General features: G+C 41.1%; 6 protein-coding genes, 1 long non-coding RNA gene, 2 other non-coding genes and 1 pseudogene across 27 annotated transcripts; 5 read left to right on the forward strand and 5 right to left on the reverse strand.

The window, feature by feature from the left end:
* Positions 1 to 44,876: 44,876 nt before the first annotated feature.
* LOC123286201 (small nucleolar RNA SNORA4) lies at positions 44,877 to 45,011 on the reverse strand. The gene has a single exon (XR_006528470.1). It is a non-coding gene; the product is annotated as a small nucleolar RNA SNORA4 (small nucleolar RNA).
* A 650-nt stretch (positions 45,012 to 45,661) lies between these two features.
* On the reverse strand, positions 45,662 to 45,839 carry LOC123286158 (small nucleolar RNA SNORA81). The gene has a single exon (XR_006528432.1). It is a non-coding gene; the product is annotated as a small nucleolar RNA SNORA81 (small nucleolar RNA).
* Positions 45,840 to 65,911: 20,072 nt separating this feature from the next.
* MCF2L2 (MCF.2 cell line derived transforming sequence-like 2) lies at positions 65,912 to 296,096 on the forward strand. 12 transcript variants are annotated; one of them, XM_070509354.1, is made up of 29 exons: positions 65,912 to 66,517; positions 101,371 to 101,454; positions 113,883 to 113,997; positions 122,407 to 122,471; positions 141,242 to 141,332; positions 143,709 to 143,828; positions 154,004 to 154,120; positions 158,590 to 158,739; positions 168,364 to 168,488; positions 169,658 to 169,772; positions 170,246 to 170,365; positions 178,386 to 178,577; positions 180,239 to 180,430; positions 189,966 to 190,143; positions 195,113 to 195,204; positions 213,405 to 213,490; positions 249,765 to 249,831; positions 250,879 to 250,994; positions 252,148 to 252,217; positions 256,436 to 256,528; positions 257,203 to 257,295; positions 260,886 to 260,957; positions 263,065 to 263,190; positions 270,332 to 270,547; positions 271,452 to 271,544; positions 271,717 to 271,795; positions 289,766 to 289,810; positions 293,110 to 293,198; positions 293,582 to 294,352. In XM_070509354.1, exons 4-29 carry the CDS (start codon positions 122,434 to 122,436, stop codon positions 293,693 to 293,695), a joined length of 2,889 nt encoding a protein of 962 aa, XP_070365455.1. In that variant the 5' UTR covers positions 65,912 to 66,517; positions 101,371 to 101,454; positions 113,883 to 113,997; positions 122,407 to 122,433; the 3' UTR covers positions 293,696 to 294,352. The 12 variants fall into 12 exon arrangements, with proteins under 12 accessions (XP_070365455.1, XP_044627078.2, XP_070365457.1 ...); XM_044771144.2 differs by lacking the exon at positions 65,912 to 66,517 and adding an exon at positions 90,566 to 90,721; XM_044771143.2 differs by lacking the exon at positions 122,407 to 122,471 and having other exon boundaries at positions 65,964 to 66,517.
* LOC106834542 (large ribosomal subunit protein eL21-like) lies at positions 165,533 to 166,018 on the forward strand. The gene has a single exon (XM_044771157.2). The coding sequence runs from the start codon at positions 165,596 to 165,598 to the stop codon at positions 166,016 to 166,018; it is 423 nt and encodes a 140-aa protein (XP_044627092.1). The 5' UTR covers positions 165,533 to 165,595.
* LOC123286142 (E3 ubiquitin-protein ligase RNF115 pseudogene) lies at positions 186,514 to 187,224 on the reverse strand (annotated as a pseudogene).
* B3GNT5 (UDP-GlcNAc:betaGal beta-1,3-N-acetylglucosaminyltransferase 5) lies at positions 217,835 to 235,481 on the reverse strand. Of its 4 annotated transcripts, XR_011503266.1 has the most exons (4): positions 235,075 to 235,412; positions 234,313 to 234,916; positions 231,110 to 231,215; positions 217,835 to 221,741 (listed from the first exon to the last, which is right to left on the reverse strand). XR_011503266.1 is itself a non-coding variant. In XM_014846229.3 (3 exons), exon 3 carries the CDS (start codon positions 221,427 to 221,429, stop codon positions 220,287 to 220,289), a length of 1,143 nt encoding a protein of 380 aa, XP_014701715.1. In that variant the 5' UTR covers positions 221,430 to 221,741; positions 231,110 to 231,215; positions 235,075 to 235,481; the 3' UTR covers positions 217,835 to 220,286. The 4 variants fall into 4 exon arrangements, 3 of the variants coding, with proteins under 3 accessions (XP_014701715.1, XP_044627083.1, XP_044627084.1); XM_014846229.3 differs by lacking the exon at positions 234,313 to 234,916 and having other exon boundaries at positions 235,075 to 235,481; XM_044771148.2 differs by lacking the exon at positions 235,075 to 235,412 and having other exon boundaries at positions 234,313 to 234,450.
* On the reverse strand, positions 278,410 to 293,317 carry LOC139045252 (uncharacterized). Its single transcript, XR_011503267.1, has 3 exons — positions 293,096 to 293,317; positions 286,829 to 286,997; positions 278,410 to 279,719 (listed from the first exon to the last, which is right to left on the reverse strand). It is a non-coding gene; the product is annotated as an uncharacterized lncRNA (long non-coding RNA).
* Positions 296,097 to 305,427: 9,331 nt separating the features above from the next.
* Positions 305,428 to 338,684, forward strand: LAMP3 (lysosomal associated membrane protein 3). 3 transcript variants are annotated; one of them, XM_014846236.3, is made up of 6 exons: positions 305,428 to 305,697; positions 312,110 to 312,867; positions 313,606 to 313,734; positions 322,685 to 322,742; positions 326,696 to 326,866; positions 338,215 to 338,684. In XM_014846236.3, the coding sequence occupies exons 1-6, from the start codon at positions 305,649 to 305,651 to the stop codon at positions 338,346 to 338,348; spliced, it is 1,299 nt and encodes a 432-aa protein (XP_014701722.2). In that variant the 5' UTR covers positions 305,428 to 305,648; the 3' UTR covers positions 338,349 to 338,684. The 3 variants fall into 3 exon arrangements, with proteins under 3 accessions (XP_014701722.2, XP_014701721.2, XP_044627082.1); XM_014846235.3 differs by lacking the exon at positions 338,215 to 338,684 and adding an exon at positions 329,710 to 330,776; XM_044771147.2 differs by lacking the exon at positions 338,215 to 338,684 and adding an exon at positions 327,488 to 327,844.
* A 13,455-nt stretch (positions 338,685 to 352,139) lies between these two features.
* Positions 352,140 to 410,069, forward strand: MCCC1 (methylcrotonyl-CoA carboxylase subunit 1). The gene is made up of 19 exons (XM_014846237.3): positions 352,140 to 352,373; positions 355,849 to 355,895; positions 357,466 to 357,602; positions 361,011 to 361,106; positions 370,463 to 370,584; positions 371,008 to 371,155; positions 371,243 to 371,364; positions 377,032 to 377,143; positions 378,412 to 378,493; positions 387,167 to 387,294; positions 390,871 to 391,054; positions 393,217 to 393,326; positions 394,841 to 395,057; positions 396,572 to 396,658; positions 402,184 to 402,233; positions 405,120 to 405,257; positions 406,515 to 406,622; positions 408,830 to 408,901; positions 409,713 to 410,069. The coding sequence occupies exons 1-19, from the start codon at positions 352,285 to 352,287 to the stop codon at positions 409,839 to 409,841; spliced, it is 2,178 nt and encodes a 725-aa protein (XP_014701723.3). The 5' UTR covers positions 352,140 to 352,284; the 3' UTR covers positions 409,842 to 410,069.
* A 23,438-nt stretch (positions 410,070 to 433,507) lies between these two features.
* Positions 433,508 to 466,122, forward strand: DCUN1D1 (defective in cullin neddylation 1 domain containing 1). 3 transcript variants are annotated; one of them, XM_070509349.1, is made up of 7 exons: positions 433,508 to 433,669; positions 445,408 to 445,624; positions 446,843 to 447,011; positions 449,297 to 449,427; positions 461,383 to 461,465; positions 461,702 to 461,798; positions 463,360 to 466,122. In XM_070509349.1, exons 2-7 carry the CDS (start codon positions 445,450 to 445,452, stop codon positions 463,437 to 463,439), a joined length of 735 nt encoding a protein of 244 aa, XP_070365450.1. In that variant the 5' UTR covers positions 433,508 to 433,669; positions 445,408 to 445,449; the 3' UTR covers positions 463,440 to 466,122. The 3 variants fall into 3 exon arrangements, with proteins under 3 accessions (XP_070365450.1, XP_044627075.1, XP_070365448.1); XM_044771140.2 differs by lacking the exon at positions 433,508 to 433,669 and adding an exon at positions 433,761 to 433,995; XM_070509347.1 differs by lacking the exon at positions 433,508 to 433,669 and adding an exon at positions 440,944 to 441,026.
* Positions 466,123 to 511,988: the final 45,866 nt, after the last annotated feature.

A 511,988-nucleotide genomic window follows, 5' to 3' on the forward strand; every position in this document is an offset into this window, starting at 1 on the left:
GGGTGGACAGAGCAGCCCTGGCTGGGAGGAAGAGGATGAGGTAGGAGGAGGAGGAGGTCAGGTTCTAAGGACACAGGTCTGGAAAATGATGTCAGGGGTCTTGGACTTGGTGAGCATGACTCCATTCTCAAGAAGGATAGAGGAGAATAAGGAACAGGGATTCTAGGAAAGCGGGTCCAGGAGAGAACCCACTTTGCAGAAGTGAAGCACAGGTTGGAGCAGGACTAGCAGTCAGACCCATTTGCTGAGAGGCCTCTGAGCTGCTTGGCCAGGTCCCCTATCTTACGGGACCTGAGGAGAACGAGGCCCAGAGGCTCTGATGGGACAGAAGCTGTAGGAGGTTCAGGGATCTCCCTTGACAAGGCTGGTCTGAACCGGGCAGGGAGCTAAGCTCACCCAAACTCCAACAGATCAAAGTTCTCTTCTTAGCTTTCATCGCATTCTACTCTCAATGACTTCAGGAAACGCGTGCGCGTGCGTGGGCGCACAGACACACACACGCACACACACGCACAACACAGCCCTTGAACCCAAAGCAAACTATGCTCTCAGGAAAATGCAAGTATCATTTGCTTATAGCTGTGAAAGTGCAGCTTTGCTGTTTATAAAAGTCCTTGAGGTACTGTTGTTGTTTACTTAGCCTATTTCATTTTGAAAAAGAAAAAGTACTCAACAGAATTTTCCAAATGGGTAAACATCACTGGAATTTCTTATATAAAGTCCTAACTTGGGGTTGCAAAATCACTTTTTCCCTTAATATCTGACCTGAGTGTTGTATTAGATTTCATAATTTGAAGAGGCAACCTTCATGGAAATTCACAAATATGGATCAGATCTTCATGTTTATAGGTGAAAATAGTCAACGTTTAGTTAACCAAATCCTTTAAGCATTTTGGTTACATGAGGTTGTATTTTTTTGTTTAAGTGATCAAACTAAGGATATTGTTCATAGGTAAAAATACAAATAAAATTTTTATTTATTCAATAAAATATGTGTGGAATTGGTTAGAATATGTTGTACACATCACCAAGTGAATTTTTTTTTGCTTGTTTTGGTTGATATGAGTAAGCGGTTTCTGAATAGAAGTTAATTTAGGAGGTGGAAATTTAAAACATATCAGTTGGTTCAAGAGGGTTTAGATAAAAATTACAGGACAAGATTAATCAGATTTGGTTTATAGAATGGCAAAAAGTAGACAGCTTTTCCCTCCCTAATGCCTCATTACCTCCCTGAGCAAGCTTTTACCAACCCGTTTGCCAACTGTGTGACTCATTCTGCCTGGCCTTATGCCTCCAACTGGAGGCTGCCTTCCAGGTTTCAGATGTCTGGCCTGACCTCTCAGCCCTGCGTCAACCAACCAACGTCACCGTGTTGTCTCTGAGGCACTAAGGGATCTGTCCTTCTCAACGTGGGCACGCGAAACTTGGGATATGAGACAGAGCGCTGGGGTTCTCACTCTGGAAAACTCGTCCTCAGTTCAGTTTGTTTTGGTTTATGATGCAAAGGTCCTTTGCAATTGGAAAGGGAAACTTGAGGCTTTGAAGAAATGGGGGGTTACGTGAGTAGCTTTAGCCCATTCCTCTTGAGCCTCCCTAGAGACAGAGGTTCTTGCTCCTCTGCCTTAGGGATTCTGGGTGGGAAATCTTCGGAAGCACAGCCCCCGTCCCACAGCCCTGTGGGGGAGTGCTCTGGAGTTAAGTCTGGGTCATAGAGCTGACAGCCAGTGCACCAGCTGTGAGTCAAAATGGGGTTTTGACCTTGACTTCACTTCCCTCCTGGATCTAGGTGGTAACCTGATGCCTGGGCAGCTTGGCGGGGGACCTGGCACCTGTCCAGCTTTCCTTGGCTCCTCCCCCTGCTCCTGGTGCTCTCTGCTGGCGTGTGGCATCCCCCAGACCAGCCTCGTTTTCACCAGAAAGGCAGCCTTTACGTGGGATCTCAGTTCTGCCCCACCTCCCGTGGGCCCAGGCCTCATTTTCTGTTCCTGCATGCTGTCACAATTCAAGACCCTTGGGGCTGGGGACTAATTCTGGTGAGGCCCCTCTCTTCCTCCCCCCGCCCCAAGCTGCCCAGCTTCAGCCTGCCTGCTTATTCATCCTTCACTCTGGTTTTCACGTCCATGTTTGTTTCTAGCACCTGGGGATTTTCCTTTTCTTCTTGCATGCTCAGATGTCTCTTCTGTTATTGATTCCTGCGTGACAGGCTACCTGACATTCATGCCCATCCCATCTCTGATCATCTGCCTGGCTCCCTGACCTGATGCCTCCCCTTGGGTCCACCAAAATAGAAATCTCATTACCCTCTTTTTCTAGCTACCCCAGCACCACAGTGTGAAACTCCCAGTGGGGACAGAGAGCTGGATCTCATAGTCCCAACTCTTGTCCCTGTAAGGAGAGTCCTGTACTGACTGTTCACTTAATTTCCCAAAGGACATCACAGAGCAGGCTGGAACGGTTAGGTAAGACTTGGCAAATAGGAATAAGTACAGGAATAAGGAATAAGGAATAAGCTTAGGGAATAAGCACAGAAAGGAACAATGCTCTGGATAATGAGGATGACAAGATTCAGTGATCCCCAAGAAACAGCGTTTGTCCTTAGGAGGGAGTGTGTGTGTGTATGTTTACATGCCGTCAAAGATAAACAAAGCCAGACATTAGTTAAAGTGATGAAAACACATTTTATTCAGTAACTACTGAGACTAGGGGAAGGAGCTGAGCCCCATTCTGATTTGTGCAGAGCTGACTGGGTGCTTTAAAGGGAGACTGAGGGAGCAGGGGGGGCTCCTGTGGAGTCAGGGAAGTGGGAAATTACGAAGGGTTGGTCAGTGTAATGGTGATTAGACCAGCTGTGTCTGCTAGAAGGCAACCATCCAAGTTAGGATTCTGTCCTCCCACAGGGACTGGAGACAGAGGCTCTGTCCTTCCTAGGATTACATTTCAAAGGAGTGGCTCTCAGGTCCTTGAGAAAGACACTCCTGGGCTGTAAGAGATACATACATATATATCTCAAAGGGACGGAGGAAGATTCCCTTTTTAGTAAATGCTCTAAGAAAGGGAGGCCTATCCTCAGGTCTTGACTAAAGCAAATGGTACATTCTTTTGACAGCCTTGAGCTTTTCTAGACAGAAACTCAAAAGGGGGCTGGCCCATCCTAGGGATGTGGCCTTGGGGTGCTGGAAGCCACGCTAGGGTTGGTCCAGTCTTTTAGTGCAGGGGTTTGAGTGGAGAGTTCCTGCAAAAAAGTTTTGCAGTTCTCAGTGCCCCAGGTATATTTACTTTATGAAACAGATACAGTTAAAGAAACAGGTGTGCCCACCATTTGCACCGCTGCTGGGGATATTTTTAAAAGAGAACTGGCCAGGCCAGCCCTGGTGGCCTAGCAGTTAAGTTTGGCACACTCTTCTTCAGTGGCCTGGGTTTTGTTTCTCGGTGCAGACCTACACCACTCATCTGTGGCCATCCTGTCACTGTGGTTCATATACAAAAAAAAGAGGAATATTGGCAGCATATGTTAGCTCAGGGTGAATCTTCCTCAGCAAAAAAAAAGAGAGCAAGAGAGAGAGAAGTGATCATTTTCTATAATCCCCACTGTAAGACCAGAAGTGTCAATACCTCTCCTTCTAGAATATTCTGAAGATAACTAAAGAGAAAAATAATGCTAAAACTTCCTTCAACTTACATGAGCCAGAGCAGTGCTCTCAAACTTTTCTGACTATGCCCCATAGTTTCAAAGTGCAAACATTCTCAATATTTTCTATCCTACTACATGTATATATATATATATATATATATATATATATATATATATATATTTTTTTTTTTTCCTGAGGAAGATTTGCCCTGAGCTAACATCTGTGCCAATCTTCCTCTATTTTTTAGTATGTGGGCCACCAGGACAGCATGGCCACTAACAGAGTGGTGTAGGTCCGTGCCCAGGAGCTCAACTTGGGCTGCCAAAGCAGAGCACACAGAACTTAATCACTAGACCACTGGGGTTGGCCTCATATTTTTTCTTAAAATGTTGTTTGCAATCCACTAAATTAATTTCATCACCCGCCAATGAGTCACATGTCACAACCCACAACTGAAACACACAAGACTGGAGGGTGCAGAGCTGGACAAAGACAGGGCAGGGGTGAGGGGAGAGGGGGTTGGTAAACCCTTGGGTTAACACTTACAGCAGAAACCAGAGGGCAAAATCTAACTGCACAAAGAAACCAATGAGTCTGATCTTAGATAGACAGAAAGTTGTTGGTGAAATTTTGTTCTTTCACAATAAAAATATAGTAATAGAGTGACGTCAGCATCACGGTGGAGTGAACCTGCCCAGGATTCTCTCCCCTCCAACATACAATGAAAAGGGACATTCATACTCCAACAGAAGACATCCTAAAACAGCACAAAAAATGTCAGAGAGACCCACGCAGTGATATGGTAGAGGGCAGAGGGGCTGGAGCCACCCTCAGGAGAGGAGGAATGGGGTAAGGAGTGGGGTAAACTTTGCTCCCTCCCCTAAACACTGCGATCCATGACCACGGAAGGCCTCCAAGAGGGGAGGAACAGGGGAGGGGACGTTAGTTTGCAGGAACATCAAGGACACCTGAGGGCCTGTGCAGTCTAGAGGGAAGACCTCTACTGGGGTGAGAACTTTTGCGAGGGCTAACCTCATCAAGCCAACACCCCAGGAGAGCAGATAACGAGAGCAGAGTGAGAAAGCCCTGAGAGCATGCAGGAGAAAGTTCCCCTCCACCCACCCACCCCATGCCTGCTCCACCACCTGGGATCTTGGCTGAAGGCAGAGGGCTCAGAATACATGGCTCATGACCCCCATCCAGTGATGATAGGCTGTAACTGAAACCAAATAATATCAGGATGTGTAAGAACAGAGCCACCCTCTCTAGCAATATCAAACATTATATCAAATCCCCAGACCAGAGAGAAAATGACAAGTACCCAGAATTCAGTCCTGAGGACACAGAAATATGTAATCTAAATGACAATGAATTCAAAATAGCTATCATCAAAAAACTCAATGAGTTAAAAAAGAATGTAGAGAAACAATTCAACGAGTTCAGGAGGTACTTCACAAAAGAGATTGAAACTATAAAGAAGAATCAATCAGAAATATAGAGATGAAATGCACAATGGAAGAGATAAAACAAAATACAGATTCCCTGAACACCTGAGTGGAGGAGTGTATCAGCATAATCGAAGATAGACATGTTGATATGCCCCAGACAGAGGAGGAGAGAGAACTAAGATCAAAAAGAAGTGAAGAAAGTCTCCGAGAAATATTCGACTTAGTTAGGAAATGCAACATAAGAACTCTAGGTATTCAAGAAGGAGACAAGAAGAAGAATGGAGCAGAAAGCATGTTCAAAGAAATAATAGCAGAAAACTTCCCAAACCTGGGGAAAGAGATGGAAATCCATGTGGAAGAGACTTCCAGATATCCTACATATGTCAATGTAAAAAGACCTACTGCAAGGCATATAGTAGTAAAACTGGCAAAAACAAATGACAAAGAAAGAATACTCAGGGCAGCAAGACAGGATATAATAACCTACAGAGGAACCCATATCAGGCTTTCAGTGGATTTCTCTGCAGAAACCTTACAAGCTAGGAGAGAATAGGATGAATATTCAAATCTTTGAAGGACAAAAATGTTCAGCCAAGAATACTCTATCCAAGAAAAATAGCCTTCAGATATGACGGGGAAATAAAAACTTTCTCAGACAAACAAAAGCTAAGGGAGTTTGTAGCCATAAGAAACCGCCCCCGCCTCCCCCCCCCGCCACAATAAATCCTCAAGAAGGCCCTCACACCAGAAGGTAAAAAAGGGAGAAAGGGGTTACAAAGTGCAAAGTAAGGAGATAAATAGGTAGACGGAATCAGAATAGGATAGCAAATACTCAATTACAGCATTAAAGGTAAAGGGCAGGAAAACACCAAAAACAAAGATAATCTTGTCATTTTAACCACAAATTCACAACACAAGGTGGAATAAGATGTGAGAAAAATAATTTAGGAGGGGAGGAGGAAAGAGACTGAATCAGTTTAGACTAAGGAAATAAGAGTCCATCAGAAAATGGACTATCTTATACACAAGATACTGAATACAAACCTCATGGTAACCACTAAACAAAAAAGCAGAACAGAGACAATAAATAAGGAGAAAACAAAGAAACACATCATAAAAAACTACATGATTCAATGGGTAGACCAAAACACATAGGATGAGAAATGAAGGAAATGCAGGTGAACCAGAAACCGAGTGATAAAATGATAGCATTAAGCCCTCATATATCGATAATCACCCTAAATGTAAATGGATTAAATTCTCCAATAAAAAGACACAGAGTGGCAAGATGGATTAAAGAACAAGAACCAACAATATACTGCCTCCAGGAAACATCTCAGCTCCACTGACAAAACAGGCTCAGAGTGAAGGGATGGACACTACTCCAAGTTAATGGCAAACAAAAGAAAGCAGGTGTCGTAATACTTATATCATACAAAGTAGTCTTCAAGATAAGACAGATAAAGAGAGACAAAGAGGGGCAGCATATAATGATCAAAGGGACACTCCATCAAGAAGAAATAACACTGAAAATATCTATGCACCCAACACAGGAGCTCCAAAGTTCATAAATCAACTATTAACAAACCTACAAGAAGATATTAATAATAACACAATAATAGTAGAGGACCTCAACACCCCACTCACATCAATGGATAGATCATCCAGACAGAAAATCAACAAGGAAACAGTGGAATTAAATTAAAAGCTAAACCAGTTGGATTTAATAGACATATATAGAACATGCCATCCAAAAACAGCAGCATACACATTCTTCTCAAGTGTGCACAGAATATTCTCAAGGATAGACTATATGTTGGGAAACAAGGCAAGCCTCTATAAATTTAAGAAGATTGAAATAATAGCAAGCATCTTTCCCAATCACAATGGTATAAAGCTAGAAATTACTTACAAGAAGAAAGCTGAGAAAGGGACAAAGATGTGGAGACTAAATAACATGCTACTGAACAAGCAATGGATCATTGAAGAAATTCAGGGAGAAATCAAAAAATATCTGGAGACAAATGAAAATGATAAAATACCATACCAACTCATATGGGATGCAGCAAAAGCTGTATTAAGAGGGAAATTCACCGCAATACAGGCACACCTTAACAAACAAGAAAAATCCCAAATAAGCAATCTCAAATTACACCTAACTGAATTAGAAAAAGAAGAACAAACAAAGCCCAAGGTCAGCAGAAGGAGAGAAATAATAAAAATCAGAGCAGAAATAAATGCTATGGAAACAAAAAAGGCAGTAGAAAGGATCAATGAAACAAAGAGCTGGTTCTTTGAGAAGATAAATAAAATTGACAAACCCCTAGCTAGACTTACAAAGAAAAAAAGAGAGAAAGCTCAGATAAACAAAAGTAGAAATGAAAGAGGAGAAATAACAAAGGACAACACAGAAATACAACGGATTATAAGAGAACACTATGAAAAACTATATGCCAACAAAATGGACAATCTAGAGGAAATGGATAAATTCTCAGACTCTTACAAACTCCCAAAGCTGAATCAAGAAGAAACAGAGAATCTGAATAGACCAATCACAAAGAAAAAGATTGAAACAGTAATCGAAATCATCTCAAAGAATAAAAGCCCAGGACCAGATGGCTTCCCTGGGGAATTCTACCAAACTTTCAGAGAGGATTTAATACCTATCCTTCTCAAGCTATTCCAAAAAGTTAGGGAAGATGGAACACTTCCTAACACATTCTACGAGGCCAACATCACTCTGATACCAAAGTCTGGCAAAGACAACACAAAAAAGGAAAACTACAGGCCAGTATTGCTGATGATCACAGACGCAAAAATCCTCAACAAAATATAGGCAACTCGAATACAGCAATACATCAAAAGGATCATACATCATGATCAAGTGGGATTTATACCAGGGACACAGGGATGGTTCAACATCTGTGAATTAATCAATGTGATACACCATATCAACAAATTGAGGAATAAAAACCACATGATCATCTCAATAGATGCAGAGAAAGCATTTGACAAGGTCCAATAGCCATTTAGGATAACAACTCTTAACAAAATGGGGATAGAAGGAAATTATCTCAATATAATAAAGGCCATATATGACAAACCCACAGCCAACATCATACTCAACAGGCAAAAAGTGAACCCCATCCCTCCGAGAACAGGAACAAGACAAGGATGCCCACTCTCACCACTCTTATTCAACATAGTACTGGAGGTTTTGGACAGAGCAATTAGGCAAGAGGAAGGAATAAAAGGAATCCAAACAGGGAGTGAAGAAGGGAAACTCTTGCTGTTTGCAGACGACATCATCTTATATATAGAAAACCATAAAGAATCCGTCAGAAAACTACTAGAAATAATTAACAACTACAGTAAAGTTGCAGGGTACAAAATCAACTTACAAAAGTCAGTTGCTTTTCTGTAGTCTAATAATGAACTTACAGAAAGAGAACTCTAGAATACAATTCCATTTACAATCATAACAAAAAGAGTAACGTACCTAGTAATAAATTTAACTAGGGAGGTGAAGGACTTATACAATGAAAACTATGACATTATTGAAAGAAATAGATAATGACATAAAGAGATGGAAAGAGATCCCATGCACATGGATTGGAAGAATACACATAGTTAAAATGTCCATACTACTCAAAGCAATCTACAGATTCAATGCAATCCCCATCAGAATCCCAATGACGTTCTTCACAGAAATTAGAGCAAAGAATCCTAAAATTCATGTAGAGCAACCAAAGACCCTGAATTGCTAAGGCAATCCTGAGAAAAAAGAACAAAGCTGGAGGTATCACAATCCCTGACTTTGAAACGTGTTACAAAGCCATAGTGATCAAAACAGCATGGTACTGGTACAAAAACAGGCCCACACATCAATGGAACAGAACCGAAAGCCCAGAAATAAAACCACACATATATGGACAGCTGATGTCCAACAAAGGTGCCAAGAACATCCAATAGAGAAAAGACAGTCTGTTCAATAAACGATGTTGGGAAAACTGGACAACCACATGCAAAAGAATGAAAGTAGACCATTATCTCATGCCATACACAAAAATAAACTCAAAATAGATCAAAGACTTGAAGATAAGTCCTGAAACCATAAAACTCCTAGAAGATAATAAAGGCAATACACTCTTTGACATCGAACTGAAAAGGATCTTTTCGAATATCATATCTTCTCAGACAAGGGAAACCAAAGAAAAACTAAACAAGTAGGAGTTCATCAGACTAAAGAGCTTCTGCAAGGCAGAAGAAACTAGGATCAAAACAAAGAGACAAGACACCAACTGGGAGAAAATATCTGCAAATCATGTATCCAATAAGGGGTTAATCTCCATAATATATGAGGAACTCACACAGCTGAACAATAAAAAAAACAAACTGACCAATCGAAAAATGGGCAGAGGATATGAGCAGACATTTTTCCAAAGATATACAGATGGCCAATAAACACATGAAAAGGTGTTGAACATCACTAATCATCAGGGAAATGCAAATTAAAATTACACTAAGATACCACCTGACACCTGTTCAATGGCTATAATCACTAAGACTAAAATTAACAAATGTTGGAGAGGGCTGGAGAAAAGGGAACCCTCATACACTGCTGGTAGGAAGGCAAACTGGTGTAGCCACTATGGAAAACAGTATGGAGATTCCTCAAAAAACTAAAAATAGGACTACCATATGACCCAGCTATCCCACTACTGGGTATCTACCCAAACAACTTGAAATCAACAATCCAAAGTAACATAGGTACCCCGATGTTCATTGCAACACCATTCACAATAGCCGAGACATGGAAACAATCCAAGTGCCCATCGACAGATGACTGGATGAGGAAGATGTGGTATATATATACAATGGAATACGACTCAGCCATAAAAAAAGACAAAATCGTCCCATTTGCACCAACATGGATGGACCTGGAGGGAATTATGCTGAGTGAAATAAGCCAGATAGAGAAAGACAAATACCAGATGATTTCTCTCATATGTGGAATATAAACGAACACATGGACAAAAAAACAGTTCATTGGTTACCAGGAGAATGGGGGTGGGGAGATGCACAGAGGGTGAAAGGGAGCACTTATGTGGTGACAGACAAGAAATAATGTACAACTGAAATCTCACATTGATGTAAACTATTATGTACTCAATAAAAAAAAATCATAATAGGAGCATGTATTGAGTAATTTCCCAGGAACATGGGACAGAGCCAAAAGTAGTCAAAGAGACTAGGACAATGACAAAACTAGTCTGGGTGGAAACACTGGGGTTTTTAGTTATCAAAGTGCATCCTGGTAGAATGCTGCATTCCCAGAAAAAGTCACTGTAGAAACCTGGAGGGAAACAACATATTAGATTCTGTTCCGGCTCAGTCATACATAGACATTAGTGCAGGGAGCCACAGGGCGAGTCTGTGTAAAACACAGCAAGAAATATTTATTGAGCATCTACTGTGTCGCAGGCACAATTCTAGGTACAAGGGTTCCACGTCCACGAACCAAACCAAGGCCCTGCTCTCTTGAGCTAACATTCCAGTAGAGAGACAGGCAACAGCAATCAAGTATATACTATAATGTCAAGTAGCGGCAATTGCTAGAAAAGAAGTGAAGCAGGGTAAGGGGAATGCACGCTACTTTCAATAGGGTGAGCAGATGCCCTTTCTAAGAAAGAGACAGTTAAGAAGAAACTTGAGTGATGGGAAAGTGTGAGACCTGAGAATATCTGGGGGGAGCATGTTCCAGGCAGAGTGAACAGCCTATGCAAAGGGCTGGAGGCTGGAGGCTCAGTGTGTTAAAGGAACACTAAAAAGGTCTTGGTAGCTGGAGTAAATTCAGAGCAATGGTAGGGAGTCTTAAGGCCACTGTAAGCACTTTGAGTGTAATCCGAGTGAGATGATAGAGCATAAGACAAGTTCAGAAATGATAAGGAGTCACAGATGTTACACACCCAAGCTTGTGGCTTACAAATTCAAGTCTGCTGCATTCACAGTGGTGACTAATAGCTAGGAACTGTTGAACCCACCAAACATCGAGGTCTCTCTCCAAATCCTTGGTCTTTCTGATCCTGCCCTGTGCACCCACGTCATGGTGGGCTGGGGCTGGCTCTCCCAACTGCCTAGTCAAACAGGCCAGGGGAGTTTGAGGAAAGTTCTCAAATAATGAAGCTCTATCGATCATTCCTGCATAATGGAAACAGCAGAGTTCAGATACATGGGCGTTCCGTTGACAATGAGACCATCAGTGTTGATGTTGGTGGAGTGGTACAAGGGGGATGAAAGCCAGAACTTTTAAAGTCAGTGACCTCCAGGAAGCCTATCTGATTTTTGAAAATCTCTTATGGGTAGACCAAAATAATGTGGCCTAAGATTCAGCACAATAGAAAACAAACTAATAAAATTCCTTAGTGGTTAAGTGCAAACCAACAAACCATTTAAAAAATCTATGTAGAATGCATGGCAATTCAGATGCAAACTAGAAATTCAGTGCTAAAGGTGTTATTTCCAGGTGATTTTAGAGAATGCATCTTCCTGGGAGGTGGTTGGACTCCTCAGTAGGAACTGAGGCTGGAGACAAGGTGGGTTAGACTAGGCTGCAGCCTTGTCACTCACCCTCCCTGACTCCATAGGAGGGTATCACGGGGGCTGGGTTGTCTGTTAGTCTTTGTATTACAGCACGTTGCACGGAGCTGGGCACACAGTGAACACTCAAAGAATGTTACTACTTCATCACCTGCCAGGAATAACGTTGGGGAGGTGGTTCTGAGAAGCTGCCACCCCAGTAATTACCACCACCATTACTGATCACCTCCTGGACCCTTCACACACATCAGAGGTTGAATGATGAAAACCATAGATATCGTCAACTGAAATAAAGAGTCTGAGTAAAGGTTAAGAGAAGTTTATCCAAATAATCAGTGAGGGACTTGAGTCCCAGCAAACAGTCCAACAGAATATTCTGAGGAACTGCTCTGAGTTCTACAGATTTGAATGCAGTTTGTATTCTTTTTTTTTTTTTGAGGAAGATTACCCCTGAGCTAACATCTGCTGCCAAGTCTCTCTCTCTCTTTTTTTTTTTTGTTGCTGAGGAAGATTGGCTCTGAGCTAACATCTCTGCCCATCTTCCTCTATGTTATAGGTGGGATGTCTGCCACAGCATGGATTGATAAGTGGTGCTCCATGCCCAGGATCCAAACTGGTGAACCCTGGCCCCCAAAGCAGAGTGCTCAATTTTAATTGCTATGCCACCAGTCTGGCCCCAGTATATGCTTTTTATTAACAAAGTAGTGTATGTGCAGAAAAAGAGCTTACACCTCTAATATTTATATACTTTAAAGATAACATAAACAAGAGCCTTTTGGTTATACATCAAACAAGGCTTGTAATGTTGGTGCTATCATTGCCCAACCCAAAATCATGAAAATTTACTATGTTTTCATCTAAAAGCGTTATAGTCTTTGCTCTCATGTTTAGGTCTATGATCCATTTTGAGTTAATTTTTATGTGTAGTGTGAGATGCCAGACCAAATTCATCCTTTGCGTGTCTCAGCACTATTTGGTAAAAGACTATCTTTTCCCCCCACTAAACTGTCTTGGCAAGGAATAAAGAAAGAAAGTCATCCAGATTCGAAAGGAAGAATTAAAATGATTTTTATTTGCAGATGACATGATCATCTATGTAGATAATCTGAGGGACTCTAACAAAAAGTAGAAAACAGAATAACAACAAAACTTTTAGAACTAGTAAGTTCACAGGAAACATCAATATACGAAAAGATCAATTGTATTTCTATAAACTAACAATGAAATGGATATAAAAACCAGTATCACCAGCTGTATTCTCCTGGAAATCTGATAAAGTTAGTACGTCAGCTACACAATGACCCTGCACTTGCATGAGTCGTTCCTTAAGTTTCACATCCTGGGCTCCTAGCTCACTTCACCCTACTTCTGGCTCCAATTCCAAGCCCCAGGATGTGAGGTGTGGTCACTTTAAAACACATCGACAAATTCTTTAATGCTTTTCCTTTTTAAAGGTGGAGCCTGGGGCTGGCCTGGTGGTGCAGCAGTTAAGTGCGCATGCTCTGCTTTGGCGGCTCGGGGTTCGCCGGTTTGGATGCCGGATGTGGACATGGCACGTCTTGGCAAGCTATTGCTGTGGTAGGTGTCCCACATATAAAGTAGAGGAAGATGGGCATGGACGTGAGCTCAGGGCCAGTCTTCCTCAGCAAAAAGAGGAGGATTGGCAGTAGATGTTAGCTCAGGGCTAATCTTCCTCAAAAAACAAAACAAAACAAAAGAGCCTTTAAAGGTGGAGGCTAGTTCCCCTCTCTTTGATCAAGGCTAGACTTAGTGACTCATGTATAATGAATAGAATCTGGCAGAAATGATGTACATCTGAGACTACGTCATAAAAAGCATTGGGTTCTCTTCCTTTCTTTCTCTTGGATCACACGCTCTGGGGGAAGCCAACCGCCATGTTGTGAGGACACTCGCGCATCCCTCTAGAATGGAGGCTTCCTGACTGGAGTCATCTGACTGAGCTGTCTTGGAGGTGACCCTCCAGTCCTCAGCCTTCAGATAACCAAAGCCCAAGCCAACAGCTTCAGTGGAATCTCCTGAGAGACCCTGAGCCAGAACCAGCTAGCTGAGCTGCCCCTCAGAAACTACGAGATAATAAATGTTTGTTGTTTTAAGTTACTAAGGTTTGGGGAATTTGTTACACAGCAAAATATTACTAATGTATGGGGTGAGGAGTGGAGGGAGGGGGAGAAATGGCTCAGGGAGCTGCCTCCCACCGCCCTCCTCCAGATGTGATGCGGGGTCTCCGCGGTCACCCCCGAGAGATGCCTCTTTAGGGTGGTCATCCCACCCGGGCCCCTTCCTCCCGGGGCAGTGAGGACGGAGCGGTGGAGGTCCTGCCGAAAGGCCATGAGGGAGGGAGGGAGAAGCACGCCCTTGACCACCCCCCACATGAACGGAAGGGCCGCGTCCCAGGGTCTGCCACCTCAGTGCCCCAGACAACGCGGGTGCCAGGGACCCCATAGCCACCGTGGGGAGGCTGGAGGTAGGCCAGGCCCTGAGGTCTCTGTCAGCGATAGGACACCCCCAGCCTGGGGTGGGCAAGGCTGGGAGGCAACACGGGATCTGAGAGACCTGACAGCATGGTCCAGCCACTCCGCAGGGTAGGTGGCACCCGGGTAAATTGATGACCTGGTGCTGCCGCTTCTCCCTTCTCTCCTGTGGGCCCTGCAGGAGCAGGAGGGGACATCAGCCCCACACAGGGCTGGCACAGAGGGGCTCTCACGTGCTTGGCGTGTTGACCGCATTATTTCAGGGTCATCTGGGTCGTTCCCTGCCTCTAGGTAAGGATTTGCCTGGGCTGGAAAGAGGAGTGATGCTCCCAGTGCTGCCAAGACCCAGATGCCACCTCCCTGCTGGGGACAGTCAGCACCACCTCCGACAAAGAAGAGAAGGACTTTGGAGAGTAACAGGGCCAGCACTGCCGCCTCCTTGGCCTTGGTACCACAGGGAGGGGTGGGGGACGCCCGGGGCCCCACAGGCCTCCATTTCAGTGTAGAGCAGGGCTTCCACTCTCCTTAGAGAGCAGCCACAGGAGGTGCAAAGTTTACATCCCAACACCGTGGACACACATAAACACATTTATAAAATTAAAGCAAAAGTTTATGGAACAATATTCCCTTACAATGTGTGATGTTCTCATCTATTCTATTCTATTGTGTTCTGTACTGTTCTTTTCTATTCTGGGAGACAGAGCAGGAGAGGGCTGTGGGAGGTGCTGGCGTCACCCACAGTCTCCTCACAACAAGACCCCCGGAGGGAGCGTTTCCTCTGAGACAAACTGCATCTGCTCTGGGTGTGCCCTCACGTGTCTCCCCCATGAGCCCTGGGTTCTTGGCAGCAGAGACGATATCCTATTCAGCCGATGTCCCCCATGGCTCCTGGAAGAAACCCGGAAGTCTCAGAACCCGCAAACCTTGGAGAACATTCCTCAGTCGAAGCCCCTGGTTTTGTAGGGGAGAAAAGTGCAGCTCACGGGCTGCTTTTTGCTGTATCTTTATCATTTATGTACTTACTCCCTTCCTCCTGGATTCACTGGCCATGGGGTCTGTGGTACTAAGAGTCTTTGGGGCTAAGTCTTCAGCGTATGGAAGTAGCAGCACTGAGGGGCCCCCAGAATCTCAGGCCCAGGGTCTGGGGGGGGTCACAGGCACGTGAGTGAATAAATGAGAGGCCCATTGCCTGGTGGTAGGAGCAGGGGCTTTGGAGTCAGCCAGAACTGAGTGCAATTCTGACTTTGTTACTTACTCACTAGCTGTGTGATCTCGGGTAAGCCACTTAACCTCTCTGAGCATCAGTTTTCTTATCTCTAAAACAGGGTTAATACTACCTACTTTGTAAGATTGGTATGAGGATCAGCAAAAATGTATGTAATGTAGAGTGCCGGGGAACTCAAACACAGCCTGTGCTATGATTACTATTAAGAGTAATTACAGCGCTAACCAGAGGGTCTCAGAACACTCTGGATACATCAGATATGCTGCTATTACTTAGTTTTGGAGGAGATCGGGCTGCCATTGTTTTCATACTAGACAGAAAGGAAATCGTCATAAACACCAGGGGCAGGAAGCAGGTTATGTTTGTCGTGAACAGCTTTAGTAATAAAGGAAAGGAAAAACACACACAGACACACACATACACACACATAACCAAACCAAGAACACAGGCCCTTGCTAAGGATTCCACCTGGTCGCAAAGAGCAGCTGCATTCTTAGAAAATGAACGGAATGATCAGGGCCCAGCCAGTGTCCAGCAGTGTGTTGAGAAGACACAGCCCTGGTCTCCCTCAGTCCACACGCCACAATAAACACCATTTGCTGGTGGAGAAGGACCAGATAAATGGGAACAGCGGGCCGTGAAAGGTCATGCTGATGAGACCTGGGGGGCATTCTCTCCCCTCTCGACTTGTGCTTCATCACTATACAATTTAGGAAATTTAGTTTGGGGCTTAGTGGTTAAATACTAGTACTGTCGTTTTGCTTTAACTAATTGAATGACATCTCTTAACTACTGAATCTCATAGGGAATTTAAGTTATCCTGATTAGAAAACACATCTTTGGGGGAATTACAGACTTTGAAAACAAAATCACGGCTGGATCAATTACTTTGCTCTAAATTTGGCTTTTCCCTTGCTGACCGCTAGATGGCGGGATGGGACCGCGCTAGATCCGCTGGTTCAGACAGGTTTAAAGTGAGGAAACTGTATTTTTGTTTTGGTTCCATCTAATTTTTTTTTCCCTTTCCAAAAAGAAAAGTCAACAAACTATGCATAACTTTTTAAGGGCTCTGTATAGCACATAAATGGAGGGACGCCATTTCCCTGTCTGAAGGCCTGAACCCGGGTGTTACCCTTTCATCTTGGAGGAACGAACAGTGGATGGTACCAATTAGTAAGGAGCGGAAGCTTACGCTAACCAAGGTGCGGTGCTAAAGCCTACACCGGGTTCACTCCGCACGGGTCGCTTCCATTTTGTTTAAAACTCACTCTCACTTTGTTGCATGAACAATTTGTGGGTAAGAGCTCTGATAGAATTTCAAATGAGACCACATCGGCCAAATGAAGAATCTGGCTGAGGAGAGTATCTAGTGAAGCTGGCCTCCAGAAAGAGGCCTATTTTGGGTGCCAAGGTTTTCATTCCTGGCGGTGACAGCTAATGTGACAGAGCCGTATATTTCTTGCACAAAGAAGCAGGAAACATCTGGATAGATGAATTAGCACAAAGCCTGGTCCAGAAATGAAAAGCAGAAGCTGTGGGACAGAGGAGCCCATGATTACAATCGCCAGAAGCAAGGGAGGGGGTCCTTCCATTCCAGCCTGATCAAGTACCCAAATAAGTCAGCCCCCGGCTCCTTTATTCAGCGTCTACCAGGTGCCAGGCACGGGGGTATCCTCGTTTACTCCTCACAACGACCCTTTGACATTAGGTGTTGCGAGGGTGGGAGGATGCACAAGGCAATTCCAGTGAGTCATTAAGGTTGTTTATTCAGCCTTATCTCTGCAGCCAACCTTCTGCTCTGGGAAGTGGAGACAAACAGAAATATCAGCGGTGGTCCTTGCTTCTACAGAACTTGCAATAAAAATACTTCCATTGCTGAATTAAACAAACTAGCCCCTGGAAAGAAAAATAGTTTTTTCAGCCTGAGTAGTCACTCTTCAGAGCTTGTTTGTGACCAATCAGGATCTAAATGGAATCCAAATGCATTTCTATAACGCGTTGGATTCAGTAGAGAAAAGCCTTTGACACACGGAGAGCAGTCAACCTCATCCCGGTTGAGATTCGTGAAACCGGTCTCTAAAAGTGTTTTCCCTGTGATTGAGCTAAGTCATATGAACTACTGAGCACACACAACTGGGACAAAAATAAAGTGTCACACAGGAATTTTCCCAAGGTGTTTTATGTATGAATTCACTCACTCAGGTTCAACCTCATCCTATTACAAAACTGGGTTAAATTTGGACTTCATAATTTAAAAATATAAGTCAGTTCATGGCATTTCTCTGCTCAAAACCCCACATACCTTACCACTTCCCTGAAACCACAGTTCTCGCAAAGGCCTGCAGAGCCTACGTTGTCTGGGTCTGTAATATTTCTCTCTGACCTCATCTGGTTTCTTCCTTGCTTTTTCTTTTTTTCCTTTTGTTTCTAACACATCATTTCTACAACTAAGAAAAGATTGCTCTTTGCAGCTCCCCAAATTCCCCCAGCTCTTTCTGTTTTCTACATCAGGAGTCAGAGCATAACAGCCTGTGTGGACCAAATGCCTGATCTGGTACAGCCCACGAGCAAAGAATGGTGTTTACATTTTTTTTTTTTTTAAAGATTTTATTTTTTCCTTTTTCTCCCCAAAGCCACCCGGTACATAGTTGTGTATTCTTCGTTGTGGGTTCTTCTAGTTGTGGCATGTGGGACGCTGCCTCAGCGTGGTCTGATGAGCAGTGCCATGTCCGCACCCAGGATTCGAACCAACGAAACACTGGGCCGCCTGCAGCGGAGCGCGCGAACTTAACCACTCGGCCACGGGGCCAGCCCCCTGGTGTTTACATTTTTAAATGGTTGAAAAAAGTCAGAAGAATACTGTCTCATGACTGAAAATTATATGAAATTCAAATTTCAGTGTCAGTAAATCAAATTTTATAGAAACACAGCCGAGGCCATTTCAGAGGGTCCCCCCCTCACATTCTCGGCACAGAGGGGCTGTCAATACTGCTCTTTAAGACATTGTTTGTTACATGTCTTGAGTTTTTGCACTCGTTAAAACCTGAATATTCTATAGGAACTGTAAAAGAAGCCCTCTGCTAAGACGCACATTTCATTCCAACCTGGGGGTCGGTCTTATGTTAAGGTGACCACCGTTTCCTCCGAGGGGTCCTCGGTGTGGTCTCTCTTAGAATATATGAGCAATAAAAATTACATTTGTTATAGGTTACATAAAGTACAAAGTAGAAAGAGGAAATATTACTCATTCGTAATCCTACCACTAATAACCTTGGTGGGGTAGCCACGTTAGAGATATTTGGTAATATTTACTTCTAGTCCTTTATATACACATTTACGCGTACATTATTATTTCTTAGCTTGATTTTGAATTCTCGTTAAATTTGTGTGTGTGTGTGAGAGGAAGATTGGCCCTGAGCTAACATCTGTTGCCAATCTTCCTCTTTTTGCTTGAGGAAGACTGTCGTGGAACTAACATCTGTGCCAGTATTCCTCTATTTTGTATGTAAGACGCTGCCACACCATGGCTGGATGAGTGGTGTGTGGGTCCCTGCCCAGGATCTGAACCCGCAAACCCCAGGCTGCCTAAGCAGAGTGTGTAAATGTAACCACCACACCACCAGGCTGGCCCCCTAAAAATTAAATTTTAAAGGTAATTTTGAAGTGAGGCTTTATAGTAGAGTGAGAAATAATGTTTTCTCCCAGATAAAAATATTTAACGAGAGGCTGGCCTGGTGGCGTAGTGGTTAAGTTTGCATACTCTACTTTGGTGGCCCAGGGTTCATGGGTTTGGACCCCGGGCTCGGACCTACACACAGCTCATCAAGCCACTTACAAAAAAGAGGAAGATTGGCACAGATTTTAGCTCAGGGACAATCTTCCTCACCAAAAATAATAACAATAATAATTTTTTTAGTATAAATGATAGAATATATACTTATAAAATTTAGACAATAGAGGTTATGAACAAGGAAAATGAAATTTTCATAAATCTCGTCCATAGACAAGCACCATTAATAGCTGGTTATATATAAATTGTAATATTTGACATCCAGTACCTTAGACAAACCTCCTTCTAGGTCACATGGGTCTTCTTCCAAATCTTAAGGAGATGCAAATTCCAGCAGACTCTGCATTTACCCAGGAGCCTTGTTGAAAATCAAAAAGTAGAATGCCAAGTAAATCTACTATGAAAACAATCTCCAGCCACTGCTAAACAGACTGAGAATATGGGCAAATTTGTCTCTTTCTCCTGCGTGAGAGGGAGATAATTCACAACACATACAGCACAGAGGTTTTTTCCTGCATGTGTAGAATCATACTGTACATATTATTTTACAGCCTGCTCTTCCGCACTCAACAATAGATCATGAACAGTTTCCCATGTCACGTCATCATAATTCTTCTAAAACATGTTTTTTAATAGTTGTAGAAGATTCCATCCCAAAGATAAACCCACAATTGAGTTAACCTCCTCTACTGATGAATATTCAGGTTGTTTGTAAATTTTTGCTATTCTAATAACCATAAGCATCTTTGGGCATTATTTCCAAATATTTACCGCCAGTGGACTTGCTTGGTTAAGCTACAAGGGTTCTGATGCCTCTTCTGAGAACCCTTAGAGCAAGGTCGAATCCGCCCCTTCGTCTACATAGGGTATTGTCATTGAACAAAAAAGCTTTGTCCATTGAATAAACAAACAATTCTATCTCATTGTTGTTATGACTTGAATTTCTTTGATAAGTAAAGAGATTGAACTTATTTGCCTATGTTTATTAGCCATTTCGACTTCTTTTGTGAACTGCCTTTATCTTTTATTTATTAATCTGCAACAGCTCATTATGCATGGAGGATACTAACCTTTTGTTATAGATGATGCAAATATTTTCCTCAGTTTTTCATTTGTCTCAATTTTTTTATGGTGTATTCTGTCCTTGTCTCTCCCTGTTTTTATTCTTAGAAAGAGAGCCCCACAACATTCCCTTCTAAATCATGAGGCAAGCAGCCCAGCAGTCTGGGTTTCTAATCCCTACACACTACAGCCCTCCGCGTAGGGTAGAGAACTCAGCCAGTGTGTCACCATCACTCATATGGGAAACATTCGAGCCTTCAGAACCTGATGCGCCCAAAGCCAGCGTTGTGAAGACCCCAACTTAGGTCCTGCTCCCTCCTCATTGGGCCCAGTGGTTGGACTTCATGACAGGAAAGATGGGACATGAGGAATATGGGGCCCTAAGTGAGTGCTGTATCGAAACATGCTCACAGGTGCCACCCCCGGCATCACGTGGGCCAGCATCCTCATTCCCACACTGGCGTGATGTCTCCATGTGTAAAACAAAGGCTACGGGTCACGGGAAGCTTCCTGGGGGTGAGCACTGAGCGAGCTCTCTACGTGCGTTACTCACTTGCTCCTCACAGCAATCCTGTGGACGAGGTTCTGTCACCCTCATTTTACATGCAAGGAAACCGAGGCCTACGGGGTCCAGTAGCCCCACCACTGGCAGTGGCATAGCCGGTCCCCCTGAGGCTGGGGCTGCTGACAGGTGAAAGCAAATAGATGGAACAGGGTAAACCATGCAAACAGCATAAAAACAGCTGACATGACTATTTACATCGTATAAAATAAACTTCAAGACAAGGAATATTATGGCAATAAACAAGAAAAATAAAAGGCATACAGGTGGAAAGGAAGAAGTAAAATCATCTTTATTCACAAACACGATCATCTGTATGTAAAATCCTAAGGAATCTACAAAAAAGGCACGAGACCTGATAAGCAAGTTTCAGAATACAAGGTCAGTTTACAAAAATAAATCGTATACCAGCAAGGAACACTTTAAAATGGAGTAGAAAAAGTTCAATTTACAATTATATCATAAGCATAAAATGTTTAGGGATATATTTATCAAAATATCTGCAAGACCTGCTCACTGAAAACTATAAAGTACTATTGAGAAAAAATGATAAAAAAGCTAAATAAATGGAAACATATATCATGTTCATATATTGGAAGACTCATTATTAAGCTAGAAATTGTCACCTTGATCTATGGATTTAATGAAATCCTGATTGAAATCCCAGGAGACTCTTTTTGATAGACATTGACCAGTTGATGCTAAAATTTATATGGAAATGCAAAGGACTTAGAACAGCTGAAACAATTTTTTTTTTTGAGGAAGATTAGCCCTGAACTAACTGCTGACAATCCTCCTCTTTTTGCTGAGGAAGACTGGCCCTGAGCTAACATCCGTGCCCATCTTCCTCTTCTTTATATGTGGGATGCCTACCACAGCATGGTGTGCCAAGTGGTGCCATGTCCTCACCCGGGATTCGCACTGGCAAACCCTGGGCTGCCAAAGCAGAACTTGCAAACTTAACCACTGCACCACTGGGCCAGCCCCATCTCTGGCATTTCTTGTAATGCTGGTTTCTTGGTGATAAACTCCTTCAGTTTTTGCTTATCTGGAAAATTCTTCATCTGTCCTTCCACTCTGAATAACCTTTGCTGGGTAGGGCATTCTTGGCTGTAGGTTTTTTTCCTTTTAGCACTTTAAATATATTGTACCACTCTCTTCTAGCCTGAAAGGTTTCTGCTGAGAAGTCAACTGATAGCCTTATGGGGTTTCCTTTGTATGTCACTTGTTGCCTTTTTCTTGCAGCTTTTAGGATTCTCTCTTTATCTTTAATTCTTGACATTTTAATTATATTGTGTCTTGGTGTGGGCCCCTTTGGGTTTATCTTGTGTGGTGTTCTCTGTGCTTCCTGTACCTGGCTGTCTGTTTCCTTCCTTAGGTTAGGAAAGTTTTTGGCTATTATTTCTTCAAATAGATTTTCTGCCCCTTTATCTCTCTCTTCTCCTTCTGGGACACCTATAGTATGGATGTTAGTGCACTTGATGTTGTCCCAGAGCTCCCTTAGACTGTCCTCATTGTTTTTCATTCTTTTTTCTTTTATCTGTTAAGCTTGGGTGATTTCCTCTAGTCTTTCGTCCAGCTTGCTCATCTGTTCTTCTGTATAATCTGTTCTGCTTTTGAGTCCCTGTAGTGGATTTTTCATTTCCATTATTGTATTCTTTGTTTCTGATTGGTTCTTTTTTATATTTTCCAATACTTTGTTGAAGTTCTCAGTGAGCTCATCCATTCTTCTCCCAAGATCAGTGAGCAGCTTATGACTATTAGTTTGTAATTTTTGTCAGGTAGATTGTTTATCTCTGTTTTGTTTAGTTCTTTTTCTGAGGATTTGTCCCGTTCTCTTATTTGGAATGTATTCCTTTGTCTCCTCATCTTGCCTCTTTCTCTGCTTATATGTATGTATTCAGTAGATCAGCTACATCTCCTGCTCTTAGAGAGGTGGTCTTATGTAAGAGATGCCTCACAAGGCCCAGTAGTGTGCTTCCCTCTCGTCACCATTTCCAAATGTTCCAGGAGTGTCCCCTGTGTGGGCTATGTATGTCCTTCTGTTATGGCAGGGTTGCTCTTGCTACAGGTGCATGAGGAGGCTAGGCTGTCCCCCTGGCCAGCTAGTTGTAATACTCGGCTATGTGTGGCTGCTATGGTCCCTTCAGTCACTTTACTGGGCGTGGGGAGCCCCAGCACAGTTGGCTACAAGTTCTAATAGTACATTCCTGTTGCGGTTTTTCTGTTAAGTTAGTAGGCCCCCAGTGTGGCTGGGTGCTAGACTCAGGGGCTTACAATTGCTGTAAGGCTGCAAGGCTATTGTCAGCTCTCTCAGGTCTTCAGCTGAGTGGGACTGGCCCCAGGCATGGGAGCATCCAGTTGTTTCAGGCTTTGGAAGGTGGGGCCAATCCCCTGTGTGGTTGTTTGAGAAGCACGAGTCTGCTGCAGCTGACAAGCCCCACTGTCTGCAGGCCCACATACCCCATGCGCATGCCCTGAACCACTGAAGCAGACCCAGTTGCCCCACTGCAGAAGCCCCACACACTCCACCAACCCCTCATGCATGCTCTGCCCTGCAGAGGTAGACCCAGTTGCCCCATTGCAGAGATGCCAGGCGCTCGCCTATGCAGGCCCACAAGTTGCCCAAGGGCTTGCGGTTGGGTGGGGCCCATCCCTAGGGTGGGCTGCCTGCCCTGGCTGAGCTGGATTAAATTAGTGCTCGACAGCATGGAGCAGACCTCTGCACTAACAGACCAGGGAAAGAACTCCAATGGCGTCTGCCAGTGTCGGTGTCAGCATGCCTGTACTAGCTCATCAAGCCATGCTGTGGAGGCATCCCACATAGAAGAACTAGAAGGACTTACAACTAGGATATACTACTATACACTGGGGCTTTGGGGAGAAGAAAAAGGGGGAGATTGACAACAGATGTTAGCTCAGGGCCAATCTTCCTTATCAAAAAATTTTATATATATATATCCTAAAATTCTAAGCAGACTTATATCTGCCTTTTGGAATTGATTTTAGTGGAATTTGAACTACATATGTAGTTCCTCCACAAAGCAGGCAATAAGCACTTAGTAATGATTAAATATTAAGAAAAGGGAAATAATTATATTTTATTTGCCTCTTAAATAGCACTACCAAACTTAAGGGCAAAATTTCTAACACAAATGATTGCATCTGGACCAGGCACGCAGGCCCCGCGTCATAGTCAATAACTATTTTCTGAACATCTCCATGAGCTGCAATTTTCTTCTTTTCCTCTCTATTACCCCATCACAGGATCCAAATTGTTTTCCTCAGTTTAGGTAGCTGTGGCAAGGCTGTGCCAATTGTTTTTTGGTGTTTTTTTTTTTCTTAATTTCTTTTTCTTTTTTTTCCTCCTCTATTTTTTATTGAGGTTATGATAGTTTACAACCTTGTGAAATTTCAGTTGTACATTATTACTTGTCAGTCATATTGTAGGTGGTGCCAACTGTCTTTTAAAACACAGGTATGAATCAGACAGCATTCAAGATCGTCCCTGCAGAGGGCCGGCCCGGTAGCACAGCGGTTAAGTTTGCACCTTCCACTTCTCTGTAGCCTGGCGTTCACCGGTTTGGATCCCGGGTGCGGACATGGCACTGCTTGGCAAAAGGCCATGCTGTGGTAGGCGTCTCACTTATAAAGTAGAGGAAGATGGGCACGGATGTTAGCTCAGGGCCAGTCTTCCTCAGCAAAAAGAGGAGAATTGGCAGTAGTTAGCTTAAAGCTAATCTTCCTCAAAAAAAGTAAAAAAAGATTGTCCCTACACAAATGTCACTCAGTCACTCAATTTGGAGAAGCCTCCTGAGTAGGAGAGAAGGAGGTGGAGTTAGAGGCGGCCCCTGGGGACTTGCACAGAATGCTGTATGCCCTGGAGTGTGCAGTGTGGGTCTGATCTGCAGGGTGGGAGGGGAGAAAAATGCTGAGGGACACTGTCAGGGAGTGGACCGGGACACTGTCACAGGGCTGTCTGAGCAGTTGCAACATGGAGAGAAGACCTGTGCCAGCCTCACTCCCACCCCGAATCCTCTCCCCCAACACCCTCCCCCGAGTAAGGCCCACCCTGTCCACAGCACAGCTCTACTGGACCAAGGAGGGACCCAGCAAGCAGGGCCTGCCTCTCCAGGACTGTCCCTGCCCCCGAGGGCCCCTGCTGAGGGGTGGACGGGCACATAAGAGACACCCTTATGTGCTGATGTGGAAAGAGATGACCAGTTAAGGAGGGCCTCCCCTGTGCAAAGGAGAAGAGAAAGGGACAGAACAGCTTCTGGGAATGGCCTGCGGTGAGTGCCTCTCTCTGCTGTCAGTGCCCTCATCTCCCAGTTCTGCGTGTAGCAGTTTGGTTGCATCCAACTGCCGAGGTCCTGGAATGAGCGAGGATGCCGGACGGTGCCAAACCACAGGAGCAGGAGCGAGAGCGTAGGAAAGGGCTGGTGTGCCTCCAGTGTCAGCTTTGGGGCCGTCCTGGCATCAAGGGAGAAGCACACTGGGGCCATTGTACTGCGGATGAGGCTTCTGGGAACGAAAATTTGAACATTTGATGAATGTGGGAAGCTTTCAGCAAAAATTCAATTTTCCCAGCTGTTAATATGTATTCCCTCTGTGCAAGGCATTGAGGGGGGTTCTCCAAGGGAACTGGAGACGAGCAGGATGTGGTCTCCACTTTCAAGAGGTCTGAGGACTCTCAAAAGAGTAGGGGAAACAGATCCACAGACAATTTATACAGCGACAAAATGACACCGACTGTTATTGACATGTAACACCCAGGGCTGGGTCCACTGGTGAGGACGAGGAGGATTCTGGCCTTTGGGGCATTTAAGGCCCATCCATTCACTGGTTCATAAGCACGTATTTGGATATTCCATTTCGGACATGCTGGCTTAAGACTGATGTGACACATTTAAGTGAAGACATTCAAGTTTGGAGCTCAGAATCTAGACTAGAAATATAATCAGGGTCTAAAGGCAATGGGTGAGATCACCAAGGAGCAGGTGTGGTGAGAAAAGAACAGCTAAAGGAAGTGCGTGGGTGGGAGGGGCTGGCAGGCAGTAAAGGGGGAGGAGGCAGCCGAGGAGCTGTGGCATTACGTTAACGGGAGATGCTGTACTCACAGAAAATGCATCTCCAGAGATGTGATACAGCAGGTCGTTTTAGAGCGATGATGCTGGGATGCAGCAGGAAGACCGCCCCTGCCACTGAGTGAGAGGAGCTTTCTGCAGCCCGTGGGCATGAGATGACGGCCGTCCACCCAGCCCGTGAGGACTGCCTGAGCCACGCTCAGCACTTCACACACGTTATTGTCACTGTATTCAGTGCTCACTGCACCCTTCCAGGCGGGAATTACCGTGGGGCGCAGAGAGGCTGGGTCACTGCCCAGATCATGTGGCCAGCAGGAGGCTGGGCCAGGATTCCACCCCATCTCTCTAGCAGCCTGGGGCTTGCATGAAGGTTCACTGATTTCAGAACACATAGCTGTGGTGTGTCTGAAATCACAGGACAGGGCCTGTGCAGGGTCTGTGAGGAGATGTCCTAGTGGACAGAATCCAGAAAGAGCAAATTAAGCTGAACAGCCAAGCCTGGCACCATGTCGACTTGCTTCCATTGTGTTAGCTATTAAGTCAGTCAGTTACCACATCTTGTTTCATGATTACTCCTGCGTTCTCTTGCTTTTGGGTTTTGATCAGCTCCTTCCACAGTTAATAGAAACTCACCTTCCCATTGAATTTTTCCTATGACTCCGCTTCTCCCCTGTTCTTCCTCTGCCTTATCCATCCCTTCCAATTCTGACACGCAAATCACAACACTTCTCATTTTTCAAGCCCATCATCTTGATGTCACAATATTCTTTTTCTAATAGTTTCTGTAGCTCTCTTTTGGCCTGCAAATCAAATTCGTGCCTTCCTTCTTTTAAAACAGCTACTATCTTGTCCACTATCTTCATTTCGGTCACGTCACCATCATCACTATTCTCTGTGTTTATTTCCAACCTATTTCAAAATCTTCATGTATTTTCTCCCAATAAAAGAAACAGTGTTTTTTTCTGAGCCATAAAACCTACTGCTCTTTTCTCCTCCTTCCAGTGCTTTCTTGGGGAGCCAGTCTGCTCCAGGAAGTCCTCTCAGATGGGCCAAGGGGCTCCTGGACCGCTGCCCCCTTCGCTGTGTGGTATGAGCATGTGTGGGCACCCGGGCAGGCATTCTGGGCCTGGAATCATCTCATCTCTCATGTACACCCTCTCCCCTCCTCCCACCAAAAGCCACGCATCCTCTTACCAATCCCTTGACTTATCTTGAGGGTGTTCATTCATGTGGTGTGTTTATCTGTTTGTAAGATTATGTGAAATGTTGAATTTGTTTGTGTGTATCAGTCTACAGATTTAGGGGTGGGGGTGTGGTCCTACATGTTTTTTTGAGTGCAAGTCTGACGTGGGGACCTAGGAGGGCATTGTTCAGCTTGAACCCGAAAGGGATATAACCTCGTGTGAACATTTGCAGATATATACAGTATCTACCAGAACACCTGCTTCTGCTCAGGGTTTATCACTGGAGATGCTACAGCAAGGGAGCTAACGTGATTTGTTCTCTGCTAACAATGAATCAGCTTATTTATGGATTAATGTCAGTGGCTTTGTAACAAATTACAGACTATCAATTATTACTCTCTGTGGTTTGATGGGCAAACAGCATTTAATACTCTGAGGAAAAAAACTATATTTTGCACTGGGACCAAATAATATGAGTACTGAGCCAGGCCCCTGTGTGGGATCTACAGAAAGAATGGAAGGATTGAGAAAATATGATGCAGTGCTTAAAGAAAGCAATCACAGATTTAAAAAGTTTTCATTTTGCTTTCTAATAACTGAAGAACAGCTTTCCCCGGGTTGGGCCGGGAGAGAGAGAGAGAGAGAATTCTCCTGATAGGTCAGCAAATAAGTTTATCTAGATAAATTTTCCCTTAAGACATACTTGCTGATTATGGTATTTTATCCTTTTATCTCCTCTCCTCTCCATGCTCTCCCTCTCTCTCTCTCCATACCATTATGCCTGATAGCAACATTTACCACTTCAGACTCCCTTCCCCATCTCTAGAAAGGACAGCTGTACCAGGGCCAGAGCCAGGGAGCAAGGGCAGATGAGGAGCTCAAAGTCAGGGTCTGGAACCGTTCCACTTCTGAGCTGCCACAGGGACTGGAATTTATGGAGGTTACATGGTTAACCCCATGTCTTGGTGCTTCCGTTTCTTCGTCTGCAAAATGGGGAGATCATTTCTCCCTCACAGGTTGTTGTGATGCTTAAAGAGTTGCTGTACATGTAAAGCATTCAGAACAGAGCCTGCTGCAAAGTAAACAAACCCTGTGTTAGTAACTGTTGCCAGAGTCGGCAAAAGGAGAAGCTTGTTTCTTAAGTAGGCAAGAACACAACTGACAAGAATTGTATTTAAAAGAGCAAGCCGCCCTGTCAACCCAAACAACCCAAACAACTCCAGACGAACACAGAGGGCCAAGCTGAGAAGAGCAAGTGTTTGATCTCTGAGACCCATTTTGTCTTTCAGCCTTTTTGTTTGTTTCAAACTCTGTACAATCACACTGGTTACTGGGAATTTTTAACGACTTTTAGCATAACTCCTTTAAAATGTAATAATACTCTGTAACTGCTGTGCCACCAGGTTCCTTAGTAAAGACTCAGGGCTTGTCGTTGCTTATTTGTTCATTCGGCATTTCCCTGCCTTTCTTTTTCCGTACCAGTGAAGAAACATCTACCCCCGTGGTTAACTTGGGAAGAAAGGTAAAACTTAGTTTCTGTAGGTGGGGATCTTGCTGCTGAACTCACAGAGAAGGTCTCAAGTGGCCAACAGCAAGAAATGGTGACATAACCCAAGTTTCCCCTCTGCCCACATCCATGCTAAAAAGTTGGAATTTCAATCTTTGGACTAACAGTGACTCAAGAACTAACTCTGTCTAAATGCATTCTTTGTGGAGGGCTAACTCCAGTGGCCCCTAATCTTTGCCCATGGCCTGAGCTGAGGTTCCATAGCTCAAGTCACAGCCACAACACACAGGAAGACAGCTATTGAGAACTGTGTCTTTTGTAGAGGAGTCAAACAAATTGAATGCCCTCAAATCTGAATTAATAACTGACGTAACAACTGAGAGAATACATAATTTTCCACACACAAAATGTGGGTTATAAATTCAAACTTCAGAGTGTTCCCTTCCTTCTTAGGCAGGTAGGATAAGCGATTACCATTAAACAGTAGCCATTATGCTTCTCAGCACCAGTTGCTCCAATGGGTTTACTGAGAAAAATCTACAAAGTTGGAATTACAAGTTTTCCAGTAAATTCTGGGTGATTCGTGATTCCTTTTAACATGCCCATTTGGTTCCTGGACTGGTTTAAGCAGGGACAAATTTGTTCAATGAGGAGTTGTCGGGCCTGGGCCTTCCTTGCTCAGCAGAAACCCCCAGGCCCATTGCAACCATGTGTCCTTCTGGCTCCCATCTGGGCAGGCAGCCCAGCGCCCGGGATTTGTAATGATCTGGGCCTGGCCAGCCCGGATCCTCCCTTATCCCATATGAAGAACATCACGTCTTATGGGGACACAAAGCCCCTCCACGTGAGCTACTGTTCCTGGGAATGCTGGTCGTACGAAATGATGCAGGGTTGGTGAGCCGAGGAGTCGAAAGAAAGATTTCTTAGACTCTCAAGATCTGGCAGTAGTGCTCTTTTATTTAGAGAATAGTGTGGAATAGCATGGGGACAGGACCCATGGGCAGTCAGAGCTTCTGCTGCCACCGCTTCTGCTGCCCCCGCTGGCATGGGGACAGGGCCCATGGGCAGGCAGAGCAGCTGCTGCTGCCCCCGCTGGCATGGGGACAGGACCCATGGGCAGGCAGAGCTGGTGCGTGGGGACAGGACCCACGGGCGGTCAGAGCTCCAGCTGCTGCTGCATGGGGACAGGACCCACGGGCAGTCAGAGCTCCTGCTGCTGCTGCATGGGGACAGGACCCATGGGCAGTCAGAGCTCCTGCTGCTACCCCGAGTTGAGGGTTAGGGCTAATTTTATAAGGCATGGATACGTGACTTATTTTTACTGGAGAAAAGAAAAGATGATGTAAAAAGTCATTAAATGATTTCAGTGCAGATGGGGTCTGGTTATTGTGCGGTCATATAACTTTAGATACGAATCTGGCCATATAGATCGGCATGTAGGTGAGGATGCCCTGGGCTTCTCTCCCTGGGGCGGTCCTAATCCATACCATAAAAAAAGTCCACTGGGTCGTGTAGTTTGGCATGTAGGCCAGGTCACCTTGGGCTTCTCTAGCTGGGGTAGCCTTAATCCACATCACCAAGGATAGCCCTTGGTAAGAATGCAGCCTTTGTTCCTCTGCTTACTGGCCCTGAGCTAACATCCGTGTCCATCTTCCTCTACTCCACATGTGGGACGTCTACTGCAGCATGGCTTGCCAAGGGGTGCCATGTCTGCACCTGGGATCCGAACCGGCGAACCCTGGGCTGCCAAAGTGGAACATGCGCACTTAACCGCTGCACCACCAGGCCAGCCCCTTTATCTTTCCTTTTTTTTTTTTTGCCATCCCTGGACAAAAGCCAAGAATTGCCCCATCATGGGACCTGAAAGAGTAAAAGTAAAAGGTATGAAGTAGTAAAACCGATTCTGACTGTGGCTTCCTGGAGGATCCTCATCAATTTATGTTCAGAGCTGTAAATCCGCCACGTTCGTCTTGAATACTGATAACTCATGGGGTATTTGGAATATCAGATTGATTCTTTAGTGAGAACACCAGTCTTACTTCCTAATTAATATGACACTGTTCAGACTGAATAAGAGACCTAAAATTTGAGTGAGCTTCCATAGAGACAATATAGAGACATTCAGAGGGCAGGTTTCATTACAACATTTCATTTCCCCAACAAGGAGGCATCTGGAGTCAGAACGGAATGATTAAACGACTTAGTTTTTTTCTGATAGTCATATAATATCTCCTAACTGTAGTCCTCCAGTCTTCCCTTTGGAGTGCGTTACCTCCTTTATGGAACTGCGGGGTTCGCTTCGTTTTGGTGATGATCCAAAGGTGAGGTGATCACTTTACAGTTGGGGAGAAGTTTGTTTGGATCCTCCTACTGGTGGTTTCTTCAAATTGCAGGGCTCCACTCTAATGGTTCATGGAATCCATTTAGTGGGTTACCACCAGAATTTTTTTTTAAGTGAAATATGTACTGCATACAGTAAGTGTAAATGTTTCTTGGTGAAACTTTTTCATTATGGATATATGAATGCAGAATCAAGAAACTTCCAGGCAGAATCATTCAGCACCAGTGGGCTACAGTCAGCAGGATGGGATGAGGGGAGAGACGTAGGGTTGAGTAAGTGTTACCAAAAGTTCCGTCTCTGATCCCAATGCCAATCCAAATAATGAGAACAGAGTCTTGGGAGAAAAAGGAAAGCTTTACTTGCCCGGCAGAGGGAGCAAAGCAAGGGCTAGTGCCCCCAAAACTGCTTGCTCCCCATTAAGAAATGGGTAGGGGTTTTTATTTGGCATTTTAGGTGGGGGAGGGGAGCTGTGGCCTTCTTGATCAGCATTTTCCCGTTGGCCTGTGTCTGGGGCTGCTTCCAGCAGAGGAGACTAAGGATTTCTCAGGTGAGTGTCCTGGGCTGTTTATCTCCATGGTGGAGGTAGACTCTGGCGTCAGGAAGCCCAGGAGTGGGGCCTGGGAAGCTGTGGTTTCTTGATACTCTCTGGACATTAGTTTCTCTGTAAAAGAACTTTGAGGTCCCGGGATTAGCTACAACTTTAGAGGGAGCCCAGTTTGAGGCCTTCTGGGCTTTAACAATTTGTAACTTCTATTTGGTTGTAAAGCTCAGGGAGTTGGAGGTTAAAATAAACAAATATTTACATATGAGTGTAACTAAAGGCCTGGGAACTGGGAATGTAGGTTTTTAGTTTTAATCTCATACATGCCAGGTTCACTGTAGGAGAACCAAGATCAGGGCCGATATTAACTAAGATCCGGTAACATAAGTGCAGGGCTGGATCCTGTCTCTATTTAAAATTTTGATATTTTGTTCATCATGGGGTTTTTTGCATTAGTTTTGATTTTTAAAAAGTATTGCATTAAAATATTATTTATTTTTCTTACTGTGCTTTTTGGCGCCCCTTAAATTTTGTGCCCCAGATGAGTGCCTCCCTTGCCTCTCCTAGCCCTGGCTCCCACAGTCAGTGAGCTTGTAGAGGGAATGGACAGGGTTGGTGAGCGTGAGAATCTGTGAAGAGGAGGCACAGTGGGGCTGAGAAGGTGACGATGTGTCTGATGTCTTCTCCTTTCTCTCGGAGGCAGGAGGTGAAGTCATCAGCTAACAGTGAGGAGGACAAGCCCTGGGAAGTGGTGGGGGAAGGAGCAGGGCTGGTGAAGAGACTGGGAGAGGGCAGACTGTACAAAGGTTAACATTTATAGCTGACGGTTGCTATGCCTTTGAGGTAGTGCGTGATTTTGGTTTGTTATAGAAACAAAGGGGATTTATGACTGCAGTTTGTACCTCAAACAAAAATGGACCCCAAATAGCAGAACTTCTATAGACACGGTTATTATCTCAGCAAATAGCTATTATTAAAACTGAAGGACATAGTATAAAGAACTCAGATGAGGTTCGGGGCAATAAACTGGTTGATAAATATACTAAACTAGCAGCCTCCTCTCCAACCACTCAACAAATTCAAGCAGTTTCCAAGCCTTGGGATTATGCTCCTGGGTCCTACTTTGAGGCTCCAGACTGCTAGTGAATTATTCATCCTTCCTTGGGGGAGACAACTTCTTTATGATACCTCCCAAAGAAGTAATAAAGGAGATCCACATGGCCAAATAGCCTCAGAATTAGAGAGAATTGGATGGGAAAAAGTCAGATGTTTAATCCATTCTGATGGACTCTGGAATCACCCAGATGGTCGCTTTCTATCGCCCCAGGCATTGTTCATGGTTTACACAGTATGACTCAGCATGGAAAGGACAAAATGCAGGATATGTTAAACGATGGTTTGGACTCTAGCTTTAATTCGGATCAAGTGATTGCCACTTGCCTCATCTGCGGAAACATAACCCTGGAAAAGTGGTGAAAGTGGGTCACGGGAGGGAAATGGCTCCACCTGGATCCTTCCTTCACTGGCAAATAAACTATTCAACTACCAAAGGCACAAGGCCACCGATATGTATGTATTCACTCTTATTTGTATGTTTTCTAAATGGTTGGAGGCTATCCCCTGCCAAAACGCCTCAACATCAGTCACCAAAGCTTTGCCAACACAAACCTTGCTCACTTGAAGTATCCCCTCTTCTGTTTCTAATGGCAGAGGATCGAATTTCATTGGCAAGATTAGAAAGGAGATTGAAAGGGCAACACACATTAGTCAAGTCTCCCTTGTCCTTACCATCCTCAATCATCAGGCAGTATAGAAAGAGCCAAGGGCATCCTTAAGTCCTGACTGGCTAAAATATCTGAAGAATTGGAGCCACCATGGCCACGGGTGTTACCCATCACTCTTATGACTCTCAGATCCTCCACCCTACCCGCTCGTAAACTGTCTCCCTTTGAAATTATTGCTGGAGGACCCATGAGAATGCCCTACCTATCCTGGCTAACTGCAGATTCTGATTTCACACAGTCTGACATCCTCAGAGACTCTCAGGGATTAATTAAATACACACAGTCTTATAATCAACAAGTCTAGGCCATCTTTCCCTGTGAACTTCCTTGTTGGTCTTTACACAATTTGCAAGTAGGAGATCTGATATTTTGGAAACGTCACCATCAGATAACAAAACTTGAACCCAGATAGAAAGGACCTTTTAATGTTTTGCTCATTGTTAACACTGCTGTCAAATTACAGAGTGTTCAACCTTGGGTCCATGTCTCATAGCTGAAAAGATAACATGAACTATTCAGATTGGAAGAGCACTTCCCCTGGAGATCTCAAATTGAGGCTAAATATTCTACTACTCTTAAATCCCCCACAACATCCTGTCTCCATTTCCAATGACTCCTCCTTCTTGCCCTGAATACATCCCAGCCTTCCACTATGACCCCCTATTTCCTCCTTACCCCTTAGTCCTGCACTCTCCTGTTGGTATCATAACTCCTTCATTCTTGGCTCACCAAGTAGCCAATGAGACTAAGCAAAGTAATTGGGGGGTTTGCTCTCATCCCCTACTCAGTCCTAAAACTACCATTTTCTTAATATTCATCCCCCTTACACCCTTAGATATGGTCCTGACAAGAAACGTCATATTCTCATGACCAAATGAGTCCCATCACCCTGTGGGACACAGTAAATGCTCCATGTCCTTATGGCAAGATGTATTCTATTTTCGTGAAGAAGGCTAGCCTTAGACTGCTTCCTGGCATCTCAAGAGGGCACTTGTGAAGAGTATGTCTTCAATGCTATGTATTTGTAAATGACAGTCAAGAGGAAATTTATCAAGAAATAGTTGCCGGGGAGGCTCACACTGAGAAGCAGATTATGTAGTTTACATCCCTCCAGAAAATATTGGTTTGACTCTCTTTTTAAATGGTTTTCTCCACTTGCTGGATGGCTTAGCAGACACCTTAAGGGACTTGGCTTCTTCATATTAATCCTAATGGTCATATTTTTGTCTCTTAAGTGCATCTCCCCCTTGTGAGGCAGTTGTGCCACTGCCGCCAATGCTACTGAACCTCCTTGGTCATCTCACCTGCCACTTTGACTCTTCCTGGATTGCACAGTGGTTAGAAGCAATGGCTGCACTTTGCTCAGGGATCTCACATGATAAATAATAGTTGTCAGATGAGAAAGAGATTTGATCTTTCTCTCAAGAAAGAGGAGGGACTGAGAGCTACAAAAGAACTCTAGCACACAACAACTCCGTCCAGACACCAAGAGACTGGACCAACTCTAGCATGGCTTCTGGCAGTCTAAGGCTGCACCCCCTGGGATGACCCAACCACCCTTTGAGTTCCTGTCTGAAAAATTCAAATAAATAGAATTTATTGTCTGCTCTAGCTAACACCTGAAGATAGGCCCCTGACCTCCCTCCTTTAGAGCATTTACTGAAAAAGGCTTACAATTATAAATCATTTCTCCATCCCTCTGAGATATATATGTATGTATCTATCTCCTACAGCCCAGGAGTGTCTTTCTCAAGGACCTGAGAGCCACTCCTTTGAAATGTAATCGTAAGAAGGACAGAGCCTCTGTCTCCAGTCCCTGTGGGAGGGTAGAATCCTAACCTCATGGTTGCCAGCTGGCAGACACAGCTGGCCTAATGACATTTACAGTGACCCACTCTAACCCACTTTTTGTAATTTCTCACTTCCCTGACTCTACTTGAGCCCCAGCTCACTCCCCTCCCCTCCTCCCTCATTCTCCCTTTAAACTACCCAGTCAGCTCTGCACAAATTGGAATGGGGCTCAGCTCTTTCTCCTACTGTCAGTAGTTAACTGCATAAAATCTGAGTGTTTTTTTTGTGAGGAAGATTAGCCCTGAGCTAACATCTGCTGCCAATCCTCTTCTTGTTGCTGAGGAAGACTGGCCCTGAGCTAACATCCATGCCCATCTTCCTCTACTTTATATGTGGGATGCCTGCCACAGCATGGCTTGATAAGCAGTGAGTAGGTCCGCACCTAGGATCTGAACTGGTGAACCCTGGACTGTGGAAGCTGAACATGCAACCTTAACTGCTGCACCACCGGGCCAGCCCCCTTAAAAATCTGTTTTCACTGTTTTAACTAATGTTCAACTTTATCTTTCACTCCTGCAACAAAGATTGCTGCTCTTCCTGTGACCACCTAAAATCCTGTTGATCGTAGGCTCTTCTGAAATCCTCTGAGTCGTCCATCCATCACTGATCTCTGCTCCTGGGGACACTCCTATTGGGCTGGCCGTTGGTGTTGCCCAAGTCAGCACTGACACACTATCTGTAGCTGACTATGATGTGCTGATTTTTTTCTGTGATTTAGTCTTGATTCCAACTGATTGTCTCCAATACCTTGAGACTGAAGACACTATTACTTCATTATCTTCCTTTGTGCCTAGTATAAGTACTTACACAGAAAGTACTCAAATACTTACAGGATGAATTGAAATACTGGAAACTGTGGTAGTTTAACTGTAAACTCAAATGCAGACCTTGTCATCTTAATGACAATTTCAACAAATATGGTTGGTTTTAATATATTTTAGGATCACAAATGTATACTCAACAAAGAAACGAGTTATCACAGAGATGAGGTAGAATAAATGAGAGGTGACTGCAGGTAAACTAGCTTTGTTCAGAAAAGGTTGGGCTGGCCTGGTGGCTCAGTGGTTAAGCACGCACGTTCCACTTTGGGTGGCCTGGGGTTCACCAGTTCGGATCCCAGGTGCGGACATGGCAATGCTTGGCAAGCCATGCTGTGGTAGGCGTCCCACATATAAAGTAGAGGAAGATGGGCATGAATGTTAGCTGAGGGCCAGTCTTCCTCAGCAAAAAAAGAGGATTGGCAGCAGATGTTAGCTCAGGGCTAATCTTGCTCAAAAAAAATTAAAAGAAAAGGTTAAAGAACTCCTATTACTGCACGAAATTGGGGTTCATTTGCCCAATGCGTATAAACAAGCCGATTAATTATGGTATCAGCCTTTGGAAAAAGAGATCAGCTTTATTCTGTGAGATCGATCTGAAGGGAGAACAGGGGGTGTGTGTCCTCAGACCTGTCTCCCTGATTCAGGATTTGGGGCGAAATTTAAGAGGTTAGGGAAAACAGGCTGACACACGGAAATGCTGGTGAGACAGATTTGGATTGGTGGGGTTCAAGCATTTATGGTAAGGTTCTAAACATTTATGATAGGGTTCTAAACATTTTTGATGAGATGGGGAAAGAATTTTAACACCAGATCTTCCTGAATGAGAAACCTCTCGTGTCTGATAAAAGCCTGCGCAGGCGGCCCAGTGTTTCATTGGTTCAAATCCTGGGTGCAGACATGGCACTGCTCATCAAGCCATGCTGAGGCAGCGTCCCACATGCCACAACTAGAAGGACCCGTAACAAAGAATATACAACTATGTACCAGGGGGCTTTGGGGAGAAAAAGGAAAAAAATAAAATCTTTTAAAAAAAAAAAAAAAGCCTGACTTTCAAGTCCCGTTGGGTCCTTGGGTCCCGTGGGAAGGAAGCCCTTTGGCTCCACAGTCATTTCACGTCAAGATTTCTTCTTTTGCTCATGCCCTGGCTACGGGAGCTTTAGCGGATTTTCTGAAAGGCAATACTTAGTCACTCTGTTGATAAGAGATGGGGTCAGGTGAACTGGTCCTGGAGGGCCCGCGGTTACACTCTCCTCCAGAAATATTTTTTGGACAGTTTTGAAGTACAGCTCCAAGACTCGGGGTGGGGGGGGGGGCGGGCGGAGTCTACCACTTGCTTCCCAATATTCGTTTACACTCCTATCCTATTCTTTGTCCTCTGACCACTCTTGAAGCCAGATACCTGAGGGGTACTGTAGATATTAAACCAATTTGCTGTTTTTCCTGTTTAACTTGAGGGGTGATTCAGGGATCTCGAGGATTTGTGAGCTTGTTTTCCAGAGGATCTGTGGGCTTCTTTTGCAGAAGAAAGAGAATGCCTTCAGGGAGGTTGGGATCCTCGAAGGGCCTGGCTGGTCCTCAGCAGCTGGTGAAGCCCAGAAGTCAGATCGCCCAGGGGCTTATTGGGAGTGACCCCTTTGTTTTCCTGAAGCTCCTCCTGCCAAGTCCCTTAGCTCTATAAAATCCCTCTGCTTTCTGTTCTTGGGGAGGCGGATGTGAGCGAACCCAGGCTCCCACCTACTCGTTTTTGCTAATTCGAATAAAACTTTCTCCATCTCCAAGCACCCATGTCTCAGTGTTTGTTCTGCTGTACGTTAGGCACACGAACTTGAGATTTAGAGGTTCAATATCACTCCCCCCTTTTAGAAAAGGTTATGAATCTGTCTTCAGTCCAAACACAGGCAAACCTAAGCTATATTCCACATAACTATATTTTTCTCTAAGCAGTTGTTCGTCCTGTTCTCTCCTATAGTCTTTCTTGATTCCTATTTTCAGCAGGCTCTGAAGTTATCTGTAATTTTTTTCCCCCCTCAGTAACAGGACATTGATATTTGCCCCCAATTTGCAGATTAAATCACCAAATCAGAGTGCAGTGAGGAGTGCCTGAGGTTACACAATAAATCTGGTCCCAAACAGGGGTGACCCTGGAATTCCCAGCCTGTTGGTTGGTCACTGACCCGCACTGTGCTGCGGGCGCACAAAGGAAGCTGCATCCCCAGCATTCTGTGGTGGACGTTGCTGAGCTTCACATGCGTTATTGGGATCCTTTGCTTCCTGTAAGGCCCAGCATTTTCTTTCTCCAGGTTGGGCAGGCCTGTGGCTTCTCCCCAGTCCCCTCCCCTGCACTTTGAATACGGAAGCTGGAAGATGTGCTTCAGAGAAGCTCTAGGAGGCTGTGCAAACCAGAGGACTGAGCGTCAATGCCACGTGCCTGGTCTCCATCAGCAAAGCCAGAGCTGGGGCAACATTGTTTAGTTGTAATTAATGAATTTACATTGTGGAGCTGCTTTTGCTTTTGGATGGGAAAGGCTGCCTATGACTATGTTCAATTTGGAGGAGCTCAGGTATTCTTTTGTTATAAAAGAGAAGCTGAGTAACATAAAAGAGTCGTTGAACTTTTCTCACTCTTTCATCAGATCAGTACTAGCAGTGGAGTTCAGTCATGACGGACGTAAACAGTGGCTAAACAGTTCAAGTGGCTGTGGATGGGACTTTTGGTTTTGAAACTTCCTACCTACACTGAACTGAGGGTGACCAACTGTTTCGATCTGCCTGGGACTGTTCAGTTAGCACTGAAAGTCCTGCACCCCAGGAAACCCCGTCTCCAGTACACAAAAATTCCCAGTCTAAAGCAATGACTGCTGAAGGTTGGGGAAAAACTATGCATCCATGTGGCAGCCCTCCCAAATTGGCCCAAAAGCAACACTGTTTTTGGTGTGGAATGGATGCAGCACAGATTGTCTGTCTTCCAGGGCTGTTGTTGCTTTTCTCTTTGTTTGCTCCTGGCTGCTGCTGTTGGCAATCATAATTTGCAGCTCACAATAATCTATTATCCCTTCGTGCATTACTCTAAGTGACGCAACTGAAGTGTACAACCTAAGTGTGTTCTGTCAGTGTTGACAGGTGTTTGACTTGGCTGTTGACTAACTGTTGTGCTTTGTGTCAAGATGATGCCAGTTTAATTTCAACACTGTGACTATTTTGACCATATTACTGCACAAAGAGAAGGATTTGCTTGCTGCAAGACAAAAACCAATTCTCAAGAGGCAAGATGGTGGCAGAGAAAGGGCATTTTATTACCTTGCTAGCAAGAGGGAAGATGACCGACTAATGTCCAAAAGAACCATCTTAAGCGGGGGAACAGAATCTTGAAGCAGTCATATGGGCCAGTGGGTTATGGGTGAGGGGGTTAGGAATGTTGACCCAGGAATCGCCACACCAGATCTTTCAGTTTTCATTGATGATGGCTATCAGCATACTCTCTGTTCAGGGGTCATCACATTCACATTCACATTACTAAGGAATGAAGTTATTGTCTTTGTAGGGAAAGGAAATCAGGGTAGATGCCATCCCTACATCTCATTCTTTAGGATCTCCTTTTGGATGTTTACTTACTAAGACAGTGATGACTTTTAATTGATCTGATACTTTCAAGGACTCTAGCATTTGTCTTACTTGTCATAGCAGCAGTTCTATAATGAGGAAAGTGGCCAGCATCGGTACCAGGACAGAGAAAGGACAGGGGGCTGCTCTCCCCTAGAAATTCATTACCATATTCTCTTCTAGGTGATACCAATTGAAACAACTGGTGGAATATTCACTGTCTGTCAGAGTGGTTCTTCTAACAAATTATAAGCTGTGGTCAAGACAAAGATTGCTAAATAAACTGTGAGTGGGGAAAAACAAGGATCATACCCAATGTCAATCCCCCTGTAATAGGACCTATTATAGCAACTCCATGTTAGTGTTATGGAAACAGAACTTTACTGATTGTTTATTAACACAGAAAACCTTGCTGTTAAGTAGCTACTTTGCATATACCAGTAAACGTTTGCCATATCAGAAGAGGGAAAATCTTACATTCTAGTACATCTTTTTCTCAAAGCAGTTAATGCTTAGCAGATGGTGCTGAAGAACGTGTGCAATTGATCAGTCTTTGTGCGACTGACAAGCAGCAGCTAACCTGGAAGTATTAAACCTCTCTATGAAAAGGCATGTTTGTTGTATCCTTTGTGTAGAATTTTGTAACTGAATAAAATATTTACTATAAAATGCTATTTTACCTTCTTCCTTTGAAAATATGGAATTATGGCAAGAAGTACAAATCTTTAACAAATAAGGATCAAACAACTTTAAAGAAAATGTACATTATTTTAATTTATTGAACATTCAATATGCAATATGGCAATTTTTCTGGGATTTAACCCTAGGATATGCTTGCTGCTGGTGCTTAGCAAAAGACTCCACTTCACACTTACCACTAATGAAATGCTTCACTGAATAAAAACGAAATACTGAACAAAATAAGTTTAAATATTTTCTTAAAAAAATCATTTTAAAGTTCATTCTGTTCAGTCTAACGACTAACACAATAGGAGAAAATACACTAGTTTAATCTAATTGGCTGATTTTATACAGCATATATCTTTCAGTCCACAAGTATATAATTGAATGATAGAGAACACTCAATATAACCATTTTTACAGAACTAGGAAATACATTTCTAAGAAAGATTTACAACCCCATTTTTCATACCCAATGCAACAGTGTAATTCTAGAGAGGATAATGCCAATGACTCCTCCCGTGAGTCGTGACTGAAGTCCCTTTGCTATCAAAATCTGTATTTCTGATCCGTTATTAGCATTGAGACAAGATTCAAATATTCCCAAAGAAAGAAGCACAATGCACGTTGTGATCGCCTATTCAGCAACAGCGAGCACTGCAGTCAAACTATCTCATCCCAGGAATTAAATAAGGTCAGCCACATTCATTGGCATTTCCTCCACTGTAGTATTGTAGAAAGTCTCAATGTCATGAAGAATCCTCTGTCTTCTTCAATGTTTATGGACATAGCTTTCCTTCTAAATTGATTCCTGCTGCCAATTCTGAACAAAAGAAAAATTATTAATCAGAATCTTACTTATCAAATGCTACATGAACTACTAACAGTTTGAGCTACTTGTTAACCTTCAGTGGCTGTTTATTTGTCAAGATTATACATAGAGTGCTTCTTATGGGAGCACCAGATGCTAATCATGATATCCACAGAAAATGACAAGATTTCTTTTGTTGTTGGTGCAAAAGGATTCATCTGGCTGCAGAATCAGATTCTATCAGGCACGTTGAGCATTATTATTTATAAAGCAGATGACAGTATTGTGCTTGTGGTAGTGAAATTAAAGTCCACACCAAAGTGGGCCAAGAGCAGGTGTCAGCCTGGGACAGATGTAAACACCAGGGACAAAACACAAACAACAGCTATGGAATCCATGTCGACATATTCTTGGAGCTACAACTGCAAATATAAACTCCGGAATGTTAACTATTGTTTGGGACCACGCTATCAATAGCTACTAGCCACACGTGGCTATTTAAATTTAAATTAATTAAAATTAAATAAAATAGGAATTTCGGTTTCTCAGTTGCATTAACCACATTTCAAGAGTCACATGTGGTCTGTCACCACTGTGTCAGGCAGCACATGTTACAGAACATTTCCATCCCTGCAGAGAGTTCTATTAGATAGATTTGGTCCAGGACTCAAAAGCTTTTCCAGTGTTGGGGGGAAACTTCCAAAAATTTGTTATGGTAACCCATATTTATCACTGCTTTCTGCTCAGTTCACCTCATACACTGTAACACAAATGACTGAGATAAGTTTACCCCCTTAACTCTCTACCAAAACAGGTAATACAATGAATCAAAAAATGTCTTGGCTGAAGCAATCTTGAGAAAGAAGAACAAAGCTGGAGGTGTCATGCTCCCTGATTTTAAACTATACTATAAAGCTACAGTAATCAAAACAGTATGGTCTGGGCATGAAAACAGACACACAGATCAATGGAACAGAATAGAGAACCCAGAAATAAACCCATGCATATGTGGTCAATTAATCTACAACAAAGGAGGCAGGAATAGACAATGGAGAAAAGACAGTCTCTTTAATAAATGGTTTTTGGAAAACTGGACAGCTACATGCAAAAGAATGAAACTGGACCACTATATTACCCACAACTTAATATCAAAAAAACAAACCACCCAAGTAAAAAATGGGCAGATGATTTGAATAGACATTTTTCCAAAGAAGATATACAGATGGCTAACAAGCACATAAAAAGATGCTCAACATCACTAATCATGAAGGAAATGCAATTAAAACAATGAGGGGCCAGCCCAGTGGTACAGTGGTTAAGTTCGCATGTTCCACTTCGGCGGCCCGGGGTTTGCTGGTTTGGATTCTGGGTGCGAACCTACACACAGCTTGTCAAGCCATGCTGTGGCAGGAGTCCCACATATAAAGTAGAGGAAGATGGGCATGGACGTTACCTCAGGGCCAGTCTTCCTCAGCAAAAAGAGGAGGATTGGCAGCAGATGTTAGCTCAGGGCTAATCTTCCTGAAAAAAAAAAAAAACCCACAATGAGATATCACCTCACACCTGTCAGAATGGCTATTATCAAAAAGACAAGATGGTGGGAATGCAAACTGGTGCAGCCACTATGGAAAACAGTATGGAGATTTCTCAAAAAATTAAAAATAGAAATACCATATGACCCAGCCATCCCACTACTGGGTATCTATTCAAAGAGCTTGAAGTCAGCAATTCCAAAAGTCCCATGCACCCCTATGTTCACTGCAGCATTATTTACAATAGCCAAGATGTGGAAGCAACCTAAGTGCCCATCAACTGATGAGTGGATAAAGAAGATACAGTATATATATACAATGGAATACTACTCAGCCATAAAAAAGAAGAAAATCGCCCCATTCACAACACCATGGATGGACCTTGAGGGAATTATGTTAAGTGAAATAAGCCAGATAGAGAAGGACAATCTCTGTATGACTCCACTCATATGAGGAATTTAAACATGTGGACAAAGAGAACAGATTAGTGGCAACCAGGGGAAAGAGGGGGTGGGGGGCGGGGACAAAGGGTGAAGGGGTGCACCTACAACATGAATGACAGATAGTAATGTACAACTGAGATTTCACAAGATTGTAAACTATCATTAACTCAATAAAAATTAACTTAAAAAATACATTTGTATAACAGCAAAAAAAAAAAAAAAAAAAAAGACAAGAAATAACAAGTGTTGGCAAGGATGCAGAGGAAAGGGAACCCTGTACACTGTTGGTGGGAATGTAAACTAGTGCAGTCACTAGGAAAAACAGTATGGGGGTTCCTCAAAAAATTAAAAATAGAACTACTATACGATCCAGCTCTTCCACTTCTGGTGTTTATCTGAAGATAATGAAAACACTAATTCAAAGGGATATATGCACCCCTACGTTTATGCAGCATTATCTACAATAACCAAGATATGGAAGCAACCTAGGCATCCATCAATAGATGAAGGGATAAAGAAGATGTGGTACATATACACAATAGAATATTACTCAACCATAAAACAATGAAATCTTGCTGTTGGCAAAAACATGATGGATCTAGAGGGTATTATAAGTGAAATAAGTCAGACAGAGAAAGAAAAATACCATATGATTACACTTATATATGGAATCTAAAAAACAAAACAAATGAACAAACAAAGCAAAGCAGAAATAGACATACAGATACAGGAAACAAACTGGTGGTTACCAGAAGGGGGTAGGGTTGGGGCAGGGTGCAAAATAAGTAAAGGAGATTAAGAGGCACAAACTTCCAGTAATAAAATAAGTAAGTCATGGGGATGTAATACACAGCATAGGGAATACAGTCAATAACATTGTAATAACTCTGTATGGTGACAGACGATAACTAGACTTCTTGTGATCATTTCATAATGTATATAAATATTGAATCACTATGATGTACACTTGAAATTAATAGGATATTGTATGTCAATTATACTTCAATAAAATAAATATAAAAAGAGAAAAAGAACAGAAACAAAAAAAATTGGTAAAATTGACTTGACATTAAAACACATGAAACTTTTGTTAAAAAAAAACGTCTTGGCTGGAACAATTTAAAACATCAAATAACCAAGACAAGAGAAAAACAAATATGGAAATACTGACTTGCTTTTTATCCAAACAATATTCTGTTTCACTTACAAATCTATGTCCTAACAGGCCAATGCCATTTCTGAGCACCACTTTGTCATCTATTCTTATCAACTACTATATTTTTTTTAACAGTTATTTTTACTTTAGTAGGAAGACATAATGCAATTATTTAGTGCTAAAACCACTATACCTAAGCCAGAGTCAGCATAAATTGCTACCAGAAAATGCTGAGAAAATCACAATTAGAGAGGAATCACCAAGAAAGCACAAGATATGAGCAACATAACTTAAAAAAAGCCTCGTGTGTAAGCTAAACCAGATCTAACAGCATTATTGATTTTTTCCTTTGACTAACAACTGTATAAAGTCCAAAATCTGGGCTACATTTCTCATTTGCTTTCCCACTGTGTTCTGATCAACCCTGAATCTTCCCACGTACAATTTAAATACATCTTATCACGTTACTACATTTTCTGATTCATTTACCTGATTTTCAAGGTTGGCTGACAAAATCATACTTGAAAAGCAATACATGAATTTATTTCACTGGAATAAAAGCAAGTAATTCAATGAAGATGACAAATATTCAATTGAGAATATAGTTTTCACAGGTAGTGGGCAGATCACAGTTTATAATATAGATACTAGTTGTACATGACAAACACGAGACTGAGATATGATAGTGTCTATTCAAATTCTGATTCAAAAAGCATTGCCGCCCATTTTTCTAGGCCACAAAATAGTAATGAACTGCACATAAAGAGTAAAGCTCACTATGGAGTGTGGTCTTCACTCCCCCACAGAACTTGAGTTGACAAAGATGACTAAAAATCTTCCCCTCAAAACCAATTTTCAGTAGATAAATATTGTAATTAAAGAAGGAATTGAAATGCCAGTAAGTCAGTAGTAATTAAAATGTGGTTTGTCCCCTACCTGAACTCCCTCTTGATAACGTCTCTTTCTTTCTGTCACCACCTGCAAAACATTAACACGCCTTAATTTTCAGGAGTCATTGGTGAAGTCAGTGTTTAAGTAGGTAAACATGTATGAGACCATGCATCCCTGGCTGCTACAGCACCGTGGCCAACAGGGCTGAAGGGTAACAGTTTTATTTTGAGCAGGCGCCAAGGACAATGCGGCACTTCACAGCTGCATTGTAAGCAGATCCTGCGTCGGTTTATTAAGAAAATAATTAGATATTAACAGGGTCTTAATTAAGCAATACTAGGGAAGAGCAGCTCTTAACCACATCAGAAACTGGAATTCCCAGCAGCCATTTTCTCAGAAGCCAGTGTGCCTGTTGCCTTGTCTTCTGAAAAAGAACAGCTTGCACACTGGCTGGTGTCCCACATATCACAAAGAACATACAATTTCCTTCCTAAAGTATCTCAGAGAGGAAAACGTTAATTCATATCAGAGTCGGAATAAAAAGCCATTTGATTTCTGTCATCTCTACCATTGGAAGACACCAGTTAGAAGTTCATTCTATTAATTCTGCCTAAATACAGATATTATTGTACCAAATCTTAGAATGAAGTAGCCCGCACTTCAGAAAGAGGTTCATCTCAGTTTTTCTACTACCTGGGAGAGTTGCTTCTCTTCTTGTGTTTACTCTGCTAGCTTTATTACAAAGACTAAGATATGATAGAGTTTCTGCAATTTCAGCTCAGAGCCTAAATAAGAAGGTTAAAAAAAAAATCCTGGCTACAATTTTTATGTATATCAATTAGAAAAACATTACCCTCTTTCAAAATTCTTATAAAATATTGACACTTTCAAGGGTCAATTCTTCCTTCTCCACTTCAATTTGAAATGGATCTCTCATGAACTTTTTGACCACTTCCAACATATCTGTTGACGTTGAGGCAGAAAGCAACACAACCTTAAAAAAGAGACAATGACTAATTATGTTGACACATCAATCAAGCAGATCTAACAGTTTTATAATAACACTTAGAGAAGTAATGTTTGAGACCAAGCGTCCCTGTCTTGCTATAGAATTGAGCTAGACAGAGATTGTAGGAAACAATTGCTTTCAGCAGGGGCAAGGACAATATAGCACTGCACAGCTATACTGTAACAATCAACCTTAACCTGCCAGCTATAGGAAATCATGTGCACACCTCAGTCCTTGTATTTAATTTCTGGTAAATCTCATAGATTTCACCTTTAATCCCTTGGTTCAACATTTTTATCTGCTTCAAAAGCAAGCATCTTGATCCGTTTTGGAAAGCAAAAAATGTCTTACTTAAGTGTGCGTCGCGCATAGAGACTTCCTTCCAAAGACTACAGATGGAAGGGGACGGGGGAAGAGGAACTTTACATGGGGAAACCTGACAAACGCCATCTCTAGCCAGGTGATCAAGGTCAACATTAACAGTCATGACCTTTGCTATAATGAGATGAAAATGGCACTTTATCTCTGTGGTCTTCCTCCTAAAAAACCCATAACCCTAGTCTAATCTTAAAAAAGTTCTTAAGAAAAGCTCCAATACAAAGGCATTCTACTAAATTTCTAACCAATACTCTTCAAAACTGTCAAGGTCATCAAAAATAAGGAAAATGTGAGAAAGTGTCATAGCCAAGAGGAACTTAAGGAGACACGACAATTAAATGTGATGGAGCATCCTGAGTGGGATCTTGGAACAGAAAAAGGACATTAAGTAAAAACTAAGGAAAGGAGAACAGATTCTGAACTTTAGTTCATAATAACATATTGGTGTTGGTTTGTTAATTTTAACAAATATACCATACTAATGTAAGATGTTAATACGGGAAACTGGGTACAAGGTACCTGGGAACTCTCTTAACCATCTTGTCAATTTTTCCGTAAATCTAAAACTATTGTAAAAAATAAAGTCTCTTAAGGAAAAGTCAGTATTACTCTAGATATTCATGCATGGCAATTGGCTTAAACAATTAGGCTAATTATTTTCCCTCCCGTACCCCAAATATCACTGGTTTAAAAATGTCCTAGGAAAAATCTGGTAATACTTACAAAGATATACTTATTTAACATATCAAATATCTTCCCTGGAGTACCAATAACTGTACATGCTGTGTCCGTCTGCATTTTTTGCATTTCATTTTGAATGTCAATTCCACAACGCAGGAATGAAAAGCTGCTCCCATATAGTTCTCAAGCGCCAGAATGATCTTTTGGATCTAAAAATCAAAAGCTTAAATTATGATGATGTAGAAAAATACAGCCTCCATCAAACAACTTCTGAAGCACATGGCTAAATGGTGAACTCTTCATTTAATTTAAAATTCCAGTCTGCAAACAGCTTCTATGCAGCACAACACAGAATCACTTCCAAGCTTACAATGCAGACTAATCAAACTGTTTCACGATAAAATCCCTCAGAGCATCTCATTTTTAATTAGGTTTTTGTGCCTTTACAAACTTGGGATCCTCAGTTTCCTTGAGATACCAGCTAGATAATTAAAGAACCAAAACAAACATTTCCTACATTATTTTTCTGTGTTTACGATGTGTAAGCAGACATGTAAACAACCTCTGCATTTACAGCTCCAAGGCAAATCGTTCTGCTGTGTATTCACTGATTATGATCCACTTTAAAATTAAACCCTTCCAATAGGGAACTGTGACACACAGCCTTGATTTAGTAAAGCCTACAACTTTGTTAAGAAAAGCTTTCTTTCATAGCTAATAGAGCAGTGTGAGCTTTGAAAACAGATAGTATGCAAGAGAGGCATCACAAATGACAAAGATTCCCGACTACTCACACATCACTGTGGTTTTCATGTTACAAAACTGCATTTAACCTTAACACTAAGACAAAGGGCATGGGTCCTGTCTACCCTCAAAAAGGAAAGCTTCAGTTTCTCAATCTGTTGAGATATAATCCTGCAAATTATATCTGCAAACCTCCGTCCTGTTTAATTTGAAACAAACACTCTATGTGTGCATGGACAGTAATTAGAAAGAAGGTTTTGAATGGACCACTTTATACTAAGCGCTAAGCTGTTCTTCACTTTTGTAGAACCACAAGCATCTGGGAATTTCTGTCTTCCTAGAGGCAGCCCTCAACCCATGACTGATCGTGGAGATGTAAACACACCCGCTTCCTGGCTCTCTGGTAAGGACCACCCCAAGGGTCGTCTGCACTGATTTTAAAGTCCTTCTGCGGGATTGAGCCACCTCCAGGGAACAGGCTTGTGAGCGTACCTTGCACAGCCTCCTGAAATAATGCACAGAGAACACAGCATCGCTTATGTGGTATTTCTTCCATAAACGCATAGCCTGAATCTGTTTATGAAGAAGCAACAGGAAAAAACAAATCAAGGAATATTCTACAAAGAAACTGGCTGACATCCCTATGACTGTCACCATCCTCTACTGATGTGATTTTAATACCAAGTAGAGCTCTCTATTATGGATGCACTTGGGAAGATCAAAAATAACTTCATCATTTAACCTTATTAAAGTCATGAAAGAGATGGACAGAGGAATTGTTCCAGAATGAGGGAGACCAAAGAGACAAGGCAACTAAATCCAACATGTCAGCCTGGATTAGATTGTAGACCAGCAAAAAAACCATTTGTCTTTTTTTGGTAAAATGTACGTTAGTTGGACAACTGGCAAAATCTGAATAAGGTTTACAGGTTAGATAATAATATTGCATCAAAGTTAATTTCTTGATTTTGATAATTGTACTATGCTGTAAGAGAGTGCCCTTATTTCTAGAAAATACACACTGAAATACTTAGGGGTAAAGAGGCATAATGTCAGTAATTTACTGCCAAATGATTCAGAAAAATATTATGTGAGTATGTGCATGCTTGTGTATATATAGAAAAAATAAATGTGGTATAAATATTAACATCTGAGGAATCTAGGTAAAGAATATTGGAATTCTTTGTGCACTTCTGTAACTTTTCTATAAGTCCAACATAATCTCAAATTAAAAATTATTTAAAAATTCAAAATAAGAACATCAAGCCTACTAACATTTATAACTTACAGAAGAGAAACAAGAGGTCTGAAACTGATAACTTTGTTTTCTTTGTTCTGCACGGTGTTTTAAATCTGAATTAGATGCTTTCTCAGGACATTTCACATGAAAATCCAAATTTCCAGCTTCACTTGAAAAATCAGAAGATTCTTAACCCTAACCCTCATCCTCTGGGGGCATGAACCAACAAGCAGGTGCCCACTTTAGATGGCATATGCATTGCACGTCACAGAATCTCACCTTTCCCCATTTTTCCTACACCTGGCCTTTCTCACTCCCTTATGTTACTTGGCCAGCCCCTTGTAATATTTGAGTGTGAGGGCTCTGATCTATCCAGGAGCGCCAGCTCAGCTAACTTTAAGTAATTTAGTCTGAAGCTCATACCTATGACAATTACTAATTTTAAAAAAAATACGAAAGTAAGAGCAAAAAGTTTGTTCAGGCCCAAGAATCCCTTGTGGGAAATATGTAGATGTGTTTTCATTTACTATAAGAAGATAAAAGAAAGAGGACACAATAAGCCCGCAATGAGAATTTACTCAATGATTTTGTGGAAATTAACAAACTTAAGTATAAAAGAGACAAATAGATTAGATTTTTTTTTCCTTTTGCTCCAAAAGTCAAAATTAGCCTGAGTAAAAATTATGAGGGACATTTGAGAGAACACATATTTTTGGCTCAATTTAGTGGCAAGAACTTTCTAACGGAGGGCTGACTGAAACTGTAGTAAGCTACTTCATGAGGTAACGGATTTCCAGCTTCTTGAGGTGTTAGGAAGAGGCTGGGCAACAATGTAGTGGGGGTGCCAAGGGGTGGGGTGGGAAGGCAATACATGTATGCGGCAGCCAGGATGAATCCCCGTCATGGTCCCTCCTCTGCTCAGATCTATGACACTAGGAGGTGCCGAGGTCTCTAGGCAGACAAACATTCAATCACAGATGGTGAAGAGGAAATAATTCAACAATAAGTCATGGGAACTCAAGGGCATCTGCGTCTGCAGGGCATGGTTTAGGAAAAACCATGGGCTGGCCAGCCAGGGGCCCCCACAGCAGAGGTCTGTCTCTAGTCCCAGTGTCCAAGGAAGCTGAGGCAGGTACTGAAGACCGAGCAAGGGGAACCATGAGGAGGAGCAAGCAGAATAAACTGGAAGGGATCAGCACAGGGCGCAGGAAGACCTAGTGTATGGGTGAAAGAAACCCATTTCTACGATGCTAGGGGAAAAATTAAGTTCTATTTAGCCTTTATGGGTGCATCCACGATGTGTGGAAAGCCCTACTTATTCATAAAACGCATCAGCAGAAAATGATGTCAAAGACAGAAAAGCAGGTTTCAGTGAGGTTTCAAAAAAGCTTGATAATCAGAGGAAAGAGAAAAACATCTGTACCTTGTGTCATGTCTGAACTTTGAAAGCACTGGTTCCAGCTTTCTCCTTGGGGATGAGACCCAGAGCTGCCTGGTAGGAAACTTCTCTGGCTGAGGCCCTCAGAAGGGAAATTGATCATCGTGATGCTGAAAGATATGTGTAGGCTCATTTCCAGCCTCAAACTCTGGGTGGCCTGACAGGCAGGGCAAGAAGTTCATGTGGTGTGCAGTCTGACAATCTAGGAAGAAGAGGCACAACACAGTCCCTAACGAATGGGAACATACCATTCTCAGGAAAAATGCTCACAGGGCAGATGATCTACTAAACTGCTACGGACTTGAGGACTCAAAGGTGAATTACAACATGACGCGGAGGTCAGAGCAGTGGGGCGGAAACATCTGACCGGCTCATGTTAGAAGAGCACCGAGTGCTAAGTCACGAGAAACAAGCCTCTTGTCACTTGTCACTCAGAACACTCCCACAAATCAGAAAGACTTTACACAGCAGGCAGGATTGCTACACTGGGAGGGGACTGGATTAGACGACCTCAAAGGAGCTTCTTTCCAAATTTAAGATTTTGAATTTTACACCCTGAGGTACAGGATACGGAATGTACAGGATAATCCAAGGCTACCCCAACAAATAGGACCAAGTAACACCAGCTACATCAACCTGAAACAGATGCATTTATTTATTTGATAACCAGGGAGAAAGGACTTTCTAGGTACTAGACACTGCAGGACACAGCAGGGGAACAAAAAGAGGCCCTGCCCTCACAGAGCTTACCTTCTAGTGAGGGAGGGAGACAGTAAACAAGTAAATCAAAAATGTCATGTCAAGTGCTATAAAGAAAAATAAATCTGGCTACAGGAATGGAGAACAATGGGTTCTATTTCAAATGAGCAGCCAGGGAAGGATTCCCTGATCTGGTGACAACTGAGTAGTGAGGGAGGGAGCTCTACTTGAGGTTCAATTGCTGGATGTGGAAAGTAACAATAATAATAATAATAATAATAAATTTAAATAGATCTCTCTTTAAAACTCCCTTACTAGAAATTTCCAAAAAACTCAGGATTATATTTTTATGTATCAAATCTAAGAAGATAAAGGGAAAAGCTGATGGTACACATTTCCTCAAGAAATGCTGGGGCCGGCCCTGGTGATTAAGTTCAGTGCGCTCTGCTTCAGCAGTCCAGGTTCGGTTCCCAGGTGGGGACCTATACTGCTCTGTTAGCAGCCATGCTGTGCTGGTGGCTCACATACTAAAAAACAGAGGAAGATTAGCACAGATGTTAGCTCAGGGCAAATCTTCCTCAGAAAAAAAAAGAGAAAGAAATGTTCATTTCAGCAACTGTCACCATATCACAGATTAATGGTTCTGCATTATTTCCATGAATTCTAGATCTTACTCAGCATAATTATGTATCTTTGTCACTTATATATACAATTAATTTTATGACCACATGTGCATTTTAGAAATACGCCAATATGAAAACTTTCAATGATTCTCATAAATTGAAGCTCATAAATTTAACAACTTAAAAGAAATGGATCAATTCCTTGAAAACTATCAACTACGAAAAATAAACTAATATGAAATAGATAATCTAAATAGTTCTACAACCATTAAAAAAATGAACTTGTAACTAAAAAGCTCCCGAAAAGGAAATCTTCAGGCCTAGATGCTTTCACTGAAGAAGTCTACCAAACACTTAAAGAATTAACATCAATTTTATACAATCTCTTCCAGAAAAGAAAACACTTCCCAACTCATTTTATGAGGCCAGTATTACCCTGGCACCAAATACACACAAAGACAGTACAAAGAAAAGAAAACTAGAGACCAGTATCTCTCAACAAGTGTTGGTAAGGATGTGGAGAAACTGGAACCCTCTTACATTGCTGATGAGAATGTAAAATAGTGCAGCCACTTTGGAAAACAGTTTGTCAGTTCCCTCAAAAAATTAAACATAGAGTTACCACATGACGGGCAATTCCATTCTCAACATACACCTAAAAAAACTGAAACCATATGCCCACACAAAAAACTTGTAAACAAGTGTTCATGGAAGTTACTCATTATGGCCAAAGATGAAAACACAACCCAAATGTCCATCAACTGAGAAATGGATAAACAAAATGTAGTATATCCATACAATGGAATATTATTCAGCCATAAAAAGGAATGAAATACTCATACATGCTACACTGTGGATAAACCTTGAAAACATTATGCCAAGTGAAAGAAGCCTGGCAAAAGGGCCATGAAGTGTCCAGAATAGGCAAATCCATTGAGACAGAAAGTAGATTAGTGGTTACCAGAGGCAGAGGGAGGGGGAAAATGGAGAATGACTGCTAATGGGTATGAGGTTTCTTCCTGGGGTGATGAAAATGTTCTGGAATTAGACAGTGATGATGTTTGAGCCTTGTGAATATAGTGAAAACCATTAAATTGTGCATTTTAGGTAACTTTTATGGTATGTGAATTATATCTCAATAAAAACCAATTTTTTAAAAAAGAAGAACTAGGAAGAGCACTTAAGAGGCTAAAGGTATTTGACCAGGCAAGAGATGATGGTGGTTTTGACTTAAGGGTGCAGTGGAGTTGGGCAGAAAGAAGTAATCAGATTAAAAAATGTGCAGGCAATAGAATTAACAGCACTAGGTGATTGCTCAGATGTGGATGGAACAAGATGTGGAGAGGGAAAGAGAGATGTTCATAGACTCCCAAATTTCTGGCATTAACTTTATGTGCAATGATGTTATAATCTATTGAATTATGACAGTCTGCAGGAAAAGCAAGATTAGTACAGGATTGTGAGTTCAATTTCAAACACATTGAGTTTGGGGTACGTATACACACCAAGGGAAGGTGTTGAGTAGGCAATTGAATACACATGTATGATGCTCAGAAGAAAATCTGAGTTAGAGATAGAAATTTGGGGGTTTTCAAAAAAGCTGTAGGAGTAGATGAGATTCAGAGTGTATGGTGAGAAGATCTCACTTCTAACATGAAGTGTTGAGGAAATCCAACATCTAAGGATCTGGTAATCCAGCAAGAGACTGAGAAAGAGAGGAGAGAAGAGTGAAAACCAGACTTACTTATAAGGGGCTGTGAGAACCAAGAGTAGAACTTATTTCTAAAAGGAGGGAGTGGAGTGATCTCTGGAAGAGGCTGGCAATCTTCTTCTGTAAAGGGCCAGACAGTAAATACTTTAGGCTTTCCAGGCTATATAGTTTCTGTCACATATGGTCTTTGTTTTTCTTTTATAACTCTTTAAAAATGTAAAACCCATTCTTAACTCACAGGCCATATAAAAGCATGCTGAAGCTGGATTTGCTCTAGTTTGCCCCAATACTGGTCTACACTTAGTCTAGTTAGTCCACATGCTCTAGTTTGCCCCAATACAGGTCTACAGTGTTAAATATTGGTAAGAAGTCAAGAGTCAGTCCATTGGATTTAGGGAGAAGGAATTTACTGGCGACTTTTGCAGGAACAGTTTGAGTAGAGGGGTGAGGACAGAAGCACAAGAGTGGGGTGAGAAGAGAATGGGAAGTAAAGAAATAGAAACTGCAGGGCAAACAATTTTAAAAAATTATAAATGGGAGATATAAAAAGATTATAAATGGGAGAAGAAAGAGAGTGTTAGGTAGGGGAAGAGTGGGGACTTACAACTGTCCCCCAAAGAAGGGAGGGACCACAGCATACTTAAACGCTGGTGGGAAGGATTTAGTAAAGAGGGAGTGGTTAACCATGCAGGTGACACGAGGGATAACTGATGGCAGTGATCCCTGAGATGGTGAGAGGGGAAGGATCCAGAGCACAGGCAAAGGGACTAGACTTTGATGGAAGTTGGATGGATGCAGATGAAGGAGGGTGCGCAGATTTGCTGGCAGGACGCTCAGAAGCTCAGGTATTCTATTTTCTCAATAACACTGAGATCATTTGCTGAGAATGGCTTGTAAGAGATGTTAGAGGTTTGAAAAGAGTGAAGAGGATTTGAAACAGCAGTTGTATAAAATGGAAAGTATGAGGTGGCCAGGGAAACAACGGGCCCGCTGTGCAGTGCTGAAAGCCCGGGCGAAGCTGACTACCATCAACTTATTTTAGTACCAAATCTTCCCAGTGCGCAAGTTTCTCCAGCTCTTCCAGGAGGCTGCTGCAGGCACAAAGAAGACAAACAGCTGGATTCGTCCATGGTGGCAGTTCTCTCCGGTGGATAATATCTAGTATTAATTGATAGCATTTATAAACCTCAGGGGTGGGGGAGTAAGTTTTTGTTAGTTCTGATTTTATAAATAAACCAAGGTATGCTAAGTGACTTGTTTACGATCACTCGGGTAATAAACAGTAGTTGCTTCATAATTCCACATTCCTTTCTAGGTGGTGGAAAACTTTTATAAGTTTTTTGGAGAAAAACTGGGAAAAGTTCCCAACAGGAATTTTAGAGAATAGTCTGTAAGTAAAATACTTTAACATTGTAAACACTAAGAAAATAAAACATTATACAAAGAAATACAAAACTCCTACAAGGCTTGACCTTTGATTTTTAAAACATACTAAGTCTACCTTACTATAAATAGCCACTGACTGTAAACCCATTTTCTGGCTTTACCCATCACCACATACTCATATTCTCTCCTTTCGTGGCTGGTAATGTTTCTTCTGTTTAAAACACAATGAAAATGAAAATCATATAAAATCATATATGGGGAGCAATGAATGAGACTAATATATAAATATTTTAGGGGCCAGCGCCATGACTGAGTGGTTAAGTTCGTGGGCTCCGCTTCGGCGGCCCAGGGTTTTGCCAGTTCAGATCCTGGGCACGGACATGGCACTGCTTATCAGGTCATGTTGAGGCGGTGTCCCATATAGCACAACCAGAGGCACTCAGAACTAGAATATACAACTATGTATCATGGAGCTTTGGGGAGAAGAAAAAAAAAAAAAAAAGAAATAATGGAAGGGCCAGAGGGTATAGAGCCTTAGAGGTAACTATAAGGACTTGGATTTAAGAAAAAACAATTTTATTATATAAGCCCAGCTTGCAGATATTTGATTTAGTAAAATTGATATACTACAGTCTAAAATACTTGCTTTATTATTGAACAGTATATTTCTTTTCACTGAAATTCATGATATGCATAATATGCACAATATTGTTCACTGCTTGGCTTTTTTCAACTTAAAATAAAAATTAAAAATTAATTACAGAATGACTTCTGCCAAAGATTCATACTTACTAAAGGCCAAATTATAATGACTAATAATAGCTAAAATTAATTACTTTTGATTCCCAGGCACTTGACAAGGATTTAATACAACAATCCCCTATGAAACGGATACAATTATTATCATCTCTATTTTAAAGAAGAGGGAACTGAGGCCCAGAGGGATTATGTAACTTGCCTACTGTCATCAAAGTGGTAGGACTAGGCTTTGAACCCAGGTGTGTCTCATTCCAGAATTTGGGCTCTTAACCTCTGTGCACTATATTGCCTTAATCTCCACCTTCACAGGGCTGTACAGATCTGTTGCAGTACATATGAATACAATCTTGTCCACTGTGATCACAGCTAAATGATATGCCATTGTGTGTTCATATACAAAATATACTTTCATCATCACAGAGTATATCAACATTCCTTGACAGTTTAAGTACAATTATTTCTTCCCCATAATATTAAGTAAATGCCATAGTGGAGAACTTCAATATAAACTAACTCTCCAGCCCTCTGAAAGATAAACTTGCTTTTGCTAACTAGATTCATTCCAACAATGAGAAAGAATTCCCCAGGAATCTTTCTTTGAATTGCACACTTGAGGCACAGCAGAACTGAATGGGCTTTTCAGGCCTCGGGATCCCATTATTTACTAGTTGCATAACCTTGGGCAAGCCCCTTTGGGTTTCTTTCCAACACGGATTACAAGCAGGCTCCCCACACAGGGAGCGAGCGCTGTGAAAGCACACTGCAAATGGTTAGGCGTACAAACGTTATTCGTGCCTAGGGTTGTGAGACAAAAAACAGGGCATCCAGTTAAATTTCAGGCAAATAATAATGACTTATATTTAAATTTTACTTTATATTGGGGACATATTTGTACTAAAAATTACTTGTTTATCTGAAATTTAACTAGCGTCCTGCATTTTTATTCCTAAATCTCGCAACTGTATTCTTGCCCCCAGGGCGAGGGGAGCAGGGAGTGAGGCAGGCCCAACTCCACTCTCCCCCCGCCCCCTAAATGCGGAAACCGAGGCAAACGGCGGGCTTGAGGGTGAACGTAGGAAGGAGGAAGAGAGGGAAGGGCCGGGTGCAGGAGGAGGTGGGAATGAGAACAGAATCCCGTCAAGCAGATGCTTTCCTCGGGTCCTCGTCCTCCCCCTCGACCCTCGGTCCCTCGGTCCCTCCGCACCTCTCACTGCTCAGGCGGGCCCAACCCCTGCCCCGGGCAGGAACGCCCCCGCCCCTCCACCCACCGTTACCTCAGCGGCAGCGGCGGCTCGGGACACGTTCCCACCGGTTCCTCTCAGTCGCCACCAGCATGACCGCAACCGCAGAGGCCGCCGCCACGTCTCCAGGCCCCGGCTGCTTATTGATGTGCAGCTGCGTCTCAGGCGTCACCCAAATCATCCCTCCGTTCCGTACGGGAGTCTCTTGTCCTCCTCTGGCCACCGTCCAGGTCAGAACAAAGAATGGGCCAATCCAAGCGAGGAATTCGGGAAGGGGCGTCACCGCTAAGACCAATCAAAGAACAGAGCAGGGCGTAATGGCGGCGATTGGCCAATCGGGCCGCGTGCCCGCGGGCGGTGTGGCCCCTGCTTCCTCCGCCCTTGGGTTCCGAGCTAAGAGGGAGGGGGGTCTGCCCCGTCCTCAGCCTCCTTAGGCCCGTTGAGTGCCGGCCGGATCGATGTCTCCTCCCATGGTCCGTGGGTTTTTTCCTCTCTCGCAGGTTCCAGGAGTAAGAACGGTCCATGACCTTAATCTTTAAAGCCTCTGAGGGGAAGAGGGGAGGGGAGCTGTCTTGAAATATAAAGGGGTGTGGGATAAGAAGAACATGAAATATTACAATGTTTTCAAGAATGTGAAAAACGTATTAAAAAAAGTATTCTCTTAATCGTCTCGAAACCAAAATACAGAATTTTTAAAGACAATTTTTAATATAATGCTATTTAAAAAAATTGAGATTATAATTGACGTATAACATTGTGCAAGTTTAAGGTGTACAACGGGTTGATTTGATACATTCGATCGATACATATTGCACTATGATCACGACCATAGCATTAGCTAACACTGCCATAGCGTTGCATAATTATCATTTCTTTTTTGTGATAAGAACATTTAAGATCTAGTCTCTTAGCAACTTCGAAGTATATAATACAGTATTGTTGACTATAATCACTATGCTGTGCATTACATCTCCAGAACTTACTCATCTTCTAGTTGCAAGTTTGTAGACTTTAGTTTTTTACAACAGTTTTAGGTTCACAGCAAAATTGAGAAAATACAGAGATTCCCCGTATACTTTCTGCCCCTACACACACATAGCCTCCCCCATTATCAACATCCCCCACCAAAGTGGTACATTTGGTACAATTGATAATCTGTATTGACACATCATAATCACTGAAAGTCCATAGTTTACATTAGAGTTCACTGTTGGTGTACTTTTATGAGTTTGGACAAATTTATAATGACATGTCCACCATTATATTATAAAGAGTAGTTTTACTGCCCATTTTAAAAATCAGCTTGTTTGTTTTCTTACTGTTGAGTTATAAGAGTTCTTTGTATACTTTAGGTAATATTCGTTTATCAGATATGTCTTTTATAAATATTTTCTCCCAGTCTTTAGCTTCTCTTTTTATTTTTTTTTGTAGTGTCTTTTGCACCACAGAAAATCTTAATTTTAATGAAATCCAGCTTATCAATTCTTTCTTTCATGGACTGTGCCTTTGGTGTTGTATCTAAAAAGTCTTCACCAAACATTGATTTCCTCATATATTATCTTCTAGGAGTTTAATAGTTTTGAGTTTTACATTTATGTCTGTGATCCATTTTGAGTGAATTTTTGTGACGGGGGTAAAGTCTGTGTCTAGATTCATTATTTGGCATGTGGATGTCCAGTTGTTCTAGCACCATTGGTTCAAAAGACTATCCTTGCTCCATTGTATTGCCTTTGCTCCTTTGTCAAAGATCGGTTAACTGTATTTATGTGGGTCTATTTCTGGATTCTATATTCTGGTCCATTGATCTGTTTGTCTATTCATTTGCCAATACCACACTGTCTTCATTACTCTAGCTTCATAGTGAAGTCTTGAAGTCAGGTCGTGTCATTCTAACCAACTTTGTTTCTCTCCTTCAATTTTATGTTTGTCAGCTATTCTGGGTCCTTAGTCTCTCCATATAAACTTCAGAATCAATTTTTCATATCCACAAAATAACTTGCTGGAATTTTGATGGGGACTGCATTGAATCTATTGATCAAGTTAGGACCTGGGACAGCTCCTGGAGGTAAAACTTACAAAAGTGTCCTCCCCTCCCCATGACTGGGTCTCCTTGGAGTTTTTCTCTCTCAGACTTTCCTACACTGAGCCTCCAGCAATTCATCAATTCCAGTTCAGGTTTCCTTATCCCAGCACTAGTTCCTGCAGCGGCTGCTGCTGGTGGGTTTCTGTAAGTTGTGATTCTCTCTATTTGCCTGTTGGTATTTCCAATTTTGGGGTAGGGTTTGCCCTGTGACCTCACGTCTCTTATGGACTAAGAGTGGTTGATTTTTCAGTTTGTTCATCCTATTACTTGTTGTTAGGATGGAGTGGCTTCCAAGCTTCCTTCATGCTGAACTGGAAAAAAGTCCCAGAATATTTTAAAAATAAAAATAGTTAAAGCACTGCATATTAGTGTCTGTAGGATACTAGAAATCAATGCTCAAAAGAAAATACAAAGTAAAAGTAAATTAAATTTCCAATTAAAATTTCTAATTTTTTAATTAGAAAAAAATTAAAGTAATCCCAAGGACAGTAGAAGGAAGGAATTAGAAAGGATAAAAGAAGCAATTCATAAATTAGAAAATAGAAATGGGAATATTAATAAATATAAGATTTAGAAAAAGCACCAATAGAATAGATAGCTGGCTCTGCTATGCAAGAAACGGGCTGGCCCCGTGGCCGAGTGGTTAAGTTTGCATGCTCTGCTTCAGTGGCCTAGGGTTTCACCAGTTCAGATCCTGAACACAGACATGGCACCGCTCATCAGGCCATGCTGTGGCAGTGACCCACATAACACAAGCAGAAGGACCCACAACTAGAATATATACAACCATGTATTGGGGGGCTTTGGGGAGAAGAAAAAGAGATTGGCAACAGATGTTAGCTCAGGAGCCGATCTTTAAAAAAAAAAAAGAAAGAAGGAAACAGAGAGGAAGCACGAAGTACAAAATAAGGGGAAGTAACCACAGACACAGAAAAAATTAATAAAGTTGTATGGAATTACGTAACCCTATGCAATACATTTGAAAATCTGGATGAAATGGATGAAATTCCAAGAAAATATAATTTATCAAAACATCCCAGGAGCAATGACTTGTAGTTACACCACCAAAACCATGATCCATGAAACAAAAAATTGATAAATTCTTCTTCATTAAAATTAAAAACTTCTGTTCTGCAAAAGACATTGTTAAGAGGATGAAAAGACGAGCCACAGACTGGGAGAAAATATCTGCAAATCATGTATCGACAAAGCACTTATGTCCAAAATATATAAAGAACTCTTAAAATTCAACAATAAGAAAACAAACCACCTAATTTAAAAGCGGGCAGACACTTTACCAAAGAAGATATAGAGACAAGTGTACAAAGAGTTGCTCACCATCATATGTCATTAGGTAATTGCAAATTTAAACTACTATGAGATATCGCTATATACCTATTAGAATAGCCAAAATCCAAAACACTGACAATACCAAATGCTGGTTAGGATGTGGAGCAATAAGAACTCTCATTTACTGCTAGTGAGAATGTGAATGGTTTTACAAGCCAGTTTGTAGTTTCTTACAAAGGTAAACATAGTCTTACCACACAGTCCAGCAACTGCATTCATAGGTATCTACCCAAATGACTTGAAAATTCACACCCACAGAAACATCTGTGCACGAATGTTTACAGCAGCTTTATCCACAATTGCTCCCAACTGAAAACAACCAGATGTCCTTCAGTAAGTGAATGGATAAACAAACTGTGGTACCACCATACAATGGAATATTAGGAATATTATTCAGTGAAAAGAATAAATGAGTTATCAAGCCATAAAAAGACATAGAGGAACCTTAAATGCATATTGCTAAGTGAAAGTGGCCCGTATGAAAATGCTATATACTGTATGATTCCAATGATATGACATTCTGGAAGAGGCAAAACTCGAGAGACAGTAAAAACATCAGTAGTTGTTCCAAGTTTGAGGGGAGGAGAGGATGAATAAATGGAGCGTAGGGGATTTTTAAGGCAGTGAAACTATTCTTTTTTTAATTTTATTTATTTATTTATTTTGAGGAAAATTAGCCCTGAGCTAACATCCGCCACCAATCCTCTTTTTGCTGAGGGAGACTGGCCCTGAGCTAACATCCGTGCCCACCCTCCTCCACTTTACATGCGGGACGCCTGCCACAGCAATGGCCCGGTAAGGGGTGCCATGTCTGCACCCAGATCTGAACCAGCAAACCCCAGGCCGCCGAAGCAGAACGTGCCAACTTAACCACTGCTCCACCGGGCTGGCCCCCAAGGGAGTGAAACTATTCTATATGATACTGTAATGGTGGATATATCCATGACATTATGCATTAATCAAAACCTACAGAACTGTACAAAGAGTGAACCTTCATGTAAAATACAGACTTTAGTTAATAATAATGTATCCATATTGGCTCATCAATTGTAACACACGTATGACAGTAATGCAAGATGCTAATAACAGGAGAAACTGTTTTGAGGGAGAGTGAGTATATGGGAATTCTCTGTACTTTCTGGTCAGTTTTTCTGCAAGCCTAAAACTGCTCTAAAAAATAGTCTATTACTGAAACTAATATATCAAATAAATTTTTAAAATCCCAAATGGTTTTGCCTGGAGCTGGTAGAATTATGATCAATTCTCCATCCTTCTTTTTTCCTACCTCTTCTTTACAGTTTCCTGTACTTTGCTAGTATGTTCTGCAAAGAAAATGCATTATTTTGGCAATAGACTAAAACTGAGAAAGAACGTAGGGGCCTGCCTCATGGCCAATGGTTAAGTTGGCGCATTCCAATTCGGCCGCCTGGGGTTTCCCCAGTTTGGATCCTGGGTGTGGACATGGCACCACCCATCAAGCCATGCTGAGGCGGAGTCCCACATAGCACAACTAGAAGAACCTACAACTAGAATATACAACTATGTAGTGGGGGGCTTTGGGAGAAGAAGGAAAAAAAAAAGATTGGCAACAGATGTGAGCTCAGGTGCCAATCTTAAAAAAAACTTACAAAAAAACAAAAGAAAGAACATATAAGAGGGAGGAGAGTGGAAGTGCAGGGGTAGAGGCAAGTGTGCTGTCCGCCCCCATGTGTGTCCACCTGCACACTCACATGCAGCCCTCTGCCAGGGGAGCAGCTGGTTTCAGGAAAAAGATGACAGTGAATGACCGTCAGGATGCTGTGAGCTCAGGTCACTTTTTCACTTCTTGGGTTCACCTATCCAATCAGCTGTGCAGTAGGTGGTATGTGATGTGACCCCCTTAGACAAGGATCCCAGTCCGGTCCTTCACATTAGAACAGCTAGGCTCCCAACTCAGAGGGGGTTATCCTACCAGGTGGCACTGGGAGAAAAACGCACCATCATGATGCTGAGGCAGGTCTAGCACCTCTGTAAAATGAGAGGCTTTGACTGAGGGACGTTCTCTCATTCTGGGCTTTGCCCGGGAGCTGTGGGGCTTACAGAAGTGAACAAGGTTTTCTCTGCCAAGTAGCCAAAGTCCAATAGGGAAGACAGTGAAGGCAGAGTGGGATGCTTAAGAAGAGGCCCTTTAGAGAGACATTATCTCGAGGCCTTTGTGGTGACCCCTGCCACCTCCCACAGTGCACCTCTACCTACTTTATCCTCTATCTCCTGTCACCTTCTTCCCCCCTTTCCTTTTCTCCATCATCACTTCCTCTTCTCTTTCTCCTTCTACTGTGCCTTAGCACACTGCTTTTCAAAATGCTGGCAGCAACTGCTTAGTGGGTCATAAAATCAATTCAGTAGCTCCAAACAATCATTCTAAACAACGTTTTATTATGAAAAGAATTTTAAACATGCAGAAAAGAGAACAGTAAAATAACCCATATACCACCTTGATTTAATAATTTTTAATGTTTCCCAATATTTATCTCATTTATTCTCTTTGCTAAGGTAGTTTAAATTACAGACAATGATGTTTCATCCCTAAAAACTGAAGTATAAATCTCTAAGAAGATAAGCACATTTTCCTACATAACTATAATATCATACTTTCCAAACCCAAATTTCCCAAATTTGGACCATTGTTTTAAAAAAATGAAACAGAAGTAAAATATTTCAGGGCTTCACATGTAGTAAGGGAAAAAATTGTTCTGTACAACTTTTGTTTTAATTATGCATCTGTATGTCTACTGTGTCATGATGTAAAATTTATAACATACTGTGGTTTGCAGTCTCAGAAGTTTGAAGAGCTCTGCTCTAGGCCAGTGGTACTCAAAGTGTGGTCCCAGGACCAGCAGCATCAGTATTCCTCGGGACTTGTTATAAATGCAAGTTCTCAGGCCTCATCCCACACTATCTAATCAGAATCTCTAGAGGCGGAAACCAGGAATCTGTATTAAAAAAGAATCACCTGTATTTCCAGGTGATTGTGCTAGTTTGAGAACCACTGATTCAGACTAAACTGGGTGGCCCCAGGGGGGCCCCAGGCATCCCTCACCCTCACCTGTGGCACCCAAGCAGGTCCTTTGTCGTTCTCTTCATTGTCAGAGGCAGTGCAGACAGTCCACCAACATGGAGGTGGAATCTACCTTGGCAGTCTTGGGGGATGATTTTTCTTTCCAAGGTCATGCAAATCCTTACCTGAAGGCAGAGCATGGTCTAGATTCATAAAATTAGTAATACACAGTTTGATCTTGGTAGCAGCAGCATCTGTAAAATGAGACCAAAGTCTTTAAAGGGTTATGGTGAGGCTTAAATGGTGTTTGTGAAATGCCTACCATCATACCAGGCACAGAACAGTTACTTAGTCCATGGTGGTGGCAGCTGCTGTACTTGATGATACTGCCTATCACAACTCTGGGCAAGTAACTGATCTTCAATAGACATGACTGATCGGTAATTAATTCATTAGAGAGGGAGGCGGTCTATTCTGGCTTGTTCCTTGATTTTGCCATATATCAGAGCAATGCGATTTGTCAGAGACAGGAAATAGATCATAATTAGGAAGGAGAAAAGAAGATAAGGATGGGAAGGGGGAGGAGAGGAAGGGGAGATGACAGGAAGCATGTTCATATTCATGAGCAATGGAGACAATGACAGTTTTCTTGGAGGGACAAGGAGGTATGGGCTATTGATCACTATGTGGTCATTTCTTCTTAGTTACATTACAGGATTTCAGAACTGGAAAAGGGAATACTAGATCACAGACCCACCCCACCTTGGCCCAGGGGAAACAGTCGAGGCCCTGGCAAAACACGTGTTAGAGAGATAGGGGCAGAACTGGTTTCTGAGGACCAGCACTGCCTGCTACATCTTGCCATAAATTCAGCCAATTCATCTCCATGGAAACCTCTGAAGATGGTGAAGGTACAGACGGGGGAAAGGAGAGAGGGCTGAGTATGATTTCTTTCCTTTCTGTCCCTTTCATACTCTCCCTCATTCCTCTTCATCAGCTTCTCCTGCCTCCTCTTCCCTTTCCCTTCTTTTCCTGATTCTCACCCATAAGGACCTGGCCTAAACCAGGAAGCTGAGGTGACTGGATCTGCAAAGTCCAGAAACCCCCACACCGGCAGTCTCCTTAGCAATGTGCTGGTTTCTAGTGACCCAAACTCACAACTGGCTCTGACTGGGCACCAGGGTTCTGACTACCACCAACAGGAAACACCTCGTTTGGTTCCTCCATGGAATAGAATAGCCAGAAACCACCACGGAAACACAATCCAAAGCCCTCTCACTCCTTTGGATCTTTAACCCTTTTCTGAATCTCTTGCAAGAGGTTACTATGAAAATGGTTGCTTTGCTTGTGCAGGCAGAGTGCAAAGTGACCAAACCTCACAGGAGGGAGGGACTTCCGCACAAATCTCACGTCGCAGGTGGACTAACATCATCTGTTGCCCACAGCCCACAATTATTACACAAAGCATTTTTAAACGTCCCCAAGCCCCTGGGATGAGTGGCTACTACTAGAAATTGGATCCAGGGTGTTTGGGCTTTGGCTTTTTACATGCCAGAAGAGGAAAGCTGAGCTTCCTGTCATTGGCAAAGGGTGGTCCCGGCACTTTCGGATATTCAGGGCCCCCCCCGTTGTAGAATGGACTGAGGACAACCTGAGCAGATTCGCGTTTGCTCAGGCTTTTCCCGCGGAGCTCTGCTGAACCGGGTTAGTCTTTTGCTGCCTGTCACCTAACGAGGCCGCGGGAGCGTCTACCGCCCGAGAGCTGCTCGGAGAAGACGCTCCTGGGGCTGAGGGGGAGGAGGGCCCGCACCCGGGCTGTGCCAGAGCCTTTCCAGGAGGGAGCACTGGCGCGCCTGACAGTCGGCCGACGGAGCGGCGGCGCACGGGAGTGGCTGCACAAAGGAAAAGGCCCACCCGGTGGAGACCGGAGTGCGCACAAGCGTGCCCAGCCCTGGCCGTGCACAGCCCGCGCTCCCGGCTCCAAGTGCCGGTGTGTCCACTGGACGCTGGTAACTGCGTGAGACAACCCCTAAGGGGGGCAAACCAACTCCAACGGCCCCCATCCCTCCCCAACAGCTTCCCCCATCTCCCCCCCCCCCGCCCCCCCCGGTCCGGAGTCAGGATTTAGGGGCGAGCAGCAGGGCCTCACCTAGCCCTCCGTTCCTGGCTCTGGCTGGATGGCAGTACGTCTCCCAGTCAGCCCCTTCTCGCCTCAGCTTCTCCGCAGACACCACTGGGAAGAACGAGCGCTGGGCGTTCAGAAGCCCGGTGCTGGCCGGAGCGACTAAGCTGATGTCTCCCCTCTGTTCCAAAGACAGATCGAGAGCCGCCTCCACTCCGGGGGCCGGAGCACCAACTCCCCGGCCGGGGAAGGCGCGCAGCTTGCCAACCCGAAAACGGGCGACGCTCCCGCGCTTGCGCGCTCCCCCGGAGCCCCCGGCACCGCCCGGAGGCGGGGAGAGGTGGGTGTGGAGGCGGGAGGCGCAGGGCGAGGGGTGGGCGGCGCCGAGGAGCCCCTGCTGCCACGCGCCTCCGCGCCTCCGCACCTCCGCCCTGTGCGCAGGCAGGCTCCGCGCTCCCCCTGCGCTGGGGCCGAGCATCCTTCATCCTGACGCTCGCAGCCGCGCGCCGGAGACCCACCGCCCAGGACCCCAAATCCAGAAGCCCGTGCGCTCCCTTGGCTGGAGAAGCCCGTACTGCAAGATTGGGGCCACTTGGTTTTCTCACCTCCAGAACTGCCATTTCCCTCTCTCTCAAAGCCAGACGTTACGTTGGGAAAGCTTAATCGACTTAATCTTTAAATTAATCCCCTGCAGGGCGTGGCTGGCGTCCTCTAGGCGAGCGGCCCAGGAGAGTTGGCCCTGGCTGGGAGTGACTCTCGTTTTGTGCTTGAAGAGAGCGAGGAAGAATGTGAGGGCAGAACATCCTTGGGAGAAGATGCCTTTTAAAAATCATGCGTAACAGCAGTTGAAACGATTTTGTGTTGCTTTGTTTTGTTTATACTGAGTGGTTTTTCGGTGAAATGCTATTTTGATTAAAAGAAGAAATGGCCCCCCAGGAGCTCACCCGGCGCCTGGCCACAGTGATCACTCACGTCGGTAAATGAAGCTTTCTTTTTTTCTCTTGCGTTTTATTAATTGAGGGTGGGGACATAGTCTCTAGGGCCTCGTGTCCCCCCCTACCCTCACCCGCAGCCCAAGGGCAGCGCCCTTCCCTGCTTCTCTGCCTCAAGATGCTGCTTGGGGCGGCCAGTGACAGGCATCCCTGGGGCGCGGCGCTCTCGACCTTGGGGTCTCCCATGTCTGGCGGGGCTGGGGCGGCCTTGGGGCAGGTGCCACCCCCAGGCAGTTGCCAAGTCTGTTGAGCCTGAAATCGAGGGCTACTGGGCTGTTACGATCCGTCACCCACTCTGACCGCGGGCGAGGGTGGGGAGTGGTGTCGTGGTTTACACGACAAAGGAGAGGGGACGTGACGAAAGAATGTCGGTGTTTTGCCGCGGGACCTGCTACTGCCAGACCCCTGGAGGCTTATTCACAAGGTAGCTGGTGAAATGCAGGCTACATTTAGGGGACCACTTCTCAGGCTGGCTCCCAGGCCTGTTAGAAATACTGCGAGGTGTCGGCACATCTCTCTGAACCACAGTGGGAAACCTCTAGAAGCCCCAGAAGACTGAGCAATGTTAATCCTCTCTCATGAGTTAAAAAAGGGAAGCAAAATATTTATGCTTTGCTCCTGAAATAAGGGTTGTGGTGAAAAGATAGGCCCTATTTAGTAAAGAGAACATTGAGACAGTGGCGAGTTAATTCCTTCTTAGCATTTTCTTCCTCCACCTGTTCCCTGGACCTCCGCAGGTAAACGACACGTTCTGGTGTAGAGCATTTGGATGTAGATGACTAGAATTATCAGGATAATTGTCTGTTGCTCAAGTCACTTTGAGACCCTTAATGCAAATTAGTTTTTATCAATAAAGTCAGGAAGTTTTTACCTCAAAGTTCCACTCATTTGTTAAAATTGCCTTCTTGGTATCTGTATGTTAAATATTGCTTCAATTAGCGAGCCCTCATGGCTCTTGGAGCACCCTAGTGCATTGTGTTTAGTGCAATAATGATATGTATCTCGATTGATATACATGTGGGGATATACTTTGTGAAGATGATTTATATGGGAAGGCCTGGTTTTCATGATTCAGTTGAAAAAAAATGTTTCTGGTGCCAAACGTGGCCACTGACCTGGTATGTCTTTAAGATGAAAGGTCAGTAAAATCCTACCAGGGAAGGCTGAATGTGAAATATTGCTGAAGGCAGGATGACATTGAACAGAATTTGGAGTTTGAAATATATTGAATGCTGAAATGATTGTGCTAAATACCGCCCATGCATGAAGTTGTGATCTGGAGAAAGAGCAGCGGACGGGTATGACCGTCCGCATTTGAATCCTTCCCTGGACAAGTCATTCAACCTCAAGCTGAGAAATGGGAATTTTAGTAATCCTTCCGCACCTGGCTCAAAGGCTGTTTGTAAGATAATGTGGGTAAAAACAGCGTCTAAACTGTGGTTGGGTTGTTGGTCCTCTCCCTGCCACTAAAGATCTTGGGCAGACCTCTCAGGGTGAAGCGTCCCATCTGTTAAGTCAGGAGATGGATGTGGATGACTATTAGGGTCCCTCCTGTTTTTCTCTGGATGTAGGGTCTTCTCGAAGATCTGGTAGGCAGTATTCCTTGGCTGCCTGTGACCCAGGCTGTGATAGTTTCTTGCCCACCTTGCTGCTTCTCTCCTGTAGTCAGCTCCAGCATGCAGGATACCAGTGTGAGCTTGTAATTTCTGCTCTCAGAGAACTTCTAATGACCTCTGGCATTTGTGTACGTACTGTCTCCTGTGTACTCTCTCAAACCTATGAAATAGGTGGGGTGTACATTATCATCCCCATCTTACAAACGAAGGAATTGAGACTTAGGAAGTTCATCTTTCAAGATTTCAGGGGCAACAAGTGGCAGGCTTGGGACCAGAAGGCAGCTCTTCATTCCTTCTGTGGGGGCATCTCATTGAGGGGGTCTCTAACCCTGCAACAGCCCTGCCTTTGTGGAGAGTTGCGTTGATTAGCCAGTGGAGCTTCTGCTAGGGTGGGTTGGCTCTGCATTTGACTGTTCTTTTCCGGCCTTTGCTTGGCGAGCAGCCTCTGAGGGGTGTGATCATGAGTTGGGGAAGGGTTGAGCAGTGCTTGAAGCAAGATGGTGGGTTAGACATCCCTCTGGTCCTCTTCTAGCCACTCATCTGGGTTGCAACATTGTGCTTCCATATTCACTCTGCCACCTCTGTCCCTCAGCCAGTTCCTCCTCCAGCTGGGGTTTCTGCTCTTTCTTTCCACAGTCCCTTAGATTTGACAATTCAGTTCTGGGGCCTGTTGATCCAGTTCCTGAAATATCTCAAGGGTGAGTCTCCTCCTGTCCACTGCCACCTGCCTGTGACCTGCTTCAGGACCTCATTTCCTTCTGACTGACCATTGGGCAAGCCTCCTGCCTCCGCTGTGTTTGTATCTAAGCTACACTAGGAATAATAAAACAACAACAACACAGCACTCGTGTATTCTAGAAGCTTTCATAATACCCTCACACAGTCATTCTCTGTAGCCTGGAGTACCAGCTCTTCACTATTTGGCTCCCTTCTAGTCTTATCTCCTGGTGCTTGATATTTCTCCACCTTTGGTTGGTTAACTTGGGCTATTCAGTTCTTCAGTTTTGTCCCACTGTATTTTCCAACTCTGTTCCCCACTCCATTGTGCTTCTTTTTTTCCTCCACCTGGAATGCCCCCTTAGTATATTTCTCCTTAAATAGTACACACCTTTCAAGCCCAGTTCAATGACTCCTCCGCCAGGGGGCTTTCCTCATCCTACCAGCGGGACATAATGACTCCTGCTTCTGAATTCTAAAGTAGGTTTTGTTCTACTCACATCGTGCTTCTCGTACTCTCCTTCATATTATGGTTAGTTGGTTATTCGTGTTCTCATCTTCTCTCTGCTCCTAGACTCTTCATTACTTATTCGTGTGTCCAGGCAGTTACCTAACGCAGGGCCTCCATCTAAGGAGACGCAGAATAAATATTTGCTGAATAAATGAGTGATTTGTTGTGCCTTGGAATGGACCTTGAGTATTGAGTAATGCCAGGCGGTGTTTACACAGACAGCTCTGAAGTATTTGTGGATAACTCTTTGACTCTCAGACACCATTTTTCAAGTAAACATTAGGCCCTTCAAATATTCATATGTTGTGGTTCACTGTGGGGACTTCCTTCTTTGGATTTTATTAGTTTGTCAGGGACCCTCATAAAATATGCAATTCACATGTGAACAGTGTCCAGATATGTTTTTACCATGCAGGACACAAGTAGGACCATCCTCTCCCCTTTGTTCTGGACTATAGTCACATTGGTTTGATCACAAAATTTGAATCAGAAAAGAGTTGTTTGACTTTCCCCACCCCATCCCTTTCGAATCTTGAATCCTCTCTATAGTAACTTTTGCTATACTGCTATTTATATGCAGCTGTGCTGCCTGAATAAACATGGATGTTCTACTAATGCATCTCAGATTGCTCTAGGATTTTGATTGACAGGGCACATATGGCTCACACGGGGCTTCCAGTCAGTGGAAACCCTTAGTCATCCAGCTGGTTGGGGTCAGTAATCCCCCCACAGGTTTCACATTTCCAGTCCAGCTCACTGTCCATCTTGTCATCTCATATTAGAAGTAATTATTTTGATTTTACTTTATCATTGTTCTAAAATAGCTTCATATGTTTGACTATGCTTGACGAAACTGTGAAGCAGAAGGTAATATCCTTTGAGACATTCCTTGTATACTTATGCATTGCTTAATGATGGGGACGTGTTCTGAGAAATGCATCATTAGCCGATTTCATCATTGTGCGAATATGACAGAGTGTACTTACACAACTCTAGATGGTATAGCCTATTATACACCTGCACTTTATGATATAGCCTATTGCTTCTCGGCTACGAACCTGTACAGCATGTTACTTTACTGAATACTGTAGGCAATTGTAACACAATGTTACCATTTGTATATGTATTTGTATATGTAAACATAGAAAAGGTACAGTAAAAATATGGTATAAAAGATAAAAAACGGTACACCTGTATAGGACACTTACCATGAATGGAGCTAGCAGGGCTGGAAGTTGCTCTGGGTGAGTCAGTGAGTGAGTGGTGAGTGAATGTGAGGGCCTAGGGCATTACTGTACACTGCTGTAGACTTCATCAACACTGTACACTTAGGCTACACTAAATTTATTAAAAAGTATTTTTTTATTCAGTGACAAATTAACCTTAGCTTACTGTAACTTTTTTACTTTATAAACTATTTTTTTAACTTTTTGACTCCTTTGTAATAACGCTTAGCTTAAAACATAGACACATTGTACAGCTGTACAAAAATATTTTCTTTCTTTACATCCTTATTCTATAAGCTTTTTTCTATTAAAATTTTTTTTTTTTACTTTTTAAAGTTTTATCTTAAAAACTAAGACACAAACACACACGTTAGCCTAGACCTACACAGGGTCAGGATCATCAACATCACTGTCTTCTACTTCCATATCTTATCCTACTGGAAGGCCTTCAGGGGCAATAACACACGTGGAGCTGTCATCTCCTATGGTAATAATAACTTCTGGAATACCTCCCGAAGGACTTCCCAGAGGCTCTTCTTGAGGAGATGTCACTCTTTTTGGAAATATGTCTGTGGTGGTTTGCTTGGTTTGTTTCTTTTTTTTCATCATAGATTTGATTGTAAGCAGATAAATGCACCATGAACATTCCTTTCTATTAATGGAAACCTTTTGGTGTTGGGGCCCATGTTTTCAAACTTTTTAAAGAGCTTGTTGGGGTCTGCAAAAGCTTCTGCTAAACCCTTCACTGTGAATTTTCTTAGGGGTTCTTCCTCTTTTTCTTCTCCTGAAGTTGCCTTTTTTCTTGCCTCTTCTTCAGCTACGCATTCCTGTTCCAGTTCCAACAATTCCTCATTAGTCAGTCCCTCAGAAGCCACCTCTAGGAGCTCCTCAATGTCCTCCTCATCCACACTCAGGTTAAAGCTATTTGCCTTCTCAGCCACAGCTCTGTTGATTTTTACAACCTCCTCATCCTTGACAAATCCTTTGAAGTCATAGACGAACCTCTTAAGTGTCTTCTTCCAGATGCCATTCATATACTGCTTGGTGACATCACCCCAAGCCCAAGCAAGGTTCTTTTTCTTCTTTCTCCCCAAAACCCCAGTACATAGTTGTATATCCTGGTTGTAGGTCATTCTAATTCTTCTGTGTGGGATGCCACTCAGCATGGCTTGATGAGTGGTAGGTCGGTGCCCAGGATCTGAACTGGTGAACCCTGGGCTGCTAAGCGGAGCATGCAAATTTAACCACTCGGCCACAGGGCGGCCCCCCAAGCATGGTTCTTGATGCTGTTGTAGATGTTGCGTTTCTTCCAGAATTGCATCAGTGTGTTCTCAGTGTCTTCCTCAGTTGCAGCAATAGCCTGGGCAAAGGTCCTTCTCAGGTAGTAGGCCTTAAAAGCTGCTTTAACTCCTTGATCCAATGGTTGGATCAGAGAGGTAGTGTTTGGAGGGAGAAACACCACTTTGATATTGGGATGAAGGTCACCAATAAAAGGAGGATGTCCAGGAGTATTATCAACAATAAGCAAAATCTTGAAAGTTATGTTATTCTCTGAACAGCCCTTCTCCATTTCACTGGCAAAGCAATTCAAGAGGGCAGCTTGGAAGAGGAGCTGGGTCCTCCATGACCTCTTATTGCTCCTGTAGTACACTGGCAGTGTGTGCTTCTTGATTTGCTTGAAGGCCCTGGGTTCTCACTGTGTCAGATCACAAAGGGTTTCAATGTGTAGCCTGCAACATTGCCTCCAAGGAAGACTGTTACCCTGTCCTTGAAAGCCTTGAAAGCCTTCAAACCTGGCGTTGACTTGGGCTGTTATGGATGAAAATCCTTTCAGGCTTTTATTTCCAGAATAGGGAGGTTTCATCCACAGTGAATATTTGTTCTGGCAAGTAATTTTCCTCCACAATTGGCTTATCTAGAGTTTCCAAATGTTCTGCCTGCACATCAACACTTGCAGACTCACCACTTACTTTAACATTATGTAATGAATAATAGTTCTTGAGTCGTTTAAACCACCCAGAGCTGGTGGTGAATTCAACATCATAGTCAGGTTCAGCCTTTTCTTTCAACATTGTGAGCAAACTTTTTGCTTTGGCCGTGACCATCATGGTGCTGAGAGGACTACGCTTCTGTGTCTGGTCTTCAGTCTAGGTGATTAGAAGTTTCTCCATGTCTGATATTGGCCCTTCTCGAATTTTTCTTAGTCTCATTGCCTTCAATGAAGCAGATCCTTTAACAGCTTCTGTCACTTTGTTTTGTTCTTCAAGAATGTAGCTATGGTGGAATGGGCCATGCCTGACTGGTGAGCAGTAACCATCACTGATTTTTCACCTTCGTAGTCCTTAATCACTTTTAATTTTGTTTTCAAGTCACTCACTTGATGAGGCGTCTTACCGACAACATCAGCAGTCGATTCTGTATGCTTAGGGGCCATGATTAACAAAACATGAGATTAAATCAAGCACAAGAGAAAATGATACAATCAAAAGACCCGGTAAACACAAGATGTATCAGGCTGCTGCTCGTGTAACACGGCATACTGTTTACCGTAAACTTTTTTTATAAGTAGAAAGAGTACACTCTAAAATAATGAAGAAAAGTATAGTATAGTAAATACATAAACCAGTAACATAGCCGTTTATTATCATTATCGGATATTACATAGTGTACATAATTGTGTGTGCTATCCTTTTATACACTGGCAGTGCAGTAGGTTTGTTTACACCAGCATCACCACAAACACGTGAATAATGCTTTGTGCTACGATGTTAGGACGACTATGACATCACTACAGCTGTGATGTCACTAGGCAATAGGGATTTTCCAGCTCCATTATAATTTTATGGGACTACCATCATATATGGGCCCCATCATTGACCGACATGATTGTTATGCAGCACATGACGGTACAAAGTATACACGGGTGGACAAACTACAGGTGCCCAGAATGTTTGAGCGTGTTGGTCCTGCCTGGCCTAGAAGAGTTACTTCTGGATTTCTTTGTCCAGTTATCTGATCCCAGATCTTATTTAGCCCAGGTTTTGGTTTGTGTATCTGTTTTTTGTTTGTTTGTTTGTTTGTTTTTTATCCATTATCAGATCAGTTTAAATTCATTTTAGCCCTTTCCTCTTTCTGTGCTCAAGGAGGCGAGAACTAATTCAATCACTGAGGGGAAAGAGGTCTTTCTGCCTGTTCCCAACTGAAGACTAACCACGTTTACTGAGGGCCTCCGGAGCTGGGGACTGGAGCTGGGGACTGGACCAGGTGCTGGGGATGGGGTGTGAAGGAGCAGCCATGACCCGTGACCCATGACTGTGACCTGTGAGGGCCCAGAACCTGACCACCTCCACTGCTGCAGCCGCAGCGCCCTATGCCACTCCTCAGGTGTACTGGGGGCTTGGAGGAATGAAAGGCGTCCTCCTTACAGTCTAACGAGGGAGGCAGAAGTTAAGCTGTAAACTCCAGGAGGAAAATTTTAGGCAGTCAACCATCACCACAGATTCCTCCCTCACTTCGTTGGCCTTCTGTCTCGTGGTCTCCCTGGACTCTCTGCTGCTCTGTCTTAGGCATTTGCGGCCTCGCTTTTTGCACTTGGTTGGTTCAGGTGTGAAACTCAACTCTTTTCTTCAATATCTTAAAACTCATGTACACAGAATATTAGACGGTTCAAGAGATTCTGGAGATGGGAGAGGAGACATTTATTGTCTAGAGGCTATCCACTTAGAACAAAGAGGCAACTGCTAAGCAAAAGAAGAGTGTTTATTTGGGGTCTTAGAATTGCAATTCCGGGAATGTGGGTTCTGGCAGCAAGTGGAAAATTGTCCCCCTGAAGAATGAAAGTCAGGGGTTTTTATTAGCAAAAAGGAGAGCTTAGAACAATTACCTCAATTGTTTGTTAAGAATTATGATGGGAGGGTAAATTTATGTTCTAGTTCATTGGCTTACTCAAGGACGTCTTGTTGTTACCAGAAAACAGTATATTTTTGCCCAGTCTTCCAGAAAGTCCTTTCTCAGCAAATAACTCCCTTTTGGCAAGCCAGCAAAGTCAGCACAGTTTCATATTTATAACAAGATGGAGTCCAGAATACAAAATGGAGTCACTGCTGACAGCTTGCTTCACAAAACACAGACACTTTGAGATGGAGCTGGAGGCATCAAATTTTTAAAATGTCCTCTGGCTGCCCAGCTTCTGGGGGTTTCACAGGCCGTTCCCTTCACCATTTCACTGGCTCCTTTCGTCCTCTATGGCTCCCTTCTCTGTCCTGTGTTTTTCTTCCCCAGTGGTGAGGAAGATCTGGTACAGAACCTGGACTAGAAAGATGGACCTCATGAACTCCCCACCCACACGTCTCCACTTTTTCTTCCGTTTTGTTTTCATTACAATATGTATCCTTCTAGCAACCAAAAGAGCTTTGCTTAATGAGGAAAATTCCCCCAGGCTGTGAAATGGAGTTTAGACCTTGACATATGGTGCAGGAATGAGAAGGAAAATTCCACTGTTCAGACCTGCTTTGCCCTTCAGGTGTGGTGTGAGCATTTTCTCCCTCAGCGCCTTGGGGAAATGAAAAGATTTTAAAGAGAAAGATGATGTTCGTCATTTCTAATGGCTTTGTGGTATAAGCTAAAAAAGAAGCAGAAGAAATGAAAGGGAAATGAACATTAGGTGGTATCTTATAAGGTCTTTAAAGCTCTGTTTATAAAAATAACACATGCTCTGTGTTTAAGGTTTGGAAGAGTTGGTATTAAGATGTCAATTCTCCCCAAATTGATCTATAAGTTGAACACAACTCCAGTCATAGGTCTACCAAGTTTTTTTTTGGTAGAAATCAACCAGCTGTTTCTAAAGTTTATCATCAGCTGAAAGGTAATATCAGGCAAGATAATAGGCAAAATGAATTATTATAGCCAAAATCTTCTGAAAAAGAACAAAGTTGGAGGGCTCACGCTACCTAATTTCAAGGCTTACTATAAAGCAAAGTACAGTCATCTGTCGCTTAATGATGGGGATATGTTCTGAGAAATTTGTTGTTAGGCAGTTTCATTGTTGTGTGAACATCATAGACTGCACTTACACAGACCTAGATAGTATAGCCTACTACACACCTACTCTATATGGTACTAGTCTTATGGGACCACCGTTGTAATTGCGGTCTGTCTTTGACTGAAGCATTGTGATGTGGCTCATGACTGTAATCAGGACAGTGTGGTATTGGCGAAAGGATAGACACATAGACCAATGGAACAGAATAGAGAATCCAGAAATAGTCCCACCAAATATGGCCAGCTGATTTTTGACAAAAGAGTGAAGGCAATTCAGTAGTGAAAAGTGTAAAGGTAATTTCAACAAAAGGTACTGGAACAATTGGACATCTATGTACAAAAAAATGAACTTGGACCTATACCTCACCCCGTATATAAAAATTAACTCAAAGTGGATCATGGACTGAAATGTAAAACCTAATTAGAAATCTGTTAGAAAACATAGGAGAAAATCTTTGTGACCTTGGTTCGACAAAGAGTTCTTAAGTCGACACCAAAAGTATGATACATAAAAGAAAAATTTGATAAATTGGACTTCATCAAAATTAAAAATATTTGCTCTGCAAAAGACACTGTTAAGAGAATGAAAAGACAACCAACTGGGTAAAAGAAACTTGTGAATCACGTATCTGACAAAGGACTCCTATCCAGAATACATAAAGAACTCTCAAACTCAACAATAAATAAAAAACAAACAACCCAATTTAAAAATGGGAAAAAAAATTGAATGGATGCTTTACCAAAGAAGATATACAGCGGCTGGCCCCATGGTCGAGTGGTTGAGTTTGCGCACTCTGTTTCACCAGCCCAGGGTTTCGCCGGTTCGGATCCTGGGTGCAGACATGGCACTGCTCATCAAGCCACGCTGAGGTGGCATCCCACATGCCATATCTAGAAGGACCCACAGCTAAAAATATGCAACTATATACTGGGGGGCTTTGGGGAGACAAAGGAAAAAATAAAATCTTCAAAAACAAAGAAGATATACACATGGAAAATAAGCACATGAAAATAGGCTCAACATCAGAAGTCATCAGGGAAATTGCACACTATTAAAGTGGTTAAAAAATGATAATACCAAGTCAAGGCGAGGGTGAGAAGGGTCTAGATCTCTTACACACTGTTGGTGGGAATGTAAAATGGTACAGCCCACTTTGGAAAACAGTTGACAGTCTCTTATAAAGGTAAACATACACTTACTATACACCCCAAGAGAAATGAAAACTTATGGTCACACAAATATCTGTATGTGAATGTTTATGGCAGCTTTATTCTTAATCACTAAAAACTGGTGACAACCCAGATGTCCCTCACCTGGGGAATGGATAAACAATTTATGGCACAACTGTGCAATGCAATATTCAACACTAAAAAGAAATGAATTATTGGTATCCATGACAATGTGAAGAAGTCTGAAATGCATTATGCTAAGAGAAAGATGCCAGACTCAAAAGGTACACAGTAAACAATTTCATTTCTATGACTTTCGGAAAAGGTAAAACTGTAGGATGGAGTGTTTGCCGGGGGTAAGGGATGGGGAGGAGGTGGTTTGGCTACAAAGTGGTGATGGAACTCTGCTGTATCCTGATGGTGGTGATGGTTAAACGACTCCATACATTTGTCAAAACTCATAGAACTGTACACCAAAAAGAGTGAATTATTCTGTATATCAGTTTAAAAACAAATTTAAAAAAGCATTACCCAACAAAAAAATACAGAAAAAAATACATACTCTTTGTCCAATATTTGGAAAAGACAGAAAAATACAAAGAAGAAAGGCTACAATGCCTTCTCCTAGTTATAATCACACTTATCCTTTGAGCATATGGACTTCTAATTTTTTACCTTTGGCATTTTTTTTCCCCTGAGGAAGATTTGCTGTGAACTAACATCTGTGCCAATCTTCCTCTATTTTGTATGTGGGTCACTGCCACAGTGGAGCCCCGATGGGTGGTGTAGGTCCACACCCAGGAACCAAACCTGGGCCGCTGAAGCACAGCACGCTGAACTTAACCTCTAGGCCACAGGGCTGGCTCCTCCTTTGGCATTTTTACGTAGATAAAATGATTTGATCTATCTCACTTTTTATATATCATACATATTACATATATAATTATATGTTATATTCTGCTTTTTTAAACTATACTATAAATGAAACTATATTATAAACAATTCCATATATTATAAAACATCTCTGTAGAAAAGATTTTAATAGATTTGTCATCATTCACTGTTTGTACCATAATTTGTTTAGATATTGCCCTAATGTTGGTCACATAGATTGTTTTCAGTTTCTCAGCGTTAGTTTTTTAAAAGTACAAGGAGCATCTTTGTTCAGAAATCTTTGTACATTTTTCTAATTGTTTCTTAAGGATAGAGTTCTAGGAAATGTTGTTATTGGATCAAAGAGTATGAGTAATAAGTTTTAAAATACGTTTTGGTCAAATTGCCTTCTGAGAAATAGATACCATTTTAGTGGCCCATCAACAGAGTGTGTGTGTGTGGGGGGGGGGGGGGGTTCTTGATTTCACCAGATCTCTTTGTAACCGTTTGTAATCATCTGCTTCCTCGTGTGTCAAATGAGGGTAATGACACACTTACCTCATAGGGTTTTGAAGTGATGCATGTTAAGTGCATGGCATAATACCTGCAACGTTGTTACCTCTCTTTGGTGATATTATTTGAACTTTTGCTTGTTTGATAGATAAAAGAGGCATTGTATTCGTTTTAACTGAATTGAAAAAATTACTAGTGAACTAGAATAATTTTTTATGTTTATTTGCTCTTTGGATTTTTGCTCCGTGACTGGTTCATGAGTATTTTGGGACCAAGATATTTTTGTGTAGGTTTTTTCCGTGTTAAATATATTGAGCCTTTGTTAAGTTTATAGCAGATGTTTTTTATTTTCCAGTTTGCTGTTTATTTTATAATTTTGCTTTTGATATATAAAGGTTTTAAGATTTTATGTAGTCAAATTGATAGATCTTTTATTTTGTGATTTCTTCTATTGCTTTTATGTCTTTCCTCAAGTAAAGGGCAAGTCATCAGTTTTATTCTAGTATTTTTTAGTAGCTTTATTTATTTATTTTTTCACATTTGATTTTAAATCTCTATGTGTTTTTGTCGGTGATATGAGGTGAGACTAAATTTTCTATGCGTTTATTAAATATTCCTTCATTAATTGGTGATGCCTCCTTTTTTACATATTAAGTTATTTTAGAATTTATAGACTGCTTCTGGCTCTTTCTGTTTATTCTTTTGACTGTTTATTTTTTGTATCAGTTCTACATAGATTGAATTATTGTTGCTACATAATATCTTTAAGTATCTTTTAGGAGAAATTTCCTTTTTTCAGTCAATTATTTTTTTAAAAACATTTCCTTAACTCTTTTAGCCTTTTTAATTCTTCCAAATAAACTGTATAATTATTCTGTTAATCCTCCTGGTCCCAACAAATTTACTGTAATTTTGGATAGAATTCTATTACAATTATAACTTAATCTGGGAAGAGCTGACATTTTAAGAACTAAAAAAAAAATTTTCCCTCTAGAAATATATCTCATTCAAATATTTTGTATTTCACAATGAAGTGGGTGGGTTTTTTTTTTCATATAGCTCTCACACATTCCTTTTTAAGGTTATTCTTTGGCAACTTGTGTTTTTGTTGCTGTTGTGAATATAACCTTTTTTTTTTCCTTTTTAAAGATTGGGACCTGAGCTAACAACTCTTGCCAATCTTTTTTTTTCCTTCTTCTTCCCAAAGCCCCCCAGTACATAGTTGTATATTCCAGTTGTGGGTCCTTCTAGTTGTGGCATGTGGGACGCTGCCTCAGCGTGGCCTGACGAGCTGTGCCATGTCCACGCCAGCATCCGAACCAGCGAAACCCTGGGCCGCCGAAGCAGGGTGCGTGAACTTAACCACTCGGCCATGGGGTCAGCCCCTCTTTTTTCTTTTTGATCTGTCTTTTCACTAGTTATTGCTGGAGTATTAGATAGTCATTTTGGGTTAGTTACTTTATAACTTACTATTTTATAGAGATAGTAAGCCTAATAGTTTTACTGTTGATTTTCTTGTGGTTTTATTTCTTTAACACATAGGCGCCCAGTCAATATTTGTTAAATAATAACTGATAATCATGTCATCTCTAAATAGTGATAACTCCCTCAGGCCCTTTGTTTCCTGTCATTTTACCTTTTATTTCCACTTCCTGTTTTTGTGTTAGTCAGAAAGTCCAAAACAATGCTAAATTTATAAGAGGTATTATTAAAAAGAGTTGTGTGTTTAACTTTGAGTTCATATTACACGGAGGGTTTTATACTTGTTTCTGCTCAAGGACTCTGTTTTATTAATATTTTTATTTTTATTTATTTTTTTTGAGGTAACAGTGATTTATAACGTTGTATGAATTTTAGGTGTACGTCATTATATTTTGCCTTCTGTGTAGACTACATTGTGTTCCCCACCAAAAGTCTAGTTGCCATCACTATACACATATGCCTTTACCCCTCTTGCCCTCTCCCTACACCCTTCCTCTCTAGTAACCATCAACCTGTTCTCTGTAACTATGTTTTTGTTTATCTTCCACGTATGAGTAAAATCATGCAGTATTTGTCTTTCTCCATTTGATTTATTTTGCTTAGCATAATATCTTCAAGGTCCATCCATGTTGTCACAAATGGCAAGATTTCGTCTTTTTTATGGCTGAGTAGTATTCCGTTGTGTATATATATATATATATATATATATATATATATATATACCACATCTTCTTTAGCCATTCATTTATTGATGGGCACCAAGGTTGCCTCCATATCTTGGCTATTGTAAATAATGCTGCAATGAATGTAGGGATGCATATATCTCTTTGAATTAGTGTTTTCATTTTCTTTGGGTAAATACCCAAAAGTGGAATAGCTGGATTGTATGGTAGTTCTATTTTTAATTTTTTATTGAGTTAATGATAGGTTACAATCTTGTGAAATTTCCATTGTACATTATTATCTGTCAGTCGTATTGTAGGTGCACCTCTTCACCCTTTGTGCCCACCCCCACCCACCCTTTCCCCTAGTAGCCACTAATCTGTTCTCTTTGTCCACATGTTTAAATTCCTCATATGAGTGGAGGCATACAGAGATTGTCCTTCTCTATCTGGCTTATTTCACTTAACATAATTCCCTCAAGGTCCATCCATGTTGTTACAAATGGGACGATTTTGTTCTTTTTTGTGGCTGAGTAGTATTCCATTGTATGTATACCACATCTTCTTTATCCAATCATCTGTTAGGCATTAGGTTGCTTCCATGTCTTGGCTATTGTAAATAATGCTGCAATAAACATTGGGGTGCATGGGACTTTTGGAATTGCTGACTTCAAGCTCTCTGGATAGAAACCTAGTAGTGGAATAGCTGGATCATATGGTAGTTCTATTTTTAATTTTTTGAGGAATCTCCGTACTGTTTTCCATAGTGGCTGTACCAGTTTGCATTCCCACCAGCAGTGTATGAGGGTTTCTTTTTCTCCACAACCTCTCCAACATTTGTTACTATTTGTTTTAGTTATTTTTGTCATTCTAATGGGTGTAAGGTGATATCTTAGTGTAGTTTTGATTTGCATTTCCCTGATGATCAGCGATGATGAACATCTTTTCATGTGCCTATTGGCCATCCGTATATCTTCTTTGGAGAAATGTCTGGTCTTGTCTCCTGCCCATTTTTTGATCGGGTTGTTTAATTTTTTGTTGTTGAGTTGTGTGAGTTCTTTATATATTATGGAATTAAGCCTTTGTCAGATGTATTACTTACAAATATTTTTTTCCCAGTTAGTGGGTTGTTTTTTTGTTTCAATCCTGTTTTCCCTTGCCTTGAAGAAGCTCTTTAGTCTGATGAAGTCCCATTTGTTTATTCTTTCTATTGTTTCCCTTGTCTGAGAAGACATGGTGTCTGAAAAGATCCTTTTAATGCTGATGTCAAAGAGTGTACTGCCTACATTTTCTTCTAGAAACCTTATGGTTTCACGTCTCAGCTTTAGGTCTGTGATCCATTTTAAGTTTATTTTGGTGAATGGTGAAAAAGAATGGTCAATTTTCATTCTTTTACATGTGGCTTTCCAGTTTTCCCAGCACCATTTGTTGAAAAGACTTTCTTTTCTCCATTGTAGGCCCTCAGCTCCTTTGTCAAAGATTAGCTGTCCATAGATGTGTGGTTTTATTTCTGGGCTTTCACTTCTGTTCCATTGATCTATGCACCTGTTTTTGTACCAGTACCATGCTGTTTTGATTGCTGTAGCTTTGTAGTATGTTTTGAAGTCAGGGATTGTGATGTCTCCAGCTGTGTTCTTTTTTCTCAGGATTGCTTTAGCAATTCAGGGTCTTTTGTTGCCCCATGTGAATTTTAGGATTCTTTGTTCTATTTCTGTAAAGAATGTCATTGGGATTCTGATTGGGATGGCGTTGAATCTGTAGATTGCTTTAGGTAGAATGGACATGTTAACTATGTTTATTCTTCCAATCCATGTACATGGAATGTCTGTCCATCTCTTTATGTCGTCATCCATTTCTTTCAGACAAGCCTTGTAATTTTCATTGTATAGGTCTTTTAATTCCTTAGTTAAATTCACCCCAAGATATTTTATTCTTTGTGTTGTGATTGTGAATGGTATTGTGTCTTGAGTTCTTTTTCTGTTAGTTTGTTATTAGAGTATAGAAATGCTACTGATTTATGTAAATTGATTTTATACCCTGCAACTTTGCTGTAGTTGTTGATTACTTCTAAAAGTCTTCCAATGGATTCTTTAGGGTTTTCTATACATAAGATCATGTCATCTGCAAACAGCAAGAGTTTCACTTCTTCCCCCCATTTGGATTCCTTTTATTCCTTTTTCTTGCCTGATTTCTCTGGCCAGGACCTCCAGTACTATGTTAAATAAGAGTGGTGATAGAGGGCATCCTTGTCTTGTTCCTGTTCTCAGGGGGATGGTGCTCAGTTTTTGCCCATTGAGTATGATGTTGGCTGTGGGTTTGTCATATATGGCCTTTATTATGTTGAGGTAGACCCTTCTATCCCCATTTTGTTAAGAGTTTTTATCATAAATGGCTGTTGGATCTTGTCAAATGCTTTCTCTGCATCTATTGAGATGATCATGTGGTTTTTATTCCTCAGTTTGTTGATGTGGTGTATCACGTTGATTGATTTGCGGATGTTGAACCATCCCTGTGTCCCTGGTATGAATCCCACTTGATCATGATGTATGATCCTTTTGATGAATTGCTGTATTCTGGTTGCCTATATTTTGTTGAGAATTTTTGCATCTATGTTCATCAGCGATATTGGCCTGTAGTTCTCCTTTCTCTTGCTGTCCTTGTCAGGTTTTGGTATCAGCGTGATGTTGGCCTCATAGAATGTGCCAGGAAGTGTTCCATCCTCCCTAATTTTTTTGGAATAGCTTGAAAAGGATAGGTATTAAATCCTCTCTGAAAGTTTGGTAGAATTCCCCAGGAAAGCCATCTGGTCCTGGGCTTTTATTCTTTGGGATGCTTTTGATGGCTGTTTCAATCTCTTTCCTTGTAATTGGTCTGTTCAAATTGTCTGCTTCTTCTTGAGTGAGCTTTGGGAGATTGTAGGAGTCCAAGAATTTATCCATTTCCTCTAGGTTATCCATTTTGCTGGCATATAGTTTTTTGTAGTATTCTCTTATAATCCGTTGTATTCTTTGGAGTCTGTTGTTATTTCTCCTCTTTCATTTCTGATTTTGTTTATTTGAGCTTTCTCTCTTTTTTTCTTTGTAAGGCTGACTAGGGGTTTGTCAATTTTATTTATCTTCTCAAAGAACCAGCTCTTTGTTTCATTGATCCTTTCTACTGCCTTTTTGTTTTAATAGCATTTATTTCTGCTCTGATTTTTATTATTTCTCTCCTTCTGCTGACTTTGGGCTTTGTTTGTTCTTCTTCCTCTAATTCCGTTAGGTGTAGTTTGCGATTGCTGATTTGGGATTTTTCTTGTTTGTTAAGGTGTGCCTGAATTGCGATGAATTTTCCTCTTAATACAGCTTTTGCTGCATCCCATATGAGTTGGTATGGCATGTTATCATTTTCATTTGTCTCCAGGTATTGTTTGATTTCTTAATTTCTTCAGTGATCCATTGCTTGTTCAATAGCATATGGTTTAGTCTCCACATCCTTGTGCCTTTCTCAACTTTTTTCTTGTGATTAATTTCTAGCTTTATAGCATTATGATCAGAAAAGATGCTTGTTATTATTTCAATTTTTAAAAATTTGTAGAGGCTTGCATTGTTTCCTCACATATGGTCTACCCTTGAGAATATTCCATACACGCTTGAGAAGAGTGTATATTCTGCTGGTTTTGGATGAAGTGTTCTATATATGCCTATTAAGTCCAACTATTTTAGCTTTTCGTTTAGCTCCACTGTTTCTTTGTTGATTTTCTGTCTGGATGATCTGTCCATTGATGTGAGTGGGTTGTTGAGGTCCCCTACTATTATTGTGTTATTTTTGATATCTTTTAGGTTTGTTAATAGTTGCTTTATGAATTTTGGTGCTCTTGTGTTGGGTGCATAGATATTTATAAGCATTATTTCTTCTTGATGAAGTGTCCCTTTGATCATTATATATTGGCCCTCTATATCTCTCTTTACCTGCCTTATCTTGAAGTCTGTTTTGTCTGATATAAGTATTGCGACACCTGCTTTCTTTTGTTTGCTATTAGCTTGGAGTATTGTCTTCCACCCCTTCACTCTGAGCCTGTGTTTGTCCTTGGAGCTGAGGTGTGTTTCCTGGAGGCAACAAATTGTTGGATCTTGTTCTTTAATCCATTTTGCCACTCTGTGTCTTCTTATTGGAGAGTTCGATCCGTTTACATTGAGGGTGAGTATTGATGCATGAGGGCTTAATGCTGTCATTCTGTCACTTGTTTTCTGGTTTTCCTGAGTTTCCTTTGTTTCTCATCCTGTGTGTTTTAGCCTCCCCATTGACTTCTGCAATTTCTTATGCTGGGTTTCTTAGATTTTTCCTTATTTATGCTTTGTGTCTCTGTTCTGTTTTTTAGTTTAGTGGCTACCCTGAAGTTTGTATTCAGAATCTTGTGTATAACATATTCCATTTTCTGGTGGTCTCTTACTTCCTTAGGCTAGACTGTTTCAGTCCCTTTCCTCCTCCCCTCCTAAATTATTATTTTTATCTCTTATTCCAACTCATGTTGTGAGTTTGTGGTTAGAGTGATAAGATTGTCTTTGCTTTGGTGATTTCCTTCCCTTTATCCTAATGCTATAGTTGAATATTTGCTATCCTATTCAGATTCTATCTATTTGTCTCCCTACTCTGTGTTTTGTGACCCCTTACTCCCTTTTTTTCTTTTTTCAGGTGTGAGAACCTTCTTGAGGATTTCTTGTAGTGGAGGACTTTTGGTTACAAATTCCCTTAATTTTTGTTTGTCTGGAAAATATTTAATTTCTCCCTCATGTCTGAAGGATATTCTTGCTGGATAGAGTATTCTTGGCTGAAGACTTTTATCCTTTAAAGTTTTGAATATGTCACTCCAATCTCTCCTAGCTTGTGAGGTTTCTGTAGAGAAATCCACTGAAAGTGTGATGGGGGTTCCTTTGTAGGTTATTTTCTTCTGCCTTGCTGCCCTGAGTATTCTTTCTTTGTCCTTCATTTTTGCCATTTTTACTACTATGTGCCTTGCAGTAGGTCTTTTTACATTGACAAATCTAGGAGATCTGAAAGCTTCCTCCACACAAATTTCTCTCTCAATCCCTAGATTTGGGAAGTTCTCTTCTATTGTTTCGTTGAGCACCCCTTCTGCTCCATTTTCCTTTTCACGCCCTCAGGAATTCCGATGATTCTTAAGTTGCATTTTCTCATTGAGTCAGCTATTTCTCTGAGATTTTCTTCAGTTTTTTAAATTCTTAGTTCTCTTTCTTCCTCGGTCTGGAGCCATTCAGCCTGTCTATCTTCAATTATGCTAATTTTCTCCTCTATGGTGTCTACACGGGCATTCAGAGAATCTGTATTCTGTTTCATCTGATCCATTGTGTTTTTCACCTCTAGTATTTCTAATTTATTCTTCTTTATGATTTCAATCTCTTTTGTGAAATAACTCCAGAACTCATTGACTTGTTTCTCTATACTTCCCTTTACCTCATTGAATATTTTGAGGATAGCTATTTTGAACTCATCTTCACTTAGTTTACCCATTTCCAAGCCCTCAGGACCTACTTCTGTATTTTTATTGTTTTCCTTTTGGACTGGAGCTTTTATAAATTGCTGGATGGTAGAGGAGTGGCTTTTGTGCATGATGCCATTATTCGGCTGCAGTTACAGCCTGTCGCCACTAGATGGGGGTCGAGAGCCTTGGTTCTGAGCCCTCTGCCTTCAGCCTCAATGGCCGGGCGCAGCGTAGTTTGGGGGAGGAGGGGCGCTTTCACTCACGCCAACCTGGATTTGGGTCAGTTCTCACTTTCTGGTCTCCTGGTGCCCTGGCTTGCTGGGGTTCCCCCACAAGAAAGCTTTCCCCCATTAGAGGGTTTCCACTGCAGGTGATGGGAGTCCTGGACGATCCCCGGTCTCGCAGCCCTCCCCCGCTCCTTCTGCACCCTCAGCAGCGATCCCAGTCTCTAGGGGAGGGAGCCAAGTTCTCTCCTACCCCGTTTCAGCTCCTCCGAGGGCAGCTCCAGCCTCTCCACCTTCCGTCGTTTGGCTGCTGTGGTTCTCTGACGATTTCTGTTACTAGGATTTTTTTTTTTTGGTTGGAAAGCAGTTGCTCTTTTTAGTTGTAATTTGGAGAGGAGAGAGTCCTGGGTGAGCTCATGCTGCCATGTTGCTGACATCACTCTATTTTTAATTTTTTGAGGAACCTCCACAGTGTTTTTCATAGCAGCTGCACCAATTTACATTACCACCAGCAGTGTATGAGGGTTCCCTTTTTTCCACATCCTCGCCAACACTTATTTTTTGTCTTTTTGATAATAGCTGTTCTGACAGGTGTGAGGTGATATCTCATTGCAGTTTTCATTTGCATTTCCCTGCTAATTAGTGATGTTGAACATCCTTTCATGTGCCTCTTGGCCATTTGTGTATCTTCTTTGGAAAAGTGTCTGGTCAGATCATCTGCCCATTTTTCAATTGGATTTTTTGTTGTTGTTGAAATGTGTGAGTTCTCTATATATTTTGAATATTAACCGTTTATCAGATATATGATTTGCAAATATTGTCTCTCAATGGGTAGGTTGTCTTTTCATTTGTTGACGGTTTCCTTTGCTGTGCAAAAGCTTTTTGGTTTGATGTAGTCTCATTCATTAACTTTTTCTCTGGTTTCCCTTGCCTGAGTAGACATGGTATTCAAAAAGATCCTGCTAAGACCAATGTCAAATCATGCTGTCTGTGGTTTCCAGGAGTTTTATGGTTTCAAGCTGTCTGTTTTAAAAGCCACATTTTAATATCATTTTTAGTATTAGCTCAACTGAAATAATTTGAAAAAACCAATCATAATGCCCAAGTTATTTTGCATTGTCTAGGGATTTCATTCCGTGTGTGCATGTTACATGCACTGAAGGCAATAGGAAGACTGTCTTATCTCATTTGTATATTGCACTCAGTTTACACTAACCTTTGGGTGTAACTTTTAATTATGAAAATTTTAAGACATCACAAAAATAGAATAGTCCTACAAACCTTACTCATCACTCAGCTTCAAAACCATCTACATTTTGCCATAGTAGTCAATAAATTTTATAAAAGTCAGGCAATATTCCAAAAATATTATTGAGGAGCATGTTGGAAAGCTAGGTATATGGAGTGAATAACCCAGAAAAAATAATTTTTTAAAATCTTTATTAGTACATTTTTAGTTTATTAATGAAAGTAATCCATGCTGTTTGTATATATTGCAAATAGTACAGAAGGGTGTGAAGTTAAAAGTCCGTCTCTCTGTTCCCATGAACTCCAGTCCTACTCCCCCAGGGGAACCACATAGCCATTTAGCACACTTCCTGGAAGGGTTCCTCCACGTGGATGTAATCGCATGTGGCAAGCCCCTCCTCCCTGACCCAAAGAGAATGAGGTGTTCCTGCTCCCCTGTGAGAGGAGATCAGGGAGATGAGTAGGTCTGTAGTCATTGGGCCCCTGTGGTCAACTGGTGGGAGTGTGGTAGCCCCCACAGCTCCACCACCAGGAGGCCTGTTACACCCTTCACCCCCAGGGCATCTCTGGGGGAAAGTCAGTTTAGTCTCCTCAGCAAATATATCTGGCCATTCGAGTGTTGATTTTTTTTTTTTTTCAAAAGAAAACAAAGTCTTGACTATATAAGGAAAAAAATATCCTTCCATGTTTAATATGACAGTGATCTTACTTCTGAAAAATAGTAACCCAGATGCTCTCATGCTATGGATGATTCAAATCCTTCTTGAGCTTGTAGCTTCTCATTCTCCATTTTGCATTGACATCTATGGGCAGGTGGGTGGCTTCAGTTCCTTCTGCTACACAGATACAAAACATATGCAACTTTCTTTTCTTAACTGGAGTGAATCTAAAAGTGCTAAGAAAGCTTCTTTTCTTTTCTTTCCTACCTGTAATGGTGGTTTCTTGGAGGGAAGATGGAGAACACATTCATCTCCATTGCCACTGAGATAGAAATAATCAGCTCTTTTCTAAGGAGAGTTACCTAGGACCCAGTTATTTTAGAATCTATTGTTAAACATAAAGAAAATACAGTCTTTTACTGGATATTTGATCTTGGTCAAATGATCAAGGTCAGTGCACGGAATGTAAGCTTTATAAGAGCTGTACAGTTTGTTCATATAATAGATTCAAATGTGATAAAATTTCTAAGATTTTAGAGTCTGCCTCTCCCTAGAGTTCTGTAAGCTGCAAAAAGATATAATTACGGTGGTCCCTGGGTGTGTGCAGTTGCATGCACACCGCCATTGTGGGTTTACGTTTTTAGCAAAGATAGCTCGTGTTCATAGGTGCTGTGATGCCAGCCAAGGATTCATGGCTGTTCATATCTGAATGAAAGGGTGAAGAAGTTAGTGTTTAGCAAGATAAAGAGCCTCCACATGGGGGTGGTGGGAATGCAAACTGGTACAACCATTTTGGAGGGCTATTTGGATATATATAATAAGCTGCTGTTTGAAAACTGCTTTATTTGCTGCCTTGTTTTAGAAGACTTTCAGACTTGGCATTTATTGGAGTCAGCACATTCACAATACCTAATGGTAGAGAGAAAAAGAGCTTTCATAAGTTTTAGAGTCTCAAATTATATTAAGTTTCTTCTCCTTAATTTAAGTGTTTTCTTAAAGTACTTCACGTGCAGTTAACACTAATAAAGAACTGGCTCAGAGGATTACTCAACAGAGCAGCCTCTAATGTTAGAAGACCTTCTAGTATAACCAATTTGGGAAAAGGTTTGGCAGATTCCTATAAATTAAGTAAACACCTCTCCTTTGACCCAGCAATACCCTCCTAGTTTTTTATCTAGGAGAAATGCAAACGTATGTCCACACACAGACTTTTACATGAATGTTGATAGCAACTTTATTCATAATAGATAGCCCAAACTGGAAAAAGCCTAAGTGTCTTTCAGCAGGAGAATGGACAAACCAACTGTGACCATCCGTACGATGGGATACAACTCAGTATTAAAAATGAATGAACCACTGATACATACAACATGGCTGATCTCAAAAGCATTATCCTGAGAGAAAGATGCTAGACACAAAAGAGTACATACTGTATGATTACATTATATAAAGTTTTTAAATAGACAAAACTAGTCTCTATTAAAAAATCACAACAGGGGTTGACTGGGAAGCGACATGAAGGTAGTTTCTGTAGCTGGAAATGGTCTATATCTTAAGAGGGGTATGGGTTATGTGGATGTATCCGTTTGTCAAAACTCAATAAAATGTATACATAAGATCTGAATATTTCAGTATATGTAAATTTTACCCTCTCCCTAAAAATGAACAGTTAATTTTTCTTTTTATAGAAAAGGTCTTCCAGTTTCTCCTTGGCCAATTGCAAGCCTTACTCTGAAATTTTAGCTTGAGTAATACACATAAAAATTAAAAGTTTGTGTACGAGACTTATTATTTATTTATCAGATATTTCACATTGTGCCCTCCCTTTAAGCCTTGGAGTATAGCATTAATAAATGAAAACGTTAAGCATGGAGAACAAAAATAAAATACATTATGAAAAAGCAGTCTCTCTCTGAGTGTACCACCCTCTGTGCACAGCACAGTTCTGAAAGGTGAGCTCGCTTTTCCCCAACTGGTGGTAACTGGGCTCTGGGTCAGATGATGACGAGCAAAGAACATCCTTCCTGTTAGAACCCTGATGTTGTACTTGCACCTGATCTTTAGAACAGGTTCAGGAGACACTCCACGTCCTACCTCAGGATGTGAACCTTTACCGTTTGCTGTGCCAAGCCACACTGCCTGCCTAGATAGTGACTTCTTTTGGCTGCCGTGTTAAGTCTCTGAATTTTATTCCTCGGTGACCTGGAGAGGTTGGAAGAGTGGGAGGGAAGAATTGTGGCCTGAAATAAATTTTCTGAGGAGCGTCCTTTAAAAACTTTATCCCTATCTATTATTTTATTTTAAATATGCAGTGGCCTGATGAATGACTCATGTTCTGATTCCTCTAAAAAAGAAAAAACATTCTGATTCTCTAAGATTTCCCTCTCTACCCTGACATCCTCATCTCTAGTTTCCCCTTTGTTTCCGAATGAGAAACTCCAGTAATCTGTTGGGCCTGTAATTCTGTGAGCACTTACCAATCCAAAGGCTAAACTCTCAGCAATGAGATGACCTTGAGTGAACTTCAGAGAGATTAGCCAGGAGAAAGGATTAAACACATTTATGTGAGTACAGTGCTGAGAGGAACAGAGAGAGAACAAAGTGGCACTGTTTCTGGAATCCAATGGCCTCCTGGTGTAAGAAGTGTGGGCAGCGAGACCCTGCAGACTTACCTTACACCTCCGTGCGGATCACGGAGGCAGAGATGAGGGCTTACCACCGTTTCCTAGGAAGTGTCGTCAAGCTAGAGTGTATGGCAAAAAAAGGTACTGTGAGTGCAATGACGCCTTTCCTTTATGTGTATTTGTTATTCACCCTTATTCTCAGTGGAATAATGGTTTAACTAACAAATTTTACATCAAAAAAACTAACTTTGCAATACTGCCTCAAATTTGCTAAGGAGTTTAAAAAGGACTTTTTTAAAAAGCAGTAATCAGCTATTAATATTGTACATGGTCACTTATTGAAAAATTTATATTAAAAAGAGATGGCATAATATTCTGAAAAAATCAGGGTTTAAGATGCAATGTGTAAGTGTGAACCATTTAAAAAGCATATATGTGTATACATACATGTATATGTACTGACTATTATACACCAAGAGATAACTATTTAATTTGGGGTAAAGGAATGATAAAGGAGTTTTATTTTTCTTGTTTTTGTTTAGTTGTATTTTTTAGTTTTTAAAGATGACCAACATACATTGCTCTTGTAAAATGAAAATAAGAATCCAGATTATGAAATTCATGTTCCTGAAGGATAATGTTGAGCCTGAAGAAAAACGTTAAATCTGAAATGTTAAGACTTCATGTTAGACACATGAGCTGATAGACTGGTGGATTAAGAGTAGAAGAAAAGAAAAACACCTCCCTTCAGTGGGCTGGGTGAGAGGGAACAGCATTTCTAAGTATACCTTACAGTGCCTGGAAGCCAGTGAGACACATGCTCTAAGAGCTGAAGCAACTGCTTATTTCCAAGACTACATCTTTTATGGATGGACTTATTGATATACTCTCCCCCCCCTTTTTGTGGCCTTGAAAATGTTTATAATACGTTTATTCCCTTTGGATCACAAGCTAGAAAAGGTGATTAAATAAAATGTCTCTGTCTCTCCCATTACTCTTTATTTATACTTGGAAACTATTTCTTCAAGAGAGGGGAATTATTGAATAGACAAATGTGCTTTTAAAATAATTTCATCGTTGTTGCGGTATACTTTCTGGTTGAGACATGATTCATGCTTATACTATATTCTATACCATATACTTATATAGTATAAAATACATATACCATGTTATCAAAGGCAAGGGCTGCCCTGTGCTTGCCACTTAAGAAAGAACAACTTGTTAATCAGATTTTGCTTTCCGTTCTTAAAACACGTGGGTGTTCGCCTGTGCATGCACACGGATCAATACAGGGCTTGAATTCGGGTGGAAATTATTGCCCTAGTTCTACTAAAGTTAAATCATCAGAGCTTTACAGTTTTGTTAATAGTGAGGAGAGGAAGTAATTTGAAAGAAGAATATGAAGAATTTGTGAATCCTAAACTCACAGCATTACATATACTATTGTTGATTTTCTTTTTTTCTCACTATAAAAGGTTATGAAACGTTCGCCTACTTGCTTTGGCTGTCAATCGTTTTATTCTATCTGTGACTCGAGACAGCAACGAAAGTTGGAGTATCTTAATGCAAGTTTTAGGACTGTCTCAATGGCCTTTCTGACATTACTGCAATCTTACATTCAAGGGGTGCTGTCAGTTGACTTCTTGGTATAACAGTGATTTCTTGGGATTAAGGGCATGAAACTCAAGAGATGACACACTGATTGAAGTGTGTGTTGATCAAGATCCGTATTTTACTTAATTATTGGGGGTCAGGAAGAGGCAGCAGTTGGAGGTTTGCTTTTCCAGCATAGCACAGCATCCAGTTTTGAGCACCTAGTAAGTGATCAGTAAAATAGTAGTACTGGTCCACACACCAGCCCTCTAAGGCGATGTTATTATTATCCATTCCCATTTTGCAGAGGGAGAACCTTAAGATGGAGGGGCTGGTTAGTGGCCGAACTGGGATGCACGTCCGCTAGTTTTCCTTCTGCTTCCCTGGTACCTGAAGGAATGAATAAATGGAGAGAGGAAGGAAGCAGTGTTTGGCCAGTCTCCAGGGCTTTTTCTTAAACAAAAATAAAATTGTTTATCCATCATTTTGCTAAAATGTCTAAAATCCTACCATTTTTGATTCCTTTATGTTAAGATGTTTTTTCTCTAAGTAGCTTTAGAAAAAAATGAAAGTGTAGACACTCTTGCAAGAATGCCACGTTCAGTGATCATTAGTCACATCAAGTCTTCTCATCTCTTCATGTTAGACCATATTATATTGCTTTACCCAAGACCCTGGGTCTGGCTAATAGACTTGACTGAATTGGGGGCTGGGAGTGGGCTGAGGAAGAGGAGGGTACGGGCATTAAGGGGCCCAAACTGAGCAGTGGGGTAGGGCTTCAGGTGCGCTGGAAGGAGAGGTAAGCAGGTTCTTAAGTCAGAGTTGGCTTGTTTCCCAGGGTGCTGACCCCAAAGTCAGCACAGAAGGAAATTTTAGGCCAAAAGTTACACTATCCGGGCCTCAGTTTTGAGAATACTTTGAATACATACAGATGATAATTTTTATTGAATGATGAGAGAAGCAGATTAGTGGACAACACAAATAAAAGCCTTTTTTTTCCTGAGCTGCATTTTCATAAGCAACAGGAAAGGACCAAGATACTCTAAGGCCTTGGAATCAGCGTGTGGTTGCTTCTGTGCTGAGTCAGCAGCATCAGGAGAGCTTGTTAGAAATGCCCCACCCCAAGCCCACTGAATCTGCAGTTGCATTGTAAAACCCAGGTGATTTATGTAGCCTGGGTAATGTGGGAAGCACTGCCCTGTGGCCATATTGATTAAAATGCATGTGGGGGGGGGGCGGGGGGGAGGGGCCAGCTAGTGGCACAGCAGTTAAGTGTGCAGGTTCTGCTTCGTTGGCCTGGGGTTTGCCGGTTCAGATCTGGGGTGTGCACATGGCACCGCTTGGCAAGCCATGCTGTGGTAGGCGTCCCACATATAAAGCAGAGGAAGATGGGCACGGATGTTAGCTCAGGGCCAGTCTTCCTCAGCAAATAGAGGAGGATTGGCAGCAGATGTTAGCTCAGGGCTAATCTTCCTCAAAAAAAAAAAAAAAATGCAGGTGGGGACACTGAAATCTAGTGCTGAAACAGGAGAGCCTTGCAGAAGGGGAGGATTAGGTATTTTCACAGGTTTTCTTAATTTCCTCCAGGGCCTTGATTGCTTTTTATTCAGAATGCCCCGGGTAGCAGGGCTGGTTTTCCCTCTCCTGGAGACAGGAACGGCTACAGGAGAGCCTCATCTCCAGCTACTGTTGCTAAGGAAAGTCTTTGCATGGAAACTTCCATCTCTGCAGTGCTTGTCTCATGTGAGGGTACAGTGTGAAATGTCAGCAGAAATTAAGACGCTTTAAAAAAAATGTATCAAATTTGTCTGCAATGGAAAAAGAAAAGGGAGCAAAGGGATTTGGACAAGTATTCCAAAACAGAAACATGTATGCCTGGTAGTATGCTGTCCATCCTCCAAGCACTTTTAAACAGGCCTTTGCACAGCCAGGGGCAAGAGTACAAATGGAGGCCCACACGCCACAGTTCAATAAAATACATTCTATCTTCCTACCTTGACAAACATACCCTCATAGGAACAAAATTAAAATATGTATAAAACTATGGTTTTTATACGACTAAAAATCAGAAAATATCAAAGATGACTAAATTGAATTATTGCACATGTCTGAGTGTTGTGTTGATGGGCCAATGAAATTGGGGTGAGTAATGAAGATATACGTAATCCATAATGTGTCCAGTATTTTTGCCGTAAGCTGTTTACTATAGCGGTCTCAGCCGTGCAGCTCATTGGCCATAGGCAGTTTTGCTGTAAAAGATAAAATAACTGGTTGACAGGTTTGGTTTCATTTGGTTACAAGTGGTTTTCATAATGAAACATGAAAAATCAATCACAAAATTAAAAAGGCTGAAAAATGAAAATACAAAATATTTGCATACAAATATTTGAATATTTAAATGTATGTAGACTCATGGCAATACTGTCAAAGAGATGATTTTATTCTGTGGATTGTTACCTAAGCACATGTCTTCCAAATCTTTCATTCATAGTGTTATACTTTTTTATTTTGCTTGTTGATTTATCTCCTTGTCTGGCATCACATTTTCTTCTTTTTTTTTGCTAAAATGTTTTCGTTCATTAAGAGAGGTTATAATTTCATCCAAATATTAGGATGCATATTTGTAACCAAATGAAACCAAATAAAAAGCATATGAGCCAAATGAAACCCAGTGAAAACCATTTGAAACCAAATGAAACCGTAATGAAACTAAAACTGTCAGTCAACGACTTATTTTTATCTTTTACAGAAAATTGCCTTCACAGCCAATTAGTTGTGTGTTGAAAATGGTTGTGGTGAAAATGCTTGTGGTGAAACTGCTTGTGGCAAAGATGCTTACAGCGAAAATACCTGGAATCAATCCATGAGTCATTTGTTAATCCGTAAAATATTTTTTCTTGCCTTCATGTCAGCAAAAGCACTATGTTATGAGATTTTCACATGATTTGAGCTCTGTTGAGAGCAGGGATCTAAAGCAAATGTGATCTAAGTAAAATGTGATTGTGTTCAACGAGTTCAAAATTTCAATATATTTGTATTGTGAATTGGAAGAAAAAGAAAAGTAAGAACATTGATGCTTGGTGGTACTGGACATTTCATTATATAAGAATCTACAGCATTCCTGCCATGTGAGAGGAAGGATTTGACCAGTTCATTCCTGTGTCTTTTCTCTTACCAAGCACTCCCGCTGCTCACATCCTCGCGGCTCCAGTACTCCCAGCGCTCCGAAGCAGCGTCTGCCCCTGGTATCAGCAGTGGCACAGCCCACAAACCGTCATAGCCTTGGGATGCAGTCGCCTTTTCTTTTGATGATATACACCAAAGATGTGGAGCAGCATCTCCCTGGGGCCCCGAGGGCATTAAGAGAATAGAGGTGTAGGGCTGCAGTGTGCCCTGCCAGCGCTGAGTTCTGGATCATGAGTGACAGCGGCACCCATGTGGTCTTGAATATGTATATTTATGGGAGGGAAGGTTGTGATATTGGAGCTCTCAGAAGTGCGAGGCCTGGAGCAGGGGTCACAAGGGAACTTTCTGGGGTGATGGAAATGGTCCCTGTCTTGATCTGTTTGATGGTTCCATCAGTGTATACATTTGTCAAAATTCATCAAACTGTACACTTAAGATTTGTGTGTTGTACTGCATGTAAATTATGCTTCAATAAAGTCCTGTTAGCATAAACAATAAAGGGTACCAGAGCATACTTTTCTCTGTGTAAACTAAAGGAGGTAACTACAGGTGATTCTATCACTCTGACATAACTGTTTCACACGTTCTTTTCTCATATGCCTACACACACGTGCACAAACACACCACGTGCTTTCTTCTTGCTTTGTTTTTAAACCTGGTTGCAATCCCACCATACGTATGATTTTTCTGACCTTGATATTATATCTTAAGTCTTTTTCTGTGGACATGGTCTTCATAATTATGTGATTGCTTCCATTTTTTTTTCACTCTTATGAATAATATTCCGGTCTACATTTTTATGTATAAAGTTTTTGTTTTATTATTTCCTTGGGATAAATTTCCAGATACAGGATGAATGGCTAAAAGATTATGAAGATTTTAATGAGTCTGTGTTGAAGCTCCGTATTGCGATGGTTAAGACATTGGGCTTTGGGGTTCAGAACAAGCTGGGTTCAAATTCTGGCTCTGCTTGACCTTGGAAGAGCTACTGCGAGTCTAGTTCAATTATCTCCCTTGGAGTTGTCTTGAGGGTTAAATGAGATGATGTACATGTAGAAGGGTTTGGTATGTAACCTACACAATAATCACTGGGTAAAATATTGTGAAACTACTTTTCTAAAAGGATGCTACCAGCTTCGCTCCCTGAGGTTCTGCAGAAGTATTAGTTCTCCAACATAACCCCAGCATTGTGTGTTAGAATCTGTTATTTTCTATATGAAATGGGATAGTCTATTGCTGTTTTAATAGCCTTATTTGACTACTAGGAAGTTGTACATTTTTCAGTTTTCTTGATTTAAAGAAATCGTCTAAATTTCTCCTTTAAAAACTTCTTCTGTCTGCTTTTCAAATGCCTTTTATTCATTGTCAATTTATGGACAAGACTTCAATACTACGTCTTATGGTTCAGATCAAGCATCACTGTAGGACAGGACCCAGTAGAAGAAGGGAAAGTGGGTTTATGTTATTTCTGATTTGGCCAGTACGAAAGAGAAGTGAAACACAGCGTGACCCCATAGAGTGGCTTTTTCTACCAGCCCAACAACTAATTTCTCAGAGCCTCTGGTCACAGGTGGTTTTTCTCAGCAGTCAAATGTGGTCTAGTTGTGGGGGTGGGAGAGCGGGGTGGGCTGGAGGTGGTTCCTTTTAGTGCTAGGTGCGTTCCTTTACTGTCATTATCTACATAAGTACATGAGTTAATCTGTAAAGTGCCTTGTTAGTGCTTGCCCACAGCTCTCCTCAGTGTTATTAACAGAGAGGCATGCTGTACTGTGGCTGAGTGGCGATCCTGGTCCCATTCGTACTTTGGCTAACTGGCAGACCCTTCCGTTCTTTCTGCCCAGCAGATTCTCTGGGTAGTGGGTAGAGTAGTAATGCTGCAGGGTCTGTCAAACTTGGGGCTGCCTTCCCTCTCTGGTCCAGACCATACCCTTTTTTCCTTAACCAATGTATTGATTTTATAATTTGGTTCTTTTTTTCTCAGATGATACTTGAGTCTTTTAAATTCCAGTGTGAGCAAAATTTCAGAAGAGCAAGAGCCGGGGGCTAAGCGTTTCACTGCTCCTTATTCCTTAGCAGTTGCAACACTCAGACAGCAGCCAGCTGTTATCAGCGCTGCTTCCTGCCCTCTGCTCTGAGGAGGATGGCTGCGAGCAGTAGGTCTGCCCCAGCACCCGCCCTGCGCTCTCAGACTGGAGAGTGGACAACGCAGAGGTGTTGCTTGCTGCCTACAGCTGAATTCCCACAGGATGTACTGGGCTGTTAATCCATCACCTAGAAGGCTGTGTTGTGGCCTTTGACGCCTTCTGCATTTCTGGAACTGTGGGTCTGGGGTAACAGACAATCACACATCTGTATACTTCTCAGGGCTAGAAAAGGGATGAATTTTCCCCTAATCTATTTGTAACTTTGTCCAGGATAGACATTGTGTTGAAATCGAATTATCACTTCCTTTTGCCTTGTGTAGGTGACAAAGAGAAAGTTTTTCCCTAATCCATACACATCAAAAATAGCAAGCAGCAAAAATAGCAACAGGACCGGGGGGCCAGGCAGAGTATAGCAGGCACCACCACCTTGGTGGGTTGTCATGGGTTATGCCCAGCTGTTCCTGGAGAAGGAAACAAGTGAGGACACTGAGGCCCAGAGTGGTGCCCCGGTCACCCAGCTGGAAGTTGGCAGAAACGGCACTTCACTCGCAGGGCTGTCTGGATCGGAGGCAGGCTCTTTCCCACTGCACTCCCTCCCCACTCCATCTACAGAGGAGTGGGTAGCAGGGGCTGCCAGCAGCAGGGCTGGTCTTTGTGTCTCTTCTGGTACTGAGTATGAATGTTGGGGCTGAACTGAGCATGCCCTATCCCAACAGACCCACAGCGTCAGGCATCACTAAAAGCTGAGAGTATCTGAGGTCCTTTCCATGCTCTCGGTAAACGCTGAGTCCGAGAAACTCTCATGATCTGTTGCATCCGGACCAGGATGGGTCACGTGACTCCTCTGTTGGGAGGACTTCAAGGATTACCACATCAGTCTCTGGCTGGGGACCAAGCTCTCTCAGCAAAACCTGGACCACAGGCAGATCAGCTCATTCTAATTCTAGAAAAATCAAATCATAAATTTTATTTCTGTTCATTTGGTAACCATAGGAGGTAGGTGAGAAAGATCTCTGTTGGAAGGCTGGGCAAACAGATTCTCATGATGAGAGACACTAGTCAGCCTCTGAGGTGTGGTAGATGCCGCTGCTCCTCAAGGCTGAGGGTCTGCGAACTCCATCACGTATGGCTGAGCTTTCTCCTCTTAGATCAGGTGATCCGGGCCTGACCCAGGCTCCACACTTAAACTGTCGGAATCTCTCTGGGTCTTCACTTCTTCATTTAGAAAAAGACAGGGCAGAGAGATGGTTGGCTTAACTCATTTCTGTTGTCCCTTTCAGCTCTTACCTCTTTACTAATTTAAAATGTTTAATTCAAAGCACACCTCAAATAATGAGATACAATAATAATAAATTGCATCTTATGATCTTGGTTTTTCTCTGGAGTCATTGTCTTTTTAATATGCCCCCTCAGGAATGAAAAAATAATAATGCTGCTCTGTTTTTGAGTATGCCTCTTTCCCAGACCACTGGGAGATTGTGTTCTGAAAAACTCTTCAATTACATGAATTCTGTTTCTGCTGAAATTCTCTATATTGTTGTCCACTTGTAATTTACAGTTTATCATGGAAAATTTGAAATATATGCAATAGAATTGTATAATGAGCTCCCATGGACCCATAAACCAGCTTCAACAATCATGCACGTTTTGTCAATTTGCTTTCATCTCCCACCTTCCCTGACATTTTTGGCAGAGGGGAGTGCTGGAGTATTTTTTTTTTTAAGATTTTTAAAAAATTTTTTTCCTTTTTCTCCCCAAAGCCCCCCGGTACATAGTTGTATATTCTTCGTTGTGGGTCCTTCTAGTTGTGGCATGTGGGACGCTGCCTCAGCGTGGTTTGATGAGAGGTGCCATGTCCGCGCCCAGGATTCGAACCAACGAAACACTGGGCAGCCTGCAGTGGAGCGCGTGAACTTAACCACTCAGTCACGGGGCCAGCCCCAGTGCTGGAGTGTTTTTAAGGAGATCTCAGACTTCATATCATTTTACTGTTAAATACTTTGTGTATCTAACAGAGAAGGCCCTCTCTTTTTGTGAAATATAACTACAATGCCATCATTGCATCCACAAAATTGACAGTGATGCAGGAGTTCTTTGAAGTTTTAGTGAATTCAGAGTGGAAGAGGTGCTGCGGTGGGTTTACCCCCTTTCCTCCAGGAAAAGTGGTAGGATTCATTCAGAAGGGTCTTGGGGTTTAAGCTGGCACTTGCCACACCCCTGACAAGACTCTCAGGAAGCAAATCTGAGAAAAGCCTATCCAGAGCAATGGGTATAACTAGCATTAACTGAGCACCTACTGTGTACATCTCCATACGCATCACTTCCTTTAACCTTCACCCCAAAGCTGGGAAGTAGAAACCAAGGCTCTTGGAGGAGCTTCCCAAATATTACCTTCTGCTTCGTCAACATCAGAATATCATAACATTACCTCAACTCTATACAGAATCGATAGGAGATTCCTATTTATCGTCAATGTACAAGGCTATTTGGCTCGTGCCTTAATCCAGATGTTTGCTGTGAAAGTGTAACCTGTTCATTCTGTGAGATTCCTGGTAAAACAGTTAAATGAGGATAATATCTTAGGCAGAGAGAGCGTGAAAATGCCCAGGCTCTTCCAGCACAGGCTAAGGGGTTCCACCCAGTGTCCCCCTCTCTCTAATCCCCTCTCCCCAAATGGGTAGAAGGCAAATCTTAGGGTTTATAAATCATCTGTTAGGGTTAGAGGACATTTGTAGGTTTGTGCTTCAAAGATTTGAATTTTTGCCTTGGAAACCCATAGTCTTTTACTCAGTAAGGAGCATCTTTAATTGGCAAAATGCAGAAGTGCCTCCTTAAACATGCTTGGCAGTGCGAAGAGGCCCCTTGAAGTATTCTGGAAGGAAAAGAAAAAAGGAATGGAGGTGACAAAGAAGGGAGGCAAAAAGGAAAGAAGAGGGGGGGAGGAGGGAAACAAAAATCGAAGAACCTTCATAAATCCCAGGTTGATTTTATGATCCAGCTTGACATGAACTCTGGTAACTTATGTTGTTTGTGTTTAAAATGTCCTTCTGCAGACCCAAAGGAGTAGGCAGATACCTAAATACCTGCCTTGGTAATGAGACCATCTGGCAGGTTTACTGTGAAGCTATTGAAGCTGAAACTTCAGGACCCCTTCCTTGCACTGATCCCTCCCCAAAACCTTGGGAGAGACTCTAGAATGGGTTCCTGTGCTCGTGTGTATAAGCTTAAGATTGTTACCTGCTACAAACATAGGTTCTTTACCCGCCACACAAGAGGGGCCAAATAAAAACTGGAATGCCAGGCTTATGGCAAGGAAAGGGTTTTAATTTTGGGTGATGTCAGCTAGGAGACAAGAGTGAGCCCTCAAATTCGTCTCGTCTCCCTGAAAGGTGGGAGGCCGGGAGTTTTGAAGGTTGCAAGGAATGTCTCTGTTTGTAGGGAGGGGAGGGAGTTTGTGGCCTTGCTGGAGCTTTCCCACCAGCCTGCGTTTGGCCTTGGGAGGCTGCTTACAGAGAGGAGGATGATAAGGGCATTTGCAGGTGCTTGTCCTTGACCATTTGTCTGCATGGTGGATAGTAGATTCTGGAGCCAGGAAGCCAGGGAGTAAGCAGGGAATGAGTGCTTTGGTTTTAACCCCATATATGCTGGGTTTAATGTAGGGGAGCTGATATCAGGGCCAGTATCAAAACCACACAAAACCCGCATCCTCCCTGCATCTCAGGAATCGAGTTCTCAAGAGAATAATGTGCCCATAACCGTGTCTTGATAAGTCCCCGATTTCTCCAGTAGTGGCGCTTCCCTTCCTTCCTTTTGCTTTCTCTTTGTAATTTGCAAGGATTTAACCTGATTTCTATTTCATTTGTGCAGATGAAATTATGCAGCAGGAAATCAGGCCTTTGGTGGCAGTGGATATAATTGAACAACTTCACAGACAGTTCGCCATTCTTTCAGGTAAGGGGAAAGCTCATTTGCGTTTCCAGAGTTTTGTCGGGGGTGGGGGGGGGGGTCCTGCTGGGAGGGCCCAGTCTCTTGAATCTTGATGAACATTGTACTCAAGTCTCAGCCCTTAGCCTCACCCAGGATTAGAATGAATTTAGGATGAGCCAGCTGTAGGGATCTCATAGATGTCATTCCTTTTGCTGTTGGGTGTAAGTTGATCTTTCTGAAGGGAATACATTTCTTTGAGCTTGTAAAGAACAGACCTGAAAAGATTTTGAGAAAGGAAAAAGAAAAAACTACTGACAACAGCTGCCATAATGATGTTCTTCCAATGTTTGTGTTGGATATTCTTCCAAGATCCAACCATGAGAAAGTCTTATCAAGAAATCAAGAAAGTCTTGGTTTTGAGGGTTCATGAGCATTGCTGAGGTTATTTGTTCTCTGAGTGATTTGTCTTTTACTCTTAGCTCTTCAGGACCTAATTTTAATACGTTGATTTCCATTAAGCATTTGACTGGGGATAAAGAGAAACTAATATTAAAAGGCTAGAAATGTTCTGACCCGAGGCACAACCCCGAAAAGTTGTCATTATGAGAATACTATTCTTTCTTACTCACTTAGCCAATGGGGATGTGACTGAAACTGAGAGTACACACCAAACCTTGAATTATAGTTAGACCAAACTTGCAAGTGTGAGACGGTGAGATTAGATGTCCTTAGCACATTTTGCAGAGAAATAAGGTGACAAGTCACTCTCCTTGTCTTTTATATCTATTCTGAGAAAAAGCAACAAAGCCACCTTAGTTATATGACGTAGAATATATAATTGGTATGAATTTTACTCTACAACATGGGATGTTAAAAAAGTCACATTTCTTTCCTTTCTCTACATCATATTTAATCTGCTCCAAACTCCTCATCCTACTGAATTTGAGGGAAATGCAATCTCCATTATTGGGATACCTCTTCCCATCCTAGAGTTGTATACCAGGTGGGGACATCTTACACAATCCAGAATATTCTGGAGAATTGTCTGGTCTTTCCTCCATGTGGGTCACCGAGTGGTCACTAAAAGCTTCCTAAGTGCAGGATCCTTGCTTTTCTTATTTCTGCCTGTGTTTCCAGTGCTTAGAACAGAGACTGGAACATAAAGGTTTTCCGTGCAAAATTATCCAAGATAGGTGCTCTGGTGGTTTGTCTTGTGAGGCCAGTGGACTCCCTGCCCCCATGTCCCCAGCGTAAGCACCACAGTCCTGGCGGGAGTGCCTAACCAGCCTTCTAAAAGTGCAATCTCATGGCTTCCCACAGTGAGCCTAGGAGTGTGCAAAACAAAAGGCAGGATGGGGACTGTCCTCCAGGTTTCTGGCACCTGCTGCTGTGGCCCTGTAACACAGAGGCCCCAAGGCCAGCATGCACCATGGTCTGTAATGGATGACGTGGTGGGGCAGAGTGGATTCCCCCAGCCTTACACCGAAACCTGAAAGCCTGTGTATGATTCTGGCCTGTATAATTACACAATGGCCCATCTGGGGAGGAAGTCCAGTGGCTGATTAATTTATACATTTAATTATCCAAAGTTACCTCTTTTGAGTATTATTGGGGTGTTTATTTCTCTTCTTATTTCTTAGAGGCAGTCTAGGAAAAACACAAACTGGTCCCAGACAGCTCCAGATATGGATTTAGATCCTGACTAGCCGTATCGCCTTAGTCTGTTTCCTCCTCTAAATCTTGGTTTCCTCATTTGAATAATGAATGGGATGGTTGTAATTTTGAGAATGAAATGACAGTGTATGAAAAATGCTTAGGGAGCCAGCCCAGTGGCATAGTGGTTAAGTTTGTGTACTATGCTTTGCCAGCCTGGGGTTCACTGGTTTGGATCCCAGACGCAGACCTCTGCACTGCTTATGAAGCCATGCTGTGGCAGGCATCCCACATATAAAGTAGAGGAAGATGGGCATGGTTGTTAGCTCAGGGCCAGTCTTCCTCAGCAAAAAGAGGAGGATTGGCGGCAGATGTTAGCTCAGGGCTAATCTTCCTCAAATGAATGAATAAATGAATGAATGAATAAAGCAAGCAAGCAAGCTTAGTGTTGCAACTGCCAAATAAATGTTTGACTCTTTTTCCTGATATATTTTAATCCCTCAAAAATGTTTCTTTTAGGGTTATACTACAGAAGATGGTTTTCGGTGTGATATAGTCTTTAGTTTTTATCAGGAACCGAAGCCATGCTCACAGTGAATGTGGGGTATAATGCCACAATTAAGTCAGGAATAGAGATCGTTGTCACTCTTTCATGTGACATAGAACTGTGAAAACTCACACTGGACCCAGAGGAGGGCTCTGCTTTAGGAAAAGCACTCTGACTGTGGCAAAGACAGTCCTTTTGTTTCTGAGCTGCTTTTGTCACCTTGTGGCCTCAAGTTTGCCCTTCTTGTGAGAGAGAAGTGTGGGTCAGCTGTGGTAGCATTTGTGCCACGACGAGGCTGGAAGAGTACCAGTAGCGAGGAGGTTCTCTGAGTCGGCACTGTTTTGGAACTAGCAAAGCTGCTTTTTGCCTTTCCCTGTGCTTCTTTACCTGGCAGAGGCAGCAACTGTCAGCCACGAGGCCATCGTAGGTGCCCATATAGTTGTAGTTGTAAAGCAGAAATCTCTGCGATGAGGTCTTTTCCTGTTGCAGTGGCAGCCCTGCTCTGGCCTCTGCTCTGAGTCACGGCAGTTTTCTTCTTCCTGATTCAGGCCAGCAGGGTGAAGATGTTCCAGCTGCAGACTTTTCTACAGATTCCACTGAGCTCTGGAAAGAGCCAGAGGCCCCATCCATGAGGAACTCTGTGAAGGAAAGAATGGCTCCTGTTCCCAATGAGGTGCAGTTGCCTGGCCTCTGGGGCTCTGTGAGTGTGCCCCCAAGGCTGGGGGAGAGCAGGGCTCCTTGCATGAAGGCTCACCCAGGTTTGTGGCCAGATGGGCTGAAGCCTCCGGATGGTGAAGCCCGTGAGTAGGAGGCCACCAGCAGGAAGTGGGTAGTAACTGGGACTGGGCCCTCTGGTGACTTTGACCTGGGAAGACAGCCTGTATGTTCCCAGTGAACTTGGGGTATTTCTAAGTTCAGTGATTAGCTAGGAAACAAGAGAATATAAACAGCTTAGTGTAGTAGAAACACTCTAGGCTTTGGACTGAGACAATTCTGGGCTCACATTCCAACACAATTAGTAGGGTTCTCTGACCCTCAGGTTTCTCACCTGTAAAGTGGGTTGTTAAAGGAAAGTGCCTAGCATGGTATCTGGCTGCAAGACAACTTAGCCTATAGGACTTATTTGTTTGTTTTTTTAAACTGCAGAACAAATGGTCAGGAGGTAGAAATTCCTGTGTTGGATCAGTGGCTCAAGAACATTAAGGCTGACATCTTTGTGATTCTCTTGCTGTTTCTCTTGTTTTTTAAAGTCTTGATTCCAAGATGGCTGCTGCAGCTCCAGACATCAAGTCTGTCTCCAAAGCAAGAAGGAAAAGGAACAATGCTATCTGCTTCTGTTCCTTTTGCCAGGAAAGCAAAAATTTTCCCAGAAGTTCTTAGCAGACTTCTGCTTATGTCTCATTCCAGAACTATGACGTGCAGCCATTCCTAGCAGCAAGGGAGTCTGAGAAGGCAAGCATTTACCTTTTTCTGCCATAGTAGAAGGTCATCAGAGAAGAGCAGGTTGGGAATAAGTTAGTGATTTATCAGTGTCTGCCATAATGCCTTTCCTTTAATTATGAGAAATTATCCTTTTTTATTTTTCTTTTAATGGTTATTTTCTCCCTGGGAATCATTGTGTCTGAATTTCTCTCTCCCTCTCTCTTTCTCTTCTCTATCTCCCTCTCCCCCATCTTTGTCTCTCTCATAACACCTTTAATCCCCTTAGAAATAATTAATAATGAAGGAATAAAATGCTCTTAGGCTCTGGAATCCTCAGTCTTTCCCCACATACACACACCAGTGGAGCCCAGGGTTGGTAAATGTGGAATTCCCAGGGGCAAGTGGGAAGTTCTCACCTGAAACAATGGAGACTGTAAAACCAAGGAAGAGGGCAGAGTCAAAACTCATATCTAAATTGGAGATGGAGGAAGGGAATTTAAGGCTCATGCTCTCGCTTCCTCACATGGCTGCCTTGTGAGTAAACCCTCTCTCTGCTGCAATCTTGTCGTCTCGGTGTTTGGCTTTCTGGGCAGCAGGCAAAAACGAACCTGCTTTGGTAACAAAGGGCTGGCCCAGTGGTGTAGCAGTTAAGTTTGCATGCTCTGCATGGGTGGCCCCAAGGTTCACCATCCCAGATCTTGGACGAAGACCTACGCACCACTTGTCAAGCCATGCTGTGGTAGGCGTCCCACATATAAAGTAGAGGAATAAGGGCACAGATGTTAGCTCAGGGCCAATCTTCCTCAAAAAAAAAAATGTTGTTTGAAATTTTCCTCTTTTTACACTTAAATAGCAAGTATTAACATTTTCAACTAGAAAGCACTGAGTTGTAACATAATGACTGTCTATTTGTAACATAATAACCAAGGTCATTAACCCAAATCTTTGTTTCCCTTTTGAGCTGCTGTCTCAACAGGAATGGTTTTCTTAAAAGACCCAAAACATTTAAAACATTGGCAATCAATGTTTTTCTTTTGGAAATTCCTGAGGTTTTTAAAAAATTAATATAAGGGCTCATAAGTTTCTATAAACCAAATAGCACAAGAGCGCTCAAAGAATTTAAGAAACCTTGTAATCTGATTCATGAAATTTCTCCTCCCAAGTGTGACAGCTGTCTGCCTGGCCTCAATGATCCCAGAGTGCACACATGATAGCAGGTGGTACGGCCCAGCTGAAAGGCTGCCGTCACAGGCCTGAGGACGCCCCTTGAGGGAGGGTGTGGAGAGTTCCAAGCACGGTAGTCCCCATTTTAACACAGAACCCACGGAAGGGATGCCTTCTTCAGCCAGAGGACAGACTGAAAGCAAGCTCAGGAAATGACAGTGATTGTCGCTTTTCTCCTGAAAAGCCACGAAGACTGAAAGCTCACGTGACAAAACTCAAGAGTTAAAACGGTCTCCCAGAGGCCTGCTGGGAATTAGAAAAAGTCGCAAGATATGGTAATTGGGTCACCCTTGGTTCACAAGAATAAACCTAGGGATGCAGGATGAGTGCAGCTCAGTCAGCACTGGGAGAATCATCCACAGGCCGGGACCCCACAATACCAAACCTGCGCACAAAAGGGCAACTTTTGGTTCAGAGTCCAGCAACACTGTCCCCAGCAAAAAAAAAAAAAAAAAAAAAAAAAAGAAAGAAAAAAATAAATTGGAGATGGAGCTAGTACCTTGGTACCTGGGAAGCGAGAACCGTTGCCAGAAGTTCTAGAGCGGACCTGTTTAATAAAAATATAGGGGACCCACATATGTACTTTTAAATTTTGTAGTAACCATATTAAAAAAAAAAGGAACATATGAGATTAATTTTAATAATATATTTTATTTAACCCAATATATCTAAAATATTATTATAACATGTCATCAATATTCAAAATTATTGATGAGAAATTTTCCATTATTTTTTGTTTTAAGTCTTCCAAATCGAGTCTATATTTCGTACTTACAGCACAGCTCAATTTGGGCTGGTCCCATTCCTGGTGCTCAACAGACACGTGTCTGCTGGTTCTGGTATTGGTCAGTGCAGACTACAGAAGTGGTTTTCAATCATGTCGGACTAAATGCCTTCTTTTTATTTTTTAATTTTTTTACTTATTTTATTTTATTCCGATTAATTTATTTGGATTCTAATGGTTTATAACACTGTGTAATTTCGGGTGTACATTACTGTTTATCAATTTCTGAATACACTTCATTGTGCTCACCTCCGTAGTCTAATTTTTATCCATCACCGTGTATATGTGCCCCTTTATCCCTTTTGCCCACCCTCTCGAGCCCCTTCCCCTCTGGTAACCACTAATCTGTTCTCTTTATCCATGTGTTTATCTTCCACAGATGAGTGAAATCATGCAGTATTTGTCTTTCTCTGGTTATTTCACTTAACATCATATCCTCAAGGTCCATCCATGTTGCAAATGAGACAATTTTGTATTTTTTTATGAAATGCCTTCTTTTTACAACAAATGATTTGTATTGCCCCCATTTATGGATACTATAACCTGTTAGTTAGGGTGGGCTACACAACTGTGAAATACGGACTTGAAAGTGTACGGTGGCTCAAACGAACACTCTAGAAATTTAGTTCTTACTCTTGGAACAGTCCAGCACATATGTTCCTGGTCAGCAGGCGACTTTTCTTCATGTGAAAGTTCAGGAATGAAGGCTCCGTTCACTTTTAGACTCTTTATTACAATTATTCCTTTTGTGGCCTTCTTATTATCTGCATCTGGAAAACTGACAGAGAAGGAGAGCATACTGCTTCCTAAGAGCCTCGGCTCAGTGACGGCGCACTCCACATTCCACTGACTTGAACCTGGCTCAGTTACATGGATACGCTTAACAGCAAGGGAAGCTGGGAAATGTAGTTTAGCTGTGTGCCCAGGAAGAGGGTGAACAGCCATCCCCTACTTGCACATACACTTAGAACAATAAAATAAAAGGAGGAATAAAAGAAAGGTAAGCATAGTAAAATACTGTGCATTTCATTAATATGTATTCCAATATGTGTTTCTAGCGTTGTTGTTAGTGCCGTCAGTCAACTCCCTAGTGACCTTGTGTACAGCAAGGAGGAACCCTGCCTAGTCTTTTTTGCACCATCCTCTCACTTTCTGGCTCTATACCAGACAATGCTCTGCTGCTATTTATAGCCAATTTTTTTGGAAGTGGACGGCCAGGTCCTTCTTCTAGTCTGTCTTGGTTTGGGAGCTCCACTGACACCTGTCCACCATGGGTGACACTGCCTGTATTTGAAATACTGGTGACATTGCTTTCTGCATCACAGCAACATGCAGCCGCCACAGTGTGGCAACCAACAGATGGATGGGTGATGTGGTTCCCTGACCAAAAATGAACCCAGGCTGCGGTGGTAAGAGTGCCGAATCTATTTTTTTATTTTTATTTTTTAATTTTTATTTTTTTCGGATGTACATTATATTTCAAATTCTGGATACATTACATCATGTTCACCACTCAACACTAATTATAGTGTATCCCCTCACATGTGACCCTAATCACCCCTTTTGCCCTCCCCCCTCCCCCCTTCCCCAATGGTAACCACCAGTCCAATCTCCAATGCTATGTGTTTTTCTTTTTTTGTCGTTTTTATCTTCTACTTATGAGTGAGATCATATGGTATTTGACTTTCTCCCTCTGACTTATTTCACTCAGCATAATACCCTCAAGGTCCATCCATGTTGTCACAAATGGCTGGATTTCGTCATTTCTTATGGCTGAGTAGTAGTCCATCGTGTATAAATACCACATCTTCTTTATCCATTCGTCCCTTGATGGGCACCAAGGTTGCTTCCAAGTCTTGGCTATTGTGTATAATGCCACAATGAACATAGGGGTGCAAGTATCTTTATGCCTTTCTGTTTTCAAGATCTTTGGATAAATACCCAGCAGTGGAATAGCTGGATCATATGGTAGATCTATCGTTAATTTTCTGAGGATACTTCATACTGCTTTCCATAGTGGCTGCACCAGTTTGCACTGCCACCAGCAGTGAACAAGGGTTGCCTTGTTTCCACACCCTCTCCAACATTTGTTGTTTCCTGTCTTGTTAATTATAGCCATTCTGACTGGAGTGAGGTGATACCTCATTGTAGTTTTGATTTGCATTTCTGTGATAGCTAATGATGTTGAGCATCTTTTCATACGCCTGTTGGCCATCTGTATATCTTCTTTGGAGAAATCTCTGTTCAGATCTTTTGCCCATTTTCTAATTGGATTGTTGGTTTTTTTGTTGTTGAGCTGTATGAGTTCTTTGTATATTTTGGATATTAACCCCTTATCTGATATGTGGTTTGCAAATATCTTCTCCCAGTTGTTAGGTTGTCTTTTCGTTTTGTTGATGGTTTCCTTTGCTGTGCAGAAACTTTTTAGTTTGATGTAGTCCCATCTGTTCATTTTTTCTTTAGTTTCCCTTGCCCAGTCAGATGTGGGACTTGAAAATATGCTGCTCAGACCAATGTCATAGAGCGTACTGCCTATGTTTTCTTCTAGAAGTCTCATGGTATCGGGTCTTATATTCAAGTCTTTAATCCATTTTGAGTTGATTTTTGTGCATGGTGTAAGGGAATGGTCTACTTTCATTCTTTTGCATGTGGCTGTCCAGTTTTCCCAACACCATTTATTGAAGAGACTCTTCTTTTTCCATCGTATGCTCTTGGCTCCCTTGTCGAATATTAGCTGTCCATAAACGTGTGGGTTTACTTCTGGGCTCTCAATTTTGTTCCATTGATCTGTGTGTCTGTTTTTGTGCCAGTACCATGCTGTTTTGGTTACTATGGCTTTGTAGTATAATTTGAAATCGGGGAGTGTGATACCTCCAGCTTTGTTCTTTTTTCTCAGGCATCCTTTGGCTATTTGGGGTCTTTTGTTGTTCCATATAAATTTTAGGATTCTTTGTTCTATTTCTGTAAAGAACGTTGTTGGAACTTTGATAGGGATTGCGTTGAATCTACAGATTGCTTTAAGAAGTATGGACATTTTAACAACGTTAATTCTTCCAATCCAAGAGCACGGAATATCTTTCCATTTCTTTGTGTCTTCTTCGATTTCTTTCAACAATGTTTTACAGTTTTTGGTGTACAGATCTTTCACCTCTTTCATTAAGTTTATTCCTAGGTATTTTATTCTTTTTGTTGCAATTGTAAATGGGATTGTATTCTTAATTTCTCTTTCTGCTACTTCGTTGTTAGTGTATAGAAATGCAACGGATTTTTGTACATTGATTTTGTATCCTGCAACTTGACTGTATTCCTTTATTATTTCTCAGAGTTTTTTAGTGGACTCTTTAGGGTTTTCTAGATATAAAATCATGTCATCTGCAAAGAGTGACAGTTTCACTTCTTCTTTTCCAATGTGGATCCCTTTTATTTCTTTTTCTTGCCTGATTGCTCTGGCTAGGACTTCCAATACTATGTTAAATAAAATACTATGGGCATCCTTGTCTGGTTCCTGTTCTTAGAGGGATAGCTTTCAGTTTTTCTCCATTGAGAATGATATTTGCTGTGGCTTTGTCATATATGGCCTTTATTATGTTGAGGTATTTTCTTTCTATACCCAATTTATTTAGAGTTTTTATCATAAATGGATGCTATATCTTGTCAAATGCTTTCTCTGCATCTATTGAGATGATCATGTGATTTTTATTCTTCATTTTGTTAATGTGGTGTATCATGTTGATAGATTTGTGGATGTTGAGCCATCCCTGCATCCCCGGAATGAAACCCACTTGATCATGATGTATGATCTTTTTAATGTATTGTTGTATAAGAGTGCTGAATCTTAACCACTAGACTGCCAGGGCTGGCTATGTCTAGCTACACTGGAAGAAATAATGAAATCATCAGGTGCTTGTCTCTGTACGAGACGTCATCATGAATGTCACAGGTGCAGTTGCTGTGGTATGGTATAGGGGATCAGACACCTGGAGTGGCCTTACTATAGTGATTTCCTGAAATAGTAAATAATCACTGATGAAGTTCTGAACAAAGTAAAGTATTTTCTTCCCTTAATTTGTAGGGTAGTTGCATTCCCAGAAAATTCGGTATATGTTAAAACCGTTTAAAAATACTTTATGATTTATGACAACATAGATGGACCTTCAGGGTGTTATGCTAAGTGAAATAAGTCAGACAGAGAAAGACAAATACTGTATGATCTTACTTATATGTGGAATCTAAAAAATCTTTAACTCATACAAACAGAAAATGGACTGGTGGTTGCCAGAGGCAAGGGGTAAGGGGTGGTGAAATGGGTGAAGGGGATCAAAAGGTACAAGCTTCCAGTTATAAGATAAATAAGTCATGGAGATCTAATGCACAGCATGGTGACTATAATTAACAATACTATATTGTATATTTGAAAGTTGCTAACAGAATAGATCTTAAAAGTTCTCACCACAAGAAAAAAAGTTCTGTAACTATGTGAGCTAATGGATGTTAACTAAACTTATTGTGGTGATCATTTCTCAATATATACATGTATCAGATCATTATGTTATACACCTTAAACTAATACAATGTTATATGTCAATGATATCTCAATAAAACTGGAAAAAATAAAAAAATACTTTATGATTATATGTAAAACAAAATCTAGGATTGGTTCACTATAAATTTTTCACTTATACTGAGTCTCTGGTAAGATGTTGGGAAGTCACATAGGATCTGGGACAATTCTTTATTATGTCGGACATTTAGTATCCCAGGCACTGAGGTTTTCCCAGCTAAAATAAGTTCTTTGGGGGAAGAGAAAGAGAAAATATACACTGGAAGGCAAATAGCAGTAGCTGCCTCACTCTCTCTCCCTTTGTTGGTCTTCACCATCTTCCTTTAGGGTTTCCCAGCATTCCAAATTCTCTGTGATGAAAGTCTTCAGGCAGCCGACACCCAGACCCTCATGAGAATAGTCTTATCTACCCCAAGCACTCATTAGTGTTTTCCTCAGTAGAGCTAGTTATCTTCCATTTGATGAAAAGTTAAAAATTATACTAGGAGGAGTGAGGTTTATTTTATTTAAGTCATCATTTTACTTAGTCCCAATAGTTTCCGTTTCCTTTATCTTCCTTGAATGGGACTTCCGCACAGTCTTTCTTCCTTCCTTTTGCATTTCCATGATTCCTCGCAAGGTGGCACTGGATGCCTGTTGTGGGTTGTCATGGCTGTAGGTAGACCCAGCTTTGTTTCCCTGGTTCTTTTGCCTCTTAAGACTAATATTCAACAGCAGATGCTGTCCCCACTTAACCTCAGGGGCCTCTCTGGTGTTCAGTGCTGGTGGTAATATACAAGAAAACCCCACCTACCTTTCTCCATTTAGGTGTGAATCGCTTTAATTTGTAATTAGTGATAATAGGTAAAATCATTAAATATATAATCATATCCTAATGAATATCTTAGGGTGTTTTGGTTCCTGGAAATGTTTTAGCCGTTCTGTTGGCAAATCTTGGTTATACAATTAGTGCAGTGTTATAATGCATCTAAATTTAACCTTACTAGAGATGCAAATTCTCTTAAGTCACATTTCTCTGAAACTTCTTATGGTTGTGGAACTACAAAGAGGAAGAATATTAGGCGAAAGCTAATAATATCCTGATCTAAATTATTTTCAGTCAACATGACGAGGTAGCTCAAATTTCCTTGTCAAAGTTTGACAAACATCTAATCTGCGGGTATCTTTTTTTAAAATTTAAAATAATGTACAGGATTAATAAAGAGGCACTTCCTGGAGAGGAATGACTGGTCAGGCAGATAAATCTTACACGTTTTCATTCCATGGTGATTGGTCTCTTAGAGCCTGACTCACATTAAGAATACTCACAAGAGTCACGTGTAGAAAAACCACAGTGCTCACTTGTCCTTTACATGATACAGATACTCATGTTTCCCTTGAAACAAATTCACATGGAACGTCAGAGCCTAAGCAGAAGATACTTATCAGGCCTGGACCCAGAGCAGCAGAATGGGTTGGATGATCGTAATGGGGGTGTCATCAGATAGACTGGCGACATGGACTGGATCCTTGTGGTGGTGGGCCAGGACCCTCCCTCCTTACAATGGCATTGGCGGTACACTGCCTGCCTTTGTTTCTGAGTCTCCCTTTTCTGTAGTTTCTTCATTGATCCCACACCCTCATTAATCACGCAGTCTTCATTAAGCCACACCCTGCACCCATGCCTCTTTCTTTAGATGTATGAAATACTCTCAATCATTTGTAGCTGGTCTTCACTGGGGCGCCATTGTTCTTAAAGCAGTTTCCCTCCATGGGCAGAACCCTGGAAGGTTCTGTATGTGTGAGGAGACTCTATTTAGGTTAAGCATCTTGCCTAAATCATGTAGAAATTAAGTGGCAGAGCAGGATTTGAACCAGGCTGTCTGATTTTAGAGCTACCTCTCTTCACCACCATGCTATTTTATCTTTGATATTTACTGACTCCAAAAATAAAGAGTGATATTACATATCTGCGTTGGCATTATTTACCATTCTACCTATGCTAAAATGATTAAGTCAATATTACCTCTTATACAGAAACTATCTTGAAAGGATTCAAAAATTGAATTCTCGCAACAACACTGAGCAAGCATGTAGCAGAATAGAGATTTGTTTAAAATAGCTCAGTGTCAACTTTCCCATATTCTAGTCTGAAATAATATGGCTAGAAAAGGGGAGGCCAATAAGTATCTCCTGACTTGATGTTAGTCAAAGTCTCTTACCTGCAGAGGTGTGACATGAACATAATTTCCTAATGTCTTGACCACTCATTTTTGTTGCAGGAGGCCGAGGGAAAGACGGAGCCCCTATCATCACTTTTCCAGAGTTTGTGGGGTTCAAACACATCCCAGATGAGGACTTCCTGAATGTCATGACCTACCTGACTAGCATCCCCAGGTGAGCTGAGCACAGTGTTCTGCTGCCTTCCTAGTCTTTGGCTTTATTCCGCATTTCCCATGTGGCAGGGCTGGGTTGAGATAGAATCTTCCGTGAGCACAGCTGACACTAGTATGTAACTTGGCCAGTTTCTCTTATCCATCAGTCACAGACAAGGGATGTGGAAAGAGAACAGAAAACAATGATAAATGAGTTTCAGTTTTGACTATGGTGTGCACATAGAAGCTGCTTAATAAACATTGTTGAGTGAATGAAAAATTGATTGAACAGCTCATGCTGCCTTTGTCCCTTGATGTTCTTGGCTCTAGATGATTAAGGTGATTCTGGCTTCCTGGGGCCTATTGTCTGGGACACATGGCCCGTGCTCAAGGAGCTCAAGCCATGTCAGGAGTTATTTAATTTATTTAATTTATTTAATTTATAGGGATTTAGGGGCAGAGTTTGTAATTGTCATTGTCATTTGGAGAAACTAAAGCACAGAGAAAGGAAACTAAAAGGCAGGGAATAAAGACCATGCTCATATCAAGACCACGACAGAGATGCTTTTAAGTATCTGCTATGTCCACCCTCTCCAACCCAGGTCTCCCATCTTTGTGCCACTTCAGTCAGTAAATCCCCAGACCTCCAATGTCTGCTCTCCTGCAGAGCAGACTCGGCCGGGGAAGGCCCCACTCTCCACGCGTTTGGCTTATATCATCTCTTCCTTATCTGCTGTGTGGTTAAGAATTGACACAACAGTCATGTATGTATGTGTGTGTGCTGTTTGCTTGCTTTCCATCTGCCTTCTATGATTTGGAGGTAAACACCAGCTTGGAGATTGAAAGGCCACCTGCAGTGTGATCCCACCTGTGGAGATTAGGAAGTTAGTACTTTGCTTTAACCAAACCCACCTTAAGAGATTTTTTGCTTTTGTTTTTTTGCCCTTCCTACTTCTTTGGGGAAGGCTATGGATTTATTTAATTTTTTTTTTTTTTTTGAGGAAGATTAGCCCTGAGCTAACTACTGCCAATCCTTCTCTTTTTGCTGAGGAAGACTGGCCCTGAGCTAACATCCATGCCCATCTTCCTCTATTTTATACGTGGGATGCCTACTACAGCATGGGTTTTGCCAAGCCGTGCCGTGTCCGCACCCGGGATCCAAACCAGCGAACCCCGGGCCACGGAGAAGTATGCGAACTTAACCGCTGCGCCACCAGGCCGGCCCCTGGATTTATCTTGATTGCGTTTCTTCTTGAAAGTTCAGTATTTCAATTATATTACCAATTCCCTCCCTGTCCTCCTCCCATCCCCGCATCTGGTGTGCATCATGCAGACGCGTGAGGATTTGGGCTTTGTTGGAGGAAGGATTCTGTACGTCTCTGGGCTTTGACCCTGCGGTTCTCTCTAGAGGAGCACCTTTCCCACCCTCTGGGCCTGGCTAACTCCTACACAGTCATCAGTGCCCAGTCTGATCTCATTTACTCCCTGACCCTACTTCTGCTCTTACAGACTCTTTTATTTTTTATTTCCACAGAACCCCAAGCTTACCCCTTATAACACCATGGTTGATGGAAATTAATCCTGCCTCTCCCATTAGACTATGAGCTACTCAGAGCAGGGGACAATGCTTTTTTTCTTTTTGTTTTTTCCTTAGCCCTAGCACAGTAGGTTCTCAAGAAGTGATGTTGGTAGAATTTCCAGTTCTGATATGATTCATTTCAATCAAAAGGTATTTGTTCTAGAGTGAGAAGGGGGACCCTGGCAGAGACGGGGGACCCCTCCCTCACTCCTGCCTTGACCTCTCTGGGTTGTAGGGAGTTGAACTTGGTCTCCCTCTTTGACTCAGTTGGATTCCAAGGCAATGACGCATCAGTTTAGCAACTTCTGCTTCCGTGGGGAACAGCAATGAAGAGGGTGAGCAGGGAGGTTGGCAAAGGGTGGGTATGCCCCTGCCATTCTCATTCTATTTGTTTTAAACTCACTAATTTTCTCATTCTACTTAACCCCCCGGATGCAGTCATATGCTGAGTAAAATGAGTGATTTTCATCGTATGCTTGCAGGCTTTTACGAGTCGCACTGAGGACGGTACATCAAGTGTCACTTGAACCAGGGTGGAGGGAAGCAGTGAGGGGTAGAAACGCGTGTCTCACAGATGTAGAAGACAAGACGAAACAAGGGGCTGCTGTCTGTTTTGGCCTGATGTCTTTTTTCTGCTCTGTGTTCCTTGTATAATTTCTTGTAAACTAGGGCGTATTTGAGTTTCCTAGAATGCTGTTTGTCTCTTGAGAAAGAGTAGCCATTTGACCAGTTACCCCCCTTCCTCTTTCTGGCGTTTCCTCATTCCCACTCGCTGCCCTACCCCTTATTTCTTTCAACATAAGACAGAGACAGTGGGTAAGAGGGCCTGAAAGGGGAATTTGACCTGAACTTTGCTGTGCAGTTTCTATTCCAGGTTCCAAAGAGTCAAACCACCTTTGTCCCTTTTATGATTCATATTTATCAAAATTTGCATTGTCCTAAATGTTACAGTAGTCACCAGGCATTAGAGCCCTTCCCAGGTTGCGAAATGTTTTATAGGCAATTGGCAGAGGGCTCATGACATAGAGCAAGGAAGAATTGATGCAGTGGAAGAGGAGAATGGCCAGATACTCAGAGCAGGGAAAGGATGTCTGTGCCTGAAGTTAGTAACACCTCTCGTTGTGGCTGGGTTGGGCTAGCGCAGGACGGCTTGCCACAGGAGCTCATTTTTTGCCGGATGTTTGCTGAGTGCCATCAGTGAGTGGGGTGCTGTCAGGTGCTATAAAGGACCAAAAAGGCCATAAGACAATGTCTCAGACCTCAGAAAACTTACCACATGACTCTGTTGTCATGACATTTTGTGAAATGTGCAAAGTACTATAGGAGCTGAGAAGAGAAAAAAGTCACTTCGGACAGGAAAACCAGGGAAAGCTTCAGGAATGAAGTGGCCTTGAAGGATGGGTAAAATTTGCACAGGTAGATATGGAGAAGGACATTCCAGAGAGAGAACAGGATGGTATTTAAGAGTTTTGGACACAGCCCAAACCTGGACTGAAATCCAGATTGGACTGCTCACCAGCTGTGTGATCTGCGGTAAACGACCTGCCTTCTATTTTGAGCCCCTGTGGATTTTGAAGTTTTCAATGGAGCCTGTTTGGGGAATTACAGACTGTCCAGGTTGACCAGAACAGAGTGAGACTCCTTTTCAGATAGTAGTGAGAAATGAGAGCTGGGAAGACAGCTGGGAACACACTCGGCAAGGCCTTTTCCACCAAGTTGAGGAGTTCAGGCGTGGTGAGTGGGAAGACGCCGGTGGAGGTTCGGAGAATGCCGACCGGACTAACTTGGCAGTGGTGTGCAGGATGGATCAGAGGGAGAGGGAGAAAGGAGGCAGAGAGATGAATTAGGGGCTTCTACACTGAAGTAGGTACCAGGAGAAGAGGGAGGGAGCTAGTGTGATGGCAGGAGGACCTGGTAGAAGGGGATGGCCAGGAAAGACAGACATTGGGGACTGATGGGGGTGGGGGAGGAATGAGAGTGAGAAACTAGTGATGGCGGTCAGCTTTGGGAATCGTATTCACCCTAGGACCTTGTTGCTCTTGCACGTCTGAGCACGTGGAATTGAGAACTCATTTTGGTTTTGATTATTTCGTCTTGTTTTATTTTGCTACTTTTTTTGGCTCTCCCTTACCAAAATCAGGCTAGTTCAATGGTTCCGATTCTTTGCTTACATTAGGATCACGTGGGGAGTTTTTAAAAAATCCTGATGCCCAGATCATAACTCAGACCTATTAAACCAGAGTTTCTGGGGGTGGAACCTGGGCTTCAGTAGTGCTGCAAGCGCCCTGGTGGTTCCAACGTGCAGCCCCGGGTGAGGATCGCTGTGCTAGGAGCGGACCGGGAGGAGCTGCGGTGGAAGGGAGCAGGCATTTGAGACGCGTGGGGAAGAAAATGTGGAATTAGACTTAGCTTTCAGATAAGATGAGGTGGTGGGGGATATGGTGAAGTTGAAAGACTGAGGGAGAACTGTACCCAAATCTTTTACTTTTGCTTTCACAGTTCTGTATGTCTTCTCTTTAAATACAATATAAGCCAAAAATGCTATTTCCTGAGTTTCCCAGACTCTGGGATTTCTTTGTGAATTATATGTATTACTGAACTATTGAATTAGGAATCTTCCCATGTGGATCTCATGGTATTAAAATATTTGTCAATATGTTGTTACCACATCACTTACATTTCCAATAACAACGAGGGCCTATTTTAGCCTATCAGGTGTATCATCTAATATATAAATTAGACTACTAAGAGTTTTCACAATTCATCTTATAAGAATAGCAGAATAATCCTAGGGGTCAATTTCTCAAAGGTATTAGTTATGCAGGATATTGTCTTTTAAAACGTGTCTCCTGTGGCTACAGATTGTAGCCAAGTGATTCCAAAAGGCATTAGTAAAACATTCTGAATCATTGTTTTTCCCCAAATCAGTATTTGTATCACTAAGCATGAATTTTTATTAGTCTATTCCTCTATTCAGTTTCTTTGTTTTACTCACAGTTCTGAGTTCATTATTAGAAAGGGATTGGAGAAAGTACTTTTATTAGATGGTGCAAGAGTTGAATTTCATAGCAGTGGTGGATCTGACAATTGTTTACTATTTGTAAAGGTCCTTTTCTGTAATGAATCTGTTGAGAGGCCTATGTAAGTTCAAAGAATTCTCCTATGTCTGTTTTCCTCCCATGAAGCCTGATAGTCTTGGAGATGAGTCGTATCCTCTTTTGTAATATGCTGTCTGATAGAATGCTGTTTGATATTTGTACTTCAGGAAGGCAGGAGAGAAGGACAGTGTTACTATTTGGCCTGTGTATTAAAATGAGGCTTGCTCTTTCATATTGAAAGACTGAATGAGCTTATAACAACTTGTCAACTTTAGAGACCAGCCTCATCAGAGAAGTGATTTCAACCTGGTCCTCTTACCATTATGAAGGCAATGGAAAACCACCTGTTTTTAGTTGGCTTTGAATAGTATTAATGGAAAAGTACCACTTTGATCAAGTAGCTAGGGTAGGGGTGTGTTATTTCCTGCACTGGCTATGGAATTGCCCCCTGGAGTCAAGGAGATGGAGTCATTCATTTGACTTAGAAGGATAGAGGTCCAGAGCCGGGAGTCTAGTTGGGCTGCTGCATTGCCCAAGGTGGGTAGATTTGCTTCAGAGCCCTTAGGAAGGATGCCTTGAGAGGCCAGACCTTCGGCACCACCTATGGCTCAAAATCAGAAAGCACTGTATAGGTTTATTATGAATAAATGGTGACACTGGCAAATAAGTTGCATATGCCAAGAGGATTGAGTGAACTATACTAGAGGGCAGACAAAAAATTTAATATGCCAGATTTCTTTCCTTCTATGTGTAAGAGCTAGGGGCCTGACATTATTTCTCCCCAGTAGAATGACCTAGTGTGTAGATAATGGCTTTTCTTTGCTATTTGCTTAGGTGCTTGCTTTAGAATACCTCTACTCCATCCTGCCTGTGTGTCATCTGTCAGATAGGAGCCCACTTTCCCTTTTCTGATGTGTTCAGTTTAGGTTTCTTTTGACATTCAAAGCACAGCCTCCTAAATTTATGGGTGCCAATTGTTGTAAAGATCTGGAATGTGGTCTACTCAGTGATATTGTCAATTATAAAAAAGATAATTGCCACAATCCATAAAAAGCAGGTTCCTCTCCTATTTATTATATGATGTGGGTTGTTTTGGAGATGAGGTGGTCTGAAGAATTGAGGTGAAATTGGAAAAGATATTGAGTGTAGTATTAGCTTTAAAGTGTGAATGTTGCTTTTTAAGAAATCAAGCTTTGGATGGAGCGCAGGAAACTCAACATGCCCTCCACCAGTTATTACGTGGTCATAAAAGTTTCCTAAGACTCTGTGAGCCAGAGAAGGTGTTGACTTTTTACTATTTGTTTTATTCCATTATTTTATACTATTTACTTATTTACTAATTGTTACATGACTTTTTACTATTTATTACTTACTATTTTAAGGGGTCCTGAGAATGAAGGGGGGGGGCAGGATTCAAGGTTAGTCCACAATACCTTATTAAAGGACTATAGGCATCAGCACAAACACCTTTCTGATTGAATAATCTTTACAACTTGACTGGGATAATAAACCTTGCATTAAATTTAGTGATGGTGTGCACTTGGTATTATCAGTCAGAATATTCTGAGTTAAAGGTCATCAAACTTTTTCTGTAACAAAGCAAATATTTTAGGTTTGGCAGGCCATATGGTCTCCTCCTCAACTATTGAACTCTGCTGTTGTAGCTCAAAAGCAACCATGGACAATACATAACAAATGAGTGTGGCTGTGTTCCAATAAAACTTTATTGACAAAATGGGAGTGCAGCGGATTTGGCACATGGACTGTACTTTGTTGGCCCCTGGTGTAGCTTGGTGGTTCTCAGACATTAGCATGCATCAGAATCATTTGGGGAACTTGTTAAAACACAGATTGCTGGCCCCACTCCAGAGTTTCTGATTCAGTATTTTGGGTGGGGCTCAATAATTTTCATTTCTAACAAGTTACAGGAGATGCTGATGCTGCCAGTCTGAAGACCACACCTTTAGAACTATCTGCACGGGCCGGCCCTGTAGCTGAGAGGTTAAGTCTGTGCCCTCTGCTTTGGCAGCCAGGGTTCGTCAGTTTGGATCCTGGATGTGGACCTACATACGGCTCACCAAGCCATGCTGTGGCTGCATCCCACACAGAAAAACTAGAAAGACTTACAGCTTGAACATACAGCTATGTACTGGGGCTTTGGGGAGGGAAAACAAAGAGAAGAGGAAGATTGGCAACAGATGTTAACTTGGGGCCAATCTTCCTCAGCCCCCCAAAAAACAAACAAAAAAAAGCATTAAAAAAAAAGATCTGAATATTAAAAAAAAGAAAAGAACTATCCATGTTTACAGAGTTGGATATTAAGCCAGGTAGAAGAAGGAACTTGTGTAAATTCCCATAGCTGGTGAAGGGCTAAGCTTAGGACTTAGATTTTCTGGCTCCTGGCTCAGTGCTACTTCCATCACCTCAATGTGGTAGTTATCTCCATGATACTAACCTGTGTATTTATGTCTGTGTTGATTGATTTATCAACTTTAGACAGTATCTTGTGATTCCTCAACATGAAAAATGTTTTTCATACTAATGATGCTTTCCCTCTCCTTGCTCCCTTTCACCCCTTAATTTTTGCTAGTTACATTATTAATTTTAGACCATGTAATAGTTACCATCATACATTTAAACAGCATACTTCTGTCTGGTGATCTAGCAACTGTAGAAAATACCTGTTGAGGGGGCAGGCCCCGTGGCCAAGCGGTTAAGTTTGCATGCTCCGTTCAGTGACCCAGAGTTTCCCTGGGTTAGGATCCTGGGTGCAGTCCTAGCACCTCTCATCAAGCCATGCTGTGGCGGCACCCCACATAGCAGCACTGGAAGGACCTGCAACTAGGATATACAACTGTGTACTGGGGGGCTTTAGAGAGAAGAAGACGAGGAAAAAAAATTGACAACAGATGTTAGCTCAGGGCCAATCTTTTAAGAAAAAAGAAAAAATATCTGTCAATTTTCTACTATATATTTCCATCTTTCTTTACTCTCTCCCATCCTTCAATTTCTACCTGTATACCACTTCCTTTCCATTGCTAAGATGTTTAATATGTTTTACTTTTTTTCTCTATGTGGGTTTTTTTCTTTGACTATAGGTTGATTCTAAATCATAGAAATCAGTAAAATGCATTTGTATATGTAATATGATTAAACCTCTGGGGTGAGAGATATAATCCTATGTCATTAAACCTGTGTCACTAAAGGAGAATGCCACAAATGTTAAGGTTAAATGAGTTCTCTTTTCGCACGCTCCCTCAGTTGCTCAAAATCATGCCACAATTTCATTCCTTTCAGACTCAGACAATGACTTCTTATATATCTTTCCCTCTGGCATTTCTAGTTGCCTTTCTTTTTTTCTTGTGTATACAGTCGCATATATCTTCATTGCATTAATAATATCTTATAGATTCTTTATCATAGAATTTTTGTAATGCATACATTTTCTTCTTGAAGACATACTTCTGAGGCCCTCTGACCTGCTCATAATTCAGGGTGGCTACTGCAAGCTCTCAACCTGGGGTTGCTTTTTATTGTATCTCTGGGAAGATCATCCACTTCCTCTTTTTTGGATTTCATTTTCAAAAATGAAAAAATTTCAAGTTATTTCTTTTTCAGAAAGAGTTTATGGTAAGGGAATCTTACAAGATCTTGAAGGTCAGAAAATGGCTGCATTTTGTCCTCACACTTGATTGGCAGCTTGTCTGGGTATGGCATTTTTAATGTAGAGTAACATTGATCCATTGATTTCTAGCATCCAGTGTTACTGATAACAAGGCTGATGCTGCCCATGAAGATCCCAGTCTCATTCCTTCCTAGGTAAGCTGTTTCTCTCTCACCATAGGAAGCTACTGGGGTTTTTTCTTTATGTTTTGCAGGTTTGAAATTTCAGACCTTTTTCTTTCATTCTGCTGGGCCTTTGAACTGAAGATTCAAGTCTCTCTTAGGCCTAGAATTTTCTTTCTGTTATTTCTTTGCTTATTTCTTCCCTCCAATTCTGTTTTCTGCTTCTGGAACTCAAATTAGAGGGATATTTCATTTCCTGAGTCTCTCTTCTGTGGCTAACTTTTCTCTCATATTTTTCATCTCTTTATTACTTTACATTTTAAATAAACAAACATATTTATAGACGTATGTATTTCTGAATTGGCTGTTCATATCTTTGCTCTTTTTTCCATAGAGTTTTCTGTCTTTATTTTCTTCTCAATTTTGAAGAATTCTTTATGGATTCCAGATATTAGCTCTTTATCTGTGATGTGTGTTGTGTATATTTTCTCTCACTTTTTCCTCTGTCCTTTGACTTTGCTTAGGATGTTTTTTGCCATGCCAAATTTCTATGTCATCAAACGTATCTGTGTTTCTTTTATTGCTTCTGGATTTTGGGTCATTTGTCAGAAAACTTTCCTATAGCTAGGTGATAGAGGAATTCATCCATGCTTTCTTGGAATATAGTATGATTTTATTTTTTCAGTTAACTCTGATGCCCATGGTGTTTATTTTTGTGTGTGGTATAATGTATAGATCTAAGTTTATATTTTCCCAAATGGCTGTTCAGTTATCCTGACAGCATTAATTTTAAAAGTTCATCTTTGCCTCAGTGATTTGAGAATTAATTGGTCTATCTATTCATAAGTGAGTAAAACATTATTTTAACTCTAAAGGATTTAAGTATGTCTAATATCTGGTAGAGTTAATATGCCCTCCCCTCCTGGCCCCTTAAGCTTTACTTACTTTTGCATGTTTTCCTAACTGTTGTTTATTGTTTTCTTTCTGTGTCTTGCTCTACAAAAAAGAGGTTGTTGGTCTTCTCATTGGGACTGTGTTAAATTTATAATTTAACTTAGGGAAAAGTGACATCTTTGTGGTGTTGAAAACATCCTATCGAGAAGAAGAAAAGTCTTTCCACTTGTTAAAATCTACTTTTGTATCTTTCAGGAGTGTTTACAATTTTCCTGACATAGTTTTGTACATTTATTACTGAGTTTATTCCTAAATATTTTATCTTTTGTTGCTGTTTTAAATGGGATCTCTCTACCATTATATCCTTTAACTGGTAATTTTATTTTTATACTGTATTAGGTTTAGGTGTCAATGTCATACTTGTTTCATAAATAGTGTTTTGAAATTTTCTTTCATTTTTTAAGCTCTGAAACAATTTTTATGGCATTGGGACTTTATGGCCGTTGATGATTTGAATTCCTCTGTGAATCTGGGCCTTGATAACTTCCTCTGTTTCCTCTGTGAAAATTGGTCTGTTTAAGCTTTTATCTCTAAGGAGATCACTTTTGGTAAACTGTATTTTCCTAAGAAATTATCTATTTATGCCTTGCTTGTAAAGCTTGTTTCTATAGAGGTACACAAAGTAGTTTCTTAGAAATTTAAAATTTCTTATGTTTCAGTGGTTATTTTCCCTTTGCTATTTCTTAGTTTGTATACTTGGGCTTTGTCTCCCTTTTTCTCTTAAGTTAGCTGGTGGCTTATTTATTTTGTTAATTAAAAAAATGGATTCTGATTGATTAAATTAGATCTATTGCTTTCCTCCTCTCTACCTTATTCCTTCTGCCTTTATCTTTAATATCTTCTTCTTTGTGCTTGCTTTTGGTTTGCCTTATTTTCTCTCATTCTTTTGAGTTGAAATTAAATTTATTTTCATTCTTTCATTTTATTGATATAAATGTTTAAGGTTATAAATTTTCTCTGATCACTGCTTTAAATGTATCCCATGAAATCTGATATGTAGTATTTTCATTATCACTATATTTTAGAAATTCTCTAATTATATTTTATATTTCTCTCTTCCTGAAGAGTTGTTTAACAGAAGGTTTTTAAATTTTCAGATGTTTTCTTTGTGACCCTTTATCTTGACCAATTTTTGTGGATGTTCCATGTGTGCTTGAGAAGAAGATGAATCCTCTATTATCAGATATATATATCTATATATGCACTATTCAGTACACAGTCTTTAGATCTTCCATATTGATTATGTGGTTTACGTCTTCTATAACCTTATCGATACCTTGTCTATTTGTTCTGTCTTGTAGTGAAAGTGGTGTATTAAAATCTCCTATGTAAAATATATTTCTATCTGTCTCCTTGTATTTCTATCCTGTCTCCTTATTATTAGGGTATTTGGAGCATAGATATTTATAACTATTATATCTTCATTGTGAACTGTGACTTGTAGCATTAAAAAGTTTTCCTTAGTGACGTCACATCATGGCGGAGGGAGTTTTCCCTGTAATCTCTCCCCTCCAACCTACAATGAGAAGGACATTCATACTCCAACAGAGGACATTCAAACACAGCACGAGAAACGTTGGAGAGACCCATGCAGCCATACGAGGGAAAGCAGAGAGGCTGGAGCCCCCCTCAGAGGAGGTGGAATGGGGTAAGAGAAAACTTGGCACCCTCCCCCAAAGACTGCGGCCCAGGACCACGAGAGGCCTCTGACAGGGAAGAGATAGGAGAGGGGACATTTGTTTGCAGGAGCATCAAGGATCCCAAGTGCCCTTGCAGCCTAGAGAGTAGCCCTCTACTGGGGTGAAAGCTTTTGTAGTGGATGACCTTATCAAGCCAACACCCCAGGAGAGCAGATAGCGAGAGAAGAGTGAGAAAATCCTGAGAGCATGCAGGAGAAAGAGCCCCTCCCCCACCTGCCCAGCACGGCTCCAGTGCCTGGGATCTTGGCTGAAGGCAGAGGGCTCAGAATATGTAGCTCTTGACCACACCCACTGGTGATGGGCGGTAACTGTGACCAAATAACACCAGGATGTGAAAAAACAAAGTCAGTCTCTCTAGCAATACCAAACATTATATTAGATCTCCAGACCAGAGAGAAAATGACATTTACCCAGAAATCAGTCCTGGGGACACACAAATATGTAATCTAAATGAGAATTCAAAATAGCTATCATCAAAAAACTCAATGAGTTAAAAGAGAACATAGAGAAATAATTCAATGAGTTCAGGAGCTACTTCATGAAAGAGATTGAAGCTATAAAGAAGAATCAATCAGAAATATTGGAGATGAGGGGCCAGCCCAATGGCTGAGTGGTTAAGTTTGCGTGCTCTGCTTCAGTGGCCCGAAGTTTGGCCAGTTCAGATCCTGGGCACGGACATGGCACCACTCATTAGGCCATGCTGAGGCAGCGTCCCACATAGCACAACCAGAGGCACTCACAACTAGAATATACAACTATGTACTGGGGGGCTTTGGGGATAAGAAAAAAAAGAAGATTGGCAACAGTTGTTAGCTCAGGTGCCAATCTTTAAAAAAAAGAAATATTAGAGATGAAAGACACAGTGGAAGAAACAAACCAAAATATGGATTCCATGAATGCCCAAGAGGACATCATAGAGGAGCGTATCAGCATAATCAAAGGCAGACATGTTGAAATGCTCCAGATAGAGGAGGAGAGAGAACTAAGACTAGAAAGAAATGAAGAAAGCCTCTGAGAAATATCCGACTCAATTAGGAAATGCAACAAAAGAATTATAGGTATTCAAGAAGGAGAAGAGAAAGAGAATGGAGCAGAAAACTTCTTCAAAGAAATAATATCAGAGAACTTCCCAAACCTAGGGAAGAAGATGGAAATCCATGTGGAAGAGGCTACCAGATCTCCTAAATATGTCAGTGTAAAGAGACCTACTGCAAGGCATATAAACTGACAAAAGTGAATGGTAAAGAAAGAATACGAAGGGGAGCAAGGTGGAAGAAAATAACCTACAAAGGAACCCATCAGGCTTTCAGCAGATTTATCTGCAGAAAGCTTACAGGCTAGGAGAGACTAGAATGGCATATTCAAATCTTTGAAAGACAAATTTTCAGCCAAGAATACTCTATCCAGCAAAGATATCCTTCAGATATGATGGAGAAATAAAAACTTCCTCAGACAAACATAAGCTAAGGGGGTTCGTAGCCACAAGACACCCCCCTACAAGAAATCCTCAAGAAGGCCCTCATATCTGAAAAAAGAAAGGGAGAAAGGGGTTACAAAGCACGGAGTAAGAAGATGAATAGGTAGACAGAATCAGAGCAAGATAGTAAATACTCAAGTATAATATTAAAGACAAAGGAAGGAAAACACCAAAAACAAAGGTAATCTTGTTATTTTAACCACAAACTCATAACATAAGATGGAATAAGATGTGAGAAAAACAACTTAGGAGGGGAGGAGGAAAGGGACTGAATCGGTTTAGTCTAAGGAAAGAAGAGGCCATCAGAAGAGGGACTGTCTTATCCATGAGATTGTGAATACAAACCTCATGGTAACCACTAAACAAAAAAGTAGAACAGAGACACAAATAATAAATAAGGAGAAAACAAAGAAACACAACATAAAAAACTACATAACTTGACTGGTAGACCAAAATACACAGGACGAGAAACAAAGGAAATGCAGAAGAACCAGAAACTGAGTGATAAAATGGCAGCATTAAGCCCTCATATATCGATAATCACCCTAAACGTAAATAGATTGAATTCTCCAATAAAAAGACACCGAGTGGCAAGATGGATTAAAGAACAAGAACCAACAATATGCTGCCTCCAGGAAACATCTCAGCTCCAATGACAAACACAGGCTCAGAGTGAATTCAGGGATGGAAAATGATACTCCAAGCTAATGGCAAACAAAAGAAAGCAGGTGTCACAATATTTATATCAGACAAAGTAGACTTCAAGAAAAGACAGGTAAAGAGAGACAAAGAGGGGCAGTATATAATGATCAAAGGGACACTCCATCAAGAAGAAAGAACACTGAAAATATCTGTGCACCCAACACAGGAGCTCCAAAGTTCATAAAGCAACTATTAACAAACCTAAAAGAAGATATTAATAATGACACAATAATAGTAGAGGACCTCAACACCCCACTCACATCAATGGATAGATCATCCAGACAGAAAATCAACAAGGAAACAGTGGAATTAAATGAAAAGCTAAACCAGTTGGACTTAATAGACATATATAGAACATTCCATCCAAAAACAGCAGCATACACATTCTTCTCAAGTGCACGTGGAACATTCTCAAGGATAGACCATATGTTGGGAAACAAGGCAAGCTTCTATAAATTTAAGATTGGAATCATAATAAGCATCTTTCCCAGTCACAATGCTATAAAGCTAGAAATTAATTACAAAAAGAAAGCTTAGAAAGGGACAAAGATGTGGAGACTAAACAACATGCTATTGAACAAGCAATGGATCACTGAAGAAATTAAAGGAGAAATCAAAAAAGATCTGGAGACAAATGAAAATGATAACATACCATACCAACTCATATGGGATGCAGCAAAAGCTGTATTAAGAGGGAAATTCATCGCAATACAGACATACCTTAACAAACAAGAAAAATCCCAAAGAAATAATCCCAAACTACACCTAACTGAATTAAAAAAGAAGAACAAACAAAGCCCAAAGTCAGCAGAAGGAGAGAAATAATAAAAATCAGAGCAGAAATAAATGCTATGGAAACAAAAAAGGCAGTAGAAAGGATCAATGAAACAAAGAGCTGGTTCTTCAAGAAGATAAATAAAATTGACAAACCCCTAGCCAGACTTACAAAGAAAAAAAGAGAGAAAGCTCAGATAAACAAAAGTAGAAATGAAAGAGGAGAAATAACAAAGGACAACACAGAAATACAACGGATTATAAGAGAACACTGTGAAAAACTATATGCTAACAAAATGGACAATCTAGAGGAAATGGATAAATTCTTAGACTCTTACAACCTCCCAAAGCTGAATCAAGAAGAAACAGAGAATCTGAATAGACCAATCACAAGGAAAGAGATTGAAACAGTAATCAAAAGCATCCCAAAGAATAAAAGCCCAAGACCAGACAGCTTCTCTGGGAAATTCTACCAAACTTTCAGAGAGGATTTAATACCTATCCTTCTCAAGTCATTCCAGAAAACTAGGGAAGATGGAACACTTCATAACACATTCTACGAGGCCAACATCACTCTGATATCAAAGCCCAACAAAGAAAATACAAAAAAAAAAGGAAAACTATAGGCCAATATCACTGGTAAACTTCGATGCAAAAATCCTCAACAAAATTTTGCCAACCTGAATACAGCCATATATCAAAAGGATTATACATCATGATCAAGTGGGATTTATACCAGGGACACAGGGATGGTTCAACATCCACAAATCAATCAATGTGATACATACACCACAATGTTGGGGAGGGCAATCCACTTTACTCTACCAGTTCAAATGCTAATCTCTTCTGGAAACATCTTCATAGGCACACCTAGAAATAATGTTTAACCAGATATCTGGACATCCATGATCCAGTCAAGTTGACACATGAAAATTAACTGTCATATTCCAGCTCTCTGCAAAGGCTTGTAGCAGGAGCTCAAGAAATAGCTCTGCTAGATATTGGTGTGTTTTTGTTTTTTTTTTTAAATCTGTTTACAAGTAATTTGAGGTTTGTAGCGTTCTCTGTCTTCTACTTATGCTCAAGACATGGGATTCGTGTAGCTCAGCTTTTATTCTTTTCGTTGATCTGTATAGTTTTTAGAGGATATGTAAATATTCCAATTTTGCTCAGTGACCCAGAAGTCCCTCTCTTTATCATTTGTGATAAACTTTTAATTTCAGATTACTAATTTTGTCAACAGCCATGTCTGTTCTTTTTTGTAAACTCATAAATTTTTAGATTTTGTCATTGTCTTAGTTCTACTCTAACAAAGTACCATAGACTGGGTGGCTTATAAACAACAGAAATTTATTTCTCACAGTTCGAGAGGCTGGAAGTCTGACATCAGGGTGCCGGTGTGGTCAGGTTCTAGTGCGAAACCTCTCCCAGGTGGCAGACTACCAACCTGTATCCTCGCATGGTGGGAAGAGGGTGAAAGAGCTCTGTGGAGTTTCTTTTATAAGAGCCCTAATCCCATTCCTGAGGGTTCCACCCTCATGACCTGATAACCTCCCCAAAGCCCCACTTCCTAATATCATTGCTTGGGGGTTAGGATTTCAATATAAGAATTTTGGGAGGACACAAACATTCAGGCCATCACAGGCATCACTCATTCTTTCACTGCTTCCTTTTCATAACAGGCTGTTTTTGTATTATGGATGCAGTATCCTTTCAAGAGTCTGAGATTACTAACTAGAAAATATATAAAAGTTCTTTTCTGTTTCTTTCATTATTTCTGTTTCCAGGCTGGTTGTTCTGTTTGTTCACCTCAATCTTTCTCTTTGATGCTTTGGTTTTATTCATTTCAGAAGGCCTTTGGTTACCTTTTCATATTTATGAATGAGGGTTATATTGTTAGTATGATTATCTGGCTTGTGTTTCCTTTGCATTTGGGTCAGTCTGTTTAACCAAAGTCCTTGCCCTTGAATGGGAGGAGAATGAGGCCGTCTGACTCTGCAACAGCGGGTAGATCCTGTAAACAGATTTCCCTTTAGTCTGCTAGACTAAGGAGTAGGCAGGACTTTATTTTTCACAGTAGAGGATTTTGCCCTGGAGGCATAGTTTTTTAGTTAATTTACTTCTAGAAAGACCTCCTTTCATAGTCCTCCTTTTGTAGTCTTCTCTTCTGAGGGCTGGAGTTTCTTCAAGGTCTGCTCTGCCTTCTCCCCAGCTTCAAAACTCATAGGCTCTCTCTAAGCCAATTTAATTTGTAAAGGAAGGCACTCTCACTCCTACAGATGGGGGGACAATTGCTACACCCAGCTGCTCTCTGTTCACAACTGCCTAAGCGACTCCAATGTTGGTCCATACACTGGACATCACCTGGAAGCTTGTTAGTTTTGGGGAGGAAGAAATTTCCTCTACCATTCTAGGTACTTCTGGCTGCCCTAAGAATAAAACTGACGTGTCACAGATTAACGTAAGAAAAATCCAATTTAATTTCATACGTATGAGGGTTCCACGAGAATATGGGGGGCTCAAGGACAAATTGGGCAGTTGAGGCTTATATGCCAACTCCAGCTAGGAAGAATAGGATAGTGGTTTGGGACTTCAAAGGGAGGAAGGCCATTCACATGGAGATGAAAAAGCAAGTGTTTGGTAAACAAATGTTTGCTGGGCTGTTCAGAGACAATGTGACACAGAGCAGACTCTGATCTCCACCACCGTACCTAGCCCATATTCTTTGTAGATCCCTCTGGTGATAGCTCCATTCTGGGAAAAGGCCCTTTATCTAAATTCTTTTAGGCAATTAAAGGGGAGTTAACAAGAAAACTTCCCAGAGTCTTCTGTTTTAAAAATAATCAGCCTAAATTAATCCCTCCCAAAGAGACAGATTTTGAGGTGGCAGATTTTGCTCCCCAACATGAGAAATGCAGAACCTGGGGCCTTATGCCAGGCTTCTTGAATCGGAATTGGTGTTTTAACGAGATCCTCGGGTGATTGATGAGGACATTCAAATTTGAGATGCATTATTGTATGTGACTCTGTAGTTAATTACTCTGCCTCTCCTGTTCTCTGTCCCCACCTGCTTCGAGACTGAGAGTGTTTTGGAGGGCCACTAAGGAGCCCTCGAGTGTTTTTTCCCCTCTGTTTTCAGCATCATTCGAATGAGGAATTCATTCATAGCCACAATCCCAAAAAGATCTGATCCTTTTCTAGTGACATTATCTATCTTTGCTTCCCCCAAAGGATCCCCTGGTTTTTTCCGTTTTTAAATATTTAATGTATATTCTAGAAATGAGCATCATTTAAAGAAAGTTGTGGTGGGGTGTTTTTGTGGAGGGGATGGGGTCCATAAGACCATCTAGAAGCATTTTATGCCGATACTTTAAACAACTGCATTTTATTTTATGTCTGTATGTACAATAAAAAAAAAAAACCCAGGAATGTAATTTATTCATATATTTACTCATTCGTGATGGGTTTTCAGGCTTACAGATACGTTATTGTTCATCATACCTGTTTCTCTTCCCATTAAGATAAATGGTCGGGGGAATGGAATTTGACACGTGGAAGCTATAAAGGAGGGACTATTTGAATTTAGGGCAAGGCCGCCTTATTCTATGAGCAGCCTGGCAGAGAATTACATTGGCTTAGAGGCAAGAGATCCCATTATTCAATGTGTCTACGGGAGCTGGATGGGCATCTTGCATGGATGTACAAGGGGATTCCTTCATTGTCAAGGGGCTGAACTAAGTCATTGACCTGTTCCTTTCTCCTATAAAGGGGAAGTATTGCCTATTCTGTGAATGAGTAGAGTTGATTCCTAAAGTTTTAAGCCTACTATAACTCTAGATTTTTTGCTCATAAAAAATCTAAGGGGTGGGGGGGCCTGCCCGGTGGCATAGTGGTTAAGTTTTCGCACTCTGCTTTGGTGGCCCAGGGTTCACAGGTTCGGATCCTTGGCTTGGACCTAGTACCGCTCGGCAAGCCACACTGTGGCGGCATCCCACATAAAATAGAGGAAGGTTGGCACAGATGTTAGCTCAGGGCCAATCTTCCTCACAAAACAAACAAACAAGCAAAACCCAAGAACATTTGGTTTTTTAAAAAATCTTTAAAATTTGTAAAGAAATTATAGAAAAATTTAAACATATGCAAATTCAGAAGACTCATATAATAAACATCTAAGTTTCTAAGACCCAACTTCAACAATTATCAATTCATGGACAATTGTGTTTCATTTGTAGCTCTACCCACATTCTCTCCTACCATTATCTTGAAGCAGATATTGTATCATTTCATCTGTAAATGTTTCAGTATGTATTTCTAGAAGACAGATTCTTGGCCAGCCCCGGTGGCCTGGTGCTCAAGTTCAGCGCACTCTGCTTCAGAGGCCTGGGTTCAGTTTCCAGGCATGAACCTACGCCACTCATCTGTCAGTGGCCATTCTGTGGTGGCAGCTCACATACAAAAAGAGGAAGATTAGCAACAAATCTTAGCTCAGGGTGAATCTTCCTCAGCAAAAAAAAAAAAAAAAAAAAAAAAGAGAGAGAGAGAGACTCCTTCTATAACATAATAATACCATTATCACATTGTGCAATATACCTTAATATCACCAAATAATGCAGTTTTTAAATTTCTCCAATTATCTTTTTTTATTTTATCTTTTTTTCTTTGTTTGTTTGAATCAGGATCCACAAAGGGGAGAGGGGTGCATTGCCATTGGTTGTTCTATAGATTCTCCGTCCTTCTCTCACCCAAGAACCATTGCTGTTCCTCAGAGCACTGTTCTTTGCTGGCTTTTCTGTGCAGCAGGAGCACATCTGGTTCTCCTCATTGGTTTGGGCAAGGAATTGCCATTATCATCAAGGAGAACACTGGAGTCACAGCCTTCAGTCCATTCTAAATAAAGACTTTAATTTTCCTACAGAAAAAATGGGAAGCAACTTTCCACTCTGGATGAAACATCAAAGAATATATCAAAAGGTAAGGTAAGGTGAGGTTTTAGGTTTGAGAAGAGAAGGAAGATATGAGGAAGATTCTGAAGTATTCAAGAGATTAAATTGTCCCCTATGTATTCCATCCTTAATTTGAGATTACCTTATAATGTCTTCCAAACTCTATAAAAATTATCAACTGAATTTGTAGGAATACCTCTGTGGTCTCTAGGGACTTGAAGTCACTTTATAGAATTAGAGAGTCATTGAATGTTAAAGTTGGAAGAAGTGTTTAAGATGAGCTTGTGCCAGCCCACCATTTTGCACATGAGGATGTCAAGACAATGCTGTAAGACTGGAAAACATTATGAAATCTTTACTTCTGAATTAGAAGAATTTTTTTTTTCTTTTGAGGAAGATTAGCCCTGAGCTAACTACTGCCAATCCTCCTCTTTTTGCTGAGGAAGACTGGCCCTGAGCTAACATCCATGCCCATCTTCCTCTACTTTATATGTGGGACACCAACCACAGCATGGCTTGCCAAGCGGTGCCATGTCCGCACCTGGGATCTGAACGGTGAACCCTGGGCCACTGAGAAGTGGAATGTGCAAACTTAACCGCTGCACTACCAGGCCGGCCCTGAAGAATATTTTTTTTAAAAAAACAAAAAGCATAGGCTAATCATTCTTACTTCTATACCAGGAACAACTTTGAGCACTATCATTCAGAAGGCAATTCCTAAGACTACTTAAGATCAAAGTGTAACAGTCAACAAACATAAATAGTCCTAAAAAGTAGTTTGATTTCCTCCAGTAAGAAGCCCCATAGGCAGTATGCCAGAGAAAGTTGTATTAGAGCTTGGAATTAGACATTTGAATTTGGGTTGCCAACTATCCCGGTTTTCCTGAGACCGCCCATGTTTTAGCACTGAAAGTGTTAGCGCCGAAAGAGAGTTCTTCTACCTGCCACAGGACAAGCCAACAGTCAAGAGGCAAGGTGGTAGGGGAGAAAGGGCATTTATTAAGCAATAAGCTGGCAAATCAGAAGATGAGGGGACTAACATCCAAAAGAGCCATCTTACAGAGCAAAGACAACAGGCCAGTTATATAGGGACTGGTCTCCGGGTAGGGCAGACATCTGATCTTAGTTCCTGATAGTCTTTGTTGTATTAGATATGCATCAGAGACCAGAGCAAGGCCCTATACCCTGATTTACTTTAACAATAATAAGAACAAAATCTTTAATATGTATAGTAAAGATTACTGTTTACGTGAGTGGCCCTAACAACACTCCTGTGCCCAGGAAACTACTCAGGCCTGGACAAACTGGGATGGTTGGTCACCCTATGTTTGACTCAGTTCTTATAGCAATCCAGCAAAATTTCAGTTAACCAAAATATTTTCTATACCTAGGTTACCGAAAAAGGTAAATCATAGGAAAGTATATTAGCATGAGAGCCTAAGTGAGAAAGTAAATGCCACATCCACCACAGAACTGCTGTGGTATTTTGTGGTCAGAACACATCTTACACTTACATATTTATATTTAGTCATATTCTAAATGACAGGTTTGACTCATCAAAAATTCAATTCTGTTTGTTATGGAAGAGTTACTAAGATTGGAAAATGTGGGAATATAGTGTTAAAATATCTTCCAGACCAAGAGAGTATGGATTTTGTGTCATGAGCATTGGTCTCAGAGTCTGACCACTTCAACTGAATCTTAACTCTGCACATAGTGTGTGACTTTGGGCAAGTAATTATTATTTTTTAAACATCTCTGAGGATTCGTTTCCTCATCTATAAAGTGGAAATATTATCACCAACCTGGTTGTGAGGATTTTATTAAATAACATTTATGCAGGTGTCTAGCACATCATAGGACCTTGAAAAGAACAATAGAGATCAAAAAGAACAATAGTGTTAAGAGAACGATAGAGATTAAAACAGCCAAGTGTTACTTAAAGAAATACATGGTTCAGAAACTCCATTTCCTGTGCATTTGGTTTAGTTGAGGTTTTGACCCTTCTGTTGAACCAGATAGAATGGACCCCCACCCCCAGTTGTTGATATTACTGCACATTGTTTAGAATATGTACTTTATGGGAAGTATATTCAAAATCATTGTTGTGATTCATTATCTCTTCTTCCTGAACTGTGGCCTGTACACAATTGTGTCAGGAGACACAGCCCTTTATGTATACAGGTATTTTCCCAGCAGGTCCCACTCTGTTTACCCAGATGCTCTGGTCTTGGAGCATGGATGGAGCTAACAAGAGCCTTGCTGTGAGGGGCATTTGCCCTCAGTGTGGCTGGGGAGGCCATATATGCTGGCAGCTGCTTATTTCGTAGATCAAAGAACAGCCTGTGTTTATGTACTATATGCTATATTCCTCTCCCGGCTCCACCTTGTTTAAGAGCCCCAGATGCTCCCTTAGAACATTCTCCACTGATTATTTGGTTTAAAGAAACAAGAAAAGAAAACACTAGTAACAGCAACATATGCAAAATAAAACTGCCGCAAGGTACAAGTATATCTGCTGTGAGAAAAAATTGAAGGGGAGCCATGGGATGGGGTTTTTAAAGGCATGAACATCAGTATCAGAGAGCTGAGACTGAAATCCAGTTTTGCTAGTGTGATATCAAGCAAGTTATTTTATTTCTATCAGCCTTTGTTTCTTTATCTGTAAAATGGAGATAACATCATCTTTCCTAAGATTGTGAGATAAAAAATAAATATGCCTGACAAACGATAGGAACTCAATACATAGTAGCTATTGTTATCTAAAATTATCATTGTTGTTATTAAAGTCCGTTTGCTTCTGCTGTACTACGGAACTGTTTTGCTCATTCTTGTATCCTCTTTGATCAGCCTCACGTGTATTGGGCACTCCATAAGTATGGATATTTGTTTTTAAATTTTATAATATTTTTCCTTTTTCACAATTTGAATTTACTTAATTGTTTGGGTTTTTAAACTGAGTTATAATTTACATATAGTAATGTATACAAATCTCAACTATATAGCTTGATGAACGTTTGTTTACCTGTTTATATACCATGTAACAACCACCCAGATCAGAGTAAAGAACATTTCTGCAAAGGTTCCCTTTTGCTTCTTTTCCATCAATATCTGCACCCCTACTCTCTCATTTCTTTACCTCCCTCCACCAAAGAAACCACCATTTTGACTTTTATCACTATTGATTAGAAAAATTGCAAAATACTTGCAATCTAAACAGCCACCTCTAAATAATCCATAGACTAAAGAAGAAATCACAAAGGAAATTAGAAAACATTTTTAGCTGAACAATAACAAAAACAATATATCAACATTTATGCGAAGTAGCTACAGCAGTGTTTAGGAGGAAATTGTAGATTTAAATACTTGTATTAAAAGAGAGAAAACGTTTTAAATCAATCATCTAACATTCCACCTTAAGAAGTTAAAAAAAGAGAATGGCAATTAAACCTGAAGGAAATTATAAACAAAAAAAAGAGAAATGAATCAGAAAATGGAAGAATAATTGAGTTGCAATTTAATTCCTCAGTGATCAGAAATACACCCTGTATGATTGCAGTTCTTTAAAATTTGTTGAGATTTACTCTATGGCCTAGGGTAATGGACTGTTTTGATAAATGTCCCATGTGCATTTGAAAGGAATGTGTGTTCTGCAGTTCTTGGATGTTGAATCTTCCAAGTCAGGTCTGTATCCTTAGTGATTTTTTGGCTGCTTGTTCTATCAGTTACTAGGAGAGAAGTGTTAAAATCTCTAACTTTGATTGAGGATTTATCTATTTTTCTTTTAGTTCTGTCACTTTTTGATTAATGTATTTTGAAGCAATGTTACTGCATACGTACACGTTTAGGATAGTTATGTCTTCCTGATAAACTGACCCTCTTGTCTTTATAAATCATTTATCTCTGGCAATGCTCCTTGTCTTGAACACTACTTTTTCTAGTATTAATATAGCCACACTGGCTTTCTTATGATTAGTGATTGGATGGTATATGCTTTACTGTCCTTTTTCTTTCAATCTATCTCTGTCCTTATGGTTAAAGTGTAATCACTGTCTCTTGTAATCAGTGTTTTCACTCTGACACTATTTTCCTTTTAAGTGGAGTAGTGTAGGGGTGGCTTTGTGGCCAAGTGGTTAAGTTCATGCACTCTGCTGCGGCAGCCCAGGGTTTTGCCAGTTCGAATCCTGGGTGCTGACATGGTACTGCTCATCAGGCCATGCTGAGGTGGCATCCCACATGCCACAACTAGAAGGACCCACAACTCAAAATACACAACTATATACTGGGGGGCTTTGGGGAGAAAAAAGGAAAAATAAAATCTTTAAAAGAAAAGACAAGAATCTTGTATGTAAGATAGTCCATTTTCTGATGGCCTCTTATTTCCTTAGTCTAAACTGATTCAGTCCCTTTCCTCCTCCCCTCCTAAGTTATTTTTCTCATGTCTTATTTCAACTTGTGTTATGACTTTGTGGTTAAAGTGTCAAGATTGTCTTGGTTTCTGGTGTTGTCTTTCCCTTTAGCCTAATGCTGTAGTTGAATGTTTGCTATCCCATTCTGATTCTGTCTACCTATTTGTCTCCTTACTTTGTGTTTTGTGACCCCTTTTGCCCTTTTTTTCTTTTTTCGGGTATGAGGGCCTTCTTGGGGATTTATTGTAGTGGGGGGGGTCTCATGGCTACGAAGTGCCTTAGCTTTTGTTTGTCTAGGAAAGATTTAACTTCTCCTTCATATCTGAAGGATATTTTTGTTGTATACAATATTCTTGGCTGAAGATTTTTATGTTTTAAAATTTTGAATATGTCATTCCATTCTCTCCTAGCTTGTAAGGTTTCTGCAGAGAAATCTGCTGAAAATCTGATAGGAGTTCCTTTGTAGGTTATTTTCTTCTGCCTTGCTGCCCTTAGTATTCTTTCTTTGTCATTCATTTTTGCCAGTTTTACTACTATATGCCTTGCAGTAGGTCTTTTTACATTAACAAATCTAGGAGATCTGGAAGTTTCCTCCACACATATTTCCCTCTCATTCCCTAGATTCTCTGATATTATTTCTTTGAATGTGCTTTCTTCTCCATTCTCTTTCTCTTTACCTTCTTGAATACCTATAATTCTTATGTTACATTTCTTCATTGAGTCAGATATTTCTCAGAGACTTTCTTCATTTCTTTTTAGTCTTAGTTCTCTCTCGTCCTCTGTCTGGAGCATTTCAACATGTCTATCTTCGATTATGCTAATTCATTCCTCTATGATGTCCACACAAGCATTCAGGGAATCCATATTTTGTTTTATCTCTTCCATTGTGTCTTTCATCTCTAATATTTCTGATTGATTCTTCTTAATAGTTTCAATCTCTTTTGTGAAGTAACTCCTGAACTCATTGAATTCTCTATAATCTCTTTTACCTAATTGAGTTTTTTGATGATAGCTATTTTGATTTAATTGTTTAGTTTACATATTTCTGTGTCCTCAGGATTGAGTTCTGGGTGCTTGTTGTTTTCTCTCTAGTCTGGAGATTTGATGAATTGCTTCATGGTAGAAGGACGGGTCTTTCCCATTCTGATATTATTTGGTTGTAGTTACAGCCTATCGCTACTGGGTGGGGGTTGAAAGCCACATGTTTTGAGCCCTCTGCCTTCAGCCAAGATGGCGCCATCTGGGTTGGGGGGTGGCGCTTTCTCCTGCGTGCAGTCCCAGGTTTCCTGATCAGCTCTCGCTATCTGGTCTCCTGGAGTCTTGGCTTGATCAGGCCACACCACGCAAAAGCTTTCGCCCTGTTAGAGGGCTTCCCTCTAGGCTGCTAGGGCCTTAGGGAGTCCTTGGTGATCCCACAGATATGCGACCCCTCTCCCACTCCTTCCCTCTCAGAGCCTCCCATGGCAGTGACTGCAGTCTTTAGGAGAGGGAGCAAAATTCTCTCTTACCATGTTCCAGCTCCTCCGAGGGGGGCTCCAGCCTCTCCAACCTCCGTCATGTGGCTGCGTGTCTCTGCAAGGTTTTTGTGCTTTTAGGATATTTTCTTTTGGAATATGGTTGCTCCGTTTTGTTGTATGTTGGAGGGGAGAGAGTCCTGGGCAAGTTCACTCTGCCATGATGCTGATGTCACTCCTCTTTGCATTTCTATTAATTTTTAACTTTATGCTGGATATCATAGATGATATTTTGTAGAGGCTTATCTACTTACAAACAGTATTAAGTTTTGATCTGACAGGCAGTTAAATTACTGGTAGAGTGCCTTGCTCTTTTTGAGGCCTGGTTTTAGATTTTCTTAGGGCAAGTCCATTTCCATTTTGTCCTTCATCCTAGAGTGTAGCCTTAATCCTATAACAAGTCCTATGGTGTTTCATTTATCCTAGAGCATGGCCTTTCCACCTAAGTATAGAGTTTCACCTGAATGCCCAGGGTATTCATCAAAGTCTGTCTATTCTGGCTGGGCCAAAACACCAGTTGTCTCTCCCCAGAATGAGGCAAGCTTCATAATTTCTCATTAGTTATCACATGTGTAGCCACTTGGAGTAGGTCAGCCTCTTGGAGTCTCACCCAAAATTGTGGGGCCCAGGAGTTAGCTAAGCCTTAAAAGGGAATTTCCATGAGGACTGTCTGAGGCTTCCCTTCTTGACAGCCACTCCGCTCAAATCCTGGCCACTTTTGCATTTATAATCTCCAATCTCTTCCTCTTCTACCCAGTCAGGTCACCCCTCCTTGCACTGTGGCCTGGTCTGGAAAATGTCCCCAGTGAGAGACCCTGGGTCATTGTGGAACTAGGATAATGGGTTGGCCCAGTATTGCTTACTTCACATCAGCTACTTATGCTTTCATGAAAAGTTTTCTTAGAACTTGTCTTATTCACTTACAGACACTTTTTATGGTAAAGCTCACCTTTTACCTAATATTAAAGAATTATTCAAGTTTACTATAAGCCAACTACTTTTTATGTACTTGTTCTCCTTTAATCTCCATGAAAAGCGCATAAGAAATCATCATAATAATACTTATACAGTGTTACCAAGTGCCAGCACTTTTCTGAGGAATTTATACATCTGTACCATACATACTCACTTAATCCTCACACCAACCCCGTAGATATGTACTAGTTTTAAAAAATTTTATTTATTTATTTATTTTTTGAGGAAGATTGGCCCTGAGCTAACAACCATGCCTATCTTCCTCTACTTTGTTTGTGGGACACCTGCCACAGCGTGGTTTGCTAAGTGGTGCATTCCTCTTCCTGGGGTCTGAACCAGTGAATCCTGGGGCCACTGAAGCAGAGCGCAGGAACTGAACCACTGCACCACCAGGCAGGCCCTCACTGTGTACTATTATTGTTCCTACTTTACAGATGAGGAGTCTCAGAAACTATAGAGGCTGAGTAAATTTTGCCCTAAAATACACAATATATAAATGGTAGAGTACAGGTTTCAAACCTAGGCAGACTGGCTTCAGAATTTGTGCTTTTAGCCACTTCGCTATTGGTGGTATTGTTCTCATTTTACAGATAAGGAAACTGAGCTCTAGAGAGTTAGGTGGTCTCCCCAGTATCTCAGTGCCGGAAAGTGGCAGCACTATTTGAACTAGATTCCAAAGCCTTTGCTCTTTCCTTTATACCATTCCTCCCAAAGAGAGAGAGAAAAAAATATTTTCCCTTTTAGGGCGTTAGTTTAAAAGAATTTGGGGAGAATTTTGTGGGGACTTAAAGGGAACTTAACAGCTTCCTTTTGTTCTTAATGAAGATGGTATCTTCTTGTGCATATGGTTTGTTGGCTGTTTATACTAGGCACTGAAAGGGGGTTGTTTTTCCATGGACATATTATTTCTGAACACTTCTAGGACTCACTCCTAGAGAAGCATATTGATAGCTCCAAGAATGTTAGTCTTCAGGGTGGATAGATGGCAGAGCTCAACCTTGAGGTCCTCTGCCTGCACTGGGATGTGTGATGCTCAACTGATGTGTGCATCTTCCTTTAGGTTTGAGCATGTGTGCTCCTTGGGTGTTTCATACATTTGCCAGCCATAAACACAGCCCTTGAGAGGATATGAGACACCAGATATTTCTGTTTTGTTAAGGCTACCAGGCTGAGATGAGGAGAAGAAGTTGGTTCCTTTGTTAGGAAAGTCAGACCCAGTTATTCCCTTGTGCCGTGCAGCGTGTTTACTCGTGAGCCTGGAGTGCCACAGAGGCTCAGAATGTGTTCTGCTGAGGGAGCCACCCAGAACCCATGTGTCTCACCTGGCCTCTGATCCTGACCACCCTTTTTTGCAGTGTGGAGGCTGCCAGCATCGGATTCATCATTGTTATCGACAGACGAAGGGACAAGTGGAGCTCCGTGAAAGCATCTTTGACACGAATAGCTGTAAATATTTCTTTTTCTCCTATTATTATAAAAGTAATTTAAATAGTCTAATCAATCATTTCATATCAGAGTCATGGGGAAAAGGCAAATATTTTATGCCAAATTTTGGGGAGGTCTTTCTAGCAGAGGCTGTTGTGTCACGTCCCTATCTGCTCTGCCACCTGAAGGTCATTGCAGACAATTCCTGAGTGTGTCAAAGGCTTCCTGAGTCTCCCTACATTATTGACCTCTCTGGTCACTGAAGAGGGGCAGGTAGAGAGTGCTGGGAAGTTAATGTCCCAGGAGTGACCTGCAACTATTGAGTTGTGGGAGTTGGTGGATAAATACCCCAGCTTCCACACCCCTCAGTGGGACAATTCTGAGCTATGTTCCACACAGCATCCCAGAGAGTCTCAGCCCTTCTTGCCTACATCAGTCCTCTCTCCTTAGTACATTGGCTTTCTAGCCTTCACTATCTCAGCCTCCCTCCCACCTCCATTCCCTCTCTGTGTTTCCTGGAAATACCTCCTCCATAAACTCTTTATATCCAAATCCTTGTCTTAGGGTTTGCTTTGGGGGTCACCCAATGTAAGACAGTCATTTCAGTATGCAAATTATTTTTTCACATATTAGAAGGACACTGGCAAACCAGACAAAATGATATGCTATGTGCTTGCTTTTGACATTAGGTTATCCAAACAATCTTGGATGGGTTTCCTTTTCCATCTACTTGTTCTGATTTTGATCCCTGTGTGTTGCCTTTCAGCAAGTAGATGTATCCTTTCTCTGCAGGGACCTCAAACTGGGGATCCCAGCCACATGGGCGGGCAGAGACACCTCAGGGCTGGCCACACCAGCATTTCCACCAAAGCACAGGCTCCCTGGGGCAGTTGGCACTGGCTGAAGAGGATGGGATATGGTGGGGTGGTAATGCGTGTGGAGGCTGCGATGGGAAAGAGACATTTAAAGCCTCGCTTGTGCCTACTTACAGAGGCAGTCACACATACAGACATGCACACACACAGAGTCTCTCTCCAATCATTTTAGAGCCTCAGCCAGATACACAAATAGTGTCTCAGCTCACATGTCCTGTCATAGCATAACAAAATGCGAAGTTCTTCTGTTTAGGAGCTTGCATTTCAAAGATGGGGGAAGCGAAGACTCCTTCCCTTTGTGCATGGATTGTTTTGTCCCTTTGCTTTAGTTTTGGTTACAGGATTTATTTTTCAGATGACTGCCATGACAGTTGATGCCCTGAGGGTTTAGACACTTGACAATGCCCATGACTATTTCAGAGGACTGGCCTCTGGAGAATTATGGTTTCCCAGGCTCCATAGACAATAGTTGAATAATTTTGATGCCTGAGCCTAATTTGTCCAAGAATTATGTTGATCACTTCATGCATAAAAGATACTGTAGTTTGGGCATCTCAAAACTTGGCTACCAATCAGAATCTCTTCATGTGCTTGTCGAAAATACAGAAACGTGGACTTCATCCCAGTCTTAATAAATCAGAATATTTCACAGCAAAGACAAGATTATTTTTTTTAGCAAGCACATCAGGAAGTTGCTTTTGGGAACCATGGGAAGAATGGAAAGCCATGAGCAATGGGAGACTTGGATTCCCAACTTTGCCACTAAGTTGTTATATGAATCTACTTATCTCATTTCTCAGGACCTTATCTCAAGATGAGGGTCATGCTTCCTGAAAGCAACCTGGCAATAATATGCATCAAGAACCCTTAAAATACTAAGTCTTTGACAGTAATTCTTTTAGGAAGCTATTCTAAGAAAGTGTTCTAAAACGTGGAGAAAGATGTTTATTTCAGTGTTACTTATAATAGTAAAAATATGGAAAAACCTAAGTCACTAGCAATAAGGGGTTGGTAAAATAAATTGTGCACCCATGAAAAATAATAATTCCAAAGAATTTTAAATTTTAAATCATAAAAGCTCATGGTATAATATTAAGTGAAGAAGCAGGTTACAAAATATTTATATAGTATGAATTTAACCATGATAAAGATATTTAATCAGAGAAAATAGCCTGTAAGTAATTAGATTGAAATATTAAAAATGGCTATGAGATTATGGGTGATTTTCTTTTTCTAATGTGTACTTTTATTATTAGTTTCTCAATTTTTCTATAGAGAGTATGAATTATTTTTATAATCAGTAACATTTTTTGTTTGTTTAGTTTTTTTGTTTGGTTTGGTTTTTAAGGAGGAGTTTGAGTTTTCTGACCTCTGGGATCTCTTTCAGCTCTGAAATTGTATGAAATATATTCTAATTCTTTGGCATCCATGGTGTCCACTTTAGCTTTGTCATCTGTGATCTTGGGCAAGAGGAGACCAATGGATGTGACGTTTGCCCTGACGCTTTTTGTGATCCTTCTAGGTAGCATTTCCAGGAAACTTGCAGCTCATATTCATCCTTCGTCCATCTTGCTTTCTCCAGAGGACTTTCACTGACATTGGCATCAAATACTATCGAGATGAATTTAAAATGAAAGTGCCGGTAAGCGTGACCTTTCATCTTGTCTCCGTTTGGTTAGGGCATGTATAGAAGATGGCATTTGAGCTGGGTTTCTAAGGATGATAGGACTCCAGAGGTAGAGAGGAAGAGGAGGGCATCTGGGCAGAGGGAATAGCATGTGTAAGGACATGGAAGCAGGAAATACACACTTTATGTGAGGTCCATGGGGAAGCCTGATTCTTGTTGGAGTACATATGGGATAATCTTTTGGAAGAAAAGGTAGGAAACATGAAACAGCTCTTTAAGGATAAGGATAAAGGGTCTGGATTTTATTCAGGGCAATGGAGATCCAGTGAAGGTTTTGAGTTGGGGAGTGACTTGGATAAAGTGGTACTAGAGTTATATAATTCTGAAGGTGGTGTCCAAGACTGTAGAAAGAGATTGAAGGAGGAAGAGAAATTGTAATGGCACAGATGAAAGAAAATAAGGATCTAAAATAGGAGGGTGACACAAATATAAGCAACAGTAGAGTAAAAATAAAAACAAACACTGTGATACTCATAACAAATTAAAGCGATAAAATTAAAAATTTTACCTATAACTTTGACAGAGATGTGGGGGAAACAGGCACTTTCATACTTTGCTGAATAGGAATGAAGTTGGTAGTGATCAATGTGAAGGACTAATTGGCAGTATTTATCAAAAATTAAAATGTACACACTCTTTGACCTTCCTGTAAAAATTATTCTACAGATACTGCCTCACACGTGCACAAAGCTGCATATACAGTGATATTCATTGCCAAATTGTTTGTAATAATAAATGATTGGCAACAACTCAATGTCCAATGAGAGGGGACTGGTTAAATAAACTATGGTCTACCCAATCAATGAAATACTTTGCAGCCATCAAAAGTGGTAAGGTATCGTACAGCCACAATGGAAACAGTTGGCAGTTTCTCATAAAGTTAAACATACACCTACCATCCAAGAGAAATGAAAACACATGTCCACAAAAAGCCTTATACAAGAATGTCCATCAAGAGGTGACTGGATAAAGAAATTGTGGCATATTCATATAATGGGATAACATTAAGCAATAAAAAGGAGTAAAGTACTGATGTGTGCAACAACATGGACACACGTCAAAAATATTCTCTTGAAAGAAAGAAGCTAGATACTAAAGAGCATATTCTCTGCGATTCTTTTTATATAAAGTTCGAGAAGAGTCAAAACTAAGCTATGATAGAAAATTAAAACAGTGGCTGCTGTTGGTGTGAGGGGTAGTGAGATCGACTGGAAGGGAACTTTCTGAGGAGATGTTCTATCTCTTGATTCAATGGTGTTACATGTGTATATATTTGTAAAAATGAATCGAACTATACTTTTAAAATCTGTACATTCTATTGATGTAAATTATATCTGAATTGAAAAATGAAAAACAAAAATAAATGATAAATCTATCGTGATATAGAAAAGTTTCTAATATGTATTTTGGTTTTATTTTTTCTTTAGTTGAAAATAATTTCATACTCAGAAAAATTCAAAGAATAAGAATAGTACAGGGGGCCGGCCCCATGGCCGAGTGTTTGAGTTTGTGCTCTCCGCTTCGGCGGCCCAGGGTTTCATCGGTTCGAAACCTGGGTGTGGACGTGGCACCGCTCATCAAGCCATGCTGAGGCGGCATCCCACATGCCACAACTAGAAGGACCCACAACTAAAAATACACAACTATGTACTGGGGGGCTTTGGGGAGAAAAAGGAAAAATAAAATCTTAAAAAAAAGAGAATAGTACAAAGAACATTCCATGCCCTTTACCCAGATTCATTCACTTATTGTCAATATTTTACCTTCATTTGCTTCTCTCTATACATTATCATACACCTCTATAGATGTATGCAATTCTTCCTCTCTATTATATATTATAATATGTGTATTTATCTCTCTATATAGTATATATATGTTACATATGTATAATATGTATTATGTATATATAGTGTACGTTACATATATATAATATGTATTACATCTATATATATATAGAAAGAGATAAATATACATATAGAAATACACGTATTCTACGTATACATAATAGATGTCTGTGCGTACGTACAGGATCCAGTCTAGGATCAGATAGTGCATTTAGTTGTCATATCTCTTTAGTTTCTAATCTAAAACATTTCCACAGCCTTTCTTTGTCTTTTATGACATTAGTATTTTTGAATAATATAGTCCCTTAAAAAAAAACACCACCTCATTTGGGGCTTGTGTGATGGTTTCTTAGGGTTCAATTTGGGTTATGCATTCCCAGCTGGAATATACTTAAGTGATGTCATTTCCTTCTCAGGGTGTCACATGTGGAGACACACCATGTTCATCTGCCCCTCATTGGTGATGTTAATTGTGGTCCTCTGATCAAGGCATTGTCCAATTTCTCAAATGTATTATAATGTTTTCCCTTGCAGGGAAATCTTTGGAGAGATACTTGAAGACCATACAAATATCCTGCTCCTCAAAAATGTCTCTTTGTATTTAATATCCATTGATAATTCTTGCCTGGAACAACCTTTATTGTGTTGGTTGCAAAATAATGATTTTCCAACTCCAACACTCTCTCAGCATTTGCTAAACAGAAGTTGGTATTCTACTATAAACTAGAATGTTCTTCTCTCCTATTTATTTATTTGTCTGTTATTATTTTTTCAATGGTTTTTAATTCATTACTGTTCTTAATTATTTTGATGCCCAAATTGTCCCAGATTTGGCCAGTTGGAGCCCCTTTAAGCCGGCTCCTATGTCCCTGTGACTTTTTTTTTTTTTCAGTGCTTCCTTACTTTCTGGCCTAATATGATGTTTCAGGCTCATCTCATACGCACCCTAATCCAGCCCTGTAGGTAGCTATTTCTCTGAGGAGCCCTGATTACTTTGGGTGGTGAATTAGACCAGGATCTGGATGCTAGGTGTGCTGTTCCCACTTAGGCATCTTTACCTCTAGCCCCTTTCAGCAAAGTCTGTGTATATATCTATATATACACATACACATGCGCATTGGTAATTATATATGCACACCTTATGTACACATATATACATACCTAGACGTATGTGTATACTCTATATGAGCATATGTTTTTATTCTAGAAATCATAGAGTTCATACTGATACCTTAAATTTTAGGCCATAAAAGATACATTTTTTTAGACCATCTAAGATAGGGTTTTTTTTTTTTTTTTTGAGGAAGATTAGCCCTGAGCTAACATCTGCTGGCAATCCTCCTCTTTTTGTTGAGGAAGACTGGCCCTGAGCTAACATCCATGCCCATCTTCCTCCACTTTATATGTGGGACCCCTACCACAACATGGTTTGCCAAGCGGTGCCTTGTCCACACCCGGGATCCGAACTGGTGGACCCCAGGCCGCCGAAGCGGAACGTGCGAATTTAACCGCTGCACCACTGGGCCGGCCCCTAAGATAATATTTTTAAGTGGGGATAAAAGCAAGGGGGAATAGTAAATACAGTATTTTCCCACTGGAATAAAATAGGAGGGGAATATATGTGATTGTATGTGCCTGGATCACCTCAGGAGGGATATATAAGATATGCCAGAAACTGGTTGGAGTGCTTGCCTCCTGGCTAGAACTGGAGCCTGGAGGTAGTGGTGAGAGGAAGACTATTTTTCTATTTAGAAAGACTCTTTTTCTGTTTGAATTTATTATCACCTACATATATTATGTGTTCAAAAGAAACCAAAAACCCCACTTTAATGGAAATTGCTCTGAGAAAATATTTAACCCATCTCAGTAGAACCTGATCATCTCAGACAAGGGATTTTTCTATTTCCTTTTTCACTGTTACTTTCCCTCTTTTGGTTCCATTTTATATTAATAGATTTCTTAAAATACTTTCTCCCAAAACTTTGGGTATTAACCAGACTCAAAATGAATTTCCCATTCTATTTTAAATACTTGTTTTAAAATATTTGCATGTTTAAGGGAAATGTGAACCGGGTGTTTCGTATTCTGTTTTCCTGACTCGATTAACAGTTAATCTTGGGGAAGAGATGTTGACTTCCAGGAAGTTAATGATCTTGCCTTAAACCTTATAAGCTTTCTTCCCTTTCAGAGAGGAAGACTAGTCAGTTGCTTCTTGTTATCAAAAAGGTTTGGAGTTTGAACTGAGCATTTGGCCCAACGTCGTACGTATTCCCCTGGTTGTGTATAAAACACATCTCTCCAGGTGAGAATATGTATGCGGATACACATGGGATTTATGCCCTGCTTTCGCGTGGTGCATTTTTACTAAGGAGAGAATGAATGTCTACTTTGTCTTGATACTATGTCTTTAGTTGCTGCTATTTGTGGTAGTGTATGTTGACTCCTTACTCATCATACTTTTCATTTTAAACTTAAAATCAGCTTGTTAAAAAGCTGTCAGTCAACCAACCTATGGGCAAATTTAGTAGGGCATTTCGTAAGGCAAAAACTTTATCCTGTAAGCTACTGTTTCACCTTACGAAGAAGACCGCACTCCCCTCGTAGCTCTGACGTGCCACAGAATTCAGCGTGCGAAGTTACCAAGCTTCAAACTTCAAAATATATTTTGCCTTTTAAATGACAGTTCAAACTGTTGGTTTGTCTCCTTGAATTTGTTTTAAAAACGTGGTTGTGATATTAGCACTTTACTCTGTAGCTCCCTGTCTTCTCATTATATCTCCCTGCTCATTTCTAATTAGATAATAGTTCTATTTTCATGGTTTCAGGGGAAAAGCAGTTTATTCTGCATGACTCATAAGAATGTGGTGGGGTGGGGACAGCCCTGTGGCCGAGTGGTTAAGTTTGGGCGCTCTGCTGTGGCGGCCCAGGGTTTCCCCGGTTCGGATCCTGGGCGTGGACATGGCACCGCTCGTCAGGCCACGTTGAGGCAGCGTCCCACATGCCACAACTAGGAGGACCTGAAACTAGGATATACAACTATGTACGGGGGGGATTTGGGGAGATAAAGCAGAGGAAAAAAAAAAGATTAGCAACAGTTCTTAGCTCAGGTGCCAATCTTTAAAAAAAAAAGGGAAAAAAAAAGAATGAGGTGGACCAAGGACGTTATTGTAGTGGAGTCACTTAGCCTTGCCGTAGCTTTCCCCAAGGAGGGGGGTACTTTGATATAGCAAAGAGTTTCTGAGTGCCTCTTGCTGGTACTTATCTATTCTGGAACAGCTGTCTTCAGAGCTGCCTCACAAAATTGTTAGGTGAAGTGGCTAAGGCACTGGGGCAAAAATCCCTAAAGAGGCTATGCAAATTAAGTTCTTAAAATGGAATCTGTGACAAATATAGGAAATGCTTCTTTCATCATTAAAAGATCATATATCACCTTGAAAGAACAGCTTTAAGCAACTAGAGATAAGAACATAAATGTATACTGAAAAGGAAAAAAATATGACATTGTTAATCTATAGCAGCTGTTCTAAGAATGTGCATGTCGGACATGGTGTGGTAGAGTCAGCGCTGCCACAGGAGGGAATGAGAACGAGGCTTGGAAGGAAGAAGTTTATTATACTCACGGGTCCCAGGTTGGGTGGGGGCCCAGGGGAAGCATGAGGTTTTGGCCCGGAGGCAGGAGCAGGAGGATAAAAGCCTGGGCCAGAGCCTTTGTTGAGGTTTCCACAGGAAAAGTGAACCAGGGCAGGGTAAAAAGTTTAGGCTTGGCTAATTTGAATAATTCCACTGGCTTTGGGTGTGTGGGGGTTGTCGTTAGTTGCCTGGTAACTGACCCTGGGATGATTTAGCACAGGATCAAGGCTGGCTTGCTGTGTGAGAGTGAGATCAGAATGGAGTGGAGGAATATGGGTTTGACATTGGATGGTTTGCATATCAAACAAGTGCTCCCTTTTTTTTTTTTTTTTAAATCTCTAAATCCTTTCTTTGTCTCTAGCCCTGGGAGGAACAGTCTCTCCCCAGTCAGTGAGGCCACAAATGCCAGCGAGGAGGAATATAGAAAATAAGAAAATATAGTTAATATAATTGGCCCCGTCATGAAAGGATGCCCAATAGACAAATCCAGAATTTGTGAAAACACAGAACGACTATTTTAAGGCCAGGTTTACATGTTCGGAGTGTCCTGTGAGTTTGATGAGCAAAATCATTGTGCTTTTCCCTTTCTTATGTAGAATTTTAAAACTTTTTTCTTTTTCCTCTTGACGCTGTAAAGATTAAAAGAAGAAAAAAATTTTATGGTGGAGCTGCCTCTCCTTCATTTTTTAATTTACATGCAGTAAAATTCACTCTTTTGGTGTACAGGTGTATGAGTTTTGACAAATGCATGGTGTTATTTAAGCACCACTACAGTGAAGATACAGAATAGTTCCATCACCCCCTAAAATTTCCTCATGCTGCCCTTTTTTTTTTGAGGAAGATCAGCCCTGAGCTAACTACTGCCAATCCTCCTCTTTTTGCTGAGGAAGCCTGGCCCTGAGCTAACATCCGTGCCCATCTTCCTCTACTTTATATATGGGACGCCTACCACAGCATGACGTGCCTAGTGGTGCCATGTCCACATCCGGGCTCCCAACCAGCGAACCCCTGGCCGCCAAAACGGAACGTGCAAACTTAACTGCTGCGCCACTGGGCCAGCCCCTCATGCTGCTCCTTTGTAGTCAACCTCTCTCCCCAGCCCTAACCCCTGGCATCCCTATAGTTTTGCCATTTCCAGAGAGTCGTATAAGTGGAATCATAAACTAAATAGCCTTTTGAGTCTGCCTTCTGTCACTTAGCATAAAACATTTGGATTTCATCCATGTTGTTGTATGTGTCAATCGTTCTTTCTTTTTATTGCTGAATATTATTCCACGTTACAGATGTACCAGAGTGTATTTATCCATTCATCAGTGAAGGACATCTGAGTTTTCTAGTTTTTAGTGATTAAAAATAAATCTGCTATAAACATTCACATACGTTCTTATAAACAGTCGCATAGTTTTCTTGTGGGCCATATGGTAAGTACGTGTTTAACTTTATGAGAAACTGCCAAACGGTTTTGCAGAGTGGCTCTGTTACTTTGCATTCCCACCAGCAATGTATGAGAGTTCCAGCTGCTTCCATATTCTTGGCTCTCTTGGAATGGTCAGTTTTCTTTTTTAGCCATTCTTGTATGTATGTTGTGGTATCTCACTATGTTTTTAACTTGCAGTTCACTACTAACTAATGAGAATGAACCTCTTTTCTTGTCCTTATTTTCCATCTGTATATCTTCTTTGGTGAAGCATCTGTTCAAATCTTTGTCCATTTTTAGTAGTATTATTTGTTTTCTTATTGTCGAGATTTCGGTTTTTGTTTTTGTTTTTTTTTTTTGGAGGAAGATTAGCTCTGAGCTAACATTTGCTGCCAATCCTCCTGGTTTTGCTGAGGAAGAGTGGCCCTGAGCTAACACCCATGCCCGTCTTCCTCTACTTTATATGTGGGATGCGTGCCACAGCATGGCTTGACAAGCGATGTGTAGGTCCACACCAGGGATCCAAACAGGCGAACCCCGGGCCACTGCAGCAGAATGTGCAAATTTAACCGCCGAGCCACTGGGCTGGCCCCTTATTGTTGAGATTTGAGAGTTCTTTATATATTCTGGATATGAGTCCATTGCCAGATACGTGATTTGTAAATATTTTCTCCTAGTTTGCAGGTTGTCTCTTCATTCTCCTAACTGTCTTTTGCAGAGCAAATGTTTTACATTTGGGTGAAATCTAGTTTTTCAGTTTTTCTTTTACGAGTTATGCTTTTGGTGTTGTATCTCAAAATTCTTTGCCTAACCCAAAAACTTTTCTCCTAAGATTTTTCTCTTATATTTTCTTCTCTAAGTTTTATGTTTTATATTTAGATCTGGGATCCATTTTGAGTTAATTTTGGGATAAATGTGAGGTCAAGTTTCCTTTTTTTGCATATGGATCCCCAGTTGTTTCAGCACCATTTGTTGAAAATGGAATGATTTCTGCATTGAATTGACTTTACACTTTTGTCAAAAGTCAGATTAGCATTTGCCAGGGTTCGGGTGAAAAGTACATGGGAGCTCTCTGTACTATCTTTGTGATTTCCTGTGTATCTATAATTACTTCAAAATAAAAAGTTAAAGAAATCAGTTGACCATATTTGTGTGAGTCTATTTCAGGACTCTCCATTCTATTCCATTGATCTATTTGTCTATCCTTTGTTATTACCACTCTTTTGATTCCTGTAGCTTATAATAAGTCTTAATCAGGTGTGTGAATCGTCCGACTTTATTCTTTTTCAAAATTATTTTATCTATTATATGTACTTAGCATTTCCATTTGAATTTTCGAATCAGCTTGTCAGTTTCTATAAAAACTGCTCGGATTTTGATTAGGATTACTTCGAATCTACAAATCAATGCTTAATAGTATTGAGTCTTCTATCTTCCTTTTATTTCTGATGTTCACTTTTAGCTTTCAGTGTAAAATTTCTCTAGATCCCCTAAAGCCAATGATGAGCAAGCAGAGTCCGGATAAGAGTGGGAGCAGACACCTCTGTCTCCTGTTCAGTTAAGTCGAACAGAAGACATGCAGCCTGGCAGGAGAGGTTGCACAGCTCCAGGCTGTGGGGCAGACTTACTTCTGCCTAACACAAAGTTGCACATTGGTATTTTTTTAAAAAAAAGATGAAAATGTTACCGTAGCAACTAATGTTCTGAGAAGCAAAATATATTTTTAACTTGATAATTTCTTATCCGTCCTATATAATTTCTAATTTTAGAAAGACTAAAAATCTTTTTGAAACTCCCAAGAGTGGTTTAAAATTTTTAGGAGAGAAAGGCATAGTTGGATTCAGGGTTTTTTTCTTTCTCTCATGTTATGAAAATAATTTTTAAAATTCCCAAACTCCTTTTTCAGAAGGGAAGGAGAAAAGCCTGGGGCCTGACGAGGTTAATGTAGTGATATGTAGTAATGAAATCCCACTAGACCTAAGTTCTTTGAAGACAGGGCCTGTCCTGCTTACCATTTTATTTCTCAGAGCCAGGCGTTCATTAGAAGTTCAGTACATATTTGTTGAATGAGTAAATCAATTTTCTTTTCACCTATAGACTATGAGCCCTAACTTATATGTTTTTCATTCCAAAGTGGGCTTGTCACTTGACTAGTACTATATAATAATAGAATAAAGCCTATATTCTTATGTCCTCTGACCAAGAATCAATTTTCAAAATCATACAAGGAGTGAAGAAATACAAGGTCATTAGTTAAAAGCTTTAAGGAGGGGGCCGGCCCCGTGGCTGAGTGGTTAAGTTTGTACTCTCCGCTTCAGTGGCCCAGGGTTTCGCCGGTTTGAATCCTGGGCGCTGTGCTGGGCACGAACATGGCACCACTCGTCAGGCCACACTGAGGCGGCATCCCACATGCCACAACTAGAAGGACCCACAACTAAAAATATACAACTCTGTACAGGGGGGCTTTGGGGAGAAAAAGGAAATAAATAAAATCTTTAAAAAAAAAAAAGCTTCAAGGGGAATGGGTTTGAGAGAGAGGAGTGAGGAGTCCTTGCTCCTGGTTAGAGGTGAGTAGGGGGTGTGACGTTGTCCCTGGGACAGACAGCCAGGACCACGCCCTGGTAGGGCCACTGCAGAGGAGTGGAAAGGTGCAATTTGGAATGTGTCATCTCCTTCTAGATGGGTGAGTGTTCATTCATCAGCATGGGTGTGTTCACCTGCAGGAATGTTTGTTATAAAAACCCACTCCCTATTACCTCCAAATCTCCTCTGTGCAAGATAAAGTGGGGGCGCATCAACATTCTTCGTGGGAGGTCCATCAGTGTAGGGAATCTTTTCAATACATACTCCTCAGTGGGTCTGCATATTCTAATTTTATTTTTGTATTCACCAGCCCACCCTTTACTGGGCTCCTCATCACAGATTTCTAGGTCTCAGTGCAACACTTGATTTTGGTGGCTAAAGAGTATACCTTAGCCTGGGAACTTTTGACAAAAATTCACCTCAAGTAGGCGCTGACTTCTAGGTGGCTTAGAACTCCGTGACCCAAGTCACCTTTGTCACAGGCTGTTCAACACTTCCTCAAGGTGGGGAAATTGAAAGGGCTTAAAGGTTTCTCTGCTGAATGGAGTAACCATTTGGGGGTATAAATGCCGGATCAGGCAAAGCTGGAGTCCTGTTTAAATGACAGTGGAATGCAGATGAGCTACTGCTCCCTTACCTGTTTTTCTCTCTTATAGATCGTTATGTTGAACTCTGTCTCTGACCTTCATGGCTACATTGAGAGAAGCCAGCTGACAGAGGACTTAGGGGGAACCTTGGAATATCGCCACAGTCAGTGGATGAATCATCGAACCGTCAGTACCAACTTATGTGCCCTTTTCAATGGCTCTTGTTTTCCAGTAGACAGGGGAGTTAAAAGATCAACTATTGAGTGGTCATTTCCGTGACTGCCTACCATCAGGAAGGTTGGGTTTTCTAAGCCATAGGCTGGGGAGTAATAGGGTGGGAGGTAAAGCATGGGGTGCCTCCTGCTGACTACCTTCCCCTCACCTCATCTTCTGGCACGGGTGCTTTGGGAGACTTGACTTAGAGTGCCCCTGGGCAATTTTCAGGGTACCAACACCCCGCTATACCTCAGAGAAATAAATTCACTTGATCTGGGGTGGGTCTCAGACAGTAGTGTTTCACAAAATTCCCCAGATGACTCTAATGTACAGACACCAAGTCAGAAGACGCTGCATTTAAATATTGTGGCCATTACTTGCTGTCTGACCTTGGATGAGGAACTAAACCTCTCTGAGCTTGTTCCCTCTCCTGTTAAAATGGGACTGACCCAGTTGTTCTCAGCTGGGGACAGTTTTACTCGCCAGAGGACATTTGTAAATGTCTTTTGGACAGACATTTTTTGTAGTCATAATGTGAAGGGAGGAGTGTTAGTGGCATCCAGTGGGTAGAAGCCAGGGATGCTGCTGAACATCTTATAAGGCACAAGACAGCCCCTACAACAAACAACTATCTGGCCCAAAATGTCAATAGTGCCAATGATGAGAAACCTTGGACTAACAAAAGCTACCTAGAAGTTTGATGTGGGGAATAAGTGATATAATGTCTGTAAAAGCACCTGATATATAGTATTCTGCTTTTTCCTCCTTACTCATATTCGTGGTTATTATGCTAAACTAGAAGGGTCAGTAATATGGAGGAAAAAGTGAGATTGAAACTCATCAAATAGTAAGCGTTTCTCTGTAAAGTTGTCATTCCCCTTTCCCTGCTCTCCCAGCCCCTATGCCCTTGAAAAGATTGGGTTTTCTGAGCAAGATCAGGAGCCCCCTTCACCACCCTGATGACAACTTGTGGTGTCAGCATCCCTCTCTGTATCTGGTCACCTTGGAAACATGTTGGCCAACATTTACCACTGAACCCCTGAGCTACATTTAATTAGGTAGGAGAATTCACCCTGTTTTAGAGTGTAATTTTTATGATTATTTTTTTAAAAGAAAATTTAGGAATTAAAAAAATAGATTTCTAGCAACACAATGCATTTATTTCAAACCTACAGATTCTAATTCCTCCCTCACTTTTTTATACGCCATGTAGTTCCAAGGAAGGAACATCCCTTCCCAAAACCTAGAGGAAGGCCCATGACTTGAGCAAGAACCCTTTAACCTTCTTATCAGTTTGACCACAATAATGGTGATTCTGAGAGAATATTAGGAAGAAAAAAAGGAATGGTGAAGTTCTTCACAAACTTATAATTCTAAATAAGCCTAAATATAAAAGAGATGGAGGGAAGCTGATGCAGAATGTCATACATGAGTGTGATGAGGGTTGTCCCAGGTGGCAGTTTCATTAGATCATATAAGATGTGGAACCTGAGTGCCTCTAGGTTTTATTTCTTCACTTGCTAGATTTTCATTACATTACTTTAATAATCAAAAAAATGTATTATCCCTTCAGCCTTAATGGGCTAGTGAGCTCTCCCCTTTGATCTGATTTTTCTACCAATCCTTTATTTTATTATATTGGTCATGTTTTTCAAGTTGCTTCAGACCTTTTTGAAATAACACAAATTTGCAACAGTTAAAAAAACAATGCATCTTGGCATCAAAGATCTTAGTTTTCTAAGATCTTAGAGAGGTAAACAAGACTGAATTTGTGAAGACTGATTATTTTAAAGATATGGCATGAACAGACAAGCACACACATCCCCCCAGGCCTCATGTGTATTGGTGGTTTCTGTTTGTGTATGTGTTAAACATAGCGAACTTTAAAAAATACCATTTATTGAAACATGGGAGGTATTCTTTACATGCCTGTTGTGTGTTTTATATATATATTTTATACACACATATATAATTAGAAATATAATAATATAATATATATACACATATACATATTATTTTATATCTTATGAATACATAGATGCCCCCCTTTTTTGGTAACAGTGTGCTTTCAGGGTGTCAGATCTTTGAGACTCGTAAAAGGTTAGAACTGAAAAGAACCTCAAAGATCATTTATTTCAATCACCTTATTTTACAGATAAGGAAACTGACCTTCAGAGTAAAGAGGTGACTTATCTAAGGTCATATGATCAAGTAGTGGCAGAACCAAGACTAAAGCCAAGCTCTTTTCATCATCCTATCAGGGTCAGGTCCTCTGTGCCATTTCCAAGGTGATTATTCTCTAGTCAGACATAGAGAATCAAGTTAAATTGTTCATAGGATCCTCCACAGGAAACCTCTTGCTTTCCTCTGTTTCTGGGATGACATCTGCAGGCCTCACAGCTGATTCTCTTAGCTATTACTATTATTGCTGTTATTATTACACTTGTAAGATACTCTGCTGTGCCCAAGATCTGTTCACATTTGTTATTCCTTCGATCCTCAAAAAAACCCTGCAAAAACAGAGCAAGCATTATTCCTTTGTTTCAAACGAAGACACTGGGACTCAAAGGCAAAACATGGCTCACCCAAGATCACACAGTTAGAGAGGATCAGAATCTGGACTCTAATTCAAATCTCCAACTCTCAAGGCCAAGGTCTTTTGTTGATCTAGGTTGAAATCTAGTTTTGTTAAATCTGGTTTTGACTGACAAGAGGTGGTGTAGCTTCGTGCTTAAGAGTGCCAGTCCTAGAGCCAAATTACCTAGGTTCAATTCCAGTTCAGGCACTTATTTTGTGTATGACTTTGGGGTAATTACTTAACATCGATATGCCTCAGCTTCCTCATCTATAGATGTGGGTTGGTGATAAGAATAATGCTTAATTGAGATGCATTACAAGAGATGGTGCATATAAAGCAAAATACTTAATAATCTCATATTTTCCTATTAAAATTCCCCAGATAAATTGGATTTTTTATATGTTATTCATCATAAGCTATTATTGAATGCAGTTGAAAGAGTATTTTATACAGATGTTAGATTATGTGAAAGTAATTACATTTTAATGTACTTGAAAGAAAGATTTTCATACCAGTTAGTCTTTGTCTGACTTTCCAGGCCAAAAGTACTATGATGTTCAAGGTTGTGTCTGTATAAATACTTGTGCTGATAGGGGAGATTCCACCTACAGCAATACTTCAAGTACGAAAATGGTTGACGGAGAGAAAACTTTGGGTTCAGACAATATGAGGGGATGTGCCATGATCCAGAAGCCTTATCATTTCAACCTCAGCCTTGGCCTCTGGCATAGGGAGGGCCATCTCAGATCTGGCACATCCTATATGATGTGGGTTTGGGGTTACAGAAATATTTTTGGATGATATAGGAACAGAAGTAACTTTTTCCTAAATGAAAATTAGGTTGGGTCTCTTTGTTCCTACCATTCACCCAGTCAGCAGCGGTTTATGGGCCACTTACTGTGTGACAGGCACAAGACCATGCCCCGGGGGAACAGAGATAAATGTGGCATTGTGTTTACCCTTCAGGGGCAAAATTATCTAAGAAGCAGAGGGAATTGGGTGTGGCAATGCCAGTCGGCTGAGTGGAATGATTTGTGGGACTCTGAGAAGCCACTCATCTTCAACTAACTCTTCTGATGGTCAGTGTTACTTTTCCAAGGTTAGGCAATGTATTTCTTAAAGCACTGTGCTAAAATGCGGGTATCTCACCTGCAAAGTCAATCACCCACTAGCAGATAGTCATTTAATGGCAAAGTAGAGTCCTTAGTGGAAGGGACACAGGACAAATACATTTTTATAAAGGAGAAGTGAGAGGAAGAGGTTGCCAACCCCTACCCACATGTTACAGAAGTGACTCTCCTGAAGGTCGTTAGTGACCTAATCGCTACATCCATCTTTTCCCTTGATGTCGTATCCTCTCAGAAGCATTTGACAAGCCTGTCAGAGGGTCAGGCAGCCAGGCTGTGTGAGAGGGGAGGGGCCAGGATACAGGGCAGCGCAGGGGCTAGAAGAGGAGGAAAGGTTTATTAGAGGGAAGGGTGGCTGGTCCTGCCCTTTTCAGCATATCACCTAGTGGAAATCCTGAGTCAGATTTAATGTTAAGTATTCTTGGGGTAATGAACAGAGCCCTGAACTAGAAGCACCTGACTTTGGTTGAATCCTTCCTTCTTTACGGCCCAAGTTGTATGATCTTGGGCAATTCACTTGACTTGTTGGAGCTTCTATTCCTTCTTTTATAAAATAGAGATAAAATACTTCCCACTCCAGATTATTGAGATGATAGACAAGCGTATAGCACAGAGTACAATGTGTGGTCCATTGCGGGTGCTGAGGAAGAGGTAGTTGGTTCTCCTGTCCTGTTGAGAGAGCATATTGGTGAATGTTTATCTCTTCACATTGTTATGATTGTCTGACCTTCCAGGCCATTGAAAACTTTGCCTTGACATTGAAGACCACTGCCCAGATGCTCCAGACCTTTGGGGACTGCCTGGCCATGACAGAGCTGCCCAGAGATGTGCCATCCACTGAAGACCTTCTCATGTCCCACAGCAGGCAGCGGGACAGGCTGCAGGTGAGTGACCTCTCAGAGGCCAACCTCTGTGCCAGCAGATGGTCAGCCTCCTGGAGAGTCTGGGAGCAGAATTAAAAATTAAGCCATCTTTTTCCCTCTTCTCCAGTGACTTGGCAGCCAGTGATAAATCTTCAACCTTCTGGATAGGCAGTATGTGAAGAGAAAAATCTCTTAAAGACTGAGTGATGCGTGTAAAAGGATTGCAAATGAGACATGTGAGAAGCAGGGAGTTTCCTGCCAAAGGGAAACTTGCTCCAGCTCTATGCTGGTGAGATGAGGTGTGTGAGCATCCTTTCTGGGGCTCCTGTGACCTGCTCAGGACAGAGCAAGATATAATGGGCTGAAATTGCAGTGGGGGGATGTGGGGGGCGAGGATGGGAGTCGGCTTTTGAAACATAAGCTTTCCTGCGGCTGTTGTGAAGTTTTGAGGCAGACTAATAAGCTGACTTATTGCTTCACTTTCTCAGGGATGTGTCTTTTTATTTGGGGACTAGTTTGGCAAAGGGAACTGTGAAAGGTGCTCTGAACTGGGTTTAAGGAGACGCACCTATTAAATGATTCATAAAAGCACGTCAGAACCCGCTGAGAAGGGAGCTTGACAGGTTCTTTCAGGTCGTGCAGTAGGGGAAGTCTTCCTGGGAATTACGGGATGGATGTCAGCCCCTTTCTGCCTTCAGAAGCACAAACAGACCCAATCCATTATTTCACAGCAGACCAGAACCCAGTAGGGCAGCAAACCGAGGATTAGAAAGTTGATGGATCTTAGCATTACATGTATCCTTGCTGCACTTAGCTTGAGAAAAGCTAAACTCTTTTATCTGTGACCCAAGATTTGCAAAAACGCTTTACTAGGTGGTTGATTTGTTCATTTATTCAACATTTATTGATTACCCACCACTACATGCCAGGAACACGAACAAAAAAACACGAACTCAAGGAACACGTGGTTTAGTTAGGGGGGTCTCAGAGTCTAGGGAGCACTATTAAATTCTCTCTTTAAGAAGCTTGATAGCTAGAAAAAGTTCAAAATGTATTCAGGATTACTCTGAGTAATCAAACGATCTGGTTTGAAGCTGTGAAAGTCTGAAAATAGCCTGGAAATTTTCCCTGGAAATGCCACTGAGAAGCTTGACCTTTCTCTTTGCCAAATATGTGGGCCAAGTTCACTTCCCATGATTCCTGGAAGAGCCAGCGCGGGGTGCAGAAGGCTGGGTCTGGGGTGCCCCTGCGAAGTCTGCTAGAAAAGGGTTGGTAGTCGCAGGTGACAGGTCTGTGGGGCAGTCAGTACAGGGGCGTGAGGTTGAGGATGCTGAGTGAGGCAGGAAGGTGCTGCGCACAGGGCTCCAGGCCTGGGCTCTTGAGCAAAGGTGTTCTCTGCCTTGTTCCAAGAAGGATTTGGAAAGGTTGCAGAGCAGAAGCACCGAAACGACAATGTGGTCAATCAGGGAGGTCTCTGGGGAAAAGGCAAAACATTTTGGATTTTAGACAAGGACATGTATCTGAGGGGTGAAAACCACAGGTCCTGCTGTATGTGGCGTGAGGGTTCCCGGGAAAGGCAGATGAGTGGGTGTTGCATCATTTCTACACAGGCAGAGAGTTCCTCAGCAGGAAAGAACCAGTCTCCAAGAGGAGTAAGATCATTTTCTTGTGCATGATGACCAGCTGTTCTCGGAATTAAAACGTGTAACTCTGCGCAAAGGAGGCTAAAACTTCACTCAGATTATGTAGAGCGATAATTTGTAGATCCACATAGTTTGCAGCATTGTCTGACATTTATAAGAAATAACCATATACTCTAATTATCACATCTCAGTTTGGTTAAACGCCCATATCTAAGCAGTAAGACAAGTGAAAGGAATTTGGGAGGCTCTATTTAATTAGCCTTTTAGTAAGTAAGTAAAATGCAATGTCTTACATAAACTAAATTTTTATGCTTGCATTTATATTCCACACTGCCCTAAAACCATGGAGAAATGCCTATAATTATCTTAAGATGAAATTCTCAAAAGAGTTTAATTTGTCCAAGCATTTACCTTGATTAAGAATATTAAGTGAATTTGAGGGCCCGCCCGGTGGTGCAGCGGTTAAGTTTGCATGTTCAGCTTCTCAGCAGCCCGGGGTTCGCCAGTTCAGATCCTGGGTGCGGACATGTCACTGCTTGGCATGCCATGCTGTGGTAGGCGTCCCACATATAAAGTAGAGGAAGATGGGCACGGATGTCAGCTCAGGGCCAGCCTTCCTCAGCAAAAAGAGGAGGATTGGCAGCAGTTAGCTCGGGCTAATCTTCCTCCAAAAAAAGAATATTAAGTGAATTTGGATTAAAAATATAATTATTTTGTCTTTATTTTACCAAGTGATAGTAATATCCTTTAAAAGACAATATAGAGGGTTTCTTAAAGCCTTTTGTGATTACTAATTATTGGTCTAATGCAAATTTGATTTGTTTCTTATCTTGTAAATTAGAAGCAAAAATACCCAAATCATTAGAGTTATATTTTTTCTTTTTCTCATCCAAAAACACTTTAAAGAAAAAAGGAATACTGTTTAAAGTTTTATTGATAACTTAGTAGTTTTTGTAGTTATTTATACAAATTTTATTTTATTCTTATTAGAGTGTTTTACCTACTATAATCAAAGGTTTGTCAATGGATAAGAGGCATCAACTGCAAAAGAAGCAAAAAGTTTATTTAAGGTCTCAAGACTTGCAATTTGGGAGACACACATTTGAGTAGAAACTCAAATATGCTCCAAGGAAGGCAAAGGAGACAGGGTTTATAAAGGCAAAAAAAGGGGGCCAGCCCTGTGGCTGACTGGTTAAGTTCGATGCTCTGCTTCGGTGGCCCAGGCATTTGCCGGTTTGGATCCTGGGCGCTGACGTGGCACCGCTCATCAAGCCATGCTGAGGTGGCGTCCCACATGCCACAACTAGAAGGACCCACAGCTGAAATATACAACTATGTACTGGGGGGGATTTAGGGAGAAAAAGCAATTAAAAATAAAAGATTGGCAACAGTTGTTAGCTCAGGTGCCAATCTTAAAAAAAAAAACTTTTAAAAAAAGGCAAAAAAAGATAAATTACGTAGGTTGTTTTGCAAGATTTGTGATTGGTGCCGGCAACACCGTTACTTCTTGGCTATACATGATTGGTTGCGAAGGCCATCTCTAAGGCAGAAAGTTCTTATCTATGAGAGTAAGCATATTTCTTGAAAGAAGGTCAGGATGACAGCAGGGAAGCACAGTCAAAGGTTACATTCTCTCTGGGTAGAGACATGCATAAGCCCCACTTCCCTAAAATGGCCTCCCAGCTCCATTTTAGAAGCCTCGACATGTGTTACTCCATTTTGTTACGGTCATCTACCAGTTCTATAACTAATTGAATCATTTTTTTTTTTTTCCATTTTGAAAGCACCTTTTCCAAGTGAAAACCAGTATAAGATTCATCCTCAGAACAATGAGCTTTTAAATCTATTAAAATATTTGTACGTTACTGCATATGATTTATGGCGTTCTTCCATCAGGAGAGACTTTGTCTAAACAGCACAGCATTAAGAGATTTGGCTTGATTTCTTGTTTTTCTCTCTCCTGGGGATCTTTGAGAACCCTTATTTTAGATCCACGTGAGCACCTAGTTGCCTCTACAGTCAACCAATCAAAATAGGAGAATTTTTATGGCCTCATTTGCTAATTCTGTATGGAGTTATTACTTCTTCAAAATTATCTTCAAAAAGAATCCCTTCTCTTTTGGCCACCCTGGTATTTCAAACCAGTCTGTTTACAAAGAAAAAAATCTCAGGGCATTCATAGCAGAAGAATCATATCAAAGTCTCAAGCAAACTTATGACGTTTAAGAACGCTCTTCTCTAGAAACAAATTCCTTCCCCTAGGGTCAAGCCACAGGTTGGCTCTTAATCCATGTTTATAGTCAGAGTGCTCCCAATTTCAGTATTGTTATTTTCTGTCCACTCAGATTGGCAGTACTTGGGCTTCATGCTAAGATTGAAATCTTATTTTCTCTGTGGGTTCACTGCACCACGTGAGGGACAGAAAAGAGGGTCCTTTACACACCCTTCTCTGGGAGAGGCTAAGATCTCCCGAGGCAAGCACACACAACTCAGCACATTCACCTCATCCCCGTGTGTGCTTTTCACACATGGACGAAGAGTTAGAGCACACACTCAGAGCATGTGCACACAGGTACCCCAAGCTCTTCTGTAAACTGGATCCTTCTCCAAGGAGAGCTCTCATTTCCTAAGGAAAGGCAACTTGGACTGGCGACAGACCAGCTCTCAGTTTACAAGCAGTATGGTGGCACTCACCCCGCTGCCACCACGATGCTGTCTGCACAAAGGGGAAGCTCGCTGACACACCCATGAACTTATACAGACTTTCCCAGAAGCAGGTCCCTGAGTTCCTCCTCCAGCCTGAGTGCTGGCAGTGAAAGAAGGAAATACTCAAAATGACTAAGGGTATTTTCCTTCCCTGGGAACTGAAACTGCTTAAGATCCTTGGGCCATGGGACAACTGGGTATCCACATGGAAAAAAAGGAAATTGAAGGCTCACCTCACGCCATATAGAAAAATTAACTCAAAATTGATCAAAGAACTAAATGTAAATTCTAAAACTGTGAAACTCTTAGAAGAAAATGTAGATATAAATCTTCATGACCTTAGATTAGGCAATGATTTCTTAGATATGACACCAAAAGCACAAGCACCTAAAGAAAAAATAAGTAAATCGGACATCATCAAAATTAAAAACTTCTATGCTTCAACAGACAATACCAAGAAAGTGAAAAGGCAACACACAGAATGGAAGAAAGTATTTGCAGTCATAGATCTGATAAGCATCTAGTATCCAGAATATATAAACAATTCTTACAACCCAACCATAAAAAGACAAGTAACCCAATTAAAAAAATGGGCAAAAGGTTTGAATAGACATACCTCCAAAGAAGATATATATGTGACTATTAAAATATGAAGTTATGTGCAACATCATTAGTCTTTAGGGAAATGAAAATCAAAACCACAATGAAATACCCGCTGGAGTGGCTATAATCAAAAAATGATGGATAATAACAAGTGCTGGTGAGGATGTAAAAAATTGGAACCCTCATACATTGCTGGTGGGAATGTAAACTGTTTGGCAGGTCCTCAAAAGGCTAAAAGTAAAGTTACCATTATGACCCAGCAGTTTTACTCCTAGGTAGATGCACAAGAGAACTGAAAACATATGTTTCACACAAAAACTTATATATGAGTCTTTATGACAGCATTATTCGTAACACCCACAAAATGGAAACAACCCACATGCTTATCAACTGATGAAAAGATAAACAAATGTGCTGCATCGTTACAATGAGATATTTTCAGCCACAGAGAGGAATGAAGTACTGATTCATGCCACTACATGGATGAACCTTGAAAACATTATGCAGAGTGAAAGCAGCAGACACAAAAAGCCGTGTATTACATGATTCCGTTTATATGAAATGTCGAGAATAGGCAAATCTATAGAAAAAGGAGGTAGACTAGTAGTTGGCAGGGCGTAGGAAGACAGAGAAATGGAGGTGATGAAAATGTTCTGGAAAAAAGCATGGTAGTGTACACTTTAAAAGTTTGAGTTTTCTGGTATGCGAATTATATCTCAATTTTTTAAAAAGAGAAAGATCCATGGGCCCTAGGACAACAGTAAAAGAACCACCAACCCCATATGGATGTGTACTTTCTTACCCTGTTTTTGATTACAGTGTCTTTCTCAGCACACGGCTCTTCCTATTGTCTTGTTCTGTGCTGGCTTTGGAGGCAGTTCCCAAAGGCAGGCGGTCTCCCTCCTGAGTCTCAAAGAGGGTGACTCTCACCTCTTTGACCATCTTATTTAGGCTAGAAACACAGAGCCTCGACTTTTGGCTCTCAGATGCTTTATTTATTCAACTGAGACATTGTTCCATGTGTTCATTTAAATAGGGTAAGACTCTCATTTTTGTTGTTGCTGTTAAAATAAGAACTCTAACAGAGCCATAGGCCTTTTTCTTATCATGCAGGAGGAGAGGAAAGTGCCAGTGGTCCTCCAGTTATGTGACAGAGCAATCTTTACACACATGAATACTGTCTAGTATTCGGTGTTTGTTCCATTCAGTGTTCATTCAATTTTGTATTCAGAGATGAAAATTCCATCAATATTACCAGGGTGATGAATAATTTAGAAGGTAATCAATCAGAATTACAAGTTATTTTCATAAGCCCTAGCAATAATTTTGTAGTTTTAGGAGTTTTTAAAGACCCCCTTGTTCAAACCCTACTTCTAGAGAACGTAAGTTAGCGATGGATAGGCACAGAGGTCTTGATTTTGCACAGGAAGACAAAATTGGTATTCTTATGAATGTTTTCAAGGTTAATACCTTAACAAATCAGTGTTTGAAGGTAGTTTTCTACCACAGGAAGATCTCTCTCAGTAGCTGCTGAGGCAAGGGGATATCTCCTCTCTTCCAGGGACTTTTTTCTAAATTATGAAGACTTGCATTTTAAAGGCCAGATTCTGGAATTCATTAGTCGGCACTATAAACAAAACATGACAGTAGAGCTAACTTTTAGTGGCAGAAATGGGACAAGTAATGGAAGTAAAATAAGGAGTATTCATCTATTCTCTAGGCTCTGCTTGATTCATCCTTTTACTTCCTACCCCGCCTCCACCTCCAGCCCATGGCAACCAAGCACAGTGCCTGGCATGTAGTAATAGTTTTTTATAAGTGGATTTTGAATGAATGAATAAATGCCTACATTCATGCTTATCCTTGTCTAAGGAAAGAATTCCCACCTTTTGGCCGGAACCTCCATCTTCCAGTAATTGGCCAAAATGACCAACACAAAGGGAAAGAGGAGAGGCACTTGCTATATGTTCTCTAGGCCTTTTAGAAAACATAGAATTGTTCCTTTGGCCACATACATGCAAATCTACAAGAAAGGTGATATTGTAGACATCAAGGGAATGGGCACTGTTCCAGAAGGAGTGCCCCACAAATGTGACCATGGCAAAACTGGAAGAATCTACCGTGTTACCCGGCATGCTGTTGGCATTGTTGTAAACACACAAGTTAAGGACAAGATTCTTGCCAAGAGAATTAATGTACATATTAAGCATATTAAGCACTTGAAGAGCAGTGATAGTGTCCTGAAACATGTGAAGGAAAATGACCAGAAAAAGAAGGAAGCTAAAGAGAAAGTTACTTGGGTCCAACTGACCTTCCAGCCTGCTCCACCCAGAGAAGCACTCTTGTGAGAACCAACGGAGAGGAGCCTGAGCTGCTAGAACCCATTCCCTGTGAATTCATGGCATGATAGGTGAAAAAAAATAGAAGACCTCTGGACTGTAAAAATAACAACAAAAAAAGGAATTCCCTCCAGAAAATTTAAATTTTTCTGAGCCTGATGGAATCCGCCTTGCCCTGTTAAGTGGGTCGTCTTCTAAACAGACTGCTTGTTTCCACAGTTACGGAATCATAGTCATGAGTACACACGGGGACAGCCATACTAGGTGTTAAAAAGAGTTAAATATTTACTCCCCTTGAGTGCCCCACTCCACCTCCCTGGCCCTTTTCCTAGGACCCACAATACCGCCTCATGATTCTGGCAACTAAAGCGTTAACACCTGAACCACAGTGGGCCCCGGGACTGCTTCACGTGTGTCTGATGTCTGTGCTGATTGGCCAGTGCCTGCTCTATACAGGTGTTAAATATTTTGAATTGTCACTGCTGTGGACAAGAGCAAACTCCATTTTGGGGCTGGGCGACATACCTTTACACTTTCCGAGTATCGAGTATCATAGTTCCTCAAACTTTCCCTCTGTGTTGATGGCAGATTTTGATAACCTACCGAAGCTGACTGTGTCGTCTAGACCCAAAGCAGTCACCAGGTCACTGTTTTTCCTTTTATTTTTTAACCACAGGAAAGAGATATACAGTGTATGACATTGCTTACTAAGATTCACCTTTCCTCTCTCATACGCTTTCCTCACACTCTCCAGCTTTTGAGGTTTATTTCTTTCAGGCTTCCTACTCCAAATGCCTCCTTCTGCGCTAACAATATACCTCTCCTTTGGCTCCTCCACCTTTCCTCCCAGCTAACCCTGCTGGAATGCTGGAAGCTCAGGGACAGTAAAGAAACTGAAGACAAAAGCCAAGACCCATTTTAGTGAGGAGGAGGAGGGAAAGACTAGAAGCACTCACTAATGAGTGCTTTTTTCCTGCGTCATATCTTACTTGTCTTTATTTATCTGCAACCTGATTTCTTTTAGACTATTATTAATTCATCCAACGTACAAATATTTAAGGAGCATCAATGAGATAAGAAGAAATGAGGGCTGATACCTGAGAATGGAAAAGAAGGGATGTGTCCTGTTCCCAGCCAGGAATACCAGCCAAGAGGCCAGCTTGGGGGCGTTACCAAGAGTGGACAGAGCCACGGGAGATAGCCAAAGAATTTTGAGGGACTAGATCAGAGAAGTCAAATCTATCATCAACTGGATCTGGGGACAAGTTCGAGGCTGGGTATGGATGATGGAAGCCTTCAAGGAGATGAAAACTGGAGTGGGATGGGAGACAAGGAGCAAAGGTTGAGAGGGTCTAGTCCTCTGTGTGAACACAGTGGAACACAGTGGAGAAGTACATTTAAACACCTTCCATGGGAAATGAGCTCCATACCGTGTGAAGGATGAAGATGGCTGGGCCTGGAGGAAAAGATTCAGTGTTCATGTACGCAGAGGTGATCGTTTTGTGACTGTGGGCCTTTCTAGCTCACAGCATGTACCAAACCAGCATCCTGTGTGACCCAGGAGCCAAACCCAGAAGTCCCAGGAGTAAATTCTAGGCCAGGCTCTGCCCTGTGGCTTGCCTTGTGTTTAACACTCAGCATTGAGAGATGACCTGCGCTGTGCGAGTAGAGGACCAGAGCTGTTGGATTTGGAAGGAGAGAACCTGACGTCTTCCCCAACTGCAAAGCCCTAAGTCCCCATGTAGAAAGAGCAGAATGGAGTTGCCTTGGGAGTATGAATCTTTCCATGTCAAACTGAAACTGCTGCCCATCTCTGCCAAATTTCAGTCATTGAACAAGGCCACACTTTGGGGGCAGGTAGAAGGAGAGGCAGGTGTTTATTGATGAGACCAGATGAAGACTTTTTCATGGCCACCTAGCAATTATTACATTATTATTGCATGGCAGTATCCAGCACTTAACATTCAATATCTGTCACTTTCTTATTTCTGGTCACTATCTTGGAATAGAAGCGGATTTTATTAACTAATTTTGCTTTTAATTTACAACAACAGCTTGAGATACACACAAAATTTAATAGTTGTTGCTTTTGGAGAGGAAAAGTGGATGGGCTGGGGACCAAAGACTTGCTTTTTCCAATATATACGCTTTTGTATATTTTGAATTTTGTATCATGGGTACATATTACCTACTAAGAATAAGTTAATTAGTTTTTAAAAGCTATAGCTTCACTTCTTTAGCATTTAATTTCCCAAATGAAAAATATACCGATCTACCATTCTCCTCACCCTAGATCTACCATGAATTTGTTTTATAAATTCCTTCTAAGAGAGACTATATTTTTCTTTCTCTAGGATGAGCTGAAATTACTTGGAAAGCAAGGGGTCATGTTGCTATTGTGCATTCAAGAACCAGCAACCAAAAGCCCTACCAGCAAACTCAATCCCAATGAACTTGAGAATGTAGCCACCATCAAAAGGTGAGTGAAGGAGGTCGAATCTGCTTTTTCAAGAGAGCGTATGTAGAGCTAGATGATCTGAAGCAACCAGGAACAGGTTGGAACAGCTACTCTTTGGTCTCGCTGGGGTCAAGAAAGAATAATATTTGAGACAACAACAACAAAAAAGATGGTACCTGTCTGATGTCCATCTACAGAGATCTTTTTGTGAGAATGCTCTTTCCTCCTCTGTTGATATGCTGTCATCCCAGGATTGCAAGGGAGAAGGTAGTATTTGTTGAGCTTGGCTTCCAAATGACAGTTTGGCTGTGTGCTCTGCTTTACCCACCTGTCATTTCAGGTGGAAAACAAAAGGCATAAAGGTAAGGTTACCTGGGGCACATTTGAAAGCACAGCGGCTGCATCTAAGTGAAGTTTCTGCCTAGCACCAAGGGTGTTCTGATGGAAAAATGGAAAATGTGAAAACCAAGTAAACCCTGAGAAAGTCATAGATGACACAGACTTGCATCATAAGGACATTACCACAATTAAAAACACTAACTGAAGGGGCCAGCCTGGTGGCATAGTGGTTAATTTCACGCTCTCTGCTTTGGTGCCCTGGGGTTCACAGGTTTGAATCCTGGGTTCAGACCTACATACTGCTCAACAGGCCATACTGTGGTAGAGTCCCACATGCAAAGAGGAGGAGGATTGGTGCAGATGTTGGCTCAGTGACAATCTTCCTCAAGTAAAAAGAGGAACATTGGCAACAGATGTTAGCTCAGGGCCAATCTTCCTCACCAAAAAAAAAAAAAAAAAGAAAGAAAAAGGGGGAGCTGGCCCTGTGGCCAAGTGGTTAAGTTTGTGCACTATGCTTTGGCAGCCCAGGGTTCACAGGTTTGTATCTTGGGCGCAGACCTACCTACCACTTGTCAAGCCATGCTGTGGTGGCATCCCACATAGAAGAACTACAATGACTTACAACTAGGATATATAACTATGTGCTGGGGCTTTGGGGAGGAAAAAAAAAGAGGAAGATTAGCTCAGGGCCAATCTTCCTCAAGAAAATAAATAAATAAATAAATAAATAAATAAATAAATAAATAAAATGACACTGACTGAAAACACAGGTGTTATCTACGTAAGCCTGTACGGACCGCTGTGCAAATGAAAGCTAGCCACTATGTCACTCTCTCATTCTTTCTTGACAGGTTATTAGTTCAGTTGGATGAAACAGAAAAAGCCTTTAGTCACTTTTGGTCCGAGCATCACCTGAAGCTTACCCAGTGCCTGCAACTACAGCGCTTTGAGCACAACTTTTGTGAGGTGTTGTTTTCTTGTTTCATAGAACTTCCTTTTGTCATTCAGTGACCTCTGGTTCTCTCTTCCTCCTTGAATTCTGGGTATCAAGCTTCCCTCTTCTCCTAATCCAGCCCCCTTCCTATATCCTGCTTCCTCACAGACCATCCTCTTCTCACTTTTTCAGTGGGGTGGCAATGTCCTGGAATCCCATTTTCCTTTTGGCATATATGGAATTTCAGTGATGGGTCGTCTTCCTTTTTGATAGATGATTTGTTGAGTGTGGCTTTAATATTCCATCTACATGTGTCTCAGGCACCCTATCCCCCAAAGCTTAATCTAAAAGCTAATGAGCTGTTTAAAAAAAAAAAAGTATACATAGATACACTCAGGTCCTGAATCCTTTTTAGATTTTCGAGTTTTCTTAGAGTATAACAAAGCTATACCTCCAGATAGGTACTCATTGGCTTATTTCTGGACTATTCTCCTGTGTCTCGTAGGTTAAACTTGCCCTGGACAATCTGCTGGCAGAGCAGGCAGAGTTTACAGACATTGGAGACAGTGCAATGCATGTGGAGCAACTTCTTAAGGAACACAAAGAACTGGAAGGAAAAGGCCAGGTTTGTTGATTGCTATTTTTGTGGACTGGGAAAGAAGTCACTGTGGACAGTGACAGATCATGTCCATTCATTATTGGAATATGGCTAAAGGACACAGGAATGCCCAAATCCTGCCAGTGGCACAGAGTTCTCTGAAGGCTGCTGGGGGACCCGGTTTGGAGCTGGAGGCTCAGGTGGGGAGAGAGCTACTGCGGCCCTGCCCGCTTGTGAGTGGCCTCGCTAGTGGAGGTGCAGCAAGAAGGAAGCTCACAACGGGCACATTACTCACGGGGGTGGCTGTGGGGACGGGGTTGGTGGTAAGGAAGGGAAACTTTAAAAGGGGGAACCAGAAAAAAGTAACTACTGGTTTTATAGTGAGCAAGACCATGAAAAGGGGGAAACTGGTCCATCTTAGTTCTGTTGCTACACAAAACTGGAAAACTTTCTCCTTTCTCATGCCCAAGAGTTGTAAGTATCAAACTTGTAAAGGAAGGTGTGTTTCACAACTCTCGTAGCAGAATTCAACAGTTTCCCAGATCGGCACTCTAGTCAGCACTCAGGAGTGAGTCTATTTTAAGTCCTTACAAATTCGGGTTACTATCAATTAAGGAAGCTGAGTCTCGTCTTTCTAGAGAAGTTCCCTTCTGCTTTTCTTCACTTAGGTTCTCTGTATTTTGTCTCTTGGGGACCAAGTCCTCTGTGATTAGCACTTCCTTTATGAGCTAACCTGGGGGCATGTTTCCTAGATGGTAATTTTGTAGTACTGGAGATTTGCTTCTCAAAGCATAATCCTCTGTCCAGCAGCATAGATGTCACTGAGTGAGAACTTGTTCAAAATACGGCATCTCAAGTCCCACCTCAGAATCAGAATCTGGATTTTAATAAGATCCCCGGGTGACTGACCTACACATTATAGAGACATACCCCACTAAAGGATAGTAACGACTGTGGCCCAAGGCTACTCTGACATTAAGAGCTGTCAGTTGTAGGTTCTAAGCTGGAGGTGCTTCTGCACGTGCGTGAACACGTGACCTCACTGTGCACCCAGACTCTCGCTCAGGAATCCCATCCTTCCCCAGTGAGCACTTCTTCTGTTATCAGCAATCATCTGACAGCTAAACACATTAGTGCTAAAGGCACAAGTCGTCAGAAACAATTATCAAACGATGAAAAGAAAGATTGAGGGGCTGGCTCCGTGGCCGAGTCGTTAAGTTTGCACGCTCCGCTGCGGCGGCCCAGGGTTCGGATCCTGGGCGAGGAAATGGCACCGCTCGTCAGGCCATGCTGAGGCGGCGTCCCACATCCCACAACTAGAAGCACCTGCAACTAAGATATACAACTGTGTACGGGGTGGGGGTTGGGGAGATAAAGCAGAAAAAAAAAAAAGATTGGCAACAGTTGTTAGCCCAGGTGCCAATCTTTGAAAAAAAAAAAGAAAAGAAAGATGGACTTTCATGTATCTTATGACTATATGTCTCCAAGACAGTCCCAATTTATGTAATTTTAGTTTTTCCAAGAGAACGCCTTATTAAATGTAGATATTATGTATTTTCACTTATATACATTCATGTTAGGAAAAAATGCCTCATCAAGCCAAGTGTCTTCATTTTTGGTTTGAAAAATATGGTCATGGGAGCCAGCCCAGGGGCATGGTGGTTAAGTTTGCGCACTCTGCTTCAGTGGCCAAGGATTTGCAGGTTTGGATCCTGGGCATGGACCTATATACCGCTCATCAAGCCGTGCTGTGGTGGCCTCCCATGTACAAAATAGAGGAAAATTGGCAGAGATGTTATCTCAGGGCCAATCTTCCTCACACACACACAAAATACATATATATATATGGTCTTAAAGGTAGCTAATGACCTACCAGAAAGGCATTCATTCATCACCAGGTATTCCTTGTCCTAGGTTCTGAGGATATGGTGGTGAACCAGACAGTCGAGACCCTGCTCTTACAGAGCTTACATTCTCCTGGGGAGAGATAGACAAAAAGTAATCAAATAAATAATAAGCTCAGACAGTGACAAGTGGTATGAAGAAAATAACAGGATATAGTGGAAAGTGACTAGGGGTGCTACTTTAGCAAAGGTAGTCATGAAAGGCCTCTGTGAAGGTAACCTTTGATCTGAGATCTGGATAGCCATGCAAAGATTTGGGGAATAGCATTCGAGGCAAAGAAGCTGCACGTGTAAAGGTCTTAAGATGGGAATGAGGTTGGTGGGTTCAAGGAAGGTGGCTGGAGCATAGTGAGCCGGGAAGGAACCAGGTGGGAGCAATGATGGTGAGGATTTGGATTTTATTCTCAGTGGAACAAGAAGCCATTGGAGGGTGCTCAGGGTTGTGTTTTGAATAGTAGGGATGTATCTGCATGACTGCACCCACATTCTCTCTTCTGCCCACCTCCTTGGATTGGTGATCCTTGGTACATACTTTAAGGATCACTGACCAAAGCTAGGGGCACATTCCTACGGTCATGGGATGTAAGAATTCTCTGTGCGCCCATGACCCATCTTTCATGGGCAGAGTTTCTGAATCAGCTAGACTAACCCACTGCAGACGACCCTCAGAGCCAGGCTGATTGGTTTTATCCATTCTGTGCCTTGCTTGCCCTGTTTTTTACTTGTTTTCTAAAGGATATGGTAGACTTATTCCTCCACCTTTGGGTGGACCAAGCAAAGCTATCTTGTCACAACTGGGACGTTTTTAACACGTCTTTGCTCAGATTTCTAAGAGGCATGATAAGGGTTGGCTACTCTTTCCATTTGTCATGTAAAATGTTAGAAGAACAAGGTGATATCTGGCTGAAATCCACCAAAAGCTGGTTGTGGTTTGTCCTTCGCTCAGCACTCAGCGGTCAACTTCCCTCTCGGCATGGCCACACACTGATTTCTGGGTTATTGCCACCTTCCTTATTCTGTGCGGTGATATCATCCTCTTGGGTAACCTCTGAGCCAACTTACTAACCAGACTCCTGCTGCCTGCTGCTTGAGCCTTTTCTTCTATCTTTTTCTGGTTTGAGGGTTTAGCAGTCTTTTGAGTGCTCCTTTCTAATTTGGAGAAACAGTGGTTTTAGACAGCCTCCTACTTCTTTAAAAGCTGAGTTTGCTGTAGGGTTTTGGCTGTGAGGCGTGCTGGGGCCTTTGGTGAGGGGCCAGCCAGTAATAGGCCAGGAAAAGGCAGGGAGAACCAACCTTTCCCCCCAAGGCCAGGAGCCAGCAGTTACACTACTTTGTCCAAGAAGGCATGGAACCCAGATCATTAATTTCCCAGAGACATAATCTAGCTTGAGGGCCATGGCGGGTTTTTTTTAATGGAAATTTTCAAACACATGCAAAAGTAGATCAATTAGTACAATGAATTCGCATGTGTCTATCGCTCAGCTTCAATAACCATTAGCTTTCTGCCTTTCTCCATTCATCTGGCCCACCTCCCTGTGCATACATTCCATCCTATGCCATTGTCTGTGGATTTGTTCTGAGACCCCTGAGATAGCAGCATCACATTTTCTCACCGTTTTCTTCCACAGGAAACACTCCCAGCTTTTATCCGCCCTAGCAGTAGAGTCCTCCGGAGAAAAATTAGCTGTTATTACAATAAAGATTTCTGAATCGCGTGTTGCAACTGAACTATGCAGCTTTCTGGAATTTTTAGCATCTGAAAGATGCCAGGCAGGCTTGTGATCAGAGCTCCAGATTTCAGCCATTTCTTTCTCATTATTTCTTTTCTACTTTGAAGGTTTTGTTACCTGATTATCTTGAGCAGAAGCTGTATGGATTAAAAAATAAGCTGCAATTTGGAGGTTTTACTGTAAAGTTCTTTGTAGGCACCCAAAGGATCTGATAGTGAAGGCTGTGCAGCCATCATTCACAGCACCTGTGGGGAGGCCAAGGGGGCTGGACAGTGATGAGGCACAGGCTTGGGAGTCAGACAGAACTGGATTCAAAGCTCAGCTCTAACAGCCACCAGCTGTGTGACCCTAGTCACGCTCTTAGCTTTCTTAGCCTTAGACATCCTCCCATCTGTAAAAGGGACAATAATGATTCCTACCTCACAGTGTCGTTGTAAAGATTAAATGAGTTAGATGTGTGGTAAGGACTTAGTGAGTGCCTGGAACGAAGTGGGTGGTCAGAATTCGGAAACTGCCGTGTTATACAGTGATGTTCCAGCTGTCCAGTGGTGGTTCCTGTTATATTTACATTTGGACGTGTTACTCACATTTTTCCTCCAACATCTCAACTGTTTTAAGAACAGTTTGAAGGGTGAGGTGCCACATGCCAAGTGAAGGGCAGGCTGTGATCACCACAGGACACGGGAAATATCCTATGGTAAAGTTCCCTGGGCCAGTAAACTTGTGCTAATCTTAATAAATTAGGCAGCTGGACTTGGAAAAAAAATTGTCAACACAGAAGTCCTTGCTGAGTTTTCATGCTTCTATATTTGACTAAAGTCAGAGAGGTTTGATCAACCAAATGAGTCTCTAAGCTTAGACAGAACGAGTGCAGCCGTTTTTCTCTGTGTGTGTTGGTCAGAGCCAGCTTCTGGTGCCAGACTGCCTGAGTTTGGAGCCTGGCTCTTCTCTGTCCACCCAGGTCACCTTGGGCCATCATGCCTCCACTCTTCTTTTGTAAAACAGCACCTATATTAAAGGGTTTGTTGTGAAGAGTAAAAGAAACAATTGATGGAAGCATTCAGAACAGTGTCTGGCGGATACTAAGCCCCCAGTGAAGGTTAGCTGCCGTTGTGAATATCACAGAGGTGGTGGGGTAAATTCTGAGCTGGTATGTTAGTAAGGCTCCTCAACCCAGCAAGAGTGTCTCGTTCATTCCTCATTCAAATATTTGTTGATCTCCTATCATGCCAAGCACTGTTCTAAGTTCTAAGAGGGGATGGTGAGGGAAGGATGGGCCTGTCTAGGCACAGAGAGCAAGTAGAGAAGGCATGGAGCCCTGAGCTGCCTGACTATTTGGGGAACTACAAATGGGTCATTAGTCCAGTGGAGGAGGGGGACGCACACGTATAAGCCAGAAAATAAAAGGCCTCTGTGCATTGCTCAGGGGTTTGAACTTTCTCCTGAAGACCGTAGGGATCCAGGAAAGGATTTGAGGCTTGGGAGTGATGTAGGCATGATAAGATGTCGTAATGGAATTGCTGCTTCATCAGCAGCATGGAGCATGATTTGAAGGAAAGCCAAGGAAAGCAAAGATGCCAACTATCCCAGTCAGAAAGCATGAAGGCCTGAACACAGTGACACGGAGGTGGTGGAGAAGGGCTCGGAATTCAAAAGTTATTAAGAAGAATGTGGGCTCTGCAGGGCTTGGTGAATAACTGGCTGGGTAAGAGGGCAGGAGTTTTGAGATTGGTGAAACCATAAGCCACTGTAAGTTAAGAGAGGACAAATTGTCATCACCTAGAGTCATCATGACTCCTTGTGTTACTGTAAAGAGTGAGACCAGGGCAGATGTTGCACGCTGGATATTCAACATGGTCAGCAAGGGTGCCTATGGGCTCTCTGCTCCTAGAAACCTTTGGGAGTGTGGCACTCATCTGTGTTGACCCAAAGGTCAATGTTGGTTCACACATTTCCAGCCAAGCAGATCACTGTATTGTCTTGTTCATTGGTTCATTCATTGGTTCATTTTGTTGATCAAATATTTATGAGATGCCTACTAAGTGCTTTCATGAAGCTTACACATTGATGGAAGTAGGTGGAGGAGGGAAGAATCATGTATTAAAGAAAGAAGATACTTTGAGACAGAAGTAAGTACTGTTAAAAAATGAAAACCAAGTGAGGGAGAGGCCTGGGTGGGTGGGTTGCGGGCAGTGACTAGATACTGTAGTCAGGGAAGGGCCTGTGAGAGGTGAGCCAAGAGCTTAGACTTGAATGACCCTGGGAGGAGCATCCCAGGGAAGGACGCTGAGGCAGGAGCTGGTGTGGTTACCAGCCTTCTTTAAACCACACCTGTTACCTGAGTTATTGCAGTAGGCCCCCCCGCTGGTCTCCCTGCTTAGCCTTTTCTCTGCCATTCTCAACACCGCAGCTGGAGCGATTCTTTTAAAAATATGAATGCAATCCTCCAGGGCTTCCTGTGTCACAATGAGTAAAAGCCAAAATGCTCACAATGGCAGCAAGGCCCTCCCCCAAGAGCCTCCCTCTTTCCTCTCTGATAGTGTCTCCTACTCCCTTACTGCTTGCTCCTCTGCTCCAGCCACAGCGGCCTCCTCCTGCTGCCTGAACATGTCAAACTTGCCCCCACGGCCCAGCCAAGGACCATGTGGCTTGACCCTCACTTCAGGTCTTGGCCCCTGTGTCATGGGTTCCCAAGACCACACCCAGAGATGAAGATTTGCCAGGAGGACTAATAGGACTCAGCATATGATTATACTCACGGTTATGATTTATTACACTGAAAGGATACCAAGCAAAGTCAGCAAAAGGAAAGGTGCATGGAGCAAGTCTGGAGGAAGCCAGGCACATGATTCCAAGAGTCTTCTGCCAGTGGAGTCCCACCCGATGCTCTTAATCCCCCCAGCAATGGGTTGTGACAACATTCTGAAATGTTGTCTATCAGGGAAGCTCAAGGGGCTCAGTGCCCAGAGTTTTTCTTGGGGGCTGGTCATGTAGGTAGCCTCTGCCTAGCATATACCAGAATTACAGACTCCCAGAAAGAAAGCAGGTGTTCAACATAAAACATATTATTTGCATAAATGGTTTAGGCATAGTGAGCCATTCTTATCAGGAGATGGGAGGAATCCTCCTGACATTCCTACATGCCAGCCAAGGGCCAACCTTGCAAGCAAGCCTTTCTATGGGCAGCAATCTCAGGCCTGTTGTGTTAACTCTTCTGCACAGCTCAGATAACACCTTCTCATGAGCCCTTCTCTCACTATCCTATTTAAAGTAACAACTCCTCTACCAGCACTCTCTGCCCTCCCCTTCCTGTTTCATTTCTCTCCATAGCACTCATCACTAAGATATTAAATAATCTACATATTTGTTTATTGCCTGTCTCCTATTAAAATATAAGTTCCATGATGGCAGGGATTTTTGTCTGCTCTGTTTACCACCAAACTCCCAGCACCTGGACAATGCTTGGCACATGGTAAGTCCCCAATAATATGTGATGGATGAATTAAAAACAGAAAAACATGGCACATGTGGTTAGAACACAGCTAGCCATGGAGAGAGAAGTAGGAAATGTGGTTGCCGAGCAGACAGGGACCTAGTGGGTTGCAGGAGGAGGTTTTGACAAACAGATTTCTTAAGTCTCATGACACTCCGTGGAGTTATCCAAACCAAATCTTTTTTTTTTTTTTTTTAAAGATTTTATTTTTTCCTTTTTCTCCCCAAAGCCCCCCGGTACATAGTTGTGTATTCTTCGTTGTGGGTTCTTCTAGTTGTGGCATGTGGGACGCTGCCTCAGCGTGGTCTGATGAGCAGTGCCATGTCCGCGCCCAGGATTCGAACCAACGAAACACTGGGCCGCCTGCAGCGGAACGTGCGAACTTAACCACTTGGCCACAGGGCCAGCCCCCCAAACCAAATCTTTTCCAGTTTCTCAACTTCAGCTCACTCCCCGCTCTCCTTGGGGCCACATGTCTGTCCCTTTCCTTTTCCATTTAGTTGACAGGGGAATTCAGCATCTCCTATTCTATGCAATATAACACTTTATACTCTTTTGCCCTAGAACTTATCACAGTTGTAGTAATTTAATTATTTAATTAATTTAGTATCTGAGTTCTCCATTAGACTGAAAATTCCTGGCTTATTAACACTGTATCCTCAGTGCCAACCTCCCAGAACTCAACAAATATTTGAATGAATGACTTGCTCTTCTTCAGAGTGCAGACCCTGGGCTAGGCTAGACTTCCAGGGGACCTTGAACCTGCACAGAGCTTCCCCAGCTTCCCCAGCCTTTCAGCCTAAGGCCTGAATCAACGTCTCCCTAGCCTCCCTCCTGGCTTGGAGCACACAGTGCCAGGGAAATAGCAGCCCCACCGTGACCTGGCTTCTAAAGCTTGACTGTGGATGTTCACTTCACAGGAGCCTTTGGAAAAGGCCCAGCTGCTTGCACTAATTGGGGACCAGCTCATCCAAAGCCACCACTATGCGGTGGACTCCATCAGACCCAGGTGTGTGGAGCTGAGGCACCTCCGCGATGACTTCATCAATGAAAACAAGAAAAAACATGACATTTTAGGAAAGTCCTTGGAGTTGCATAGACAGCTGGACAAGGTAAGCAAAACAAAGCCATGATCAGGATGTCTGCAAAATTTTCTGTAAAATAGTCTTAAAATCGTGCTTGCAGATTTGAAGTCAGGCCTGCCAAATTCCAAACCCCAGGCTGTTTAGACTAGACAGCAACGTTGTGTGCAGAGGGTTCACAGGGAGGGGGCGCAGCTGTGATCTCTGGCAAGTGCCCTGTCAGCAGGGGCAGTGGCTTCTGGAGCCTTCCCTGTCAGCTGTTCCCAGGCAGCAGGCACCTCACGCCCTTGAGTCAGCATGCTCCATTCCCACAGTTGTCTCTCCCCGATGGCTGGGGGCACCTGCCCAGGCTGTTTACATCGTCCCCTTGCCAAAGGGATTTTAATGTCAATGAAATACAGCTGTTTCAGAGGCAAGTGGCTCAGAGGTCCTGGTGTGCAGCCTGCTCTGTGTGCTGAGCTCTCTGCAGGATCAGCTGCTGTTTTCCTCACCCCATTTCTGCTCCAGAAATAATAGCCTCACGCTGAATGTGTGGAGTGTGTGTGTGTTTGGGAGAATAGGTCGCTGCTGTGACTCTGCAGGAGACCCCCGCTCAATGTTTTCTGCAGATCTAGGCATGATGTTTAAAGAGAAAGTTTTCATAGTATATATCAAAGCATAATCATGTATTATTTTGAAAATCCAAAAATGCAGGAAGGAGGAGGAAAAAAGTTACTCACGGACACCTACCTACATCCCACTCCCTTCCTCATCCGCACAGTGGTAATCATTAATTTTTAAATATCTTTATCATTTTTTGTTCTAAAAGTAGTACACATTCAGTGTAGATAATGTAGAGAAAAATAAAGACAAATTTAAGTTGCTACAATTTTCCCACTTGGAGATAAGTACTTTGGAACGCTCCCTTCTGATCTTTTTCTCTGTATAGTTATTTTACATAGCTCTTCGGGTCACTTGGTAAATGGAAATGCAGATGTAGTTGCACTGGCAGTTTCTTTTCATATAAATATTCAGGCAGCACAAGGGCCCCTGTCTTTCTGTTTAAGTCTTTTAAAAGTTGAATTGTTAGAATTCATCACCTATCTGATTTCATCCAAGCCTTCTGGAAAGTTTGAGTTTGGCTGTTCTGATTTACAAAGCTTTGTATTCTTGGGTGCTTCCCTGGGAAAGACAAATGCCAGTAAGTATACATGTGTACAGAGGAAAGGGGTGTTTTTGTTAAAAGGAACATTCCCTCCCCCAGGAAGGCGTGTAGGGCTGGGTCTAATGCCTTATTAGTCTCCCTCTCCTCTTGTAACCAATTAGGATGCAAGACGATTGGCCTAGTGGGAAACCCGAAAAGTCACTGGTTGCATTTCACTATGGTTAGACTGATCTTAGAAATACTTAACTCTCTCCTCCTGGAGATGTAGCAATTACTGTTAGTGGAAAAAAGAAGAATGTTTATACGATTCATTTTACTGACTGGGTGACCTCCCTGAGAAGTGGATGGATGTGAAATTGGTTTGGGCTTGTCCAACTCACAGTTGTGTTTACAGTGGGTAGACCTCTAAACTTTAGGCTGTCCCATGACAATTTCCCATTGTCTCAGAATCTTTGTAGATCCCAGACAAGCTCAGACCTCCTGAGGATTGTGGCGGCTGAGTTGTGGTCAGGCGAACTGCACAGGGCACTGTGTTTCTTTTCAAAAGGTCAGCCAGTGGTGTGAAGCGGGAATCTACCTCTTGGCTTCCCAAGCTGTAGACAAGTGCCAGTCACGAGAGGGGGTTGACATTGCCTTGAATGACATTGAGGCGTTCCTGGGCACAGAGAAGGAGTACGAGCTGTCCAGCCTCAAGGAATTTTACAACCAGTTTGAGTTGATGCTCACCCTTGACGTCAAGGTAATGTTTCTGGGTTTTATCCTGCGGTTGGGAAGAAGGTCTTGGGGGGCTTTGCCTGTTGCCTAAGAAAGTCCAGGCGGGATGCACTCAGGCTAACCAGTTCTTGAGCCCTCAGGTGACCTCTTAGACTCCTGGTCTATGCTTTCTGGCAAACTGACCCTTTATGGTCTGACTCAAATATCACCTTCAGTTATTCATTTCTTTCCAGATACTTATGAGCATCTCTGATGTATCATGTACTGTGCTGAAGACACACAATGAGCAGAAATAGATATGGTTCCGTCCCTCCTGGAACTTACAGTTTAGTGGGAGAGGCTGACATTAATAAATATCAAACACAAGACAAAAAAAATGTGTTCCAAGCTGAATAAGTGCTCTGGAGGAGGGATTCAGGGTCCTGTTGGGCATGTAGCACAGGAACGTGACCTGGACTGGGGGTCAGGGAAGGGCTCTGGGAAGAGTCATTTGAGCCAAGACCTGGAGAACGAGTAGAGACAATGGAGGAACCTTTTCAGACAGAAGGAACAGCATGTGCTGAGGCCGCAGGGCTAGAGAGAGCCTGACACAAGTGCAGAACCTGAAGGTCGGGGTGGCTAGAGTACAGAGAGCAAGGGCAGAGTGTTTGGGGTGCGATTGGAGAGGGGCAGATTGGGTGGGGCTTTGTGGGCCATATTAAAGAGATTGGCCTTTATTCCAAGAGCAGTGGGGAGCAACTTGATTGGCTCTGCCTTTTGAGAGGAGCACACTTCTCTAAAGCCCACAGAGTTATAGATAGCACACCTTCTTCTGAGATCCACATCATCTTGTATGGACCTCTGCTGAAGGGGCTTCTTTACCTCTTTTGAGTCATGGACCCTTTCAAGAATCTGATTCACCTATTTTCAGTGTTCTGCATACTCATAGTGATTGAAGGGAGTTTGATGTCGGTACTGTTTACAAAGATGTGGGCAGGATTTAGGGAACCCAAGAGGGACGGCAAAGTACCCTGGGGCTGGTGAGAAACAGGGAGCAGTTACCACCCCTAAGTCTGAAAGACAAAGGGGACCCAGGAAGTGCTACAGCTATGACTGTAAGAGAGGCAGCCGGTATGAGCTGTGGCCTTGGGCAGTGGAATGCAGGCACTGGTGGAGAAATACGTACCCTTACCTCTCTCTCCCCTTCTCAGATTTCCTTCTGGTTCTTCCTGTTGGCCAAAGCCGAATAAAAGCCTACGGGCAAGTGAGCCCATCTGATGGAGTCCATAGAGGTCAGCTTCCTGGGCCACAGAGCAGGGTAGAGAAGATGTAATTGGGGAGCAGACAGGGAGTATCCAGCATATATAAATTTTTATAATTAATTATAGGGGACACCCTGAAGTCTATCCATGGACCCAGGCTAAGATCTTGCTCTAATATGACATATTTTACACTGTATTCTATTTATTTATTTTCAGTAACTTATTATCCTGGGAGCTCCTATAGGGCAGAGCCTCATCCACCTCTGTCCCTGTGCCTAGCCTGTGCCTCGTGTCTAATCCATGTTTATTGAACAAGTGGGCAGGCAAGTGGCAGAGGGGCTGAGTGCAGTGGTGGGGGCAGCTCCGTGTGGAGTTGTACCTTAGTGATGTTCTTTCCCTGACTCCTCCCAGTGAGTTTTGGTTGTAAAGTGTGATCTTGAGGTGGGGTGGGGAGTGGTTGGGCATACCACCTTTTTCCAACACAAGGATGCTTCTACTTCCCTGCAGAGAGGACAAAGAAAAGGTCCTTCTGTTGTAGTTGCTATGCTGTAGACCCAGTGTTGGTAGCCCCAGGTCAAATTCCTAAGGCAAAACAGTCTCACCCAGCTTCAACTCCATTGGCTGCTCAAATGAGTGTATCAGGTCAGCTAGGGAGATTTGTAGCTGTTGCTGCTGTTCCGGCCAACTTCAGCAAACTTCTTGACCACACTATCCACCAAGAAATGAATAAAACTTAATAAACTACCTCTGGGAACATGGCAACAACATGGAGGAAGGATTAGAAGAGAAATAATAAAAAAAAAATCCTATGTGTAAAATGGACCAAAATATCCACAAAGCCCATCTTTTCTTCTTTTGGTTTGGAGTAAAATTCTAGATTATAAGATTTAAATATCTTATTGTGTCAGAGAGTTTTGTCCACTAAGGAGTAATGACTTTCTTGTCAAAATTGGTAATCTATACATATAGCAATATTCCTAGATATATGGATACACACGGGTTGGTCTAGACACATGTATCTCCTTTCTTGGACAGTTGAGAGCCTAGAAGCAATGAGACCCCCAGGATCAATGAGCACACCTAGCACTGAGGTCTTGGTTTCTAATTCCATTCTTCAAGAAAAGAGAATTGAGCTCCTTGGAGAAATGGCTGATTCTAGGAGTGAGGCAGGAAATACACAAGATGATCCTAGAGCATCTTGTAGTACCAGAAAGTAAGGAACTGTGAAAAACAAGACAACAAACCACAGTGGTGGAACATAGGAAGCAATTGAAAGAGCTCCCCGTGGCCAATGCTGGAACAATTTGAGCAAGAAAATTAATAAAGTAGTATTGGATTACAACCCAAAGTATAATATAGATATCCGTGAATTCATACTGATATAAATAAATGGGGGGAGAGGAAACCAATCTCCCATGCAGAAGAATTTCAAATTCTTTACGCAGATACTCTGCCCTCGAGAAGGTGGAGCATAACTTCCCTGCTTCTTAAGTGTGGGCTGCACATAGTGACTTCATTTCAAGGAGTACAGTAATGGGAGGGAGAAATCAAAGAGCGACTTTAGAGTGGAGAAATCTAACAAAGGCTACCTCAGCCAGGTGAAGGAGGTCAACATCAACAGTCCTAAGTTCATGCAGGTAGTATGTACCCTTGATACGATGTGATGAAAATGGCACGTTACTTCTGTGATCTTCCCCCTAAATACCCATAACTCCAGTCTAATCATGAGAAAAACATCAGATAAACCCCAACTGAGGGACATTCTACAAAATACCTGACCAATACTCCTCAAAACAGTCAAGGTCATCAAAAACAAGGAAAAGCCGAGAAACTATCGCCACCAAGAGGAGCCTGAGAAGTCATGACAACTAAATGAAATGTGCTGTCCTGGATGGGACCTTGGAGAGAAAAGATAAAAACTAAGGAAATCTAAATAAAGTATGGACTTTATTTAATAATAACAATTTATTTTAATAATAAAAATAATGTATCAATATTGGGTTTTCATTCATTGTAGCAAATGGACCATGCTAATGTAAGATGTTAGTAATAGGGGAAACTGGGTGTGGTATATATGGGAAACTGCTATTTTGTAATTTTTCTGTAAATTTAAAACTACTCTAAAAAATAAAATTTATTTTTAAAAAACTGGTACTCTCTGTGTAAATGATTGACTCTGTTACCTCTAAGACATAGCAATTAAACTCTTGTTCTTGTAACAGCTCCCCCGTCTCTGAGGATCTGCAAGTGCTTTTCCTGAAGACGTTGCTATTGCGCTACCCGCTTCGTGCTACTGTTTTGATTTTTCTCCTTCGTTCACTTTCACCACCCAGCCTAGAAGATGAAACAATCTCAGCAGCAAATAGCAAAATTCAATTCTTGAAATATCCATTGGGTACCCAGTTTGTGTTTTATTCTGGGAATACAGTAGTGAAAGTCACAGGCCCTATAATCAGGATGGTGGCAGTTTAGTGGAAGACAAATTTGTCCCCAGTAAATACTGTTTGGTCCTGTGAGCACAAACAATCCATAGTCAATCTATAAATCAAAATGAGGGTGAGTTTATTATGAGCCAAGTTTGAGGACTATAGCCTGGGGCCTTCCTTCCCCAAAGAAAGAAGGGCACCAAAGAAGTGGGGTGTACAGAGTGGTTGTATACTGTCTTGGAACAAAGAACATACATCACATATGACAGGAATATATCTTTTACTACTGTCATGAGATGCTTAGCTGGCACAGCAGGTCCATGCTCACAAGGTGAGCACAGCAGGTCGGTAATTAATCCTTAGTTCCTAGGAAGCAATGCTTATCCTTAAGAAATGCTAATGTGAGGGGGAGTTACATCCCTATCTTTAAGGGCATCATTTTTGTCTCTGGGACATAGTAAATGTTTACAGCAGACATACAATGCATGCTCAACAGGCCATGTCAGGCCCTTTTGGAAAAACAAGATCAGGCTGAATTAGTTGTAAACCAAACAGCTTCCTCATATACTCCAATGTATCCTATTGTTTTCATTTATTTATCCATCCAAGAGCATATAGAATGGAGGGGCCAGCAGGGCACACAGGGGAAGCAATAGTCAGCTCGGCCTGGGGAGGCCAGGGTGTTCATAGAAGAAGATGCCTACATTTGGTCTGGAAGTTTGGGTAGGAGTTTTCAAGGGAGACAGTGGAGGGAGGGGACCTCAGCAGAAGGAACAGAAGGTGCAAAGGCAGAGAGGCTGGAAACCAGAGCATTTAGGGGAACGGCCACAGCTGGAGGCTGGAGTGTGAGCGTTGGGTACTGGCGGGAGGTGAGCCTGGAGGGAAATCAGGGCGAGGTAAGGAAGAACCCAGTGCTCCAGGATGAGCAGTCAGGACTTCATCCAGATGCAGCCGGAGCCCCGGCAGGACTCTTCAACAGGGAAGTTCTGTGATCAGCTTTACATTTTATTTATTTATTTTTTATTTATTTGCTTTTACATTTTTGATCTTCGTTTATTCCAGTTTAAACACTTATATGCTCCAAAGAGCATGTGCATGTGCGTGGGACACTGTTGGGCAGAAAAAACAAGGCCTACCTCTGCTAGGCCAAGCTGTTTTGGGTGTGATCACAAGAATCAGTTTGACTCCAAATATACTAGAACCAAGCAGAACAGAAAGGTTTGAGAGATGATAAAAGGAGTTAAAAAATTAAAATGAGACAATGCAAAATCTCGATTCCTGAAGACTAGTGAAATACTGAAAACAGTGAATTGGCTGTAGAAGCAATAATGAAGTAATTCTCTTTCTGTGAGGGACATTATTATAAGGCCCCCAGGACAAAAGACAGTAAACAATGAGTTGGGAATCATTAAAAAACCTCAGAACCAAAGATTTCAAACCTCTGTCCTTCTGCGCCCATATGCTGCCCAGCTCATTCCCAAAGAGGAACCAGAATCGGATTCCTACCAACATGAAACTCCTAAGAACATGTCATGTTGGTTTCTGTGGAAACTGCATCTGTGAAGTAGTCTTTAAAATGAGAAAACCAAAGACTACAATAATAAGCCACTTTCTCCTTCCAACTGTGATTTTTCTTTGATTTGCTCTCTGAGGATTCAAGACCAAACAAAATCATTAGTCTAAGATTCCTGAATTAATCTGACCTCACTTCGTGGCTAATGTGGCCAAGAGTAGATGCTTTAGTACAATTAAAATAGAAGGACAGGGCTGGCCTGGTGGCACAGTGGTTAAGTGCACACATTCCTCTTCGGCGCCCCAGGATTCACCAGTTCAGATCCCGGGTGCGGACATGGCACCGCTTGGCAAGCCATGCTGTGGTAGGCATCCCACATATAAAGTAGAGGAAGATGAGCATGGAGTTTAGCTTAGGGCCAGTCTTCCTCAGCAAAAAGAGGAGGATTGGCAGCAGATGTTAGCTCAGGGCTAATCTTCCTCAAAAAAAAAAAAAAGAAGAAAAAAGAAGGACTTTATATCAGCAGAACTTTAGGGCTCTGGTATATACTGTAAAATACACTAACAGTAGGGTGGAGGTTGGAGAAGGAGATGGAAACATCCATTACAAGGTAACATGACGGTTAGCAGGACCTGAGCTAGACTTTAAGCAACTGATTCTTTTCTGGTGGGGGGAACCCACATAGTTTAGTTTCATACTTTTAAAATTATCACTTTGAATTCAGGAATAAGAGGCATTTGGTTGTAGACACAATTCCATCTGTAGATACTAACTTTAAACTTAGAGAAGAAAAACACTCATTGCATTAATATCACGGGTTGGGGTTTCTTATGCGGTTCCTAAATGCACCTACTATCTTTTGTTTGATACAATTTACAGCTACGGTAACAAGACTACCACAGCCTTGGCTCAGCTGCGGTCTTTAGCTTCAGAAAGTCCATCGGTCATGTGCTGGCTGTCGCTAAATCTGTTGCTTGCAGAGGCCTCAGAGCTCTGGGTTTGCCGAGCAGAGTCCTCACCATTTAAGCTCTTCCTACATACAGCACATGCGTCATGCAATTCTAACCAAGGCACAATACAACTGCTGTGGAAGAAGTGTTTGCAGGGTAACTGCCAGACTTCCTCTTCACCTGTGTAATCTTCTTTGCATACTGGACACTCTAAACCCATGTCAACTTGTTCCTGAGTTACTGTCACTGTTGGAAGAGATGTGATCTTTTCCTTGTCAGCTGGGGGAGGCCCTGTATTTTCCACTTGTCCTAAAAGCTGGGTTACAATGGCATCGAGCCCTGTCTGACCCCGGGCATAGTCCCCAGGGTTGGAGTGCAGCATCCCGCTCCAGGTGAAAGGGTGTAGGGATCCAGGAATTGCAGAATTTGCAAAGAATCCTGCAAAGATCCATTGTATTATTAGTTTTGGAGGCCAGAAGTCTGGAATCAAAATGTTGCTAGGGTTAGTTCCTTCTGCAGACTCTAAGGGAGAATCTGTTCCATGCCTCTCTCCTAGCTTCTGGTGGTGCCAGCAATCCATGCTGTTCCTTAGCTTGTAGACATATTACTCCAATCTCTCCTTCAGTCTTCACATGCCTGTCTTCCTTGTGTCCCAGCTTTACATTTTAGAAAGATAATCCTCACTGTGGAATGGAGAATGGATTTACAAGTAAACAGAGGGAAGAGGAGAGGGAGGAATGAAGTTGTTAATCTTGCACCAACTTCCCCCTTGCCTGAGTTTAGGAATTTACGGTCTCTTCTGATTGCCTCACCATTTCCAGGGTTCACCCGGGATCTTAAGGGAGAGATGCAAAAGGGCAAAGGTGATTTGAGTCCTGTCTAGTCCAAGTGGTGAGCCAGCCGTGGGGCCCTAGCACATGGCGCTGACCTCACACTAGGGCTGTACAGGGAATATCACTGCCGATGCAAAATAACCAATAACCATTCTGTAGATAAGAGAGACAAGGTGAGTTTTACTTGAGCCAGGGTGAGGGTTATAACCTGGGAAGGCCTTTTGTAGAAAGGAAGAAAGTGTTCTGGAGAAGCATGGTTTTCAGTACAGTCTTATACTTTTTTAGAACAAAGAACACATTGAACATGCCCAGGATACATATTCTTCAATGTTTCAAAGAGGTATTCAGTTCCAAATTAGCAGGTCATGTGACCCTAATGTTGGGAAAGGGACTAATAAGCATTACCAATAGGGCGGAGGAGGGGAATTATGCATTCTTATCTTAGTAGAGTGCATTCTTTAGTTTAATGGTTAAAGCAGATGTACAATGTATGTTTGTAATAAGTCAGGCTTCTTTAGTTCAAGCTGAATCAGTTTTGAACCCAAATAGTTGCCCCGTATACCTCAATATGTGGAAGACTCTTGTCATCACCAACCTGACAATTATTCGTTCAGTCATATTTCTTGATCTTTGAGCAGCAATTAACACCCATGTCTCAGTTTCCTCAAGCTCGTCACTGGGCCGGAAGGGCTGGGTGGTAGTGGCTGGTCACCAAGTCTTACCACCATCCCCTCAGAAATACAACTGACATTGTCATTACCCTGACATGAGCAGATTTAGTTTCTTTTGGGACTTGGACTCATGGCTTTCTTATCAGAACCTCTAGTCCAATATACAACTGAGGCCAGAGGCACGTTCTCTGAAGAGACCCTTTAAACACAGACCCTGAGCTTCATCTAGTCCAGGGGTCAACCAACTGCAATCTGTGGGCCAAAGCTGCTTGCCACCTATTTTTGTAAACAAAATTTTATCTCATTCATTTATATATTATCTGTTATCTGCTTCTATGCTACACCAGCAGAGTTCAGTAGTTGTGATAGAGACCAGACGGTCTGCAAAGCCTGAACTATCTACTATTTGGTCCTTTACAGAAAAAGTTTGCCGAAGCCTGGTCTAGACTGACACTGTCCAATTGAAATATAACGCAAGCCATATATATAATTTAAGATCTTCTGAGAGCCACATTTTTAAAAAGTGAAAAGAAACATGTAAAATCCATTTTAATAATGTTTTCTTTAACCTATGTCCAAAATATTATTTCAACATACCATGTGTCTCAAAAATTGAGATATTTTGCATTCTTTTTTTCATACTTAGTCTTCAAAATCTGGGGTATATTTTATACTGACAGCACAGCTCAGTTCTCTCCAGCGGCATTTCAGATGCTCAGTAGCCTCCTGTGGTCAGTGGTTGCTGTCCTGGACAGTGCAGGTCTGCACTCAGACTCCCCAAAGAGTGAGGCCAGCCCCAGATCTTGTTGCAGAGGTCAGCTTGACAGAGCCCTCAGGCTGTGGGGGGAGTGTTGTCCATAGCTGACACCCCAGTCCTGCCTCAGGGCTCTGTGCTCTTTCTCGCCGATGATGGTCCAGCATAAAAAAGAAAAATTTATTTTTCCAGTGGCAAAATGTGGCAGCCTCCCTGGGTGTGTGCTGAGCTTCCACTTTCGGATTTAGGCATCCTCAGAGCACCCTGCATGGCTTATGGTGGTTCAGCTCTTCTTAATTCTGGGTCCCTTCTTTCATGGTTAAAATCATTCAGGAGATGGATGTTAGAGTCAGCATGATGAAGAAAAGGCTACCCACTTCCCTTGACCTTCCAGAGCTACAGGGATGTCATGCTGGAAGCAAGGCCGGAAGAAACGTACGTGTTCAGCTGAATTCAGGCCTTAATGTAACTCAAAGACGTCCAGGGCTTGCTTTTTGTTCTCTCCTGACCCTCTGCCATAGAGCATTTTGTCAGTTAAGTGGACGTCTGTGAATTTCATTTTTCTCCTGGTGCTTCAGTTTCTTCCTTTCCTACTTATACATAGAGAAAGGGTCACACAGAATAACATTAAAATGTGTATCCTTTTTATTTCAGGCGTTTGTGATTTCCTTGATCCTGCTTTGGAATTTAGCTAGCTCTCCCCCAGAACACTTACACTCTTTCTTCCATCAAGGCCTTTCTTTGGGGTACATTTCTTATTTTGAAATCCTCTTGTTTTCTAAGTTGGTCTAATGTCCTTCATCCATGGCCTGTGGCATCCTTTTCTACCATTAACAGACATGACTTAGTGAACATTTATCCACTCAGCATCTATTTACCAAGCACTGCTCTGTGCTAGACAGTGTTCCAGGCGCCAGAGATAGATACACTAGTGAGAAGGATACGATCATTGCCAATCAAGTGGGAGATACAGACTCATAGAAGCACAGTTCTGGTACAACGTGAAACATGCAACGACGAAACATGCAACGACTTGCATGTGGATGCCTAGAGAAGGGTCACCTGAGGATGCTAGGGAGTGGGGAGGAGGGGAAGATGGGAGAAGAGGAATGCTTCATGTCCTCAGGTTGTGTGCAGAGTGACCTGCTCATGATTCGCTCTTGTTCTTGCAGGCCAAAACCCAGAAAGTCCTGCAGAAGCTGGGCGATGTGCAGGAAATATTTCACAAGAGGCAAATGAGTCTGATGAAACTGGCAGCCAGACAAACTCGCCCAGTGCAACCTGTGGCCCCTCATCCTGAGTCCTCCCCAAAGTGGGTGTCACCAAAAACCAGTCAACTCTCCTCCTTGGGTAGGTCATTTGGGGGAAGGAAGCTTTGTGGTTTTATGTTCCATCGATAATCATGAGGGTCGAGATTGTGGTTGTTTAAGAGGCATAATGGTCATTGTTTTGACAGATATTATTTAAAACAAACCACAGATATGCAACAGTACAGGCATTGAAGACTTATAAATTTACATAAGACTAGATGCCTGGATGCAAAGGAAAGCTTACAGTCTAGTAGAGGAATACTACAAATGACAAGTAATATTAGCATGAAATACACTCCATTAAGGACCTTTGAAAGTCCCACTAGATTCTATTAGCAATGAAGTGCTAAAGTTGGTTCTTTGAGAAGATAAAAAAATAATAATAATTTCTTACACCAATCCATGTGGTCTTGATTACTATAGCCTGTTAGTAAACCTCGTGATCAGATAGTGTAAGTCTTCCAACTTTGTTCTTTTTTCAAGATTATTTTGGTTATTTCAGTTTCTTTTCCTTTCCGTATAAATTTTAGAATCACCTTTCAATTTCTGCTGCGATTATGATTGAGATTGCACTGAACATATAGGTCAATTTAGGGAGAACCGTTATCTTACTTGTATTCCAATTCATAAACATTGTAACTCTCGATTTATTTAGGTCTTCTTTGATTTCTCTTGGCAACATAGTAGTTTTGAAGATAAAAGCCTTCGGCATTTCATTTGTTTTTTAACCCTATACTAAATAGAATCACCACATACAACTAGCAATAGGAATATATTTCTGTGTAGAAATACAATCATGTCATCTCTGAATAGGGACAGTTTTCCTTCTTCTGTTTTGATCTTTATGTCTTTTTTCCCCTTGCCTTCTTATGAGGGGTGGAGCCTCCAGCACAATGGTGAATAGAAATGGTGAGAGCAGACATCCCCGTCTTCCCAATATTAAGGGAAAGAGTTCATGCTTCACCTTGAAGTATGACGTTAGCAGTAAGTTTTTCACAAACGCCTTTTATCAGATTGAGGATGTTCCTTTCTATTCCTACTTTTTCTTTTTTTTTCCTTTTTTTAAAGCAATCAAGCTTTGTCCTCACTTATTCTCTGGCTATTGGGGTTTTGGTTTTTTTTGAGGAAGGTTGGTATGGTTCTGCAACAGGGAGACGAACCCAGGCTGCTGAATGGTGAGCGCCAAACTTTAACCATTAGGCTATCAGGACTGGCTCAGCAAATCTTTTTAGTACAGTTGTATGCTGGATAATGACATTTCAGTCAATGACAGACTGCATATACGATGGTGGTCCCATAAGATTATAGTGGAGCTGAGAAATTCCTGTTGCCTAGTGACATCATAGCTGTAATCATAGCACAACACATTACTCACGTGTTTGTGGTGGTCCTGGTGTAAACAAACCTACTGCACTGTGAGCCATATGAAAGTATTGCACATACAATTATGTACAGTACATAATACTGGCTAATTATAATAGATGACTATGTCACTGATTTATGCATTTACTATACTATACTTTTCATGGTTATTTGGAGTGTACTCTATTTATAAAAAATGAAGGTTTATTATAAAACACTATACCATGTTATACCGGCAGCAGCCTGCTACATCTCATGTTTACTGTATCTCTTGATTACATCATTTTCTCTCGTGCCTGATGTAAGTATACTCTATTCTGTTCACTCAATGACAAATTCCCCAGCAACGAATTTCTCAGAATGTATCCCCATCAAATGACACATGACTGTATTTCGTTTTAATTCCTCTATTGGTTTTTTAGATTACATACCTCTTTACTATGTTTTTCCCCAGATGTTTCTGCTAGGGACTACTATATGCATCCTTAATTTATCACAATCTACTTTGAGTTAATATTGTAGCACTTTATGTAAAATATAGGAAATTTGCAACATGATAGTTCTGTATATCCCCCACCCATCCTCTCTGCTATTCTCATCGTAAATATTACATCTACATACGTTAAACCCCCAACATTGTGGTATAATTTTTGCTTTGAACAGTCATATATCTTTTAAAGAAATTAAGAGAAAGGAAGAGAAAACTATACATATTCTTTTATATTTACCCTCCTATTCACCATTTCTGGTGTTCTTTATTCTTTATTGTAGATCTGAATTACATCTTGTGTCATTTCTCTTCAGGCTGAAAAACTTCCTGTAGCATTTCTTATTGTGCAGGTCTGTTTGCAACAAATTCTTTCAGTTTTTGTTTATCCAAAAATCATGAGGTCTTTTGGTAATTCTTCTTTTAGTACAATTTACAGTCCCATCTCCCAGCATATATTGCACTTTTTTAGAAGTAAGGCTTGATAACTGTTTAGTACATGTTTCTTTCCTGAAATTTTCTATGCACAGACACTCACACACTCATGGTCAACACACACATACGTGCACGTGCATGCTCAGACACACTTATGCATACATACCACAGATACACATGAACAGACACTCTCATGGAGGCATCCTTCTTGGATGGCTGGAAACAGGACTTGGTTCTCCTGACCTCTCATCTAGGGCTCTTTTCCAAAACTAAAGTGTGTTCACTTCTATGGCTTTGCCTCTCTCATTATTTTAAGGGGCGTATGTTTGTTACAAGTAAATAAAGCAGAATGATAATGTTTCTCAGCTTTTCAAATGCAAGATTTCGTAATAGATAATGAGTCTCCTAGGATAGACAGGTCTTCATCATGTCTGAACAGGTATCATTGACCTTGGTCAGGCAACAAGCTCATTTTGCAGAACAATCCTGCACTCTTGTTTTGGAGAGTAACCACTGACTATGGACTCAGGCAGGTCACTAACAGGATTTTGAAACACATTTGTCTGATTCCTTAGTAACTGAGTCTGTGCCAAGATAAACTGTTGTATTTCATGGTGTAGGAAAGGTGGGCGGGGAGCTTAACATGGGAGCTAGAATCTCACCTCTGACTCTTGTTACTAGGTGTCTTGGGTACAACATTTAACCTCTTTGAAGTTCATAAGGAATGTGAAAAAATTCCTTTTAATGCCATGGGCTATCATAATAGTGAAAATGGACTGAGTGCTTACCATGATCTAAATGCTTTGTGTGTATTAACTCATGAAAGCCTCATGGCAACCCTATCCTCCAGGCTTTCCCATTATTCTCCACTTTACAGATAAAGAAGCTGGGGCACAGAGATTATGTACTCTGAAAATGTGTGTCCCATGTTATTGGTGTGGCTCCCGCATCTCTGCCATCCCTGTGAACGTCACTGTGCTCACAGTATGAAGGGCAGGTGTTTCTCAGACTTGGATGTAGCCAATTACAATGGATGCATTTCTAGCATTCGGTTATTAAGCCTGGAATCACTTAGCTTACAGAGATCCTGCAGAGAGTGAGGAGCCTGAAGGATTGTGCATTGTTATAAAGTAGCTTCAGTGCTCACATAACCTGGGGCAACAAATGGTGTACTTTACTACAGATTTCCACATGGCCTCTATGAAAAACCCACAGACAGCCCCAGCTGCTTCCAGTTGGCTCACAGAATCTGAGGGTTGGGAGGGGCCTCTGGAAGGCAGATGGTCAATCTCCATCAAGTCCACCACAGATAAGAATCAGGATGATATATTGGTGGCATTAGATGGATGGTATTTTGGCCATGGGACCTGGAAATGCTCAAATCTTGTCTCAAGTTAATCACATATATCCTGTGAGTTTCCCAAGGGAAGTATACATGAAAGAGTGGTGATGGTGATAAGTAAGAATTCAAAGTACCACTTACCTATTAGACTTGTAGCCATCACTCCCAGTGCAGCCCTCTGGTACAACTGGCTTAGAACGCCTCAAGGCCTAGCTCAGCCTTCTCCTCCTCAAGTTCTAATTTACTACCAAATGCCATGGAGCCTGAAGAAGGGTATCTCCCAGGTGTCTGAGAGCCCTGCGGGAATGAGAGGAGAGAGATAGAGTGACAGAGAAGAGAGCAAGAGCAGGACAGCCCACTTCCCTCCTGACTCAGCCAACTGATTCCTCACACAGTCATCTTATCCACTAATAAATGTGATTACATTAGTTCGGGAATCCGACTGTTAGATCATCAGATTAGCAACAGCTCCTTCTGGCTAGGGCAGACGTGGACATCCCTTTACATAATCATGGTATGATTGTGTATGTGTGTGCACACACAAAGAAAGAGAGAACATTTTAAAGAAGATTGTAAAAAAAATACCAAACGGTTGTGTTTAAATAGTAAGATTTTAGTATTTTTCAAATTTTCTATAATAAGCACAAATTAATTACCTGTGTAATGGAAAAAAAATATATTCAATAGAATGTGGTACCTAGAATTGAATCTGGTCTTTTAATCCAAGAACCACATGAAGTGCATATTATACAGTACAAATGATAAATACTAAAGCAGAATAAAAGAATCCATAAAGGGCCGGCCTCCTAGCCAAGTGGTTAAGTTTACATGCTCCGCTTGGGTGACCCAGGGTTTCACTGGTTTGGATCCTGGGCACGGACCTGGCACCACTTGTTGGGCCACGCTGAGGCGGTATCCCACATGGCAGAGCCAGAAGGACCTACAACTAGAATATACAACTATGTACTTGGGGTTTTGGGGGAGAAGAAAAAAAAACCATGAAGTTTGAAAATCAAGGAAGACTTCATGAAGAAAGTGACCTTTTAGCTGAGTCTTACAAATGGGAATTACGGAATCTGTTGTTTTGGCCACATTACACTTACAGAATTGCGATTTGTTGTTCCATGTGGTGTTGGGTGTGACTGTTTTCTCTTCAGATCGAAAGTGAACTGTCTGATGTCAAGGACTCTTATTTCATTTCTGCATCTCTCCTTCACCTCCGATTTCATCTGCCACCTCAGAAATCACCACAGCAGCTCAGTCTGGCTTTCTTAACCAGCTGCCTCAGCGCAGTCCAGCTGCTTGTCCAAGGCTGGCTAAATGCTCTGAGTTATTTATAAGCCGAATCGCTAAGTTAATGCCAGGTTTTCTTTGTCCCTCTAGCTCCTCTTCAGAAAACACCTGAGGCACCTTATCTGGAGACAGAGTTGAACTCCCTGGAAAAGAAAGATGATGAGACTAAATCTGAAGTCAAGGTAAGATCACCTTTCTTTTGCTGATAGAAATTTCTGACATGACAGAATATCGCTGTCCTGATTATCAATAAATCAAGTCCCCCTATTTCATACTTATCACCTCCAGAAGATGTGCCCACAGAGGCGCGTAGCACAGACTGGTGCTCCCAAGAACTGAGGTTTGTGGAATTTCTTCCTTCTTCCTTCTTAACTGCAGCTAGAAATGAAAAACTGTTTGGTCATTTAAGTAATTGTTGGTAGATATTGTTTTATTGAAGGAAAAGTCATTTTACTCATTCCTATAATCTGACTTCATATTTAAAATTGGTAGAGCCGTGTAGTTTATGTATAAAAAGAACATGACAAAATTGCATGAGCTACACACATACATGCGCATGTCTAAGTGCTGAATTCTAATTAAGCTCTGTCATTTTCTTGGTTTTCATATTATGCTCTAGTTGTGTAGGATGTTAACATAGGAGGAGGTTGGGGGAAGTGTACACAGGACTTCTCTGTATGTTTCTTTGCAACCTCATGTGAATCTACAGTTATTTCTAAATAAAAGTTAAAAAAAAAAGAACATTCGCTTTGGAATCAGGCAGACCTGGACTTAAGCAACATGACCTTTCTAAGCCTCAGTTTCTCGTCTGTAAAAATGGAGTAACAACAGCTACCTCCTGAAACTGTTTTGAGCGTGAAATGAAAATTTGAAAATTGCCAAGCACTATATAATGGTAAAGTAACATTATATTTAAAAACCCAAATAAAAGGAATTATGAATATATGTTATTGCATGGCAACCCCAGGAAGGTTCCCCTTTCCCCACCTCACTGAAAATTAAATATCTGGCTGACTGAATGGTTCTAAAACCGGAGACTAGTAGCGCATGGGCTCAAATGCACTTCAGCGGCAGTTCAGATCCTTCCTCAATTCCTAATGGGTTTGTATATAGGACCCACAGGGACTCCACTGACCATTAGGCATCAAGCAGAAAGCAAGTCTTCCTGGAAGCAGAAACACTGTGGGAACTAGAATTTCCAGCAGACTATTCTTAGAGATAACTGCATTCTTCTGTCAATTTGGAGGAATTCTGCCACTGTGTCTTCCAGAGTTAGGAAACAATATGCAATTTCATAGGTCTTGATTAGCCATTTTAAAAAATAGCAATTTTTTGAAGCAGGTAAACATAATTAAACTTCACCTGACTTGCCATTCATGAAATCTGTGGAATCATTAAGTGACATAAAAAAGGGGTTTCACTGAGCATCGCCCTACCCTTTTCTGTGTACCCTGGGCTCAGAGACTGTCATCTTTGAAGGTGAGGGCTGTGTCAAGTGCACCAGAGCCCAGATCCAGCCCCTGAACTCATATACCATTGCCGTTGACTCATGATGTGGTTTGAACTCGTTTCATATCTCCATGACATTCTTCAGCCATCTTAGACAACATATTCTTGACCGTCACACTTTCTAAAGATGTCCTGGGACTTGTAAGTGTGTGGAAGTTCTCTTAAATAAGATTACAAATCAAAGTGAATTATTTCAATAATTGTGAACAATAAAAATGAGTGCTATTATTGGTTGTAAAAAAAAAAAAAAGGAATGTAGTCAATAAACATAAGGCACCTCTCCTCAGGGAAGACCTCAAAGTATTTAAGGCCAAAGGTTTCCATAAGCTGCATTTATCATTTACTCCTATTTTACATTGGTAAAAATAGACAAGGCAGGAGCAGGGGTGCGGATACAATCGGAGGCCTAAAGGGTTAGAAAATGTTGAGTGGAATCCAAGAAGTTCTGACCACCAGACTCTTGGTTTTTTCCTTCTTCTGCTTTACTGTTTATTTAATTCAGACTCCAAGTCTGTTGTGCTAAGATGCCAGCTCCCTCTGCGTGTAGGCAGATCGCCAAGAGCATACGTACTATTCAGCAGGGGCAAGTACATGTTACAATTGTCCTTCTGTGCTTTCGTTGTTGTTTTTCCTTACTGTTGCTTTGTTTGTATATTTAATAAAGGGCTTCCCACAACAAAACCTATGTTAATAGTCAAGGTGGTGGAGGAAGCAGGGCAGGAACAGAGGCTGCCAAACTTCCTCAGTTTGGCAAACAGAGGCTGGTCAGACTTCTGCTTCTAGGGACCGTTAGAATCAAACACAAAGGGACACCGGACTTATAAATTCCCTGAACAGACAAAACCAGTTTAGTCATACAGGCAAAGCTTAATTTACTTTATTTTGCAAGACAAGCAAAGCTAACTTGACCTGGATCATTTCTTGCTTATGCCTCTGAAAATCATAAGTGAAACTTACGTTGTTCCCCCAAATGGGTCTAAGGTAACCACTAACCAATTCCCTTTCATTTAAGAAAATTCTAACATTGTAACCAATCACTGTGAAGAATAAACAACCCCTCCCTCCACACTGTATCAGCAGCTTTATAACAATCGACCTGTGAGCCTCGTTCCATGTTTTGGTTGGAAAGCTCCCAGTTTGCAAACTGTCTTTTTAGTGTGTGCACAAGAAACTTTTACTAATTACTACTTCAGTGATTCACTGGTTTTACTTCTGTTTTTCTTTTTTTCTGAACTTTTGACAAGACCAAGGCTGTGAGAAGAAGTGTGGGCAGAATCCGCACAGCTGTGAACAAGATGAGCAGGAAGACAGGGGGTCCATTCACTACATTCCCAAGTCCTAGACTTAGAAATCAATTTAGGACCGATAAATGCAATTAGTGTTTCCCAAGGTGGGTACTCTAGCCAGGGAAGTCATTATTCCAAAACACGTAAGAAAGCTAATAAAGGTAGGTTTAAAAAAAAAGGTTTAAATTCATGTCTGCGCGGTCCATGGATCATTAAAAGGGGGACAAGGACTTTAACTAACATCAAGAATAATCGTTGCTCCTTGTGTTTTGTGGCCACTGTCCAAGACAGATGACCAGGCTGGATGGAACGTGCATATGACTGCGGGTGACAGTTCTGACATCTTTTTGGCCTTAAGCCTAGAACTCAAAGATAAAATGAAACCGTAGTCTAGGAGAATGAATCACAACATCGTGATAAATGCCCCTCCTTGCCCTCACGCGTCAATGCCCACAGGAAAAAACAAACAAACAAACAAAAAAACCTGTAAACCAAAACCATTCTTGATTGCAGCTAGAGTCACTAATACTCACTACCTGCCACAAAATCATGATACGATTTTATCACCATGAGAAAACTCATTCCTAAAAAAGGCGTTTCCTCTTCCCGTGCGGGGTGATCCTTGCTGTGCCAGTTGGAAGGAACTTGACAAGCTAAACTTGATGAGGCAGCTGAGGCTCTCGGGTACTCTCTGGCAGCCTGGCAGCCATGCGCTTGGCTCCCTACCCACTGACGTCGTCTGGGAAAGCCCAGCGGCGGAGCAGGCTCGCTGTGCTGCTGGCGGTGGTGATGTGGCCGCTTCCTGCTCTGTACGTCACCTGCTGGAAGCTGCAAGCCTGACTCAGAGGGGCTGCTCTCCCTGAGCTGCTCACATCGCAGCCTCTTTGCAGATGGAAAGAAGCCAAGGGCTGATGAGAATTCTTCTTTTTCCTGAATGTGAACCTCAGGATAAAGGAAGAGCTACTGGCTGTGAGTGTGAACAGTGTTCCTGGACGCCTTTTAAAGTGGTTTAAAGCAGCAGAAGCCTTTTCAGACTTCTGAGCAAACAGCCTTCTTCATAAATTTTTTTTTTTTAAGATTGGAACTGAGCTAACGTCTGTTGCCAATCTCTTTTCTTCTTCTTCTTCTTCTGCTTCTTCTTCTTCTTCTTCTTCTGCTTCTGCTTCTGCTTCTGCTTCTTCTGCTTCTTCTCCTCCCCCTCCCCCTCCTCCTCCTCCTCCCTGTGAAACCCTGGGACGCCGAAGCAGAACACGTGAACTTAACCACTTGGCCACGTGGCCGGCCCCTTCATAAAAATTTTTAAGAAGCCAATGAACGAAAAAGCCAAGGCTGGAAGGGAACGGAGAGGTGAGGGAAGAGTTGCTAACCCTGACTGAGGGCCCGCCATTGTGCTGAGTGCTGTCTGTACCTGAGTTCCTCGCGGGTCCTCAATACCTGGTGAGGAAGATGATGTTTCCCTTGCTTTATCCGTGATGCTGTTGAGACTCTGAGAGGTTAAGTAACTTTCCCCAAGGCTCACACAACTAGTAAATAGTGGAACTGGGATTGGAACCAGCAGTTTACTTAATCTAGCAGTTTGCTTAGTGATCTAACTTAACTTTTCTACCTAATTGCTCACTTAATCCACCTAACCAGCAGTTTACTTAATCTTTCATACTCTAAACTTCCTCTTCTGTAAGATGGGGATAAAGAAAGAAACCTCACAGGTGGTTGATTAAATGAGAAATATGTGGAAAACAGCTGGCACGACGCCCGACAGAACAGATTCTTAGTAATTTTAGTTTCCAGTTTAATCCTGTGTTTATAGATAGAATCTTCTATGTAAAAGATGAAAAGAAGCAAAGGAAGATCAGATCCAAGTTTTAGATTGAATAACTTCTCCTAATCTTGAATATGTACCTTTTTGCCAAATGAGAACAGATCAGGGCCGGATTCAGTTCCTTGCTTTCTTACTTCTTTGAATCCCAAAAGCTTTCATTTACCTTTCTGATTCTGAGCAAGAGACCTATATGAACTATAAGCACATTTCAGTGTCTACCTTCTATGCTGTTTGAAGTCTGGTCATTCTTAGAGCTCATAAGAGATTCGGAGAATCCGCCAAATCCTTGAGGCAGCCTCCCACCAAGTTCTCCGAGGAATTTCTGGAACGAAGATTCTCCAGGTTTTCGGCAGCCCTGGGAACTTATTAATAATGCACATTCTGATTCAGGAGGTATGGGGGAGTGTCCAGGAATCTGCATTTAAAAAAATTTTTTTTATTTTTTGAGGAAGATTAGCCTTGAGCTAATATCTGCCGCCAATCCTCCTCTTTTTTTTGCTGAGGAAGACTGGCCTGAGCTAACATCCGTGCCCATCTTCCTCTACTTTATATGTGGGACACCTGCCACAGCATGGCTTGCCAAGCGGTGCCGTGTCCACGCCTGGGATCCAAACCAGCAAATCCCAGGCTGCCAAAGTGGAACTTGCAAACTTAACCACTGTACCATGGGGCTGGCTTCAGGAAGCTGCATTTTTAACTTGCGCATTTGGTGACTAGAACCCAAGTGGTACAAGGACTGCACTTTTGGTCACATTGGCCTAGAAGCTATATTCATAGGCCACAAGGACTTGGGATAAAGGAGAACTCATTAAGGTGGATATGGAACTCTTAGGCCAATATAGAGTTCAAAAGTCAGGAGAGTGAGGGTGTGATTATATTAATCTATGATAATGTATTTTCACTGAGGGAGCTACATAAGAAAAACAAGAGAATAACAGTAAGACCACTGTTGGTCTTTGCTCTCTGACCAATAAAAAATTGACATAACTAAGATATTTTCTGGGTCCAATTTGGGCATTATTCAGCTCAATTTAATATATATCAAAGCAATTGCTTTGGGTCCCATGGAAACAATTCTAATATGGGGCTTAAACTCAGGAAACTTAGAAGTTTCATAGGGTAAACAACATCTTTCCAAGAATTTATAACATAAAGCAGCATGACACACCTCCAGTAAAAGGAATATAACGTGTTAGAGGGCAGAATAGGGAGTAGTTCATAAGAAGCATATTGGGGAGCCAGCCCTGATGGCCTAGTGGTTAAAGTTCTTTGCTCACCACTTTGGCAGCCTGGGTTCGCTTCCCAATTGTGGAAGCACACCACCCATCTGTCAGGTGCTGTGCTGTGGCGGCAGCTCATATAGAAGAACTAGAATGACTTACAACTCGGATATGCAACCATGTACTGGAGCTTTGGGGAGGAAAAAAATAATAAAACAAGTATATCGGGGATGTGTTTACGAAGGAGGTAGCATTCCAACCTAACCTTAAAGAATAAATACAACTTTGAAAGGTGGATAAGAGGGGAAGGGCAATCCAGGATGGGGAAGGATATAAAGTCTCAGAAGTCTGAAGGGGCATAGGCTATTCTGGGAATGGTTTGAGAAAGCAGGAAGGTAGACCAAAGACAGGTTGCTGAAGGTTTTGGTTGAAGATTGTTGACAGGGAAGGCATCTGTGTATCAGAAAGATAGCTGTGGTATGATAGTGAAGAGTAGATTAGATGAAGGCAGGCAGGATGACCAGCTGCCAGCAGTTGTCACGGTGTAAGTGAGGCTTCAGTGTTGAGAGTTCACTAACGGCAGTGGGAAAAAGGGAGATGGGCAGAGCTCATACCCATTCATCCAGACATTCTCTCCAGTGCCTGGAACATACAAAACTGTTAGAGAAAGTTTGATGAATGAAGATCAAGGCAGAGAAGATAAAGGGAGAGATTTAATAGGGAGGGAAAGGAAGATATTGAAGATACTTTTGAGATTTCCATCTTGGATTTCTCTTTGGATGAATTTGTTGGCCAATATAGAGCACTCAAGAGGAAGAGCAGAAAGTGAGGGCTTATGAAGGCTGAGTCCTGTGTTTGTGGAGTCTCCTAGATCTGTAACAGCAACGTACAGCCTCTCTTCCTGTTGGCTGGGCGAACTCTGCCCCAGAGGCTGTAGCCCTTCCCACACCAATGAGAGTCAACCAATTGGTCTTGTGGTTATCCGGAAATTATTTGTTAACTAGCTTAGGGACCAAAGATGGGTCTAATAAATCACTTTTCAAATTTAAGATTTTATTTAGGAGTTAAGATGTACAAACATATAAAAATTAAGTTACATTGACATTCATGCATTGAGATTAAAATCACATGAAATCAAACAGCCTGAGAAAACTCAGGAGGTGTGGGCAACTTCTTTTCAATGTCTTTGGCACACTTATTTCCTTTACATTTTCCTCGTTCGGGAATGGGTGAAAGGTATCATGTGACGTGTTCCTCACTTTCTGATATGTTAAACAGAACTACAAACTTGCAAATCATTGTTAAAACAACGTTGAAGTGGTTATAGTTTTTTAAGAAGACATTTTCCCCACAAACAAAATACTGTAAATAATGTATAGAGTATGAGTCCAGCCTATAAAAGCCAATATAACCAGTAATAATATTGAACTAATGACTAACAAGACTAGCTGGGAAATTCATGATCTTACACAAAAGAGACTCTGGGGAAATTTTGAAATAGCCCAAGTTTGCATTTGAGACCCATTCCCCCGTCTGTCTCTAATCGTTTCCCATTTCCACAAAGCCTCTGGCCCTCTCCTGCCCCTCTCCTCAAGCCTGCCCTTCCCTTCCAAAGGGCTTCAGTCTATAAAAAGTCCTAAAACCTTCCTCTCACCTCCCCTCCCTCTTGGAAGCCCCCTCCTAATGCATCTGATCTGGACTAGAGGTAGGAGAAATCTGAATGTGCTAGTTCACAGCAATGCTTGGATGATGAGTGACTGACAGCTCCTTAGCCCTCCAGGAAACACTTACCATTTTAAAATGGGACTGTCCTATTATCCAAAGGAAACTTTAGGCAGTGGCTTCTTCAGGTAATGTCAATGAAGAGTAGGGAAAGATGTCCTGGAAAAGGCTAGTGAGATGGAGCAAATAGGGCAGACCAACCAGCTAGGAATTTGCTCCCAGGATAGATTCCCTAAGTGGTTTCTGTTTTTCAAAAGTTCTTCCTATTCTCTACATCACAACTCACTGAGCCAAAGCAATCCTGAGAAAAAAGAACAAAGCTGGAGGCCTCACACTCCCTAATTTCAAATTTACTACAAAGCTATAATAATCAAAACAGCATGGTACTGGCATAGATCGATGGAAGAGAATTGAAAGCCCAGAAATAAACCCATACATCTACGGACAGCTAATTTTCGACAAAGTAGCCAAGAACATACAATGGAGAAAGAAGTTCTCTTCAACAAATGGTGTTGGGAAAACTGGATAGTCACGTGCAAAAAAATGAAAGTAGACCATTATCTTACACTATGCACAAAAATTAATTCAAAATGGATTTAAGACTTGAATGTAAGACCTGAAACCATAAAGCTCCTAGAATAAAACAAGGCAGTATGCTCTTTGACATGATCTTAGCAGTATCTGTGAATATCATGTCTCCTCAGGCAAGGGATGCAAAATAAAAAATAAACAAATGGGACTACATAAAACTAAAAAGCTTCTGCTCGGCAAAGGAAACCATCAATAAAATGAAAAGACAACCTACCAATGGGGAGAAGATATTTGCAAATCATATATCTGATAAGGGGTTAATATTCAAAATATATAAAGAACTCATACAACTCAACAACAGAAAAACAATTCGATTAACAAATGGGCAGAAGATCAGAACAAACATTTTTCCAAAGAAGATATACAGATGGCCAACAGGCACATGAAAACATATTCAACATCACTAATTATTAGGGAAATGCAAACCAAAACCACAATGAGATATTACCTCATGCCCATCAGAATGGCTATAATTACAAAGACAAGAGGGGCTGGCCCCGTGGCCAAGTGGTTAAATTCACACACTCCACTTCGGCGGCCCAGGGTTTTGCCAGTTCAGATCCTGGACACTGACATGGCGCCACTCATCAGGCCATGTTGAGGTGGTGTCCCACATAGCACAGCCAGAAGGACCCACAACTAGAATATACAGCTATGTACTGGGGAGCTTTGGGGAGAGGAAGAAGAAAAAGAAGAAAAAAAAAAGATTGGTAACAGATGTTACTTCAGTTGCCAATCTTTAAAAAACAAACAAACAAAGACAAGAAATAACAAGTGTTGGAGAGGATATGGAGAAAAGAGAACCCTCATACACTGCTGGTAGGGATGTAAAGTAGTGCAGCCACTATGGAAAACAGTACAGAGATTCCTCAAAAAATTAAAAATAGGGGCTGGCTCCATGGCCGAGTGGTTAAGTTCTCGCGGTCCGCTGCGGTGGCCCAGGGTTGGGATCCTGGGCGCGGACATGGCACCGCTCGTCAGGCCACGTTGAGGCAGAGTCCCACATCCCACAACTAGAAGGACCTGCAACTAAGATATACAACTGTGTACGGGGTGGGTGGTTTGGGGAGATAAAGCAGAAAAAAAAAGATTGGCAACAGTTGTTAGCCCAGGTGCCAATCCTTAAAAAAAAAATTAAAAATAGAACTACCATATGATCCAGCTATTCCACTGCTGGGTATTTATCCAAAGAACACAAAAACAGTAGATCACAAAGATGTATGCACTCCTATGTTTACTGTAGCATTATTCACAATAGCCAAGACTTGGAAACAACCTAAGTGCCCATCAACAGATGAATGGGTAAAGAAGATGTGGCATATAAATACAATGGAATACTACTCAGCCATAAAAAAATAATGAAATCTTGTCATTTTCAACAACATAGATGGACCTTGAGGGTATTATGCTAAGCAAAATAAGTAGGACAGAGAAAACCAAATAACACATGATTTCACTAATTTGTGGAAGGTAAAAAAACAACAACAAACAAACACATAGACACAGCATAGATTGATGGTTACCAGTGGAGAGGCGGGGAGAGGGGAGGGCAAAAGGTTTAAAAGGGTACATTTGTACGGTGATGGATGGCAGCTAGACTTTTGGTGGTGAACACGATGTATTCTACAGTGAAGTCAAAGTATAATGATGTATTCCTGAAATTTACCTAACATTATAAACCAGTGTTACCTCAATACAAATAATTAAATTTTTTTAAAAATGTATGTTTTATACAATCTGTAAAATTCTCTCATTATGTGGCTATTAAAATTTACCTTCAACCACATTAAGGAGGATTTCTCTCTAGAAATAAACTTGGAACTTGGACAAACCAAGAGGACAGCATTTAGAAAGTAACTTTTACAGGCTGTTTACCATTATCTCCTTCTATGGAACAAAACTATATAACAGAATTTTAAATCGTTTGGGTTTAGGTGAATGGCTAAGAGAAATGCTTGTGGCCTTGGGTGAGACTCTCTTCCTTGAACCAAGTGAACAGACCTGGGAGGAATCAGACAGGGCATCCTTGGGCCCTGTTAGGGTCATGCTGTAACCAGCTGGACCAGCTGAGCAAGCTTGCTGGTGCCTCTCAGCCTGGCGTGCGCCAAGTCAATGAGATATTCTGCAACTCATCTACAATGGAAGGATAGGGCCACCTTTTGCCCTCCTTTTTTTTTTTTTTTAAAGATTTTATTTTTCATTTTTCTCCCCAAAGCCCCCCGGTACATAGTTGTACATTCTTAGTTGTGGGTCTTTCCAGTTGTGGCATGTGGGATGCCACCTCAGCATGGCCTGATGAGCGGTGCCGTGTCCGCGCCCAGGATCCAAACCGGCAAAACCCTGGGCCGCTGCAGCAGAGCGCGTGAACCCAACCACTCAGCCATGGGCCCGGCCCCTGCCCTCCTTTTTAAATGATAAAGATTTGGCGGGGGCCACATGTTCCTCAAAGAAAACTTTTCTTATAACTAGCCTACGCCATTCGCTGTCACCTGGTTCTTGTTCCCAGCATCCTCCCCCATGTATAGGCTACTCTCTACCTCTAGGAGTATATTCCTGAGTGGTATCCACCCAGGTACCATCCTGGTACGGTTCCAAAACTCCTCTCAGAGCAGGAAATTATTAACTTTGGGAATTTCCCAGGCTAATTTTAGACTAACCATGAAAAGGAAACTCTTGACATTGACAGGAGCCCATGTTGTTTCCTCTTTGAAAACCCAAGCGTCTGGTAAATAATCCCAACTACAAAGTAAAGAGGAAAAGTGGCACTTTAAAATAAATTCAGATGATTCGCAAGTTTAACTAGTGCTCCTAGGAGTTAATCCCTCAATGATATATTTCGTTTCCTAAATAAACGTTGACTCTTCGACATCTAGTGTTGGATCTCTTACATTTACGGACACGGCTCAGTTCCTGGATAGAGTGGAGTTAGTTACACAGAATGAGTCAGCTGGCCACACCTCAGTGTACTCACCACTAGGGCCCTAAAAAGAAAGAGGGTTTCCCCCTTTTCCCCAGCAATTCCAGCAATGGAGAGAGAAAGGTGGAGACACCCTGTCACGAGGCTGATGTTTCTCCCTCTGGGACTGTGTCCCTTAAACCACCCTGGACTGAAGCTGGAGGTGAACGCCTTCTGGAGAGGTTTCCTCTCCTTTCCTTCCCACTGTCCTCCCCTACACCTCATCATTCTGTAATTTTTCAGTGATTCTTACTTGTCATCCCTCCTCATTTATTTTCTCAGATTTTCGTAATTACCATCATGTACCTCAACAACATTTCGGTCAACGACGGACCACATATTCGACGGTGGTCCCATAAGATTAGTACCATACAGCCTAGCTGTGTAGTAGGCTGTACCATCTAGGTTTGTGTAAATGCACTCTATAATGTTCGCACAGCCATAAAATAGCCTAACTACACATTTCTCAGAAGTGTCCCTGTCATTAAGTGACGCATAACCATAATTACAATGCCAGAAAAGGCTTAGCCTTAAACAATGCTCACCCTTTATACTTTAAATGAAGAGGGTGGCTCCGCCCCTTATCTGCTTTACCTTTTCTCTGAGTGAGGTCTGGTAAGCTTCTCTGTTTAAGAAATGTGATAATATAATAAACAGTGCTTTCACCTTAAGTGGCCAGATAGCATCACTTTAAAGGAGTTGAAACTGAGTAGTTTTCCAAGTACCCCTAAAATCGTAACGTGAAATCATTTAACTTCAGGGAGAGACTAATTTGATTCAGCTCAAATGTTGCTACCTCTCCTTTGGGGAAGAAAAAAATATTTTAGTCATCAATTGAAAATTAGCTATTGATACCTTTAAAAAGTTGATTGATGCTTTAAAAAAGATGTATTCTCCAGAGAAATTGAAATAAAATTTTTTAATAAGATTCCTTCAAGCTAGGCACTTAGCCTGTTTTCTCAATTTTGAAACATGTCTTTCTTCAAAATGTAGGGGAAACTAAACGATTAGATTATATGTTTTTGAGAAGACACAGGAAGGCATCATTAAAGTGCTCCTGGAGAACCTGAATGTAGGCTGGTGTCACTGTGAGACCGAGGGGAGGCTGGGGTGGAGCGGGTTGGAGGGGAGTGATGTTGGTGCAGAGCAGTGGCCAGCCTGCCTGCCTTCACTGCCACCCTTCGTCTTCAGAACAGAATGAATATAAAGGGGGAGGGGCTTTTCCACCTGAGTGGCCTCCCCATAGGGGAGTTTATGGCTTGGTTCCTTTTTAAAGCACCAATTGGCTGAGAAAATCCCCACCGTGGGGATACCCTAGCAGCATCTCCAAGTCAGGCTGACTGAAGGGAAAAAGGCTACGATTTCATAAGGTACTTGTTACTCTGCTTTGAAAGAGCATCATCTCACAATCCAGTAAGACTCACACAGAATCCCTAACAAAGAAATATAGCAGCAATTGGTGGGTTGGTCTGTGGTCAATTCTTGGCCCATTATTTGAATAAAAGGACCATTATTTGAAAAAAGCAAGTATTTATTTGAATATGCTCTCTTCCTCTTAGAGCTTTTAGGAAGCCTAATTTAAATTTTCCCCAAAAGTACTCTGGCTACAGTTTACCTTTCTTCTCAAAATCAGAAGCAAGAGCACCTATGTTGGTATTTTATATTCCTATAAACAGAGGGAAGTTTCGTAGCCAAATCATACATCTCTCTCACTTTACACAGAAGAAAACGGATGCCCAGGGAGATTAAGTAACTTGGCCAATATCTCCCTGCTAGTGAGAAATATGGGGTCTGTATTACAGGTGTGCAGGTACGAACCGCCCAGCAATTACTGAAGGTCCGTGTATTGAGTGCTTTACACACATTACCTATTTAATCCCCACAAAGTAGACATCAAAGAGCCAACCATAAATGCCAACCATGAATGCCATTTATTGTGTCTTTTCTCTGTACTAAGCATTTTAATACATTATCTCTAATCAGTTATCTCCAATCACCACAACAACCCTTTGATGTAAAGGTAAGTAGCCCTATTTTATAGATAGAGAACTAAGGTGCAGAGAAGTCTTGCTGAAGGCCACTTGTTTTATTTTACTTTATTTTGCTGAGGAAGATTTGCCCTGAGCTAACATCTGTTGCCAATCTTCCTCTTTTTGTATGTTAGCTGCTACCACAGTGTGGCCACTGACAGACGAGTCGTGTAGGTCTGCACCTGGGAACCGACCTGGGCTGCTGAATGGGAAGGCACCAAACTTAACCACCAGACCACTGGGGCTGGCCCCAGGGCCACTTTGAAATAAAAAGTAAGCCGGGGATTCCCCCCCAGGTCTACCTCTTACACCTGTTTGCTCTTTTCACCCTTTAAGAGCTTTTCAAATTACAGGTCACAATGGTGATAGTGAACTTAGTTTGGTGGGTTCACCAAAGTTTAAAAATAAATAAGTAGGGGCCGGCCCTGTGGCCAAGTGGTTAAGTTTGTGTGCTCCACTTTGGTGGCCCAGGGTTTCACCGGTTCAGATCCTGGGCACGGATGTGGCACCGCTCATCAGGCCATGCTGAGGTGGTGTCTCACATAGCACAAACAGAGGTACTCACAACTAGAATACACAACTGTGTACTGGGAGGCTTTGGAGAGAAGAAGAAGAAAAAAAAAAGATTGGCAACAGTTGTTAGCTCAGGTGCCAATCTTTAAAAAGATAAATAAATAAATAAGTAAAAAGAACAGAGTGCAATGGGATAGCATAAATGAAAAATAGAGTGTATCACATCAGTCATATGTATGTCGGTTGTGTGTTTTTTTTCCATCACCCCCAGGCAGTTAGCTCAATTCTGACACTGTCGATCTGGAGACAGTATCAGATCCCACGGGTGAAGGGCTCAGTCCTATCAGACTGCCCCTGCCCTCTTCAAAGGCCAAGCCAGTCATGTCCAGGTGGTCACTGGTGCTTCCGACTGACCGACCAGCTGTAGATCAGAGGTTCTCACGACCTCTTCCTTGGGTTCGATTAATTTGTTAGAGCGGCTCACAGAACTGAAAGAAACATGTTACTTACTAGATTACCAGTTTATCACCGAAGGATATAATTCAGAAAAAGCCAGATGGAAAAGATACATAGCGTAAGGTATGTGGGAAGGTGTGTGGAGCTTCCCTGCTCTCTGGGCAAGCCACTCTTCCCCAGTCTCCACGAGGTCGCCAACCCAGAAGCTCTCTTCTTGGGTTTTTTTTTTTTTTTTTTTGGAAGATTAGCCCTGAGCTAACATCTGCTGCCAATCCTCCTCTTTTTGCTGAGGAAGACTGGCCGTGAGCTAACATCCATGCCCATCTTCCTCTACTTTATATGTGGGACACCTACCACAGCGAGTGTGCCAAGCGGTGCCATGTCCGCACCTGGGATCTGAACTGGCGAACCCCAGGCCGCCGAAGCAGAACGTACGAACTTAACTGCTGCGCCACCAGGCTTGCCCCTCTTCTTGGGTTTTTATGGAGGTTTCATTTCATAGGCGTGATTGATTAAACCATTGGCCATTGGTGATTGAAATCAATCTCCAACCTCTCTCCCCTCCCTGGAAGTGGCGGTAAGGGGTTGAAAGTTCCAACCCTCTAACTCCCCCTGGCAACCAGCCCCCATTCTTAGGTGCTTTATAGAAGTTGCTGTATTAACATAAACTCAGGTGTGTTTGAAAGGGGTTTCTTATGAATATCAAGACACCTTTATTGTGCTTATCACGTAGGAAATTCCAAGGGTTTTAGGAGCTCTGTACCAGAAACAGGACAATACCCAAATATATATTTCTCTCTGCCTTTTTTTTTTTAAATCAAGGCTGACCACAAGGTTTCCTTTTTTCCTTTTTTTTTTTTGTGAGGAAGAGTGGCCCTGAGCTAACATCTGTTGCCAATCTTCCTCTTTTTTTTTCTCTCCAAAGTCCTCCAGTACATAGCTGTATATTCTAGTTGTAGGTTCTCCTAGTTCCTCTATGTGGGATGCCACCACAGCATTTCCTGATGAGCGGTGCCATGTCCATGCCCAGGATCTGAACTGGTGAACCCCATGCCACCAAAACGGAGTATGTGAACTTAACCACTCGGCCATGGGGCCCACCCTCAAATATATATTTCTTATGTGTGTTATGTTGTAAACGTTTTTCCTGTGGGTTGTGATCAGACTTTGAAAGCCACTGCACTAGAATGCAATTAATCTGTCTAAACCTTAGCAAACATTGGTTTGCAGTGTAGTTAACTACCTCACTGCAGGTTCTTATTAAAGTAGTCCCCAGATCTGCTGTGGATCTGTCCCAGTATATCCTCAACGTTATGAAACTGGCAAATAGCCATTGATGACTAAATATCTAGGCACTAAAGTTTTTTTCCTTTTTGCAATTACTGATTATAGCTTTTAGCTGTTTAACCCACCCATTGTTAACTGTGCTGCTTAGGCAATATGCTATCTGACTCCCACTAGGCTCCTATAGATAACATCTTCCTGGAGCCTGGGTCACTATGGTAATGAGTAGGTGAGCTGCTTTTCAGGAATTAGAACTCCTTGTCCACTTCAGGCCTGTTGAGACCACCAACTCATCAACTGGGCCTGTGCAAATATCCGATAGGCGACCTTTTGATGTCAAGAGGCTAAAAACTCCACCCTCAGATCATGCTAATGCCGCCGTTTTGTCAGCATGGGTCCTATGAAGAGGTGTGACTCTGACTACGCTTGCGCAGATCATCAATTACCTCACCTCTCCTCATCACCAATCACCTCTCCCCACATTTCAGACAACCTTGCCCCCGATCCCATAAATATCCCTGAGTCCCTATTTTCGAGGAAGGGAATTTGAGGCTCACGTTTCTCGCTTCCTCGTGTGGCTTCTGAGTAAACCCTCTCTCTGCGGCAATCTCGTCGACTTGGTGTTTGGCTTTCTGGGCGGCGGGCAAAAACGAATCTGGTTCGATAACAGTTACCCATGTTGTATTCCATCAAACTTGATTGGCAGAGGACTCTCCCTCTACCCTGACACCAGTTATCTGACATGTGGTCACAGGAACATGGGTTGACACAACCAAGTCCATGCCCAGGCCTTTCAGCAAGCTCATGAAGTCACCTCATGCATGACAAAGTCCATAAATTAGAGGGACACCATCATTTTGTGTAAAAGATGACAAAATCCATACCTACATCTTGAGCCATTGCTATTTTTCCATCACTCGGTGGTCATGAATTAAGAGACTTTGCAATCCACCACACTAACCATAGAATAGAGATCAGCTTTATTCTGCAAGACCCATCTACAGGGAGAATAGGGTGCACGTGCCCTCAGATCTGTCTCCTGGATTGAGGATTTGGGGCAAAATTTAAGAGGTTAGGGAGAACAGACTGGCATGCAGAAATGCTTTTGGGACAAGTTTTTATGGGTGGGCTTCAAACATTTATGGTAAGGTTTTAAACATTTATGACAGCATTCTAAACTTCTATGATGAGGTTCTAAACTTTTATGACAGGGTTCTAAACATTTTTGATGAGGTGGGGAAGGAATTTTAACACCAGATCTTCCTGAATGAGAGACCCTTTGCTTCTGATAAGAGTCCTACTTTCACGTTCTCGTCGTGTCTCTGCCCTTGGGTTCCGTGGGAAGGAGGAGCTTTGGATCCACAGTCATTTTAGGCCAACAGTTCTTCTTTTGCACATACTTTGGCTACACGACTTTGCAGATTCTCTGAAAGGCAGTTTAAATCACTCTGTTGATAAGAGATGGGGTCAGTGAACTGGTCCTGAAGGACCCATGGTTACAATACCCGATTTGGGAAGACATCTACGAAAAAGATCCAAGATCTACGATTTTCTCTCATTGACTGAACACTTTTGAATTGCTGTCTCTGTGGTCAGTGTTGTAGGTAATTAAAACCCCTTACCTTGACTGCTTTCTATTAATCCAGGTAGACGACTCTCTTCTTGCACTGTCAACAACTAGCTGAGGGGCCTGTCACTCTCACCTGTTTTTCTAGGAGACTTCCTGTCCATTCCTCAGTCTGGGGAAAGCTGATCCTTCAACTTCCAGCTCTAGTTTACAAGGAATCTCTATGTTTACTCATTAAATTTCCCTCAATACTTTTGCAAGAGGGCCCTTTCTAACTCTATGCTCCCTTTTGTCAGAGTGTAAAATAACTCATTTAAACAGAACCTGGCAGGCAGGAGGAACTCCTGTGTTATACACGTTGTTAAAACAATATTTTCGGGGCCAGCCCAGGGGCATAGCAATTAAGTTTGTGCACTCCACTTTGGCAGCAAGGGGTTTGCTGGTTCGGATCCCCAGAGCGGACCTGCACACTGCTTGTCAAGCCATGCTGTGTCAGGCGACCCACATAAAGTGGAGGAAGATGGGCACAGATGTTAGCTCAGGGCCAATCCTCCTCAAGTAAAAAGAGGAGGATGGGCAGCAGATGTTAGCTCAGGGCTAATCTTCCTCAAAAAAAGAAAAGAAAAGAAAAGAAAAAACCCAATATTTTCTTGAAAGCAAACTGAGTAGGAGTCTTACCTCTTTTTGAGAGTTAAATGCCTAGTATTATTCTGAAGAAGGCCACAGCCCTATGGTAGGGAGTGCCGTGGGATCCATGTTCTAGGGGAGGAAATGGAGGCAGAGAGGTTCAGTGAGCTTGCCCAAGGTCTCAGAGCTGGGCAAGCCGGGCTTCTGACCGCCAGCTGGCTTCAAGCCTGCGCTGGTGGCTGCGCCGCACTGCCTAGGGAACCAGCTGCTTTAAAAGGCGGTGTGATAGAACGGACTTGTGAGCACCAGCATGTGAAAGTGGACACCGGGCTTCTCTCCTCTCTGCCGCTAGCTCTCTTTCTGGCTTTGGGCAGGTCTCAATTTCTCCACACCTTGATTTTTCACCCCTCACCCCTGGAAAAAAAAGGGAGATATTGAGTCAAATGATCTCTTTATTGTCCCTTTTAGCTCAAACTCTGAGTCCCTTTTGTGAATCAAGGGGGAAGGGGAGGAGCGCAATGTTAATAGCCCTTCATCATTGAGGAACAAGGATACCTGCTTTTGAGAATGAGTTTTGATGTTCCTACAGGCAGCCCGAAGGGCAAACTGTAACAGATCAGCAGAGTGGTTGGGGAAAACCCAAGAAAGAAAGAGAAAGATGAGAAACAGGATATGTTATTCATCTAGAAAATTCTAAACAAAAATGAAACAAAACGAATTTGGTGAAAGAAAAATATAGATTAAGAGCCACCCACCCCCCAAAATCAAATAGACTGTCATACCAAAATTTCTTTCACTTCAGGATGAAGAAATACTTGAAAGCAGTCATGGTGGGGAGAACCCTGAGCCGGAGCATCTCGGCGGTCCCGAAAATCTTTCCCCTGACAGGTGAGACTGCGGAGTCCTTTGTAAACGTCATTTTAACCCCTTGACCAGGGTCGGGGGTTGGGGGCTTGGGGTAGAGTATCTTCTGTTTTAAATCTCATCACTTATCTTTCCCAGATAAAAATCACATATTTATTCTATATACTAACCTTCATTTACTTACCTGAGAATAAAATTCATGAGTCTCATAAAAGCAGCAAGCAAGAGCTGAAAACGGTATCTTATAAACCAAGCTTCCAAGGATACTATTAGAAAATGAAATTCCACTGCATACATTTTAAAGGTCTTATTGGCTTTTTTCAGTGATGCATGAATGGGGCAGTATCTCATCCAGCAGATAGAAAGGAGTGCCAAGGAGCTCTGCCAAATGGAAGATTTTTATACACAGAAGGGAGTGGGAGAAGGAAGTTATACTAGTAAAAAGGGATCGGTTGCGGCAAGGTCACCTTCCTTTGAGGGACAGCAGAGGTCAGCTTACGTAACTAGTGCTGACCAGGTGATTCCAGATTGACTGGCTTAAGATTCCATTACTGGAAGAGGCTGAAACTGTAATTAAGTTAGGATAGAAGTCTTGGTTTGTTGATGTGGGGCTTAGCATAAGTGACTCCATTTTGGGCCTTTTTTTTTTTTCTTAACAATTTCCCCTTTTGATCAGACTCTCAGCTTAAGTGAGATATGTGATCAAAATTTAAGGCATTAGGGCCTGGCCCAGTGGCATAGTGGTTAAGTTTGCATGCTCTGCTTTGGTGGCCCAGGGTTTGCAGGTTTGGATCCTAGGCATGGACCTACGTACCACTCATCAAGCCATGCTGTGGCAGTGTCCCACATACAAAATAGAGGAAGATTGGCACAGATGTTAGGTTGGGGCCAATCTTCCTCAAGCAAAAAGAGGAAGATTGGCAACAGATGTTAGCTCAGGGCCAATCTTCCTCACCAAAAAAAATAAAATAAAATAAAAATTTAAGGCATTAGCACCAATCTCAGCTACCACCCTGAAGTTCTTGCAGTTTTTGCTGATCCTCTGTGTGGTATTCACAAGTTTTGACCTTTTTTTTGCTGAATCTCTGTGGTATCCGCAAGTCTTGGCTTCAAGTTCATATTTTTAAATTGGTCATTCTCTTTATTCCTTTTCTGATGTCCCAGTCTCAGGGAGATCATTTGCTTGGTGGTTAGTGGCTGCAAACATGCATTTAAAGCTTTTGAGGGAATACAGTGCAGCAGGGAGAGTATTATGATTATTATAAGCAGATAATTCCCAGTGTCTGGAGTGTATTTCTGAACCATGGTCCCCAGGACCTAAACCAATCAGAATCAAATAAGTCAAAGAAAGACCCTGTTGAAGGAGTCACTTTCTTAAGCCAAGCGACGTGTTCAGTGATCTCATGTAACTGACTTTCAACCTCCCCGGAATTGTTAATTGAGGTGCAGCAAGTGGTGTTGGCCACAGCACAGACATCTCCTTGCTCAGATAAAAGATAATCAAGGGCCATCGTATTATCAAGTACAACTTTGTCCAGAGAGTCTAAGGAATTTTTATTGGGCAGCTATTGCTTTAGCAGCACCTTCTGTAATATCTTCCAGAGTTAAGGAGAGGTTGCTTATCATAGCCTCATTTGCACTTACTCCTAGCCAGGGGAGCAGTGATCTAGGAAAGGAAGCACATTTTGAATCATGAATGCCTCCTGGGAATTGCCGTTTGAGTCTGTAGCTCAGGATTGGAAAAGTGACAGCCAGGGAGGCCAGTAACATTTGTGAGTCTTTAGACCACACAGGCAGTTTTATTCTGGTTTCTCTTGCCTGGTGTCCCTTTCTTTGTACAGAGCCTGGATGCGAGGTTTCCTGCGTTTGGAGTTGTTAACCAGAGGCAGAAAAATAGCCCCCCAGGGTTAGAAAGACTGACACGGTAGAGAAGTGGCTGAGTTTGTTCCACAGAAACCGAGGCACTGGAAATTAGGGAAACATTTGTGATGGGCAGAACTACAGGATCACCAGCATTGTGGCAAATCCCCTTCCTTTGGGGGATGGCAGCGGTCTATCAGGCAGATTAGCTCACTAGTGCCGACCAGGTGATTCCAGATTGACTGGCTCAAGATTCCATCCCTGAGAGAGGCTGCCACTGTGATTAAGTTAGGTATGAAGTCTGGGTTTGACGAAACCAAACGAAGAGGTGCTTAGCATAAGTGACTCCATTTTGAGCCTGTTGTCTCCTTGACCATACTGTCTTTTAAAAAGTGGATAATCAAGAAAATAGTAAATGTAAACTGATGTCAATATTGATTGAATTATTGGTTTAAAAGCATTTAAAGGGTTATGTTACCGAAACCAAAGTGGGTTCGCTCCTGGCGAGTTAAATCAGACTCTCCACCGGAAGTAGTTGTCTCACAAAGTAAGGTGTATTTGCAGCAAATAGGAAACAATGAGGAATCATTTCCAGAATCATGACATCCCTGAAAAAAGGGGAGCAGGGACATTTATTTGGGATGGGGAATGAATGTTCAAAAGGGAGAGGTGGGTATTTGCTCACGCAGGCTCAGTTGGAAAACGCGTCCGATACGCTGCAGGTTATGGCAACAAGGCCTAAGCTCCTCCTGGAGAGATCTTAGCATTAAAAATAAGGCACAGGTCATAGGCAGAGTTCTTGTGGTGAGGCTTGGCCTGGTTTAGGGTGGTTGGTGATTGCATTTCCTTAACATAACAAAAGGGAAAAAAAACAATTTGGAAAAACAGGTCAAGGGTTCCAAACCCACGCTTGAGTTCCTTGGGGCGACTAGTCAGTGACAAAATTACTACCATATAGCCTAGGTGTGTAGTAGGCTAAGCCATCTAGGCTTGTGTAAGTGCACTCTATGATGTTTGCACAGTGACGAAATGGCCTAACGATGCATTTCTCGGAACGTGTTCCCATCATTGACACACGATTATCAACCGGGGCCAGAGTTGATAGGTACAGTATACGTGGCATATAGTAAGCATTCATATTTTGTTGAATAAATTATAAACTTTTAAGCAGTATAGGTAAAATGTGATACCAGATAGAGTCCATGAAGTCTGAATAATCTCTTTTCATATTTGGATGGCTTTAGAATAACTTGATTATATTTGAAAAAATAATGATTTTAAGCACTATGTGATAGCACTGTGCACAGTCCCTACCTTCAGAACTTATATTTTAGCTAGGAAAAAAACACATGAAACAATTAGTAGGTGGCACAATGATATACATGATTGTATATTTTGGATGGAGGGGAGGAGAGGCTTAAAGGAGGAGCAAAGTTAGGGTTGGATTTCCAAGATTCCAGCAGGTACGGGAGAAATAGTGTTCCCGGCAAGGGAAACCAACTATGCAAGGTATGATCATGGATGAGATTTGTGATGGATAATTGTGGCAGTGAGAAAAATAAAGCTACAGGGAAGGAGAGAAGAAAGGAAGATTACATAAGGCCTTGAAAACCAGGTAGAAGAGATTAGATACGATGCTGAAGGCAGTAAAGAGCCTTTGAGGTCTGGAGCAAAGGACTATCGTAATGAAGACTGTGATCGTCTGGCATGTCTGACTGTAGGATGCAGCGACTGCAGGGGAAACAGAGTCAGGGAGACACCCAACACTTCTCTCATTATGACAGCAGACTGAATAACCCTGTCTATCGAGGTCTCTGGTCAGATTCTCACCACAGCTATCCTGTTCAGTTCAAGTCCCAAATACAAGTCAAGTTCATTACTTCTTCCAAGCAGTCAATTTAGTCCCAACTACAAACCCCCCAACCATGCCTCGAAAGTAAAAAGTTCTCCTACAACCAAATAATTCAGATGCTTCCAAGTTTTAAAAAGTAAATAGACTGAATGACATCATATACTCTCCTAAGAACTGAGCAGGAATCAGCTGCAAAGCAGATGAGAGCATATTGTATACAAATAGACTGAAACACCAGACACGGCACAGCAGGCCTAAGGACATTCCTGACGCGAAGAGACCCGGGTAAATTTGAATATGCTTTCGGTTGGCTAACGATATCAAATAAAAGGAAGATAAGACCTTTCAAATGGTGTCTTAAGGCACTATCGATATAGGTTCTGATTTCATCATTTCCCCAACAACCTACTGGAGAGAATTCCCCCACTTAGACATTCCAGCATAAATCATTTCACAAACAAAAGAGGCGTTTTCGGTGGCTCTCGAATGCGGAGGACACAATAAACCTCTATTCTGGGCACAGCAGCAAGTCTGAACAGGAATGGGATTGAGATTGTGTACTACAGGCCTCTTTGACATTAAACAGATCAAGTTGATTATATAAACAAATGGTGTTCACACAGGGGTTTAAAAACCTTTGTGAAAATACACATCTGTTGACAATTTTCAAGTTGTTTATTGGAAACCATAGATTTTTTTTTAAAAACCCACTAATTATTTTGCCATACAAGAGCAAAATTCAAATAATATAAATATTTAACATTTTGGTATAAAATTAATATGGAAAAAAGATGCAAACCAACCAAGAGGTAAAAAGTTTTTATCAATAATACTGTGCACAACCATCTTCCACTCAAGTGGCCATCCAGGCTGATAGTTTATTTTCCCTTTGTTGATTTTTAAAAGACAGCCCTACATTGGAGCACCAAAAAGTTTGTTCCTTCCTTTTTAAAAGGCTGGAATTCATTTATTTACAAATATTCTTCTCAGTACTTTACGTCTCATGAAGGAAGCATCTAGCGATTTCCTTCTTATTAAAAAAAGGAAGTGCCTTCATATTTCCTTTAAATTTAAATGTTCCATTCTATTCTAAGCAAAAATAAAAGGATGAACACAGCTGAGGAGATTTCTTTTGCAAATAAATAACTTTCACAAAAGTATTGCTGTAAACAAGATCATTTCCATGGCCAGAGAGACAGTTTTCAACACAGACGTTTTCAACCAATGGCAAATTTTAACAAAGTATAGATACACAGGGTATGTATGGCCAAAAGGCAAATGGTTATTAAAGAATCAACTAGTAAAAATTCATTATAAACCTGCTTTGTCAAAATGTGTTTTTGTTCTCTACAGTTTTTAAAATTGGTCAGAAAATTTAAACAGTAATGATCTAAAAACCCTGAAGCTACTCTGAAAGTAATTACAGACTAGAATGTTTGACACGGTAGTTTTGACATTAGATAAAAATTCTAAATTATCTGAGCAATCAATGTAAACAAGCTTCAATTTTCAAAATAGAAAAAAGTTGATGTAAACATTAAAAAGCTATCTGCAAAAAACTTATATGTATCATTGTCCAGTTGTGTATACCAAGAATTCCTTTTCCATTCTGTTTTACATGTTTCAAACATCATCTAATTAAGGGTGACATCTTAGTCTTCCCAAACAGGCGCGTCTGCAGACAAAGGTTTTATAATCAGTTCCACTGCTTTTGCTGAAGTCACTATTTTGGTCTTCATCTAATCCCCCTAACAATAGACATCACCTAGTTCTTTCTGTAGTGAAGGGAGGTTGTTCGCATCACGGCCACGTGTTTATCCTGCTTTGTAAAATAAAAGTAACTGACTCTAGCAGATCTCAGCCACAGCTCTTTAATTATAAGGAGCATGCAGCTTTACGAACGCATTAAACCTCATTTTGGCGACTCTTCTATCACTTTCATTCTGCTTTCAAGTTTGAGATTTTGAAAAGTGTTCAACTTCATCACCTCTGATAGTCATTTTGATGAAGGAATAGATTCATTGAGATATACAGCTTTGAGTCGATGTTTAATACTCTCAATTTTGAAATCTGAACTTGGAACAGAGTACTGTGGTTTATGAGACCTTGTTGGGGAGGGGCGGGCTATTTAGTAATCATTACATTAATTTAGACACTAAGAATTTTATTTTATAAATTATGGAGAAAAGAGGCTTTTAATGTTCTATCTTTCCTTTGGAATCCTTCTCCATTATTCTATTCCTCTATGCAAACTACATTCAAATAACTACCTTAAAAACAGACTGATGTTGAATATTAAAAAGCCAGTTAAAAATTCATTAAATTAAAATCAGCTTATTTGAATTAACAATGATTTCTCCCTGGAGGAGGACCCTAGGGGTAACTAACTGCCCATGTTTTGTGTCATTTTCTAATAATCAAAAAACCCCATATAAAGTGCCAGTTAAGGCAGGGCTAATGACTTCTCTAATTTCACATTAAACTTTGAAAAAAAGATATAAATATATTTTACATGACTCCAACACTATCTAGGGAAAATAGCTACAAGAATGCGACAATAAGTGAATGGCTGTTTATAAAGAAATCATGTACCTTTTCCTAAATCTCCTCTGAAGAGGAGACGTCCTTTTACCAGATTCACGTGCTTTCTTCTATGCCAATCCTCCCCTGCCCCCACCACCTCTATCAAGGGCTCTTAAATATAAACTTGTATACCTGGGGAACAATGAACAATATATTCATTTCTTTGAAATGTTGTACTATACATTCACTTGGTATTTTCCAAAAGCAGTTATTCTAACACCAAGGCAGCTTAATAACTTCTCTACACCTCAAATATCCATGTGGCATTCAGTGAGAACTTAAATTTCCCTTTCGTTTTGTTTTCATAAACCTCTTCTAAATACAAATTCCTTGAAATGAATTTAGGCAATGAAGTAGATAGGTTACATTGACTAGCTTCTAGAATCAGAGAAACATTCTGATAGACTGGGCTTTCAATATATTTGTTTTTCATAATCATTTCACTTAGGATATAGACAAATGTTTAAAGGTTTTTCATCCATGTTTGGCTCAGTGACAGTGAAAATGGACAACATTCAAGTATTCTTAGATAAAGGCAGCTCTACAAGGGTATGTGTCCACATAGGTTAATTTGCAAAGGAGGATTATCTTAATTATCCTGCAGTATATTTGACCATAAAACCCTTTTGAAATTGTTTTCACTTTTGGGTCTGTGGCATCCTTCCAAAGGTCCTCAAGGTCTTGTACGTGTCCATGAGATGTCATCATTTTCTCGTAGATGCAGGGATGGTATGGAGTTTTACCTTCCCCAGAGAAAAACACATGGTATTGTGGTACTATCCCCCTTTTATTGGCACAGAGGCCCATGAACACATCGTCTATGTAAAGACTAGAGTTTATTGTCTGCGATGCCTCATAGACTTTGGCGGCTACGTCATTGGAGATCACATAGGCAGCCCCAGCGGTATAGTCAGGGTAAGCTGGCCACTGGTACATTTCATAAGAGACATAGTATTTGCTGCTTTTGTCTCTAACGGGAGGGGCACCGAGATGAACACGACCAATCCAAAAGTCTTGAACACCGATTTGTTCTAAACTTTGAAGGTATTCAATAAGATTTGGCATGTGAATAAATATGTCATCATCAGCAGTCATAAGGAATTTGGCATGTGGACAAAAGCTATTTGCCCAACTGAGCTGCAGAAGAAATTTAAGAGTAAGATTATGGAAAGAATCCACAAAGTCTTGCTGAATTATATCATTGTACTTTTGATCTTCCCAAACAAGTTTTCTTTGCAGTTCTCTGTCCTGTGGATTCGAAGGTGTCCCTAAGGCAAACAGAGTTTTGATGTTGGCATTAAGTTGAGACCGAACATACTCCTCATTGCCCCATGTTTTTCTAATTGCAGAACGTCGGTCAAAGTTTTCAGGAGCAGTCTTTATAAACAGTAAAAGGAGGACATCTTGTGCTTGACACTTCTCCATGTGGTTGATCAAGTATTGGTAGCGAGTAGCCCCATCCACACGGCGCTTAAGAGAGAGGCTGTCATTCACAAAATCATAGCTGTTTATGAGGTATCTGTACGAGTAGGACTTCATATAGTTTATAACGAGGTTATCAGTCGTTCCCCAATAAAACATGAGGGTTAGTATAGAACAAGTGGCAAATAAATGAACAAGCTTCCGTTTTTTTACTCTTCTGCTATAGAACATTCTGACAACCATCATTCAGGTCTCTTTTTATTTAGGATCAGTTTTAAACGGGCGCTTGCTTCTTCGAGACCATAGAACTTTGTCTTCTGTAGAAAAGATGTCCATTTTAATACATGTTGGTGATTAAAAATGTAAAAGAAGCTTCTTATTTCACAAAATGTTTTCTTTTAATGCCATTTTTTCTGAGATTGCAAAAGAATGGAACACACTGTAGAATGAGGACACTGGTACATCAACGTGGGTCCACACCGGCATCCTTCATAAAGTTCGGTGATGGGCCTCATGCAGCTGTTCCATCTACTTCTTTTTGTGAAGGTTAAATGCAACCTATTAGAGTTAGGAAGAGAAAAGATGGTAAGTGAATGGGATACTCAGTTACCAAAAAGAAGCAAACTACTCTTAATTCCTTAAAAACTACATGTAACCTGACGGAGCTGGACAAAAGGTTAGGAGACAACTAGTATTTAGCAGAGGCATACACCTGTTTATTTTTTTAGAAGAGTACAGGGAAAAGGGAAGAACCACTCTCTACTGTCTTCTCATTCAGAGTACACAGACCCTTTCCTCTTCTCAACCTTGGGAAAAAAAAGTCTCCAAAATGGCTATCATCTTAGAAGTTCAAATTTCTCACATGGGTATATCCACGAATATACTGACTTGGAATATAGTCAGGATGAAAGTAGCTATATAGTTCAAGGAAAAATACTGCTTGAAAAGAAAGCTCCTAATAGTAAAATTCCACTAAAGCTTGCCCCAGACCAGACAGGAATAAGTAAGGTTTTTTTAAAATCAAGGTTCATAATCAAGGAATCAAGATATGCTTCTCAAAAGCATAGTCCAAACTCTCTCTAACCAAAATGACTTTTGTGAGCCCCAAATCTACAAAGTCATCTTCTTTCTGTACTTTTTCATTTAGAAACTCAAGAGGCACCTCAAATTTCACACGTTCAGAACTGGGAAGCCACAGGATGACAGCCAAAAGCACTGCCTTTGTAGTCAGGCAATTGGAACGCCAATGCTAGCTCAGCCATTTGCCATTTGTTGCACTGTATCCATGCATCTAACCCAGAAATCTGAAAAAAACCGAATAGCGCCACTTAACTCAAAGTCTTTATGTAGATTAAATAGGAACATACATAGATGCACAGATGAAGGTAGATAGATAATGACCTGGCACACAGGGGTACTCAAACTCAAATGCTATTTCTAACCCATTCTACTGTCTTCTCCCCTAAAACCTGCTGTTTCCCCTTTCTCTTCATTTGAATCTGCTGCACTTCATGCTTGTATGCCAGAAATCTGGAAGTCCTCCTTTGCCTCCACATCCAGATCCAGTTATTTAATCCTGTGACTTGCTTCTTCCAAACCGCTCTTCACCATTTCACATCATTATCACTTCTCACCCAGACCAGTGCAGCAGACTAAATGACCCTGGTCAGCCCATCGCCTACTGTATTGTCAGAGAGACCTTTCTAAAACTCAGATCTAACCGTCAGACTAACTGAGCTCTTTAAACCCCTTTAGATGCTCTCCACTAGTTGACAATACCAAATTATTGGCTGAAAGCTTAGCCACACCTGCTATATCATACATGCCGGCTTTTGCACCAGCACTCCTGTGGCCCAGCAAGCCCTAGTCCCCTCACTGACAAAAAGTCTACTAACCTTGACTTAAGTTCTACAGGCAGCCTTTTCTGGGAAGTCTGAACTGCTCCCCACCAAGATGTTTCTTACCTGTATTGCCACAGAACCTTCTTACATCCATCTTCCCATACTGAGCCTTTTTAACTGCCTCCCCCAATTACACTGTGAACTCCTTGATGCAAGACGCAATGTAGATACCCTACCCTCAGCATCCATGTCAGCAACTGACACCTAGTAGACGATCTCTGAAAGCACAAAGAATCATGCTGGGGCTGGGGCCACCTTCCACCCAAACGGCTGTTCACTTGGGAAGAACTGGGGGTCAGGATGCCCAGTCAGTCACATGGCCTCCCTTTTCTTCCACCATGAGGAGACAGCACATCCCTTCCTCAAAGATTCTGCCCCCAGTGCTTACCACAAGTAAGATACATCCTTCTGCCTGGAGAAGTAGGCTCTCCCCTCTAGGCTGACACCTCAGTCTCCTGCGCTTTCCACAGATTGATAGGGAAATGACAAAGCAGGCTCCACCCAGGGCAGTGCAGGCTGCCTCAGTTGCTGAGCCCACATCACGAGCCACAAGGCAAAGGCCCTGCTTTTGTGCCCCAAGACCTCATCCTCAAGTTCTTGGCCTTTGCCCCTAAATGGAAAACCAACTGCACATGCTGAGAGCACCCTGCAGTCTGGGCCCAGCCCTGGCTGTGCGACTTCCTTCCCATCTTCAGGCCTTTTGCATCTAGCTGTGTTTCCCAACCCCTAAGATTGCTCCACAGTTACGATGACAACTGCAGAGCCAGGCATGCGAAAAGTCCCAGGAGGGCCAGAGGTTAGCGCCACACCCCATGAAGACTTTTTCCAGAGATAATCAGCACAGGTAACATCATATCCCAAGGACACAGATTTTAAAAGTGCTAGTGCCCCAACCAGCATTGAAAAAAATGAAAGAAAAAAAAGAACAGAATAGAGAATGGCAGAGTGTACTGAAAGTAGGAAATGTAAGTATCCTTTTGTGAAACTGAGTTTTATGTCTATGTGCCTTCAGGGTTGTAATGTAAAATGTATTTTTATCATGCTGTAGCACTGAAAAGGTGAAAAATACTGCTCTAAGGGATAGATCGATATCAGTAATTTCTTTCTTGGTGAAGTGAGAAAGATAGCAGAAAACATCCTGTTTGTGATGGTGGCATCAGCCTGACCTTTGCAAAATCACTTTCATTGGTGGAGAGGGCACTTCCTCTCAGTGCTAAGTGCTCACTTAGATAAGGGCCCACCTCTGAAGGTCGAAATCACCTTCTGCCTCCTCCATGATACATATTGAAGGAACTGAAGGCTTAACACAGGGTAACAGAATTCTTAATGGGAGATTTTAAGACAGTGCGTGTGTTTAAGAATGCTAAGAGGGGCTGGCCCTGTGCCTGAGTGGTTAAGTTCATGCACTCCGCTTCAGCGGCCCAGGGTTCGCTGGTTGGGATCCTGGGCGTGGACCTACACACCACTCATCAAGCCGTGCTGTGGCAGCATCCCACATCGAAGAACTAGTACAACTTACAACTAGGAATATACAACTGTGTTCTGGGGCTTTGGGGAGAAAAAAAAAAAAAGAGGAAGATTGGCAACAGATGTAAGCTCAGGGCCAAACTTCCTCACAAAAAAAGCATTAGGAAAAAACCAAATAGCACCTCTTCCATAAAATCCTTCCTCTTTAACAAAAAAAAAAAAAAAAGAATTCTAAGAAAATTCTCAATTGAAACTAAGCTGCAGTTTCTATTCCAACAGAACCTGGGAAGGAAACAAAGAGGAGAGTAACCTTTGGAACCACAGGCAAAACTAGCTTCCCTTTTCTGAGCAGCTGTGCCCAGCATGTTCCAATGCCAGCTCGCTTTGCACTATTCACAGTTGTTTACAAGTCTGAGCTTCTTGCTAGACAATCAGCCCACAAGTCTAACTCCTCCAGCACCCGCCTGTTCACTTGACTCACAGAGGCCCTACTATCTCACCCATGAATGGAGTCTATTACTCATCCACTTGATGTGTTTCTGCTGCTAACATGGCTACTACAACCTAGCAACCAGCCTGTAACATTCATTTTATCCTCCCTGCCCCCGCCATGTATGTATTTACTTTATTTTCTTATATTTCTTCAACTGTTTCCAACTGACCCCAAATTAAGTCAAAACAATTCTCTGAAGGATGACAAAGAACCTGTCATGAAACCAGCAACCCATACCACTTCTTTGGGTTCAGGACAGCATGTGAGGTTCTAAAACAAGATTTCTCCACCGTCCACAGCTGGAATTGTTTAGCTACTGCCTACATCAATCATAACCGAATCTCACGGATAGTACTGATCTGATGAGGGGAAGAGATAGGAAAGGCCAACAACTCTTTTATGTTACTCAGCTTCTCTTTCATAACAAAAGAATACCCGCACTCCTCCAAATTGAACATAGTCGCAGGTGGCCTTTCCCAAGCAAAAGCAAAAGCAGCTCCATGATGTAAATTCATTAATTACAACTAAACAATGTTGCCCCAGGTCTGGCTTTGCTGATGGAGACCAGGCACGTGGGATTGATGCTCAGTCCTCTGGTTCGCACAGCCTCCTAGAGCTTCTCTGAAGCACATCTTCCAACTTCCGTATTCAAAGTGCAGGGGAGGGGGCTGGGGAGAAGCCACAGGCCTGCCCAACCTGGAGAAAGAAAATGCTGGGCCTTACAGGAAGCAAAGGATCCCAATAACACATGCGAAGCTCAGCAACGTCCACCACAGAATGCTGGGGATGCAGCTTCCTTTGTGCGCCTGCAGCACAGTGTGGGTCAGTGACCAACCAACAGGCTGGGAATTCCAGGGTCACCCCTGTTTGGGACCAGATTTATTGTGTAACCTCAGGCACCCCTCACTGAACTCTGATTTGGTGATTTAACCTGCAAATTGGGGGCAAATATTCATGTCCTATTCCTGAGGGGAAATAAAAATTACAGATGTCTTCAGAGCCTGCTGAAAACAGGAATCAAGAAAGACAACAGGAAAAAAGAGGACAAAGAACTGCTTAGAGAGGAAGATGCAGATATGTGGACTATAGCTTGGGTTTGCTTCTATTTGGATTGGGAAGAAGGAACAGATATACTTAGCATTCTCTTTCCTAATAGACAGAAGTAGTCAGAAGAATAAAGAATTGAAGTTGAGTAAGAACATCAGAAAAGAAGGTGGCAGACCCCACCCCAAACATTTTTCAGTCTGGGAGCTGTGCCCCTCAGTTACTCAAAAGGATATTTCTTTACAAGAGAGTTCTTTAAACTTTCTTGGAAAAAACCAGTTAGTGCATCTGGAGGCTACAAGTTTTCCTGTAACGACTCATTTTTTTCTAGTTCACTCCTGGGGTCAACTCATTTCTTTGTTGAGTCTATTTTTGTGATCCTAAAATTTTATGCAAAACCTGCTAGAAATCTTGCAGTTTTAATCAAGATGAGGAGGTCTGCACTTTAAGTTCAAGTTAAACCACGTCAGTGTCCGATGTTTCAATTAATCCTACAAGTACGTGAGTATTTGCTGCGTAAATGATTACGTCAGGCACGGTGGGAGTCATGAAGTAGTGTTTGATAGTCTCCCAGCTGAAACATCTTCAATTTAGTTGAGATAAGACTCATGGTGCCCATATGAAAACAAGATCCCCAAGGACAACAGTCAGCACCAGGTACAGACAGTGTGTCAGTGGCAATTTGGGCAATACCAACTGCAGGCACAATAGGAGCGTTCCTAGGAGTGGAGATCAGTGACAGTTGGATCAGGAGGGCCTGAGGATGAAAAGGATTTCAGTGGCTGCAGGAAGAGAAGCAACCTGTTTCAGGCAAGAAGGGAAAGAATCACAATAGACAAATATTTGAGAAAGAGGCATGTATTTGAAAGTGGGGAGGGTGGGGCTGCTAATGGAGAACCTTGAAAATAAGGCAGAGGAGTCAGTGAGTGCCAAGGGCAGCAGGAAGTCACAGAAGTTTTTTTTTTGTTTGTTTTTAATGATAATTCCCTTGTTGATATGTATTAAGCTTTATACAAAAGGGATTCATCTGGTAATGGCATGTAGGAAGGACACAAGATGCCTGGAGTTCAGGACACCGGTTCTATGAGGGCCTCATACTGAAGCAGGATGAGGTGAGGAGGACCTGGTCTAGGGTGGTGGAAGTGGGAGGGAAGGAAGGGCTAAGAAGAGCCTTTCAAGAAAAACGACAACCCAGCAGGACATGAGGAGTGGCCCCCATGGTGGGTAAAAGAGGAGTGAAATCTAGTTTCTAGCACTACAGACAAAGGCGGAAAAACTGGTTTCCTGAGTCAGGAGTGAGGGGGAACATGTTTGGTTTTAGACTGGTGTTGACTGTGAGGTGCTGGAGAGACAACAGGTAGACAAGTCCAGGAGGTAATGAGACTGGAGGTGTGGAGGACTGAAGATCCGGGCCCTCTGAGCACAGAGAAGATGGCTGCCATGAGTCTGAGTGAGCTCTCCAGGGGGAGAGAGAAGCAGAGAGGACTGGAGGAAAAATAAACTCAGGGGAAGGAGAAGAGGGAGGAGTCAAAAAAAAAAAAAAAGCTATTTTAAAGGGCTAGTTCATCAGAAAATTAAGATGGGGTGACAAATGGGTAGAGATAGTTGGAAGGTAGGACAGACAAGGCCTGTCATGGAGCCCTAAGCAGGAAGACAGTTATGGAACAAACAGTGAGAGCTGTGCTGGGGGCACACACAGCAGGGGCTGAAGATGGGGGTGGGTGGAGGTTGGGGAAGGCGTCTTCTAGGAGGAGAAGCAACGCTGAATCTGAGACCTGAGGCTGAGTAATGTTAACTAGAGAAGGCCAGTGGGTTTAAATTCAGAAATGTATTTATTTTTGTTTCCATCCATATGTTTCTTGACCACTGTTTCTGGCCATTATTGTAATATGTTAACAACATCTAATCTTAGGGACACTATATTTGCACATCTTACTTAGTAGACGTACAACACTCACAAGTCTAAGGAAACCTTTTATGACGTATATGCCATTTTGTTCACATTATCCCACACACTCAAGACAACTTATCAGAAAGAAAATTGTTAATGTGGCTTCATTTAGAACTGCATTTCCTCTGAAATATCCAATTCCAATACACTCACTCTCCAGTACACCCACTTTCAACCCTAACTTCTAAAGATTCATCTGGAATCCTGTGCCTGCCCCCAGCACTCTTGCCCCACCCGGCAATCTCCTGACCTTTCTTCTCACCCACCTCCCTGTCTCAGAGGTGGAACCATCTGACACTTTTGCTCTCCTCTCCCTGGTTCCTGTCCTTCCAGCCCAACAACCCCAGATGTTGGGTCACTCCCTTCTTCTCTACTCCTGCAACCCTGCCAGGCTGCTGGAGAAGCATGACATGCCAGGCAGACAGCATCACTACAAATGGCAGGATCTAGCTGTAGGCAGGGTACTCGATGTTGTGTGACCTCCTCCACTTGTCCTGGACCTCCTCATCTCCCAGCCTCTTCACCAGCCATGCTCAGACCCCCACCACTCCCAAGGTCCTCCTCACTCTTAGCTGATGACTTCACCTCCTGCCTCCACAAGAAAGAAGACATCAGACACATCGTCACCTTCTCATCCCCACTGTGCCTCCTTTTCACGGATTCCCACGCTCGCCTATCTTGACCATTCCCTCTACAAGCTCACTGACTGTTGGGGCCAGGGTTAGGGAGAGGCAAGGGAGGCACTCATCTGGGGCACAAAATTTAAAAGTGCAACAAATACGACTATAAACTAATGATGCTCCTCCAGTAAGTCACAATTAAAATTTCAGAAAGCCTCAGTACTTTATACCATTTACATTTAAAATTGTATTACTTAAAGTCCCACGCGAGAGATGATTTTTGGTTCCTGTCCAGGCATAGCTCAAAGGACAGAGGGATAACATTTCCGTCCCATCCCTATGTTGTATTTTGTCCTACATTCCAAGTATTTTTTTCCTGGCTTGTTTTGATCATCTTTTCTCTGTTAAACATAATGAGGACAAATCCTCAGGAGCCAAACAGCCATGTTAAAAGAAATCAGGAATAAAAAGCCCTGAATTTACTGAAAAGGCTATAACTTGATCTTCATAGGTATTTCTTAGTAAATTAGTTGTAGTAATTGGTGCTATGATACAACTGGTTCTATTTGCTCCAGAAAGAAGGAAGCAACCTAAAATTTGAATTTACAACTCATATTTTAAGTGTGAAAAATTAGATATTCTCTCACTTGGTATTTTATTCTTTAATTCAAATTTGAGTGTTTCCAATATAAGGCCTGTAAAAAAAGGACAAATTATACCCAACTGCTGTCTTCAAGTGTTTTGTGGCTGTGACTTTGTCTATAAAACTGGCTCAAGGACAAAGATTAGAATCCACTTGGAGTTATCACTCTGCAAAGAATACGTTTACAGAGTTAGTTCTTGATTCAATGTTAGTCCAAAGACTTTAAATTCCAACTTAACAAGCATAGAGCTGGGACAGAAGGAAAACCTGGGTTGTAAAACCTACAGTATGAATCCAGTAACAAGCTCCCCGCCCACATAAATTAAGCTCTATGTTTTTTAATAAGTTAAACACGAGTGTAGATTTCTGTTTGCTGGTGAGACAGGGAAATATCAAGTAAACAAGGAGACAGGCCCTAAGTAAATACAAGCACTAAGGTACTGGTGACAAGGGATTATAGAGTCTTATTATACTTCAGAGGAGTTAATTAAAAGTCACTAAAAATTCCCAGTAACCAGTGTGATTATGCAGAATTTGAAACAAACAAAAAAGCTGAAATATACAGTAGGTCGCAGAGATCAGAGACTTGCTTTTCTTAGCTTGGCTCTCTGTATTCATTGTCGAGCTGTTTGGGTTGACAGGGTTGCTTGGTCTTTTAAATGATTCCTGTCAGTTGTGCTCGTGCCTACTGAAGAACACCTGTCTCCTTTTGCCCACTCTAACAACAGTTACTAACATGGATGTGTTGACCGTGTACCAGGCTCTGTTCTGAATGCTGTACACGTATAGTAACACTTTAAGCCTCACAACAACCTATGAGGGAGAAATGAGCTCCCCATCTTGAAGAAACGGAGGCACCGAGACATGGGGTTACCCATGTAACCTCCATAAAATTCCAGACCTTGTTGCAGCTCAGAAGCAGCTGATGGGTTCCGAGCCCCATCCCTGAGCACCTCAGCTGCCCTTCCTCCCTGGTCCTGGCACAGCTGCTCTTCCTGGAGCTCCCATCAGGATGGGAGGGCAGGGAAGCCGGTGGGGCAGGGCCAAGAGAAGTGACCCAAGAAGGCAAAGAATTTGCTTCACTGTCTGAAGTTTGGAGTCATTTATATTTTGCTACCACATGCATTTTGTCAGTTTGTTCTCATTTTCTTTACTAACATACCCTTTTCCAAACCCTCCATCTCAATTTTCCCTTTCTTTTCTTGATCCCAGTAGCATAGACAGTGGGTATAAGTGGCCTTGTGAGTCTGTGTCCTTTGGGTACATAAAGTCTTTCCTCCACAAAGAAGATTGGGGGATTTAAGGGTGGAGATCCAAAGTGGCAGAGGAGGTAAAAAAAAAAAAAAAGTGGGGAGGAAAGAAAGAGAGGAAAGTAAAAAGTATAGGACTCAGAGGGGATGCTTTAAGCAAGTATTGGATGAAATGAAAGAAGAGTCGTACACAGCTGAGGTCAATATGGTATAAAAAACAGTGATTTAGAAATAAGGTGACAATATAACCCAGTATAAATCTGTTATATAAGCCTGTTGTCCACTGGCAATTGATGTCTCATTCTGGGACAAATATATGTCCCATATATTTGGAAACAACATTTGATTGAAGGTTTACAGAGTACAAAAATAAATGATAGTATAAAACAGAAGAGGTATATTTAACACGTTTCTGTCTCAGTTGATCAACATTTCCTATAATAAGTTAACTACCGATTATTAAGCACCTACCCTGTTCCAAGCATTATGCTGGGCAGCCCTGAAAGTAGGTAATGGCTATATTTAATTAACTCAACAAACATTAATTTATCACGTACTGCGTGGTGGGCCACAGACAGGATGCTGGGAAGGCTGCAGAGATGTTTCCTGTGCAGATCTCCTACCAGAGTGAGTAAATGTTCTGGTGCAACCTGGAATCTGGACCTGAAGGAGGCGAGAGGAAAAGCCAAGAGTTTTAGAATGTGAACAAAAGCAGTTTTATATTTTGGTGCTTCCATTTACTGGTCACATGAGCTTCACTTATCTCTAAACCATGTACCACACAGTGTTTTCTGAGGATCATTTGAGATAATTTATTGACAAGGTATGGTCCAGATCAAGTGTTCAATATATGCTAATTTCTCTTCTCTAGAAATTGTTCAAGCATCTTTACCAGGATGATTTAGTTAGTAGATGGCTAATATTCTTTAGGGGTTATCTTCCTTTTAAAATGCTGAGCTATACTCTTAATATCGTTCTTCTCAAAAAAATATTTATTAGATATGAGTTTTTAAAAATACTGATCTGATTGCTAAGGGCCACTTAACAAACCCCAAATACTGTTGAGACTGAGAACAGAAGTTATCATCCCTGTTTTACGGAACATGGTCTTCCATTATTCCTGACAGGAAAGAACAATGTGGTTCCCACAAACGCTTCAAAATACATTTCAGTGAAGACATCACAGCCAAAAAATTATAAAGCCCTGTAAATTATGGAGAAGGAAATGGGAGTTGAGACAATGTTTAAACTTACTTTGCTTAGAGCACTATCAAAAAGTTGTAGAAAGAGTTGTAGGAAAGGAATAAAAGAGATAAAATATGAAATCTGAGGGGATCTTGAGCTGTATAATAGTACTTTGAACTCAGACTTTTGGGGGCTTATTGCCAGCAGACTTGGAAGAACATTCCTTTCTGTAGAAAACTGAAACTTCAGTTTTAAAGTTTAGTTTTAACCTCTAGCATTATAGCCTTCACTGTGGAAGATAAATCTTAAAAAATAAGTTACAGATCAAAGCCAGCCTCATAATGTCCAGCATTAAAATGTACAAAATCACTTTTGTGTATTCAAGTTTACATCTCACCTGATCAATTTTTTTAACCTTTAAATATGAAGATTCTTATAGCACCTATATATATGCATACTATAAGAAAAACATTCTAGATTTACACTGTTCCGGCTAAATCTTTGCTGGCAGAGATTCTGTGTCAAATGGCAGAGCTCTTGTAATAATTTGCTATTCCTCAATTTCTGGAACATAGATACAATGTGTACATCTCCTCACAAGATCATTCTAACAATGGAATAAAATAATGGCTATAAAAATAATCCAAAAAAGGTAGTATAACGTGCCATAAAATGCAAATCTTAGACCTATTGAGTGGAACGCATACAAAATTCCTAAAAGACAGGATTCATTCTGTCACTTTGAGAAGAGACCATTTCCTCCTGAATTTCTCCCAGTCTCTTTCTACCACATCCTATGTTCTGTTAGGTGGCTCCTAGTGCAGCTGGTCCTCAGAAAGAACTCCAACTCTACAATTTGAAAGTCACCAAGTGCAGTGATTCTAGCCAAAGTGACCCATTTTAAAAGATGACCCATTTCAAATGGGTCATGTGTTGTTATTCACACTGTTCTATATTTAAGAATTAGAAAGTTATTTCCTTTTCCTACAATCTCATCATTTGAACCAGTCTTTCATAAAAGGGAAAATTGATCTCGATTTTAAGGAAATGTAACTTGACATTTTTACTTGCTAGAGCCTGCACTTTACTTTGAAACTTCTTCCCCACCTTCTGAGCTTTGTGTGTGTATGTGTTTGTGTGTGTGGGCAAAGCACTTTATGTGGAATATCATCTATGTCTCCCAATCATCCTTCATTTCTCACTTCCTCAGGAACAGCTTCTCTGAGCTTCAGCTTGAACATTCCCTGTCATAACACTCATCCCCATTTTCAGGTGTCACCATGATCCCCTGAAGACCGAGATGGGTCAGAATGAGTCAGCTTCCTCCTCAGAGGATGCTCAATAAATACTGAGGGGGCATGCCTGTGGGAGAAGGAGTAAAGGACACAGAGAGCCACCCCATGACAAGAACTAAAATCTACCCTAAGTTTCTTTGGAGAAAGTTAAAACCTCAGCAGCTAATCACCAATCACCCTTTCAGAAAGTTCAGGATGGCCACTAAATACAAGTACCTTCAATCATCCTTTTCTGGGTCAGCTTCATCTTCTTACATCCCTCTCCCTTCCCCCATAGGGACCAGGCAAAGTTTCCCAAAATAAAGGCACAGAGGAACAAATCCAATTCTAATGGATGTACTTTCATCAGAGAATTACCCTAAATATGAGCTACTAGCTGCCACTAAGCCACTATGCGGTTACGACATTGGTGTCCCTTTAACACGATCCATAACCTATGAAAACCAACACTGGGAAAGAAAAAATTGTAGGGTGTGTAGTCAGAGTCGGATGCAAAGTTGCTAGTTTGACCTATACAGTATCTGAGTAAGCGCAACTGACTCTGTCACATTAGGATGCAAAATAAAATTCTGCACAATCAAAGAAAAGTAGAAAGACCTCCCTGCTAGAGAGGTCTCGTTTCCTAGTTTCCCGGGCCTGCCCACTTCCTCGTCTCCATTTCCCCTGCCAGTAACTCGCCGAAAGCTGCCCCAGTCTTGCGGTTTTCTAATTCCCACCCCGACGCGGGCCTTCTGCCCGAATTCACCCCGGCAGCCCAGGGCGGCAGCCAGGTGGGGAGCCCCCGGCCAGAAACCGAGGCCCGCAGGGCGCGCCGTGCGCCCGCTGACTCCCGCGCTCCGGCCGGTTTCGGCATCGCGGCGCGGCGGCCGCCTCCCGGGAGCCCCGTAGGGAGGGGAACCCCGCCGGCCCCGGGAATCTCGACCCCAACCGGAGCCCTGGGGCCCCCAGCCTACCTGGCGCACCTGGGCGACGGCTCGGCCCGGGGTCACGGCCGCCGGGCGCCCGCCCGCAGGCCGGGCCGAACAAAGGCGCTCCGGGGAGGGAAGGCGCCCTCCTTCCCCGCCGCGCTTTCGGCCGCGGGCAGCGCTCCCCCGCGGCGAGCAGGGCCGGCCCAGCTTCCCGACGCCGGGCCGGGTCAGCGGGCCGGGCCGGGTGCCTCTCCAGTGGCGCTCCCCGGCCCCAGCGCGCGTCCCAACCTACAGTCCTGGAGCCCCGAGTGGAAGAACGTGCCGTCGCCTCCTGGCGACTCTCTTCCCCTCTCGGCCCTTCAGAGCCCTCACCTGGACCAAGAGGGAGCAGAAGAGACCCCGAGTCTCCTTTCCCGGAGCCCGAGAGCTCCTCCGGCCAGGAGGCGCGGCGCCGCGGGGCGGGGCTGTCCGGCCGGGCAGGGACCGGGCAGGGCGGGGCAGAGGCTCGGTGGCCCGGAGCCCTCCCTGCACGCCCAGGGAGCCCGTCTCCGGTCCCCGGCACAAAGAACCAACCATCCGAGGAGATGAGGTTTATCCCCGCCGAGCGTGCTAGAACTTCCCCCTTTCGGCGATCCGGAAGGAAGACAAGATTTCCACCCACGAGGGGCCTCGGCCCCAGCTAGGATGCGGTCGGCTGCAGAGCAATGTTTTTAATCAGACGATCGATCACCTCTTAATAGATGCGTTTCCATATGAAACAACTGGTCTCAATACACTTTTCATTAGGTCGAGTGTGTGGGACTAATGATGCATTCGTTCAGAACAAGCAACAGTTCCTCATCTCTGGGAGGTAAGTTTGGACTGAGTTGCCGTTCTCTGAACATCTTATTTTCCTTTTTGGAGCAAGAGTTCTAAGGGCAGGCTAGCCTTGTAAAGATCTCCTGTCACACCACTTACGCCTTGAGCTTCTGGGGACCTAAATGACAAAGAAAGGAAACTCTAATTTACAGCAAACTAAAGCTTCACTACAGCGGTTCCTTACAAAACTACAATGGAGAGGGGATCACCCCGCTCGCCAATGATTTTACCTTCAAACCCAGTATAATTTCAAAGAGAGCTTAAAGCAAAACTCACCAAGTGTAACCCCAGCTTGTTAAACTCCTAAAGCAGGCGTCGGCTTTCCTCCCAACATCGGAGCGACAGTCATTGGTCTCAAGAACAAAACTTGCTCGTTTTAAATCTTGGGCGAGGACCCGGCAGCCCGCGCTCGGCTCGGCTGGGCTCGCTGCCCCGGCGGGGAGCCGGCTGGAGCTGGGGCGACGGTGCGGACCCAATCAGGGGCTCGCGGCGGAGGGCGGGGACGCCGCAGCCCGGGGCCAGCCCCGCACCCCGCTTGAGTGCGTTCCCTGCGCCTCTCTGAGTCGCTGCCAAAGCCCAGTGGCCTGTGGCTCCGCCACCACCCCGCGGTGTTCGCGAAGGTGATGGGTCCCGCCCGAATGTGTTGCGTGGTAGCTCCAGGAAGTGCTTCCTTTCGCCTCCTCGGTTTAATTGAGGTCATTTACTCAGATGATCAACTGTGAGCCCGAATCAGCATGAATGTCCTCTTTGAGCTGTTTTCCGCATTCGAAATACTTAACGCACATAACTAGACAAAACCAGGAGAATGTAGCTTTCTACTGAAGCAAAGAGGTTATAAATAAATCCTCTATGGACTCGGCTTCTTGCTCCCCCAGTGTTCTAGCATCCTCCTTACAGACCAAACATTACCATACAGCAGAGGTGGTATGGAGTGATTTTGTAATTATACATATTTCAGAAAGGACAGAAAACAAAGGATTAACCCATATACTTTAGTAAAATAAAAACTTTGGGTTTGTTATTGTAAAAGGAATAAACCAGGTAGTGGTTTTCAAGTAGGTTACTGAATCAGAGTTTGAAACTGTAAACACAGTTTACTTGTTGTACTTGTTAGTTCAAACTAGATTTTTAGGAGGTTTTGTAATTGCTTTCTTTAAGCCCTTTAGCATATTTTCAACCATGCCGTTCTTCTCATATATTGCCTATAGAGAGGGTGGCTCAGCTATTATCAACTCAGACTATAGTGCCACATGGATGTCAGACCACAGACAAATATTTCCGTAATGTAGCTTGTAAGGGAGTCACTCACAGTGACCCATAAATAAGCTGATTTGTTATTAGCACGGTGCAAATCACCTCCCCGGTTTACCTAGGCAACATAAAATCCCGAGGGCAGTCCCACATACATCCCCCCCCAGGGATCATATCTGTATGTTGCATTTACGTGCCAATGTTCAGTTACCACAATATTCCTTTCAGGTCATTTGGAACTAGGCCCGCATAGGTCCACATGTCAGCATGTGTGTATTCCACATGCACCAAGCCATAGGACTGTACACACAAGAAATACAAACTGATGCAAACATTAACAAATACATATAAAAATCACATGTTCACACCATCCTTTATGGAGATGGACACTTCAGATAGATAAATGATTTCAAAAGTAAGTCAGGAGATTGGTGAAGAATGTGTGGCTTCTGATGGGAGGAGGGGAGAGAGTGTGGATGAGAGATGGGGATGAGGAGAGTGGCTCAGAATGCCTGTCCCAGTGCCCACACAAGCCCATGCCACACAGGGAAGGGGGCAGAAGTCTGGGAGGCTCCTTTGCCCATCTGGGAGGATTTCCTATAGGAGGCTGGCTCTCCATCCCACCCCGGAAGGAGAGGAAGAGAATGATAGGCTTGATGGTATCAAACAGAGCACTCAGTTTCTTTTATTGGGAGAGAGTGCGTGAAGATTTTGAAATTAGTTGCAAATAAAACGAGATGATGGTGGTGATGCTGATTGGACCATCACAAAGAAGGAAGACAGTATGGCCTTGCCCTCAGTGTCCACAGTAGCTTCTTGTGAACAAAGAGCATTACAATTAGACCTATAAATGCCTTTGGATCTCAATCTCATGAATTTGCTTCACAGAGCACTAGAGAATTATGGAAAATACTGGAAAAAGAAAACTGTGACATCAAGATGGTAAATTTGAAAAATGAGAGTAATTGCAATTTGCATGTTAGATTTCGAAGGGACAAGATCAGGTAGAGAAAGGGCAGAGGGAGAAGCAGATGCAGGCAAGAAGATGAGAGAGTAGGGCAAGAGGGCATGTAGCATTAGTCGTGGGGAAAAAGGACTGAATCCCAAGCACAAGAGAATCTGGGAGATAGAAGAAGTGTAAGAGACCCAAAGAAGAGACAAGTGTTACTGAAAGCATGCAGGGAGAAACGGGTGTGGTAACTGACTGACTCAATACCTAACACAACGGAAGCAAGTCGACATGGTGTCAGGCTTGGCTTGTTCAGCTTAATTTGCTCTTTCTGGATTCTGTCCACTAGGACATCTCCTCACAGACCCTGCACAGGCCCTGTCCTGTGAATTCAGGCACACCACAGCTGTGTATTCAGAAACCGGTGAGCCTTCATGCAAGCCCCAGGCTGCTAGAGAGATGGGGTGGAATCCTGGCCCAGCCTCCTCCTGGCCACGTGATCTAGGCAGTGACCCAGCCTCTCTGCGCCCCACAGTAATTCCCGCCTGGAAGGGTGCAGTGAGCACTGAATACAGTGACAATAACGTGTGTGAAGTGCTGAGCGTGGCTCAGGCAGTCCTCACGGGCTGGGTGGACGGCCGTCATCTCATGCCCACGGGCTGCAGAAAGCTTCTCTCGCTCCGTGGCAGGGGCAGTTTTCATGCTGCATCCCAGCATCATCGCTCTAGAACGACCTGCTGTTTCACATCTCTGGAGATGCATTTTCTGTGAGTACAGCATCTCCTGTTAAAGTAATGCCACAGCTCCTTGGCTGCCTCCTCCCTCTTTACTGCCTGCCAGCCCCTCCCACCCACGCATTTCCTTTGGGTGTTCTTTTCTCACCACACCTGCTCCTTGGTGATCTCACCCATTGCCTTTAGGCCCTGATTATATTTGTAGTCTAGATTCTGAGCTCCAAACTTGAATGTCTTCACTTAAATGTGTCACATCAGTCTGAAGCCAGCATGTCCGAAATGGAATATCCAAATACGCGCTTATGAACCAGTGAATGGATGGGGCTTAAATGCCCCAAAGGCCAGAATCCTCCTCGTCCTCACCAGTGGACCCAGCCCTGGGTGTTACATGTCAATAACAGTCGGTGTCATTTTGTCACTGTATAAATTGTCTGTGGATCTTTTTCCCCTACTCTTTTGAGAGTCCTCAGACCTCTTGAAAGTGGAGACCACATCCTGCTCATCTCCAGTTCCCTTGGAGAACCCCCCTCAATGCCTTGCATGGAGTGAATACGTATTAACTGCTGGTAAAACTGAATTTCTGCTGAAAGTTTCCCATATTCATCAAATGTTCAAGCTTTCGTTTCCAGAAGCCTCATCTGCAGTACAATGGCCCCAGTGTGCTTCTCCCTTGATGCCAGCATGGCCCCAAAGCTGACACTGGAGGCACACCAGCCCTTTCCTACGCTCTCGCTCCTGCTCCTGTGGTTTGGCACCGTCCGGCATCCTCGCTCATTCCAGGACCTTGGCAGTTGGACGCAACCATACTGCTACACGCAGAACTGGGAGATGAGGGCACTGACAGCAGAGAGAGGCACTCACTGCAGGCCATTCCCAGAAGCCATTCTGTCCCTTTCTCTTCTCCTTTGCACAGGGGAGGCCCTCCTTAACTGGTCATCTCCTTCCACATCAGCACATAAGGGTGTCTCTTATGTGCCCCTCCACCCCTCAGCAGGGGCCCTCAGGGGCAGGGACAGTCCTGGAGAGGCAGGCCCTGCTTGCTGGGTCCCTCCTTGGTCCAGTAGAGCTGTGCTGTGGACAGGGTGGGCCTTACTCGGGGGAGGGTGTTGGGGGAGAGGATTCGGGGTGGGAGTGAGGCTGGCACAGGTCTTCTCTCCATGTTGCAACTGCTCAGACAGCCCTGTGACAGTGTCCCGGTCCACTCCCTGACAGTGTCCCTCAGCATTTTTCTCCCCTCCCACCCTGCAGATCAGACCCACATTGCACACTCCAGGGCATACAGCATTCTGTGCAAGTCCCCAGGGGCCGCCTCTAACTCCACCTCCTTCTCTCCTACTCAGGAGGCTTCTCCAAATTGAGTGACTGAGTGACATTTGTATAGGGACAATCTTGAATGCTGTCTGATTAATACCTGTATTTTAGAAAACAATTGGCATAACCTACGATATGACTGACAAGTAATAGTGTACAACTGAAATTTCACAAGGTTGTAAACTATCATAACCTCAATAAAAAATAGAGGAGGAAAAAGAAAGAAAGAAAAAACCCAAAAAACAATTGGCACAGCCTTGCCACAGCTACCTAAACTGAGCAAAACGATTTGGATCCTGTGATGGATCCAAGAGATGGAACCAAGAGACGAAAAGAAGAAAATTGCAGCTCATGGAGATATTCAGAAAATGGTTATTGACTATGACATGGGGGCTACGTGCCTGGCCCAGATGCAATCATTTGTGTTAGAAATTTTGCCCTTAATTTTGGTTGTGCTGGTATGTAAGGGACAGCTAAAATATAATTCTCTATTTCCCGTTTCTCAATAGTTAATCATTGCTAAGTGCTCATTGCCTGCTTTATGGAGCGTATGTGGTTCAAATCCTACTCAAACCAATTCTAAGAGGCAATTATAGGCCTGCTTGGGATTATGTTGAGTATTACTTAAAATAAGTGAATCATTAGTTAGGAGTTAGAAATGGTTTTGCTATACTGAGATTTTTCTTCTAACAGAACTTGTAAAGAGTCAATTCTAAAGTCCTTGATAAATCATGTGATCTGAAACATATGCATTGCATGCATCAGTCTTGGTTGGTCTGATGGTCTAAGTCATAAAGCCCAGTATTAACACTTATTTGATCCAGCAGATGTAGGTCTAAAGAATCCTAGAAAGCAATATGTTTCTATCATAGTAAATAAGCAAACAAACTCTCTTGGGAGGAAAAGGATTAATAGAATGAAGGGATGCCTGCTGGGTAGCTAAAGGCGCAAATAGATCCGCAGAAATGGTGCACAGGGCAGAGAAAGTGTAGGTCTCTTCTCAGCATTTTTGATCTTTGACTATTTTATACATGTTTTTTATCTTTGAGAATTTCATTTTTGCAGCAGTGGAAGCTTATTAACTACTTCACAATTTCTTCTTCTTTTTTCCTTTTTAAAGATTGGCACCTGGGCTAACATCTGTTGCCAATCTTCGTTTTTTTCTTCCCTTCTTCTTCTTCCCAAAGCCCCCCAGTACATAGTTGTATACTCTAGTTGTGGGTCCTTCTATTTATGGCATGTGGGACGCCAGCCACCTCAGCGTGGTGTGATGAGCAGTGCCATGTCCTCGCCCAGGATCCAAAACAATGAAACCCTGGGCCGCCGAAGCACAGGGCGCGAACTCAACCACCCAGCCATGGGGCTGGCCCCACAATTTCTTCTCGTTGCTGAAGATTATCAAGTTACTTGGGTGTTCCTGTTGGAGTTAGTACCAGTACTACCCTTTCCCGTGAATTGGAGAAGTAATGATTTTCGTATCAGCAGTATTCCAGCAGTCTCCTGGGTGTTCCAGAAATCTCTCACGTGATGCTTTGTTATGTATGGATAGCAGATATGCCTATGCAGCAAGGCTCTGAGATTGGAGCCAGATTCCCTGAATCCTAAGCATCAACGAATGATGGCCTGAGCCAGCCCTTCTTCTCTAACCTGCTTCTCTGTCTCCTTCCTGTGCAGGCCCTGTCACTTATGGACCTCTGCTCCAGACTCAGAACACTGGGTGCTATTTCAGTGCACTGCTATTCTCCCTTGGCACATCAGGTCCCTTATCACTAGTTTTAGAGCTAGAAGGCCCAGATGTGACCTCTTGCTGGCAGCGCCTAGCCAGCACTTTGACCTCAATCAAGTCATTTAATGCTCTAAGTCCCAATTTCCTCTTCCGTGAAATGAGAATAACAATTAGTGTCTACTTTTGCACAGAGAATTGGTGTCTGTTCCTTCATTCTATCATTCATCCATTTAATAAGCATTTATTGAGAATTTACCTACGTGTAAGGCCTGGGGACAAGGATGAATAAGACAGGACATCTGCCCTGGAGGAGCTCTTTGTCTAGCGTTGAATGGATCAAGGAAGATAATATACACATTAAAAAAACAACTTTACTTCACACCATTAAGGTGGCTACCAGAAAAAAAAAGGCAAATCATAAGTGTTGATGAGGGTGTAGAGAGATTGAAACCCTGCTGCATTGCTGGTAGGAATATAAAATGGTGTAGCCTCTCCGTAAAACAGTATGGTCGTTTCTCAAAAAATTAGGAATAGAATTACCATATAATCTAGCAATACTGCTTCTGGGTATATACCCAAAAGAATTGAAAACAGGGACTCAAACAGAGACTTGCACACCAATGTTCATAGCAGCATTATTCACAATAGCCGAAAGGAGCAAGCAACCCAAGTATCCATCAATAGATGAATGGATAAACAAAACGTGGTATATAGAAACAGTGAGAAACAGTCAGCCTAAGACAGGAATGAAATTCTGACACACGCTACAACATGGATGAACCTAGAAAACATTATGCTAAATGAAATAAGTCAGACACAAAAGGACAAATATTGTATGACTCCACTTATCAAGGTACCTAGAATAGGCAAATTCATAGAGCCAGAAAGTGGAATAGAGGTTACCAAGGACTGTGGGGGCGGGGGGGCGGGGGGGGCGGGGAGCTGGTGGTTGGTGAGTACAGTGTCAGTTTGGGATGATGGAAAAGTTCTGGTGATGGTTGCCCAGCATCGTGAATGTACTTAATACCACTGAATTGGACACTTAAAAAATGTTTAAATGGTAAATTTTATATTATGTATCTTTTACCACAATTTTTAAAAAAGATTTATAATCCTTAAAATGCTGTACAAATGCAGGATTGTTAACTTGAATTGGGATTAATGTGATTGTGTTTATAATCAACTTCTCTTTAAAAAAAGTGCAGGATGCATGAAATTACTTTGTCATTATTTATTACGTGGTATTGAAGAGCGAGCATCCATCCGTATAAACTTTAATAATAATTTATTTATGCTCCATCCTCCTCCAAAGAGAATTTGAGGTAGTTTACCCTAAACACATCAGAGTGATGAGATCAAATCCAATTAACATAAGACAAAATATAGAAACTGAGATACAGAAGAGGAAAAGAGAGGACAGATGGCAGAAGAAGCAACTGAGCAAATCTCTCAACTCTTAGCCTTCCGGGAGCCAGAGAGCTGTTTATCTTCATCAGACCTTTTATTAATGCTTAAAATATCATTTGCTTCAACATGGTCATTGTTTAGGTCTTTAGTGTTTCATGTTGTTACCATTTATAGTTCTGGGAATTTATTATGTAATTGTGGAACACCTAGTCAAAACAGAAGAAGGATGTAAAGCTAAGAATGTTTCCCTAAGTCTGAACCTTCAGGGCCCATTCTGTGCTTGATGAAACAGTCTCCTAGACAGTTACTCGTCCTGTTGGCCAGATCAATCTCCTACACCTTCCCTTGGGCTTCTGCATCAAGTCTACACTGTAGGCTGGCACGACCACCATCTCCTCCATCTGGGCTCCCCACTGCCTGCCACACTCCCCATCCAGACCCTGCTCCACCTTCCTGGTTCCCACAAGGCCCCATGTATAGCCAGGACTCCTCGACTCTGCTCCTGTCTCCTTCTTCCTGGAGCACCTCCTGTCTTCCTGGCCATGTCCTTACCTCTTAGAGAGGACAGTTCAGATTTCACCTTCTCCCAAACCTCTCCAGCCCACGTTGATTCCCCTTTTCCTTGCTGTCCTGTTGGGCATTTCAGCTACATATTAACCATTTAACTGAGGTTGTGAATAAATAGAAAGTCTTACGACCTTTGCTTCTTGTGAGAAATGAAAAGCAAGGTGCGATTAGACCAAAGACCACGTCATACATTTTGTTAAATAGTAATATGTTTAGAGAATGATTTATGAGAGCCAGAAGGGATACTCAAAATTGTGTAATTCAGCCTTTTGACACCTAAAGAAACAGAGACTCTGTGAAGGAAAGTGACTTGCTCAAGGTTACCCCGTATATTGGAAATAGAAATAGACTTGGAAACCTTTCTTCCTGAAACCCAGTATTTTTATAATGCCATGCTAGTTTCATTTGAATTTGTGTTTTATTTAATAATCAGCAAACAGGACTTTAGATGCACCACAAACATGGGCCTAAAGAGACAAGGCAATGTCTTGGGAAGAATATTGGCTTGGCCAAAGCCATGGACCTTGGGCACTTCACTTCATGGCTATGAGCCTCTGTTTATTCATCTGTAAAATAAGGATGAACTGAATGGTCTTTATGGTTATATCTACTTCTAGCGTTTTATGAACCCACTAGACTGTTGGCCCATTCTCACCAAAGAATTTACAAGTATTGGTGGAGCATACATCTTTTGCCTCCAGTTCCTCCTTCATGCTGTTCCCCTTGGCCAGGGACACACTTCCCTCTCCTTTTTCCCTTGTTCCTTTCTTTTTAAAACTAGACTTAGACTTCACTCAACTCAAAATTGGCAGTGTCTCCTGCCAGCCTTGGCTTAATTGCATTCCCTCTTCTGCACCCTACTCCTTTGACTACCTGGTACATTACCACAATGCATTGGAGTCATTGATTTTCTTGTCTCTGCCATTAGACTATGAACTGCTTTACGGCCTGGAGTTATGGTACATTTCTTGAACCCAGGTGCCTATATTGGTGCCTGGCTCATATTAGGGAGCCAATAAAGTGTTTGGTAAATGGATCTAATGATTTTTGCCTGGGAAGCAAGGACAATAATGTGGTACTGATTTCATCAGAAGCCGTTGGAAAAGTTTTCGTGAAAGAAGGAGGATTAGAACTGAGTTTTCAGGAATGATTAGAATTTGACAGAAAGTGTAAAATTATGATAACACTGGCCTAACTAAAGTGGGGGAGGTGGGTAAAAGGATTGAGTCATGGGCCGGCCCCACTGGCCTAGTGGTTAAGTTCGTTGGCAGTGGCTCACATACAATAAGAGGAAGATTGGCAACAGATGTTAGCTCAGGGCAAATCTTCCTCAACAAAAAGGCAAAAAATAAAAATAGAAAATAAAAAAGTGGGTCATATCAGTGTTACTTAGTTGAATAGCAGAACATCTGCATTAGAATCATCTGGGGTGCTTGTGAAAATTACAGATTCCACCTGTAGCTCCTACTCACCACTCCCCGTTCTGAATCTGTAGGTCTGGATTTACCTTTAGGTCAAGCTCCCTAAGTACATTCTTATTACATGAATGGAGAATCTTGAAATCCTGGGAAAAACATTGGCAGTTGTAGTCAATTGAAAGCTATTTTAAGTTTTTGAAGAGGTAGAATGATGGCATGATGGAAATAGAGCTTTAGGAAGAGCATAGACATGTGATCTGCAAAATAGATTGTTGGGAGAGGGATCTGAGAGGTAAGGGTGAGCTGCTAGGAGTGCACCAAATTATTCAGGATGAGAGGAATGGAGAGTTTATTCTATATTGGTGGCACTGGAAATGCACAATAAGCAATGACTCCAAGAGGCATGTTGAGAGATGAAATGACAAGGCTTGGTGACAGATTGAATATAAGTGATAGTGGCAGGGAGGAGTTTGAAATTAAAGCTTTAGGGACCCTAGAAAAATGGCAGTTCCACTGATACACATGCTATTTCTCTCTAATGAGTTCTGTTTCAACCTGAGATGATTGAGGTGTCCGGGAGGCATTCATGTGAGACCATTGGCAACATGAGCTTGAGCATGACCAAAGGTCTGGGAGCAAAACAAAGATGTTAGAAAGTCAACAGCGTGAGGGAAGAAGAGGGAAGGAAACCTAGAAACCTGAGTTCAGACCTTTGAGGAGTGGGAATATTAGACAGGACGAGGAAGATAAAGCAATGAAGGAATAGAGAAGAAATGGAGAGGTGGGTGGTGAATGAAGATTGAATAATAAAGAGAAACCAAAGGAAGAGAAAGGTTTAAGAGGATAAATATCCATTATGTCAGATGCTCTAGAGTTTTTAAATTATTTTTTAATTGAGTTCATAATAGTTTACATCAATGTGAGATTTCAGTTGTACATTATTTCTTAACTGTCACCACATAAGTGCTCCCCTTCACGTCCTGTGCCATCCCCACCCCCCTTCCCCTGGTAACCACTGAACTGTTTTCTTTGTCCCAGCCTTGTTTATATTCCACGTATGAGTGAAATCATCTGGTATTTGTCTTTCTCAGACTGGCTTATTTCTCTTAGCATAATTCCCTCTAGGTCCTTCCATGTTATTGCAAATGGGATGAATTTGTCTTTTTTTCTAGCTGACTAGTATTCCATTGTATATGTATACCATATCTTCTTTATCCAATCATCAGTCAATGGGCACTTGGGTTGCTTCCATGTCTTGGCTATTGTGAATAGTGCTGCAATGAACATAGGGCTGCATACGTTACTTTGGATTGTTGACTTCAAATTGTTTGGGTAGAAACCCAGTAGTGGGATAGCTGGGTCATATGGTAGTTCTATTTTTAGTTTTTTGAGGAATCGCCATACTGTTTTCCATAGTGGTTGCACCAGTTTGCATTCCCACCACAGATGCTCTAGAGTTTGAGAAGGATAAAAACAGACATTTCAATTTGGCAAAGAGGGTAATAGATGAAAACTAATTTTTAAAAAGTGAAAATCTGTAATACGTCTGATGTCTGTAATTTGATAAAATACCAGGAATAAATGAAAACTCTGGATGGAAATTGTGTTGACAATTAACAAGCAAAAATATGCTTCTGACAGGCTGGTTCCCAGAAGGATGCACTTCTATGGGAGAGCTGGGAAATGAGGGTCGTGGAGGATGAGGGGCAAGGATTAAAAGGGGGAACAGATTAGGATGCAGGGACAAAGAAGAAACTTATCAGGAAATCCTAATCTATATGTGTTTTAATGATCTTGCTTACCAAATAGGGCTACAATCACTTTTTTAAAAGGCCTATTGTTTCCATTCTTGCCCCTTGGTTATGGTGTCAACTGAAACAAACATGAGGTGTCATATAGAATGGAACCAGATATCCAAAGCTGTTTGTATGCTACCTTGAAATATGACGTCAGAGAAGAAATAGTCCCTTAAAACATATTCTGCCTCCATTTCCTGGGCGTTGGGGGTGGAGGGAGAGCCACAAAGTGCCAGAATGTACACTAATGTAGAGTATATTAGTGCAAGCTGATCTGGCATCGTCAACTCCATTTGGTATCCTAATTACTAGTGCTCCATCTCCGGGTAGATATCCATCAGGACATAAATTGCTCTAGGTGTTTAAAGGTTTTTAAATTACTTATTTGAGTACTCCCAATATTTACTGTTCTTTCTCTACATTATATATACTTTATGACTTTAGATGTTAAATCATTGAACAAAGTTATAGGCTTTGGAATAATAAAGCAGGCGATCATCAACTAGAATCATACATTTTCTCCCATTTTATAAAGCTATTTGAAAGGAAAACAAAGGAGAGGAAAGGAAAAAGAATGGCTCCACAGTGGTGTGAGGGCTACTTTTTAAAAGAAATCTGAACTGAAATGTAGGCTACCAATGTGCAGGGGACTTCCTATCATTGGAGTTTTATGCATTGCACTCCAACAAGTAAAATGAAGCAGTTGGATGAGATCTCTAGACTGTTTTCCAGCTATAAGCTGAAACATGACCTGACAAAGGAATTTTTTTTTCTTCTGAGTTGTGAATATTTTTTTGGTTCAGATTCCTAAAACCTCCTAAGAATCTTCAAGTTCTTACATTAGCTGTTGGATAATAAGATTGATTTCTGTGCACCACCTAGTTATTTCTGCCTTCTGGCTTCATTTAATCATCAGTACATCCTTAAATAGACTTGCCAAGTATATTAAGCCCAATGCTTCATGAGGGCATAAGAGGCTGGCTGTACTCAGGTTTTCTATGAATGCTTAACTGTTGCTCTGGTCCCACTTGATGTCATGGCTCATAGAAACAGATTGGTATCAAGGACTATATTTCCTTCTTGACATAGCAACTGCCATCATTTCAGGATAATTTATAAAAACCAAAGGAACCTCTTACTCAGTGACTCTGTTAGTTAAGTATGATCTCAAAGTAACTTTTTGGTAGTCTTTATACTTCTTGAAATTGTATTCTCTGTCAGTGGGTATCCTTTATCAGTCTTTCCTTATAACAAGCATTTATAAGTAGATAAAAAAATTGTCATTTTAAGAAAGAGTACTTGTTGAGGTATAAAATAGGTAAATTGTAGAGTTTATTTATATCTCTCAAATGGAGTTCATATGTCATTACCTCCAGTAACACTCATTTTACAATGTCATGTAAACCGGGGCTGGCCCAGTGGTGCAGCGGTTAAGTTCACATGTGCGGATTAAGTTGGCCAGTTCGGATCCCAGGTGCGGACATGGCACTGCTTGGCAAGCCATGCTGTGGTAGGCATCCCACATATAAAGTGGGGGAAGATGGGCACAGATGTTAGCTCAGGGCCAGTCTTCCTCAGAAAAAAGAGGAGGATTGGCGGCAGATGTTAGCCCAGCGCTAATGTTCCTCAAAAAAAAAAAAAAGCCATGTAAACCATTTTTTTTAAATTATAAAAGCAGTAAATGTTTAAAGTACTTTTTAAAATCAAAGACTGTAAAAGGATGTAGAGTAAAATGTAGAAATTCTCCTTCTTTCCCTATTTTCTAGCCTTCAGTACCAGTCTCCAAAAGCAGTCACTGTTAACAATGTCTTAGTTTTTTTACATACATTTTCTAATCATATACAATTTTACATGTGTATGCATACACATTCGTTTGTACACAAATAGTCATACTATGCATACTGTTCTGCATCTTATTGGTTTTTTTTTAATTCACTTAAAATATCTGGACTGTGTCATATCAGTGTGATTCACTTGGCTTCATTCTTTTTTAAATCTGCATGGCATTTCATTATATGTATGTACCATAATTTATTGATGAACATTTAAGTAATTTCCAGTTTATCTCTGGTTGTTGTTGAAGTGTTGTTGTTGTAATGCCGAACAATGAAAATTCTTAGAAGTGAAATTACTGAGTCAAGGAGCATGTGTTTTAAATTTTGATGAGATATTTCCAAGTTGTCTTGCACAAATTTACACTTCCAACAGTATTGTCTGACAGTGTTTCCACATCCTCATCTATCAGTCTTCCTTTGAGATTTGAAATTTCTGCCATACTTGTAGTTGAAAATTGTTACTTGTTTTTACTATGCCTGCACTGGATTGGTGTGTACTGAGCACTTTTTTTTGTAAGACTAATAGCCATTCGTGTATTTGTGTGAATTTCCAATATTGTGTCCTATCTCTCCCTTGCCATCTCCATTTTATGAGAGGAAAAGGAATCCTTTACTAGGATCGGCTACCATTTAATAGATAACCCCCAACAGCTCACAGGAACCATAAATGTATATATTCTACACATAAACACTTGTACAAACACTGACTCACCTGGAGCCTAAAGAAAGGCTGAAAAAGAAAGTGTGGTCACACAGTCTGAGAAAAAGAGAACAGTCTTCTGGAGACGAATGTGGGGCCTGGCCTCACTCTTTCTTTTAGTTTTCTATTGCTGCATAAAAATTGGCCACAAACTTAGCAGCTCAGCTTGCAATTTCCCTGGGCCAGGAGTCTGGGCATAGTGTGACTGACTTCTTGCTCAGGTCCCACAGAGCCGAAATCAAGGTGTGGGCCCCCTCTGCTTGGTATGCTCTCCTGAGTTCATGTGGTTATGGCAGAATTCAGTTCCTTGCAACTGTGGGACTAAAGTCCCTGTTTCCTTGCTGGCGATGAGCTGAGGGACACCCTTAGCTCCTAGAGGCTGCGTGCATTTTCTGCCACATGGCACCCACCATCTCTAAAGCCAGCAAAGGAGAATCTCCCTTGTGTTAAATCCTCCTCATGCTTACAATCTCTCTGACTTCTAGACCCAGATCTAAAGAGTTCATGGGGTTAGGACAGGCCCAACTGGGTAATCTACCTATCTTAAGGTCAACTGATTTGGAACAAAACAGAATGGCAAAATCCCTTCGCAGCAGCACCTAAATTAGTGTTTGATTGACTAACTGGGAGGAGGTGTGTGTACACCAGCTACTAGGAATCTTGGGGGCCATCTTAGAATTCTGCCCACCACACCCCCACCTGCCTTCCTCAAGGGAAGCAGATAGTGCTCACATCTTTTGGCTGAGGAAGTCCATCACACTGCAACATCGGATGCCAGAGGAAGGGGGCATGACTGGCGTCCACCTAACCCCATACACAACAGCTTACATCCATGTGGGTCAAAGAACTTGATGTGAGCCGTGAAACAGCAGAAAGCTGGAGAGAAAATCCAGGAAACTACATGTACAGTATAGGGGTCAGGCAGACCTTCCTGATCAAGGATCCAAAACTGATATTTGTGACTCCAACACCTGCCCTCTTGACCCCTACGCTACAGCACACCAGAGGACAGGTCACTCGCTAGCTGCACAAATGGATTTTGAGTCCTCTAACCTTGCCATGCCTTCTTATGCCTGTGTGATCAGAGTGTGCTCTAGTGAGATGTTGGCCTTGGGTGTTCAGTAAAACAGAATGAGCTGACCACAACCTAAGTAGGTGAGCCACCAAGGGGAACTGTATTGATGAGCATTATTCTAAAAGAATTCTAAAAAACTGCTCTCCCCTCCTTCTGTCTGTCTCTCTTTCATCTTCCCATCTGCTGCTGTGGTTCAGGCGCATTGTACGTGACTTGCTTGAGACTGAAGAGATTTATATAAAAGAGATTAAGAGCATAATTGATGTAAGTAGATGGCGGGGGGGGGGACAATAAGCGTGTATTCAAACTAGAGAAGTTTTGTTGTACAAAGAGACTCAAAATAGTTGCCATATGTGTCTAGAATTTCCACCAAGGTTTCAGGTCTTATAATATCACAGCTGTCTTGCCAGTAGGAATAAGAACATTCTTGTGACTGTTGATCCATGTAACCAAATTACTTCCAAAGAATTATGCCAATTCATACTGATTCTAGCAATGCCCAGTTAGGTTCACCATATACTTGCCAACAATAGATATGACCATTTAAATGTTTTTGATAATTTAATGCAGGAGAATTATTTTGCATTGCTTTAAGTAGCATTTTTGGCCTATGAGTGAAAATGTGCTTTTTCTCTATTTTCCTAAGAGAATAATCTTGATGTGCATAATCTATATGTACAAAGTTATAATAGAATTTTTTTACCATAAAATATCAGAAGAAAACCAAATGTCCAATAAAAAAGAGAATGGTTAATAAAGCCTGATATACATGCTAAATGAAATATTATTTAATTGTTAGAAAATAATTATTTTGAATAATATGTAGCAATGTTGAAAAAACATAAGATTAAATTAAAAAACAATATATGTAGAAATTTATAAGCAAAGTCTAAAGTGTATTTGGAAAAACAATACAAATTACATATGTACTGTGATTATAACCATATAAAATAAGCTTTTAAAAAGTCATGAAAGAAATATAATAAAAGAATAGTAGTTGCATCAGGTCATAAAATGATGGGTAAGTTTTTTCCTTTCAGACTTGACTTGTATAACGTAAACATTTAATAATGTATTTGTTCTTTCTATAAAAATGCCATTCTATTATCATTGCCATTAAACCTTCTTCTCCTGAAGATGGACACATGAGGAAATAATATCAAAAGAAAGTGTTTGATGGAATGGCTTTCAGGAAACATGTGGCATATTCCCCAATTATTTTTATTAAAGTTTTGGTCCCTGGAGTAGCTAATTCAGATCACCTCTTATATGTTCCTATCTGTAAAACCTCCCTTCCTTCCACCGCTGCAGGGATATATCATTCCAATGGATTTTATTTGGCTGAAGCATCTGATTCCAGATGTTCTTCAGAATAACAAGGACTTTCTCTTTGGGAATATTAGAGAACTTTATGAATTTCACAACAGGTATGTAATAATTCAAATTATAAGGAAAAATGGAAAGTAAGAGAAGGATGGCAATCAGATTGATGGAATTTGGGGATTAAGTGCTTAGGCATTCTCAGGCTTAAGCAAGTAATCCAGAGTCAGCAGATGGGGTTGGGATGGAATGGGATGAGAAGAAGGGAGGAAGTGCCTCAAAATCCCTGAGGAAGAAGGGAAAGGACATCACTAGGCAGCAGGCATTAATGTTATATTCACTTGTGTGTTCCTTTGCTTCTTTATCTATTCATGCATCAGCATCTATTGAGCACCTGTTCTGTGCCAGGCACTGTGTTCAACATTGGGAAGACAAAGATGACCAAGATACACACCCACATACCTATTATCATAGGGTTGTGCTAGGAGCTCGGGTGTTAGAAAATGCTAACTGGTCAAACAAATTGCCCTCTTGGCCCAGGGCTGCTTGGGTTTTGAGTTTAGAGAATTAGAGGAGAAAGGGACTTTGTAAATCATCCTCCAACCCTTTCATTTTACAGATAAGGAGACCACAGTTTGTTTACTCACTTTACTTACTATAAATGACCCCAAGATCACACATCTAACTGACAGAAGGGAAAAACTACTTGATGAATTGAACCACAGTTGTTTCCTACCACATCTTTTGTCCATAGGTCAGATACAAAGCCCAAGTGGAAATCCCATTTCTGCTACTTTCCCTAGAGAGGTGTTACTTAGCTTTGGGCCTCAGCTTTCACATTTATGAAACCCTGTCTTCCAAGGTTTGGGGGAAGATTAAAGGAGATATTGTTTGCGAAGCACTTTGGTCATGCCTGGCTTCTAGGAAGCTCTCAGTGACGTTAGTAGTGGCAGCAACAGCAGCATCGGTTGTTCTTAACATTACTATTACGTAGCAGGGAGCATCAGGGCATCCAGCCTGGCTGTGACTAGTGCTTAGAATTATCAGAACAGCTGTGAGTGGTTTCAGAGAATCCTAGTAAGATCACAGAATACATTTGTGTTTTCCAAATCCGTGTGTTGAAGATGAGTGAAGAGCGATAAAGCCTGGAAAACAGCATTTTCCTAAGCACTTCTTAAAACTTTATGTGATTTTACTTAAAATTTTTTTAATGCCATACATGTAAAAATTCAAAGCATTATTATACTTTTCTTTCCCTAGGACTTTTCTGAAAGAATTGGAAAAGTGCATTGAAAACCCTGAACTTCTGGCACGCTGCTTTCTCAAGAGAGTAAGTCTGTGCTCCCAATAAATCAAAATAATCATGTGATTAAAGCCAGCCCTTAATTTTCTGTGTAAGTGGTAAGGGCAATGGTCTGAAAATTTTTATCTGCCTTTTGAATGCAAAGCTGGAGTCCTTTGCAATACTTCATCCAGTGTGAGATGAGTCCAGTTTGACTGAGCTCACACTGATAGATGGGAGCAACTAACAAGCCCGGCTTCCTGCAAAGCCCAGTGAAATGAAAGACTGGCCCCCCAGGCCCCCCAAAGCAGATGACCCTCCTCTGGATGACTAAGCTAACGGTTTTAAGACAAGAAGCACAAAGCGGGCTTAAATTCCCCACTAAATTGTATGAACACTCTGAAGAAAAGAACTGATGTTAAACTAAAAATCGCAGAAAATATGTTTTCTTCCATTTTACTTTTTACAGCACAGAGGATGGTTAGAAAAATCTTAAATCTGCAACTTCTCTTATGTTTAGCACCCAATTTGGAGTTTCCTATCTTACAACGCTGCACCTCTGACTACGTCGCCTTCCCACCATGCAGGCCTCTGCCTTCTCGCTCCTCTCCACCCTTGCTTTGGTCAATAAATGGGTGTTTGGGCCACTGGTGCTCCCGGGGATCTGGCACAAAGAAATGTTTTACCCAACACCATTCCCCAACAAGTGCATTCTTCCCTGTAGGAGGATATGCATAGGATCCTGCTGCCCTCTGCTTTCCAAATCTCTCCCATTTCTTCTCTCTCTCCCAACTGGTCCTTTTCATTCCCTTCCTTGCTTTTCTTTTTGCAAGCCTGAGACAACAAATCAAACAACTTAACAATTTTTAAACAACCCAAATTATGGCTGCTAAGTCTAAGAGCAGTAGTTGGGATTCTCTGAAAGCAATCCAACAGAAATCCCCAGGTTTCTAGGTATTTGACATAATGGAGAAACAGAGTCTTTCACCCTCAGAGCTTGACCAGCTTAGAAGGCCCTTTCCATGGCCCTGTGTGGGGCTTCCACCAACAGCCTCATCATAGGTGTTTCATCCAGTGCCAGAATCCAAGATACACTGAAAACTATTTTGTACTCAATCTGGTTAATTTCCCTTTTGAATTACTTGTATAGCATTATTAGTGTTTTATCCTCTTTTGCAATTTTACTCTCATCAAACCACCAGTGTGAAATCTAGTTTCAAAGTTTAGAAATATTTTATAATTGCTTTTGCCGTTATTGCAAAGACTTATTTAAGTTGTTCGATGAGAGAAGGACCAAATTCCTGTGGGGGAAAAAAATGGATATTATCAAATAAAAATTGTCTAAGCATGAGGAAATGGTCAGGGAACTGCTGACTAAATGTCTTTTCTTAAAAGAATTCCTCTTCTAAGGTTTTACAAAGCTTTTTATAGTCCTCTACATGGGAGAAACCTTAGAAACCATTAATCCAGACCACACACTCTACATATAATCCTATAGGATTTGTGATGTTGGAGATAAAATACAGGTAATAAATTCTTATCAAGGACAAGGTTATTATCCTGGGACAAACAGAGTAACTAAAAACCACAATTATGGGGCCGGCCCCGCGCCCTAGTGGTTAAGTTCACGTGCTCCACTTCGGTGGCCCAAGGTTTCTCTGGTTGGGATCCTGGGTGTGGACATGGCACTGCTCATCAGGCCATGCTGAGGCGGTGTCCCACATTGCACAACTAGAAGCACTCACAACTAGAATATACAACTATGTACAGGGGGGCTTTGGGGAGAAGAATAAAAAAAAGAAGATTGGCAACAGATGTTAGCTCAGGTGCCAATCTTTACAAAAAAAAAAACCACAAGCACTAAATCTTTGAGGAAATTGGCCACTGCTGTGCAAAAACTTATATTTGTTAGCCAATAAGGCAGGGCCATCACCCTTTATTTACTATAGCAGTTTACCTTTTATCAATAATATTTGCAGAATTCCGCTAATCATGGAAATGAATTTTGAACTATTGCTCTGGCCAAGAGTTTTAATCATACTCTATAGCCTATAGTGTCCAGGAAGATTCGGCCCCAGAGACCCAGCTCTCCATAGAACAATATGTGTCAGTAGTTTCCTTCAAGCTCCATTTGCTCTGAGATTTCACATGATATAATGGAAAGAACCCTGGAATGGGATTCAGGAAATGTAACTTCTTATCTAACAGGAGCCACTTGCTGTCTGCATGACCTTGAGTAAGTCGCTTAAACTCCTTGAGTTTCACTTTCCTTCTCAATACAAAGGCTTAATAATACCAATATATAAAATTGTTGTGGAGATCAGATAAAATAATGCATGCAGAAAGGTTCTACAAAGTAAAAAGTGCTTTGACAATAGCTACCATTTGTTAGACAGTCTGTGTGTATTGGGCATGTGTTGAGAAGTGTCTCTACATCATCTCACTTAATCTCAAAACAATCGCACGAGTTGAGTGCTGTTGTGAGCCTACTTTATAGATGAGAAAGCTGAAGTACAGGGAGGCTAAGTACCTGACTCAGGCCAAGTAGTTTGTAATTGACAAAGCCAAGAACTGAAGCTGGACCATCCACCACCAGAGCCCACAGTCTTAATGCATAAGCAATCATGTCTCCCTGTGTGAATATAAGTTTTTGGTAGCAGTTTTTTAGCCTTTCTTATTCTATAAGAAAGTGAGGGGAATTGGGTACTTTCATGTGCTACTGGTTAGTACACATCCTTTCACTAAGGACTTTCGGACTAAAGAGCAAATTTAGGTCAGTAGTTGTGTTTTAGTACTTGAAGGCCCACAAAGGCCTCAAAGACACAGGACCAAGGGATGAAGTTTTCAGGAACGCAGGTTTCAGCTCAGCATCCACCAAGAGAACCAGGTCCTTCTCTGCCACTGGGAGAGTTTGGGAAAAGGTGGCTGACTTCTGAAGCTGTTTTACCAGGTGGGAGGTTAGACCTCCAAAGTTTCCTCCAGCTTCTGAGAATCTTCTGGTGGTGAGGGTTGAAAGTGGTGAAACCTTAAATTCTTTTAGGAGCTAAAGGTCATCATCTTTGTGCTCTGACAGACCAAATGTGGGTGAAATGCCTTAATCAATTGGTAGTATTTTATAAGCCTGGCCCTCAGTCTAGCAGGAATGTTCCCCATGTCACGGCTACTGAGCCAATGAGTTTAACAAATGTACTTAGCACAGTGCTTGGCACATCAGAGGCACTCAGTTGTTAGTTCTTGAGTGAATGAATAATGAATGCGTTTTTGTTAGGTTGCAGAAATGGAAATCAATCACTACAACAGTGGGTTTGGAAGTAGGATAGATATAGTTGAAGCTGTGAGGGAAAAAATAGCCCATGTCCACGTGAAGGACATCAAGAGTTGGCCTGAGCAGGAGGATAGAGACAGAGAAATCTGCAGGGAAGAGACCACAAGGGCTTGTCCCTCAGAGCAGCCTGGGCTGTGGGGCAAACACAGCTGCTGTGGATCTGTTCTCCCAATGGAGCGGTTGAAGCTGGCAAGCTGACCCCGTAGGCCTGGGGGATCCTTTTTACCTGAGATATTGGCAGATGTGTGCCCCTCTCAAGGCCTCACTACAATGAGAATATAGGTCACACAGCATCTGGAACCCCTCTTGATCTCCAGCTCTGAGATATCATGCAACTTTTCCCGTCTCAGAGTCTTGTGCGACAGGTTGAAGATGATGTCTGAGGCAGAGTTTGACACTTTGGGCGTTGCCCAAATGACTTAGATGTGTGTTGTTTTGTCCAAACGGCCATATTTTCCTTCTGGGCTGTTTCTATCTCTTGGTTGTTTCTTAGCTTTTTTGGTAGAGTTGGCACCATGATGATCACAATAAAGAGAGATTGGGGAGAGAGAAGGGAGGGGCTATTAGCTACCAGCACTTTCTCTGGCAGCTCTGTCCCTCCCAGCAGAACTATTTTGGGGAGATGTTGGTGTCCTGGATAAATGAGCAGGGGAGGAAGAGTGAAGATAAAAATCGATGCCTGTTCATGAATTTATTTATCTATTTCCCAGAGCCCTGTAGTTGCTCCCAAAGCATTCTGTTCATATCTCTGTTCAGTACTTACAGTTGTTTATAACGCTCTTTGCCTCCCCATCACACACTCACCCCAACAGAAGGTTATTTATCATGCATCCCCGCTCCCTTACACATTGGAAATACTCAGGCTTGTTCAATGTATTGTCCTATCCACTTCCTGAAAAAATGCTACTAATTAATTTGTTCTGATTTTTTTTCCCACTCAGAAAGAAGATCTTCAAATATATTTCAAATATCATAAGAATCTGCCCCGAGCTAGGGCAATCTGGCAAGAATGTCAGGACTGCGCCTACTTTGGGGTAATGTTGAGATTACAAAGTCTCAGGAAAAACAAATTGTTTTCCCTGGACAACGTTTATGTGCATCAACTTTTTAAAGAAATCAAAAGTATGAATGAGGCAGAGGAATTTGGCGTTGGGATTTATGTTGATTAAAAGTCTCTCCTATTTTGAAATTATGTATTGGAAGTTTCGATGCTGCCCTGGGTCTCTTTGGGATAGGCCTGATGAGAAAACCAGGGTCCTCTTCTAGAATGGGTTTTAAAAATGGAATTAACTCAAAAAGGGCACATTTTGGGCTCCCTGGAACGAGATCAATACACCATCATGTACCCTTCAGACTCAACTTGACCTCAATAGACCCCACCTCACCCCTAACTGGAGGACAGGCTGCCTCCTTTTCACAAGGATTTGAAATGCCCCGCTGTCCTCTAGTGAACTTCCTTTCTAAAAAAAATGAGCAGTCTTGCTTCCCTAGTTGCGTATGAAAATACTAGCCAAGCCATCCCTCTTCCCCTTCCTCTCATTTCACACACCATTCCCAAGGGACTAAACAACTCGGTAACGTTACAAACTGGCCAACACAGCTGCCCATCTTGTCCATGAAGAGCCCATTTCATTTCTTCTATTTAAATATGCCACTTTTGTTTTAATTGCATTGTTTGTTTTGTGTTGTTTCTATTTGGCTTTTAAAGGTCTGCCAGCGCCAATTGGATCACAATCTCCCTCTTTTTAAGTATCTTAGAGGACCGAGCCAGAGACTTATGAAATACCAGATGCTGTTGAAGGTAAAGTCAATGAGACAGTGCTCTACTGTGTTGGGAAATCAGATGCCTGCACTATGGTGCTCTTTTCCTTACACATGTAGAGGGGTGATTTCATCTTCCAAAGGTGAAAATGGGTCTATCCTTCAGGCTTTTTCTGTCCTCAATGATGAGTAAGACCAAAGGATCATAGAGTTGAAAGGGACCTGGAAGCCTAGCCAGTCCAACATCAGCCCAAGGCATGGATCTCTAAGGAGCCTGGCTTAGGGGAGGAGAGGTCCTTGGGAGCAAAGGGAGGAGGAGGGGTGCCACCCCACTGGTGGCAGCCAAGATCGGGGGAGGCAGCCAGAGCCTCTGCTCTCAGGTAAGGTATCTACAGGTAAGATATCATCTGCTCCATTTTACAGATGACGCAAGGAGCTTCGGAAAAGAGGTGCTTTTTCCCAAAGTCACTCTTTTACATGCATTAAAATGATAGAACGGAGAAGGCAAAACTGGGATCTTCTCTCCTTTTGCAAAATCTACCTCCACCCTTAGCCTTAGGATCTTTCTCAAGAGCAGCATAACAGGATGAATTTTGCACTGCTGAACCCCTAAGTGGTTGTTTCTCTGGCTGACACCAGCCCACCTGCAGGAGAGCGCTCCAGACACCCCAAACAGGAGGGGAGGCTCCGTCAAGGCTGCTTTCCCCAGGGGAGCCAAGGGGAAGGTTTGGGCCACTCCTCCGAGTTGTATTTTGAAATAACCTTTATAAGTAGCTCTTGGCCAGTGGTTACTATCTCTTAATAAAAAACAAGCCCCTGCTGTTTATTGGGTACCTTCCCACGTGTATTTCTTATTTAATCCCCACAATCAGATGTGCCAGGAAGCCTCTGGAGTGTGAGGAAACTGAGGCTTGGGAGGTTAGGTTCATTGCCCAACATTTTGCCCTTTCAGCTTTGCCTCAGCAGTCCCGGCTTCGGCGGGACCGGCTCTGCCACTGCCAGTGGTGGGGCTACTGGACCTCATTGGCCTCAGGTTTCTCATATGTAAAACAAGGGTGACAGAATCTCCTCCACAGGATTGCTGTGAGGAGCAAGTGAGTAATGCACGTAGAGAGCTCACTCAGTGCTCACCCTCAGGAAGCTTCCTGTGACCTGTAGCCTTTGTTTTATACATGGAGACATCATGCAAGTGTGGGAATGAGGATGATGGCCCACGGCTTCTGTCCGTGAGTGGCATCTGTGAGCATGTTTCGATACAGCATTCACTTAGGGACCCATATTCCTCTGACCGCCCCATCTTTACTGTCATGAAGTCCAACCACTGGGCCCAATGAGGAGGGAGCAGGAACTAAGTGGGGGTCTTCACAGTCTTGGCCCGGGTGCATCGAGTACTGAAGGTCTGGAGTTTTCCCATACTAGCCGTGTTGACACAATGGCTGAGTTCTGTACCATCCTCGGAGGGCTGTAGGGCATAGTGAACAGAAACCCAGACTTGGGAGTTAGACATCCGGGGTGTGGATCTGGGCTTTAACTCTTCCAGACTGCATGAACTCAGACCAGTTACTCAACCTCTGTCTGCCTCGTGTTCCTCACCTGTGAAATGAAGGTAGCAATAATACTTTCCTGGTGTGCTTTTGGGGAGCATTAAATGAGGTGATACATGTTAAAAATACTTAGAAATTTTGTTAGCTTCATTTCACCGAGGAAACAAGAGACAAAATCACTATAAAAGATTCCTTGGGGGTCTGTGTGAAACCGTGGGAGGCTACTCAAGGCAGACCAGTTTTTCCCATAGCTAAGCTTGCTGCCTGCCAGAAAAACAAGTTCAAACCATTGGCACGCCTGTGAAGAGAGGAGGGACTCTAGCGTCCTCCACCCTGAGGGGTGGAGCTCATTCTGCAGTGCCTACCAAGAGCTTCTTAGAGAAAGCATGGATGTTGGACGGATTGCCTCACGCCTTAGAAAGGATCGTGGGATCCGGGTGTGGGACAGATTTTCTAAGTATAAAAGAAAGAGACAAGAGTGATAGATTATACATTAAAAACAGACACATGAAAAATTGAGAAAATATTATATTATATTATATTAGCTAATATTATATTAGCAAAATATATGTCACAAATGGTCAGCATTCTTAATAATGAGCTCATAGAAATCAATAATAAAAACAAAAACAAGGGTCTGTCCTGGTGATATAGTGGGTAAGTTTGCGCGTTTCACTTTGGCGGCCCAGGGTTTGCAGGTTCAGATCCCAGGTGCAAACCTAGCACCACTCATCAAGCCATGCTGTGGCAGCATCCCACATAAAATAGAGGAAGATTGGCACAGATGTTAGCTCAGGGCAAATCTTCCTCAAGCAAAAAGCGGAAGATTGGCAACAGATGTTAGTTCAGGGTTAATCTTCCTCAGCAAAAAAAAAAAAAAAAGATATGGTTTGTAAAATGGTGCATTATTTGTTTACTGTAAGTTTTGCTAATTGTAAGAAGAATGTTCAAGAATAGGCAGTCATGCTGATTTCCTGTGTAATCCAACTCATGTCATAGGAGCAATATTCACTTTTCTTCTTTAGAAAAAATTAAATAGACTACTATTTAAAAAAGCAATTAGTAGGGAGAGGTTGGTAAAAGGGTATAAACTTTCAGCTATAAGGTGGATAAGGCCTGAAGATCTGATGTACAACATGTGGCTATAGTTGATAACACTGTATTGTATAATTGGAGTTTGCTAAGAGAGTAGAACTTAAATGTTCTCACCAAACAAAAAGAAGATAAATATGTGAGGTGATGGATGTATTAATTAGCTAAAGGAGGACGAATCCTTTTACAATGTATGTGCATATCAAATCATCACGTGTACACTTCAAATATCTTACAATTTTTTATGTCACTTATACCTCAATAAAGCAGAAATTTGAAAAAAAGAAATTAATAATAAAAAGATGAACAGGAGACACCGGCAGTTTACAAAAGAATAAATGTGATTAGCAAACATTTTTTTGAAAGTTCTACCTCATTAGTTATCTGAGAAATTCGAATTAAAACCACAGTGAGATGGGATTGCTCTGTTGCTTCAACTGGCAAAACTTTCTGATAAATGGTTGTACTTCTTGTAGGCTAGACATTGGTGAAACGAGGTTTCATGAATGGACTGGTGGGAACACAGCTCTTCTCTAAAGGACCTGGAAATATGCTTCAAAACTCTTAACATTGCCAATTCCTCTTCTAGGAATTTATCCATAGGAAAAATGCACAAAGGTTATTATTATCATAGTAAAAAATTGTTGAACCTAAATGTTTAACATAGGGGAGATTAATCAATTATGATTAATCTATAGGATGCGACACTCTGCCACAATCAAAAAACGTGTTTGATAAACAGACAACGTCATGAGAAAATAAATGTTTGTGATATGTTATTGAGTGAGAAAAGGCAGGCTACAAACTATGTCCAATATGATTCTATGTTTGTGGGAAGAATTCTGTGCTGAATATATCATTCATTCTTTCCCTCTTACCGGTGACAGACAGTCAAATTTACACATAGTTGAGTGTTGGCTGGAGATTGTTTGTATAGTAGTTTTATTTCACATTCTACGTTTTGATTTTCAATAAGCCTTTTGGGTTAATGCAGGGTCTGCTGGATTTTGAGTCCCCTGAGGATTTGGAAATACACCCAGGTGACCTTGATGGAGGTTTGGCTAAGGTACTGGATGTTAAATATTGTTTTATATAACTAACTGTTAATGGTGCTTGTCCATGGCTGGGAGGAATTATGGCAATTTTATTTTTCTTGTTTATGATCTTTATTGTTTAAATTTTCTAAAATTTCTATAATTCATAGTCAGGAAAAAATCAAAAGATTAAAGGCACTTTCAAAGTGGGAATTCATAGCAGGATAAGTGATAATATATTTTCCTCCCTCCTCATAAAAATGTCTTAACAGGAAGACAAAGTTAAGTGAGTGTGTAAAATGCATACATAAAAAACTGGAAGTAAATATCATAAAATCTCTACTATGGTTTTTCCTGCACCGTAGGATTGTGAATGATTTATATATTCTTCGTTGTACTTTTTAGTATGTCTAATTTGTATACGTTCTTGCCTTGTTTTCCTCCATGTGTGTGTGTGTTTGTATGTGTGAATTCTAAGAGAGACAGCCAAGCTTCCCTTGGAGGAAAGGTGGCCATACCAGATTAGGAAGAAATTTGTGGTTTAGCAAATATTCCTATAGAATATTCTGGTTTTAACAAAAAAAAAAAACCCATGAGACGTGTCTCAAGGAGCCGTCATTTGCATGTCCTCTCTGCTCAGAATGAGTGGTGGAGACCCCTTACGATTAGAAGAAACTCAAGGCACAGGTAATAATGTTATAGCCTGGAGCGAGAGGAGCTAGCCCAAGTTAGAGGGGTTTAATAACGTTTGTAAGACTTTTTCTGAGCCCTACATTACACAGTGTAAAACTAGCAGCCAGCTGTGTTTCCGGGAGGAGGGTTAATGGAAAGAAGAGGTTCAGTTGAGTCTCTGAAAGGAAATTGAGTTTTAAGTGTTGGGTAAAGAGGAAGATGTCTGGTCTGAGAACTTTTAATCCTTTATTGATGACGTTACAATAAACTCAGGTGCGAGTCTGTTGTCTTTCATGAGGACCTGGAGCATATTTATTATGAGTGAGAAGGTAAGACTCCATGGCAAATTGTTCGGTGGAGGCAGCATGCTCTGCTCCGTTCATCAGTCCTGTCACTCGAATCTCTGATCCAAAGATGCTGATCCCCAGGGCTTCGGCAGAGCTTGAGAAAATACTCAAGCCTTTGCTTCCATCATGCAGTAGAGGCCAAAGAGAGCTGGGGCTTTATGGAGGCAGCAAAGAGCTATCTGTTCTTTGTTGTAGAAATTGATGTGTTTAAAAAAAAAGAAAGGAAGAGACTAAAATCTTTTTGTGTATATTTACCAGATAGATAAATATGCAGGGGAATCAAATACCAAAACCCTAAGCAAAAGGTTTTCACGCTGAAACGGTCATCCCTATCATGTCCTGTCACCGTGGCAATAATTGGAACATTGGTCTCTTGAATTAGTAGTTATTGCTTTTCCACTTATTGCTGAGTCTTTGTGTTTGGGAGGTGCAGACCACAGTGGCTTACCTCTTTGGCATCTTTAGTGGTGATGGAATGCGGGGAGGGCTGGGGGAGGAGAGGCGGGAGGAGGGGCAGAGCTGGCGGAGGTTCACTGTGGCAACCCTTATGGCGTTTGCACGTAAATCATTAGTAAACCTCCACATGGCAGCCCGTTCTTTGCCTGTATAGGAGTATACAAATATCCTCCTCTGGGATGGTTTTAAGTGTAATTTTACCCATAGGAATAAGGCTTTCACATTAAATATAGGAATATGATACTCAGATTGTACTTTTCCGTAGGCCCTGGGGATAGGGATGTAGAAGAAAGAGCAGCCTCTTTAAAGGGGCTGGGTTTTTTCATGCTTTAATAAAGCTAGTATGCTTCTTATATGATAGAAAGAAAATGTCCATGATTTTATCAACCTTATTCTTCATTAGTACAATATACACAAGGTGTGGCTGATGATTTTGCTTGTGTATATATATATATATATATATATATATATCATATTCTTAAAACAGCAAATATCTTTAGCCACCGTTCTTTGAGAGCAGAGAAACAGATCAGTGTTCCCACCTTTTCAGACACTTCGTGCTGGCTGATCCGTGGCTCCTTATCTCTGTCCTGTTTTCCTTCTTCGCTTGGTAGATGGTTTTTGATTTACCTTTGATTTCCAACAAGGCATTTGGTTTCCACAGAATGAGCCAAAGAGGACCAAGGATTCAGCTTTCTCAGCCGAACTACAACAAGCTTTGGCCATGATGGAGGATTTGATCAAGTCCTGTGAGTTGGCTGTGGACCTGGCAGCAGTCACTGGATGTCCGGTATGTTCCATAGCAAGCATTGGAACATTTCACACAAAAGGCAGGTGCAGTATTACAAAGGTAGGAGACGCCATGGCAAAGTTAGAGAAATGATCCGTGGTAAGGGAATCTGACGCTGGGGAAAGTAGCCTGAATCGGTCAGCAAACCCATGCTATGAGATTCCAAGCAGCCCCTCAGCATTTTTAGGAATCTTGAGTTGTATTCCTGACTCTTAAATGTTGGGACTGACCCACACTTTGGAAGAACCAGGAACTCAGGGCCAGGGGAAACTGCTGAAAGGCTAATTTATTTTCTGATTCATGGCACTATTAAAATGTTAAAAGATTTTTAAAAATTTCCTTCTTGACTCAGATTTTCTCTGTGACAATTACTTTGAAAATGGGTTCTAAGTAAAAGTCTAATCTAACCCCATTTTACAACACAGATCCCAGAAGAGCCCAACAAGCCATCTACTGTACATCCCTTAATCCAAATGGTTGAAGGACAATACCAAGAGAGGTAGTGCTGGCGAGTTGAGCCATCTCAACTCTAGCATCAGGGTTAATCCTGAGCAGGCCAGGCCCAGGCGGTCCAGACAAACCATCCTCTAACTGTATGAGCTCCTTGGGCCTGGGACATGATGAATATTCAGGTGGTTTTCACTGTGAAGTACTCTAGATTTCGACTCAGGTGTATTAGTTTTCTATCACTGTCAGAACAAATGACCACAAGTTTGGTGCCTTAGAACAGCACTAATTTATTGTCTTCCGGTTCCATGGGCCAGAAGTACAACAGTATCACCTGGCTAAAATCATGATGTCTGCCTTTGTTTTGGAGGCTCTGGGAGAGGATCCATTCCTTGCCTTTTCCAGCTTAAAAAGACCACCCACATTCCTTAGCTCATGGCCTCTGCTTGCATCTTTGAAGCCAGCAACAGTGGGTTGCATTCTTCTCACATCGATCACATCACTCTGACCTTCTGCTTCTCTTCCACCTTTAAGGACTCTTGTGATTACATTAGACCCACCCAAATAATCCATGGTAATCTCATCTCAAAATCAGCTGATTAACATTGTTAATTCCATCTGCAACCTTAATTCCCATTTGTCAGATTTTCTCGGATTCCAGAGATTGGAATGTGGACCTCTTAGGGAGGCTATTATTCTGCCTACCATACAGGGATCAAGCTTCTGAGAATTATGCTTCAGACAGATACTTTCCTTTTCTTTTTTACCTTTTCCTTTTTACCTGGTTTTAAGGTAACTCTTTATTGAGATCTGGGCAGATGAAATGACCTTTCTTTTCTTTCCTTGTCATAAATCAAACCATGCAAATTAATAGGGGCAGAAAAACTGTGATCTTTTTGTGTCCCTCCCTCCTGGTATTTCTCTGGCCAGCATCTTGGAAACAGCCCTACTGGGTTTACTGTGATCCGGGCAGCGAGTGATGCTGTTACCATCCCCTGGGGCTCCCGAGCGTTCTTTGCTTACTGCTGATGCATGATTCAAGAGGGTATTTGTAAACCACAGGGTGTGTGTGACAGGAGATCATTTTCGTAGTAATAATATTTTCCTTCTCCAGCTAAGGAAAATCTAGGGAACAGTTTATTTAATCATTTTGGGCCATCTTTATATCTTTGACCCCACGTCAGCTAGCCCTATTAGATATCCATTCCCTGAATCAAATGAGTGTCGTACACAGGGCAGGAAACTCGCAGCTGTAACGTAGGAGGAGGAAGTTATGAGAAAAGAATTATTAAAATGTGAGTAAATAGCAACCTACCCTTATTTCATTCCAAGCCAATTTATGTGCAAATAGATGAACCAGTTTATAAAATTTTAGAGGTTTTACACCAAATGCAAAGAACTTTTTTTCCTCATGTGTCCTCAGAATTACACCTTTGACATACACTCTATGGTTTCTTTTTTGCTAAGATTTTGACTTACTTTACATCTAGTACATTAGTTAATTTATCCTGACAGTTTTGTATAACGCTATTGAATTATGGAGGAGCAGGCATTGGAATTTTCAACTTTCTGATTCAGCAACAGGGAAGAAGAGTTAGCGTGCCCAACATCACATGGGCACTGGCTTGTACTATTTCTGGGATCTCTTCACTCCCTAGCCAGGTACTATCCTCTCAACACATTTTTCATCTGATTCTCTTTAGTTTACTAACAACTCAGCTACTACTGACTCAGATCTAATGATTCTGAGATTCTCAGCTTTTCTGTAGAACTTTATCACAAGGTGTTTACACTCATATGCTGTATGGATGGATGAATCCAGAACTTAACCTCTCCATTTCTCTAGTTGACATCCAATATTAACCTGGTTTTGTAAAGGAAAGAAATTAAACTTGAGTGGATGAATTCATAATTAAAACAACTAGAAAAAATTCTCCTCTGATATCTATATTTTCTTCTTGTTGCACACACTCAATTCTTGGTTTAATTTAATCACAGAAGCTTAAAAAGTTATTTTTAAAAGAAAATTTGTTTTGTGGAACACTCAGATGTCATTTATTTCCCTCCATTTGCAAAAAAAGAAACAAAAAGTTTCCCCTCCAAAATAAAGATAGAAAGATAAAATAGAGATACATTTAGAGTCCTTTTAAATCCTGACTTGCTAGGAACAAGTTCCAAAGCTGAATAGTAAAGTTTGAATAAAACATTTTTATTTCCTGCAACAAATTTATATAATTCAATAAAGGAAGTGTTTTTATTATGGGCTAGGGCCAGGTATTTTATTCTGCTTTAATTTCCCACTTTCCTTACTGTGGTGTTGGCTGCAGAGATAAGGCTGAGTAAATAACCTTAATGACTCCCTGGAATCGCCTTGTGCATCTTCCACAATCATGACGCCTATGTCAAAGGGTGGTTGTGAGGAGTAAACGAGGATTAAATCACAATTGAGACATCTTGCACCATTCCTGGCACCTGGTAGATGCTGAATAAAGGGCCCGGGGGCTGACTTATTTGGGTACTTGATCAGGGTGGAATGGAAGGACCCCCTCCCTTGCTCCTGGTGATTGTAATCATGGGCTCCTCTGTCCCATAGCTTCTGCTTTTCATTTCTGAACCGGGCTTTGTGCTAATTCATTTATCCAGATGTTTCCTGCTTCTTTGTGCAAGAAGTATACAGCTCTGTCACATTCGCTGTCACTGCCAGGAGTGAAAACCTGGGCACCCAAAAGAGGCATCTTTCTGGAGGCCAGCTTCACAGAGTCTTTCTCAGCCAGATTTTTCATTTGGCCGATGTGGTCACATTTGAAATACTCTTATATCTTTTACCCACAAAATGTCCACACATGAAACTGTTGCATTTACTGGTTTGTTTCTGCCATCATTTCCTGTATGGAGGAGGCCATCTGACTTTCCACTTGCTTACTTGTTCGGGGTAGCCCCTGGTCTAGCTCTGAGCGCACATCCGTCAGATTCTTCAACACACCAAAGGGCCACACTATTACCGTCACCGGTGGAAAAACTGGTTGGGGGTTTATTCATTTCCTGGAGCTGCCGTAACAAAGCTTAGATGGCTTAAAACGACAGAAATTTATTCTTTCACAGTTCTGGAGGCCAGAAGTTCAAACTCAAGGTGTGAGAAGACCCATGCTCCCTCTGAAGGCTCTAGGAAAGAATTCTTCCTTGCTTCTCTCCTGGCTTCTAATAGCTGCTGGGAATGCTTGGCTTTCAGCTGCATCTCTCCAATTTCTGCCTCTATCTTCACATGACTGTCATCTGTGTGTGTGTGTTTCTGTGTCTCTGTTTTCTCTTCTTAAAAGGGCACCAGTCATTGGATTAGGGCCCACCCTAATATGGTGTGACCTCATGTTAATGAATTACATCTACAAAGACCCTATTTTCAAATAAAGTCACATACTGAGGTTTCAAGTGGACATGAGTTTTTTAGGAGATGCTATTCAACCCAGGATAGGGTCGTCATTGCATTAGCTCCCTCACAGTGCTGAGCATTTCGCTGCATGGTCCCCCCCGACCCTCACTAAATGCCAATAAATGAATAAATACTTTCCAGGGGACAAGTATCTGCAAGCAGTTGTGCATGTGGTCTCTGGCCCTGGGACCAACCACAGTCTGATTGGAAAGAAAGGATATATATGGTTGGAAAGATGACCACGGGTCATCCTTGGTCCTGCACTGAGGAATCCCCCCTGCCCGCTTCCCCTTGAGGTCGAGTAGTGTCCACACAGGCACATATCCTGGCTGATGGTAACGTGCGTGCTCCTGCCCTTCATCAGCACTGTGCAGGGCATGTGCCACTGGAGGATTGGCCTTGAGCATTGAGATATTTAATCCCATGACAAGTACGGTCTTGAGAAAGTTCATGCGAGATGACATGGAGGATATTTAGCTCATCTGTTTCAGCTGGACTCAAAAGACCCAGCGATTGCCTCTAGTGACCTCCAGGTGATGACAGACTTACTGGAAAAGCCAACCACAGAGCCTCGGGGAGAGTCAGAACCATGGCAGAGCCAGGCTTACAGAGGAGGGAACTGGAAAATTCCAGGATCCACAGCAGCTCTGGGGCCTTGGCCTGGGAGAGAGTTGGGGGCCTTACCTATGTACCCTGCCTATGTGTGCCAGGGACATCCACATGCCTGCTGTCCCCTCTCACCACGCACTGACTGGTTCTTTCCCTCCATCGGTCCCTTTTCCTCTTCCTCATAGTTTCTGGTGACTCACCTTCTTTACCGCCCTGCTTCCTTATTGTTTATTCCACCACCTGCCCTCTTGTAAAGCATCGTACAGCTTACAACACTTGCTTCTTACTGCCTCCTCCTCAGTTCCTCTCAGTTCAGCAGGGATCAGACTGGCTGTCTGGAACATCTTTTTCACACTGGGCTTCTGTGGTCCAGGGTTGGCACTCAGTGGATTCACATCCTTTGGTCAATTGCCACCCAAGGTGCAAACAGCTATGGCTGCGAGTAGGGTGAGGAGGAAAGTGCAGAGATGATAAAGAACAAAAACATCGCTGCCTAAGATTGCCTCTTCAGCAGGCCCGTGGACAGGGCTGTTTCCCCTACAGCCTGTGGCCTTGGCAGATGCCTTAGCTAACATCCCCAAGCCCTCTCTAGGTTGTTAGAGAGTGTACACCTGGACTTGTTCCCCACTCCCCCGGCATTCGGACCGCTTTTAGATGCTTTTATAGCTGTGCCTATGAAGTGATGCCTCCACGTTCGCCAAATATGTTCTTAGAAATAGCTTTGCCTGAAATCTGTTCATCTGTCTATTCTGGGATGTGTTCGAGGTTGTGCTCGGTTTTTGACTCAGGGACCCTTTATGAGGAGCCATGGGAGAAATTTCTCTCACATCTTATTAATGGGAATTGCCACGCTTTTCCTGAGCAACTGGTTTGGGTACGTCCTTGGACATAATGAGTCAGATAAGTCACCATGCTTCCTTCTGCAGTGCCTCCTAGAAGGTCAGAGGCCAGCCTGTAACACGTTTACATGGCTTTATTGTATGGATTTCCTGTACAACCTCTTCGTCTTACCCTTTTTTTTTAATCTCTATTTTTTTCTTCACCCTAATTTCCTTGGTTGTTTTCTGTCTGCCTATAATGTATATATTTTCAAAAGATGTATCAAATTTTTGAAATGAGGTGGAGTATAAATACATTTCACAATAGAAACTACCAATTAAAGTTGTTCGTGTGGCAAATACTAAGCACCTATTTTTGCCTATTGCCTTAACTAAAACGTATTTCCTGCACTATTTTTGTCTATAGAGTACAAATCGAATGTGTTTAAGGGAGACAGCAATCACTGAGGGCTGGAGTGGTTATGTTTCAGTGGCTCCTGGAAGGATGTGGATAGAGTGAAAAACTTCTCAAGGGTCCTCATGGACCCATCATCCATCCGTCTTGGAACTTGATTAAGCTGAGGCTGTGCAACCTAGACCAGGAAAATCATGCTGTTAGGAGAGAAAGCCTTTATTCCTAATGAGGGTCTCACTCACCATGGTTTACACATGTAAACTTTACAAAGCAGACAGAGAAAATAGCACAGAAAATGTTCCACGAGCACCACAGAAATGACGAGAGCATAGTGGTCTTGAGATTTTTATTTTAGAATTTCAGAAGGATGGTTAATTATTTTAAAAAAGATATTCACATTCTGTTCTATAGAAACAATAAATTATAAAAACGCCCAATCAATTATAAATAATGTGCATATTTCTAGTGTTAACTCTCAGAAATCATAGGGCTTTATCTCAGCTAGACATAACTCAGGGAAATTTCTCTGTCCTGGTCATGTTCAAATAACTTTCTCCTTCTGGTGTTTTGATTCAGGGAAATAAATTCTTGATTCTTTGCTTTAAATGATCTAATTTTTGGAAAACACCAGATAAAATACAGTGTTCCTAGCTCGTCTCACTCCACCACCCTTTGGAGTGAGCTCAGAGGAGACAGGGTCACCTCATTTGGACTTTCAACCAGATGTATGAGAAAGGTGGGCTGCCTGGTGGAGGGAGAGGCATCATAGGCTGTGCCCTAGAGCCAGGTAGACTTTTAAAACATTTTGTCATTTGGGATTATCTTTGCACTGTCCACTCATTCTGAAAACTGCAGAGTTGAATGTAAATACCATTTCCATTACATGATGTCATGAAGATTAGGTTATACTAAGCTTTCTCCTTTCAGAACAAATCTCATGTTCTCATAGACCTGAAGCAGATGGTAGGACGCAGATGGAACACATGGATTATCATAGGTCCATAATGCAACAAAAATTCTCTCTCTCCTAAACATAACTAAAATGTCAATTTCTTGCCCTTTTTAAGTAGACTGTTGTGTATCAAAAACAAAGAAGAAGAAATAGAATTCTGCTTCTAACATTAGTTACAAGACAAAAATATCAGAGTACCAGTATCTTTAGTTCAAGTATTTCTAACACGCTTTATGTTTATTACCTTACGCAGCCGAACTCTTTCCTTACACAACTGAATGGTGCCATGCTCAGTGAAACTCACAAAATTGTAATTTTGCTTTAGTGACAGATTAGCCCTTAAATGTGAATGGCACTTTTAAGATTGAAAAATTCAGATACGCGTGCTTCATGATTTGAAGACAGACCCCTAAGAGTTCTTTCCCTGTGAAGTAATTTAACAGCTTGTTTTTGTGTGTCTGTGTTTCCAAAAGGATGATATTGGAAAACTGGGCAAGCTGTTGAGACATGGCTCCTTCAACGTCTGGACAGTTCACAAGGATCGTTATAAGATGAAGGATTTTATTCGATTTAAGCCCAGCCAGAGGCAAATCTATCTATTTGAAAGGGGAATAGTGTTCTGTAAGATACGAATGGAGCCCAGTGACCAGGGCCTGTCTCCTCATTACATCTTTAAGAAGTCTATGCAGGTAAAGGGGTCCTATTGCACCTGGGGGTCAGCACACCCCTATGGAGAGAAATATTGTTAGCTTTATTCTACAGAGAAGGAAACTGAAGCTTAGAGAGGTGGGTTAACTTGCCAAATGCCACACAGCTGAGCTAGAATCCACACCCAGGCCTGTCTGACTTCAGAACCAGGGCTGGTAATCAGTCACTAGACAGGGCCCGGACTGGCACAGAGGTGCCTTTGTGCCAGGCAGAGAAAAGGAACCGTATGGAAACCTGTTTGGACCAACTAATTAGAAAAAGTGCCCTCTTACCTCCAGCCAAAGGAGTGAAAGACTTGGTGATTAGAGCATGGGCTGGATTTCATCTTCGGCTTGCCCTTCTCAACCACCCATCTTTGCATACAAATGTAGGCAGCATCCTGACTCAGCGGGTCTAGGAACCCATGTCCACATCAAGCATTGTCTCTTGCCTGTACAGGAAATATTTCATAGCTAGTGATGAGAAACACATACACACACATACACGCACACTTGTGCTCTTGTGATTAAAGTTGTTAATATATTCATAGTAGCCTTCGTTATTTATGTTTCTTGATGGATGCTTATTCAGTTACTGTTATGTAGAGACTTGTGAAATACATGGTGTTGAGGGAGCGAAGATCTCTTCCCCTAAAGTTTGAGGGCTACAGCTCTACATGTGGAAAGATACAGTCTGTGTAGTCCTCTGAAACAGACAGGACAGATGACCCTGTCCTGGGCTATGTTTTATGCTGCTTGGGACCATTAACAGAGGACAGCAAAACACTTGGAAGGAAGGTGGAAGAAGAGAGCTATCAAAGGTAGAAAAGAAGAGAGTGGCTGACAGGGATGGTTTTAAAATCAGAAAATGATGGTAGAGGACATTTCTCTTCTTTTTTTACAATAGTTGCTGACAATTTCAATTCGCCAACTCGGAAGAGGGAGCAACAGAAAGTTTGAAATTGCCAACCGAAATGGACTTGAGAAATATATCCTGCAGGTAAATCTCAGGCCTCCCACATAGCTGTCCTCTACCCTTTTCCTGGTGCATTCCCACAACTTGACGAATGTTTCTGCCTTTATTGTATTGGCCACCCAGAGAATGAAACACCTGTGCAATTAATACTCCAGGTGATCTGATACTCATAGTATTTTCTTACTTGTAATTGCAGGCAGCTTCAAAAGAAATCAGAGATTGTTGGTTTTCAGAAATAAGCAAATTATTGATGGAACAACAAAACAATATTAAAGGTAGGGTTACCCCTGCTGACTTTAGTCTGGAGAATTATACTGTTTCCAGCTTTGTGGTGGGTGTGCAGATTGGGGATATTGTTAAAGAAAATGGTTTGCCAGGAAAATACTGTAGCCACATTTTCACATGACTTGGAAGCACCTGCACTTGCTTTAGATTGTGTGGGTTTTTTTGTCGTTGTGTGTGGGTGTGTTGCTTTTAGTTGTGTTTCCCCCATTTACCTAATTGCCAAGATCAACTTTTTCAATCCAAAATCCCAAAGCCATCCAAGAAAATGTTAATGGAGATTTAAATGGCCAGGTTTACTTTCAGAAGCTGTACTACTTTTTTTAGGTTGAGATATAATTAATATTCCATAAAATTCACTCTCTTAAAGTGTACAATTCACAGGGTTTTAGTCTATTCACAAGATTATGCAACCATCACCACTAACTAATTCCAGAATATTTTCATCACCCTCTCCCCCAAAAAACTCTGTACCCATTAGCAATCATTCCCTGTCTTCTCCCTCCCCCTCCAGCCCCTGGCAACCACTAATCTACTTTCTGTCTATGGATTTTCTTATTCTGGACATTTTGTATAAATGGAATCATGTAAAATGTGGCACTTTCTGTCTAATTCCTTTCACTGAGCATAATTTTTTCAGTGTCCATTCATGTTGTAGCATGTATCAGTACCCCATCGCTTTTCATGGCTGAGTAATAGGGCACTGTATGGATATACCATATTTGTTTATCCATTCATCTGTTGATGGATATTTGGGTTCTTTTCACTTTTTAGATATTGTGAATAATGCTGCTGTGGAAACTTGTGTACAAGTTTTTGTGTGAACCCACGTTTCCAATTCTCTGAGAGAGAGATATAATTGCTGAGCCATATGGTAATTCTGTGTTGACTTTGTGAATAATTTCCAAATTGTTTTCCAAAGTAGTAGTACCATTTCTCATTCACACCAGCAATGTATGAGGGTTCCATTGTCTTCTCTTCCTCATCAACACTTGTTAATATCCTGTTTTTATTATAGCTATCCTAGTGGGTGTGAAGTAGTAGTTTATTGTGATTTTGGTTTGCATTTCTCTAATGCTAGTGAAGCTGAGCATCTTTTCATGTGCTTATTGGTCATTTGTATATTTTCTTTGAAGAGTTGTCTCTTCAACTCCTTTGCCCATTTTTAATTAGGTTGTTTGTCTCTTTGAGTTGTTAAAAATTATTTGTGTATTCTGGATACGAGACTCTTCTCAGGTATATGATTTGCAAATATTTTTCCCATCTGTGGGTTGTCTTTTCACTTTCCTGATGATATCTTTTGAAGCACAAAAGTTTTTAATTTTCATGAAGTCTAATTTGTCTACTTTTTCTTTGGTTGCTTATGTTTTGGTGTCATAGCTAAGAAACCATGGCCTAATCCAAGGTCATAACGATTTACATCTGTGCTTTCATCTAAGAATTTAGTCTTAACTCTTATATTTATGTCTTTGATCTATTTTGAGTTACTTTTTGTATACAGAGTGAATTAGGTATTTAAATATACTCTTTTGCCTGGAATATCCCATTGTTCCTGAGCCATTGGTTGAAAAGACTGTTCTTTCCCTCCACTGAATGGTCTTGGCACTTGTTAAGGACTCAAGTGCTGTAACAATGTTTGTGTTCCCCCAAAATCCATATGTTGAAACTTTACCCCTCAATGTAATGACATTAGGAAGTGAAGCCTTTGGGCAGTAATTAGGAGTAGATGAGGTCATGAGGGTGCAGCCCTCATGAAAGGAATTAGTGTCTTTATAAGTGCCACAAGAGAGCTTGTTTTCTGTCTCTGCTCTCTGCTACGTGAGGATACAATAAGTCAGCAATCTGCAACCCAGAAGAGGGTTCTCACCAGAACTCGACTGTGCTGACACCCTAGTCTCAGACTTCCAGGCTCCAGAACTGTGAGAAATAAATTTCTGTTGTTTGTAAACCACCCAGTCTATGGTACTTTGTTACAGCAGCCTGAACTAAACCTTGTCAAGAATCAGTTGGCCATAGACATAGAATTGTTGGTTGGCAGTCTTTCTCTTTAAGCACTTTGAATAGTTCATCCCACTGTTTTGTGGCCTCTATTGTTTCTGATAAGAAATCAGCTATTAATCTTATTGAAGAGTCCTTGTTTGTGACAAGTTGCTTTTCTCTTACTGCTTTCCATATTCTTTCTTTGTTGTTGACAGTTTGATTATGATATGTCTAGGCGTAGATCTCTTTGAGTTTGTATTTCTTGGAGTTTGTAGATCATCTTGAATTTGTAGATTAGTGTTTTTCATCAAATTTCGGAAGTCTTTGGTCATTTTTTTCCTTAAGTCATTATTTCTTTGGTCATTATTTCTTTAACTATTCCTTCAGACCCTTTGTTTCTTTCACCTTCTAGGACTCCAATTATGGATGTGTTGGTGTGCTTGATGATGTCCTATAGGTCTTTAAGGCTCTGTTTATTCTTTTTTTCATTCTTTTCTTTTCTCTTCCTCAAACTGGATAGTTTCAACTGACCTATATCTAAGTTCTCAGATTTATTTCTTCTGCCTGCTCCAATCTGGTATTGAGCCACTCTAGTGAATTTTTTTTATGTCAGTTATCATACTTTTCAACCCAGAATTTCCATTTGGCCCTTTTTAAATATAATTTCTCTCTCTTTATTTATATTCTCTCTATGAAAGTTGTTTTACTTTTCTTTTGTTCTTTATATACAATTTCCTTTAACTCTTTGAACACAAAGTCTTGGTCTAGGAAGTTCAATATCTTAGCTTCCTTGGGGACAGTTTCTATTGACTGCTTTCTTTTTTTCTGCCTTTGGGCCATATTTTCTTGTCTCTGTTGAAAACTGGACATTTTAAATAATATAATGTGGCTATTCTGAAAATCAGATACTTCTTCATCTCCAGTGTTCATTGTTGTTAGCGTTTGTTGTTTTTGTTGTTGTTTGTTTATTTAGTTACTTTTCTGAGCTGATTCTGTAAAGTCTGTATTCATTGTCATGTGTGGCCACTGAAGTCTCTGCTCAGTTAATGACTGGGCAAAAATTTCCTTAAACACCTAAAATAAATTAATACTCCAGTCTTTGCCAAGGGGTTTTGTGTTGATACTGGGGCACACCTTCAACACTCAGCCAGGCAGGTGACAATTTCACCTTAGCTTTCACTTCCTGTTTGTGCAGAGCCTCAAAATCAGACAGAGGTGAGAGCATAAGGCCTTCTCAGATCTTTCCTGAGCCTGCACACAGCCCTGGACATGTGCACATTACCTTCTAGATTCCCAGGAATAGTTTGGAGCTTTTCAAACCTGCTATCTCATTCCCAAGCTTTTTCTTTTAAACTTTATGATTAGCCTATTTTTGCCCTATCTGTTATCCAATGCCTCAGGCAGTTAAGAAGTTAAACAATTGCCTCTAGTCATTTTCTACAAATGCCCCTGGAAAAAAGGCTTTTCACACTGGGCAAGCTTTCGATCAGGTCTAATAAACACAGCTTTTCAAGAAGGATATTCCAAAGAACCCCCAGACAAGCCAAATAATGACAGTTCTCTGGGAATGAGTCTTTGAAGGAGCTCCAACCCTGTTCTGCCCCGTCCTATGGCTGCCAGATTTCCAGATTCACAGGCTGTTGGTTTCCAAGGCTACCACCAAGGAGAAGGGGTAGGATGGGAATAGGGCAATTAGAACACCACAGAGCTCACTGTTCATACTGAGATTCAGCCATTTTTCTTGAATAAATGATGTCCTGATTACTATAAGCCTTTGTTTAATTTCCAGTGTTCTAAAATATTGTTTCTGACTATTTTAGCCAGGTTTTTTTCCATGCTTTCGTGGAGGAGAGAATTTTTGGAGGGATTTTTTTTTTTCTGTACCATTTTCACAGATGTCACTCACTGTACTCTTTTTTAATAATTAAAAATCATCTTTGAGTAGGCTTTACCCTTTCACATTTGTTTTTTCAATTGATCCTCATAACTGTGAGATATTTGGTAGGCAAATCCACAATAAGCTTCCCTAGACCAGTGTTTCACAAAAGGTGGTTAGAGACAACCTGCATTAGAATTACTTGAAGGACTTGTAACAAATGCAGATTTCTGGGTCCTCCACTAGAATGATGGAATTAGGATAGCTAGGGTTAGTGCCTGGTAATGTACATTTTAGCTTATTAAAGTTTCTGGACAGAGGCCTTAAACTACTATTTTTAAAACAGGTTGGGGGCCAGTGCCATGGCTGAGTGGTTAAGTTCACGTGCTCCACTGTGGCGGCCCAGGGTTTTGCTGGTTCGAATCCTGGGCGTGGACATGGCACCGCTCATCAGGTCGTGCTGAGGCGGCATCCCACATGCCACAACTAGAGACACTCACAACTAAGAATATACAACTATGTACTGGGGGGCTTTGGGGAGAAAAAGAAAAGGAAAATAAAATCTTTAAAACAGGTTGATTGAGGCATAATTCACATAATAAACTGTACATATTTAAAGTGTACAATGTGATAAGTTTTGGCCTATGTACGCACATATGAAAGCATCACCACAATCAAGGTAATGAACACATCTATCAGCCCCAAAAGGTTCCTCATGCTCCTTTTTATGACCTTTATCTTGCCCTTCCCTCTCCCTCTGCTGCTCCCCAGGTGATCACTGAGCTTTCTGTTATTATAGATTAGTTTGATTTTTCTAGAATTCCATAAAGAGGATCATACAGCATGTAATTTTTTTGGTCTGGTTTCTTTCATTCAGCATAATTATTTTGAGATTCATTCATGTTGCTTTGTGTAACAATAGTATATTCCTTTTAATTGCTTGCAATATTCCATTATTTAGACATCCCCCAATTTCTTTATCCATTTACCTGTTAATAATATTTGGGTTTTTCCCACTCTTTGGGGCTGTTTTGAATAATGCTACTATGAACATTTGAGTACAAGTATTCTTGTGGACATATGTTTTCATTTCTTCTAGGTAAATACCTAAGAGTGTAATGGTTAGGCCATATGGCAGGTACGTGTTTAACTTTTTAAGAAATTTCTAAACTATTTTCCAAGGTGGTTATTACCATCTTATATTCCCACAGCAGTGTATGAGAGTTCCACTTGCTCCACATCCTCATCAACACTTGGTATTGTCAGTATTTTTAATTTTAAGCCTTCTAATGGGTATGTAGCAGTATGTCATTGAGGTGTTAATTTGCTTTTCCCTAGTGACTAAAAGTAGGGCATCTTTTTGTGTGCATCTTTGCCATCCATATATCTTCTTTGGTGAAGTGTACATTCAAATCTTTTGTTCATTGTTTTCTTATTATTTAGGTTTGTGTGTTTTTCATATATCCTAGATACATATACTTTATTAGATATATGCTTTGCAAATATTTTCTTTCAGTATGTGGCTTATCTTTTCATTCTCTTAAGAGTAACTTTTGAAGAGCAGAGGATTTTTTTTTTAAAGATTGGCACCTGAGCTAACAACTGTTGCCAATATTCTTCTTCTTTTTTTTTTTTTTGCTTTTTCTCCCCAAATCCCCCCAGTACATAGTTGTATATTTTAGTTGTGGGTCCTCCTAGATATGGCATGTGGGATGCCGTCTCAACATGGCCTGATGAGTGGTGCCATGTCCGCACCCAGGATCCAAACCAGCGAAACCCTGGGCCTCTGCAGTGGAGCGTGCAAACTTAACCACTTGGCCACGGGGCCACCCCTCCTCAGAGGATTTTAATTGTGATGAAATTCGATTTTAAAAAATTTATGGATCATACTTTTGGTGTTGTGCCTAGGAAATCTTTGTCTAAAGGACACAAAGATTTTCTCCTATGTTCTCTCCTGGAAGTTTTATAGTTTAAGTTTTACCTTTTTAGGTCTCTGATCCGTTTTGGGGTTTTCTTTTCTTTTTTGCTATATGGTGTGAAGTGTGGATCAAAGTTCATTTTTTTGCTTATTGATGTCCAGTTATTCCATTATCATTTCCCCAATTGACTATTCACATAAGTGCACCTATTTCTGGATGTTCTATTCTGTTCTCTTGATCTATTTGTCTATCTTGACATCAGTACCTTACTATCTTGACTTACTGTGGCTGATAATAAGACTTAAAATAAGATCATTTGAGTCCTCCGATTTTCTTCTTCCTTTTTAAAGTTGTTTTGGCTAGTCTATATCCTTTATATATCTTAGATGTAGCTTGTCAATTTCTACCAAAAAAGCTTGCTGAGATTTTGATTGGGATTGTGTAAAATCTATAGCTCTATTTGTTAAGAACTGATGTCTTGGGCCAGCCCCATGGCCAAGTGGCTAAGTTCATGTGCTCCGCTTTGGGGTCCCAAGGTTTTACCAGTTCGGATCCTGGGCGCGGACCTCGCATCACTCATCAAGCCATGCTGAGGTGGCGTCCCACACAGCAGAGCCAGAAGGACTTAACAACTAGAATATACAGCTATGTACTGATGGGTTTTGGGGAGAAGAAGAAAAAAAAAGAAGATTGGCAACAGATGTTAGTGCAGGTACCAATCTTTAAAAAAAAAAATAAGAACTGATGTCTTAACAACGTTGAGTTTAATCTACGACTTTAACTGACTCACCCTTCCCTGCCCTGCCCCACAGGAAAAATACACACGTTTGTTATGAGGATATGATATTTATTTAGTTAACAATTCAGAAACACATTTCTCAAGTCCTCTTCAAGTCCTAGCACTGTGCTCCCTAGGTTGTGACAGGAAGGTAAAATCTACATAAGAAGCAGAACCAGACCTAGCATGTAGTTTAGATAAAAAGAAAAACCTTACTGAACTGAAAGACAGGCCCAGAGGGTCGTTCCAGTGCCTTCTGTTGTCAGACAGGCAGATGGAGGGTCAATTTCACACAACTTTTTGGAAGCAGAACTGGGTCACCTGAGCCTGAATCACCAAGCGGACTCTGATGAAATGTCCCCGGGACTGATGACAACAGCGAGGGCTCTAGGAATTCGGAGGGGCCTCCGGGCACTGTGCAAGGGAGCAGGAGTCGGGGGCTTGGGCTGGTTCCTGAGATAGGATGAGACTCCAGGGAGCAAATGCAGACTCAGGGGCATCAGCTCCCAGGGGAGGGAGGTCTCAAAGATTCCGAGATCAGGAATATCAGGACTTTACGTCTGTCTAGCACTTTACAAAGCTCTGGCACATACGACATTACCACCTCAGTTCATTTCTTCACCACCTTTAACCTGGGGTTGCTGAGCACAATAACTCTGGGCAAGGCACAGAGGGACTCCAGAACACGGGTCTCAAAGGTGACAGGAAGTACTCTGGCAGCCACTGAGGGATGTGGAGACAGGGCCTCTGGAGACAGCTGGGCGGAAGGGACCTTGTGCCCAGAGAGAGTAACAGACTCAGAGGGCTTGGACAGGGAAGAGTAGAGCGTAACCCGAGGGATGGGACACAGCAGCACAAGACAAGGAGGGAAGCAGGCACTGTGGTTTGGGACAGCCTCCTCATTTGAGGCCTGACCCCTGTGACCAGGAGGCCTAGGGAGACTGGGGGAAAGATCAGGCCCCCGGGGAAGGGCGCTGGCAGCAGGCAGCAGGCAGCTTTGTAGGGGCAGCGCAGTGCGGGGGGTGGGATCAAGGCAAAGCCCAGGCCTGGCAGAGGGCAGAGCATGAGACCAGAAATCAAGGCTGCAGGCCCATCCCCGAGACTGAGCAACTCATGCCAGTCACGTGGGTAATAAAAGGAGGACCCAGGAACCCCTGAAAACAACTGAGCTGCCTCTAAGGGAGCACGTTCAGTGATTATTGGGAGCCTAGCTTGAGAGGTTCATGGGTGGAGTGGAAGGAAATGAGATGAGAGGGAGGTGGGCCTCAAATGCTGGGCTGAGCAGTGTGGCCTGTATGCTGGTGTAGGCGGTGGGAGCTGCTGGAGGTCGGCATCCGGTGTCATTCTCATAGCTGGGTCAACACCTGAACAAAGAATGTGATTCTTATCACTATCCCTGAAACAACTGGTCTTTCCCTCACCAAGTCGTAGAATTTGGGTTCAGGTGGAAACAATGAGCACTTAATGGGCACAGTGTTTATTCCTTAATTCAGTATTACCGGAGCTAACTGGAAACTTGGATGGACCAGAATCAAGAACTCAGGGAACGCAACAGGATGGGTGGAGAGGGGGAGAGGACGCCAGGGCCCGGCGAGCCAGGACCACAGAAATGGTTTCTGAATTACTAGCAAAATAAGACTAAGATCTACAGACTTCCATATATTTTTATAGTTTTCTCTCCATGTGTGTATAAAATCAATATGTAAAATCAGTTCAAACTGGCTTACATTTGACAGCGTTGATGCTTCTTTTAATTTCAGACAGAGAATCTACAGTTTGAAGCAAGTACTAGGTGTGTACTGATTTGGGTGTCAAATATTACAGATAGTGCATATTAATTCTACATGTTTGCCTGTATTGTCTTTTTTTTTTTTTTTTTTACCACTTAGCTTATTACAAGGGATTTCCAATTAAAGCAATATATCTATAAGCTCCCTGATCCCACTGCCGGCCTAGAGTCTTTTTCCTAAATGCTTGCTTGCTGTGTGGCCAGTTGAGGTAATACCCACCATTTTGAAATCTCCCTAATTGCCATTGCTTCTGGCTGTTTTCTTGAGCTTTCATATAAGAACCTCCGGTTCTAATCATATTTCCACCAGGCTGCCTGCCTCCTACTTTGTGGAGTGGGCAAACGTACCCGCTGATATTAACACGTTAAGCTTCCCTCACTCCACTCAGAGCTCTCTTGACTGTCATTCTTCCTCTCTTCATCCCTCCTTGTCTGGAAGGAAGATGCACTCACACTTCTTTCATGGTTAAGTTCTCACTGGTGCTCCTTACCACCTCTATTCCTGCCTACTTAGAAACTTTCTGTCCTGTAATTCCTCTCCCTGTCCAAGGCACTCAGGAGGCACCTGATAAATGCTTGTTGAATGAATCTGTAGACTGCAATCTGGTTCAGGTACAGGAGCCTACTTAGTTTTCCAAGGCTTATTTGGCCTGGTCCTCGTGGAGGCACCCCGAGCCTTAAAACAAGAGATGATAGAGGCAGGAAGGGGTGAGGTCTGTGGCAGACAGCTGAGTCCCTCTTCCTCTTCTCTGCACCCACGCTCCCATGGCGGACTCTATTACAGCATTTAACGTGCTGTACTATAATTTTATGATGTGTTTAAGTTTTCCTCCCACTAGACCAGGAATTCCTCTAGGGCATGGAGGTTGTCTTATTAGTTTTAGCTTCCCTCGGGCTTCATATTATACAAGAGTGTGGTGCTGGGAAAAGTGTTCAGTAAATGTTGAGTGAATAAACAAATAAAAGAACTCATTGAATAATTACATTAGGCTAGCAAACTACTCTGCAAGCGGAGTCAGAGGGTGATGAGGTTTAGCTCAGGACACATCTTACTCATCTCAGACCTCCAGTGCCTAGCAGGAGTTTATTTGTTGAGCTAATCTAACTCAAAAGAGTTACTGTAATAGTTGGCATTTCAGGACAGGGGAGAGGGAAGGAGGGAGCTATAGTGAGTGAAGGAAATAGCTTTTAAGGGGTTAAAAAGGGATTCCTCCTTCTCACCTCTCCCACTTTAAGACCTGCAGCCAGTTAACAGCAGATGTGTTTTCCATCTGTGATTACACAGATGTTAACTGTGTGATCCAGGAGGTGGTGTCCCTTGAACATCCCCTTATTGAATGCAGTGCACAGAGCCGGGGCGGGTCCACGACTAAAGTGAAGGAGCAGGATGAAGCAGGTCCTTGAGACTTTAGACCAGGAGGACCTGGGGTGAGCCAGCACCACTCCAACTGCTGTAGGGAGGAACGCATGCGCCATTCTTTCTGATGGTTCAGTGTTCATGTACATCTCTCTAAAGCAAAGGCAATGAAGTGGAATTTGTGCCCTGGATTGAAAATATGGAAAGAGCTACCAGTAGAAAGGAAGACCCAGTGCCCAGCACACATGGGATTAAAGGTAGGATCCAATGAGAGAGCGGAGCATGGAGGCAATGAGTGATACCAGCTGCTTAGAAGCTGAGGAAGGCATTGCCTGAGTCTCAGCCCTTCCTTAACTATGTGAGTGAGAAGAAAGGTATAAAATCTATTTCCTACTATTCATTTGTGTAGATCTAATTAGGCCAGAATTAAAATGAAAAGCAAATGTTTCGCCTTGTGAAGTGACTCCCTTTTTGGGAAAGCTGTCCTCTTAAGAAAATGGTTCAGAGCATTGCCAGAATGTCTCTGCTTGGGAAATAGATGATGGCACTTATTTCTTGCTCTATCCAGGATTTATAGATTTCACCTCCTTTCCAAGGTTTCCTTGGGAAGGCTTAGGAACCCTTGATCCAGGTATTTCCTCCCAAGACTTCAGCTCTAACTTCTCTGTGTGTCAGTTTTCTGGTAGGCAGAATTGGGTATGAGATCAAAAAGAAAAACTAGTGTGGAAGCATTTTTCTATTTTCTATTTTAATTATATCATAGATTATGTGTTTATGGGGTTTTGAATGTGCTGTTTTTATCATCTTTTTTTTCCCCTTGCCTATTTTAATTAAAGATAATAATTTCCAAAACATCTTCTACTTTATGCTTTTTCCACTGCCCATAATCAAAATCTTGGGAATTTAATATTTGAGATTTTGGTTTCGGACTATTATGTGATTAATTTAGTGGGACATGAAGTGTTCAGGCATATAATTTATTTAGAAAAGGCCTCCAGAAGCAATTTTATTTCAAAATACTTTTACTGAGCACCTACAGAGCATAAAAAGTCATTGAGGAAACGCACACAGACCCGTCCTGTTCCAGGGCAAAGCTAACTAATGTGGATTCCTTCTTCAGACTTCTAGCCCCTTGGATGCTTATAAGCATGAAATGGCAAATTAGCAGGAAGATGGTCATGTAATTAAGAGATTGGATGTTCCGTCTTGGTCAACAAATGTTAATAGCAATGCCGTTAATAGGGCAGTGATTCTCAGTTAGGGTGTATATGTGTTATAAAATTTTGTATTTGGAAAATTAAAAATGACCTATTTTCTTCTTAGTACAGACCAGAAAAAGTGAGGCTTGAGGGAAATCTTGGCTGGTGTGAGTTTATATAGTCCCTAAATTTTCTTTGCATGATAAGGCCTGTCTGTCTGTGGGGTGGAGCAGAATCTCTTGGAGGTATGAAACTTTTGGGTTTTGTTTTCTGTGGAGACTATGTATTGGCTTTTGAAAAACCTTTTTAAGAAAAGATAAATCAGATTTTCATCTCCTAAATATTGGCTTTATCCCCTAATCCTGTCTCTGATCAAGTCACATTCACTTCCTTTTCTATTTTGAAAAGCCCCAAATGAAGGAAGAACTCTGATAGTGGACCCCTCTTTCAGGGGGATCCTACAGATGAGTAAAATGTGTGTTGAGAATTCCCTGATAGGTTATTTATTTGACAGGTGACTCTTCAGATTATCAAGAACTATTAGAAAATTGAGCCTATCAGACTTATCTAGTTGTAAAGTATGTTTTGTTCTTGAGGCATTTGACTTCTTTTTCGATGTGCCAAGAACTCCTTAAAGAGACCTTTAAAAGACCCTTTGCTTGTGGACAGAAGGGTCAACATTGGCACAATCTACAAATTTGCAGCTATGAGCCAATTGATGGAGTTATAACTCCTCCTTCACCCAGAACATAAGGATGTAGATTGTCCAGATGCCTTTCTTTTTTTCCTTCTGCCTCTATCCTGCTAATTCAAGGTCATCAGACACCAAAGTGTGAGATGAGCATGCACGCACATGCATGCACACACCTTTGATCCTCGGAAAGCGGGCTGGTTTCCAGAGACAGAAAGATAATACGGGAAGGACTGTTAGGTGAATGTGAGCTTTGGTGACGTTTTCACTAATTAGATTCACAAAAACCAGTCAGCTCTTCAAAAGACTGGTTGACACCTCAAAAAACACAGAGTTACATTGTGAAAAGTAGTAGAATACGTTGACACCACCAAATGCTGGTGAGGATATGGAGCAACAGGAGCTCTCATTCATTGCTGGTGGGAATGCAAAATGGTACAGTTTGGCAGTTTCTTACAAAGTTAAAGATAGTCTTACCCTATGGTCCAGCAATCACACTCCTTGGTATTTACCCAAATGAGTTGCAAACTCTGATACATCCATACAACGGGATATTTTTTCAGCAATAAAAAGAAATGAGCTATCAAGCCACAAAAAGACACGGAGGAAACTTAGATGCATATTGCTAAGTGAAAGAAGCCAGTCTGAAAAGGCTGCATCCTGTATGATTCCAACTATATGACATTCTGGAAAAGTCAAAACTATAGAGAGTAAAAATATCAGTAGTTAGCAGGGGTTCGGGGTTGAGGGGTGGGCAGAGGATGAATAGGTGGAAGCCAGGAGATTTTTAGGCCAGTGAAACTATTCTGTATATTATTATAATGCTGGATACATGACATTATATGTGTGTCAAAACCTGTAGAACTGTGCAATGCAAAAAGAGAACCCTAATGTAAGCTATGGGCTTTAGTTAATAATGTATCAATATTGGTTTACAGTTGTCACAAATGTGCCACACTAATGCAAGATGTTAATAATAGGAAAAATTGTGTGGGGAGAGAATGGAGAGGGATTACATGGGAACTCTGTACTTTCCGTTCAATTTTTCTGTAAACCTAGAAACCTAAAAAAATCTTTCAATTTTTTTAAATTAAAATACCACCACACACACAGTAGTATAGCAGAGGCTATTGACACCTCGCCCAGATCCTTCTAATCAGGTATTTGCACCCACGGCCCAGCTGCTGTGAGTTTAGCTGCTAACATCTCACAGTTGTTCCCTTGTCAGAATTGCCCACAGCTGACCAGAGCTGCCCAGCCAGGAAATGCCCGAGAGGTCATAGCCTTCCTCAAGGGCAACTTACAGCAGCCAATGGTACAAAAGCCTGCCCCTCTGCCTCAAGACGGGACACTAGTGGTGCCATCCATGCTCTAGGGTTTCTCAGGGGATCAGGCTGGTGCTAGACTTCAGCTGAAGCCACGTCTTTGCTTGGTTCTTTTCTGCCCTGTCTTCTGCCCTCAGTGCCTTATAGGCTTCATCTGAAAGCCCTGTCTCCATGACTCACTTGCACAGTCTGCTCCTGGGAGAGCAGACCAAGACCGTTAGTACCAGGAGAGGTCCTAGAAAGGATGGGATTGTGGTGCTGGGTCACTTGCTGGCCTCATGGCAGTGAGGATCCCCTCACTGTGGTAGGTGGTGTTGAGAGTCCTGGTCCCCGGCCTGCTGTAGCAGTTCAGTTGCTAAGACCTTCACCTGTGGTGACCCAGGGTCAGATATTGGCAGAACGGATGCACCAGCTGGTGTAATGTCCCTTTCATTTGAGAAGTTTTGGGGGAAATATCAGCTATCAGGACCATGGAATTGGGAGTCTATTGCTAAGCACTACCAATGCATTGAGGAGAGTGAAGAAAGTGACAGGCTCAGATTAATCACCAATTTAAAGCACAATGAGAAAATCAGAGGACCTCCTTGCCGATGTTCACCCCCTTATCTCCCACAGCAGGGGGGCAGTGCTTGAGAGAAGGATGAATTCTCAGCTTAGGCAAGTCTGCTGCCTGATCACTTGGGGCTCCTGGAGCCAGTAGATGAGCAGGCAAGTTAGACCCCGATAGCGAGGATGTGGGACTCTCAAACTTGAAATGAGGATATCTAGGTGCATGCCCTTGATTCCCCTAGAATGGCAGAAGTGACCCACTCCCCCTTGTTGTGACATCGACCCTTCTCCTCCCCCTAAGATTATGCAGAAGCCTCAGATGAGACATACAAGACAATGCTTGCCCTTCTCAGGATCCGTCCCCACCTCCCTTCCTGACCCCTTCCAGAACAATAACTACCATCAATTTATAACTGATCTAACTGGGGAAGAGGCACATACACCTCTGGACATGAGCTCAAAATGTGAGGATCTTTGTGTGGTGCTTCAGCACCCACCAGAGAACATCCGTTACAGAGAAGGTACCAAACAACTAAGGTGACTGGATGACTTGACCAGCAGGTGTCAGCCAGCTTCTTCCTTGGCTCTCCAGTGCCTGCATAAATGGAGAAGCCTTGGCAGCAGAATGGGAGGCTGTGCATGGGCCCAGCAGTGTGGGCTCCCTGTCATCAAGACTGATCTAGCTACTGCCACCATTGACTGTCCAACCTTCCAGCACAGGGGTAGATGCTGAGCCCCTAGTTTGGTACTATTCCTTGGGGAGAACAGTTGATTTCATCAGACCCCTCCAGGCTGGAAAGTACAGTGACCCATCCTGAGCGGGGTTGACACATGTGTCTTTCATGACCACAGTGCCTCAGTCAGCATCACTATGTGAGGACTCACGTGGTGTCTGATCAACCGTAGAACATTGCTTTAGTGGAGGGACTCGCTCTATGCAAAAGGAACAGCTGTGGGCATATGACCACAGGACCTACCCACTGGTCCTACCCCACACTGCCCCATTCAGAGGTTGCCAGCCTCATAGAGCCATGGAACAGCCTCTTGAAGCAATTTGGATATGACACTGCAGGAATGGGGTGCTAACCTTCAGAATGCAGTATACGCTCTAAACCAACAGCCATTTTATGGCACCGTGCTCCCAGGAGGCAGAATATATGAATCTGGGAGTCAACAGAGGTCAAATGAGTTGTGACCGTATTCATTATTACACTCCTAGGCACCCAGAGGGGGAATTTGTCTTCTCCATCCCTGCAACTTTGGCCTGAGTGGGTCTAGAGGTCATGGTTCCCAAGGCGGGTATTTCCGCCAGCGGACATAGTAAGAGTCCTACTGGACGTAAATCTATGTCTGCTACGTGCTGCTGCACTTGCTTCTTAGGTTGTACCTTTAAGTCATCATCTCCCTCCCACTCGTTCTAGATCCTTCTCCCCCTCCTCTGGCACTTCTGCTGGTGGCATGCATAGTGGGTGTCCCAGACTCTCGTCAGGCTATTGTTCTTTTACTTTCCATTTACAGTTGTAACTGGGCATGGGAATATTGGAAGATGTGCCAGTGGCTCACCTGAGCGCCAGACACCCTCCTCTCTGCCTCTATCAGGTAGCAGCTCCACCTCCTCCTGTTGATAAGGATCGGTTACTTCCTCCAGTGTGGCAACTGCCTTCTTTGCCTGCTGGTCTGCTGGCACGAGGACAAGGAGTGATAGGATTCCTCATGCCGGTAGCAATAGGGCCTGGGCGGGGGAAAGTGGTAAGGTGAGAATTCGCCTGAGAACCCAAGCAGTTTCGTGATGGGACAGCCACAGAACAGATGAGTATGCTATTTCTCATGCTATTGGTTAACAGAAAGGAGTTACGCTCATAGTATTTTACTAGCTTGGATTGTGCTGAGAATTCTGAACTCTGAATTCAGTTTTGTCCCTGACTTGCAAAGCTCTGGCTATTGAAAGATACATAAAACATGAAAACCATTCTGCCACAAAGGTAACAGAAGGAGAGCCTGTCTGCTAACCTCTGAGAGCCACAGGCCTCCATGCAGGCCCAACTGTGGGGCCCTTGTCTGGTCCCTCAGCCTCTTGGGGATGGGGGTGCTGCTTTAATACCAATGAACCCTCTAATGTAGTACATAAGGGTTGTGTATTTGCTGATTTTTGCAGGATTTCCTCTCTGGCCTAGATAATTTAGTTACTTTCCTTATTTTTATTATTACTTTATTGTTATTCAAAATTATTTCATACACTGTCAGAATGAAGAAAATAAGTTCTAGCAGTCTTCTCTGGTGAGATTGTGGGTTATTTACTTTAATTAATTTATTTATTTATTTATTTATTGAGGAAGATTGGCCCTGAGCTAACATCTGTTGTCCATGTTCCTCTTTTCTTTTTCTCCCCAAAGCCCCAGCACATAGTTGTATATCTCAGTTGTAGGTCATTCTAGTTCTTCTATGTGGGATGCCACCACAGCATGGCTTGATGAGCAGTGCATAGGTCCTCACCCAGGATCCGAACCAGCAAACCCCAGCCACCAAAGCGGGGCACGTAAACTTAACCACTTGGTCACGGGCCAGCCCCTATGGGTTATTTTAGATATCTGACCAATTGGTTTTCACTATTTTAAGTTTCCTTTTCTGATTATAAAAAAAGAATACATAGGTAGATTGTCAAAAATTTAGAAAATACAGAAAAGTACACATAAAACTGCAAATTAGACATAACCAGACATAACCACTGTAAATATTTTAGGCCAGACTTTTTGTCTATAGAAATGCATGATTTTTTTTTCTTTAAATTGGAGCCATACTACACAAACAGTCTAGGGGGCTTTATATTTTAGTCTTACTGAAAAATTCCCATGAAGTCTCTGATGCAATGGGCAAGGCTTTGACTGAACCCAACTAGACACATCAACTTGTCCTCCACCTAACTACCCGTGGGCCTGTTGCCACCAGAGCATCTGTGTGCAGCTGGTTGCCGAGCTAGGAAGTGGTTTCCCAGTTGTGAAGCTTCTTTGACCTCAGCTCCTAGCAGCTCTGAAAGCATAAGACAGCAAGCTTAGACTGCCCTAGAAGCTGACAGGGACTTGGACACGTAAAATGCACTTAAAAAAAAGGGGTGTGGGTGGGAGGGGTGTTGCGAGAATACGTGGAATCTGAAAGCAAATAATTGAATGCTTAGGAGTGATTTGCTTCCTCTTGGCCAAAGACAGACCTTTGCAAAAGTAATGGACACTTCAGGTATAGACCAGACTAGACGTCTCGGTTTACACTCTGGGCCACCAAGCAAAAGATCCTAATTAAGCCCAGTACCCATGGAAACATCCTAGAGATCTCTCCTGTCATGAGCTCTGGTGAAATAACTGGGATGCATTAGGCGGAAAGTGACCCCTTGGGTTAACTCTTAGAAGGCACATAAAGAACCTGGTTAGCAGCACAGCACATTTAAGGGCTCAGCACTAAGGGCTTACAGACCCCAGCTCAAATTCAGCTCTCACCCTTTACATGAATTCGCCTCTGTGCTTAAGTTCTTTCATCATTTATTTCACAAAATGGAGGTAATACCATATAGTCTTGCTGTGAGAATTAAACGAGATGAAGCTCTTAGGCTGTGCCTAGATCGCTGTTCGCATATTATCATTAGCAACTGGTCCCCCACGTTCGCTTCTCTGCGGGAAGGGAAGGAAAGCCAGGGGCTCAGGCATTACTATACGGCGGCTCTCCACCCCAACCCCCCAGTGAAAATGATGAACTTTAGTTCCTGTGATAGAGACGGTCCTTAAAAAGTTTTGCATAATTATAAGGAACGGAGAAAAATCTAGTTTGAAAGAAAATAAAAGTAGTTTTGCCCATGTGAAATCTATGGGGTAAGAGCAGCTTCTGAACTAGTGGGATCTCCAGTGGTCCCTTTGTGCCATCTAGTGGACAGCAAGGGAAAAGCCATGATTTTGTCTTCAAAGTCCATTAATTTACCAAAAACATATACTATTCTGATGAGGATAACTTAAACTCACTAATGGGTTCACTGGTTAACAAATTTCATTCAGTTTTTTTTAAGGCAAAATAAAAACTTATAATTCTAAATACTGAGGGCTAAAACTAAATTCCCTAAACCATTTAGGATTGATGTGATGTGTGTTGTAAAGATCATCCACTGAGGGAAAAGAGAATACGCCCCAGTCCTTATCAGCACGAATTTTCACAGCCCACCTTTCCCATCCTTCTCGTCCTTCACCACTGCATATGCTGCTTCTGGCACATGGACTGGGAGTGCCCCCGAGACTCAGGCCGGGTCTTCCCAACACGGCTGGACACTGGCTGGTACCAATTCTGCTCATTTTCCAAGAATGCAATGATCACTTAAAACTTTGCTGTAATCAAATTGATTACTTCTCAAGTGCCTATGTGTTTGGTTTGGTTTTCCTGGGTGTGTGTGTGTGTGTCTGTCTGTTTGCTCTGTGTTTCCTTTTAAAGTAGCTTATTACCTTTTTAACGTGTTTTCTCCCCCAGATGTTTATGAGGATGAAGACAATGGCAGACAGATCTCCCCCAAATGTGAGTAAGAATAGTACACGTGGAGCGCCTGAGCTGTTCTGAGAACTTCTCTGTAGTATTATCGTAATTACTATTAACTGTAATCATTATAGGTGTTACTTGTTAAATTCTTAGGATGTACCAGACATTTTACTTTATAAACATTTTTGCTAATCCTTACACCAACACTGCAAAATAGATCTTATGATCCCCATTTTAAAGATAAGGAAACTGATGCTCAGAGAGGTTAAGTGGCTTACCCAAGATCACACAGCTAGTGAATGAGGAGCAAGGTCAGAATTGCACTCAGGTCTGACCCACTCCAAAGCCCCTGCTCCTACCACCAGGCAATGGGCCTCTCATTTATTCACTCATGTGCTGGTGACCCCCCAGACCCTGGGCCCGAGATTCTGGGGAACCCTCAGTGCTGCCACCTCTGTAGTACCTAAGACTTAGTACCTGAGACTCTTAGTACCACAGAGCCCATGGCCAGTGAATGTAAGAAGGAATTAAATATGGAAATAACAAAAGTACAGAAAACGGCACACCCAGGGCAGATGCAGTTTGTCTCCCTCGAAGGGTCTTATGAGCAGATTGTGGGTGACACCACCTCCCACAGCCCCACTCCTCCTCTGTCTGCCAGAATAGAACACAATAGAACAGAATAGAATAGAATGGAATAGAATAGAATAGAATAGAACAGGACAGAACAAAATAATGGAACACAATAGATGAGAACATCACACATTGTAAGGTAGTATTGTTCCATAAACTTTTGTTTTAATTTTATAATGTATTTATGTGTCCACTGTGTTAGAATGTAAAATGTGCGCCTCCCTGTGGCTGCATTGTGAAGAGTATGGAAACCGCTTGCTCTAGACTAACCTGGGGGTCTCTGGGGCCCCAGGCAGCCCCCACCCTAGCCTGTGGTACCAGGGCCCAGGAGGCCACCTATGCTGACGGTCTTGACAGTACTGGGAGCATCACTCCTCTTTCCAGCTCAGGCAAATCCTTACCTGGAGTCAGGAAACAACCCAGATGACCCTGAAATAATGCGTTCAACCTGCCAAGCATGTGACAGCCCCTCTGTGCCAGCCCTGTGTGGGGCTGAAGTCCCCTCCTGCTCCTGCAGGGCCCACAGGAGAGAGGGGAGCAGCAGCAGCACCAGGTCATCAATTTACCCAGGTGCCACCTACCCCATGGAGTGGCTGGGCCTTGCTGTCAGGTCTCTCCGTTCCAGCATTGCCTCCCAGCCCTGCCCACCCCAGGCTGGGGGTGTCCTATGGCTGATGGAGGCCTCAGGGCCAGGCCTACCCTCGGCCTCCTGCAGTGGCTCTCAGGTCCTTGGCACCCGGCATTGCCTGGGGCGCTGAGGCCGCGGACCCCGGGGACATGGCCCTTCTGTTCACGTGCTGGGTGGTCAAGGGCGTGCTTCTCCCTCCCTCCCTCACAGCCTTTTGGCAGGACTGCCACCCCTCCATCCTCACTGTCCGCCCCTGGATTAAGGGGCCCAGGTGGGATTACAGTCCGAAAGAGGCATCTCTGGGGGTGACTGTGGATGCCCCAAGTCACATCTGGAGGAGGGCGGTGGGAGGCACCTCCCTGAGCCATTTCTCCCCCGCCCTCCCCGCCTCACCCCTACCACGTCCTGGGAGCTGAATTGAACAGGCTTTGCTTCAGTCTGAGAGGACTGTGTCCCTCTGCCCAGAAACCCTCAGGCTCATGTGGGGTTTCTGGAGGCCTCAAGGAGGGGGCTGCCTGGCTGCCCCTGATATTGAACCTGAAATGAGTTCGCTCACCCATTGCGCAGCAAGCCAATCTCTGACACTGGGGGTAGTGGAAGAAAGTAGGAATTTTATTATTGCACAGTGCTGAGCAAGGAGAGGGGCAGCTAACACTGAAATCCCAAACTCCTTGAAAAGCTAAAAGGAAGGATTTTTATCTGGGGTTTTAGGTAGGGGAGGGGGAGCCATATGGCCTTGCTGGTTGGAGCTTTCCCACCAGCCTGTCTTTGGCCGTGAGACTACTTGCAGAGAGGAGGGAGCCCTTGACCTTGCTGGTCAGCAGCTTTCCCACCAGCCTGTAGAATCCAGATGCTTATGCTTGGTGGTGTCTGTCTCCATGGAGGATAGTGGATTCTGAAGCCAGGAAGCCAGGGAGTAAGCAGGGAATGAGTGTTTTGGTTTTAACCCTACATATGCTGGGTTTAATGTAGGGAAACTGATATCAGGGCAGGTATCACCCCCCCCCCCCCCCCCCCCGTCCCGTGTTGCTCAAACAGACCTGCTCTGGGGAGGTCCCGGGCCCCAGAAGCAGCCTAGGGGCCTGTGGGCAGCACCTGTGGGTTGCCACTTGCTCACCGCCTGCTTCTGAGACAACTGTGCCCAACAGCAGGCTCCTCCTGCTCCCTCTCCTCGGCCATTTCCCTGCCCAGAATGCCCTCCCTCCCCACCCCTTCCCACCTTCAGGGCCTCCCCCCACCCTCCCCTGAATTCTTCCCCAGGAGAAGCTCTCTCCACCGGCTCAGGTTCCTGCAGGATGGATCACTCCCTGACCTGCAGCTGGGGCAGCCTCGCCTGCCGCCTCCCTGCGCTGACTGGGGAGCAGGGCGCAGCAGAGACACCGTCTGACTTAGCGTGTGGGGTAAAGAGCAGGAATGCTACAGGATCCCGCAGCAGTGCTTACAGGCCAGGGAACTGGGCCTAGTGAGCATCCCCTCTCATCTCAGTTTCTCGGCTGTAAAATGGGGCTGAGGCCCTTACAGGGTTGTGTGAGACTAGACTTTGACAAACGGCTGACATCCCGGCAGGCCCAGAGCAGCCGACTGATTGGTTAATGAATCAATTCTCTGGAGAGAGGCAGCATGTGCTCCTCCCTCTGGTTTTCCCACGGGGAGAGCATGACGCACTGCAGGGGCTGCCAACGAGATGGGAGATGGGCAGTAATCAGGGCAGAGGAACTGAGGCGGGGAGAGAGGAGGGTGGGAAGGAAGAAGGAAGGAGGGAAGGCAGGACGGTGGTCAAGCACAAAAGACAATGAGCGTTTTCTTGGAGGACAAGAAGGTAGGGCCATGAACACCCTGCAGACACGTCTTCTCAGTCAGAGTTAGAGGATCTTGAGCTGCGAAAGGGAACCTGGAGATCAACCCCCCACCCCCACCCCCAGGTGAAGCAGCCCAGGTCCTGGGGGGCAGGGTTAGAGATGGGAGAATGGCTTCCTCCGACAGACACTGCCTGCTACATCCTGCCATGGGCAGCAGGGCTCCCCCCCCACCCCCTAGCCCCCACAGCGGGCCCAAATTCTTGCCTTCTTTCCCCAAGGCTGCTCCGGCAGGGAGTTTGTCTCCGTGGAAACTTTTGACGATTGCGAAGGTGCAGAAGATATGGAAAAGGAGAGCAGTGCTCTGAGTGTAATTTATTTCCTTCTTCCCTCTTTCATACTCTCCCTCGCTCCTAGTCATCAGCTTCTCCTGCCTTCTCTTCCGCTCCCGCTTCCCCCTCCCTCCTGTTCCTGATTCTCATCCGTAAGGATTTGGCCTAATCCGGGAGGCTGAGGTCACTGGCTCTGCAGAGTGGCTCAGCCCCTCCCAACCCAGCATGCCCCACATCACTCATTTCCTTAGCAAAGCACCAGTTTCTGGTCATGACTAGGGGGCTCCTGCTGGGATCCTCAGTGACCCGGTGGAGAGCTGGGGTGGGCCCTGCCCTGCCAGTGGGAATAGCCCTGTGTCCCGGGCCGGGGCACCCCCGCACTGCTAACTCTGAGGGTGCACCACTGTCCCCTCCCTTCCAGCTCTCGGGACTTTTCCAGTTGGACGACAGTTATGAAGGCTGTTCCTCCAAATCTGCTCTGGAAACGGGAGAAAGCATCCAGGGAGAGAGAGACGACGATGAAGAGGAAACCTGAGTATGAAAGAGGAAAGGACAGTAAGCGAATGTCAGCCATGGCTTCTCTGACTTTCTTCTTGGAATTTCGGGGCAACAAACAAAACTGAGGAGAGCTTGGGGTGTCCACTCGCTTGCTCGCCCCTGGGGGAGACGACTAGTTTCTGGGCAAAAGCAGTGCGGGCGAGGGAAGGATGCCCGAGGCCCCCCTCCCCAGAGAACTGACACTTGTTCGCGACACCCGCGGCTCCCCGGCTCCGCCGCGCCGCCCCAGGCCATCCTCATTCCGGGGACAGGCTGCTGGGGCGCCGAGGCCGGGCCCACCCTTAAGCAGAAAGCAGCAGACGGGCCTCGGAGCCCGCGGACCCGCCGCAGGGGCAGGGGGCGCAGGGCAGCTTTCCGGAGCCTCAGGAGCCGCCCACGTCCCGCCCGCGGAGCCCACCCATCCTGGCGCCGGCCGCGGAGACCCTCGGCTGCGTGCCCGCGCCTGCGCAGGCGGTGGAGCCCCCTCCTGGAGGGCTGAGGCCAGGGTTTGTCAACGTTGGCACTTTTGACCCGGCCGGATCGTTCTTTGTTGTGGGGGCTGTCCTGTGCATTGTAGGATGTTTAGCAGCATCCCTGACCTCTACCCACTAGATGCCAATAACTCCGCCGCCCACTCGCCCAAATTGTGACAATCAAAAATGCCTTCAGACGTTGCCTAATTTTTCCTGGGGTGGGGTTTGAGGGGAAATGGGTTGAGAACCTCTTATCGAGCCTTGGTGGAGCCTGAGCGACTCAAACCCCACATGGGCCGAAGACTGTCCCCACCCCTACCCGGCGCTCTTCCTCCCCCGCCTCCCCCTCCCCCCCACCCCCCCCACCCCCCGCCCGCCCGCCCCCATCCCCAGGAGAATGTTCAAGTGATGCTTTTATTACTTTGTTCCAGGGTTGTTTCGTTTCAGAGCAGGTTGGTTACAAGTTAACTTATGAGATATTTAGGTTATATTATCCTAGTTACTTAGAGTTACTTATGCTGAGTTATTTATTTTAGTTATTTTATGTTTTGGGTTACTTTTATGTAGTTAGTTTTTAAAGGTTTTTTTTGTGGTTTGGCGTTAAACTAGTTCACTTTTAGTTATTTCATTTTGAACATATTTTCTGAATTTTTTAATTTTCATAGTTGTTGAGTTATATTCAGAGTTACTTATTCTCAGTTTTTTCTTTTCAATTGTGTCTTTGCCATTTAAAATTTTTTTTCTGTTCTGTATTTTTTCTTATTCCATTTGCAGATTTATTTATTTTCCGGATTATTTAGTATTTAGTATTAGAATTACTTAGTCTATCAGTCAGGATTCAGTCAAGAGAGAGACACCATACCAGTTACTTTAACAGAGAGAATTTAATATAAAGAATTGTTATTCAGCTATTGGAGACTTTAAAAGGAAAACAAAAGTGATAATAAGATGTCATGGAGATTTTAACTGCAAGAAGCAGCTGCCAGCCCAAGGCTGAGGGAACAAAGGGAGGAGGTTGGAGGTGGCCTGCGTGGCTCAGGCGCTCCCTCTGAGGAGGAGGCACTGCCCGGTGGGACAGGAGCCCCAGGAGCTCGAAGGCCTTGGGGATCTGGATGCAGAACTCTGAGGGGGGGCCCTGCCAGCTGGTGCTGGTGTCTGAGGAGGTGTGATGAGGCTGATTATGGAAGTGTTGGGAGAATGGCAAACTGCAGCTACTGGAACCAACTGTTGCTGTCAGGGTGAAGAGCAGTTGCTAGGGGAATGCTGACAGGAACCTGGGCACACAGGGTCCCTCTCCTCTCCTCCAACCTCTGGTCAGTCTGCGCGATGGGCCAAGCCTGACGGGGAGCAGCTGGCAAAGGAGGCAAGTGGCCCCACACCAGGACGCAGAGAACAGAAGGGCGGGCTGGAAGCTGAGAAATCACAGCCAATAACCAGCACTCTGAACTCTGGAGTTACTTGGTTTTAGAGTTAGTTTTGGGTTTAGTCAGTTTGGGAATTGTTAGGGTCACTTTTCAATGGACATGGGATCTGGCTCAGTCTTCGGTCTCCTGATGTGTTTCTGGAATTGAGTGGGTCAACAAACACCGAGAGGAGTGGCTCCCATGAGACTCGAGAAAACCACTTTAGAGTTTAAGAAAAACAGAAATAAGTGTCTCACTTTGTTCATAAAGAAGCCCTTTGAATGCATGACCAAAAAAGGGCAGAGACTAAGGGACAGGCTGTCAGGGAGGGGCTCCTTGGCACCATTGTCCAGCAGAGTGTTTGAAATTTTTCAGAAAGTTCAGCTATGTTGCGCGGCCACCCTCTCATGCCTCCTCTCCTAACAACAAAGTATCTTTCTTGATAGAGTGAGTTTCAAGTTTGTAGACTACAATATTTATTATTTGCACAATACAATAAAGTTTTCCCCAAATCTATAAGAAATTTTATTTCCTTCTACCTGAATTATTTTCCAACCGACATTCTTCCATTTGACTGTAAGAACATTTATTTATTTGTGTATGTATTCACTCATTTCATTCAACACCCATTTCCTGAGCAACCCCGTCATAAGGAAGGTGCTGGCACCGGGAGAGACCAGGGAGGTACAAAGGTGAGTGAGAAGCTCTCAGTCCGGTTGGGGGAGACAGACATGGAAACAGATCATCACAACATGGTGTGACAAGTAGTATGGGGGCTCAGAACCCTGCCACTGACTCTTCGTGATGCAGTCAGGGAAGGGGGGATGTCTGAGCTGGGTCTCCTGGAGCAAGCATTTTGTCCAGGTGGAGAAGAAGGAGAAGGGCGTCCTGGTCTTGCACAGGCCCAGAGGCACGGAGGAGCCATGCACGGCAGGGAGGATGCATTGACAGAGCTCGCCGGGCCACAGGGTTCAGAAAGGCGCTAACATTAAGGGCTGGCCCTGGTGCTTGGCAGACATGGCCTCATTTGGACCCCACAGCCAGTATTCTCATACACTATTGGTGAGAGTGTAAATTAGTGCTAGCTTTTTATAAGACAATTTGCAACAGCTATCAAAATTTTAAAATATGTATATGATTTGATCCAGCAATTCCACTTTTGGGATTTATTTTAATGATATACAAATGAACAAAGATATGTGTACAGGTGTCCATTTTAACATTAGTTTTAATGGGAAAACAAGTAGTGGGAGATGGGGAACACCCGAATGTCTGTGATAGTGTTAAAATTTACCCCCAAATTGATCCTCCTCCCTTCAAAGAGTGGAGTCAAATTACCCTCCCTTTGAGTGTGGGCTGTACTCGTGACTCTAATAAATAGAATGTGGTGGAAGTGATGATAATAGACTTTCAAAACTGGGTTATGAAAAGCATTTTGGCTTCTTCCTCATTCTCTCTCGGATTACTCACTGTGGAAAAAGCCAGCCACCATGTTGAGAGGATACTGAAGCAGCCCTATGGAGAGACCCGTGTGGCAGGAGCTGAAGCCTTTCGCCAACAGTCCTGTGAATGAGCCACTTTGGCAGTAGATGCTCCAGCCCTTCAAACGGCCTCTGCTCCAGCTGATGTCTTGGCTGAAACCTCATGAGAAGCCTGGACCCAGAAGAACCCAGCTAAGCTGCTCTTGAATTCATTACTAGAGAACCATGAGATAATAAATGTTTGTTGTTTTAAGCTACTAAGTTTTGGGGTCATTGTTAAGCAACAACAGATAACAAATATAATATTAAATAATAAAAAGCTGGTTAATAAAGTGTTGTGCTGACATATAGTGGAACTCTATGAAGCTGTTAAAAATAATATCTTCTGCTTGAGATGTAGAAAACTAGAAAGAGTTCCATCCCCACATCTGCAAGATGATAAAATCTGGAAAATATGCAAATTCACAACTTTTCTTGAATTCATGAGAGAGCTGAGTTCACAAGGCAACTGTCTAACCTGAAATGGAAGGAAAGAGAAATGGGACTCAGCACTTGCCTGCCTGGGGCAGGCACTGCCATCCATACACTGGGAGGGAGAATTCAGCTAAAATTGTTAATAGTCTAGTGTGGTTTGCGAGAGAAAATAGAAATCCCGGGGACCAGAGACATAAGGGAAATTTGCATCCACTTGCAGACTTTTCTCCAATGACCTCGCTGGGCACTCACAAAAAAAAGGTTAGCAAGAGTCCTGGGAAAGCCTCCTTCCTGGCACAGACCCAGGGATGGGGAATATCCATTGCTCTGGGAAAGGTATGAAAGTATGCTCAGAGGCTATTGCCCCATCTCTCCCACAGAACAAAAACAGAGCCAACTGCTGGAGGAAGGGCAAGAAACATTTACACCCTTAGGGGGCTGGTAAATCCATCTGCAGCTGGGGAAAGATAACAGAATAAAAACCAAACCTCTGATCCTGCGGGGCAGCAGGAATATGTGCTGGGCCCAGAAGTACTGCTGAGGGAGGGACAGAAATGCTTTGAAGGTCACACCCCAAAGACCCAGGGACATAGTGCCTACGGGACGGAGATGTGGCAGAACAGAGCACCTTACCTCTCAGCCTCCTCCCCTCCCCCAAACACCAGGCTGACTAGCAGCATTGACTAACAAGTAACAGAGGAATACTGCCTGCTGGCAGAGCTACCAGAGCACGGAGAGACTCTCCAGCATACTGCAGGGAAACCTAAAGCTGAGAGTGGAGCAGAGACTGAGAGAAACATTTGGGCAAACAGGCCATGCTCTAAGCACAGGTGACACCTGAGGAATTTGAGGTGTGTGGTGTACTTAGGGTAACTATAACAGCAACAAACCCAAGGATCGACACAGAGGAACGAAGGCTGCAGGAAATGGGAATCACATGAGTCAGCATGGCAGCTTTTTCCCCTTATTATTTACATCTCTTTAACAGATAATTGACTGTTTAAATAAAAAGTAATAACGATGTGCTGTGGAGTTTATAACATATGCAGAATTAAAATGTGTGAAAACAAGAGAGCAGAAGCCAGGAGGGGAGAAACTGAAGTATGCTTTTGTAAAGTTCCTATGTTATATGTGAAGTGGTATGAAATCGTTTGGAGGCACACTGTGATATCTTAAAGATATACTAAATAAAGTATAAGTTTATATACTATAAACTCTAAAGCAAACACTAAAATAACATGACAGATTTACAACTAATAAGCCAACAAATGAGATAAAATAGAATTTTAAACATACAACTAATCCAAGTGTTGGCAGAACAAAAGGAGAAATGAAACTAAGAACAGACTGGAAAAATAGAAAACAATTGTCAAGATGGTAGATATAAACATAACCATATCGATAATCATAGGGCCTAAATACCCCAATTAAAAGGGAGTGATTGTCAAATTGGATATTAAAAATAAGATTGCCCTGTGGCCTACAAGAAACCCACTTTAGGTATAAAAACACAAAAAGGCTAAAAGTAAAAGGATGGATGGGGCTGGCCCCGTGGCCGAGTGGCTAAGTTCATGAGCTCTGCTTCCGGGGCCCAGGTTTTTGCCAGGTTGGATCCTGGGCTCAGACATGGCACCGCTCATCAAGCCATGCTGAGGCGGCCTCCCACATGCCACAACTAGAAGGACCCACAACTAAAATATACAGCCATGTACTGGGGGCCTTTGGGGAGAAGAAGGAAAAATAAAAAATAAAAATAATAAAATCTTTAAAAAAACAAAGAAGTAAAAGGATAGAAAAAGATATGTCAAGACTAATCAAAAGAAAGCCAGAATGACTATTGTCGACCTTAAACAAATAGCCAGTTATTTCTCCAGCAAAAATGGGTTTATTCAGCATCAGCAAAGAATTGTAATTCCTGGTATGCGACCATGGCAAGCCATGTGCAAGTGCTCTGCAAGAAGGGGAGGAGAAAGTCTTTTATAGAGGGGAAAAGGAAGTTGGAAGGACTGTTGTAAACAAAGAGTTCAGAGGTGTAGGGGCGTTTCATTGACTCAGTAGTGACAATCTCTCATTGGCTGAGCTTCTTGCCAATCAAGAAGAGGAAGTCTTTCTTCTTCCTGTTGGGCTCTGGTATCACCATACGGCATGAAAACTCCCTCTGTTGGCCTCTGGACTCTAATTTTAGGAGGTTTCTGTTTACTAATTTTCACACTATGTTAATATAAAACAAAGTGGGTCTCGGAATAAGACTATGACCAAAAATAAAGAAGATCATTTAAAAATGATAAAGTGGTTAATCCTTCAAGAGGACATACCAATCCTAAATGTTTTATACTTCAATAACAGAGCTTCAGAATACACAAAGCAAAAACAGAACTGCAAAGAGAAATAGACAAATCCACAATTATAGTCAGCTATTTCAACTCCTCTCTTGCAAGAACTGATAAACCAAAAGAAAATCAATAAGAATACAGAATACTTGAACAACAGTATCAACTAATTTAACCTAATTAACATTTATGGAACACTGAATCCAGCAGCAGAAGAATACACATATTCTTCTTCAGTGCACACAGATCACTTAACAAGACAACATTGTTATGGGCTGAATTGTGTCTCCTTATGTTTTGTTGGTCTCATCCTATTGATAGTGGTACTATCAGCTAGGAATGCCTGAGCCCCTTCTGCGGCTGTATTACTCATAGTGAGCCCCCCACAGATACTTCCCCTGGGGCCAATGTTGTGGCTGGACCAGCCTTTGTGGTTCTTATTAAGATTGCAGGATGCACTTCAGCAAAAACTATCAGGTAACTTTGAGGACGAAGATTTATTACTCACAAGTTCTGGAAGGTACACAGCACATCTGAGGGCCACACAGTGAGATCATGGTAGAAAGAGAGAAACAGAGCAAGAAGGGAGAAGCCAAAAGAATGTTAAAGAAGAACAAAGTTAGAAGGCTAACAATACCTGATTTCATGGTTTATTATAAAGCTACAGCAATCAAAGCAATTTGATCTTGACATAAATATAAAAAATTGTATCAGTGGAAGAGAATAGACACATATATATGTGGACAACTGATATTCAACAAAGATACAAAAGGACTACAGTGAAGAAAGGATAATCTTTTCAATAATTGGTGCTGGAACAATCAGGTATCTACATGTAAAGCAATGAACTTTGATCCATATCTAAAACCATATGCAATTCTCAATAAGATTAATAGATTTCTCATCAGAGATCACTGAGGCTAGAAGGCAATAAGATGATATATTTAAAGTGCTTAAAAAAAAAAAAAGACTGTTAACCAAGAATTCTGTATCCATAAAACTATCCTTCAAAACTGAGGGAGAAATTAAGATATTCCAGATAAACAAAAACTGAGATAATTTATCACTAGCCAAACTGCCCGACATGAAATATTAAAAGGAGTCTTTTGGGTAGAAATGAAAGGTTGCTAGACAGTAACTGGAATCCACATGAAGAAATAAAGAACACCAGGGAACGTAACTACACAGTAAATATGAAAGAGATTATAAATATATTTTTTGTTTGTGTTAGCTCTGACTTCCATAACAAATTACTATAAACTGGGTGGCTTTAACAACAGAAATTTCTTTCTCACAGTTCTGGAGGCTGGAAGTCCGAGATCAGGGTGCCAGCGTGGTCAGGTTCTGATGAGGATCTGCTTCCGGGATTATAGACGGCTGTTTTTTCGCTGTATCTTCTTCACATGGTGAAGAGCAGAGAGAGGGCTAGCTGTCTTCCTCTTCTTACGTGGACACTAATCCCATTGTGGGGGCCTCACCCTCATGGCCTAAGTACCTCCCAAAGGCCCCACCTTCAAATACTGCCACATTAGGACTTCAGTATATGAATTTTGAGAGAACACAAACATTCAGTCTATAACATTGTTTATAACTCTTTTTTCTTTTATATGATGTAAAAGACAACTGCATAAAGCAATCATTATAAACCCATGTAAACCTGTGAAGATGGGTGCATAAAGATGTTATTTGTATGACGACCACAGCAAAAAGTGGGGGGAGGCAATGGAGCTATATAGAAACATTTTTTATATACTATTGAAATTAAGGTGGTATTAATCTAGATTGTTATAGGCTGAGATGTTAACTGTAATCTTCGGGGCAACCACTAAGAAAATAACTTGTTTTTGTTTTTGTTTTTGTTTTTTTAAAAGGTAGGGCTGGCCCCGTGGCCAAGTGGTTAAGTTCTGCTCTCTGCTGCAGGCGGCCCAGTGTTTCATTGGTTCGAATCCTGGGCGTGGACATGGCACTGCTCATCAGGCCACGCTGAGGCAGCGTCCCACATGCCACAACTAGAAGGATCCACAACAAAGAATATACAACTATGTACCAGGGGGCTTTGGGGAGAAAAAGAAAAAAAAAAGTAAATGGAAGGACAAGGAAAGTAAAATTGTACCCAGAAAATGTCTATTTAACACCTAAGAAGACAATAAATGGAGAAACAGAGGGGAAAAAAAAGACATATAGAAACAAGGAGCAAAATGGCAGACATAAATCTTACCTGAACAGTAGTTATGTTAAGTATAAATGAGTTAAACATTCCAATTAAAATGCAGATATTGGGAAAATTAGTACAAAAACAATGATCGCACTATGTGCTGTCTATAAGACACACACTTTAGATTCAAAGACACAAATAGTTCAGAGTAAAAGGTGGAAAAAGCTATACCATGAGCAGAGTAACCAAATGAGAGCTGGAGTAGCTATAGTAATATTAGACAAAATAGATTTAAAACAAAAACTCACCAAAGATGAAGAAAGACATTTTATAGTGATAAAAGGGTCATTCCATCAAAAATAAAAAAAATCATTGACACATAGGAGCCTAAGAACGGAGCCCCAAAATACATGAAGCAAAAATTGACAGAATTGGGGCTGGCCCCGTGGCTGAGTGGTTAAGTTCGCGCGCTCTGCTGCAGGCGGCCCAGTGTTTCGTTGGTTCGAATCCTGGGTGCAGACATGGCACTGCTCATTAAACCACACTGAGGCAGCGTCCCACATGCCACAACTAGAAGGACCCACAACAAAGAATATACAACTATGTACTGGGGGGCTTTGGGGAGAAAAAGTAAAAAATAAAATCTTTAAAAAAAAATTGACAGAATTGAAGGGAGAAATAGACAATACAACAACGATAATTGGAATCTTCAATACCCCACTTTCAATAATGGATAAAACAGCTAGACAAAAGACCAATCATGAAATATTCTTGAATGACACTGTAGACTAACTAGAACTAACAGACATCTGTGGAACATTCCATCCAAACAAGAGCACATTCTTCTCAAATGCATATACAACATTCTCCAGGATAGATTATATGTTAGGCCATAAAACAAATCTCAATAAATTTGAAAGAACTGAATCATGAGTATGTTCTCCAACCATAAGGGAATGAAATTAGAAATCAATAACAGAAGGAAATTTGGGCAATTCAGAAATATGTGGAAGTTAAACCACAAACTCCTAGATAACCAATGGGTCGAAGAAGAAATCACGATAGAAATTAGAAAATAATTTGGGATGAATGATAATGAAAGCACAGCATACCAAAACTTGTGGGATGCATCTGAAAGAGTGCTTAAATGTTCTGGCTGCCTCTGAAACACCCAGCTCTGGCATCTCTACTCTAGTCAAAGGCAGGAGTCCTGAAAAACAACCTCAAGACTCTGATCCTCTAAGCACCTGCTCAGGAGATTGGTTTCAGGCATCCTCCAGTAAATGTTGCCTGGATCAAGGGATGAGCTTTCTCCTTCAAAGTCACAGGACTCTTACCACGTGTCAGGCTAACTCCTGCTTCCATATATAACTTTTTCCTTCATGGGGCCCTTCAGGGTACTCCATATCCTCTTGGGTCGAGGCTAGACTCCTCTGTCTGGCTTTTTCGGCCTCTCCAAGATGGCACTAACTTGATTTTTCAACTGTAGTCCCTACTACTCTCCAGTACCCTCCAGTCAGGCTCATCACCACCCATGAGATTTTACTCCCTGTGGTCCAGCAGAAGGCGTACAGGCTTCAGGGCCAGACAGGCCATGATGCAAATCTTAGCCTGTTGTGTGATGTTGAGGGGTTCAGTTTCCACATAGTAAAACAGGGATTTTAAAAAAACCTGCCTGTAGACACGCTATATGCATTACACAGTGTCAGGCGTATAGTAGGGATTCCTTATATGGGAATTATTATTATTATTATCCCTGCTATTCTCCAACTGTCTAGATCCTCTATGACCTTCAAAGTCTCTCCAAGGTCCAACCACCATAAAGTCATCTCTCACTATTCCTTTCCTCATCTAGTGTGGCTCTAATCAGAAAGCAATTGGTTAGTCACTCTCTGGCTATTATTGTATATCAACAGAAGTTTTTTCTCAACCAGGCAGCGAGCAACCTGAAAGGATATATTGTATTCTAGTCAAGAACACCTCTTCAGTGGTAGTACAGCATAGTGCTTAAAATCCTAGACACAGGCCCGCCTGGTGGCGAAGTGGTTAAGCTCTCACGCTCTGTTTTGGCAGCCCAGGATTCATGGGTTCAGATTCCCGGCACAGACCTCCTAGCACCACTCACCAAACCACACTGTCGTGGCATCCCACATAAAATAGAGGAAGTTTGCCACACATGTTAGCTCAGGGTCAATCTTCCTCAAGCAAAAAGAGGAAGATTGACAACAGATGTTAGCTCAGGGCCAATCTTCCTCACCAAAAATCCCGATCTTAGACTCTCGAGCCAGACTGGATTCATAGCCCAGCTTCTTCATTTACCTAAGTGACTCTAGGCAAATCATTTGCCCTCTCTGTGTTCAGTTTCCCCATCTGTGAAATGGGACAGCAATAATAACAAGTGACACATAGAGTGGCTGTGGGGCTTAAATGGAATAAGAAGCGTGTCTGGCACATAGCATCTACTTAATTATTGTCTATTGAATAAATTGACTCAAAGACCAGAATGTTAGGCAGGTAGTTGCTGAAATTAGGTTGACTGGCACAAGTCAATCTCCTTCCACCATAAAAATTAAATTTGGCAACACACTAGTCACTTTGGTAAGTTTGCTTGATTAGAGTGTTAAGAGCAACATAGTAAGATAAAATAGTTGTAGCCAAAGTTGTTTTTCAGGAAATTATTTGAGACTCAGCTGAAAGCCCTAAACCCCATAATTAGGAGGGTATCCTAATATACTGCCTAAATGTAAATGTAAATACCTGTGAGTCCTAAAAGATTGACTGTCATTGTCCTGTCTAATTAATAAAGGAAGGAGATAAGACCTGAACAGATTGCCTTTCAAAGATATTGAGTATTTTTTATGTCCAGAAGTTTTTGGTTTGTAAAATCACCTGGGAGTACGCATTATTATCCCCATGACGCAGCAGAAGAAACTGAGGCTCAGAGAGGTTACTCAAGAGGTTAGGCAACTCATGGTTACAGCTGATGAGTTGGCAGGGCCAGATTCAAACCCAGATCTCCCTGACTCCCAGCTCACTCTCCTCCCATCCTCACAAAGTGAGGTCCTCAGGTGAGGCCCAGGTGACGTGACCTTGGGCGTCCAACTCAGACTTTCTGTGGATATGCACAGAGACAGACAGTGCTCCAGCTACCGAGTTTGAAGACTCCTGTCACCCTTCTGCCTGAGGGACTGGTCTTCTCCTGGCTGAAAAGACTGTCTAGGTTTACAGAAATGTGCTCACGATCTTAGAGGAAAATGGAGACCCAACTTATGAGAGAAGGAAGCTGGCGCTGCCCCAGATCCACCACCTCTTGTGCAGAAGTGATCTCAGGTGCCCTTTACCTCCCATCCCCCATCCCTGCCCCTCACAAACTCTACAGGCAGAGATGAAAGTGTCTGCTGTCGCACAAGGGCCACTTGCGGTTTCCCTCCCAGCTCAGTGCACCACTTGGGAGGGCCTTCAGCCACTTCTCATTATGTAACTTATTTCAGTTTCTTTGCCACAAGTGAATGAGGGCCAAAGGGAGGCATCTTCTTTGTTCTCAGAGCCTGCCCTGGAACTAGCCGCGTGCCATTCGGAAGACGCAGCTGTGCCGAGTGTCGAGGCAGTGGCTCTCCCTCCCTGGCTCCCCAGCCATGGCCTGGCAGCTCTCTGCAGTGGTGGTGCTCTTCGTGTCCCTGGCTGGTGAGTGATGCACATGATTTCCATGGTGACTCTGCCATGTCTGGTCCTATTAAATTTAATGCATTCTAGCGTACTGCCCAAGGTGGGTCAGGACAGACTGAAGCAGCTGTAGTAGCTGCAGCTCCTGTGGGCACTTGGCTTGGGAGCATCTCCTGCTTACTATTGCACACATGTGGAGCACATCTTCATTTTTTTCCAAGGGTTTTAGCAGTTTGGACTTGTTTTCCATAAGTCAGGTAGAGTAGCTGTCAACCCCAGAAGACAGTGACACTGTCTCTGGTTCCCAATTGGGTTCTGGGCACCTTATCAGGGAAAGTTTGTAGAAATCACTTAGATTTAAGAGATGGAGAACTGAATCAGGGCTTAGAAATGGATTCTTGCTACATTGTCCAGGAAAAGCACATCGTGTCTTGCTTTTCCTGTTTTTTCTCAAACAGAAATGCTATATGTATATTACATAAACTGAATCGTGAAGATGAATGAGATGTGGTGTAACAAATTGTGCCATTTCAGAAAGGTGTAAGACAGGGTGTCAAAGATTTTTTTTTTTTTAATTACCATTATACTTCAGATCAGAGAGGTTCTCTGGGAAACTGAGCTTTTAATGATTATTTCATGTTCCTACCCGCTGCTTTCACCAAGAACATTTTCTCCCTAGGACATTGAGGGCTCTTGTGTGCTGTTGTCAAGTTTGCTGGTTAATTCGCAATTCTTTCTAGAACCACTGAATTGAAAATGTGAGGGAACTGGCTCTGTCCACACGGCCCTGCTCACATGCTAAAATGGGGGACACAGTGGCACTTGATTGTAACATGAATTGTCATGAAAGTTGGGTGAAGGGTCAGGCGAGTTGTCCCAATCTAAGTTGTTTTTCCTTGTGCCACACTTTCAGAATTAGAGTTTCACATTCTTTTGGAGGCTAAAGGGGAAGTCCTCATTACATTTAGCAGGGCAAGCTAATAAAAAAGCAGATCTCCTTCTAGCAACAACCTTCAGGGACCTGGGTGTGAGCGCCAGTTCAATGGCTGATAGATGTCTGGCGGATTCAGGAACGCAACGAGCGCTCCATCAATGCAAGGGCAGGTGGAGAGAAAATGCCCATGTTGCCCTTTCCTCTCTGGGCAGCAAATTCTCAGAGGTGAACTGAGTGAATGAAGCATGTGAAGGTGCTGGAAAAGGTTTCATTTTCCAGATGAAAGTACTGAGGCAGGTGAAGGAATTGCTCATGATCACTCAGCTAGCAAGTGACAGCCCTGAGATTTACATGCAGGAAGTCCAGCGTCAAGGTCTGTGCTCTGCACTCCTGTGCTGCACGGCCCTGCATGCAGCGATTCAAGACATACTTGTTGAATCGAAGCAAAAACTGTTAGTCATTGGCTAGGAGAGAAACAGCTTCTAGGTAAATTAGCCATTTAGTCTTTGCTTCTCTGGCTCCAGATTCCTCCCCTATAAAATGACGGGATTTAAGTTTGTGTCTAAGTCTAGGTTCAGCTGCACGTAAGGGACAAGCCCCCAGATAATAATGAATTAAACAAGAGAAATGTTTGTTTGTCTCTCAAGTGAGAACAAGTCCAAGACCAGGTCTGATGTGGGGGCTCGTGATGTGGACCCACCATCCTATGAGTGACTTCCACCTGCAAGGTCTCCTCATGGTTCTAGGTGTCTGCTGAGCTCCAACCATCATATACAAGTGGCAAGCTGGTTACAGGAGGAAAGTGGAAAGGCAATAGAGAGGCCATGTAGGTGATGGAGGTCCCTTCATGCAGCCTTCCCCGAAGGCCCACATAACCCTCCCACTTCTATCGCCTTGACTCAAACTCAGTCACACGTTCCCACCTAGCTGGAAGGGAGGCTTGGACCTAGGGTTCTTTATTCCAGGCAGCAAGTGCTCTGCTTGAACTCATGATTCTGTTATCAAAGAAAAAGGAGAGACTGGATTTGGGGGTAGTCAGCCAGTAGTCTCTGCCGCAGGGCTAGAGCCCCTTCTGTTCAAGGGTTCTCTTTGAATCTCAAGTCCCACAGGAAACTAACAGAGGTAGATTTACATCTTTTTGCTAAAAGGTCTAAGGTTAGGCTGTGAAACTGTGAGCAGAATCTTGCTAAGGGCCCACCCCTGCCACCCCACACGTCTAAAAACGGTCTTCCTGCTGCACCCAGCTGGGCTGCTTCTGCTGCCCAGGGAGGTGCCAGAGAAAGTGCTCGGAGGCTAGCCTCAGTTCCCTGCCCCTGGATGTGGCCACAGGGCTCCATTTACCCCCCCAGCTGTGATCCTTAGAGCTCTGCAGGCAAAGTATAGCCTCCAAGACCTGCCACTCCTGCTCCCTGCTGGGCCCCCAGCTCACCTCCCGTTCCCCACACCCTCCTTATGTTCCATCACGACCCCCTTGCTGTTCTCCAGAGCCTCCGTGCCTTTGCACACCCTCTTCCTGCTGCCTGGAAGAATTTCTCCTTGTGTTGGATTCCCACCCCATAGAACTTGGGGCCTGCCTCCATGATAACACTTGTCCACTTGAAGAGTGTGGTCCCTTTTTGTATCTGCCTCACAAGGCTTTGAGCCTCTGAGAACCAAGAACTACCCCAAGTGCCTGGCCTGGAGCTTGGCTCAGAGGAGGCTCCCACATATCTGCTAACTTGAGTGTGGCAGGGAACCAGGCAGAGGCTATCTGGGAGGGACCGACCGTAGGGAAATACCTAGAAAAGCCCAGTATTGTCACTGACTTTCCCAGGGCCTGGCCCACGAGTCATCTCTCAGTTCCACCTGTGGGTTATCGGGGAACCAAAACCTTCTCACACCTCTTCCTGCAGCTCACCATCGAGCAGACTTCAAGCAATGGGCCAGGGCCCTGAGGTACTTGTTTGCTCAGTCTCCTGAATCCTGGAGAGGAGATGCTGGGGTGCAGCGGTGGGGACTTGACAAATCAGCATGCAGACTCCAGGGCTGTGTTCTTTTGAGGAGAAGGAGGGTCGAGACAGAGTCTGAGCTATATCCTACCCTTGCTTCTGCACACTGCCTTCTTTGTGGGTTTCAGACAGACCTGTGAGCTTGACTAAACCTGTATGGGGCCAGAGGTCCCATTTAAAAACTGTGACCCAATTTTTACAAAGATTGGTCATATATGTGTGGTCATATGTATAGATTTTGTAAAACAGAGTATTTCTCGGGGTATTATTTCCATTTAGTACCTAACACATGAACTTTATGGGGCATATTACAATGCACAGCACACCTAACCCGGTCAGTTTTCCATCTAATCACCTGACCCCCTTTTATACCCTACACTCCCACAGGGAGATGGAGAGAGGAGGGGAGGGCAAGAGAGGGGAAGGAGAAGAAGGTTTGAACAGTATTTCCCAGACTGGTTCAGTCTGTAACACACTCTGACCAACTTTTGGTCACTTTTGGTCCAGCCACCTGCCAGCCCAGCCTGTCCACTACAAAGTCATGTACCATATCAAGACGCCATAACTGCCATCACCTCCAGCCACTCCTCAAATACTGCCTACACACCAAGCACACCTTGACGGGGCACCATGAGTCTTCTTGTCCTGTTTGGGATGCTGTGCATTCGTGAGTGACCACTGTGCTTTTTTCCCCTTATTTGAGTTCCTTCATCACTAGTGAGAGAGGTGTTCAAATCACATTATTAGGAAGGAACCTCCTTTTACAGGTGTGTTACTCAGTTGAGGAAATTCTACTCAGTTGAGACGATTTGCTTTAACTCATGAGCACGAGCTGTACACAGTGGGATTTTGTCAAAGACCTAATGATGTCCCCAAGAGAGCAAAAAGCAAGTGATGTCCAGTCTCTGAGAGTTCCCGGCAGCAACCTTTGCTTTTTACTACAGGATATTCCTAGAAACCACATCTGAGAGTGAATTTTCTTTCTCCATAGTAATAGTATGAACTGAATGGGGTTCCTGTTGGATTCCTGACCGAGGAAACAACCCCTCAGGTTGAGCCCAAATGAATTATGAAAATAAATCTCCAACAACTGTCAACCTTCATAACAATCCTGAAAGGAAAAATCTTGCTCCAGGCTCTATAATGTGGCCATAAGGTTCCACACATAGTGATTTTACAAAGACTTACACAGTCAACCTCCAGCCCATAAAATCCACGACTCTCAAGTATGATACATTTCACTTATCCAAATAAACATTTTAGATACAAAAAAGACTCTTTAATGATAGTCTCCAGTAACTTAATGTCATTAATAATAAGTCTTTTTGAAGGTTATCCAAGGCTATGTGAACTACCACTTTTTCCCCCCATTTGGCAAGCCAGCTGTGCAGAAATAATTCCTAAGTGTTACCACTGGGTTTAAAGTTAGAAGTTTCCTTTGAGAAAATAATCACTATTTTAGTACATGAGCCTTTGAAAGCCTCACCAAGGACCTCCATTATGAGGGTTTGGTGAATTGAGGTCACTGGAAGGGCGCCTACTCTTTTCTCCTCTGCTGCTGTTTCTTCTCTCACCATTCCTCCCAGTGAGGCACCCATCCCCACCCATCCCCAAATCCAAGGGCAGGCTTTGGTTCAGGCAGGGGCTCAAGTCTCAGCTCCAAAATTTATTAGTGCTGTGATTGTGGTCAAGTTGATGGAATTTACTAAATCTGAGTGTCCTCATCTGAAAGATGGATAAAGACAGTACCCATCAGAGGGTTTTTGAGAGGAGTTGGTAAAAGATGACCCTTGACTTGAGGCCTGCCATAGTAAGTGTCTAGTAACTTGGAATTTTTAGTGTTGTTATTCTCGGAATAGTAACCACTTAGAAATGTATTGAATGGAAGAGGGAGATAGTACCGGAGTTTATGGATGATTTCGATGAGATGTGAACTTCAGGACTCTACAAACACCAGCATAGAGTGAGCTCCCATCCCTTCTCCCCCATGTTCACCCAGGTCACTGCCCAGCACAAGAAGCTACAGCTCCAATGAGCGTAAATACAGTGAAACCACTGCACAGAACAGGCAGAGCCATCTCTCTGTGTGCCTGACCGTAAACACTTAAGGAACATCGTTTGCACTTTGTCCAATTTTCTGGCTTGCCACATGCCTGGAAGGAGACAAGGATAGGCCTATTCTGGTTGGAAAAAAGCCAGAGGCCTTTGCCCTTAAGGGATGCCCAGGAGAGAACCTGTGACAGTAACACACGCTGTGGGTATGCTTAATGGTCCAGGAAGACTTTCACTTAAACCAACTTGTTTGAGGCTTACCATAATCCTAGAAGGTCTACAACACTCTTATCCTCACTTACACATTCAGTTATTTATTCCTCCACCCCATACCCACCGAGCACTTTCTATGCACTGGCTCTGGTGGTGCAAAAAATACACGCAGTTCCCACCTGGAGGTTGCTTTTAATGTTGTGGGAGAGACGTACAGTGAATATAAGCCAATAAACAATTTTATAATCAGGACTGATATTCTGCTGGTACACACTGTCTGGCCAAGCTTATTATTAAATGTTTGAAAACCATCCCCTTATATAATTACAAGTTGTGACTAGTGCAGTGAAGGCAATGAATACAACACTGCGATGGACAATCATGGGGGTGGGAGCTATTTTATGTTAGGAGGAAGGGAGGACTCTCTGAGGAGCTGACATGTAAGCCAAACCATAAAGGACAGCCTACCAGAGGTATCCGAGCAGTTATGGCTTAATTTTCTTTCTTAGTTGAGAAAGGCTGGGCCATTCAAAATGTGAAGTAAAGAAATGACTGGAACTGGTCTATACAATATTTCAAAAAACTGGTGGCAAGATTAAAACATGGAAGGGAAATGAATCTCTCATGGTTGGAGGTAATTATGCATAGATTGGATGAACATGTGGCAAATATCCATAGGTACAATTCACACATCAGATTAGGGTTTGGACTAGATGATCTTTAAGGCCCACTTTGGACCTGGGATTATATGATTCTATGCAAATGGTACAACTCTGCGTAAATCTTTCTCACCATTGTTCCTGCAGCCCCAGCTCTATCAGGTCATCACAGCGGCACCCCACCCAGGAACACTCTCTACCTAGGGACACTCTCTGGAGTCACATTTGAAGATGGGGAATGAAGAGGCATCGACACTTAGATAGCTCGCTGAGCATGATCACTTTGGGGTGTTAGTACCACACACCCCACACAGTCAAAGGGGCTGCATGCAGAAGGGTATCTGCCATAGGATCACAAGCCTGTAAAAAACATGAGAGCAACCAACACATTAAAACTGTGGCCTCACGGTAGAATCTTGGGTAATCTTTACTTCATTGTTATATTCTTGTAAGTTTCTCCCAAATCTAAAAATATGCATGTTAATTTTTAATGACGAACCATTAAAATGGAAGTGGGAGAGGGACTCTTTCCCTCGCTCATGTGAGCTATTACTTATTTGTTAATGCTTTTGTTTCCTAATTTGCAGTGATTTTGTATTATGGCAGTCACGTCAGAGCGAATGTGTTTCCAGAAATCACGGACTATTCTCAACCTACCACAGCGGCAACCATGCAGACCAGAGCGCAACCTTCCCTCTCGCAACCAACTAACCAAGTGCCTCACAAAACTTTGGCAACAAGATCAATGGATGGTCAGGTCACCTCTCAAACAGCTGCCACAACCGTCAACCCTGAGACCCCAATCACACACACGACAATAAAAACTGCAGCAGTAACTTCCCTGGTAACTACAAACAGCACCCTGTCCACCAGCCCAATAACCAACACCCTACTCACAACTCTGGCTACACCCGACAACACACACACCACCACTCCAGTCACTGAGGCTACAATCGGCCCCAGTGCAGGTCCTGGTTCACCGCCCACCACCATCACCACCACCTCATCAGCCTATACAACTGGAACCAGGTCATCGACTGTCAGCCACACAACTGGGAAAACCACCCAACTCAGTAACCAGACCACCCTTCCAGCAACTTTGTCCACCTCACCACACAACAGCACAACCAGCCAGAATCCCGCTCACTCCACCCACCCCCCAGGACCAACCACAGGCACATGCAATACCACCCAAACGGCCTCACCTACCACCACGGCTCCTGGGCCCACCCTCGCACCTCAGCCCTCGTCAGCCAAGACTGGAATGTACCAAATTCTAAATGGAAGCAAGCTGTGCATCAAAGCAGAGATGGGGATACAGCTGACAGTTCAAGACACAAAGTCGGTAAGTTGGGACCATAGGACTGTAACGCTATCTTCAAAAATTCTGAGTGGAGTTTGCCTTGCCAAGAATGAACACTCCTCTGCATCTTCTGTCTTTTAATGAAATGAATAGCTGTGAGCTCCTCTTTCTCCAATGTGCTCCATTAAAAGGTGAATCTGTTTTAGAAGACATATAAAAATAGAAACCAAGGGTGACTGGAAAACACGCCAAAATTTTAAATATGCGCATCCATCACTTTTAGCAGGCAGAGTGTTGGGGTGTGTCCAGTATGGACCCCAACCTGGCCCTACCCCTCCGGATGACTTTCAAGCCTCAGCAACTTTCCTGGGAAATGAGAAATTTGTATTAGATGGTCTCCATGGTTCCAGCCAGCTGTACCATTAATGTGAAAAATCCAGATTAACAAGAAGTTGGGGGGAGGGGGGACGGGTGGCTAAGATTCTTTGTAGTACCTTTCAACCTATTTCCTTTAACAAAAATTAAATTCCATGCAGTTTATCAGGAATATACCTATCAGGAATTATCCAGAAATTCTTCTCTGTGAGAGAACTCCATGTTAAAAAGTGTTTTGAATCTAACAGTTTGCAAATGAGAGTTGTCTTTCAAGGACTTCGAAATTCTCAAGTGAATACCCACGAGCCTTGAGTTTCCGGCTCACGTCCTAGCCTGTGCTTCTGGTTCCCTAGCTACAGTTTTCGTCTACATCTCATTGACCTGATCTGTCTTTTTTTGGTTTAGGCTTCTCCACCTCAGGGATACTTCAACATCGACCCCAACACAACTCAAGTCTCAGGGATCTGTGGCTCCCGAAAATCCAACCTTCTCTTGAATTTCTGGGGCGGATTTGTGAATCTCACATTTACCAAGGTAAGCACTGAGCTCCTTCCTACTAGCTGGCTCTGGCATCGCTTTCCCTTTCCCTCACCCTGCGGCCCAGTGGTGCAATCCCCCACTTCACTTTAAGTTCCAGGGGAAATAGATCTGAGAGCCTTTTGAGGTATTCTCTGATAAGAACGAGGGGCATGGAGATGGAGAGGAGGGAAGTGTCGACATCTCATGTTTGCCTTCTTCCTCCTTCGACCTCCTTTGTGCAGCCCAAGAAGGGCTTCGAGGCCTCTTAGAGGAGATTTGGCCTTGGGGAGCCTGGCCACAGGTGCCCTTTGCAAAGCATCCAAGGAGGAAGTTGTGCAGATAAACGGACCCATAGAAATTCCCAGTGGCACAAACAAACAGGATTATTCTAAAACCAAAATCAGATGTCACAATGGGTCTTTCCAACCACGGCAGGCAAAATTTAGGGACTAACCAGGTATTGGGTTTTCCAGACCATCTTCTGGAAGGGGGTAGACAGCGCAGTAGAATGGAAAGAGCACAAATGTGCAGTCAGAGAGTCTTGGCTGCAAGTTTGATCCTCACTTGTTCTCCTTGTGACGTCAGGCAGGCAGCTTAACCTGTTTGAGCTTTATTTTATCATTTAAAAAATGGGAGAAAGGTATTAAAGATCACCTCTGTAGAGAACGGTGTCCAGTACATGGAAAGTAGTTGTGCAACAGCCAGTAGCTATGATTACAGTGACCGAAATGGGTAAATGTCTTGGGGGTACATTACTGGTCATCCCACTCTCAAAGGAGAGACTTGTCCCTGCTTGTCCCAAAGTGTCTTTCCAATAGGCCAAGTAAGAGCCAGAGAGGAGGCCCCTTGCAGCTGGGACTCACCTGTCTAATGTGACCTCTGAAGTTAGAGGGGGTCTTGGTTAGCAGCTCTTGGAAGGGAATGAGCATAGACTTTGGGGTCAGACCAATCAAGATTGACTCTCAGCCGTAATACTTACTAGCTTGGTGATCTTGGACTAGTTGGGGCATGTTTCCTAATCTAGCAAATGGAAATAATTACACCTACTTAGTAGGACCCTTGGGAGAATTAGAAATGGTCTCTGTAAACCATCTAGCACAGTGCTTGGTACGTGACAGTGTTCAATAAAGAGGGGGTTGTTATCATAGTTGTTGTTATTATTAACTTGATCTCAAAGGCTTTATCTTCCTCATGCCTACTTTTCTCCTTAAGGTAGAGATGCCCTTGAGAAATCAGTGGTTTCCTTTCAGTATCAAATGGGGAAAACATAACCCCTCACATGAGAAGAACGTTCAGGGCAGAGTAAGTGCTCCATTCCTGGACAACAGAGATTACACTGTAAAGGTGTCAGGAAGTTTTTAAAAGTCACTTCAGCAAATGGCAGAGGATAGAGAGAGAAGCATTTATGCCTCCGTTCAGGGCTTGATTCCACCCAGACAACTGCCTGTGTGAGTAACTGCCTAAAGGAAGGCATCGGAACCCCCCAGCATTTGTCTGTGGCACACAATGGCCACTGCTGCCAGGCCTGAGGCAGAACGGCAAGCAGGAGTTTCTTTGGCTCCTGTCCAGGTCTCTCTTTGCTCCTTTCTTCTACCTCCTGAGGCCCCCATCCCTGCCTTCCCAGAATCAGGCTGGGCTCTGTTTGATCAGACTCCACCCAAGTATAGAATCCCTGCCTTTCTGGAAGTCCTCTGTGCCTCCAGACGTGTGGGCAGGAAATGAGTGCCCAGATAGAGCTAGAAGGACCAGCAAGGCCTCCCTCCCTCCATCCACTTCAGAAAGGAGCAAGGTGAGCCAATCGCAATCCAGAACCCCAAGCATTGCAGTAGCTGCTTTTCCTGAGTCTCGCCAGCCAAGTTCACTTTATTCATTCCATTCCCCCGGCACCCATTCCCCAAGAGGCTACCACCTTAGCCATGTGAAGAGGAACTCTGCTTTCAGGCTCAGAGAAGGTCAAAGTTCCCGCCAGCCTTAGTCCTTCTGGGAAATTTCTGCATTTTGAAAGAGAACTTGGTTAAGCCAAAACGGTGGCCACAAATTCAAAGATTACAGGGGCTAAGCATAGAACTTAATGAGGGAAGTAGGCTAGGAAAAATTTCTTCTTCCTTGAAATGGGTAGTCCTTATTTTTCATTCTCCCACTTTTGATGAAGACTACATTTTTCCATTAAATCTGCATAAGGAAAATGTTAGAGTAAATGTGAGATGACAAGTGGCAAGCCTCAGTGGTGAAGAGACAAAGGCAGGGGTAGGGACTGCCTGTCCTCCCCACAGGGGGCAGCCAGTCCTCAGCTCTGGCTCGTGGTGCCAGTGGCTGGGCTGGCATCTAGCCCCAGGACTGTCCCTGTCTTTTATGGTGGGCACTCATTCTGGATGGTTGGGTGTCCATTCTGAGTGGCTACTGCCCTACTGTGCCATTTGCTAAACCTTTTACATATCCCCTCTGTCTGGTGATAATGGGAGACCCGTGTTGCCAGATCTTCTGATTGTTCAAGAGAAGGCAGAAATCCAGATCTTTTTTTAAAAGCACGTGATTTTTTAGCGTCGGCAGCACATTTTTTAAAAATTTGAACACTATGCTGGCCAAGCAAAACATACCTGTGGGTCCACTTTGGCCTGTGGACCCCGGTGGACTGTCTAGATGGCAGGAAAGCCATCTAGATTCTTCCACAAGAGAAATGGGCTCAACAATTCCGTCAGCCACTTTTTAATTGTCACCACCGTCTAGACCAGCGTTTCTCAACAGCAGCAGTATTAACATTTGGAGCCAGATAAGTCTCTGTGATGGACGCCCTCCTGTGCTTGTGGAATGTTGAACAGTATTCCTGGCCTCTACCTATTTGATGCCAGTAGCAACATCCAACCCCAGTTGTGACAACCCCAAATGTCTCCAGACATTACCAAACGTCCCCAGACATTACCAAATGTCCCCTGGGGGGCAAAACCACCCCTGTTTGAGAACCACTGCTCTAAAGAAAAAGAGCGCCTTGGAAAATAGGAGTTTACATTAGTTATAACATAATAAATGTTATAATTGAGAGCCAAGTTGTAGAAAGATAGCCGGATGCTGATTTATCAACCAATTTATCAATAAGAATTTACTGAGCACCTACTTTGTCCCCATCACTGAGCTAGACATTACAGGAGAAAACAAAAGTCAGAGAGGCTGTAGTTCCAGCTTTCAAATCATGTAGAATAATTTGTAATTTTAAAAATTGAAACACTGCCAGTGATAGAAACGTAAAGAAAAATCTGCCTTCTAAACTGTCACTTGATATTGGACAAGTTGCTAGCTCTCTCACTGAGCCTCAGTTTCCTCTTCTGTAGGATGGAGCCAACCAGCACCTCTTTGATTGGGCTGCTGTGAGGGTGATCTGGGCTGGCATCTGTGAGAGTGCTGAGCAGGGGGTCTGGCTCATGGTGGGATTAGGAGAGGTGGGTTCCCTTCTCATTTCTCTCAGTTTTATCTTTTCAAGAACTGAAAACCTTCCCACATCAGCATCTCATTTGATTAAGGTGGCTTGCTGAAAGTCGTTCAGCCCCTTCAGGTGCAGAATAAATATACCTTTCTTCCCCCCACTCCCCACAACTTCCTTCCTGCTTGGATAGTTAGTTTTAAAACCGTCTTTCTGTCCCTTTGTGTAGAGTTTATTTTTGTGTGCTCTACACTATCGCTTTCTCCTCCACCTGGTTGGCGGGGCAGCTCAAGGCCCCCAGCCCTGGCTCCGGGACGTGGGAGGAATCAGTCACCCAAGGGAAGAGGCAGCAGGGCCAGGCAGTGTATCAGCCAGCCGAGTGTGGCAATCCAATGCTGCCCACCCACCTGGTGCTTCCCCAGGCCTTTCAGGGGCCTTTGGAGCCCTCTTAGCTTATAGATTCCTGAGAGCTGTTAGAATTCAAATGCAAACATCCTCAGAGGGCGCTATTTAGAATGTCCCACGTGGGCTGTACCATTTCCTGCCCTATTCTCCCTCTGCCTGGAATGCCCGTCCCACCCCTAAGCCCCCTTTTGCATTCATCCTTTAAGATGGCTCAATTATCTTCTCCCTATGAAGTCTCCCCTTTCCCACCCCCATCTCTACCCCAGGTAAAACCAAGAGATTTTCTTCTCTTGGTTTCCTGAGCCTCCTTTAATGCACCTGTCACACATTTTGCCATCTTGAAGGCAAGTCAATGACTTATTCACATGTCTTTGTAGTGCCCAGCCCTGACTTTGTATGTAATAGATCTTTAGCAAATGTTTGACAAAGAAATGAACCAATAATGGAGTGAATCTAAATTTCACAGAGAACTCTGGGCCAACTTGCCAAGAAGTAGCCCAGCAGCTCTAAAAAACAGCCTCTTTGGCTTCCTTTTGCTGTGTCTAGAGCAAAGGTTTCTTGATGTAGTCACAACAATGCTGAGCAAAATAGGCCTGATTGATGTTGAAGACAGAATCCACATCCTAAACATCTGTGACTATGAAATTGCCACTATACAATTGCAGAAATCAAGGAGAGGACCCTGGGCCTCGTGGTCATTGGTATGCTGCCTTCCTGGGCAAGCTTGATTGGCTGTCTTATGCTGGACCCCATCCTTGCAAAGGAGGATGTTAAGGTTCCTTGAGGAATTAGGATCTCTTTGATGAGATATTGTGGAGCTCTCTTTAGATGCGGGCAGTGAGGAGCCACTGTGTCAGCATCCCATTGGTTGAAGAGTGAGTTGGCACTGTTGCAAGTAGTCCCTTCAAATAGACATTCTGTGAGTGCTAAAGTGCCATATTTGGCTGTTAGGAGTCCTTGGCCCCCTTTTGTGAATGCTGATGGGTACAGAAAGGATTTTTACTTTGTCTTCAAGAATCTGGCATTGGAGACATTTGTCAGTCTCCAACCCAAACCCCAAATGAGAAAACATCTGGCAGAGAATGATCCACTTGGGTGTCAAAGGAGAAAGCAGGCATTATAAACTGCATACCGTGCGGCATGTCATTTACCCTGGGCTTTGGGTTGGATCTGACACCTGCCTGAAGCTCCCAACACCACCCCACACCCCAAATCTTCTCCTCCGTATCCACCCAGCTCCCATCCCCCAGAGCTGAGGTTTTAGCTCGGGTTCTGTAATCAATAGGTTCTTTAATCAATCAACCTAAGCTTAGTTCACTTGCTTGCTCTTTCTTTCTTTCTCTTTGTAGTAGATCTAAGCTGTAAGAAATAGGTAAAAATTATCACTTGAGCTCAATGAGAGAGGTTTACTGGGAAGAGACAATCTAATTGATTATTACTGCTGTTAATAACACTAGTTAATTTGAGTAAAGACTGATAAGTTTTTTACATGGATTCCTTCATTTAATCCTCACATCAACCCAGGAAGTAAGTCTTGTCGTTATAATTCCCATTCTTTTACTGAACAAATAAAAAAATTAAATTTTAGAAATGTTCCCAAAGATTTGACAACTCAAACTAGGCTAACATGGGAAAAAGAGATATTTTTTAAATAGTCTTAAAAAATTCTTAGCAACAATTTGTTCTCCCAAATAGGAGGTTAACCACTCTCTTTTTAACATTTCATAACCTTCTAATTTGTTCAGCAGCCTTGTTTTTCTTTGATGATGTGGACCACGAGCCAACAAGCTATGGCCCCCAGACCAAATGCAGCCTGCCACCAAAAAATGTACAGTCCCTAAGCTAAGACTGGCTTTTATGGTCTTAAATGGTTGGAAAGAAAAAGGAATATTTTGTGACACGTGAAAATCATATGAGGGGCCAGCCTGGTGCGCAGAGATTAAAGTTCACACGTTCTGCTTCTGGGCGGCCCGGGGTTCGCCGGTTCAGATCCCGGTTGCGGACATGGCACTGCTTGGCAAAAGCCATGTTATGGTAGGCATCCCATGTATGAAGTAGAGGAAGATGGGCATGGATGTTAGCTTAGGGCCAGTCTTCCTCAGCAAAACGAGGAGGATTGGCAGTAGTTAGCTCAGGGCTAATCTTCCTCAAAAAACAAAAAGAAAAGAAAATCATATGAAATACAAATTCAGTGTCCATAAATGAAGTGCTTTTGGAATGTGGCCACACTCATTTGTGTACGTGTTGTCTATGGCTGCTTTTGTGCTACAGTGTCAGACTTGAGTGGCTGCTACAGAGAACCAGAAAGCCCAAAATATTTACCATCTGGCTCTTTACAGAAAAAACTTGCCAACCTTTCATATGGAATAAACTTCAGTCCTATTCCCATTCAAATTGTACCAGATTCTGAATTTCCAAGCCTAAAAAAATGCTTTGCTCTGGTTTAGATAAAAGATCATTTCCTTCCTTTAAGAACATCCTGTAACACCACAATGCTACAGAAAAAAAGTGGGCACAGTTGTCTAAATAAGACTCACTTCACATCAGCATCATAAATTATCTAAAACTTGGAATCTCAAGGAAACTAAATATCCCCCTGCTCTTTTTTTTTTTAACGGTAATTCACTTAACACATGCTTTTCCTGTACCATAAGATAAACATCACCTCAGTCCCAGTCAGCATTTGGCTAATTTTGGCTCAGTCAAAACAGAAGAAAACCTGGACACAGGCCCTGTGCTGTGACATCAGTAAGATGAACTCTCGGTGAATGTGAGTGCGCGGCCGTCTGCTTTGGAAGGCCTCATTTTGGCATTAGCCCTATGGAGCACCAATCCTCATGGAGCAGGAAAGGCCCTTCCTATCATGGCTGGCTTAACAGGCAATCTGTGTGTCAGAAGGGCCCATGCCAGGTTTAATGCTTTGCTGTCACCTCTTGAAATTCTTAACGATTTTTTAATAAGAGATCTTGCATTTTCATTTTGTGCTAGGCTCACAAATTATATAGCTGGTCCTGCTTCCTATAGATGGCTACGTACAGGCAACAGCATTTCGGGGAATGTGAAAGAAAGCTCCTGCACAATGAATTTTTTGCTCCATATCCACATGTCCTGTGGAGGAAAATGTACGGCAGGATCTTGTAGAGAAGATCTTGCTTTGTCTCACTTACAAACAGTGTGAATCAGAGGTAGATGATGAACTCCTCCGAGCCTCTTTGTTCTCACCCATAAAATGGGCTGATAATATTTATTCCGTCCCAGGGGCTTGTTTTGAGGATCCAAGGAGGCAATGTGGGTGAAAGCATGCACTTGGAGAGCTGGGAAACCCGTATAGAAATACAAAGCACCCTTTCCTTAAGGATTGAGCAAGGAGATGCCACAGGAGGTCTCCCATGGGGCTCTGAGCTGGCCTCGTCACTGCTCTCCTGCTGCTCCTTAAATCAGTCTCACACTGCAGCCCAAGCGATTTGCAAAAACAAAGCCGTGCTCCTGTCACTGCCCTGCTTAAAACCCTTCAGTGGATCTTCTCTGCCCTTAGGACGCGGCAGAGGTCTTGTAACAGTGACTATGGGCCCTGAAATCCAGGTACCTCTTAAGCTAAAATGAACCTCAAGGAAAGAATAACCTGAACAAATGGCATGTGAGAGCAACCCAAGAAGGGCCTGGGTCATAGATGTTTCTCTCTAAAACAAACGGATGGTCCAAGAACATCATTCAACTTATCTTGAGACTTGAGACTGAGCATCTCTAAGGAGGGAGGCAGGTCTTATTCTTGTGCCAGGATCTAGAGCAATACCTGGCCTCGAGCGGATATGAAAGAGAGGTTAATGGTGAGACTGAGTCAGGTAGCTTGGAGTTATAGCTTCCTCGGCCACCTGTTAGGGCTGGAACCTGGGGCGGGTCACTGAGCCTCCAGTTCCTCTCATGCTGCTGTGAGGATTAGGTAAGACACGGCATAGAAGTGCCTGCTTCAGTGCCTGGCACATGATGAGAAGCTGGGACATGGTAGGTCCTGCTCCATCAATTGTAGGATCTGGAGTTCACTGTATCAATAGCAGTGACCTTACTAAAACAGTTTGTATTTCCTTATATTGTGTAAGGACTCATCATTTTATCCACAAGTAATATGCAAATAGACTAGAATGTGGTCGAGATCATTACTGGTAAATTTCTTGAATGACTAGGTTTGAAACTTCTAAAAGTAATTCAATTTCAGACTCTGATTTTGGTTGCTCTACCAGTTTTCGCACTTCTTACCTGTGGATAGTTTTCTAATGAATGTTTAAAAGCAGTAACACTGTAAACACCTTCTTTAAAGATAAAAACTCCTTTTTCAACTTACCCTTTCATATCTTGATTCAATTCTTTTTAATGTTTCATACCCTGAGTCTCTTGGGATATAGGCGGTTATGTGGCTATTTTCTGGTCTGTTTATTTGTTTTGTTTTTCCAAAAGGACAATCTCTGGATAAAATGTGGAGTATTGTTTTATATATCTGAACACAGCCAGCTGGGTCCTCTTCTCGAGAACACCCGGTGATCTCAGGGAAAACCATTTCCTCCCAGAATCCCTCATGGTGGCCCCATCTAACTATTTTGGAGACATGAACCCATTAACCTGTTTAGAGTAATTGATATCCTACCCAAGAAAATGCACACACGATTTTGCACGCATTATTTTCCCCAGAGGGTTTATGGACCCCGGGAAGCCCACCCATGGTAGTGTCAGGGATGAGTGGTCTCAGTTTGAACCCCTTCCCTAACATACTAACTACTAGTAAAAGCTTAATATATGCCCCTCCAACTTCTCCATCTTCCATATGTATTTGCATTTTAACAGGGGGAAACTTGGCCCGACTGAGGGGACTCAAATTGTACCAGTGGAATTTGAATGCCAGGCTCTAGCAATAGGCATGAAGTAGAGGAATCTTAGGCCAGGGGCAAGCCATTACTCATTATTCATTTATTGTGTATTATATTTACTTTTCTTGAAATTTTCAAACACAATTATGGTTTCATACCAACACACTCCCAAGCCTCCTTATCAAGGATTTAATAGCTGGAATCCTGCCCAAACAACGTTTGTAAGCCAGGATCATAAACATAAAAACAGAGACGGCCCGAATGTTAACACACTGCTATTTTGCAGGATGAAAACTCATACTATATCAGTGAAGTGGGCGCCTATTTGACTGTCTCAAATCCAGGTAAGGAGCTGGAGAAGGCTATTCCCCCAGCAATAACACGGTGTTTCTGGTTCTGGTCATTTTTTATCCCATCGAATTTGCTAATCTTTGCCGCTACTTTTGAGAAACAGACTGAGAGAGTACCCAGCAACATAACTTTGAGGGAACTTACTGTATCTTTGTGTGCTTCCTTTTGCTCATCTGCTCATGAAGGAGGTTGGACAACATGAGGTCGGAGATTGCGATCAGCAACAATAGAGAGTTAGTGACTGCTCCACAGATTTGCTATTGATGCTACAGTTTGTTCTACACCCTTGGAAGCATGCATTTGTTCTGTGAAAATGGAGCGAGTGCCGGCTAGCTGCCAAGCCCTTTAGTGGGCCCGGGGATCCATAATTATCCAAACATATAGTCCCTGCCCTCATGGAACTTACATTCTAGAAGGGGGAACTTTACATTCTATAAAATTATAATACATTGTTCAGCGGTGATCAGTTCTATGAGCAAACACAAGCCAGATGGGGGTGGGGAGGACTGGAAAGATGCTTTAGGAAAGCAGGGAATACTTTAGGTATAGGTACTTTAGGGTGATAGAGAAGCCCTCAGGGAACGAAGGCCTCTCTGAAGAGGTGAAGCTTGAGCAGAGAGATGTCCCCATTTGGGGACATCTGGGCCTGGGGAAGCTCTTTCCAGGTGGCAGGAACAACAGATGCACAGGCCCTAAGGAGGGAACTCACTAGTGTGTTCAAGGACCAGCAGGGGCCAGTGTGCCTGAGAGAGTGAGCAAAGCAGCTGGTGAGGTCTGAGGGGCAGCCAGGCCAGAGCATGCGGGGCCTGTGGGCGAGGCAAGGTCAGGCTCCAGATTTTATTCTTAAGTGTGAAAGGATGCCATTGGAGGGTTTGGTGTAAGGAAATCATCTATCAGATTTACCTTTACAAAGGTTCACTTTGGTTGCTGTGTGGAGACTCGCCCATAGTGGGGCAAGTTGAGAGAACTCCTGCAATGTTCACTTCTAGAAAAGTAATCCTCCCAGTCAAGTCAGAGAAGTTTCTCAGAGGCCTCAAACGTTTCTGGGGAAAGCCCAGACTTAGACAGCAAACTGTTACAGAGCACCTCCTCCATGCCAGGTTCTGTACCGAGAGTTTTCATGTCTGTTTTCTCCTTTTCAAAAGTCTTTCGACTGAGGATGTTGTCAATGATTATTGGTTAAATCTGAGTAGATGTCATAGTTGACACTTTCATATACATTAACTCACTTAGCCGAGTCTCCTCATAGAGGCTGAGGAATAAATGGTGTCAATGCTAACATCAGTTAGCTAATGTTTTCACTAGGAATGGATCAAATTTTAGCTAGTAATGGGGTAGCAGTGTCTCAAGAGGCAGGGGGAGGGAGAGTTAGGTTAGAAACTAACTTAGAGGCTGAGGGAGGGGATAAAACAATTCTAGGTCCCAATGCTCAAGGTTCAGCAGTGGCAGAGGAGCTGTAGTAGTAACAGAAGTTATCATGTTCATGTCAATGGTGGTGGTGGTATAAGTAACAGTAGTTAGTTGTAACTACAGTGTTAATGACCATTGTAATGTTAGTAGGCGTGCTAGTAGCAGACCATCCAGGATGTGACACATGATACAGTAGTGTACACGGATAATTCAGTACATCATGTAGGACATTTGCGTGTACAAATGCAGGAGTGTACAGTAAATACTGCAGTAATGGGCGGGAGACCCAATAGCAGAGTGGGTAAGATAAGGTCTGGAGTCAGACTGCTTGAGCCCAAATACCACGTACTAGCTGTATGATCTTAGGCAAACGTTTTCAACTCTCTGACTCTCTGTTTCTTCATCTGTAAAGTGGAGAGAGTAGTACCTACAGTAGTCCCCTGCTTATCCGAGGGGGAGTCTTTCAAAGACCCCCAGTGGATGTCTGAAACCACAGAAAGTGCCAAATACTATATGTACCATGTTTTTCCCTATACATACGTACTTACAATAAAGTTTAATTTATAAATTAGGCACAGTAAGAGATTAACAACAATAACATAATAAAATGGAACAATTATAACAATATACTGTAATAAAAGTTACTGTAGATCTTAACAACCTCAGCATATGATTTTTTTCCTTTCCTTATTAAGTCGAGAACTTTCACCTTTTCATTTAAAGGAAGCATTTTACAGCTTCTCTTTGGCATATCCGAATTGCAGCATCACTACCTTTGTGCTTGGGGCCATTATGAAGTAAAGTAAGGGTGAGTGAACACAAGCACTGCGATACCGTGACAGTGGATCTGATAACCAGCTGCTAAGTGACTCGCAGACGGGTCGCGGGTAGCGTACACAGCGAGGATGCGGCTGGACAAACGGATGATTCTTGTCCAAGCGGGATAGAGCAGGAGGGTGTGAGATCTCACCACCCTACTCAGGACAGTGCCCAATTTAAAACTTATGAGTTGTTTATTTCTGGAATTTTCCATTTAATATTTTCAGACCACTGACTGCAGATAACTGAAACCATGGAAAGAGAAACCACGGATAAGGGCAGACTGCTGTATCTCAAAAGACTGTTTGTTATCAGAACGAAGCAGGAGAGGGCATGCAACATACTTGCACAGCGCCCAGCACACAGTGAGCAGACCCTCAACGTGTAGTGTTATCTCAGAGGGCAAACAAGCCACAGAGACAGGCAAGGACGGAGACTCCCAGGCCCCCTCACTAACAGCCCGTGGGTATTCCTTGGAGGCATAACTTTGGTGAATTCACTGAGGCCCATGGTCTGGTCTTCAACCCCAGGAGCTGTCAGCACACCCTGAGGTAGCAGCTGTCTCTTCAAGGAGACTGATGTTAAACAAGGTCACAAAACTGATGTATACAATCAGAATGCCAGTTTGCTCATTTCTCATGCCACTATTTCTTACTCTAACTGCCAAGGGGACCAGACAGTGTGGTCCTCTGGCCAGTGAATTTTCTCTCACTCAGGAAGCTAAAGTATACTCAAAAGGGCACTTTATGAATGTGGAATTAGGGCAAATAGAGTTAATTGTATGATTAAAATGTTGAACCCATCTGCTTGAAGCATATACCTCCTTGTGAGGGGTGTATCCATCACCACACAGGGCGAGTCCTCGAGCAGGTCTTTCTCTCTCCAGCAGCACTCCAAGGAGCAAAGACGGGCCTCTTCCTTCTCTCTGTTTCCATGGATGGATGCAACAACCCCCTCCAGTGATCCACTTAGTCCCTCCTTTTGCTATACTAATACTTTCAGTCTGGGGATACCAAAATGTTCCACTTGGGAATTTGCATGTCTCTGCTCTGATTCATTAAGGGTTCATGTAGGGGGCCGGCCTGGTGGCACAGTGGTTAAGTGTACCTGGTTGGCTTCGGCGGACCGGGGTTCGATGGTTCAGATCCCAGGTGTGGACATGGCACCATTTGGCATGCCATGCTGTGGTAGGCGTCCCACATATAAAGTAGAGGAAGATGGGCATGGATGTTAGCTCAGGGCCAGTCTTCCTTAGCAAAAAGAGGAAGATCGGCAGCACATGTTAACTCAGGGCTAATCTTCCTCAAAAAAGAAAAAGCGTTCATGTTATTTTGTCTCAGAGACCAGTCTTACTTCTTTTATTTCTGAAGTTTTTTGGGACACTTCACTGTAGACCCCAAGCATTAGCACAAGTCACCACCAACTCTACCCACAATGATTTAAAATAATGGAAGAAAACATTCCCCAAAGTTTTCATTTCAATGTTACCACTTTCCAATTTATGTGAGGTTGCCCCCATATGCTCCAAACAGAGCACCAGGAAAAGTCCCCGGCAAGCACCAGGGTGATTTTTCATGGGGAGAAGGTGGCAGAACTCTGAAGAGCCACGACTAAAGGAAAGCCATTATACTGCACATGGGCTGCCCAGCAACAGCTGGAACTCAGTGGATATTTGCCAGGATTCTTATATGCTTCTATTTCACCTTTGTGTTTTCAGAGAAAACTTACCAAGGAATGAAAAGTTCTGTGGTGATGTTTGAGACTGTGATTGGGCATTCCTTCAAGTGTGTGAGTGAACAGAGCCTCGAGCTGTCAACCCAGCTTCACCTGAAAACAATGAATGTCCAACTTCAAGCCTTTGATTTCGAAGACGACAACTTTGGAAATGGTAAGTTAAGGGTTCATCCTGTCACAGACATAAACTTCAGAGACCCAGGGGTAGTTTCACGTTGTCTTTGTTTGAAGCTGTCAAAGGGACAAGGATCACTGAGTTTCCTAGAAGAGTAGGATTGCACAAAGCTTTTAGGGCCAAGTTTCTCTGGCCAACCCTCCCTCCCACCATTCCTCTATGAGTTAATACCAACCTCAGAATCAGACACCTTAACTCACTCATGTCCACTGCTCTCCCACGGCAGAGTACATTCTCCTTGTCTGACCAAAATATGTCCTCTGATATTTAAACACCCCCACACACGAACACAACAAACATTCAACCAAAAAGTCAGAAAGCATTATCTGCAAACTCCCCTTAGGAGCTGTTGAGTACTGGTAACCTCAGGTATATTTGGAGAACACTTTAAAGATCCTGAGTACTAGTGATGTCTAAAAGTCAAGATTTCAGGATAGATTCTTTCCCCCTTGCAGAGGGAAAAGAGAAAGATGTGGTCATTCAAGACAGAAATACACGCTGTGGGATCCCCTCTTCTCAAATACAAGCTGCCCCACCCTGCTAGTACTTCCTCATAGTTAGTTTCCATGACACTTCTGCTTTGGGTTGTAACCACCACAGAGGGAAGCAGGTCCTGGAGGAAGGTGAGGGGAAGACCAGGGTGACTTTCCAAAAAAGCCCGGTCCTCCCTGCCCAGGGCGCGGCGTTGCAAGGATTTCTACCTCTGACCAGGAATTGAACTGCAGGCTCCGGAACATCCTCTCCCCATCGCTCAACGACACTATGAGTACCTCTCACTTATCAAAAGTAGATTTAGCTAGAAGTTTAGCCGTAAATTAAATTGCTATAATGTGAATCTGATTTCTGTTTGAGTTCCATTATAAAGTTGAAGATGTGTCTGGCAGAAAACTTCTGGTATATTTGGCGGAAAGCAGTTGACAAAGGAAGGATTAAAGTGTTGCTGGCCTTGGACCCCCTGATTTCTGCAGTTTTGTCTGAGTCTTACAATCTCTATCTTTGCTTTGGACCTTTACCACAGTCCTAAGGTTAAATACTAAAATTTGTGGGGCTGGCCCCATGGCCGAGTGGTTAAGTTCCACTCCTCTTCAGTGGCCCAGGGTTTCGCTGGTTCAGATCCTGGGCGCGGACATGGCACTGCTCATCAGGCCATGCTGAGGCAGCGTCCCACATAGGACAATCAGAGGCACTCACAACTCGAATATGCAACTATGTACTGGGGGGCTTTGGGGAGAAGAAGAAGGCAAAAAAAAAAGATTGGCAACAGTTGTTAGCTCAGGTGCCAATCTTTAAAAAAAAATAGGTTAGCTAAAAATAAATAAAATTTGTTAGTAGGTGTTGCCCCCAGTTTGTCATGTGATCTTAAAAATAAGGTGCACACTTGCTCTTCCTGCCCCTCAGAACCTCTGTGAGGCAGGAAGTGAGCAGGTCTGGGAACCGCTTAGTGGCAGAGATGACAAATAAAACCACTCAGCAGCACACACCTGACCTTCTATTAGCAGTGCTCACAGGGAGATGTACAAAAGCTAACTTTTCATTCTTCCCTCTCCCCCGCTCACCATCTCGTACAAATAGTCCCAAAGCCCCGTCAATTCTCCCTCCAAATTATTTCTCATTCCACTGTCACTGCTTCAGCTCAATTCCATATTCCCAGTCTTTGTTCTTCAAATTTCACTAAAGACACTCAACTGTGAAGTTGTTTGTTATTCTGTAAATAACATTTTCTACCAGAGAGTAAGAGAAGAGGAAAAAAGGAGCAAGTTAAAAAATAAAAGTTACCACACGACATGATGTTATAAAAAAATACATGTACTGTGGGACCACAGAGGCAGGTGTGAGTAACAGTGTTGGGAGAAGGGGTCGGAAAGTCCTGAGCAATGGGTGACATTTCAACAGGGGTTCCAAGAACTGGAGAGGAGTCCAGCAAGTGTGTAAACAGCCCTATCAAAGAGAATGGTCATCCCAAACAGAGACTCCTGATGCCCACATTCTCAACCCCTCTTCCCGAAAAACCTGGAGCCTGCAAAATGTTTCTCAAGTCCTAGGAGCCCCAGGCTGTCCAGCAGCCCCTTTAAGAAGCATAGAGTGTTTTGGTTTTTTTTTTTTTTTTGAGGAAGATTAGCCCTGAGCTAACATCTGCTGCCAATCCTCCTCTTTTTGCTGAGGAAGACTAGCCCTGTGCTAACATCCATGCCCATCTCCCTCTACTTTATATGTGGGATGCCTGCCACAGCATGGCTTGTCAAGCAGTGCCATGTCCGCACCCGGGATCCGAACCGGCGAACCCCAGGCCGCCGAAGCAGAACGTGCGCACTTAACCACTGTGCCACCCGGCCGGCCCCAAGGAGCATAGAGTCTGAATAAAAAATTTTGGCCATGTGATTTGGTGCGGGTCCCAGTTTCCAGGGTTGGGAAACATGGCTCTGAGGCTTACCCTGGCTTGAGAATCAAGACACGATTCTGATCCTCACCCTCTTGACCGACCCAGTGTTTCTCAAAGTTGGAGCTGCCTCCCAGCTGCATCAGAATCTCCTGGGCACTCCCTCGGACCCACTGAATCATAATTTCTTGGGCGTGGGGCCTGGGGATCTGCAAGTTCATACACTGCTGAAGTGATCACAAACACTACAAATTTCAGGTGGTTGCACTGACTTTTTCTCTCCCTGTTTTCACACATCTGTGTCTCTGAGGCAGCAAGTGGGAGGCCCAGCAGCTCCGTCTCCCCCTCAGTCTCCCTCTTGGGGATGCAGAGGCTGGCTGGGGCAGTATCACTTCCCAGCACTGTGGCCAGCCTGTAACACCTGTTACTCTGACTTCACTTGCAGCGGATGAATGCTTCAGTGACAGAAACAGGAGAGAGATCCCTGTGGCCGTGGGCCTGAGTATCACAGGACTGCTTGTCGTTTTGCTAACAGCCTGCCTGGTGGCCAGAAAGCAGCCCAGTAGAGGATACGAACGCATGTAAAACCCACCTTCTTCACAATGTGCAAGGTTAAGACCTTGGGGATTCTGGCTCCACATTCAGCCTGAAATGAAGGGATCGACTTTTTAGCTGTGTGTCCCACCCTCCCACTCTGATTAGGAAACCTAGCTGTCCACCACTGGGCCATCTGAAGGCTGGCTAAAATGAGCCCCCACCCCATCTTCTCCTGTTAGCGTAGGGAGGCTGTGCCATATGGGCTCAAATTCCATCTTCCGTACCTGATAATCCAGGGCTGGCTGCGAGAATTAGGGACCAGAGGCAGGGATATGAGCTAGGTTTGTGAGAAAGAGAAAGCAAATACCCAAAGGGACAACTGTGGGAAAGACATCTCCAAACTGTACTGACTTTTCTTATGCATTTTCAAGAGTCTCAATATCCAGTTTTTTAAAGAGAATATTACTTTTAAAAAACTGATCCATTTCAGAATAGATTCTAAAGTGATTTTAAACTCCTAGATTTTGACCAATTCCTGATTTACTTAAATTACAGATGGGCTAAATAGACTATCATTTTTAAAAAGACATATTCTATACTATTATAATGTATTATTAGTGAAAAACTAGAAAACTTCCCATAATTCATTTTTTTAATGTAAAGCACATACCTAAGATGTTGGCAAATGAAGAGACTCAGTAAATGTTAGTTCTCCAATTCCTTCACCTTCATTTGATGTCTGCCTTCTGAATGCTTTTTTTTTCTGCTTTATCTCTATTTTCCTTTGATTCTGGTCTATCCTTGTAAATTTGTTAATTTGGGCCATTGTGGGGAGAGGAGGCGAGCAAAGCTGCAAAACTTCATCAGAAATGGCAAGCAGAAGCAGTAGGTCTACCCCGATTATTACCCGCTTTCCTTTTTCAGCAAACATTTACAAAAAAATTGTAAACCAGGAAATTCTGATTGGAAGTGAGGGATGTCTGGAGGAAAAGTTCTATTAAAGTACGGCTGGGAATGTTACTCATGGTTTTCTATTACATTGACTATTAAATAGGAGAATGGGGGTCTTATTTCAGAGAAATAGGAGAGTAATGGACTTCTGGATGTTTTTAACTGCTTTTACCGAGAAGTTTTCTTGTTTTTCTACATTTTCCAGAGGTGCCACTTTTTATTTTTAACGGAAAGTTTGTGAAAGTTGGCAACGAGTTTCTAACCACTGCTTATCTAGGACAAGTACTGCTTTCCTTTGAGGTGTTTTAGCTCCCTCCACTTTCTCAGCAGTAAGCAGGGAGGGACGGCTGAATGTCAGGAAATTCCTGTTTCCTGCTTATAGCAGGAGATGTTGTTGAAAAGCTGGGGTGTGAGGAGCCTGTGTTGCCCAAAGTGACTCAGGTTTAACAGCAAGGGCTTGGCTCTAGAGAGAGGCCGTCTGCCTCCACCTGCTCCCTCCAACCAGCATCAATGGTACCCCCACTCCAGACTCTGTTTCCAGTTCTGCCTCAAGAGTTCTTGAAAGGTTCTATACTGCCGAGCACACGTTGTTTATTCATGGTGCCCCTAACCATTCTGTAGAATGACTAAAGGAGGGTTCATCTTCCAGCATGTGGAAAAAGAAATGCAATTAAAATCAAGAAAAGAAGGCTAAGGCTGTTTACTTAAGTTTCATTTTCCTTCCTACCGTCTTCAATGAGTTCTTCGGAGTGACGGCTACTGCCTAGACTTCTGTTATATACCCACCACCCACTCCTGCCAGTTATCTTTAAAATTACTTTGAATTAACATTCTAGTAACCTCAAAGAGCAAAGGTTTCATTTGAAAGACTAGGAAGTAAATGCCTGGACGCATTACTGCCTTGCAATTATGCCCACTTTCTGCAGTGACATCCTGGGGGGTCCCAAGGAGGGGAAGTGCTGGGATGGACACTGCGGCCAACTGCATGTCTGGAAGTGGCCTCCTCTGCCCCCTGGGGTTTGTGCTACCTCCGAGTCTGTCTCTTAGGGCTGCAGTTCAGTGGCTTCGAGGCTTATTGCAGAAGCTGCTTGTCACTTTCTGGGGTCAGGGCAGAAGGCTGCTGTGAACGCTTGCGATGCCCTGCAGGGACTTTCCTGACCTGTCTGCTGTCACTTGCCCCTTGCTGTTAGCTCACCTGCTGCTTGCCCATCCTGCTGGTTTTAACTCGTTTTTCCCCTTCTGCTGAGGGTAGTGTCCTGAATTCACCCCCTCCCCGCAACCCACCTGGAGATAATGGAAATCCTCCTAGAGATAATAGAAACCCTCACTAATGCCCACCCACGGGTAACCTAGCCATTGTTAATTTTGATACATTTCCCTCTCATGAATATTTTTTTACAGACTGGAAGCATACACAGTACACAATTTGCTATCCTTTTAACCTGTGCATCATAAGCGTTTCTTCATGCTGTTAAAGGTGCAAAGTATCATTGTTATGGCTGCCATGATGAATATGCTATCAACAATATACAGTAATTTGCTTGACTATTCTGTTACTGAGAATTTTTGTTGTTTCTAGGTCTTCACAATTATAATGTGATTAAAGAATTACATATGAATTACGTACAAAACAAACTTTGATTAACAAATGTGTATAAATGTGTGCCTGAATTTTGGTTTTGTCCCGTAGAATAAATTGTTTAAAATGATTGTAATTTATTCTTCAGTACCAATTCTTGATTTTTAAGAAAAAAATGGAAACAAAAGAAATACATATAGATGGTTAAAAGAATTTTAAGCACTATAGAAATTCATGAAATGAAAAATTGGAGTTAAAACAGTGACTAGAATTTTCCTTCTTCTCTAATAGATTGAGGGGGGAAAAGTTTTTAAAAATCATTAGTAGCAGTCAGTGTTATGTAACCTAATGCAACACACTTTTAAAACTGGTGAAAAAAAAGAAACAATTCAGGGGCCAGACCAGTGGCATAGTGGTTAAGTTTCCATGCTCCGCTTCAGTGACCTGGAGTTTGCAGGTTCAGATCCTGGGGGCAGACCTACAACCACTGTTCAAGTCACGCTGCGGCAGCGTGCCACATAAAATAGAGGAAGATTGGCACAGATGTTAGCTCAGTGACAATCTTCCTCAAGCAAAAAGAGGAAGATTGGCAACAGATATTAGCTCGGGGCCAATCTTCCTCACAAAAAAAGAAAGAAAGAAACAAGATTCAGAGGAAGAGTGGAGAGGGGCAGCAGAGCGGGACCCCTCACCCTGCCTCCTCTGACACACCTACCCAAGAAGCCATATGATGAGAGAAAAAGATCCTGTGATCTAGATTTTTAGAATGTCCACTAATCTAGGAGAAGTGAAAATGGGTACTGGGAAGACTAGGCCGAGTGAACACAGACTGATGGATGTGAAGCGAGGAGCCAACCCAGGACCAGAGGCTATGCCCAGGCTGGAGCTAGCTCCCCAGGTACAGAAAAGAAGGTAGAATCCCAATAGGGAGCTCAGCGGGAAACAGGAACTGATCTCAGCTACAGTGGGAAGAAAGGCACTAATTTACCTAAACAATATCATAGGTGTCGACAGATATAAAACATAGGTGATATTAGTGAAGGAGTTTACTCAGTAATCAGTGTGAGGAATTCGAACCCTGGGAAAACAGTTCAGCAGAGCGCTCTGATGGAACTGCTCCCAGGGGTGTGGGTTTAGGCGCAGCTTATATCTCTTTCACAAACAGCGCACATGCAGGAACAAGGAAAGGAAAAAAAGGAAACTTAGAAGTAGATTTCCAAAAAGAGGGGGATCGGACACATCTGGGTTTTTCTCTAGATTATACATTGAAGGTGGCATAAACAAGAATGCCTTGGTTATACATCAAACAAATTCTGAGATGCTGACATCAGCTATGTGTGGCGGGAGGCAAGGATGAGGGTCCTTAATTAGTCCCTCAGTCTCTAAGAAATGCGGCTGGGAAATGTGAGAGCGAGGTCCCCCTTTATCTCTTCCTGCTGTGGATCTGTCCAGCTGGCGTCTTCGGTCATGAGGTGTGGGGCTGCAAGGTTATTTGACACAGGCTGAGATGGCCCGCACAGCTGCTTCACAGCACAGTGTGGATTTTATTGGACTGACTTAAAGCCTACGCAGTTTGCTTACTTGATTGGCCTGTTAGACCAGGGAGAGGGGTCCCCGAAATCTGTCCTCATAGGAAATTCAGTGTCTGGATGAGATGCTCAAGCATGAGCAAGATGAAAAGAAACCACATGATCACTACGCAAAATTATTACAGCAAAATAACGATAATATAAATGTCAATTAAATTGGGGGTACAGAGTTTTCATTTTGGGAGAAGAAGAGATTCTGGAGAAGGAGCATGGTGATAGTTGCACAAAAATGTGAATATACTTAATGTCACTGAACTGTACGTTTAAAAACAGTTAAAATGACAAATTCTATGTTATGTTCATTTTACCATGGTTTTGAAAATTAAATTAAATTAAAGGAGGGAGGGTTAGAAAGGAATATCATTGAGAAAGTACAAAGAAAATATAACTCACGGAACAGAGAGAAATCCCTGATGATTGGTTTATGCTGAGGATCACTTAATAAGAATGTGAATTCCGTGTGACCGGAGCTCATAGATGAGATGTTATAAGGAAAGTGTGAGATGAATAGGAGATTTCGCTCCTAAGAAAACAAATCGACTCTCACAGCAGCACGCTTACATGATGAACAGAAATAGTAAGAAGCAGAATAGAGCTGAAAACTGAGTTATCTTCATGGAGAGAATGACTGAGATAGTCAGTTAATGCGGATAAAAGTTAAGATTATACCGTTACAGGGAAGATGCTAGGTGTGGAAGATATTCACATCATCTAAAGTAAGGATAATTGGTGCTTCTGAAGTAGAGAGTTCAAAAATAAAAGGAAGATATATTTGATGATGTAAGAGATTTTCCTTTACAGACGTAATTGAAGTTGCAGGCTGAGAGATCCCAGAAAAAAACTGCTATAGAAAGCTTAACATTAAGACATATCCAAAGTAAGCTATAGAACTTTAAAGATAAAGAAAGAATTCTTTAGACACACAAACTCCCCCGCCCTCTCAAAAAGCAAATCACCTAAGGGAAACCCTAAGGGAAAACAGCACCAAAAAATATTACTTCCGTGTAAATATAATAAGCAGATATCTTCAAACACGAAATAATTCAAGAGATAAAGCACCAATGAGCTCTTCTTAAAGATACCTTGACAATGAAATTTGAGGAGATCAGAGAGAAGCCACATTATAAACAAGGATATAGCCAACTATCCCTCAGGAATAGAGAAGTCACAGTTGACAAAAAAAGCATTTTATCTACTTAGTTACGTACAAAAAGCATTAAAGAATTATGGGTCTGAGATTTATCATACGAATACACTTTCTCGTATACAAAATGGTATATGTACCTAGCTATTCATTACAGCATTATTTGTAATAGCAAAAGATGGAAAACAAATCAAGGGTCCATCAATCTGGGACAGGTACATTCCACAGCAGAATACTATACAGTTATAAAAAGGAGTGAGAACACACATACTTATGTATGTACAACTAAAGTTATCCAAAATATATTGTTAAATGAAGAAAGCATAATGCATGATAGTGAGAAAAAAGGGAAAAGAAAATATATATTTATTTTTGCTTGTATCTCAAACAAGGGAAATATATATATGAAATGAAGTTGTGGTCTAATGAAAGGGGGAACTACAAAGATGAGACAAGGGTGGAAGTGCAGCTTCTGAATGTACGACAGCATTTTGTACTCTTTTGACTCGAAACAATTTTTTAAAACTATAGGAATGATAGCTATCAAATAGAATTGAAATATTGTAAACTTCAACGTTTTAAAAAATAATGTAACTATTCACAATTTGATTTGGGAAGAAGAGAGAAGGGAAACTGTTAGTAGTAATCTTTGAAAACAGTATCAATAGGTAGTATCTAAATTGGAAACAGTTTAGAAAACACACAATATCTCTAATTTATTTCTAACCTCTTAATACATTTTATGATCTTTTAATGTGTGTTTATAATCTCTTTTCTGAACCTTAAAGGGATCTTTTATGACACAATATTTCCTGTGACAAAATTACATTTATTTGAAGTGTAGCAATTTCTCCAGTTTTGTTTTAGTTTTTTTCTTCTATGAAATTCAAGTAAAATTAAAATGAATAATTTTGGTAAAATAGCACTTGTATGATCCTATTTTAATAAAAGTGCTTCTATTTATTTTTCCATCCATCTGTTGTTATAGTTGTGAAGAAAGACTCCGGAAATAATATTGGTTCATTCTTTATAATAATGTCGGTTCATATTTTAGCAATGATAATTTCTAGGTGAGTGGTTTCCAGGTGATTGGTTCTTACTTTTTTATTTGTGTTTTTCTAAATCATTTAAATTATTTATAATAAGCAAATATCATTTTTAAAAATAGAATGATTTTTCTGTAGGCATGCACATGAGCACACACACACTCATACATGTCAGAGGAAGCAAATGCCTCAGAAGGTTTACAGTGATTAATTCAAGTGGAAGAAATGTAGTGATTGGATAATTATTTTCTTTCTGTACTTTTCAGCCTGTTAAAAATGTTTAAACAATGTCATATTAAATAGTATAAAACTATAGGGAGAAAAAAGTTGCCTTCTACTCCCCACCCCACCCTTCCCCAGCTTCTTGTATATGTTTTCCCTCCAGGTGCACATGCACATTTGTTTGGGTTCATGAGATACTTCACAGATCTTCAGGAACTTCCCTATCAGCACATTGAAATCTACCACTTTTTCTTTTTTTTTTTTTTTGGTGAGGAAGACTGGCCCTGAGCTAACATCTGTTGCCAATTTTGTATGTGAGTGGCACCAAAGCATGGCTTGATGAGTGGTGTAGGTCCATGCCTGGGATCTGAACCCACGAACCCAGGCTGCTGAAGCAGAATGTGCTGAACTTAAACACTACACCACCGGGCCAGCCCCTACCCCATTCTTTTTCATGGCTACATTATATTCTATTATATGAGTGTACTATTTTAAATTTTTGATGGATATTTAGATTGTCCATTTTGCTCTCATAAAATGGAGATTATTGTAACACATCTTTGTATACTTATGTGAAAATATCTTTAATATATATTCCTAGTAGTGGAATTGTGGGTAGATATGTGCTTTACATTTTGTTTTAGCATTTTGGGGCTTTTTTCCAAATCATTTTAACTTCTTAACTTATCAATGTTCTTTTTTATCTAGGAAATATATGTATTTATTTAAATATATATAAATAACAAAATCATCATGTCCTCTAAGAGGGCTTATCATGCAAAGCAGATTTCCCTCTCTTTCCTTGAAGAGACAAAGCACTTTTAATTGATTTTAACAATTTCTAATGGTAGCTATCTCTATAATTCTTTTTAAAAATATTAAAAAGCTTGTCCTACTATTTCTTAATTTATCAGCCTTAAACTTCCTGCTATGGCAGATAAAGATTTAATACTTTTACACCATCCCTTTTATGGTTATATCACTATTTTTTGTTAAATCAGTAAGGTATATGTAAATATTGTCCACTGCGAAGTCAAACCGTGCATGACAAACACAGTTCCTGTCTTGTACAGTCTTTGTTTTGTTCCTGGAGCTTCTAATTACTGTTCCCTCTCTTTGGCCCCTCCTGATTCTTTTTTCTTGGACCTCAGGTAAGAATTGGGTTAATGGTGATCCTTGGTTCCTTGCAATATTGGTTCATGCAAGGACCTCAAGGATATATCCTCTTATCTATCCTTCAATAAGATATACAGTTCTCCATTTATTTCTATTCAGTCCAGTTCCCCTTTATCCCCAGGGCCCTCCTTTTTCCAGTGGAGACTCACTATGTTTTCAATGAACTGAATAAGTACTCTCTAATGGAATAAAGAAGAAAGCGTTTTGACAAATTTACAAACCTTCACTTTTAAGCTCTCATAAATCATTAGGTCTACTTTCTAGTATTTTTGGCTCACTAAAACCAACAAAAAAGAACTTTAAGTGCCACAGAAAATGTTTTATAAAGCAGATGAACATCACGTGTTTTCAGGAGGTCATGTGTAATTAGCGATGCCATCTCTTTTATATAAGCACGTCCCACTTCACAGCAAGCACAAGCACGCCTGGAAGAAAACAGGGCTAACAAGGGTTGAATATCTATTCACGGCTGAGAAGACAAGGTTACCTTATTCAATCCTCCAACAATCTTACATATTACTAGCTTACTTTATAAATGAGGAAATTGCATGGTTAAATAACACGGCCAAGTTCACACAGTGAGTGGAGGAATTAAAAGGCAAGCCCAGGTTTGACTCCAAAGCTCAGATTCTTACCACTCTGGCCTGCTTTCCCGTCTGTCCTCACCAAACCTCACCTGCTCTATTGTATTTGTTTTCTCTCTTAGTGGACGAGTGTTCGTCTGACTACACAGCTGTGCTTCCTGTGATTGGGGCCATCGTGCTTGGTCTCTTCGCTGTGGGTTTGATTGTCTATGGAGTCCGCGTAAGGCGCGAAGCATCTGGATACCAGAGAATCTAATTGGTGGCCAGGGGAAAAGAAAATAACGGAGTTTAGAGAATTCTCTCACTGTTGCCAGGATGTTGGAGACTTCCCATAGAATGTGGTTCCTTCCAACAACTTAAACCACCATCTTTCACAAAAAACAAGTCATTTCTTTAAGTTCAAGCAGCACATCAATTTCAAAATATTTTTTGTTCATTTTATGAAAGATCCAGTGAGCTGTTTGAGTATTTTCTAGTTTCTTTCTAGATATTTTCACTGCTCAAAGTCAGCATTTGAGATGTTAAATTAGCATAATGTATGTAAAGTGGTATATGCTTCCAAGTTATAAACTAAAGCATTGGTCATAATTAACACTGCTTATTCCCATTGGATATTTTATTTTACTCTTGATCTTTTCCATTTTAAAAAATCCCTCTCCTCTGTCTATAAAATGGACTTTCAGTTCTTTTACTGTCCATGTTTTATATGATTTACATATGCCTAGGGTCTCCTTTTCCATTTTGTGTTTTTTAAAATTTTTTTTATTTTTCCTTTTTCTCCCCTGGTACATAGTTGTGTACTTTTAGTTGTGGGTCCTTCTAGTTGTGGCATGTGGGACGCTGCCTCAGCATGGCCTGATGAGCAGTGCCATATCCGCACCCAGCATTCAAATCGGCAAAACCCTGGGCTGCCGAAGCAGAGCGTGCAAACTTAACCACTTGGCCATGGGGGCGACCCCTTAAGTGTTTTTTAAAAATCATCAGAAAGAACAACATATCACAGGTTATCTAGGTTTTTGATGTGACACCAACAAGAGGAACAAATCAACTTTTATTCTCTATCTTGATGACTCCTACTCTAGAATCACTAAAGACTAAGAATTTGATGGCTATGGACAACAGAACTAAATAATAAGCAAGAAACAATAATAATGTCCCTTAATTATTGAACGCATATGTGCCAAACACTAGCCTAAACAGTTTATGTACGTCTTGTCTAATTTTCACAACTTACTCAGACTAAAGGAAATTAATCAGTTAAATGTCACCCACAGGCTGGCCCTGGTGGCCTAGTGGTTAAGTTCAGCATACTCCTCTTTGGTGACCTGGCTTTGGTTCCAAGGTGTGGACCTACACCACTTGTCTGTCTGGGGTGTGCTGTGGTGGGGACTCACATACAAAAAGAGGAGGATTGACTATGGATATTGGCTCAGGGTGAATCTTCCTCAGCAAAAACAAAAGAATCCCCTATAACCCAGCTAACAAGTGGCAGAGGCAGAATCTGATTTCTTGTTGGTCTGGTACGAAGGTCTCTGGTCTTCTCACTATACCAAGTTGCCTACAAGAACAATGATATTCAGTGCTGCCAGAAACCTCACACCAGCATATGCTTCCCTTTTTACTGAGGAAATGAATTCATTCAGACTCATGAGAGATTAGGGTAAATGAGAGGAGGTCGTGATGGATAATGAAATGGCCTAGCTTTAATAACGTTCTCAAACCCCTTGAAGGAGACTGAGGGGCTCTGTAAAACATTAGTTTCTCATTTTTATGGGATTCTTTAGCTGTGGCTCTAAAGATGAAGGAATGGAGTGAACTTCTCAAGGTATTTTTTATTTCTTTGAAAATAGAGGGCTTGCCCCATGGCTGAATGGTTAAGTTTGTGCACTCTGCTTAGGCAGCCCAGGGTTTCCCTGGTTCTGATCCTACGTGTGGACATGGCACCACTCGTGAGGCCATGCTGAGGCAGCATCCCACATAGCAGAGCCAGAAGGACCTACAACTAGAATATACAACTGTGTACTGGGGGGCTTCAGGGAGAAGAAGAAGGGGGGTGGGGGGGAAGAAGATTGGCAACAGATGTTAGTTCAGGTGCCAATCTCAAAAAAAAAGAAAGAAAGAAAAAAGAAAATAGAGACATTTTCTAACCGCTAGCCAACTTTTCTTTCTTGGATGTAGATCTCCCTCTTGTGGTAACTTGCTTCTTCTACACTTTTATAGCCACAGCGTCTGTTCTGTTCACTTTATTCTGTAGAGCAGCCTGCCAAGAATTATTTTCCTGCTTGTTTTTACTGCTAAAGAATGGAACGAAGTCAGGATATTAACAGAGAAGATCACATACCCCTGGCATTGTTTAGTAAAGGAATAATCCAGCTCACCCCACAGGACATACTGACTTTCCCAACTTGTTCTCTTATGAATCAATAGGGTTGGCAAAGTCCTAACTTTAGTCTAAGAGAATATTGAATTGTATTAAAAGTTTTCATAATAAAAACTTATTTTGGAGATATGTTCATGTCATTCATTTCTTACAATTCAGTTTTTTAGTTTTGTGCTGTAAAAAATTTTGTTTACAATCTTAGTTGTTGTCGTTTAATATGGAGGTTGTCCTGGAAGGACCCACAACTAATATAGACAGCTATGTACTGGGAGGATTTGGGGAGAAAAAATCAGAAAGAAAAAAAAAGAAGACTGGCAACAGTTGTTAGCTCAAGAGCCAATCTTAAAAAAGGAAAAAATATGGAGGTTGTCACATGAATTAATAAGTTAAATCATCCTTCTACAAATAATTTATTTTGTTCTATTCTCCATTGCCACATTATTACTAGGTAAGAAGAACTAGTTGAGAGAAACTGAATTTCTGAGAAGATAAACCACATTAAAGTTACAAATTAAATCTCTCAACTCTTAGTCCACACTAACTGGTTGGGTTGCTGGTTTACTTAAGTGCTGCCACAATTTATCCATTTGTTCATTCATTCATTCAACCAACATCCATTAAGGACTTACTAAAAATGTCAGACACTCTGGTAGGGGCTGAGATAAATAAGCAGAGTGAAGCCGGGTACCAGAGGGTTACTGTAAATATTCAATAAGAATATGATTACCCTTCCACCTTGTTCCTGAAACAGACACAGACGAAAAGAAGTTAATCTTGTCAATTTGCTGTTTTCTTGTTTAACCTGAGGAGTGACTCAAAGGTCACAAGGATTTATGAGCTTGTTTTGCAAAAGAAAAAGAATGCCTTCAAGGAACTTATGGTCACCAGGTTAACCAGCCCCCACGCCCCCAACTGTAGGTGACACCATGAAGTCTGGTTGCCGAAGCGCTTATCTGGAGTGAAAGAAACACAGATTTCTCCTTTGTTTTTCTGAAACTCCTCCTGCCAAACCCCTTAGCTCTATAAAATCCCCTGCTTTCTTCTTTTGTTGAGTGAATATATCCTCCCAGCTTCTTGTTTTGGCCAATTCAAATAAACCGTTCTCTATCTCCAAGCATGATATCTCAGTGATTGGCTTATTGTGCACTTGGCGCATGAACTTGAGATTAAGAGGTTCAGTATTAAGAGATCCTGTATTAGTTATCTATAGCTGCTTAACAAGTTACCCCAAAACTGAGCAACTTAAAACAACAAACATTTATCATCTCACACAGTTTCTGAGGGTCAGAAATCTGGGAGCAACTTAGCTGGATGCTTCTGGCTCAGGGTTTCTCATCAGGTGGCAGTTAAGTTGTTGGCCAGAGCTGTAGTCCTCTGAAGGTTCAACTGGGGCTGAAGGATCTACCTCCAAAGTAACACCATGTGTCACACCCATAGTGATGCTCACATGACAGTTGGCTTTCTCCAGGGCAAGGGATCCAAGAGAGACAGACTGACCAGCTAATCACAGGAGTGACATACCATCACTTCTGCTCTATCCTATTGGTCACACAGACCACCCCTGGTACAATGTGGGAGGGGACTACACAAGGGTGTGAATACTAGGAGAGGTGGAAATCAATGGGGGCCATTTTGGATGCTGGCTACCCCAGATCCATTGTCAAGGGACACACTATGGAATTATTAGTTTACTTTTGGGGGGAACTCAGGTAAATAAATTCCAGTATGCACACTAAAAAAAGTGGCTTAGAAGGAATCTACATAAAGGGAAATTGTATAGCCTGCTTCCACCTCTGCCCCACGTGTAGCACGTCCCCAGGAGAGCAACTTCTCAATCCCTGGTGCTGACAGTCTGTTGACCAACCACCTTTCCATGAAGGCTGGTTGTTGTCCCATTGCTCTACAATATTCATTGATAGCTTTGTCTCAGGGATTTGTTAACTCTCCTATCCTCTGTCATAATATAATCCAAGGAGATCTGGACCACACATACAACCACACAGGACATCACACTCATGTGTCATCACATTACATTGATGACATCATGCTAATTAGACAAGTACAAAGCAGTTGGTGTGCTGAGGCCTTGTAAGACACATGAGTTCCTGGAAGTAGGAGACAAACTCTGTGAAGATTCAGGGATTGACTACTTCAGTGAAGTTTTTAGGGACCCAGTGGCTCAAGGGCAGAATATTCTCTCCAAAATAAAACACAAATGTTTTGCATCTTGCATTCTTTCTGCAAAAAAGGAAGCACGGAGCCAGGTAGGCCTCTTTAGGTTCTAGAGGCAACATTCTCCTGCTAGGAAAATTGCTCTGACGAGGGGACATAGAAAGCTATTGGGTTTGAGTGGGGCTAGAGCAGAAAGGGCAGTAAAGTAACTCCAAGCCACAGTGCAGTCAGCCCTGCTGCTTGAGCCGAACAGTCAGGCAGATCTGATGGTGCTGGAGGTGTCAGGGGTGGGAAAAGGGGCAGTATGGGATTTTTGGAAAACTCCAGTGGGAGAATCATAACGCAGGTCCCAGGCATTCTGAAGTAAGGCCAAGGCCATGCCATTTGCAGCAGAGAAATATATGCCCTTTGAGAAGTAGCTCTCGGCATATTACTGGGTCCTAGAACACTTGACCTTGTGACACTAGTCACAATGTATCCAGAATTGTCCATTTTGAGCTGGATTCTGTCAAATCCACTAAGTAATAAAGTCAGACAAGTCTAGCAGTAGTCAACGGTAAGGTGGAAATGGTACCTCCAGGACTGAGCCCTAGCAGGTCCAGAGGGTATGAATAGGCTCCACGGGCAGGGGGCCCAGACCCCCATGTCACCCACCAGAGTTGCACCAGTGCCCCTCCCACAGTTTGCAGCTAAGTCAGGGGAAGGGGGCATGTGAACAGTTGAAAAAGGAGGAAAGTTCAAATTAGTTTACAGATCGGTTGGCTTGGTATGTGGGTACGAACCAAAACTGGACGGTGGCTGCATTGCAGCCACATTCAGAAGTGACCCTGAAAGATGGCAGGCAATAAACAACTTCCTGATGGGCACAGCAGCGAGCAGGGCGCTAGTCATCCACTTTGTATGGAAGGGAAAGTGGCCCAGGGTGAGAAAATACCCGGATTCCTGGACAATGCAGTGGTCTGGTCATCTGGTCAGAGGTCTGGAAAGAAAAGGAGGGGAAGATCAGAGACAAAGAGATCTGGGATAGAAGCCTGTGGATGACATATTAGAGTAGGCATGAAGTGTGGAGATTTTTGCATCACATGTAAATGTTTACTAGAAACATCCACTGTGGAAGAGTCACTGAATGACCAAGTCAACAAGATGACTCAGCCCGTCGAGTTAGCTAGCCCTTGTCAGAGTCCACACCAGAATTTGCACAATGGGCACCTGAATGGCAAGAGCATGATGGCAGAGACAGAGGCTATGTATGGACCCAATGGCATGGTCTCCCACTTCCCAAGGCCAGTCTAGCTATTGCAAATTAAAACCACAATGACCTACCATTCCACAACCTCCAAAATGACTAAAATTAAAGAGACTGGCAATACCAAGTGATACTGAGCAACTACGATTTATTGCTGGCAGGAGAATAAAATGATACAACCATTTTAGAAAAACTTTTTGGCAGTTTCTTATAAACTCAAACACATAACTCTCCCCAGGCTTGGCAAACTTTTCTATAAAGAGCAAAATAGTAAACATTTTAGGTTTTGTGGGCCAGTTTCTATGCAGCTAGTCAACTCTGCTGTTATAGCATGAAAGTAGCCATGGACAATACATAAACAAATGGGCATGGCTGTATTCCACCAAACTTCCTTTACAAAAACAGGAGGCCGGACCATGAACCTCTGTCCTATTATACAGAAACTTGACAACTCAGTATATGTGCGTGAAAAATGAGTACATGTGTCCACAGACAGAGGTGAGAAAAAATACTCATAGCAGATTCATTCATAACCACTCAGAACTGGAAACAATCCAATGGCCATCATCAGGAGAAAGGATAAAAACATTGTGGGATTTTCGTGTAACAAAATACACACATCAAAAATGAAATTCAAAAACATTATGCTGAGTAAAGGAAGTCTACCAGGGAAGTGCACATTCTGTGTATCAGTTACCTTTGACTGTGTAACAAATTGCTCCAAAACTTAGTAGCTTAAAAGGGCAACTATTTATTTAGTTCATAATTCTGTAGATCAGCTGTATGGCCTGGGCTTGGTGGGGCTGTTCTTCTGCTCTTGGCCAGATGATCAGGCATCTGCAGTCAATGGTTGAGTTAGTTGGTGCTGGCTGGTGAAACTACAAATTTATGTGAAACGCCAAGGAGAGATGACCATGTTAAAAGCACCAAGAGGATGCAGTCAGCAAAGTCCGAACTTCAGGAAATTGTAGAACAAACTATCTGAATCATTTGAAAAAAAAACCAGTCAAGGGATTTAAAATTGAGATTGAGAGACCTACAGATTGGTAGAATCATAAGAAAGGTATCAACTAACTGTAAAGTTTGGACCTTTTTGGAAGCTGGTTCAAACAAATTGCAAAAATTTAAAAATTTTTTAAAAAGAAGGATAAAATACTTATGAAACAATTAGAGAAACTTGAGCTCTAACTATATTTGATAACATTAAGCAATTCTTGCTAAATTTGTAGATGTGATTATGATATGTGGGTTTTGCTTTTGTAAAAAAGTTATTACTTTTGGATTTATACATATTGAAATATTTCTGGATGAAATTAAATGATGGTTGCAATTTTCTTCAAAATAATCTGGTAGGAGGTGGTGGTGGGTGGAATTTAGATGAAAAAGATTAAACATGAGTTGATAGTTGTTGAAACTAGGTAATGGGAATGGGGTTTATTATATAATTCTATATACTTTTGTAAATGTTAAAAATTTTTCCATAATATAATGTTTTTAAAACCAGGAGAGAAAAACTTAGATGTGTGGGAAAAAATATACTTTCTTTGCTAGATGTGGTGTCTGCTGCAATGGCAGGAACCACTGCAACCTTCTTCTGACACTCACTGAAAATGGCAGAATAAGACGGAAAGTACCTGTCTGCATCCTTGATGCTATTTGAACTATTGAGTTAACAAGTCCTGGGAATAGCCTATCTTCTCTCTTTATCATGTGAGGTAACAAGGTTTCCTCCTTTTTTAGTTGGGAGTTCTGTGACTTACAGGCAAAAACATCCTAACTGATATGGGGAGTAAGAAATGTTCAGGACTGCCAAGATCCTAGTGGTGAAATCAAATGGTGAGACTGATGATGAGAAAAACATTTGAGCCTTTTGCAGTGATTGGAAAACTGAACTGGTATACAATGGCTTTCAGTATTACTGAGCCTTCCTCTCTTTTACTAAATGGATTTTCAGAAGTCTAGAGAGACCTAGAGGACTTCCATTTTTTTGAGGAATTTATTCTCTTTATTTAGGAAGGCCAAAACCATGTTTAAAAAATTGTAGTATATGGGGCTGGCCCCGTGGCCGAGCGGTTAAGTTCACGCGCTCCGCTGCAGGCGGCCCAGTGTTTCGTTGGTTCGAATCCTGGGCGCGGACATGGCACTGCTCATCAGACCACGCTGAGGCAGCGTCCCACATGCCACAACTAGAAGGACCCACAACGAAGAACATACAACTATGTACTGGGGAGCTTTGGGGAGAAAAAGGAAATAATAAAAATCTTTAAAAAAAAAAATTGTAGTATATGTTGACATGTAACATTGTAGTAAAGGTTGACATGTAACAAAATAACACTTTTAACATAAAGATTCCAATGCAAAATTATGGCTATTCACAAGATAATTGCAAGATATAAACAAAGTCTTAATTCATGGTGACCTGTAGGGAGTGTGGTCCAGCACTGAGGCACAGGTTCAGATTTCATTCTGATCACTATCGCTATAACTATATGGGTGAATTCATTTGGAGAGGGTCTAAATTTCAGAACTTTTTTGACTGGAAAGTCCAGATTTATAGCCCTCTTGAACCTCCTGGTCTTTCCTATGATGAGCCTGAGAGTAATTCACATGTATGTGGCACTTTACAGTTTGCTAAGGTCATTTGATGTAACTCTTAATCTTCACAACAACCCTATGAGATAACATATATACATGGCTTCTGTGTATGGTTATGCAAGCTGTGCACTGCACTAGAGTTCTGGGTTGAGGGGGATTGTGGTGAATGAAATCCAGCCAGCCCTATACTCCATCACCATGCTGTGTGCGCTGTCCTGGGTCTGCCTCTGCCAGGAGGAAGAGGAACCGTCATCTAATTTGCCCAAAGGTACATGGGCAAACAGCAGCCCTGATGAAATAGCACATATTTAATCTTCCTTATTGCCATTGAAAAGCATTTCAAAATCCTATAATGCCATAGTGGGTCATCCCTTTGTGCCCAAGTTTTATCCTAGACATACCTAATGAACTCCCAAGAAGCTACAGGGCTGCTTTACGCTTCTGTTGGAGCAAATGAGAAGACAATGGATCAATACAGTAACTGCCCTCACCCGCAAAACGGGAGCTAATCGTGCCTGTTCGAAACAGTATCAATGGCTGGAGTTACAGAGAACACAGCAAACCAGCTCCCTCCGCTTCCACTTCCTCTCCTCGTATTTGTTTTAATTGGTTTAAACATTACTTATTGTCAAAGCCACGCCTGTTCCTTGTACAACTTTGCAAGCTACAGCAAATTGTTATGAAGTGATGGTGAGGAGGAATGGTGGAAAATCAATCATAATTCTACCTCTCAGAGACAGATCATTTGGAAGGTTAAAAAAACATTTATAGTGAAGAAACCTGGCAGACACCAACTTAACCAAGCAATAATGTGTGATACAAGGTTTTCTTTTGCTATAAAAGGCATTATTGGAACAACTGGTGAAATGTGAATCAGGTCTGTAGAATAAGTAATAGTATTTTATCAATGTTGATTTCTCGATTTGATCATTGTTCTTTGCATAGTAAAAGAATCTCTTGTTTTTGGAAATACACACAGAAGCAGTTAGGAGCAAAAAAGGGCATCATGTCTGCGATTTACTTGCAAATTGTTCCAAAATAAAAATGTGAGTGCATGGGTTTGTGTGAGTGTGAGTGTGTGTATACATACATATGTGTAGGTATATACATATATATATATGTATGTATGTATGTATATGGTCAGAAAAAGACTGATAAAGCAAATGTGGTGAAATACAAACATCTGGGAAATCTAGGTGAAGGATACTGTTCTTGCAACTTTTCTGTAAGTCTAAAGCTACGTCAAAACAAAATGTTTAAAAATTATGTAATTTGGAATAGCTAATACCGGCCTGTGATATCAAATTCAAAAGATGCAAATGGGTGTATAAGAAAAGTCTCCATCCTATCTGTGTCCCGGAGCCAACAACATTTCTTTCTTAGAGGTTATCTCTGTGTACGTAAGGTTATGCGTTCTTTCTCCTATTTTTACACAGATGATGGAATGATAACCACAGTTCTGCTTGGTGGTTTTTTCACTTATCAATATATCTTAATATATGAATATGTATAGCGCTGTTTCATTCTTCTTTAGTGACTGCATAGTAACCCGTTGTATATGTTCATGACATTTATTTAACTAGTCTCTTTCAATCAGTCTACTATTTCCAACAATTCTACAACAAATTTCCCTAATCAGACATCATTTCAAACATCTATGACTATATCTTTAGGTGACTTCCAAGAAATAGCTTTGCTGGATCAAAGAGTTTGTGAGTTTGCAATTTTAATAAGTATTGCCAAAGTACTCTGCATAACGCTTGTGCCCATTTTTACTCACAACAGTAAAGCATAATAACATTCTCACTAATTACAGTGTACAGTTAAACTTTTCGATATTTGCTAATATGATAGGTGAAGTATGGTGTATCATTATAGTTTTAATTTGTATTTCTCTGATTTGGTGTGAGGTTAAGTGCCTTTTATATTTATTTATATTGGCTATTCTTTGAACTTCTCATATTCTTTTTTCTTTATATTTGTTAGTTCCCTCCCACTCCTGGCTTTATTGAGGTATAAACATAAAATTTTATATATTTAAAGTGTGCAATGTGATGATCTACATTGATTTACCGATATACTGTGGAATGATTCCCGCAACCAGTTAGCTAACACACCCATTCCCTCACATAGTTACTTTGTGTGTGTGTGGTGAAAACACGTAAAATCTACTCTCTCAGCAAATTTGAAGTATGCAACACAGTATTATCAACGATAGTCATCATGCTGTATATTAGATCCCCAGAATTTATTCATCTTATAGCTGAAAGTTTATACCCTTTGACAGCATCTTCCTATTTCCATTTCCCCCACCCTTCAGCTCCTGGTAACCACCATTCTACTCTCTGTTTCTATGAGTTTGGCATTTTTTTTTAGATTCCATATATCAGTGAACTCATACAGTATTTGTCTTGTTCTGTCTGGCTCATTTCCCTTAGCATGCCCTCCAGTTTCATCCATGTTGTTGCAAATGGCAGGATTTCTTTCTCATGACTGAATAATATTCTATTGTGTGTATGCATGTATATACATATCTATACGTGGTATATATATCTATATGTGGTATATCTATGTCTATATTTATCTATCTATCTATATATATATATATACCACATTTTCTTTATCCATTCACCTGTCAATGGACACTTAGGTTGTTTCCATATCCTGGCTACTGTGAATAACACTACAATGAACATGGCAGTGCAGATATCACTTCAAGATGCTGATTTTGTTTCCTTCAGATATGTACTGGATGCTGGATCATATGGTAGATCTATTTTTAATTTTGAAGAATCTCCATCCTGTTTTCCACAGTGGCTGCACCAATTTACATTCCCACCAACAGTGCTCAAGGATTCCCTTTTTATCTTCACAAGACTTATCTTGTTATCCTAACAAAGGTGAGGCGGTATCTCATTGTGGTGTTTTTTTTTTTAAAGATTTTATTTTTTTTCCTTCTTCTCCCCAAAGCCCCCCAGTACATAGTTGTACATTCTTCGTTGTGGGTCCTTCTAGTTGTGGTATGTGGCACGCTGCCTCAGCGTGGCCTGATGAGCAGTGCCATGTCCGCACCCAGGATTCGAACCAACGAAACACTGGGCAGCCTGCAGCAGACAGCGCGAACTTAACCATTTGGCCAGGGGGCCAGCCCCTCATCGTGGTTTTGATTTGCTTTTCCCCATGATTAGTGATGCTGAGCGCCTTTTCATGTAGGTATTGGCCATTTGTATGTCTTCTTTGGAAAAATATCTATTCAGATCCTTTGCCAATTTTTGAATTGGATTATTTGTTTTTTGCTATTGAGTTGTATGAGTTCCTTATGTATTTTAGATATTAACTCATTATCAGATATGTGGCTTGCAAATATTTTCTCCCATTCCATAGGTTGCCTTTTCACTTTTTTGATTATTTTCTTTGCTGTGCAGAAGCTTTTTAGCTTGATGTAATCCCACTTGTTTATTTTTGCTTTTGTTGCCTTTGCTTTTGGTGTCATATCTAAAAAATCATTATCAAGACCAATGTCAAAGAGCTTTTCTCTGTTTTCTTCTAGTGGTGTAAGACACGGGTCCAATTTTATTCTTTTGCACATGGATATCCAGTTTTCCCAACAGCATTTATTGCAGAGACTATCCTTTCCCCACTGTGTGTTCTTGGCACCCTGTCAAAGGTAAGTTGATTGTATATTTGTGGGTTTATTTCTGGGCTCTCTATTCTGTTCCATTGGTCTTCTCATATTCTTTGATGATTTTCTCTTGTATTATAGATCTTTTTTCTTATCAATTTGTAGGAGTCATTTATATATTAAGAAAAGTAGCCCTTCATCTGTGATAAGTTATAAAATTATTCCCACTTTACTGTTTGTCTTTTGCTATATGTATGTTTTGCTGTGCAGATTTTTAAAAATTTTTGTATAGTTCAATTTATCAATTCTTTTTACGTTATAGTTTCTGAGTATTGTGTTACACTTAGAAAAACTTTCCCTACTCTAAGATCTCAGATGATGTCTTCTGGAACTTTTATACTTTCATCTTTTAAAGTTAACCTTTTAAATATATTTGGAACTTATTTTGGTATTAGGTATGAGGAGCAAGTAGAGATTCAACATTTTTACCCAGAGGGCTAGCCGCTTGTTCCAATAACTTTGCTTGAATTATTGAGTCTAAAAATCTAGAATGAATGTTGAATTTTAGCAAAGACTTGTTAAGCATCTATGAATATGATAGTATTTTTTCTCTTTTAAACTATTAGTAAGATCAATTAATTATATTAATACAGAATCATCCTTACATTTCTGGAGTAAACCTTACTCAGTCACCGTGTATTATTCTTTTCATATGCTACTGAATATTTTAGTTAATAATTTATTTTGGATTTTTCCATTGATATTCATAAATCAAGTTGGTCTATAGTTGTCAGAATGTGTGTGCACATGCACTATCTTTGTTAGATTTCGGTATCCATGTTATGCTCACTTCATAAAAAGAATTAGGAAGATTTCCATTTTTTCTGTGCTCTGGGACAGAAAAATAGCACTGGAATCAACTACTCTTTACCATTCGGGTGGAGTTTCCCTGTGAGACAAGGTGGGTCATGTGCTTTGGGGGTGGAGGTGAAGGTGGAAGTGAGGGTAGTAGGAAAGACAGTTCTTTGATAATAATATTCTCTAGTTCTTGCATGGTAATAGTTTGATTAGATTCTCTCTCTCTTCCAGGATCTATTTTGGTAAATTGTATTTTCTTGTAATATCATCCATTTCATCCAGGTTTTCGGTTTATTTGCTTACAGTTGAGCAAAATTAGCCTCTTACAAATCTATAATTTGTTTTCTATATCTAAGATTTTTTTTCCTACTTATGTTTTTTATCACGGCAAGTGTTCATTTCCCCACTTTCTTCTGATTAGATTAGTTAACCATTTTATTAGTTTTTTCCTGAACCCCTGGATTTATTAGTCCTTTGATATGTTTTAATTCATTAATTTCTTCTTTTATCTCTACTAGTTTCTTTATTCTGTATTCCCTATGTTTATTTTCGTATTTTTTTCCAACCTTGAATTAGCTAGAAAATATATACTTTATGCTAAATATGCTTTTTTCACTATGAATTTTTCTATGAGCTCTGCTTTAGCTATATCAAATAAGCATCTACACGTAGCGTTTTCAGTATCTTTATTTTCTAGATAATCTGCAATTTCAGTTTTGACTTCTCTTTTTCCCAATCGCTAAAACACTTTTTCAAAAGCTCAGGAGGTTTTAAAATTTTTATTTTAGTTACTTATCTTATATTACTTTATTTTTTCTTCATTTTTGAGAACACTAGAAAATTTTGTATCTTACTTTCCATCCTATTTGCCTCTTTCCCCATAACTCCGCCTCCCCCACTTTCTGGCGGTTTTAATGAGGATCACAGGGTTCTTCGCCGTGAAGCTCAACAAGAACGAAGGAACCCTGGGGGCCAAGAGAAGAAACAGCGATCCGGAACCAGTGGGTCTGAAAAAGGCTGAGGTCTGCGCCTTGCTCTCCCCGCGGGGGCGCTGAACCCAAGGTGCTGAGGAGGCGGGGACCACATCCCCTCGGGCACGCGGCCCGATTGGCCAATCGCCGCCACCAAATCCCTGCTCTGTTCTTTGATTGGTTTGGATGGAGACGCCCCCATCGCACTAGGACCGGCCTATTGCTTGGCTTTGACCTGGACGGTGGCCGGCGGAGGACAAGAGGCTTGCGGAGCGGAGGAAAGGTTTTGCAGTGTGTGAGACGCAGCCGGTGTACCTGCGAGTCAAAGACCTGCGGGGCTCCAGGGACATGGCGGCGGCCTCTGCGGTGTCGGTGCTGCTAGTGGCGGCGGAGAGGAGCCGGTGGCAGCGTGTCCCGAGGCTGCTGCCTCCGCCGAGGTAACAGTGGGTGAAGGGGCGGTGGATCAGTGTCTGGTGTGGACTCGTGCGCGCCGGGCAAGGTTCGGAGGTTCGCAGGTCGAGGGGGAGGAGGAGAGGACAGGAGGACAAGCCAGCCCTTTTCGGGGGGGGTCTGCTTTCAGTCTCAGCATCGAGAAGGAGACGTCTCCACACCCAGCCCTTCTTTTTCTTCCCTCTTCCCCACCTCCAGCCTTCAGCGCTCCGTTTGCCTCTATTTTTCCATTTATGAGAAGCGGGGGAGGAGTGGAGCTGGGCCTACCTTCTCCGTGCTCCCCTGGCCCTAGGGGCTCGAGTAACGCTGTGCAGCTCCCAACAGTTTGCTTTGGGCGCTCCCTGCCTTCCCTGTGTGGGGAGAGTTGTTGCAGTCCCGGTTCTGGTGAAACCCAAAGGGGTCAGCCACTTGCCAGGGTGACACAAGTGTTAAGAAATGGACCCAGGACGCCCTCAAGCCCCTTTCGGTTCGGCTGTCCCCCATCAGGTGTCCAGTACAGAGAAACACTCCTGGAGTTCTTTCTCATTGTTGGAATGAATCAAGTTAATAAAAGCAAATTTACCTTCCAGTGGGCTAAGTTGTTTTGTCAAAAGCTCTGTATGCAAGTTTGAGCAAAGCTACCAGATGTCTCCAGCTAACCTGACACCAGATCAGTTTCACATTTTGATGATGTTTGATAATGTGATAACGTTTGGCAGTGAAGACACCCCCGTGATTCCAGGTAGCAGGCTTCTTTGTCTTCCTTTGCTTCATCATCAGCCTCCTCCATCATTCTGGAAAGACAGTTTTGCTTAGTGCTGAAGGGCACAGATTCTGCAGTCAGAAGGCAGGGGTCTCAGCTTTGCTACTCCCTAGAGGTGTGAGCAACCTTGCACACGTTACTTAATATCTCTATGCTTCAATTTCCCAACCTAGAGGGGCTGATGGTACTTGTACCTACAGGAGGTAATATTATCATCTTGGGTTGTGCAAATTGAATTAATACACGGAAAGAGGCTGAAACAGAATCTGGCGCATATGAATCAATCCATAGATGTGGCCTTGGCAGAGTCAACCATTTAGATCAAGTTTTTTGTTTGCTTTTATTTTCCACAAGTTATTGTAGACGCCTTGGATTTTCAATTACTTAATTGTAGGACTTGCCTCGAGCGAAATAAGACAGTTAGTGACAGCAGTGTTAGGGCTGTTCTCTTTCTCCTGATTTTTCTTTTGAGTTTCCAGGTTCTTCAGGACAGTACGCAGATACATTTTCTCTCTCTTCTCTCTTCTTCTCAAGTCTTAGCTATTGTGTATAGAACTGTTCTCAAGTAGCTGTCACCCTGGAAAGTGTTAGAGTTATTAATGGCATATAGAATTTAAAATTTCATCAGTATAGGGGGTGTTTACATTTTGTTTTGTATCATGATTCTCTAGTAATTCAGAGAAAAGAATCTGTAGTAGGGGAATTTTAGAAATGAGAATAAGCTGGTATAGGAGTGACCTTGAATCAGGGTGGAATTATCTCATAGAAGGAACTTAATCTTGTTTTTCAAACATTGTTTTAAGTTGTTGCTTCGACAATGGTGAAAAATGGAATAGACCAATCAGAACATTGTTGGGATATAGGATGATAGATAAGTGGTAGGTATGTGTGTAGTTGTCTGTCTGTCTTGACTAGAAAATGGCAGAAGCAAACTTTAGGTCAGCAATGGCCTTGAAATTTAGAGTCTTAAGCTGGATTTACCAAGAAGCAGCCATTTTATAGACACATCTGTCCAGGACAGGCCTTAAATCTTAATCAGAAACTTATCTGAAGAGTGTGATGGGAAGATGCTATGAACTAGAAAATACCTTATAAAGATCAGGAGAGTTGATCCCCCTCCTGAAACATCAAGAAAGTGAGGTCAGCTGAATTGGAAAGATGTGGGGAAGCAGTAGCCTCTTGAGGAGCCCGTCTTGTGGAACTCAAGCACCAGAGCTGTGGGTCTTCCCAGCAGCCCTCCGTGGATGGCGACATCTGGTTGAATGTCCATCATAGGGCAATGAGTGTATAGATCCACCAATGTCATCTGCCCCAGTGAAATGCTAGTCCTGTTCCGTTACACAGTTATAAACACAGTGTGTATGTAGACATACACACATAGTTACGTAGTATCTCATGCACATCATTTATGCTTTTTGTCTGCTTTGTAAAGGATCAAAAATGGTTAGTCCTTTATAAGCATAGTTTTACCAAATCTTGCAGATATGGACGGAAGAGACTAAGATGCAATTGCATCAGCAGTTTCTCTGTTTCCCAGTATATTTTTAGCTGACACCTAATATCATTATACTTTTTTGTTCCTGAAGTGAATCTGGCCTGCTTTCTGTCAACCTTTCGTTAAAGTTTCAGTGTTAAACTATTGTATCAATAGGTATCATGGAAGTTAAAAATTGTTTTAGACCTTAATGGACTTCTAACGAGTTAAGACGCCTCAAACAAGTGTTCAGAACTAGTTATGTATGTCTGGTTAAGTGTTGATTGTAGGTGTCAAACAGCCTCCCTGTTTTCTCTGTTTCTCGTTAATACAAGGATTCAGACTAAAATTGTATACTTTTAAAACTGGGAGGTATCTTCAAGATCACCTCTTGTAGGCTCCTCTCTTGTGTGAGGACACTGAAACTTGAGTTGTAAAGCAAAAATTCGTTATTGAGAGTGAAAAAATCTTGTATATTATCATGGTTTGGTGCCCTTCAAAGCTCAACCCCTCCTACAAAACCTTATTCCTTAGTATTTAAGTTTTCTCATTAGGGAGCGGTGATGAAAAAAAGATTGAAAAACCCTGATGTAAGGTGACTTGCTGCAGTCACCCGAGCTGGCCAGTGGGGGGCTGTTCCGGCTGCACAGCCAGCATTCTTTCTCCTGCCCTTGCTCAGCTCCTTCCCTTTACTCCTCTGAGCTGAATTATTCAAACCTGTCTTGTCAGAGGTTGAATTAGATTGGTATTTTTCAAACTGTAGTTTGACCAGCATTTTTTATTTAATAAAATGGAGTAGAACAGAAAGTATCAACATGCAGAGAAGGTCTCCTTTTATGAAACTTCTGTTTTGTTATATACTCGGTTGTGAAGTCACATACAGTGTTTACTTGGGATACAAGTCAAAAAAGTTTGAAAAAAGCTGAACTGGATGATCTTGAAGTACCTTGGCTTTCTCCTCGTCGAGGACTCTGTGGTCACATGATAGCCTCAGGGGCAAGCAGGTGAAGTGTTCCATTCAAAGACACGTGCCAGGGAGAACAGCCAGAACTGGAACTTCTGATTTCTAGATTAGTTTTCTTTCCACAAAGAAAGTCTTGTTACATCACTTTGTAGGCTTAAGGTCTAACTAAGATCATATCTGGACTTGGTTTCCAGTTTTTACAAATTTAGATTGTTTCGAAAGATCAATGACTGATCTTGCATGTCCTGTTTAATTCTGATTCCGTTTGGATTCATTTTATAGGAGAGGGCCTTGGAAGCAAAGAACCGTGAAGTATGCCACAACCACAGGTACTGGCTGTCTTTGTTGTACTATTTGGCTTTGCTTCACATTGCAAACTAAGAAAGGGAAATGTTTAATCCGGTAATTTGTGTATAATAGAATTAATCCTCATATACTTTTGAAGTTTTGGATTTTCATGATAATTTCTTTAGTAAGTATTGAGTCACGGTTTTTACTTTTATGTCAAATCTCTCTTGCTATTTAGTCTAAAATACATAGGGAAGTAAGCCTGGCAGCCCCTGTGACCTGTGGCAACTCTTGAGCTCTGTAGACCCCTATTGAAAAACATGGTTTTAAATTATATAAAACCTTATTTTTCGAGAAAAATAACTGTTATCAACTGTCAAAGAACATTTATTTCATGTGTGATGATGGAAGTGCATTTTATATAGTCATACAATAGCATCTCATTATAGCGCTGATGCCAGTGAACTGTGCAATTTTCATTTATGTTGCAAGAGGACCACACGTCCCTGAGCTCAGAGCGGTAGAGGCAGTGGAGCAGAGTGTCTCCGAGCTCAGATTCTGGAGTGAAGCTAACCTGGGTTCAAATCCTGGATCCACCATTTCTTTTCTTTTTTTTTTTTTGAGGAAGACTAGCCCTGAGCTAACTACTGCCAATCCTCTTCTTTTTGTTGAGGAAGCCTGGCCCTGAGCTCACATCCGTGCCCATCTTCCTCTACTTTATATGTGGGACGCCTCCCACAGCATGGCGTGCCAATTGGTGCCATGTCTGCACCCTGGATCTGAACCAGCAAACCATGGGTCGCCGAGAAGGGGAATGTGCGAACTTAACTTCTGTGCCACCGGGCCGGCCCCCATCATTTCTTTTAGCTGTATAATTTCAGGAAAGTAACATCTCTTTCTATCTTAATTTCTTCATCTTTAAAATTGAGATGATAATAATAGTAGTATCTACTTCATAGGATTATTGTGAGGATTTAAATCCAGATTGAATATTTAGCACAAATCATGGGGCATAGAAAGTACAGGGGCTGGCCTGGTGGCTCAGCGGTTAAGTGCGCACATTCCGCTTCTCAGTGGCCCGGGGTTTGCCGGTTCAGATCCTGGGTGTGGATATGGCACCAATTGGCACGCCATGCTGTGATAGGCGTCCCACATATAAAGTAGAGGACGATGGGCACAGATGTGAGCTCAGGGCCAAGCTTCCTCAGCAAAAAAGAGGAGGACTGGCAGTAGTTAGCTCAGGGCTAATCTTCCTCAAAAAAAAAAAAGTACTTATTAAATGTGAATTATAATTAACTATGATGGTTTTTTGTGGGTTTTTTTTTTTAGCTATTTTAAATTGATTTTTGGCATAACAAAGCATCTTTTAATTTTATTTTAAGTTAAAAAAGCTGAGTAATTTAAGACTTTATATTAATAAGGGTATCGTGAATTTCAGTGAAAAGAAATGCACTGTGTAATACTAGTTAAAATGGTTATTTTAAGCTCTATTATGCTGATTTTACCAAAATGAGTGTTTATCAGCTGGTTAATATCATCGAATGTTTTTCATATTCTCATTTCTTGCTCTACAGTAACAGTTGTGTGTGATTTTCATGGTATTTTAAACAGGACAAAAAATTACCAAGGTCCTCATTGCCAACAGAGGAGAAATTGCCTGCAGGGTGATGCGAACAGCTAAAAAAATGGGTGTACAGTCTGTGGCTGTTTATAGTGAGGCCGACAGGAATTCCATGCATGTAGACATGGTATGTTGTTAAAAACTGAAAGTCAAATTTTCTAAGTGATTGTTTTATTTGTTCATTGTATCAGTATTTTAGTTCTTTATGTTAACAGTTTATTTTTGCTAGTGTTAACAGTATGTAAGTGGATAAGTTCAAACTGTTCACTAATAATTCCTCTTGGGAACATTTTCCAAACATAACACCAGTTGGACTAAGCTTTGTGCTTTGTGGTGTAGTTGACTTCCAGGCAAGGTCCTATCTCATCAAGAACTGGTTAAAACAGTTCACAGAATGTGGCTGATCCACAGACCACACTTTGAGCGGGACGTATCCAGATTCCCTGATGGACAAGGAGAAGTTGAAAGATTCTAGACTTAGCAACTACTTCTTACTGACCAAGGGATCTTAGACAAGTCACTTAATGTTCCAGAGCCTTGGCTTAACTGGAAAATTGTAACTAAAAGGACCCTATTTCCCTGAGGTTTGTAGGTGTTATCAATTATTACCAGCTATTATCCACCAGAACCCAACCATGGAGGAATTCAACTATTGGCCTTCTTCATGCCCACAGCAACACTCCAAGCACCAAAATAAATTCATGGTGACCAGCTTCACCTGGGCTTTCAGCATTGCACAGCAGGCCACGCGGCTCTGTGGCCACTTTTCTTTCTCATTCTGTGCAGTGACTATCTTGAGCCTGTTTTCTCCATTCCAACCTCTGACTCTCCCTCTACTCACCTATTCTCAACAGATGAACTTAACTTCATGGAGAAATAGAACTGAGCTTCCTGCCACAGAATCTGCTCATCTGCCTGCATCTGCGTCCATCCTCTTCCCATCCAAGGCCAGTCGTCTGCCTGTGCTCTGGAGTCCTTCTCTCACCTTTTCAAAAATCTTTCATTTCCTTTTCTCACTATATACTCTCAGTCTGGATCATTTTATTTAATCCTAGGGTTTTGCCAAAAACTTCCAAATTTCTATTTCTAGCTCACACTTTCTTTTGAGCGCGGTACGGGTATATCCAACTGGATATACATCTGCATCTCCACCTGGATATGTCATGGGTACCAAACTAATATGTCTGAAGTTGACCTCAAGACCTTTCCTCTATTTTGAACCTGCTTTTTCTTACAGACTTTCGTAACCCAGTAGATGGCAACAGCATTGCGTAAAAATAATAATGTTGAGATTTGAGAGTCTTTGACCATCCCTCCTTCTGCCTTCCCACTCTCCATCCTTCATCCTCATCCATCTAGACAATCACCAAGTGCTGTTAATTCTACTTCCCAGACATTTCTTTCCTCTTCTTTCTGCCCTCTACCTTACGTCAAAGCCATTATCATCTCTTGCCTGGTCAAATACTGTAGCAATCTGTTTTCTCCATTTCAGCCACGCTGATAGTTTAAAATCAAAACTTTTTCATGTTACTCCTCTGCTTTAAATGCTTCAAACATTTTTATGATCCACCAAATTCACAATAATTTAAAAGACGGATAGTATTCAGTGTTGGTTAATGTGGTTGGAAATTAGTATGTTGATGGGAATGTGTATTGATGACACCATTTCAAGGGATGATTAACCAAGAGCTATTAAAGTGTCACATCCTTCAACCTAACCCTGCACATATTCCTCTCAATCTCTGCCCGGACACATGCTCACATGTGTGCAAAAAGGGCTGTGCAAGATTGCTGCCGGCATCCAGTGTTTTGCCATTATGACCTAAACATCTGTGAAGAGGTGCATGATTGAATGAAGACAGGTCCCTCCATAGTGTGGAACAGTGCACAGTTGTTTTAAACTATGAGGTAGACATCTGTGTCCTAGCAAGGAGAGAGCTCCCAAGACATACTGTTAATGAAAAAAGCAGTTGCAGAAGATTTCTATATAGTTTGATCCTGTTTGTGTAAAAACAAAAACCATATGTGTTGATGAAGATATATATGAATAAATCAGAATGTGAGTAGGGAAGAATATGTCCCGAGTCGGTCACAGTGCGTGTATCTAGAAGGGATTTGGAAGGAGGGAGGGGGCAGTGCCTGAGGGCTCCTTTGCCTTTCTGCTATTGCTCACATTCTTTAGAATAAGAGTGGGTTTATGTTTGTGGAATTAAAAATTAAACAAACAAAAAGAACTTAAAAAAAAATTTCATTGTGTGTTCCCTGAGAGAAAATCCACAGCTTTAGCCTCCCACAAGGCCCTCTGAAATCTGTGCCCTCCCGTCTGTCCAGCTGTATCTGTGGTTCATTGACCCCTTGCTCAGTGTGCTCCAACCACACAAGCCTCCTTCAGTGCCTCAGATGGGTCAGTTTCTTCCCACCTCAGGCCTTCACCTATTGTTTTCTCTGCCTGGGAGGCCTGCCCCCACCTCCATGCCTGTTCCCAGCTCCACGCCCTCCACCCGTTTGCCTGGCCAAGTCCTGATCGTTCTGGAGGGCCCGTCCCTGACCTTCCCTCTCAGCCTTTCCCTGGCCGCCCTCGGGCCTGATCAGTCTCCCTCTTACCTGCGTCATGTCCTTTGTTCTTCCTCCGTGGCCTTTATCACAGTTCTCATTGTGTGTGTGAATGTATATTTGATGTCTGTGTCTGCTTCTAGACAGGAGCATTCCTCTTGTTTACTGCTGTCCAGGCAGTTCCCACCTCGAAGTGTGGCGAAAGTGGGCATTCAGTACATCTTTGAATTTATAAATGATGTCTTCTATCTGGTCTGCTTCAAGGGATGCTGTGATTACGTGAAAGTTTTAAGGGACAGTATAAAATAGTTCACAAATGTAGAGAAGGACCATTCTCATCGTGGTCTAATAATTATATAAACTTTAATAAACTTTGTAATTTTATTTCTTGCTGTATACATCTGTTGCATATTTTGTCTCTGTTGTCAAATTGTAAATTTTAGACATTAAATACATTTAAGGTTATTGTTGTTGCTAATAATACCATGACTAATGCCTGTTGCTTTCCATCCTAAGGAAATTTAATTTCACTCTAGTGTCTGATTTATACATAAAATCAAGTTTTGGCATCCTCTTCATGCAAAAGATTCCAAACTGGCTTATTTTTATAACATAGACATGAGCTGGTACTTCTGTTTCTCAATTCTTGCATTGTTCTTGGGGAGCCAGTATTTTTATTTATCCAGTCAGGCCCCGTGTAATGAGACTTCCGTCAGTGACGGACCACATATACACCAGTGGGCCCAAAGGTTAGTACCATACAGCCTGGGTGTGCAGTAGGCTATACCATCTAGGTTGTGTAAGTACACTCTGTGATGTCCCCACAACAACAAAATCACCTGACAACGCATTTCTCAGAATGTATCCTTGTCATTAAGTGACGCGTGACTGTAGTAATAAAATGACTCGGAAGCAGTTCTGTACGGTGTACTAGTATGTATTAGCTGTGTGGTCTTTTAAACGTGTAATATTTCTTAAACAGGCAGATGAAGCATATTCCATCGGTCCTGCTCCCTCTCAACAGAGCTACCTTTCCATGGAGAAAATCATTCAAGTGGCCAAGATGTCCACTGCACAGGTCAGAGTCATGAAGAGATTTATAATGCGAAAGGAATAAGTTCTGTACAATTTTCACAAAATTACTTATTATTTATAGCACTCATTCTCTGTTTTTAGCCATTCGCGAGATTTTTACACTTGATTGTTGGGTTGTCATTGTAAACTAGACATGTCCTTTCTCATTCCTCAGCCACTCTACCTTCTTCCTGAGTCATGTACACTTTAGATCTTTTGGAAAATAGGTGGAGGGGGGCTCTAAATTATAAATTAAAATTAAGAAGGAATTCAGCCCTTCTACCTTTGAAACCAGGTAAACATTTAAACAAATAGAGAAACAAATACAACTAAGAGTGTTATAAATGGTGAGAAGAAAGTAAAGCAGGATAAGGGGATAAAGACTGATTAGGAGATGCTTTTAGACAGTGGTTCAAGGCCAGCCTGGTGGCACAGTGGTTAAGTTTGCATGTTCCACTTTGGTGGCCTGGGGTTTGCCAGTTCAGATCCCAGGTGTGGACCCACGCACTGCTTGTCAAGCCATGCTGTGGCAGGTATCCCACATATAAAGTAGAGGAAGATGGGCATGGATGTTAGCTCAGAGCCAGTCTTCCTCAGCAAAAAAAAAAAAAAGGAGGATTGGCAGCAGATGTTAGCTCACGGCTAATCTTCCTCAAGAAAAAAGATAAATAAATAGGGTGGTCAGTGGAGGCCTTTCTGAGGAGGTGACAGTTGAACAAAGAACTAACTGCTATTAGGTCAGCCATGTGAAGGACTTCAGGAGGAAGGTTCAGCCAAACAGAGTTGCCAAGACTCTGAGATGAAAATAAGCTTGGTGTTCATGGGACAAGTGTGTTCAGTGTTGATGGAGCGAAGGCAGTAAGGGACCTTGTCATTCAGGATCCAGCCAGTAAAACTGAAACTCCATTAGATACTTCAACAGTGGGAATTTAATTTAGGAATTAGATCCACCAGTGTTAGAGGGGCGAGAGAGAGAGAGAGAGAGAGAGAGAGAGAGAGAGAGAGAGAGAGAGAGAGAGGGAGAGGGGGAGGGGCAGGGGTAAAGAAAAAGGGTATGTTGAAGTTAACCAGAAATTGATAGCCACTGGCTGAGCTGGGGAAGAGGTCGAGGTCGGAGGAGGGACCTTCTGCAGCTGTTGCTCAGATCTCTGTGGAGGGGTCCCACCTGGCTGCAGGGGGCATAATGAGGCTGATTCCCAGAGCTCTAAAAGAACCTGAAGACTGGAACCGCTGCTGTCCAGGGTAGAAGATTAGGAAGACTTCCCCTGCCTCCAGTTTCCCTACAGGGGCCCCTGCTGGCAGAACCTAACAGGAGGCCAGCTGGCAGGAAAGGGAATTTTCAGAGCCCCTTCATGAAGCACAGCATGGAAGGTTGAGTTTGGAGCTGAGAAGACCAACTGACGCAGGAAGAAAGTGGTAGGAGATGATGAAGCAGAGAGGTAAAGGCAACATTATTTAGCGCCTTATAGACCTTGTTAAGGGATTTGCATTTCATTCTAAGTAGCTCCTGGAGGATTTTAAGCAGAGGAGTGATGTGATCTGATTTACATTTAAATAAGATCATTGTGGCTGCTGATGAGGAGTAGACTAGTGGGATGGGGGCAAAGGTGGGCTAATAACAGAGAGCAGGCAGAATAATAAGGAGTTAATTGCAGAAGTCTTGCTCTTCACTGCCACCTGAATTCCTCCCTCTCATAAATTCTTTCTTGTCTCCTCTAGTCACATTGATGTCTCCCTTTTCCTTTAGCATTTGGTTTCCTGTTGCAGTCGTTTTTATACTTAATTAGCTATTATCTTGTTTAATGATTTTAATACATATCTTGGCTCCTCAACGCCGTTGTGTTCTTAAGGGAAGAACCCACACCTAAGACTTATTTTCTGTACCTCCTGGCAAACCAAAGAGTTGGAGCATAGAGGTTTATTAATTTGAATCAGTGAATATAACTAGTTGTTTTGTATTTATGTATTCCTGCATCACTGTCCTCCACTTTAGAGTCAGAGTTCCTAGACTGAATAAGCATTAATTTATACATACGGGTATTTAAAATGTGCTTATTTCTAAAGGTTTTATTTATTGCTTGGAGTAAAGGCCCTTAGGAGGATAAGGAGATGATAATGCATAGATTTTATATATTTCCTTAGGAACATAAATATCACTTTATTTATCATGTATTTGAGCATGCATGACCTAGTATTATTGCTTCCATTTTACAGATGTAAAATCTAACGCACAGGTTACAGGAGATCCAAAATCATCTAGTCTCCCTACTTGGAGTGTGATCCATGGCATCGTTTGAGAGCTCGGTAGAAATGCAGACTCTTAGGCCTCACCCCAAACCCACTGTAACTTACATTTTTATACGTAATTTGCATTTTTATCGAGATCTCCAAGTGCCTTGAAAGCAAAACTTGTCTCATTGAAAGAAAAAGGATTAAACAAGAGGCCCTGACTCCCGGCCCCACTCCCTGTTCATCTGACCTGGCTGAGCAGAACTTTGTTGCCCTGCATTTTGGGAAAAGGGAAGGTGTTGTTTAATCAGAAGTTTCAACTGATTACAAATAACTTCTTGAGGCCAGCCCCATGGCCGAGTGGTCAAGTTCACGCGCTCCGCTTCAGCGGCGCAGGTTTTCCCTGGTTCAGATCCTGCGCGTGGACTTGGCATCGCTCATCAGGCCCTGTTGAAGAGGCGTCCCACATGCCACAACTAGAAGGACCCACAACTAAAAATATACAACTGTGTACCAGGGGGCTTTGGGGAGAAAAAGCAGAAATAAAATCTTTAAAAAAAACTTCTGAGAGGCCAGCCAGCTTCCTTATATTATTACTGTTTTCTCCTCGAATCAGTCTCCTTAGAGGTGCACATCCACTCCCTTTTTAATGAAGGTTCACTGAGGCCGTTTTTCAGTTAAATAACAGCCCTCCAGCAAATGTCGGATATGCTGCTGCCAGGGAATTTGTCAACTCTGTGTCTACCTGGATTAATATTATTTTAAAGATTTTTTTTTAGTTTTCCATTTTCTCCCCCCAAAAAATAGGGGTTGGAATTAAGTCAGAAAACTTAGGCCAAGGAAAACTGCTCTGGTCCTTCCTGCAGCCCTGAGCAAAAAGGAAATTCGGTGTATTGCAATTTACAAGGCTCTCTAATAACAAAAATACTTGCCAGTTAGGGGAGCAAACCTTCCCCTACTTTGACTTTGAAGAAGGAACTTACTGATTGTCTAATAAAGGACATTGAATAACATGTGTATAGTGATTTTGAAAGAAGCTTGTCAAAACTGTAGAATTTTTAATGTGGCCATTTTGACATAGGCATTTTCATAAATGCTAGAATAAAATTTACATGTGAGCTAAATTTCTGGTGATTTGCCTGAGGACATGGCTGTATTGAGAGAATCTAGAAGATGTAGTGATAAGCCTGTTCGTTAGGCTGGTTCTTTTGATGGTCTCTTGTCTCAGACCTTCTCTGGCTGGGGAAGAGGTAGTAGGAAGCTCTGGCTGAAGATTACCATCACCTGAGGAGCCTTTTAAAAACAGTGTTGACATAGTGCCTGGTGGAGGGGCCTATGGTTACCTGGAAGAGAGCATAAAGGGGTCATTTGGAATGCTAGTGATGCTTTTTTCTTGATCTGAGTGCTGGCTATACAGGTGTATTTAGTTTGTGGAAACTTTATTTATAAAAGTTTGAGGGGCTGGCCCCGTGGCCGAGTGGTTAAGTTCACGCATTCCGCTGCAGGCGGCCCAGTGTTTCGTTGGTTCGAATCCTGGGCGCGGACATGGCACTGCTCATCAAACCACGCTGAGGCAGCGTCCCACATGCCACAACTAGAAGGACCCACAATGAAGAATATACAACTATGTACCGGGGGGCTTTGGGGAGAAAAAGGAAAAAAAAATAAAATCTTAAAAAAAAAAAAAGAGTTTTACACTTACGATGTTCACTTCTCTGTATGTACACTATGCTTTAGTGAGAAGTTGAAAAAATACTTTAGCCAGGCCTCGTCCCTCAGTTACCTGGACTAGGTCCCAAGCGTGAGTTTTGGTAAAAGTGCTCCAGTTTCTTTTAATGTGCCACCAGGAATGAATAACTTTATTAGAGACATTTCAAAGTCACTGACAAGTAACTTTAACGAGTAGAGCAAATTATTTAACTAAATACTGGTAATCTATGTGGTTGACCAAAGGAAATCTGTCTGTCCTAAGTATCGGATGTGGGTAGGAAATTCTTGGTAATAAGAATTTAAAGCGTGACTTGTTCCCTCCACCTTGGAAAGGACACATCTCATTTCTGCTCGAAGGCAGAGCCAACAACAACAACTTTGGGTCTGTAAGCACGAGCAGAATAGATACAAACTAAAAGCATGGAAGAAGTTAGTTTGGCAGAGATTGAAGTGTAGGAGATACCAGTTTTCTATCTTTGCTGTTAAAGGTAATGAAGGCAGATTGTTCATATGGAATGAACAGTCTAAAAGGGCTTGCACTCCTGGTGACTGCAGGGAGAATTGGCGGCTGAGTACATGCCTGATAGCTAGGGAACTAGCTCACTGGTAGTAGTATTGTTGGGTTTTCCTTTTTAATCCATTCGAATGCTCAAGAATACTGTGCTGTGGGTGTATTAAATTGTTCTTCTTAGGAGAAATTAGTTAAACCTCTTGAGGCATTTCCCATAATGTGTGGCTGAACTTTATTTTCACAAGGAGATAGCGACTTTTCTTTTTAGTTGTGAAGGGAGAGTATTTATCTAGTTCATCAGAGTTCTACTGAGTTAAGTATCTGTTCAAAAGAAGGGAGACTAGCAACAAGCAATTCGAAAGTGAAATTAAGGAAACAGTTGCATTCAGAATAACATCCATAAAATTCAAATACTTAGTAATAAAATTAGCAAAAGCAGTTCAAGACCTATGTATTGAAAACTATAAAACATTGCCGAGAGAAATTAAAGAAGTCCTAAATAAATGGATAGATGTGTTGTTGGAAGACTCAGTACTGTGAAGATGGCAATTCTTTCTGACTTGATTTATAAATTTAATGCAATCTATACCAAAATCGCAACAGGCTTTTTTGATAGATATTGACAAGTTGGTCCTAAAATAGCTGTAGGGCCTAGTATATAGTTAAAACAATTTTGAAAAGACTAACAAATTTGTAGAGTTTAGACTTTTGGATTTCAAAACTCATTATAAAGTTACAGTAACTGAGATGGTGTGGTATCTGAAAGATAAACATGTATGTCAGTGGAATAGAATAGAAAGTCCCAAAATAAACTCGCACATATATGGTCAATTAATTTTTTAATAAAGATGCTAAAGTAATTCAATGGGGGAAAAATAGTCTTTTCAACAAATGGTCCTGGGACAATTGGATGTCTGTGTGCAAAAAGATAAACCTAAAGTCTAGATCCTACATCTTTACCTCACATCTTATACAAAAAGTTAACTTGAAATATGTCATAGACCTAAATGGAAGAGCTAAAACTATAAAACTTCGGAAGAAAACAGGAGAAAATCTTTGAGAAGGTTAGGCAAAGATTTCTTAGATATGATACCATAAGCAAGATACATAAAAGAAAATATTGATAAAATAGACTTCATGAAAATTTAAGACTTTTACTCTTCAAAAGAAACCTAAATTAACATAAAAGGCCATGAACTAGGAGAAAATATGTACAAAACATATATTTGATAAAGGACAGGTGTCCAGGATATATAAAGAACACTTATTACTCAATGATAAGAAGACAAACAACCCAATTTTAAAAATGAGCAAAAGATTTGAATAGATGCTTCATCAAAGAAGATACACAAATGGCCAACAATTCTATTAAAAGACGCTCAATATCATTAGCCATTAGAGAAATGCAAATTAAAACCACAGTTAGATACTGCTTCATACTCACTAGGGTGCTGTAATCAAAAAGACAGTTACTAACAAGTGTTGGCAAGGATGTGGAGAAACTGGAAGCCTCATATGTTGCTGGTGGGAATCTAAACTGGTGCAGCCGCTTTGGAAGTTCCTCCAAAGGTTAAACATAACCTTTTAAGGTTAAACATAAACCTTTTATGTGTTAAACCTTTTATGTTAAATGTTAAACATAAACCTTTTGTTTAACCATAAACAAAAAGTTTGCCAGTTCCTCAAAAGGTTAAACATAGAGTTACCATATGAACCAGTTACTCTACTTCTTAGATGTATACCCAAAGTAAATGAAAACATATATCCACACAAGAACTTACACATGAGTGTTCATAGTGGCATTGTTCATAATAACCAAAAAGTGGAAATAATCCAAACGTCCATTTACTGATGAATAGATAAATGTGGTGTATCCATACAGTGGAATATTATTCAGCAATAAAAAACTGATATACTGATATGTGCTAAATTATGGATGAACCTTAAAAATATTGTGTTTAGTGAAAGAAGCCAGTCACAAAAGACTGTATGTATTGTATGATTCCATTTATACAGAGTGTCCAAAACAGGCAAATTTATAGAGACAAAGTAGATTAGTGGTTGCCTAGGGCTGGGGATAGGTGGGGAATGGAGAGTAACTGCTAATAGGCATGGAGTTTCCTTTTAGGGTAATAAAAACTTACATTGTTAGATCTTGCTCTGTCTTAGATTATGGTGATGATTGCACAACTCTATGAATACAAACATCCTTGGATTGGGTAAGTTTATAGTATATGAATTATAGATCAATAAAGATGCTTTAAAAGTACGATACTGCTATGCACCCACCAGAATGGCTAAAGTCAAAAGGACTAATAAGGCCACGTGTTAGCAGGGATGTGGAGAAACTTGGATTCACCATACATTGCTGGTGGAAATGCAAAATAATGCAGCCACTTTAGAAAACTGGCTAGTTTTTAAAAAGTTAAACATATTCTTACCATATTTTGACCCAACAATTGCACTCCTGGGTATTTACCCTGGAGAAATGAAAAATATGTTCACACAGACTTGTACATGATTGTTTATAACAGCATTATTCATAATAGCCCAAAATTGGAAAAAACCCACATGAATGGGTAAACTAAATGTGTTATATCTATATAACCCATACCGTCTATAAACAAATGTGGTATATTTATCCATGTTGTTGTGTGCATCAGTAGTTCAACATGGGTGAACTGCAAAACAGTACGCTAAGTTAAAGAAGCCAGACGCATCAGACTACAGTTCCATTTATATGAGATTTCTAAAAAAGGCAGAATTATAGAGACAGAAGCAGGTAGTTGTTGACTGGTTCTGGGAGCAAGGATTAATCAGTTATGCACGTGGGCACCTAAGAACTTTTTTGAGTGACCGAGGTATTCTAAACCTGGACTATAGTAATAGTTGTACAGTTGTATAAATTTACTAAATCCATAAAACTATAAGTGGGTGAATGTGATGTATTGTACATCATACCTCAAAAAAAAATGTTTAAAAACCAGGCAGGGCTGGAATGTAGACCTGTTTCTCTTTGCCTAGCATAAATAATATTTGATGTTTCATATAAAATGCCTAAAGTTGAACTTTGGTTTGAAAGAAACAAAACTCTAGACTGACATCAAAATGTGATTATCTAGCATTTTGTTCAGTATCTGGCATTTTGTTGTCTGCTGTCACTAAGATGTCAGATTTTCTATTCATATCAGTTTCCCAAACATCTGAAGCTTACGCTTTTAATGTAACTGTTTTGAAATAGGGTTGGCTGTGTTTTTTTCTTTTCACGTTCTCTTGGTTATGATTCTTGTACACACCTAATTATCATTTTAGAAGAACAAAAATGCTCTCGGAGCTATTGAAGTTGGAGAGGGAGCTCCTTCATCCCTCATTGAATCATCTAAGCCTATTCTTTTGCTTTTCTCTCTTTCCTTCCTTTCTGCTGTTAATATATTTGCTCTTAGAAATGTTGTTGTCCTTCAGTTACTGATTTCCTTCTTCTGGGGGCTAGAAAGTCAGGTATATAAATTTGTTTTTTGTATTTTTTTAAAGATTGGCACCCGAGCTAACATCTGTTGCCAATCTTCTTTTTTTTCTTCCTCTCCCCAGAGCCCCCCAGTACGTAGTTGTATGTTCTAGTTGTAGGTCCTTCTGGTTCTGCTATATGGGATGCCGCCTCAATATGGCTTGATGAGCAGTACTAGGTCCGCAGCCAGAATCCAAACCGGCAAAGCCCTGGGTTGCCAAAGCAGACCGCATGAACTTAACCACTTGGCCCTATAAATTTCTTAGAACTCTAAGTAAATTGCAGGTGACTAGGTTAAAGTCTGTGTGGGGGGGCCTCTTTCATTAAAGTATATATAAACTTTACTATATGACTTTTTGTTTGATTCTTAGCTTTTTTCTGGAAAGCTAACGTTGGCAGATAGTGACCTGAAGATATATGAAGATATATATGACCTGAAGATATATATAAGATATATTAGTAGCTCTTTTCAGCTTTTGGGTACCATGGTTTCAATTTTAGGCCAGCCGTGTATGGAGACAAAGTAAACAGAGCCCCCTTATCATTCTGAAGTCCTTTACTCCTACTTGTAAATATTCCTTGACATCCTACCCTAATAGCAGTATTATTTTCAATTAAAATGCAGATTCTTCTGTACCGTATGATCCAACAATTCCAGTTTTAGATTTATACCTAAATGAATTTAAAGCGGGGCCTCAACAGAAACTTGTACATCAGTGTTCATAGCAGCAGTATTCACAATAGCCAAAGAGTGGAAACAGTCCACATGTCAATCAACAGATGAATGGATAAACAAAATGTGGAATATACATACAGTGAAATATTATTCAGCCATAAAAAGAAATGAAATTCTGGTACATGGTATAACGTGGCTTAACCTTGAAAACATGCTAAATGAAATAAGTCAGACATAAAAGGACAAATATTGTACATTTCCACTCATATCAGGTACTTAGAATGGGCAAATTCTGTAGAGACAGAAAGTAAAATAGAGGTTATCAGAGAAGGGAAAATCAATGTTTAATGGATATGGAGTTTCTATTTGGGATGATGAAAACGTTCTGGAGATGGATGGTGTAATGGTTGCACAACATTGTGAATGTACTTAATGCCACTAAAATGTACAATTAAAAGTCGTTAAAATGGTAAATTTTATGTTATGTATATATTACCACAATAAAAAGAAATTAATACAATTTAATAAAGAAAAGACTTTTCTGGTTCAGAGAAGGCTTTAGAACTTTAGTATGAATGTTTCAGACATCTCTGAAAAGATTTTGTTAGAGACCTTAGTGTACCTGTCACCAGTGTAGGGAGAGGCCTCCCCAGAGGAAGACGACGTCAGCTGCATCACAGTTTGCCAACGGGACGCTAGTAAGTTTGTCTTTTCATTTCTCACTTCCAGGCTATCCATCCAGGATATGGCTTTCTTTCAGAAAACGTGGAATTTGCTGAACTATGTAAGCAAGAAGGAATTATTTTTATAGGTCCTCCTTCATCTGCAATTAGAGACATGGGTATAAAGAGGTATGAGTTTATACTTTTAAATACAACCATAGGAAGGTCCATTGAAATGGTTAGTCTTACCTATAATAAACATGTTAATTATACCCTTTTGTTGTTGTAGGCATAAGTTATTTATCTGCCAATCCAGTGAGTTACAGAAAATATTTAACTAATTAGTGTTTCTGATCAATATGTTAATTCGTTTTTTAGGATTAAAAACAGGGTAGGATGAGCTATCACATGAAAAACTGGATTGAGGAAAACTAACTAATAGATATTTTAGTATATGCATTAATCTTTGTCTCAGACTGTAGTCCTTTCTTTACTTATGGGATGTTTTATTTTAAAAGTTCCATTGTATTTTATAGACTGGGCGGTATTTGTGTCTTCCCTTGTATGAAATAATTTATAGAATTGGGGCATCTTGTGTGTTTTATTCTAAAGCACATCCAAATCCATAATGGCTGCTGCTGGAGTGCCTGTCGTGGAAGGGTATCATGGCGAGGACCAGTCGGACCAGTGCCTGAAGGAGCATGCTGGGAGAATCGGTTATCCTGTCATGATTAAAGCCGTCCGTGGTGGGGGAGGAAAAGTAAGATTGTGTGTGCTTGTGTTTTCCGTTTCAGACTAGTCTTCCTTGTTTTGTTATGTTGTAGTCCTGACTGTCTTTCCATCTTAGGGTATGAGGATCGTTAGATCTGAAAAAGAATTTCAAGAGCAGTTAGAATCAGCACGAAGAGAAGCTAAAAAGTCTTTCAATGATGATGCTATGCTGATTGAGAAGTTTGTGGACACACCAAGGTGGGTCCAGCTCTTTTTCTGACTCAGATTTTTCTTTTTTAAAGATTGGCACCTGAGCTAATATCTGGTACCAATCTTTTTTTTTTTCTTACTCTTCCAAAAGCCCCCCACAGTACCTGCTTTATTCTAGTTGTAGGTCCCTCTAGTTGTAGCATGTGGGACCGCCACCTCAGCATGGCCTGATGAGCAGTGCTAGGTCTGTGCCCAGGATCCAAACCAGCGAAACCCTGGGCCACTGAAGCGGAGCACACGAACTTAACCACTCGGCCACGGGGCCAGCCCCTGACTCAGATTTTTAAAATTAAATTATAAAAGAAATGCACACACATTTTATAGAATATAAAGTTCTAATAGTACATGAGTACATTCAGTTCCCCAATCCCACTCCCTGATGTGACTGCTTACTACAGTGTGGTGTACATTCCTCCAGGCATTGTCTGTGTGAATAGAAACACAGAATGCAAAATACATACGGAAGAACAGTGAATAGAATCTTAGATAATATTATATGCTAATATATCATAGACGTGTTTCCATGTCAGTAAATATAGATCTACCTCATTCTTTTTATTGGGCTTAATGGTTCCATGAAATTGATGTACCATTAATTCACTCGATCCATTTCCTGTTGATGGAATTTAGTCTTTTTAAAATAAAAAATTCTTGTAAGAAATTAAGCCTTGTCTTGCAGATCACTATAGTATCGGTTGAGATGCTCAGAAAGTGGAAATAGTTACCCAAATTGAATTGTGATTGTAAGTGATATATTAACAAATAATACTACCAACAGGTCACCCTTGCATTGCACTTACCATGTGCCAGGGTCTAAGTATTTTACGTATACTAAGTAATCTTGCTGTCGTAATTCTAATCTAATTCCTACGACAGTCCCATTGGGTAGGCCCCATTCTCATTTTGCAGGTGAGGGCACTGAGCAACTGCGTGGTCATATGACTTGCCTGAGGTCTCCCAGCTGGGAGGTGGTGACGCTGGGATCTGAACCCAGGCAGTTTGACTCCGGAATTTACACTCTAAGCTGTTGCACTAAACTGCTTGTCTAGTATCATGATAGCAAATGCCATGTGAATTTCTGATTTTCTTCTTTTCTGGAATTTTATTTTCATGTGTATTGCTTAGAATAAGATACTGATTATAAAAGCTTCTTGTTCCATAGATTTTGTGGTAATTATATAAATATGACCTGTAAGTCATGTGACTTTATAAAGAATAATTCACTTGGGAACCATGACCAGAGAGGGATTTACCTTGAGGTAATGGACTAAAGCTTCAGGCCATTTCCTTGCATGAGCCTCTTCTAATATCTTGAACCTAATGTCGTATTCTTCTTCTTAATGAAGGCCCCCAAATTGTATGTGTTGCAGCCTTACAAAACTCAGAAGTGTCCCTGAGCATGGCCAGTAAATTAAATTCGTTTCGAGTTTGATAGTAAAAAAAAGTCAGTCTCAAAGTAGGCCAGTTGATTAGGAGAGCTCAGCATATGCCACCTATTAATGGGAAGTAAGGCAAAAATGGAGGGAGTTCTAAGGTAAATTGAGGGCTCCTTTCCACGATATCTTTCAAAAAAGAATAGGCTGACTGTCCAAATTGGCATACCCTTGAGTTAGAATTGTTGTGGAGACCTTAGCTAGCTATTTCAGTGGCTGTAACTCAAGGCCTGCAACGTTTTTTGATGATGTAAATTCTTTACTTGTGAAATGTTAGCTATATATTCCCTCACATTGTAATTTATCCCCCCAATAGCTGGGAAGCTCCTAGGAATCAAGGACTTGATAGTGTATTTCTTTTTATTTTCCCCTCTATATTACCTGGTAAATTACTTTCTACATGTTAGGCATCAATAATATTTTCTGAAATACAGAAGTAATATAAATACATTACAAACTTGGAAAATACAGGAGATGGGAAAGAAAGTCACTCATCATCTCATTCTCCTAATATAAATATTAGCATTTCTATATATTTCTATTCCGTATTTTCTAGTAATAATATTTTAATGTCATTATAATCATACTGTTTTATATCCTACTAAATAATTACCTGTTGAGTTAATAGAATGCCAGAAGATTGTCAAGGTGATGCTAATAACTGACAGAAGTAGGTGTCAAGATGTTTTATAAATCCGGTCAGAGCTGTTGAGCTTATCTGAAAGGTTGGGATAGAAAAGAATCTTCAAAGTGTACTATTTTGGAGGATAAAAAAAGAAATTAGATTCCTTCTTCACTTCATATTCAGTATATATTCTAGATGGATTAAAAATTAAACTGAAATAAAAACTTTAGAACTCTTGGAAGATACCAAGGCATTCCCGATAGAATCCAGCTGCATCTGTCTCTCTGCCCAGCCAGACCCCAGCAGTGGCTGAATTGGAGCAGCTGGAATTTGATGCACCTCCTGGTTCTCGGGCACTGTGCTCTAGAATCTCTAAGTTAGATACAGCAGCCCGGAAAAGGATCAATCAGAAAAAGGAGAATAACAAGAGCAATTTGAGGACTATGGAAATCATAACAGAGCACAGATCCTCAATGAGCTTCCCTTGTAAGCAGCCAAAGGAAAAGTGTTTCCAGCTTCTAAGAACTCAGAAAAGAGCCATTTTATGCTCCTGGTGTGGCCCCAACATGTTCCTTTCATAACCCAGAGTTCCTGCTGTAATGTCTCTGTGCCTGGAGCAGCTAAAAGATAAGGGAGAGTCAGTGGAAGTGATAAAATTTTACATTTGGAATTTGAAAAACAAACAATTCAGCTCCAGCATATAAAGAGCTTGGGAGATGTCACTCACATCCAAAAAGCAAGTAAAAATCTGAACAAAATGAAAGTCAATGAATTTTAAACCCATTAGAGAATTGAGGCCATAGGGCAAACGACCACCCTGAAATCTGGACAGACATATGAATATAGTGAACCACAGCCAAGATGAGCTTACGTGGAGCAGAAGCTGCTGGAGTCATAAGCTGATAGGAACACTTAAATGAGAATTTTGACAAATTACTGGAAGCTGAGTATGGACTAGCTTGATAATGAGAAACTCCTTAGGGCCCACTCTTGGGGGGAACTCCAAATTTTCATGGATTTTTCCCTCCAAGAACACCACCAGGTCCTCACAGAGAAAATCTGAGAAAAATTCCCTCACATATTTGCACAGGAGAAGGAGGAAAGTAACCGTTTTGAAATAGGCCTGGAGCAGTCTATTCTCCCTAACAAATGCCAGCACTTCTAGGGAAACTTTGCCAGAGCCTTTTCTGTCTTTGGAGAGGGGCAGCTGGCCAACTCTAACCCCCTGTAGCCTTCCTATTTCACCTAAGGGAAGAAACAAAGCTAGGAAACACTTCTGAAGCACACAGGGCCACAGGCCTACTAAAACACTGAGATTTAATTGTAAGATTATAGGATGCTTTCCCTCCCCCACACCATACTACCATGTCAGCAGGGCGCTAGTATAATAACAGTGGGTTACGACTGAAAGAGCTGCAAGACACAGACTCTATTTAAGAAGGAGTTCTTGGGGAAACCCAGAGACAACAGGAGAAAAAACAAAACAAGGATGCCAGAGGAAACCGAAGCCTCTGGCACCTCAGCTACTGCAGACATCAAACGGAGCCCGCCTCCTAGCCAGGTTAACATAAAACCTACAGTGAAGGTCTGTTTCCCTCAGCTCCTGTTATGTGATACATCATGACCAGCTTTTAACAAAAAAAATTACAAGCCTGCTAAAAGTCAAGAAAAAGCACAGTCTGAAGAGAAAAAGCAAGCATCAGGAGCAGACTGAGCTGTGGCACAAATTTTGGAATTATCAAATATAGAATTTAAAGTAATTGATTAATATGTTAAGGGCTGTAATGGAGCAAGCAGACAACATGCAAGAAGAGAAGGGTAACTAAGGGGAGATATGGAAACTGAAAAACACCAAAAGACAATGCTAGGAATGAAAAACATTGTAACAAAAATGAAGAATGCATTTGATGGACTCATCAGGAGACTGGACACAGCTGAGGAAAGAGTCAGTGACCTGGAACATATGTCAATGGAAACTTCCCAAATTGAAATGCGGTAAGAATGAAAGCAAACAGAACAGAGTATCCAAGAAGTGTGGGACAATTTTAAAAGGTGTAATGTATGTGTATTTGAATACTACAAAGAGAAGAAAAAGAGAAAGGAGCAGGAGAAATATTTCAAGTAATAATGCCAAAAGTTTTCCAAAATCAGTGACAAACACCAAACCATAGAACCAAGAAGCTCAGAAGACACCAAGCAGGATAAATACAAAAAAATGTTTTGAATCATATTCAAACTGTAGGAAACCAAAGACAAATAGAAAATCTTGAAAAAACCCACAGAGGAAAAACACTGCCAACAGAGGAACAAGGATAAGAAATAGATCAGATAAGCAAAAATAGAGTGGAGTGAAATATTTATAGTGTTGAAAGAAAAAAACCCACCAATCTAGAATTCTGTATCCAATGAAATTATTCTTAAAACATGAAGGAGCAATAAAGACTTCTTCAGACAAATGAAAATTAAGGGAATTTGTCACCGGTAGACTTGCCTTGCAAAATCGGCTAACAGACGTTCTTCAGAGAGGAGGAAAATTACACAGATTGGAACCTTGAATCTCCATGAAGAAAAGAAGAGCGTTAGAGAAGGAATAAATGAAGGTAAAATAAAATCTCTTATTTTTCTTATTCTTATGTGATCTCACAGCTGACAGTTTGTTCAAAATAATAACAGCAAAACTGTTTTTGGTGATGATAGCTTAAGGATAAATAAAAAGAGGAGGAAAGATCGAGAAGACAAATCCAAAAGGAAGAAATCAGCTCCTATTATTTTGTCAAGAGAAAGTGTTGGACAGGTTGGAAAATTTAAAAATGGGACATTCAGTGGGAGTGGTATATCGAGAAAATAAGTTCTTTCAAGTGGTTTAATGAAGTACTTCATGAGGTGAAGAAAAACGAACAGAAATGAGCCGTTGTGCTGAAACAGCACATTTACAAGACTTCCTGTTTTGTTTTTGTGTCTTCTATGTTTGACAGTTTTTATTTTAAAAAATCATCAGAAAAAACATGTGCTGACCAGTCGTTTTTATATTATGGTGGTGAATACTTGAGGTAAACATATCACAATAAACCTACTGAGAAGAATGCTTTGTGTTCACCAAATGGTCTGTGGAACCCTTATTTTCATAAGTGTTATGTGCATTCACTATTAATATGATTTCTCAAAATTTTACTATTATATCCTCAACATTAAGTGCCTTTTTTATTTTTCATGATTTAACGTTAATATATTCTTTAAAAACTAATGATCTATATCATTTCTTAACTTTGTTGTGGATGAGTAATTTCCAGTCTGCCTTAGTTTATAAAATCTGACTGTAAGAGTTGATTTTTCAAAATCCTCTGGTCATAAAAAAAAGTTTTCATTGGCTTTTTAAGGATACATGAAATATGAATATAATTTGTAATTTTGACGTAGTCAGATTTATCAGTCTTTTCCTTGACAGTTTGTACGTGTGACTTGCCCCTACTCTGAGGTCATAAATGTGGTCTCCTATGTTTTTACTCTTCTTATTTCCCAGTCATTTCATTGATACAAATGTTTTTTCTTGACTGTTCATCCTACAAATGGAAACGTTTTCGCTGGGTTTTAAAATAGGCATGTGGAAGTCCAGGTGTTTGGCGACCACCATGGCAATGCTGTGCACTTGTTTGAAAGAGACTGTAGCGTCCAGAGGAGACATCAGAAGATCATTGAGGAGGCCCCAGGGGTAAGGTCCTTGTAAAGAAATTTGAAGCTTCTCTATAGTGTAAACCTCAGTCACTCTGACTTTCACATCAGAAATCTCTGAAGCTGTGGTCACCCCCAAAGTCCTGCTGAACAAACGTGGTCCCAGTGGTAGCGTCATGATGAGGCCCCGCTCAGTGTTGGGAATGAGGACGGGAGTGATATTCTGGGGCTGCCATACAGAAGACACAGCAGGGCCATGGTCCTTCTGGATGGTATCTGGGAAAATCTACTCTGATCCAAGTATCCAACTTAAAGTGAGCAGCTGTATAGTGTTTCCATGCAGATTTTAAGTTGTAGTTAACTAGAATGTTTGGGGAATGGAATGATCTGGAATGATCTTTTATGAAGGAGACTCTTGTTTTAACTGCTGTTTCAAGTGTTCCTAAGATAGATGAGTCATCTTCCTGCCTTAGAGGTTATGAATTAACTGTCTACATCTCTTCGAGCCTACGTCTTGTTTGGTTTAGGTTGTTATCTGGGTCAAGACCTACTCCTAGGATTACCTGTTTGGATTTACATTTCTTTACAACCTGCTGCTGCCACAGGCTTCTTTCTTGTCCAAGGTTATATACGTGTTTTTTTCAATATGTATTTCTACAACATCAGAGGCTTCTAGTTAATTCATTTGTTATTCTCGTACTGTATTCAAAATTTAATTTCTGTCACAGAGTATCTTGTGCCCTTTGAAGTAAATGTCAATAATAATTTCAGTTAAGTCTTATTTTCAGGCAGTGATTGCTTAAATATATATCTGTAGTGTACTGTTTTAAAATGTTAAAAGTTTTGCCTACTTACTGATAAACATTTTTGTTTATGAACCATTTTTATTAACTTAGAATCTCAAGGTTTATCATTAATTTCAGGATAATTATTGGGCACATACCCAGATTGCTTTATCATCTTGAAACAAAATAGGGATCATTCGAAGTTTTCATATTGATACGTGTAATTTTAAGTGGACATAAAGTCATGAAAGTTGTTATGTAGGTACAAAGGACAAAGATGTCATTATGCTGAGTACTATCGTAATTTATAGAAATTACTAACAGGACCGTTAAACTTTGGTATAGGAATGGTTGAACTGTGGTATAGACAGTATTTCTTGATGAAATGTGTAACATTAGCTTTTTATCTTTGTTATCTCTTTAACGCGATATTTGATACATAGAAATGTAATGTTGGATCTTAATGGAAACTTCTAGTAGGGCAAAGTACTAATGGAAATTTATTTGAAATATTTTTTCATAGCCTGGTATTAGACCTGAAGTAAGAAAAAAGCTTGGAGAAGCTGCAGTCAGAGCTGCTAAAGCTGTAAACTATGTTGGAGCAGGTATGTTAAGATGTGCGTCTTATAGGGGAGAAGAAATAATCATTTATTTGTTTCAGAAGGCAAAAGAAACATATAGCTTTTAAATCGTTGGCTTTCAAATACTTTTGACCAGATCCACATTAAGAAATACATTTTACATTGAGATCCAGTATATACACATAAATGTTTGTGTTCATATGCATGTGTGTTTGACAAAAAAATTTCACTAAACACTATTTACTCTATGTGTAAAGCTATTTGATATTTTCTATCCTATTTTAAAATAAAATCACAAAAATGGCTTTTTTGCATTTTTTTAAATTAATCAACTTTAATTTTTTTGAGCAGTTTTAAGTTCACAGTGAAAGTGAGCAGAAAGGACAGAAAGTTCCCATACCCCCTGACCCACACACACAGCCTCCCCCACTATCAACATCCCACAGCAGAGTGGCACATTTGTTACAATCGATGAGCATATACTGACACATCTTTAAGATCCAGAGTCCACAGTTTACATTAGGGTTCACTCCTGATGTTGTGCGTTCTGTGAGTTTGGACAAATATATAATGACACGTATCCACCTTTGTAGTATCGTACAGAATACTTTCACTGCCCTAAATATCCTCTGTGCCCTGCTCCTCATCCCTCCCTGCCTCCAGCCCCTGACAGCCACTAATCTTGTTATCGCCTCCAGAGTTTTGCCTTTTCCGGATTGTTGTATACTTGGAATCATACAGTATGCAGCCTTTTATGATTGCCTTCTTTCACTTAGTAATATGCATTTGTTTCCTCCATGTCTTTTTGGCTCAATAGCTCATTTCTGTTTAGTGCAGAATAATATTTCATTGTCCGGGTGTAACACAGTTTATTTATCCTTTCACCTACCAAAGGACATCTTGATTGCTTCCAAGAGTGGCAGTTATAAGTAAAGCTGCTGTGAACGTCTGTGTGCAGGGTTTTGTTTGGACATAGTTTCAGTTCATTTGGGTAAACACCAAAAAGCATGATTATTAAATCATATGGTAAGAGTATGTTTAGCTTTGTAAGCAGCTGCCAAACTGTCTTCCAAAGTGGCTGTATGAGAGTTCCTCTTGCTCCACATCATCACCAGCATTTGGTGTTGTCACTGTTCCAGATTTTGGCTATTCTAATAGGTACGTAGTGGTATCTCTTTGTTGTTTTAATTTGCATTTCCCTGATAACATAAGATCTGGAGCATTTTCACATATGCTTACTTGCCATCTCTATATCTTCTTTGGTGAGGTGTCTGTTCAGATATTTTGCCGATTTTTAAACTGGGTTATTTGTTTTCTTGTTGTTTTAAGAGTTCTCATATATTTTGGATAACACTCCTTTATCAAATGTGGCTTTTGCTAATATTTGCTCCCAGTTTGTGGCTTGTCTTCTCATTCTCTTGGCATTGTCTTTGCAGAGCAGTTTTTAATTTTAATGAAGTCCTTCTTATCAATTATTTCTTTTTTTTTTTTAAAGATTTTATTATTTCCTTTTTCTCCCCAAAGCCCCCTGGTACATAGTTGTATATTCTTCGTTGTGGGTTCTTCTAGTTGTCGCATGTGGGACGCTGCCTCAGCGTGGTCTGATGAGCAGTGCCATGTCCGCGCCCAGGATTCGAATCAACGAAACACTGGGCTGCCTGCAGCGGAGCGCGTGAACTTAACCACTCGGCCACGGGGCCAGCCCCTCAATTATTTCTTTCATGGATCATGCCTTTGCAGTTGTACCTGAAAAGACATCACCACACCCAAGATTATCTAGATTTTCTCCTATCTTCTAGGAGTTTTATTGTTTTGCGTTTTACATTTATGTCTATGATCCATTTTGAGTTAATTTTGTGAAGGGTGTAAGGTGTGTGTCTAGATTCATTTTTTTTCACGTAGATGTCCAGTTGTTCCAGCACCGTTTATTGAAAAGACTATTTTTGCTCCATTGTGTTGCCTTTGCTCCTTTGTCAAAGATCAGTTGACTATATTTATGTAGGTCTATTTCTGGGCTCTCTACTCTTTTCCATTGATCTATATGTCTCTTCTTTCACAAGTACTTCATTGTTTTGATTACTGTAGCTTTAGAATAAGTCTTGAAGTCGGGTGGTATCAGTCCTTCAGCTTTGTTATTCTCCTTCAATATTGAGTTGGCTATTCTGGATCTTTTGCCTCTCCATACAGCTTGTGATATCAACAATAACTTGCTGGTATTTTGATTGAGATTGTATTGAATCTATAGAACAGGTTGGGAATAACTGACATCTTGACAATGTTGAGTCTTCTTATCCATGAACATGGAATATCTTTCCATTTATGTAGTTCTTTGACTTCTTTCATCAGAGAGTTTTGTAGTTTCCTCATATAGATCTTATATGTATTTTGTTAGATTTAGATCTGTTTCATTTGGGGGAGTGCTAATGTAAATGATATTGTTTTTAATTTCAAATTCTACCTATTCATCATTGGTACAGAAACCAATTGACTCTTGTATATTAACCTTGTATCCTGCGACCTTGATATGATCACTTCTTAGTTCCATGAGTTTGTCAATTCTTTTGGAATTTCTGCATAGATGATCAAGTCATCTGTGAACACTTTTATATCTTCCTTCTCAAACTATACCTTTTATTTCCTTTTCTTGTCTTATTGCATTAGCTGTGATTTCTAGTACAATGTTGAAAAAGAGTGGTGAGAGTGGGCATCCTTGCCTTGTTTCTAGTCTTAGTGTGAAAGCTAGTTTCTCACCATTAAGTATGATGTTTAGCTGTAGGTTTTTGTAAATCTTCTTTATCAAGTTGAGGAAGTTGCCCTCTATTCCTAGTTTGTTGAGAGTTTTTATTGTAATTGGGTATTGGATGTCATCAAATGCTTTTTCTTCCTTTATTGATATGACCACATGATTCCTTTTAGCTTGTTGATGTGGTGGATTACATTAACTGATTTTCAAATGTTGAATCAGCCTTGCATACCTGAGATAAATCCCACTTGGTCATGATATATAATTCTTTTTATACATTGTTGGATTCGATTTGCTAAAATTTCGTTGAAGATTATTGCATCTATGTTCATAAGACTTATTGGTCTGTAGTTTTCTTTCTTGTAATGTCTTTGCTTTTGATATTAAGGTAATGCTAGCCTCATAGAATGAGTTAGGAAGCATTCTGTCTTCTCTCTTCTGGAAGAGATTGTAGAGAATTGGTATAAATTCTACCTTCAATGTTTGGTGGAATGCACCAGTGAACCAATCTGTGCGTGCTGCTTTCTGTTTTGGAGGTTATTAACGATTAATTCAATTTTGTAAATAGATATAGACCTATTCAGATTGTCTGTTTCTTCTTGTCTCAGTTTTGGCAGATTGTGTCTTTCAAAGAATTGGTCCATTTTATCTAGGCTATCAAATTTGTGGGCATTGAGTTGTTCATAATATTCCTTTATTGTCCTTTTAATGTCCATAAGATCTATAGTGATGTCCTTTCTTTCAATTCTACTCTTAGTAATTTGTGTCTTCTCTCTCTTTTATTTTCTTAAACAGTCTGGCTAGAGGCTTATCAATTTTATTGACCTTTTCAAAGAACTGACTTTTGGGTTTTCATTTTTGGTTTTTTTTTTTGAGGAAGATTAGCCCTGAACTAACATCTGCTGTCAATCGTCCTCTTTTTGCTGAGGAAGATTGACCCTGAGCTAGCATCCATGCCCATCTTCCTCTACTTTATATGCGGGATGCCTGCCACAGCATGGGTTAACAAGCGATGCATAGGGGCACACCCAGGATCCAAACCAGTGAACCCTGGGCCGCCAAAGGAGAATGTGCGAACTTAACTGCTGTGCCACGGCCCCGAATTTTGGTTTTATTGATTTTCTCTATTGATTTCCTGTTTTCAATTTCATGGATTTCTACTCTATTGTTTTCTTATGCCTACTTTGGAATTAATTTGATCTTGTTTTTCTAGTTTCCTGAAATGGAAGCTTAGGTTAATTTTAGATCTTTCGTCTCTTCAAATATGTGGATTCAATGCTCTGAATTTTCCTCTAAGCACTGCTTTCAATGCATCCCACAAATTTTGATAAGTTGTGTTTCTATTTTCATTCAGTTTAAAATATTTTTTTAAATTCTCTTGCAATTTCTTCTGTGACCCTTGTATTATTTAGTAGTGTGTTGAATCTACAAGTATTTTGAGGTTTTTTCCCAGCTGTCTTTCTATTATTGATTTATTGTTCAATTTGTTGATTTTTAGTTTAATTGTGGTCTGAGAGCAGAAATTGTATGATATCTAGTCTTTTAAATTTTTTATGATGTATTTTATCACCCTGAATGTGGTCTGTCTTGGTGAATGTTCCATGTGAGCTTCAGAATATGTAATCTGCAGCTGTTTGATGAAGTAGTTCATAGATGTCGATTATATTCAGTTTATTAATGGTGCTATTGAGTTCAATTATGTTCTTACTAATTTTCTGCCTGCTGGATTTGTCTGTTTCTGATAGAGGGTGTTAAAGTCTCCAACCTTATTAGTGGATTCATCTGTTTATCCTTGCATCTCTCAATTTTTAACCTCATGTAGTTTGACATTCTGTGATTAGTTGCATGCACATTAAAGATGTTATGTCTTCTTGGAGTATTGACCTTCTATCATTATCCTTCTCTCTAAAGAACTTTTTTTAACATTTCTTGCAAGGCAGGTCTATTGCCAACAAAATGTCTCAATTTTTGTTTATCTGGGACACCCTTTATTTCTCCTTTTCTTTGGAAGGATAATTTCACCCAAAGGTACAGAATTCTAGGTTGATTTTTTTTGCTCAGTTCATTCCACTGTTCTTGTTTGCATGGTTTCTGAGAAGAAGGCAGATACAACTCTTGCCTTTTGTCCTTTATAGGTAATATGGGTTTTATCCTTTGGCTTCTTTCAGTATTTTTTCTTTATTTTTGATTTTCTGTACTTTGAAAATGAGATGCCTGAGGGATTTTTCTGGCAGTTATCCTGCTTAGTGTCCTCTGAGCTTCCTGGGTCTGTGGTTTGGTGACTGGCATTAATTTGGGGAAATTATCAGTCATTATTGCTTCAAATATTTGCTTCTGTTCCTTTCTTTCTTCTTTTTCTAGTATTCCTGTCATGTATTTGTAACACCGTTTCTAGTCCCATAGTTCTTGGCTATTCTGTTCTGGGTTTTTTCAGTCTTTTTTCTCTTTGCTTTTAGTTTTGCAGGTTCCTATTGTCATATCCTCAAGCTCAGCGATTCTTTCCTTAGCCATATCAGTCTACTAATGAGCCCATCAAAGACATTCTTCATTTCTGTTACAGTGTTTTTCATCTCTAGCATTTCTTTTTGATTCTTTCTTAGAATTTCCATCTGTTTGCTTTACATTATCCATCTGTTCTTGCATGTTGACTACTTTTACCATTAAAGTGCTTAGCATATTAATCAAAGTCTTTTTAAGTTCCTAGTCTGATAATTCCAACATTCCTGTCATATCTGAGTCTGATTCGGATTCTTTTTCAGTCTCTTCCATCCATGTGTTTTGCTTTTGAGTCTGCCTTCTAGTTTTTTCTTGATAGCCAGACATTCTGTACTGGGTAAAAGGAACTGTGGTAAACAGGTCTTTGATAATGCAGTGGTTAGTTTTGGGGGAGGGGAAGTAGTCCTATGCTTAGGTCTGAATCTTTTGGTGAGCTTGCGCCCTGAACTGTGAACTTCACTAATGCTTCTCAGTTTGTTTGGTTTTGGTTTTGATTTATCCACTTAGGTGGGACAGGATGGCCAGAGGGGGCTGGAGTTGTGTATTTCCCTTTCCCCAATTAAGTTAATTAGTCTCTGATAAAACCCCAGTAGTTTAGTCTCTGGTAAAATAGTTTCTCTTAAGGACAGATCTTGTTAAGAAGAACAGAACTCTAGTGTAGTTGAAATGGTTCCTTTTATCCTCCTGCTGCTGGAACCTAAAGGGGACTTTTCTCCAGTGTTCACTGTGAGGACCTGCAATAGAGCTCCTGGAGGTGAAACTCACAGAAGCGTGGAGGGTTCCCTATGACTGCGTCCCCCTGGAGTTTTGAACTCCGAGTTGTCCGCACTGAGCCTCCACCAATTTGTCAGTTGCAGTCCAGGTTTTCCTACTCTACTTGAGGTTTCTGCTTACAGGTTTCTGCCCTAGTAAGTGGTGAATCTCTGTATCCATCTCTCTGTCTCTAACCTTCTGGGAGCAGTGATTTGCCCTATGACCTTACATCTCTGATGGATCTAAGAAGAGTTGTGGATTTTTCAATTTATTTAGCTTTTTACTTGTCAGGACAGAATGACAGCTTCTAAGCTTCTTACATGCTGGCCCAGAATCTGTGAGTCTTCATTAAATTTTTACAATCCACTAATGAGTTGTGACCCACAGTTTGAAACCAGTTTTAACTTACAGTTAATGCGGAGCAGTGGGCTCACTCTGCTCACCCCAGTCTGAGCCGATTATTCACAACAAGTTAGATCCAGAAAGGAAGTTTAATTAGACTAGCTGGCGAAGTGGAAGATGGCTAGCGAATGTCTCAAAGGATTACAGAATCTTGAGGCAGTTATATAGGGGAAATGGGCAGTAAGGAGGGGGTCCAGGGATGTTGGTCTCCAGGCGTGACAGGCTCCACGCATCACATTGTTCCATTCATCTGTCAGCTGTGATGGATGCCTTGTAGGTGTGTTTCCCACCTGTGGTCAGCCTGTTCCTCGAGAGAAACTCATAGAGCAAAGTTTTAATTTATCAAACTATCAGGGAGTACACACGTATGCAGAAGGCCATAAATTAGGAGAGCATGTGAATTTTTTAGAGTACGTGCAGAGCAGCGAGTAGTCACACCGAGGAGGGGCTGGGGCCATTTAGCAAAACAAGATGGCCTCACTTTTGCTCACTTACACAGGTATACCCCATTTTATTATGCTTCACTTTATTGCACTTCATAGTTATTGAGGTTTTTTATAGGACTTTCCACCAGCAAAAAGATTATGACTCACTGAAGGCTCAGATGATGGTTAGGATTTTTTAGCAATAAAGTATTTTTTAATTAAGGCATGTACTTTTTTTTAAAGACATAATGCTGTTACACTCTTAATAGACTACAGTATAGTGTAGATGTAACTTTTATATGCACTGGGAAACAAAAAAATTCATTTGAGTGGCTTTGTTGCAACATTCACTTTATTGCAGTGGTCTGGAACCAAACTCACAATATCTCTGAAGTATGCCTGTATATGGAACTAACTTTAGGCTAAGTGAAAAAAACTCAGACACAAAAGACTACATACTACATGATTTCATTTATATGACATTCTAGAAAAAAACTGTGACAGAAAGCAGACCAGTGATTGCCTGGAGCCAGGAGCCTGGGGAAGGCACTGACTGCCAAAGGGAATAAGGGAACATTTTAGATGGTGGAAATGTTCTGTATTTTCATTGTGGTGGTGGTTATATGACTAGGTTTAATTGCTGAAACTCAGCACACCTCTACAGTTATGTGTGGTTTAACGACAGAGATACATTCTAAGAAATACATTGTTAGGCAATTTCATTGTTGTGTGAACATGATTGAGTGAACTTACACAGACCTAGATGGTATAGCCTACTACATACCTAGGCTATATGGTACTAATCTTATGGGACCACCATTGTATGTGTAATCCATCGTTGACCAAAACATAGTTATGTGACACACAACTGTGTTTTAAAAATGAATATGGGGCTGGCCTGGTGGCACAGTGGTTAAGTTCGCACATTCTGCTTCTCTGTGGCTCGGGGTTCACTGGTTCGGATCCCGGGTGTGGACATGGCACAGCTTGGCAAAAGCCATTCTGTGGTAGGCGTCCACATTTAAAGTGGAGGAAGATGGGCATGGATGTTAGCTCAGGGCAAGTCTTCCTCCAAAAAAAAAATAAATTAATTAAAAAATTTAAATTAAAAAATTTAAATGAATATATTTTATTGTCTGGAATTATGCCTTAAAAAAGCTAGGGGGGGCTGACCCAGTGGCATAATGGTTGGGTTTGCGTGCTCTGCTTCATTGGCCCAGGGTTTGCGGTTCAGATCCTGGATGCAGGCCTACACACCACACATCAAGCCATGCTGTGGTGGCATCCCACATATAAAGTAGAGGAAGATGGGCATAGGTGTTAGCTCAGGGCCAATCTCCCTCACAAAAAAAAATTGCTGAGGGAAATGTAGTGCTTAATAGAATGCCAGTAGATAAGACATTAACATAAGCTTTAGTTGCTAAGCAATCTTTCAGTGGATAACCAGCAAAAGGACTTTTAAAGGAAACTTCCAAGAACCCACAGTCAGGCAGAAACTGTTGTATTTTTCGCCACAGGGTTAGAGTGAGACGGGCTGTCACAGTGTGAGGTTCCTAGGGATCGTGGTGCACTGAAGCAATAACACATGGATGAGCCATGTTCTCGCTGCTACAACAGCTGAGACTGACTCCTAACCTGGGCTTACCATTTGCTCAAAACCCCAAATAAACTTTCCTATGACCAGATTTCACGTGGCTCCCTGTTTTTGACGGAGAATCATTTGCTGCTGCAAACTGTGAGATATTTTCTTCATGGAATGCAAAATGTTTCCCATTGGATGAAAGCAGCAGTAAAACTTGATGCAATACATCTCGGAAGGTTTTAATTTGCTACTGATTATATGTTATTGAAACGTGACTGTTGTATTTTATCTTTTAGGAACTGTGGAATTTATTATGGACTCAAAGCACAATTTCTACTTCATGGAGATGAATACAAGGCTGCAAGTGGAACATCCTGTTACTGAGATGATCACAGGAACTGACTTGGTGGAGTGGCAGCTTAGGGTGGGAATATTTTTTCTGTTAAAGATCAGTCTTGAGGATATGTTACCTTCTGGCCTCCTAAAAGAAGGCATCACTTTGTACGAGGGTTCGATTCTTGGTGATTGTCACGAGGACAGGAAATGCAAGGTTGAAGGTGACATTACATTTGATGCTATGATGTTATTGTCACTGTATGGACTCAGACTCCTAATCTGTCACTTACCGTCATTTCCTCTTAGGCATGGGGCAGCCAGCAGGCGAGCTGCTGCCGCTGAGACTTGCTTGTGACCACATCGTCTCAACACCGAAGCCTTGTGCTCTGCCTGAGGCCACATCATTCTAGGCTAGGCCATCGTTAGGTTTTAGAGGCAGGACAGATGCTACCCAACATGAAATGAGCTGAGGAGGAGTTGGGAATGAAGAGCTCGGGGAATGGTCTAGACCGCAGAGTGGTCCATGTGCATGTGCTGACTGACGTCCTGTTGCTGACCCATGGTGGGGTAAATGTAGCCGTTCAGAGTAAACGTGTAGAAATTTTTAAAGCATTTTTGACATCGCTGTGGCCCGTCCACTGCGTTTTACGGAAGTCTAAGTATACAACTGTTCCTTTGTTATAGATCGAGAAGCACTGGCCTAAACCAGAGTTCCACAAAGCATACTCCTTCAAATATGAATAATAATAAGTTAGTCTGTTTTGTTCTCTGTAGTGAAAACAATATCTTTTATAGCCTTTTTTAATATGAAAAAAATTTTAAATAATATGAATATTCTTGATCTCTGTAGGATTCTTAGCTTTTTATATACCCTGAATCTAAATTGTTTTTTCCATGTTGTGATGCTAAAGTCTTGATTATCTTGATAATTTTGTCTTTTCAGAACTTCTATGTGGACAATAATATGATGTTCCTTTTGCTGGTTCCTTGGGAATGATTGGTGCTTTTAATTGAGCCATAAGATTCTTCTGGGTCTCTGTAGCCTTGAGAGCTAATGAAAACCAGGCACTTCAGGCTAGTAAGTGTTAGTAAGTGTCAGGAAAACTGTAGTGGATTTAGAAAGTTTTGAAAAGAGTGCTTTTGTATTTCCAGAATTCAAGGGAAAGGAGGATCTTTTTTCTAAAGCAGAGTCCGGAATTTTGAAATCACGAATGATAAAAGTTTACTAAGGATTAAGGAAAGAGAAACCTTTGAACATTAGGGAAACCAGCAGACATTTATTTCTGCAACTTAAGAAATTGTAGGGGGCCAGCCCTATGGCCAGGTGGTTAAGTTCATGTGCTCTGCTTCGGCAGCCTGGGGTTTGCCAGTTCGGATCCTGGGCGTGGACCTAGCACCGCTCATCAAACCATGCTGTGGTGGCATCCCAGACAAAAGAACTAGAATGACTTACAACTAGGATATACAACTATGTATTAGGGCTTTGGGGAGAAAAGAAAAAAAGAAGAAGAAGATTGATAACAGATGTTAGCTCAGGGCCAATCTTCCTCACCAAAAAAGCATATCTTAAAGATAAAGAAAGAAAAAGAACTTGTAAGAGCTTTGAAGGCTCTTTAGAAAGAGAAAGAGGCTTTATCGTCTTGGGAGGGGTTCTAAAGCTTAGGGACACCACTGGACCTCATTTGTAGCGTTCAAGACTCCAAGCAGAGGTAAAGCAGGGAATCTCGCCATTTGGTGGGTCAAGAGTTCAAGCTCCAGGACCTGCATCTGGAGTCACACGCTTTCTAGAGTGAGAGTGCACTGAATGGTGTGAGCATCCAGGCTGCAGATGCTTGTGGTTAGCAGTGTCCAGGGGAAGCTAGTGAAAATGTCAAAGGCCTAGAGGTTCCAAAGAGTCAATATCTAACCTTAAGAGAACTCAGATGGCACAGATTTCCAAGTACCCAAAGGTATAGTTGGGGCTAGTCTCTTCTGGGCTCAGATAGAAGCCAACTGCAGAGGAAAATAGATAGGCAAAGATAAGCCGGGTTGAAATGGGGCTATGTAGTCAGAAATAAGATCACATTTTGGAAGGAGGACTCATGGTCATTCTTTTTCCTTTTTTTTATTAGAACAGAATTCTTTATTAAACATTGAAGAGTATTTCATTATAAAAGATAAGAATGAAATGATAATAGCTAACACTTACATGCCAGCCCTGGTGATTTAGTGGTTAAGATTTGGCGCTTGCACCACTGTGGCCCAGGCTCCCATTCAGGGAACCACACCATCTGTTTGTCCGTTGTCATACTGTGGCGGCTGCATGTTGTTGAGATGCAGAAAGCTATGCCACCAGTTATTTCAAATACCAGCAGGGTTACCCATGGTGGACAGGTTTCAGTGGAGATTCCAGAGTAGACAGACTAGGAAGGAGGACCTGGCCACCCACTTGCAAAAAAATTGGCTATGAAAACCCTGTGAATAGTAGCAGAGCATTGTCTGATATAGCCGGAAGGTAAAAGGATGATGCAAAAAGAGCAGGCAGTGTTCACCTGTCCTGCACACAGGGTCTCTAGGAATCAGAATCGCCTCCACAGCACTGACAATATCAACACTTATATAGTGCTTACTGTATGCCAGGCACTTTTCTCTGAAGCATCAAAAGTAAGAAACTTACCCAGAATATGAGTATGCCCAGAACAGAGTGAGCAGAGAGACAGAATTTTAACCCAGGTAAAATGGCTACAGAGTCTACGGTTTGAAACTCTATGCCATAAAGGCACTCAATTTAGTCCATTTTCCTTTCATTCTTAACTGCTGTGGTTTCTGATTTTTCTCATTTACAGATTTAAAGAGATGAAAACTTTGCCTCTGTTTTACGCTTACCTGTTTAGTTCAGTGTGGTGCTAAGTTACTTAGAGTTTTTTTTCTCTGTATCTTTTGCTTTCTCAGTTTATCATTTTCTCATTTTGGAAGAAAACTGAAGGGGAGAGTAAAGAGAAAGAGTGACAGCGTGTCCTCTGTTAGTGTTTTCCAAATTATACCAGTTGAAGAGAGAGATTTGTTGTATTGGTACATAATAGCCAAAATAATAATAATTATTGAGTAATAAACAATACTGATCATCCTGTTTATAATCTGGTATCATGCAATATATGTAAACATAACAAAATTGAAAAACTGTCATGTTCCCCCTTCTGTTTTTCTTCATCACTGACTTGGTGGTGAAGATTACAAAGATGGCTAATGCCACGTTTTAGCCATAACTGTGAATGTAGTCCTCCACACCAACTAATAACTTACTATAAAAAAACATTGATTTGGTAACTGAGTGCTAATGTTTTAAATGAAAACTGAGAATATCTTGCCAGTAAGAAATTTTGGTTTCAATTATATTGAAAAAACACTGATTTTTATGTTTATAATTTAGTCATCAGTTTGCCCATTTTTTCTTTTTAAAAACTGTAGAAACCCATTGTAATTAATACATCACTTCCAAGCTGCATCTGCGTTTTGCTTTTGCCCAATACTCAAGTGGGTGGCTAAAATAAGTAGTTGTTATTTGGCTTCATAACAAGTCCAGATTTACATTTTATGTAGGAAGAGGCGAGACCATTAACTTACTAAGCCTCATAGCTGGTATAGGGCGGGTTTTCATAAGAAGCACATTCTCCTCTTTTACCAGATTGCAGCAGGAGAGAAAATTCCTTTGAGCCAGGAGGAGATAACTCTGCAGGGCCACGCCTTTGAAGCTAGAATATATGCAGAAGATCCTAGCAATGACTTCATGCCGGGGGCTGGACCATTAGTGTACCTCTCCACTCCTCAAGCAGACCTTTCCACCAGGATTGAAACCGGAGTACGGCAAGGTAGAGCTAAATAAAACAAAAAGTCTCAGTGTTTTTGAATTTTTAGTAAGTTATTATTTTTGGACGGGGTCTTTTTCCTGTGTCTTGTGGAAATGTCTAGTATGTTTTAAAATAAGAGATTTAATTAGTTTCTCGTTCATCTTTATTTTTCCTTCTGGAATAATTTTAGAGAATAATTAGTATTCTTAAACAATACACCTTTTTTTGAAAGGCAGCAATACTTGGTCAAACCTAAGCAATAAGTACTTTGTGTGTACCTTTTAAAATTTTTACTTTGCCTAGTTCCAAAAATGTTTTAAGGTGACTGATATCTGCTATGCCCAAGGCACTCTGCCTTCAAGGGACTTAAAGTCAAGCTGGAGAACTAATATATAAACTTAGTATACGCTAAACAGTAATGAAATAAATAAAAGTAAAAACAATAGTGCAAGAGCTATGACAGTTCAGTATATGATTAATAACAATGGTCATAACTAACAATTATTTAGCACTTACTATGTACAGGCACTGTTCTAGATGAATTTTCTATATGGGCTCCTTTAACCATGAGAACTATGCTATGAGTAGGCGTTATTATCGCCCCCATTTTCCAGATGAGGAAACCTTCTCTTGATGAGGGCACAGAGAAGTTAAGTGACCCTGGGAGCCAAGATTCAGACCCCCAGAGTCCATGCTCTGAGCCACACTGTCCACTGCCACCTTAACTTTAGTTGCCAGAGAAATGATCCAGGTGGTGAGTGATGGAATATAGCAATTCTCAGATTAAGAGGTTATGTTAGGCTGATATAATCAGGACACATTTCTAAGAGGATGTCTGGAGTAGATTTGAGTAGGCAGATTTAATAACATACAGAAAAGTGAAGAAAAAGGAAATTAACTAAAGGTGTGTTCAAAGAACTGTGAGAAAATATGTGGCCGGAGAAAAGGGTTCAGGATGGTGAGTAGTTGGAGATGTGGCCGGAGATGTAGGTTGAGAGCTAATCATACAGGGTTTTGAAAGCCAAAATGAGGAATTCAGACTTCTTGATAAATTGGCAGAATGTTGAGAGCTCTGGCTAAACCACAGCAAGATTTGGTCATCGGTAAATTGTTTTGACTTAAAAGCAGAACATCTTAGAGAAAAAAGAGAGCACTTGCAATAGAAAGGAAAGAATCTGTGCGGCAAGCACAGTGTGCAGTGTAATTTAATAAAGGTGCAAGAAGCTTCCCTGACCTTCCTCTGCTGTCCTCCCCGGGCCCCAGTGTAATCCTCTGGCATTGCCCTTGTATTATCTTATGGTGATCTTTTACTGCTTGTCTAGTTTCCTCATTAGATTGTAAGATTCTTAAGGATGGGACTAGGTCTTCCATGTTATATTTGCAGCACCTTGCTCAAGCCTAGGCCTAGAAGGTGTTCAGTATGTGTTGGTGAGTGGGTGGGTGGATGATGGATGGGTGGGTGGCTGAGTGGATGGGTGGAGGGATAAAGGAATGTAATCCAACCCCTTGATTTTATAGAGGAAGACCCTGTGGTTGAGAGGGGTCAAGTGACCTGCCAAAATCACAAAAATGTCCTGGATTAGAATTCTTTGTAATACACTGCATCCTTTTGACTTGAGCCATTTCTGACCAGTGAAATGTGCGTGGTTCAGATTCTTGTTCTCTAAGACCCTAGTAGTAATGAGAGCTGCTGTTCATTTATCAGCTCTGCCAGGTATGGCACTTGGCACCCTACTGTCAATCCTCCCAACAACCCCGCAGAATAGAGGAATTATTTCCTCATTTTTCTGATGAGGAATCTGAGGGGGTAGAGGGAAGGGAACGCTAGGGGCAAACGTGATTGTGATATGAGAAAGTAGGGGGAGTCTGCACTGACTTTGAAAATGAGAGGGAAGAGAAGGTTCAGAAGAAGATAGGATGGGGGAAAAGCAGCCTGGGTGTCATTGAGTCACTATTTTTAGGGCCTGGTGCTCCAGGATGGCCACGCTCTCCTTAAATTTGAAAGTTTTTAAACCCCTGTGAGCCTCAGTTTTTCATGAATAAAATGGTAGTAACAATATCCATTGTGCAGGGGTTTGTGAGGATTAAGTGTGAAATGTACGTAAAGCCCCATCAGAAGGTCTTGCTTGTCGTATTCCTTTAGGTTTTGACTTAGAGTGGTTACTGTGGTTTTTCAATTTCAGGAGATGAAGTTTCAGTGCATTATGACCCCATGATTGCAAAGCTGGTCGTATGGGCTGCAGATCGCCAGGCGGCCTTGACGAAGCTGAGGTACAGCCTTCGTCAGTACAACGTAAGTGACCTGGGGCCATGTTGGTGACCCTGATGCTCTTTGTATCTCACAGCCAAGCATGTCTGCCACGATTGGTCAGCCTTTGTCTTTGTAAACTTATTTCCACCAATTACCCATATACCACGAACAAAATAATTTCCCCTGGAAGAATTTCCCGTGGGTCAGGGTAGGGTTTGAGGGCTTCTTGATTTCAGCTGGAAACGAAAGATTGCGGGACTAGAAGTATTAGTGTCAGTGTTATACTTCAGTGAAATCTGATATGAAATTCCTATTCATCCCATAGATAAGGCCAGCTACACAAGTGTGGCCTACAGTCTCGTGTTATTTTCTTCAAAGGAAAATACTTATGTTCGGTTTTATCCATTTGATAGAGATTATTGCCTTTCTGTAGCACATTAATTTTCTTGGCACAGTAAGTCCCCTACCACTCCGATTTACTTCACAGAAGGATTTTTTATTAAACCATGATATTCAGATTGTTACATGTCATTAATTTGATCAAACATCTGATCTCTGTGGCTTCAACCACGCCAGCCTCCTTGTCATTCCATAGACACACCCTGCATGGAGCCATGTGTTTCTGTTCTCTCTTCCAGAATGTTCTTCCCCCACATGATCTCAGACTCCCTCCTCACCGCCCTCAGCCCCTGCTCACCTCCTCAGAGTCCTTCCCGGGCCACTCCATTAAAATAGGACCCCTTGCTGTTCTCTCTCCCCTTAGCCAGCCTTTATTTTTCTTCATATCACCTGACATTATATTAGATATTTGTTTATAGATATTGCTTGTTATCTGTCCCTAGCAGGTAAGCTCTGAGAGGGCAAGGACTCATATATTCTGTTCCTTACTGTGTCCCCAGTACCTGGATCATGGCCTGGCACCTAAAAGGTGCTCAGTAAATGGCTATTAAATAAATGAATGAGTGGGTAAATGAGTGAATGAATGAATGAATAAACCCGAGACTCAGATAGCTGGTTTTACCCTTGATCTCATTTGTTAGGTGGATTTGGGTTAATTTTTATATCAGTGTGTAAAATTTGGATTTTGGTATTGGAAGAAAGCTCTTTTGAGGTCATTTAATCCCGTCCTCTCCCCAGTGTAGCAATCCTGCCCTCTGTTTGCAGTCTTCCTATTTTGTGGGAGTGCTCTGAGCGGCGGTTCTTCAATATCTTGCAAATAAATTTCATTTAAGTTTCTTAGTGTTTATTGCTTTCCTAACCTGAGTCAATTAAATGTCTCCACACTGCCCACCCGAACACCATTTCCTGTGTCCTCTATATCGTAGTAAAACGTGGTCTTAAGTGTTCAGTCCAGATATATAGTGATGGTGAAGTGAGTTTTTTTGTTTTGTTTTGTTTTTCCTGAGAGTTGTCTTATCGCCAATGGTACCTTAGTAGGTTTTTATTTTTCCCATAGCAGAAAGTACTTAGTAGAAGGAGGAGATGACATAAAAATGCTTTTCTGAATCTGTTGTTTTCCCCACTCAATGGGGTTGTGGGCTTTATTCTCTTCCTAGATTGTCGGACTGCACACCAACATTGACTTCCTCCTCCGCCTGTCTGGCCACCCGGAGTTCGAAGCAGGGAACGTGCACACTGCTTTCATCCCTCAACACCGTGAAGAACTGTTGCCGCATCGGAAGGCTGCCGCCAAAGAGGTTTTGTGCCAGGCAGCTCTGGGTCTCATTCTCAAGGAGAAGGCTATGTCTGAGGTTTTCAAAATGCAGACACAGGGTACAGAATGCTTTTCTCTTTCCTCTGCTGGTCAAGATTTTATGAATAATCATTGAATGTGCTTTTCTTTCTTCATGCCGCTCTTGCCTCCCTTTTCTTCTCTCGGTGATTGGCAGCATCTCCGCTAATGTGTTTTTTAGTATGAAGTAGAGCTCTTCACATATCGTGGATACACCCATAAATACTTTTTAACCCATTGAGTATAACTTAACTAATCCCCTAGCAATGTAGAGGTGGATCTCTTTTCAACCAAACACCAGTTCTTCCCTCATCCTGTGCTGATCCCTTCCAACTTCTTTTGTTCACCACTCCTTGTGGCCTACTTTGTTGTGTCTTCTATACCGGCAGCAACTTCCCTGGCCCAGGAGACCAAAGACAGAGCGCTGGAGACTCTCAGATTCCCTTGGATTACCCGTGATTTATTATTGAGTTATTTCCTCCTCTCTTTTTCCATTCTGTGATCAAATTTCTGACTAACTAGAAACCTAGGTATTTCATCGTGTCATAGAGTCTGAGCATAGGAAGGACTAAGGCAGGGATTCATCCTGGCTGCACACGGGTGCATCCCTGCGTCAGCATCCCCACTAATTGTTGCCTAGCCTCTTCCTAAGAGTTCAGGAAGCTGGAAATTCATTTGCTTATTACAGTTTTGATCAGTTCTCCATTAAAAAGTTCTTCCCTCTAAATTGAGCAAAATCCAAGTTCTCCCAAACTTGCTCCAAAATATTTACTCAGGCTAACTCTGACCTTTGAAGCAAACAGGAAAAAAAAAAACGAATCCATTTATCTCTTCATTATTATTAGGATTTTTATGTTATTATTATTATAGGATCCTATTATTAGGATCTTTGATTTCTGGATTCATTCAAGAACGTTATATTGAAAGCTTAAAATATATAACTACATCTTTAGGAGATTTGTGCTCTCTCCTCATTTTGTCCTTTTACGTTAAATGAATGCACCTAAATATGCCGCATATGGTATTCCTAAGCCTGAACTTAGCATTTTTAGAATAAAGTATCCTCTTACTCTCACTTTCCTTTGTAAAATGTATAACTGGCACAGATATGAGCTTCAGAATAAATTGTTTCAGGTTAGCTATGTTGTAGCTCCTGGATATTGTCCAACAAAGGCTGTATTCTTAAATGCCTACAGGCTGGACCAGTGGCATAGAATGAAAGAGGGCAGGTGAAGGAAAAATAGTGATTTGGGTGACCTGGACTGCATTTACCCTACCAAAAAGGGGGGACCACTGTGCCACTTAAGCCATCAGAGAATAAGAATTTAGACTGTAAATATTCTGACTTTTCAAGAGAAGCTGGGAGTTTTCATATGAAGTTCCCTGAAACGTAAATGAAAATGTCTAATTTAAATTCAAAGCAATGAGAAGAATAAAGAAAACACTTCTGAGCTGCCAGTTGTAGAACCTGTGTTTTGTGTTTTCTATCGTAAGGCGTAAATTTAGTAGGCTTGATGTTTTGAAATTTGTTGTTGAGTTTTAAATTTTTTTTTAGATCAGTATTCTCCTTTTGCATCCAGCAGTGGAAGAAGACTGAATACCTGTTACACCAGAAACGTGACTCTTAGGGATGGTAAAAACAGTGAGTAATGTTTTATTAAAGGAGAAATGTGTGGGGGTTGGCTCTGTGATCCAGTGGTTAAGTTTGCACTCTCCACTTCACTTCGGTGGCCCTGGGTTTCACTGGTTCGGATCCTGGGCGCGGACATGGCACCGCTCGTCAGGCCACACTGAGGTGGCGTCCCACATGCCACAACTAGAAAGACCCACAACTAAAATATATAACTATGTTCGGGGGGATTTGGGGAGAAAAAGCAGAAAAAAAAAAAAGATTGGCAACAGTTGTTAGCTCAGGTGCCCATCTTTAAAAAGAAAAAGAGAAATGTGCTTCATAGAAATATATCACATTTACCTGAAAAAAAAAGACTCAGCCTATCCACAATCAGTCAATCACATTTTTTAAGATCTCTAGCCTAAACGTTGGAAGGAAGTATGCCAAAATAATAGATTTGATTGGCTCTGGGTGGTAGAGTTAAGGACATTTATTTATTTTCTTTACGCTTTTTGTATATTTTATAAATATTCTAAAAATACGTCATAAAGCATAGATAGCAAAATGACTGACATGAAATACCCCAAAATGTCAGTGAGGTTACCATTGGCTGCTGGGATTTGAGGTGATCCTTTTTCCCTTCACTTTTTTATACTTTCTTTGCGATTTTTCTTCAGTGAAATTGTATTACTTTAAAATTTTAAAAATACCCAGAACTATTTGAAGGAGGGAGGATTACCCACTGCTCAGGCAGTGTTTCAGGTGGAAGTGGCTTCCTAATGAGCTAAGATTTATGAAGTGCCTTATCATATATAAATTTTTATCTTCACAACAACCAAGGGGGAGTCACTGTCACCCACATGTGGCTGATGAAACTGCACACGGAAGGTGAAGTAACTTACTCAAGGCGATTGAGTGACAGAGCCAAGACTGACACCCAGTTGTTCTGACCTTGACTCCTGTGCTATTTCCACCATTTTTCCAGTGAAAATTGATTTTTGATTGCAAACTAATATGAGTATCCTCAGGGTGGGGGCTGATTTACTGTAACTGAACTTAGGAGAGGCTGACACCGAAGCCTGAAGGCAGTTCATAAATTTATGGCTGGAACAATGTCCCAGAGGGACCAGAATCCTGTGACAGCTGCTGGCTGTATCCCTTCTGCTGCGGGACAGTTTGCCTGGGAAGCCAGATGAGTGTGCGGTCAGAGCTGGGAGGGCTGGATAGCCTTGAGTGTGAGGTGTCGCTGGACTATGATAGCTCCGTTATGACAATGTGCCTATCAGGTAGAAGAGAATCCCCCTACCGGCTCGTCACAGCACTCTTGTCCGTGGACAGAGTAGGATCTTCTTTACCTCAACTCTATGGAGATACCCACTCACTTATTAACAAATTCTTGGTTCACAGAAGTTGATTGGGCTGCAGCTCTTTAGGTATTTTTTTCATCCTGAGCCTAGATGGCCATTACCTTAAGTGCATTGAATATATGGAAAGAAAGTTTGCAAACATCCCTTACAGAGTAGCGTTCTGCAAATGGTTAACCTATCCATTTTATTCTGGTAAGTTCATTCATTTCATCCTGAAAAATAGCCTCCAAACTCTGGGCGTATCTTACCCTAGACTCCTATAAGCTAAATACGAGTATCAGCAGCAATAAAGTTTCAGTGGCCTCTTCAACCTAAATTAACAGAAAAACCACTTGTGTGATTATAATTCAGATGAGCCAACTATTATTTGGCATGAATCTTCTCTAAGAACTGAGCAGTGTTTGAGTTATTGTGTATTTCTTGGAATTTTTTTAAATTTTAATTAAAAAATAAATAAATACATAATGGAGAAGCCAACATGATTGCTGGTCACTCCATCCCTTTGATAGAATTTTTCAATAGTAATCCAGGTCTGAATGTAATAGCTTTCAGAAATGTTGTGATGAGTCTCTAATAAATGCTGGTCAGCAGTGACCATGGTTGGTTAAGAGAATGCACCAGACAGAAAGTCTAAGGGCCGGAAGCATTTATGAATCTAAAGTAGAACCAGGGGGCCGGCCCGGTGGCGCAGCGGTGAAGTGCACGCATTCTGCTTCAGCGGCCCGGGGTTCACTGGTTCAGATCCCAGGTGTGGACATGGCATTGCTTGGCACACCATTCTGTGGTAGGCGTCCCACATATAAAGTGGAGGAAGATGGGCGTGGATGTTAGCTCAGGGCCAGTCTTCCTCAGCAAAAAGAGGAGGATTAGCAGTAGTTAGCCAGGGCTAATCTTCCTCAAAATAAATAAATAGGTAAATAAATAAAGTAGAACCAGCTTTTAATGGTCTCAGTGAGAATGACCATGTATTTTAAATATTCAAGGCTTGAAAAATAGTCTTACTTCATTACTAGTGGCCATGTTTCACAGAACCCTTCAATAATAATAGTAATAATAATAATGATAATAATAAAAGCTAACATTTATTGAGTGTTTGGTATGTGTCAGATATTGTGTTAAGCACTTTCCATGCATCTCATTTGAATTTTTGGAACAGGCCAATGAGATCAGTGTTATTATTTGTGTCAACTTTATAAATAGGGAACAAAGGCTTAGAGAGAGCAATAAATTTCTTAAAGGCACACCAAAAGTAGTTGGTGGAGCCAGAATTTGCACCCACACTCCAGGGTGCATGTGCTTACCTAAGACTGCACCATGCTGAAGTTCCATACTTTATTAAATATATCAGAGGATGTTTAAGGTTCTCTTTGGGGCCGAGAGCTATCTAGGGGAGGGAGGGGCAAGATCAGTTGCCCTACAATATATAAAAGAATTTAGAGTTTTCCCGGCAGTGTCTTTACTATGATGATGTTGGCATTCATGTCAGTTAAATACTTTTCATATTTTATAAACTGAAAGAAAACTGATCTGGTGTAACTGGATGCATTTTCTCTTAAGAAGGGTTAAAGATATTGACAAGATAGGGTGGAGAACTTTCATTCATTCATACATTCAGTACAAAGTTTTTGGAAAAATAGACATTCTAAGTAATGTGAAAAAGAGAAAAAAAGATGTCATTGTCCCTAATTTTTTCCTGTAAGGAATTTACCATTTGGCAAAGGAGAAGTATATGTGTTGGGAAGGTGGATGGCAAAGTGGTTAACAGTGCAGGCCCCGGACTGTATGGGTTTGAATTCTGGCTACCCTCTTGTCTGTGCCCCTTGGGCAAGTCATACACTCTCTCTCAGCATCAAAAGTCCTCAGCTGTAAATGGGGATGGTAGTGGTAATTTACTTCCTTGGGTTATTGTGGATATTCAATGAGACAACACATATAAAGCATTTAGTTCATTGTACGGCATATAGCAAGCAGTTGATAAACATTAGCCTGTCATCATCATCATCATTATTACTAAACTATCCCCTTGCTACTTCTTTTTTTTTTTTTTTTTTTTGAGGAAGGTTAGCCCTGAGCTAACATCTGCCACCAATCCTCCTCTTTTTGCTGAGGAAGACTGACCCTGAGCTAACATCCATGTCATCCTCCTCTACTTTATATGTGGGATGCCTACCACAGCATGGCTTGCCAAGCGGTACCATGTCCACACCCAGGATCCAAACTGGTGAACCCTGGGCCGCCAAAGCAGAAAATGCACACTTAACCTCTGTGCCACCGGGCCAGCCCCCCCCTTGCTACCTTTGAAAGAACAAAGTAGATATGTGTGTCACATTTAATAAAAAAGAGTTGGTTGTAGAACAATATGTTTAACACTATCCTATTTTTGTAAAACAGAAATATAAGTTTGAATGTGCATTTTAAAAGGTCTGCAAGGACTCATACATTAAAGTGTTTGGTAGTAGTTACGTCTAGGCAGTAGAGAGCACTTTCACTTTTTACTTTATGTACTTATATACTTGACTTTTGTGGACATTTTTATTTTTGCAATTCTTTAAAACACCTGATAAAGAGAAAAATCACTCTGTCATAAAGCTGGACAAGGGGAGAATCATAATAGTGGGGTGAGGAAGATCGGCCATTTTTGGCGAGGAAGATTGGCCCTGAGCTAACATCTGTTGCCAGTCGCCCTCTGTTTACTATGTGGGATGCTGCCACAGCATGGCTTGATGAGTCATGTGTAGGTCCACACCTGGGATCCAAACCAGTGAACCCTGGGCCACTGAAGTGGAACGTAAGAACTTATCCACTGCATCACTGGGCTGGCCCCCTAATAGTATTTTATAAGTAGAAGGCTAAATGTTCAGAGGAGAGAGAATTCATTCCACCTGGACAGACTCTTCCCAAGGACAATGACTGAGCAAGGTGTGAATGAGGGGTGGGGTTTCAGTTGGTGTGGCCGGGGCCCAGTAAGGTAGTGAAGGAGGAGCATGAGGCACAGTGAGGGGAAGGCTGGGGGCACATAGGGAGAATATTAATTGGCCCATTTTCTCATTTGGTTGGAATATAGGGCTATGTAGAAGAATGGTGGGAAGTAAGACTGAGAGTCTGGTGCCTTCAATACCAGGCCAAATATTTGAATGTGGGAACATGCTAGGAAACATCAGCTGGAAGTGTTGAGCTTGAAGTCCTTGGCGGACCTCCTCAGAGTTCAGCCAACTGGAGGCCGTCAGCCTGAATCAGGGTAGAGCAATGGGAATGGAAAGGAAGAAAGCATAGGACAGATATTCAAAGGGAAGAATGTGGCACTTTGTGGTGACTGCTGGAGGTGGAAGGCAAAGGAGAAGGAGAAAGCAAGAGTGACAGATTTTATGACCTGAATGACTAAGAGAATAGCTGTGCCAGTCATGGTGCTCACGGATCAGGAGAGAAAGCAGTCGGAGGGAGAAGATGATTTGTTGGACCCAATGTGTTCATTTTCAGGTACAAATAGAGCAATGGCAATGACTAATCAGAATTCTGGAGAAGGAAGGTCAGGGCTGGAAACAGATTTGAGCTGGCAGCATCAAAATGGTGGTCAAAGTGTCAGGAATCGATGAAATGACTTTTGTCTGCATTCTCTACCCCACAAAGCTTTTGATTTCTGTCTCCTAGAGTAGTCTTTAACCAATTCTGTATTCACATAATAATATAGATATATTGTATATTATATTTGTGTAGTCCGTTACAGCTTAATAAAGCACTTTTGCATTTAATTAATCATTGTTACGTTCATTGAATGGGTCAGAATGGATCAGAAAATCAAGACTCAGGTTTTAAATGACTTAGTCAAGATCGCAGGGGTGATCCCACCACAGATGGCAGATGTGGGTCTTAAACCAGAGCTTCTCTTTCCCAGTTCACTGCATTTTCTACTATAACACTGCAGCCATTCTTGTTGAGGGAAAAATATCTAAAATATCCTACAACATTAAAAGAGTTAAAACTCCACTTTTTAAAACAGAAAAGTTTCAAATTCACCCTTATTGCAACCTATCTGATAGATCTTGCTTTTTTAAATCTTTGTTGTCTGGGAGTTAAAAGGGTTGATATCCCTAACAGCTAGTTTTCTTTAGGTTGAAAGTGAGATTTTTAGAATCTCAGTTATTGAATGTCTTCTAATTTTCTTCAATTTTTTCCCCCTTTTCCATAAAGATGTAGCCATAGCTGTAACATATAACCATGATGGGTCATATAGCATGCAGGTAAGCCTTATTGGTTTTGTTCTACAGTTCAGAGCTAAATCGGATGTCTCGTACTGAGTAGGGTCTCTTTTCACTCTCTGGTTTCTCCTAAGCCATTGACTATTATGACTATAGTTAGGAGAATGTCATGTGCTTTTATTTCAAGCAATTTGGGGAAATTACCCCCTGTACAGTCTCTGATTGTTTATCCAGTTTGGCTGTGGTTCACTTAAGGATAAAAACTTGGTAAAAAATAATACCTTTGAGTCCAACGCCTGACAAGCCCCTAAAATGTGTGCATGTATTTACATCTAAAGTGGCAGTTCTCAAACTTTTTGGTCTCAAGACCCCTGAACACTCTTAAAAATTATTGAAGCTCCCCAAAGAACTTTTGTTTGTGTTGTTTACATCTATTAATATTTACTATTTAGAAAATTAAACTGAAAACATTTTTATTTATTTTTTAATGTATATTTTAAAAATATATGCAAGAAAATTTACCATTTTAACCATTTCTAAGCATGCAGTTCAGTGGCATGAAATACATTTACATTGTTGTGCAACCATCACCACCATCCACCTGCAGAATTTTTCTTCTCTTATAAAACTGAAACTCTGTACCCATTAAATTATAACACCACACCCCCACCATCCCCCCAAACCCTGGCAACCACCATTCTACTTTCTGTCTCTGAATTTGACAACTCTAGGTACCTCATATAAGTTAAATCATTCAGCATTTGCCTTTTGTGATTGGCTTATTTCACTTAGCATAATGTCTTTAAGGTTCTTCCATGTTGTAGCATGTGTCAAAATTTTCTTCCTTTTTTAAGGCTGAATAGTATTCCATTGTTTGTATGTACCACACTATTCATTCATCTGTTGATGGATACTTGGGTTGCTTCCTCCTTTTGACTTTTATAAATAATGCTTCTATGAACATGGACATATGAATATCTCTTCAAGACTCTATTCTAAGTTCTTTCGGGCATATACCCAGAAGTAGAATTGCTGGACCCTATGGTAATTCTATTTTGAGTTTTTTGAGGAACCTACCATACTATTTTCTGTAGTAGCTGCACCATTTTACATTCCCACCAACAAGGGTTCCAATTTCTCCACATCCTTGCCAACACTTACTTTCTGTTGTTGTTGTTTTTTCTTTCTTAAAAAAGCCATCCTCATGGGCGTCAAGTGGTATCTCATTGTGATTTTGGTTTGCATTTTCATAATGATTAATGATGTTGAGTGTCTTTTCATACACGAATTGGCTATTTGTTTATCTTCTTGGGAGAAATGTCTATTCAAGTCCTTTGCCTATTTTTTAAATCAGATTGGTTTTTTTATTGTTGTTGAGTTGTAGGATAAACTGAGAAAACTTTAAAACCTAAGATTACACAAGCACGCATTCCATCAGAGCGATAACATAATCTCATGCCCTGCTGTCTCAAGAAAATGCCAGTGTATACATGTGAGAGGATGCGGGTAAAAAATGCAAATAACATCAGTATTATTATGAAATAGCTTGATTTTGATGACCACTTTTCAGAGTCTTGGGGACCCCAAGGAATCCACAGGTCATACTTTGAGAATCTCTAAAGTTTTTATGATTGTTCTCAATTAAAAGAAGTCCATTACACTGGCAAAATGAAATGCTGAAAAGGTTAAAAAACGATGTGAGAAGTCAACCAAATTCCTATAGTAAAATACAAATTCAGAACATAGAATAAATAATTTTTAATATGAGCTAAGAGATTTCAAATCCTGCAAAATGGATTTATTAATGATATGCTTTAGATCTCCCACTTTGAGACGCATTGGTTTTCTTTCTCTGAGATTCAGAAAAGCTATAGAAAGTCTACTTACTTTGGTATTTGAGAGTTGTAATTCATATTGGTGCCTCTGGTATGGGGACCACTTCTTGTCCCTTGGTAAATGGTAAATTGCAGATTTGTACTAATCTACTCATGGAACTTAATTCACAAATTTAGTGGTTTTGCAAATCTTTAAACAAAACTGTTTCCAATCTAACCTTTATTTTCTGAGAATTCCACAAACATTCAAATTGCTGTTTTAGTAGTTTACAAAGCAGAGGAAAATGTCATATTTAACTTAGAATAGATGAGCACCAATGTATAAATAGTGCAATATGACCTGTTTCCCCTTAGCCTATATAATATATTTGAAAAGAATAGCCACAGGACTTTGATACTAACATCTGGGAATTGAAATGAAAAATAGAGAAGATTTAAATGGATTTTCTGTGTGTAAGGAAATTTTTTCTTTAGTGTATATGAGAAAACATTCTTTAAAACAGAAAGGTTTCATGTCCTTTTGTCAGCTTCCTTGAAAGATTGTGTAAAATCTATTTTTTGGCACTCTCTCTCTTTGAGTGAGAAAATTGTGGTCAATCTCCAGCTAATTTATCTTCTTAAATCATAACTGAAACCCATAAACTGGATCTACGTGTTGGTGAAATACCATCTAATTATGTGGTTCTGGGTTTTTTCATGACTGGTTTTGGCACAGTAAAACTAAATTTGACTTTAAGTACTCAGAAATGAATACTAACATGGAATATACACAATCAAATTTTAGTAATTTGCTTAATTTGATTTATATTTCAATTTCACATTTTCATTGCTATTCTTAAATGAATCTTTATCTGTGGCATTATGGTGCTATAGATGTGTTATGTAACTTTTTTTTTCCATTTAACTATCTTACTCCTTTTTCTTTCTAGAGTATTTTATGAATCTTAGGGGAAAAGGTTTTACATGGCTTTTTTAAAAAAACATTTTACCTGTTGCCTTTTGAAACTGTTCATAGTAAGAAATTGATTCTGATTTTATTAATTCTGTAGGGTTGTTCATTTATTTTAAGGATCTTATTTTTCTGTCTTTTCAGGTTGAAGATAAAACTTTCCAGGTCCTTGGTGATCTTTGTAGTGAGGGAGACTGCACCTACCTAAAATGTTCTGTTAATGGAGTTGCTAGTAAAACGAAGCTAATTATCCTGGAAAACACTATTTACCTATTTTCCATGGTAATGTCTCTTCTTTATATGATACTGTTGGGGTTTGGGAGAAAATTGCTTGACCAGAGGCATTCCACCAAAAGAGCTTAGAAAGATCCCACTTTCTTCGATCACTGCTGTGACCTTTTCTCTGTTTCCCTCTCTGCTCTGTTTTGTTGCCACATTCCTGCCTTCTCTAGTTCTTTTGTTCGCACAGATTCTCATTAATAGACACATGCATTTTCTTCCTTTGATTCCTTTGAAAGATGTCCCTACACCCTTCTTGTCAGAGTGTCTCCCTGCTCAGTAGGCAATGTTCTCATGGGGATTTGATTCCTGAACACTTTCCCCAACCACCATCTTCCTGGCTCTTGGGATCCTGGGGATTTGGGAGGAAGTGACCATTGAGAGAGGAGTCTGTGGACCAGACGTTCCTTGTGGGGAAGATGCGCAGTAGCAAGGTGGGTGGGGTCAGTGGAGTTCTCTTGGCAATCACAAGATGATGGAGGCAGTCTGTACGTGGATTTGCTTGGGAGCTTGTTAGGAGCCCTTAGAATTCTGCATGGGCAGAAAAAAGAGAATGGATTATCAAATATACTGTGCCCTCTTTGGAGTCTTCTCACATTTGGGAACCATCTTACAGATCAGTCTTTGTGACGAGATGCCTTAGTATTCCAGTAATTAAACGACGTATATGGAGTCAAGGATGATCTCACTTACAGGCGTTCCTTTCCCTAGTCAGCATGTAGAGGCAGTATAGTGGAGTGATGAAGAGCGTGAGTCTGGACTGTGAAGCTGCTTTGGTTCAATTCCTGGCCCCACCACTTAGCAGCTGTGTGACCTTGGGCAAATTAAACTCTCTGGGCTTGGGTTCCCCATCTGTAAACAGGAATTACAACAGTACCTACCTCAATAAGGTTGTTGTGACGATTAATGACATAATATATATAATTGTTAAGAACAGTTCCTGGCTTAGAGTAAGCACTTGATAGTGGGAATGCTACTAAAAATAGCTTCCAGACAGTGGCTACCTTTTACCAACAGTTAGAAACGTTAATTCCTTTAATCCCCTGTGAGGCATGTATACCATTACTCCTGTATAATGGGAAACCCAAACCGAGAGGGGTTTAGTAATTTGCTCAAGGTCACAAAGCTAGATTGGAACCCTGGTGTTAAAGATGACTAATATTTAACAAATAGCTTGAAAACAATTGTTACTTTAGGTATGTTAGTAAAAGTACAGTAATAAGATCTTGATTTCATTTCCAGTTTGTGTTCTGTTTATAGGAAGGAAGTATTCAGATTGACATTCCAGTCCCCAAATACTTGTCTTCAGTGAGTTCAGAAGGAACTCAGGGAGGGACCATAGCTCCTATGGCTGGAACCATTGAAAAGGTAATCACATGAATGTATGTAAAATGATGTCCAGTAAGGCCCAATAAATGTTTTTGTTGAGTTTTGTCATATATACGCTTTTTCCCTCTAAATCTTGCTCATCGGAAAGCATCCATTTCAGGAAAACTAGAGGATCTATGATAGATTCAAGTTCTATATTGCAGTCTTCAGTGAAAACACCTATTTACCTATTTTCTGATAAAGACTGTGGTTTTGAAAGTGGGAATTTCTATCGAAGTACAAATAATCCAAATTGTCTTTTTAGGATTAAAATGGAGCATTTACCAAGCCATATCCAAAAGAGCTGTTTTTTAATGTTAAATTTAACAGCAAACACTTTATCATGAAATAACATTTTCTCTAATATACATAATTGCATCTGTGTTAAAAAAAACTGAGAGACTGGTATTGGTGAAGAACAACGTGGTTTGGTGTTGAATGCAGTATATATTCAGAGTAGAGATCCATACTGATATAAATTCAAATGATGATCGATAGTAGTCTCCTTTTATGTGCTTGAATACAGTAGAGTCCCCTCAAATGCATTTAAATCCTAAAATGTCAACTGTATGTTCTTGGTACCAAAAAAAAAGAAGAAGAAGAAAACTTTTGGGGCTGGCCCTGTGGCCTAGTGGTTAAATTTGGCGTGCTGCACTACAGTGACCTGGGTTTGGATCCTGGGCACGGACCTACACCACTTGTCAGTGGCCATGCTGTGGCCGCGACCAATATACAAAACAGAGGAAGATTGGCACAGATGTTAGCTCAGGGCGAATCTTCCTCAGCAAAAAAGTAAATTAATAGGGGCCGGCCCAGTGGCGCAGAGGTTAAGTTTGCATGCTCTTCTTTGGCGGCCCAGGGTTCACCAGTTTGGATCCCAGGTGTGGACCTACGCACTGCTTATCAAGCCATGCTGTGGCAGGCGTCCCACATGTAAAGTAGAGGAAGATGGGCACAGATAGTAGCTCAGGGCTAATCTTCCTCAAAAAATAAATAAATAGGTAAATAAATAATAGAACAAAAAAAAAAGGAAGAAAACTATTTAAATAGTGTGAGTGATGTCGCCCACCATTCCCTCTGGAAGCATATGAACTAGGAGACTTGGATGTGCCTTCAGCTCATTCAGTCTCAGTTCCCACCGGCCTCTCATCATGTGCAGCGCTGCACAAGATGTGCAGCCCTGCACAAGATGTGCACAGCATCTTTCATTCAAAGATGCACATTTTCCGCATAACTGGCCCCTAAACCCACATCATTGATTTTATCGGGTGCCACTAAAGCACCCAGCGTTGGGTGATAAGTGGGGCTTTCAGGGGGTTTCTCGTTTTTCACAATTTGGCTCTACACATTGACTTTAGATTCTAACTCTACTGTGTGATGTTTCCAAAAACTCCTTCGTAACCACGTTAACCCAGAAGACAGTGAAACCATATGGGATATATGAGTTCATTTATACGTGTAGAAAGGAAAGTGGAGATACTTTTCCGGGGTTGCCAATAAGTTTAATTCTGTCACATGCAGATTGTCTATACATTTACTACACAGGGCACTGAAGACTTGAAACACTGTTCTAGACAACCCAAAAACTAGAAAACCAGGCAAGACCCTCTACCCTGCCTCTGGTGAAGACATTCGAGAATAGTAGTCCTTGGGGCCAGCCCCGTGGCTGAGTGGTTAAGTTCGCAGGCTTCACTTCAGCGGCCCAGGCTTTCGCTGGTTCAGATCCTGGGTGGGGACATGGCACCGCTCATCAAGCCATGCTGAGACGGCATCCCACATGCCACAACTGGAAGGACCCACGACTAAAAATACACAACTATGTACCAGGGGGGCTTTGAGAGAAAAAGGAAAAAATAAAATCTTTAAAAGAAACAAAGAATAGTAGTCCTGCCCTGTCGGTGTGTCTTGTCTGTCCGTTCATGAAAAACAAAAGGATCTCAAACTATATAAAGCATATTCATCTGATTCAAGGAAAACTAGATGGCCTGGGCGGTGGGATGGGGAGCTAAGCAGTGCCCCCCACTGACAACAGTGCCAGCAACGCCAGACTGACCTGTTAGTCTCCAGTTTGTACCAGTACGTTTGTCTTTGGCAGACAAGACAAGCACTAGACTCATGCTTCTGCTGTGTACGTTTATATACCAAGTCTGCGGACCACAAAGGACCTCTGCGTTTTTAAATATCAACCTATCGCTCTGAATCTCTAGGTGTTTGTGAAAGCTGGAGACAAAGTCAAAGCTGGAGATCCTCTCATGGTTATGATCGCCATGAAAATGGAGGTGAGTGAAATCACGAGTTCAGCTGCCGAGTGAACTTTGGGAGTTATCAGACCTAATTGTTCTTTTGCCTTGTTTTGTAAATTAATACCGTTTTAAATGTTAAGAGCCATGGCTTGATGAAGAATTAACTGCAGGAAAGAAAACAAAACCATCCTTCTGTTTAAATACATCTTCTTCTTAATTTTGGGAAATTGCACCTGTCATTTCTGATTCTGAAATTAATGAAATTACCAATAGCTTAGATTCAGGCAGTAACTCAACTGAATGTTAACTATGCGTGTTTTCTAAGGCCAAACTTAGGGTGCCAAGCGTCAGTATCAAAGTGAAAACCTCAATCAAATTAAATTAACTGTTGCGGATTTGTAATAGTTAGAAATTGTAGGCCAGTAGTTCTCAGCACCGGCCACATGTTATAATTACCTGGGGAGCTTTTAAAAACTACTTCCCCAGACCATTTGAATTAGGATCTCCCAGAGTGGGGCCCAAGGATCTGTAGTTTTTAAAACCTTCCCAGGTGAGAGTCTGCTGTGAAGTTTGACTTGAGAATTACCAGCTAGACCAGAGCTTCCCAATTAGTGACCTTGAATGTGTTAGAGGTCTGTCAAGGTAGCGACTCCTCTCAACCCCCAAACACACCATAAAAATATTATCCTTTCCTTTGTATGCTGTGACATGGAAAAGGGAGAGAAGCACTGACAGACGACAGAACATCAGAACAATTGGCTTCGTTTTTCTTTTTTGTCTTTCTTGACTTGGTGCATGCTCAGTCCTCAGTATCACAGCCAGTTTGTCGCGTCTTGTGTCTCTGCAGCTTATCATAAGGGCTCCAAAGGACGGCACGGTCAAGAGTGTGTTCTACAAAGAAGGTTCTCAGGCCAATAGACACGCTCCTTTAGTCGAGTTCGAGGAGGAAGAATCTGACAAAAGGGAAGCAGAATAAACTCCATCAAAGAAATGGCCAATTAAGCAGTATCTTAAATATCGTCTCTCTTCACCAAAAACAGAAAGTGCCTTCCTGCTTTTCTGGGGTCTAATGAACAGTTTTACTGAATGATTGTGCTAACACCCTTTCATACTGGAAAATCATGCACTTGGGTCACAAATACAATAAATCATCTCAAAATATTTCATATTAATAAAATTGACATACTTTTTTATTGGAAGCTAACATGGTTTGTGTCTGCCTCAAATTTGATACACTGTGGTGTCTTTTACGAACGTGGGCGGCAATGTGACCAAAAGAGAAGGACTGGAAGAGAAGAGGTTGTTTAAATGAATCATTTCCCAGTTACAATCATGATGAAAATGGGTGGTAACATAGTTCATATTATTCATATGATATGAATATATCATATCATATGAATATAAAAATATTCATATTAGCCATAGAGCTAAACTCAACCAACTTTTTTTTCCACCAAAGAGTAACTTATTAGGCAGTTTAAAGACATGAATTATTTGTTTCTTGTCTTTGTGATTGGAAAGTTTTTATCTAGACTAGCTCTGCCTTTATTGCACTTTCTAAGCTAGTCCAAATGTATATATAATATATACACACACTCATACATATGTTTCTATGTATATGTGTATGTAATAGTTAAATTATATGTGCTAGATGCATTATTTATTAATATTTAATTTGAATAAATTTGAAAAAATAATTTTAAGAAAGAGTGGATAAGTGTAGAAAGCCTGGCTGTGCTGAATACTTTTTTCTAGAAACATATTTTTCATTAAGGAAAAAAACACTGTCAATTTTATTTCTTCACTTTTGTCTGGATTCTATTTCTCACTATTACTAACGCATACGCAGCCCTCTGCGTTTTCACGTATCCACTGACGTGTTAAATATTTGTTGAATTGAGTTCTTGCTGCCTATGTAGGACTATGTCAAATGCGGTGGAGAATACAAAGAAATAATATAGATGGCCTCTGTACTTTAAGATGCCTATGATTTAATTTGAAAAATAAGACATAATCATGTCAAAAGTTATGTGGGAAAACATCAAATCCAAAGCTAGTTTATCTCCTGGCTGCCAAGAAAGCAATTCCATTGTCAAGAAAGTGGTGAGAAAGGTACCAAATGCTAAAATTGGAAATGCTGAGTTCTCCAATAAATCTGATTACACAGCGTAGTTAGAATGTCCATTTTTCCAACAAGGCAACATGAAACTCATTATCCTAAGATGTGGTTGGGGGTGAAGACCGGTGTCATATGACTGGTGCAGAAAATAGGTATTTTAGGAGCTGGGGGGAGAGAGTTCTGTGGCAGGTGTGATCAGGGTAGGTTTCATAAAGAAAGGAGAACCCGGGGCAGAGGTGCGGGTGAGAGTTGTAGAATAGAAATGAAGGAGCAAAGCTTCACTGTTGAAAATGAACAACATGTGTTCTATATCTGGGAGCAGATGTGCCCAACCAGAGTCGGGGTACTTGGGGGTGGACAGGGAGCTGTAAGAGAAAAGGTATGAAACTTTGGTTGGGACCAGATTGTAACTGGCATGGAGCGGCAGGTTCGGATTTTGTCTTGCGTGTAGTGGTTAGACTGAATTATTTTTTAGCAGGGAAAGCAGTGATTTGGGGAAAATTTATCTGGCTATTAGAGCCCTATTAAGAAACTTTGACATTATTTCACAAAGTTGAACATTTGCCTACCCTATGACCTAACATCCACTTCTAGAAATGCACAGATGCACTTGTGCACCAAGAATGTTCATAGCCACATTACCCGTAATAGCAAAGCATTGGAAACAATCCCAATTGGTTGGCAGGAGAAGGGGTAAATAACTGTGGTGTGGGACACAGTGGAATACTGTGTAACATCACAATAAACAGGTTAAGAGCATCAACATGGATGAACCTTGGAATCATAATACTGATTGAAATAGCATGTTTGAGGAGATACATGCGGTATGGTGCTACATTTACAAATTTATAAAATCAGCAAAGTCAACAATATAGTGATATATATATATATATATATATAAAATAAAAATTCAAAGTTAAAGACGGTGGTTAGCTCCAGGTTATTAGGCAAGGGTTTGCAATAGGTGAGGTATACACAGATAGCTACTGTTAATGTTCTAGCTGTAAGACTGGATGGTTGGTTGGTTATATTTATTATGAAATTATGTTTCACAACCAACATGTTACATACAAACTTTTTATAATTCAAACGTTTTTTAAAATTTCGTCTGGCAGCAATATGTAAGTTGGATGGAGGAGAAAAAGACGAGAGGCTGGAAAACCAATTAGGAAGAAGTTCTTACAGGTATTCAGGCATGAGGTAATAAAGGACTAGGCCATCTAAACCAGTGCTTTTTAAACTATATTTTTAGCAACAGAGCCTTTTCCCCTGTCCAAATAAAACTGCCTCTATTTACAAGAGAGAAGAGTGAAGGTGCTTTGGTGGAAATTTGGGGTTGTTCTTTGTCCCCTTTCATATCCTTCAGTGGGACAAGATGGAGTACTTCTCTATTTCATTGTTAAGTGACCGCTGATCACAGGTAGTAATGTGCATAGAAGGAATTTGAGGCCAGATAGCCCGGTTACCCACACATTGGTGGGATTCTTCTTTAAGATCATCGCCAGTTGTGGTGCTATGTGAGCAGAGTTCCTTTGCACATGACTGTATCTGTTTCTTCTAAAGACAGAGTGTTTGTTGTGTCCCAGGGCCTCTGGAAACAAAGATGGTAAGAAATGATTTTTGCCTGTGCCCTAATTAATGGGAAACAGGATCCAGCTGTATAGAAAAATATAATTACTAATAAGTAGTGCAATGTACTGGTGCGCTAGGTGCGCTGGGGGGCCAGCCGAGCGGAGTAATAAATTCTGCTTTGGGTCAGGAAGCCAAGGGAGAGGCAGTGACATCTGATCTGGGCTTTGGAGGATAGCCATTTGCCAGATGGAGGAAGAAGGTAAGACAAGGCCATTGCAGGGAGAGGGACTCGCAAGGGCTAATAATAACAGTCAGGCGTGAAAGTGCACACTGTGTTCAGGGCACAGAGCGATCCGGCAGGGGCTGGGCCACGGGGGCGTGGCAGAGAGGGGCTGGGGAAGTGGCTGCCCAGCGGGGAGAGGACTTTATTCTGGAGGCAGTTGGGAGCCCTGGAGATTTTCAAACAGACAAGTTTTCAAAGTTATTTCTGTCCGCAGTCTGGAGTACAGATTGGAAAGTGGAGAGAAACTGCAGACAGCGAGTCCAAAAGAGGCACCGAATATGGAAGCCTGCGCTGGGTGGTCTGGGTAGGAAAGGGAGACCTCAGTCCACATCTCCTTGACGTAAAAGTGGCTGTCCTTTTGGATAAGATCCATATGTGGCATGGATCAAAACCTGAGTCATACAGTTGGAAGAAAGCCATTTGCTGCCTTATCTTTGACAATAGCATTCTGGATGCAGTGTGTTCAGGTCTACAACAACCAAGAAAACAACAAAATTTAAGAGCCCCCCGTGGTTGCTGTTTAACCACTGGGGAGGCCACATAGCATTGTAGTCAAGATAGCTTTGGAGTTAAAATCCTTACATTCAGACTAGCCCTGCTACTTACAGTAGTGTCTTGGGCAAGTCATTTAACCTCTCTGAGCCTTATCTGTAAAACAGGGATGGCAGCACTACCTCACGGGGTTGTTTTGGAAATTAAAAGAAAAAATGGAGAGGTTGCCTTCAGCACTGTGCCTGGAACATCGTTTATATGCAACTGATAGTTATTATTAATTTCTAATTCCAGTTATTGCTTGAGAGCAATTAAGAAACTGCTCTAAATTCAGCCCAGCTGGTTACTCTTGCCAGCAAAATTCCAGGGTCGCATAATGGTGAAAAACCCTGCCTGGACATGCATTACCGTGTCCTCTCTCTTCGCTCCCTCCCCCGGCTCCAGCCTGCTCCAGTGTCACCCAGGCACCTGTCAACCGCAGGCAGATTGTGGTGCTGGGGGGGGGGGGGGGGGGGGGATGGAGGCCTCCATCATCTCCTCCCTCTGCGGCAGCCAGCCGCCGGGCTGGCACGTCCTAGAGCCTGCGTGTTAATGGGACAGCAGCGAGCCCAGAAGCAGCTCGCCTCTTGCAGGAAGGCTGGGCCTGGACTTGCTTGATCTTCTGCATCAGTTGTCACAAATGTGTGTAGCTGGCGCTGAAGGGGAAACCTTCGTGTCAGGCTTTAGCCTGTGTGGATGGGCATCACCACTTCCGCTGGGCAGCAGAGTAGGAAGGGCTCTTAGCCGAATTCACTATCTTTCTTCCTCCGCGACTGGCTTCTCTTCTCACTCTTGCATGCTTACCCTTCTTAACCTTCAAATAGTTCTCTTAGGAATATTAGAAAGTTGAAATGTGCATCTATGTTCTGCCTACCCGTGGCACTTGTGCTGCTGTGGTTAAAATATTTACAGTGTTGATAGTAATATTTTGCACTTCTGTTGGACCTTTCATCAGAGGATCTCAAAAGGCACTCCTAGATATTCACACTAAGCTTCAAAATACCTAGGAAGTATTTTAGGAAGAGGAAAATGTGATTTAAACTGTGTCGTGAGAGGAGAGGAGATGGGTGTTCCCAAATGCTTTAATCCATGCCCAGAGCAGGGAGCCTTGGGTCATTGCTAATCAGGGTCAGTGCTAATGACACACTGTTCCCTGAGGGCTGGCCCCAGGGAGCTGCAGCCTTGGGGTTAGCAGTTCTCCGCCACCAGACCCCGAGTATAGGGCGTCCCAGGAGGCCCCGCCCACGGCTCTCAAAGTTGCAGGCTGGGTTGGAGCAGTCTTGCCTATTCACCCCCACCCCCTGAAAATAACCCTGGGGACACCGTTCCTTTTGGACCAGGGGGTGCCTGAGGCATTAGCAGATCATAGTCCTGATACCGATGATTACCCTGTCACCGTGCCATTTGTCTCCCATTTGCTGGATCCCAGAATCAGAATGCCTTGGTGCCTCTACCTGGCTGGGTCGCCTGCAGAGTTGCAAGTACAGTGAGCGCCCTCCCCTTAAACCGCCACGTCACAGCCCTACTGTAGCTCCCTCCCTTCTAAGATGGCTGACGTCACTCTGTTCACACCACCCCTCATTAGCGTTGCGCCAAACCTTTTGATTACGTTACGAGGAATTCTCGTTCCAGATTCACCACCAAAAAACCCCACTAACAACAACAAAAAAGATAACTTAGGACTTCTCCCTCTTCCCAATTACTCTTATCCCTATATCATTACCACCTATATCATTAAAGCGTTGTCGGTTTTTTTTCCATACTGAAAGCAGGCTGCATGTTAATTATGATTCAGACTGTAACCCTGCCTAAGTTTGTTCCCCTCTTGCCCATCTGGCCCCACTTGGAGCTTCCATTTCTGATGTTCCTGTCTAAGCAGGCGGCCTCATCCACGATGGGTGGGTAGCACTTGCCCTTGACCTCCCCTATTCCTCTCACAGGCCTGACCCGTCAGGCCTATCTTAACTCTGGAGTCATTCCACATTAATACAATACATCAAATAATTATTGAAGATTTATTATATGCAGGAAAAACCATAGGTCTTTAGTTCCTTGGTTGTGTACATATTATTAGTCTCTTCTCTAATAACTATTAATTTGATTTTTAAATAGGTAATACATTCTCATGGTTCAAAATCTAAAAATATATATTAAAAGGTACATGGTGAAAATCTCCCTCCCACTCACATGGTCCCCTCACCCCTGCCAACCGTTAGCCATTATTGTTTGTTTGTTGTGCATCCTTCCAGTGTTTCTTTATACACTCAAAAGCAAACACAACTGTATAATTTCCTCCCTTCTATAGTAAAAGTCAAGTTCTCCACTTTACTCAAAATATAAAGAGTTTTCTTATTTTGTTTCACAGCTGCGTGATATTCCATTTGTTTCACTAAGTGGGTATAATTTATCCAACCAGACCCACATTGGCGGACATTTAGGTTGCTTTCAAATTTTGCTGTTACAAAAAAATGCTACAGTGAATAACCTGACAATATCTCATTTTGCACATACACAATTATACCTGTTAGGATAAATTCCTAGAACTGAATTGCTGGGTCAAAGACTATCTAATAATGAACTATTGAAAAATGAAGCTAAAAACATCTATATTTGAAGGTATTGTGACTGTGCCCACAGTAACAACTCACATTTATAAAGCATGTTATGATGTACTGGCATTTTATTGCCGAGGGAGATGTCATCAATATTATTCTCATAGAAATTTGAGGGAACTGAGATTATCAGAGTAACTTCCACACTATCATACTTTTCATAGTTGTTGGGACCAAAACTGAAACCAGGACTTTTCATTCCAAAATTCTCTGCTTTCTAACTATATACTGCTGCCTCCTGCAGTGGCCAGGCCAGGGGTGGAGGGGAAAGGCAATTTTATTCCTATAGAACTTATGTTCTCTTCTTACTCATTTTCTTTCTTTCTTTTTTTTTCTTTTGAGGAAGGTTACCCCTGAGCTAACATCCGTGCCCATCTCCCTCTACTTTATATGTGGGACGCCTTCCACAGCATGGCTTGCCAAGCGATGCCATGTCCGCACCTGGGATCCAAGACAGCGACCCCGGGCCGCCAAAGCAGAACTTGCGAACGTAACTGCTGCGCCACTGGGCCGGCCCCATTCTTACCCATTTTCTGAAAACGTTCCCTCCTTGAGTATCTTCTCACTCTTTCATGTCTCCAACTGGAAAACTTAATGGTACCGTGGCCCCCATGCTTCTTTGACCAGAGGATCACAGTCATGCTATTTGCCAGATTTGTCGCCTTTAAAAACTCAGGGCAACCTAAGGTGGAATTGCAACCTTGGAAATAAAAAACATTCTATTCAGAATGGGGGTTAACAGTAAAACATCCTCCAGACATACTGGTCCGCTGATTGCCTCGTTTCTAGAATAAGATTATTCCCTTGAAACCTTAATAGAAATACCATGTTTCAACATCGACAAGGAATTTGTGAATTTCCCAGATGAAAATTGCAGGACTGGGTGGTAGATGGACAGGGAAAGCAGGCAATGAGGTCAACTCTCAGAGATTTGTATTTTGTGAAAGGACTTTGGAAATATCTGATATTAGGAAAATTGGACTTAGTAGGTGGGTTCAGTGACAGCTGAGGTCTTTTAAGCAGAAGGGTAAAATTTCATTCTCCTTCTGGAGACTTGTGGAGACAGATTAAGGGAAAAGATATGACTCAGCAAGGCCAATGTTTCACTTATAAAAAGTGAAAGAATTTATTAAAGACAGTTTCCTCATCACCAACTCTTTGCTTGTTTAGATGTTCTAGTTCTTGTATATTTTGCACACTTTTATTGTTTGCTAATGTAATTCTCCTTTGGAAAAAAAACTGACTTGCTTAAATGAATGTATAAAAAGGTTAAAAACTACACAGTGGAATCCACGTATAAGAAACCTTTGTGGGCAAAAGTATTTGCCCTGTTCTCAAATAGAGTAATATATACATATACCCAGAAATTTGATTTTTTTTAAATTTTTTTTTGAGGAATATTAGCCCTGAGCTAACATCTGCTGCCAATCCTCCTCTTTTTTGCTGAGGAAGAATGGCTCTGAGCTAATATCTGTGCCCATCTTCCTCTACTTTATTTGTGGGACACCTGCCACAGCATGGCTTTTGCCAAGTGGTGCCATGTCCGTACCTGGGATCTGAACCGGCAAACCCTGGGCTGCCGAGAAGCGGAACGTGAGAACTTAACCGCTGCACCACCAGGCTAGCCCCTTATCTTTTTTAAAAAAAAATTATTTTATTGAGGTAATATTAGCTTATTGTTCCTTGTTATCTTTAAATTTAGTTTCTAAAGATCACTGAAGAAATCATGTTGCATTAGTACAAGGTAACTGGCTCGAGCAGGGTTCACAAATGCCTACAGGGTCCAAACGCTCAGGGAACACTTACTAGTGAGGTAACAGGGGTTCAGGGACGGGGTCCGGCCTCAGAAGGCAGCTGCTCTTCAGCTCCACCCAGCCAGTGCCAGGCCAGGTAGGAATGTGGGTCTACACTGGTCTCATCTTCCAACTGCTTAAAAGAAGTCAGAAAGCCAGCTTGTTGCCTGAAATCTCTTGATTTTTAAATGTTGGCGAACCATTCATATTGTACATATTCTGTGTGCCTAGCAAGCTGGCGGGCTGTTAGCAAGTCTACCTTGGAGAGATTGTGCTCTGTGAGTCTGTGCTGTCGGTCTCATAAGGAAGAGAAAACCAGTCAATTCTTCTCTTCTAGTAGCTTCCTGAGCAGCTAAGTGTTCCGTGAACTCACGGAAATATCTGGAACATTTTTAACTGGGAAATGGACAGTTTCACACTGTGTAATCCATCTGGAAGCAAAGAGTACCTAACAGTCAGGACAGTGGTTCTAAGGGCAGATTCAGATTTTGTGGGTCCTGAAGCTCTTACAACTTGGGGGGACCCTATTTAAGAAAAAAAAAATGAAATTATGAGTACAAAATTAGCTATGAAAGTACAAAGAGGTCTTAACCAAATGTGGGAAAATGTTTACATTTGCAAATTTTACAAAAAGCAAATGCCCAGGGCCTTGGAAGGGCCCATAGAAGCAGGGGCCCTGGAGCTTCCTGGGCGTCCGGGCACAGCCGCCTCTGTCCTGGTGACCTCTGGGGTGCAGGAGGGGCTGGTGTTCTGGGCGCTGGTGAAGTTCTATTTCTCGACCTGGGTGGGAAGGTGATGACATGGGGGTTCATTTTACATCAATTTGTTAAGCTGGGTTCTTAAGTTTTTTGCACTGTTGTGGATATTTCATAATTTTAAAAATCATTTCCCCTTTTCTAAGTCAGCAAAAATACTCATTTCATTGGGTGAAGTAGATCTTTAATAAATAGTTGTTGAATGAATAAACAAATGAATGAGTAATTTCAAATCTATTCAGCCAATATATATCAAGGGCCTAATGTGTAAGGATCCCTGCTAGGTATTGTGTTATTAAACACATTATAGTATTTACTATTTAAAATTTAAGTAAAAGGAGAAGTAAAATTTAATGAAAGAAATTTAAAAATTATATTTTATTTTATTTCACCAATTTTAAAAGTTAATCTTATTCTTTTACTATTGTCTTATACAAAACTAAAACTAAAAAATATAAATATTGTTATATATATATAAACACACATATGTATAAGCTAGACATAGACTTTAAAAAAAAATTTAAATTTAATACCCCTAACCAAAGTTCTATTATTTTTAGCTTAAAAAATTTTTAATTTACAATCATACAAGTCTTTAAAATGTTAGGTAGAGAGAACAGAAAAACAAAAAAAATTGGTATTTATTTTGCAAATTCTAAAGGCCAGATATATAATATTTTAAAAATCACGCGTGGGGGCTTGCCCCATGGCCTGGTGGTTAAGTTTGGCGAGCTCCACTTCAGCGGCCCAGGTTCAGTTCCCAGGTACAGTCCTACACCACTAGTCAGTGGGCATGCTGTGCCAGTGACCCACATACAAAACAGAGGAAGATTGGCACAGATGTTAGCTCAGGGAAAATCTTCCTCAGCAAAAAAATAAATTAAAAAAAAAGTATTTAAGAAATAAGAATGTAAAAACAATTTTTTTTAAATCATGCATAATTCCACCACATTGACGTAACCACTATTGTTATTTTATTGTATTTGCTTTCAGCATTTTATTTATAGGTACACTTTTTAATAGTTAAAAGCATAGGGCTCATAAAATTTAAATCCTGATCATTTTTACCTAACACATCATAAGCATTTCTCATGTTACTACATGGTCTTCATAATTCTAATTTTAAAAACTGCGTAGGGGCCAGCCCAGTGGTGCAGAGGTTAAGTGCACACTTTCTGCTTCACACGCCTGGGGTTGGCCAGTTCGGATCCCAGGTGTGGACATGGCACTGCTTGGCAAGTCATGCTGTGGTAGGTGTCCCACATATAAAGTGGAGGAAGATGGGCATGGATGTTGTCTCAGGGCCAGTCTTCCTCAGCAAAAAGAGGAGGATTGGCAGCAGTTAGCTCAAGGCTAATCTTCCTCAAAAAAAAAAAAAAACTGCATAATTTTTTCTTAGCTATTCCCAACAAATGGATAGAATATAATTTATACAACCATTCTCCTAATCTTAGACATTCAGATTATTTTTAATTTTTGCTGTTATAAAATAATGCGGCACTTATGTTGATGTACATAGCTTTCTTTTTTCATGTTAGGGTCATATGCTTAAGGATATATATCCCTCAATTTTTTTTCTATAAACCCGTGTATTTCATTTGTCTACCCTAATAGAGAACTAGAATTGGGGTGGAAGTGAGAGAGGGAAACAGGTGGGGAGATGGAAAAAAAGGGAAAATCCCTCGTGCATAGATATTCAGAACTATTTACCTTGATTGCATCCAAGACAAGCTTTCAATTTTTGTATTAAAAGTCATAGGACACATCTTTCTCCTATCAGGGATGTCCTCTTACTTTTCTTTGGTGACCATCGATATCGTGCCGAAACTGACAGAGTGGGACACTCTCTGGAGAATCCATTCCTCAGGTTGTCAGAAATTATAATAGCTACCAAAGGAGATTTTTAGCAGCCAGAGGTCTAAGATTCGCACTGGCCTAGTTATGCCATATGTGGCATTTTCATTCCAATGTAATTCCAGAAATTGAGGATCTACATTGTCCCTATTTTCTGTACCAAAAATCTCAACAGGTAATGTGATGACTTTTTTCTGACTTGTGAATGTAGTTACATGAAAAGTCATAAAAAGCTCTTTTATTATACATTTAATTAACTACCTTCACTGTGAAATCTGGGCATAAGTGTTGGCAAAGCACTCAGGCAGGCATAAACAAAACACAGTCCCTCTGTTCAAGGAGTCTAGAATTTATTAGGAAATCAAAAACATAAGCTTGAGTCAGTTAACTTTCTATGTAACTTTCCATGTTCTTTAAAAATATACAAGACACTCCAGGGAAGTGTAAAGACACACTGGACACTTGAAGATACTAAGGAATTATTGTTAATTTTTTAGGTGAGTTAATGGTATCATGTTTTTTATTTCTAAAGGCCTCTTCTTTTAGAGATATTAAAACATATGAACGAAATGGTATAATATCTAAGTTTTGTATGAAAATTTTGTAGGCCATGGGAATGAGTGAACTATAGATGAGACAAGGCCGGCCATTAGTTGATAATTGTAGAAGTTGGGTGATGGGTAAATGGGAGTTAATTATACCATTAGGTCTACTTTTGTATATCTTTGAAAACTTTTGTAATAAAAAGTTATTACACCTTATTTAGTTTCCGTTTGATTGTGAAATCAAAACACTAACTATGACTGGAGCCTCAATGACCCACTACGTACAATGTGACACTCTCTCCACCTTCATGTCCCCAGTCAGCTTGCCTGCCCTTTCCTCCTGGGCCTCTGTCTGATTCCTACGGGCCGGTCTCAGTATCTGCCCTGCATGACTTGGAGACATCTACCTGGAAGGGAGACGTTGACAAAGAAGCTTGGTTAGCGAGAAACTGCTTACTTGACTCCTGCCTGAACTTTAAAATCTATGTTTATTTGGAAATAGAATAGAAATGATTCATTTTATGAGTTTTCCCAGGGCCAGTGGAATCCTGAATTCTCTTGGATGAGTTTATTCATTCTAAGCTCTAATTGAAACCACAGCATGGAAACCAATTGGCTCTCCTCTTATATATTCTATCTGTTAGAAGCAGCAACATCTGCCAGCATCTCAATTTCTGCCTCCCTTGGCATTGGGTTGAATTAATCAATAGAGTATATAACTAACACAACAAAAAAAATCCAAATCAAAAATCTTCCAGTTAAGCAAATGGAAAATTACAAAATAAAAGTTTAATTTTCTGCAGTTTTTCAAGTAAGGTGAAAGTGATTCATTTTTCTTTTGATTTGAATTGTTTCGAATTGAAATTGACACCCAAACCTGGAATACTCTCAGAAACCATTTCTTTTGTTGTATTCCCTCTTTGTTGAAATTGTTCCCCTTAATTCATTGAATTACCTCACTATAACTACCCAACTCACTGTTATTAAATAGAAAATCTGATGCCACCATTATTTGCTTTTAGACTCATACTATACACAATGATCCCATCAATGAGAAGAGCATACATTTTTAATATTTTGAAAACTCAGTTGCTAATATCTATTCTAATATCTATTATTATCTAGTTTAGTGCTTCCCAATCTCTTTACCCTTTTAGATTCTCCTTAATTATTTCTATCAATAGGGACTTTTGGTGTTAAAATCATTTTTTTCCCTAACAAACTATATGTATTTATTAAGAAGTCATCAAGTCGTTTCTCCACTTGTTTTTTTTTTTTTTTTTCCTTTTTCTCCCCAAAGCCCCCCGGTACATAGTTGTGTATTCTTCGTTGTGGGTTCCTCTAGTTGTGGCATGTGGGACGCTGCCTCAGCGTGGTCTGACGAGCAGTGCCATGTCCGCGCCCAGGATTCGAACCGACGAAACACTGGGCCGCCTGCAGCGGAGCGCGCGAACGTAACCACTCGGCCACGGGGCCAGCCCCGTTTCTCCACTTTTTTATAAGTAAGCAAAGAACACATACACTTCATAATGAGCTTGGAGTAATGTGAATTACTACCCTGAACTAAAACAGTGCTAGCTAAAAGGAAAGAATTTCAATCTGTTAGTGGTAGAAAGCTCTTTTTTTCTTTAGCTAAACCATTTCAGTTAGACATTTTTTTCTTTTTTTGTTTTTTTTTTGTTTTTTTTTTTTTGAGGAAGATTAGCCCTGAGCTAACATCTGCTGCCAATTCTCCTCTTTTTGCTGAAGAAGACAGGCCCTGAGCTAACATCCGTGCCCATCTTCCTCTACTTTATATGTGGGATGCCTGCCACAGCATGGTGTGCCAAGCGGTACCATGTCCACACCTGGGACCTGAACTGGCAAACCCTGGGCTGCTGAGAAGTGGAACATGCCCACTTAACAGCTGTGCCACTGGGCCAGCCCCTCTGTTAGACTTTTTTACTCATTAAAAATGGTCTGTGATCCATACCTTTGCAAATGGTAGTTGGGTAATAGCTCTCCTCATTAAATTATATCATTCAGGCCTCCTATACAAGATCCTTGGTCGCCAAAAAATCATGGATACTTTTGCAGATGATTTTTTCTTCTTCTCATTGATAGGCATTATTACATGTAAAATTGCAAGCACTAGTAAATAATTTTTTGAGTATTTGCTTTCTCACCTTCTTTTCCTTCTGTGTTTTCCTACTATAAAACCAACGTCCCTGGCTGTTGCTGAAGAGAAGAGCAATCCCAAGGTTGGCATGCGGACATGAGCTCACTAGGAAGGCAGGTGGTAAAACAAGTGGTTTATTCTGAAGCCCCTTGTCTCCCTACCAATCTTCTCTTCTCCCCTTAAGTTTTCAGTCCAGTTCAATTTAGTTCACTGTGCAGAGTGTTAGGCCAGTAGAAAATATGCTAGGAGACCTAGAGATGTATGACACATGGTCCCTGCCTTTGAGGACATACAGTCTAGGAGCTGGTAGAGGAAACATGACATGGGCAGAAATATCTAAGATGTGAGGCAAAAGGATCCAAGTGCGCCAAGGATTTCAAATGGCCTGCTCGGGAGGCACAGCTCTCTGTGTGCATGTAGTCGGGGGTTGGGGGGGGTGGTCACTTCTAGCTCTAGGAGCTGGGGAAGCTTCGGAGGAACTGGGTATTGAAAGAAGAAGAGGCCTGTGGAAGGTAGAGGTGGGGAGATGGAGACAAGAGTATTCCTTACAGAGAAGCAGAACTAATAGGAGATCTGTCTGTCTGTCTGTCTGTCTATCTATCTATGGTTACAGGGAATTGGCCTTACACAATTGTGGGGGCTGGTTAAGCAGTCTCTATAAGGCTGTTGTCTCCATGTTTAATGTTGGAACTTGAGGTCCACAGTGTAGGCTGTCAGGAAGGGAAGATGCATGTGAAGTGGGGATCAAGACAAGGCTGGAACCCACAAGTATGAGCTGGAATCCCACAAGGATGGCCTGAAAGCCATGTCAGTTCTGATCTCAGTGTCAAGGCTATTCTGCAGAAGCCAAGGCCCTATGTCACAAAACCGATCACAAATACCTGGTTCAGGAGTTGGAGAAGCTGGAGGAGGACCCAGGGGAGCGGTAAGGAGTTGCAGGCTTAGTTGCTGTTTCATGCCAATGAGGTAAATCAGTGCATCAGCCACAAAATGGCTGCTGCTTCCCTTCTGCCCTCCAAATCTCCCAAGAATCTTCCTTGTGGCCCAGCCTAATAGGAAACGTACAAGACAGGGAATTCAGGGCAATGTGGGTCAAGTGCATTCCAAGCTATTGTAAGTTGTATCTGGAGTCTGGAGCTTCTGAAAATCAAGCTAAAGAGTTTGGATGATATAGACAATAAGTAACCACTGGAATTTTTTTGAGCCAGAAGTGATAAGGGTGAAGCTGACCTTAACAACAATGAAGTGGTGAGCAGGACAGATTAGAAGGCCTAACTCAGGAGCCCAGAATGCCAGGTGAGTGAGTAGTGGCAAGGGGATCCAGGAAGTGGGAGTGGGAAGGGAAGTGGCAGAGCCATGTCTTGAAATTTTGCTGTTGGGGCCAGTGCACAAAGCTTGCTTTTGTGTGTTTGGGGAAGAGGGCAAGTCGACATACAAAGCACTGTCTACTCTTGACACTGGTACACTTGTCCCATCCATTTTTTCAGCCTTGAAAATTTCAACGCCCTCGGTCAAAGTCCCAAGTTTGTGACCCTAGAAGGGGTCCTGAAGAGACACTATCAGTGAATAGTTGTCATGTTTTGTGACACCCAACAATAGCAATTGAAAATCCTTTCTGCATTCGGGGAATTTTCCACATTAAGGGTCCTCCTAGAAGCCAGTAAATCACTTTCCTAGCTTGCTTTTAACCTAGGAAGACTCCAATCTGTAAGAGAACAGGAAGAAGCAGGGGCCATGCAGAATCAGCTTTTTATTGCTGTATAGTATTCCATTATATGGATATACCACATTTTCTTTATCCATTCACCAATTGATAAACATATGAATAGTCTCCGGTTTTTGTCTATTATGCATAATGCTGCTACGAACATTCTTGTACACCTCTTTCACTTCTCCTGGATAAATACTTAGTAGTAGAATTGTTGGATCATATGGTAAATTCAAGTTTTAAGAAACTGCCAAACTGTTTTCCAATAGTTTCTATTTTATGTTTCCATCAGCAGTGTATGAGGGTTCTGGTTTTTCTACAAGCTCACCAAAACTTGGGAAGGTCTATGATTTTAATTATAGCTATTCTGGTGGATGTGTAGTGTTATTTCATTGTGATTTTAATTTGCATTTCCCTAATGACCAATGATGTCGAATTTCCATATACATTTTAGGATCAACTTGTCAATTCCTACAAATCCTACTGGGATTTTGATTGGGATTGCATTGAATCTATACAATAATTTGGGGAGAATTGCCATCCTAACAATGCTGAGTCTTTCAATCCATGAACATGGGGTTTTTTTCATTTATTTAGATCTTCTTTAATTTCCTTCAGCAGTGTTTTATAATTTACAGTGCACAAATCTTTCACTTCTTTTGTTAAATTTATTCCTAAGGATTTTATTATTTTTTGATGCTAATGTGAACGAAATTGTTTTCTTAATTTTGGATTGTTTGTTGCTGGTCTTTGGAGGCACAATCGATTCTTAAAATATTGCTCCTGTATCCAGTGACCTTATTGAACTCATTCTTTAGTTCTAGCAGTTTTGGGCAGGAGGCAGGGGACTTCTTAGGGTTTTCTACATACAGGACAGTGTCATCTGAGACAGTTTTACTTCTTTCTCATCTAGACACCTTAAAATTTTTTTTTCTTATTGAACTGGCTAGTATCTCAGTACAAGGTTGATTACAAGTGGCAAGAGCAAATATCTTTGCTTTGTTCCCATTTTAGGGAGACACATTCAGTCTTTCATCATTAAGCATGATGTTAGCACTAGATTTTTTGGTAGATGCCCTTTGTGAATTAAGGAGCTACTCTTATATCCCTAGTTTATTGAGAATTTTTACCATAAATGGATGTTGAGTTTTGTTAAATGCTTTTTCTGCATCTCTTGAGATGATTGTGTTGTTTTTGTTTTTTATCCTGTTAGTATGTTGTGTTACATTAATTGATTTTCAACTATTAAACCAAACTTGTGTTCCTGGGTACTTGGTCATGGCACATAATCCTTTTTATATATTACAGAATTCAATTTGCCAATTTTTTTTGAAGATTTTATTTTTTTGTTTTTCTTCTTCTCCTCAAACCCCCCAGTACATAGTTGTATATTTTAATTGTGGTTCCTTCTAGTTGTGGCATGTGGAACACCACCTCAGCATGGCTTGATGAATGGTGCTAGATCCACACCCAGGATCCAAACCAGTGAAACCCTGGGCCACCAAAGCAGAGTGTGCAAACTTAACCACTCAGCCACGGGGTTGGCCCCATAGTTTGCTAATATTTTTTAAAGAGTTTTTGCACTTATGTTTGAAGGATATTTGTTTGTAGATTCACTTTTTTATGTCTTTTTTTTTGTTTTGAATCAGGAAAATACTGGCCTCGTGGAACTGACAACATCTGCCTTGCTTATACAGACATGTGTAAATAGATTTTACATTACTAAAATTTCTGCATTTATTCAAATGTCTCTCTTCTCCTTTTGAGAAACAAGCTTCACAAGCTATTTTTAAAGCAGAAACTAGATCTTATCTACTGGTTTGACCACCAAAATATTATCAATGTTTTATCTGAGAACCTGTCCAGGGTCTTCTATTCACACTAAGTGTCTTTCTATTGCAGACATGAACAGAGACAGACAGCATGCCAGGACCTAAGTACCACAGAGCCAAACTGCCCAACTGATCACAGACAAGAGGGGAGGAAGTTGCCACTTTCTGCTTCTCTTCTACAGTGTGGAGGGATCGAAAAATGTCTCCTGATAGTCATTGACCATCATTGTAACTTCTTATCATAGTCCCTTGAGATTTGGGGAAGAAATGCGATAGTGATGTATACATATAATCAAGCTGGCTCTACTGATCAAGTGTTTCTAGATGCCAGAGCCACATCAAGTGTCAGAAGAATCTGTGTGTTGACATAGTGTTTGGAGGGAACTGATTACCTAGCGAGTGCTTCCTTCATCACGTAACCCTGATACTTGTTATGATCATGGCTGATTTTTTTAGTCTATGAAATGTAAATAATAATAACAATGCTCTACTTGAGGGGGCCTTTTGATTAAAGAGATAGCCAAATGTGACAGGAAAGAATTGTTTCTTTCTAAACCTTACTTTAAATGACTTTTTCTTCTGAAAACCAAGTCACTTCATCTTGAGACTCACTGCTATTCATTCTTTAGAAGTCCATTCATATGTCATCTCTTCTAGAATGAGCAACCACTACTTGTCGCGTGCCTACCACTTGCATTACATATCCTTTCTCATTTACTCTTCACACAATACTGAGGCAGGCACTTTACAGATGAAGGCTTTGCCCAGTCATATGGAGAGAGCCAAACTAGAACACAGTTGTCTTAGTCTGGGACTCTTTCATAATCCCATAGGCCTATTTCAGAAGTTTGGAAGCTGATGCCACTCCTCAGTTTGTCAGTTATATTGAAGTAATACAACTGTAAAAAGAAAATAACAAGGGATCTGTTATAATATAAAGATAACATTGCATGAAAAAAATTCCAACTGCAATGACTTCTTAACTGACTTAACACTGTTATTTCTTTCGAGAAATCATCCATCTGAAGGATTAGAATCAAATCTTAGACTCTTCTCTGCCACAAAATCAGCCAAACAAATGAAATACCCGCCTCTGGGGTGGAGGACTAAGAACCTGGGCTCTGAGCCATACACTTCACCCAAGGTATGTGGCCCTGTCACATGTGCCAGGCCTGAGTGAGGTATTCTCTTACACATTTCACAGCTATGTAGTTACTCTGTAGGGCTGTATCCTATCGATCAGGAATGAAAATAATCCCTTCCTCTCTCCTAACCCCTCCCACTGGCTTTTCTTTCCAGCCAGACCTGATCTGCCAATTGTCTGTCACCAATGCCTCCTCAGAGCTCACCCTTCAGGGCTGACCCTGAACCTTCATGCTTCCTTCCTCTCCATCAACTCCCATCCCTGGCACCTTTCTTCCAGGTCAGGCTGTCAACAAACTCAAGAGACCTCTTCAAATTCTCCAAAATTCATTATTTTATTTCAAAGTGGTGATCTGCAGCCACACCATTTTCCTTTCTTTCACTTTTGGTCAATTAAGAGTGGCCAAGTCACATTTTATCTCTAAAGAACTTTGCCCAGTCATCTCCTTTGCCAAATGTCCTGAATGGGTCTCCCAGTCTCTCACAACAGATTAACCCCTTGGCTTTCCCCTTTAGATTCCTTCACTGACTTCCTCTGTACATTTAGTCTCAAAATGATGATCTCACAATATTACCATTTTGATATTTTTGTTGTTTTTTCTCTTTCACAGTGCCATAGGCTAACCTGACCCCGATACTAACTTTTTAAAAGTTTTACAATATTTGCACAGAAAACTTCCCCTTCGCCAAACTTTTCTCTTTTCACCCATCTCAAATAATTTCTTTGAACAGGGTGACACATCTTGAAGGAAATGGAGAAAATGACATTTATTTACTGGATAGCCCTGAGAAAAAAAACACCTTAAAACTCTCAAATATTAAAAGCAAAACACGTGAAGCCAGTTTCTTTTTACTTTTTTAAATGTCGCTACTACAAAATTTTAAATTTCACATGTGCCTCACATCTGTGGCTTGCACTATATTTGTCAGATGCTGCTAGCTTAGGTGCTTCATACATTTAGAAATGAATGAATGAGACAAGCTATACTTTCCTGATCTTTGAGGACAGCTCATAATAGTCTACCAGGAAGGAATCAAACAAACTTGGGGTTGGATAGAAACTTATTACCATTCAACTCAATCTTCTCATTTTGTAATTGAGAACACCGAGTCCCAGAGAAATTTGCATGCCTTATGCATTATCCACTGAATAAAGTCTCATTTAGAAAAGCAAGGTGTTGATGCAATACCAGCATTTCCTCTGTCACCATCAGTGGAAAATGCCTTGGTGAGGATACCAAAAGTATCCAGGGATAAACACCCCAGATTCTAGAGGATCATCTACTGTACTACCTTTAGAACTGTTTCAAAAAAAAAAAAAAACCATTGAAATCATTATGATTTCAACGAACTCACTCTTTGCAACTGACCAGAGCTGTCCAAGACAGACACTGGGCTGAGCCGTAGTCTCAAGTAGGAGGGACCTAGCTGGGCTCGACAGGGAGGTCCAGGATGGACACCTTAGGACAGTGGGACATTGTGACATCATCAGTGATGGTCTCAGATGGTTTCCCATTGCTGGCCCTCCATTCTCAGCTGTCACTGCAAGTCCATTCCTCTATCATGAATGTGGAGCAGCTAAAATCAACAGATCCACATGTACCTTGAGGTGACATACTGGCTCTGGTGAATATTCCCATTTTCCTATTTAGGAGGTGACCCACTGGAATACTGCTTCTGTTGGCTCTTTTGTGTGAAGAGGACAGTGGTACCCAGTTTCCCAAGGATAGTCCTTGAGGTTTATTCCTTTTGTCCTGATTAAGGATTCCTCTTCCAATGGTTCAGAACGTGGAGGAAAGAGTCCAGGCAGTCAGTCATTATTTGGCTTAACTGGTAATACTTATCTATCAGGGAGGGGAGAGCCAAAAGGCTTCCACTTCTTCCCCTACTCTGTTGAGTTTGGCATGAATTTAGGACTATGGCTCTTATGTTACACTTCCTGTGGCTACGCTAGGGCCCATCACTGCCCCTGATGCCCAATCCTGTCTGCTTCACCCTTTAAAAAATTATAATTCTGGGTCGATGAAATCTAAATGCCATGTTTTACTCAAACTAAAATAGCTTGCACTGGTCAGTCTCATTTACTCTTATATATTTCGAAACAGGCAAGCTTGAATTCAATAAGCACATTTATGTAAATGCTGGGCAAAATTGAGTCCACCCAAGTTAAGTGTGGGAGGGTGGTAGCTGTGCATCCCAGACTAGCGCCTTTGAACTGTAACTGTGTATACATAGTTACCCTGGAGGCTTAATTTTAGCTAGACGAACTACCAGAAATGCTAGCAATCTGTCTTTTCAGATTACTTTTGCTCTTTCTCTTTGCTAAAAGACAGATTTTAAAAGTATGGAATCCTTGGTTTTACATGTTTCTTTAAACGGAATTGCAACAATTTTATCAGTGAATATATTTATCTTAACATGAATTTTTAAGCATCTGAGGCAACAGTATTTTCAAATAGTTACATGTTTTACTTTGAAAAATTACACTATCTATAAATACTTTATACTAATCTGTCTATGTATCTATAGGTGTAAGGGAATTTATATTTGTGTATGTGCTTTCTATATGTACATATATACACACACATACATGTATCTACATCTATATCTATTTATCTACAGAGAGAGAGAGAGAGGGGGAGATGAGGACAGTGGATTTTAGCTACATGTTTCCATCTGATTTCTTATTACTGTATTGAGATTGCCATTGTAGAAAGTAACCTTTACAAATCCTATACTTAAAAACCTCAAAGCCTTAATCTAAACATTTGAAACCGCATGACAAAAAAAATAATATGAACATGGCAATGAATATTCTCTAGTTAACCATATCTTGTAATTCATGCTTTATCTTCAGGACTTTTCCATTTTAAAAATAATCAGGATAATTTTAACAAATATGTTTCTCTCACTCCATAACGATGATTGAGTAATGATTCTCCATTTCACATTCAGTACTGTAGCTTGGAAGTTCAGTAATGGGTACAGCTGCTACTACATTTAACATCTGACCATATGGTATAACATATATCTGCCAAGGAGGACAGACATTCCATTACAATAACAAACAATATAGGCACAGTCTTAAGGCAGATCGACAGACATCAGTTAGAGATCTTTCTTTCTTTCAATTTATCCAATAATTACCACGTAGCACATATATATATATATATATATATATATGTCATATATGCCAGGCACTCGCTTTGACACTGAAAATGCAAAGATGTGCACAACTGGGTCTCTGGCCTGGAGGAGTGCCCAGTCTGGCAGGGCAGGTAGTCTTGTAGGCAAAGGGTTATCGTATGATGTCATAAGGGTAAAGGAAGTGTATACAAGGTGTCACAGAAGTGCAGAAGGAGAAACATACCTAACTGCTAGAATCCAGGGATGAGGTCAGGAGACAATCACAGAGAAGATGGTCTTTGAGTTGAGTATGAGGTCTTGAGAGGAAATGCAGTGGGGTGGTTAAGGGAAGAGACTCTGTAACCAGACTTTGCATTTAAATTCCAGCTCTACTATCTACCAGCCAAGGAACCTTAGGCATGTTACTTAACCTCTCTGTGCTTCAGTTTTCTCCTCTAGGCATAGCTCATAGCGTTGAAGTCAGGATTACGTGAGTTTGTAGGCGTCATGGATTTAGAACACTGCATGGTACATGGAAAGCCCTTAGTCAGTGTTAGCTAGTATGCCAGGGAGAGCAGAAGGAGAGAAAGCAAGGAGAAAAGGGGTACGGCAGGCTTGGCTTGTTAAAACTGAAATAAGAGGTGCATTCGTGTGGAAGGTAGTGGGACGTGGCAAGGTGAGCGGACAGATTATGGGGAGAGAGCCTTATATGCCACGCCAAAGAGGCTCTTATTGATGGAGCCGCTGGAGAATTTTAAGGAACAGATTCAGATTTGTATTATAGAAAGACAGCTCTGGAGCAGTGGGGAAAGAACAAAGGCCAGAAGCTTAGTTCAGAGGCTACTGGTGAGATGAGAAGAGAGGTGATAAAGGCTCGGCTGAGAATGGAGGGTAGAGTGCAAATTCAAAGTTATTTAGGAGGTAAAACTGATGCAACCTAGTGACCAATTAGATTAAGGGGGATGAGGTAAAAGTTTAGGATGACTCTGAGATTTCTAGTTTGGATGATCTGGTTAAAAAAACAGGAGGAAAAGTGGGTTTGGGGATAAGGTTTTGGATTTGTCAAGACTGATGGGACTGTGGAATGACCAAAATTAGTGTTTAGGTCTGCCACTCAGGAGCTAGAAGTCAAGATTTAAACTCCTCAAGAGTAGTAGCTGACATTGCCGGAATGTGAGTGAGAGCATAACACAGGCTGTATACAGGAAGAGATTCAGGGATGGTTCTGGAAAACTCAACATTTAAGAGCCAAAGAGAGGTGAGCCAGCAAAGCAGAGGAAGGAGGAAATGTAGAAGAAAGTGGAATCATGGAAAATAATGGAGAGGAAATTTAAGGAGGAAGTGTTCAAATGCAGAAGAGAGGTCATTAGAATGAGAACTAAAAACTGTCTGTGGGAGTTGGCACTTAGGAAAAAGAGCTTAAGAAAATTCATGAGCTATTACTTCAGTGAAGTAGAACAGTGTGGGGAAACGGATACAGTGAATCCTCTTCCTTAAGACCCCAGATATTAGTTAATATTTCAGGTCAAATGCTAGGTGAATTCCTGGAGAATATCCATGGATGTGGTCCAGCTCCAGGCTTGCTGCAATGAGGCAGATCTGGCCTATCTTCACAGAGCTGTTTTCCCAAAGCCTAGCAAGGAGCTTGGCACAGTTGTACGTGCACACTAAAGATTGGTGGGAAGAATGGATGAGTGGTCTGTGGTGGCCAGGGACCTGTCTTGGTAGAGTCCCAGGAGTTCCTGATACGAGGCTGGCTCCAGGAAGTGTTAGGGGGCCCTCAGAAATTGCCAAAGAAGTTCTGTTTGCTTTGATAAGAACTAAAAAGTCATGCTGTTATAGGGTTAATCTGGTAGCTTATGCCTGTGTTGGGGGAAAAAGGGTGTTGGTGACCATGGTGATGGCAGGTGAGAGTGATGACACCTCGACTCTCTCGTTGGTTCTGTTCTGAAACACCTATTAACTTTTGCCTCAGTCTTAGATGTGATTTTCTGACGTTTGCTTTATTACCTGTTTTCTTATTACCTCCACTCCTTCCTGTGTGAAAGTGTCTCATCTCTCCAAGTGGAGAGTCAATTTCTTAAGAGCAGGGACCACTCTAAAGAATCTTTTGTACTTTCCGCAGCACATACTTGTCCACTTGACTCCCAGCTCAAAACCCTGGTACCTTCAGCCTCACCAGACTTAGCACCAAGAATAGGTCAAGCCTGGACTGTCCACCCGGCCTGATGTCAACCCTCAGTGAAAAAAATGTTTTGTTACTTCCCAAAACTTATCCTAGGAAAGCTGAACAGAGCGGACACTTAGAGCAAGCAGTAGGTGCTTATACTGCAGCTTCCGCCACCAGCAGCATGCTGGGGGCCTTGAATCCCGTCCTGCTCGCCTGGAACCCTAGGGCTATCCCACTGGTCTCCCTGTGGACACTTCGGCCTGGGAAGAACCTGTGCCATACTCAGGGGCATTACGGCTCCCACATAGCTAGACTAAGGTTTCTTCTGGCAAGTCCACGTGGGGGACCTGATGCAGACCAGCTACTGGAACTAGGAGGAAAAAAAGAGGAAAACACAGGGTGGAGGTGTTTTCACTATTTTCTTCCTTTTTTGGCAGGGGTATTAATGGGGAGGGGTGGTTTGGGATGGACCCGGCGCCTCCGTCCTCTCCCTCCAGTCGCCCCCAGCTGCTCAAGCGGTTGGCCACCGCTCGTCCCCTCCTCGAGCCCGTGTAGACACGGCTGGGGCCGTCCGACGGCGGAAGGAGCGCGGAGGAAGCGGAGGTGGGTGTCCCCGGCCCCCACCCCGCCGGAGACCGCCCGGCGCGGCGGGAGGATGTCGGCGCGCGGAGGGCGTGCGTCGCCCCCCGCCCCCAGCCCAGAGGGGACCCCCGCGCCCGGGGGAAGCCCCGTGCGGGGAGCCCGCCGCCCGCCCCAGTCCCTCCGCCTCCCGGAGGCCCGGGGCTGCCTCCTCCGGCCGCGCCGGGGCCGCCCCGCACTGCGCATGAGCGGGAGCCCGGCGAGCCCGTGAGAGGAGCCGCCGCCGCCGCCGCCGTCCATTCGCTGCGGAGCCGGAGGAGGAGGGGAGAGGCCTGGAGGACACCAACATGGTGAGGCACTGCGGCCGCCCGGCCGCCCGCCCCGCCGGCTGGGGGCCGGCCCAGCCGCGCACCCCCGGCCGGCCGCCCTCCGCCCCGCCGCGACCCCGCCGCCCCGAGCCTCGGCCCGCGGCCTCCGTCCCGCTCCCCGGCGGGGCTCTCCTCCCCGCCTCTCCCTTCCTCCTTCGCCCCTTCCCGCCCGGGCGCCGCCGCTACGCGAGAGCCGAGGAGGCGGAGCGGAGCCGGGCCTAGTCGGGAGCCCCGGGGAGTTTGGGGCACGGGCAGCGGCCCCCTTGCCCCTGGCCGGGGCCGGCGCGGCCCGGGGCGGCGTTGGGGCGGGGGGAGGGGATGGGGCAACGGCCCTGCCCCTGCCCGGCCCCCTCGCCGGCTCCATTGTGTCTGGCCGGGGACCGGGGTCCGGGGTTCCGGGTGAGGAGCCACCCCCGCCCCGGAGCCGGGGCTTCCCCCTCCGCCCGGCCGGGGCGAAGGAAAGACTTTCCCGGGGCTCCTCGCCCTCCTCCGCACTCGGCTGCAACACCCTTCAAGTCTGCGGGCAGTTGGGCTTGGGGCGGGGTATCAGCCCTTCGCCGTGCTCCACCACCTCTTCCTGCGTCCCATGCTTTTGGAAAATGAGAGTTTCCCTGGCCAGTTGGTGGAGGTTATATTTACCTCCCCACTGAGAACATGGGAGACCGCGGAGCTGGGGGACGAGCGGGGGAGGGGAGTACGGAAGTGCAACCTGTTCTCATTTCATAAAATTAGGAGAAGCAGACTTGCTACCTTTTGAGCACATATTTTGTTTGCTCGGGGTGGGAGGAGTAATTGCTTTATTATGCCAGTTAAAGACCATTTGTGATTTTTAAAAAACAGTTTGTCAAGTTATTCTCCTCTCCTTTTTTGTTTGGATTAAAAAAAAATAGTCCTGCAAGCTTGAAGACGTGGTAGTCAAGTTGTCTGTTTACATTTTGGTAATTATGTACCTGACTGTTGGACTCTTGTTTTTCAGAAGCGATGTTCGGCGTTATAGTCTGAGCATGAGTTGAATTCCATGCAGGTTACTGTATGAATAGACAGTAAAAATGATATTGTTGTCTTTTTGCTCATGGGGAACATAAAGGCCTCTTTGAGGAGTGTGTATCTGTATGTCTGTGTCAAAGGAATGCCTCAGTGTCTTTGTTTTTAGTTGGTCTTATTTTTGCTGAATGACGCTTATCTAGCCCCAGCCTCCAACTTGGCAGAATTTTGGTGTCATGTACGGATATGTGGTTTAGTCTGCCATATATTCAAGCTTTATGTTCTTTGGTAAGTTGCATAAAAATTTACCATTTGTATTTGTAGGAAAACTTTGCCATAAAGTACAGGTTAATGTTCAAGGATCCGCCAGGGCTCTTGAACAGTTTCTTATTTCTTAAGTATTTTGATGCTGACAGACATTACTCCTAAAGTTTCTAGACTCTTGGCGTGTAGATGAGTAGTAAGCCTGAGGTAATGAAATGTAATTCCCTGGTAAACACTCAGTGAGAGCATTGAAATGTGTTCTGTTCATAACAGTCTTCAAATCGGCATCATCCTCTATAATCCAGGGTCTGGGTAATGTGCATCACCTGTGCAGGAATTCAGGCTTCCTGTGGTTCATACGAGAGTTCAGCCTGGGTTGGAGCTTGTGAACTCTTCTGTCTTTTTGTTTATATTAAATTAGCTGGTTTTGGAACTTAGCCATAACTCATCTAATCATACCAGTAATGACAAGATGCCACTAATTTAAAACACTTTCTGTGGCTGAACTCAGATCATGTCACCAGAATTGTCTTGGTATGCTCTTGTTAGTTTAGAAACTGAATCATGGGCCCTAATAGAACTTCATAAGAATTTTCCAGAATTTTTAAGAACTTTTTCGTTATAAATTTCTCTTACTTGTAATTTTTTCTTGATGTAATTTTTGGGCTAATGTTAGTTTTTGGTGTGTGGACTGTAGCTTATTTCTAGAGCATATGTTATTGTCAGTTCTGGGGCAGACTTAAAAGATGGGATATCTGAAGTATTTTGTGTAAGAAAAAAAATTCTTCAGTTAACCTACCTGCCACACGCATAGAAAGACCAAGAATAACTCCCAAACTGGACAATATGCTGTTACTCCTGAAAACTTTTTTAAAAGTCTTCAAAATTTCTGGGTTGTTTTCTTTTCTTTTTTTTTGGAGGAAGATTAGCCCTAAGCTAACTACTGCCAGTCCTCCTCTTTTTGCTGAGGAAGCCTGGCCCTGAGCTAACGTCTGTGCCCGTCTTCCTCTACTTTATATGTGGGACACCTACCACAGCGTGGCGTGCCAAGCGGTGCCATGTCTGCACCCAGGATCTGAACTGGCGAACCCCGGGCCACCGGAAGCGGAATGTGTGCACTTACTGCTGCGCCACCTGGCCGGCCCCTGGGTTGTTTTCTTCTTTGTAAGATGACGGGATTGGATTTGATGATTTCTAACGTTCCATTCAGCTAAAAATTCTGATTCTAATGATTTTTGTTAGATGTGTGAGAAGTGTGTAGACTGTGTAACCTACTAGATTTTTCTAGACTCACAGCATCAGAGGATTTTTAGACCTGAATTGGCTCTGGAAATCATCTAATTTACTCCTTTTCTACAGAAGAAATTGAGGATCAAGGAGGTTTTGAGGTTCAAGTTTGCACAATTGTTTGTTGCAGAACTGAAACTCCTTTCTCCTAGTTTACTGTTTTCCCCCAGTGTTTGTAGTACATATAATCTTCTAACTCACATGAAATCTAGAGACATGGTTGAAAATTGGATTTGAAATTAAATTATATTACTCATTTAAACAGGAAAACCCAAGTGTTATTAATGAATATGCTCAATAACAAAATGCAAATTAATGGACAATTAATGGTGCTAATTACTATATTTTTAATGGTTTTTAAAAAAATGTATGGACTTTGAAATTTAAGATTATATTTTCAACAAATACCAGAGTTTCTAAGTCCAAATGAATGTAGGCCTGTTCCAGGTTGTCTCTTTAGAATTTGTTTCACATTCTTTTGCATATACATAAATAAATTAAAAGAGGGCCTTAATTCATTTTGATAATTATTTATTAAATACCTGTATGTGCCAGGCATTGTTCTAGGCACTGGGGATATGGAGATAGATATCTATCTGTCTGTCTGTCTATATATTTTTTTCACTGAAAAGATAAAAATCTCTATTCTGGTGAGGGTTACATTTTAGTAAAGAGAGCCAAATAATAAACATAGTATTTATTTTTCTTCCTTACTCTGTTAGAAGGTGTTAAGTGCTATGGGAGAAAAGCAGTGTTAGGGAGGGGAATTAGAAGTGGTGGGGCCCAGTGGAAGTGGGGTTGCAGACTGGTGTCTGTACCAGTGAGAGGTGCATTTTGAGCAGGCTAGGAGATGTAGGAGTAAGCCACTCAGAAATGTGGAGAGAGAATTTGAGGACGTGCGACCAGTGTGGCTGGAGCAGTGTGTATGGGGAAGATGGGCATGTTGGGCGTTGGAGCAGATGACGTCTGAGCAGTAAGGAGTGGGGGTGGGCATGGGTGGGCGTTTTAAGGATATTGGGTTTTTACTCCAAGAGAAATGGGAAGCCACTGAAGGAGATTCTAAATGGTATGATAGACCTGGTTTCTGCTGTCCCGTAGGTGCTATTACAATATTATAGATGATTATTTTTTAAAGCAGTTTTTAAAGACAACAAAACTCTTATAGTTTTCTTTACCATGCAGCTTCTGTGTACAGGGTTTTGAATTCGTTTAGGGTGACTGTCCAATATTCAATAAAAACTAGCTCACCCTCGAGTTAACCTAGCCATGCTAGTTAATAAAAACAACACAACAAAACCTCTTTCATGGATTACTTTAGAATGTAGTATGCTCTCGTAGTTCTGTAGTTTAACGGCTATATGTAGAAAACTGGGCCTTTGGGGAGAAAGAAGGACATTAGCATTTATTGAGAACATACTGTCTGGTAATCAGACAATTTATGTCTGTTATTTTGTTTAATCTCTACTCTGGTTTGTGAGATGGTATTGCTACCTTTTTTAACATATCTGGAAGTGGAGGTCTAGCAGTACTGAATGATTTGACCAAACAGCTAGTATGTGGGGAGCAGGGATTAGAAGCCTGGTTTCTGGTTACACACTTTATCTACCCCGCCTCTTTTTTTTTTTTTTTTAAACCCAGCAAGCACCCTTTCAGTATAGGTATGGAATTTTTGATTAGTTTTATTCTGGTTTCTTCCTTATATTGAATAGTGACCTAGTTGTTTTCATATCACATCAAATGATCTGATGTAAACATTTAAGTAATTGAAAATTTAAAACTCTTTTGGTACATAACAGTAAAAAAGTTGAAAGTAAAATTAACTCGTGGTGGTAGTACGTTTTTTTTTTAAGTTTTAAAAGAGCTGAGGTCATTTGAATCAAGTGACTGTTTTGATTATGGCCTCATAGGCGGGGTCAAGCTTACTGAAAATCTGTGAGAAAGCCCCCTGTCCATTTCAGTCTGTGTGTGCTCTTCAAGTTGTGATCGTATTAGCCATGACATTTGATGAAGAGAAATAGTTCCAAATAGGATTCAGTTGCTTTGTGGACACAAACAAGCGCTTGAATAACCTGCTGACTATCTAGTTTACCTAGTCAGTCTAGGTGTATACCCCCTAACTGTGAAAAAGCAAAAACAGAGGGGAGGAAATGCCACTAAAGAGTCTCATCGCTTTGTTGAACCCATTTTATATAATTAGTACCTAATCACTGAGAGTGATTAGGCTGTTCATTTGCATTGTAAAAATTTTAAGAGATTTTCTTTTAAACAGTTTTCTAAAGAATTCTATTGCATTACACTTTTGAATCCCTTAACACTGAACACAGTGATCAGTAACAGATAAGTTGAAGTACGTGGCCCAGTCCTTTGTTATATTAGGATATTTTCATTTCCGTAAACATTTAGAGTGCTTTATTATTTATAGGATTCTAATATTTCTGGATTTAGGATTTGAGTAGATATCAAATCTTAGAAGATTTCATTTTTCAGGGATTATTTATTGTCTTTATGAAACAAATATCACATAACTGTTGAATGATAGTCATTATTCTAAGTTCTTTAACTGTGGAACTTTAAAAATCTCATTTAATTCTTTTTTGTTTTGTTTTCTCCTCAGTAATCTTTTTATTTGAGATTTCTTTAGGAAAGATATTTATGGAGAGGAGAAGCAAATTAGCTGCCTTGACTGCTTGTTGGAAGTTCAAGCGATAAGTTTGGGAGAATCAATGGAAATTTCATGGCTAACACAAGTATTTAAGGAGGTTATTTCTATCCTATTATAGATAATCAGGAATTAGCAAAAATAACTGTTTTTAATAGTCAAAACAGTCTTCTCCAAATCAAAACATTTATTCCGTTACAGTGGTGGTCATCTTTTGAATAATCTAATAATTCTTAGGGAAGGGAGGAGAAAATCCTTTAAATTTCCACTAACAGAATACTTTTTTGAAACCTGTGAGGAAAATCCTTTGAAAACTTGCAAAACCAGCTTGAATCTTACAAATATACTTTCTGAAATATTTTTTTCCAGTGAATTGCCATTATATAAAGTATCATTGGGTACGATAAATACATAGGCTAGTATCGTATAGTATCCACATTTGACTTGGTCCTGCAGCGCCTCTTAAAGAAGAGTTCATTTTAACTGTCATTCAAAGTGCAGGAAGTTTACAGATGAATGATAAGAGCCACAGGCCTAACCGTAAGTAATTATTCTAAACTGCAGGCTATAATTTCAAAGAATACTGAGGGTATTTTTGTTTTGCTTAATATTTGAATTATGCACATTTGCTTATATTTTTTGGCTATAACCTCTATATGTAGTTGTATTTTCTCTGGGTTACAAGGCTTCTCACTGGAAAAGGAAACCCTGACTTTCGGTGATCCCTGATATTCCACCTTTGTACGTTTAAAGCTATAGATTGTGGCCGTCTTTTTAAAAATAGACTGTGACAGGACTGTAAACACATTTTTCTTCCCGTCGAATTACTTGTCTTAAAAAATAGCTTAGCCCCCTCCCCGCCAAAAAACCCTAAAGGGAAGTTCCATCCTAAATTAACCTTTTAGTTAGGTTGTGAGGGAATGCTTAATGGACAATTTTTAGAATGCAAATTGTTTACATTTGAAAGGGGAAAGGTCAATTGATTCCACTTATTTTTATGGAAAAGTTAAATAAGTTGAAATATTGCTCACAATCCCCTCCCCCTCCCGGTACACACATAATTAGTCAGCGGTTGCACTTTTGTCCTTTTGGTTTTCCCTTTCACTTCAGGACAGTGTGGAATAAATGGAAAGACGGCGTGCCTTGAAACCAGGCACCAGGGTTTTGTTCCTGTCTCTGCTACTTTTTGGATGGTCTGTCATTAGACAGATCCAGCTCCGAGGCTTGGTTTCCTCGTTGGTAAAATGTAATCAATGGTAACCATCTTGCAGGATTGTGACTAATTAAATGCTTAGCACACAGTAGGAGCTCAAGTAAATGCTAGCTGCTAGTTTTCTGGTTATGGTTCTTCTTCTTCTTTCTTTACCATTTACATAAAATTACTTTTTTCTCTGGAGTATTTTTCTTTCCTTTATGGACTTGTAAGGAGTCCTTAAATGCTGGTTACAATTCTTAAGAGTTTAACCTGAATTAATTCATGTAACCTTCACACCTGTTTTACAGATGAAGAAATTGAAACACACAGAGATTAAGTAATTTTCCCAAAGTCACACAGCAATTAAGAGGCACGGGTGGGATGAAAGTCCTGCCAGTCTAGCTTGAGAGTCTGCACTCTTCACTAATCATATAGTGCCTCTCTGTTCAGGTAGAAGGGAAGAGAATTTCGAGCTGCTCCTACCTAGATTCTTAGCCTGGCTTTCCTGCAGAACTTTGCCCCTAGGTGAAAGTCTTCCCTAGGAGTAGGCAGTCTCAGTAGTTGAATTGATTTCTCCTGCACTTTTGACTTCGGACGTGTAATCTTTGGGAAAGCCTTTTGTAGGTGAGTGGTTTGGGATGTTGGTAACATTTAACCGTATCTGCTGAATACTACGTATCATGTATGGAAAGTATGATTTTCTGGACTAAAAGTTGCTCTTCTAAATTTCATATGAAGCTAAACTGTTAGTCATATGGTAACGCATGAGAATCAACACCCAGAGCTTTTAGTGAGAATTATGGGTGATCATTACAGCGTTTTGATTTTTAAAATGTTGCCTTTTGTGAGCTAGATTCATCAAATCCTGAGGTAACTACAATTGGGTTAGAAAATTACTTCCTTTAAGACTATAAAGGCCTTGAGGTCTGTCTTTTTGGAGTTCAGACTGAACTTGAAACTTAAAGGCGAGAAGATGAAAATTCAGAATAATAGAAATACTAAAATGGATCTTAATTTTTTGCTTTTAAAAATATCATTTACCCATTAACATTATTTCTGTTTTGAAATTGTTAGGACTTAGTTAACTAGAAAATCATTTTCCGTGTTCGCTGTTTTTCTTACGGGAAATGCTTTCTTATTTTTGACTGTAGAGCCTTTTTGAGTCCCTATTCTTCTATCACAATAGACTTTGTAGATTCGGTGATAAAATATACTTGACTTTGATACTTGGCTACATTCAAAATATTTGTCTGATATTTTTTCCCAAATAAACTATTTTAAATGTGATTCTTAAATTTCTTGAGTGAAAAAAGTTGCAAACGTGCTAGATGTAAGTATTAATATGTATTGATAACCAGATTTTTTATTTTGGAAAAATGAGCAAGTAAATGCTTTTCCTGTCCAGATTATGATAGGATTTCTGTTTTGACAATCTCTGATACAATTGTAACTAGCTTTCTATTACAAGAGACAGCCCCTCTCTCCTTTTCTCCCTCTCTCCCTCCCCTTCTTTTTGCTAGAATTAAAAATAATCAGAATATATCCTATATTTTATACATTTTACATAATTACCAATATTAAATATCCTTAAAAATTTGATAATGTCTAGATAGTTTTCACATTTGAGTGCTGAAGATTGTATTGCCTAATCTTATTTAATGACCACTCTAGTTTGTTGCTTTTAAATAAGTCTTAAAGTAAATGGCATACACTACGTTCAAGTGCTGAATCATTGTAGTTGTCACATGTTTTTGCTGTTAGGAAGATCCCCACTGGGTTTGTAGTAGAAATAGAGAAAACCCATCTGTTTTTTCTTCCACCTCATTTTTCTATCCACCCTCTTATCCCCTATAAAATAATTCTTTCTGGCTAGATACCTTTTTTCCCTTCCTTAAGTTGATTGAAATTTAAACCTTTGATGCCATACTCTCAAAGTCAGAACACCTTGCCAGTTGCCCCCATATGGCCTGGAAAAAGCAGGTGGGAGTGTTACCACTCTCCTAAATAGGCTTTTGGAAAGGGCAAGTCCATGTAGTCCACTCCAGTTTTACTCTAGGACAGCTTTTGAGACTACAGAATTGAATGCATCTTCTCTGGTCAGAGAACGAGTGTTAAGATGTATGCTAGGCACGGAGAGCTGACAAAGAAATGGTAAGAGTGCATTATATACAAGAAGGAGAGGATACCTATGAGACTTGGCAGGAATGGGATTTCTTATTACTACTTGGTCTAGCAGGAGCCCATAATCATGTCTCTACCAGGTATCATTAGCCTTTGTGGTGTTGGAAGTGGGTAGCTGCAGCCCTTTTTCTTAAAATATATTGATATTACTCCGTATGCTAGAAATTTAAACCAAGCTAGTTAAAATAGTTTATATTTACTTATACATAGACCTTATTTTATTTTATTTTTTATTTTTTTGAGGAAGATTAGCCCTGAGCTAAACTCTGCCAGTCCTCCTCTTTTTGCTGAGGAAGACTGGCCCTGAGCTAACATCCGTGCCTATCTTCTACTTTATATGTGGGACACCTACCACGGCATGGCGTGCTGAGCGGTGCCATGTCCACACCTGGGATCCGAACCGACGAACCCCAGGCCGCTGAAGTAGAACATGCACACTTAACCCCTGTGCCACTGGGCCGGCCCCGACCTTATTTTATTATGTATACTTTTTTTCCCAAATAAGATGTGACATGGAATTAAATAATTCACTAGTATATTTTGTTGTTAGTTTGTATGGGTAAGATGACTTTTTATCTTTGTTCCCCCGATTTCCTAATATCTTGCTCTCTGATGGGAAGTCATTAGTAGTGAACAGCTCTTTTTGGCTTGTAGAAGTGACTTAAGCTGTGTCTTCCTTCCTCTCTTCAACAAAAGTGATTCAAATTTCAGAGAACAGAGCACTAGATTTAATAGTGTATGGTAAAACCCCAAATAATCCTGATTGTTTTGCTGCCTCCAACTTTTAGGAGAATTGGGAGAAGTTATATCAATTTTAATTAAAAAGTAATTACCAGGATGTGGCCTATAGTCGTTGTAGTTGTAGGTTGATCTCCAACACTTTGTACCTTATATAGTGGTCACTAATGATCATAATGACCCTCAGATACTTCCCTGTTCTTCAAAGAAGGATTGAAACATATGTCAGATACTGTATCTCTCAAGGGAGAAAGGTGTACTAATTTTAAAAAATAGTTTTCAATAACAAAAGTTGAAATCAAAGTGTTTTCCTTTCAGTTAAACAGTATATTAAAATAAGACAAGTATCTTCCTTGGCATTTGATTTCATTGTGCGTTTGTTGTAATTGAATAATAAATCTTGAGGAGATATTTTTCAAAAGGGGAGAATCCTAGACATTTGAGAGATGTGTCGTATAATGGGATATGAGTTATCTGGTGTCCAGAGGTGGTAGAGTTATTAGTGAAGTACCAGGAGGTTAGTGAATTTATAGTTTCTCAATTTTAATGGAGAACAGAGGTTGAGATTTTAATATGTAATCCTAAGCAATAATATATTTACAGAGAGAGAAGAGTATGGCTGACAGATCAGACTCCAGGGCATAAACATTGTTCATATTGCAAGAGATGGCGTTGGTTTTCATATTTGATTTTGCATAGTCTTGTTTTTATTCCGTGATAAGTGGAAATATTTATATCTTTGGTAGTCTTTTTCCTGAAAATCTCAGAAGGCTTGTAAATATGTACAGCAAGCAGTGTGGTATATGGAAAGATTACTAAGACTAGGATTCGTGAGACCGTTCTGTTCTCGTCCCATTTTTACTAATAATAACCTGAGTGGTTTTTGAACAAATTCCTTAACCTTCTGGGTCTGTTTTCTCATCTGTTCAACCAGGGGGTTGAGGTTTGTGATCTGTCAGTTTGGGCCAGATCGAAGATGCTGTTCTCAGATGTGTTGCTTAAACCACAGAACACTATATCTATTACTGTGTGCCCTACTCACGTGCTTTTTCCCCTTCTTTTTCAGGAGTAGCTTAGGAAGAGCCCAAGTATTTTGCTGAGAGATGGTATTAGGACTTGGGAGGAGAAGAGTAATAATGGGGAGGCTGAAATTGCACAGGAGACCAGCTTGGGTGGGAGTGGGGGGAGAACATGGTTCATGATACTGGGAGAGAGTGGGGGGACTAATTGCTCTGCTTCATTTTGCTTAGGGTTCAGTTTAGATGAGAAGTCAATCTGTCAGCATAAGGCAAGTGAGAATAGGTTATTATAGTAGAGGGGCTGTTGGGAGAGGGCCTCTGCTAGGCTCAGGCTAAGGGAAAGAGGTGATTCTTTTAGGGGAAAAAGGGAGAATCCTATTAAAAATTACCTCAGTTGGAAGGGTGGAGGGTACTCGTTCATATTTCACTGCTTCTAATTTGAGTGAGAATATGAAGAAATTCTATTGATAATTATCTTGGTTCCTGAATACCACCAGGAGGAATGTAGGGTACTCATATTCTATTGCTTTCTCACATTTGGTAAAAATACCAAGAAAACAAAGGGGTGGGGTTGGGGAGAATTGTACCCTATATCCTTTATAGTGGGTTTAGGACTGCAACCAACGCCTGTTAATCTCATTGATCCCCAGGGTTATTTGACTGTTCTGGCCGACTAGAGAATGTCACCTTCTTCCCCACCACTCCTTACGTGTCCCTTGAGAACTTTGTGCTTGGTCAAGGTTTTGAGAGTAGCTGTACTTCCTCTCTGGAGGAAATTCCTTTCCTATGCATGCTCTTAGGATCCACTTTTAGGAGAGAGTCAGGGTAGTTGAACTTCCTTCGCCTCTGTTGTAGTTTCTTTTCCAAAATGATACCAAATTTTGTGTTTTAGATTTTAAAAAATTTGTCTTTTTGATTAATAGTAGATCAAAAATAAATCTTGAGCTAAAATGTTTTAACATTTTATGAAGAAAAAGTATTGCTAAGAATGATTGATCAGCCATATAGAAATACTTAGTCTTCTGTGACTTTACATAGCGTTTCAGTTTATTTTCTGGTTTCAATAGAACAAGTTGAAATCATCGCAGAAGGATAAAGTTCGTCAGTTTATGATCTTCACACAATCTAGTGAAAAAACAGCAGTAAGTTGTCTGTCTCAAAATGACTGGAAGTTAGATGTTGCAACAGACAACTTTTTCCAAAATCCTGAACTTTATATACGAGAGAGTGTAAAAGGATCATTGGACAGGAAGAAGTTAGAACAACTATACAATAGATACAAAGGTGAGTGTTTGCTTGTGACTTTAAATATTTTGAATCAGATTTTCCAAAGTTATATGCTTCTTGTGAGAAATCAAATAATGCATAGAGCATAAATTTGATGGATGGGTCCAACAGAGCTCTGTAGATCTTAGAAATACTTTGAGATCTGGGAGAAATTATTTTCCTCTTCTCACTAAAATTTCTTCTTCACCTCTTTATTTCTTCCCCCTTTACACCCCCTTTTTCCCTTTTTCCTCCCCCCGATCCAATTTGAGAATGGGAGCTAGATTTTTTTCCCTCATTTTCATAAAACTCAACCGATTTTAAGAAAACCTACATAATAATTTTAAAACCTTTAAAGAAGTATAAAGTAATATACACTTTAAAAAACTTAAACAATACATAATAGATGAATAAAGAAAAGTTAATAGTTTCTGTATCTTTTCCTTGTTTATTCTCCTGAGGGAACTAATAATTAATAGCCTGGTATGGGTCCTTCCATGTCTTTTATGTTTGATCATAAATGAATATACAGAGTTTCTTCCAAAATTTTTCCAAAAATCGGATTATATTTTACACGTAACTCATGCCCCAAAGTCAGAGGATGTGCACACTTTTTATTCCTAGAGATGTTAGCAAATCACGTTTGACGGAGTGTTTGAGTGCCCCTTTCTTGTGTTTGTCATCACTTTAAATTTTTCCTGTCTGGTAAGTAGATATGGATAGTTGGGTTTTTTCCTTTAATTTGAACAACAGATGTTTATATTGTTGAGACAAGGATTGAATTGCAGAGTTTATGGTTTTTCTGAAACTCAAGAAGTGATTGCTGTGGTAAAAAGAATTTTAAGAAAAAAAAGAATTTCTGTATATAATACTGTTAATTTAGAATGCCTACTTAAAAAAAATATGGGTATGTTCAGTAAAAATCCTTTATCCCTATATAGGAATGTCTGATTTTCTGAATGTGTAGGAGTATGGGATATATTTCACGTGAATAAATGAGACTTAAAAATCAAGTACCCACCTGAATATATATCCTCCTCATCTTAAGAATGCTATTTCAGGGTCAAAGTGGCTTTAAATATAAGGGGAAGATATCTATTAGCATAATACTGTTTCATGTCTTTGGTCTATTGTAATTTTTTTCTTTTAGTGGAACATAAAGCCTTACCTTTTTCAGTTTTAGGAATAACATAATAAATATGGCACTAATTTAATGTTGCATTATTGTTTTTAAAGATCCTCAAGATGAAAATAAAATTGGAATAGATGGTATACAGCAGTTCTGTGATGACCTGGCGCTCGATCCAGCCAGCATTAGTGTGTTGATCATTGCATGGAAGTTTAGAGCAGCGACACAGTGTGAGTTCTCCAAACAGGAGTTCATGGATGGCATGACAGAGTTAGGGTGAGTATATAATTACCATAGGAATTTAGGTACATTACTATGGGAATTACTGTGGAACTGAACTGAATTATGGTATGAATTTTTAAATGTAAATTTAAAACTTTGCTGGCCCACAAACATTGGTATAAATAGAAATGGGCTAATACAATATGCTAGTTCCTTCCCATGTTAAACAGTTTTCTGAGTTTGTCAAGTTATCTGTGTAGTTAGTACAGATTATGCCATTTGCATTATACTTTTATCATTTGTTTCTAAGGGAGGTTCACTAGTATTAAAATAGATCACTATGCTTTAATATTTAACATGGACAAGTGAAATGAGCAAGTTTTATTTCCTAAAGTGAGGCTGTGAACTCTGAATTTATAAACAAACTCCTAGAATTTAAAATCTTGGAAGTTACTAATCACTTTTTGTTCCACTTATATCTTGACAGCTGATTAGCTAAATGTCTTGGGATAAACAGACTGGAAAATCATGGGTAGAGGTTTTACCTATGGCCTCTAGTTGTCTGTATTGAATGAGGCTGCAAAACTATTCAGTCTATGGATAGGCAACAGGCTGCCCTCTCTGTTTTTAGTGGGTGACTGTTGAATAATAATAGCTAACATTTGTTGAACATTTATTTCATTTCAGAAACTGTGCTAAGTAAGTGCTTCACCTACCTCTTCACGACAGCTTTGTGAGAGAAATAGTGTATATTCCCATTTATAGATGAGGAAACTAAAGTACAGAGAAACTGGAGAGTTAGGTGGTATTAGAGCCAGAATTTGAACCCAGGCATTCTGATTCTTGAGCCTGAGGGACATTACAGTCAGTCAGCATCCAGACAAAACACAAAAACCATACCAGTAGTTTGAATAGGGTAAATTTTGAAAATTGTTTTACTGTGTGAAAGTGGTAAAAGAAAACTCTGAGGTGTAACAGGGGTGGCAGTCGCAGGAAGCTGCCACCACCCCTGATGCCGAGGGAAATGAACAGAAAGGAACCTAGAAACTTAAGAGACCCCGTAAGGCTGAGATTCAGACCTCAGAGGAGAGGGCGTGGCTGCTGCAGAAACAAGCTGCCTGTGCTGCCTGCCGCACCTGCCACCCTGGGCGACAAGAAACAGGCTACAGGCCACTTGCTGTGGAGCTATGCGAGTTGCCATCATTGGTGAACATTGCTGAGACCTCCCACCACAGGGAAACCCTTGCTCTCTGCAGAAAACAAACTGGGATAAGAAAAATTCCTTCTTCCTCTTCCAGCTTCTCATCGCCCTCTATTGGTAGAACCTAACAGTGAGCCAGCTGGCAAGAAAAATGAAGTCTCATGATTTGTAGTCCATTACAGATAGACACAAAGTAGAGCAAAGAAGGGTGGGTTTAAAGCTGAGAGGCAATAACTTAAGAGCTGGCCTAGACACTGTTCTACAGCCAAGTCCAGCCCTATCCTGAACTTGCTGGAATTTTCTATGCTAGGACAGGTTTCATTAAAACTCCCTTGTTTTCATTTGAAATTGAATTCATGTAAAATAAATGAACTTCCAAATCAAAATTTTAATTTACGAACTAGTGATCCAGGAGGTGTTAGAAAGAACATGGAAGGAAAATAAAAGGAGAAATTATTAGAAGAAAAAAGTGGAATGATTGGTTTGTGGGATCTATAAGAATAGCATATTTCTACCTTAAGGCTGCTATGTGGAACGTGAGACTTGGTACTTGGACCCTTTCAACTTCTCGAAGTTGAGTACTTTGCACATACAGAAAGGCTTGATAGTGATTTGACAGAACTTCAGTTGGAGATGGTAGGGGGTTCAGCTGATATTTATTACTTTACTTTGTATGTAATAAGAAGTAAGTTTTCAAGAGGAATGCTTCCTCACCTAGGCAAGAGACTATGCTTTCAGTTAGTTTGGAAGCTAGGCATGATTTGTTAAACCATGTCAGGAGTCTCTGTTACAGTTTAAACTGGTGATTGTTATACTGATTACTATACATTCTCATCTCTTCACTGCAGCTGACTTCTCTAGTTTGGGTGTGTTGATCGTCCAGTGGATTACGTAATTAAAAGTATTAGCCCTTTTTAAAAAAAAATAGTAATTATTTCTAACATTTAATCCAGACCTTTTCTTCCTCCAGCTAACCCCATACTTGTTTATGTAATGTTAAAAAGATGAAACTTCAATTCTCTGATTTTTTAAAAAGAGGTTCTATGAAATAAATATAAGGTGTCATAGGAATAAATAAGTTAAGTCCTTAATTTATAGTGAAAAAGTTTATCTTTATAAACTTAATTTTACAATGTAGATGTGACAGCATAGAAAAACTAAAGGCCCAAATACCCAAGATGGAACAAGAATTGAAAGAACCAGGACGATTTAAGGATTTTTACCAGTTTACTTTTAATTTTGCAAAGAATCCAGGACAAAAAGGATTAGGTAAGAATTTTTAAAAATTATATTTGGTATTTCAAATATATTCAAATACATTAACAATGTCACTTTTGTTTTGTAATAGAAAGTTATGTGTTTTGAGCATAAAGTCATCATGAAAATACTAGTTACTAAAAAACAATGAGAAACAGCGAACTTCTAGTTAATCAGAAAATACTGAGCACATTCAGTAATAGGGTTACCCTGGATACCATATGTGAACCATTGATTTTTTTTTCCAAGAACTACAATACAGAAAATAAATAGTTGTTAAAATTTCACCAGCACACATATGTATATGCGTTTGCTTATTTGTTTGTTTATTTATTTTCCAGAAGATATTGTAGGATCTTAGGATCATAGGTTACTTCCCTGTGGATCTGTAGAAATAGCATTGTGAGATTTCTGAGTCAGATAAATCTATTCTTCTTGGTTATGATTTATTTGGAAACTATAAGCAAGAATAAAAAAGATGATTATCATTCATAATCTTATCCAGAAATAACCACTGTTAACAGTTTAAATCAGTCAATTTATACTGTATGTAATATCCATACGTTTGCTTTGGGGACGGGTGGGGGAAATGGAAATAAAAGCTACAGTGTAATTTACAGTTTTCCCAGAAAGATTAGATGGTAGCAGATATTACAAAATAATAAACACATGTGTGAGGGTTTTATATAAAAGGAGAAATGAGTAAAAGCAGAAACTGTTGGGAAATGCTTCCTGGGCAAGGTGCGATGTGAACTAAAGGACTTGGCGTTTGGCCAGGCGAGGGGAGATGAAGGCACTCCAGGGAGAGAAGAATTAGGGGTGAAGGTCTGAGACTTCAGAAACAAGCTTGGCTTCTTTGTGGAGGAGAGAAAACATTGATTTGGCTTTAGTGAGAATGCTTGTTTGGAGATTCAATTGGTGAGACACACTAAGGCTCAGTAATCACAGGCCTTTTTTAAAAATAGGACAGAAAGTTTAAATTGGAATTTGTGGGCTGTACTGAAGATTTTGATGATGGCAGTAACTTCCATTTTATGTGAGCTTTCAGTGTGCCTGGCAGTGAGCTAAGTACTTTACGTGCACTGCCTCATTTAATGTTTAACAACTTTAGGAGGTATTCATTCTTTCATTCAGTAATTCACCGCCTGCCACGGGCCAGATACATAGTAATAGAGTACTAGCCATTTTTTATCCTTATTTTGCAGATCAGGAAACTGAGGCACAAGAAGGTTTTAAATAACTTACCCAATGATGGAAGTGAGTTTTTTTTTTATTTTGAAGATACAGTAGTTGGAGAGGCTAATAGGAGCCTCTTGTACTTAATCCTTCTTTATATTTTAGATTAGAGGGAAAAAAAGCATTGAGAAAAGGATTATGTGAATGGGAATTAGACCAAGGAAGTGATTGAAAGCTGTGGAAGGGATGAATGTATAATTTGTACTGGAGAATTGGCCTAAAGAGTGATAAACATGACTGAACTGATTAAAGATTTACAAAATATCTGTGAAGCAAAATTCTAAATAATGAAGCCTCCTTTCCAACTGATCCTTCAATTTAGGTTGGATTTTATTCTTACAGGAAAATTCCTCCTGTTGCAGGCAAAATAAGCTCAGATGCCTAGGGTTAGTTTCTCTCTCTTCTACCTGTGGCCACCAGTTAACTGGGCTATTTTTTCTAGTTTCCTCTTTCCTTCCCACAAATAAAAACCAATTAAAGTCTTTGAATTTACATATTTACACTAAAAGAATTTTTGTTGTGTTTAGAAATGTGGCACAATATTTTGATAAGATTAAAACAAAATGTTGTGAATGTCAGACATTGATTAAAGGGGCTGAACTGTTTTCTTAGTTATATCCCCTACCTCTTACTGGAGCACAAAATAAATAATTTCTTGGATGATTATGTAGTTTTGATACTGAATCTTACTTTTTGTTGCATGTGGAGAAAGTAAAGCAAAATTAAATTTTTTTTTTTTTAAAGATTTTATTTTTTCCTTTTTCTCCCCAAAGCCCCCCAGTACATAGTTGTATATTCTTCATTGTGGGTTCTTCTAGTTGTGGTATGTGGGACGCTGCCTCAGCGTGGTCTGACGAGCAGTGCCATGTCCGCGCCCAGGATTCGAACCAACGAAACACTGGGCCGCCTACAGCGGAGCGTGCGAGCTTAACCACTCGGCCACGGGGCCAGCCCCCTAAAGAAAAATTAAATTTTTATAGCTATTGGATATATTAATATGATAAATTGGGATTTTAGTTTACAGGAAAAATTGAGAAAAATACTATGCAGAAGATTTAGATGTAAAAGTTATATTTATTCTGTTGTCTAATAGGTGATAAATTTTATTCAATTTTATTCCATTTTATTTTATTGTCTAATAGACAATAAATTTTATGTGTATTTAATCACATTCTAAAAATTGTTTTAAAAAAACCATAGAATGTACAACACGGCATAAACCCCTAGTGTAAAATATGGGCTTGAGTTAATAATAATATATGCATATTAGTTCATCAGTGGTAAGAAATATACCACACTAAAGTGAGATGTTAAAAATAGTGGAAATCGGGAGGTGTGGGGAGTGAGGTTTATGAGAACTCTCTGTACTTTCTGCTCAATGAACGTAAAGCTGAAAAAAGTCTTTCTTTTGTTTGTCATTAGCTTGGAGTATCATCTTCCATCCCTCTGAGCCTGTGTTTGTCTTTAAAGCTGAGATGTATTTCCTGGAGGTATCATATTGTTGGGTCTTGTTTTTTAATCCATCCAGCCACTGTGTCTTTTGATTGGAGAATTCAATCCATTTTCATTTAGAGTGATTATTGATATATGAGGGCTTGATGCTGCCATTTTATCACTTCTTTTCCAGTTGTTCTGTATTTCCCTTGTTTCTCGTTCGGTGTATTTCAGACTTTTAATTCAGTTTGTTTTCTCAGTTTTCTCTGCATTTATTGTTTGTGTTCCAATTTTTTATTTAGTGGTTACTGTGAGGTTTGTATAAAAGGTCTTGTAGATGAGATAGTCCATTTTCTGATAGCCTCTTATTTCCTTAGTCTAAGCAGGTTCCATCCCTTTCGTCATCCCCTTCTAGGTTATTGTTGTCACAACTTAGTCCATTTTGTGTTGTGAGTTTGTTGTTAAAACGCAGTGACTGTATTTGTTTTTGATATTTTCTTTCCCTTTATCTTTAATGTTATAATTGTTTGCTAACCTGTTCTGATGGAGATCTGCAATTTTCTGATTTTGTCTGCCTTTTTATTTCCTTACTCAAAGCTTTGTAAATGCTTTTTTTTTTTCCAGGTATGAGGGCCTTCTTGATCATTTCTTGTAGGAGGCTTCTTCTGGCGATGAACTCCCTTAGCTTTTGTTTGTCTGGGAAAATTTTTATTTCTCCATCATAGCTGAAGGATATTTTCGCTGGATGGAGTATTCTTGGCTGAAAGTTTTTGTCTTACAGAATTTTGAATATACCATTCCACTCTCTCCTAGCCTGTAAGGTTTCTGCTGAGATAGGGGTTCCTTTGTAGGTTATTTTCTTCTGCCTTGCTGCCCTTAATATTTTTTATTTGTCATTGACTTTTACCAGATTTTCTAATGTATGCCATGGAGAAGGCATTTTTACGTTGAAGTACTTAGGAGTTCTGTTAGCTGCTTTTACTTTATTTCCAGCTCCTTCCCCAGGTTTGGGAAGTTCTCAGCTATTATTTCTTTGAACAACCTCTCTGCTGCTTTCTCCCTCTCTTCTCTCTCTGGAATACCTATAATCCGTATGTTGCATTTCCTAATTGAGTTGGATATTTCTTGGAGAATTTCTTCATTTCTTTTTAGTCTTAGTTCTCTCTCCTCCTCCATCTGAATCATTTCTACGTTGCTATCCTCTAAATTGCTAATTCTGTCCTCCATCACATCAGCTCTGTTATTCCAGGGACTTCAGGTTTTTCTTTATCTCATTCATTGTGTTTTTCATATCCAACATTTCTGATTGGTTTTTCTTTATAGTTTCATCTCCTTTGTGAAGAATTTCCTCTGTTCATTAATTTTATTCCTGATTTCATTGAACTCTCTGTCTGAATTGTCTTGTAACTCATTGAGTTTTTTTATGATAGCTATTTTGAATTCTCTGTCATTTAGATTGTAAATTTTTGTGCCTTCAGGATTGATTTCTGGATTCTTGTCATTTTCCTTCTGGTCTGGAGTATTAATGTACCTCCTCATACTATTTGATGTAGTGGATTTGTGCCTTAGCCTAGTGGAAGCATGTGGTTGCAGATTCCACCTACCCCCACTGGGGGGTGGGGCAGGAACTGTGTATTCTAAGGCTATCACAATCCCTAGCGTCTGTGCCTGACCTTTGGTAGCTATGCTGACAGAGCCCATCTCCGTTTGCCCACTCACCACTGCTGCTTTACACATTGTGTGCACTGGTGCTCTGGCGGGGATCCCTTGCTCTGGCCAACTGGCTGAACTGGTGTGCCAGGCAGGGGGAGGGGTGCTTTCTTTCACATGTGATCCCAGGGGTGCCCTTGCTATCTGCCCTGCTAGGCTGTTTGGCTTCATGAATATGCCCCCACCATTGCTTTGCCTCCTCCATATGGAGCTTTCCCATGAGCTGTGAGGGGACTTGGAGAGTGGACGTGTTTCTGCCGTGGAGGACTGCCCCCTCTCCCCTCTCCTCTCAGGGCCACGCATAGTCCTATGTCCTAGGTCACTACAGTTGGGGGAGGGAGAGGATGTCCCCTTACCTCCTTTCACTGCCTCCTGGAGGGTCCAGCACCTCCACCTTCAGACGTGGGGCTGCCTGGGTCTCTCGGAAGTCTGTTGTGTTGTGTGAACGTCTTCTCTTGGTTTATGAATGTCCTTTTCATTGGATCTTAAGGGGGAGAGTCTAAGGGGAGAGCTCACTCTGCTGTGATGCTCCTAAAAAAGTCTTAATTTAAAAAAAAGAAAAACGTAATAAAAGACAAACCATAGTTTCTTTTTGTTTTGCATTCGTGTTGGGTGTCAAGAAATGTAGTGATGCTTAGTTGAAGAACTTAATTAAAAAGAAAACAGTTTTCTTGACAGCCTTTCTAAGGGTTCACAGAGCTCTTAAATTACAATATTTGGCAAAGAGGAATTAGAAGATCATAGAAGAGAAGGTGAGGCCCAGAACAAATTGGCAAAGAGCAACAGTGACAGACAAGCCTGTGGTTTATTTATAAATAGCTGTGCTAGTTATGATGAGAACTGGTGTTTTCCATATTTTCTCATTTTCTAAAATCTTACTTCTTGTGACACTAGGATAGCATGCTTCCTTTGTCACCGTCTCCTTCAGTCACCTGCCATTTCTGATAGGCTTCTGAATCTTAAATTTGAAAGCAATTTCCTAAGTCCTCTGTTAAATCTAACCTATCCAAATGCTCATTTAGCTTTTACGTTTGAACAGAGATTGGCACACATTGTTTTAGGAAGTGGTTCATTCTCGTCACAGAATACTCTTACTTGTTATCACACGGTTCTTCCTTATTGAGCTAACATCTTTGTCTTTATGACTTGTACCATTGCCCCTATTTGTCCTCTGCTGCAGCACAGAGGAAGTCTAACCATGTAAAGATCTCCATCACTAACCCCTTCTTTTTCTCCAGGTCAGCATTCCAGTTATTTTAATTATTCTTCGTCTGAAGAGACCTTTGTTATTCCTGTTGCTCTTCCCTCAGACCCATTTCCAGTCTCACTTTTTCTCAAAATAGAGCTCTTAAAGCTGAACATAGTACTCCAGAAGGAGACTGTTTAACATAAACCACCGTGAGTCCATTATTTTTTGTGAGATTGTTTATTCTGTTAATTTGGTCTAAAATTCATTTGTTCTTTAGTAGCCCTGACATTTTTAGGACCATCCTGAACCTTTATTAGACTAAAGTCTGTAAGTTATTTTCTTGTGAACTGTGCTTCAGCTAGAATCTTATACCTGTGCTGTTGACTTAAAAAATTTTAGAGGCTGGCCTGGTGGCGTAGTGGTTAAGTGTGCATATTCTACTTTGGCAGCCTGGGGGGGGGTTCACAGGTTTGGATCCCAGGTGCAGACCTAGCACCGCTTGTCAAGCCACGCTGTGGTGGTGTCCCACATACAAAATAGAGGAAGATTGGCACGGATGTTAGCTCAGTGACAGTTTTCCTCAATAGAGGAATATTGAGGGGCTGGCCCTGTGGCTGAGTGGTTAAGTTTGCGTGCTTGGCTTTGGTGGCCCAGGATTTCTCCAGTTTGGATCCTGGACATGGACCTAGCACTGCTCATCAACATACTGAGATGGTATCCCACATGCCACAACTGAAATATACAAGCATTATGGGAGGCTTTGGGGAGAAGAAGGAAAAATCAAAAAAATCAAAAGAAATCAAATCTTAAAAAAAAGAGGAAGATTGGCAACAGATGTTAGCTCAGTGCTAATCTTCCTCACACACACACAAAAACTTTAAGATTATTTGTTAACTATTTACTTTAATATTTAGAAGTAATCTTGTAGAGTGTTTTTAAAGCATATTTTCATCTGTATAATCCCATTTGGTTTTTGTAACAACCCTTTGAACTAAGTGAAAACCTATTGTCCTCTTTGTCATAAAGATGAGGAAACTCATGGTCAGAGAGACTGACTTATTAAGGTCACATCACTTTAGAGTTGGTAGAAGTTGCGATTGAGAAGGACTCAATCCCAGATCTTCTGACACCACGTTCTCTATTCTTTTTATTTTATTATGTTGTGCTAAATGTAGGTGTTTCTAAGTAAATTAAGATGTTGTGAATAGGATTTTAATCACCATTCTGTCTTCCTTAGAGAGTTGGGAATACTTTGTTTCCCTGAGGGACAGTGTTTGGATCCAGTCTCAGTTCATTTCCATGTTCATCCGGTGCTCGGTTGATCATCTTTTATGAAATCCCACATTGCCCATATTGATTCTCTTTGAAAGAATGACACTGGGATTACCTGTCTCTGCATTTTAAATTTCGCTCTAAGGGCTTAAGAATTCATTCTGCAAGTATTTCAGTTTTACGCATTATCGTTATTAGAATTTGTCTGTGTTTTTTTCTCCATGTTTTCCCTCCATTTATTCTAACTGCTGTTGTTGCTTCTTGTTATCTTAATATTAAATTTGCTCTTTTTTACAGTACTGCTTCAGAATCTATAGTAATAATTTTTTAAATTATTTAAATTAAATAATAGTAAGGATGCATATATTATTTACCAGGTGCTGTTCTAAATGTTTTATGTGTATTAACTCATTTAATACTCACAACAATCCTATGAGAGTAGGTAGTTATCTTTATTTTAAAGTAAGTTACAGAGAGGTGAACTCCATTGTCCAAAGTCACTTAACTAGTGCTAGAGTTGGGATTTAAGAGGCAAACTACTGTGTTAAACCACTTGTCTCTAGCTAGGCTGTTCTTTGTGTCACTCAGACGTTTCTGACAAAGGGCAGTTTTTCCTGTGCTTGTGGTAATTGACATTATATCCCTCTACAACTTAATCTTATGTGTTTCAGCTCATGATTATAACTTATTAATCTTTTTGAGTATTATTTTTTCATTCAAAAACATTTATTGACTACTTTGAGAGCATGGAGTCAGGAGCATCTTAAGTCTGCCTGGCTGAGTTTACAAAGTCTTCACAAAGATGATAATTTTTGAGCTTTGAAGAACAAACATGTTTTCAAGGCTGAAAGAAAAAGAAGCTATCTCTCATGTGGAGAGATTAGCAAGTTCAGTGGCTCAGAGGTGAGAGACATAGCACCTTTGAGGAATTGCAAGTAAGCTCATTGGACTAGAAGTGTAGATTTTATCTGAAGGTGATAGGAAATCGTTGCAGATTATTTTTTTATTTTTTTAATATACTTTATTTTTTGAGCTGTTTTAGGTTTACAGCAAAATTGAGCAGAAGGTACAGACGTTTCCCATATACCCCCTGGTCCCACACATGCACAGCTTCCCCCATTATTAACATCTTTCACCAGAGTGGTACCTTTGTTACAGTTCTGCTGCCATTGACACATCATCATCACCCTAAGTTCAAGTTTACATTAAGGTTCACTCTTGATGTACATTCTCTGGGTTTGGACAACTGTATAATGACATGCATCTACCATTATAGCATCATACACAGAAGTTTCACTGCCCTAAAAATCCTCTATGCTCAGCCTGTTCATTCTTTTCTCCCTCCTAACCCCTGACCACCACTGATCTTTTTTTTTTTTTTTTTAAATATTTTATTTTTTCCTTTTTCTCCCCAAAGCCCCCCAGTACATAGTTGTATATTTCTCGTTGTGGGTTCTTCTAGTTGTGGTATGTGGGACGCTGCCTCAGCGTGGTCTGACGAGCAGTGCCATGTCCGCGCCCAGGATTCGAACCAACGAAACACTGGGACGCCTGCAGCGGAGCACGCGAACTTAACCACTCGGCCACGGGGCCAGCCCCCACCACTGATCTTTTTACTGTCGGCATAGTTTTACCTTTTCCAGAATATCATATATTTGTCATCATCCACTATGTAGCCTTTTCAGACTGGCTTCTTTCACTTAGTAATATTAATATGCATTTGTTTTTCTTCATGTCTTTTCATGGCTTCATAGTTGACGTCATATTAGCACTGAATAATATTCCTTCTGGATGGACCACAGTTTATATATTCTTTCACTTACCGAAGGATACCTTGGTTGCTTCCAAGTTTTGGCAATTATGAATAAAGCTGCTATAAATGTCCACGTGCAGGTTTTTGTGTGGACATAAGTTTTCAGTTCATTTGGGTAAATACCAAGGAGTGTGATTGCTGGATCGTATAGTAGAAGTACGTTTAGTTTTGAAAGAAACTGCCAAACTGTCTTCCAAAGTGGCTGTACCATTTTGCACTCTCACCAGCAACGAATGAGAGTTCCTGTTGCTCCACATCCTCATCAGCATTGGCTGTTGTCAGTGTTTTGGATTTTGGCCATTCCAAAAGGTGTGTAGCGGTATCTCATTGAAGAATTTTAACATGGAAGTAGCATCGAATTTATATGCCTGAAAGGTCCAAAAGAAACCAGAGAGGTCCTTTAAAAGGAAGAGGAAGAGAAATTGGTTATGAAGCTGTCCCAATTATTTAGCTAGACATGAAGAGAACCCTAGCATAGGCCCTGCCAGTGGGGATGGAGAAGAGAGAGAGATTTAAAAGGTACTTCGAAGCCAAAATGAGAGAGCTTCGATTGGAAGTGTGTGATGAGAAAGAAAGGAATTTCCCCAGCGATTGTCAACACCCTTAGGGGACACTTGTAAACGTTTGCGGGTGTTTTTTGGTTGTCATAATGACTGAGGGTTTCTACTGGCCTTAGCGGGGTGCTAAATGTCCTACATTGCATAGGATGGTTCCTCACAATGAGAAATTGTGTTTCACTGCAAAGCACTGCAGGGTGATGACATTCATTGATAGAGACAGAGTAGCAGGTTTGTAGAGGTAAGATAATGAGTTTAGTTTGAGCCCTGTTGGATTTGAGTGGTTTGTGGGTACCCAGTTGAAGATGTCCTTAGGCAGTTAGATGCATGAGTCTAGAATATAGATATAAATTTCAGATTTAGGAGTTGTTAGAGATGGTTGAGTGTATAATGTGAAAAAGGTAAAGATTTGAAAAATCTGAGGAAAGTAGAAGTGGTTATTGCTAACATACTGTTTTATAGAACACCAACATTTAATGAATGGAGGAAGAGGAGCCAGTAAAAGAAAAGAAGGCCAAAGAGGATAGATGAAAATCAATAGAGTGCTGTCATTAAAGCTGAAAGAAGCGACAGTTCCGTCCAGGAGGTGTGCTCAAGTCTGTCAAAGATGGCAGAGAGCCAAGTAAATTAAGGACATAAAAGTGTTTATTTGGCGAACAGAAGGGTCTCGTGACCCACCAGAGGTTACTTTCAGTGGGGTGAGTGATGAAATTATAGGATTAAAGTGTGTGGGAGGTGAGGAAACAGGGCAATGGATGTTGATTACAGAAAGTTCTCCTTTTACAATCTGAGCTTTCAAACATCATCCATGTACAGTCTTCCTCTGTCAGTCTTGCTCTAGTGTATCAGCTGACAAATGGACATTTATATGTATCTCATAGTTTGCAGTTATTTGAATATTTCATTGTTTCTCATCCTTAATTTGTAAAAATTAGTTGAAACGGAAGAAAATGCTAACACTAGTAATAAGCTTAGTTCTCATAAATATAGTGCATTTGAACTATAGAAGGAAATCATTAAGCATGCTAATAACAGCAAATCTTATACTGTACATGCTCCTAACAGCAATTTTAGTGCACTTAAGCTAGACAATTTATGTGTAGTTGGTAGAGAAAAGAACAAGGAAGGAATATTGGGTATAGAGCTTTAAAGATTAAAAAAGGAACTGCGATTAGGAATTGGTGTTCTATTTCTAGTTCCCTTAAAACATGGGGATCTGAATTCGACCTTCAGACATGTTTTCAGGAGCACATTATGTATAAAAGTAAAAGACTCCAAGCACTGTTTTAAGACTATCTGTGAAGGCAAAGAGAAAGAGGGTAGCTAGTAAGGGGATGAGGAATCCAAGAAAGATTTTTTAAGGATAGGTAATAACCTGAGCATGTTTCTTTGTGGAAGGGGAAAGCCAGAAGACAAGGTGAAGTTGAAGACGTAGGGAGAGAGGAAAACCAATCATTAAATAGACAAGATTCCTTGGAGAGTCAGGATGGTTTTTGATCCATGATAGTGATGTCAGGGGCTTCTCTTCAGATAGGAGAAGAAAGAGGCACATTTTCCAATGAATTTGAAGGAAGGCATAATGATGGATTTGAAAGTAAGTACATTTGTGCATGGAACTGTAGGAAGTTTGTTCTCTCAGCAGTTTCTGAATGCCTAGTAGTTTGGGGATATGTAGTCCTTGTCCTTGAAGAAGTTAAAGTCCAGTGAAGATGGGCAATTTTTTAGCCTTATGGCTTATATATTTTTCTTTGAGATAGGATGTGAGCCTTTTTGGAGTCTTTCCTAGTCTCTCATGATTTCTCAGATTATCAAGTGTGGTTTGGAGATCATATCTAAAAGACTTTTAAATTACTAGGGATGTAATTTTTCCTGACCTGGAAATGTAAATTCACTTATAAAAGTTTGATGCTTTCTTAACTACTTTAATTCTTTGAAAGAAATCATAGTTCTTTCTCTCTGTTATGTGACAGGTGTAGTTCTTTGTCACGTGGCAATATTACTTCTTTACCCTTCTCTGCTCCAAACCCAATTAAATAGCCATTTATATCATCTTCATCAAAATTTTAAAAAAACAAGTGTTTATTATTAATTTTAGTTTTTAATTCAGTAGTCTTAATGGTCTCCTTGAGGTCAAGATCAGCCAGCCAGCAGCTTGGAGTGTAAAATTGGTTAGGATTGTGGGTAGTAATCCTTTGCATCACAACCTATAGGTGTACATCAGCGGTTCTCAACTGGGGGCAATTTTGCCCCCTAGGGACCTTTGGCAATGTCTGGAGACATTTTTGGTTGTCCTCACTCGGGGTAGAATGAAGCTGTTACTGGTATCTATGGGTAGAGGCCAGGGATGCTGTTAATGCTACAATGCATAGGACATCCCCTCACAACAAAAAATTATCTGGCCCAAAATGTCACAATTGCTGAGGTCAAGAAACACAGATGTACATTAACTAAAATTTGAATACTTATGAGCTAGTCAAGCATGTTTATCTATATTACCTAATTTAAAACTTCCAGAAGCCCTCTCTGAGGTAAGTGGTATCCTTGCCCTGAAGGGACCATTCCTTGGTGATGGAGGCAGGATACAAACCTTGGTCTTATCTCTATAGGAAAATTTTAATACTTAAGTATTCAGGACACAAGCTGTTTTTTGTTGTTGTTGTTGTTTTTTAAGACTATCTTCGGTCTAACCTGGGGTTTTTTTGCAGGGACAAATATTCATGGCATTTGAAATACATAATTTATTTTTAATCTTACAGATCTAGAAATGGCCATTGCCTACTGGAATTTAGTGCTTAATGGAAGATTTAAATTCTTAGACTTATGGAATAAATTTTTGTTGGTAAGTTCTTGTTTTCTGCAGTTCCATGTTTTCTCTAAAATTTTGGTTTGTTTGAAGGTAAATTAACATTTTAAAGCATGACTAACTCATCTCAGAGCATGTAATGGACACAGAATGAGGAATTTGATTACCAGAATTTCATTACACAAGTTGTTTTGCATTTTTCCTTTCAATATCTGGACTGTTTTTTTGAAACTCTTTAGTGATTTGAATGTTTTTTGTTTGTTTTTATATAGGAACATCATAAACGATCAATACCAAAAGATACTTGGAATCTTCTTTTAGACTTCAGTACGATGATTGCAGATGACATGTCTAATTATGATGAAGAAGGTAATGAACATTTTTGCCCTGTTTTTTCCTTTTCCCTGCCTTCTTCTTTTATCACACACTCTTGAACTTCTTGTTTACGTCTGTTTTTCTTGGAGTTGAGTTTCCCTCTTCAGTGCTTTTATTTTTGCTTTTCTGAATGTATAAAATACCTTCATCCTCTTTACCAATCTAATCTGTTTTTTTAATACCAACTCAGTATTCATGTCTTCCAGAGAGGTATGAGTAATTTTTATCCATGTTTTATATTTTCAGTTTACTTTAGGGATCTATTCTCTTCTTATGTACTTTTATACTTGTATGTATTTTTTTCATTCCCTGTTTGTCTTGTCTGAACGTGGTTGTATACTCGTTTGGTGACTTTTTCTAATTTGAAATGTACTTCAGCTGCTCCTGTAGTACAATTGGCATTCAATAAATATTCACAGATTGAATGCTTTTCTGCTGTATTTTCGTAAATGTATAGAGATGGTGCTACCACACACTAGCAGGACATGTGCTTTTGTTTTTCTAGAAGTGGGAGTGATTTACATTGATTTCTTCACACCTAGTCCCCGTTGAGAATTAGCAGGATGCATTTTTGAGGTTGTTGAATAGACAGAACTGTTCTTTAAAAGAATCTCCAGTGAAGGGCCGGCCCTGTGGTGTAGTGGTTAGGTTCACATGCTCCACTTTGGTGGTCAGGGATTTGTGGGTTCGGATCCCAACTGTGGACCTGCACACCGCTCATCAAGCCACACTGTGGTGGTGTCCCAAATACAAAATAGAGGAAGGTTGTCACACATGTTAGCTCAATGACAGTCTTCCTCACCAGATAAATAAATAAATCTCCAGTGACTTTGGCCTCCTTAAAAGTGTCCTGAAACCATTTACTCTAACCAGCGATGACGTTATTTTCTTCTCTTTGTTTTCATTGTCATTTATAGTCTTCACTAAAAAGTGAGAAGTGTCTAACGCTGTATTTGACTGATAATTGTGCTTTCTGTTAGACGTTATACAAAACTGGAGAACTTCCTGATTTGGAGGTTGGCATGTGGATGTATAGAAGCCTGCATCTATGCAATTTCAAATCTTTTACTCATTTATTATCATGAAATAGGAAAGATTTCCTTTGTAAGGTTGCCAGAAAACGCCTGAAAACGTGTTTCCTCCTACCTACTATGCTGTCAGCACTGGCAGCATGCCGTTTTATCATGGCCGTTCCTTAGTTTGCCAGTTTTAACCAGATTACTTCAGTGGCCTTCAGAAAACCATAGTATTATTGAGTGGTTACCGGAAAAGTTATTTTTATCATTCACGGAACGATCAAGTGTTAGAATAATAGAGTAGAGAGAATACAAGGAATATTTTGAGCAGAACCTCTATAAATAGGTAGAATTTTGGAAGTCCTATCAGTGGGACTATTTATGATGATATACTTGAACTGTTATGGGGAAGGTATTTTAAAAAAGAAAGAATTCTATTAAAATGTAAGCCTTATTTCTGTTTCTTTCCTTCCTTTCTCTCATATATATATATATATATATATGTATCTATATATATATATGTTTTTTTTTTTTTCCAGGAGCATGGCCTGTTCTTATTGATGACTTTGTGGAATTTGCACGCCCTCAAATTGCTGGGACAAAAAGTACAACAGTGTAGCACTAAAGGAACCTTCTAGAATGTACATAGTCTGTACAATATTAATACAACGGAAAATTGCACAGTCAATTTCTGCTGGCTGGACTGAACTGAAGATCAATCCTCACAATTCAGACTGAGGGTTGAGACAAAACTTTAAGGATACATCTTGGACCATATCGTATTTCATTCTTCTAATGGTGGTTTGGGCTTGTCTTCTAGTCTGGGCCGCTCTAAACATTTATGATTCCAACATTGTGGATTTCATCTTATATCTGTGGACCATCCTAGTTTACTCTCCCATAAGTCTTAGAAGCTTTATGGTGATTATTTTGAGGTTTCCATTCTTGCATAAAGCACAATGCTGTCTTCATCAGAAAACAGTTTGGCATAAGAATTAAACATATGAACATCACAAACAATTTATAAAAACTTCTTAAATATATGCTTTGGGCTAGTTGCAAAGACTATGCTGATAGCACTTCCAATGAGAGTGATATATTTAAGTGTACCAGATCTGGAATGGTGTTTTGGTTTGGGGGGATTTTTTTTTCTGGCAAATCACATGTATTGTTAACGTGAGTAGAGTATCTGATGAAAAATTTGTCAAAATAACCAACGTGAAACATTTTTAGGATAACTTGGTGTGCCTACCTGAAAAATTTATTGTGTTTCAGACCCTCGATTTCAAAAGGTTCCACAGAACTAGTCTGCACTTATCTTACCCATGTTTATATATATAGTTGTCCTACAGGGAGCTTTTATTTAGAAAATGTCTGCATAATGTTAGATTCTACTTGTGTCTACATTGTGCACTACATAATTGGATTTCATTATGATTTTGAAATGCTTATATGCCTGTCGAATAAGTTAAACTATTTAATTTGTTTTGAATGTTTTAGATTGCTACACAATACAATATTCTAAATTTAGGCATGAGGGTTTATTTTTTGTTTTTTGGGGGTTTTTTGTGAGCGCACTATGGAACACAAATGAAATTCTCTTAATTTATAAGAAGATAGTAGGAATTAAATTTTGAAAATGGTCATGATGAGCCATGAAGTTCAATCCTTATAATATAGGTACTGCTCTTTCAGACAAATAGTCCATTTTTGATGACTTCTTATTTTGTTGAAATTGCTTTAACTGCTAATCACTGTGGTTGCCAAATACTTACTTCAGGAGCAGAGATTTTCCAGCAAGCATGCACTTGATGCAAAATACCAATCTGGCTTCTATTTTTGTAAATTATTTAGTCTCTTTACTGTTTTTGTTTCACTTAAATTAGCTCAATTTTCACATCAAAGCAGAAGTCTGTCTTGTATGTATTTTTGTCATTACAAGACCTGTGAACTGCTTTCATGCTGAAAATGCTCATTTCTCTGTTCACTTCCTGATATGTGAAGAAGGGTCTATTGCTTTCTTAAACATTTCTGTAAGGCAGGTTAAAACATGTAAAACTTCAAATATTGGATGCCTATGATCTTTAGCAGGAATCGATTTTGCTTGGTGTATTCAGGCACTCTCTAAGGTCTAATGTTGAAATTATCAAAGGAATATACTTCAGATTAGCAGTACATTTTATGTAGATGTGGGAATGATTTTAAGAAACATTGTCATATTAAAACCACTTTTTATTACATGATTTTGAAATTGAGTAGAAAGCTTTCCCCATAGATATTATATCAATATTCCAATCATAATTTTAATTCAAGAATGTAATTCTACCAAAGGAGAATTTTGAAAACTTCTATTTAGGTTATTGGAATTGGTTATTTAAAGAAAAAAAAGAAAGAAGAAGACTCGTCCTGCTGCTTTCAGTATTTCCTGATTTCATATTTGTAAATATAAAGAACTACAATTATGAAAAACTTAAAAAGATATATCTATGTACTATGTTTCCTGTCTTGAAGATTTTGAGTTATGATATTGTTTTCAGATTGATTAATTCGAGTATGCTGTGTTTTGAAATGAGATCCCATTAGCTTTTTTTTCAATATAAATTGTTTTTCATAAAAGTCTGATATTGGTTCATGGCCTAGTGCCTTGGGTTTTACAGACTTTTTCTTTTAAATGCAAGACGTTTTCAACAAAATAGTGTTTGTCATCAGTTTGGTACTAAACATTTATAATTACTGTGTAATTATAAACAAAAAATACATAAAGCTTTGAATATAATTATGTAGCATAAAAGTTAAGGTTCACTCTATGATGGCATCTTAGAATTAATACTCTTACTAGGGCTGAGAAGAGAAGACTGATTTTAATGTGGTGTGATTATTCTGGGGATAAATGTCTGCTTCCAGGGAATATTTTGTACTAAAAAATGCTTACACATATGGCCATGTGTGAGTGTGTGTGAGTGTGTGTCTGTGAAAGAGAGTTATTGGCAGAGAGAGGTTGAGAGAGACACACTCACACACAACACGCAACTTGAATCGCTTTAACTCATTAGTGTTTCAGTCTTTCTGGTAAACTCCCCATGCTGATTTTCCTTTGCCAAATGTCAAAACAGGTACACATTTTAAAATGTAATGCTTTTTAAATAGTAAAGTGTATAAAATTAGAAGTGCCCACATGAAAAATACTTGAGATGAAGAGTATCTTTAGTGACTATCATCTGCATATCTCTGTAAGTTCAATTGTGTTCTTACAATCCCTGTCACATTACCAACCGAGGCAATAAAAGCTTCAGTGAAATTGCCATGACTAAATCTTTTCACACATTATTTCAGTGTAATATTTTTAAAGACTAAAATATACCTGAAAATTTTTCCAGGATGAATAATTAATCACAGAAAGAGCATTATAATGGCAAGTTTTGGGGAGAAAAGACATGCCAAGTCTTGTTTACTACATTTAAAATGTTTACAACTATACTGGGCTGCTCTCTTAATTAACAGTACTGTAGTTGTGTAATATGACATTGTAAGTGTGTGTTCTTCATTAGGCTTTTAATTTAAAAGTTTTAATGAGAGAAAGTAAACTTAATAAAATAACATGGGAAGTCTTTTATATAATATCCTTCTGGGGGAATTCTTATTTAAGCAAGGTATATTATTTTTTTTCCTCAGATTTAAGTGAATGAAATGTTCATCTAATTTTTATTTGCTGATAAGAAGTTTGAGTAGTTGTAGCTAGCTTAACGTGCACTTTGCTTGGATTTTTTAAAACATGTTACTATTGAGACTACGTATTGTAAAACTTCTGTAACCTTTATGGATGAATGACGGAAGAAAAGTTAAACCTAATGAAAGAATTTTGGAATAAAAAAAGAAGGTGGTGCTGGGGAAATTTATTATAGTTCACAAAGTATGCCTTTGTAAACCTGAATCAACTTTTAGCAAGAATTAATTTATGTAGTTCTAAATGTTAAATTGTGTATATTTAATAGAAAATACTTATTTGGCACCTCAGCAGTTTTCTTCAAATGTTACTTTATACTTTTAACAATATAATTTATATTGGCTACATAGATGTTTTGATAAGATTTTATCAAATTTGATAATGTAATGATAAAATGTTTTTTAAATGTGAACTATTTACCATATATCTTAGTAACTGAGGACACAATACCTGAATTGTGATTTCAACCTAATGTGATAATTAGGGTTCAAATTATGGCTCATCATTTAATTGATTATAAACGAGTATATTTCTGAACTCTTGCCTCCATTTTTACAATCATATAGCAGTAATTTCTATTTTTATTTTATAGAAATGTGGTGAAGTTATACGTTATGATACCTTTACCTTTGAGTTCTGCGGGAAAAGGGTTTATATTTTGTAGTTAAGGTAAATTTGAAAATTCTAATAGTACAAATCCCCTTTTCCAAATTTATCCATACTATTTATTGCCATTTTGGTTGAGGATTTGCTTGATTTGTGCCTGATTTTGGAGGCAAATAATGCTGTTTTTTAAACTCAGTACAGTTACATAAATGGTTTTTACCAGAGCATTCTTGCCATCTTATTTTCTTTACTGCCTGTTGGGTAATTGGCATTTTCTATTGACCAACTCATTTATTTACAACTTTGCTCAGGCTCAGTATTTTGTGTTAATGGGGCTTTTGACTTCTCTTTGGTTGATCTTTTTTTAATCTGTCAAGAAAATAATGATAAAAGGTGCACAGCCTTTGTAGTAGATGGAATTCCTAAAAAGTAATATTTTTCTTTATGGTGTTTTAAAGACAAATTATTTTGGAAATCATTTTATAATTAGCCAAGTTTAAAATTGAGATTCTAAAGGTGGGTTTTTAATTTAGGTATATCCAATTTTTTCTTAGGAGTATTTCTTAAGTATTTTCAGTTTAATTTTTTTCTTGTATTTGTGCTGTGCAGAAATCAGTGTAGCCTGTGACTTAGAGCATTGGTTTTCAAACCGTCCTTTGAGGCCGCCCTATCTCCTGACATTGGGCCCTAGCAGGCAGGTTGGGTCTCCTTCCACTTATCTGTAGCTTTCTACTGTATCTCTTGTAGGTTAGTGGCATTTCATATGAGATTTGATTTGGGGGAAAATGTTTGGTTAAAAATATTTTTGTTTTTTGATGGCTGGCTTAGAGGGAATAGTACCTCTTTGGCAGATTTTTCAGTAGAATGGAAAGAGAGAGAGTCAGACTGAAATTAAAGCAGGCCTAATCATGGAAGGCAGCACTGCTTCGAAAAGAAGAATCCAGCAAATAAATTTACAGCAAAGGAAGAATTTTGAATCAAAATAGTGAAAACACGGCTTAATTTGAAGCAATGAAAAGTTTGAAACTTATCAGAAGAGGCAGCGTGTGAGTGACTTAGTGACCAAAGAAAAGAAGACAAAAATGGATAATGTTCATTTTTTATTGGGAATGTATATATCTATTTAGATGCATGTTCAGTATAAATATTAAAACTTTATTTCAAGTTATAAAATATTCTAAGAAAACTTTGTATCTAATAGAAAACTTGGGCAATACCAAATGAGACTTTTACACAAAGGAATATTGTAGGTCTTAAATTTAGGGGGAAACAAAATGGCTAAGAGAAAATATAATGTAAGCTCTAGACAATGAATTTTGTCACATAGTTAACATGACACATAGCATATTTGATCGGTAAGTTTTAGAGAAGTACTTGGAATCATCTAAAAATAGCATGTTTAGTTTTCAAGCAAATGCTAATAATATTCTTAATCCTGATAGTATATTGGAATTAATTGCTTTGAAATTATATGAAGTGAATAGGCTGTCAGCCAGAGCTTTAAAATAGTCATTGCTAAGACTTTGTTGTAATGATGCTTAAAAAAAAATAGCTTTATTGAGGTATAATTTACACACCATAAAATTCACCCATTGTAAATGTACAATTCAATAGTTTCAGTAAATTTATAGAGTTGTGGAAATATCATCACAATCTAGTTTTGGCACATTTCCATCAGCCTATAAAAGTTTCCCTAATGCTCCTTTGCAGTTAATTCTTGCTCCTACCTCCAGCCCTAGGAGCCGCACTGATCTGTTTCTGTAAATTTTCCCTGTCTTGAAATTACACGTGAATAGAATCATACAATTTCAAGTCTTCTATATCTGGCTTCCTTCACTTAGCATAATGTGTTTGAGGTTCGTCCACGTTGTAGCATATACCTGTAGTTAGTTCGTTTAGTTGCTATATAGTATTCCGGTGTGGGTATACTGCATTCTGTCTATCCTTTCACCATAATGGATATTTGGGTTCACATTTTTGGTTATTATGAATAATGATGCCATAAACATTCACGTTTTCATTCCTGGGAGTGTAAATTTGGGTTGTTTGGAAAATTTATGTTTAACTTCCAAAAAACTGCCAAACTGTTTTCCGAAGTGGCTCTACCATTTAAAAATATTTCTACCACAATGCATAAGGGTTGCAGTTTCTCCACATCCTCGAGAATACTTGCTGCTGTTGTTATTATAGTCATTCTGGTGGGTATGTATTTTAAGTGTGCAAGTTATGCCTGAGTATCCTAACTCGTGTGTCTATTGGATATGCAGTTTGGGTGAGTATAAGGTGGCCTGAGGGGTTGCAGTAAGATTACTTACTGTAGATATGTATTTACTTGAAGGTAGTATTTTCTGTAGCCACTCAAGGGAGTGATTATATCCTTCCAGTCGGAGTTGCGGTCCCTGAGTGACCTCTGGTGAGGAGACGGACCGCTCGGGTGAAGAGTGGTGCTGATGGCTGGTGCTTTGTCCTGTTGTGTGCACCACAGTTGATGTAGCAGCCCAGTTAGCCTGTGACTGATGGTAACATTTAAAATGTTGCACAAATAACTTCAGAAATTTGCCACAGTCTCACTACGTTTCCCAGAGCTCTTTTGTTTTGAGATAACTTTGGGAATTCATTTCTTAAATTTGTGAACGTTTAGTTGGTATCGTTTAGTTGTTGCCATCTCCCTGTGCTCTTATACATAGTGGACATAGGAGTAGTGCTTTTAAATTTCTTTTTGCTTTTTTATTTTTAATGGAAAATTTCAGACATATACAAAAGTAGAATAGTGTAATGAACTTACTGCAACATGATCAATTCATGGCCAATCTTGATTTGTCTATATGCCACCCATCTTCCCAACTCTGATATGTTTTGAAGCTAGTTTCAGATAGTAAACAATTTCATTTGTAAGTATTTCAGTATGTTTGTCTAAAACATAAAGACTCTTAAATATAACCATAATACTATTACCACACTTAAATGTTAACAATTTCTTAGTAATTATTCAGTCAGTATTTTAAATTGTCTCCTAATTTTTTTTTTTCCAGTTCAAGTCAGGTCCATACATTGCATATATCTCTGTAAATCTCTTTTAACCTCTGGGTCACCATACCCTGACTCCTTGGCTTGGAATTCAAACAATTCATTTGAAAAAGCAGTGGTTGCTTTACATTTTTAAATGTCCGCAATTAGGGTGACATTTGATTACTTAAAAATTCTAACTTGAAAATATTTTGAAAGATAATAAAATGTATAAAAAGCTATAATTATGTAAACAGACATTCCCTTATTTTAAAAATATAATGGGACTTGTATCTAGAATATATAAAGAAACCTTACAATAAAAAGACAACTCAGTTTACAAGTGAACAATGGATGTGAATAGACATTTCTCCAAAAAAGATATGCAAATGGCCAATAAGCACGTGAAAAGATGCTCAGCATCATTAGTCATTAGGGAAATGCAAATCAAAACCACTACGTGATATCACTTGTCACTCACTAGGATTGCTTTAATGAGAAAGATAGACAATAACAAGTGTTGACAAAGTGGGAATGTAAGGTGGTGCAGCTGCTTTGGAACACAGTTTGGCTATTCCTCAAAAAACATGAGCTAGCATATGACCAGAAATTACATTCCTAAGAATATAAGAGAATTGAAAATATGTATTCACACTCCAGCCCCTGGTAACCACTATTCTAATTTGTGTGTCTATGAATTTGACTGTTTTAGATACTTTATATAAGTGGAAGCACACAATATTTGTCATTTTGTGATTGGCTTATTTCACTTGGCATGATGTCCTCAATCTTCATCCATGTTGTAGCATGTGACAGGAATTCCTTCCTTTTTAAGGCTGAATAATATCCCATTGTGTGTACATACGGTATTTTGTTTATTCATATATCTGTTGGTGGACATTTGGCTGTTGTGAATAGTGCTGCTATCAACATAAGTGTGCAAATATCTCTCTGAGACTCTGCTTTCACTTCTTTTGGGTACATAGCCATAAGTGGGATTCCTGGATCATGTGGTGGTTCTATTTTTAATTTTTTAGGGAACATCCGTACTGTTTTCCATAGCAGTTACTCCATTTTACAATCCTACTAACAATGTACAAGGGTTCCAATTTCTCCACATCCTCACCAACATTTATATTCTGGGTTTTGTTTGTTTGTTTGTTTCTGAATAACTGACCATCTTAATGGGTATCAAGTGATAGCTCGTGGTTTTGATTTGTATTTCTCTGATGATTAGTGATACTGAGCATCCTTTCATATGCTTGTTGGCCATTTACACATCTTTGGAAGAAACATCTATTCAAGTCTTTTGCTCATTTTGAATCAAGTTATTTATTTTTTTGTTGTAGGACGTTCGTTTGATATTCTAGATATTAACCATCTGGTCTAACATATCCTTAAGTCCAATCTTTCCTTATTGATTTTCTGTCTGGATGATTTATCCATTAATGAAAGTGGGTATTGAAGTCCCCTACTATTATTGTACTGCTGTCTGTTTTTCCCTTTAGGTCTGTTAATATTTACTTTATATAAAAACAGGTTTTTTTTGGTGTGTGGAATCTTTAGGGTTTTCTACATAAAAGATTATTGTCATCTGCAAACATAATTTTACTTCTTCCTTTCCAATTTAGATGCCTTTTATTTCTTTTTATTGCCTAATTGCTCTGGTTAGGACTTCCAGTACCATGTTGAACAGAAGTCACAGGAGTGGGCATCCTTTTCTTGTTGCTAATCTTAGAAGAAAAGCTTTGCATCTTTCACCATTGAATATAATGTTAGCTGTGGGCTTCTCATATATGGTCTGTATTATGTTGAGGTAGTTTCTCTCTATTTTTAGTCTAATTTTTTTTATTAAGATTATGATAGTTTACAACCTTGTGAAATTTCAGTTGTACATTATTTTTAGTCATGTTGTGGGTACGCCACTTCACCCTTTGTGCCCTCCCACCATCCCCCCCCCCCCCCCCGTTTCCCCTGGTAACCACCGATCAGTTCTCCTTGTGTATATGTTAACTTGCACCTATGAGTGGAGTCATACAGAGTTCGTCTTTCTCTGTCTGGCTTAGTTCGCTTAACATAATACCCTCAAGGTCCATCCATGTTGTTGCGAATGGGACGATTTTGTCCTTTTTTATGGCTGAGTAGTATTCCATTGTGTATATATACCATATCTTCTTTATCCAATCATCAGTTTCTGGGCACTTAGGTTGGTTCCACGTCTTCGCTATTGTAAATAATGCTGCGATGAACATAGGGGTGCATGGGACTCTTGGAATTGCTGATTTCAGGTTCTTAGGACAGATACCCAGTAGTGGGATGGCTGGGTCATAAGGTATTTCTATTTTTAACATTTTGAGAAATATCCATACTGTTTTCCATAGTGGTTGCACCAGTTTGCATTCCCACCAACAGTGTATGAGGGTTCCTTTTTCTCCACAACCTCTCCAACATTTGTCACTCTTGATTTTGGATATTTTTGCCAATCTAACGGGTGTAAGGTGATATCTTAGTGTAGTTTTGATTTGCATTTCCCTGATGATTAGTGATGATGAGCATCTTTTCATGTGTCTATTGGCCATCCTTATATCTTCTTTGGAGAAATGTCTGTTCATGTCCCCTGCCCATTTTTTGATCGGGTTGTTTGATTTGTTAAATTTTTTTTAATGAGGAAAGGGTATTGAGTCTTGTCAAATGCACTTCTGCATTAATTAGGATGATCATGTTGTTCATGATCATTTTGTTAATGTGGCATCTTAGAATGATTGATTTTCACATGTTGAACCATCTTTGCATTCCAGGAATAACTCCCACTTGGTCATGGTGTATAATTTCTTAATGTGCTGTTGAATTTGGTTTGCTAGTATTTTGTTGAGGATTTTTGCATAAATATTCATCAGAGATATTGGTCTGTAGTTTTCTTGTATTGTTTCTTTGTTTGGCTTAGGTATCAGGGTAATGCTGGCCTCACAGAATGAGTTTGGAAGCATTCCCTTTCCTTCAGTTTTTTGGAAGAGGTTGAGGAGGATTGGTGTTAATTCTTTCAATGTGTGGTAGAATTCTCCCGTGAAGCCCTCTGGTCCTGGGCTTTTCTTTGCTGGGAGGTTTTTGATTGCAGATTAATTTCCTTACTAGTTATTGGTCTGTTCAGTTTTTCTTTTCTATTTTCTATTTTCATTATTCAGTTTTAGTAGGTTGTGTGCCCTTTTTTGGGGGGTGGAGGGTGTGGAAGATTGGCCCTGAGCTAGCATCTGTTGCCTATCTTCCTCTTTTGCTTAAGGAAGATTGTTGCTGAGCTAACATCTATACCAGTCTTCCTCCGTTTTTTGTATGTGGATGCCACCACAGCATGGCTTGATGAGTGGTGTGTAGGTCCTCACCTGGGATCCAAACCTGCGAACCTGGGCTGCTGAAGTGGAGTGTGTGAACTTAACTACTATGCCACTGGGCTGGCCCATGTGCCCATTTTTATACTGAATGATTTGCCTTTTTATTGATGACTTGTAAGAGTTGTTTATATATTCTAGATACTAGAAGTTTATCAGATACATGATTTACAAATATTTTCTACTATTCTGTGAATTGTCTTTTCACTTTCTCAGTAGTGTCTTCTGGCACAAAAGTTTAATTTTGATGAAGTCTAATTTATGTTTTTCTGTGGTTGCTCACATTTTAGGTATCAAATTTACGAAACCATTGCCTAATCCAATGTCAGAAAATTTACACTTATTTTTCTTCTAAGAGTTTTGTAGTTTTAGCTCCTACCTTTATGTCCTTGACCTGTTTTGAGTTAATTTTTGTATACTGTGTGAGGTAGGGGTGTAAATTCTTTTGCCTGTGACTATGCAGTTGTCCCCATACCATTTGTTGAAAAGACTTTTCTTTCACCATTGAATGGTCTTGGTACCCTTGCTGAAATTCAGTTGCCCTAAATGTATGGCTTTATTTCTGAATTCTCAGTTCCCATCAATCTGTATGTCCTTCATTGTGCCAGAACCATATAGTCTTGATTACTGTAACTTTGTAGTTAAGTTTTTAAAGCAGGAAGTATGAGTCTTCCAACTTGTTCTTTTTCAAAATTGTTTTGGCTATTCTGGGTCCCTTGTATTTCCATATGAATATTAAGATCAGCTTGTCAATTTCTGCAAAAAAAGTCCAGCTGAGGAGCCAACCCTGATGGCCCAGTGGTTAAAGTTCGACGCACTCTGCTTTGGTGGCCTGGGTTCGGTTCCCAGGTGCAGGACCACCCACTCATCTGTGTGCTGAGCTGCTGCTGTGGCGGCAGCTCACATAGCACAACTAGAGGGACCTACAACTGGAATATACAGCCGTATACTGGGGCCATGGGGAGGAGGGGAAAAGAAGAGGGAAAGATTGGCATCAGATGTTAGCTCAGGGTGAATCTTTCCCAGTGAAAACTACTTTAAAAAAAAATCCAACTGTGATTTTGAAGATCTTTTTGAATTTGTAGATCTGTTTGGGGAACACTCATAAATTTTGTCTCACTATTTCATGTGTCCATATGATGTTCTTGATTTCAGTGTCACTACCTTCACTTAAGTTTTTATCATGTATTGCCTAAGTGCCTGCTGTGGTTCCTTATATGTTCTCTCTGCCTTTAGTCTAATTTTCTTCCAATCACTTGCTCTCATTGTTATCAGGGTGACTTATCTAAAAGGCTGAAGATCCTTTGGTGACTCCCCAGAGCTTTCAGAATTTATTTATTCACTCATTCATTCAAATAAATGTATCTAATCCCTTAATATGTCAGGCATTATCCTGAGAATACAGCAGTGAACAAATCATGAAAAAAAATTGCCCTCATAGAGCATACATTCTAATGTGGGGAGATGTAATAAAATAAGTAACATATACACTGCAATATATAGTGAGAGGTGTTATGGAGGGGGAAAAGCAGGGAAAAGAATAGGGCAATGTGCAATTTTAAATAGGTGATTAGGGAGGGCCTCGCTGAGATAGGTGGATCAATACCTAAAGAAACAAGGCAATAGGCCACACGTCTACCTGAGGAAAGCTTGCAGGCAGAGCCAATAGCCACTATAAAGGCTCTGAGTTGGCAGCTTGTTTGAGGAACATCAGGGAAGCTAGTAGGCTGGAGAGGAGAGAGTAAGGAGAATCGTAGGAGATGATGCCATCAGGTAGCAGGGACCAGCCCGGTGGTGCAGTGGTTAAGTTTGTGCACTCTGCTTCAGTGGCCTGGGGTTTGCGGGTTTGGATCCTGGGCGCAGACTTACACACTGCTCAGTAAGCCATGCTGTGGTGGTGACCCACATACAAAATAGAGGACAATTGGCTCAGATGTTAGCTCAGGGCCAATCTTCCTCACACACAAAATATACATATGTATATAATAGGCAGCATATTGTGTGTGGCCATGTGGGTCATTATTAGTGCTGTGGCTTTTACAGTGAAGTGGGAGGTCATTGGAGAGTTTGAGCAGAGGAATTACAGGTCTTTCCTGAGTTTTAACAAAGTTGCTCTATTGGTGTGTTGAGAAAAGAGTGTGTGTGTGTGTGGTGGGAGGGGTAAGGTAAGCAGGAGACCAGTTGTGGTAGGAAGCCTCTAAAATAGCCCCAGTGATCCCTTCCCCATGAGATTCACATCCATGTGTAATCCCTTCTGCTTGAATATGGGCTGGACCTAGTGACTTTCTTCCAGTGAATAGAATATGGAAAACGTGATGGGATGTCATTTTTGAGATTAGGTTATAAAGAGACAGGAGCTTCCATTTTGCATGCTCTCTCTTGCTCCCTCACTTGCTCACTGTTGGAAGCCAGCTACCAGTTTGTGAGTTGCCTTTAAGAGAGGCCCATGCGGCAAGAAAACTGAAGGTGACCACCAGCTAACAGTCAGTGAGGAACTGAATCCTGCCAACAACCACATCAGTAAGCTTGAAAGCTGATGCTCTTTCAGTTGAGACTGCAGTTCTGACTGACATCTTGACTGAGGCCTTGTGCGGGACCTTGAATGTGAGGTACCCAGGTAATCTGCACTTGGATTCTGGATCCACAGAAAATGGGATGGTGTCTGTTGTTTTAAGATGCTAAGTTTTGGGATAATTTGTTACACAGCAGTAGATAACTAATCTGTCAACTAAGAAGTTAATGCAATTATCCTGATGAGAGATGATGGTGAGTTAGACCAGGGTGATAACAGTAGAGTTGACAGAAAGTAGTTTAACTCTGGATATATTTTAAAAGTAGATCTAACTAGAGTTTCTGAGGAATGAGATATAAGTGAGAGGAGGGGTGATGGTTTCATAGGGCAGCAGGAAAGAATTCAAAGATGATTCCAAAGTTTTTGGCCTGAGAAACTAGAGGAGTGGAATTGCTACTAACCAAGATTTAGAAGATATGAGAGAAACAGGTTTTGGAGGAAAAGATCAGGAGCTCAGTTAAGGATGCCTATATGATCGATTGAAATTTTGACTAGGTATTTAGATATATGAATCAGGTGATAAAGGGAGAGGTAAATGTTGGGAGATACACATTTAGCAGTCATCAGATTATTAATGGTAATTAAAACTCCTAGGAGGAGATCACCAAGAGTGAATATGGACAGAAAAGAGAATAAGTTCAAGGACTGAACCCTGAAGCACTCCATTATTAAGAGATCAGGCTGGTATGGAGGAAACAGCAAAGAAAACTGAGATGGACCAACCAGTGAGGTGGGAGAAAACCCAGCAAAGTGTTGTAGGAGCCAAGTGAAGAGATTGTTCCAAGGAAGAGGGAGTGATAAACCACGTCAAAGGCTGCAGATAGCTCAAGAAATGTAAGAACTGCCAATGAATATTGAATTTAGCAACATGGGAGTCATTGTTGACCTTGATGAGTAGTGTCAGTGGAGTAATGGAAGGGGAAAGCCTGACTGGAGTGGGTTCAAGAGAGGATTGCAGAAGAATTGGGTTAGTGAGTACAGACAACTCTCAAGTAGTTTTGCTGCAAAGGGGAGCAAAGAAACAGTGTGGTAGCTGGAAGGGGAGGAGTAGGCAAGAAAATATTTCGTAAAGATGGGAGAAATAACAGTATGGTTGTATGCTGATGAGATAGATCCCATAGACAGACAAGTTCATGCTGTAGGAGAGAAGGGATTTGCTGGTGAGTTGTCCCAGAGTAAAGAAGATAGAGTTCTTACCGTTTAACTTAACGTCCAACACCCTCTGCATCATTTTGTTTCTGCTGCCTCCCAGCTCATGCGCGCCCCTTGTGTAGTTGAGTTTTTGCCCCTCAGAGGCTTTTCATGTTCTTTCCTCAGTCTAGAGTTCCCACTTTCCATACCCTTTCCTTTAAGTGATTCACATTTATTTTTAAAACAACAGCAACAAAACCTCAGCTTGAGTGTCACCACTCTGGGCAGCTTTCTCTGATGCCTCGGTCTGACTTAGATGGTTTTCTCTGTGCTCCTGTGCTCTTTCTCTCTATTCATTCTTTTTTTATAGCACTTACCATAATACACCATGATAATACTTGTGTATCTCCCATTAGACCATAAGGCAACACTGATAACAAAGACCATGCCTGGACCAGATCTTGAGTCTGAATCCTCAGCACATATTATAGTGTTTCACACATAGTAAATATAGACAAAATCTTTGAAAGAAGAAATTCAAGAAACTTCTATTTCCTCAGTTCTCTTGGTAGACAAAAATTCTAGCAATGAAAGATAGTTGACTTTATCAGCAATCCCAAAAGTCCTGTGCACCCCAATGTTTATTGCAGCACTGTTTACAATAGCCAAGACGTGGAAGCAACCTAAGTGCCCAGCAACAGACGAATGGATAAAGAAGATGTGGTACATATATACAATGGAATACTACTCAGCTGCAAAACAGAACAAAATCATTCCATTTGCAATAACATGGATGGACCTTGAGAGAATTATGTTAAGTGAAATAAGCCAGCGAGAGAAAGATAATCTGTGTATGACTCCACTCATATGAGGAATTTAAAATTATGGACTAAGAACAGTTTAGTGGATACCAGGGGAAAGGTGGGGTGGGGGGTGGGCACAAAGGGTGAAGTGGTGCACCTACAACATGACTGACAAATATTAATGTACACTTGAAATTTCACAAGATTGTAACCTATCAATAACTCAATAAAAAAAAAAGATAGTTGACTTTAGATTTGAGAAAGGTATTGATTACTCTATTAAGGAAAATATATATAATTGATTCTCATTGTTTGTTGACTCTGTATTTGCAAATTTGCCTACTCGCTGAATTCTACTTGTAATCCCAAAATCAACACTTGTAGTACCTAAGCAGTCATTCCCGGCCGTGTGCAGTGGCAACAATTTTGAGTTGAGTGTCATGCGCATTCCTAGCACAGGTCGAACAAGGCGATGCTCTGCCTTCATATTTCAGCTCTTATACTGTACACGTGTCCTTTTCATGATGTATTTAGTGCCACATTTCTTACATTTTTATCCTTTTTCTTGGTGATTTTGCTGTTTACAATGGCCACCAAGTGTAATGCTGAAGTGCCGTCTAGTGTTCCTAAACACAAGAAGGCTATGATGTGCTGTATAGAGAATATACCGGCGTTAGACAAGCTTCGCTCAGGCATGAGTTTTAATTCTGTTGGCTGTGAGTTCACTGTTAATGAATCAACAGTAGATGTTCAATAGAGTGTCTTTAAAGAGAAACACACATAGAACAAGGTTGTATGTTGGTGGGTTGATGAAGATGGGACCAGAGTCTTGCAGCAACCTCACCCTGTTTTTCCCTAGGAGCAATGGTTTGGTATTTGCAGCAACTTTATAGAACGTGACTACAAAATGAGAATGACTGTAGATTGGCCTCATTCTAAATTTGCTTTAGAATGGTTAGATTCTTCCCATTCCTCCCTACAGATGGTAAGCAGGTAGATTTAGACTGTCACTTGTAAAGTAACCCTGATCAAAATGACTTTTTGTTCATAAAGTTCTACTATGAAGAGTCTGGTCTGCAGCTACCCCACTCAGTAATTCTGAGGATATCTAACATCTCAGAGATGTCGGGTAGCCCCAAACTTCTCCTGCTACAGGCTCAGACATTGGTGCCTGAAGTGTTCCCACGATGGTAAGTTGCTCAGAGGTTGTGGTTATTTTTGATTTCCCAGACTCTTAAAATCTGGAGTCATTAAATGCTTGAAGAATGAATGATGTTGGTAATTATTGTTTCATAAAAAAGAATTGGTATGAAGTGACTTTCCTCTTTTGTGCTTTTCCTCCATTTATTGAATACTTACCATGCTCTGTATTGTGCTGAGCACTTCATTGACACCATATTGTTCAATCTTCAAAATACTATGAGGCTAGTTATTATTTCCCCCGTTTTACAATGAGAAAAAGGAGGCAGGAGTTTAAGTAACTTAAAACTAGCTAATAAGTGGGACAGCCAAGTTTCTGAACCTGGGCTTAATTCCACAGACTTCAAACATTGTTACACTCTTCCAGTTTGTAGAACCTGATTTCTGTCTTACAATTAACTCATTAACGAGAAGTCTTAAAAACATTAAAAGGACTAGAACTCTGCAGAATAACTATTTCATATTGCATTTTGTATATCATCTTCAATGTTTGAATTATTAAATCCTCTCTGTTTTTCTTCTAAAGCAAGATTATTGGAAAGGAATGGATGGATTTTACTTTGTCTCATTAAGATTTTTATGGATTCAATATAATGAGGACAAACTGCTTTGGCTATCTGGAATACAGGCATCATGGAATGATTTCACCTACGTCCCATAAGCAGCTTAGAGTGGTTGTATGAAGAGTCAGTTATTGAATGTGTATGTCTTGATATTAGCTTAGCAAAGTTGGCAACTGTTGGAATTGAGAATGTGGTTGTCTTTCAATGGTTACATCCTGGCAAGTATCACATAAATAGATATGGCCTTGGTTCCACTACCGATCATTGTGACCTTGAGGGCAAGTCTGTTTTAGCTGCGTCTGCTTTTACATCTGTCAAATGAGGGTTCCTTCTATGTCAACAATCTCTGATTCTATAATGTCTTCAGGTGAGATATAAGCAACAATCTCCAGTCTGTTGGATCATTCTCTGGTGGGACAGATGTTACTGAGTAACTTGTTTTGAAGTGTTAAATAAAACCTCCACATACATTGCTATAGAGTCCATCACAATCTGTTCTTTGCTACTTCCACACTTAGTTGTAGCTGGCATATGGTTACCTGTCTGGGGACGTTACTTGGTTCCTGCCTGTAGTTAGGTGTGGCCATATGACTAACTTCTTACCAAGAGAATAAGCAGATTTGATGTGTCTTAGTTCTGGATCAATGCCTTAAACAGCATGACTTTTCTACATTATCTTTTCTCTTCCTGTCAACTAGAACTCATATCAACCCAACTTCAACTCAGCAGATGGTGATAATGCCCTAGGATGGCAGATCACCAGGATGAAAAACTATGAATCCTTGAATGACTTCGCGGAACAGGGCTGGCTGCTGACGGGAACTCTCCACAGAACGTAATCACACAACGTTACACTTCTTCTCTTTAAGCCTCATCTTTGTTGTTGGGTGTCTGTTGCAGTAAAGTGGCCTTATCTAACTGCTGCATGCACTGAGTTTTTCCAAGGGAAACAAGAAAAATTATTGAATTGGATACTCAGATGCATTTTATTTCCAGGTTTTAAAACAAATATGTAAATTGCTTACAGACATGAGGAAAAGAAAGTTTAGCTCACTGATTTACAAACTTTAGAGTATCAGAGTTTTTAAGTTATTTATAATGTAACCACCTACTCCTACTTCCAGAGATTCTGAATTAGTTCGGCAGGGCTAGAGCTCCAAAAGAAAAAGAGCCAGCCACAGAAAGATCTAGTAGAGGAGAACATTTCATTCAGGGAGAACAGTAGTGCAAAGTCCCTGAGGCATAAGCGAATTTGGCAAGGCTGAGGAACAAAAGGGAAGGCAGTGAGGTGCCAGCACAGTGGCGAGGGGAGAGTGGCACGAGATGAGATCGGAGGGGCAGGCAGGAGCCACATCACGCTTAATTCTGTGAGCCAGCACAAGGAGGCTGAATTTCTAAGTTCAATGGGATGCTTTTGGAGATTTTAAAAAAAGGAAGCAAAATTATCTGAGTTTTTCTTCTGAAAGATGACTGGCTGCTGTGTGGAGAATGGGTCCCAGGCAGTTGGGAGGTTGCTGTCTAGGGCAGAGGTGATGCTGGTTTGAACTGGCGTGACAATGGTAGAAGAAGAGAGGGGGGCAAATTAGGGATATATTTTAAAGGTGGGGTCAAAGAATTTAATGATTGATTGTATCAGAGGGGAGAGAAGGGAAGAAATTTTTAATTGGAACAATTGTGTGGATGATGGTGTCATTTGCTGTGATGGAGGACAACTGGATTAGAAATGGGGGGGAAAAATCAAGAATTTTGTTGAATTAAGGTTAGACATGAGTGTTTCTTATTCTTCTCTCAAAACAAGCCAAAATAAGTAGTGCCCCAAAGTACAGCCAGATCCTTTCAGTATCTCTCGTTTGGGTGCTAAGAGCATTTTGGGGCAGGACAATTCTGCTTTGGATCTGAGTGCTATACCTTGTACCCCAGGAAATGAATTACTGGCAGATTCCTGCCTCCCCAGTGTGACAAGCCAAAATGCACACATATTTTTAAATGCATTTTCAGGGTAACTCCACTCCAGGTTGTACCTCTAGAGTACCTTCACTAGTGCGAGGGGTCTTTACATCCTTGTGTGTGTGTTTTCTCAAGCAATGGACACTAAGAGTACGACTTACAAGTTCTGTAAATTTTTTCTATTAAGGTTCTTATAAAAGATTTTGCATTATGCACTGGCACTTACTTTGTCCAAGCCAATTCATTCTATTGTTTTCATTCCTAATTATCCTTCTTATGCTACCACTGTGAGTCTAAATTAATTGTCCATTTTTTACTAAGAAATTTAAAATATTAGAATAAGTACCATATAAAAATTATGACCTGCTGACATTTGTCAGTCTTTGAGAAAGTGCAAATCTGGAAGGAATGAAGCCTGTTGGAAATGGTAAAAGTAGGTAAATATGAAAGACGTTTTAAAATCTTAATTTCTTCAAAACAATTGACTGTTTAAAGCAAAAAATGTTTTGTTGGGTTTATAAAATGTAAAAGTAAAGTATACAATAGTACAGAAGATTGAAGGAGGGGTAAATGGAATCATACTGTTGTAAGATTCTTACATTACAGAAGAAGTGGTATAATAAATCAAGATAGATTGGTTCAAAGTAAGGAGAATGTATTGTAAATCCTAGGAGTAACCACTGAAAACAGAGGCATAACCAAAAATCTGAAAGAGGAGATTGAATGCTGAAAAATAATAAATCCAAATGAAGGCAGAAAAAGAATAAGAAAGTCACAGAGATGGAACAAAAAATAAATAGCAAAATAGAAACTTAAATGAAAATATATCAATAATTATACTGAACATCAATGGGATAAACACTCCAATTAAAAGAGATTGTTGGAGTAGATAAAAAGCAAGATCCAAGTAGACGCTTTACACGAGAGTCATGCTTTAAAGATACAGATGGGTTAAAAGTAAAGGAAGAGAAAAAGATGTATCATGTAAATAATAAGCTTAAGAAAAGTAGTGTGGTTACATTAATAGCAGAGAAAGTAACAAAGGACGTTTCATATTGATAAAAGAATCAATTCATCAAAACAGCAACTCTAAATGTGTGTACCTAATAAGAGAGCTTCAAAATATATGAAGCAAACATTGACAGAGAAATGGGCACATCCATAATTACAGTTGGAGGTTTTACCACACATAATTCAGTAATTGATAGAATTGACCAAGGGGCTGGCCCCGTGGCCGAGTGGTTAAGTTCGCGCGCTCCGCTGCAGGCGGCCCAGTGTTTCGTTGGTTCGAATCCTGGGCGCGGACATGGCACTGCTCATCAAACCACGCTGAGGCAGCGTCCCACATGCCACAACTAGAAGGACCCACAACGAAGAATATACAACTATATACCGGGGGGCTTTGGGGAGAAAAAGGAACAAAATAAAATCTTTAAAAACCAAACAAAAAAAAGAATTGGCCAAAAATAAAGGACAAAAATAAAACACCAAAACAAAAAAAACTAGCATGAATATAGATTTAAAAATCACTATCGGTCAACTTAACGTGATTGCTGTCTGTAGAACATTACGTTTGGCAGCTGGGGCTACTCATGCTGTAGCTGGGACATTCTACACGCTCTGCCGGGCCCTTGCTGGGATTTCGATTGGCTTTGCATTGAGTGTGCAGATCAATTCAGGAACAACTGACATCTTGACAATATTGAGTCTTCTATCTGTGAAAATGGAATATCTCTCCATTTATTTAGTTCTGCTTTGATTTTGTTCATTAGTTTGGTAGTTTTCTCATATAGATCTTGTACGTATTTTGTCAGATTTATACCTAAGTATTTCATTTTGAGGGGTGCTAATGTAAACGGTGTTACGTTTTTAATTTCAAATTTCACTTGTTCATTGCTGGTAATAGAAAAGTGATTGACTTTTGTATATTAACATTGCATCCTGCAAACTTGCTATAATTGCGCACTAATTCTAGGAGTTTTTTGGTCAGTTCTTTTGGATTTTCTTCATAGAAAATCATATCATCTGTGAACAAAGAGTGTTTTACTTCTTCCTTTTCTTGCTTGATTGCATTAACTGGAACTTCCAGTACCATGTCAAAAGGTGTGGTGAGGGGACATCTTTGTCTTGTACTTGGTCTTAGTGGGAAAACTTCAGTTTCTTACCATTTAAGTACATTTACTGTAGGTTTTTTGTAGTTATTCTTTATCAAGTTGAAGTTCCCTTTTATTCCTAGTTTACTGAGAGTTTTTATTATGAATGGGTGTTGGATTTTGTCAAATGTTTTTTCTGCATCTGTTGATAAGATCATGTAATTTTTCTTCTTTAGTCTATTGATGTGATGTATTATGTTGATTTTCTTTGGTTTTTGTTTTATTAAGATATAATTGATATACAGCACTGTATAAATTTAATGTGTACAGCATAATGACTTCATTAATTGATTTTCAAATGCTGAACTAGCTTTGCATACCTGGGATAAATACTGGATTTGATTTGCTAATTTTTTTTACCTCTTTCATAAGCGTCTTTATTTATTTAACTGAATAAATTTGACATGTAACATTGTATAAGTTTAAGGTGTACAGCATGTTGCTTTGATACATTTCTGTATTGTACAGTAGCCGCCCTTATCTGTAGTTTCACTTTCCAGAGTTTGAGATACCCATGGTCAACTGTGGTCCAAAAATATTAAATGGAAAATTCAAGAAATAAACAACTCATAAGTTTTAAATTGTGCACCATCCTGAGTAACGTGATGAAATCCTGTGCTGCGCCCATTCTGTCCCTCCTGGGACGGACGTGAATCATCCCTTTATTGGAACCCCAACCATTGACATCATCTGCTCCTGACAGCTAACCATCAACATCACCATGGCTCAATGATCCCCCTCCTGACGTATCGTCAGAAGGTCACTAGTAGCCTAACGCTATGTCACAATCCCTACGTCATTCACCTGAATTCATCCCATCACATAGGCACTGCATCATCTCATATCATCACAAGAAGAGTGAGTACAGTACAGTAAGATATTTTGAGAGACTACATTCACAGAATTTTTTTTTAGTTGTCAGAGTCATTTTTAAAAAATTTTTATTGAGGTCATAATACTTTATAACACTGTGAAATTTACGTTGTACATTATTATTTGTCAGTCACCATATAAATGTGCCCCTTCACCCCTTGTGCCCACCCTCCAACCCCCTTCCCCTCTGGTAACCACTAAACTCTTCTCTTTTTCCGTGCGTTAGTTTTTTTTTTTTTTTTTATTAATGTTATGATAGATTACAACCTTGTGAGATTTCAGTTGTACATTTTTGTTAGTCATGTTGTGGGTACAACACTTCCCCCTTTGTGCCCTCCCCCCATCCCCCCTTTTCCCTGGTAACCACCGATCTGATCTCCTTATCAATATACTAACTTCCACCAATGAGTGGAGTCATATAGAGTTTGTCTTTCTCTGACTGGCTTATTTTGCTTAACATAATACCCTCAAGGTCCATCCACGTTGTTGTGAATGGGCCAATTTTGTCTTTTTTTATGGCTGAGTAGTATTCCATTGTGTATATATACCACTTTATCCAATCATCAGTTTCTGGGCATGTAGGCTGGTTCCACGTCTTGGCTATTGTAAATAATGCTGCGATGAACATAGGGGTGCAACGGACTCTTGAGATTTCTGATTTCAGGTTCTTACGATAGATACCCAGTAATGGGATGGCTGGGTCATAGGGTATTTCTATTTTTAACTTTTTGAGAAATCTCCATACTGTTTTCCATAGTGGTTGCACCAGTTTGCATTCCCACCAACAGTGTATGAGGGTTCCTTTTTCTCCACAACCTCTCCAACATTTGTCCCTCTTGGTTTTGGATGTTTTTGCCAATCTAACGGGTGTAAGGTGATATCTTAGTGTAGTTTTGATTTGCATTTCCCTGATGATTAGCGATGATGAACATCTTTTCATGTGTCTATTGGCCATATTCATATCTTCTTTTGAGAAATGTCTGTTCATGTCCTCTGCCCATTTTTTGATCGGGTTGTTTGTTTTTTTTGTTGTTAAGCAGTGTGAGTTCTTTGTATATTATGGAGATTAACCCTTTGTCAGATAAGTGGCTTGTAAATATTTTTTCCCAATTAGTGAGCTGTTTTTTTGTTTCAATCCTGTTTTCCCTTACCTTGAAGAAGCTCTTTAGTCTGATGAAGTCCCATTTGTTTATTCTTTCTATTGTTTCCCTCAACTGAGGAGTTATAGTGTCCAAAAAGATTCTTTTGAAACTGATGTCAAAGAGTGTACTGCCTATATTCTCTTCCAAAAGACTTATTGTCTCAGGCCTAATCTTTAGGTCTTTGATCCATTTTGAGTTTATTTTGGTGTGTGGTGAAAAAGAATGGTCAATTTTCAATCTTTTGCATGTGGCTGTCCAGTTTTCCCAGCACCATTTGTTGAAGAGACTTTCTTTTCTCCATTGTAGGCCCTCTGCTCCTTTGTCGAAGATTAGCTGTCCATAGATGTGTGGTTTTATCTATGGGCTTTCAATTCTGTTCCATTGATCTGTGGACCTGTTTTTGCACCAGTACCATGCTGTTTTGATCACTGTAGCTTTGTAGTATGTTTTGAAATCGGGGATTGTGATTCCGCCAGCTTTGTTTTTCTTGCTCAGGATTGCTTTAGCAATTCGTGATCTTTTGTTGCCCCATATGAATTTTAGGATTGTTTGTTCAATTTCTGTGAAGAATGTTCTTGGGATTCTGATTGGGATAGCATTGAATCTGTAGATTGCTTTAGGTAGTATGGACATTTTAACTATGTTTATTCTTCCAATCCATGTGCATGGAATGTCTTTCCATCTCTTTATGTCATCATCAATTTCTTTCAAGAAAGTCTTGTAGTTTTCATTGTATAGATCCTTCACTTCCTTGGTTAAGTTTATCCCAAGGTATTTTATTCTTTTCGTTGCGATTGTGAATGGGATTGAGTTCTTGAGTTCTTTTTCTGTTAGTTCATTGTTAGTGTATAGAAATGCTACTGATTTATGCACGTTAATTTTATACCCTGCTACTTTGCTGTAGTTGTTGATTATTTCTAATAGTTTTTCTATGGATTCTTTGGGGTTTTCTATATATAAGATCATGTCGTCTGCAAACAGCGAGAGTTTTACTTCTTTGTTACCTATTTGGATTCCTTTTATTTCTTTTTCCTGCCGAATTGCTCTGGCCAGCACCTCCAGTACTATGTTGAATAGGAGTGGTGAAAGTGGGCACCCTTGTCTTGTTCCTGTTCTCAGAGGGATGGCTTTCAGTTTTTGTCCATTGAGTATGATGTTGGCTGTGGGTCTGTCATATATGGCCTTTATTATGTTGAGGTACTTTCCTTCTATACCCATTTTATTGAGGGTTTTTATCATAAATGGGTGTTGGATCTTGTCGAATGCTTTCTCTGCATCTATTGAGATGATCATGTGGTTTTTGTTTTTCATTTTGTTGATGTAGTGTATCACGTTGATTGACTTGCAGATGTTGAACCATCCCTGTGTCCCTGGTATAAATCCCACTTGATCATGGTGTATAATCTTTTTGATGTATTGCTGTATTCGGTTTGCCAAAATTTTGTTGAGGATTTTTGCATCTATGTTCATCAGTGATATCGGCCTGTAGTTCTCCTTCTTTGTGTTGTCCTTGTCAGGTTTGGGGATCAGGGTGATGTTGGCTTCATAGAATGTGTTAGGGAGTACTCCATCTTTCTCAATTTTCTGGAACAGTTTGAGGAGAATAGGTATTAAGTCTTCTTTGAATGTTTGGTAGAATTCTCCAGAGAAGCTGTCTGGTCCTGGACTCTTATTTTTGGGGAGGTTTTTGATTACCATTTCTATTTCCTTACTTGTGATTGGCCTATTCAGATTCTCCATTTCTTCCTGATTCAGTTTGGGGAGATTGTAGGAGTCTAGGAATTTGTCCATTTCTTCCAGGTTGTTCAATTTGTTGGCATATAGTTTTTTGTAGTATTCTCTTATGATCTCTTGTATTTCATTGGTATCTGTTGTGATTTCTCCTCTCTCCTTCCTAATTTTATTTATTTGCGATTTCTCTCTTCTTTTCTTGGTGAGTCTGGCTAAGGGTTTGTCAATTTTGTTAATTCTTTCGAAGAACCAACTCTTGGTTTCATTGATCCTTTCTATTGTCTTTTTTGTTTCAATATCGTTTATTTCTGCTCTTATTTTTATTATTTCCCTCCTTCTACTGACTCTGGGCTTTGTTTGTTCTTCTTTTTCTAGTTCCGTTAGGTGTCATTTGAGGTTGCTTATGTGAGCTTTTTCTTGTTTACTGAGGTGAGCCTGTATTGCGATGAATTTCCCTCTTAGGACTGCTTTTGCTGCATCCCAAATGGTTTGGTATGTCGTGTTCTCATTTTCATTTGTTTCCAGATAATATTTGATTTCTTCTTTAATTTCTTCAATGATCCATTGTTTGTTCAGAAGCGTGTTGTTTAGTCTCCACATTTTTGCACCTTTCTCTGCTTTTTTCTTGTAGTTGATTTCTAGTTTAATAGCATTATGATCAGAAAAGATGCTTGATATTATTTCAACTCTCTTGTATTTATTGATGTTTGCTTTGTTTCCCAAAATATGGTCAATCCTTGAGAATGTTCCATGTGCACTTGAGAAGAATGTGTAACCTGCTGTTTTTGGATGAAGTGTTTTATATATATCTATTAAGTCCATCTGGTCTAATTTTTCATTTAATTCTATTATTTCCTTGTTGATTTTCTGTCTGGATGTTCTGTCCATTGGTGTTAATGGTGTGTTGAGGTCCCCTACTATTATTGTATTGTTGTTGATGTCTTCTTTTAGTTCTATTAAGAGTTGCTTTACAAATTTTGGTGCTCCTGTGTTGGGTGCATATATATTTATAAGTGTTATGTCTTCTTGGTGGAGAGTCCCTTTTATCATTATATACTGTCCCTCTTTGTCTTTCTTTATCTGTTTTGCTTTGAAATCTACCTTGTCTGATATTAGTATAGCGACACCTGCTTTCTTTTGTTCATTATTAGCTTGGAGTATTGTTCTCCATCCCTTCACTCTGAGTCTGTGTTTGTCTTTGGGGCTGAGGTGTGTTTCCTGGAGGCAGCATATTGTTGGATCTTGCTCTTTGATCCATCCTGCCACTCTGTGTCTTTTGATTGGGGAGTTCAATCCATTTACATTTAGAGTGATTATTGAGATGTGGGGGCCTACCACTACCATTTTGTGTCTTGTCTTCCGGTTTTCTTCAATTTCCTTTGTTTCTCATCCCATGGTTTAATCTGTTCTGATGAAGAGCTGCTACTCTCTGTTGTTGTCCTTCTACTTATCTCCTCTGCTCTTGGTTTTGTAGCCCCTTTCCTTTTTTGGATTTTTCAGGAATGAGGGTTTTCCTGAGGATTTCCTGAAGAGGAGGTTTTGTGGCAATGAACTCCCTTAATTTTTGTTTATCTGGGAAAGTTTTTATTTCTCCATCGTATTTGAAGGATATTTTCGCTGGGTAGAGAATTCTCGGCTGTAGATTTTTGTCCTTCAGATTTTTGAATATATCATTCCACTCTCTTCTAGCCTGTAAAGTTTCTGCTGAGAAATCTGCTAATAGCCTGATGGGGGTTCCTTTGTAGGTTAGTTTCTTTTGCCTGGCCGTCCTTAGTATTTTCTCCTTGTCGTTGACTTTTGCTAGCTTCACTACTATATGCCATGGAGTTGGTCTTGCATTGATAAAGTTTGGAGATCTATTGGCTTCTGTCACCTGAAGATCCATCTCTCTCACCAGATTTGGGAAGTTCTCAGCCATTATTTCTTTGAATAGGCTTTCTGCCCCTTTCTCCTTCTCTTCTCCCTCTGGTATACCTATAATCCTTACATTGCATCTCCTAATTGTGTCTGATAATTCTCGGAGAGTTTCTTCATTTCTTTTTAGTCTTGCTTCTCTCTCCTCCTCTGCCTGCAGCAATTCTATATTGCCATCTTCCAAATTGCTAATTCTTTCCTCCATATTATTGGCCCTACTGTTCAGAGCATCCAGATTTTTCTTAATCTCCTCTATTGTGTTCTTCATTTCCAATATTTCTGTTTGGTTCTTCTTTATCGTATCAAACTCTTTTGTGACATAGCTCCTGAACTCGTTGAGTTGTCAGTCAGAATTCTCTCTTAACTCATTGAGTATTTTAATGATGGCTGTTTTGAAGTCATCATCATTTAGGTTATATATCTCATTTTCTTTGGGATTGTTTTCTGTGTATTTGTTATTTTCTTTCTGTTCTGGAGATTTAATGTATTTTTTCATATTGCTTGATGTTGTTGATTTGTGCCTCCGCATAGAGATAGAGTTTAGTAGCTCCTTTCACTTGTTTCAGCTGCTGCGGTGGGGGAGCCACTGTTTGTACTGCACCAACCAGGAACCCTGTCCGCAGTTGCTAGCTGGGCCTGGGCCCCTCCTCATAGTCACAGTGGTCCTTTGGATTCCCTCCTCTGCCGTGGGGGCTGTCACAGGGGGGCTTCAGGCTGCTGGTGCGTACTGTTGCAGCCCACCTAGACGTGCTCCCTCCTTGGGGTCTGCAATGGTGTTATGGGCTTTTCCAGCGGCCAGGGGTGGGATCACTTATATTTGTCGCTCCGTCGCTGTCAGCACCCACAAAATCTCACTTGTCCACTGTGGGTCGCAGGAGAGCTATTGGCATCTTCTACAGTCTGTGGTTAGTTCACCTAGCTATGCTACTTTTGTCCCGGGGTCTTCCAGCCTTGTGGCTGCTGGATGGGTGCCTTCTACTAGTGCTGTGCAGAGGCTTTCCCTGAGGCTGCTGTGAGCCTGTAGGGTTTCCCCCTAGGCTACAGAGCTGGGTCGTTGGAACTCCCCCCAGCCCCAGTCTTGTTCCCCAGGAACTCGGGGAGCCCTTTGCCCTGTCTTGGGGGATAGCTGGAGGTCCTGATTTCAGTGGTAGCTGGTCAGGTGCTGCCCTGCCTGATATTCTCCTCTCCGGGACCCTCCCGGTATTGTGGATGCTGGGCATGGCCCCTCCGCTAATAGCAGACAGAGAGTTTTGTCTGCTGCCCAGGCAGAACTCTGGAGCTTCCCCTCCGGGGCACAGAGCCGGCCTCTGGAGCTTCCCCCAGCCCCAGCCCTCTCCGAGATCTCCGGCAATCCCTAGCCCCACGGGGCGGGCAACGGCAGCTGGAGGTCGCCTCGCCCTCTGGGATTCTCTCCGGGACTTTCCCGGAGCCGTGAATGCTGGGTGTGGCCCCTCTGCTAATGGCAGACAGAGAGTTTTGTCTGCTGCCCGGGCTGAACTCTGGAGCTTCCCCTCCGGGGCGCAGAGCCGGCCTCTGGAGCTTCCCCCAGTCCCAGTCTGTTTGGAGATCTCCGGCAATCCCTAGCCCCGCCGTGCAGGCAGTGGCAGCCGGGGGACCTCCGTACCCTCAGCGACTCTCTCTGGGACCCTCTGGGTGCCGCGAACACCAGGCGGGATCTCCCCGCCAATGGCGGGGAGAGACTCTCACTGCAGGCCCTGGTGTGAAACTCCAAAGTTTCCCTCTGCGTTTAGGAGTAATTGTGGGGGATTTAGGTAGGGTTCTGGTCACCTGTTTCCACCGTCGCTCCTCTGTTGTGTGCTCGCTCCTGCCCTAGATGTGTGTTGATCTTCTGGGGGCGTCCGTGGGAAGAAAGCCGCTTGCGGGTACTAGGCTGTTTGGTCGGGGTTGGAGAGTTTTCACCTATTTCCACATCCTCCCGGAGGAAAGTCCGTCCGCCTTCCGATGTATAGTCGCGTGGGTCTCTCAGACGTCCTGAGATGCTGTCTGGATATCCTTTGTTAAGCGATAAGTGTCCAAATAATTGTAGACTCGAAGGGGGAGAGACAAAGAGGACTACTCACGGCCCCATGCGTTAGTTTATCTTCCACATATGAATGAAATCATATGGTGTTTGTCTTTTTCTGTCTGACTTATTTTGCTTAACATAATACCTTGAAGGTCCATCCGTGTTGTTGCAAATGGGATGATTTTGCATTTTTTATGGCTATTATTCCATTGTACATATACACTACATCTCCTTTATCCAATCATCAGTTGATGGCACTTGGGTTGCTTCCACATCTTGACTATTGTGAATAATGCTGCAATGAATGTAGAGATGCATAAGTCTCTTTGAATTGTTGATTTCAAGTTCTTTGGATAAATACCCAGTAGTGGGATGGCTGGGTCATATGGTATTTCTATTTTTAATTTTTTGAGAACTCTCCATACTGTTTTCCATAGTGGCTGCACCAGTTTGCATTCCCTACCAACAGTGAATGAGGGTTCCCTTTTCTCCATATCCTCTCCAACATTTGTTATTTTTTTGCCTTGGTGATATAGTGATTCTAACAGGTGTAAGGTGCTACCTTAGTGTAGTTTTGACTTGCATTTCCCTGATGACTAGTGATGTTGAACATCTTTTCGTGTGTTTATTGGCCATCTGTTTATCTTCTTTGGAAAAATGTCTCTTCATATCCTCTGCCCATTTTTTGATCGGGTTTTTTTTTTGTTGATGAGTTGTGTAAGTTCTTTATATATGTTGGAGATTAACCTCTTGCTAGATATGTGATTTGCAAATGTTTTCTCTGAGTTTGTGGGCTGTCTTTTTGTTTTGTTCCTGGTTTCTTTTGCCTTGCAGAAACTCTGTAGTCTGACGAAGTCCTACTTGTTTATTTTTTATTTTGTTTCCCTTGTCTGAGTAGACATGGTATTTGAAAAGATCGGTCTAAGACTGATGCCTATATTTCTTTTAGTTTTATTGTTTCTGGTCTTACCTTCAGGTCTTTGGTCCATTTTGAGTTCATTTTTATGTAGGCATGAGATAATGGTCTTCTTTCATTCTTTTGCATGTGACTATCCAGTTTTCCCAACACCCTTTATGGAAGAGACTTTCCTTTCTCCATTGTATATTCTTAGCTCCTTTGTCGAAGATTAGCTGTCCATAGATGTGTGGTTTTATTTCTGGGCTTTCAATTCTGTTCCATTGATCTGTGTATCTTTTTTTTGTACAAGTACCATGCTGTTTTGATAACTATAGCTTTGTAGTATATTTTGAAGTCAGGGATTGTGATACCTCCAGCTTTTTTCTTTTTTCTCAGGATTGTTTTAGCTACTCAGGGTCTTTTGTTGCCCCATATGAATTTTAAGATTCTTTGTTCTATTTCTGTGAAGAATGTCATTGGGATTGCATTGAATCTGTAGATTGCTTTAGATAGTATGGACATTTTAATTATGTTTATTCTTGCAATCCATGTACATGGAATATCTTTCCATTTCTATACATCATTGTTGATTTCTTTCAATAATGTTTATGGTTTTCATTATATAGGTCTTTCACCTCCTTGGTTAAATTTATTCCTAGATATTTTATTCTTTTTGTTGCAATTGTAAATGAGGGTGTATTCTTGCGTTCTCTGTTAGTTTGTTATTAGAGTATAGAAATGTAACTGACTTTGTACCCTTCAACTTTGCTGTAGTTGTTGATTATTTCTAAGTTTTCCGATGGATTCTTTAGGGTTTTCTATACATAAAACCATGTCATCTGCAAACAGCGAGAATTTCACTTCTTCATTCCCTATTTGGACTCCTTTTATTTCTTCTTGCCTAATTGGTCTGGCCAAAACCTCCAGTACTATGTTGAATAAGAGTGGCAAGAGTGGGCACCCTTGTCTTGTTCCTGTTCTCAGAGGGATAGCTTTCAGTTTTTCCCCATTGAGTATGATGTTGTCTGTGGGTTTGTCATATATGACCTTTATTATGTTGATGTACTTTCCTTCTATACCTATTTTATTGATAATTTTTATCATAAATGGAAGTCAGAGCTTGTCAAATGCTTTCTCTGCATCTATTGAGATGATCATGTAGTTTTTATTCCTCATTTTTTTAATGTGGTGTATCACATTGATTTGTGGATGTTGAACCATCCCTGTATCCCTGGTATAAATCCCACTTGATCATGGTGTATGACCATTTTAACGTATTGCTATATTCGGTTTGCCAATATTTTGGTGAGGATTTTTGGATCTATGTTCATCAGCAATATAGGACTATAAATTTCCTTCTTTGTGTTGTCCTTGTCTGGCTTTGGGACCAGGGTGATGTTGGCTTCATAGAATGTGTTAGGAAGGGTTCCATCTTCTTCAACTTTTTGGAATAGTCTGAGAAGGATATGTATTAAATTTTTGAATGTTTGGTAGAATTCTCCAGAGAAGCATTTGGTCCTGGACTTTTATTTTTTGGGAGTTTTTTTTTTTAGTGTTTCAATCCCATTACTTCTGATTGGTCTTATCAGATTCTCTATTTCTTCTTGATTCAGTTTTGGGATGTTGTATGAGTTTTAAGAATTTATTCATTTCTTCTAGATTGTCCAATTTGTTGGCATATAGTTTTTCATAGTCTTCTCTTGTAATCCTTTGTATTTCTGTGGTATCCATTGTATTTTCTCCTCTTTCATTTGTAATTTTATTTATTTGAGCCTTCTCCCTTTTTTTCTTAGAGAGTCTGGCTAAGAGTTTGTCAATTTTGTTTATCTTCTCAAAGTTCCAGCTCTTTGTTTCATTGATCATTTCTACTGGTTTTTTGTTTTTTTTGTTTCAATTTTCATTACTTCTGCTCTTATTTTATTATTTCCCTCCTTCAGCTGACTTTGGGCTTTGTTCATTCTTCTTTTTCTAATTCTGTTAGGTGTTGTTTAAGATTGCTTATTTGAGATTTTTCTTGTTTGTTAAGGTAGGCCTGTATTGCTATGAATTTCCCTCTTAGGACTGCCTTTGCTGCATCTCATGAATTGGTATGGTGTATTGTCATTTTCATTTGTCTCCAGATATTTTTTGATTTTTCCTTTAATTTTTTCAATGATCCATTTGTTCAGTAGCATGTTGTTTAGTCTCCATATATTTATCACTTTCCCAGCTTTTTTCCTGTAGTTGATTTCTAGTTTCATAGCATTATGGTCAGAAAAGATGCTTGATATGATTTCAATCTTCTTAAATTTATTGAGGCTTGATTGTTTCCCACCATATGGTCTATCCTTGAGAATGTTCCATGTACACTTGAGAAAATTGTGTATTCTGCTGTTTTTGGATGGAGTGTTCTATATATAGCTATTAAGTCCATCTGGTTTAGTTTTTCATTTAAATCCACTATTTCCTTGTTGACTTTCTGTCTGGATGATCTATCCATTGATGTAAGTGGGCAGTTAAGCTCCCCTACTGTTATAGTATTGTTAATATCTCCTTTTAGGTTTGTTAATAGTTGCTTTATGTACTTTGGTTGTCCTGTGTTGGGCATAGATATTTATGTTATGTCTTCTTAGTGGAGTGTCCCTTTTATCATTATATACTGTCTCTGTCTCTCATTACCTGTTTTATCTTGAAGTCTACTTTGTCTGATATAAGTATGGCAATACCTGCTTTCTTCTGTTTGCCATTACCTTGGAGTATCATCTTCCATCCCTTCACTCTGAGCCTGTGTTTGTCTTCAGACCTGAGATGTATTTTCTAGGGGCAGCATATTGTTGAGTCTTGTTTTTCAATCCACCCCACCATTCTGTGTCTTCTGATTGGAGAATTCCATTTACTTTTAGAGTGATTATTGATATATGAGGGCTTAATGCTGCCCTTTTAGCGCTCATTTTCTAGTTCTTCTGCATTTCCCTTGTTTCTTGTCCCATGTATTTCAGACTACCAATTCAGTTAAGTAGTTCTCTATGATGGTTTTCTTAGTTTTGTCTTTATCATTTGTGTCTCTGTTCTGATTATTTGTTTGGTGGTTACCATGAGGTTTGTATAAAAAATCTTGTAGATGAGATAGTCCATTTTTTGGTAGCCTCTTATTTCCTTAGACTAAGCCAATTCCATCCCTCTCCTCTTCCACTTCTATGTTATTATAGTCAACTTATTCCATCTTGTGTTGTGAGTTTGTGGTCAAAATGATGAGGTCATATTTGTTTTTTATGTTTTCCTTCCGTTTATCTTTTTTTTTAAATATTTTTTTTGAGGTCATAACAGTTTATAACATTGTGAAATTTCAGTTGCACATTATTATTTGTCAGTCACCATATAAATGTGCCTCTTCACCCCTTGTGCCCACCTCAAACTCCCCTCCCTTCTGGTAACCACTAAACTCTTCACTTTGTCCATGTGTTAGTTTACCTTCCACATATGAGTGAAATCATAGCGTGTTTGTCTTTGTCTGGCTTATTTTGCTTAACATAATACCCTCAAGGTCCATCTATGTTGTTGCAAAAGGGACAATTATGGCTGAGTAGTATTCCATTGTATATATATACACCACATCTTCTTTATCCAATCACTGGTTTGCACAAAGAGATAATTTAAAAGAAAGTAAACTCACAAAATTAACACAAAGGGACAAAATAGACATGAAAAAATGTTTGCAACATATATAGATGTAATGGTTAATGTCCTTTTTATATAGAGAGCTCTATGAAACATAGGAAACCACTAAATCCTTATAAGAAAACCACTAAATCCTTATTAGTGCAATGGAGGGGAGAATGTGTCAAACTGTTTACATAAATAGTATAATTAGAATGTAATAGGTCAAATTATAATTGGTAAAAAAATGCAGAAAAAGTTTAACTTCACTAATACATGAGTGAGAAATAAATCTGCAATGATATAATTGACTGATTGTCATGGTACAGCAATTCGTATAAACAAGCAAAATCTAAAAGCTCTACTCTTTTACTACCCTCTTCCATCACTTTATGTTTTTGAAATAATTTCTACTCTTATTTTGTGTGTGCCTACCCATTACCCTCTTATCATTGAAATACATAATTTTGGTACTTTCGTCTTTTAATCTTCATATTATCTTCATAAGTAGTTGATCTGCTCCCTTTACTGTATTATTGCCTTTGCTAGTGACTTTATTGCCTTTTTTTTGGGACAATTTTCTTATTATTATTTGTGGTCTTCTCTTTCCCACTTAAATAAGTCCCTTCAGCATTTCTTGGTGATAAATTTCTTTAATTTTTGCTTGTCTGGGAAATTCTTTATCTCTCCTCCCATTCTGAATGATAACCTTGCTGCATAGAGGTTTTTTCCTTTAACCTGGTTGTGTTCATGGGAGGAGGTGAAGTCAGAGTCCGCCTATGCTGCTGTCTTGGTGAGATCTCCTCCCTTTATCTTTAATGTTATAATTGTTTGCTAACCTATTCTGATAAAGAGCTGAAATTTTCTGATTTTGTCTACCTATTTATCTCCTTGCTCAAGGGTTTGTAACCCCTTTCTTTTTGTTTTTCAGGTAGGAGGGCCTTCCTGAGCACTTCTTGTGTGTGTGTGTGTGTGTGTGTGTGTGTGGTGGTGGTGGTGGGGGGTGTCTTGTGGCAGTGAACTCACTTAGCTTTTGTTATCTGGGAAAGTTTTAATTTCTCATCACAGCTGAAGGATATTTTCACTGGATAGAGTATTCTTGGCTGAAAGCTTTTGTCTTTCAGAATTTTAAATATATCATTCCACTCTCTCCTAGCCTGTAAGGCTTCTGCAGAGAAATCTGCTGAAGGCCTGATAGGGGTTCCTTTGTAAGTTATTTTCTTCTGCCTTACTGCCTTTAATATTTTTTGTCATTGACTTTTGCCAGCTTTACTACTATATGCCTTGGAGAAGGTCTTTTTCTCCCTCTGGAATACCTATAATCCTTATTGCATTTCCCAATTGAACAGAATATTTCTTGGAGAATTTCTTTATTCATTTTTAGTCTTAGTTCTCTCTCCTCCTCCCTCTGAAGCATTTCTGTATTTCTGTCCTCCAATCTGATAATTCTCTCCTCCATAATACCAGCTCTGCTATTTAGGGAGTCCAGATGTTTCTTTATCTCATCCACTGTGTTCCTCATCTCCAACATTTCTGATTGGCTTTTCTTTTATAGTTTCATCAATTTCTTTTGTGAAGAATTTCTTCTGTTCATTAATTTTGTTCCTGATTTAATTGAACTATCTGTATTTTCTTGTTATCTCATTGAGTTTTCTTATGATAGCTATTTTGAATTCTCTGTCAGTTAGATTGTCAATTTCTGTGCCTTCAGGGTTGATCTCTGGGTTGTCATTTTCCTGCTGGTCTGGAGTATTAATATATTTCTTCATACTGTTTGATGGCTTGGATTTGTGCCTCACATAGTGATAGTATCCAGCAATGGAGCCATCTTGTCCTGGGGTTTTCTGTGTTGGGAGTTTTTTGATTACTTATTCAATGTCTTTACTCATTATTGGTCTGTTCAGATTTTCTATTTCTTCCTGATGCAGTCCAGGTAGGTTGTGTGTTTCTGGAAATGTATCCATTTCTTCTAGATTATGTAAATTGTTGTCATATAATTGTCCATAGTAGTCTCTTATGATCCTATGTATTTCTGTAGTATCAGTTGTAATGTCTCCTCTTTCATTTTTTTAAAGATTTTATTTTTTTCCTTTTTCTCCCCAAAGCCCCCCGGTACATAGTTGTGTATTCTTCGTTGTGGGTTCCTCTAGTTGTGGCATGTGGGACGCTGCCTCAGCGTGGCCTGATGAGCGGTGCCATGTCCGCGCCCAGGATTCGAACCAACGAAACACTGGGCTGCCTGCAGTGGAGCGCGCGAACCTAACCACTCGGCCATGGGGTCAACCCCTCATTTCTTTTTTTTAAAGTGTACATCATCATATTTCTACTTCTGTATAGACTACATTGTGTTCACCACCACAAGTCTAGTTGCCATTCATCACTGTACACATGTGCTCCTTTAGCCCTTTCACCCTCCCCACTGCTCTCTCCCTCTGGTAACTACCAATCTGTTCTCTTTATCTATGTATTTGTTTGTTGTTGTTTATTTTTCACATATGATTGAAATCATATGGTATTTGTCTTTCTCTTTTTGACTTATTTCACTTAGTGTAATACCCTCAAGGTCCATCCATGTTGTTGCAAATAGCAAGATTTCATCTTTTTTTATGGCTGAGAATAGTGTTCCATTGTATAATATACACCACATCTTCTTCATCCATTCCTGCATCAATGGGCACTTAGGCTGTTTTCAAGTCTTGGCTATTGCAAATAATACTGAAAAGAACATAGGGGTAAATACATCCTTTTGAATTAGTGTTTTTATGCTCTTTGGATAAAGACCCAGCAGTAGAATAGCAGGATCATATGGTAGTGCTATTTTTAAGTTTTTGAGGAGTCTCCATCCTGTTTCCCATAGTGGTTTCACCAGTTTGCATTCCCACCAGCAGTGTATGAGGGTTCCCTTTTCTCCACATCCTCTCCAACACTTGCTTTTCCTGTTTTGTTAATTATAGCCCTTCTGATGAGTGTGAGGTGATATCTCATTGTTTTGATTTGCATTTTCCTAATAATTAATGATGTTGAACATCTTTTCACATGCCTGTTGGCCATCTGTATATCTTCTTTGGAAAAATGTCCATGCTGATCCTCTGCCCATTTTTAAATCAGGTTATTTGTTCTTGAGTTGTAGGGTTCTTTATACATTTTGGATATTAACCCTTTATTGGATATATGATTTGCAAATATTTTCATCTCTTTCATTTCTAATTTCATTTGAGTCTTCTCTCTTTTTTCCTTGGTGAGTCTACCCAAAGGTTTGTCAATTTTGTTTATCTTTTTGAAGATCAGCTCTTAGTTTCGTTGATCTTTTCATTGTTTTTCTGGTCTCTAATTCATTTATTTTGCTCTGATCTTTATTATTTCCTTCCTTCTGCTAATTTTGGGCTTAATTTGTTCTTCTTTTTCTAGTTCCTTGACATGTAAACTTAGGTTGTTTATTTGAGATCTTTCTAATGTCTTTTAAAAAATCTTTTACTATTTTTTATTGAGGTAACATTGGTTTATAAAGTTATATAAATTTCTGGTGTACATCACTATATTCAATTTCTGTGTAGACTACATCATGTTCACCATCCAAAGACTAATTACTATCCATCACCGTACACAAGTGCCCTTTTACTCCTTTCACCCCCTCCCTCCACACTGTAATAACTACCAATCTAATCTCTATATCTATGTGTTGTCTTTATCTTCTACTTGTGAGTGAAATTATATGGTATTTGTCTTTCTCCTTCTGAGGGTTTCACTTAGTGTAATACCTTCAAGGTCCATCCATGTTGTTGCAAATGGCAAGATTTCATCTTTTTTATGGCTGAGTTGTATTCCATTGTGTAATATATACCACATCTTTTTTATCCATTCATCCACTGATGGGCACTTAGGTTGTCTCCAAGTCTTTGATATTGTGAATAATGCTGCAGTGAACACAGGGGTGCATATGTCTTTTTAAATTAGTGTTTTCATGTTCTTTGGATAAATACACAGCAGTGGAATAGCTGGATCATATGGTAGTTCTCTTCTTAATTTTTTGAGGAATCTTCATCCTGTTTACCATAGTGTCTGCACCAGTTTACATTCCCTCCAGCAATGTATAAATATTCCCTTTTCTCCACATACTCTCCAATACTTTCTTAATTATAGCCATTCTGACAGGTGAGAGGTGATATCTCATTGTAGTTTTTATTTGCATTTCCCTAATAATTAGTGATGCTGAACATCTTTTCATATGCCTCTTGGCCATCTGTATATCTTCTTTGGAAGAAAACTCAGATCCTTTGCCCACTTTTAAAAATTGGGTTGTTATGTTGTTGAGTTGTAGGAGGAGTTCTTCAAATATTATGTTTTATATATTATATATATAGTTGAATATATATTATATATTATTTTGGATATTATATATATGTTTTGGATATTAACCCCTTATCAGCTATGTGTTTTGCAAATATCTTCTCCCAATTGTTAGGTTGTCTTTTCATTTTGCTGATGGTTTCCTTTGCTGTGCAGAAGCTTTTTAGTTTGATGTAGTCCCACTTTTTTTTTTTGTTTCCCTTCCCTGGTGAGACATGGTATTCAAAAAGATACCACTGAGACTGACATTGAAGGGTATACTGCCTATGCTTTCTTCTACCAGTTTTATAGTTTCAGGTCTTACATTAAAGTATTTAATCCATTTTGAGTTAATTTTTGTGTATCTTCTAAGATAATGGTCTACTTTCATTCTTTTTCATGTGGCTGTCCAGTTTTACCAACACCATTTATTGAAGAGACTTTCTTTTCTCCACTGTATGTTCTTGGCTCCCTTATTGAACTTTAGCTGTCCATAGAGGTGTGGGTGTGTGTCTTGGCTCTTAACTCTGTTCCATTGATCTGTGTGTCTGTTTTTGTGTCAGTACCATGCTGTTTTGATTACTATAGCTTTATAGTATATTGTGAAAGCAGGGAGTGTGATACCTCCAGCTTTGTTCTTTTTTTCTCAGGATTGCTTTAGCTTTTGGGGTCTTTTGTTGTTTCACATAAATTTTAGGGTTCTTTGTTCTATTTCCAAGAAAAATGTCATTGGGACTTTGGTAGGGATTACATTTAATCTCTAATTTCTTAATATGTGCATTATTGCTGTAAACTTTCCTCTTAGGACTGCTTTTGCTGCATCCCATGATATTTGATATGTTGTATTTCCATTTCATTTGTTCCAAGATAATTTTTTATTTTCTTTTGCTTTCTTCTTTGACCCATTGGTTTTTAGAAGCATGTTGTTTAGCTTCCAGATAGGTGTAAATCTTCTCACTTTCCTCTTGTTTTTAGTTATATACCATTGTGATCAGAAAAGATAGTTGGTATGATTTCAATCTTCTTAAACTTGCTAAAATGCTTCCTGTCCTATCATATAGTCTATCCTGGAGAATGTTCCATGAGCACTTGGGAAGAATGTGTATTCTGCAGCTGTTGGATGGAATTTTATGTATATTTCAGTTAAGTCCATTTGTTCTAATGTGTGGTTTAATTCCAACACTTCCTTGCTGTTTTTGGTGGATGATCTATTCATTGCTAATAGTGGGGTATTGATGTCCCCTACTAACTACTATATTATGTATTTCTCCTTTAAGATTTGTTAGTATTTACTTAACATATTTTGGTGTTTGGGTGTTGGGAGAGTGTATATTTATGACTGCTATATCTTCTTGATGTATTATCCCCTTCATGACCTTCTTTTGTCTCTTGTTCCCCTTTTTGGCTTGTAGTCTATTTTGTCCGAGATAAGTATGGCTACACCCCCTTCTTTTGGCTTCTGTTTGCTTGGAATATCATCTTGCATCCTTTCACTTTGAGCCTATGTGTGTTTTTAGAGCTGAAATGAGTCTCCTATAGGCAGCATATAGTTGTCTTGTTTTTTAATCCATCCAGTCACTTTGTACCTTTTGATTGGTGAGTTCAATCCATTTACACTCAGAGAGATTATTGATATGTAAGGATTTACTACTGCCATTTTATCTTTTGCCTTCTGGTTATTGTCTCTCTCCATTATTTCTTTTTCCTTGTTTTTCTGTCTACTTTCGTAATTTGATTTTCCATGGTGGTTTGCTCAGTCTCTCCTTTTTTTGTTTCATGTCTCTGTTCTAGATTTTTCCTTTGTGGTTACTGTGACGTTTACATAAAACATCTCATAGATATCATAGTTCTTTTTCTGCTGATAGCAATTTATGTTCATTTGCCTATAGAGGGTCCATCCTTTTACTTTTCACCCTTTGTATTTTTGATGTCACAAGCTATGCTTTTATGCTGTGATTTTGTTACCAAGTTGAATTAGATATAGTTAATTTTAATGCTCTTTTAACCTTTATGCTATAATTGTTTAATATACTATTCTAAAGAAGAGTTAGTTTTCCAATTCTGAGTATCACCTTAATCAGAGTTTTGTGTACTTTTGACTTTTTGCTTCAGCTTGAAGAGCTCCTTTCAACATTTCTTGCCAGGCAGGTGTAGTGGTGGTGAACTCCCTCAGCTTTTCTGTCTGAGAAAGCCTTTATTTCTCCTTAATATCTAAAGGGTAACTTTACTTGATAGAGTATTCTTGGGTGGCAATTTTTATCTTTCAATACTTCAAATACGTCATTCCACTCTCTCCTGGCCTGTAGAGTTTCTGCTGAGAAATCTGCTGATAGCCTAATGGAGGTTCCTTTGTAGGTTACTTTCCTTTCCCCTGGCTGCTTTTAAAATTCTTTGTTATTGACTTTCAACAGTTTTACTAGAGAAGGTTTTTTTTTGCACTTAGATAAGGTGTTCTATTAGCTTCGTTGACTTGTATATCCAGTTTCTTCCCCAGGTTTGAGAAGTTCTCAGGTATTATTTCTTTAAATACACTCTTTGCTCCTTTCTCCTTCTGGTGTACCCATTAATCTTATGTTGACTCTTTTATTGAAGTCTTAAATTTCTCATCATTTCTTCACTTTTTAAAAATATTAGTTGTCTCCTCTTCTACCTGAAACATTTCTATATTCCTATCCTCGAGCTTGCTTATTCCCTCTTCTATCTGATCTGCTCTATTTCCAATGCTTTCTAATGCACCCCTCATCTTATGTGTTGAGTTCTTCGGCTCCAGAATTTGTTTGGTTCTTTTTTCAGAATTTCAATTTCTCTGGTAAAGTACTCTTTCTGTTTGTTAATTTTATTCCCAAGATCATTGTATTGCCTTTTTAAGTTTTCTTGTAGCTTGCTGAATTTCTTCATTACAGCTATTTTGAATTCTTTGTCAGGTTACAATATTCCATGTTTTTGGGCTCAGTTGCTCAAAAATTGTCTTTTTTTGGTGATACCATATTACTGTGATTTTTCATAGTATTTGATGAAAGCACCTCTGGTGCTGCATTTGAAGTAGCAAGCACTTTTCTTATTTAGGTAAGGCTTTGTTTACTTTGATCCTAACAGGTCAATAGGTTGGTAATTAGGAGACTTCTTTTTGTTTTCCAGAAGGTAGTATTACAGCACAAGTTTTTGGTTTCTTTTACCAGAGCTGACTTGCTGCTAAGGTTGGAAGTGCAGGCATTAAAAAAAGAAACCAGGGAAAAATGAAAAAGAAAAAAAAGGGTGGCAACAGAGTGAGGGGAGGTGTCTGCTTGGCACTTGGGGCTTTGGGTGTGCCCAGAGCCTGTCAGAGGGCATCCTTGAGTCAGGGGATAGGGTCTCAGGTCTGCCGGCAGTCCTCTTGCCAGAATCCCAGTACAGACAGCAGGGAATGCCTTCTTTCAGTTCTCTCTCTGCTTCCCTTCCCCTCCTTCCAGTCACTGTGCTCTCTCCTCAGAGGGAGCAGTGGGTCCCTCCAGCTGCAGAACACATGGCTGAGTAAATCCCCAATCACCGCCTTCACCTTCCACCTCCAAAGCCAGAAAGGTTATGCTGGTTTGCTGCTGCCCTTGCCACTGCTGCCTCCACTGCCACTCCCTTGGGTCCTCAGCTTCCTCTGAGGTTCCACCCACCCACTTTCAGTGCACAAGTGGATGGATCTCTTGGGTATCCTGGTGTGCTGTGCAGAGGCACCTTTTTTTGGATATGGATGTCCACTAGTTGCAAATCAAAGGGGAGGGAAAAAAGTGGTGACTCAAGCCATGATGCTGATGTCCTCTCCTGATTTGCTAAAATTTTACTGACGATTTTTGATTCTATGTTCATGAGAGACATTGATCTGTAGTTTTCTCTTTTTCTTCCCAGCACTGGTTCTCACATTAGTTTCTGCTCTGGTAAGGCATGAATCCCTATATTTGCTTATCTGTTTCTCCAGTATCGGGGAGAGCAGTTTGCCTCATCCTCCCTTCTCTTATGGATCCAGAAAGAGTTGTTTATTTTTTAATCTGTTCAGCTTTCTACTTGTTGATAGGACAGAGTGGCAACTTCCAAGCTCCTTAAGTGTAGGACTGGAAACAAAGTTAAAACACTTAATTTCCTTAAAGCTTAATCACTATAAAGATTAATCAGTTATAAAGCTAGTAGGAAGGTTAAAACACAAAGTAGGAAAAATAACTATAACTGCAATAATTAGTTAAGGGATACACAAAATAAAAAGATGTAAAATGAGACATCAAAACCAAAATGAGGGTGGTAAAAATGTAGAGCTTTAGAACGTGCTCAAACTTATCAATTTAAAAGAGACTGATACACATTGGTAGATGCAAGTCTCATGGTAACCACAAAGCAAAACCTATGGTAGATACACAAAAGATAAGGGAAAGGAATGTAAGCATACCAGAAAAAAAATCATCTAATGACAAGAGAACAAAAGAAGATGAAAGGAACAGAGGAACTACAAAACAGCTGGAAAACAATTCACAAAATGGCCATAAGTAACTATTATCAAAAAGACAAGAAATAACAAGTGTTGGTGAGGATGTAGAGAAAAGGGAACCCTTGTGCACTGTTGGTGGGAATGCAAACTGATGCAGTCAATATGGAAAACAGTATGGAGGTTCCTAAAAAAATTAAAATAGAACAATCATATGATAAAAAGTCAACAAAAAGCTACCAATATAAAAAAGGAAAGCAGGAACATTACTACAGATCCCATAGTCATTATAAGAATAAGAAGAGAAGATTGAGCAATTTTGTGTCAAAAAATTGGAAATTATGTGAAATAGACAAATTCCTTAAAAGACAAAACTTACCATATTTGACAGAAAAATAGGAAATGTGTATAATCCTGCATCTGTTTCAGAAATTGAATTTGTGATCCAAAATATTCCCACAAATAAAAGACTCTAGGCCTGGGGCCAGCCCTGTGGTGGTGTAGTGGTTAAGTTCACGTGCTCTGCTTTAGCAGCCCAAGGTTTGCAGGTTTGGATCCCAGGTGTGGACCTACACACTGCTCATCAAGCCATGCTGTGGTGGCAACCCACATACAAAGAACAGAGGAATACTGGCATAGATGTTAGCTCAGTGACAATCTTCCTTAAGCAAAAGAGGAAGATTGGCAACAGATGTTAGCTCAGGGTCAATCTTTCTCTCCAAAAAAACCCCCTCAAACCCCCAAAAACCTCTAGGCCCAGATGACTTCAAAATTCCTCAAAATACTAAAATAAAAATACCAACCTTACACAAACTCTTCCAAAAAAGAGGGGAGAAGGGAACACTTTCCAAATTGTTTTGTGAGACCAGCATAACCCTAATACTAAAACCTGACAAGGACATTATAAGAAAATGAAATTACAGATCTAAATCCTTCATAAGCACAGATACAAAAGTCCCAAACACAATATGAACAAATCAAACAGCAATATGTAAAAGGGTAACATATCATAATCAAGTGAGATTTATTTCAGGGATGTAAAGTTGGTTTAACATTTGAAAATCAACAAGATAATTCACCACATTACCAAACTAAAACATAAAAAACAATACGATCATCTTGATAAACAGAGAAAAAGCATTTTCAAAATTCAACATCTATTCATGGTTCTCACCATGCCTATTTAACATTATAAAGGACGTTCTAGCCAGTGCAATAAAGGCAAAAAGAGATAAGATTGGAAAAAAAATTGAAACCTTTTATTCTCGGATGACATGACTGTGTATGGGAAAAGTGAGAAGATTCTACACAAAAGTAAAAAAGAATACTAGAATTGAATGAATTTAGCAAGGTTGAAGGGTTACAAAGTCAAAACTACAAAAATTAATTGCATTTCTGTATTCTAGTAACGAGTAATTAAAAAATAAATTAAAAAAAATTCCACTTACCATAGCATCAAAAACCATAAAAATTTTAGGAGTTTAACAAAGGTTTACAAGATGTCTACACTGAAGACTATAAAACATTCCTGAGAGAAATTAAAGAAGACCTAAAATAAACGGAGGGATATATCATGTTCATGGATTAGAAGACTCAAAATTGTTAAGATGTCAGTTATTTCCAAATTGATCTACAGATTCAGAGCAATCCAAATCAAAATCATATCAGGATTTTTTCTTTTTAGAAACTGATCAGCTGATTCTGAAATTTATACGGAAATGCAAAGGAACTAGAACAGCCAGAACGATCTTGACAACAGAGTTGGAGGACTTACATTACCTGATTTCAAAGCTAAGTATAGAGCTATAGTAATCAAGACAGTGAGCTGCTGGTGTAAAGATAAATGAATAGAACAGAACAGAGGGTCCAGAAATAGACCCACGTTTATACAGTCAATAAATTTCAAACAGAGGCACAAAATTCAATGGAAATAGAGAATATTTTCAACAAATGGAGCTAAACAAAATATACCCTTATAGAAGGATTAGGAGGAAGGAATATCCTGAATCCTTGCCTCATGCCATACATACAAATAAATTTGAGATGGATCATAGACTTAAAACAGAAAAGTTGAGACTATAACGCTTTTAGAAAAACATAGGGAAATATCTTCATGACCTTGGGGCTGACAAGGATATTTTACACAAAACACAAAAAGCACATCACCATAAAGGAAAATAAAATCGGACTTCATCAAAATAAATGCACTTTTGCTCGTAAAAGTCACCATTAAGAAAATATACAGGCAAACCACAGCCTAGGAGAAAATGCCAACAATACACACATCTGATAAAGGACTTAGATCTTTATATAAAGGATTCTAAGCAATCTATAATGAGACAAGCAGTCTAATGAAAAAACGGCCAGGGACTTGAACAGACATTTCAGGACAAAGAGATAAATTTGCCAATAAGCATATGAAAAGGAGTTAAACATCATCAGTCATCATGCAAATTAAAAATCATAATGAGGTATAATAGTACTCTCTCATAATTGCACACAAATGCACATAAAACGGCACAATCACTTTGGAAAACTTTTGGCAGTTTCTTATACAATTAAAAATAAACCTGACTTATGACGCAGCAATTCTACTAGTTACTTCATAAGAGAAATGAAAACATGTCTACAAAGAATGTTCATAATAACAATTTATAATCACCCTGAACTGTAAATAACCCAAATATCCATAAACAAGAGAAAGGATAAATTGTGGGATGTTCATGAAATGGAACACTACTGAGTAACAAAAAGAAACAAACTATAGATATATGCAACAACATGCATGACTCTCTCAGACATTTTGAGCAAGAAGCCTGATGCCAAAGTGAACACACTGTATAATTCCATTTACATGAAATTCAATAAGAAGTAAAATTAACCTATGACAACAGAAAACAGAAAAATGGAAGGGAGGCATAAGTTCACTGGAAAGCAGAGCAAAGAAACTTTCTGGGACGATGGAAAGGTTCATCTGGTCTGGGGTACGGATTACACAGACATATAGATTTGTCAAAAGTGATAAAATGTAATCCTAAAATCTATGCACTTCAATGTCTATAAATTTTACTTGAATATATATACCATTTTACCTTAAACAATTAGTATTAAAAATCGGATGTATCAGAGGGCCCTCTGCCACCCCCAAAAAGCACCATTCAAGGACATGTGGACTTTTCTCCATTTATAGTAGCTTCGTCAGTCAGTTAGCTCTTCATAATAAAACTGGAATAGTTTTTAAAGAATTCACTAAATTTTCTGGTGAAATGCTGTTCATAAAATTTTATGTTTTTGTCCTAAATTTCTTACTGAGAACATGATTCATCATGTAGTATAACAAAAGTTAACGACTGAGGGGTTATCCTAAAGATAGTGCAAATCCTCAACTCCTTCTCAAATAAAAACAGATGTCTAAATTGACTTGTCTGGGATCATATTCTAATTCCAGAAATAAAAATACATTACATGTATCACACATTGTCATTCTTTGTAAATACTAATACTTGGGCAAAGACAACAGCATATCTTTTTAATAAACATAAACAATTATGTGTGTTTAAACTGGCAAGTGAGGAAGCATTAGGAATAATGATTATCAACAGGAGGTTAGAATATTTTATATATATACATTATGTCAGGTATATTTTAAAGAAAGCACATATTTTCTATGGACCAAGGCATTTCCAAATTCACACTGGCTGGCTTTTCATGAACGATGCAATTTTTAGTTGAAGTGTGTTGGTCTTCACAGCTGGTACATTTCTATCAGACCCCTTTCAGGATGTACTGATGATCTATATAACCTGACTTAACAAAGAACTGCTAGATTTTTGAAAATTGCAGTCAGCAAAAGGCATAATGGCATTCCTATACTATAAATGGAGGATAAATATAATAAAATTTAACTCAAAACAAATTTGGCAGTGCTGGTTATGATGAGCAGAGAGGCTTACAATGCCTAAATAATGGAAAAACACTTATTTATATAGAAACATTTTTATTTGATAAATATAATTTCATAAACTTTAAAAAATTACTGAGAGCTGTACAAGAAGTATACTGCACTTACTGAAGATGCACAGAATTTTTAAAGGATTGTATTAGACAGCCACAGTGTCTGAGGTCCAAATTTCAGACTAAGTGTTGCTACAGTATTTCCAGCTACTAATAAAATCTAACAATCACCATTACAAACATATCATTAGTTATGATCTATTTTTTGAAGGAATATCACTCAAGTTATCTCACATAAACAGCACTTTATAATGTTCTGTTTTTATGAATATAGATCACTCATTTCAAGACAGAAATAAAAATGTCTCTAAAGGGGGACCAAAATTAATAAAACATGTTTTACATAACTCTTTGGTGTGTTAGTTTTATTAATACATGCTTATATCATATCCTAAATCTATCTTTACAGGAAAAACACAAACACGGAAGATTTTCTCTTTTCCCCCGTCCCCCAATAACTTTTCAGAGAAGCATATGTGAAAAACTTTTGGTATTAATTGTAAATTTTTTAGTAGTCATGACTCCCATCTATCAGAGAGGAGTCTCCAGCTTATCACGCAAGCCCAATTTCACAATCATAGGCAGTGGAAATGACCCTGGCCTGAGTGAAGGTATTTCTTAACAAGGTGACTTGCCTCTTTTTAATCTCCTACTCAGACAGTGCCAGAGTTTGGATCCGGTGAGGGAAGCCTTTGGACATCATGGAGATTAAGACCCAAGGAAAAGGGTAGTTAAGAGAAATTCAACCTGTAAACTCTCCCTTTTTCTTCTCAACTCCACAGGAAGCGTGGGAAGCTGCAGTTCTCCTGGCCTGCACTCTGCTCCTAGGTGATCCTAAGGCCTGCTAAAGCTGTGGCAGGCTGTGAAGTCACCTAAAGCAGCTGATGGGCAATTCTGGAAACTGACTTGGTGCTTGCTATCTTTAGGGCTGCAGCCTTCAGAGTAGGCAAAGGCAAGCAAGTGAGGCAAATAGATTTGAGACCATTAATTAACTAGCAATAACACATGTGACATCTTACTCTGGTTTTGGCAGATAAGAGTAAGTTAATTATCAACATCGTACTTTTCAGAGGATTTTAAAGAAATATGCAAAGAGGAAATTTCCTGTGACTACTGGTTATGTAGTAATCGTTTTACAACATGAATATTAGCACTAGAAAACTATTGAAAGCTTGTAGACAACACTGTTCCTTTCTTAAATAGGAGAAAATCCTTTTCTTGCCGTTACAAGATCATCTTCCTTTTAATGGAGTAGGTTTTGAACAACAGAGGAGGATGACCATATCAGTGGATGCCATTTACTTTTTTTTATATAAAGTTCTTAAATAGCTTCAAATCATGAACACGGAAAACGACATCAATCATTTAAGCACCATACAGGCCAGCTGTCCTCCTGTCTTGCTGAAGTTGGTCAGAGACCTCTTGATGGCTTTGTAGTCCTTCTCTAGTGTCAGTAGTCGGTTTAGCTGATGGCTAATAAACACTGTAAGGTTGATGTACTGAACGTTGGTCTACTGAACGTCATTTTGTTATATGAACACTTTATAAGACATTCTAAGAAAAAGCAAAGTCCATATTATCCTCCACTAAACTCTCTACTGAATATTTTCTGCAGTATTTCCTCTTCTGGAGCATGAATTGGTGAGTATATACACTGGACATTTTATTATCCCTTGAGTGTATTTCCAGAATAACAGTATCTTCCTAAACCCAATTTTGGAATATCTAAGTTAAAGCAGAACTATTTATGAAAATTAATATTTAGGCTAAAATTCATAGCTTTGCATTATTAAAAGGCAAATGTTATCTTGCAAAAAAATAAGTTTATCAGTGAACAAAAGTAAAATCTTAACTGTTGACTCTACATTATTTTCTCATCAGCCCAATTCCAGAAGTCTCATATTCATGAAACGGGAAAGGGGTGGAGGTTTGTGCAATAAAAATATAAAAAGGAATTAGCATATTCTCAAGACAAAACTTTTGCAAAACCTTAGTTAACCATTCCATATAATTTTAAATGTATATGTACACAATCATTATATGCCTAGGGCTGGGTAATAGTTCTTAGACCAATAATCATCTCCAAATTTCCAAATGTAAACAACATTACTTTTTGTCAAAACAAATGACAACACTGGATCGACATGATAAATTCAGGATGGAAATTAACTACTAAAGTGCAGTAAGTTAATTACAGTAATATGTACCTGATTAATCATTCTTAGCATTTAATTTATTGCTGCCATTACCTCACAAAATTTAGCATTTTAGCCTTTGTTTCATTTACATCCTATAGCCACACCTGAAAATATACCTTATAATTGGACACCGGGCAAATTTCACTTTACTGTGGTGGTATGTTGTAATTTGGATAATGTATACTAACCTAAAAATAACAGGATTCTCACCTAAAATCCTTTATTCTAAAATCTAGCTTAAAGAAAGGCAAGAGCAAGTCTAAGTTAGCCAAAGAAAGAGGCTTTTCTCTTTTTATTGGCTTAATTACGCTAATATTTTTATTTGTATAATTAAAAGTATTTGCAATATTTAAATCCTGTCCAAATTTTCTTTTTACTGATACAGTTGAACTTTACAACAGTGTCATAAAATACTATAAACAGAGCTTTCAGATAGAGAGAAAAAAAGCAAATAGAAATATATTAATCAGATTAAAGCATGCAAAAGATCCAATGATAAACACATTAAATAATAATATGCTAATGGTATATAATTTACACCCTAACGGTTCTTCATATTCTGTCACAAAAATATTAGTAAACATCATATTGAAATTTGGCGAATGGACTTGATTCCAGTTTACAGATATGAGATATGGTACACCGCTTGCATGTAAATGGTTAACTTTACTGGTTGTGCTACAGTACACAGAGAGAAGTCTGGTATTCCTATGTATTTACTACCAAAGTGCAGGAAAAAACGGTTGGAAACGCATTCTCCTAATTTGCTCTGTGAACTTAGAAAGCATTAATGAATTAACAACATAGGTCACTGAGAGACCAAAATTCCTTACTATTCACATTAACTTTTCTCATGAAAAGCTTCAAATATAACTCTA

Source organism: Equus asinus, chromosome 5 (genome assembly GCF_041296235.1).
Source record: "Equus asinus isolate D_3611 breed Donkey chromosome 5, EquAss-T2T_v2, whole genome shotgun sequence".
NCBI classification, from domain to species: Eukaryota; Metazoa; Chordata; class Mammalia; order Perissodactyla; family Equidae; genus Equus; species Equus asinus.

Excerpts from the sequence above, each read along its gene's own strand:
- MCF2L2 (XM_070509350.1), top strand. The coding sequence starts at position 90,580 with ATGGCCTCCTGGTGTAAGAAGTGTGGGCAGCGAGACCCTGCAGACTTA. Across the intron at positions 249,832-250,878 it reads AGATTAAGAGCATAATTGAT|GGATATATCATTCCAATGGA; the intron begins GTAAGTAGATGG and ends CCACCGCTGCAG. Across the intron at positions 289,811-293,109 it reads CAGACAGATCTCCCCCAAAT|GCTGCTCCGGCAGGGAGTTT; the intron begins GTGAGTAAGAAT and ends TCTTTCCCCAAG.
- LOC106834542 (XM_044771157.2), top strand. The coding sequence starts at position 165,596 with ATGACCAACACAAAGGGAAAGAGGAGAGGCACTTGCTATATGTTCTCT.
- B3GNT5 (XM_014846229.3), bottom strand. The coding sequence starts at position 221,429 with ATGATGGTTGTCAGAATGTTCTATAGCAGAAGAGTAAAAAAACGGAAG.
- LAMP3 (XM_014846235.3), top strand. The coding sequence starts at position 305,649 with ATGGCCTGGCAGCTCTCTGCAGTGGTGGTGCTCTTCGTGTCCCTGGCT. Across the intron at positions 305,698-312,109 it reads GCTCTTCGTGTCCCTGGCTG|TGATTTTGTATTATGGCAGT; the intron begins GTGAGTGATGCA and ends CCTAATTTGCAG. Across the intron at positions 312,868-313,605 it reads CAGTTCAAGACACAAAGTCG|GCTTCTCCACCTCAGGGATA; the intron begins GTAAGTTGGGAC and ends TTTTTGGTTTAG.
- MCCC1 (XM_014846237.3), top strand. The coding sequence starts at position 352,285 with ATGGCGGCGGCCTCTGCGGTGTCGGTGCTGCTAGTGGCGGCGGAGAGG. Across the intron at positions 357,603-361,010 it reads ATTCCATGCATGTAGACATG|GCAGATGAAGCATATTCCAT; the intron begins GTATGTTGTTAA and ends TTTCTTAAACAG. Across the intron at positions 395,058-396,571 it reads TTTCAAAATGCAGACACAGG|ATCAGTATTCTCCTTTTGCA; the intron begins GTACAGAATGCT and ends ATTTTTTTTTAG.
- DCUN1D1 (XM_044771140.2), top strand. Across the intron at positions 447,012-449,296 it reads GATGGCATGACAGAGTTAGG|ATGTGACAGCATAGAAAAAC; the intron begins GTGAGTATATAA and ends TTTACAATGTAG. Across the intron at positions 461,799-463,359 it reads GTCTAATTATGATGAAGAAG|GAGCATGGCCTGTTCTTATT; the intron begins GTAATGAACATT and ends TTTTTTTTCCAG.